This window comes from Onychostoma macrolepis, chromosome 06 (assembly GCF_012432095.1).
Source record: "Onychostoma macrolepis isolate SWU-2019 chromosome 06, ASM1243209v1, whole genome shotgun sequence".
In the NCBI taxonomy this organism is placed as follows: Eukaryota; Metazoa; Chordata; class Actinopteri; order Cypriniformes; family Cyprinidae; genus Onychostoma; species Onychostoma macrolepis.
In genome coordinates this window covers 28,432,972-28,859,769 of record NC_081160.1, presented here as the reverse complement: position 1 = coordinate 28,859,769, position 426,798 = coordinate 28,432,972, and the positions used below count along the sequence as shown (strand labels likewise).

Genomic DNA, 426,798 nt, shown 5'->3' with positions numbered 1-426,798 from the left:
ATTCAGGCACACACCCATCAAATGTCTTCAAATACCACTCTGAACATCTAATCTACACACATAACCTCTGTAAATACACCCTGTGACTTATAAACACATATTTGAGTATGAGGTTAATAAAGTCTTTCATGCAGCTCTTGACAGACGAGGACGAGTCTGCTGTGGGTGCAGCTCAGACTCACCGTGATTCATCACTCAAATGAACATTCAGTTGCTCATTTTTCTGCTTTCCATCCACTTTACACTGTTCATTTCCTTTCCGGCCTACAGGAGACAAACATTTCTATGGGCCTTTTATAAAAATGGCCTTAATATCGATTTGTGTCATTTTTCTAGCTTATAATACCTTAGCCTGACCTGGTTTAATAACTTCCTGCTGCTTGTTTGAGCTGTTTGATCAAGCTCTGTAACACAAAAAGTGGTCCCACTTTATATTAGGTGGCCTTAACTACTATGTACTTACATTTAAATTAATTATTTGGTACAATGCAATTATTGTGTACATACATGTTTTTACGTTTTACTTATATTTTTAAATAAAATACCTATATGTAGTTACATCTGTAATTAATTTCTGTAATTACATTTATAATTACACTGTTGACCCATCCCTTACACCTTAACCCACCCTTAAATCTACCCATACCACCAAACCTGTCCCTAAACTTACCCGTATCCCACCTCATTAGCAGCAAAAGTGTTTTGCAATACAATATGAACACAATAAGTACATTGTACTTATTGTTTGATGTAAGTACATAAGTTAAGGCCACCTAATATAAAATGTGACCCAAAAAGAAATCTCTTGCATGCAAAATTCATACATATACATATACAGTGTATATATACAGTACATATACTCTGTGTGTGTGTGTGTGTGTGTGTGTGTGTGTGTGTGTATATATATATATATATAAAACAGTAAATCTCACTTCAGCATCATTTATTAGATATACTGAAGTATTAACAATGGTAGAATTATATGGCTAATTTGTGCTCAAAATAGCTGTTTAGTTGGTGTCAATGGGTCAGTCTCTTGATGGCTTTTAATTATTGCTCTGCCAAAGAAAACTACAGCAAATCTATCTTTCAATACGAGCTGCTAGTTTAGGACTAATTGCTTATGTGACATAATTAAAGTACTTCATTAACAGTACTCCTCAACCTCAAAGTTAGGTTCAGATGCCAGATTCAATCATACAATATAATTACCATGTGTAAAACATCAAACAAAAGCCTATTGTCTTTATTCCCTGACACTGTTCCATATTTTGCGAGGACAATGCATATGAAACACTAAAGGAACGTTCAGATTTAGGGTCTGTAAACTGAATACACGCACATTCGCACCAATACCTTCATCATGAACATCCCTGCAATTCTGTAATAATATTACTATTATGCATTACATGCCTAGATTCTATAATAGGGCTGATTGAAGTTATTGGCAAAAACAGCATTAAGCTTATTTTTAATGTCTAAAGTCCTGTACCTTAGTGCTTCTGAGTTGGTTTTGCTTCAGGACTGAGATTTTACATTGATATTACATATATATAGTATATAGTGTATACATATATATGTATGTATATATACATATACATACATACATATACGTGTGTGTGTGTGTGTGTGTGTGTGTGTGTAGATAGATAGATAGATAGATAGATAGATAGATAGATAGATAGATAGATAGATAATAATAATAATTCCTTACATTTATATAGCGCTTTTCTAGGCACTCAAAGCGCTTTACAGTGTGGGGGGGGGGTCTCCTCATCCATCACCAGTGTGTAGCATCCACCTGGATGATGCGACGGCAGCCTAGTGCGCCAGAACGCCCACCACACACCAGCTTACTGGTGGAGAGGAGACAGAGTGATGAGGCCAATCAGCAGATATGGGGATTGTTAGGAGGCCATGATGGTCAGAGACCAATGGGCGAATTTGGCCAGGATGCCGAGGTCACACCTCTACTCTTTTTTCGAAAGACATACTGGGATTTTTAATGACCACAGAGAGTCAGGACCTCGCTTTAACGTCTCATCCGAAAGACGGTGCTTTTTACAGTATAGTGTCCCCGTCACTATACTGGGGCACTAGGACCCACACGGACCACAGGGTGAGCACCCGTTGCTGGTCTCACTAGCACCTCTTCCAGCAGCAACCTAGTTTTTTCAGGAGGTCTCCCATCCAGGTACTGACCAGGCTCAACCCTGCTTAGCTTCAGTGAGTAACCAGTCTTGGGCTACAGGATGACATGGCTGCCGGATTGATTGATTGATAGATTGATAGATTGATAGATTGATAGATAGATAGATAGATAGTATTAAACAAAAACAAAAGTGACCAATGTTTGGTCCACTGTGAGTAACACCCAAAACTCAACATGGATTGCAAAATGGATTTTACCTTGGTGGAGCTGTTTTTTTTTTTTTTTTTTTTTTGGAGTATTATCATCTGGCAATCACTGCTGTTGGCAGCATGTAGTGCTGAAACCGCATGGCTGGAGGGAAAAACTTTAATGGGGAGAGACAATATCAATGTTTGTGAGTCAACCTTTTTTTTTTTTTTTCTTCATATGAGCTGAGAGGAGTGACAACTGTATTTAGCTGCAGTGTGTTTATGGCCTACAGGTCCTACATCAGTATATGATTGAACTGCTATTGCCAGCTTGTTCTTGTCAAAGAATAATTGGGTTCTTTTTTAGAATTCTGGAAAAGCACCAGGTTCACACAGACATGGTGCCACAGAAGTGAATGGGAGTGAGATGGAAGCTTGTAAAACCATTGTTCAAGTCCATTTTCCCCTCTTCATCAGGCTTGGCTGAGCAATACATCAGCCCATCATCTCGCATCTTCCGACAGTAATTCTTCTCGTGTGCAACGCAAACCCAATCAATCAGCCGACTCCACCTGTAATCCTGTAAATTCCTCACCATCCGTCAACGTCGCCGCTCGTCTGTCTCAACCGGGCCAGTCGAGATTTATTACCGTCTCCGAGACTATTAGCTGGAACAAAAGGAAAAAGAATGAGGACAAGAGCGGCGTGAAGGAACGTGGTGAGGTAAAAAGAGGAAGAGTCAAAGACGACAGAATTAAAAGTGGAATAATATCCTGGAGGGAAGGAAAAATAGAATTGATAGAGTTGAGTAACATCTGGGGAAAGAAAGTGAGAGAGAGGGAATGAACAATGACATCGCAGCTCCGGAGGCTCTTCCCATGTGGCAAATCAAACAGTAACAAAGGCCTATTAGTATAATTCTGGAAGCTCTTTATGGCACACTTGAAGGACAGGACTTGTTAAAGATGATTTAAAGCTCTTGGCTTTTCACTAATAATGGCCATTTAGAGCCATCCGCACTGTACATTTGTAATAATACTTCTGGTGATGTACATTCAAATAAAGAACTGAATATACCGATTTTGATGTGCTTTTCACATGAGACTACTGTCATTGTCTTCTTGACTCCCTCTTGTCTTGCAACATTAAATAAGCATTAGGCATGTTTAATAGTGCCTCCGATATACAATTTAGTAGCTAGAAGTTTCTAATTCAAATAAATGAACTGAACTAAACAACTGAGTCAGTTCGAACTGTTCTTTTCCAATGAATCATCTCCGATTCAAAAAGTTGTTTGAGTTGGCGCTGATAGCCTTTTCGACATCCCTCAAAAATGTAGTTGGCATTATTTCAAAAGTTTCATAAATCGAGTGATGACTCTGGGACCAATTAATCTTATATTTCAGTTTAAATTACAGCATCACATGCTAAAGGTAAACTGTTTAGTTAGTAATTAGAATTACTTGTATGAACAAGCAATATACTTGTTACTGTCATTGGTGCAGTTATTGCTCATAAACGTCGACTTAAAATAATATACAGTCCTATACAATGCATGCCAATCAACAATCAAGAAATCAACTGCCCAGTTACCACTACCCAAGTTAAAGAATTTCATCAAGTTACTACAAAAAAAAGTCAGAAATGTTTAAATTACACACAATTTATTTATTTATTTATTTTTTTTTCAAACTTGTATGATTTTCTTTCTTTTGCTGAACAGAAGAATGTTGGTAGTCCCCATTGACTTCCATAGTATTTTTTCATTTTTTTCCATAATATGTATAGTCAATGGGGCCAGCAACTGTTTTCTTCAAAATATCTTTTGTGTGTGTTAAGCATAAGAAAGAAAATCATACAGTTTTGGAACAACACGAGCATGAGTAAATGATGACAAAATGTTTATTTTTGTGAAAAAGAGTGAAATCTCTAAGTTGATGTAATGAACAAAATTATGTCAACAGAACTTAAAATAATGTTTGGAACTAGCCAGGTTTAACTAAATCAATAAATTGTCATTTTTGTCTTGCAACCATCCATTTAATTAAGTTAATGGTAATAGGTCCCTGACTCACTTTTTAGAGTGTATTTGTGCAGATAAAAATAATGAAATCTAATTTTACCTTGTGTTTATTTAGTGTATAACATTTACATGCATGCATTTAGCAGATGCTTTTATCCAAAGTGACTTAAAATAGCAGAACATAAGTAATTTGCCACAGAGCCAACAATATTCAATGCCAGATTTATTAAAAATCAAGACTAGGCAAATATTCTTTTTATACTTCTAAATAATGATTGCTTTAAAACAGTTATAAATTTGCTATCTTGTTAACCTTTAAGCAAATCACACTGATCTGGAATTATTAGCGGCATGAAAATAGTGTTCCATCTGTTCAAATATGACCAATGGGGAGAAAACTAATGAACTTAATAAACTAATCTCTACTTCTCACTGTTCTCTGAGTGGCATGGATCTCAGTTTTTAATTGAGTCAAATGTCACATCGGTCAGAGGAACAGTGGCCTCACAGGGGACATGCCACGGATGAAATGAAGTGGCGCTGACACAGAGAGAAGAGCAAATATAAGAAATCCCGAAGGGGAGGTGAGAAGTTAACATTTCTGTTAGAAAAATCATGAGAAAGTGCAGGAAGAAATCTAAGTATCTAAATATCAAAAATCAAAATATCAGAAACTACAAATGAACTAAAACATTTCAAACATCTGAGACAAAGTTAAACAATTAGAAATTCTATGCAATAAAAAAAGAGCATCAATTTCCCCCAAAATTGAATTCCTATACACTCTAAAATAATAAATATCATAACTTAAATAAATGCATGGTTGCAAGTAAAAAAAAAAATCTAATTTATTCATTTAATTAAAGCTTCTGTGTTGCCAACATTATTTTGATGAGTTCTGCTTATGTAATGTTGATATACATTAATTCTAAATTGTGTATAATGTAAACTCAAATTTCTGCATTAATTGAATTTAATTGAATTTGGGCAGTATATTTCCAGTTCCCAGCATACTTTGAATAAATTATGTTAAAATGAAGTGTTATGTGTTTGTAGTGAAGGGAAAACCTGTCAGAGTTTAATGCTACTATTATGCTAAAGTTTTCGTTGTGCTGAAGACATGAAGGCAAACACTACTTAAACTATAACGGCTGCGCTAATGCGAGTGACAACTAATGTCATTAAATTGACATGCTAAATTTTAGTATGTGCATTGTGTAAATGTTGATTTGAACTAAAATAGATAAGATTATCTGGTTCCAGGGCCACCACAAGTCAATTAATTTCTTCTTTTTTTTTTGAGTAATCAACTTAAAAAATTGTTTATGCTACAAAGCAAGTACCAAATGTACTTTGTTGGTTGAACAATTTTATTTGAAGTTGTCATAACTCAAAAAGATTGATGCAAACATTTGATGCAATTTTTTTTAATTGTGTATGTGAATAAAATTAATGATTTTAGCCACAATGATGAGTAATTACAAGCAGTTCCACTAAACAATGACACAAAGCACATGTTCTTCGGATCACTCAGATATTATATAATTAAACAGAAACATGAGTGCTATAATGTGGAATGTGACTGAGAAAGAGGAATAAGAAGCAGCTCATAACGGGCAGGAAATGGCCCTATCCATTTTCTTCAGTGGTTCATATCTTTGAGCTGAGCGATAGAGCTCATTTAGTAAATGAGTGTTCACCTCACACTCGCTCTCTTGGTAAATGTCAAATGTGCTGATACATGATATAGACATTACAGTTTAATCAAACAAAAGCTGAAATGTCAGTCAATAATGAGCAATAATGAAACTGCCAAAGACATATCAGTGAAGTAGCGAGTGGAGCGTTTAGCCTAATATTTTTTCAGTAGGTTTATGTTTTTAAATGGTCAGTTGGTTTATTAGTGGTGCTTGCAAAGGCAACCATCCATTTGTGCTAGACGTGAATGATAACTCAAATCGAGTGGTTTATTGAGGGGAGGTGTGTCTTATTACTTTTCTAAGTGATCAGACTTTTTTTACTTGGCAGATAGTAAAACGAGGGAGAAAAATCCTACAGATTTACAGTGAAGGAAGCACTGGAGCCATATCTAGAGACTGAAGTAGCTTAGAGACTTGAAGGTGGAAACTTTTGACTTCGACCAGTTAAGAATCGCCTATAACATGCTACAGAAAACACAGAAATGTACTGAAAATAAGAGTTTAAAAATCAGTGGCAAAAAAAAAAAAAGAAAAAAGAAAGAAATAGTGATGTTACGTAAGCAGGGCTATTATATTTAACTAAAACAATAAAAAAAAATAAAAAAAATAATTAATTAAATAACATGAAAAATTAAATATTTCAGCCAGTTGCCAAGGCCATATATCAAATTTTCATTGATGTCCTAAAATAATTCAAAACTGAAATAAATACTGAAATAACTGAAATGCCAAACACAATGACAACACACACCCACACACAAAGTTATTAAAACTTTAAATAAAATCAAAATTAAAACAGATATATAAAAATACCAATTAATTACAAATAGTTTAAAAAAATGTCCTTGTGATATTGTATGGGCAAATAAATAAATAAATATTAGCCAAGTGATTAATAAAAAGTACTGGTGTGACAAGAATAAGAAAATAAATAGATTATGTGTTCTGATGTGGTCAAACTACTAGTTGAAAATAAGAAATGTAAGAAAGGAAAAAACAACAGCAGTTGCAATAACAGCTGCAGCTATACAGCACATTATTACTCATTACACCTCACACTTTTTCACAGCACTCAGGCCTGACGCAGCGGACTTTTCCCCCTACACATAAGCACCTTTATGGCTCCGTGGGAGTGAGTCTGCCTTGTGTGCATGTGTGTTTGAAACGTGCCAGACAGAACAGGAGGTCATGTGCAGCTCCAGCAGACTGTGAGATTGAGAAAGTCTGCAGCCAGCTTTCTATAAAGAGAGTCAGTCAATGCAAATAACATTCGAAGAAGGAACGTCAAACATGCTATCATATAAAAAACAGCTTTACTGTTTAAATTGTTGTACCGGTTCAAGCATTCAATACAATGGACTGTCTGTTTTACATGTTAAATTAGTGCAATTAACATACAATAACCGTATAAATTCTTTTGTCCTGGCTGGGATTCCTAAAATGTTTGGGTTTTGACTATATTCTCCTATCGTTTTCATACTTGCTGAAGATTATGACTGAAAATTGGTTTGACCAATAGTGTGCAAGTTTTGTCCATAATCAACCAATCATGCCGTGCGAGAAGGCACGAAAGCAATGCATATGCATAAATATAATGTATGAGGACTGTAGAGATCATGTCAATAGGAAAACAAAGTGAAAATTTAAGAAATTTGAGCGCCGAGTGCTGTGAAAACCCAGAAATTTAAGGCATTTTAGAAATCCTGGGCATGTCCAGACTCCGGGCCTACAAAGAGAATGTGTGTCACCCTAAGTTATAGTTCACCCAAAAATGAAAACTTACGTTCATGTCATTCCAAACCTGTACAACTTTCTTTTGGTGGAACACAAAGGAAGGCTTTTGGCTATACAGTATTTTGTGTATATAAACAAACATTCTAAAAAAAAATTAAACCAGTTAATAAAACTTTTAAATCAACCAACAGATTTAAAACACAACACAGGCAAAGGCACAATCAGTGAAGAAATGAGTTGAGTCTTATATCAAGCACTTATATCTAGCAACTTGCATCCAAGTGTAATCACATCCTCTTCAGCGAAAACTGCTCGCTCATTCTTTAGTGGATCTTCAGGTCTGTTGACTTACTATCCTCTGCCTTAATTACACTAGATGAATTAGAGAAAAACAGGCTTCAGAGAACACAAGAGGGATGGAGAGAGCAAAGTGTGGAGAACATTAAGAGTCTGAAGTGCAGTAGGTCTGATCGATGCTCTCACTGCATCCTGCACAAAGCCATCGCTATAAACCCTCTCTCAGAGCGCTAAAGGGGATGCTAATTGATTCTGAGATGAGAATCTGTTTGCCGATCGATCCTCGTTAATCTCTACAAAGGGAACTTCCTTCTTGCAGCCTAACACTGGTGGTAATTGGATACAATGTGGAGGATCCCCACAAATGTGCTTGTTTTTACTTTTGACATTTCATTGAAATAAATATTGGTCTCCTCTAGAGATTCAGAAGAGACCTTCTGTGCTAAAATGTGCTGAAATATCAAAGTCTGCGATCAAAAGTCAAAGATTTCAAATTTTTCAAATCCTATGAGAAATATAACTGAGAACTCTTTAGAAATACAGAATGCACAGCTACTTTTGAATGGCCGTCAATAGAGAAAGATGCTTTAAAGGAATAGGTTCAGTACATTAAGCTCAACGAACAAGCATAATGGGGCCAATCTGTAAAAATCCAATACTCAATGCTTCAATAGTATTACCATAATACATGACATGAATTTAGTGTGAAAAAACTACAATTTCTGCAGGTACAGTATATCCAATTTTAAAACCACATGACAATGAAAATGTAATACTGTAAACCCTAAAACCAGTGTTTCCCAACTCAGTTCCTGAAGGCACCCCAATAGTACACATTTTGGATGTGTTTCGGCTGTTCATTTACACAATGATAACGTTTTGGGGCCCTGAAAATGCAAACTTTGGAAATTTTGTAAACGATACCGTCTCTGTGTAAACTATAAAAATGTGAATTTGTAAAAACGGTGACGTCACACACATGCGTATTACATGTTTGCGTAGTGTTTCTTTACAAAGTGACATCGCCAACTATTGTCCTGGCATGCATGATACAGTTGTTTTCGCGGATCAGTGTGAATGGGGATTGTTTTGATGACACTGTAAACGTAAAAGGAAAACGTGTAAATAAACCCATCAATTTCAGGTTTTGGAGTCTCTAATAATGATCTGATGAGTTGAATCAGGTGTGTTTGATTAGTAAGAGGTCAAAAATATGTAGTGTTGGGGTGACTCGAGAAATAGGGTTGGGGAACACTGCCTAAAACAATTGTAAAAATGATTTAAACTGCTTTGAAACTCAAATGCTTTCATACAATGCTGGGCTTTACAATTCTGCATTGAAATCTTCCAAAAAAAAAAAAAAGAGTTCTTGATTATTTGCGTGTTAATAACTGGCTCTGAATGCGTTGTATGGTTAGTGGGCTTAGATCACTTTTGGAGCCCACAGAAGCAATGATTATGAACCCCACCGACCCAGAAGCTCAAAGAGTCTCCTGGAGGACTGAGCAATTTTCTTACGTCCATTCACGAAGAACTCGACACCGGAGGTCTGATAATTAGTAACATCCCCCATTCGTTTCAACCGGCCAGCACCTCAGATGTGTGGAAATAACGCTGGGACGGAACCCACGAGCGTGGCTTTCTACTCCACTGCATTCTCATTAAAACAATCTCCACTAACAGCAGTCTCCAGGCGGCCCGAGATGTTCGCACAGACCTTTTGTGTTAATCTTTGTCGGCCATTATTTATATATTTAATTCAGAGAGGGAAGGATGATCCATTCAGCCGTAAGTCTTGGGAGTATGAAAGAGGAAACTCATTAGTTGGTGCCTCTGGAAGAGTGTAATTGCAATTGGCAGGATAAAAAGCAAAAACAATTTAAATTGTTAATGTCCAACAATAAGCTCGAGCTCCCGATTGCAGAGGGCAAACAAGCCTTAATGAGAGAATAAGCTGAAAAAAGAAGCAGACATCTGGGACTGATGGAGGCAATCTAATAGCACAGAAGAATATGGCAACTACCTCCATCCTGCGAGGCCAAATGTTAACATTTGTTTAGTATATTGGTTGGCTTTACAAATCATTAGGAAATCTTGTTTCACTGTCACCGATGCCTAATTTACAGTCAATCCAACAACTAGGCGAAATAAAAAAAATATGACCATCTGCATAAAAAGGCCTTTTATAGGACCATAAATTTTTGTGGCATTATTTTTCACCAAAACTAAGCAAATTGTTTCACAATTCAAATTTATATAAACATTGTGACCTGGCAGGATAATTTTCATTATTATTTGAATTTGTGAAAAAAAAAAATAAAATGCTTAGTTTTGATTAAAAAAAAATGATTTCACAAAAAAGTAACGGTCCTATAAAATTGTCAGATTTCATTTATTACAAACATTTAAAAATAATTGTTTTATATATTAATGTGTTTTAAAATGAAATGTATACCTGTTATGGCCAAACTGAATTTTCAGCATGCTGCAACTCAAAACTGCGAACCTGTGGCAACAGAAGAGCAGAAATTAACACAACAATATTCTTTATATTTAAAGAATGTTGCCTGTGCTTGTTTTAATTATCTGACAAGAACATTCAAACTGGAGGTTGCCAAGAAATAAAGACTGATTGTTCTCCCTGTGAAGACTTTATTTTGGCTTTTGTTCACACCTACAAAAGCTTTGCACCACTACAAGACTGAACAAGAAAGTCGAGGTCATCTGAAAAAAAAAAAACCATGACTTCAATCACCATTTAAAGCAAAATATCATTGTGAGCTACCTTTGCTGGAGTTCTTCCAAAGAAGGCATTGTGTAAGTATTGCCTTTATGTAGTGCAGAGGACAGATAAAACCAAGATTAATGTTGAGGTACGATAAAGGTCACCAACACAGAAAACCTTTGGGTAAGGTTTAGCTGTCGAATGCTGACACCTCCTACTTCGACAATGGTCTGGTCAGAGGGTCTCAAATGAGAGGGGAGACAGATATCAAATGCTACAGATGAGGTGAGATCTCAGAAAGCATGTAACCTTCTGTTCTTTTTCATCCTTCTCTCTCTTTTAGTTAGCATTGGCGGGTTGTAAAAGGGATTACTGTGAAGGGCTAGCTCCATGTCAGATAAAACTCTTACAAAAAGCTGGTCATTAGTGGAGAATTACCAGAGACAGATAATGGAATTACATTAATGAGATTTTTGGTCTGAAGTCAAGGGGTAATAAACATATCTCTAGTTTCTGAGGAAAGATAACAGGAAGAGGTTCAGCTGCCCAGTGATGGGATGATCTGAGAAATGGAAAGTGCTCAACGGAATATGGACAGGATATAGAATTGTGAGCTATAAACTATAAACCAAAGGTTGGAATTCTGAGTTTACATCACGCAATTATGATTTTTTTCAATCAGAATTCAGAGTTTACATTTCACTAGATTTTATGCAGAATTGCAAGAAAAAAAGTTGAACTGTACGATAAAATGAATCTTGTGAAAATATATTTTTTTAAAAAGATAAAAAGCCGCTGTTACATTTTTCTTTTTTTTTATTTTATAAAAATGACTTTTTCTTAGAAAATGTAATATCTAAAATGTCTCAAATATGCTCTGATATGCCAAGATGCCAAAGTCTGCCATCAAAAATCCAAATATTTCAATATGAGCTCAAATATTTCTTAACAAATACAAATAATCTTCCAAAACCAAAATATGTGTCATACTGATTTGAGTCAACATGAAATGCCATAAATACAGTAATTCCATATTTCTAAGAAAAGCAAGATGTTTAACAATCACAAAATATATAATGTAGGCCAGGACTTCATTTTATCCATTAGGAAATGACTGGATCAAGAAAATAAATAGTCAATTTTGATTTCATGTTAATTTTAAAGCCTTATTCTCTTACTGCATGTCAACAACTATCTTATTTGCTTCTCTAAAGAGACATTTAAGCAGACATGATTGAGAACTCCATTAAACCTCCTGAGCTTTAAAGAGAAACTTTTAACCAATAACATTTTCCTGTGGGCCATAAAAATTGGGCAAGCTCAGAAATGTAGAAAATATTATGCCTGTGTGTCTAAATTCATGAGCCATGCTCATAAATCATCTCAGTTTTCTGGTAAAGAGCGAGCCGTATAGCGTGCGCTCATTGTGAATGGTATGCCCTGACTACTTTTGTCCTTGGGCCCATCTCTGCGTATTCAGAAAATTGCATTCCATTCATGGCAAAATCTTGCAAGACCCCTTTATTTTGCCCTTTAATTGTATTCAAGTTAATATAAGTCCATTTATCATCTGACCATTTCTTATCCCCTTTGTTAGAAAAAAGGAACAAAATTTTAAAAGCTTTGGCTCCAGCAGGAAACTCTACCCAGAATGCATGGCTTTGTGCCGAAATTGCTTTTGAAATACATTTCATAAAGCACGAATCTTTATTCATTTGTAATGATTCATTCTTGTACTATGCACAGAGCTCTAAATGGATTGAGCTGTGCTTCATCCCTCGTTGGATTGAGAACTGTCACTCTCACCTTTTAGGGAAGAAAAGAATAAAGACAATTAAAAGGATGAGATATCTTTACTGTGGCAGATGAGAAAGTTAAACATCTTATTTGAAGAACAAATCGAGCAGTAATAGCTTTGTGGATTCGTGCAACACATAATGATGAAATTGTGATGATAGAATTTACAGCTTGGCTAAATGGTAAAAGTCTAGTGAGGCGGAGAAGATTTGGGGTTTGATGCAAGGAAACCGCAGGCCATTCTAAATGTCAAATGAATGGTTAAAGAGACAGAGTTTCAATCAGCGACGATCAATGTTGCGAAATGTTTCGCACTTCACAAATCACACAGATTGCCACCCTCTGCAATTGGGGGGTGAATTTTACTTGAGGGGTGTTTACTGTCATTTTAATGAAAGGGTGGGCAGATGAAGGGGTGGGTGTGTGTAATTGAAAAGAATGGGAAAGTGATGTTTTCTTGAAATATGTTTTATCAACAGCACAGCTACAGTCTAAAATGAACATATTCCAAAGTGATGAATTCAAGTAAAAACTGGCTTTGATGAGAAACTTAAACAGACTTATTGGACTGAAGAGAAAATAATTTGAGCAAAGTTTAATGTTTGTAGATGCCAGTATTAAGATAAAAAAAGTAAGCCAAATAATTATCAATAAAACACAAAACTTGGATCTGACTCTGCAGCCAATTGATTCAACCAATTAACTTAGCAATGATTCATTCAATGAATCAAGTGACTGGTTCAGTTACTCATTAAAACATTCACTTGTTTCGTTCCTGAATGAATCAGTGTTTTTGAATGAATGGGTCAAATGAAACATTCAAAGACTCCCTGATAATGACACGGGGCCTTTTGCAACAGCGACACCTGCAATGGTCATTTGAGAACATGTATGTGTGACAGAAAGAAAGTGTGCAAGACTGGCCCATGTCTGCTAAATGCCAATGCTCAGTGCCCTCAATGCACACATAATCCACATTACTACTATGACTGCTTCAGGGTGGTGTTTAAGGCTAAGATATCCTAAGATATAATTGATTTGCTCAAAACACTTGCATTTAGGAATGAAACAAACAGCTGTCTAAAATGAGTCACTGAACATTTACAAGATTTGTTCTACAACTCTTATTCATATAGGAATAAAACAAGTGATGGTCTACTATATTAGTTTCTATCTATCAATCAATCACATTTAATTAACATGTTAAATTGCCAGCCCTAAAGGAGTTTAATTGACTTGTGCCTCAGGAGTCGTCTAGTTACCTTCTCATTTATGTTATTATCTGTACTGTCTGTGAGAACTATGAAAATCACCAAAGCCTGAACTTTGACTCGTGCTGGCTAGTCATTAACAAACCAAACAAGGTTCACGACATCAAAAACAAAAAGCCTCCACAAACAACATGGCACAGTCTCGGTGAGGCTAATTTACATCATCTAAGGCACTAGCATTCACTAAGTTGCATCCATTCGTTTACATCCAGATAAACAGACTCCTTTCATTCTCCTTCATTTGTCTTTCCACCTGCAGTTCATGTGGTCTCCAGCTAGCGGGTGCAGCATTTGGTGGAGCTGGTTTCATTAGTAACCCTGGGCGAATGAAAGGCCCCTCTGACTTATTAGCTTTAATTACTCTCTCTTTCTCTCTCTCCTCAACATCTCAGAACCTCCCCAGCACCCTTTAATCTAGACAGACACGCTGGTCTTGGATGATTTCCTCTGAACAAGAAGTCAGCCGGTTTGACTAAACGAATTCAACAGTTCAAGGTTGCTATTGTTCCCTTGATGCCACAGGAAAAAAGTGTGATGGAGAGAAAAGAAGGTTGAAAGACAGAAAGGGAAGATTAGAAAACAAGAGAAAGAGACAGAAAGGCACTTTCCATTAATAGGGAACAAACTGGTGTCCCATTAATTTTGTAAGCATTACAAATCCCATGTCTTTTGTTGTGAGAACTTACGTTCATTTTTGTAGTGTATTTCAATAAAAAGGTACGTTAACACTTTATTTTGATGGTCCCTTTTGAAACATTCTGTTGACACTAAGTAATGTTGCAACTACATGTCAATAAACTCTCATAAGAGTATTAGTAGACTGTCTGCTTTATATCTTTATTGTGGTCTCCCAACAGGCACTCTACTGACTGTAAGTAACTTTGCAAGCACATGTCAAGTTATTCTAACCCTAACCCTACCAGTCTACTAATACACTACTAACACTCTAATGAGAGTTAGTAGAAATGTAGGTGCAATGTTATCAAAGTAATTTCTAACACAAAAAATGATAAATGTTATACAATCTGCTAAATGTATGTCAAATTCATTGTAATAAAAATAATTTTTTAATAAATTTCCTCCATTATAAAATTAAGAAACGCAGTGTCTATTTACACTAAGTGCAAATAGCCCACCCTGTTGGCAAAGGCTATGTGTTATTGGGATAGTCAAGACTGAAAAAGATGCTTGTTCAACATCAGTTTCAGTGGTGTAGATGGTACGGCGCATGCTTTTTGATGCAATCGACCAGAGTTCGAACCTACCTCTTGCCAAACTTCTTTTTCTCTCTTTTCAAATCTCATATCGCATCGGAAAGCATTTATTTTCAATAAAAATGAAGGAAATAATCAAAAAGTTGAAAATAAAGTATCGGGTATGGTTAGGGTAGGTGTAGGGAGGGCTTTATTGTCCCAATAAGGTGGCATCCATTTAATAATTTGAATTAAAACTATAATTTACACTGAATACGTTATTATTGCTTACTGTTTTATAATGTACTACAATACTGAGGTGCAGATAATTGCCAGAATAGCAGAAAATCTTGTTATTTTAACATAGTGTAAATAGAATCTATAGCTACCTGCACTTAGTGTAAATAGCATCCGTCCCTAAGAAAATATGCTATTTGCACAGTGTAAATAACATCTAATTGCTATTTGCACTCAGTGTAAATAGCATCTATCGCCTAAAAAAAAAAAAAATTTGTTTCTAAATTCTGAGATTTTTGAGAAGTTATTATAAGACAAAATATCAAATATCTTTATGGGAAATATAAGTTTATCAATGCATTTCACCATTCTGGCTTTATTATTTTGTAAATTTTGTATATTTAATTTAGGTATAATGAAAATATTTATATAATATTTATGATTTAATTATAATATCTGTTTGATATAATATTTAATGAAATTACGAACCTCATACAAAATGAATAGCAAATGAAACAGCTCATATAATATTTAATTTGACCTCCTGAGTTTGATGATCAACATTTTCATCTCTGTGTCTCTGCTCACTGACCATTTGCTGAAAAAGAAAATTGACTTGAAGAGAATCAAGAGTACAAACAATGACCGGCGAAGGTGACACTCGGATAGTCAGCCATAAAGTCTCAAATTAATGAAATATGTATACAGCCTGAGGCATGTGCATGAGAACGCTATTGATCTGAATTGACAAATTGCAAAGTTCTTTAATATTAAACAACACTTCTGCCCAGGGCAAAGCCTGTCCTGACACTCTTGAAGGTCACTGACCTGACCTTCAAGAGCTAATTATCACTAGCACTGATAATTACTGTCTGTTGAAAAGCATATATTTGATAGGTTGACCTGACATATTAAATAAACTGTACTGTTATTTTGAAATGGTAGTATGAATACTGTATGTTAAAGTCTGCTCAGAATACAATAAATATGGATTCAATTTATACAAAGAAAATAGAGTGTGCATACAATGGGTGGTTTCTGGTCCAAGTGACAAAGTTTCTGTGATATTTTGATTCTTATAGATATGTCTCAGGTCCCTCGTTCTTAACTGTAAATCTAAACAATTAGAAACATAATGGCGCATCTTTTCTCACAAGCTGCACTATTTGAGCAAATATTCATATCTGTAGAACAAACAATGCAGGGTTAAAACTTATACTTAGGGTTAAGGGTTTGTTTTAATCACTTACCCAAAGTATGAGCAATAATAATAATAGTGATAACACTACTACAAAAGACTGCAGAAAACAAAATGTAAACAAGTGACATAATTACCATATAAAGTTCTCTGAAGCAAGAAAAGGGCTGATTAGACATACATTCAAAGATTTTGCACCAGTTTTATCTCAGCGCTGCAGCTTTTCTTTCAAGATCTTATGTCAGGCGATCTAATCATGAGGGTGTGTGAATCGGAAAATAAACACGCCTACGTTTCCCCCGGTCAACAAGTAATTACTATAAACATTCCACACGACCCTCCTGAACATCCTGTGAAATGAGTAACTATTGAATGTTCATCTATATCCTTTACGACCTTTATGACACATTTGCCATCATTAATTAGAGAGTAGTGTGTGGGATGCACATTTACCTAAGCTTATTGATTTCAGCCTCCCTCAAAAAAAAGCAAATGGCTCCGTACGGTGACTTTCACTCTGCAGTCTGAAACACAGAAGAGTTCAAATATAGAACCAGAATGGAATTAGAAATGGAATGATTTTGTATTAGTCACGTAAGATAGAACACACAAAAACTTTGACTTTGCAGTTGCAATAAAGCTGAAATTAAAACAAAGTAGAAATCAGCTAACAGGGAACATTCTCAGAAGCCCTTAAAAAAGTATTTGTTGTCTTTAATATAATATTTACACATCATTCATGAAACTTTTTTGGGAAATTTTTAAAATGATACTACCACTTGTTTCAGAACATTCAGAGAATATTCAAAAGGAACAAATGCCCATAATGCTTGCAATTTGCTAAAACAGAATTGTGTGGGAAAGTAGAAAGCCTTCCTCCACATACAAATAAACCAGCACAAACAAGTAAAAAAATTAATTAAAAAAAACAAGAGTCACACAGTGAGTGCAGACCATAGCAAGCAACATAATACAAGCAAATCCTATACAGCAAAGTCTTTTTAGACAGAACAGCTTAACAACAATTGCACATGCACAACACATGATATTGCAGTGAAATGTAAAGTTACAACTAACTACCCCCTAAACCAGTTTTACATACTTCAAATCAGATTCAAACTTGTAAAGCAAGCATGCTGGGTAACCAGCTAGTGCCACAATATCAAGCTACTGAATGACTGACTTCTAAGTACAGTACTCCAAAAATGTTAATGTTATTTTTTTATCCTTATGTAGGCTAAATATGTTTACTTTTATATTTTAAATGAGAATATTGAAATATTCTTTCAAATAAAGATATCTGATTTAATTACGAATAAAAATAAAACATGTCAAGCGTATGTGTGGTTGAGGTTCGATTTCTAATAACCCAGCCTCCACCAAGATCAAACACTTTCCTATTCCTAACTACTCCACCATACAAATCGAACAGCCGTCTCTGAGCCCAGACCAGACTGAAAATCCTCTGATAGCTCCCTGTGTACAAACCGAAATGTAGAAAACGCTCAAACCCAGCAACATTGCAACACTGCTGCCATGAAACTATCGATCAATACGTATTGGAGGGAAAATGATCAAAGAAAGTCAACAAAATAGGTCTCATATATCAACACATGAATCTTTTACATTTTTATAAATCCTCCACTTGTAATTTTACACCAGTGCTAAAACAAAACTCTGGCATGAAATTTGAGCAAAGCATGTTAGTTATAATCCTCAGATTATTTTCTTTTCACGAGTTGCTGGATTTTCAAAATTGGCACATGCTTTTACATAATCCCCTAGTGCTGAGAAAAAATTAATATGGAGGAAAAAACCCATGAGTCTCCTCGTTTTGATAATTGACATATTAAATGATGCCTAATTATTTTATCAATTACATTCAATTTAATTCATTAGCTGTTTCAACAGCAGAGAGAGAGAACAGAGTGGAAAATTGATATATAATGAGAATCAATGTAATAACTTTTAATTGGTACGCTAATTACTTCTGCAAATTGATTGTCTCATCCTAACGGATTTGAGCGGATTCTTGCAGGCACCGCAGCACCTTCATTGGGGGTTGATCTATTGACATAAGTCTGCGTTAGGAACTACTTCATGAAGTATCCTGGGGCGAAATTCCATTTTTTCGATGAAGTGTTGATTTCTGACAGCTAGCCTGTTTATAAGTGTCGTGCTGTTAAAGAGACACTTCGCTGAAAAAGGTTGCATTTAAATCATCTTTACTGGCAGAACTGTGACCAGCGTGTGTTCTGTAGCTGCACAGAGAAAACATTTTATTTCTGCTCGAAAGAAGCTTTTAAGTGCACATGACCCATCAATCATTCAGCGTGTTTACAACGTGTGACAAAGCCATAAAAAAATCAGATTATATATTATATGAACGGTTTTGAAGTCCACATTAAAATGGATCCTATTTACTTTTGAAATGCACATTTCTGGTCTTGTTATGCATGAAAAGTGCATGTTATTCCAAATAAAAAATCATGCGTTAAAATGTAACAACTTGCCCATCCTCTGATGGTCCTCTGATCATAAATCCCTCGTGCTTTCCCATGCAATGTCCAATTTTCACAACCCAATCAATTGCTGATGAATGAAATCAATTGAATAATTCACAACGAATGACTGCTGCTGCTTTGTATCTGTAAATCACTTTCAGAAAGAAGGCCCTTTAAGAAATGAGCCCACTAAATAAGCCTACGGAACGGCAGTTGTTGACATCTGTAAGAATATTGAAATGACAGTGAAAATGTAAATGCCCTTTAGGAATAAAATTAAAAAACATGCAATTATGCTTACTTCGATTTGCATTACTGCTTATACATGACCTCCCTATTGTAAATAAACACATCTTTCAGATTAAATAGGGGTCAAAAGTACATCAACCTCTGAGATTTCATTGTGATCCTAACAGCTGCACCTGCACCATTTTGAGTGTATTTTCCATGTGCTTTGCAAAGAAAGACTCGTCTGAATTCTAGACCCTGTATTGTTCCCTGATTTGTTTCATACAGCTGTGGAGTGGATTATTGATGACAACCTCACAATACATCTGCTGCAAACACAGTGAGACTTGTCAGAGTCAACAAAGATGAAAACAACACAGTTTATCGTTCAACAGCCCTGAATTACAGTACTGCCATGTACAACGAAAGCAGTTCCTCTGAGGAAAAATTATGACTCATTTAAGTACCAACACAAAATTTCCTAAAAATTGATACAAATGAGATGATTTGTGGCAAGAAAATGAAAGTGGATAGCATTTCACATCATTTGGTCTTGGAAGAATTTGATGAGAAATATTTGAGATCTCTGACTTTTGATCGCACCAACTGGGTCTTTTATAAGGTAAAAATATATGAGCCTGGACCACAAAACCAGTCTTAAGTGTCAATTTTTCAAAATTGAGATTTATACATCATCTGAAAGCTGAATAAATAAGCTTTCCATTGATGTATGGTTTGTTAGGATCGGACAATATTTGGCCGAGATACAACTATTTGAAAATCTGGAATCTGAGGGTGCAAAAAAAAAAAAAAATCTAAATATTGAGAAAATGAAGTTCATAGCAATGCATATTACTAATCAAAAATGAAGTTTTTATACATTTACGGTAAGAAATTTACAAAATCTCTTCATGGAACACGATCTTTACTTCATATCCTAATGATATTTGGCATAAATGAAAAATGTATAATTTTGACCCATACAATGTTAGGGAAGCAGACTGGACACAGAGGATTATAATACAATGTGATGCTTATTGAATTCAGCAATGGGTAAGCAGTCGATGGAGGTGAGTAGAGTCTTGGATACTTGATGCTATGGAGAAAGGATAAACTGATGTCTTGCCAGGAACTCGTGGATGCTGAGGAGCAGCACACACACCAGAATGCTGGTGGAGGAGAGAGTGGATGATTAACGGAGTGTAGCGGGAATCAACGATGGAGATAAACAGGAGGTAAGTACACAAACAGGTTAGTATCAGGTAAGCAGTAGCGAAGAGTAATGAGAGTCCACTTCATATAGACGAGATCGGACAATTGACTGGAGTGGGGTGTGTGCTTAAGTAGCGCTGGGGTGATTGGATGCCAATGAGGTGCAGGTACTTTGAATTAGTACTCAGGTGACTGAGAACGTTGTGATGGATTGGTGGTGGAGCCTGACTGATCTGTGACATACAATGCATTTTTGGCTATTGCTACAAATATACCCCAGCGACTTAAGACTGGTTTTGTGCTCCAGGGTCACATATGAGACAAGTGTAGCTAGTTATTCGTATTTGTTTATTTAAAGTTTCTTGTTATTTGATATATTTGTTGTATGTGTTGAGTGGGGAAATTGTAATTGTTTTATGTTTTGTATCGATCTTTTGTAACTCATAAAAATAGAAAATTCTGAGAGAAAGTGAGATACTTCAACTTCATTTACACCTCACTTAATCTCACTGCTGTTTACAAGAAATGGTTTCATTTTGCAAAACAAAAAAAATATGTTAACATTAAAAACATTCCAATAGCAATAAATATTACTATTAAGAAGTATAAGAAAAGTCAAATATTTAAGTTTATATTTGACACAAACTGAGGCATGATATGAAAATACGATGCTTAGAATGAATTCATCTCATAGTGAGATAATATGACAATCATATATTTCTTTCAATAAATTCATTTCAATCTCCATTCCAGCTTCATTGAAATATTCTAATATCTCTCAAATCTAGCTTCTCTTCATGCGCAGCCCCAAGAAACTCTCCAACTCAAGATAAGCCAAAGAAAACGAATCTGTGAAAGCAGTCAATAAAAGAATGATTACAAACGTACATCATCAACCTCTAACATTTCCCACGACACACATCCTCCTTCGCTATCACGACTTCATCGCGTTAGATTTAAGGGTGGAAACCTTGTTTGGATGATGGAGTGCTGTAATTATAGACTTCGCTGTCCTCATTGCTCACAGGTGTTGGGACCAAATTATGGAGAATGAAAATAATTAATCCCTGTGCAGACTAAAGAGGAGCTGCGCTATGGGGGGTGATGGAGGTGAGGGGGACGAAACCCGTTCATGAAGATGGATGGATATTTCCAAATTCATTTAAACTTGAGGGCTGTTTGTGAGTTTAATTATCGGTTTTACTGTATAGTGGATGTATACTTTGCAAGGGTCGTGGTTTTGGCATCCACATTGTGCATGCAGACCACTCTAGACTCTAGACTTACAGAAAGTTGCAGCATAATAAAAATAGCATTAGATCTTTTCTTCAGGATTGAGACATACATCAGAGAAAAGAGATTTAATAGGGAAGGAAAACGTCTCCTGAAAAGGAAAGTTGTTTCAGAGGAGGAACAAGTTTGATGGCAGATTACAAAGAAGAGCATTTCTTTGGAATAACATGCAACACTGAGTAGTGTACATAAATTAGGAACATAACAAGGGTCTATTTACACTGGGATGGGACAAAGCATTTAAGCAAATGCCACAATTGCATTTAGATCAAAAAGAGAAGTTGTCAAATGTTCAAAAGACATCTAATATGAATTCATAAACGTACTGTATGTTTTATTGCCTATGAAAATGTATTTGTTACGGTTCTCTGTTGAGGTTTTAAAGCAGCATTTTCACATTGAATCAAGCTCTGTAGAGGTTAATGCCATCTTTGATGCTTAACAGGGATGAAATCTTCATTTTCTCCTTTCAGTTTTGACAGATGCGATTCACAACCGTCACATTTTAAAAGGTCCCCTTCAGTCTGGAGATAACTGTCTGGCTGTGGCCACAGCATCAGTGTCTGTCACATTTATAAAGGGATTCAAACAGTCTGTTAGCCAGCGATTTGCCAGTCTGCGCCACTGTGTCCATGTCTGGCATTCCTCAGTAAGCATCTGACTTCAAAAGGGATGTCTGAAACTGATGATAAAATGCATTTAGTATAATCTTCAGACACTTTGTACAATTAAATATTTATCTTGATTTACTTTTGTTTTACATCTTTGTTCTGGTTCTTTCTTCTCCATCTAACCAAAAGAAAACTAATTGCTCAGAGTCTGCTGTTTCATTAGGAAATGTAAAAGAGTTTCTCAGTTATGAATCATTTAAGTTTCAGCGGTCTCAGATGTTTCTCCCAAAGAAAGAAATAAGACAACTGTCATACAGTAAGAGATATAAGTTCAAGAGTTTTTGATCAGTAAGAAAATTATTTTTAGTTTTTTTTGTTTTAAGAAATTAATACTTATTACTCTGCAATGACTTGAATGATCAATGATCAAAAGTGACAGTAAAGCCATTCATACTTTTATAAAACTTGTTTTTAAATTTTCTATTCATCAAAAAATTCTGAAAAAATGAATTACAGTTTCCACAAAAATATGAATGTGAACTGTTCTTAAAAATGAAAATAATGTTTATGGAGCAGCAAATCAGCATGTAAAATGATTTCTGAAGGACCAAATGACACTGAAGACTGGAGTAATGATGCTGAAATCTCAGCTTTACGTCACAGAAATAAATCACAATTTAAAATATATTCAAATAAAACACCTATTTTAAACTGTAATAATACTTCACAATATTACGGTTTACTGTATTTTTTATCAAATAGATACAGCCTTGATGAGCATAAGAATATTTAAAAATCTTTCTGTCCTCAATTTTTAGTGTATCTTAGTTACAGTACGTGTTTGGAGAAATGTTTAAGATCTAAAATTCTAGAGGCTTGTAAGATCACAAACATATTTTTTCTAAAGAGAAACGTGAGAAGTAATCCATTTAATCAAAAGGCTCCACTTGTACTCAATTTAATCTGTTTAATCTCTATACCTGTTAGCTGCGTTTTTACCTCTCAGCAGTGGCTGATGAGACTTCATAGGGTTTTCATAACTGACATGTCCTAGTTTCATGAAGAAAAATTGGTTGTAAACAAAATGCAATATGAAAAAAAAAAAAAAAAAAGAACAATGCCATCTTTATTGAAATATGCATCACAGCGGTTGTTTAATTATAGAGAGATAACATCAAAAATTAAGTTAAAATTTAGAGCATCACTTTATCACCTCATCTATCATTTTACACCTTAACAAATATTTTGAAAGCTGCCCAGTGCTTTGGATCTCCTCTATGGATTTTCAAAGCATCCGATCACAAGCAGAGTGACACTGGGAAATATGCCGAAGGTGTTTGATTTCACCAAGATCATCAGTAATTTCTGTGTGTGTGTGTGTGTGTGTGTGTGTGTTTGTTATTACTTTATGCCATTGTATAAGATATGAGCTCTGTTTATATCCTCAGGCTATTCATTCTGCTCTTTGATTTACTTCCCTCTCCCCATTGACTCTGTGAGTTTGTGTGTGTGTGTGTGTGTGTGTGTGGACACACTCCCACTTGTAATCAGCAGGGTCATTTGCCTTACAGCCTCTGATGCATTAAACTTTCATTGTCCGGAGTAAGTGTGTGTATGTGTGCGGTAGCAAATAAATCTACACCTCGACCATCAGGAGCACTTGTAAATCTTGGTTGTCTCACGATACATACGCTCAGGTTCCAGCTCTGGAATTACAGCAAGACAAATGGGAATTCTGGCTCCATTACCGCGGTAATTAAGGTCTTTGGGAGTTTTCTCACATGCGCGGTTATTTATTCTGCCTGGCTCTGATACTCTAATAAGCTGAAGCTTATGACAGGTGATCCTTGTCGAGTGTGGATGTTGGCGAATAAAACAAGAGACCCAAATTTATCTGTGATGTGTTTCATCAGATGAGACAAGTCACATTAATAAAACATTCTCATTCCTTTTTCCTCTCAATATTTTTCACGTTAGCTTTAGTTTTCACTACTGTCCAGCTGTTTCATAACCCTGAGGAGCACCATGAATATTTTACCATCCAATATTTCAAACAGTCGTCCGTCTCCCTCACTAGCTCAAATCACACACTCATGTTTACCCACATGACCTAAAGCATGTAAAATCTTTACATAGCAACATATAACACAGTTCACTCAAAAATTTTGCTGAAAATGGACTCCAGATGTAAATGAGTTTGAACAGATTTAGAGAAATTTAGCATTACATTACTTGCTCATCAATAGATCCTCTGCAGTGAATGGGTGCCGTCAGAATGAGAGTCCAAACATCTGATAAAAACATCACAATAATCCATAAGTCATTCAAAACTCCAGTTAGTCAATCATCAAACAAATCCATCAAGATGTTTGAAACTTTAAATTAAAAAAAAAAAAAACACTTAAGATGATATTTATTGTAAATATTTTTTCTTGATCTTTTTAAGCACAAACCTCATTATTAAGTTTGGTTAGATTTATGGTAAAAAAATAACTGGCCTAAATTAGACACATTAGACATATTTTATAAAAACATTATCTCATTAATTTACTAAATGCATTTAGATTTTGAATATTTACACGTTTTTTTTTTTTTTTTTGTTTTTTAGTAGTGAAAAAGTCTGAAGGGACTCTGCCTCACTGCTGAGACATTTTCCACTGCTCATTAAATGTTCTAATTTATACGTAGCAGGCTTTAGATCCATATTTCAATTAACATTCGTGATTAATCAATGTAATGGCCATATTGGGGGTAATGAGGTGTGTGCGAGTCAGGACGTGTTGAACAGGTGGTGTGATAGCTGGAACATGATTTAATCAGAGATGGATCTCCTTTGCGCACACACACACAAAGTCAGAAGTCTGGCAGTGGCTATATTCAGAATAGCATACTACTACACTACTCATACTATTTCTACATTATGCAAAGTATGCATATTTTTTCTAAGCATATACCACACATTTACTGGGTATGTGTAACTTGACCTTCTATACCTGGTCTGTGGAAATCCTCAACCTCATTTTTTAACTAAAACATTTAGTTGACTCAGAGTTGCATGTTTAATTTAGTGAATACTGTTTAGTTCTAACTTTAGAAATTCTAAACATTTTTTTTACATTTTGAACTCAAATTTGCATAGAAATGTCTTGATTTGATCAGTTAAAGGAGTTATTCACCACCGGAAAGATGTGGTTTTAATAAAAGTTGGCTGTCTATGCAGAAGGTTTTTTTTATTTTCATTTTTTTAACTCAGTGCTACAAGTCTATAGAAAACAGAGAAAAAGGGTTGTGAGAAAAGAAAATTTCAACACCCATAATGCATCCCAATCGATCATACTAGCTGTGAGCAGGGATACAAAAATGAAGAAGTACAATCTATAGTTTTCACAAAAGCCTTAGAGGTTCGCAATGATGCATTTTACTGACAAATTATAAACAGGGATGTCTTGGTGCAGGCAACACAGAAAAATAATAAACATTGTTCCTTTACCGACATTATAAGAATGTAACAAAATCAGTGGCTTACATTTTAAGTAAAACATGCTAAAAAAAAATTGTGGCAGATATTCTGGTTAATCTGTCACACTGAAAATGGAAGGTCAAGTTGAATGCATTGCTTTGTAGGAGTGTTCAGCACTGCATGCTCTGATAATTTGCTTACTATACTAAACCACAAAAGTGCAAAAACAGTGCCTGTGCTCTTAAAACATATTTTAAATTACTCTCTCTCTTGTTTGGAACCTTGTAGCTAATGAAGCGTTTTATGAACATATGAATGAAGAAGAGAGGAGAGGAAAGAAGCACAGCAAAGAGCAAAGCTGAATAATAGAGTGAGGGAGAACGACCCAAAGACAACAAGTGAAAGACCATAAAGAAAAAAACAGACTGATCACTTATGATTTGAGGTGGAATTCTAGATGCATTTCTAAAACACAGTTGGGGTCGGACTTTGGGGTCAGAATTTGTTTCTTAAGGAGAAAAGGTTTGGAGAAATTTAGCATTACATCTAGGGATGCACGATATTATCGGACTGATATCGGAATCGGCCGATAATGGCCATAAATGTAAATATCGGCATCGGCCCGATATGAAACATTATGCGGCTATGTCATGCAGATCAGAGGAATACATTAACTCACATGTGCTCAGGGTGTGCTAGTGATTAGATCATGTCAACAGTGTGGCTCATTCTTGAAGCAAAGTTTTGTCTGAATGATGATTACATTCACTCTTTTGGATTGCTGCATTTAATCTGTGAAAGCAGGAACAGAATGAACGTTCGTGTGTGATAGAGTGACCAGTAATAGCACGTGCAGCGGCAGCCTCCCCCGGGTCCTAATGACAGTTCCGTAAGGAGTTTTAATCTGTAGGGGGCGCTGTTGGCCTACTTCTAATTAAATTAAAAGTAAAATAGCCTACACATGTAACATTTAATGTTTCTGATTAAATAAAGCAGTAATTGATGTTATAAAATAATGAGTATGTATTGATTTAAAGGTCAGAAGCTATAGCTTGCATGAAAAATAAATCACAAACATGACACTTGTAAATCAAATAATTTTATATATACTGATTTATTCATTAATGTGTCATATGTTTTATTTTTTTTAAACAAATCATAAGCTCTAAAAGATTTTCAGAATTTTTACAACTCTTTTGCTTTAGACCATCTACAAATGTTAAATCTTATAAATAAAATAAAATGTTAAGGTTAACTGCATCTTTCTGGAGGAAAGAAAAATGCAGCGATTTATATATAGTTTATTTATAATTATTTTCAAAGCTTCAATGTGCTGTCAAAAAACCTTCATTATGGTTTATTTAATTCTAACAGATAAGTTATTGTTAATAACTAACCAAAATTAAAAATATTTTAATTATAATTTCTGCACAGGAGAGACTTGGTGTTGTTTCCAAACAAAAAGGAAATATATCGGTATCGGCCAAAATTATTTGAAAAATATTGGCGTATCGGATATCGGCAAAAATCCAATATCGTGCATCCCTAATTACATCACTTTCTCACCAATGGATCTTTTGCAGTGAATGGGTGCCGTCAGAAGACAGTCCAAGCGGCTGAAAAAAAATTCACAATAATCCACACAACTCCAGTCCATCATCAAGAAACAAATCCATCGTTAAGATGTTTTGAACTTCAAACCTTTGCTTTCGGCTAAAAGATGAGTCCTTTATCCAAAACACTGCTTTCTCCATGAAGAAAATCTCCTTTAATAGGTCTACTTAGTCCTGATGCTTACCTTAGCAAGCCCCACTAATAATTGCTAGTAATATGAAAGTAGTGGCATTATTTCAAGGACACACTGATGTTCATCACTGCTCTTTTCAGTCCCACCGGAAAAATAAACACTTCACACCGCTGAAGTACTTAAACACAATCAACTAGGCCTTGGGAGAGATGAAAAAAATCATTCAAAAGTAATTCATATCCACATTAAAATCTTGATTCAAATGTAAATGTGAATGCTAATTGTGGCCAACAAGTTAATTATTTCTAATCCTAAATGCCAATGGTTTCTAATTCTCAAGTAAAATGGAAAAACAAATGGATTCTAGTACTACTAAAAAAGAAAGTTGGATTCTAAATCTGATTAAATGAAAATTAAATTAAAAAGCCAATTGCTTCTAATTCCAAATTTAACATAGCTGGATTCTAATAATGTACATAAAATGCAAACAAATTCTAATTCTAATGAAGTTTGAAGTCATTTCTAATTCTAATGAATTCCTTTGATGTGGTTTCATAATTGATAGTTGTTAACTGAATTTAATCAACATTGATCTGATCTGATCTAAATAATGACACTATTGTCTAGATGCTTTATAACTAAATCGAATTGGTTTCATAATTGATGAACTTCACAACGATACTGTTGCTGAATGACATCATTATCTTCTGTAGAGCTGCTTTATAGCTTTCAATAAAAATGCTAATAATCAAATTTAAAATGTAAATATACATGCAAATGGTTTTTAATTTTAATCCTAATTCTAATACATATTGTGTTTTGAGTAGAAATACTGTGCACATATACTAATATCTCCAGTATTTGCAGGCATACAGTACATCATTCGCCAGAGGCCTTGTGGTTCAGAAGACAAATGAAATCAAATTTGGACAATTATCAAGAGTTTCTGTTTGCTTTGCATCTTACTCTGAGCCAAGCAGCACCTGTGAACACACCCCACTCATCTGTTACACACTCTCACACCACCCAATACACTCACTAGTTTTGAAGTTTTGTTTCGATATACAAAAGCAAAATTATACCAAGCATCAAACAATATAAAGAAAGCTTCACAAACAGATGCTTTTGGGTGCTCTTTTGGGAGATGCAAGTTTGAATCCTCATGAAATGTCTTCCCTCTCTGTATCCCATACAATAAAGCTCTGAAAATAGTTCAAAAAGACTTTTGAATCTCTTATACACTTGCTAACAGCACCATTAGTTTGGTATAAAAAAAATTAATAAATAATATACATATATATACACATACATATAGTACATACATACACAAGCGTTCACTGTTATGTTTTTCCTCAGTTGTTTATATTTCTCCAGTGTGTATAGCTCTTGAGATTTCAACATGTTTTTGGCAAATATGTGTGTCTTTGCGCTTAGTGAAGTGTCTGCCACATCAGTGGGAGGTCTGTGAGTCTGTTTGCAAGTAGACGACTGTACTTCACAACCAACACACACAAACACACATCAGTAAGTCAAACTAAGGTGATAAAGACCCACAAGCCCATACTAGATTAGCAAAGCAGAGTGATGTACTAAACTTAATGTTCTTGATGACTTCTATCTTTCAGTCAGTATTACAGTGATTTCTATGACTGGTGTGCTGATGTTCACAAACATTAAATTACATTCCCAGAATAAAGCTCTATATTACAGGCTAAAGCTTGTCAAGGTTTTTTTAAAACCAAAAATAAACCATTTTGGCCTGCTTTTGCGTTCTTAAAGCTACAGTACACTCTCAGAAAAAGGTACAAAAGTTGTCACTGGGGCAAGTACATTTTTAGAAGACATAAATATGTACCATTAAGGTACTAGTATGCACACTTCAGGTACTAATGTATAATTTTATGGTACTTATATGCACCCTTTAGGGGTAAATAAGGTACATGTGTGTACTTTTTGAAAGGGTACTGCCCCAGTGACAGCTTTTGTATTTTTATTTTTTTTTTTTTCTGAGAGTGTACAGCCACTCAAAAAGGTATTTGGACTAAGTCACATTTAAAACGGTACACTACCATTCAAATGTTTAGGGGTCAGAAAGATTTGTTTTAATGTTTAACTCCTTCCCCACCAGTGTTTTTGAAAAAAGTTGCCAGCCACCGCCAGCAATTTGATCATTTTTACTAAAATTTCATGGCCCCCAGAATATTTAGTTGTATGAATATCTGAACATGCAATACTTCAAAATAAAGATCAGAGCCTCTACTTAAAAAAAAAAAAAAAAAAGTTTTATTGTAGCTTCAAACATTCTTTTTTATTTTTTAATCTTCCTCGCCTGTTTTTGATTGAGTGATGCTGGACTCATTTAGGAGATGCATAATAGTGCCCCCGAGTGTATAATAGCGAAGACACGGAAACCCGGAAAATCCTGTGTTTGGCAGGGAAAGAGTTAATGTTCTCTTCTGCTCACCAAGGCTGCACTTATTTGATCAAAAATAAAACCGCAATATTGTGAATTATTATTACAAATAAAATAACTGTTTTGCATTTTAGTATATTTTAAAATGTAATTTTAATGCAGCTGAATTTTCAGCACCATTACTCCAGTGTCATATGATCCTTCAGAAATCATTCTAATATGCTGATTTTGTGCTCATGAAACATTTCTTCTTATTGTCAATATTCAAACCAGTTGTGCTGCTTAATATTTTTTGTGTAAACCATGATATATTTTTTCAGGATTCTTTGAATAGAAACTTCAAAAGAACAGCATGTCTTTAAATTCCTGTAAAAACTTTTAAACGTTTTTAAAAATTGATGGTGTATGAATGTCAATGCACTGGCAAATTATTGCATTTATTTTACAGAAAAAGCATAAGCACACTTTGAGTGAAATATTTCATGAAAAATGCTTTTTATGTATTAAAAAAAAATGCATGCACTTTGTACATCAAAGAACACTATTTGAAGTCATTGTGCAACAACAAAGAAGAAAAATGGTATTTGTTCTGTAGAAACCACTTGATTTGCCTAATGAGACATTTATACATTTTCAAGTCTAAAAGCTGCATTGATTGTAAATGGTTTCAAAGGGAGTTAAGACAGTTTCACGATTCATGGTGGTTTTAGAGCAAAGCACCAAGTATAAAAAGATGCAGACAATGAGGATATTACTTTGAATCCAGGTTAGTTTCCGGCTTACCTAAAGGGGTCAACTTGGATTGAGACACCCTAAATTGCTGCGGAGGGATTTTGAGGATTTGGATGTAACTCGACCACGCAATCCTCAAAATGACCTTGGATTAGGTTCCTCTGAGGACTCGCTGGGGTCGTTCCACTCTCAGTGTAGCTCTAACGGAGCCTGTCTTCTCTAAACCCCTGCTGGCTACCTACTTTGAATAGATACAAATAATGAGTGATAAACCTCACAGAACATTACAGAGCGTGGAAATCTCCCCTCAGTCTCAGAATGTGTGTGGAAAAGCTAAGTACGCCTCTTCATTGCCACATTTCTCCACTCCAGTGAAGCGAGCGTAACCTCCCCGTGCTCTCTGGGGAGACGGCTGGCCATTTCGCAGTTTATTTGATTTTCAAGTATTTATTCTCTCTCTCTTTCTCTGCCCACTCCAGTTGTTCTGATCCGTGTCGGAGTCAGGGAGAGGCATTAGCTTTTCCAATCTGACAAATCCTAATTAAAGTCCCCTAAAGCGTGGCACTTGACATACTATCTCTCACTCTCTCAATCTCCCTCGTCCTCTCTCTCTCCGACTGGAGGGATTTATGGCAAGGGATTCATACCAAAAGCCCTGTCACACTTCTAATACAGCACTTGGAGCAATCATCCACCCTGTAAGACCAGGTGGAAAGAGAGATGGTTTCCAGACCTCGGCCATTCTCAGTATGCAGTATGTTTTCATGTCCCCATCATATGTATGTCTTAATATCCTTAGCAAAATATTAGTCAAAACTTTTAAAAATGATATAATATAAAATATATTATCATAAAATATTCTAAGTGTTTTCAGAATTTGGTTCTCTCTAATCATATCTTTTAAAGAAATCACATTATATTCTTCTATTCAATATTCTTGAGAATATTGTTTTAATAAGTAATCAATTTATGTCCTCAATATCACTTTCTATCCTTTTAATCTTTTGAAAAATCCATTTTACTAACAAAAGCCAGTTTCTGATGACATTATCATAAAAGTAATAATTTCGCTGAGGAAAAAACTGAATAAACAACAATAAATGAATTCTGCAATGTTTTACTCTAAAATGATCCATCTAATTAGTTAAGTGTGAAGCAATATAAATGTCCATCCCTCACTAAATAGTGGCCAATTTGGAAATAAATTAATATTCCTGCCATTGTATAAATAACCTAGGCATATTTCTGAAAGTCTGGCATTCCTAACAGAAATAGGGTAAATGTACCTATTAAGCTCACGTACCCACACTTCCATTTTTTGAGATCAGATTATAAAAAGAAAAAATAATTTATTATCCTACTTGATGTCTTAAACAATTGATATGTTTGTTACTATATACCTCCTATAATTTCAAGTCAATCAGATCATTACACACTGAGGTATGGATCTCCATGTGTTCACGCTGTCTGGCAGCCATTTTGAAAGCTGTCTAAAAACTTTCCCCAAAAGAGGAGCCCCTTAAATGTGCATTTTTTAGATGTTTAAGCCTTTATTTTGGGTAAATTTCACTACTTATTGTAAAATTAAGAGATTAATGTTCAGATTTTGCATATTATAATCTGGAACTTGGATGTGGGAAATAATTACATTAGATCCAAAATATAGTTTTAGCAACATAGCGCAGATGCTACAGAACACAGTTAGCTGATTAGCTGTATAAGATTGTGTGCTATGCTAACATATTACTTCACAGGCATTACTGGCTTGTACTTTTACATCCATAATATTATAAATTAACAGTTTATTGCTGGTCTGTCGTTTTACAGTGCTGTAATTTAAGATTTCATATTATTTTAAGGTGAACTTAAAGGGTGCACTACTATTAAAATCACACAGCTTCGGTGTGAAATCAATAAGAAAAATTATAATTTCATCGATATTGTTAATAATAGTTGTTCATATTAAAATATGTATGAACTTAATACATGACCTAGACTATTTATTTAGCAAAATCCTGTCATTTTAATAAATATTACATGAAATTTATTAAAAATTGTTGCTGCTCCAATTAAGCTCAGTGTGCTCTCTTTAAACGGGGCAAAAATCATGTAGTGTATTCCAGCCATAAGAGACCATAGATAAGCTGACATCCATTTAACAAGAGGTTTCATAATGAGGCTAGTTTCTGTGTTCATCCCCATGAATTAAATATTTTATTGGTTTGTTTTATTTGATTTTTGAATGTGTTATTTACCTGAATATGGACTAGATGTTGTAATTAGATTACACTTCATTATGAATATATAACTGATCGACTTGAATGCCTTGTTGCTTGACTTTAGTGTTCTGTTTTTTTGTGATTGACTTTGTACCTTCAAAAAAAAAAAAAAAAAAAAAAAATGTAAAACATTTTTAAAATTATTCTTTAAATTTTTAATAAAACATGATGTGAGCTTAATGGGAACAGGGGTGTGCTTAAAGGGTACAAAAATGTACCCATTTAGCACATCCAGACTTTTTGAATTTAATGATGTATATCTTAATTTAAATGCTTTTGTCATTTAAAATAAAATTAAATATTTTTGTGTGAGAGATTAATATTTTATTTTAACATATCTTTTTGTACTGAAACCAATATCTTGTGCACTAAAAATGGCTCAATGTGGATTTTGGTGAGCTTAATAGGTACGTTTACACTATTTCCTTAAATTGCAAACATAAACGCATGCATTTAAAAAATAGTACTGTAGAACAGGAATGACCCGCCTCCTGACTCACCAAGATATGAAACATCTATGCTCTTATTGCTTTTTATGAAGAAGATAGAACTTAAAACCTGCTGTACCGATAGGGAAGTTCTGCTCAAAGAAAAGAAAAACCACTCAGGCACTCTGAAAATCTTTTTGCATTTGCAAATTCCCAAAATCTAAATATAAATTCACTCCTCTGAACTGCTATCTGAAGGTTCATGCGTGTTTGTAGAATTATCGCCTGTAAATGTTGATACAGGCCTCAAAGGCCAGTGAAATGAGGCAGAACCATGAGAATCGCTCTGTCTCCTCCTATGGAAGCTACATGGAAGTGCAGGGTGAAGACTTGATCCTGATTTGATGACCTGAGGAACCCCAAATGTGTTTTAAAAAATTGGAAACTTTGCCATATTAATATGCTTATAGGCGTACACATTTAAACATTTAAAAGTATGGCATCGATGCATTTTTAATTTTTAAACATTTACAATAAATACTACAAGCAAATTAAATCATATTAGAGGTAGCCTATTTTTAGATTATGTGATAAACTACTATGTAACTATTGAACCCTTTTGTCAAAAGGTTAAGAAAATATTCATTAATTTATCATGCTAATACAATAGCAATGAAAAAGGATTCTGATATACCACAACTGAGTAATATATAATTAAATAAAATATATATGTTACAGACTGAAAGAGACAGGAAAGTGAGATAATAGGTTCTCATCCTGTGAAAGACCCTATATATATATATATATCTCCTCAAGCAGCATGAGACACTACAACTCCACAGCACACATGCACCAGAGACATAAACCCCTGAGGTCAGAGAGGGATTCTCACAGATAGAGAGATTCTAGTGGAGTGCTTCTATACCGATATACTGCACTGTGCCTAAAGACACATGCGAACATGTTCCACAATATGAATGCATAACCTGTGATATGAAAAAGGACTGATATGGCTCGCTATTCATAGTGAGACGCTCTAGCAAACAAGCTGTTAAGACCAAACGAGGGTGTTTGATAGGTAGAAGATAGATTTTAAGATAATTTAGGCTGATTGTATATGAATTTTACATTGAAACTTGAACCAACTACAAACTTAAGATTGTTTTAGGTGGATTTTCCAACTGGGGAACATTGTTCTTATGAAAATTTTGGTCAAGAACTCACTTTCATGTTTTTGTAAGAGCTTTAGGTTGGTTAATGAGCATATATGACCAACTGAAGACCATAAATTGCCAGATTGAACAAGCTAAAGATGACTAGGTTGGAACAATGAATGACCATAAATGACCAGTCTGAACAAACTACACTCTTAGAAGAGACTGAACCTTTAGAGTTCAAAAAAGAACTTTAAAGTGCAAATATGAACTTCTAGCTATCAAAAAGGTTCAAAGTTGAACTTAAAGGTTCTATAATGATCCACTGGTTATTTAGCAGTTATTTTTTGAACCTTTGTTGTGGTAAAAGGTTCATATTAGAACCTAGCATAGTTAAGGTTCTTTCATGAACCTTTTCTAAGATGTACTGTAAAGACTAGACTGAGTACAGTTAGAACACCATTTGCTTGTTACATTTGTAAATTAATAATTCACAAACTCAGTATTAATGAATTTACTCTTATTCAGTTACTAATTGTGATGTCAGATGCAGTTGTGGCCTCCATCAGTTTAACCAAAATGTTTAGGCCTTGAGTTGATACAATGTGTTTCGTCTGTGCCCCATGCACCTCACATATATCTTAATTGCACAATAACCTTTAGGGCACCATGTTGTTGTCCATTTTTAGAACACAAATTAAAAATCACAAAAATCAAAGTTCATAAATGAACAAGAAGCTATTCTGTGTTAAATTGAGAGGGTGAAATTCTTACCCCTAAAAATAAACTTTAGGTCACACTTTATATTAGGTGGCCTTAACTACTATGTACTTACATCAAAAAATATTGTGTTCATATTGTATTGTAAAACACTTTTGCTGCTTTGAGGTGGGATACGGGTAAGGTTAGGGACAGGTTTGGTGGTATGAGTAGGTTTAAGGGTGGGTTAAAGTGTAAGGATGGGTCAACAGTGTAATTATAAATGTACTTGCATAAATTAAAATTACAGATGTAATTACATATAGGTATTTTTAAAAATATAAGTACAATGTAAAAACATGTACGTACACAATAAGTGCATTGTACCAAATGATTAATAAAAAGGCCACCTAATAAAATGGGACCAAACTTTATATTCAATAGGCTATCTTCATATTTTACACCTGTGCATCCTTTAACATTTACCATTCAACCTTCAAATCTCAGAAAGCCTACTAATTCAGCTCAGAGCAAAACAAGTGACAAAAGTGAATTATTTTAAATGAATCTAGTTGGCAAACACCTTTTAGACATGATCAGGTTGGGCACGTGTTTATATGATTGAGGATCACCATTATGTCATTCTGTAACACTCCTTCAAATGTGAAGCAAATCTATGTGTTGTGTAAGGTTTCATCAGCAAGATTTTTCTCTCTTTCTTTATTAGTAGTTTTATTATTGTTGTTGTTTTTATCATTATCATTATTATACTATTATTATTACTATTTTGATTATATTGTTTCGATTTTGAGAATAAAAACAAACAAAACAAAAACATTTAAACCAGGCCGAGGGTTTCTGGGCTTGGTGTGTAACGCAAAGCAAAGCACTGAAACTGTTTCGCGCGAGGTCAGAGGTCACGCGGAAAAACCGTTACAAACAAACATTCAAGCGCATGCAGCGGCACTCAGTGGAGCAGCACGAATATCTGAGGTAAGACAACAAAACCTTTCAAATAAACTACGATCTTTTTGAAAAGCTATGAAAATAACACCTACGTAATGTCATAATTGTGTATTTCATAATGAATAAATGACGACGGGCCACAGAAGTTTAGAAAAATTAAGTACAAACGATGTTAATGTGGCCACAATATTAAGTCAGTTTACCGGTCCAGAGTTAATTATTCCACATATACCATGGTTACTACACCTGAAGACCTTTTCTCAGATGTTTTATTTCAAGATATTCTTTAAGATTTTAGCCTGCTGGTTACCAGAGCACTCGTGTATTGATTATTTTCACCAACAGAGGGCGCTGCGAGCTACATTGAGTGCTTGGTCACGTGCCGCTAACTTCATTCGTGAAGAACCTGGACGACAGCAGCGCTATTATCATCAATTCTCAAAAGGGACACCATTGTCCCTATCAAGGTAGTATGTTGAATTAAAATAATACTGTTTGTATGTACATTATAACTATAATTTCATGACTCCTGAAATTGATGGAGATATTTTAATGAACCTAGCTGAGACTACGAAAGCTTAAATATTACCAAAAATGAAGGATTAAGTTAAATTCATAAGATTACAAGAAAACCTAAAGACTGGGATGCCAGCAAGACCACAGACACCACGAGTAAGTTACTACTCTACGGGTTTAAAAATTTGGGGGCACATTTTGGCTACTAATTATTATTAACTATTATAACTGTTGCCGTCTGGTCGACGCTACGGAGCTCTGAGAACCAGAACGACCAGACACAGGAACAGTTTCTTCCCTCAGGCTAATTATTTAATGGGATGTACGGAATAACTTAGCGACTTTAACATTTTCTCACATTTATGCATTTGGTTGACATTGTTATTACAAAGCAACTTTCAGTGCATTCCCACTTTTAATGGGTTAGGTGTAATGGTCAGGTCAGGTGTCCGCATATGTTTAGCCGAACTATATTGTGATCTTTGCAAATCATTGAGCTGTTTTTACCGTACTAACATGCACCTTTCTGCAAACTTTTTTTGTAGGACTTCTTATTGATATTTCACCTGGATCAGTTTCAAGACAACATATTGCTTGTTTGTAGCAACATATTGTAGCAATAAAAAAAAGACTTTAAAAGACTGAAAGGACAAAGCAAACAAGATCAAAAATAATTCAAGGTCTGTTTGATTAGATGTGCACATATACATGGTAATTTCCATAATGCATTAAGTTTATAATTGTAGAGAATGATGAGGGTAAAAATGTTTCTCTCTATTTTCAGGTATGCAACAGGCGAACACAACAAGATGTCTTCAGCCCTGGTTACCAAATACCAGTTCTTGAGAGTAAAGACTGGCAGAGGATGTGCTTAAAAACAAATTCCAAAAGAGATCACCTTTGATTAATGTTGAAGAAATAAATGAAATTTGCTGCAGGTTCAGCAAAGAAAACAGATCATTTTACCAGGAGTCCATCAAAAATATGGCAGCCATTGTAGAGGTAGGTTTGCTAAAATAAAGTGACACTTCGATACTTACATTTCTATTATCAAGTGAGAATGTTTCATGTATGTTTATTTTTCTATTATTTATTTATTTTGTAGATGGATGATCTATCTGGCCAAGATTTGTATCAAAAGAGGCCAAGGCCAGTAGGGGTAAGTGTCACAGACAGAGTCTGGTGGCACAGACAGTGATCAACGAGTGCCAAAGAAGAGCAGTCGGGGTAGATATTGTTACTGAGTTGAATGAAGAAAAACAAATCTGCGTTGGTTTGGCACACAAAGGTAATAAATCACTGATTTACATGAACAGTAATGCTAAGAATCACAATTATCAGAAACAAAGTATGCCATATTCAATTTAACACATTTTATATTTAAGGTCTCAATGGTTGCTGCTGTCCTGCTGTTTCCACTTCTATTAAAGGAGAATCAGAGATCTCTTCATGTTATCAGTGAGGTGAGTGCATTTGGAACAGTGTATCCATAATATTTAAATCTATATTTTTTTCTTTTTCAACCCCTTCTCCTGGTTATCATTTCTTCTAAACATTTTGTTAGGGGTTATTCTGTGGAACGGTTTGTGTCCGTGCATGTTCCACAGTAAAATCAGCAAGAATGAATAAAGGGAATATTCAAACAAAAATAAAAATTCTGTCATAATTTACTCACCTTCATGTTGTTTCAAACTTGTATGACTTTCTTTCTTTCTTTATCCCTTTAATGGGTCATATACTTTTGATTACAATTTGTTATATTTAGAATTAATTGTTTTCTCACTGATGTCAACTTATAATTATTAGTAAGGGATTCTTGCAACCAAAAAACTCATAATGTAGTTTTTCATGACTACTTGCCACCCTCTCTATTATCTTAATTATGTTGATAATACAGTTTACACTGCCTCGTCTTTCTTTTCAAAGCCTCTTTTACATTGACAGGTTCAAAAATAGTCGAAGATTTATCACTGAAGATTTATTTTTTAATCTTAATTTAAAAAAATAATAATAATAATAATTCACTTTAACTACTAAATATTGTTATAGTATAACATTATTTTCTCCTTGTTTAGGAACCACATACACCCAACCCCGTGCTGTTTATAAAGGGACGTGCCTTGGATGCAGAGTCTCTTTTAGAAATAATGATGGAAGGGGAGGAGGTCTGAGAAGTAGACGATGTGAACACCGTTCTACACTTCATCTTCAACACTGAATATGCTTCAAAGTTGAGAGACACCCTGACATTTAATGTATCATAATGCCAAAACCAATATGCCAGCCACAATGGACAGTTTTTTTTTTATTAAATTAATGTATATGTATATAAATGCATGGTGTTGATTGTTGTTTATTTATTTATGTGTTTGTTGGTTTGTTTGTAACATTTATGTTTTATTGTTGTTTATTTATTTATTTATGCGTTTGTTGGTTTGTTTGTAACATTTATGTTTTATTGTTGTTTATTTATTTATTTATGCGTTTGTTGGTTTGTTTGTAACATTTATGTTTGATTGTTGTTTATTTATGTGTTTGTTGGTTTGTTTGTAACATTTATGTTTGATTGTTGTTTATTTATTTATTTATGTGTTTGTTGGTTTGTTTGTAATACGTATTTACGTATTAAACAGTTTGTGGACAATCACAGTGTTCTGTCTATATAGTGAAATTGGATTAGTAATGTATAATAATAATAATTTCTATAGAAACCACGTAACAGCAGCTACCAATTTAAGATGGTTTTATCTGGATTTTAAAACAGGGAACATTCTCTTCCTGAACGTCTTTTTGTCAGGAACTCCTTTTTGGTTAACTTAAGTTCTAATCAGAGATTTTAGTCTCAGTCAGTGGGTTCTCTGCTGGTTCTTCTCATCTTTCATCTGATAATGCACACATATCTCTGAGCCACATGCTTGATCTGAAGGGGGGGGGGGGGGGCATTAGGAAAAGCGCTAAAATGTTTGTGTGAAACTGGGAGTAGAAAAATACAGAGCAATGCACATTAAATCCTGTGAACAAACACCAAGGCACGATAAAAATAAAGTGCTCCCAGCTTTGTGTCGGCTTTAAACAGAGCCATCTCTTTTGTCAAGTTTTCCCCCTCTGTTTGCACACACGATAATCTCACAAAAGCTGTTTTCCAAAGCAGTGCGACACACTCCCCCTTCTGAAAGAGTCCCGAAATTAACCGAGCTCCACGTCTTAACCATCTTAACCCCTCTGTCAAGCACAGATAGCCTCCCCCTGGGCTCAGTTTGCATATCTGAACTCTTCAATGAAGGATGAGAACTGCAAAAGTAGGAAAACTCTTAAGACAGCACTTTGAGAAGCTGGGGAGAAATGTGAGAGGAGAGTTTGTGGCATTTTAATGTGTTATTATGATAACAGATAATAGCTGATGCCTTCCACCACAGACCACACTGTCACCTCATGCAAATAAAATTCTCTTTTATTGCCACCGTTTGGCTGGGGCATCGTTTGCCATCGCCTTTGCTCAGAAGAAAAACACACACTGGCTCGCAGTGATAAATGAGTCTGTTCCCTCACAGTAAACACAAATATATGGGATATTCTTAACATATTATATTACTCAGTGTAAACAAATACTCCAATATCGGAGTGGCCTGATGAAAACTCATAAATGTGGCTTAATTAATTCAAGACCAGTAAAACTACATTTTTGGGGGGTGAGTGGTTGAGTGGTTCCCTTGCCATATTGCCAGTTACTAAGGTGTTCAGAGTAGCTGAGCATTCATAATAGGGCACTGTCGGTAACTAAAATATTAAGAGTGTTTGCTATGGGCATCGATAGGATTTTTTACTTTACCAATGCAGTTACTAGGATGTTCAGAGTGGTTGCTAGGGCATTGCTATGTGGTTGCAAGAGCGTTCCGGGTGGGTGTACCTAGGAAAAGCATGTAAATGTTGGCATGACAAAACCTTCATTCAAAGTTTACAAATTGGTCAGAAGTTTATAGGCCAGACAGACAACAGATAGAATGTATGATAGAATGGAATGACAAAATGGATGGATGGATGGATAGAATGTCAGAATAAATGGATGGACCGATAGACCGATATAACAATGGATGGATGGATGGACCGATAGAAAGATAGAACATTAGATCAATGGATGGACGGACAAATAGAACTATGGATGGACGGACAGACAGACGGACGGACGGACAGAATGATAGAACAGTGGATGATGGATGGATGGGTAGAACAATAGAACGATATCTATACTGGCATCCCATGGCATCTAGGAATTACACAAGCTTCAGTCTGGATCCAGCCCTTACAAAGATCTGAGGTGACCGAACACCTGAGAGGAGATGATACCAACCCCTCAGAAGACCTCAGATGATGCCAACCTCAGACAATATACAAAACTACAAAATTTTGCTATAAGTTTGATCGCAACATATAATCATTGCTGTTAAAAGTGTTCACCGTCTGTTTGATTAGGCTACATGACATTAACTAACTACTGCAAATTTCTGTCATATGGACATCAGCTTGAGATAGTCACCACTGATAAGCTATTACTAAATATAATGTAGAAACTTTAATTTTCTGTAAAGCTGCTTTGAGATGATTTGAGGGGCCCCTTTCACACATACAGACTTTAGGGCAATTTTCTGGTAATTTTCCAGTAAAGAGATCATGTGTGAACAGGGCCTTTTCAAAAATACCAGTAAATTCGTTCCGGCAATTTACCGGTATGAGAAGTTGTAACATTAGCACCATTCACACATCGGTTTTAAATTACCGGTAAATTCTGTGACATCATAAAACGGAAATGACCTCTAAACGGCTGCGCATCACGGTGTTATGTTTGTAAACATGGAGGGGTAAACGCGATCAGTGTTTTTGTTGATGTTTTCATTTGTGTGCCAAATATTCACGTTCATGCTGCTTCTTTTGGCCCAAAGATATCGCACGACTTCAAACACAGCGCGGAGTAAATGCGTCATCTGCATCAGAATGTTATGATTGGCCCAGAGCCGTTGAATTTTGAATTTCAACGGCTCTGGATTGGCCCGGAGTAGACGTCTTACGTCACCGCGTTCTGAACTCGTACGTGCTCATACCGGTAATTTTCCTTCTGCGTTCACACACAGCAGAATTCCGGCAATTTACTGGTAATGTTACAACTTCTCATACTGGTAAATTGCCGGAACGAATTTACTGGTATTTTTGAAAAGGTCCTGTTCACACATGATCTCATTACGGCAATTTACCGGTAATTTTCCGGAAAAGTCTGTATGTGTGAAAAGGCTTATTATCAATAAATTGCCAGAATGATGCAGTGTGTGAACGCAGAATGAAGATTACCGGTATGAGCATGTATGAGTTCAGAACGTGGTGACGTAAGACGTCTACTCCGGGCCAATCCAGAGCCTTTGAAATTCAAAATTCAATGGCTCTGGGCCAATCATAACATTCTGACGCAGATGACACGTTTACTCCATGCGGTGTAGTTCAGTTTGAAGCTGTGATGTCTTTGGGCCAAAAAGCACTGCATCAATGTGAACGTTTGACACAAAAATTAAAACATCAACAAGAACACTGACCGTGTATACCCCTTCATGTTTACAAACACAACACCAGGAGGCGCAGCCGTTTAGAGGTCATTTCTGGTTAATAATGTCACAGAATTTACCGTTAATTTGAAACCGATGTGTGAATGGTGTTTTTCCAGAAAAAAAGGCAGAACGTCGTTGCCTGTGTGAACAGCGAATTTTTGAATTTACCAGTAAAGGCGTTCCGGTAATTTTCTGGCAGTTTACTGGTATTACAGTGTGAAAGGGGCTAATGACAGATAAAACGAAAGAACAATAGATAAACAGAACGACAGACAGACAAACAGATACATAGCTAGATGCCTCTATGGAAGCTGGATGCTTTCTTTGTCTCTACCTACGGCTTTGCAGAGCCCTGAGGCTTTGGGGATCCAGAGGGATTTTCTAGTGACCACTGCAGCACACTACCGAATGAGTTCATTCCCATCAAGAACCTTCTATTGTTCCTCCTAGTCATCCAAATGTGACCGCTGTGTTCAGAACACACGTCTGCATTAGCAAGGAATAAATTACACACCTCAAAGCATACTAATTAAGAATACTAACTAGCACAATTTCCCGCCATGCAAAATGAACTCAAATGCTGCTTTTGGATGAAGAATAGGTCGTTGGATGCACATGATGTGTGTGCCTACAAGGGCCTTTTTCTGAAGCTGAAAGCTCATTTCGCTTCTTTGCTTTGCGAGAGGTGATGGTGCCAAGAGACTCTGGCTGCTGGCAAAGTGGATGCCCGCTGTCCAGTGCCAAACTTGCTTGCGTGAGGGAATCTGAGGCACAAATACATACACCATCATGCGCGCACACACACACAACAGAGTGCCCGGTGCCAATATGCCAAAAGGACAACAATATACATTCATGTTGCATTAGTGCTTGGTGAGGCTGAGACCTCTGTGTACCTGTCATTTTCATTCTAGGCAACCTATGATCACAAGGAATAATTAACAACACCTGTCCTTAATTAAAAACACAATGAAGAGAAGGACCAAAGTAACACTGCTAACCCAGTCAGGTGGGCTTGGACACCACCGAGACCTTTAGCAGCCTTCAAGTCATTTCAGAAGTATCATATTTATGAGATGAATGCACATAAATGGTGACATAATTACTCAGGTTTTAATTTGAGCTCCACTTTTGTGTTGGGTGTGTGTTCATTAAAGAATCACATGCTTCTGCTCCTGAAAAGACCCCAGTTTACTTAGTTTCTCAATCTGTGATGAGATTTTTCAAGATGCCAGTGTCTGCCATGAGAAGTTAATGATTTTAATATGAATTTATCAAAATCTGCCAAGACAGAATAATCCAACCTGTTCTTATTTCATAGCCCTATATTTAGGGCCCGAGCACCGAGGTGTGAGGACCCTCTTGGAATTGCTCCGTTTCTTCTTCTTCTTCTTCTTCTTCTTCTTCTTCTTCTTCTTCTTCTTCTTCTTCTTCTTCTTCTTCTTCTTCTTCTTCTTCTTCTTCTTCTTCTTCTTCTTCTTCTTCTTCTTCTTCTTCTTCTTCTTCTTCTTCTTCTTCTTCTTCTTCTTCTTCTTCTCCAAAGTGAATCGCATTTTGGAGGGCCTAAACATGCTCCAAAACTCATGAAACTTTGCACACGGGTCAGAACTGGCGAAAATGTACATCTGATATGGGTTTCAGAAGTGGGTGTGGCAAAATGGCTCGATAGCGCCACCTATAATATTTCAAAAGAGTGCGCCTCGAGCTACGTTTTATGTACATGCACGAGAATCGGTACACACGTGTAACACACCATTACCTACAAAAAAGCCTCTTGGTACAAAATCCAAAACCCAACAGGAAGTATGTTATTTTGAATTTCCTGTTCGATTTTTGTGCAGTTTTGCAATTTCAGGCTTCGTGCTTTGACGAACTCCTCCTACAGTTTTAATCGGATCGTCTTCAAATTTGCTGAGTGTAATCATAAGGCCTTTGCGATGTTAAATTGCGAAGATCTAGAGTTTTCGTCAAGGGCATGTCCCTGGGGGCCTGACAAAGTTTGATGTTTCGCCATGAAACAGGAAGTTGCTGTAACTCAGGCAAGCAATGTCCGATCTGCCCCAAACTTCACACGTTTCATAGGAGTTCAGTCCTGAACACATCTGCATGCTCATATTCAGATATAGTCATAGCGCCACCTGCTGGCAACAGGAAGTGACATGTTTAACACTGTAATGGACTCCTAGGTGCATATTAAAAAGTGTCAACAAGTGATAAATATGCTGGCAGCATGCTACAAGCATACTAAAACATGCTAGCAACACTTAGCTAAGTGCTAAAGCATGCTAGTAATGCAGTGAAACAGGAAGTTGCTGTAACTCAGGCATGCTGTGTTCAATCTGCCCCAAATTTAACAAGTTTGATAAGAGGCCTGTCCTGAACACATATACATTCCCGTATTTGGTTATAGTCATAGCGCCACCTACTGACAACAGGAAGTGACATGTTTTACACAGTGATGCACTTTTAGCAACACTGTAAATTATGCCATTGTGTGCTAAACATGCTAGAATAATGGTCAAACATGCTAGCAACACTTACTAAGTACTAAAAACGTGTTATTAATACCATGACACAGGAAGTTGTTGTAACTCATGCATACAATGTCTTATCTGCCCCAAACTTCACACCTTTTATAATAGTCCTGGCCTAAACACATCAAAGGCCAATATTCAGTTAAAATTATGGCGCCACCTGCTGGTGACAGGAAATGACTTGTTTCACACTAACTTAAACACACAATGTCTGATCTGCCCCAAACTTGACATATTTGATAAGAGTCCTGGCCTTAACACATCTGAAGGCCAATATTCAGTTATAATCATACTGCCACCTTCTGGCAACAGTAAATTACTTGTTTTACACTAACTTAAACATGCAATGTCCGGTCTGCCCCAAACTTCACATGTTTGGTAAGAGTCCTGGCCTGAACACATCTTAAGGCCAATATTCATTTATAGTGATAGTGCCACCTGTTGGCAACAGGAAATGACTTGTTTTAAACTAACTTAAACATGCAATGTTCAATCTGCACCAAACTTCATATGTTTGATAAATGTGCTGGCCTGAAGACATCTACATGCCAATTTCCAGTTATATACATAGCGCCACCAGCTGGCAGCATGAAATTACTTGTTTCACACCAACTTAAATATGCAATGTCCGATCTGTCCCAAACTTCACACGTTTTATAAGAGTAATGGTCTTAACACATCTAAAGGCCAAAATCCCATTATAATCATAGCGCCACCTGCTGGCAACAGGAAATGGCTTGTTTTACACTAACTTAAACATGCAATGTCCAATCTGCACCAAACTTCACATGTTTGGTAAGAGTCATGGCCTGAAGACACCTAAAGGCCAATATTCAGTTATAATCATAGCGCTACCTTTTGGCAATAGGAAATGTCATGCTGTATAGTAACTCAAACATACTACTTTCAATCTGCATCAAACTTCATATGTTTGATAAAAGTGCTACCCTGAAGACATCTACATGCCAATATTCAGTTATAGACATAGTGCCACCAGCTGGCAGCAGGTTTGGCACATATAAATAACTTTGACATATTCCTCTATGTTTGACTTTTTAAATGCATATTGCTCACCGTTCCCTCTCTCCCTGAAGCAACCGGTCGGCGGTGAGCCCGGGTGCGAGGGCCCATTCATCGCTGCTTGTAGCTTTAATTTTTATTGCAATGTATAAATAAGTTTAACATATGAAGCATATTTTGGGTTACCTAAATAAAATGCATTTTTGTATAGTTCGTATGTCAGTTGTCTCATGTGTCCATATTTAAAGTTAATACAAAATTAAAAACAGACCTATATAAAAAAGCAAACCTCAAACAGTTTAAAAAATAAGATTATCTGAATAAACATTCGCATCAGATATGGGTGTCAATTGTTCAAAAATGAATGAATTAGATGACACATTAATAATTGATGAAAAGCATAAGAGAGTCAGTTTGATTCATTTTTCACTATGAATAATGTTGTGCTAAATTAATCAAATGTCATCATTCAGGCACCAAAACACACGTGTGTCAAATGTCAAGATCTTAGGTGAATTAATTGAACCAATTATTTCTTCCATTAAAAGAATTGTTAATCAAGTGTCCATCGCATGAAGTCCATTCTTCATGGAAACCATTAGAGATGCTCAAGTTATCAGCCTCAGTGTGTTTGTCATTTCAGCTTAGAAATGAACAAGATTTAATTAACCTTTAACATGCAACATGATAGAAAATCACGGCATAGTCATGTTTAACACCAGGATATCTTAATTTTTCTTTTTTTTTGCAACCAAGAAAAAAATTTTATAAAATGATTATGCTGCATTATATAACATTATTTTAGACTAAGCCATGCATTAAACATTGCATGAAAAATTCACAAAGCAGACAAAAAATTAACAAAAAATATTGTTAAATCAAGAGATTATTTGGTGATTTAATTAAAGCAAGAAAACAGTGGGTTAAAAGAAACTCTTATGTGGAGTCTTGGGGTTTTAAGAATCTTTAAAAATGAATTAAATGGCTATATTAACCAAAAATAAACAAATTAGAACTGACAAAATGACAGGCCCAGAAACATTCATATTTGTTGTGACCTGTTAATACATTAAGCTATTTAATTTATGCTAAAATGTTCCATTAGAATATAGTACAATGCTCTACAGAAAAAATATATATAATAATTTATGTTTAATTAATTTAATCTTCCAACCTTGTCCTGAAGAAAATACCAAAGGCCCACGATATTGCACATCATATATACTTGAACACATTATTTAACCGTGAATCACTTACACAGACTGTTATTTGATTTCCAACAATTGTATTCTATGCTGCAGGTTTGAATGAACTGCTGCAAGCTATTTGAATTATGTACATGTCTTAAAGATGTGTCTGTCTTTGCAACACATTTGTTGGATATCAGGGCAGATGTCAAAAACATATTGATGGCACTGCAAAATTCAACCATGATCACATATAAATCAAGTTTTAAAAGGAAATCAGTGTCATGAAAATGAGACTGACATGGGAAATTTTTTTTTTTTTGGTTCCAATTAATGTTTTGTTCCAATCGTAGAATAAAAAGAGCAAAAAAACTCAGATAAAAGGTAATAATTTACTAAACCATTTCATTGAACAATCATCTTCAAACATCAAATTTTGAATAGTTTGAATAATACAAAATATAAAAACACTAGGCAATTTTTATTGGAATTTTTATTAAATAAAGTCATCACGGTCTAAAAAATATGAAATGTTTTTGTATGGCTTGACTCAAAAGAACTTGCACTGCATCTCTGCTTAAAGGGAATAGCATGGACCAACTAAATGGGATAAACGTATCTGAATCCCAAATGATTTTGTGTGTGCGTGTGTTGAAGGATGAAGCCAGCAGGGACAGGATTAAGGCTGTAATTCAGCCTGAAATTATTGCGTGTCATTAGAGAGGTATTGATCCCTACGGTGAAAAATAATGCAATGTTAATAATTAAGGAGGTGAAAAGGGATTTATCTGAGGCCACCCATTATCCTGCAACAGTATTACTTATTTACTTCCTGAGAAAAGGGACGTTGATCAAAGCAGAGTTTATCAATCTGGAAATCTCAGTACTTACTGCCTCAGTACTACCATGACCGAAGATCACAATTCACATCTAAAACCAGCTGAAATGCTAAATATTTGTGTGCCAGTTTTGTATTATAGACCTATTCACTCTGACAGTGAAGTGCTGGCAGAAAACACTGTCAATGTCAGCGAATTCCAAATGACATTTTTGCACCCTTGAAGGGCACCACAGGAAACAAACAGCATTCGTGGGGTTGTTCCAGACAAAAGAGAGGAATGTAATCCCTTCACTAAGGTTCTCTCAGAAGGTCAAGTATGCTGTGCATTGTATCTAAATGTTTTGCATGCATGGATACCTGGATAACATACTAATTTTGTCCAAAATGTGCAATAATCAGAGCACACTGTGTGCAATACTATTTCCCACAATGCAATATGCTCAATATAACCTTCCAATTCCAGTGTGACAAATTACCTGGAAGTGATATCTGCATTTTTTTTTTTAGCATATTATTTGATTGGACTGCCAAAAACAAGGACATTTTTTTTTACACAAAATTGTATTAGAAAATAACAACAACAACAGAAGCATCAAGTAACTTCATGTAAAGTCATGTGAGTACAACATACTGCTGTATGAAATGTGTAATGAAATGCATACTGTGTTCTGCTTTCAATACAATGTTTATAGTATTATACTACTGTTCAAGAGTTTGGGGTCAGTAAGATTTTATATGTACATTTTATTTTTTTAATTAATTTAAAATTTTAAATGAATAATATTTAGCAAGGACTACAAATATCTATATTTCAAATAAATGTTGTTTATTGAAGTTTCTATTCATTAAAGAATGCTTAATGTAATCAAAAATACAAATCAAATAAAAAAGTAACTTTAAATTGTAATAATATTTTACAATTTTACTTTTTACTGTTCTTACTGTAATATTGTTTTAAATAAATAAATGCAGCCTTGGTAAGCATGAGACTTTTCAATAAATAAATAAATAATCTTCCCAACCTCAAATATTTTAACTGTAGTCTATTTTATAAATATTTCAAATGAATGCTGTTTATTGAAGTTTGTATTCATTAAAGTATCCTTGAAAATGTTTCAAGGATACTTTAATGAAGTAGTTTCCACAAAAAACTCATTGATAATAATAAGAAATGTTTAAGCAGCAAATCAGCATATTAGAATCATTTCTAAATCATGTGACACTGAACACTGGAGTAATGATGCTGAAAATTCAGTTTTGCAATCACAGGAATAATTTTTTAATATTTTATTTTTAAAATATCAAATAGAAAACAGTTGTAATAATGTTGCAATATTACTGTTCTTACTGTATTTTTAAATAAATAAATGCAGCCTTGGTGAGCATGAGACTTAAAATATATAAATAAATAAATAAATAAAATAAATAATCTTACCAACCTCAAATATTTTAACTGTAGTGTATTTCCTAAATTAAAAAAACATTTAAGTAACAGCATTTACTAAACTTAAACAGGTCTCTTAGTCAGTGTTCCGTATCTCTTCAGTCGATTGTTCTAAAGTTCCTCTGTCTCTTTCTACAGCACAGGCCTAATAGATTGACACAAGCCTCCAGCAACAGTGACTGCATTGTCTACAACAACAAGGACACTGTGTCATTAACCCCCAAATCATACTCTCATTCTAGACAAGCAATCCCATCATGCCAATCCTCTGTCAGTGCAGTGCTAAAGCGCCAGCTGGCTGCAGCCCAGCAGTGTGAACCCTTTACACCTTATTAACCACAGCTAATGAAGCCACCACTGATGCTAATAAGCAATGCAGCGACCTCATTAACTTTAAGCTCTGTATGTTATACATAAGTAGTGGAGAAACTAAGAAGTTTGGTGAAAAGTCAATATTTGATAAATGGCTACAGATGTTGTAGGGTAAAATGGTCAGATTCTAAAAGAAAAGGTGGAGGAAAGGGTAAAAAAGGCAAAGATTGGGCCATGGAATTCTTAAAGACATTTTTGAAGAATCTACACAAGAATGTTTACGCAAGTGTAAAATTCAGTTATTAAGACATACTGAGTGATAGAGAAATTATATTGCAACATCTTTCATGTCAAGAATGCAGTTATGAGTCCTCATAATGCAGTTTTGGTATAAGGCTTGTATAACAACATCAGCGAAATCATAAAATCAATTTATGATTTGGTTCTTCTACTCATAAAACTCAAAGTATATACGTGAACTGTCACATAAACTTGAAATGTGAATGTATGTGCTCAAATGAAGTTCTTGCCCGTCCTTGAATGTCTGTGGCATTGAAAGATACGCAACAGTGTGTGTGTCTCTTGGCTCAGTCTTCTTTCTAGGCCCAATGCCAGACCTGTGTAAAGTTAGAGACTGGGAGCAGGAGTCAGTACCCAGAATTCCTGCTATAACAAATGAAAGGCAACGTCAGAATGATTACAATGAATATGACAGACAGAATGAAACAGATTATGTTGAAGAGCCTAAGATCTTGGCAGCATGTGCTGGCAGTGTTACGAGGGGAAATGTAAGGCATTTGTTGTCTACAGCAGGGTTTCCCAAATGCCTACAGGTTATGAGGAAACTGCAGGCAGCTTGGAAGATTGTGATACTGTAGAAACAAACACCAAAATAATTTAAGAAGTTACAACATCTACCAGGGATTTCCAAACATTTTTGTCAGTCAAACCTCTTTGACTTAAAATATTTACTTAAAATCTTAGCAACACGTTCGCATATTTTTCGATTTGAATTATTTTTTATTTTTTAATTATTTCATTTTTATGATTTAATTATTATTTAATCCCAAGTGATATCCTTCACTGTTTTCCAAACTGTTTTTGAAACAGAATATTCCAGAATGTTTGGCTGTGGTTGTCATAGCTCGACTGGTTGACTAACAGACACCTGGATTGCATTCTGGAAGCTGTGACATCAGGTTACATTAAAAACCCTCAATATATACATCATCTGAACATAAAAAGGAGGTGGAGTGTGACAAGCCACAGATGTAAGCCAATAGGAAATCAGATAACAGATGCAAAGAAGAGAACTATACAGCTGCCTTGCCTGCCTACAGTATGTTTACATCCTTCATAGTTGAAGGAAATGGATCATTGATAAGACAAGCTATTGAGCTTGTACATGGATATTTCAAAACACCTTAGCAATCACATAGCCACATCTTGGTAACCACCTACAATACCATAGCATCATTGCGACTGGTTTGCTCACATTTTCTTTAGAAAATTTAACATGTAAGAACAATATGAGAGAATGACAAGAAAATTTTACTCCAAGCAATTAGCTCTCCAAATTCTTGTTCGAGGAGACTTTAATGTAGTGTAAATCATTTTCAGATTTGTTAGCATTCACATCATAATGATCCAATGAATACCATGTAAATTAATCATCTGTTATTTACTATAAATTATGCTCCTGTCTCTCCAGATACACATCAAACATTGTGCCACGTTCAGCACAGCTGACTACACTGCGTAATTAACAATTCAAAACATCAGCCGAGCCAGATTGTTCACGACAGCCAGGTTCAGAATGAATTGATCTTCACAGAGTTGCCTACAACATGCAAATGCAGTCAACAATCAATCTGACATTTCCTACCTTTTCTATTCACTGCATCCAGGGCCCAAATACAACTTTGGACAGGTGAACGGAGTAAATTTCAGGGCCATAAATCTTTAGTAGACTGTTTGTATTGAATCGCTCATGTCACTAACATTAGCAAGGGCCAGAATATCATTTTTGACCATATAAAATTCCCCCAAAACATGTAAAAGTTACCAACCAGCTAGCAAGAACTCACCTAAGCCACTTGTTACTTAAATTTCATTCTTAGTATGCGTTAAATTTGGTGCTGTGCTCCTATTTGCATTACTAAATAAAGGTATAATACCATTTGAAAGTTTGGGGTCAGTAATTTTTTTATTATTATTAAAGAAACACATTAAAGGGGGTCATCGGGGCCATTTTACCCAATTTGATATGATTCTCTAGGGTCTTAATGAAAAGTCTATAACGTACTTTGGTTAAAATTTCTCAATGGTAGTGTAAAAACACCTTTTTTTTACCCTGGTAAAATCAGCTCTTGCTTTCAGCAAACCGTTTTTTAGTACATGTTGCTTTAAATGCTAATGAGCTCTGCTGACCCCGCCCCTCTCTTCTGTGGGGTGACGAGCAGACTGTAAACTTCAGCCACGAAACTTGCTAACTAGCATATCTTAGGAAAGGCGATTTGCAAAGATTCATAAAAAACCCTTATACTCGCTTCTTCTGTAGATGAAGCTGGATCACGAATGATTTGTGCGAACATAGACGCATTTAGGCAGATCGGCGCATTCCTTTCAAAACGAAAGTAATGTTAATCCTCTGTGTCTTCAGCGACTCAGATGTCTGGAGTAAATGACGACTGCTATGTTCATTATTACATCCAACAACAAAACACCTCAATCGCTTAATCTGAGACATCTTGTCTTCGCCTGGCAGCAGTCGACATAATGGATAACAGCTCACTCGAGGCCCGTTCACACCGCCAGCGATTTTTTCGCTATATGTAGCTAGACTCTGTACTGTGAAGACGCTTGTGGGAGTTCCTACTGCTGTCCCTCTAATGTTATTGGTAGACTGCACTTCTGGACATATCTTTAGAAAATGCAATCACAAACTATATATATTGCCGGTTAAACTAAGATATCATTCTAATCTGACTAGGAATTAGACTTAAAATAAATAAAAGTAGCATTCTGCTGTTGGAGAGTGTCGTTAAATAAACTACAGCAGTGCTCAGTGCATTAAATCATTAACCGGTGCTAAACTTCTCACTGCATCATATAATTAACAACACGAACCATCAATGTATGACTCAAACTCACTTTAGACTGTCAACAGTTTATTTTCCACGCATCATTTTTATGTCTTTACAGTCAAATCATTTTAAAACAGTGAAATCGCTCCGGAGCTCTGTACCATCTTGCGTGCATTCGAGACTCTTCACTCCTATTGGCTGTCGCTCGCTGGTCATTTGCATAAAGTTAAGCAATCCTTAGCTTTTGTTGCTTGACATGCATCGCTTGATGCCTACATTCTATCGCCAATGGTCACTGTTGCTCTTGTCGCCAGCTCTCCATTGAAAATTAATGGGATCCTGTCGCTGTGTGTTGCTGACGGTGTGAACGGGGCTTCAGGGCGGGTCTAAGGTAAGACGGCCTTGTTAATCAACTATCATGGGAGTGGCCTGTGCAAAAATACGTCATTCTGAGCGGAATCTCAGAACAGCCTGATTTGAGAAAGGGGATTTAAAAAAAAATTTTTATCATTATAGCAGTCGCTATACAGGTGGGCCTGGGTGGGCCCGGGCCCACACACTTTCATCTGTGGCCCACCCAATAAGAAGTTTGTAATTTTCCAAATAGATGTAATTTATTTAACGATACTAATAAACGTCTTATTTCACTGTAACTTTATATATTAACCATATCAAACGCTTGTTTTCATGGTCAATTACAGGTTGTTTTCCCTCTTCCTATAGGTGCATCATATGCTTGTCAAAATGATGATTCGTCCGTTTGTGTTAGTCCCACCCACAATGTTATGTTTACGACATACGGATATAATAGTAAAATGTGCGAGTTTGTGAAATTAAATTTGAAAATAGCCTAGTGAAGCAAACATAAATCAGATAAATTCTTTTAAAAAGTAAAAGTCTTAGCAATAAATCCGGACCGTCTACAAATGAAACCCGACAGACCACCTGAGGGTGCTGGATTTATCGATCGGAAACTTCTGAACCAAGCGTGTTTGAAAAATCATATTAGCATAGGTACAGTTTGATCCGTTAAACAGATGCGTCCTTTGTAGAAAGAAACACATAAACATTGTGCTAGATCCTGGTCGCCACAACAAACTGCATAATTTGCAGCTGTGCACATTTCTGTGGTCCTCGATGTGCGTGAACTGACAGAGATGTTTGATTATGAAATCATCAGTGAAGCCTCGTTGTTTCACACTGAGGTAATGCTTTTTAATAAACTTTCTTAAGTTAACGTTAGTTAATGCATTAACTAACATTAGCAATACGTTTGTTACCATGTTTATTCATCTTTGTTAACCAGCTCAGGCAAATGTTAACAGATACAACTTTTAATTTTAATGTTCTATTAGTACATTTTGAAATGAACATTAATATAACAAATTACTAAGGTTAATGCATGCTTTAGAAGTACTGTGTAATGAACCTTGGTGCTCTATTTTTTGTTGGCAATTTGACATGCAGTTTTCATATACACACCTGGCCCACCCACTTAAAAATTTCTGGCTACGCTAGTGCATTATAGGATGGATGTGTACGCACACTTCCAACACACATTTATGTTCAAACAACTTGTAAAGTGAATTTTGCATCCTATGACCCCTTTAATACTTCTGTTTAGAAAGGATGCAGTAATAAAATGTGACAGTAAAGATTTCATAATGTCACAAAAGATTTCTACTTCAAAGAAGTTCCTTTGAACTTTTTATTCAAACAAATCCTGAAAAAAAAAAACTATTACGGTTTCCATAAAAATATTAAGCAGCACAACTATTGATATTCATCTTTGCAACACAGGCATAAATGACGCTTTAAAACACATTCAAATAGAAAACACTTATTTTAAAGTGTAATAATATTTCACAATATTACTGTTTTTACTGTACTGCAGCAACTTGTGAGCGAAACTTAGTGAAACAGTATGTCAGTACTGAGATTATCACGTCTCGATTATACACTCCCTCTTTTCGCATACATACATGTATCTGCACATTAACTAAATCCATTGCCTTAAAATTCTATTATTATTTACATTTCACGTTAATTTAAAATGTGCTGTAACATCTTTGACCACCTCTTCTGTTGCACACAGAATTTGTGGGTAACATTAGGTGAAAAGCATGCATAGTCCCTCACTTAAAAAGTCCAACGGAGAAGGTCCTATTTTCCACATATATATGGGATGCTCTAAATCTTATCTCACATGCTGTTTAGGGAGACAGCAACAGTGTCATGCCAGTGGGTGTTTTCGTTAACTCGTCAGTAACTGCTTTAGAGGGCTATCATGGTATAGAACAGCGATTTACTCACCTTTACCCCATCACTCTCAGGTTAATAACACTGGGACCAATCCGGTCTACAGGTGCTATATTTCACCACACACACACACACACACACACACACAAAACCAACAGCCTCTATCTGCGCGCAGCCGCTAGCTAGAGATAATGCGTCTTTACATCCCTTACCAAACCCTGAATGCTTCACTCTCTTAAGACCCTCTGATGGATTGTCTCAGGTCTGGCAGAGGCAGATAGCAAGACGCACAGGTTCTTATCAGGCCTAAGCCAGGGGGATATTAATCAAGGCATCTGTCACTCAGTTTCAGGTAGGTACGGATCTTAGTTAGCATTTAAATATAAAACCTGCACTCTAAATCGAGAGCATTCGCTACAGAAGTTACATAATTCCTAATAAATGGGGGCTAAATTAGTTCTGAGATGACTGGAGGAACAATCTAGAGCTTTCCCGAGTGGATGAGGGTGCTAAAACTGAGATCTAGACTGCGTGTTTGTTATTCAGAGGTTAAATAAAGACAAGCATGTATGCACTACAGCATTCTGGAGTTTCTTCATGAAAATCAGTGCTAAAAAGTGATTTGACTTGAAATAATCAGCCACATTTTGCCTTTTACACATACAGTTGTTTACATATCATGGTACATAATTTTTGTAGAATTTCAATTAAAGGGACAGTTCACACAAAAAAATATATATATTTTATCATTTACTCACCCTCATGTTGTTCCAAAGCCACTGGACTCCACTTCAACCCAAATGGAGATGCTTTCAAAATGTTTGAGCTCTTGTCCATACAGGCATAATGTATGGTGCAAATTGTTAGTCAATGCAAATCATCTGAAGGAAATTTGAGGAATATGGCAGAGCTTTAGACTTACATTTCAGTCTGTTCTTCACATAAAGCTACTGAATGGCTTCAGAAGACTTTGAATATAACACAGAAGTTGTATGCATTACTTCTATATGGTTTTTCATTCATTTAACCATATGAATCTCCATCCATTTTTTTATGTAAACACTATTTAGGCATAGTTTTTCTCAACAAAGACACTACACCCACACACGAAGTCGCCTCTCTTTTAAATTCATATCCACAGAGAAACACAAAATAAACCCACACTACTGCACCAACTTCATCCAGCTCTCATTTTTCACACACGTCCCTGCTCCGTGTTCACTGGCTCTATAAACATTTTCTCTGTGGGGTCTATTTGACATAACGCATCCGTCAGCCGCCATCTAGCTCTAAGATACGTGTTCTTTATTAAACCTGTTTCTTTCACGTCAATATCAGTGATTAGATTGCACCACAGGAGCGGCTTTTTGCACATTTTTTTTTTTCTGCATTAGTATGAAAATTGCTGCTGAACCAAAACAGCTGGGAGTTCCTTCTACCTGTGTATTCCAGCCCCCTGGCAGAAGACTCATTTATTCCGTCTGTTTTTCCCGTGGATAGCTGGAGAGGGGAACACGCATAACAGATAAACACCAGCGCAGCAGGGTGTAGCATTGTGTCTGTATGCGGGCTCCGTGGATTTGACGGAACAGTCTGGAAAGACATGGTTAATGCATACATACAGAAATGCTGCTCAAAGGCAGTTTTAAATAAACTCTAAGAAAAGTGTACTATTGTATTTGTGCATTTACACATACACATATTTACATAAGTGAAGTAAGTGTAAACACCATGGAAAATGCATATCGAAATAATTTCCTATCATATATCAATACCATGGTGGAGGGTTGACGTACCTTGGTAATAACGTTATTCTTTGAACTACACTGTACAGTAAATATTAACATACATGAATAAGGGAATCACTTAGTACCATGGCATATATCAACATCATGGATTTTTTTGGACCCTTACAAAATAGAACTGAAGCAGTACTATGGTATAGCAACGTTGGCAAATGGTAATATTATCATAGTTCAATATTAAAATACGTGAACTATGGTATTTACATGGCACATCAAAGTAGTTCCTAAAAAAAAAAAAGTCTAAAAAAGTTGTACCATGTTTTTTTGGTCACGTACTATAGTAATATCTTTTTATTTATTGAAGCTCAATGGAGTTCCAAGAAAAAGGCATGCTGTATGATTATGAGAATCATTTATTTATAATATATATTAACATATCCTCCCTGGACCATGGTGCACGTGGAGTCACATTCTTTGAAATCAGATCAGAATTTAAACCTATATACTTAATACTAAAAAAAAAAATAAAAAAAAAATGTAATCCTCAAGCACATGAATGTGCTACTATGTGGGAATAATCTTTTAATGACCAATGAATGGCTTCTCTTCCTTGCATTTTATTGCCATGGAAATGGATTAATAATTGATACAGAAACTGTTGGTGTTCCTCAAGGATTAATGCTCGGCATTATAGAGAGGCAAAGGATGTTCGGATGAAAGGAGAGAACGAGGGGATGGAATCAGGTGGGATTCAAAGCAGATAAACGCCCACTCTCTCCTGCTTTTCATGTGAAAGACAAACAACCTATGTAAATGCTCCAAGGACACAGAGCAATCCCTGAATGAAGGAGTTGATCGCCTTGCATTTATTTTTTATTCAAATAGAAAAGAAAGACGGGCTTTAGCCAATTCCTCGAATTAGCCTTCACTGACAAATGAAGGACAGAAATCCACGCTTCCCTTGGCAAACATCCAGTAGAAAATGTTCAATAAGTCAATTTATCTGCAGTATGTGAGTCTAATCAAAACGTTTTCCCTTTTTATGGCACACGCCGCACATTTCTAATTCTCAAGGGAAGTGAGGACGGCCATCCACTTTGATGTTACAACCTAATGAATTAAATTATCTGATTCGTTTTAATTGATCCGGTGGTTTAAAGTGGTTTTATGGTGTTAAGCAGATGCTAATTCGCGATCACTCATAAAACAGACTGAGGAAAAGTCACTCAAGGCCAGTCTGTGTCTGAAACACAGACCAAACTGCATGCAAACCAAAAGAACGTAAAAGGAGTAACAAGAACAAGGACATCAAATATGAGGAGATGTTGCATATATGGTCTACAGAAGATAACAGTTAGATAAATGATGACTCAGAATTTCCACCTCAGATATCTTAAATATATATTGAACTATTACAAACCCAAAACAGATAATGTAGTCGCATTCTGACTTTTTCACAGTCTGTTTCTACAGCAGAGAACTGATATAGTAGATAAAGAAAGCACACTAGCCCCGAGGAACAAAGAAATGACTTCTAATGCAGTCAATAATCTGAGAATAGAGGGCAGACAGGTAGTTTGGAACAATCAAGCTTTATCAAAGGAGCCTGTTCGGTTTAGTTATCTCCAATAATATTCACCAGTGTTTATTTGTCTTTCAATCTCTATTCCAGTGCTGTAAAATAAACCTAAACGACTCTACGAAATCACCTGGTGCATGAACACAATTTTCTGTCCTTTTTGATGCATTCCTTAATGGCATATTGAAGGGCCTGTTCTTTTCTGTGAAGGAATAGTCCAAAACTGCGGTTATTTTTTCCAAGAAATGCAAATATATTAGCTCCAAAGGACAAAACTCAGCTGTTAGATCATACCAACAATGCCAGATGTGTTAGATCCAACATTTCCATCTTGTCATAGTCATAACACGGTTTCACTTTATTTTGATGGTCCCTTTAACACATTCTGTTGACTATAAGTAACATTGCACCTACATTTCTACCAACTCTCATTAGATTGTTAGTAGTGTATTAGTTGACTGGTAGGGTTAGGGTTAGAATAAGTTGACATGTTCTTGCAAAGTTACTTATAGTCAGTAGAATATCTGTTGAGAGACCATCACAATAAAGAGTTAGCAGATATGAAGCAGACAGCATACTAACAATCTAATGAGAGTTTGTTGACGTGTAGTTGCAACATTACTTCGTGTCAACAGAATGTTCAAAAGGGACCATCAAAATAAAGTGTTACCCATACCACTTCTGCCATTGTCAGAAGTATCTATCACAACATACATAAAAAAAAAATAAAAAAAAGCTATACTTTAAAAGACTGAAATTTAAGACCAAAATTATTCACTGAAAATCTTTCCCTTCATCTGTACCTCTCAAATCAAATATGGTGTCAGGTAAACGCTTTGTCAGAAGATATAATGTAATCCAGCCAATGATGTTTGATGTGATGCTTCAGAAGATGCCATACTTAAATTGAAAGGTAAATTAAGGTTATTTTCATAAGACTTGGAATATAATGTCATATGGAATATTTTCACTATTATCATAACTTGGGTATCCATGGAAAAAGCAGACAGGTCTGGGGCAAAATGAGGTGAAGTACACCATAACCCAGCAAAACTCAAGTTTTGCACTTGTTTGGAACCTCTGAAAGCATGTAATGTCAAACTAAACAATGTGGCACATTATGGCATTCACTTCTTAACTGTGTCAGTATTCATAGCACAACACTACAATACTAGTCGTGCCCCCTAAAGGGGCTTCATATTCACAGTTAAAGGCGATTCCCAGCCTCTGAATATGAATTACTGCATAGCACAGCATGATCAGTGTGAAAATGCCCCACTGATATGTACCTGGCAGACATTTTCATCTGCTGAAATGAAGGACAAAAGCAACCAACAATTACTCATTGTGGAAGTATGTGGCAACCTACCTCATGAACGGCATCTAAATGAGCATGTAAGGGCCGTCATTCATCTAAAATGACTTTCAAATTTGTTTTGTCAGTTTGGTTGAGACTTCTGTGGTATTGCAAGCAGGACTACTAGTTTCTGCAAGGGCCACTATAACACACATTCATAGAGACTAAACTAAATATTTAGTTATATAAATATGCAAAGTTCCAACTTTTAACAAGTTAAATTCACAACTTGAGTTTGTGCCATTTATAGCCATTATCTGAAAAGTGTACATTTATTTTTACTGTAAATGGTTTTTATTATGCCAAAAAGTACATAATTAAATCTTAATTATAACTAAAGAGTTTAAGCTACAAACTTAGATAGCTTTAATATACAGTAGTCAACATTTGAAGTGGAACAAAAAAGTTGTCCTAAGACAAGAACGGGTATTGTTTTGGTTTTAGGACAACTTTGTATATATGTACATGTTATGTTGTATATATTATGATTACAATCTCTCCTAGATCTTCAGCTACCAAGAAACAACTTAGCAACCAACTAGCCCATATTTTCAAACAATGTAAGGCCTAAATAACCTTAAGTGCTCAAGAGTTCTCAACTTTCAGACTTCACTTTGTAGCTCTACTTGTGTATATTATGCTCTTTAACCAAAGTGCATAACTCTAAAGCTGCAGAACAGGTCAAAATGATCAAAAATTAGCAAGTAAGCCAAGCTGTTTCAATAAACTTGGTGAGTATTAGTAATTTGAATTTTGGATGATTTATAGAATGCCAACCACAGCATCTTGTAAATCATTTAAAATATAATTTAAGTTCAACTTTACAAATATGTCATGTTACTTTTACAAAAATAAACTGGTAGATACTTGACAGTTAGATTGCGCTGAGACGTAATGACCAGCATACAGCACCACAGGGGAAAATGTGATTATTTTGGCCTTGGCTAATTAAATCTTTAAACAGTCTGTATGCAAAAACAGTCAGTCTGAGACACTTTAGTTTGATTGAACTATCTCCTCTTTCAATCTTAATGAAACCGCCTCATATTGCGGCGCACAAAACGTCTGCCATCCATCAACAGATTGATGGTGAAGGGTGTTTTTAATTTCGATTTACTTTTAAGTTCATCCGCAGTGGTAAATTGAGAGAGTGAGATATTCTGAATCAGAGACAAAGCTAATCCCTTTAACCACACGGTGCATGTCAGTGTTTTTCCATCTCATCAGAAATGTCACCTGCTGAAGTGACAAGGGAGGAGAGATTGAAATGTCGTGCATGATTTATGGAACCTTTTCATGTAACACTGTTTATACGACAGTGCCGTCTTATCTGTGAATTCAGCTCGACTGATTTGCCTCCCGCTAAGAAGTAAACGAGTGACGGTGTAAACACACAATTCTGACAGGAAAATAGGACCTGTGGCCCATCCACACAATATACTCAGGCAAACACAAAAGTACTCACAATGGCCATTTGCTGGCAAATTTCTTACGAATACAAACATTAATGACAACAACAAAATGCTGACTGTAAGAAATCGATCAAAAGTTGCAAAACATGTTATAAGAGCAGTAAAACAAACCTTCTTGTTTGGTTGGTCATTTTGTCTTTACCAATTGAACTTTAAAAGTCTATGCCACATCATCAAACAGCTTTCCCCTGAACACCTTTCCTAACCTGCCACCGCAAACAAGATGTCCCACCAGCAACTCAAAAAACTAAGCCAGGTGACTTTACCTCAACAAGTCATGGGACTGAATAATTAGTTCAAAGATTTCCCTACAAGCAACAATTTTGCTTTCCCTAATACATGGGCTAAAAACAATGCCTTGCTCACAAATAGTTTTTGCAATATTTTCCACATTAAAAAAAATACATAAATTTACCACAATGTAAAAATTTGTGTGTAAAATGAATTAAAAAGTTTGAATAAAACCATTTGTATTTAATTGCTTATTTAATGTACTGAAAACAATTATGCTTTTAGAAAAAAAAAAAAAATTACTTGAATGAATGAATGAAAAGCAGTCTTAAGCACATCTTGAGTTGAACAGGGAAAGCAGTAGGGGACTCCAACACCACATTTGAATGACATCTCCAAATCCCACCGCACACCTGCATGGAAAATGAAGCTACAGTGTTGGCAGCATACCCTCGCTTGGGAGAAAAAAAACTGAAACCATTTCATCTCTAGAGATTTGTGTATTTGTGTATTGTGCATTCAGTTCATTAATGAACTAAAGGTAAAGCCCTGTGTGCATTCTTAGCCATTAAGTCAGGAATCAATAAATGTAATTTCAAAAGCTCACTGAAAATAATGAAAAGGGTCCTTAGCAGAATATTACTTTAATCATCTGAACATTTTTCAATTAATCAAAGGGAACCTTGCTTGTCAGGGTGGGCGGACAATGATTAAAAATTCTATGAGAGACTTTTACAAGGGCAGTTTCATTTCAGGTGCAGTTTGCTCTTACTGACATTCAATCAATTTGCCTAAAACAACAAAATCTGAGGAAATGCTTTACATGCTTTGAATGGAATTTATATGAATACTCTCCATACCTATATGGATATCATATATGAAGAGCCATTAACACAACACCTGTTCTTGTGTTTTAGACAGTGAAAACTGAATAATTCTATAGTTTAAAATGTTTTGCAGTTCCCAATTCATAAAGGGACATATCTTTACATATTTTGCATCCATTTTTAGACTATAAATACACTTCTACAAACACATGAATACATACATAGATTTGCGTCACCATCAGGGATATATTAGCGAAAGGGAAAACATCTCTTCTTTTGGGTCACGATGACTTAGCCAACTAGTTTCTAAGAAAGTACATCAAGAGCCCCAGAGGAGGCATTACCTCCGAGGATAATGTGTCATCACGTCTCTAAACGAAGGCCATTCTAGAAGTAAATGGGTGGTAATGAAATCATATCTCATCTCAGGGAAATCACCAGCCAAATAGGATATGGGTGAGCTGAAATGTGGTTAGCCGATAGGCACAGATACACCAGAATCTCACAGGATAGAACGGGCTAATGGCTGACCGATGTACGTTTTTCAGTGGTCTTTGCTAATATGTATAGAGAGATGGGTTACATAATATTTAACAACGATTATGGCAAATAAAATCATACACAATCAAATGACATTTATTAAAACTAATACACATTATGCGCCATTTAAAACTAATTTTAGAAGAAACACCAAAGACAAAATTGATACTAAAAAGTGACATAACTGAGTAATAAAATTTAAATTAGCTACATCACCTTGTGACATTAGAAATCAAAACATAAAAGACTGCTATTCTGAAGAGGAAAAGGCACACATATCCAGTGAGGAGGAACTAAAGTTATCCCACCTTTCCGTCATATTGATTCCCACTACGGTGAATTGAGTTCCACTCGCCACAGGAGTTCTACAGCAACGGCACTGAACAGACAGAGAAGGTCAACCTTTGATTTCTCACCATGGTTTCAAAGAATCTTCCACATAAAGAAACACTTTCCTTTTCTTTCTCTTACTCAATCAACTGGGGACAAGCTGTTTCTAATTAGTGTGATGTGCAGAGGATACATCTCTTCCCTCTCCAACCTTTACCGAGATTTCAATTGCACACAAACACGTCTGTATAGCCATTTTCTAATAATGGGTGACAAGTTGCTAAAAAGCCAAACAAAAATCACTCTTGAAATGTTTTTGCTTTCATCTCTCATGCCACACAGCAGTATGCATATTACTGTCATCATTTTCTATAATGAGACACAATTAATCATCAAAGCTGTGGCAAAGATGAATGAATTAGTTTAATCTTCTAGGAATATACATTCATGGCCAATATAATGACTTATCATTTGCCTCAGACAAAATAGATAGGAGAAAATGATGCCAGACATGAGGCACTTTTTAATCCCCAGATGACGTAGGAACAGTAGAAAATGCATTGAATAAAAATACTATGGAAGTGCATTAGAGCACGCTGGTGAACTTTGCCATGTGAAAGTTCTCTTTTCTTTCTTTCTTTTTACGATTTGCCAGCAATTATTGCTGCATCATGCTGTATGATGCATCTGCTAAATAAACTTTGACTTGCTGCCATCTTTCAGACACTTTGCCAGCTCAAAACTAATTTACTTTCCATTAGAGAAAATAAAAAGGTCAAATGCATCGATTTACTAAGGTTGCATGAGCATACGCAAATTAACTTTAGTCTTAAACCAAAGTTCTATTCATCCTACCTTTACAGAATCATTTGATTTTTATCTCTAATTACCAAGGTTCAATGCTAACACAATTTTGTCTCAATTTTCACAGTACTTCTCATTGCATTGAATTTAAACATTAATGAAGGGTTCCAGTCTAATTCAGAATAATTGAAATGTCTATGTAGACATATTTCACTGCTCTGGGATATTAAGACAGATCTGTGCTCAGAATCCTGAGTTTGAGGGTGAGGTCAACACATGGAGAAATACTGATGACTCTCAACTGTGTTCACACAACACATGAAGCAGATTTCTTCTTCCTCCGTACATATACAACACAGAGAACTTTAATACACCATTGGTTGGTTGATTTGCTAGAGAATTGTAAACACTATGCCGTTGGAAAACAATCATTAGTTGGCGGTGCAGAAATTACACACTTAACCTTTAAGGAGGCGATGGCATTCAGCTTTTAATGTTGTCATCTTTTCTAAAATTTTTGTAAAAATGATTTCATTGTTATTTATTTATCCGTTAATATAAATTATTTATTTTATTGTATTTATTTGTTTTATTTTACTTTATTTTATTTTATTTAAGTCTACCGGGGGTGGCATGGGTTGGGGTGGGTTCTAAATTTGTACAGCTGCTTTTTGTTTTATATTACTGTTCCCTGAAAAAAAAACAATTCAATAAACAGTTGTTAACAAAAAACAAAAAAAAAAAAAAACACCTTTATGGAGGCGTTAATTATCAAAACTTATCAAAAAAAATGATAATATTCCTGAATAACAGTACTATTTTTCCTTCGTAAAAATGTAGCCTTATGTTTAGACTGTGGATAATAATTGTGTTAATAGCATCAGAGAAACGGTAATTGAGTTTAAAAAGGTAAAAATTCATCAAATAAACCGAAAAATTAAAACTGACTGTCTGTTCCCTTCGGCAGTTATTTTCTGCATTTGTTCTCTGCGTCTTTACCTCTGAGGACTGGAGTTTTATTTTTCTGGTCTTGGCATTAATTTATTAACACTAGAGAGATAAATCAAACTGATAAATCCAAATAATTAACTCATATCATGTTAAATCTATCACTGCTGAAAGCAGCTTTCATGTCACCATTTAGTTTCAATGATGGAATGATGTTGATAGAAAGAAGCTGATGTAAAAGTTAAAGCTGAAATGAAATCTTTCTGCTAAAATCTAGTTGGTTATAAATAGTTCCCCAAGCTTCAAACGTCATTGTTCTAACCTCTCACGTACATAATACATATATTTAATAATTGACTCATTTGCCCCAGGACTAGGTCTTGTTGTGGCAAACACAGAATTAGATTAACCACAGTTAGGAGTGTATCTGAATGCCCTTTGAAGACTTGCCAAATATTATTAATGTGATAATAAGCGCAGCGAGAACAATACAATTATTAGAGATAACATCAGCGGCAGACTGCGATTCTGGAGTGTGAAGGACTAGAGGACTAGCAGACTCAGTCATGTGATACGCCTTTAAGTGCCTCTCTGGATTACATTAACCTCCATTAGAATAAGTACGCTGCTATGAATATGAAATGGAAAAATATGAATATGCATATGAATATGCTAATGGAGCCACAGATAAATTTAGGGATTGGGGCTTTTCAATTTTAGTGTTTATGACTAAAGCCTGACACATATTTCAAGCACACAAATGTACAAATAATTGCTTTGCGACAATGTAAACACACAAACAGAGTTATTTAAAATGTCTGTGAAATCAAAATTGATATTGTTATTCTGCCAGCTAGATGTTAACTTGTCAACTTTAACTAACTTTCTCAGCAAGATTTTCTTCAAACTGTTGCTCTGCCATGTCAGTAAGTGACCTGAAAGAGAGAACTGGCTGCAGAAGGAAACTGTTTACAGTAATGTCCGTTATATTGGCCCTTGCAGCAACGCAGAGAACATTGTGCGTATTTGGTTTGCGTTATAAATTGCAGTCTGATACAGTCCAACAATGCATGAAATCAAGCTTGCTTGGCTAGAAACGATTGCGTTCACGTACTTGCATAGAGTATATTTTGGGCCTTAGGCCAAAGCACTGCTCTTTAACCACCTTCAGTCTATAGTTTCTCCTTCACTTGAATGAACCTCAGTATTTTGTACTCGTCCACGGGGGCTTGTGCATAAAGTTTAATGGAGGATAAAAAGAGAGCACGATAAAGAGGATTTATCCAGCAGGGTCCTTATAAATAAGGCCTGTAATGATGTTCCTGTCATTATTTATGTGTGACAGGTTTCAGACAGGCACCTCGAGGGACAGCTGAGACCTTGTCTTGTCGCGGGTGCGCGGTGCCCACAGAGGGGGACTGATTGATCAGGTTCCAGAGCGCGGTCTGTCTGAGATTGAGACGTGATAGTTGGGGCAGCTGATTGATGTGTGAGCATGTATGTGTGTGAGAGAGAGAATTCATCAAGACAAGAGGCTGAACAGACAAACCAAGGGTGCTGTGTGTAGATATGAAACTTAAATTTACAATGAACATTCACTTACAGCACTGCTCTTAGGATTTACAGATTTAACCTACTAACCTACAAATTTAACATTTCAACTATGACTTTAAATTATTAAATACTATTATGTGTATATACAGTAAATGGACACACATACATGTATATATTTAAAAAATATTTGCATTGTATGTATGTGTGTGTGTGTGTGTGTGTATATATACACAGTAGTCAACATTTGAAGTGGATCAAAAAGATCAAAAACCTTATATCATTAAAAATCTATTTAAAGGGGTCATATGATGCTATTTTAAAGATCATTATTTTGTGTATTTGGTGTAACAGAATATGTTGACATGCTTTAATGTTCAAAAAAGCCCCTCCTGCCAACAAGTGCAGTCTGCTCTGATTGGCCAACTGACCCAGTGCATTGTGATTGGCCGAACACCACAAGCAGGCTTCGGCAGTGTAACGCCCCTTTCCATAATCACGAGCTTCAGCTTTCAAAGTAAATATAAAGACATGTCCTTAGATTTACAATCAGTTCAAGCCCGAAAGGGGAACAGAATCCCGTGACAGCCACAGTGAAGCTCGTATGTGTTTGCACACAAGCTGCGATTAAGAAAGCTGACTCCACTGTGATGTGTGACCCTGTCTCTCTCTCTCTCACACACACACACGACGCGCAAAACTCCGCATTTGAACAGTCAATAGCAAACACTTAAACTAATAACAAAACATACTTACAGTCGCTGATTCAGAAGTGCCAGATTGTCATAGCAAAGTCAGAATTACCTCCTCTCCTAGGTTCACGAAACTGTCGTCCATAAAATGTGTTGCACAAATTCGAATATCTGGGTTGTGCTGTTCTGTTGTAAGTTATCTGTTGTAATGCATCTACTTTCGGAAGGCCAAATAAAGTGCTTTTGCTTTCGCATAGAAACACAGCGTCTCCCTGACAGAGAGGGGTCTGGCTGCAGACCGTGGGCGAGTGGAACGCCACTCTCGAACAGGCAATACGTCACCTCCACTTGAATTAATCAAGATGGCGTCGCTGTGAGTTCTTCGAACTTTAACTCAGGTAATTTTATCTTATCATCGCTACAATGGCGAACTGACGCTGTCTTAACATGCAGTGCAAGCAGAACACACAGGGCTTGGGTGAAATTACGCACAAAAGGATGAATAAACACAATGGAATTATACATTTCTGGCGAGCAATGTTGATGTCTTTCCAATGTTAGCTGATGTTGCATGACGGCTAGCATAGGCGTAACCTGTTTTGTTGGCTTGTGTTAAAATAACGTAGTGAATAATGGACATGATCGTTTTGTATGTGTATGCATTTAGCGTTTGTTGTATAACGTTAAAAAGTCATATGAAGAGGTTGTTTTCACATTTAATTTTTCACTCACTTCCAGGGATAGGATTATATGGAGGATGGAGCACTCGTCACATTTTAAATGTATGTTGCCACCCTAAAATACAAAATCATTTTACATGGGACATTGACACGTAAGTGTCTAGTATTCCTATTTAGTATTCCTAAATATCACAAACATAGTGTTTACTTTCTAAAATGTATAGAATGTTACATTGGTAGTTGAAATATGTATAGTTAAAAAAAACAAACATGAACAAAAGGCAGAGGCCCTCAAAATGTGTATTTTAAACCTACTGCTATGTTTTAATGTCTGTAGTGCAAATTGCTGGGGGAAAAAATAAAAGACAGCGATGTCGTGTCATAAACCGTAAAAGCTTAGTTTATTATTATTAATGCCAAGGTAAAATTACCAAAGATAAAATTACAGAAAATATCAACATTGCTTACAAAGAGGTGACTATATGCAAAGCACCATTTATATATGATTATATAGCAATTAATAAATATTACAAAACGAAAGCTTTAACAAAATAAATGAAAAAGATGACGTTTTAAAAGTTTGCCCGGACCAACATGGCGGCCGCGTCGCTAGTGTAAGTGACGTATTTTCACAGGAAGTCTTGCCCGGACCAACATGGCGGACGCGTTACTCGTGGAGGTGACGTATTTTCGCTCTGCAGCCAAACCCTCTCGTCTTGCCCTGACATGGCTGCATCAACACTACCGCGGTTACTGAAACCACGCCTTCTTTCTTTGCGTGAACATTTGGGTGGCATTACACAAATATTTCCACACCGTGACGTAGACATGTGGGGGTGTGTTTGAATGAGCCATTAACTTCTGATGTTCATTCATGTTTATTTCGTGCTATAACTAGTAAAGATGAAGAGATGATCGGTTCATGTGCTGCTTGAACTGAGGTGCTACAGCGATCTGTCACACATTAAAGAGCCACAAAACAGTATTTATTGTTTGAATTTCTTTAAAAAAAAAAATAAAAAAGTGACAAAATTTGAACTCAGACTTTTTCATACCAAAAGTAACCTGCTCTGTCTTGTATGTCGGCGCGTTGTCAGTGTCCTCTTTGCTCTGTGATGTATTTTTCACTGCATGAGAACATGATGTGTGGCGTAAAAGTGCCATGGTTTGTCAGACGAAGCAACAGTAACTAAGGGGGTCTTTGCAAAGGGTCAATTTAGAGTAGCAGGAGATTGCTGGCTCAGGTTCTGAGATGACAGCATGAACATCTTTCTTACTGTAGAAAATGACATCTGGAGTTTATGCTTGACTGCAGGGTCAGAATTAGCATGCTGCCCATTGCGAGCGTTTATTTTACTTTGCTTGGCTGTAGAATCTGGTAAAATAGATTAAAATGGTTATTAATAAATAAATAATAATTTACTAATAATTGGATAATTACCAAACTAAAAATTTGAAAGATGCTTGATGCTTCCATGGGTCCTTGGCAAATTGGTATATGATGCAAAGTCCTATCTTTGAATGGATTTCAACATAAAAATCCTGAAATGGTAGTTTCTTGATGGTCGCACGCATGATATTTCATAAAATGGACATCATCAGACAAAGTTTGTTTGTTTATTATGATGGAAATATAAATACAAATTTTATACAGGATTACAAAACACTTTGGAAATCATGCCAAATAGTGCAGAAAAAACAAATTTAGGGTAATTTCAAAGATGTTTCCAAAACAGCAGTTATGGCCAGACAGTCGCACCACATGATATTTTGACACTTTGAATAACAGAAAAATTACAAATAACTAATGTTTTTTGAAAAGTTAAAATGAGTACATAAATGGTAGAGTACATAAATGGTATACTTCATATATATGGCTTCATATGTATCTTTTTATGCATTTAAAACAATTTTTAACTGAAAAAATGCAATCGGACAGAGAATTTAGGCATATATGATATATTGCAATAACTACATAAATGTAGAATGTAGGCTACACATGCTTGAAAATCACAGAAATCGTGTGTTTTTATATGCCTCTTTTAATTTTGTAAATGAGCTATAAATGTATGTGCTATTACTTTCAGGGGGTTTTTTTCATTAGTGGTAGAAAAACTGATTAAATCACACAACAGAAAGAGTACAAAACATTACCCATTGCCCAGCATGTTATGCAATCCATAGAGCAGGTAATAAAAGATGCTGAGAAGTCTAAGAAAATGTATTATGAATTTGACAAGACATTTTCGTGAAGGAAGGTTTGAATTTTCCATAGTAATTATATTATTCACCAAAGTACCATAGTTAAAGGCCATTTAAAGTAAAATTCAAACTCACCCAATCATTCTCCAGAACAACTGATCCAAAACTATGCCAATCCTCCTACTTCACCTCAAACATGTGAAGGTATCATGCAACTTAATACTACTTTTAAATGCTTTCTGTCAGTAATTTTCTGGTCTCTTATCTGTCATGGTTTCCCTCGTACAACCCAAATTGTCCTTTTTCACCTGGAGCTCAGATAACTAAACGCCAGCCATCTTAAAAACGTCCTAAATAAAACTCAAGCGATATAATATACATATTAATTATGTTTTGTGAATATACAGTCCCTTCCAGCAGGTGTTCAAATCTTCGAACCGATTTTAACGCATCCCCACATGTGAAGTTGAGCGTGAAAAACTGGCGCCATCGCGACACTTCCGGCAACGCACGCTGGCTCCATATGGCGTCGTTTTGCGTGGCCGTGCACGTGAGAGAAATGTTTTATTTGACCGTCTTTTGGGAATAAAGACAAGAACAACATGAATAAATAACAAAAACTTTTGATTAAAAGATTTTTTTTTGTACCAGCCTGGGAGACTGTATAGTTATAAATTGTCAAATAAATGATAAAATTGCAAATTTAAAGTTTTTCATACAGGCCCCATATTTACTTTACTAAGTTCTATGTTAGTAGTCTAAGCATATAAAATTCTTAAATATGATCAATTCATAAGTTAAATTTACTGTAAGCTTTAGTAAATAAACTAGTCAAGTTATCAGTCTCATTTTGAGGCTCTAGCTAATTCCTCCATCACTGGGGTCATGGCATGGGTCTTTAGTGCTAATAGGGTTAATTGGAGTATACCATCGCTCCAGACAGGGCACACCCGGCGGTGTGTCTCTCGGGCGGTTGATGCACGTCAGGAGCAGAGGGCAGGTGCGATCACTCCCGTGGCGGCCTGACCTGTCGCCCAACGGTGAATTATTCCACACCAGCCGCGGCAGAACAGTTTAGAGGTGATGAATCGCCCCGGTGCTTGGCAGGCGGTGTGAATTTCATTTCCCCCCAACCAGCGGGTGTCTCGTTTTTCCCCCACGACGTGCAGAAACTCTGTTCCTATTGAGCCAGAGCGCGTCCTTTTTGCCACGTGTCTCCCACTGACAGTTCTATTACAAAGAAAAATGAACAGGAGACATTAACCGTGCTGTCCTGCCACGGTGCCTTCTGAAAACTACCTGTGAATAGAGCAACTGCTGCAGCCGTAGTGCCATCAGGTTATTAGATTAAAGCAATCAGCCACTCGAGGCAGTGTGTTACAGTGATTTTACCACGGGTAGGGGTGTTCTTAGACACAATCTGAGGTAAAATCATTGCCTTGTGTGAATTACTGCAATATGATAGAACACACCGATGTTCAATCAATGCATTTATAATTCATAATAATTAGTATAAACCATTCTTACACCAAGTCACACCATAGCCAGTTCAATAGTCAGTGCACTAGCCTGTCCCATTAAAATTTAATGCTCCCAAAAAATTCCTAGGGAGTGCACCTTGTACACTTTTGTACCATATTTACCTCTAACGTGTGCATATTAGTACCACAAAGGTATACAACTTAAATGTACACATGTACACATTAAATAGCTTTGAAAGATGACAGCTTCTGTACATTTTTTTTAGGACAGGAATAGTACAGGTAAAAGGTAATAATAAAAGCTGGTAGGCTATTCCTAATTCAGCCCGCAATCACTTCCGGAAATGTCATCATGTTTCAGGTAATCATGTTGCTGGAACTCTGAATCTTCAGTGTCTCTGTGTTTAGTAAATGAAGACCCTTGCCAGATCCTCATGAATACCAATCTGCACCGCACTCTCCCCTGTGCACTCAAATGCACAATTTATGGCCTGTGGTTTACAGAACTATAATGTCAAGGAACCTGTATGGATAAAGATCCATATCATTCATATTTTAGATTCTGTAAAAATGTTTACAGGGACAATGATTTGACTTAACAATATGTTTATTTACTCTACCTGCTCTTGATTTCCCTTACAAAATTGCAGTGGAAGCATGGCCTGTGTATAAATATGCTACTACTGCTATATCATCTAAATAGCAAAAAAAAAAAGTCTAAATTTACTTGAATTCTCCCTACATGTCACACAAAAAATATATATATTTTTAAAATAATATTATATTATATTATTTTAAAAATATATAATTTTTGTGTGACATGTAGGGAGAATTCAAGTAGATTTAGACACTTTTTTGCTATAATATAATATAATATATATTTATTTTAGTTAAAAATACTGAAATACTAATACTGTGAAAATTATTACTATTTAAAATAACTGCTTTTTAAATATAATTTTAAATGAAATTTATTCCTGTGATGGCAAAGCTGAATTTTCAGCATCATTACCCAGGTTTTCAGTGTCACATGATCCTTCAGAAATCATTTTAATATGCTGATTTACTGCTCAAGAAATACTGTTTTTAAGTACTTCAAACTTTTGAACTGTAGTGTACATCAGTATATTTCTCACATCACCACTGTTGGCATTGTGTATAACACTGGGTCACTAAATCCCTGGTTGTCCCTGTAATATTAGAGATCAGAGTTGGAGATAGATATCCTAGTGGACTGCCATGTTGTTGTTGACACACATCTCATTTGGGAAGGAGGCCTTTCCTTCAGCATTATGATTACTTGCATCTCTTGGGCCAAAGTTTGATTATAAAAGATATTTGTGCAGCTGCCTAAAAACACCTTTCTGCCGATCATTATCTGCACTCTATTCTTCCTTCATGCAAAATGCTGCTTCATATCACAAAACCTTAGGCATAGCATAATTTTCACTTACACTATCAAAAACATGAATTTAATTGTACGAGCACGGTATATCTGTGACAGTGCAGGGCCCTGAGGTCAATGGTGCCCTCTGGACAGGTGAGCTAGTTGGTTTGTATGTTAATTCATGCCTGTGAGACAGGATTAAATTTGAATGAATTTTGTTTCTCATTTTGCTGCCTAAATCAAGCAAATTAATAAAGCTAATAAATAATAAAGTCAAATTAATATCAAATTAATAAATATTAAAGCAAGTTCTAAGAGAAAGGGGATTGAATAAATATTAATTTCAATTTGTTATTAGATACTAAGGTGTATTATAAAAAGTTGAAATTGATTGTTGCATGATTACCTTGTTCTTCTGGATATTATTCATTCTGTCAACACAAAACCCATGTTCAAAGTCAACTTGAATATCTCTGACTGAGTGTAAAACATTGTCACCTTGATTTATGAGCACACATCGTATGCCAGGTTTTTATTTGCTGATCTTTACAAACTCTTAGACGCTAAGACTTCTCTCGGCAAGTCAGAAAATTGAGATTCAGAGAGAGAAAGACATACACAGAATTTCAGGCGGGATGGAATAAGTTATCCTCAGTCAAACAGAAGGAGACTCCTGTTGAATTAAAAGCAAGAGAATGGAGAAAACATCACAGGCAAGGGTTTGAAAGGTGAGCACAGCCTTTGATAGCTGTCTGACTTCTGCTTCTGGTGTTACGCTTTTCATCCTTTCAAAGAATCCTTTTCAGAGTTGCAGTAAACATTTTAAAGTTTGAGTCAGCTTGAGTTGGTTGATAATGTTATTGGCAGCTGTGAGTAACTTAATGATACGACCACTGGAAACACTGACAACTCACATTGAACCCAATAAATTATATATGTGTATGCACGTATGTATATATATATATTAGAAGTCGTCATGGAATCCATTAACAATCTATTTGATTTCCACAATGTGATGCATTTTTTCAGTGAAATGGAAGAAATGTGGATTTTACCCACAGGAGCTGCTGGATTATGAAAAGTGGGCGTTTTATACCTGAATAGAGCCAGACTTGAATTGAGTTTGCAGCTGACATCCACTTTTGCGGAGGCTTTTTCGGCCTGAATGTGGAGGACCAATTATTATTGCACATTCTACTGACAGGATTTTAGAAATACTGCATTAGCAGTAGCTTAAAACAGTGATTAAATAGCATTTGGCTAAACGCTTTAGTCAGGGTAGTGCCATATTTAATTTTTGACAGGAATGAAAAGAAGGCTGTGAGGGATGTACAGTACGTGCGATGGCCTGTACTATTGCTTATCAACATAACGATTTATCCAGTTGACGAAAGAATTTCTGAAAAAAACTAGACAAAGTAGACTGTGAGTCGTGAAACAAGATCTGTGCAACTCAATATGGTATGGGTCTATTGCTTAACAATAAACTAATATCACTAGTTAAAACATGAATAAATGCAAATGAATTTGCCTGCTCATTGTAGTACATTCCTACAAGGTCAACTTAAGCCCAAACTGAAACGATATTAATATTCTAGGTAAAAATTGTATAAAGATAAAATGCATGCCTATTATATGATACAACAGAGGGCTAAAGCTTCAATATCAGTCTACTGGGTTTTGATTAGTTCAGAGGAACATTTAAAAAAAATGTTGAAAGTAAAATTATAGATTAATTGGGGTCTCTGGGACTCCAAAATTATAAAGAAAGTCAATCTCACCAGAACACGAAGCTCAGCGTGTTATATTAAAAATTTATTTCAGTCACACTTTCTTATTTCTTGCTCTTTCTAAGGTCACTCTTCTCATCCTGAACTTTCTCTTTTCTAATCCCTCTCTATCCACATCTCACAGACTCGCTGCTCAGCTTCTCTCCACATGCTGTTACCTGGCCTGGTGCTTTGGCCGCTCTTCAGAAGGGTGAGCCAGTGTCGGTCAACACGGTTGCTCGATAATCTTTATCCACTCACCGGCCCGTTACAGCCCTGCCCAGAGCAAGAAAGAGGGGCAGACTGTGTCTGAGGGGAAGGATTTAATGCGCTCTCCTCCCAGACTTCATTACATCCCCAGACCAACATCATCTCTCTTGGTTCAGACCTTGAACTATGCCGCTTCCCCCCGCTGAGACCCTCATGAACCTGTGTGCATCAAGCTCATAGTGGCATCTTTAAATGACCTGAATCTCTGGTTTATGACACACGCTCTAGTCATCTTCTCCCCATCAGCTCCATTTAGCCTTCACTTGCTGATGTGTCATATTATATGGACACGGGTTCTCCATAATGTGACATTGTATCCATAAATGTTTCTTGGCCTTTGTAATAGGGATCCTTCTGGGTCAGCATGTCCTTGATAGGTTCAGAAGGACTGTAATGGAACATAAAGCTGGATTGCATATGACCAAAATGAGTTCTTTGGTAATACAAGAAACTCGTTTACTATCTTGGGCCATTATTGGTTTATGAAAAGGTGCTATTGAGTGTTCATCCACTGCCATCTTCTGGTCGGTTTCAAATCCTGCACCACATTTTAATAGTCATTCAGCCTCACGACGAACTTAACTTTCTGTTCAAAACAAGGAAATGTTCTGATTAATGTTCACGCTGCTCTTTATGCGTGATACAATCATCCTTACAAACCAGCCTACATTACAAATAAGACATTTTATGATAATTGATCATAATGAAAAGTTATTATTTTATCTTAAATATAGATGGAACACTTTTAGATGTAGTGAGAAGGTCAGTTAATAAATTCTTTATCGTTGCATTTAGTTTGGACATTAATAGCTACAATTCATTTAGAAAATTGGGCTACTTGCTAAAATAGTACCAAAATAACAATAAAAGGCATTGAAAAGGAAAGCAGAAACTGTGGATCCAATGGAGAACAGTATAAAGAAGAATTCTGTAAGTGAATAACATGATTGGCCAAAATAGGACTCACACAGTCATGTTTTACTCACTGTATTTCGCTGTATTGTTAAATGAGTCCAATTTCCTCCTTTATGAACGTTTGAGCAGGAACGTGACGGTGAACTTCGTTTCCCAGAGTGCATCGCGCTGACAGCTTCCTCGCGACAAAAATGGCGGCTCCTTTAACACTCCTGCTGATAGTGGCTGTTACAATAAGAGCCGTTTTATTCCGGTCTAGTTTGGCAGAATTAATTTCAGAGAGGGTCGAGGTGGTGTCGCCTTTGAATGCGTGGAAACGAGGTATGTTTATGTATTTTTTTCTGTATGGAAATGCTGTAATACTGATGGTATGTTCGTGCATAGCAGCATTGCTGAGCTGTCAAATGAAGACATGCATTAAATATATTTTCAGCACATGGTGTTTTCATGCTTTGTTTTTAAGTCAATTATTGTTAGTTACGTTATTGTTTAGTTATATATATATGATTTTAAATATTCAGCATCAGTGGAATACGCAGATTTTGAACTCCACAGCCTGTTGTGGCACACAGCTTATTATCTGTTTTTGATTGCATTACTGCAGATTGTTCTTAAGTTTGACTTTACATCAAATCAATGTTAAATCTAACAACCATGTTATATTTATACAGTCTGTCAAATATCGATAAACCGGTGTCCTCATTGAAGTGATGTGATTTTTGGGCGTTGTTTCAGTAGAAAACCCATACAGACCTGTTTCAGTTACAGTAGTTTTCACTTCACTACCTTGAATAAAATGACTTATGTATTTAATGGGAAATGTCTTTAAGTTCTTAAGCTGTTAAGTGCATAATATGAGTGATTTTGTGAATTAAACAGTTGTAGAGGGTCTTGCCTTGTTGGATCTGGGGGTCTCGCCTTATTCAGGAGATGTGTTTCATGAAGTAAGTTCTATTTGACTTTGTGTTTGATTCATTTTCTTTTCAAGTCTATTCTCCGATGTGTCTTAATTGTTCTTTTTATTTCTTCCAGACACCACTTATGATATACCTCTTTCATTTTATGGTCGATTATGCAGAGATTGTTTTTATGGTAAGTCCTTATTTTGTTGATTGTCTTTCTTGTTTCCTTACATCATTAGACAGTGCAAAAATGGCAACAATCCCAAATCTGATTTACTATTCAGTTTTCCAGGTTGCTCTGAATTAAAATCATAGTTTGTAACTATTACCGTGTGTTTGTGTTTTGTACGTTTCACTTCTTGTACACATGTAAACATACTCATGTAACGTTATGTCACCAGATAGCAGATGGAATCACAGCGGTGGCTCTTTATCTCTCAATTCAGATTTATAACAAGAATGTCGTAAGTTATAGCTTGTATTTTTGTTGATATCTGTGTATGTTTCATAAGCTAGAGCCTATTAATTTATTATATTTTCAAATTATTATTATGTTTTTAAATATTTTATAAATTAACATTCATCTTTGTGTGCTTTGTAGTTTAGAAAGCAGAAATATGCCTTGGAATCTGACCGGTATCCCGCCGACTGTTTGGAGCTCCTCCGCTCTCCGAAGGAAATGTTCTACATCCCCCTCAAGGTTGCCATGTTGTAAGTTCTGATCAGGCTTTAAATCAAGATTATGCTATAGCTTTTTTTCATTTCAAAAAAGAAACTCAGCCTTAAAAGTAAGGCACGTAATTGCATTTGCCTAATTGTCTTCCAGTTATCTGTTAAACCCCTTCACCATCCTGTCTTGTGTGGCAAAGTCAACTTGTGGGCTGAACAATGCCATTATTGCTCTCTTCATTTTCTGCACATTGAAAGGTGAGTGTTCCCTTTGTACACTTAAAGGTGGGCCAGAGCTTTCAAAAATTTAAACTTCCTGATTTGCATTCTTCTACTTTGCATCAAAGATTCTTTGTTGGTGAAGGTAAAGTACATACATTTGAGTATGTTGTGAAACATATGCCAGTATTGGGACTGTAGCATAGACCCACTTGCCAAGTATTGTTTGTGTGTGAATATACACTACCATTCAAATGCTTGGGGTCAATACGTTTTTTTTTTGTTGTTGTTGTTTTTTAAGAATTGCTGATGCTGAAAATTTAGCTTTGCATCACAGGAATACATTACATTTTAAAACATGTAAAAAAAAAAAAGTGTTATTTTAAACAGTAATAATATTTCACAATATTGCTGTTTTACTTTATTTTAATTTAAAAAAATGCAGCCTTGGTGAGCATAAGAGACCTTTCAGAAACTTAAAAAAAAAAAAAATCTTACTGACCCCAAACGGTTGTGAATAATAAACAAATTGTGAAATAGTCAATGTATAATCAGAAGTATTAATGGTTATGAAGCATCTCAGTGAACATGTCACAAAGATCAGCAGCGCACATGATCAGAAACGCATTTAGGTTCAGCATCTTTGATCGGAGTAATTATTAAGAAATGAACAGCTGCTCATATTTGGCTATTATTTATAATTGTATGAAGTATGAAATAATTGTATGTGGTGTTGTTGTGGTTTCTTCAGGTAGTGCCTTGTTGAGTGGGATATTGTTGGCCTTGGCCACATATCAGTCCATCTATCCTCTGACCCTGTTTGCTCCTGCACTCCTATTCTTCCTGCAGGTGAGAGTCTGAACTCAGACTAATGCAGATACATTGCTCTGATGGCCAAAATGAAACGTGTCTCTCTCTCTGTCTCTTTCAGAGGTTATATATCCCAGTGAACCTGAGGAGGAGTAGTTTCTGGTTCTTCACTCTTCAGTATGCGTTCATATATGTGGGCAGTCTGGTGGTGATCACTGGACTCTCTTTCTTCCTCCTGGGCTCCTGGGACTTCATCCCTTCTGTCTATGGATTCATGTCAGTGAGCAGTCATACGCCACACTCTTTATTTTCAAATACATATTTAATATTCAAATTTTTACTGTGTGTGTATTCCACAGATTTTCTGTTCCAGACCTGACTCCAAACATCGGACTCTTCTGGTACTTCTTTGCAGAGATGTTTGAGCATTTCCGTCTCTTCTTCATCTGTGTCTTCCAGATAAATGTCTTTTTTTACACCATCCCCCTCTCCATCAAACTCAAGTAGGTCCTGCTTATACCTGAACATGAGCAATGCGTTCATTTAGCGTGTATAGCACTCATATGGGTAAACAATTCAATCAAACAGGGAGCATCCAGTGTTCCTGATCTTCATGCAGATTGCCATCATCTCCATCTTTAAGTCATACCCTACTGTGGGAGATGTCGCCCTCTACATGGCATTTTTGCCAGCCTGGAGTCACCTTTACCGATGTGAGTAGCTGTTTTCATTTAAAGGGGTGGTTTACTGCTTTTTTTCTTTGCTTGATTGTGTTTATGGGGTGCAATATAACATGTCTTCGTGTTTCGTTTGTTAAAAAACGCCTTATTTTTCATATATTTCACGTTTATTGTAAGCAGCTTTCTCCTCTGTCATTTGAACGACCGGTTGACTTCCTGATTCTCTGAAACCACTCCCTCAGAAACAGGCGATGGGCTCAGATTGGTTAGTTGGGCCGGTGTGTTGTGATTGGCTAAACTGCGTACTGCACATTGTCCGGAAACGTCACGCCCATTACCTTCACGGGCGACCGCTGCATGTGCTGCGGTCAAATGTAAATAATGGTGTCAATATTGCCGTATCAGTTTGAGCCAGAATCAGACCCAGAAAGCGGTAATGAAGAGAGTCAAGCAGAACTTCCGCAAGCACGGCTCTTACAAACGTTTCTGAATGGAAGTTTGCTGTTGTGATTACATATCAATTTTTGAAGTTTGTACACGTTTGTCTTATACACACAAAATAGCATCGAACTAACTGGCTACTATAACCAAACAGCGTTGGCTTGTGTTTACAGTCTTGATCAAATCGAAAAATCACGTCATAAAGTATACATGGAAAATACATTTACAAAATTAGTACATAATTACAAATTCGGGTCCAAAATGTTTGTACGCGTTTGTCATAGACACACGAAATAGCTTTTAACTAACTGGCTACTAAAGCCAGCGTTGGCATTTGTTTACGTCCTTGATAAAACTAAAACATTACGTCTGAAATTATACATGCAAATACATTTAAAATGATGAAATCTTACTTACAGGTTGTGGCCCAACAACTGCTGCCTCTGGTTTTAAAGTTGGAACTGCTCCATGTTTTAGTAATAGTTTCTGTGTGAATCCGGCACTGAACTCGTGTAGATTCTGGAAGCTGTCTTCCGTAAAATGCGCAGCACAGAGAGCTAAATTAGGATTGTAATTGTCAGGAACATAATCAAACATAAATTTTAACCATTGTTAACGAACTACAGCGTCCTTAGGAAGCCCGAACACAGAAGACCTGACAGCTGGGTGAAAATAACACCGTTTCGACGGCATGACTACAACTCTCCACTATAACTCTTCCTCTTCGACACAGCCGCAGAACATGGCCTTGCCCCCTTTTTTGCATGTTCTGGAGGCAGGGGTTTGATGGGTTTTTTACGTATGCAACCCGGGAAGTATCTCGTTGTAGTCCCATAGGAGTCGTTTTTGTAGGCATTAAACTTCCTGATTTTTAAAAGACGATATCTCCGCTTACGTTGAACTTTCAGCGCCTCAACTTTGCAGATACTGTTCATGCACCAACAGCAACATTACACACTATTTAAAATGAAAAAAGTGAAATCGCAGTAAACCACCCCTTTAAACATGTTGACAGATTTGCTATCGAAGCTGGAAAATGGAGTTGGGCATATCAAAGGGCATGTCCTTTTTTTTGAACCGTGAGCCATTTGCTACTTGCTATTGCTAGTCAGTGACAGAGAGCGTTTTATAGAAAAAAAGATTATTTATTCTAATATATCAAGTTGTCTTTTATGTGCATTTTCTTAGAAAAGAATTTAACAATTTTAAAAGTTTATTTTATCACCATCATATAAGCTAAAACTCATGTAAGAAAAGCCACAGAACCTCAATTTTGATTTCATTCTTTAGTCTTTTGTTTGTAGTCATATGAAAGTGCTTATAATATAGCTTTTATGAATATGTCCGCTATTAATGATGATATACACTGCCATTCAAAAGATTGGGGTCAGGAAGAAATAGTTTTAAAGAAATTAATATTTTTATTTTGCTAGGACACATTAAATGAATTAAAAGTGTCCGTAAAAACATTTTTAATGTTGCTAAAGTTTTATATTTCAAATAAATGTTGTTGTTTTGAACTTTCAATTTCAAAAAAATTGCATCACACTTTCTACAAAAATATTAAGCAGATAAAAGTTATTTTAAGGTGTAATAATATTTCACAAAGTTTCTTATACTGTATTTTGATCAGTTAAATGCAGCCTTGCTGACCATAAGAGAGTTCTTCCAAAAACATAAAAAAATCTTACTGACCTCCAAACTTTTGAAGAGTTGTGTAAATTGAACAAAATACAATTTCATTTCATTTCTTTTGTGTGGGTTTTCTCTGTGAATTAATCAAATCTGTACTGTTCAATATATTAAGCACTTTTCCAAAGCACATTTACAAATAACGTGTACTATTTTTAGATTTTCAGCACAGATTTCATAGGAAAATCTAAATTAAACTTGATAAAATGCATTAAATGGGACACTGCACTTGTATTGGCAGCCGAAAGCATTGTTGTATTTGCAGAATATTAAAGAATGACTGCTATTCAAATTCTGTGGAAATATCTAGAGCATCCAATGCAGATTCTGTGCAAGTCTGCATAGACAAACACTCAAGTTTGTATTTATTTCAGTATGTACAGGGTTCCCACGCTTCTTGAAAGTACTTGAATTTCAGACATATGGATTCAAGGCCTGGAAAGGACTTGAAAACAAACATAGGTCCTTGAAAGTGCTTGAATTAAATTTGAAATAAATTTAGTTTATGGTGCTATTTGAAAAATTGTCCTATATGTGCTGATTGGGGTGGAGATGGGGTAGAGCAAAAAATAACTTTCCGTGTGTTGATGTGCTTTTTCCAAGCACATTTTATCAATTCCAAACCACATCGATCTTAATAACTACTATTAATTTTGTATTTAATCATATATATATATATAAGTGATGTATAATTGTCCATGAAGGCTGGAAGTGAAAATCTCCTTATATTCATGTGTGCAGAATTATTAGGCACGTTTTCTTTTACAGATAAAATGAGCCAAAAATAGATTTAACTGAAAAGTCAAAAATCATTAAATCCCCAGTGAGAAATATTCAAAACTAATGCAATACAGAAATTGTAAAGTTAAGACATGACCATTGGTCAGTGAAATGCTCACTGAGTCAGCGGGGTCAGACAAAAACAGGTGGAGAAGAAAAGACACACGGTAACTGCAAAATAATTAAAAATTAATGTGAAGAATTAGGTGTAAACCATCAAACCTTTATTCTCCAGCGCCACCATTTTCCAGAGCTGCAACCTTCCTGGAGTCTCTAGAATTACAAGGTGTCAAGTTCTCAGAGACTTTGCTTGGGTAAAACATCCTAAAAAATGACCCTCACTTAATAAGAATAACATATTGAAGTGTTGTGAAATACATGAGGACTAATTTTTGTAGGCTTTATAGACAGATAAGTTGAGAGTGGCTCTTGAAGGACCAGCACCACATCCTCTTACCACTGTTTGAAGAATTTGTCTTCCAGAATAGCAGTAAGTTTTAGGAGCTCATTTTTAGTCAATCTCTGCAAGACAGACTTTTCAGGATAGGAGATGGACTAAAAATGAACTCCCAGAACTTACTGCGACATGGAGCTAAAGAGAAAATGTAGAACTTGAAAAATAAGAAAAACAGCTTAGTGAAAAGCGTGTACAGTTTAAAAGCAAATAGAAAGTCCTATTTCTTTTCTTTTCTTTATTTATTTTTATTTATTTATTTTTGCAGATTTGCACATGTACAAGGTTTAAAATATTCATGACATATTTTTAAAAATATTGAAATTTTGAGCAGCTGCATGTTTGAGCACCTGCATTCTTCTAGGTCAAAGATGAAAAATTGGGATTTACAAAATAATTTTGACTTGAGTTATTTATTAATGAGTAACGTCTCTATTGAGAGAATGTGCACATTTTTAATGTTAGCTGGTTTTACAGTGTTATTACAACATTTAACCACTTTTTATTAATTTAAAAATTGCGAAATTCTTTCAAATTTAAATCTTGTACAAGAACTACAGCAAAAACCAGTTTGGTGCATATTTTATGAATATTTTAGAAATTGTATTTGAATATTACCAGTATTAACTTCAATGGATTTCATTAAATTCCTTTGAACACGACTGCTCAAACCGGTCTAAATTTATGAAACCTACACATTCAAAACATTATTACTCTGATATTTTTGATGTAAATATTAAGTGTAAGTAAAATGTTTAGTACTGTAAGGTCTTTCATGACACTATATATGCTGGTGTGTGAATTTGATAGGTGCTTGATATGAAATAAATGGTGCTTAAAAAAGTCCTTGAAGTCTGGTGTTCATGAAAGAGTGGGAACCCTGTATGTATAAAGCTGAAATCTGTTTGAAAAAAAGCTTTGTAAGAAATTTGTTTTTATTTCTTTCTGCTCTTTATTTCAGTTTTGAGGAACATCTTTCTGGTGTCGTGCGTGCTGTTGGCATGCTCCGCACTCTTCCCTGTGCTCTGGCATCTGTGGATATACGCTGGCAGTGCCAACTCTAATTTCTACTATGCCATTACATTGCTCTTCAACTTTGGACAGGTAAAGGGTCCATCTTGATGAGCCATTTCAACTAAACACAATTGGAAATACAGCTGGCACGTTGTCTGTTTTGCTCACACTTTAAGCAACAAGTCTTTAAGGTAACAAAAAGGTTTTTTTCTTAGCTTCAAGGTAGAGTCAGATTCTATTCGTTAGACAAACGACAGACGCTGTCATGCCAGGTATTTCCTGACCTGTACTCATGGTGGTAGTGTCAGGTTACAAGAAAGATGACCGAAAGAAAGGCTATTAAACAACTAGTTGTTGTTTGGCTAGCAGTAAAGATAGCAGCGGTTATCCACTTGTAGCTTTTGGTGTCTGACAGGCTCAGCTACGATAGTGTTTACAACTACTTGGCTGACAAATTGTGGGTGGAAAAATCGAAGTAGGAACAAGGTTTCATTATTCATTAACTTGTATTAGTTTCAGCTAAACAGTCCCGTATTGGGTTAACCAAGACAGCTGGCACACCCCACGTTACCCGTGAGGCACGTGCACCTCACGTTTGCTTCACAATCTTGGAACAAATCCCATCTTTTTGTAGATATTAGAAGTCTGGGATTTGTCAGTTTGACCTCAGAACCAAAGTTCAATTAGTGAGCACTGTGAAAATTCACAGTAAATTTGACAGATTACATGAACTAATGTCATGTGTGTTTACACCACCACAGATCCTCCTGGTATCGGATTATTTCTACGCCTACCTGCGTCGAGAACATCACCTGACACACGGCCTCTATCTAAAGAAGAAAGATGGCACTGAAGCCACTCTAGTGTTAAAGTGACCTTCTTTCACAGGACTTGGGAGATCTCACCGACTGCCTCACACCTCCATATCTCTGCTCTTTTTTTATTTTTTTATTGTCCATTCACACTACATTTTTTTTTTTGTTGTTAGTTTTTTTTCTCTCTCACCTCAATACGCCTTCCCCTGCTTTTTTCCCCCTTTACTTTCCTTTGCACATTTGAGCGTTTTACCTCATGTTTGAATGTTGACCCCCTCTTGGACCAAAGCTGTTTTGTACGATACTTTTTGATAATGGGGGTTGACTGAAGATATCTGAGTGATACAGAACTTTACTATTTTGGCTCCCATGAGGTGGGTACAAAGTTATTTTCACTTTTGATTTGCTTGTCTTTCATTGTTTCAAAGGATTTATTTTCTTTATTAAAACTCCATTGAAAAAGTGAGGTTGTTTGGTTGGATGTGCAGTTTGAAGTCGTGGTCAGCAGAGGGCAGAACATGAATGTGGAGTGATCATATAAACGTTGACTTCAGAGGGCCAAAACTGAAGACACTTCGTGGACATTTTATCGGAGAGTCCGACATGAAGAGGTGGATATGTTCAAATGTTCTCTGAATGCTTTTCTTGGTTAATGGGTTTTTTTTTTAACCTCTTAATAATGCAAGTGGAGTAAGAGTTGCTTAAATATTATAGATTTGGTACATTTTGTACAACAATTTTTGGTTGTTTGTTTTATGTTCTTAATGAGGGATTAAACTGCACTGTGATTTTATTTATTTTTAAATTGGCCCTGGTTTGAATTGGGTTTATTGTTCTGTTTTATGATTCCTTTGGGATTAAGAATTAACCGCCTAGATTTACTTTGATCCATGCTTTTGATCTAACACCAGGGCATGTGAACCTATCGATTGCACACCTGTATAACCCCTCCCTCCTTTGGGTAGGCCTTCCTTCTAGTTCTTAAATGGTGGAATTTTCCATTGCCTCCTATTGTTTCCAGACTTTTCTAATAATCCGCCCTTTGGTCAGGTATGAAGACGCAAACATCCGGGTGGCTTTGATAATGAGGTCAGCTGTTTTAAAGTCTAGTGTGTGGAAGTCATAAAGATGTAGATGCTGAAGTTTATGAACATGCTTGCCATTTTATTTCCACATGCACTGACATACCTTATCATACTTGTTGTTGACCTTAAATTACATTTACAACACAAATGGATGTTTAACTAACAATTAAAGTATTTTATATCATGCTGTATTTTAACCAAGAAACTGTTAGCAGGAAGATAAATATATATACACTATATATATATATATATATATATATATATATATATATATATATATATACACTATATATGTATATGTATATATATATATATATATTCATTCTTGATCCCTTTTTTTTTTTTGTCCTGTTACTGAGTAAAAACGAGCAAAATTAAGGTAATACTTGTTTTCACAGAATACATTTTCAGTTTGCTTCTCTTCCCACATTGGCAAAAACTTTTAATTTATGCTTAAAACAAAAACAATCATCAGTAATGTAAGAAAAAAATTTAATGTATTAAATCTTGTACAATTTTAAAGTAAATTTATTTTGATTTGACACTGTTAAGATATTGTTACTGGACAACTTTTTTGGTAGTATAATAAACAGCATTTTGACTGAAACTACTGACTTTGACCATTTTGAGCAGTTGTTGTACTGGCCAGTCCTGTTTTCTTTCTTTCAGTCCTCATGGGAATTATTTATAGTGTTCTTTTGAATTCATTTTTCTTTGGGTGAACAATGGACTCAAGTTCATAAATGTGCTTTTTGGTACCAAGTTAGAAACATTTGAATGGCCTGCGAAATGTAAACATGTCATGTCTGTGGTTGGCACGATTAAGGGCTTCTCTCCTGCACACATTAGAGATGGAACTGCAGGGAATCTTTTGCTTAAGTTAGTAATGGAATTTTTTCTTTTACTTTGAATGCCTACCAGCAGTTCAGAAATGTGCACACTGAAGTATTACACATTACTTGACCTCCATTTCACATTACTCTGGTTCCCCTTTCGGCCTGAAAGGAAAGATTGGGCCATTTTGGATGTCATGACACTGATTTGAAATTATTTGTAAATGATGTGGTGGTTAAAATGCCAATAAAGTTTATTTCTCAGTTGTGTTGTTTTGTTAAACCAAATTGGTTCAGTTGGTTCATGATTTTAAGAAAAAGTGCTTTTTAAATTAAGCCTGTCATGGGTTTTTATGTAGAAACAAGAAGTATAATCTCTCATGTCAGTAAGTATTGTGTATCCCAGTTCAAGTCCGTACATACCATTGCTGAAATCATGACTTGATGAGTCAACTAATGAATAGACTTCTATATATTAGTTTTCTATATATTCTATAGATGCTATAGGCTTTGCAAACGCATTTTGTAGTTATGAATTACCTTTAAACACTGTCAAAATGTTGTCACAGACTTTCACGTCAATGAGAGCTTTGTAAGTCTCGCTGACAGACGAGAAAATTGAGCACCCCATCTGCTTTAGTTTTCCAAATACTTTAAGCTGTCTGGAGTGAAATGAAGAGGTTTAGCATTATTCCCACTAATTACACAAACTCAACCCATCTGCGTTGTGAAATTCATGTTTTGTTTGTAGTTCATTTTAACATGCACTTTTTCTTTTTTTTTCCCGCACACAATTTACATTTCTACTTTGAAACATTAGTTATCAAAAAGACTGTACAGACTTGCTTCTTGGCATTTGCCACAAATTACATAATCATTTTTTGTAAGTCATTACTGGGAGACGTCAAAGTCAGAATGACTCTGCATAAATCATGTTATTCAATTTTTTTTTTTCCTCCGTTTTCATTGTTTTGGTGTCCTTTCACCTCTTTCGGTGGATTAAATTATTACTTAACCACAGGTTAAGTTTCATCATATTTATCTTGAGATGTTTGTTTTTAGATCATTTATATTTGAATATTGATCTTCAGCTACAAAATTGTCAAATTATCAGTAATAAATCATAGTTTGTTAATATTTGATAGCTCTCTTTGACATTTTAGTAATTGACATTCCCTGTCACTGCTCTTAGAAAAGATGTGTTAAAAAATGACAAAACCTGTGTTAAATTTTAACACATTAATGGGTGATGGGTAAAAGATTTTTACTCATTCATTGTGTTTATGATTTTAACACAGTAAGTGTGTCAGAAAGGTTGTTGCAAAGATGTGTAAACGTGTATAATTTAACACATTATGTGCTGTCCTTCACTACAAACATTGTGTTAAAAATCTCTAAACAAAATGTTCGCATTTGACAAAATAAATGGACAAATGGTTGGTTGGTTAGCTTATTGTCAAAATGTTTATTATAATTAAATATCAACAATTACATTCATAGAATTGCAGAATATATATACAATTTTAAGCAGTCAAAAAGGAAATATCCAACACAGGACAAAACAGTTCTTTTCATCTCATTAGGTAACATGACATAACCCCACCTTCATAATCATTTCACTTTTTTCCAGACTTTGCTGGATTGATGTACACTGGTGGCCAACAGTATTTTGAAAGAAGTCTCTTTGATGCTCAAAAAACATTTCTTATTATCAATGTCTGTACTCCTTCATCTTTTCCACAGCACAGGAGTAAAAGTCATTATCAAAATAGTCTTTTAAAAACCAACACAATGTTTTTGTCCACCTTTGGGAATAAATGAACTTCTCCGAAGACTGGAACCTGCTCAGAACTTGACTGACAACATCAGAATGTTTCCTGGTCTGTATGCATGTCCACAACCACAAATGCAAACATGAATTTCTGTCATGATGATTCACTGAATGTGGTAACAAAGGTAATAAACTAAAGAGTTGGTTATTATTATTATTATTATTAAGTCTTTTTCCCTCAGACTGCATAGGTTTAGCTTATGGGGCTGTCACGTGATGAACAAACGACTCGAAAAACCCAAAGACTCAAAGCAGGTGAATTAATTCAGTGCAGAACCTATAGGATGTTGCGCATGCGCGACTGAACGAATCACTCCCCGAGACGACTCGTTCTTCCCGAGTCACATTAAAGATTCGTTCAAAATGAACGATCGTTCAAGAACGACCCATCACTAGTGCGCTGATAATAGTACCTTCCTGGTCATGTGGGACTGCAATGGCAGAGAGTCTTCTGCCTAATGAAAGATCAAAATAATGCTAAAATATAAACTAAAGTTTATAAATTAAAGATTTGGTATGAATGAATGATTTAGTGTGAGTTTTATCACAGCGCTTACCTGAATGGTGAACATCGAGAATGGTCCATCTTCTGATTGGTTCATTTTCTGTGTAATAAACATAATGTTAGACATCACTTACAGTATTTGATATAATGTTAGCAAATTTAGATTGTAAGCTACCTGGTCTGCACCAGTGGCTCCAAAGCGCTTATAACATTGCTAATCATTTCAGTAAACTTTAAAATACTTTAGACATAATAAATAAAGAGCATTGCTAGCACCATTTCTTTATTGACAAATACAGAGTAAAATACAGAGTCTAAAAGTGCGGCGCAAATCAAACAATCCGTAGGACCTGAGTAGGTATCTTTCTCTGCTGAAGTCCACACTGCCAAATCCTTACATTTCCACAACAAGATCAACAGCGCTCCAGACACGCGTAATTTCTTCAGAACATTTAATTCTCTTCTCTGTCCCCCTCCACCACCTCCCACCACTTCTATACCAGCTGATGACTTGGCCACTTTTTTCACAGACAAAACTAGAACAATCAGTAGTCAGTTCTCATCTCCACACACACACGACCTCCAACCAATCACATCCACTGCTAAAACTCCCATCTTCTCCTTCTGTCCCCTCACTGAGGCGGAAGTATCCAAACTTCTCCTCTCCAGCCATCCTACAACATGTCCTCTAGACCCAATCCCCTCACACCTTCTCCAAGCAATCTCACCCACACTCTTACCTGCACTCACACACATCATCAACACATCCCTCCTCACAGGCATCTTCCCCACTGCGTTCAAGCAGGCTCAGGTAACCCCACTGCTCAAAAAACCTACATTAAACACTTCTCTTATAGAAAACTACAGACCTGTCTCTCTCCTTCCATTCATAGCGAAAACACTTGAACGAGTTGTCTTCAACCAGGTATCATTGTTTCTTTCACAGAACAACAAACTGGACGCTAAACAGTCAGGATTCAGGAGTGGCCATTCAACTGAGGCTGTGCTACTCTCAGTCACTGAAGCCCTGTGAATTGCAAAAGCCAATTCCAAATCATCAGTCCTCATTCTGCTGGATCTATCTGCCGCTTTTGACACTGTCAATCATCAGATCCTCCTGTCCACCCTCTCATCATGGGCATCACAGGGATTCAACTTTGCTGGTTTGAATACTATCTCACTGGTAGGTCCTTCAGGGTGGCCTGGGGAGGGGAGGTATCCAAAGCACATCAACTGGGGGTTCCTGGACCCCTGCTCCTCTCCACATACACCACATCACTGGGTACCATCACACAGACACATGGCTTCTCCTACCATTGCTACGCTGATGACACACAGCTCTATCTCTCTTTTCAACCAGATGATCCAACGGTAGCTGCACGGATCTCAGGCTGCCTGGCGGACATCTCGAACAGAGAAGAACATCACTTACAGCTCAACCTGTCTTCCCTTCCACTCCGACTCCACAGCATGATTTCACCATCCAGCTAGGTACTTCAACAATTACCCCATCAACATCGGTCAGAAATCTTGGTGTAATCTTTGATGACCAGCTGACCTTCAAAGAGCACACTGCAAAGACTGCTCGATCTTGCAGGTTTGCACTACACAACATCAGAAAGATCAGGTCCTTTCTGACGGAGCATGCTGCACAACTAGGCCCTTGTCATTTCTAGGCTGACTACTGCAATGCTCTTCTGGCTGGACTTCCATCAAACACAATCAAACCTCTACAAATGATTCAGAATGCAGCGGCACGACTGGTCTTCAACGAGCCCAAAAGAGCCCATGTTACACCTCTCTTTATTTATCTCCTTGCACTGGCTACCGGTTGCAGCTCGCATCAAGTTCAAGACATTGATGCTTGCATGTAGCTGGCTGGTGGAATGATCTTCCCACCCCTATCCGGAGTGCTGGATCCCTGTCAATCTTCAAGCAACAACTGAAAACTCATCTCTTTCGACACTAACGTTACTTGAATTCATCCTAAACTTAAAAAAAAAAACTTTATCTTTCTCTTTATTTATTCCTTCCCTTGCTAGCTTGTACTTATTTGAACAATGCCTGAGACTTGGTGTTAACAGCACTTCCTCTGTCTGATTGCCTCTTCAAGATGAATCGCTTTATGTATTCCCCAATTGTAAGTCACTTTGGATAAAAGTGTCTGCAAAATGACTAAATGTAAATGTAAATGTCATATTTACCACTGCTTGGCGAAATTTCGAGTGCTAAATTCAGTCATTTGTAAAGGTGTCTTCACTCTCGGGAATTTCGAGTGAAAGTGGGAAAAGATGATCTATTTGAAATCAGTTTTCAACGCGTTTTCGCTGCGCTAACCAACAGAAAGCTGCTTGATTTACAGTTACATGACTAACGTTAATATGCTTCAGCTAACGTTATTGACAATGACCAGGTTTTGCCCACAAAATTTCGCTGTGCCTGCACGTTTAAAACAGTATTAAAACAACAGCATCAGGAAACATTGCTTTTGTTAATAAATGTAAGCAAAATATGATTTCAAGTACATCTTACTTGAGGAATCTTGCTAGCAGTCTCCAGCGCGAATTGGCGGGACATGGAGCGAATTGTCTCCTCCATAGTAAAAAGGTGGTTTTGACAAGAAGTTTTGACTTGAGGGTTAGTCGATTAACATAATAAAGCGATTATGGTATAAATACGATATTTTACTTACAACAATACAGAAGTAAAACGAAATAGCACATCGCTGTCATTACAGACTAAAATGACTACAGACTGGATTCTGTTCAAAGTCCCTAACGTTAGTCCCTATTGGTTGGTTCACACTAGCTACTACTAACGGACGTCTTTAAAAACTACATATAAAGTGTTAGCAGCACATCGGTCTACACATATTGTGTTAAATGCTGTGTGTAAATACACAAGTTGTGTTGATTTTTAAACTACACAAAAACATGTGTAAAAGAGGTTATTCTTTTCAACATTTTTATTTAATATTGACACAAAATGTGTAAATTAGAGTGTTACACATAAAGTGTGTAATTTTTTAACGCTTCTTTTCTAAGAGTAAGGTAGGTAATACATTACAACAAGGTTGTTAATGTTAACATCAGTTAACAATAGTTAAAATGAACAAAATCTATGAGAAGTACTTCCATGACATTTATTAATCTTGGTCAACGTTAATTTCTACATATAATACAAAATGTTTTAAGATTTCAAGTTAATATACTATGAATCATATGTACGTCGTTAACACTACCCAAGCGGTAGAAAGCTATTGTTTGCTCGTGATACCTGCTGTATATGCTAACAAATGTTAACATAAAAAAAAAAAAAAAAAAAAAAATGACACGTAAACAAACCCAAGTTTGCCTAACACCGCAATTGCTTTTCATTCTCATGGCTTCTGTGCACATTGCCCAAAAAATGTTGCATAAGCATTTACATAACTTCTGAGCTACCATGACAACTGCACAGGACCTGTTGAATCAGATTTTCATTTTACCATTCTTTCGCTCTTGAGCTGATGAAGCGATGCATTGTAATAACATAGACTTGGTTCTCTTTGTGAGTGCTGTTGACTCTTGGATAGACTAAAGAGAAATGCTTTCGGAAGCCTTTTGAAAAGGGCCCCTCATTCTGTCTAACTGGAAACTTGTTGAGTCATACGCTGACTAGCCAGCAGAATGCAAGAGGCTACTGAAGTAAAGTGTAAAAGACTAAAATGAAACATTTGGTCTATGACAAAATGCTTGTTTTAAACCCATTAATTACAGATAGTAAATGTATAATGATTAAAAAATGCCAACATTTGAGTTATTTAATCTGTGGATTAACTTAAATGCAGCTAAAATAATCTGATAACTACAGTAACACTGTCAACCTCTCGCAAGTCCAGATACAATCCAAAAGAGAAAAAACATATTCCAATATGTGTACAGTCTTAACTGCGATGAGACTTGATAAATCTTAATAAAGGATCACAATGTTCACAAGACAGCATATTCGTTGGTTAAATGTTTGGTAGATAGCAAGAACAAGTCCTTCCAAATCTCAAAAGTTTTATCAACACCTCAATCAACGTTGTGATGATATTTAGAAAAGGTTCCATGATAATTGTTTTTCATTTCTTACACATACCATTTTAGAGCCATTGCAATGGTAATCTTTGCAGTTCTGTAGTATTTTTTTTAAATGCCTTGGAGTATTATGTAAATGTCGTGGGTTATCAAAATACCATGGCATTGCCACAGAATACTATTGTATTTGTCCTTCATCTGAACTGTATGAACAATATGAATCTATGATCCCAGTCCACAGTCAACATGGTTCTCTTTTTCGAACGTATGATCATATTTCTAGACATGCTGTTCAAGTTACGCACTGAAGTTGCCAAACAGGCACTGTTCCCTTTTACAATTTATTAAAAAGTCTCCTTTCAGAACTCAACAAAATGTTCATACACCCAGGAGAAAAGACCTTGAATGAGGATTTAAGTAATTAGTTCCCAACAATGGAAACTTTCTTTCTCTTCTGAGCAGGGTGGGGGTCAAAGAAAGTAACACAGACGTTTACTAGTTATATTGCATGGCCTGACCTGTAAGCATGTCACCCAGTCACGTACTATTATTGTTTTTATGTTGTAACTAAAATATGAGGATTGATGGAAAGGGTTTACATCTATTTTACAACAGCACACTAAGCACGCGCAAAGTTCAGTACAAAAGGAATATAAATTACAAAAATGAGGTCATACAAAGTAACAGGAAGTCTGCTAGCTGTGAGTCACCTGACCAAGCAACCATATCACCCAGTCAGAAAAAAAAAAAAGTAATAATAAATCTGTTTTCATGCTGTATCTGGCGATCAATATAGGCCTAAGGAGAAAAGAGCCAGGGCTATCAAAATGATTTTTTAAATTTTTTAAATAATGAATGAAAAACTGAAATACAGACAAATACAGATATAGACAAATACACAAACTAAGAATACAAACGAAATACACAAACCTTTAGCAGTTCTCATTGCTGTTGCAATTCTGTAAGATACATTCAACGTCAAAGTTTTTGTCTTGTGAATAAAGAATCTTCGGTAACGTTAAATAATTCACATTTGTATTACAAAAGAAATGCTAACATAATTGTTTATGGGGCCAATAAAGGTAATAATTTTCTGTAATGGAGATGTGATGGGTTTTAACCATAGACTGTTTAAAAACAGGTCTTAACATTACTTTCCTTAAGCCGTTACGTTAGTAATTCTATGGCAGAAACACCGTTCAAGCAGCTGCGATTGCTGATTGGCTAATGTGGAGTGAGAGCTAGTTTCAGACCAATCAGGGATGAGATCACTGTCAGTGAATGGAAAACTACAAGCTAGAACACGCTCCTGCGCCAACCCTCATCCAACCAATCATAATGCTAAGCGTCACGTCTTCGCTCGATGATTGGCTCGTATGGGCGGTCGCTGAAGAAGAATTATAAAACCCATCACCGCACGAGTGTCGTGGTGCTGTAACTGTGCGGCATCTCTTTTTCCAGCCACACACAGGCAACAACGGGAGAAAGCTGCGGTTGTATTTTAACTGTATACTTAAAATATCAACGCAGTCGCTCTGCTTGTATATTCAAGAATTGCTGTCTTAAGTCAACTGCGAGTTATTGGGATCTCGGAAATTTGCATTACAGGTACGTGCTTTTTCTACATTCCAGTCGTGATGGTTTACGCTAATGAAAGATACATTAGAAAACTTGACATCATTATCAATTGTTTTTAAATAATTGCGTCATATTTTGCACTCATCTCATCTTGGGTCAATTTAAGTCATCTTTGTTCTTGTTTCCTTAATTTGGTGTTGCGTTGTAATGTGTCCGTCGGATATGGAAATTGCCCCCTGGGCATGTCTGGACAGTGGACAGCGCACTTACAGTTATGAAACGCGCAAGACTGAAATACAATACAAGCATCTGGGTTACGCAGCAGACGGTTACCGGCTCTCGTGTAATCTTCGTAACTGCAATCCAGTCGCCCTGCAGTCTGGGGTGTCTGATCAGGATATTCGCGCATCTTACCAGCTAAAAAGGGGGCGGTGAGGCATGCTTCGCACAATGCGACTGTGAAACGATGAAGCCATCACTGAGAAGCGCATGTCGACTGCTCTGGAAAGTTCTATGGAGCACAAATACCTCAGTTATTAAATGCATTATCATGTATGAGCGTATATTAAAAGTGAAAGAAAATGTAATTTACAGAATGTTAGGGACTTGGCTTCAGTCACCATTCACTTCCATAGCATTTTTGCCCACACATTAAGAATGTAAATGGGTAGGACTGTCATTCTGTGTAACATCTCCTTTTGGTTTCTTCACATTTGGAAGTACATTAGCATGAGTATATGATGACAGTAGTTTTAGTTTTGCGTGAACTATCTCTTTAAATACAGGCACACGTGAAAGCGTGCGGTTTGGTTCCTTGAATGGACTTCAGAACTGACCTGTGCACGCGGGTCGCTGTCACGGCGACATACTTGTCAATCAAAAATTATTCGCAGTTTGCAAGGCAGTGGGGGAAAACGTCTCAAGTGTCTTAAATGAGCAGTCCGACAATTTTAACTATAGTTCACACGTTGGTAACGGCGTAGTCACACTTTAAAGCTAGGCACACACGCCCCCTTGACTCCATTCAAGAAAACGAAGTCTGTAAACTCACCTACGTGCGTTACACGTTTATAAAATTAAGTAAAATATTAAGCAGAGCTTTATATTTAAGTGTATTTGTGTATTAATAAGTGTACTTGACATCTGGCACGTCGTCTGGTCGCTATTCAAAATGACTCGGCGATTTCGACCCTGGCGCGAACCGCTTTATTTAAACATGCGCTGTCACTTTAAAAAAAATTCTGCATACTCATGGTTACATTGAACTTCTCCTGTTACGTAACAATACATCGGTTGATTCATAAGAAGTACCGGCTGAAGCTTATAGTTTGCCTTACTATAATGCAGATTATATAGGGTTATCTAATACAAGAGGACAATATTAGTCACCATCACTGGTCATGACTAAGAAAGTCTAAATCGGATGAAGTGATCTGGTTGTTTGTATCTTGGGAGGGGGGTTTATGGTTGTGTTTATAGCTTTTGCAGCTCGCCATTTGTTCTTTTTTTTGTGCATGTAACAGGTGAGCCACTATGGAGTTGTACAACAAAGACACATTTTCTGAGGATATTCTGCCTGTTGTCATTGTTGGTAAGAGTTGTCATTATATATTTGTTGTCCATGAGCACTCGCAATTGTTAATGCACATTTACATGCATAATGCATGCAAAAGCATTCTATTTTTGTTCTGTTGTTTCTTTCCCATTGTTATCTTTGTTCTAGACTGTACTTCTCTGAGCAATTTGAAATGTTGTATTGCAGCCAAGGTCCAGAATTAACTAATGACCAGGCTCAAATGGAATCTGTGCGTGCAGAACTCTACAGAAAGCTCAGCAGCCTTACACAGAATTGGAAGGCATGTTATTCAAAAATGTTCTGCACATCCAGAATCCCTTGCATTTGTTTTTTCAATACTTTGATAATCCTTTCACCTCAGTTACATTTACCATGTTTAAATGTGAGATTATATCAGATTAAAAACTCTTATTCTGTTGCAGTTCCTGATATATAGAGCTTTCCAGTATTCACATGCATGGCTGTCTTTCAGGTAATGGACCATCAGGGATTTGTCTCTCTTATTTGCTGTCGGGATACACACCTTACCTTTCCCCCGATGGCTTCCATCCCAACCCAATTTTGCATAACAAGCTGACAGAGAATCCTCATCTGTCTTTGTTTGACCAGGTAATGCATACACATAATCCCCATATATACATTTACCACATCTCTTTACATAACAAGTGGTGACTTGTATGGTTTTTTTTTGTTTGTTTTTGTTTTTTACCAAAAGCCTCTATAGACTTCTAAAAGGATTAGTGAATGTAGTCGATCACACATTCTCATGTTGAATACAGAAAAAAAAAAAAAAAAACATTTTGTCTTATGTGCATGTAGGATCTGGAGTACCTGTGTGAGGGTTTAGAGGGCCGTTCATCAAATCCTGTGGCTGTGCTCTTCGATGCCCTCCTTCTTCCAGATGGTGACTTTGGGGTGGATTGCGCCTCCCCGCTGATATGGAGACATGAGCCGGAAAGGGCCACACCTCACCTTGTACTGGGGAAGGGACCACCTGGAGGGGCCTGGCATGTAAGTAACCACACCTAAAATATTTCTGGCTTCTGATCCAATGCCTCAGCAGACATATTGAAAATTACATTTTCTTCAGATTTTGGAGACCTTTTCCAAAGTTGCGTTCCTATTACTGTCATGTGATAAAGAGCAATGAGTAAAACACAGAAGTAAAATGTTCATATATATTACAGTGATGAGAAATGGGGTGAAATATGAGGTTCACCTTAATACAAAAGTACAGCCCTGTGGGGGGAAAAAAACCACAAGAACTCATGTGATTTAATCGTTGCGTGCCTGAAAATAATGGCAACAGTGTCTTCTATTGAGGTTTTGTACCAGTTTAATCAGATGTTTTTCTTGTGCTCTGCCTGCTTCATTCCAAGATGTCAAATTGTTGTTTCTTATGCTCGATTCCTGCAGGCGATGGAGGGCTCAATGTTGACACTCAGCTTGGCTAACTGGATGGAACTTCCTGGGTTGAAGCTGAAGGAGTGGATGAGAGATAAACGAAGGTATAAATGAAAAGAAACTGAAACATTAAAATTAGTGCAGAGAATAAAGGGCTCGTATTTCATACATGTTTAGTCAGATTCTTGGAAATAAGTCTGATGTGGAAATAAGATTACCCCATTGTGTTATGTAAGCAACTTACAGCTGCTCTGTGTACATTTTTCTGTTGAAATACGTTCTCTTTTTCTAACATAATGTGAGAAGTACAAGTAAGCAATAATTATCTTAATCTCTCTCAAAAACATAAATAATATGGTTTTTGTAAAATAAGTTTAGTTTTTTTACAAATTGTACTTTTTTGTGAATAAATTAGGCATAAAGAGTAGAACATTTTAAGATGTTACAAATGATCAAAACGGATAATTTAACGTACTGGTTTATGTATGCAGAAATTTACGTAATGACCGGGCCACACCAGCTGAGATTGCGTCATACTACCAGCACTATGTGACTAAAATGGGTCTGGAGAAGAGCTTTGCTTGCAGCACCACCGTAACCTCAGTGTCTCGGGTTTCCCTTGAATCTGGCTGCTCCGTTTGGATGATCCAAGGCCTCCAGAGAAGAGCAAGCAGTGGTGAAGGAGATGAAGTAATTGAAGTCCCGTTCTCAGTTTATGCAGAGAACGTGGTGCTTGCCACAGGAACCCACGACATCCCGGCCCGTCTCGGCGTGGAAGGTGAAAACCTTCCCTTCGTGTGCCACAGCTTCTGGGAGCTGGAGGCTGCTATTTCATCAGGCCGCTTGGACCGTGCTTCAGAGCCGGTTCTTGTGGTTGGTGCTGGGTTGACGGCGGCAGATGCCGTTCTCGCAGCTCACCACTTGAACACTCCTGTATATCACGCCTTTAGGCGACCTGTGAGCGATCCGGCGCTCATCTTCAACCAGCTTCCCAAGCTCCTCTACCCTGAGTACCACAAAGTGCATCAAATGATGAGCCGACAGCAGCACAAAGTGGGTGAGACGGTGGTCAATCTGTCCAACCAACCTCTTTCTTCACCTGATGATAGCACCAGCCCATATACCTGTTACCCTGGTTACCTTAGTTTCCCAAAGCACCATGTGGCTGCCTTCAGACCTGATGGCAAGTGTGTGCTTGAGGATGAGAGGGGGATACAGACAGTGCTGCAAGTCTCAATGGCGCTCGTTTTGATTGGTGCCCATCCCAACCTGTCATTCCTCCCAGAACATGGTCGCCCACTAGCGTTGGACTCAGAAGAGTCGATCAGTTGTCGGCGGAACCCACTAGATGTGGATCCATACACGTATGAGTGCGTGAAGGAGCCAGGGATGTATGCCGTTGGTCCGCTGGTGGGCGAGAACTTTGTGCGGTTCTTGAAAGGCGGAGCTTTGGCCATTGCGTGCGATATCGCCCGAAAACAAAGTAACAAACTTCAAGAGAATTGCACAACAAGCTCATTGAATATTCAACTCACCAACTGCACATTGGAAGCATGAAAAGACATTGACTTTAAAGGGGTGAAAAGAGATCTTTGATGTATAGCTATCTGGTACTTCCAAAATCCACATACTTGTCGGAAAATGCTCAGTGGTTCTGCTCCAGCTGACACAAAGGAATCAGTTGTTGAACAGTTTATGACCACTCCGACATGCAGAATTGCAAGCGCACGGACACAGATTTTTGTTGTTAATGGCTAACTAACCCACCTCTGAACATTAATCTGAGTCTCCGGACACAGGGTGCTTTAACACTTCAGGGATTTATTTGTCCATGGCTGCTCACTCAAAACACTACTCATGTTCTCACAGCAATCATGTTCTGTTGTGCCAAATTAACATTTGTAATCTCAGTGTTTTCAAATCTAATATTTCCTTCATCTAAGGAAAAACAAAACTAATCTTTGCCAAGCAAATGCTGCTGTTGTATCAATGTTGGTACTAACCTTCTTACTGTAGTCTTCAATGAATGTATAAATCATAGTGGACCTAAAAAATCTGAAAGATCATTGTAACATTTGATCTTCCATACATTGCCTTCCCAAGTAAAGCATACAGTTGTAGTGAATCGTTTAGTTATACCAGAATTAGGGCTCTTAAAAGTTTAAGACGTCCTTGTTTCATGCTGCTGTTACTAACCCAAAGCCAACCTCAAGTGAGGTCAGACTGCACTTACAAAACTGACCACAAGAGGGCCTTTGCATGCCGTGACTGAAGCCAGCAACATTGCATCAGACATAATGATCCATCATGATCTTATTTGAATGAATGTTTAATCCTACATAAGCTTATTCACCACTGCATTAACTGGCAGGGGCCAAATATATGGCCTCGAGGACCTTTCGAGTAAATGACCTGCAATGAGTGCCTGCAATGAGTAGAATACCTGTACATTTATTTAAAATTTTGTAAGATGTAAATTCAAATCAAATGCATATCTTGTTCCTTCAAGAAAATGATTCTAGATTCAAGGTTCTGATGCAACCTCCTTTTTTCTAATCTAAAAACTATTTCTGCTGTATTACTTGCATGTAAGTTTTAAACCCTGGCAGCTCTGATCAAACCATGTTTGTAAAAATAGTTTGTACTTTTTAAAAAAAAGTAAAAATATGTAGTTTATCTGCATGGGTTGTTGCAGTCAAATACTATTTAAAAAATAAAAAATGAAGCCTGAAAACAATACCATGCCTTCATGTGTCTATCGGTGACTACTACTTTTACTGTGCAGTTTTAAGAATGTTTGTCAAAGCCAACTAAGGTCATAAAAAGTTTTTGAAAATGTGTCTTGTACATTGTTCATATTTTCGAGCCATAAAAGGGTCGCGTGATAACAATAAGGCTTCTGTGTGTTGTAGGACGTATTTAATTAAAGTCGAGTTCTTCAAATATTTTCTTTAATATTACTATTTTTAATAGGTTAATATATGAAAATATGGCATACATAATATATACAAAAAATATTCAAATTATGTAAAAACTAAAAAAAATAGGCAGTATACAGTATATACTATACGTTTTGTAATACACTAGTATTACATCATATATATTACAAAACGCTAGTAAAGTTTCACCACTAGATGGTGGCAAGTATCTACTACAGCTTAAAGACATCTGTACTAGTTCAAGTGTACTTGTGTTAAAAAAATCTTTTTAAGATAATGAATATAATTTAATGCAATTTTGCTCTACTTATGACAAGCTCTAAAATATGTATTCGGTTAGAAATGGCTCTTTTCGAGAGCAATCTCTATAAATGAATTCTAAAAATCGAATTGCTAATTAAACAAATAAAACGATACTTTGTGTGTGTGATTTCGAAACTTATGTGTATGTGAACTGAACTGTTGATTTTATAGCAACACTAAAAGACACTGACTTAAATACTCCTTTGTGACTTAAAGACTTTGTGAGTCTGCATGTTTGTGCTGTGAGTGGGCACATGAAGATGCCCTTTTCTGAACAAGGTGACCTCCTCTCTCTCCCACAGACAGACAGGTGGCCACTAGAGGTCGTGATGCTGAATTTATCATGTCTGCGTTGCTATGAGACCGCTGAGCTGAGAGGTGGACTCATTTCTTAATGTCAGGTAACAGCACAAGGCTGGGCAAGATTACAGTGATGCTGACTCATAGATGATATGAATCCCTGAAAACCAGCTCTTGTGTGTAGGCTACATAAATTTAACAGGATGTACTTCCATTCTGATTTATCTTTACAGAAAGAAAGTACATTTTAAATTGTTTAAGAAGAGAGAGTTTAGTAATTGTGGACAGCTTGTAGTCATATCAAGAAAATGGTTTTGAACAGTTTTTATCAAGTCTTATGATAATTAAAAATAAATGGTTAAAAAGAGCAATATAGTTCTAAAAGTGATGCAGTTGGTAACTATTTCACAAATTTTATTCACATTTTTGCTTTTACTTGTTCATCTTAAATGCTTTTAAAAGTACAAACATTTTATATTGTGTCTATTATGAGATCATATTATTATATAGGTCATACATATATTATATGTGACCCTGCACCACAAAACCAGTCATAAGTCGCACGGGTATATTTGTAGCAATATGCCAACATATGCCAAAAATCATTAGGATGTTAAGTAAAGATCATGTTCCATTAAGATATTTTGCGAATTTCCTACCGTAGATATATCAAAACTTAATTTTTGATTAGCAATGTTCATTGCTAAGGACTTAATATGGACAACTATAAAGGCGATTTTCTCAAAATGTTGATTTTTTTTGTTGTTGTTTTTTGTTTTTTTGCACCCTCAGATTCCAGATTTTCAAATAGTTGGATCTCGGCCAAATATTGTCCTATCCTAACAAACCATACATCAATGGAAAGCGTATTTATTCCGCTTTCAGATGAGGTATAAAATGCATGACCCTTATGACTGGTTTTGAGGTCCAGGGTCACATATATGATTTACATACATCAACTACTTGTATGTTATGACAAAACGGAAAAGCACGAACATGTCCGAAGTACTCATGCTCCGCCCCTTTTTGAGTTCGTCGCCAGCAGATCCACACAAACGGGTTAGAAAGCGCGAGAGCGAGCGAGCCAGGAGTGAATGTTTACCACTTACTCTGTGGAATCTATCAGGAGTCGACACTTAAGTCAGGTTTCGCTGTATTCATTTTACCCGAAAAGCGCTTTCAAACGGCAACCGCTCAAAATAATCACCATAAAGGACATATCAGCGGCTGGATCGACTGAATGAAACCATGAGGAATAAAAAACACGGCGGTTGACGCGATCTAAACTAACGTGACTATCGATCCAGCAGAGCCAAGCTTTTGAAAACGCCGAGCCAGGTACTTCGGCGCAGACTTTCAACGGTCGGTTTTTCCTGCGGGTTTACCTGTGCTTACGTGGCACTTTTTTGACCTGGAGATTTATTGTCAAAAATCCCGTTTTTAGATTTTTGATCCACTTTTATCGTGGCGATGCGATGTATTTTCAGAGGTTTGGTAAGTTGCGTGGCCGGGACTAGTTTACTTGCGCCAGGCAGCCAATCAGCGGAATAACACTCATTATTTTTGCGTTAATTTATCCGCTTTTGCCTTATTCACACGATAGCCTTCAAAAAACAGCCTCGTACCGCACCCTTCAGAGATTGACAGCGGGTTTCGTGGCGAGCTTTCCTAAGGAGGATAAGTGTCACCGCTGCGCGTGTGTTTTTGGGGTGGTAAAATGGATGCGGGAATGGAGAAGGAGTGCAGCGCTTTGGGAGGGCTCTTCCAAATCATCATGAACGACATGAAGGTGAGTCCCTCTCAAATTGAAATAACACACCCGATGCTTTGATTTCCCCCCAGCATCATGGGTGGGTTTGGAGCCTGTCTGTAGAAAGGCTCAGAATAAGTTATTTTCCAGCTGTTTTGGAGGGTTGGCAACAGTTCTGTGGTTGGCCGGCTGCTGATAGATGTGAATCCAGCCGCCCTGTGATGTGCGTCCCCTTCAATTCACCGTTTACATCAGTGTAGGCTGATCATTTAGGATATATGAGTGCATTTACTAGTTAAAAGACCGTATACATTTAGGTTATTTGTTAATAATATACAGTAGAAAAATATGTGGTTATTCCACCTTCCATGTTCAAAGGCACTTCAAAGGGATTGCTGTCACACTAACATAAAACTAGCATGATATTAAAATGGCTAATTTGACCTGCACATTGGTATTCTTTTAACTACCTTGGAGCTTGGAGTACCATCACTTACAGAAAAAAAAATTACCTTATAGTACACCCATGTTTTGTTTATATACATGTTAATGCAAGATCTATACAATGTCACAATATCCAAAAACATGGTTTTACCATAATACCCATGGCAGAAGCATATTCATACACCAGAGTGTTTGAACTGCACATCAAGGACACTATGGTATTTGTCCAAAATGTCATTTAAATATGGCTATGTATTTAAATGAGCCAGGCAGATATGATGGTATATGATTATAATATTTATTTAGTAGTACTATGGCATATATCAAAGCATTGAGCTATTATCCAGCCTAGTTTACTAAATTAATCAGTCTATCTAAGATGTGTCAGCTCAGTTTGTCATCTGTCAGAAGTTCTAGTTAACAGTCTCAGCAGATGCAGTGTTAAGTTATGTCCTGTTGTCTAACAGCAGTGTTGATGAACATTTTCGGACACTGGATGAAGACTTTTAATGTATTGTAACATGAAAATACTGCTAATACCAGTTGTTCATAATAACTCTGACTAATTGTTTTCCTTGTTGTAATGCAGTGGTGTGTGAGTGCGCACAGGTGAGCAGGAAGTCTTTAACGTGTGTCATATCCTGTTGTAAACATCGCTCAATGTTTGACTCAGGCTTTATTCATTGTATTAAAAGCTAGACATTAGGGCTCAATTTACAGTTATGCATTCAGTCAAAGCATTGTTTTCTTCTGTCCTTAAAGGATTTATATTATGACGTTTGTTTATGCATCATTTTATGTGGTTTATTGTTTCAAATGCGCAGAAAAGCATTGTAGATATCATTTTTTGACTTTTTGGTGTACCTACAAGTATTAGCAAAAAGTATTTACACGTACACTTAAAAAAATGTGAATTATGTTTCTATGTAATGCAACAGCAAACATTTCTTGATTGTTTAAATACATTTTAGGCGACGGTATTTTATGAACATGTGGATTGTTGCATGTTTGCCATTTAATGGTTTGCATTTATGATGACAAATTTCCATGTTTTTGTTTGTACTCGGTTGAGGTAAAGTCTGAGTTTCATGAGCGAATGAATGGACCAGCAGCTATCCATTTGTATGCGTGCTGTTAATGTGGAAATAGGCCACTTGACTCACAGGAAGGGGGAAGTGTGCAGGATATCCCCATGATTGTGTGTGTGTGTGTGTGCGCGCGCGTGAATTTGCGTGCATGTAAAGTTATGATTCACAGAAAAACAGCTGTGGGGCAAAGGCTACGTTTTGACCTGTTAGAACTCAATAACTAGCGCCGACCATAGTGTGCACTGATGTCCAAGTGCATGGAGCAGAGAAGTTAAGTACTTTCTATGAAAGTTTAGATTATTGTCTAGATTTAAAAGTTTAGTTCATCCCCCCCCTCAAAAAAAGTCATGATTTACTCATCCTCGTGTGGGTTCATGACACAAGATTTGTTTTAAAGATCATATCGTATGGGATATTTACTTTACTCGGTGTGCTTTGTAATCAAGCTTTGACTCAAATAATACAAAGTGCAAAGCTTTAATACTATTACTTAAATAAGCAGGACGAAGTAGCTATTTCCAGATACCAGACGTCAGGTATTTGGAGGGAATCATTCTTTTATACTAGTCTACATTCACACTACATTATTTTGGGTAGATCTAATGTCTGTATTAGGCTTGGGCGGTTTCCAAATTTTGATACCGTCAAACCTCCTCCCTATTTTACCTCGGTATACGGTATTACCGTGAATAATAAAAAAATTATGACATAAGGCTCAGACAGTGTCACCAAACTGTTGGCTTGTGCCTAAACCGTTCAGAAACTAAATACCAAACACTAATACTGAAACAATAACATGCACAACAATATTAACAACTTTTATTAGCAACAAATAGCAGTTTAGAAAAAAGTGCAAATACAACAGTCAAACAGAATTAAATTAACATAAACATCCATATTATAAAAAGTATTGCAAAGCGGCTGTCGGTGGACCTAGATGTGGTTGGTCCTGCATCGGGAGGCGTTGAAACTGTTGCACCAACCTGATCTCACAGAATTCCGTGTAATGTTCACGGACTTAATTAACCTCCGAATCTGTGGTGGCATCACGGAAAAGCCGAAAATTCCGTGATGGGCTCACAGAAGGCACCAGCCGTGGTCCATGCACGGATTCACTGGTTCAACACCAGCGCTGCATCGGACCACGTAAAAAGAGTGACTCCGATGCAGTTATACTTTCACTGGAGTACCTGACCCCATCCCTACCTTAAACCTACCCAGGTCTGAACAATAATGATGACGATAAATTTCCCAGTATCGCGTCGGCATGTTGATGCTAAGGGTTTCCGTGCGTGGAGCACGGCTGATGCCTGTCACTGACTTACATTGGTATCACTTCTGTGAGTCCATCACGGAATTTTTTCTGTGAGCCCATCACGGAATTTTCGGCGATTCCGTGATGCCACCACAGATTCGGAGGTTAATTAAGTCCGTGAACATTACACGGAATTCTGTGAGATCATGTTGGTTGCACTGAGTGAACTCGGGTCCATCCTCGCAGCAGTGTGAGTGGATGGTGGTTTCGTATATGCGACTTTAGGTTCGAGGTATTTCCATCTCTCGCGGTCACCTTTTTGTTGCACAATTTGCAAATTGCCTCGTCCGTATTTACCGCCTCTCCCTTCTCGTTCGGTCGAAACCCGAAATACTGCCAAACTGCAGAAGTTGTGTTCTTTTTCGAGACCAGGTCACTTGGTGCGCGACTCGCCATCTTTCCCCCTTTCTCTCTTTCTCCTCCACGCTGTCACGTGATGACAACCAAGCATACGCATTTTTAGGCATTAAATAAATTATATTTAATATATATCCTCGTCTCCTATATAAGTGCATTGTTTTTTATGACGGTATAACGGTATTGAAACTGATACCGTTGCTATTTTTAGATCCCGCGGTATACCATATTACCGCCCAAGCCTAGTCTGTATGCTCCCTCACCTCTTAAGTTATGCTCAGTGTTGCACCCGATTTCCACAAAGTTCAAGAGTAACGCATGCAAAGTGCCTGGCTAGCTGCTGCTTATGTAAAATGTCACTTACGTTGACAGCCCTCAATGTAAGCGTAGGCTGTGAAATACAAAAGTGCAAAGATAAATTGTAGTCGGAGACAAATGTCACTGGTCAGAAATAAAGTTAAGCTGTCAACGTAAAAGTTGTTTCTTCTAAGAATTTGATGTGGGTTTTTTATTTTTATTTTTTCAGAAATTATACATATTGGCTACATAAACATTTTATGAGGGTACACTCTTAAAAATAAAGGTGCTTCACGATGCCATAGAAGAACCTTTTTGTCTAAATGGTTCCATAAAGAACCTTTAACATCTGAAGGACTTCACAAAAGGTTCTTTGTGGTGAAAGAAGGTTCTTCAGATTATAAAAAGGTAAGGAAGAGATGGTTCTTTAAAGAACCTTTGACTGAATGGTTCTTCTATGGCATCGCTTGAAGAACTTTTTGAAGCACCTTTATTTTTAAGAGTGTATATGAAGTTCAGCATTGAGGGATGTGAGCTTGGTTGTCTTGGGTTTTTTCTGCTTTGCTTGACATTAATGGATTGAAGCAAATGTTTTCTGGAATGCACATTACTTAATTTTTCCTTTCACACCATTGAGAAATGTTTTTTTCTGGTCTGGCCTGTGATTCTACATCTCAGTTGCTAGTGTCACAGCTTTTCTCCTTCAACAGAACAAGTTTGTGTTCTGCAGAAATTTTGTCGATTTTTGTTCACCAAAACTTTAGTGCAACAATTGCACAATCAAAGGGATAGTTGACTAAAAAAATGGCAATTCTGTCATGTACACATCCTAATGTATGGTTAAGGTTGTCATGATTATGAAACTTTGTATGATGGTTAATTGTAGTAAAATATTTTTTTATCCTGAACTCACTTTTGCAGTAACAGTGGTTTTAATATGTCCTTCTTTGTATCGTCTTCAAAGAAATACAATAAGTAGCTATTTTTGCTTATAATTACCTTAGATGACCAAACATGTAATAGAAGAACCTTTAAATGAAGACAATTAAAATTTTAGTATGAACTGTCCTTTGAATAATGGAACATCGCAAAGATTCCTTTGCCCTGTACAGTGTGATCTTTACTGGATCGGCGTGTTTGTCGGTAACATTGGACACCTGAATTTATTTGGAGAGAAGGATAACACAACAGAATTCCATCCCCACCTGCAAAAATACTGTGAAAGATTGGTTCCTATCATAATACACAGACTCGGGTGGAGAGATGTGTAGTAGGGTTCGTGAGGTCTCAATAAGCTAGACAGGGGATGACAGCAGGTAACCTGAGAGTTTTCCCCTTCTGTTGCACTGTTTGTAATATGTATTTTAGATCGCTGAACTGGGATCAGATTACCCTACTGTCTACAGATTGTATTTACTGTGATTGTATTTACCCTGATACTGAGACACACTATATAGTATTTTAACACTGTTTTTGCCTTTAAGTTCATTAGAACAAGAGGCATCTGGAATGCAAATAGGCGAAAGTTCTGCAGGAAATAGTTTTGCATTTGCACTGCGACTATAATTCATCGCAGTACAGTTAAGAAAGTGAGAATATAGCATTATACGTTATACAAAAATAGCATTTTATTGCATATTCCTACAAATATGAATTTGGAAACAAGATTTTAAAGAATAGGCATTATAAATTGTAAATACTACAAAATCTTACATAATAGAAATCACATAAACAGGTTTGTACCAAGCATAGCGCGGAAACAATAATATACTGAAGTATTTCACATCTGTAGATCGTTGTGTATGTGTGTGTAAATGTGTGCATTCAAATCATTTCTTACAGTCCAGTTAATGTAAATAGCAAGTCGCCTAAATAAGCATAGTTGATGCACTGGACAAAACGTAAGCAAAGTGTGCAGTTTCAGTTGCATTGTCTTGAATATAGTGACTTATAACAATTAGTAAGCTAGTTAGAAATATTTTCCACCCAAAACTTGATTCACATGCTTCAGACAAGATTGATACTTCAAATCATACAGCTTATTGTGGAGAAATGCAGTCTTATTTGTGATTTCACATTTTGCCTGGTGGACGAAAGAACAAGTGAAAAATCCCTTAGATTTATATCTAAATTGACTTAAGAGATATTAAGTAACCATAACGTCATAGCAACTACTGTTTTGCAGCCTTTTCGTGCCCCTCCCCCTCAAGCACCCAGCGTCTAGTCCTGCTGGACACTGATCATTAAAAGGCCTCGACACTTTTTGTTGACATCAGCCAGGCTGCTTGAGGCCGCTTGAGATATATTGGAGAAACTAATGATTTCTGTCCTCCCTGTTTGGGATGACGCCAGTCTACAGCTGAGGAGCTGCCTGCCTTTGCACATTCCTGCTTCAGGACGTCCCCTTTCCCTCTCTCCACCATCCCACAATCCCTCGGTCTGTCGTGTGTAAAAACGGCATGTTCCATGCACAGGCCTGCCTGTGAATCACCTCTGAAATGCAACCTGTTTAAGACTGGCTGGACACTCGCGCACACACACACACACTGGATACACCCTTTCTGCCAGCTCAGGGCTCTACAGTGCGACCACTACTACAAACTACTGCGTGCGACTATGAAAAAATATTTAGGAGCACCTGTGCGACTGACCCGATCAGCATATTTGTGTTTGCACTGAGGGAGCTTCAAAAGTTTCTAACGTACTTGCGTGTTTTTGCAGTGTTGAGTAATGTATCACAGACGTATCCTCTCATTATAATTTGACAAAAGATGACATATTTTTAATAAAGTTAGAAAAATGCCATTACAAAGGTAAAAACAAAATTCCCTGTAAATCACTTTAAGTAGTCAAATATCACCTCATAATAGGAAGGTTAATTTTTTGATCAGATTTTTTGATTAGAAGGTGCTCCTAAATTTTTTTAAAATTAGGAGCACAAGTGCTCCTAAAAGAAAATGTAAGCCTAGAGCCCTACAGCTAAAGCAGACACACCCTCGTATACACGCACAGGTGCCTATTACACACATGCAAAGTTTGTGCTAATGAGAGACTTGATGACTCAGGCAGTTTGGAGTGCTCTATGATATTCAGTAGTGGTTAACCTATTTGGGTTTTTCTGTGGCTGATTATGATATGTTAAAGAGTAGGGTGGCCTATCGGAGTATCAAACACTTGAGTAACACTTAAAAATGTCTTCATGTCATGGTTTAGATGAGAAAATATCAAAGCAAATGTTCTCTTCTCTAAAATTTTCACAACACTAACTTCACTTTTCTGAGCCATTTTTGTGATAACTTTTAGCCAACTGATGTCAGTGATTTTAAAGGAATAGTTCACCCAAAAATGAAAATTAATTTACTCATCCTCAGGCCATCCGAGATGACTTTCTTTCTTCAGTAGAACAATAAAAATGATTTTTAGCTGCATCCATTGTCCTTTGTGGTTCATAAAATGCAATGCAACAGGTTCCATCACTTTGAGTCAAAAAGCAGGTACAGGAATCAAAATTAATACCCGTGGCTCCTGATGATATATTGAGGTCTTTTGTAGTAAAATGATTGGTTTGTGCCAAAAACAATATTAGACCTATGCGAATGGACCGTTTGCCTAAAGCTGTGGATTATGGGTAATAATTAGGGGTGTAACGATACCCGTATTCGTATTGAACCGTTCGGTACGAGGCTTTCGGTTTGGTACGCATTGCAAACCGAATGATTCGTTGGACTAATCCTATTACAGCATATTATCCTATTAGGTTTGCATTAGGTATCCTATGCGTGCGCGCATTTAGAGTGCGTTCTTTCACTGCATGATTCGGTCTACTAAAATGTATTTAGAATGATTCAAGATATGGATGCAGAAAACATATCTACATATAGTTAATCAATATCACAGAAGCGTGCCATTTTTTTTATTTATTTTTTATTTTTTTTCTCCCCAAAAATCAGCATGGTTACAAATTATTTTTTACAACAGTTCAATAAGCAAGAAGTTAATTAAGAGACTTACATTTTAGACAGCATATTGCCTGTTTTTGTTCAATTTCGCCAACAAAAATAAACCCAAACACAGCCACAGCACTGTTTTGCGTCTCTGAGCAGCATGACAGTGTTTCGTTCCTGAATGAATCAACCGTTTAAAATATTCGGTTCAATTGCAATGACTCACTTATTAACAGTGACTTGCTGCCACCTGCTGGTGGTTTTAATTTCACATTTAAAGTATCTTTTTAAGTTTTTAATTAATTTCAAACATCAGTTGTCAACGTTGTTTAAAAATATCAAAACATTATTTATGCATTTGTAACTGCAGGTTAAGGCATTACATGTCCATCTGAGCTGCATTAAACAGTGTGTAAAAGCATCTAAATGCCGGAGCTATTTTTGTTTTATATGCTGCTAAAGACTGATTTATACTTCTACATCGGATAAGCTGTAGCCTTTCCGACGGTTATGTGTCAGTTTTCATTTATACTTCTGCGTCGTTGCCCGCGTCGACATGCAGTACACATGCAAACTGCTAGTCTGCAGTGTCCACGGGCATGTTGCTTGTGTAAGAGAAGCGTTCTAGCTGTGACGGTGGCAAATAAATATCAAATCATTAAATTAGGGCTGCACGATATATCGCATGCGATATTTAATGCGCATCTTGTCAGTAAAGCCGGTTCTGTAATCAGTGGTAATTTTCATCACATGCATGATTTCACATGGAGCAGCATTTACTACACAGAGCCGCTGTTCACTGACAAGCTGCGCAAATCCACATTCATTATCAATGAACTCTTTAATTCAGTGTCATTAAAATTTAGTTAAATTAAAGTTAAACTAGAAAATTGATTTTTGAAATTTATGAATGATGCAGATTGCTAAAAGACTGAATCGTGATTCATATGTGAATCAATTTTTTCCCCCCACCCCTAACTACTACTAATACTAAAAAAGTACTCTAAAATGTAAAAATAGGCAGAAAAAGACATTCAAATGGTTAAAATGTTCTCCAATAATCTGTTTTATTTACAGTTTGGGGAAAAAAAATAAATTTTTACAGTGTATTTTGTAAATACAATGGTGTATACATTTTTAATTGCAGCTTAAGTGTGCAAATATTTTTGTCGTGACTGAATATACTTAGTGTATATATTGTCATATTTACACTTATTTTACATGATCATACTAATATTTATAATTATTAATAATTTTTATTGTATTTTCATACATTAATAGTTTTTACAGTTACTCTTCTATCTCTTATCCATTTGATGATATAAATGAAAAGCGTAGTCAGGTTTTACAGATGCATTAGTTATTTTCAATTTTTTTCAATGTGTTTTTGTGGGATCTCCTTTTATAGCTCAGTATGTGGATCATTAGGGTGCTGTTGATTTACAGTACTATGCGATGTCTCCCTTGAGTCCTTGTTAAGAGAGGGGGAGATGTTTTTGAAAACATTTATTATTAATCAAAGAAATCATCCGTGAGGGACGCCATATTTATTTGAAATTCAATGGTTGATCCTCATTGCAGCCTCTGCCAGGCGTGCTATACATGTCTGTTTTGTCACTTGATACAGTGGACAGACAGGTTTTCTGTCCTCTCCTCGTCCTCCGCTCTGTGTCACCACCTCTTTACCACAGCAACAGGCAAAGATGAGAAGGATCGAAGACAGGAACTGAGAATATATTTCTTTCATGCGGTTGAAAGCAAAGCTCTGGGGGGTTACTTCACAGGAGTGGTCCTCTTCTGAGAGCCGAGGGAGAAAGAACTGAGTTTGGAAAGGAAATGGTTCATAGGACCGATTTGGTAGGAGGGTCTTCGTGGGTGGATCGTTCTTTTAAGTTTCTGACAGACTCAAGAAAGCCCTGGAGGCATGTGTACAAATCATGGTCACTAGTTTCCTATGAGATGCACACTTAGTGATAACCTTAACGTGCTGTAATTATGGCCACCGGAAGGAGCTTGTAAAATTTAGGCTGCGCCCCAATTTACATACTTATATTATACACTAAAAGTTCTTTGCTGGTGATAAGAAAGATCATGGTTTGAGTGTGTAAGACATTGACCTAGACCTAAATTGTCATAAAATTGTGTTTGTATTGTGTGTTAGCATTAGTTTAAATTTTCAAATGCCTTAATTTATTCTTTACTTATTACATTTATTTAGTACATTTGGTTTTACTGTCACCTTTGATCTATTTAATGTGTCCTTGCTGAATAAATATAAATAAACTGTAAACCATTTAAACAGCAGTGGATATGCTATCGTATCTACTAGGTTTTTGTTTTATGTCATCACGTTTAAAATCAGTTCTGGAAGAGTCGTTACACTGATCATGTGCTTTAATTATACTGAGAGATCTGGTCGACGCCTACAAGACAGTAGACTGTAAACCATGTCAGACTCAAGGCCATTACATTTTATGACCTCCTTATGAAGCCTTTCCAGATATGTGTATTTTTACTGATTAGCTGAAAGAATTTTTCATCTGTAGAGGAAAGAAATGCACACAATTACACAGATTTTATTCAAATCAGACTGTAGTTCCTATTTCAGGAATGTATTGAGGCTAAAGAATAAAGTCCACCCCGAAATAATGATCCTGTTTGTCAATTCATTAAAATGCAGTGTTATAGAAAAACATTTTTTTCCCCAGTAGTTTGCTTGATTGCAAGAAAGAAGCTAACTGCATTAAAGGCATATAAAGGGGCAAAATGTTACATTAATTTATATATTTTTTTTACTGAATATTATTAGTGAAATTTAGAATTTGATCAAATTAGTAAATCTTGAGGCAACATGTAGTAATATCTGCAGTAATAGAGATTTTTCAAATTTTTGAACCCTGTCTTTGTCACATGGTTCACTATTGGATTCAAATCAAATAAATTGAAACATCATGCAGTGTATAACATTTCACAGGTTCAGTTTATAAATTCTTTTTTTTTTTTTAGCTGCTAAAGTATTTATATGTATCCTACTTGTGAAAATAGACCAGTCAGCATTTTATGAGATTTTTCTGTAAGTGGGATCAGCTGTTACTGATACCCATTATTGCAAATAGAATTAGCTTGATTTGGATTAGATGTAATAAACATTGGGGCAAAGAAACAATCTTAGTCATACTGTGATCACTAATTACACAGAAACTACTGAGAAAACAAAACGCAACCAGAACACATTCTGATTCATGCTAGTCTGTGATGCTGTGAAATGACAAGTTGTTGAGTGACTACGTGATTTAATCTTTGGAAATGTCTCCTGCTTTACATGACATTCAGTTGAATGATACATTCTGTACCTCTATTAATTTGTAGTTATGTGATTAATCTAGTAATTCAACTAGGGATGCTCCGATCGATCGGCCGGAGATCGGTATCGGCCGATAATCACATTTTATGACTCGATCGGTACTCATACATTTGGCCGATCTCATGTACCGATCGCCATTTGATGACGTCAATGCATGAGGACATACATGATGCGTGGGGACATAAATGATTTGGCGCCTCATGTCATTGCCGATTTGAAAATGTTTTGAGAAACAATTCAAAATTTGTTATTTGTCGTGTATGTTTTGCATACATTTTTAACAGCAGATTCAGTGACGTTAGAGCTGATCTGCGCATCACTGCACGCGTTCCACGGGAACCGGAGCTGATCGCGGCCGCAGTCAGTGCTTGTGTTTATACCAGCCACGGCGCGACACGTTTCTGAAGCGGCTTTCGCGCTGCTTGGCTAAAAATAGTCTTTTGAGTTGTCACAGCGTGGAGGACGGAACAAAACCTCGGAGGCGTAAGGGGTAACAGTAAATATTTGCCCGCGATCCACCCGCAAATAATCAGAATGCATTTTATTTTTTATTATTATCTGACCCGCGGATTGTCCGCAGCGCCTGTGGGATAAACCGTGATCGAACTATTCCGTTTTGTACTTTTAGTAGTTTAAATATTTCTAGTTCTTTTTCCTCTTCAGTCTTGTTGGACAGTATTAAACCTTATGAGTTACATTAGACTTCTCCATGTTGGAGTTTAAATGTTTCTATTTATTTTAGGGATGCATCGATCCGATATTCTCGATCTGTATCGGTTCCGATACTGGCATTTTCTGCAGATCGGTTATCGTTCAGACGAGACCAATCCAAATCCGATATTGTGCGTATACTCTTCTGTGTTATTGTTAAGCCCCACGAAAGCACAAAAACATTATAAAGCACCATAAAGTCAAAGTCAAAGTGTTCTGAACCTGTTCCATAGTTTAATGTGAGGTACAGATAAATATTTAAGTCGTTAAACTCAAGTTCACGTAAACTCTTCTCTCCGCTGCGTCTGTCTGTCATCCTCTGATCAGCATTCAAACTGTGTCATGTTCGGTTACGACAGTCAAGACGACGAAACTTTCTCCAAGAGCGCACAATAACTTAAAATTTAAAACTGTTAAAAGAAAAGGCTCAATAAACTATCGCACAGATTTAATAAGCTACGCATCAATATCTCTTTCCTTTGTGCTTTGAACTTCTCTATCCGGAGCTGCGCGCTGTAACTCCGTGCTGCTTCAAGCGCGTCATTCTGCGCACGAGAAGCGCATAGGCGCTTTGTGCCGCTCTCTATTGGAGCTTTTCGTATTATAATGCTTTTGCGCATTGAAAGATTATTTAGTGTTTCTTGTTTTGTCCTATCAAGGCTATTAGTAATCTAATGTATAGCACAGTAATGGAGGAGGCAGCAACATGATAGATAGGAGTCCTCTATCATATGTTGCTGCTTTCATTACTGTGCTATACATTTAAAAGAAATGTCTTTTAATTTTGTAGTTTATATTTATAAATAAATACATTTACTTGTTTTCATTAATGTATTTTACAACAATACAAAGAGCAATGTGTAACATATTACCAGATTTAGTCCTTCACATTTTCACTTTTATTTGTTCCCCACTAAATAATGTTATTTCACTAAATGTTTAGATTTTATTAAATTTTGCACTCATGATTTTTCTAGAATAACTTTTGCTGCTAAATTATCCACTAACCTAGTTTATAATAGTATTTTTGTCATAGATTATGAATGGGCCTGTTTACACCTGATCATTTCATGCGCGTTTTCGCTGATCGGATATCAATCTGATTTGTTAAAACGTTTCCATTTACACTTGGCCACATAGTCGCAAAACCGATATAAATCCGATCTTCAATTCCCGTGCTATACTTAAATTTAACGAAGTTCACGTCAACGAAATCAAAAGATAAGCGCTGCATTTTATTAATTATCAGCTCATTTCAAGATCAAAGACTGCAATAGGAGAGCGCGCGGCATCAGCACTGGAAAGATAAGTTTGTCTTACTACTTTTAATGAAGATGATTATTTTCAGTTTCATTCGCAGCAGTTTGCGCGTCTGCTTGTTGAAGAGATACTTAGCTACTCGTCTGCAGCGATGCGTGTTGCATTAGCGCAGTCATATCTGACTATAATGTCATAGCCTGTAACACAGTCTCACACGTATATTATTTTGTACATTTTGGGAGGAGTAAAATTTACATATGTGATTTCAACAACCAGATGCATTTACACATGTTCAGTTTCATCTAGAATGCAGCTCAGACCACCTCCGGATTACAAAACGCATGACCAAATGTTTTACACAGCCCCTATATATTTTATTTTTATATATTTTTTATATATGTTATTTTTTCATTAAAATTAAGTTGTCTAATAGAGTGTGTTTAACACACAAAAGAGTGACACGGAAGTATAGAAATTCTATATTGATTTATAAAAAACAAAAAAAACAAAAAAACTGCACTGGGATCGGATCGGAATTGGCCGATACTCAGAATTTTCTGGATCGGATCGGATCTGAAAAAATGGTATCGTTGCATCCGTAATTTATTTTGTCCTCTCTCTAACATGCATAACATGGATAATCAAAACGTTCTCATCTTGAGCAGAAAAGAAAGATAAGAGTTTCAATTTCAACCTAGCCATCTAACAACAATTTTATATATATATATATATATATATATATATTATATTTAAATGTTCTTAGCCTACAGATTAAACGTCTTGTCACATCTGGTTTGAATACTCGGAGTCATAGGTTATAGATAGATAAATAAAGATAGAAAGAAAAATAACTATATTTGCAGCATTGTTATTTTCAGCAAAGTTATAATTGCTGCATTATTTGTCACTGTTGCTTCATGTTTGTGTGTTTGTCCAAGTTTACCAGTCACCTTGGGAAGACTTGCGTTGCCTAGGCTGTTTTTGGTGTAAACACAATGTACACCAACATCAACTTCCTATCATGTGATTGCAGCATTGTCTTATTATATTCATCCTCATGCACTTCCTCATAAACGTTTTTAAAGGAATTTCAGTAAACCCGTAACTCTAAATATTAAACTTCAGTGCATATTCCTGCCTTGTGTACTTTATGGAATTTTATGATTGTAGTCGATAATTACAAATTGTATTTTCGGCAGATAAATATTGATGATGAACACCAGATGAGCTGTGAGTAAAGTGTAATGATTTACTCTGGTTTGCCCTGACTAACCCTCTCTTCTTCTCTCTCATTGTTTGTTCTGTAGGCGAGTTATCCTGCCTGGGAGGACTTTGTCTCCAAAGGGGCTAAGCTACAATCTCAGTTAAGGTAAGAACAGGCCTCCTGCGTTACATGCTTCCTTGAGTAGGGAGTAATTATGATAATCTTGTTTCGAAAGCAGGAAATGTGCTCGATTATTACATCATTCAGGAAGGATTTGTCATCCAGTATAATAAAGGAACATTTGTGAAAAATGTCTTTTGAAAGATGGCAGAGGCAGTGAAGAGGCAGTGATGAAGAAAGAAGGGGATTTCATAATAAAGAAATCATTTTGAAGTAAAGAAATTTAAATGCAGACAGTTAGGAAAGGCATCACATTTAGAAAATGAGGATGTATAGTTGATTTGAATGGGTTGTTCTGTCCTAAAGTCAACAGAATTGATTGGATATTGAAAAGTGAGAGTTGCGTATTAGAATGGAGCCAGATTGTTGGAGGTAGGTGTGAAAAAAGAAAGAGAGCCGAGAGCTGCGTTAAAAAAAGAAGAAAAGATTACAATGACAATTTTAAATGTAATGTGTACAGTAAGACCTTGAGTGTGTATTTAAGTTAATAAATAGGGCAACATTGATTCTGACTTGGGTCATGCCTAATTTTCACAATCCATGTTTTTTGTCCAGTGGTTTGTTGACTTAATGATCGACACCAAAGTGCACAACAGTTCAACCTATTGAACAGGCTGTACGTCTATCCCTTGTCTGCTTTTGCACCAGATTCAATGTTCCGTCTGACCTGACTAAGGTGCATACCAAGTTGGTACTCTAAAGGCCCCAATATACTCATGACAGAGTTCTTTTTAATTTTTTGCTTTTTGCTTACCTTTGCAGTGATATACTTTTAGTGAATATTCATTTCCTTGTCAAAGAAGGCAGAGTTGCAGAACATGTAATCGCCACAGACCAGTGGTAGTTTAAAGGTGTTTTAGGGGTCCATAAATCAGTATGATACAGAAAGGCTTATCATAGGAAGAGAAGACCGTTTAGGTTAGCCGTTGGTTCCATTTTTACAGTGTGTCCCCTCTGCCTGACCTCTCTGCTCAGTCCCTGGAGAGTAAACAGACTAATGACCCTCCCAAAGGTCCACTCCATTCCTACAGATAAACATCAAACACGCTTCACTCACACACACAATTACCGCTGCCAGCTCCGCCGTCTGGAGCCAAGAGCTGATCATGGACTGTTTTTTAAAAGTTCCTCATGACTTTGCTAGTGTTTTTGTAAACAGTGTTGGGTAATGTTTACCCGTAGCTGTATATCACCATATGTCTGGCTGATCAACATCACAGTACATGCAAATATAGATACTAGACTAGCTGGTTTGGGAATGGCTGCTGTAAATCTTAATGCAAACCACCGATTGTGCTTAAGGTGTAGTTGTACTGACTTAAAATGAAAAACTAATTTTTTAAGTTTTTGAGATATGCAGATCAATGGCGATCATTTTTTGTTCATTTAAAAAAGGAATTCATGCGGTCAGTGACTTGGATACACCTATTCTAAAATCAAATGGGTTACAGTTTCTGAATTAAAGTTCATTTTGTCTGTAAATAATTTATTAGTCTCATTTAAAGGCCTAAAATATTTGAGTAATGTTTGGTCTTTTTGTAAGAATTTAATTTATTATTATTTAATTATTGGTATTGGTTTTACAATATAATTCATATTTGAAAATCTTTGAAATCTTTGTAATTAAGTATTTGTAAACATCCAAAGGTTTTTGTAAACTTCAGTTATGCCATTTAATCAAATTAAATTCATCTTTTTTCCCCCAGCCAAAAGATGAATGAAACCAACATGAGTATAAAGATTACAGTTCTGATTGGTTGAACCATGTTTGAATCTGTCACAATGGTTGACTAATTGGCTAGTCGTCCAGCGACTGACCATCATGACACATTCCCATTTAAACATTTTCTTTGAACATGGTTTATCCAACCAGAGTTCAGAACTATCGGTTTAATAATACTCTTCAAACAGAAAGTAACCAGTAACCTGTTTTTCCAGGGTATCCCTACCATTAACCCAAACTCTGTTCCTAGAGCCAGAGCAACTCTTAAAAGAGATGACTGTTGCGAGTCTACATATCGGCCACAAAAGCATTTGCAGGACTTGGGGGGGCCGCTGTGGGGAGGTGGGAGAATTGCTGAAAGGCTGTACTTTGTAGTTTGTATCACCTGATACCACAGAGCTCTCTCTGATAAGCTGAGATCTCTCTCCTCAGAATGAAGGCTCTGACTGGATCCCTACAATGGCACCATTGACCCTGTCAGTATGTGCCCGTGTCCCAGCCGATGAACATGCAGAACTCTTTCCTTTGAGCCACAGGCTATAGATGTTTTTCACCGTAGAATCTAATAATCAAGTATATGTAAGCTTACAGATTTGACAAATCAAGCAGGATTAGGAATTTTAAACAACATTCCATTTCATGCTGGTCTAGAATCTTTTTTTTTACCAATTTGAGTACTTACGATTTATAAATATTTTACAGCTTGTCAAAAGTAAATTTTTATGAGTTTCTATAATCAGCAAGTTTGTGTTTCTAATGTGCCGCACAGCTACTCCATCCATTTTATTTTTTTGGTCTATATAGAATAAAATGATGTTGAACATTTATATTATTTTGGCATTTATTTTAAATGATATATTTAAATAACTTCTGTCTGTTATATGAAAGCTATTTAGTGATGTAGTTATGTTATATATATATATATATATATATATATATATATATATATATATGATGTTGTGTATGCGTGTATATGCAATTTTATGTAATATAAGTTTTACAAACATTATAAAGCTTTTTTTATGCAAATAGATTGGCATTGAAAATAAAATTGGACATAGTTATTTATCCATTTTCCTATTTCTGAAATCAAGCTTGCAGCTGATTTGGTCTGTATTTTTAAACATCCTGATATGATGCATAGCTTTGACACTTCCACTGTAGGCAAAGTGTTATAACTTGTTTTTGTTACTAGTTTGAGAATGCTTTCAGCTATCAGTATGACTTTTGTAGTTTCAGTTCTGTTTAATGAAGCTTTTTACCATATTAATCTAAATGAATTCTGCAGAATTCTGGAAAATGTGAAAAAAGTGCAGGAAAAAAATATGCAGATTTTGTATGTTGCACTTTAGTTATCAGTGTCTTCAGGTATTTAAACATCATTCATCGAGAGCATTGTGAGCTGCTGTGCTGTTATCATCTCTACCTGGTGCAAGCTCCAAAAATCTGTCAGTGGAAATATTTGTCATGATATACCGACTGTTAGCAAGAATCCAGTCAAAGCCACTTTGCTTGTGGGTTTTTCTTACAGACAAACTATTTCTCTTTCTGTTGTTCAGGACAACAATCATCGTCACTAGCTCATTCCTGGATGCTTTCCAGAAAGTGGCTGACATTGCAACTGGAACACGAGGTAAGATGAGATCTCTACCTTTGTCTCTCTCTCTCTGCTGTCTCACTCCACAAACAGTCTGTCTCTTCAGTGATGATAATGAGGAAAGCAGGCAGAGTCGTACTTCACAGCAAAGGTTATTCATCAGAAACATGAAGCATTAACTCGGAACACCTCAAGACTTGTCCAAATGTCTTTTCCTTTTTTAAGGCAGATGTGGGCCGTATGACACTAAAGTGAGAAGACGGCGTGATTTATAGCTTTCCTAATGATAGTACTCCTGGTGATACGCATGAAACCGAAAAATAAATTCACACAAATGCTCTGGAATTTGACGGTGCATATTGATTTTTTTTTTTTTTTGAGCAGTATGTCATAGGCTGAGACTGAACTGATATATTTAAGATGATGTGTGTGTAATGTTGTCAATGTTAAAACACTTTCTGCCCGTTTAAAATGCAGACGGCTATAAGTGAAGCATGATCTGGGGGCGGGGCTATCTGTTTGAGTGACCAATGGCAGATAGATTCTAGTTAAAAACAAACACATTTAGATTTTTCTTTGAGACGCTGAAAGCGCACGTCATACATCCAGATGTGAATTTTGATTAAAGTCATTTCACTTTCTATTGTATAATTTCAAACTTGTTTGGAGGATAATGTTGTTTATTTAAGGGCATGGTGTTTTCACTTTGAAGATTTTACAGTTTTTTCTTATCATTCTTGCAGTCAAAACAGAAAACTAGCAACACAAGTTATTCTGTTATGCTCTATATGCAGTGTATTATCTTTTTATTTATTTTATGTTATCTCTTTGAGATAATTAGTTTATTTGCACTGTGAGGTCTCACCTTTAGGACAGTGTGTTAACATCCTGAAATATGCGGGGTAAAATCCTGTCACCCAAGGCAACAAATGTTCAGCCTTAATTCACACAGAACCAAAAGAAGGTCATCACCATATTGTTTTCTGCTCAGACAATTGGAGGAAGGCATGAGTGTCTCATAATGGCCTGGATTGGGTTACATGGCTCCACTTCTTGTTAAGGCGACCTGTTCGCTTCTATAGTTTGTATGCTGTGTATTTGTGCTCCTTGTTCTTTGTGCTGCTGCTGTGATTTAGCCCTGACTGTTTATCTTGCTGATAGTCCAAGAATTTTACCTTGATCTTATGTCGTTGAACGCTGAATGAGATTAGCATAACAAAAACATGAACACTGCTGCCCACGTGCTATTTTGAAACTGTCTTGAGTTGTTTTTTTTAGTCTATTTAATGAATTCAATCAGAGTAGCATAGGATTGGAAGTGTGCTTCTTTTTTTCCATCTTGTGTGCTTATTGTTGATTTACTCCATTTTCCTTGATCTAATTAGTCTACAAAGAAACACTGCAACCATAGTAAATAATTTGTGAGTTGTTTTGTCTGTAGATGAAACCCGATCTGTTTCTAATGTGCTGTTCCACAGATGATTATATCTTAGTTCAGTTGCATTAAATTATGTGAAATAAAAAATTGCATTTACAATTCCAATGAAATAAGTTCTATTTCCAGTGTTCAATTTGGACAGATGCATTTGGAATGCAATTGATGTCAGACTTCCACCTTGGAATCTTGTGCGGAAGTCCACAAATATGACGTCATATGTGAGGTATATTTCAGCTTGCTGGATTTTAGAACGGAGCTGTAATATGCATTTTTTTATCTGCATTTCATCCCAATTTGCACATGCAAATATTTTCATACCCTAAGAGAATTCATTTACCCAAAACAGAAGAGGCCTTGACATGCCAGAAAAAGGGAGTGAAAGAGCATTTAAAGATTTAGGTGCCAGTGGTGCTGCCGCACCTTAACACGAGAGAGCTGTCATGATTCAAACCTGCTGTGTCATGCCTTCTGATGGAAAACGGTTGCCTGAAATGTCTTTGTTTGGGGTCTTGACTGTGTTGAGGAGGTGCTTTTTTGTTCTCGTAAAGGATAGGAAAGGAATGGTGCATATGTTTGGATTGAGTTTGTGTTTGATTAGGAAGTTAGTGTTGACATGCTTGGCATCTCTTTCAGTCGGAGGAGTTTTACCTTCTTTAGATTGTTGTCGGCTTTGTGACAGGCTTGTTCTTTGTGTAGTCACTTTCACTCTTCTTTTTGATAAATTCATCTATGACGTGAGAATTTAAGATCATTGATGCTAATCTGTTAACACAGTAACTCAAAATATATTTAATGTAGCTTTTCAAAATAACTACACCGACAATACTCAGCAATATTTTCTGCCCTATGTTACTGGTCTGTTTTGTCTCCATGCACACTTGCTCTCTGTTGTCTGATTTCTACCAGGACCCTTGACTTGAGTCTTGGTATTGATTATGTGGACAGGCAAATCGGCTGCTGATCCCCCAAAACTGATCAATCAACTTATTGATCACAGCTGAGACAGCTTTGCTAAACCAACCCATCTGCTTTGGGTTCCTTTTGATTTGAAATAATTAAAAAAGTAAAATTGTAAGTTATGAATTAATTATAATTTACATTTGCAATTAAATTACATTAGATATATGCAGATGGTTATGCTTTCCGCAAACTACAATTATTTAATGCAATTATAGTTTAATTTAAATACAGTAATGCCGAGTTCACACTGCACGATTTTAGCCCGATTTTTCACTCGCCGACAGGTTTTGATAAATCGCCGACAAATGCCTGAAATCGGAGCTCGTTCACACGAGTGACAATCGCGCAGTGTGAATTACCAAAGACGCGATCTGAGAGAATCGCCGACACGTCACCGACGCCCGTGAAATATTTGGCATGCTAAATATCTGGAGCTGTCGGCGATTCACAATCCTGCTGTGTGCAATGATTTCTGACTGAAAACTATCGCGATGACCTTCAGCCAATGAGAGACAAAGATACAGGGCAGAGGGAAGTTCGGTGAGGAGTTATAGACCATATCAGTATTTTAATATGTACAATTATATCATACAGAAACAAGCACAAACGCTTGACCAGCCGCAACATCAGCATAACAGTTACTGCAAAATTATTATTTACCACTCTTTGCAATCCCTGTTCCCTGCATCTCCCTCCTGCATAATCTGTTTTTGTTTTTGTAGCTGGAAATCAGCGCACAGACAATTTGCGGGCTATATTTTTTTAATACTTCCAGTCTCGCTCGAGAAGAACAGGCTGACGCACGCAGGTTCTCGCGTTATTTCCTTATCACTTCTCGCGTGTGTTTTGTTGTGAAACGTAGTTTGCGGATCAGACAGAGTTGTCGGCGATTCTTCCTATTGTGAAATCGTGCAATGTGAAAGCCTCTGTCGCCGATCCATCGTGCAATGTGAACACAGCAGCGACTGAATGCTACCCCAGATAGTCACGCAGTGTGAAAACAACAGCGATCCGACGAGTTTGAAAATCGTGCAGTGTGAACTCGGCATAATGTGCCTCTTGTGAATAATTAATTGGTGGTTATAAATGTTGTAAATTTTTAACATTTTATTTAATTTGGCAATATTTAGGATTGGATGTCTGTCGGCGAATACTGGATATTTAATTGTTTCTTGATTCAGATTGGTCAGTCACAGCATTCTCAGGACGAATATTTTTCAGTGTAACGTCCTGCCCTGGTCACCCTGTTGACCTTTATTTTGCAATAATGACCAGGCTGACTGGACATTATCCCTTACTTATCAATCCATGTCTAGGGTCAATGATGTTAATGAATGATAAAGACCAGACCAGATCTCCAACATAACCTTGTCTCCACTTTCTATCATCCAAAGTGTCTGTCCATGTAGTAGCCAAAAAAAAGGAGATAACTACCCATCCTCCGTCTTTCTAATCAATCATCTGTTTATTCATTCGCTGACTGCATTGATTGATTGCATTTCTTTTTTTTTTCCTGTTCTCTCTTGCATTTTACTGGAGGCTACGGTCCAAAACTGCCTTGCATTTACTTCTTCAGCTTTTCTTTTCATCAATTTGTGATTTGCAATCTCGCCTCCATTTTACAACCTCATTCCTTCCATCCATAACAGATGAGGGCAGAAATTGCCCTGCTCCCTTGTTTTCTCTCTGTCCATCCTTTTCTTGCACAGCACTTTTAAAGCATCTCCTCAGAGGACAGCTGGTGGCCTAAATGCTCGTGCCCTAGCGAATAGAACAGAAATATCAAAGCGGGACATTCTAGTGTTGACTTCTAAGGAAAATTCTTCATCTTATCTCACTAAACTCTTGTTCTTTCAGCCCACTGATGATGTAATCAAATTTCTGTGTAGCTGCTCTTCGAGTTCCTTGTGTGAACAGACCCGTGGACAGCTGTATTAAGATGAAATGGGAAGAGCAGATGTATGATGAACATATGGAGGTATAGTTGAAGTCGTCAAAAGCACCGTTGCACCGTCACTGACCGGGGTGCTGTTTTGGTCCCACACCTGTTTTGGCCAGCGCCTGGTTCCCAGCTGCCACGCTCTTACAAAGGGGCCACACCAGCCCCAGTTGTCTGTAAATATGTGTGAACGCGTTTAGATCCCCTACTGACCCTTAAACGTCAGACCCCACTGCAAACATTCCAGATACAGGAAGGATTAAAGTGCACTAGGAAGGCTGGATTGGCATGTATGTGTTTGTGGGGAATTTAGCCCACCGAGACCCTCACTACCCCCTCCGCAACCCCAGCTGAGAGTGATTGAGCATGCGGTGAGCAGCTGTGAAGTCCCATGACCCTTCCACGTAAAGACTAAGTATGTATGCATGCCATATAGCATTATTTTAACAGCCTTTCACTTCTATTTGACCTGTTTTACTCTTTATAAACTAGCTCCATCTAGATCTAAGCCTGAAAAGTCTAAAGCGGGGCTTCACAGCCTTTCCTGCTAAACGCTTTAAAGAGAAAGGAGGTGATGTCATCGTTTACTCACCCTCATGTCATTTCAAACCTGTATTGCTTGCTTGCTTCTCTGGAACACGAAAGGAGATTTTTATTATGAGACTTGTTTCAAGCAGCAAATCAACTTCTCGGGACGCCTGTAATGCAGCGGCACTGTATGTCTGCTCACTGCCCACTATTGGCACAGATGAAAACAGTAATTTTAAATTGTGATTTATATTTTACAATATACCATTTTACTGTATTTTTGATCAAGTGAAAACGGCCTCAGTGAGCACTTAAAAAAAAAAAAAAAAAAAAAAATCCCAAAAACTTTCAAAAATCTTATTGACCCCAAACTTTTCAACAGTGGCCCTAGTCTATAATAAAATATTTATTTATTTTATTTTTTTATTTTACTGTCGTTATTTACTGATAATCCTACCCTACATTGAGGTTTTAACAATTTGAATGGATGATGTATCCAGAACATTTGAGAATGGCGTAGAATCATTCAGACTGGTTTTGCTGGAGTGAATCACCTGAAAAGATCCATCCATTTAAGTATTATCTTTTTATACAGAGAATATTTAGATTTGTCTTTCATACATAGCTCTTTCCGATGATTCACTTTCCCTGATAAATCACACTGACGTGGATGAATAATGGACTTCACCTTTAGCAGTGATTTTCCATGCTACCGTATTTATTTAGTCCCTCTGTGTGATGCTACATTCTCTGTTGAAAAGACCTGCAAAAACTTGCCTTGTGAATCATAAGGTTGGTGACATGCAGTGGATGAGTTCCCTTAGGGCCGTTTTTTTTGAAGCAGATGGTTTTTAAAAGAACAAAAACGTTTTTCTCTGGTCTCTTAGGGAACTCATGACTAGTTACCACAGTGGTAGACATTACATAATTGGTTGGCACACCCAGTGTTTAATCTGAAGTGAAACTGCCTCTGGACTTTTAGAGATTCAGATAATATTTTCAGTTTGAAGAATTGCAGTATGACATATGAGTGTGAAATTTAACAGTAGTGTGCATCCTTACGATTTATTCTCCCAATTAATTTACTCATTTTACTCTGTATACATGACAGCATCACCCAAAATAATAAAAACAACAACAATTTAAAATAACTTTTTCTCTTATGATATATTTTAAAATGCAACTTATTCCTGTGATGCAAAGCGGAATTTTCACAATCATTACTCCAGTCTTCAGTGTCACATGATCCTTCAGAAATCATTCTAATATTCTGATTTGATGCTCAAGAAACATTTCTGATTATTATCAATGTTGAAAACAGTTGCTTTTTTTGTTGTTTCCTTTGAGTAGAAAATGTAAATGAACAGCATGTATAGAAATCTTTTGTAACATTGTAAATGTCTTTACTGTCGCTTTTGATCAAATAAATGCAACCTTCCTGAATAAAAGTATTAATTTCTTTCAAAAAATATGATCTAAAAAAGTGCATATTTTTAATGGTTTAGGTTCATGAACAGAGCCATTACTTGCATTACGTAATAGACATGCAAACACTTACATGATTGCTGCGTCTCAAACTGGTTGCCATATCTTGTCTAATTGGCTGGCTTTTTGCACTTTCTGGGAGTCAGGGTGCTTAAGTTTTGGTTAGTTTTCAGGAAACAGAGTTTCTAGGCTGCTACAAGCTATTATGGTGATGTGAACGAGTTATCTTCGAGCACACCTGAAATTCTTTGTTCTCGGAATTATAGCTGGTTTTAGAGTTACCTCCCCCCCCCCCCCCAGATGTCAGATGTTAGTCAGAAGTCTACCTGCAGGAGACTAGGTACAGGCCAGCAGGAGAAGGAAACTTACAGATAAGCAGAAACTGAGAACACTGAATCATGGCCTCATGGTAAAAGCATCAGGAACGTAAAAAACCTGACATTTCCATTCCACAGCATGTTTTGTGACTTTTTAAAAAAAATATATAAATAGGCGTCTGAATCATGAGCAGGCGTTGAATGTGGAGTCTGTGCTGTGGAGAGAGTCGGTGGGTGGAGTGAGTAGGTGTGAACAGTGACGGACTGTGCGACACGGACACACTGGATGCTTTTGTGCGGGCCGGGCATGAGTGGGCACCGGCTAAACTAGGGTTTAAGGAATGAAGGAAAGAGTGTGAAGTTTATTTTGGACTGTGTCTAATAGAGCGGCAAAGAGGGACTACAGATGCAAGAATGGGATGACTTTGTATGGTCGTGTTTAGACGGAAAACTATGAGATCTTTGAAATTCTTGTTTTTGCTAAACGCATGCTGTCAATAAAGAGATGCAATAAAGCCTCAAAGCTTTCTTTTTTTATATTATTTGGAGGTTTAGTTTGAAATTTATTGTAGCATATGTGGTGACAGATCTATCCGGATCATGTGAACTGGTCATATTGGCTACAATCTAAGACTGTCATATTTGTCACCACTTTTGTACACTTCTTGTTTTTGTAGACACGTGTTAAACCAAAGCCAGATGTTATGCAATCTATGCCCACAGATCATCTGCTTGTAGAGGAATGTCTCTTGGAGATCTTGTTCATGCTGTTCCCCAATCCATACACTATAACGCTTCACAAAGATGTCTGTCAGGTTTCACCAGAAGGTTTCATTTGCGCCTGCTTTGCTCACTGCTGTAGGGCATTTGTGCGGTGGACATTGCGAACTCACATGACCCAGCGATCGCTTGGAACACAATCTGCCTGGAGCTTTTATCTTGTTTTGAGGCTTGTGGCTAAGTGGGCCCCCATGACTCGCATGGAGAAAGGAACCAAGTGGTACAAACTCAACCCTGTGCTCCAGCGGAGAACGTACGCTTTCCATCTGTGCTTTTTACAAAAATCACAAGTCAACATGTAAGAACTTTTAGCCAAGAAGGAACCTTATGCAGCTTGAAATAACACACTCAATGACACAGTCAATGAGTAATGGTACTCATTGACTATCTTGGATCTTATCATAGCTTTCAGAAGCAAAGTTCAAAATTCATGTTTATTTTTTTGCTTTAAAGGATTGGTTCATCCAAAAACGCCAGCATACAATGACAACATGCAGTAACCATGGAACGAGAGTCCAAATAGGACATTTAGACTAAACATCATAAAAGTAGTGTAAATGAATACTTAAGATATATATTTGAAGCTTTGTATGAGAAACAGAACAAATTTTATACTACTGCGATTCAAAAGTTTGGGGTTAGTAAGTCTCGTGTGCTCAGCAAGGCTAAGTAGTTTATCCCTTTTGTAAAAATGTCACTTTGGCATTCAAGCTGGTATTAATCTAAAAAACGTTTCTGAAATTTAGTTTCCTTGAAGTCCATCCCGTTCCTGTCTGTTTTAAATACTAAATTCCTCTGCTTAAAATAATCTCTTCCCAATATGGTTTCCGCTAAACATAGGCACCACATGAAGTTCAAGGAGTTTGACTCTGCCAGCCACCCTACAACATGATCTTGCTCTCAAAACAAAAGCGACCTTTAGCTAGGCTGTTTTTTAGTGTTTCACTCAGTTGAAGGCACTAGCCCAGCTCACAGCCAGCTGATATGGTGGTATGTGTTTAAAACTCTCCTGCCAACTTATGACAACCCTAGTTATTTGTTGAATGATACTGTTTGTAGGTAAGAGGGATCTGTTCCACAGTCCTTGTGCTCTGTAGTTTGATGAATTTGAATTTATGCATCTATTGTGCTATATATACACATACATACATACATACATACATACATACATATATACATATATGTGTATATATAGCACAATAGATGCATAAATTCAAATTCATCAAACTACAGAGCACAAGGACTGTGGAACAGATCCCTCTTACCATGTGTGTATATATATATATATGTATATAAGGAAGGATAATACAGACAACGCCTAAAGGTCAGGAAGGACCGGGGATGCCTTGGTATGCCGTGACCGATCATTTAAAGTCAGCTTAGGGAGGAATTTTGTCCCCAGACGTGGTTTACGAGAGTATCCCGACCTTAGTGGGGAAGGCAAGCCGCTGACCGTTTCCTTTGGAAACACACATGTCCCCAGTGAAATGACCTGTGACTGCTCCGGCTCAGACTAACTATTTTTGGTTTGAATTTGAACATAACACAGAAAGCAGTCATCACGGTCTGAAGGTTCCACGACACTTCAGTGAAATTAATTATGTGGTATGATGCCGCTAGGAAAGTAGTTTGACTAGGGCTTTGTTTTAGGTTTTTGCATTGCATTCTGTAGATCAGTTTGGCTTTTTAACGGTGCACAGTATGTTTTGCATGCACACAAACCCTCACAGATGCATGTACATGTTTTCTGGAAGACATTTGCAATTCATTATCCCCTGAAGGGCACACATGACCTGAATGAAGCTGAATTGGCAGCCCTTCAGTCCACCGGTTCCTGAAGTCCACGCAGGACGGCTGGCAATTCTGCTGACGTTGCCTCTAGCTGATCTGTTACAGGGTCAGCCTTCATTGACAAAGCTGCCTTATATAGACAAGAGCTTTTCCTTGTATTGCACCTTCATCAGAGATCACATGATTCTCAACTCAGTGCTGTTTAAATCTTGCAGTATAGGGAGAAATGCCTCCCTGAGTGTCATTTATACCTGAATTTCTTACTGATGTATGTGAGAGATTTTATTGCAAAACTTGTATTTCTTTCAACAATACATAAAGTCCTTGTGCTGAATATCAGTATTTTCCCTCTGCACCAGAGAGATGTGCTTTATACAAGCTAATTGATTCCTGTAGGGAATATTTCAATGTTTGCCAGCATGTGTTTAACCTTTTTTTGACATTTTAAAACCTGTTCGTACTAAGTCTGAATTTATGTCACGAAAAAATTAAAGCAATAAAGCAATGCCTATGAACTCCCTTCTTTTTGCAGGCTGTTTTCTTTTTTCTTTTTTTTAAAAATTAATTATAGTTATATCTCAATTAATGTTATAACAATTTAGTAAAATATTTATATATTTATAATGTATTTTTATAAAGTTTAAAGTACAAAAAGACAATTTTTAATACTTTGGTGTCATATGTTTGCATTAGAGTTCATGCAAACAGGCCTTAAAGGGATACTCCACCCCAAAATGTAAATGTTGTCATTAATCACTTCCAAACCCGTAAAAGCTTCGTTCGTCCTCGGAACACAATTTAAGATATTTTGGATGAAAACCGGGAGGTTTGTGACTGTCCCATTGACTGCCAAGTAAATAAGACTGTCAAGGCACAGAAAAGTATAAAAGAAGATCGTCAACATGGTCCATCTGCCATCAGTGGTTCAATCTGAATTTTATGAAGCGACGAGAATACTTTTTGTACGCAAAGAAAATGAAAATAACGACATTTATTCAACAATTCGTCTCCTCTCTGTGTCAGCGTAGCGCCATTTTGAAAAGCATCCAATGGAAGCAAAGTGCGTACGCTATTCTGTCATCAGTAACACATGGATACGTCTGGACAGTCACATGCCTGCCAGTTTTCATCCAAAATAACTTAAATTGTGTTCCGAGGACGAACAAAGCTTTTACGGGTTTGGAACGACATGGGGGGTAAGTGATTAATGACAAAATTTGCATTTTGGGGTGGAGTATACCTTTAAGACTGCTGAGAAAAGTGCACCATTATGTATGAGCAAATGCACTTAACGGATTCATGCAGTAATGCTAATCAGATTTGCTTATATAAAAACCTGTTTTATTAAAACACTTAATATTTTACTTACTCAATTGGGGTCATTAAGGTTCAACTGTTTTTCAAGGACAGTTCTTTCAGTACTTTTCTGGTCTGAAATCAGCTGGGAGTGTAGACCCCTGGATGATGTCAGTGTAGTGCAATACATTTTACATTATGTGAAGTTGTGAACCCTCAGGAGAGACATATAATGTTTTATTACTGAGGTTGTCTTTTCCCAGTAGCAAAGCCTAGTTGGATGAAATTCTGGTGCAACATTGTCATGCGGAGGGTTTGTGAGAGCAAGCACAGTTTGCAAAAATTTTCCTTGAAAACTACTGATCTTCAAATGAATTTGATTGAACTGCTGTTTTAAGCACGTCTGTACTGAATAGTTTACTCTGATCTGGCCTGCAAACCAGCATGCAATGAATTAAGAAGATTCAGTTCAGTGCTCACATTATTGCATTATGCTTGCAAAAATACAAAGAATACTTTTTATTCAGTGTCTTTTTTAATTTTTTTTTAAAGTGCCCCTATTATGGGTTATGAAATGTTCATATTTTGGTTTTGGGAGTCCCCAACAATAGGTTGACATGCATGCAAGGTCAAAAAAACACTTTCATTGTCTTATAATATGCATTTATTTTAACCTTATTTGCTCAAGGACTCCCAAACGATTCGTCAACAATTCATTTTTCCAAACCCCTCCTTTTGCGTGATGCTAATCTGCGGTGATTGATCCGATTGGTCGATTTCATTTCCATTTCATGATGCCAGCAATGCATGATAAAGCAGTGTTTGCTTTGTGTACAGCCGTTATCGGGAAACAGCTATTTTTACTGCTCCAAAAGTGGCACCTAGTGGCAAAGAATGAATTTGCATTTTCATTCAGACCAACGCAAAAATCATATTTTCCCAGATGGGAATATGCTAATGTTTCATGTTGAAGTCAAAGTTTTAAAAATGACTCGTTTAAATGATTCAGTTGACTCTTTCTTTTGAGAGACACTAACTTTATACACGGTGCACTTTCAGACTTTGCAAGATGTTTTCATTCACTTAGTGTGTGCGTACGTGCATCTCCACCCCGACTCCTCCCAGAAATCACCATACATGGAGCTTACAACGCCTAGTTTTACTATGCATAACTTAATCTGCATATAATTTCCATGCATATTCCCATTCACGTGACACCGTGTTTAACACCGTCAAAGGTACAAGACATTAAGGAAATATGAGATCCTGACTGTAATTCCATTTGGGCCATAGCCTACATATTAATTGCTAAAAATCCTTGTTACGTTTTATAAAATATCCATAAAAACAAAAGTTTAAAATAGCTGTTTTTATAAATTTTTTATAAATTCCTTGTAACGTGAGATCTGCAGTTTAGCTTAATGAATTATTGTGCGCTTATAGCACTCCTCGCTGTCATTAAAACATAGGATGCCACATGAAAAGTGATCAAATGCATCCACTATATGTCTAAATTTAATTTTCTTTAACTTCTGCGTAATGACTTTTTGTAATTTCAGTGCTTAATGAAAGTGGAATATTTATTGTAAATGCATATCGAAATGAAAAGTTTAAAATCGTCTACTTCATTACTTATCACTCCAAAAGAATTCATACGCATGGTCTAGAATGTCTGTACGGTGCGTACATATTTCCAGCAAGTTTATTTTTTATAAATCCGGATATGTGTGTGGAAAATTTATATGCCCATTTTGTGCGTACGCAGCATTTATAAATGAGACCCCAGAACTTTAGTCTATCTCTAGCGCATAAACGACTTTGAGTGGCTGTCATTTTATATGTGTGAGTGTGATCAAGGTGTGCTGCATCTGTGTGAATGGACGTCTTTGTCCACAGAATGGCCTCTTTTTAGCATCATATCACAGACAGCAGTGAGTGCTTGTTAACTAAGGTTTCATTCTTTGGGCCTCTCTCTCATTCTGAATGAATATATTGTGACTGACCCGCGGTCAGAAAGACTCAATAGAGAATCTGAGATTGAAACGGAGCGCTGCGAATGCGCTTTCTGTCCTCTTTCGCTCTCTTCATACAACCAGCTTACGTGCAGGGGAATTAAATTGTGGCTAAGCGAAAGCTTTTCCATTGAGGAAAACGTGGAAAAGTTTATTGCTCTTGAGCAAACACGATTTTGACCGTTTAAGGTGATGAGGACGCCAGCTAGGTGTTGTTCCTCTGAGGTTGTGTGCAAAGGCTTGGTTTTATGTTGAGTTATGGACTCTTTTCTAACGGCACAAGCGAGTGGAAAGTATTTGAGTGCGGACGGAAACGTACAGTCTCTCCGTCAGTGATAAAGACCGTCTTTGTGTGATTAAGAGGTTTAATGGGGATCATACATCATATTGGCAAGTGAAGAACCTTTTTGTATTAGACGCACAGATGTGAGTGTGCTTGAATGTTTTAATCTGGTTTCAGGGAGACTTGGTTTGTATATGATATTGTATCTATTTTATAAAGAAAAAAAATAGTAAATACTAATAAAAATATGGAATTATGTAATCAATTATATAAAATAAATTTTTAATTTTTTTTTTTATTTACTTTTTTTCTTTAGGTACTTAACCAAAAATATAATTTTAATGCACTAATATTCTTTTGAAATGTTCTCAAGGTAATACCACATGGTGTATCATTTAGTCATTTAAATACTGTGGTAAAAAATACATCATTCAAGATGGGCTAAAATACCCATAATATCTAGTACAATAATAATCTGATACAATTGTAAAGCTGCTAAGTGGGTTGTAAGTATTGAACTTTTTACTTAATTATTTCTAATTGTAATAATGTGTGATTTTGATATCACTCAGACCTTTAAGTGCATTATAAAAGTATAAAAGTAAAAAAAATAAAAAAAAATACCCCACAAACTACCTCCTAGCTCAGCCCGATTTTTTAACTACATTTTGCGCTCGGATGCATTTCTAATATTCAAACAAAGTTTGTTTTTCACTTTATTCACTTTTAAATAGTTTTTTCCCATTTTTATTATTTTTTCTTTATAGGCACAGACAAGGGAACGAGAAATGATCAGGAAAAGAGCGGATTTGGAAATCTTTTGGAGCTAGATTCATACAGAACTCACTCAATGTGTCAGCATTTGTGTGCTAATCGCTAGGGCACAACTCCAGCCTAACTAGTCTAAAAAGTGGTATGCTGTTGTTTGGCAGTGTTTTGAATACATAGCCGCTAACAATAGATTAATCTGATTCAGACAGTAACAAGCAGTTAAATTAATTAAACACTGCCTATTGTGGTTTCCACCCAGCATAACAGTTGCTTTTAAAGTGGCTGGAAAATTGGCGAGGTGGTGAAGTTATATCCCAAGAACATACAGAATGGCGCAATCAGCTTGATCTGTAACTCTTACGAGGAATTAAAGAAGGGAAAAATGAATTTCACACTGTTTTTACATTGGCAACTGGCTTGTTTGGCGGTCTGCCTGACTATTAAGAGGGGTTTACACTCAAACACCTGTAATTATAGAGTTGGAGAACTGTTCTTACAAAGTTTTCTCGTTTGTGCTCTCTTTATTTGACACTGGTTGATTGACACCAGAGACATTTGAAAGTTTAATGTCTTAACCCCCAGCAGGTAAGGTGTTGAGATCTTGCGTGTGAAATGTCGTGGCAGTAATGAGACTTATTGAGCGTCGGCCCGAGGCGTCAGGGTGTGACGTCCCACCTCCCCAGCTGAATCAGTTGACTTCAAAACATCAACAGAGACCAGTTTGTGGCAGTAGTTGCTGTGCTGAAGATCACGCATCACGCAAACAGCAACAAAAAGACCAGTGAGGTGCATGATATGACATGTCTTGTCCTGCAGGAGGAACAGTCAGATTTTAGAGCGCACACATTTGCTGCCCCCGGCTATAGACCTGGGAAACGCTTACCAGGAAGTACTGTGACCGAGATGGAGTTACATGTACTTCAATGGAAAAAAAGAGAACAGTATCGAGGACTGACTTCAGTTAGGATTATAGAATTAACTTCAGTGATAGTAATGGGTTTCATTTTAATGAGAGATAAACAGACAGGTGTTTTCACACTCAGTCGTTGGTGTCTCAAAGTTTTGACTGCTGTAAATGCTCTGAACATTGGACTTTTAACTTGCAATATGCATGCAAGGTTCACTTTGTTTTTTGTTTTATTGTATGTTATAAAATGTATATTATATAATATACTGTATGTTTACATTACAATCATAATGTAGCTCAATGATAACAGGTGCAGCAAATCAGGTATTGTGGTAAATTTTTGTTGACAGCATTTCTTCAAGTTTGGCAACTACACAGAAATTCTTTTTTATTTTTTTTAATTAAATGAATAACAAAATTCTTGCTGTTATATAATTTAATTTTAAGATTGAATTAAATTATTATATTAGTGTAAATACACTAAAAGAGATCTCCTTAAAGAGATCTGATTCCACTTTCAAAGCCAGTGAGACCATTTAAATGCTGGCAGAATTGTTACTTTACACTTTTATGGTTTAATTAAATGGTTGGTTATTTGAAGAGGCCTCAAATAATGAAAGAATGAAACCGAAAGTGAAGTGCATATTAATGGCAGGTGAATGGAAAGTTTTTCAGCCAATAAGAGAAGTCATGCTGTGCATAATTTGCATATTGCATCAGCTACATCCTGCTCAAACACAGTCAGCAGTCCAGTATAAAGTATATCTGATTAAGCCGTTTAATGCCAGCATTAAGACTGTTTGCACAAAACAGTGGGCGGGTCAATGGATGTATCATTGTGATGTAATGCATTATCTAACTAGTTTATCGGCTTTTGTAATCAGAATTATTCAGACAGTAATTTATCACAGATGCTGTTAGTAAACCAGTCTAGTCTATGCTTTTCCCAGATGTTTACCTTAACTGTTAGCAAGTGAATAGTTGGAGTGTCTCAGATCAGTGATTAAATAAAGCTTTTTTTGGCTGTGCTTCTCAGCTGTACATGTGCTAGCCCAAAAATTTTGTATCTTTAAGTTTTCCTTTCCTCAGCTGACTTTAGGTTGGAAAAAAGTCCAGCTGTGTGTGTGTGTGTGTGTGTGTGTGTGTGGGGCCCTAAAAATGGGCTGCCTTTCCTGATTGTGAGTGATTGATTGTTTTTCACTATTTTCCTTACCAAGAAGGAGAATGATTTGAAAAGGATTCATTGTGTTATAATGAATACAATCCATAGCAATCATTTCAAACTGGATTGGTAAATAAATTTCATTTTAGCTAGATGAAGAAAATAAAATAGCTTCCAGAGTGCATTGCTTTGTTGATCCTAATAGGATCGATCTAGTTTTGTGCACTAATCTTGCTATACTAACCGCAGATAATGAGTGCGTAGGCTTGAGGGGTTGTGGAAGAGCTGGTTTTTCTGGCACCCTGTCTTTGGAAAGGGGTTTGTGTGAGCGGTCTCTTGATGAATGTGCAGTGCTCTTGCTGCTTGCTGGAGGCTTTGCTGCAGTGATGTATTAGTGTGATTATGCAGAAGCTAAGTAATTGACCTGTTTAAAACTTTGGGGCCGCAGCACTAATTCCTCAATATTATGACATTAAAGAGGTTTATAGTTTGATACTTCATACTATTTTACGTATGCATATGCATATACACACATACATAAATAAATATTTATATATATATATATATATATATATATATATATATATATATATATATATATATATATATATATATATATATATATATATATATATATATATATATATATATATATATATAGCAGCTAGATAATAAATTCTCTAAATGTTTGTATTTAGAGAGGAAATGCTACTCGGTCAAGATGTCTATATGTGTCCTGTCCTCCCTTCTTCTGGGTCAGAATGACCTGATGCAGGTACAAGGCCTGTGCTGAAGGAAACTAGGTCAAATATGCTTCAAGTCATTTTGTTACAGATCGTGAGTGCAGTAACGTAATTACCCACCTCAGTGGAATGAAATTTCTTCCATTATGTACTCACCTTCATGTCATTCCAAACCTGTATGACTGACTTTCCTTCTTCTGTGGAAGAACGTTTGCCTATTTTCCATGCTCTTTTCCATGCAATTACAGTGCGACTGACGCTTTCAAGCCTCAAAAAGCATGCAAAAGCACCGTGAAAATAGCCCTAAGTTCACTAAGTCTTCTGAAGCCATATGATGCTGTTATCAAACCATTCTTTTAGTTTGATCATATCAATGAATCAGTTGGTAGAAAGTAAGGTGCACAGGTTTGGAACGACAGGAGGGTGAGAAATGATGATAGAAGCTACTTAGAAGTTTCTTTTTTGGGCAAACGATTCCTTTAATCTTCAATAATGAGAAATCTGCGTTGCTTCATTTGAACCACACATTCCTGTGAAAGATAAGAGGAGTTATGTTGCAAACTGTCTGAGACATGTTACAAAATGAAGCCCATTCAGCCACTTATTAAAGAAAGAGAGAGGGAAAGAAAGGATTAAAGAGAAGAGAGAAGAGAACAATGTGATGAAACTGTTCTTTCAGGACTCTTAAGCAACATGTTTTTCCTCTTGGCATCACAGCTTCTGATGGAGCTCAGAATGGAAGATTGGGAGATTAAAGACACTGATATTAATTTACTCTTTTTTTTCTTAATTTTTTTTCTTCTTTTTTTTTTTCCTCCAGGAGCGACGAAAGAGATCGGATCGGCTTTGACCAGGATGTGTATGAGACACAGAAGCATTGAAAACAAGCTCAAACTGTTCACAACGTACGACTGTTTAATTGTTTCATTTTTCATAAGCTCATTAGTTGAATTGGTAATAAAGATTATGTATTATACAACGTATTAACTGTATGGAGGACTTCAACGTGTGTGTGTGTGTGTGCAGGGCTCTCATGGATAACTTGATCACTCCTCTGGAGCTGAAAATTGAAGAGTGGAAAAAGGTTGCCAGTCAGCTGGACAAAGACCATGCCAAAGGTATCGGCCTCCTTCTCCATGTGATATAATCAGAATTCAACAGGTTTAGTATTTAATCTTTGTGTGGAAAAAGTTCCTGTACGGCAGGAGGTGAAGTATCGTTTTAATCCTTTAATGGAGGTTTTTCAAACTAAGTAGGTCGATTTTAAAGGTAGAGTTCACCTGAAAATGAAAAATTCATATTCAAGCAGAATAAAAACAATAACTAGAAGAACAGACTGTTGCATACAGTCTGTTCTGTATTATTAATAGATAAAGTTCAAACTTTATCTATTAATAATATAAAAAAACCATTTAATTGTTTAATTAAAATCTTAATAGAATCTAGTATTTCTTAATCCTTTTGAGAGAAGAGTTAATTATACTATGAGACTGTTTACATAGAAGTCTTAAGAGTGCAGTAAGAAAGAGGAAAATGACCATAAAACTGAGTTATGATTGTTTTTGGCACACACACACACGCACACACAAAAAGCATATCACCACCCCTTTAAGAATATCACTGTCGGAAAACCTGTCCTATTAGCTGCACACTGTTAATTATTAAATGGCTCTTAACTCTGTGGGAGTCCCTCAGACAGTTATATTAGAGCTCACAATGGATTATTTATTCATAAGAACAATCCATTATGTCATATAAAAGATTAGGCATTCAATCAGTTAGCTTGCAGCTCGCCAGTGAACGCGCAGCTACACCCACACTATCTCCAACACGTCTGTCTGAGGTTGCTAAGGGGTCATTTCATTTGACATCATTGTGAATCATTTATTAGCAAAGCTTGCTAAGGCAGGCAACGTTGTTATTGTTGCTCTTATTTAAGATTAGGGATTTGAACCACTGCCTTTATTAACATTTAGCTTTTGCTTCCACTGCAGAGGCTAATGTTCTTCTTTCCCTGCCTTTGTTGTTGTTTTTAGAATATAAGAAAGCACGAGCAGATATCAAGAAGAAATCTTCAGATACGATTAAACTGCAGAAGAAGGTTAAAAAAGGTAAGAACTGATGCTTATCATTGAACGAAAGTCACTGAGGGTGAACACCTTGGGTAAATACTCTTAATTATGTTCTATGAGTTGCAACGTATGAAGTCCTGTTGTCTTGTTACACACTCGCACACTCTTACTCAAATTACTACCTCAGATCTCTTTGTCTAAACACAATAGGACATGCCCGTGACTTCTGCTGGGGTCACACCCCATGTTGTCATAAAACCACACCCTGTGTTGTCATGGCATCAACCTTGGCCGTCTTGCCCCTGGTCATAATGCGCTTTGAACTGAATGTTCAATTGAAATAGTCCTTCAGTGTTTATTTTTACAGTTTGACCAAAAAAAAAAAAAAAAAAACTAGATCTAACTGAATATAAATCAAGTACTGAATGATGAGGCCATAGTTTCACCAACAGAACCAAATACAGTTTTTGAGATAATTTCACAACGCCTATAAAAGATCTCATGCAGGTCATATTTCACCCCAAAATATTAAATAATATTTTCCATAAAGAAAATAAAGCTTGTTTGTAGAATCATTAGGATTGTTTCCATTTTTATTTTCATAACAGTTAAGCACATCCCCAGATTCTCATTATTGTTTTGCATTACTGTAAAAAAAAAAATTATTTATACAATATGGGAGTATTTACTTTGTACAGTCTTTAGATTGTTTAAAATAAAAATTGTATTGCAAGAATTACCTAAAAAATAAATAAATATTTTTTTTTAAATATAATTAAGTATTAATTATTTAATTAATAATTATTAAATTAAATTATTTATTAATTAATTAATTTAGTATCTACACTTGTATTATTTAATTCAAATTTTTGTCTAGTATTGTGAATTATTTTTAATAGGTTTGGCTTTAATTAACAATAAAAATACTGAGTAAAGCATGTTATGGTAATGAGAATTTGGGGAGGTGGGAATATGTATAATTCTCATGGCAGTAATATTGCAATGCAAAAAAAAATTGGATACATTTTTTTTTTTTTACAAAATTAAAGTATTTATATTTTAGTGTGGAACATGGTTTAGACGTGACATTAAGCTTTTTGTATTAAATTATTAACAAAGACTTTAAATTAGATTTGAATACTGTTGGAATAATTTTGAGAGTGTTGGGATGAAACGAGTTTAAGATGGAGGAAGAGACGCGAGGGATAAATGGAGCTGTGATGAATTGAATACATGGAATAGAAGCAGCGAGAGAGATAAATGTGTATGCAGATGTGTTCTGTCTGTCATTATGGTGGGTGTCGTCTGCTTCAGCTGTGTGTGCATGTGTGTGGGCAGCAGTAAGAGACTGACTCTTCACTTCTGCTCTGGTCTGTATGAGGGGTCAACACTCCCACTGCTCTATATTCTGCATCCACCCTCATGCAAACGCTTACTCAACATTTCCAGAGGATGTGATAAAATGACTTTTGCATTTTCTGTGTGCTCGTACATAACCCCTGATCGAACACCATTTTATGATTTATAAGCTTTCTGGTGCCAAGGACCCTCATGTATGATCATTTCCTTGCCGAGGAGCCCCTTCCTAATAAATAATGAAGCTATATATATCGAGGGGTGAGAACCAGAAGGGCGTAAGTGACATTTCACCAACTTTACAGGAGAGCCAAAACAAAAATTTTACCATAGTTTGATCTGACTTTGTGTACTGATTTCAAATGTTTATAATACAAATTTGTACACTCATGGATGACAGCACTTTTGCCAGTAGAAAGAGCTCATTAAGAACTTTCATTTGATGTATATATCTCCATTTCACCAAAAATGTTACTTACGCCCTTCTGGTTCTCACCCCTCGATTATATAAAAAGTTTGCGGTTAGTAAGATTTAAGAAATAAATTAATACTTTTATTTAGTGCTGTCAAATGAGTAATTGCGGTTAATCGCATCCATATAAAAACAATTTGTTTACATAATATATGTGTGTGTACTGTGTATATGTATTATGTATAAATACACACACATACAGTATATATTTAGAAAATATTTCCATGTGTATATATTCATATAATTGATATTATATATAAATATTTTACATGTATAAACTTAACACATTTTTCTTGAATATATACATGTATGTGTGTGTATTTATATACAGTATCTCACAGAAGTGAGTACACCCCTCACATTTTTGTAAATATTTTATTATATATTTTCATGTGACAACACTGAAGAAATGACACTTTGCTACAATGTAAAGTAGTGAGTGTACAGCTTGTATAACAGTGTAAATTTGCTGTCCCCTCAAAATAACTCAACACACAGCCATTAATGTCTAAACCGCTGGCCACAATAGTGAGTACAGCCCTAAGTGAAAATGTCCAAATTGGGCCCAAAGTGTCAATATTTTGTGTGGCCACCATTATTTTCCAGCACTGCCTTAACCCTCCAGTGCATGGAGTTTAGGGCTGGACCAGAATAGTCGAATATTCATTCGGTGGGTTAGCATTCGATTTTCAATTTTGAGATTCGAATATTCTTTTTTTTTTTTTTTTTTCTTTATCTTTTAACACCTGGCATCCCCCGCAAAACAGTTCTCATTCGCGCTTGAATATGAATTACCCATGAGTGAACGTCATGATTCAGAGATTCATTTTTGAGAAGACAAAAATGCCAAAGACCTCAGCTGTGTGGGAGTACTTTAAATTGAGTGAGGACAAGACAAAGGCAGTGTGCCAAATATATGCGATTTGAAACTGGCCTACCACAACAGCACATCAAGTTTGAAAAATCAGTTCTGTAAGTAGATTGTTGGTGTAAAAAAACGAGCTGCTTTTATCCACCATGTTAATCAGTAATTTTACATATGATAAAAACATGCACTTAATTTGCTTGGAAAATACTTGCGAATATAAGGCAGTCAGAAAAAAATTATTTTATTTAAACTGTTCATTAATTAATTAAAATGTGTGATGCTGTTATTGAAAGTATTCTACCATGTTCTTTATTTATTACAGTTCGTTGAACGTCGTTCATTTATCTTTCGTTCTTCTTTCATTTAAATAGCCTACCCTTTGCGGTGTAATTACTGTGCTGCTAATTTCTGATTCGGGAGTGATTTGTTTATTAGAAAAATGTTAGGCTACCTTATTAAAAGTATTGCTCTTAACAGACCTGTCTGGTTTGTATCACTAGTGCAGTGTCCGTTCTCGGAGCATTTAAGCCCTGCCTGCGTGAGGTGCACCGCTTCCGGTTCATGCTGTTCCGTAGTTTATTAAAAGTTTATTAATTCTGAACGTGTAGCGTGTCCATATTGCACCAAAATGCCACACAGCACTCCCTTGGGTCCGCAGCAACACGCCCGCCATGCATGAAGTCGATTGGATGAACGGTTCTCGACATAATAAAAATGCAAACAGACAGACAGACACAAAGAGATTCCTGCCTTTATTAGACAGAAGAATATGTTCAGCCCCCTCCCTTCGAAGCTTCGAATATTCGGTGTTGATTACTACCGAAGCTTCGAAGCTCAAAAAATTCGGTATTCGGACCAGCCCTAATGGAGTTCACCAGAGCTTCACAGGTTGCCACTGAAGTCCTCTTCCACTCCTCCATGACGACATCACGGAGCTGGTGGATATTAGAGACCTTGCGCTCCTCCACCTTCCATTTGAAGATGCCCCAAAGATGCTCAATAGGGTTTAGGTCTGGAGACATGCTTGGCCAGTCCATCACCATTACCCTCAGCTTCTTTAGCAAGGCAGTGGTTGTCTTGGAGGTGTGTTTGGGGTCGTTATCATGTTGGCCCTGCGGGCCAGTCTCCGAAGGGAGGGGATCATGCTCTGCTTCAGTTTGTCACAGTACATGTTGGCATTCATGGTTCCCTCAATGAACTGTAGCTCCCCAGTGCTGGCAGCACTCATGCAGCCCCAGACCATGACACTTCCACCACCATGCTTGACTGAAGGCAAGACACACTTGACTTTGTATTCTTCACCTGGTCCATGTCCTTAGTCTGCTTGTCTTCAGCAAACTGTTTGCGGGCTTTCTTTTGCATCATCTTCATACGTCTATTTCCCAAACACAACCTCTGGATACGACGCTGAGCACGTGCACTCAACTTCTTTGGTCAACCATGGCGAGGCCTGTTCTGAGTGGAACCTGTCCTGTTAAACCGCTGTATTGTCTTGGCCACCGTGCTGCAGCTCAGTTTCAGGGTCTTGGCATTCTTCTTATAGCCTACGCCATATTTATGTAGCGCAACAATCCTTTTTTTCAGATCCTCAAGAGAGTTCTTTGCCATGAGGTGCCATGTTGAACTTCCAGTGATCAGTATGAGAGAGTGAGAGCGATAACACCAAATTTAACACACCTGCTCCCCAGTCACACCTGAGACCTTGTAACACTGATGAGTCACATGACACCGGGGAGAGAAAATGGCTAATTGGGACCAATTTGGACATTTTCACTTAGGGGTGTACTCACTTTTGTGGCCAGCGGTTTAGACATTAATGGCTGTGTGTTGAGTTATTTTGAGGGGACAGCAAATTTACACTATTATACAAGCTGTATACTCACTACTTTACATTGTAGCAAAGTGTCATTTCTTCAGTGTTGTCACATGAAAAGATATAACATATTTACAAAAATGTGAGGGGTGTACTCACTTCTGTGAGATACTGTATACATAAGAAATATACACAGTACATACACATTATGTTGTAATTTTTTTTCATTTTGGATGCGATTAATTGTTTGGCAGCACTACTTTTATTCAGTAAGGATGGATTAAATTGATCAAAAGTGACAGTAAAGACATTACACTGTCACAAAAGATTAATATTTCTAATAAATGCTGTTGTTTTGAACTCTTCCAACAATTCAGAAAAAAACAAGGTTTCCATAAAAATATTAAGTAGTACAACAGTTTCTTAAGCATGAAATCAGCGTATTAGAATGATTTCTGAAGAATCATGTGACACTGGAGGGACTATATGAAGGGTTTTAGTTTTGTTTTGTTGTGAAGGTGGTTGGAATGTGATTGTATGCATTTTTTTTTTTTTTTTTTTTTAATTTTAAGGGGAAAAATAGCATTTGAGGAAATGAGCAGTTTTTGTCTGAACATTGTCACCAGAATAGCTCATAGCTCAAGGCCAGACAAACTCAAAAAGAGGAAAGAGATCCCCCATCCTTCCTTCCATTGGCATGTCATCTTTCCCAACATTGGGAAAACACCCTGTGGTCATACACTCCCTTTCATATGGAAGGGTTCTGCTTGCTGCTGCTGCATGATCTGCCTTGTCTTGTATTTAGGAGTAATGTGACCTCAGATCCAGTGTGTCTTTTGGTTTTATCAGCCACTTACTGATTATAAAGCCTGAAAACTAAAGGGAAATCTGTATAAGGCTGGATGCATTTCTTTGGGGATATTTACATGAGAGATCTTGTTCAAATTCATTAGTAATTCTCTGGCAGACTGCTTGTATAAAAAAAATGTTAAGTTTCCAATAAAATTTTTTATCACTTTTATCTGCAGTACCTCCCACTAAGAGAGCCCTTTACTGTGATGTTAGTCATCTGCAGCTGAATGAAGAAAACATGGCCTTGTCCTGACACAGTCTGAATCATAAGATAGAGGCCGAATTAAGTGTTCGCATAAGTGATTCAGAAGCTAGCATTTTTATATCACCACAGCACACCCATAAACCCCTCCTAGCGCTGTTTGATTTACTACCATAATGCTCACAGATGGTGAGAAAATGAAAATAAATATGGCGTCTAGACCTATGATGCGTCTCGGAGTGCTCATTCATCATTATAGCTTACATTTGTGTTTCTCAGAGGTCTACGGAGGCAGACAGCTCTGAAGATTTGGACCCGTCTGTGTGGGGACTGTGAAGAAAAAGAGCATTGGATATGAATTATTAAAACTCATGCACATTAGTATTCCAATGCCGTTACTGCTGTGTTTGAGATGGCATGACGATCCAGTGCTCTGGACTTTCTGGCGTCTGAATTGACTACATTTTTAAATATGAATTAAATAGTTTTAAACGTCTAGAATTTGTTTGTATTTCATCTCAGTTTTAATACATAGATAAATGATTTCCTCTTTTTATTTGCGTTATTTAGGCCTAGTATGTTAAATTATATACAGGCCAGGTATATTCACATGTTGCTGTGCACTCGTTTAAAAATGAAATCATCGAGGGCCCTTAGTCACAGATCCAGTGCAGTACCACCTACTAGGTGGAGGCTAACCATCGTCATCAGTAAGGTTCCTTTGCCCTACTTCTCACAGAAAACCTGCACACGTGCCTCCTGTATGTGTTTATGGAGAGAAGGTGTCTGCTCATGACATCATATCTTCCAACCGCTCTGGATTTCTAGACCTCAGGGAATGTCTCTGTGGCACACACCTTTGCCTGAATGGCTCTGGGTTATTTTCCCATCAAGGTTTGTTTTTGTGTTTAAACGGCTCAAATGAACTAAACACTAAAGCTGTGTTACTTTTCTGAAATGTGCATGGGTCATTCCACTTGCTTCTACTTTATATAAAATACATTTCGCATAGATTATTGATAATTAACATTTTTGAAGGGATGGTTCACCCAAAAATGAAAATTTGATGTTTATCTGCTTACCCCCAGGGCATCCAAGATGTAGGTGACTTTGTTTCTTCAGTAGAACACAAACGAAGATTTTTAACTCCAACCGTTGCAGTCTGTCAGTCATATAATGGCAGTCAATGGGACTCACGGCTTTGAGAGTCAAAAAAACATACACAGACAAAACCAAATAAAACCCTGCGGCTTGTAACGATACATTGAGGTGTTAAGACACGTAACAATCGGTCTGTGCAAGAAACTGAACAGTATTTATAGCATTTATTTACCTCTGATCCACCGTAATGTTCAGCTGTCCTGAGCACGTTCACAACATCCGGCGCGTGACGCGTCAACGTGCTCTGGTATAGTAGACGCATGTGTGGAAGCAATCTGTCGCACGTATACGTCACTCATTGTTAAGATCGCTTCTGCGCATGCGTCTGCTATGCCAGAGCATGTTGACGCATCACGCGCCGGATGTTGTGAACGTGCTCAGGACAGCTGAACATTGCGGTGGATCAGAGGTAAATAAATGCTATAAATACAGTTGTGAACGCGCTCAGGTTTGAATTAAAAACTTTGTTTGTGTTCTACTGAAGGAACAAAGTCACCTACATCTTGGATGCCCTGGGGGTAAGCAGATAAACATCAAATTTTCATTTTTGGGTGAACTATCCCTTTAATATAAAATTATTTATTAAATAATATTTGTTGTATATTATTAATAAATAATTCATTTATAATTGTTTTTTTTCATAAGAAGATTTGAGTGGTACTTGCCAGTGCAAAACTCTTCATGATGCCAGTGTTTTAGGCGGTTGTCAGGGTGTTGCTATGCAGTTCTTTAGGCAGTGTCCTAGTAGCTGACTCAAAGCAACTCATTTATGGTTGTGGTGTATCACCTGCTAAATGTTTTTGCTAGCCTGAAGTCATCTTAGTGGTTTCTAGTATGTTGCTATGCTGTTTCTAGGGTGACGTTAATGTGTTCTGAGGGGTTATCACTCTCTTTCACATTTCTCTGTGTTGGAAACACTCTCTTTAACACATTCTGTTAACACAAAACAGGCTCCTGTAACATATTTCAGATTATAGCTGCATGTTTCCTAAGCCATTTGTCTTTCAGACAGGCGTGGGATTTATCAACATACCTACTGACCTTTGCCCTTTAAACTGAAGATGACCCCATCCCAAAGCTGTCCTACCCAACCAGGTTTCTTTCAGCCTTCACTTTAGGCTGTGTTTGAAGGTGTAATGGTCTAAGAGCATCTAAACACACATACGGTGACACAATCCAGCACAAGGTCAATGTACTCAAGCACCAGGGATCACGTCTCTGCCTGGCAGGTCAAAGGACTTAACTGAGTTCCGCAACACTGACGAGAATTGCTTAAATCCTAAAAATGCATACTCGGCACTTAAACGGATTTGCAGAGGTTGTTTAGATTCACTGTGCTGTGCCTCTTGTGCAACGCTTGTGGATCTGATTCTGTTATTCAATTAAAATGCAATCTAGACTCAAGAGGTGTTCTCTAAATGCTAATGAACCTTATTGTGAGGATTCTGTTCTCTTAACTAAAATATGGTAAATTGAAATTGTACAAATGTCCCATTCTCAGTTTTTCTCCAACTTAAAAGTGTCTAGTGGGACATTGAGATGAAGTAGTATTCACCAGGTCAAGTAATCTAAGCATGATCCCAGCATATCATTGTAGTCTTTATCTAATGTAACATCATTATAAATGTCTGAAAAAACTTGTTGTGCCTGTGAAAGTAACTGTACATTTGTCTTGCTTGCCAGCTTGGAGTGCAGAAGATCAGGTGTCACAAAGGACACCTGAGGTTATTGTTAGCAGTGGGGACAATGGGATCAGTGTGTATGCGTCTGAATGTACTGCACACAGCTGTCAGAATGCTCTCCTGTTGGTGGAATGTTGAAAATGTAGCCGTGTGTATTTTTGAGACGGAGAAGAGCTGCGAGTCACCCATAAACACATACATACAGGTTCTAAAAGGTGGCTTTTGTAGTGACGCCATTAAAAGAACCATTGTTGGTTCCCCAAAGAACCTTTCAGTAAACAGTTCTTAAAATGACCATGAAGCGTGGAGAACCTTTTAATAATCTAAGGAACCTTTTTTTCCATTATAAAGGACTTTTTGTGCATTTGGCAAGAACCTTTATTGTTAAGACTGTAGGACTGAGCAATATATTAAATTTGCATTATATATTTGTTGATGGACAATATAAAATTAGGATTGAATATCAAAATATATTGCTCATCCCGTTTATGCATGGGTGAGAACTTGATGACTTGGGGCAAAAATGCCCCCCAAATTTAAGATAAGGGGGAAAAATGCCCCTGGACAATTAATATAGGTGGCTGGCACCATTAAAGTGAAATGAGAAATGAATTCCCTTAATGGAAAAGTTCATTTCTGACCCTGATGCACACTCGCATACGCAGTCCAAAAATGCAGTAATGTGATTGCAAAAGCAAATAAACTATTCATTTAGATGAGATGTGTTGGGGGTGATGCATCTACTGAGAGATGAAAAACAGAGGAAAAGACCAGGTCATGTGTTTAAAGCTGCTCACGTGGTGTGTGCTGGCATGAGGTAAACAAACCTCTAAATGTGATTAACCTCACATTTCTCCCATTGCATTTCATCAGTAAAGCGCCAGGAGACAGAGGCAGTCATCATATCATAATTAAAAATCACTCAGCTATGTTCTTCTATTAAACACTTTGCATTGTTTTTCCTAGCTTTCTTGTAAACTTGTATCATTGTGTTTGCACGTTCATGTTTTTCTGCATGATTTTTAGAGTGTTTGGTAAATCTTATTTTCTATCATTAAGCTGCATTATATTAGCTGCCCAGCACCAAAGAATCTAGATATCAATGTTAGTCATTAAAAACAGCCTTAATGGTTGAACACTGCTATGCAGTAGTATTATCTAGCAGCTACTATGGAATGTAAGGGGCTCTCAGTGGCAGCTGGGATTTAAATGCAACACAAGAACACATGCACACCATACAGTCCACCTGTGTGCCATTACCAGAGACCCCAGATCCGTCGTCACGCCTGGTCGCGAATGACCTATGAAATCTGCACAGCCAGGCTCTTAGAACACCTATTAGCACTGCAGCACATATTTGCATGGTGTATTAAGTGTTTATAGAAACTGTACTGCCTCCTAGTGGTTGAAAACAACATATGTTTTAGCATTAAACTACAAGGCATAGTTATTCCATCCTTCAAATATCAGCAAGACAAAGCTGTTTTGCATTCAGTGTTGCCTTTATAATGTTATAAAAGTATTTAAATATTACTATTTTAATTTTCAATTAGTTTTTTTTTTAAATCTAATATTTGTTCTTTATTTCAGATATAGTTAATTCTTTAATATTACTTTTAATATAAATGTGCATTTAATTTAAACAATAAAAAGTTAGTATTAATATAATTTAAAATTGAAATGTCATTTGTGTTTTGTGTAGGTAAAGACGAGGTGCGGATGCAGCTGGACAGCGCTCTTCAGGACGTCAACACACGCTACGCAGTTCTAGAGGAGACTGAGAAGAGAGCCGTGTGTCGAGCACTTGTCGAGGAAAGAGGAAGATTCTGCTCATTCGTCACAATGCTCAAACCTGTCCTGGTGAGTGTCTGAACAGACTCTTATTTACTTATTTAGACAACAATTATCTATGCATAATTACATGCAAGTATCCCTAAGCCAAACCCTAATCCTTACCCTAATCATATAGTAAGTACATGTAGTTAATTAATATTACTCAGTACTTAAATGTGTATTTAAACTGTAACAAGGACAACTTAAATCATAACATTTTAACAAAAATTTGATTTGTGTTTTTTAACTGTATAATACTTAAATATTGTGGTTGTGGTTTGTTTTGATGGCTGATGCTGTTTCTTATTAAACAGGATGATTCTCATTACTGTGTTACAATTAAACATCAGAATGCATTAGAATTATTAGAATTTGGGGGGAAAGTCCCTAATGATTTAATAATAAAAAAATGTATTCTGCTTAATATTGTCACATCATTTTTTTTCTTCTTTTTTTTTCTTTGTATTGTCAGGATGAGGAGATAAGCATGCTTGGTGAAGTCACCCACTTGCAGACAATTCTAGAAGATCTTGGCAACCTGACGGCTGATCCCAACACACTGCCTCCTGCTAGTGAACAGGTGCTGCATGGATTCTAATCAGGCACATTATGTCTGTTTGATCTGTAGAGCTGTGCATGTTCTTGATTTCTGACTTTCTGGTCTGGTTTTGTTTATGCAGGTTATTCTTGATCTGAAAGGCTCAGACTACAGCTACTCGTATCAGACTCCACCCGCTTCTCCTAGCAACACGTTGTCACGCAAGAGCAGCATCAGCAGGTGAGTTCGGTGTCAGGAAGAAATGTTTGTTGCGAGAACTGTTAGCTAACTTGCCCTTAGAAAATGTTATTTGAATTACTGATAATATATATTATATTAATATTGTAGTGTTTTTGTTTTTATTTTTTTAACATGTTATTTTTCCCCCGAATTTGAAACTCATGTAACAAACAATTGTGCATTATTGTAAATAATCATTATAAACTCTCTCTCACTCAGTAACTACACCTCTGTGCGTCATGTCCCATCTCTGGACTCCATCTCCAGCGCAGTAGATGGGCTTCATCTGAGAGCACCAGACACAACACAGGTATCACGGATACATGCACCACAACACAAAACATACCTAGTTCAACTGGTATACTAACCCTAAGAAACCCAAATAGTTTGAATAATGTGTCACTCAGAACACACATACAGCCTCATTCAGCCCAAAGAAACGCATACGGCTGTAAGCACCATCACAGCCTGCAGTTTGCTGTGGTGCGTAATCCAGACCTTCTCAAAATCCAACCTCTTGGACCCCAAGATCAAATCAGCAAATTGAGCATCAATACACAATCATAATTGGACAGTACTTCAGTGCAATTAAAATAGAAGATTTAATGTAGTTTGTAGGTTTAGTGTAGTTTACAGTACATCATAATTGGACAGAACTTCAGTGCAAATAATATAAGAGATTTAATGAAGCTTGTCTGGTATTACAGTGCAAGTGTAATGGAAATAAGGTAGTATTTCACTGTTGTGATACTTAAAATAGTGACATGAAATGCATGGTAATAAATAAGTTTGACACAATTATACAGTTTTATTATACAATTCAGTGTTTTACAAAAAAAGAAGCAATTATACTAGCAGAACACTAAATTATAATACAGTTTGCTATGATTATGTGGTATGCTAGTTTATCAGTCTGACCTACAAGTTAATTATAATATGAAAACACACCGAAATGTTAAAGCAAGAAAGCACAGGTTAATAGGGTTACATTTTTGATTATTAGATATCACCATACTTTCCCAGTTCATTAATAAGTTTTCTAAAATGTTGTTTAAATAAGTAAATTCGGCAAATATAATAAAAAATGCACCTATTTGCATAGATTTCCAGAACAGAAATATGAACATTGGACAAAGCCAAGTTCAAAATTCTTGTTTCAAGAGGATACTTTGGGCATCTATTTCTATTTCTGCCAAAAAGTAAAGTTTGGTGTGTGTATCGCTGAACTGATTTCTGAAATATGAAAGAAAGATATGTATTGTAATTGAAATCTACAGACCAAATAGATAAAGTATAATAAAATAAACACTTAAATGTCTGTTTTGGGTGTTTTCTTTCCACTAGTCTGTTATGGAAGCAAAATAGCCCAAAATCTCAAAATCAACCAGTGGTTTTGCTTTAAATTCGTCCATATTATGTGATCAGGCACTGAATAGAATACCCGAGATCATTTACTTTCGACATTTTGAATGAAGTCTAGGGGGGTTTGGATTTTGATGGAGGCTTGGATTGGTCTAATCTCATCTTTCTCTTGTTCCACTCCTCTCTGCCCCTCACCTCCATTTCCCAGCGTTCACGCAGTCCTCTCCTCCTGGTCGGAGGGGAGGAAGGCGCTCGCTCTCTCAGCGAGGGGAATTCTCCCACAATCCCTCGCACGGGCCACCGTGGCCAACACCTCCGGCACAGGAGCACTGTGAGCATAGACTCAGTGTAGTGCTGTGTGTGACTGTGAATGGACTCATTACTGTTGCATGTGCTACTGGACACTTACCCCTGGTGGTTTTCTTCTGTGTTTGTCATTGTGCATGTGTGGAGGTTGTGTCTGTGAAGGTAGACAGCGCCCTCTGCAGGCCATTTAGAGGGACACTTTATCATTTTACGCAGGGAGAAAGAAGCAATTTTAATTCATTTTGTTTTTAATTTCTGTTTTTGAATATAATATGTCTTTAAAACAAACACATTAACCAGTTTGCATATCTATAACGAAAAACCTGCATGCTCTGACAGGCTAACTTTTCTACACGTAAACCATCAATAAAGTCAACATGAAATCAAAACTAACTGTTTACAAACATTTCTGGTCGCCTTTCAATGGCAGAGTAGCTGTTTAGGATTCATGCTACTGTTTTAGGTAATGCAGCCTTTATAAAATATAAAATATTTTTAGGAACAGAAAAAAATATATTTTTAGGAACATAATTTTTTCTAATTGATTCATTCTTTATCAACATCAACAATCTGAGAAAAAATATATATTTGCGCATTTGTTTTTTCTTCCATTGAACTTCAGTTGTACAATGAAAAAAAAAAAAATCCAAAGCTTGCATTATAAAGATGTCATAAATTATGTGAAACGTCAATTGTGGGAAAAGAGTTAACATTATTGGAATAAAGGGTTCTGAGATAGTAGCAAATAATGGTAAAAAGAACATAATTGTAAAAATGTTTTAAAAAGAACCATTATGTTACCATTTGGTGGGTGAACATAATCTCCATATCCTGGTTAAAAAACTTCCACAATGCTCTGCAAACTTGCATTCAGATCAGGAACGCCCATTTTTCATGATCCACAAATTTCCTACCGGATCAAATTAAGTCACGCCCTATATTTTAATTTATTGTTTATTCATGTCACATCATGATAAATTGATGTGCTAACAACATTTCATGTTGGCTTTAAATCCTTATTACCTAGTGACTACAGTGTGTCATAGTGTCTTTTGTTACTTACTATGTTGAGATGAACTAACAGAGTATATTTTTGTGTAGGAGAAAGGCCAGATCTCTCCAGGCACAGAGAACGGGACCTCCATGCCCCCATTGCACAAAGGTTACAGCGGGCATGAGGAGAGAGCCAGGACACTGTCCACCTCGGGCAAGGTACATGCTCATTTTTACGCAGAAATGATTTCTAAGCAAAAAAGTGAATTTTATGCACCCTTTGATTCTACTGGCCTCTGATTGGCTCTCATTCCTGTCCGTAGCCACAGTCAGCCAGGGAGCAGCTGGCTCTTACTCTTGGAGGCGGGCTTAATTCAGAAGCTCCTCGGACCAGCCGAGATTCCCTGCACTGCTCCAGCGGATACAGCACCCAGACGACCACGCCGTCGTGCTCAGAAGACACCATTCCCTCGCAGCATGGTCAGTATGCTTGTATGTACACTCACATGCATGAGCTGTTTCTGTTCTATCATTTTCCTTCTTTGCACACATCTTGGAGAGATTATAAACAGTGCTCAATCTAGACATCTTTTTCTCCTTTGTGTTTTTGTATAGCAATTTAACCCTTTTTTACTCTCAACACAGTAATCTGACTTGTGGTTTGTGTGCACATCAGATGTGTTTTATATATTTTAGACTAATTCTGATGTGCTTGCACAAATCACAGGCTTAGATTGCTGTCCAAAGTGCGTGTTTTTGGGCCTTTGTATATATGTTAAATGTACTTTATTGTTCTTTTACAGCGGTAAAGAAAGAACCTCCTCTATATGGTAGGTTTCTGAATGTCATTGCATAGATTTGATTATTCTCATTGTGATCATGTGCCAATAATAAACAACATTAAATGTCTTGATTTTAGGGAATCCATGTCATATTGCAGGCGTGCCTTTGTTGAAAGAGTGTTATCTGTATGCGTAAGATCTGAGTGCGTGCAACCATGAGATCTAACTAGTGGCATCTCGTCCGTTGTCAAGTCTGGTGTCCATCTTCTCATGTTGCCTGAGTTTAATTGAAAGACACACTCTTAAACAGAGCTTTTGTTTGTCTGTTTTATTTATTTTTTAGGAGATAATCTAGTACTGTTGTCTTCATGCAGCCATTTTAAGGGCTGTCGATTTAGTGCAATTAATTAATATGATTTTTTAAAATTGTATTTATATATTTTTTTATTTTAGGATACTTATTTAAAAAATTGTATATGCATCTTAAATTTGCATAATTTTCCCTTCTGCTAGTCCATTATTTCAAAATTAAAGTATATATATATTTTTTATTATTATTATATATACATGCACACCTATTTAAAATATATAAAATGCATTTGCAGGTTTAATTTAAACATCTTACTAATTCAAATTTGAACAACTAGATAATGCTACCTTTCAACAGTGTTAAAAACATCACACAAGTTTGCAAGGTATAAAAACCCATGCACTGTCCTGTTCGAAACACTCTCATAACGTTGGGCCATCTTTATTGTTTAACCCTGACATTTTGAGACAATGAACAGCTGTTGTGTTTTCTTCCACTGTCACTCCCTGCATATGTAATTTCTGCTTGAATTTCATTATTTTTCTCTTCTAAACAATATAGAACTGCTATCATTCAGCATTAACACGGTGTGTGACTCTCCTCTTTTTGTGTTTCTCTCTCTTTCAGACTATGACTACATCTCCCTGCATGGAGGCGAGGACGCCCACAGCCAGTCTGAATTTGATAAATCTTCCACAATTCCTCGCAACAGCGACTTGAGTCTCAATTACCGTAAAATGTTTCAAAGCAAGAGGCCAGCATCTACTGTCAGTCTGCTTATGGATCCGGAGCCAATAGGACCCCACACAGCCACCATCCGCCGTAAACCCTCCAGCAAGCCCAACATCCGCCGTGGGACCATTAGTGGAGGAGTGCCTATCCCCATCTCCACACCACAGGTCTTTCATCTATTCACTACACACACAAACTCTACTCAGAAAATGCTTAAACAGTGTAAACGAGACCTGCTGGAATATCTAGAATATCTTGAATGATTGGGATTTTTTTTTTTTATTCCAGCGTAGTATTATTTTCAAACACACAGTTCCTCAAATAACTTTTACAACTGCAAAAAGGATTTATCCCTCATGCCCACATAGGACATAATTTTTTTTATTTTATTTTTTTTCTGGATTTTAATGCACTTATGTTACTGTTCAAAGTTTTGGGTCAGTATTTATTTATTTTTTTTATTAAAGAAGAACTAAAACTTATTCTCCAAGAATACATTAAATTGATCAAAGGTAAAGTGAAAGACATTTATAATTTTAAAATAAATCAATTCTGTCCTGTTGAACTTTCTATTCAAAAAGAATCCTGAAAAATGTCCTGTTTTCCAGCATATTAGAATGATTTCAGAAGGTTTATGTGACACTGAAGACTGGAGTAATGATGCTGAACATTCAGCTTTGCAAATTACATTTTTAAAATAGATTGGTTATTTTAAATTGTAATAATAATTAACATTACTGTTTTTACTGTATTTTTTTTTTTTATCATATCATTGCAGCCTTGATTAGCGCAAGATTTTTTTTTTTTTTTTTTTTAATCTTGCCAATCTCAAACTTTTATATGGTAGTGTATATCCAGTATATTATTATTAATCTATTGAAGTATGTCTGTTTTAAAGTAATGAAATAAAAGTAGGGTTCTGATCCGTTAAGACTCTAAAATTAAATAAGAATCAAATCCTGTATTAATTTAAATTGGAATCTTTTTAATTCTTAGTGAAATTCCTTTATATTTCAAGTTCTGAAAGAAATCGCAATTTGATTTTGTACAGTGTTCACACATAGGGGTGTGCAGCGGAGCTATTATTTGTATCTGTATTCGGATGGATCCGGAAGTGGGCGTGGCTTAAACAGGAAGTTCGTCAATTTACATGAAAATACCATTTTAAATGCAAATCTGTTCGATTCGTAGTTTTCATTTAACAAATATGCCTTGTATAACTAAAGAAAGTATTCTTTTTTTATTATAATTATAACTTTGTAAATATCTTCTATTTAAAACTACAGAAAATGTTGATCAAAAAAGAAAAATAACTTTATTCTTCTTGTTTTCCAGTGAAACTTTGTGTACAAATTTGTTAAGAGACAAGCATCCACAATCTTAAAAAAGAGCACTAGTAGAAAAAAAAGAAGCTTAAAAAAAAAAACCATAGAAATGGAAAGAAAGTGTTCAGTACTCGTAGCAGAATGACAATAAAGCTCGCTTCAACTTGAAGTAACTTAGAGATCATGTGTTGCGGGAGTCTGTCGTCATTTACGAGTATTTTATCAACAGAGCGCAACAAATCATTTGGACCCTCCAAAAGCCTTGATCAAACATCGCTTTTCTTCATTTTGTGTAATTAAATGTAATGCCATTCACGAAAAGGGCTAATGTAATGCGTTTTTACAGTTGGATTTCGAAAAGGTTTGAAGTTAGGACCGTTTTTAGGATATTTTTGTTGAGTTGATCTAACTCCAGACAAAGCTCTGATTTCTGAGAGACGCGCATAGACCCCAACGCGGCTATTGATTTGCGCTCATTTCATTCATATAGGCTAGTTTACACTCATTCACTTTACACATCCAGGCCCATAGTCAGCTATGAGGTCCAGACCTCCGTAAATGTTTCATGTTCAAAAATAAAATTTATAAACATGAAAAAATATTTAAAATCATGTCGCTGAATAAATTCATGTGGCTGACTCGTAGCAGCTGTGAAACACAGGAGTGAAGGAGCTTGGCACAAGTGCAGCCTCCACTCCGGTCTGCCATGTTGCCAGATCTAGTTGGTATAAGTGTCACTGGAATTGTTTTAATATTTAATGTAACAGCGTTAATAAAGTAATTAGGGCATTAATAAACTGGGAAGATGAAGGTTGAGGTTAGAGATTCTTTATCCTATTTGCAAAATACAAGATTTAAACTTATTTTGGTGCATTTTTCAGGAGATTGGTTGTGTATGTTTTTTTTGTAGCAATATCTGGCAACACTGCTTCGCCGGCACTGACAGGCAGCAATCAAAAAAGGAGCGTGCGGATAGTTTATTGCTGAAGAGACCACATTCGTTAGACAAACACAATGATCACCATGATATTATCTGTACGAAACTGTCTCAAACGCTATCAAAGCAGTACTAGCATTATTATTGCACAAATCTTAACAACCGCAGACCTAACTAATGTGATTGTGTCTGCTGAATATTTTTTCTGTTATTCGGATAAATTCGTTATTCATTTTGAAGCCATTATCCGTGCCTTTCCGAATAAGGTATTCTGCTTCGGGCACATCCCTAGTTCACAATATTTTAGATGTATTTGATTAGCTTTTTTTTTTTTTTTTTTTTTTTTTAACATCATGTTCAAAAAAGAGGCTGTATGTTTTTATATATCCCTGTAGTGAGTTATGTTGCCATTGTTCTAGAATTAACAAGAAAACCACTTTCATCCTGTTCTTAGGTGCCACTGAAGGCGTCCGTTTCCACCGCCGGCCTAAGCGGCAGTGAGGAGACCATGTGCCCTCCTGGGGTGACGCAGGGTAACAGGGTACCTGGCTCTGATCTGGTCCACACCAGACATAATCTCTGTACGTCCACTCAGAGTCTGAGTGCAATGCCGCCTCCATACTATTCCATGTTCCCTGGGCAACCACCAGTGGGCGGCACAGAGACGCTGTATCAAATGAGCAAGCAACAGCAGTATGCACTGCACCAACAGCAACAGAGGCAATATCATCAACAACAACAGCTGCAACAACAATATAATCAACAGCAATATAATCAACAACAGTACAATCACCAACAGCATTATAACCAACCGCAGGAGCCGCAATATCAACAGATACATCAAAAAGAGCTCCAGCAGAAACTCAAACGGCAGCAACATCAAAATCAGCAGCAGATTCAAAACATGGCAGCTCACAATTCCAGCTTGCCCACTGAAAGCGAGAAGATCAGTGCCGCTCAGCGTAGCGTGGATCATGTCGACGGCGTTCCTGATCCAGGCAGCGGAGGCGACATGTTGAGTATGATCCGAAGAGGAGTCAAACTACGTCGGACACTTACCAATGACCGTTCGGCGCCTTTAATCACCCCCAACCATCTCAACTGATTTGCTTTTCCCAGTCTTTGAATTCATCTGTGACTTTTTAACGGTTGCCTTTGCCGTCTTTTCGTTTAGCGACTTTTTCATGCCTTTTATTGTTGAGGTTTGCGTATTTTTTGTTTTGTTTTTGTTTTGCTTTTAAGTGGAGGCAAAACTGTTGACTAACGTGCGACTCCTGCCACATGAAAAGACGTTCGATTTAACTACACTGTGCGCAAAGAACAACCGTTTTGCAGTGTCTGTGCGAATGTTGCCTCAATAAATTAAAGTTAATTCTGCAGGCTGTGTTCTTTACATATATATGTATACCTATATATACAGATATATATGTATTTAGAGATCTAGATTGAGTATCGGAACTTAAGATATATTAAAGTTATTTGTTTATGTCGTATTCGCAAGAATAAAGCACTCAGCCTTCTGGTTAGAGATCAAAAACTTCTGTATATATTAGCGAAACAATTGAAAGACTTGTATTATTATTAATTTTGTTTTCTTGTTTGTTTTCGAAATTAGATAAAGCAGCACTAGGCGTCTATTTTTGTACAGTTTAGGGTAACAGAAAACTGCACCACTGCCTTTAATCCGCCCAATGACTGGATGCGAATGCAGCCAATGAGAGGAATGGAGGAAGGGAAGGAACGATGTGATTGGGTGGATGAATGAAGGACTGGAATAGTGGATCTTATTTGTGTTGCTTATGACTGTGAGAGCTTACAAAGGCATCACTGTGGTTATTTATTCAACCTGTTTGATTCTGAATCATTTTTAATCGTTTGTTTACCAAAGCTTTGATGCTGTAGCCCTGTAGATGCGCATAAATCTGCTCTCCTGGAGGATTTATAAAGACTTGATTCATAAAACCTCAAACTTTTGGCCCATGACTTTCAGCTTTTTTTTTTTTTTTTGTATGTCTTTGAATTAAAAAAACTTCCTTAAACTCATTTATTATTACCAGAAAAGAACGTGAATGGTTGCATTAGGTTTATAAATTGAATTTGTTCTGTTGCAAGTTGCCTTCTTTGTTTGAAATCAAAGTGTCCCATCCCTCCACCAATTTAAGTAAAGCTTATTCAATGGAAATGAAGGGTATACTTGTCTCTTCACTTTCAAAGACTTATGTCAAGGCTCAGATCTCAAGAATCGTTTAATGCATCTTAATTGGAGCTGAAAAAAAACATGAATTAACTAAAACCGTGAGTACGATTATCAAATTGCAATAGCTTTGATTTAATTAAACAAATATAGGCACTGTATGTTTCAGCATGAAGCGCGGCACTGTGTTCTTTTACACACGAGCAACTCATAATCCGGCGTTTTCAGTATCTTAAAATCTGTTCATCTGCACCACCTGAACTCGTAAGTTTAGGATGCTTATAACGTGTATTTGGAAGTGCGACATGCACCAGCCATCTTCCCAAACTTCATTAGAAGCGCTTATAAAATGTTGTCAACCAACGAAAAGCTTTAATATAAAAGAGATGTTTTCATCAAAAATTAAATTATTTTATAGTTGTACTGTAAAAAATATTTTGTTCTTAAACTTTTTATTTTACAGTGAAATATTACAACAGTTCTATTTTAATTTAGTAGTAATAATGGTCATAATAAAAATAATTTTATTTTACAGTACAATTATTATTATTACTTTATAGTCATACAGCAACATTTTTGGCCAAACTGTATAGCCCTTCAAACAAGTGCAGCAAATCTAGACCATTTTAATCAGATTTTAAATTGTAACGGCAAATTTTATCAGAAAAATCGCCATGAGAAGTTAACATTACTAACTGCTCACCACAAAAGCGTGTGTAGAACGTTCGGATGTTGAGAATTAAAGTGGTTCTGTTTTCTTAAATGAAAGCCAATGCTGGACGTTTGCTTTCAAGCTTGAAGTGCATCACCAATGCCTTTAACATATTTAATAACAGGTTTAATTACATTATTTCTAGCTCGTCTAGGTTTAATTGGGACAGTATTCATCTCGGTATGATGCTGAATGTAATAAACCTGATATCCAGAAGCACTTCTGCAGTCTGACGGCTTCTCTCGCGGGCATCTGTACTCTTTTTGATGTCTTATAATTTATCGTATCTGTCACGCACGTGCTGGCAGTTCCGCTTTGAACTTTCACTCCTGCTGCAAAAGTTGTTTCCTCATATCTTACCGCGTTCTTTTTTCTATTTTTTTTTTTTTTTTTTTTTTTACTGCCCCCCGTTTTTTGTTTTGTATACTTTTCAGGTTATTCTCAATCTAGGGTTACTTCACACCTGTCTGAGCTGTGTCTAGGATTTCTCGCCCCCTTCTCCATCTGAATGCTCAATTGTTTTGTCTCTCTTCAGTGATTTAGACATGGCCCGAGACGTTCACTGCTGACACAATGCTCCTCAGGCCTTTTACTGTAGGATTAGCTTGCAGCTGTTGTACTGCGCTCCTGGAGTGTAAAAGAATATCGTTTTACTCTGAAAGGTGAGCTGACCGAGGTGTTTCTCCACTAATCTTCATTGTTATTAGTGCTGCTCAGGGCAGTAATGTCTGAGGCGTTTAATCTGTGTTGAAGTTTTCTTTGCTGAGATAAAGCGATGATTTATCATCCAGATTGACCAAAAATATTAAACTTGCAAGATCGGAAGTTGGAATGAAAGGAATTTACCCAAAATAGTGTTTTTTTAAGACTTTGTTTGTTTGTTTTTGGTATTTTTTGTTAACATTCTCACTTTTTGATTCCTTCATTTGATCTGATGCATTCTGTATGCTATATAAACATCAATGGAAAGGGATGAATGTCAAATTAAAGTGAAAAAAACATAATTATTGTGAACCAGTCTCTTCTCCATTGACGTTTTGATAGTCATTAAAGCAATAAGCCGTTAGAAATATCTGTTGTTGATGTGGGTGGTTACCAGGGTGTTGCTATGTGATTGTTGTTTTTGATTGGTTTTTAGCATTTTTGCCATGCAATTGTTATTGTATGGCAGGTAAAATTGTATACTAATTATATACTGTTTAAAAGTTTGGGGTAAGCAAGAATTTTTTAAAAAGAAATGAACACTTTTATTCATCAAGGATGCATTAAATTGATGAATAGTTACAGTAAAGACATTTATTATGTAGCAAAAGATTTCTGCTTTGAATAAGTTGTTCTTTTTACTTTCTATTTTTCAAATAGTCCTGTAATCTGTTTCCACAGAAATATTAAGCAACTGTTTTCAACATTAATAGTAATGTTTCTTGAACAGCACATCAACATATTAGAATGACTTCTGAATGAGCATGTGACACTGAAAACTGGAGTAATGATGCTGAAAATTCAGCTTTGGATCACAGGAATACATTTTGAAACACAAATAGAAAACAGTCATTTTAAATTGTGGTAATATTTCACAATATTACTGTTTTTACTGCATTTATGATCAAATAAATGTAGCATTGGTGAGCAGAAGAGACCTTTTTCAGAAACATTTTAAAAATCTTACAGACCCCAAACTTTTGAATTGAAGTGTGATTCTGATCATTTTGAAGAGTAGCATCACACTTTTCCTAAAAAAACTAAAAAAACAAAACAATGAGCAATAGTAATAGCAATCTGTTTACAGTTATCAAACACCACGACAACCAGGAGTATTAATATAAAAACTCATGTCAGTACCAACTCCTTTCCAACAAAACTGATTTTGGGTTCCTCTCAAGTTGATATACTTTTCTCCTACAGCAGAGTGAGGTTGAGATTAATCTTATGTAATGAACAGACCCTAATTAGCGCTGGATTTGAAATCTGAACAAGCTGTTGACGTCAAGTTTGTGTGGACTCAGAGGTGACTGAGCTGTGAGTGTTTGACCCTGCGCTCTCTCTCTGTGTGTGTGTGTGTGTGTGTGTGTGTGTGTGTGAGTGAGAAACATCTCTCCATGTTTAGACATCGTCATCATCAGCCACTACTGTCCCTCATGTCTGTAGTCATGCTGAAGCCTCAAACATCATGGAATGAGTTATAAAAATAAGAATGTCCAAAAGGAAATACGTGTCCCTGTTTCATTTACTGTACAAAATATTTTCATTTCTAATCCATGCATTTGTATTTATGCTAAAAAAAATTAAGTTAGATCTTCTTTATTTACATATCTCATTTATACATATTATTTATTAACGTTTAAGGTTAGTGTTAGGATTTAGCATTTATTTTTACATTATTACTTCACTCACTTACTTTATTTACTAGTCGGCACTGCTGACCTGATTGACAACCAGGTCTAAAGAACATTTTATTCAATACAAATTAAAATAGGCCCTTGCGGGCAATATTCTTATTTATATTTTTTGTTTGTTGTCTCTCAAAATTTAATTGCATATGCCTGCAAAATGTTTATTTGCTCAACATTTAGGAGTCCCAGGATTCCCAGAGTCCAGGGTCATTTTAAAATTGTGATTACAAAGATCATGGGAACATTCTAAAATATTAAAAATCATGGCGATGTAACTGTACTGCGCTCATTTATATCAAATCTCAGTCTGTCTGTGGAGACAAATAAGTTTTTAATTGTTAAATCTCTCAATTTCAAAGATTGGTACCTGACATAGAAGTGGAAACCCTCCCCATGGAAAGAAGTGCGTCGGAACTCGTAAGGTATTTTGGTACAAACTCATTTTACAGTAGGCCTAATTAAAGTTTATGTTCCATGTGTTGCTTGTGCATTTACGTCAGTTCAATTCACCCTTTGTAATTTAGATTATTATTATTTTTTTCGATCCTAAGCATTTTATGCCAATATTAATAACTTTTCACTTAGTTTGAATTCTATGCGATTAAAAAAAAAAAAAATGCTGCTGCTGATGTCCTTGTCCTGAAGTAAATCTGAGGCACTGGATGAGATGCGTCAGTCACTCACACAAACAAACAGCCTCGCTGTCATACGCAAGACGCTTCTGTATCACGGTGACTAAGCGTTTTATCAAAACCGAGTGACTTTACCGGTCACGATAATTCGGTGATCTCATCTGACCTAAATGCGCTCGGTATTGCTGAGTGATTGCAACATGCTGACTCACCTTCATCAGTTCAGACAGCGAACGCCAGATGGCGCTGCGAGCGCGCAGGAAGCTTCCATCCCTCATCACTTCCAGGAACACGGCCGCTTTTCCTGCCCAAAATAGCAGGAGGGGAATCTGTTCTCCCGGGAGGCGGCCTAAAGGGACGGAGGTCTAAGGCATGAATCCAATGTAAGTGGTCATGTGAAAACTATTTATTTTATTCCGACATTTCCTGTCAGCTGTTAGGATGTGAGGGGAAATGCTGATTTACTGTAAAAAGAGGAGGAGGTCTGTGGGTTAACACTCAGTTATGAACACTAGCCAGTGTGTTTACTTAATATTGTAACGGCAGTTGAATCGTTACAGTGGCTCCCAAATGTGAATTTGAACACTTACACTACGCTTAAAAAAAATATCTAAAAGGCACTGAATCAGATACAAAGAGCAAATATAAGATTTTAATGATAAAAATATAACGTACATAAATAGGTTTTAAAAATATACATAAATATACCGGAAGTATAAACATAAACGTACTTTAATACATAAATATTAAATTAAGTAGTTGGACACTTTTTGTGGAAGATGTCCATAATTAATTGAACTTAAGTGGGACTAATTTTATATCACACACAAAAAAAAAATCAATTCGATTTCGATTTAAAATAATGTTTTGGTTTGATTGTGCTTACAGTATTGCCAAAGCACGTAATGTGAAGAAAAAGAAATACACTAATATAATATTAAATAAGGTGCTAAAATCACCTTTACTTTAGTTAGTTAGCAATGAGAAAAGCATAGTTTGTTTACAAATTCCATTTGGTTATATAATTTGTTATTCAATATTTTGACATGCAAACATTTTTAAGTGCGAATTGAGCATTAGAATGTGTTTTGGTGCCATAGTAATATCTTGGTAACATTAACATTTTAATAGATTGCATCAGATTGCAGCTGAAGGGATACTGACCGCAATTAAATGTCACACCTGACTAAAGATAAAAGTAACCGCAGTTAATTTGCCCTGTTTCTTTGTTTATGTTGTTATTACTCCATCTGTTGACCCTTTATGTAATCCTGTTTTCTTTTTCTATATGGGACGAGTTGAGTGCTTCAGCTTCTAACATTGTAGTCTCTCTCTCTCTCTCTCTCTGTCTCTGTCTCTGTGTGTGTGTTTAAAAGGGAGAGTGAGTCAGTGAGATTTCATCCCATTACTGAGGCTCGTGTACTGACTCACTTCCAGAACGTTAGATTATCCACAAGCAATGGCTTCCAAAACCACAACACACACACACACACACGGCGCGCGCGCTCCAAACAGCCCTGAACTTGAACTTTACTCCAGTTATCCCGCTGCCTTATCTTTTCATGTATGTTTTACACTAAATTAAAAACACCTGTCTCACTTACCTTGGGATTTCCCTCCCTAGCGCTTAAGTAAATTCATGCGACTGCGACCTTGGTCTGTGTGTTCGGGTCTGTTTATGACAGTATCAACCTATGACACATTCACAGACTTTTGATGTCTTTTGTAACTCTAAGCAATAACATTCATTAGTGTTGACTCCAGGCTGATTCAAGGTTTTGTTCTCAGAAGAAATAGATTTTTGTCATTTGCTCATCCTCATGTCATTACAAACCCATGATTTGCTTTCTTCAGTAGAACTTAAAAGGAGGTGTTTTGATGAATGTTCATTCTTTTTTTCATAAAAAATATGGTGATGTGGGAATGTCAAGAACCAAAAAAATCAAACAAGTCTGAAGCCATGCAATACAGTAGTTCAAGTCATTTTTACATTTTACGTAAAACATGAAAAATACGGAAATGAAAATTAGAAATGTTGCCTTTCCAACTAACTGAAATAAGTTTAAGTTGAAGTACAAAACTGAAACAAAAATGGTAACGCTTTACATTAAGGTCACATTAGTTAATGCATTAATAACATGAACTATGAACAATACATTTATTACAGTATTTATTAATTTTGTTAATGTTAGGTAATAAAAAAAATAGCACTGTTCATTTTTAGTTCATGTCGGCTCAGTTCGATTAAATAATAGTAACAGATACAGCGTTTGATTTTAATATTAGTAAATGTTGAAATTAACATTAAGATTAAATGATTAGTTAAATAGTTAAGTACTTCTAATGTTAACAAACGAAACCTTACTAAAGAGTAACATAACACCATCAAATTAAAGCTAAACAGCTAAATACAGAATCTATGGAGTATTGTGAAGAGGAAAATGAGAAACAAGAGACCAAAAAATGCAGATGAGCTGAAGGCCACTGTCAAAGAAACCTGGGCTTCCATACCACCTCAGCAGTGCCACAAACTGATCACCTCCATGCCACGCCGCATTGAGGCAGTAATTAAAGCAAAAGGAGCCCCTACCAAGTATTGAGTACATATACAGTAAATGAACATACTTTCCAGAAGGCCAACAATTCACTAAAAATGTTTTTTTTTTATTGGTCTTATGAAGTATTCTAATTTGTTGAGATAGTGAATTGGTGGGTTTTTGTTAAATGTTTGCCTAAATCATCACAATTAAAAGAACCAAAGACTTAAACTACTTCAGTCTGTGTGCATTGAATTTATTTAATACACGAGTTTCACAATTTGAGTTGAATTACTGAAATAGATGAACTTTTCCACGACATTCTAATTTATTGAGATGCGTCTGTAAATCCACTCTCTGACACTAGGTGGCGCTTATGGAGAAGCTGAATACAGCTGTTTCCGTAAACTCCGTGAACAAAGCAGTGTTGCGATTAAGAACACTTCCGACTTTAGGTGTTACATGGAGCGAAGATGAAAAAAAATGCCATCGTATCTTTTCTGAAGACAGTCAGAACCTTCAGAGGTACATTCATAAAATTAATTCATTCATATATTCATTTGTATAATTCCCTTAGCACTCTTTTAAAACTCCCTGCTTTTCCGCTGTTTTCACTCAAAACGAAACTACTCTGCTGCTGTGCGCACGTGAGACTGTTACTGAAAACTGCGCTTCATGCTGGACAGTATTTATTTATCGTGAGATGTTCAAATCACGGTAATCGAATAGCCTACGGTTTTAATAATAATTAAAATATGAAACCGTAATACTGACCGTGGGGAATTTTATCACGATTTATCGTCGAACCGGAAATCGCTACATCTATATATATATATATATATATATATATATATATATATATATATATATATATATATATATATATATATATATATATATATATATATATATATATAATTTTATTTTTATTTTTAAAATGCTAAAATTGTGCTGCTCTTATTCTTTACTTTTATTGTAGGCCTACTTATCTGTCATTTTATTAGCTATTCACTTTCTATAAGACCTTTTTCTGAACGCGGAAGTCTCCCCGATTAGAACGGTGCTTTACATTTCCGGTTTCTAGTCATATTTACATATTTTCAGAGCAGATAATATAATGTGAAACCTATGAAAGTCATTTTAAAAAATCATGTGGCGCCATTGTTTCATTACTTTACAGTATCGCAATGACCGTCTTTTTGCAGTAAAGGACCAGTCATAGTTCAATGAGTGGGAAGATGACATGAAGCGTCGCGAGGTTAGCTGCATTGAGAACAGATGAGTGCACATACAGCTCCCGATCGGGGTGAAGTTTTATACCGTAAACATATATTATTATTTCACACACAGTATTTTAACTTAAGTGCTGCAAGCCATGTATACAGTGCCTGACAAGACAGATTTGCTGATACGCAAAACAAGCGTTACTTTAAAGGAATTCCGTAGCTTACTGCCGTTACTGTGGCAGCCAACAACAGTACAGCAACCCTCCGCACATTTTTATATGTAGTTATATTGAAAAAGTTTCAATTCGGTCTATCTTTCTTTTTTTTTTTTTTACCCGTTTTAACGGATTTCTATGGAGACCGGAACACGAGAGCACCCAAACGGAAGTTAGAATCCATCATGGCGCCGCTCATCGGTTATTCAGGAAAAAGGTCTATATGTAAATCAGCAGCTTGGACATTCTTCAAAACATCTCCCTTCGTTTTCCATGGAAGATAGAAACTCCTACGGAACAACATGAGGTTGAATAGAAGATGCTAGAATTTAAATTTTTGGCTGATCTATCCCATTAAGTTGTGCCAGAGCTAAAGTTGAGTGCCCACGGCATGCTTCCTGTTTCTCTCTCCCTCTGTTTGTCTCTTTCTCCTCCCTCCTCCTCATTAGGCGGTCCTAATAAACTTGTGTCTGGTTGTGTCTTCAGTAGTTGTGCCAGCATCTGTGATTGGTCATGGCCGTGATCCTTGACGCACCGCGTGATGCTGCCCTCATCTCCTCCTGATCGCCGCATCACGCCGGCGTCTATCTCATAACTAAAATGCTGCTGCACTAAACAGTTTCTCATGACTGATGAGGAGACAAAACAACTGTGATTTCAGTCTCAGAAATGACTGCACACTTTAATGTTAATCATTTTCCTAGAAAACACACATCCTTTTTAACACAGAGTTAAAAAGAACAATTTATTCAAGATAGAACTTATCTAACAATATAAATGGCTTTACTGTCACTTTTGATCAGTTTAATGTATCCTTGCTGAATAAAAGTATTAATTTCTTTTAAAAATAAATAACCATGTCATGCACACTTGATTTTAGAAAGCTATCGAGTGTTTGACGTCACTTGAGTCACTGTAGTGTTACTTTTTGGTCTTGTTTTTGTGAACACTTGCATGTTTGTGTGTTTGTACGTGTGAGTGTGAGTGTGAGGGCATCATGAGGCATCCGAATCTAATTTGTGGGTGACTTCTCTCACACTTGGTTATGTTGCTAGGGATATACTCACATGATGACTGTAAAATCACAGTTATGTCATGAAGGGGAAACTTCTGTTTAGAAGAAAGTTGTCTTGTGTATCTGAAGCTATAAAAGTGGTCAGTATAACTTTTAAATCTTATAAAGTCATGCTAAATCTTTATGTGAGAAACAGACCTAAATTGAAATAATTTTTCTCTAACGTCCACCATAGCTCTCCTTGACATGTTCATAAGAGAGGTAAAGATGTCTGATTTGTGAGCAAATTGTTCTCTCGAGTCTAATTTTGTTTTTGTTTTTTTCTGTGAATTGGTTGATCCGGTTGACAATTTAAATCTGAATTTAGAGTTTCAGTGAAAAAAGACGTGCATTTCATGCAAAGCTCTGATACTGTGGTTATTTTTGGCTCAAGGTCTGCTTTTAAAATCACACCAGAGGTGTTCAGCTTGAATTAGGACTTGACTTTCTGTAGACCAGTCAAGTTCTTCCACAATGGCTGAATCAATCATTTCTTTTTGAACCTTGTCTTATACATTGTCATGTTAGAGTAGAAAAGAGTCCTGTCCAAACTGCTACTATAAAATTAGAAGCACACAATTCCCTAGAATATCATTATATGCTTAAACATTAAGATTTGTACTCATGGAAATTACTAAAGCAGTCAAACCTATTCATCAGAAGGGGGTGTCTTGTCGCAATACTTTTGGCAATATAGTGTATGTCTTCAGAAGACTTGAAATACAGTGTATGAGTCTCATAAACCAGTTTTATGGTTATACTTTTGTTGTTTTTCAAAGCTTGAAAGTTTAAGCAAAAATTGATTTATAATTGCGTCGAAAAGTGAAACGTTAATATTTTCTGCATTTGTTTTCCACAGGAGAAAGCAAGATGGATTTGGAACGACATGAGGGTGAGTAAATGATGATAAATCTTTTTTTTTTCTTTTTTTTTTTTTTGTAGACTGTCCCGTTAAGTCTTTGTAAATATCGCCTAATCATAATCTGGGAATTATATCTGTATGAATGAGAGTTTACCCCCCTGAAGCATCTGTTGCAACCCACACCTACAGGGCGGAAATGCTTTTACGACCCTAACCGTTAGATTAACTAACCCTTTGAGCCTTGCGCACATTTTCTTATTGTACAGTAAATGTGTTAATATGTAGCCACAGTTATGTTTGAAGTATGAATCGGGTAAATGTCCTGCAGTCATTGTGGGTAAGCAGTGTCATGTGACTAACAGCTCTTGGACTTCATCCCAGGTTGAAAAAGGCGGTTTGACAGTTTGTCAATGGAGTGTATTTTATTACACCCTTCTTAAAATTGCGTTAACAATTCTTCAAATTGCGATAATGCCTGATAGAGTGACATGTTTCATGTGTTTCTTGTTGTGACACAATGTGACCATAAATTATGTTTAATTAAATTAGCAGATTGACAAATATGACTCTGTGTAAGATTGTTCTTACACGGTTGCATTGCAAAATATTTAGTTTACCACGCTTACAAAATAGTACCATAGTAGCACCATGGTGTACCATATTTATGAATTTTATATGTTATATGAATTTTAGCGCCATTTCATTTTAGTGCCATAGTATCACCCTCTGATACTGTGGTAAGGCCATGGTATGTAATTACTCTGTCACTTAAAATTAAAAACAACAACAAAACTGTACCATGGTACAGTGATAGTATCAGATGGTAGTACTATGGTACTTTGAAATAATATATCATGGTAATGAAATTCATGGCTCATATATTGTACTCTACGGTCGGTATGTCCAAGAACACCATAGTACTGTTATTGTAAATGTCCAAAATATCATGTGTATGTTCAAAATACTGATATCAGATAATCGGATAATCATCTGATACCATGGCACTACACCCACTACACAAAATGTACCTTGGTACAGTGATATTATCAGATGTCAGTACTATGGTATTTTAAAATATACCATGGTAATGAAATTTGTGAGCCATGGTTTAAAAATTGTGCTCAATGGTATGTCTAAGAATACCATAATATCATAGTGATATTGGTAAATGTTGATGAGTCCAAAATATTGTGGTATTACCATGGTACTCTTTTGTGCATGGTATATATCAAAGTACCATGTTATTACCATCTGATACTGTCACTGTGTTTTTTTGTTTGTTTGTTCTTTGACATGGCACCATGACACTTTCAAAAACATACTATACCGTGATTGTATTAGATGACAGTACTATGGTACTTTAAAATATATCATGGTAATGAAATTTGTGTGGCATGGTTTACTTTATACATTGTACTTAATGGTATGTCTGAGATAAATGTCCAAAATACCATGGTCTTATGTAAGTGCATGGTATTACTAGCTGATACCATTACTATACTGTGGTATTATCGCCACAGTATTTTTTGTAAAGGTAAAAACTTTGCGTATTACAAACACTTTGTGAATATTAACAATAATGAAGAGGAAAGAAAGTGTCCTGATTGCTTCTCCCTCACAGTTGAAATGAGATCTTCTCTTCGCCTCTTTTCAGTACAAAGAATATAAAAGTACACAAAAGCTTCTTTTTTTTCAAGGGAATTTTCCCGCCAAAACGCAGCTGGCCTTGTATCCAGTATCTGTGGTAGCCATGGTAACGGAGCCTATTGCAACCCTTTGCCACGTGAATGAGGCGGCCGTTCTGTGTGTGTTCAGTTACAGTGCCACACACTCTTATGGTGTTAGTCAGTGCCACATGGACGTGTGTGTTTGTGTGTGTTTGTGTGTGTGTGTGTGTGTGTGTGTGTGTGTGTGTGTGTGTGGGTGGGGGTGTCATGCTGAGGTAATGAAGTTTGGCAGATCCCCAGGAGCCCTCACCACCTCTCTGTGCTCCTTGAGTTACATGTTCCCTCTCAGACTTCAAACAACATCTTCACAATGGAGCCTGAAAAATAAAGGTCCTTTAATAGAGGCTGGCAGTCAGTGAATGTACTGTAAAATAATAGCCGTGCGTTGTCATGGTGCCACTAAACCACTAGAGGCCTCTGTAATGTTAGTCAGGAACGTGTTGTGTTGCCTCAATACTGAAAACCAGACTCCCACACAGGTAGAAACTCCAGCTGTGCTGCTGTAGTTCAGTGATAGTTCAGTGTTACTTCAGCTCCAGCTGATCTTACTGAGGACTCAGTCCTAACAATCTGGCCTGACACAAACCAATATACAGTCATGGCCAAAAATATCTGCACCCTTGGTAAATATGATCAAAGAAGGCTGTGAAAATTAATCTGCATTGTTAATCCTTTTGATCTTTTATTTAACAAAATGTTTAAAAAAAAATCTAACCTTCCACAAAAATAAATCCTATCATTGGATAATAAAAATTTAAAATGGGGGGAAATATCATTGTGAAATAAATGTTTTTCTCAAATACATATTGGACAAAATTATTGGCACCCCTAGAAACTCTTTTGAGTAAAATATTTTTGAAGTATATTCCCATTCATATTCACAATTTTGAGCACTCCAGGGTCATTATGAACATGAAATGATGCAGCCATGGCTTCCTGTTTCACAGAAATATAAATAGGAGGGAAAACAAAGCCCAGATTCCCTTAATCATCCATCACAATGAGAAAAACTAAAGAATATATTTCTGATGTGCAGCAAAAGATAATTGAGCTTCACAAATGAGTGAAGTGGCATTAAGAAAAGAGCAGTAAAAATTCCCATTTCCATCATCAGGGCAATAATTAAGAATTTCCAATCAACATAAAATGTTACGAAACTGCCTGTAAGAGGACGTGTGTCTATATCGTCCTAATGCACGGTGAGGAGGAGAGTTTGAGTGGCTAAAGACTCTCCAAGGACCACAGCTGGAGAATTGCAGAAAAAAGTTGAATCTCGGGGTCAGAAAACCTTGAAAAAAAGTTGTCAAACAGCACCTACATCACCACGTGTTGTTTGGGAGGGTTTCAAGAAAAATTCTCCTCGCTCATCCAAAAACAAACTCCAGCATATTCAGTTATCAGACACAACTGGAACTTCAAATGGGACTGGCTTCTATGGTCAGATGAAACTAAAATATGAGCTTTTTAGCAGCAAACACTCAAGACGGGTTTGGTGAACACAGTGATAAAAAGTACCCCATGTGTACAATGAAGTATACAGCTGTATTTATGATGTTGTGGGCCTATATTTCTGCTGGAGGTCCTGGACATCTTGTTTAGACACATGGCATCATGGATTCGATCAAATACCAACAGATAAAAAATCAATAAGTGACTGACTCTGTTAGAAATCTTATAATGGGCTATGTTTGGATCTTCCAACCGTACAATAATCCAAACACAAACCTCAAAAATGGGTCACTGAGCACAAAACCAAGCTTCTGCTATGGCCATTCCAGTCCTCTGACCTGAACCCTATAGAAAACGAGTGGTGAACTGAAGAGAAGAAGCATCAACATGGAGCTGGGAATCTGAAGGGTCTGGAGTGATTCTGGATGAAGGAATGGTCTCTGATCTCTTGTCAGGTGTTCTCTTACCTCATCAGGCATTATAGGAGAACATTTAGAGTTGTTAAACTGGCAAATGGAGGTTTCAAAAAGTATTGGAATAAAAGGGTACCGTTAATTGTGGACAATTTGTATTAGAGAAAAACATTTATTTCATAATGATATTTTCCCCCCATTTTCAATTCTTATTATCAATTGAAAGGTTAGATTTTTGTGAATTTTTTAACAATGCAGATTAATTTTCCATAAAATTTACGGTTAAAAAAACGACAGCTGTGGTTGCTCGGAATTCTACCGTAAAAAATACGGTAGCAACATTTTAGGTTTTAACTTAAATTTACAGTTAAATACCGTAATTTCATTAACTGATATAATGTTAATATGCCAACCTATTGAAGTACTGAAATCTGTGTTGTACCTTTGAAATACACTGATAACCACCAAATGCAGGTGGTGTTGAGAAAGTCACGATGAACCAAAGCCCATCACAAGCAGCTTTTAAATAATCACATATATAGAAGATGCACAGTGTCATTCACACAAACATTAAACACCATCATGGTGAGACTCATTAAACTGAAATATGCAATAAACATTCATTTAACATTAGACGTAACATATAACCCTAATAAACATAACTGATAAGAAAAAACTAAGAAGAAACCTAGATATTTAAAAGAAAAAACATCAAATTCAAAAAAAAATTTGAAATGCAACGCAGGGAATTCTGGGAATGTCAATTTACGGATTTTCCCTGTAAATTTTACATTCTTTTTCACTTCCAAAAATGCTATTTCACCGTAAAATTGTCTGAAATGTCTATTACAGTTTTTGACCATATAAAGTAGGGGAACTTTAACCATTTAACAGGTTTTTACTGTAGCATTTTTTTTTACCGTTAAAATCACGGCCATTTTTTACAGTGCATCTATGTTTCTATATATATATCATTCTGTCATTTGATTATTCTATCCATCTTTCCATCCATCCATCCTTCCATCCATCCATCCACCCATCATTCTACATATCTATTCTATCATTCTTTCTATCATTCTGTCATTTGATTATTCTATCCATCTTTCCATCCATCCATCCATTCATCCACCCATCATTCTACATATCTATTCTATCATTCTTTCTATCATTCTGTCATTTTAGTATTCTATCTAATCATTTTATCTGTCATTCTGCCTAACATTCTATCTTATTGTTTCGATCTATCATTCTACTTTTCTATCTTCTGTTGTTACACCTATCATTCTATTGTGTTTTTGTTCTATCTATCATTCTGTCTGTCATTCTATCTATCTGGTTCTATAAATTATTCTGCCTTTATATTGTTATATCTGTTTTTATCTATCTATCTATCTATCTATCTATCTATCTATCTATCTATCTATCTATCTATCTATCTATCTATCTGTATGTCTGTCTGTCTGTCTGTCTGTCTATCTGTGGTTCTATATATCATTCTTACTTTCATGTGATTATTCTATCCATCATTTCATCTATCCATACATCATCCATCCATCCATTCATCCATCATTCTACATATGTTCTATCATTCTGTTATTTTAGTATTCTATCTATAGTTCTATCTAACATTCTATCCCTTTGTTGTTTTATTCTATCATTCTGTCTATCGTTCTATCTATCTATGGTTCTATAAATTGTTCTTTTTGTCATTCTGTTATTCTGTCCATAGATTCATCCATTCATAATTCTACCTATCCGTTCGTTCCTATCATTTTATCTATTGTTCTATCTTTCGTTGCTTTGTTCTATCATTCTGTTGTTCTAACATTCTGCCTTTCTATCATTAGATCTATCATTCTATTATTCAGTTGTTATTTTGCTTCATCCATCCATCCGTCAGTCGTTCTGTCATTTTATCTATCTGTCTATCGTTCTATTGTTCTATCTGTCCATAAATATGTACTTTTCCTTAAACAGAAGCATATTTAACCTGTATGTTTTTGTGTGACAGAGAGAAAGAAAAGCATTTTTCGAAGTAGGCTCATTTGTAGATGCTTCTGGAACAAGTGTCAGTGAGCATGCAAGAGAGAGATGGAGTATCACATGAGGTCCCTCCCCTCAGTGCAGCGGACTCATTGACCTTTTGTTCTCTCCTACTCTGCTGTGAGAGAAGGGGAAGCGCGCGAAACGGCAGCCAATCAGGTCGCGGCATGGCAGCTGGCGCAGAATACTACAATGGCGTACAGTTCTGACAAAGGGAGGGCCTGTTCCCGCACTATGCAAAAACACTGGCAGTCTTCCAAAGAATTCCTCACAGAAAGCCTCCTTCAGAGGAGAGCTGAGAGAGCGAGAAGCGCGGGTTAGAATGAGGAAGTGTGCCGACTGCATTGTGCTGGCTGTTCTTTTCCTCCCTTTCCGTTTGAAAGCTAAGTTGGGCAGTTAAGAATTTCATCAGTAGCGGTTTACCGCACATCCAGTCAGATGATTAGTTTGCGATTTTGTCTCTATCTTTTTAAACATTTTCATAAAGTCTGCTACAGCCTAGAGCTTAACCGTGTTCAGAACTATGTGTGCTTCAGAATTCCAGAAAGAAGTGTTTAGACTAGAGAATTAGAAACGGGCTGCGTTCAGTCTTGCAGCATGGGCCTCTCGCTCACTATGTAGTAACTCCAGTCGTGAGACGGTATGAATGGGGTTGCAGCTTTGGCTGTATCTCCAAAGCCAATCAGCTTTAGCAAACAGAAGCATACTGCAGAACAGTTGGCACTGTCAACAGTCAACGTGTCACATTTCCACGGAAGAACTCGAGTAGCCTTTAGGTTTACCCAGAAAAGCCCACCTCCCCCTTCTCACATTACGAATGCAAGTTGAAAGATGCCTTTAAACCCCCTTTCCAAAATCCTTCGCTTGATCCCACCCATTTATAACTGACAGCTCTGTCAATACTCCCACCACGCTCTCGCTGCGTGCGGTGGACGTGTGAACTCCCAGGTGTGTCTTTAACATTTGCCTTCATAGACCCTCCTCTTTCCCATAAGTAACGTCACCGCTCTTTAAAAAAGAAAAAAGAAAACCTGTACCTTTAACTAACCCGTTTTTATCTTTTCTCTCATTCGCTTCCTCTCTCTCACACACACACACACACGCACAGAGTAATGCAACGTGGCTGAGACATTTGATCTTTCTAGCAGTTGTCATTACCGTGGCCTACAGAGACACCCGTATAAGGGCTTTGTGGTGCGAATGGTGGTGGCGTGATGACAACTAAAGAGAACATCTGGGTGGACAGAGATTTAGAAAGAATGTGCAGAATGTAATGTGATTTTATATGTGCATGTGTGTATGAGTATATGCAATATTTCTTTATTAGGGTGTTTCGCTACCATCTGTAATACAGCTTCCTACCGTCTTAGAATAGATTCATACAACTTGTGAATAGTCTACAATGGACTGTTGTCTATTTGAACATCTCCCTTTTGCTTCAGAGATGTTGAAGGAAAAAATCTGGTTCTCAATCTTCTCTCTAAAACTGTCTGCAGTGGTTTGATGATATTTAAATGGAATTGATTTGTCTGGCTAGGACAGATGTTGGTGCTCCAGCTGTTCAGGTTTCCTTTTTTTGCATTTTAGCATTGGTATCTACGGTTAAAGTTTTACAGCTTTTACATTTGCAGCTCTTTCTTGGATGTTGGTTTTGTGAAGCTCTCTGTGCTTGGTTTTTGAGAAAACAGGGTCTTCAAGATGAATATTGAGGTTTGCTGTCACTTTGCTGCAGTAGTTTTGTGTTGTGGTGTTGTTTATGAACAACAAGACTGTTGTTCATGTAACACCAAATAACTGGGGTGTTAAGGATACAGGTGCTCCTGCTAAATGGACTTCCATGATTTGTCCCTTTTGAAAGTCTAATTAGTCACCCATTTCACAGAAATGTAAGAAAATGTGAGTACTGCTTGCTTGTGCATAGTGTTGAATAAATTGTGTACTGAAGTGTGTTAAAATGACCAACACCAAGTATTACACTTGTTGTATTAGTTTTTTTTAAATTAATTATATTTTTGTCTGAAAGATGATCAAATAAAAACCACTTCAACTTACATTAAATAAAGTTGAGCCATATCTAGAGACCAGTGGCCGTATTCAAGGTAATCTTGAGAAAGAAGTTAAGAAAGTTAAGAGAGTCATTCATAAGAATGTTCATAAAAGTGCAGTTCTTCAAAAAGTCTTAAGAAGTTCTCAAATATATTCTTAAGAAAATTACTGTCTTTTAGCTTTAACTGACTGAACGAATTGCAGTTCTCGCTGAACTCTCAATGATCAGCTCCATGAGAAACAGTTCTTTTTTTTGTGCTTTCTCTGTTGTGAATGTGTCTGGTGTATGGGTGCTCTCCGGTGTGCTGAAAGCTGACAAACATTATTTCATATTTATGGGCTGAAATTAAAAAACAAGCTCCATATTTGACTTGTTTTAGTAGTTGTTAGACTACTGAATTTCGAATTCAGTAAAAAGTTGCATCTCACAAATAGTAATGACTCGATGTTGTTTAATACATTATCAATCATTGGTGTCACGTCAGAAAAATTGTGCACATCCCTAGTAATGTATTATAATGCTGTGTTGTGATTCTTAAATGCAACAAATAATTTGAAATAACCCAGTAAAGTCATATACACTATATTGCCAAAAGTATTGGGTCACCCCCTTCTAATGAACAGGTTTGACTACTTTAGTAATTTCCGTGAGTACAAATCTTAATGTTTAAGCATATAATGATATTCTAGGGAATTGTGTGCTTCTAATTTTAAAGCAACGGTTTGGACAGGACCCTTTTCTGTTCTAACATGACAATGCGTCTGTGTATAAGACAAGGTTCAAAAAGAAATGATTGACTCAGTCAGTGTGGAAGAACTTGACTGGTCTGCAGAAAGCCAAGTCCTAATCCCAGCTGAACACCTCTGGTGTGATTTTAAATGCAGATCTTGAGCCAAAAACTCTTTACCAAACACCAATGACTTGTACATACACTATATGGACAAACGTATTGGGACACCCACTTCTTTAGAACAGAAAAAGGCACTTCCAAAACTGTGGCAACAAAGATGGAAACACAATTATTTAAAAATTGTATTTCCATCTCTGTCGCAACAGTTTTGGAAGTGTCTAAAATGACGGTACCCATATGTACAAGTCATTGGTGTTTGGTAAAGAGTTTTTGGCTCAAGATCTGCATTTAAAGTCACACCAGAGGTGTTCAGCTGATTAGACTTGGCTTTCTGCAGACCAGTCAAGTTCTTCCACACTGACTGAGTCAATCATTTCTTTTTGAACCTTGCCTTATACACAGAGGCATTGTCATGTTAGAACAGAAAAGGGTCCTGTCCAAACCGTTGCTTTAAAATTAGAAGCACACAATTCCCTAGAATTTCATTATATCTTTAAACATTAAGATTTGCTCTCATGGAAATTACTAAAGTAGTCAAACCTGTTCATTTGAAGGGGGTGATCCAATACTTTTGGCAATATAGTGTAACTATAGTTCTATTTATTGTTCTATCATACTATGTATTGTTCTATCTGTCATTCTATCTATTGTTCTATCGATCTACGGTTCTTTTCAAGAATTTTGTTTTCATTTATGTTCTTTTTGAAAATAAGAAGAAAATAGCTGTTAAGAAGAATTTTATTCTTAGAAATATTCCATGAATCTGGCCCCAGAATATTAAAGAGACACTAAACAGAGCTAGTAATAAACCACCTGGAAAAGTTTCCTTTAAACTAAGAAAATGGTAATGCTTCTCTTAAGGACTCTTTATGGAAAGGCTCTTTGGGGAACCAAAAACGGTTCTTCTGTGCCATCACTGCGAGAACCCATATACAGGCATGCTCATTCTCCAGGGAACTCAAAGTGCCTGCTGTGTGATCTGTGTGTGCATTCGCATAATACGCGTACATGTTTGTCGTGTGTGTGCACGCTCGTCTAAAGTCCCGTCGAAGGGTCGTGATGGAACACAGTTAGTGAAGATCCTCGGACGCCCTCTGAGACCACAAGCTCAGCGAGGGGGAGGAAGGATACTGCGTAGTCTGTAATCACACCGGCACACACTCCTCCCTGACTCGGTGAAAGAATGGAAAAGCTGTCGCTCGCAGGCCAAACAGCCGTCCCACGCAAACATATATGCCACCCGCATGCACGCTGTCACACAGGAATTTAAAGCAAAGGCAGTGAAAACTTTATGGGCGGTTGAAAGGCTTTGTACACCCTACTCCTCTGCATGTGTTACTGCAGCATACACAGAGCGGTTTCCTTCCTGAATCATGAGCTTTGGTTTCATTTCCATCTCAAAAAGAACTGAGATAATTTTTTAAGTATTTCAGACTGTCAAAAAAGCTTTTTGCTGATGCCTTTTCTTTCTTTGCTTTTCAGCTTTCTAATTCTCGACCTCAACACAGCTCTTCCTGTCAGAGCTCAGTGGAAAATGAGGTTGCTTTGTTCTTTTATGAAGTTGAAAGCAAAGAATGTTACATTTTGGTTTCTTTGTAATTACAGAGAGAATCTACCATGCTGATTAAAAGGAGAAGATTGATTGTGAATCAGAATCAGAAGATTGTGCCGATTGTCCGTTTCGGAATCCATGTGAATAAATAATGTGCATTTTCATTAATGAGAATTTTAAGTTAATGTAGTGAGTGAGTAAAATGCATGTTTATTTCAATTTTACTTGCTATGATGCAATTTACATAATCCTATAAACCATACTATTTATATCAAAGAAGAGAAAGTCTCTTATGCTTACCATTTATTTGATCAAAAATATAGTAATATTAGTTATGTTGTGAAATATTATTACAATTTTAAATAACTGTTTTCTATTTTAATATATTTTAAAATGTAAGTTATTGCTTTGATGGTAAAGTTGAAATTTTAAAAGAACAGGTTTTATTTATAATTTACTGTCTCTAGTAATCAGTTTAATGCTGCTTTACTGAATAAAAATATTAATTTATTTCAACAACAACAAAAAAGTTATATTGAGTGTAATTACCCAAAATAAATACTATAACAAAATTACTTAAGAGACCAGTAGGTCAAAATGTAATGGTCATTCTGCCCTGACTTTGCACCGTGTTCAGTGAACCAGTGAACGTCATGTACAAAGAACTTGACTGACAGCCACGCTGATGTCAGAGTGACACTGCTGAGGACATGTTCCCCTGTCAGCTGAAAATCAACATTTAATGAGAACAAATCCAAGATAAAAACAGAGAGTACCAGGTAGTGTTTGCTCATGTGATAACAGTTAGCTAAAATGTAAGGGTAATGTACTAATTTTACCGCTGTAATAACACACGCCGGTTAGTTACTATTACAGCACTATCGTTTGCCATCATGTGAGAACGTGCATCTGTCAAGCTTATCTTGTAGATCGATTCAGCAGATACCAAACATTAGCCAAAGATATCACTCCCTTCATGACCGGTTATCTCGTCAGAGAGTTGGTGGGAAAAAATGCCATTTTTATTATAGCCAGTGTGATGGAGACATTTAGGTTATGAGTTTTTACATCATAAAATCATTAGCTTCAGCACGAATGATGATTTGGTCACCCAAAATGTTTTTCATAATTTACAGAACAAGAAGAGGAGCTCCAGGTTCAATAAATAAATAAAAAGTCGTTCATATGAGTCTTGCACAACATTTCAAGTCATAACATGAGGAACAAACCAAAGATGATAATCGTCCAGTGAGCTGTTAATCGCTGTGACCGAATCATTGAGTCAGTGAGTTGAATTAAACTGTATTGAGTCTGATTTGTGAATGAACCAATTAATTGAAAAGGTTTAACTCCAAAGACTTGTTCACAAATCGGCCATCGCTGTGTCCCTAACGAGCTCTCATGAATGTGCCGGTCAGATGACAAGATTTTCAGTGACTGTTTCTGATATAATGTTCAGAATTATATGTACTACATTTATGATGCGTTTGTGTCATTTTTGAAGCTTGAAAGCTTCATTTCCCATTTGTTGGAATTTTCAGGAAAATACTGACTTGTAGATTATTTAAAACCTCTCTTTTTGTGTTTCACGGATAAAAGAAAGTCACGCTGGTTTGGAAACAACATGAGGCCGAGTAAGTGACATCGCTTGAATTTTTTCATGAACTATTTCTTTAAAGAAGCCACTGTTTTTATACCCCTTGAAACACTGGCTGAATGGGATCTAATGAATGTCGTCTAGTGTTCCTTTAACTACAGAGTAATTTAACTCTGCAGATAAGACTGATTGTGTCAGGAGCGGGTCATTGGGTGTATATTACATGCTGTTGGCTAACACTAGATTTGTTTGCTAAACATGGAGTCTCTCTTTCTCTTAATCAGTCACTTATGCATATGTGTATGAGGACATATTTTCCCACCGCACAGAAGCTATTCTGAGTTGTGTTGCGAGATAGGCCAGATTACGTATCTGAGCGGCCTGTGTAGTTGATTGGCTGGCGGCTTCATCAAAGTCCAGAGCTCTGTTTGAGATGCCATACTGACAGCTTCCCTCTCTCACAGAGTATGGGGGTGTAACATCAATCAGTAGTGGTCTGGTTAATCATAAAGTTCATGAATTGCTTGCATTATAATAAATAGATTTTTACATTTTCTAAGAAAATGTGAGTGGCAAAAAGGATGTAAGGGCATTGCTAGGTGGTTTTTGTGGTGTTTTAGGTTACTGGCTTAAGCCAAAAGAGTTAAGACTCTAAAAAAAAAATTGGTGCTATATAGCACTAAAAGTGGTTCTTTGGCTCGTAATCATAGGGGAACCACTTTTGGTGCTGTATAGCACCAAGTCTTGGTGCTTTAGTGGTTCTTCACCGGTTCTTTGACATGACTGGGGGGCTATATAGCACCGCTACCATATACAGAACCTGTTAAGCTCCTGTATGGTTCTTCAGCGGTTCTTTGGGGTGATTAAGGTGCTTTATAGCACCACTGCTGTACAAAGAACCTGTTAAGCCCCTTTAAAGGTTCTTTACGAGCCAAAGAACCACTGTTGGTGCTGTTTAGCACTATTTTTGTTGAAGAAATGCAATGCAATATGGCACCTCTTATGGTTCTACATAGCACCATTTGACAAAGGTGCTGTATTGCACCTTTAAAGATATGATGCTATATAGCACCAAAAGTGGTTCCCCTATGATCCCCTATGATTTTTTTAGAGTGAATGGTTGCCTTTGTTACCTTAGAATTGTTTGATTAAAAAGCATGCCTATTTATTTTAGTATCTTTAGTATGATATAATATCAGGCAGTGTTATTCTGGTATTATTTATATACTGTTACATTTAACACTATTTTAAATGAGCTTTTACTTATATTTTCTGTTTTCATTTTAAGTTTTACTTGTTCAGTTTATTCTCTCTCTCTTTCTCTCTCTCTCTAAATATATATACACACACGCGCACTACAATTACAATATTTTTTTAATTAAGTTTGTTATTCTTTTGTGCTCATCATGGCTACATTTATTATATCAGAAATACAGTAAAAAGTCATATTGTGAAATACTATTAGAATTTAAAATAATTGTCTATTTTAATATACTTGTATTTAAATTATATTAACTATATAAATTATATTAAATTATTTAAACTATTGTATTATACTTGTATAAAATGTATTCCTGTGGTGGCAAAGCTGAATTTTCAGTATCATTACTCCAGTCTTCAGTGTCACATGATCCTTCAGAAATCATAATAATATGCTAATTTATTATTAATTTATTATCAGTTTGGGAACTTGCAATACTTTTTTTTTTTTTTCAAATAAATTTTTAAAAAGTATTTAAAAAGAACAGCATTTATTAAAAACTGGAATCTTTTGTGACAATAAGTCTTTACTATCACTATCAATTTAACATCTTTGCTGAATGTAAGTATTTCTTTTGAAAGGTAATGTATGTATATCTGATTTGCGTCTTTTATGATATATTTGTATTTAAGTATTTATGTTTTTGTTATCAAGTTTTTTTATGATATATTTATATTTTATTATATTATTATTTATTTTATTTCAGCTTATTTAAAAATAGCTATGTCAACAAATATCTTCTGTACACATCCATTTCAACCGCTTGGACGGTTTCAACCGCCTGCAGAAAGTTTCCAAGAAATGAAAATATCCTACAGGTTTGGGGCTAAGGTGATGGTTAGCAGATGATAACAGATGTTTCATTTTTGTGTGTGTGAACCTTCAGGAATCAAGCATGCAGAAAGCACGTAATAACAGCTCTACTGTATGCAGTTTAGTGAGTATGTAAACAATCATATCTGTTAACAGAGCTGAGTAAGTGCTTTAATATTCTGTACATGAATTTACATCCGCATCAATCTTAGAATGACAATGTTAGCTTAAGTAAACAAACCTTCATACCACTAGAGTGTAAGAACTCTCAGTGAAAGTCGGTGAGTCAGTCTATTTGACAACCATCTTGGTGACGCCCCTGAGCGGCTATTTTGTAGTCGTGGAAGTACAGCTCCTATTTGCCTGAATGGGAAGGTTGTAATATCCAAAACAGTGTGCCGATAACATAAAATATTCTAAATATACAGTAGGGCAAAAAAGTATTTAGTCAGCCACCAATTGCGCAAGTTCTCCCACTTAAAAAGATGAGAGAGGCCTGTAATTTTCATCATCGGTATACCTCAACTATGAGAGACAAAATGAGAAAAAAAAATCCAGAAAATCACATTGTAGGATTTTTAAAGAATTTATTTGCAAATTATGGTGGAGAATAAGTATTTGGTCAATAACAAAATTTAATCTCAATACTTTGTTATATACCCTTTGTTGGCAATGACAGAGGTCAAACGTTTTCTGTAAGTCTTCACACACTGTTGCTGGTATTTTGGCCCATTCCTCCATGCAGATCTCCTCTAGAGCAGTAATGTTTTGGGGCTGTCGCTGGGCAACACGGACTTTCAACTCCCTCCAAAGATTTTCGATGGGGTTGAGATCTGGAGACTGGCTAGGCCACTCCAGGACCTTGAAATGCTTCTTACGAAGCCACTCCTTCATTACCCGGGCGGTGTGTTTGGGATCATTGTCATGCTGAAAGACCCAGCCACGTTTCAACTTCAATGCCCTTGCTGATGGAAGGAGGTTTTCACTCAGAATCTCACGATACATGGCCCCATTCATTCTTTTGTTTACACGGATCAGTCGTCCTGGTCCCTTTGCAGAAAAACAGCCCCAAAGCATGATGTTTCCACCCCCATGCTTCACAGTAGGTATGGTGTTCTTTGGATGCAACTCAGCATTCTTTCTCCTCCAAACACGACAAGTTGAGTTTTTACCAAAAAGTTCTATTTTGGAATATGACATTCTCCCAGTCCTCTTCTGGATCATCCAAATGCTCTCTAGCAAACTTCAGACGGGCCCGGACATGTACTGGCTTAAGCAGGGGGACACATCTGGCACTGCAGGATTTGAGGCCTTTGTTACTTTGGTCCCAGCTCTCTGCAGGTCATTCACTAGGTCCCCCCGTGTGGTTCTTGTGATCATTTTGACCCCACGGGGTGAGATCTTGTGTGGAGCCCCAGATCGAGGGAGATTATCAGTGGTCTTGTATGTCTTCCATTTTCTAATAATTGCTCCCACAGTTGATTTCTTCACACCAAGCTGCTTACCTATTGCAGATTCAGTCTTCCCAGCCTGGTGCAGGTCTACAATTTTGTTTCTGGTGTCCTTTGACAGCTCTTTGGTCTTGGCCATGGTGGAGTTTGGAGTTGGACTGTTTGAGGTTGTGGACAGGTGTCTTTTATACTGATAACGAGTTCAAACAGATGCCATTAATACAGGTAACGAGTGGAGGACAGAGGAGCCTCTTAAAGAAGAAGTTACAGGTCTGTGAGAGCCAGAAATCTTGCTTGTTTGTAGGTGACCAAATACTTATTTTACAGAGGAATTTATCAATTAATTCTTTAAAAATCCTACAATGTGATTTTCTGGATTTTTTTTTCTCATTTTGTCTCTCATAGTTGAGGTATACCTATGATGAAAATTACAGGCCTCTCTCATCTTTTTAAGTGGGAGAACTTGCACAATTGCACAACTAAATACTGTATATATGTGTATATATATGTATGTGTTGAAACGGCTAATAATAAAATGTGACGTACTGTAGTTTTGTCTCATATTCATCTTTTCATCATATTTGCAAATGTCTTGACTCCACAGCCAACAGAGCAATTTTGTCTTCATTGTTCCAATACTTTTGGAGGGCACTGTGTGTATATGTATATGTGTGTGTGTGTGTGTGTGTGTGTGTGTGTGTATATACAGGTGCATCTCAAAAAATTTTAATATTGTGAAAAAATTCATTATTTTTTGTAATTTATTTATTCATATATTCTAGATTTATTACATGTAAAGTAAAACATTTCAAACGTTTTTTTTTGTTTTAATTTTGATGATTAGCACTTACAGCTCATGAAAGACAAAAATATATTTCCAAAGATCAATCAAAAAAAAGGATTTGCAAAACAGAAAAGTTCATGTTCTTTAAAGTATGTTAATTTATGCACTCAATACTTGGTCGGGGCTCCTTTAGCACAAACTCCAGCATCAGTGAGGAGTGGCATGGAAGCGATCAGCCTGTGGCACTGCTGAGGCACTATTGAGTCTTCAGCTCGTCTGTATTGTTGGATCAACTGTTTCTCATCTTTCTCTTGAAAATATCCCATAGATTCCATATGGGGTTCAGGTCAGGCATGTTGGCTGGCCAATCAAGCACAGTAATATCATGGACAGCGAAACACTTGGAAGTGATTTTGGCTCTGTGGGCAGGTGCTAAGGAGCAGGTGCTGCTGGAAAAGGAAATCAGCATCTCCATAAAGCTTGTCAGCAGATGGAAACATAAATTGCTCCAAAATCTCCTGGTAGATATTGACTTTGGACTTGATAAAACACAATGGACCAACACCAGCAGACGTCACAGCACCCCAAATCATCACTGACTTCGGAAACTTCACACTGCACTTCAAGCAGCTTGGATTCTGTGCCTCTCCAGTCTTCCTCCAGACTCTAGACCTTGATTTCTAAATGAAATGCAAAATTTACTTTTATCTGAAAAGAGGACTTTGGACCACTGAGCAACAGTCCAGTTCTTTTTCTGCTTAGCCCAGGTAAGATGCTTCTGACGTTTCTGTTTCTGAAAGACATCTGAACGTGGTGACTCTTGATGCACTGACTCCAGCTTCAGTCCACTCCTTGTGAAGCTCTTCCAAGTGTTTGAATTGGCTTTGCTTGACATTATTCTCAAGCTTGCGGTCATCCCTGTGGCTTGTGCACCTTTTCCTACCTAATTTCTACCTTCTGGTCAACTTTGCATTTAATATGCTTTGATACAGCACTCTGTGAACAGCCAGCCCTTCAGGAATGACCTTCTGTGACTTATCCTCTTTGTGGAGGGTGTCAATGATTGTCTTCTGGACCATTGCCAAGTCAGCAGTCTTCCCCATTATTGTGGTTTCAAAGAACAAGAGATACCCGAAATTTATACTGTAGGGATGGTCTTTTAATGAAATTCAAATGTAAATATTCTAATATTTTGAGATACTGGATTTTTGACTTTCATGAGCTGTAAGCTCTACTCATTAAATTTAAAACAAAAAAACTTTTGAAATGTTTTACTTTACATGTAATGAATCTAGAATTAGATTCAAAAAATAGATACAAAAAATAATGAACTTTTTCGCGATATTCTAATTTTTTTTAGATGTACCTGTGTGTGTGTGTGTGTATGCTAAAAAATTTTCTATTAATATTGAGAAACCTGACAGCTGGTAAGTGTATGAACCACAGCAGAAAGTCCTCAGATGTGTTAGGACGTATTGATCGTCCTAACACATAGTTCTGTTGATAGATTTTGAGGAAAGGATGTTACACACTGTGTCTGTGTTAGCATCTGCACAGTTTGGTTCCATGACAGATGAATTTGCACCTGAATTTCAAATGCAGTTCGGACATTGATAGCAGAATATTAAAAGCAGTAGATATTTTCTCCTTCCTATAAAAGGCAAATTTGGGGTCAGTGAGATTTTTTTTAATGTGTTGACAAAGACGTCCAAGCCTGCATTTACTTGATCAAAAATACAGTAAAACACAGGCTATCACTTTAGTATAGGGACCTATTCTCACTATTAACTAGTTGCTATTAGCATGCCTATTATTAACATATTGGTTGTTTATTAGTACTTATAAAGCACATTCTGAATGACCATATTCTACATACCTAATACCCAATACCTAAACTTAACAGCTACCTTACTAACTATTACTAAACAGCAAATTAGTCACAGTTAATGGTTTGTTAAGAGCGAGAATTGGACCTTAAAATAAAGTGTAACCAAACACAGTAATATTATGAAATGTTCTTATTACAACTTAAAATAACTGTTTTGTATTTGAATATATTTTAAAATGAAATTTATTCCTGTCATGGGAAAGCTGAATTTTCTGTTTATTCAGTTACACACGTGAAATCATTTTGTGGAAACCATGATACAATTTTTCAAGATTCTTTGATTAATCCAGATTTATTGTAAAATGCATTTCTTCCAACAAATAAACCTTACTTTTGAATAGTACTGCTTTTTTTTTTGTTATGCTTTGCCATATGCTATGCACAAATATACAGTTAGATGCAGTTTAACAACTTGCACAAGCTCAATCTCTCATTTGGCACTACAAAACTACCATCAGGTATACTACAGACACACAGTCAAACATTAGCTGTAAAAAGGTGTGGACAGTTATTTTTGTGACCAAATTTATTGAATATGAATTTGTTGGAATTCCCTTTCAGATGCAAACATTATGGGAGGAGAGCATTTAGATGAATAATGCAAGGTTAATTTACTAAGGTTTGCGGTAGTCAATTTACTGATTTGCACCATTATTTACCTCTCAAAAAAAAGCATAACTCATTTTTAGCCTGCTGTTAGTAGATTACCTGCACCTGATTACTGTCGGCTCTGCTAATTTGGTAAATTGCATTGGTCATTATGGAAATTATCTGACTGCGTCTGTGTTCTTTCATTTGCACATTGTCAAAACTTTCCACTCCCATTAGTGCTTTTATGAGATTGCGCTCCCACACTAATTTGCCCTGTTTAGTAAATCTGGCCCTAGTTCTGTATGTTCTGTGTCTCACCGTCTGTAATGTTTGAGCGCTGTGAGGGTGTAACATGTGTATTTAGCGTGGATGGAGGCTGCTGAGATTAGTATGCATCCTGAATCCTCAGACAGTATGTAAAAGGCAGTGGTCTTAAACATATAAACAGCTTAAATAAACACGGCCCTATTGCAAATGCCTGCTCTAAAGGGTTCACTGGGTCAAATGGAGACCAACAGTTGGCAGCAGACACAAGTCCCTCTGAAAGACTAACATCTTTTACATATGGTGCAATGATGTTACCATATATTTGGACATGTACCAAAATATTACCATGCTGCTTTTTGATGAAATGCATAACTCTAGAGGATGATAGAGAGAGAACGAGGTTGGGGTTTGGTGCACAGGAAGTGAGTGAGAGAAAGTGAGTGAAAGTTTATTCTCACAGATCAAGGAATGTGTGATTCAGTGTTGAGCTGTACGGGCTTGTTTTACCAGCAGCATCCTGTCGATGTCAAACCCATTAATGTACAGCTTCGCACACACACACGATGTTCTTTGGATACTCTTACTGTTATTTCATGTAATTTATGAAATAACTAACCCCTTAGGCCTTAGTAAACAAATAAACCGCAGCCCCTCCCAGTTCCATGACGGCTAATAGCAAAGCACAGATTATTTAGTTGGATTACATTCAATTGGATTAACTGATATCCTTGGTAGAACATGAATGAGCACATTCTTTCCCATAGGAAAGACGTGAGGGTGTGAATAGGTGATGATATCTTTCCAAATGGAAGAGAGAGAGGGAGAGAGCCTTGTGGTAAAGGTGGGCAATATTTGCATTTCTCAAGGAGTGGTTGTAAAGTTTAAGCCATCATCATTTATAAAAAAACACTCTTTCACTTTTTCTTTTTTTTTACACTTTCTTTCTCTCCTTATAAGCTGTAGTGTTTTTAGTATTATTTTATGCGATTTACAGTTTTATGAATATTTGAATTAGCTTTTAGTTTTGTGTTTTCAGATTTTATTTTACTTTTTATTTCTAAACTGTTTTAACTATTTATCAGTTTTCTTTCTGTTTTAGTTTTATTTCAGTTGGTAATTTTAGTGAAACAACATTTTAGTTACATTTTTTTTTTTAAGTATGAATTTATTTCAGCTTATTTTAAATTAGCAAAAATGTTTCATAGTTTAGTTTTAGTTAATGAAAACATCACTGGACAAAGTTCAGATAAATGTGTACGTAATTATACATGCATTTAATACAATATCATATTTAATGTAACATGGGACACATAAAAACAAATATTAATAACTGAATATTGCATATTAGTCAAGTTGTGTTACTTGATATTTACAAACACTTAAATAAATATCTGTTCTACAACCTAAAGAATGTCACATTTTTTTCACTCACTAAAGAGGTGGAAAATGTGGACTAGATCAAACAAAAACTGGAGTTTTGATGGATTGGATTGTCAAACAAACTGACAAAGTTATTTTTAATCAAAAATCTTGGAAAGGTCTTGTGTGCAGTTTAACTCATACTTAACCAAATTGCATTTTAAAGCATCATAGGGTGTACCATTGACAAGACAGCTTTTCCGAAACATAGGCAGCAACATTTTTTGTTGCTAAAATCTGAGACAGAATTGTATTTTTAACACTGAGGGCAGATTGCATTGTGATGGGGGGAAAAAATTATTCAAAAGGGGAGAATGAGCCAAGAGAAATGTTGATTATAAATGTATCTATTTCAAAACTGAGAAGTATTGACAAAAATTGTTTTAAATGGGTTATTTTTGCTCGATATTTGATTGTGTTATGCATTTTATCTTCATTAAAGTTATCTTGTATACATGCTATATCAAACTACTTCTGCATTTCACGTTTGTGTGGTTTGTATTGTCAAAATAAGAGTTGTTGGATATGCAGGTACACACATGGTCAGAATTGTTGGTACCCTTGGTAAGTATGATCAAAGAAGGCTGTGAAAATTAATCTGCATTGTTAATCCTTTTCATCTTTTATTTAAAAAATTCACCTTTGATTGGAGAATAAGAATTTAAAATGGAGGGAAATATCATTATGAAATAAATGTTTTTCTCTAATACACATTGGACACAATTAACAGCACCCTTTTATTCAATACTTTTTGAAACCTCCATTTGCCAAAATAGTATAGGAGTTTTCTCTTATAATGCCTGATGAGGTTAGAGAACACCTGACTAGAGATCAGAGACCATTCCTTCATCCAGAATCACTCCAGACCCTTTAGATTCCCAGCTCCATGTTGGTGGTGCTTCTCTTCAGTTCACCCCACTCATTTTCTATAAGGTTCAGGTCAGAGGACTGGAATGGCCATAGCAGAAGCTTGGTTTTGTGCTCAGTGACCCATTTGAAGTTCCAGTCGTGTGTGATAACTAAATATGCTGGAGATTATATGAAGCATTTTCTTTTCTTGATTTTATTTTTTATTTTTTTCTTGAAACCCTCCCAAACAACATGTGGTGATGTAGGTGCTGTTTGATCATTTTTGTAAGGTTTTCTGACCCCGAAACTCAACCTTTTTTCTGCAATTCTCCAGCTGTGGTCCTTGGAGAGTCTTTAGCCACTCAAACTCTCCTCCTCACCGTGCATTAGGACTATATAGACACACATCTTCTTCCAGGCAGATTCATAACATTTTATGTTGATTGGAAATTCTTAATTATTGCCCTGATGGTGGAAATGGGAATTTTCATTGCTCTAGCTCTTTTCTTAATGCCACTTCACTAATTTGTGAAGCTCAATTATCTTTTTCTGCACATCAGAAATATATTCTTTGTTTTTTCTCATTGTGATGGAGGATTAATTTGGAATTTGGCCTTTGTTTTGTTTTCCCTTCTATTTAAATTTCTGTGAAACAGGAAGCCCTGGCTGGATCATTTCATGTTCATAATCATGCTGGTGTGCTCACAATTGTGAATATGGATGGGAATATACTTCAGAGATATTTTACTCATAAGAATTTCTAGGGGTACCAGTGTCCAACATGTATTTGAGAAAAAAACATTTATTTCATAATGATATCCCCCATTTAAAATTTTCTATTATCCATTGAAAGCTTAGATTTTTGTGATTTAAAAAAAAAAAAAATAGATAAAAAGGATTAACAATGCACATTTATTTCCACAGCCTTCTTTGATCATATTTACCAAGGGTACCAACAATTCTGACCACGTGTGTATATTGGTCTTTTATGGGTTCCTATGATAGTTAGGATGTGGACATTACCCTTGTTCTGTGGAAACTCGTTCTGAATCTCATTATGTTTTGGAACAGAGCTCTATTTAACAAAGAAACATTAGAGTAGCAAGCATCATGTCACCTCAGTGACTCGTGTATGACAGGTACTGACCAAGGTGAAGTGACTAAGACTCTGTGTATGAGTGGTTTAACAGATACACTCTCAGGTGAAGTGTGTAGAGGTTTGTGTTCCAGTGGGAGGGGTTGCAAGGATGAATGCAGCCTTTGTGGTTTTTCTGAGTCAACTTCACAGTTTAAAGTGCTAATACTGAATTGAATGAGTGTCATTTTCTACAGAGGTGCCATGAATGATGATTTAATTGCTTAAGTAACTGAATTATTTCCTTTTGAATGCCAACAGGATGAAAGTGAATGCTAATCTTCATCTTTCAGTTAAACCATATGAATCTCAGCACAAAGTTTTGTACTTTTACTTTTACTCTCTCGTGTTTGTGTGAGTTTTTGTCTCTCTCTCAATCTTTTACACTTTACAACCTGTTAGACTGGGATTCCTTTCCCAAAGTCTTTCTCCAAAATCACAGTCTCTTTTTTTCTCCTTTACCTACATTGCGAATTATGTAATTGAATCATAAAAAAAAACACTGTAATATAAAACTATGGACTACAGATATGACGAAACAATGATTTTTAAGTTTATTTCAAAATATGGACACAAATATGTTTGAGAGTAAAGAAAGGCTGACTCGACTTCATGGGAATGGGTGGTTACTTTTGAGCACTTTTGGCATGATTTAGCGTTTCCATGGAAACATCGGCTTCTCTGATTGGTGGTTTGGTATTTGAAAACATACATTGCTTGCTTTACGCTGCATCTATTAGAAGTGTGTGTAACATAACAACAAATCAAAAATTGCTCATTGAACATTCAAGTATAAATGCTTGAAATGTTAAACATAATTATAATGTTGAATTAGATTGGAAATTTAAATCTAATACTGATAATTCTTATGTATGATTTTATGGACATCTTTGTTTATTTTTGTATGACAAACTATGCATTTGACATAAGATGTGCATTTGGTAGATCGCTTTGCACAATAAATATAAAAATGCAGCATTAAATATAAAGACAGAACATTAAGCTGAGTTGTAATGCCCACCTAAGATAATAATTAATATGTTCCTGAAGTATGAGGTCAGATTACTGTAAATAGGAGATGGGGAATCAATATATGAGTGAAGAGTGTCTGTATTGTAACAATGGAGGTAAGAGATGAGAACAAGCTTCCATCATGCTTTTAAGGAGATATCCTGAGAAAATATCACGCTACACTCCATATTATTTTTTGTGGGATATGAATATACAGCATGCACGATATGCTCACCCGAAACCATGAATCATTCAGACCCCCCAATCAAACAAAAGAGATTGTGAGAAAAATATGGAAGAAGACAGGAAAATTGTGCTTGGAGGCATTCAAAACATGTACTAACAGAACGTTGATGCTTTGTTTTTTGGCTTTGCACCAATCTGAATCCGGTGCGAGGAATTCCAGCTTGTGTGGGAGTGTGTTTGATTGGTGTGAGCAGTACCAACTTGTATTCGGCCTATCAGGGTTTGGTCTGAAACAAGTTAAGTTCTAGAGGGAATGGATTTTGGGTTGAGTAACTTGGCGGGATGTTTTTGCTGATAAAGTTGTTGTGTTTGTGACTGTTGGGTAATGCACGTTTGGAGTAACTGAACTGAATGTCTTGCCACAAGCCATGATCTTGCAAAATGAGGAAAGAAAAAAAAAAGGTCAAGAACTGGCCTGTTTATCAGGTGTTTATTGTTTTATTTACATGGCAAATATGCTGTTCTCACACACACCCATATCCTTTAAAGGCCACAGCAACACACACTTACACTCCCATCATTATCTCTGTTCTCTTTCCTCTCAAAGTCTGTCGGCTCACACCTTAGTTTGCTGCCTGGAGAGAGTGAGTGTGTGTGCGTGTGTCTCCTTTGCCCAATTTGGTCATTTTAATATGCGTCATTTATCCTGGTCACACTTACTGAGGTGTTCACAAGCCCATCATGTGTCTCTCTTTTCACTCTATAAACCTCAGTTGAAACCACCTGCAGCTCAACGCCTTGAGTAATCCAGAAGCCACATGCTTCGTGCAAAACCCACACACTGATTACTGATTAGAATCAAACTTGTCATCATTTTTTTTGTGTGATAAAAAATTTTCACAATGTGAAAAACAAAAGGAGACATTTTGAAGAATGTTAATGCTGGACTTTTTTCATAGAAAATCCTTTATGTTTCATAAAACGTATCATAAAAGAAAGTCATATGACTCTACACATGAAGTCTTATAAAGCCATGTGATAACACTTTGCAACAAAGCAAACATTATTGTGTGCATTGCGTAAGTAAGGTTTATGCCTTGGTCTGTCTGAATACTGGATTCTGATTGGCTGGCATGTGTTGATTAAATTCGTTTAACTGCACAGGTAGTTCCAGGTCAGTTTAATCACGTTCTATATTAATGCGCTTCCTATAAACATTGGTAACCATAATAACATACAGTTACAGTTGAATGGTAATACAGACGAAAATAACCGTCATTTTTATCGTTCCGGTCAAATATTGCAGCGCAAATATTATTAACATCTTTAATATGTGAATGCTGGCAAATGACCATGGCATAAACGGGATAATCAACGGCTAGCTGTGCATTAAATGATTTTAATGTTTACTTCACTACGGAACATTCATTCACAGATTTGCGCTGCGCAGTGTCTTCACACACAGACGAAACTTACTAGAGAAGTGTGACATTTAAATACTATTTAAATTAACGTCTCGCACACTTTAATGCCCTTTGTATGGAACATATATGCTCGCTTCGAACTGGAATCATGGTGAAATATCCGGTGATGTCCACTTCGCAGGGCACTATACAGTCGAATAGAACAAACGTCGCATGTGTTCAGAGATACATATAAAATATGAAATATGGCATGAGGACTGGAATTGGGAACCGCTGATGTAGCCTGTTGTAGTAATGTTGTCTCTGGTATTCTGGTCTGTGAGCATATATGCGTTCAAGGGGGCGTGGCTTTGGACGGCGATTGCAGGGAGGACGGGATGTTTGCTTTCAGCACTGAAAAAATTGCACTATCAGGCTAAAGTTAGCATTTTCCAAGATCTCCTACTGCACCTTTAAAGCTGTTAATTATGTTTTCTGCACAATAGTTGACTGGACAGGTAATTACGGGTCATTAGCACTAGCATTCTGCCTGCTTCAAATCAGACAGAGATGAAATAGTGAGGTAAGATCAAATTTATTTTAATTAATTATTGCATTTTTTAAAATTAATTATTGAATTATCTCTCTACAAACAATAAAGCTATTTAGTTATTTCAAAAGCAGTGATTTTACACCTTGTTGCTGAGAAATATAATGCATGTAGCGATCTAGTATCTAGGCTATTTTAGTTATAAAAGTTGCGTGGCAGCGTTGACAACAAGTTTCTGTGTGTGCGCAACGCAATCTGCGATCTCCAACCTCTCTCTCTGTGTGTGTGTTTCTGTTTGTGTGTACGTGATGTGTGTGGATTTGTGTGCATCAATTAAAGCAGCACATTAATATAGAATGGTGATTAACTACCTGTGTATTAGACTTGGAACTACCTGTGTATTAAACGGGTTTAATGCATACCTGCCAGCCAATCAGAATTGAGTATTCAGACAGACCATGGTATAACTAACAATAAAGTAACCATGAACAATAATTGATTATTACTGTTCATTATGTTCACTGTTCATTCACAGTCCACCTTTAATGTTAAAAACTTATTAATATATCAATTATTCAATTATCTGGAAAGAAAGAAGAAATAATGTCATTTAGAATGACACAGGAGTGAGTAAATTGTGACATTTAGGTTTCATTTTTGTGTGACTGTTCCTTTAAAGATTCAGTTAAGGGCAAAGGTTTTTAGTTATCTGTATCTCCACTGGCCAGAAGCATCTGTAACACTATCATGTAAGCATAGAGACAGCGATATGACACATTCATTTTACAATACGGCATAAACAAGAAGCTAAAATAAGATAAGGGCAACAGAAAACAACAAGCATGTGGAAGGTAGATGGCTCATTGTTCTGAGAACAACAAAACAGGGTAGTAAAATATTATTAGAAAAGGTTGATAGCAAAGGTTCGGGCACACAATGTGAGCAACAATAGAGCAATAAGAGCTAATAGTTATTTCTTGCACCTAAGGACTGTAATACACAATAGGTCAAGATATCCAATGCTAAGGCGTAGACTTTCAGTAATAACAGAGATCTCTGTGCGACAGGTAAAGTAAAGTCCCAGAGAGAGAAGCCCCTCCACTCAACAGCCGGCTAATGGGAGGTCAGAACAGGATGCATGTATCTAGTAACGCTTGAGCGCTAGTCATATGTCTTTGCCATAGTGACTCATAAAGTTGAAAAGAACCGTGACTAATATGACTCAAAGTGTAAACATAATGGACCAACCAAAGAGCATTGAAAATCTCCCTTCTGTTTAGACAAGGAGCAGCAAGGACACAATGATAGTTGTGTTGGCAGAGGGGAATCAACTGACCTACTTTCATGATGACGGGGTCTTGATGGAGCTGTAGCATAAATAAACGAATGTATTAAAAAAGTGTAAAAGTTGAATTGGTAATAATACAACATAATTTTGAAGTTTGGACTGTTTGTATGAATTTCATTTTTTTTTTGTAACTGTATTGTCCTCTTGTGTGTAACATTTCCAACTAGGAGTTGGAGTTTTACTAAACAGAGCAAATTAGCGTGAGAGCGCAATTCTAAAACAGCGCCGGTGGGAGGGGAAATTTCTGCGGGCGATTTACTAACAACGCGCAAAATTAGAGAACACAGGCGCAACATCTCATTTACATATCTGCCAACACAATATACCAAGCGCAGCGCAAAGTTGCGTAGTCGCAAATAAAGAATGAAGAAATAAAGAAGCCACAGTACATTGAAAAGAAGCGGAGGCCAAAAAATGAAGGGTTGCAAGAAGTTTTGATAGACCTGGTTTTGCGTGACTCCTAGTTGAGGGTTCCAAGTCATCTTTTATTTCTTGAAGCAAATTAAAATAACATGGCTTGGCAAACGTTATGTTCAGATAATGTGTTCTTCTGGCATTCCAAATAAATTAATGGCCCGGTTTCACAGACAGGGCTTAGACTAAGCCAGGATTAAGCCATAGTTCAATTAGGACATTTAAGTACCGTATTGACCCGAATATAAGACAATGTTTTTTCCTTGGAAATACATCTGAAAAAACGCGTTCGTCTTATATTCAGGGTCTAGAGTCTAGACTTTGACATGTCAATAATACACCCACAACAATAGGTGGCGCCAAAAACGCATAAAACGAGTGTGCCATGAAATATGTAATGCAATGTGTGTTGTAAAGATCGCGAATGAAAACAAATGAAAAAGTAAAGCTTACAGCAGCATGATCGTGACTGTCATGTTAGCCTGATGGGACCAAACTTCCTCTGTAAGTGATTTTAAAACATAAGACAGTACCCAGATTTGAAGACTACAATAAGATTTCACGTCTACTGATAATAACATTTTGGTAGGCTACTATGAGTTGGATAGCCTAATTGTTATATAATTCAGATGGGCTACCTGTTATTTCAATGGTATATCAAAATTCATGTCATTGTTGGTACAATTTACCAGTATTTACCATACTTTCAAAACAAAAATTAGAATTGGAAAAATATGCAATATGAAAATAATTTAAGAATAAATGTGTTTTACAGAGAGAGAGAAAAAAACAAAAACAAGATTTGGTTTTCAAAAAGCCTTTTTCCAACAGGTACATCTGGAAAAAGGGGGGTTGTCTTATAATCAGGGTCGTCTTATATTCGGGACAATACGGTAATTTTTATAAACATGCTTAGAAAAAAAAACATTACTGGGGTGCATCTTGAGACAAAACAAAGGCACTGATATATTTTATTTCGTTGCTATGCAGTTGCTAGGGTGTTCTGGGTGGTTGCCATGTCTTTACCAGTTGCCAGAATCTTGCTATGCCATTGCTATGGTGTTTTGGGTGGCCAGGTTGTTGTTATGCAGTTCTAGGTGGTTCCCAGGCCATTGTTATGAAGTGGCTAAAATGTTCTGGGTGGTTGCCAGGGTGTTGCTATGAAGCTACTTGGTTGATCTGAGTGTTTGCTAGGACATTACACTGCACTTGCTAGGGTGTTTTTGGTTTGCCGGACTGTTGCTAAGCAGTTGCTAATGTCTTCTTAGTGGTTGATGGGCATGTAGTTTACAGTTTTTATCACCTGCCAGATGAAATCATAAGTTTGAGCACTTAGAAAAATAACAGCACACCTTTCCTCAACATGAGTTATGGTCTAAAGATGAATGGCCCGCTGAAGGTTATCTGTTTGTATAAATCCCTGCACACTGATGTGTACTTAGTTTAATATAAGTGTGTAAAATGACTACACTCAGCAGCACTATATAATGCTGCAGGGAGAGGTGTATCAGGATGTGGGATGTGGCTCACAGCTTCTCAGATTTAGTTTGCAACACAAGTAGTGTGACACAGTTCCAATCTTACCAGATGAATGCAACAAAGCTAGTTTTTATACACACACACACACACACACACACACAGACAGCCGTACACATGCAGCACAGCATTCGCTTGTGTTTATATCTGTGTTTTTCACCCACTTCCTGTGAGCAAAGAGAGTACTTCCTGTTTTTATGTGGGTCCTGTGGTTACACATTAATTCTGGATGAATTTTGTTTTACTATATGTGACCTCTGTCTGGCATAAATCAACACTGTTTATCAGCTGTAAACAAAGAACTGTTGGACAGACTCATCAGTTTTACCTGCAGGAAACTCAAGGAGCTCAAATCTGACAATATAGCCATTTACTTGAAACCCCAAAAAATACTAGAAACAAAATGTAATTTTAATGTTGTACTAAATTATAAAGTATATGATAATGTAACTAAATTTCAAGTCTACATATGTGCTAAAAGTCTAAATAAAATGCTATTTTGCTATATGGGACTTGGACATGTTTTGCATTCAAGCCCCAGGTGAAAAACAAGTGCACTTCCATAATGTACTTAAAATGCTCTATTTTCACGCACTAATTTTGTACTTAATATACTAAAAATGATTCTTTAGTACTTCTTAAGACAATCTTAAGAACATCCAAGTGTACTTAAATGTGCTATTTTGAGAAGTACTAAAGAATAATTTTTAGTATATTAAGTACAAAATTAGTATGTGAAAATAGTGCACTTTAAGTACATTATGAAAGTGCAATTGTTTCACTTGTTAATAATATGGGTTTCCTCTAGCTAAAAATAAATATACTAAAATGTATTTGAAATACATTTATTTCATGCCAAGTATACCACAAATACATTTTTATTTATGTGCTTAAAAAAGAAATCCATAATAGAATCAATAGTGACATTAAAACACATTTTAGGCTTAATATTAAGAAATGTGTATTGTGTACAAGTAGTACTCCAAGTAAAGTTTAATTCTAACTTTTACATCAGTAAATACGTCAGTAAATTAATATTTTAATTAGGGGTGTCAACGGTAACGCGTTAACGCATGCGATTAATCAAAAACATTTAACACGTTAATATTTTTTTAACTCAAATTAATGGTTTCATAAGGTTTGACCCCAACGTCTTGCCGTCATCGCAGTGTGGAAGGTTGATGAGGGTACAGCAAACCAGTGTTGCCAGGGTAGCGGCACAAGTGGGCTGTTTTGAAAATATAGTCGCGGGAAAAATTACAGAGCCGTGGGTTGTGGTTTTTGGGCTACTTTTATAATGTACCGCGGCCGCCCAAGGTGTAAATAGACAAATAAAAATGAAAATAGATCCTTTTATTAATGTGTATTATACTTGGAATGTATCCCTGGCCACTTAAGAACTGAGAGGCGGTTGTAACATCACAAACAACGTGAGTTTCAGCAGAGCAAACATGTTAAGGCTTTTACACAGCAGAAATAAACATGACAACAGCCACTATAGATTATATTAGATAATAAACACACGATTACGATAGATATGATCTGTATGTGATTTTCTTGAGATAATGTGTATATCTGAAATGCTAATTTGTGCAGCGATATAAAAGACTATAAATAGCATATTTTAACAACAGTAAACGACCAAATTCCACATGTGATCGTAAAAGGAAGTTATTACAAACGTTTGATGGTGGTTTGAAGTGAGTTCTGAGTAAAAGTGTACTATTAATCTCATAAATTGTCTTATGAAGCATGATGCTAATATTAGCTCTAATGCAGCTGCAGAACAGGTCCAATTCTTCTTCATAATGCATTTTGTCATAATACTTCACATAAGGACGCAAGAAATGTTTTGTTGTATTTATTTAGAAATACTTTTGATAATAGTTGGGTAAATGTATACTGGGATTGAAGCGATGTGGCTTGGTAAACGTTTTACTGCCAGTTTAAAGGCTGATAATGGCTGAATAAAGATAAAAGAATAATAAGGATTATGTCTCATACCTGGCAGAAGTGTGAAAGGTTCTGTTTCCTTAAGCTAGTTTGTCATGCATTTCTTTTTCAACACATTTACAGGTAAATCCTAGTATTTTAAATTTGCAATTAATCATGATTAATCACAGTCCATGACTGTGATTAATGCGATTTAAATTTTTTAATCAATTGACAGCACTAATTTTAATAGATTTTAACTATACTTGATATGAAATAATTGTATTTTAAATATAACTTTTTTCTAGGGTTGTCTTGCGTTTATTATGCCATTTTCACATGGACTTTTTAACCTTTGGTTTCATTTTTGCTGTGAAGTGGCCTGTACAGATGTAAGGGAAAACACAGGGTTATGAAGAAAGCGTAGGAGGAACAATAGCTTGAAAAAGGACACCCGACCTCGACTTGGGAAGAGTAAAGTATACACAAGTTACCCGTTACGGCATTAGTCATTGTAAAAGCACAGTATTTTACCACTTGTAGTGGCGGAAATGCTTGTGTGAGAAAGTTACAGTATGATTGGCATTTTAAATGAAGGAAATTCATTAGCAAAGAGCCATTTTTTTCTGCCGTGTTTAATGCACATACCCTAAGACCCCTTACAGCTTTTCACACCATAGAGCTATTCACAGAAACTCTCTTTCATCTCGGCTGCATCTATCTCTCCATTCACACATAGCTGAGACAGAAATGGCAGCCATCTCTAAAATGGCATTTAGTGTGAAGACAAGACTCATTACAACCCTCCTTTGATCATACTGCATTTTACAGAAGAACAATACGTACTTGTACTTAACATTTCATGCTCTCCATCTTTCTTTCTCCTGAAAGTCAATTTGTCCTCCTGCACTGCTTTGGCAAGAAAAAGCCATCTGAAGGCATAAATGTAAATAGAATATAGGTCTGTGGTTTATGGGAGGGAGCCTACGCAATAAACAACAAAGGGCCTATGTATTACAGCAAAAGCCTACGCTAAAGGGAAATCGCACACTTATACGCAGTGGTGTTTATTTGTATTGCCATTGTGGGCCGCTCTCTATTGCCGCATCACTGAACTACAGGCCTGAGAGGAAGTTTCCAGTGCGGTTATCATGATGAGGGTCTTGGAGTCCAGGACGTTCATGCAGGAAGCTTTAAACACTTTTTCATTTTATGTTCTATTATATATTTTGGAGTGTTTTGGGGGTAATAACTATATTTATTTACATACCCAGGTGAAAAATAAATATATTTAAATTGTGCTTTTTCAGACACACTTAATATATTTATATTATACTGTACTAATTGCATATTAAATGTATTATTTTGAAACAACTTTAAGTATATTAAGTGTATTTCAAGATATGCTTAAGTTCAATTTTAATCTATTTGTAATATATTTAATATATTGAAATTGTGTTAAATTGGAACCACTTTAAGTATATTTAGTGCAATTTAAGTGTATTTTTAAAAATACATTTAAAATGTACTTTTAATACTTCATGAACTACAGGTAATGTGGTTCAAGTACATTTCAATTGTATTTCAGCTCATTAGAAATGCATTAGCATTACACTACTAGTATATTATATTATATTTATTAGTATTATATTTTCAATATATACACACACGTACACTTTGATATTTAGAAACCTTTAATGTATTATATATTGTGTACATTACAAATATTCATGAAGTACATTTAAAAAAGTACAGCAGCATATATACTTTGGTGAAAAAAACAAAAACAAACATACTATTAAATGTATTAAAAATGCACTTGAAATACAAGTATGTTTATAGTATTTTTGTATTACTACAAACATACTCAAGTACATTTTAAAACATTATACAAAAAACATAAATGAAAAAAAGACTGAAATGCTATGGAAGAGCCATCTTATCCATTTGTAGAACATTTCAGTTATACCTGTATTACTGAAAAGTAAAGAATTTTGCATCAATGAATAAATAAAAATTACAATGCAATTTTCTGAAGAAAAAAAAACATGTAAAGTGAATAGATTTGTGTGCAAAGACTGAAGATGATAAAGTTCAAGCAACAGAATAGGGAGGGATAGAGGGGTTTTGGAGGTGGACGAGGAGATGATGTAGGGATGGTGAGAGGCAAAGGTGCGGGATGATGGCAGGATGTGGTGAAGGGATGGTGATGGGAGGATGAGATGCGGCTTAGATGGTGTTTGGCACATGGCACAGACCCAGAGCATCCCAGTGCTGACAACACACGGCGGAGTCGAGGGAGGGAGGAGCCAAGATGTAGATGGTGTGGCTGCCAACATCTGGGGGCCGACCGATGGAGACAGAGCTGGTGGATCCGAAGGCGCAGACTAAGGGCCAACGGAGCTGAGCGTCGTCGCAGGTTCCGGAGACCTGGGCACAGCCTAGTCAGTAGTGCCTTGCAGCTTTAGAAAAAAAAAAAAAAAAAGAAACAAAATTAGATTACAGATTTTTACATGAATGACTGAAAAGAAGCACAAATTAGCTACCTGGAATGGGCACATTGCTAACGTTTTTCTTCCAAGATTGACCGAATCCCCCTCTATTAGGCCTGATTCAAAAATCTCTATAAAAGAGGTGAAATGACATTAAAATATACTTACTATTCCTTTGCATGTCTCTGCACTCAGATTTCATTTTGTCTTCTATAGCAGCTGATCTGAAAAACAACAAATGTTAATATTTCTTACACGCACACACACAAAAAAGGCAAATGATGATTGATGATTTGTTTTCTATTTAAGAATGACAGAACAATGTACCTGGTCGGAAATATAGTCAAAAACCTTACCAGTCTCAGCAGTTTCAGATGTACTGTATGCTTTTATAAGCAACCCTTCTTACAATTTAATCTTTGTTCTTATCTGTAATGAGAAATATATATATTAGAAAATAAAGTCATAAGGTTGTCAAGCTTGAACAAATATAGACACCAATCAACCAACACTACCACAGTTGGGTGGTCAGCTCAAGACAAAGTAATTGTATGTTCATAATCATGGTTTTTCAAAGATCATTAACCTCATTACAATGAAGCCAAATTGTTCAGGAAATCAGAAATAAATATACTTCATGTTGCAAATAAAAGAATGTTAATGTTAACTAATTTTATTTTATTTTTTTCTGCCAATGCATGTGTCAAAAACATGACTGGTACAGACAAATAACGTTAATTAAATACAAATCTTACCTGAAGTCACAGTGAGGTTCTGAAGCCAGACGCCATACACGCTCGCAGAAGCTGGTAAAAATAAGAACATACTGCTTTATGCCATGGTCTGTCTGAATACTGTATTCTGATTGGCTGGCAGGTGTTGAACTGCACAGGTAGTTCCAGGTCAGTTTAATCACGTTCTATATTAATGCGCTTCCTATAAAGATTGGTAACCATAGTAACATACAGTTGAATAGTAATACAGACGAAAATAACCGTCATTTTTATCGTTCCGGTCAAATATTGCAGCACAAATATTATTAACATCTTTAATATGTGAATGCTGGTAAATGACCATGGCATAAACGGGATAATCAACGGCTAGCTGTGCATTAAACGATTTGAATGCACTCCGCTGCGCGTCGGGTGGTTCTTCACCTCCACGTCATGCATTCAAATCGTTTAATGCACAGCTAGCCATTGATTATCCATTCCCTTACATATTTTCTAATTAATTTCATAATTCCCCCAAAACAATTTGAATTCTGCCATCACTCACCCTTAAGATGCTCCAAACCATCAAAGACTTTCGTTCATCTTCGAAAGAAAAGTGGAGATATTATAATGAAATCTGAGAGATTTATGCTCCTCCGATGAAAAGATTCATCAAAGATGTTCACGTTTCAAAAAGTTCATGGCAAAAAGACATCGCCAAAGTAATCCATATGAATTGCGTGGTTTCCTCCAAGCACCCTAAAGAGACACGATCGCTGTATATAATATAACACTGTTTAAATTTAGACTTATATTCACATTCAAGGGACATTTGCACGCACATCATATTTGATTTACGAAGCTCTCTGCTGCGAGCTCATTATCATACGAACCAATCAGAGCCGTTCAATGGCTCTGGAACCAATCAGGTTTAGTCTGCGTTGTTTGAATTTAAACACAAATAAACGTGTTTTTTTTTTTGTTTGTTTTTTCTCATTTCAGATATGATGTTGAAATCCTCGTGGGAATTTCAGAAATGTATATTAGAAAATAAAGGCTTGAACAAGTTTATAAACACCTAGCTTCTTACAATTAATGTATCATGTTACAGCCTAATCAATTAAAGTAGCATATTAAACAACATATTTTAAATACTGCAATGGTTAATAATATTTGACAAAGGTTTGTACATTGTAAATGTAAAAAATATTTTTCAAAATATCGTACTTTTCCAAATATTAAAATTATAAATACATATTTAAAATATAACCATGTGTAGGCCTACTGCAATATAAAGTACATTAAAAACCTACTAAAAGTGTAATCATTTTGTTATGTTCTTACACAAAGTACACACAAAATATATTTTAAGTAAGAGTAACATAAGTGTGTTTTTTGTAAATACACTAAAACGTCACCAAAAGTATGCTTGTGTTTAGTATATTCCTTAAAAGTATAACTAAGCATATATTTATTAACATAGTATTTCTACTATACTTTTTTAGAAATATAGTAATAGTGTGCTTGTGTTTAGCATATTCCTTAAAAGTGTAATTAAGCATATATTTATTACCAAAGTATTTCTAGTATACTTTTTATAAACACATTAAAAGTAGGCTTCTGTTTAGCATATTTCTTAGAAGTATAACTAAGCATATATTTAATACAAAAGTACTTCTAGTATACTTTTTAGAAATATATTAAAATGCAATTTAGTATATTTTTAATGCACTTGAAATAAGCATGTTGGGAATACAAATGTATTATAAACATACTACTTGAATTTCAAGTATATTTTTAATACATTTAATACTGCGTCTTTTTCACCTGGGTATACTTAGGGTATTAATAGCAAGATAAGTGTTGAAATTTGGTGTGAAACTCACTGACAATGAGAATAGAATGTTGAAAAAATTATATTAAAGACTTATATTAAAGGAGATTATATTAAAGCAATTCTGATGTTTCCGCAATTGCAAGTTTATATGTAGGAATTCTGACTTGTTTCACGGAATTGTGAGACATAAACTCGTAATTGCAACTTATAAAAGTCCAATTCTGAGGGAAATAGTCATTTCTTACAATTGCGTATTATAAGTCAGAATTGTGAGATATGAATTGTGAGCTTTTATCTAAATTCTGACTTTATAACACCCAACTGTGACTTAACAACTCGCAATTCTGATGCAAATTTGTACTTAATGCGTGCAGAAGTAGTGACGAAGTCCAGCTAAAGATACACTGAAGTATATTTGATTGTGTTAAAGTGGAACTATTGCAAGTATAGCCTACTTCAGGTACACTTTAAATATATTGCATTTAAAGACAGATCATACTATCATCATCAATTAAAACACATTTTAGGCTTAATATTAAGAAATGTGCATTGTGCACAAGTAGTACTCCAAGTAAAGTTTAATTCTAACTTTTATATCAGTAAATATTTTAATAGATTTGAACAACTCGCAATTTTGACGTTTCTGATGTAAACTTGCACTTGACTTTTGAGAAAAAAGTCAGAATTGTGAGACAAAAAGTTTCAATTACCTTTTGTATTTTTTATTCAGTGGCAGAAATGGGCTTCCATATGTTGGTGAGTTTTGCATGTGTATGCAGTTAATGTGCAGTGTGTCATTGTGTTTGCGGCGTGTGTGATGGTGATCAGAGCTGCTGCTTTAAAGGGTCACTCCTGAAGCGCTCATGCTTGACTTTCCCTTCTGTCTCCATCACTCTCACTCTCTCTTGTTTATCTCAACAGTGCTTAGAGAAATGACATCCGAGAGGGACGCAGACAAACATTTGTCCAGATGAGCTGCGGTAACAGGATTGTGTTTAGACAGGAGCTTCTCTCTGTAGGGAACAAGGTGACAGTTGATCAGCTCAAGCACACTTAATGTGACGCAAACTAAGATCTGGGGATGTAAATGTTATTCAGTGTTATCGGCCAAACCGTGCGTGCACACAAAGGTCGACAGATCCTCCCTCTGTAGTGATGACGTCTAAACCACACCATGTTATTTTGAGACAGGTATATTAGATGCATGTTGGCAGTGTTTCATAACTTGTTTACTGAGACGCTCTCATCGCATCTGCCCTATAGATTTTACTTGTGTATTTATAGACTGGACACAAGAACCACATGAGGGAGGAATCAGTCAAAAGTTTACTCAAAATTTCGAGTTAAGTGCAGTTAGAAATGCTTGTGTTGTAAAGCCAAAGATCTAACGTTCTAATGTACAGTATTAATTTTGGACTTGATTGATGTAACTTTTTAATTTCTATCTAGCATTTGAAACATGCTTAAAATCACTCATAATGCATAATACTGAAACTTGTCAAGACATCTTTTTTGATATTTATTTTTTTCTGACAGTTAACCTGCACCACTTCTTGTAACCATAGAAAAATAACCTTAATGGTTTTTAAATTTCTTTATGCAAAATGTAATTTCTTTGATATATGAATGTGAGTTTCACCGATGTATTGTTGACATAATATCATTGATTCGTCTTACTGTTGAAATGTCTAACCTCAATGTAGATTCTCTGAAGTAAAACGCTGGAGGATTCTAAGAATGAACCACATATGCAGAACTTTCTTTGTGGTTCTGATGATTCATCCACCCAGGCGTGAGTTCACGTCGATGACTAGACTGCAGCTCTAACCAAATTCAACTGGTATTACAGTAATGTTCATGCACACGCTTTTAAACAGTCAAACAATTTTCTACCTACCTCAAATGTTTTTATGATTTATATGGGCTCAAACAAAACCACATTCGTGCTCATTTTACAGAGAGGAAAACATTGGGCAACAACAACATTTAGCTTTAGATATCACTAAACAGTGGGGTTAAAAGATAAGAAAAGATGGCATCAGCTTCAAGGCTTTTGAGTAATGTGATCTGGGTACTTCATCAAGGTGAACTCTTTGTTCAGAAAGACGAATTGTATTTTAGGTACACTAGATAAAGGCTGCACTTTATTCTTTGTAAAGGAGTTCAGACCTCAGATAGGCTCTCGTCTCCTTTCCTTTGGTATTTTTTGAAGGTGGAGGCTCCTTGTCTTTGCTCTTTGGTTGGTTATTTAAGGAGTTCCTCACCTCCTGACCCCAGTCCTGAGAGACATGCTCCAGTATATACTTCTCCAACAGGGGGAGGTCAAAACTTAGAAAGTGGTAAATGCACTCCTGTGCAGGAGATGGGGATTTTTTTTTTTCTCCTTTTTACAGAAATGATAGAATCAGTGGAAAGAGATCAACTGATTTCTCTGGTTTGTATTTAAATTTAGGAGTAGTAGTGAGAGTGATTGGTTACCAAGTGGTTTACAATTATTAAACGGAGGTCCTTTCAGCAAGTAGCGCTCCAAGAGCTTTTCCTTGAATGGTTTACAATTATGTTTAAGTTGTTTAATGACAAAAAGTGTATTTTATTGTTACTCTAATATGCTGTAATACTGATTAATTGGGTAACTTGAAAATAAGTTTTAATTAAAGTCTTTAATTAAATATATATTTAAATCAATTTGACTAAATTAGGTTATGTCAACAAATACTGGTCATATCAGGTTGAAAAAAAAATCCTTGAAGGAATCAACTTGAAACCAGGCACCAATAGAAACTCCCTTTCTCCTTTTTTTGTTCTCAAATATGAATTAAATATTTAAAAAAAAATATAGATTTCATATATATTTAAACAAATGCTATTATCTTGTATTTTATATTTTATTTATTTGTTTGTTTATTTATTTGTTTACTTTAAATTTACCCTTATGATTACATCCTCCATCATGGTCAGATGCTTTTGCTAAGCTTGTCGTGCTGCATTTTGGGATTGCTTAAAATTTTACATAACATTCTTATGGTATCTGTTGTTATCGTCAAAATAAAATTCAAATGTAAAAGTAAATAATACCAGTGAGATTATATTTTAGCACTGCTCAACATAAATTTGCAGAAATTTCAAAACTGGCCCATGCTGGATTGGTGCTGGTCTAGCTGGTTGACTATGATAGCCATGCTGTTCACCAGTTGGTGAAGTTGGTCAGCCAGATGACAGACTGGTTGGCCAAAGGAAGTCATACTGGATAGCTAGTTATGAAGCCGGTTGAGGACCAGCATGTAAAACACAACATATGTTGTTGTTTTTAAGAAACCTTCTCTGTCTGCAAGTTGTCCAGTTTTCAGCTCTTCTTAATTTTATTTAATGTTGAGAGTGCAGATTACGCCTCCTGCTAATAGCCGTGTAAAGACATCAGCATCTGCTGCCTCTGATCCAGGACCAGTGTCGAGTTACGTGCTAATGGATCCTCATTACTGCACAAAGAGGGTTCAGTGAACTTCAGATTCCTGACGTATCTCAGCTGGCAGTTGGGTGATAATCTGTAAACTGTTTGTAAACCCTGATTCAGGACCACACTGATTACATCTAGACTCAGATAAGATGAATCGTTCCTGTCGAGTTTATGTCCCTATTTACGTTGAGTGAATGGAAAAGTGCAGCCTGGACATTCTGTAGAATTTCTGTAGACTTTTTTTTGTGAACTATCCTTTAAAGAATGATTTGCATAATAAGTGCTTTAGCCAAACCTTGCAGAGCAAGCTCATTGGCTCGAATAAGTTTATGTGAGCTAACTGTTTTTTAGTATAAAGTTCAGTTTGATGTTCTGTAAATAAAATGTTTTTTGCAGCCGGTCATTAAGTGAATGATCTGTTTTCATCCGCAGATGTGACCATTTGCATTTCCATATGTAAAAATCCTTTACAGAACGTTCTGTAATTATGCCTTTTACTCGCCACCGATTCAGACGAACTATAAATCATGCAAAACACAACTGCGTCTGAGGAATGTGAAACGGTTTGCCCCACTGCAGACACAGACAGATACACAGATGCTAGAACACACACACTCTCTCCTCTTACATGCTCACGCACTCCGGCACTTATATACTGTCCTTTTGTCTCGTTTCACGTCCCTCAGCTGTCCGCTGTCACTCACCCCATTTCATGCTGCTGTCACAGGACATTTTCCCACAAATCTCCCATGCACATGTTCCCTGTGACAGTTCACACACGTGCCAGAAACACACAGCACACACATTCAACTCTTGACGGGTCTGAAGTCGACATAAAATCAAAATTGACCCTTTGACTATTTACTACACGTTTCTGGTCTTACTGTGAATGATTCATTGGCGAACATTATTCCAAATAATTTTTTTGTCTTCGTAATCTTGCTCTGCCTCTTTCGTTGACGTCACCTAATGTTAACCAACAGCCAATAACTATTGTATGTTTTAGAAAAGTCTTAGTCTGGTGAGAAAAAGCCTGCTTTGTATGATCCAATAAGTTTCTGAGGAATAAATTCAAGTCCCATCCAAATTTTTTCTCATTAGATATTTTATTTTACTCAGAAAAACATATTACAGAAGTAAAATGAGTTGTGCATATGGGTATCTATGTGGCTCTCAAGAACAGCATTTGCAAGACATTTTTATTTTTAAAAGCATGCAGGGGAAGTTTGACACAACTACATTTTCTAAAATTACAAACAGCATATGTTGATTTGATAATGATTTTTTTGAATATTCAAATTTAAATTTAAATTTAAATTGAATGAACGTGCTGTGACGTCAGACATTCTGAATCTGTGTGAAATTACATTTAAATTTCCATTAGTGAAATCACATTGAAAATAATTTTTATTGATACTTTATCGATATTTTAGTGGAAAACAAGGCAAATTTACATGAGAATCAAAGCAGCGTAAGATATTACGAATAAAAATGTCTTGAATTAACTTTATTTTTCTTTTCCCATTGGCAAATTATTAAGTGTAATATTATATTAAAAAACTATTTGCCAGTGGGGTAAGAGAAATGCAGTGCATGAATTTAGACAAATTAGTGTTTTTTTTTTTTTGTTTTTTTTAATTATTATCTGAAAACCAAATTTCCTGCAACACGCTTGAGCATTCGAGGAACTATCTGAACATCAAGAGAATTTTATCTGACCGAATTAAAACGCATATCCAGAGAGAATGTGCTCGTGTCACATGAGAATTCGTTCTGACTAACCTCTGTGATAGGGTTCTGTCTGTGTGCCACATGGAGAATACAGAGAAATCCAACTTCTCAGAAGGAACTCCCTGGAATGGAACAGAGTGCATATAATGCAGAGCCAAGACTTACTACTATATTTGTATTCCTGCGTTTTTATCAGGTTGCCATTCATACAATGACCTGATCAATCCAATTCACTTCACACACACATGCACTCCGAACTCTTGTTTGTCCTCTTCACAGAAAGTCATCTGGCTTGAAATCATAGTGATACGTCAGCCACCAAACAATCACCCATTCGCGCACATGCATATCAATCAGCAGGGAATGTAAACCAAGCTTTGCTGAGTACTGTAATCATGTTCCACTGAACTTTGTCCCAGTATTTAGTAGGACTTCTTGGTCCCTTTAATTCAGTGACATGTGTACCCTATGCATACTTGGAAAGATGTTGATTTTAATTGGTAAAACCCTTTAAATTAGAAATCTCAAATATTATTGTACATTAAAATAAGTAATCAGGAGTTTTTATATATATATATATATATATATATATATCATAGATGCAAACTGCTCACCTTTTTTGAGATCAAAATAGGTTACTTATGAGATTTGTGCAGATCAGATGAGAAGGGGGTTTGTTTAATTACAACGTGCTTTTGCAGGGTATTGTAGCCAATCACAGGAATCTCTGTTGAAAGCAATGGCTAGTCAGAGGTGTTTTCTGTATGTTAGTCAGAATCTAAGATGGAGTGTGCCCTGATGGCAGCGGAAGCCCCTTGTCTACACAAGTACTCCACCCGTTTTGTAGCCCCGTGCCTCACACAACAAACTCTTGGAAAAATGATACAACTTAAAATGCTTTTTATGAAAGGTCTTTAAAGAAAACATTGATTGGTTGGCGGTTGAAAAGATACAGTACTGGAAAAGCATTTTCGTATTTTTGTTTTTCATTTGAATTTTACAGATCGCAGAAACCACTTTTTGAAATTGAGTACCAAATGTTGGGGAGATAACCATTTCTTTATTTGATCTAGTGTTTTACTTATATGTAAATGATTGTGCAATTGATTTTTTCGCTCTGAGCTCATTTTTGTTTTCGCAAGTAGAGTTCTACACGCATAAAAAACATACACACGGTGTAAATAAGAGATTGATTGTGTAGTTAGTCATTGATTATATCATTGAGTTTTCGCGTGATAAAGCTCAGTCAGTTGCGCTATAAGAGGAGCCCTTTGCTCGGTTTCTGAACATATAAGACTGAACATCCACGTATACAGTTTCAGGAGTGACAAACGCGAGTGTAAAAAATTATGCGCGTGAATCCACTAAATTGTTGCGCCAGTCATTGGTATGATTGACAGTGATAACTGTAGCAATGGACAGAACGAACTATCTGACAAACCGATGTCAAAAATAAACTTGTGCATTAAGTGATGCAGAGTAAGATAACTACAGCAGTAACAAGTCTCTGTTGGCTGAATATATTAAGGATAGTTAAAGATAAATTAAAACAATCTTTTTGTTGTGTCCTTTTTAAGGCAGTGTTTAAAAAATTAAGATTTTAAATGAAATCTAAAAATATTTCAAAATATTTAATGCATTATTATTTAATTGTACTTGCTATACTACTTAAGTACAGTACTAAAATTTGTTATAATAGTCATTTTATAATAAATCCAAATGCAAGAAGTCAAAACTAGGGAGTGGAAATGGAAACTGAGCTAATGAGTGATCCTCTGCTGCCATCTACTCGATATAATAGTAAATTCGTGTAATTGTCATCTTAAAAGTCTTTGTTTTCCTCCAGGATTTTTGGTGTCTTTGTCACCTTTCTCACCTTTGATGTGTTTGCATCCCTGTATGTATGTATATGTGTGTGTGTGTGTGTGTGTGTGTGTTTTCCATATATATATGGAAAAGTATTAAAATTAAGATGATGGCATTGCAAAATAAAGATGTTTGGGAGCAGACTGTTGGTTTTTGACTCAGTTTTTCCTCAAGTAAGTTTACAGCTGCAGTATGGCTTATATAATAGCTTTAGGTCTTTTTAGGTCTTGTTTAGCTAAAGAAAAAAAGTATTATTGAGAGAAATTATGCATATAATTTTTAAGGCATGTGAGTAGGGTAGAGTGGCAGAAAACGCCCCCATGGGGTAAAATGTCCCCCTACTGTTTTTCCCAAAATAACCACAAGATAAAGTCAAGATAAATTTTTATTGTAACTATGGCCTACATTGACGAGAGTGATGTAGACGTTTTCACCATGACGCTTACACTAGTGATGTACCGGAGAGAAAACGGATTTCAAATGACCTAATTTTCAGCAGTAAGAAAAAAAGTGTTTTAAAGCTTGTTGTTTTGTAGAACATCACAGTTATATATGATATGAGAACAGTAGGGCCTCTAGATAGGAAGTATGTGTTATTTAATAAAAATAAAAAAATATAAATTTTAATAATAATTTAATAATCATATATATATATATATATATATATATATATATATATATATATATACATACATGTATATATACATGTGTGTATATATATATGTATGTTTTTGTTTTTGGTTTTTAAACATAGTAAAACACCCCATATGGCATTTACTGTAGTTATTCTGTTCTGAATATCAAATCCTTTGTTTTCCATCAAATATATTCCAACTAATTGGTTGAATAAAAATATTTGGATTTTATATTTAAAAATTGCCTCATTAGCATCAGGTAGCTAGCCAGTTAGCATCAGGTAAGAAAATGTTTCAAATAGGCTATTATAATTTTGTAATTCATAATTACGCGTTTTCCCCCCACTCTACCCTATATATATATATATATATATATATATATATGTAACATCTTTATTTTGCAATGCCATCATCTTAATTTGAATACATTTCCACGAAATAATCCCCTGTAGGCAAATTTCTGTGTATCTTGTCACATTCCTGTGTTGAGGAGCTTATCATGTTCTTCTGATCTCTGCAGCTGTAGGAACAAGCTGAAGAAGTTGAGAAATACATGCTGCCTGTTTCCCACTGGAATGAAATCTCATGTGATAAGAAATTATAAAGAAACCGTAATCTTTACGTGAGTTTCATGACAATTAAGCACATTTCACCCCCAATTCCCATTACAGTAATTCATCTGGAAATGTTCTTTTAATTATTCCCACTATTCAAACGTCACCTAACTTTGCAGTAAGGTGTGTAGGGGGTTGAAACAAACATTTGAGACCACTGAAGTGTGTCTAACCACCTGTCTGCAGTGAGACATTTGCACCTTTGCAGTTTACTCATATCAGTCTTAAAACTCCCCCTTTATTTGTTTCTCCACAGGCAAAACAATGAAAAGCCCCCTCCGTTGGAGAGAGAGAGAGAGAGGGGGATGGAATGAGAAAGAGAGCGAGTGAAACCGAGTGAGTCATGAGTGCAGCTTTGAACAACAAGGGGAAATCCTCCTATTGAGGGGCATGCGCTGTGGAAACACTGCATCACTCATAGAGGTAACGGAACTGAGGCCATACACAAACCAAAACTTTTAGCCATTTATCTGGATACCGTATGACGTTGTGTCATGCAAAACGGTAGCACTTTTAATAACCGTAAACTGTGATGCATTAGCAATGCAAACTACATTTCCTGAACATTTTCATATTCAAAGAGGATTTAAAAAAAACAATAAAATATGGCATTTAAAGTGCATGCACAATACGTAGTGCTCTTTATCTTTCAGATTAATATGCATGTTCTTATCAAATGCGGTTTGAATTCTTCTTGGAGCAATTCAAATTTGTGGTTTTTCACATTAAAATACTCAAAGCTCATCAAGTAGTCAGCGCAGCCTACACAATGGAGCTATTTAGGGAAATTTCACATGAATGTCATATGTAGTTATTCACAGCGTACTTTCTGTTGTAGTACTTGTGCTAGCACTTCACTCACAGGAAAGTCAGGGGGAAGCTCCCCATCTGGGTTTAACATTAAAAAGGAACGTTTCCTGTTGCTTACCAGTGCTTCTCTCACATTGTGCTCATTTGCATGATTTCCACCCTGATGTTAAAAATCAGGGGTTGTAGGGCCCCAAGAGCCACAGTTACATCATATAATTTGCTTTTGTTCTGCTTCAGCAGAAATCACTATGAAGATGTCAACAGGAAGTGCATGTAGTTGAATGGCTGAAAAGGGGATGAATATATATATATATATATATATATATATATATATATATATATATATATATAAAACTTTATTTTCCAAACTGTTATGCATAGAGGTGATAAAATGCTAATGATGAATACATTTGATGATAATGATTATAAATTTGCTTTACACTAATTGTAGATAAAGATTCCTGTAGTATATACCAATTTAATGCATGAACATGTTAAAAAAAATTAAGTATTTCTGAGAAGCCATGAAAATTACTGATAAAATGGGACTCATTGTGGTCATTTTCAGCATAGCATAATAATTTGGCACAGCAGTCATTTAAGGAAACATCTAGGATGCTTACATCCTGTACAAAAATAATGAAATGACGTTCATTAACAGCTGGCTCAGGATCAAAATCAGATCTGAATGTCCTTAAAATGTGGGCTTTTGTTGCACTGGCTGAAAACAGGACAAAGCTGACTGGTGTTTGTTCAGGAAAATGAGCTATATTGTGACTAAAAGAGCCATTTTCTTTCCTGTTAAATGCAGCGCCCCCCAGAAAAGTGTTTTGACATTTAAGTCTGAATGTTATTGCATTAGATAATAAATTTTTGCAATACATTATTTTTGTTTATTATCATAATTGTAGCCTGCTGTATTTTATCTGCATCTTATGACTGCTGTATTTTATCATCTTCATTCTTTTACATTTATTTTAACTGTTTAATGTTTCTTAACAATAGAGTATAAAACATTAAGCTGAAATGTTTGCGCTTTACATTTTGTCCATTTAATGTGTTGACAACCTCCTTTAAATCCATAAAGTTGCATCTTATATGCAAGCTGATGTTTCAGCAGAAATCAAATGTTACTGCATTTTAATTAGGGGTGTCAACGTTAACGCGTTAACGCATGCGATTAATCAAAAAAATTTAACGCGTTGATATTTTTTTAACGCAAATTAATGGTTTGATAAGGTTTGACCCCAACGTCTTGCCGTCATTGCAGCGCGGAAGGTTATCTATCGTTGTGTGATGAGGGTACAGCGAACCAGTGTTGCCAGGGTAACGGCACAAGTGGGCTACTTTTATAATGTACCGCAGCCGCCCAAGGTGTAAATAGACAAATAAAAATGAAAATAGATCCTTTTATTAATGTGTATTATACTTGGAATGTATCCCTGGCCACTTAAAAACGGAGAGGTGGTTGTAACATCACAAACAACGTGAGTTTCAGCAGAGCAAACATGTTAAGGCTTTTACACAGCAGAAATAAATAATAAATAGCATATTTTAACAACAGTAAACGACCAAATTCCACATGTGATTGCAAAAGGAAGTTATTACAAACACTCGATGGTGGTTTGAAGTGAGTTCTGAGTAAAAGTGTACTATTAATCTCATAAATTGTCTTATGAAGCATGATGCTAATATTAGCTCTAATGCAGCTGCAGAACAGGTCCAATTCTTCTTCATAATGCATTTTGTCATAATACTTCACGTAAGGTCGCAAGAAATGTTTTGTTGTATTTATTTAGAAATACTTTTGATAATAGTTGGGTAAATGTATACTGGGATTGAAGCGATGTGGCTTGGTAAACGTTTTACTGCCAGTTTAAAGGCTGATAATGGCTGAATAAAAACAAAAGAATAATGATAAAACAATAATAAGGATTATGTCTCATACCTGGCAGAAGTGTGAAAGGTTCTGTTTCCTTAAACTAGCTTGTCATGCATTTCTTTATTTCAACACATTTACAGGTAAATCCTAGTATTTTAAATTTGCAATTGATCATGATTAATCACAGTCCATGACTGTGATTAATGCGATAAAAATTTTAATCGATTGACAGCATTAATTTAAATAGACAGAAGTTTCAAGTGTGAAATGTCTGGTTTAATCAGCGGATGTCTTGACACAAAGATGGGTTTAAGGGTATTTTATGAGAAAGGCACACTCTTGGCTATTTTGCTGAAATCAGAAGATTGTGAGTAATCCACCATGTGAAGCTCCCAGCCTTTTACCAGAAGACTTTAAAGAGTCTGTGTTCCCATGCATTTTTGAGTATGTTCTGATCTACCATCAGTTCAATCATCTAACCAAGTCTGACTGTGCATGACAAAAACGTCGAACTAAAAATATCAACCACCACCAGTAAAGCTGGTCTGAAGATGAATGATCTGTGAACCTCTGAGACTTTCAATAAGCTCATGATCATGATGTGGTGTCTCATGATTCCTGTGTATCTGCAGAGATTCAGATCACTTACTGTATCAGTCGGATCACGCAGAAGGTAGAGATGAGCTGTCAGACACCAACACTCGTAAAAGGGGAAGCCCCCTAGCAAAAACAAGACTCATCATCTGACATACATGACAGAAATGGAAGTTTTCGGCTCAAAAACACCCACCCATGAGGGGCCCAGGTCAAATTTAGCGCTCACTTCTGATAGTGACTGAAAGTGAACCTTTTTACAGGGGTGTAAATGTGTTTTCTCTCTTAATCTATCTACTTCACTCATGCAAGACAAGTATCAGTATTATTATTAGTCATGCTTAAGTTTAGTGATTTGAGCAATAAAACGGCCAAAAAAATACAACAGACTTGCACCGAAGGGAGAGAAATGTAGTGTCATATAGTGCATGCACTAAAAGTATCTAAGAACGCCTTAGCAACTGCATAGCAACGGCCTGGCATCATGACTGTGAGTTTTGCTCTGGCAAACGTAAAAGAACTTGCTCTTTATATTTACTATTATGTGTTACTATTGCAGCACATTAATTATGTGAGTTTTGCATAAAACTACGTACTACATGCATTGCAACGGTGTGACTGATATAAATGGTTTATGTACTTTGGAACCACAACTTTATGATCGCAAAGCAAATCAGCTATGATGGAATGGTTAGGAGATGTTACTATTTTCATCCGAGCTGTCTTTTTTGGTCACTCAAATTTCTCAGAGCTTTTCTCAAGGCTTCCATCTTCAGGCTTGTTGGTTAGTCTTAGACCACACATGCTGGAGAACGCTGAACTTACACCAAAACAAGGGCAGAGTGTCTTGTGTAAGCAGTTTTTCCTTGAGCTAATTAAAAATGTCACATAAGGGCTCCATTATATAGCCATGGAGTTTCCTAATGAGAGGTATGGGAATGCATAGTTACAGCAAAATAGAAAATGCAAAGCATGCATTTATTGTGTTTTTCTGTATTTGAGCTCCTGACAGTGACCGCTCCTGCTCACCATCCAGTTTCACAGTATTGAGAACCTCTGAGATTCTGCTAAACGTCTGTTTTGGGGTCCTGCAGAAGAAATAGCCATAGTAAAGTATAAAAATGTTCACTTGAAAGCACACCAGGTTTATTCACATTCAGGCTGTTAGCCCACTGTAAAACACATGCTCAGACTTTGGTTTGGCTTCACAGTTGTGATTCTCTGTATTATGAGGACACCCTGATCCCTCAGTAGTTGTTATTTTCCATGTCTGTCTTCATGTACAGTATGTACAGTATGTCTCTGTTCTTCTATGAATTTTCCTGGGCTGAGGTCCACGTGTCTGGGATCACACTCTCCCATCTGGTTGGCTGGAATGAAGGGCTTTTCTCCGCCCCCTGCGTTCGGCCACTCAGTGTCCACATGCGCACACACATTCAGAAAGTCTCTTCAGCTTAACTGGAGAGAGGCGAGTTTCTAAGGAAAGCCTCACAGAAAGTCTCCGTCCTAGCCAATGATTAACAGGTGCCCGAGCTGATCAACAAAAACAGCACTGGGGAACTCTCTGACTTCCACTCAGTGTGCTTTCTAAGTTGTTTGATTCAACCTTTGTGTTTTAGAAACAAAGAAAGAGAACAGAAGGAATTTGAAATGATGGTATAGATCTGAGTTTCTTGATTTAAACTTTTATTTTGTTGTTGTTTTTTTCCTTTTTATTTTGTTTTTAGTTACATATTAATCATTTTTGTTTTAGTAATTTAATGTATTAATGTTTTAAATATTTTTTACATGAATAATTTAGTCATTTAATTTTTATCTAGATATTTTATTACATTTTATTAGATTATTGATTTTAATTATTTTATTCAATTTGATTATGTAGATTTTATATTTTATTATTCTAATTTATATTTGTTATTCTAATTCTATTTATTACATATAAGTATTTTTTATTTTATTGTATATATTTGTTAATTTTATTTCATTATTTAATTTATAATATTATCAAGCATTTTATTTATTTATTTTTAAATAATATTTAACTTTATTTTATTACTTTAACTTACTTTAAAAAAGCAATCTGGTGGAGAAAAAAAAACTAACAAAAAAAACTTTATACTAATAATAATATTGAAAGGGAAACCTGACTTATCTAGTGACCAGAATATAGAGACTTGGTTGGGCTCTTTTGGATTCACTTAATAAGAAATCGCCGAGAAAGTACACAGCAATGAAACACTAAGAACGACTTAGAGACCACATATCATCAAAGAAAAATGACAGCACTTTTATTTATTTATTTAGGTTATTTTATTGATGCTTTGACATTGTCTTATGTTATGCTGGAAATATTAAATTGGCATAATACATATTGAAAAAAAAAGTTTTTTATTGAAATCTTATAGTCTAATCATTATAAATAATTTTGTGAGGACAGAGAGTTTTGAAAACAGCTGTACATATATAGTGAGTATATATATAGAAGCATCAGCTTTGTGTTGGCAAAAGAGGTTTTGAATCTCACACTAGTGTTACGTAACAGTTCATTCTCACAGTTGTTCAGCTGGTGTCTTGATGAAGTGTAGATATGTCCCTGAGCTGCTGTGCAGAACAGAGCTTACATTGACAGCGCTGATATGCAGTTAGTTTGGAAGAGCAACTGCTCCTGCATTCTCTCACACACTCTCTCTCTTCCTCTTCCTCCCCCCTCACACACCTTGACCCTCGGTAGCATTCTTGGGGGAAGGGATTAAAGCCTGAGAGGGGGGTTGGAAGGGCAGAACAATTACCCTGAAGAGGCGTTGGGCCAGACCCCTGCAGGTAGAGCTGACAGGGCGAGACCTCAAGCTGTCATGAACTATTAGCTAGGCAGAGACGGCCAGAGAACACACACTCAGATGGCGCAACTATATGAAGAATAGCCTTTTTTTTTTTTTTTTTTTTTATATATACTTGTACTCAATATGCAGTATGTGTATGGACTACATTCTGCATGCATACTACACTCACCAGGCTATATAGCAATATCCCTAATTCAAAAGATGATTGTGAAGTGCAATATACATAGAGCCACAGACTTTAGTCACTCAGTCTTCTCTATAAGAGCTACCAATTAGCATTAGTCAGTGTTTCTCCTTTGCTTAATTTAAATTATGACTGAAAATATGGCTGAAGACGAGCTAAATATGTGATCATTGAAAAACTTTTTTCGATCATTATTCATTAACATTCATTTATTTTAGGTGTGTTAGCATTTATTACACTGCAACTTGCTTGGAATCGTATTACTACTACTTACAATGTGTTTTTAATATTAGGTGTGATGTTTCATTTATGTTAATTAATAATTGTTTTAATTATGTCATACATTGCTTTTTTCCTGCCCATGGACTACAAATGAATTTTAGTCGATTTCAAAAATAAACTATATATTAAAGAAAGAAAACACTCTGTTTCCAACATGACAAAAGAACCTAAATATCAGCTGTGATTTTTAACACATCCTTCTTGTCGACCTGACGATATTTAAGCCATCTTTACACAGAATTAGGTAAAAAATAAATAAAAGTAAAGTGACAGTAATGTAGCATACTGTAGTTTGTCACTGCATACTGCTCCACATAGTATTTTTTGAAAATATTTAGATGTATTCTGTGCAATATGCTAATATTGTATTCAAACGCAGCCTGTGGAGAGTGTTTATTATCATTCCAGCTGTATCCAATTAAACGAAATATTGCAATGCAGTTTAAAAAATGACAACAGTATTATAAGGACACACTGGGAGTAGTAGATTTGGTCTCTACAGTGATCTATATACATATATATGTACATATTCTTCCATACTCTGTGTAAACGTTTTTGGTCTTTTTACCACTCTTTTTGAGAGGGGACTGGAAATGATTTGGAGAGAGATGGAACAACATGTCTTTAAACCATGCTTACAAGTTCAGGCTAAACTTATAACCCTTCAAGACCTCATATAATCTCACCTCAGTTGCCTTTGACCAGGTCGCACACTATGTACAAATGTGAAAATTGCCTCTATTAAAGAATGACCAACCTTTGAACAAATATACTGGGTGTGTTTTTGTGTCAACAGAATGATGCAAAACTTTAAAATCATGTGCAACTCTTGCACACACAAACACACGTGTACCGTAACAACTTCCCTTGTTAGTGAGCAGAAAGACATGATGCTTTGCATTATTTTTAATGTTGTACTTGTTTCTGCTACATCAAAACACATCACCACAGCGACAAATGAGCATTTCCCCCTCTGTCACACCTTCTCGTTACTTCTCTTTTCTTCTCTTTGCTATATGTTTCTTGGTTACTTCCTCTTTTTAAATTCCTGATTCTGAAATATAACACAAATCTCACAGGTTTACAATCTTATGTTCACATTCAGCTCTCATTGTGCTCATTAGCCTGTTTTAAGCACAGATGTGTTTCTCACAGAGAAAAGAAGGGAAAGAATGCTGTTGCACAGTAATTTAGCCAATAAATACTCAATGAACTATTTAAGCCGGTGGGCAACTAAAGTTAGTGAAGGATCTACCACTTTTTCTGTAAACATTATATTATAGATGGTATAAGACCAGACAACTTTTATTATTTATCTTTATTCAAGTATTAAATTTAATAATTAAAATGTATTAAATATTATTCAACTTTATTTATTTCTCATTTTGATTGATACTATAATTATAGAGTAGAATACTTAAGTGTTTTTTGTTTGTTTGTTTGTTTGTTTGTTTTTAGTAAAACCCATAGGGAAAAAATTATTCTATTTAAATCATTAAAAAAAAAATATATATATATATATATATATATATATATATATATATATATATAATATAGTTTGGTTAAACTTTCAAATATTGAAATTTATTTTTAAATTACTTAAAGGGGCAAGAAAATACACTTTCCATCCTAAAATAAATTTTGAATAAATGCAAAATGTCTTTTTAATTATGTTTTAATAATATATTTTGATTATAAATATATTCAAATATATACAGTTTTATTTGAACTAATCATACTAATTAAAACTTTTAACTTTTATATATATATATATATATATATATATATATATATATATATATATATGTATGTATGTATATTGCTATTTTCTGTTTAAGGCATAAACTTAACTACCTTTTTTTTTTTTTTTTTTTGATTCATGCTTAAAACAAGGTTTTATGTGTGCCCTAACCTCTCTCCATGTGTACGTACATGTGCTGCAGGACATTCCTGAGATGACAGACATGCACACCTACAGGAGCTCAGGGGTGAAGCCCCCCCCCCCATGGCGACGGAAATGGCCCGAGGAAAGGCCTCATGCTGGAGGGAGAGGGGCCCGGCAGCTCCCTCAACAATGGAAGTTCTTGGAAGATTCTAGGAAGGTCCTGTGATTTACAATTCATCTTTTTCTTGAATGCCACTTCACTCCCTGTTCACTTTGAAACATGGAACAGTTTCTCAAAAAAGTCTGTTTCTTTGCATATACGTGAGAGCAGGATACCCGTGTGACCCAACCGGTCGAGCGGCATTTAGGCGCCCTCAGAAAATGAAAAGAAATATATTGTGCAAAGCGGCTAACTTGTCAACACACGCTTTTATCATTCCTTTGTCAGTTTAAAAGCTTTTATGTGTAATAATCTTTCCGACTAAATTTGACATTCTTGAAATAATCCACATGAATTCCATTAATGTTTAAAGACACTCTATCAGCTTCTACGCCTAATTACTCCAGCGCTTCTCTCACTGTGACTGGACTCTCATTATACTCTGAGGGCATGAAGAAAAGGAGGTTTAACATCCACAAAAGAAAGAACCTTCTTATGCCTTGGAAAGTGGAGACACGGTGACCTTTAACCTTTGGGGGATTAGGCTTCATTAGGGGGTGACCCTAAAACCTCTGTTCACCCGTGTGCTCATCTCTCTGGGATTAGAGATCTTTGACCAAAAGATGCATGGGCATTCAAAAGCTGGTTATCAGCATGTAGTGTGTGTGCTTCTACTAGTTTGATTGTAAAGGAAGTCACAAATAGCGATGGCAAGCAATTTAGCTTCATTCATAATTTTAACATCATTCATATGATACTCTTGTTAGGCTATTTGAATTCCTTTATGATTAGCTAGTCTAGATATACTGGCTATTTAGTTCTGTATATCATTATTACGCACCAAATTTAAAAGAAATACGGGAGTAATTGTCAAAATACTATAAGTTTTTTAATTATATAAGTTGTTTATTCCATCAATTATCCCAAAATAAAGCAAAGAAGGACACGGATCTGAGCTCTGTTGAGTGTAAATCGTTACGTACTTAAATTGGGATTAAGATAAAGCCCTTTAAAGCCTTAAAATTGCAGGGAAGTTTCTGTTAGTTCCTTAAAACCGTTAATCGTTGTGACAATGAGGTTTAATTGATTCTTGAGTTGATAAGATAAAGTGTTCTTGGCTGTGCTATTGAAGCGAAAATTATGCTACTTTGACTGCATGCTTGATCAGGAAGAAACTCAGCGAATGGTCCATATCTGAAACATCTAGACAGCTGCTTACGTGGCAATCACGACATCAGTTCTTGAAAGACATAGAGTCAGCTGTGCGACAGTATGACGTGTATAGTTTAGCAGTTGAATTGATGAAAGTGAAATGTGAGCCATGTGGCAAGTCATTTTGCACTCCTTTTTTGTTAATCTCTAATAAAACCTATAAATCAAAGAGAATGGTTGTGCTGTTGGTAATAATAGTACTGAATTGCTGTTGTGTGCTTGACATCCAGGGCTGTAAGTGACAAAGAATATGAAGAAAGAATGATTTGTGTTTCATGGCCGCTGAGGTCCAAAGACATTGCATACCATAGATGTGTTGAAGTCACAATGTGGTGTATTTCAGAGTGAAATAAGATATTCGGTGAGAAAAAAAAAGATGTTGGATGGGACTTGGGTTTTATCCAACGGGTTTTAATTGGATTTTGAAAAGCTATTTGTTTATGGCAGGCAGTTGGAAGGGAGAGGTTAGGGAAATTTTATTGCTTTTTGATAAGATTGCAAAGACAACATGCAACCGATGAATCATGCTCAATAATGTGCATTAATAGGGTCAATTTTGAATTCATATTGCATTCATTATATGCAAGTAATATTGCCCCGCAGGCCTTAAGTTAAAGGAATGGCTCACCCAAAAATGTCACTTTCATAACGTTCCAAACCTGTATTTCTCCTGCAGTAACACAAAAGACGATGTTTCAGTGAAAGTCAATATGATAAAATACGAGGATTACACACTACCAGACTTTCAATTTGTTCCGAACATAAACTCAAAGAGAAACATGCACCTCATTGCTATAGATGTTGCAAAATCAGCTCAAAATATCAAACACGTTTTAATACCCAGAATCAAAGTCTGAAGCCAAAAAACTGTGCCTGATATACACTGTGATTTTCAGTAAAATTGGTCCAGTATAAAAGTCCAACTGCCCAAAATCTGTGCACTGGCTCTAACTTTTGGCACCTTGTCCAGGGGCAAAAATCTGTTCAAAAGTGGTGTAGTGTATTGCAAATATAAGTAAACAATTAGAAATATTCCCAAGGCTTCTTAACTTAATGTTTTTTATTTTTTTATTTACCTCTGAAAGGCACTCTCTATTGAAAACTCCATTTGAGTGCAGTTGTGTTGTTTTCTAATGCTGGGAAGATGTTGCTTTGGAATTGACTAACTTTAGCCCTGTGGTTAGTGCGTGTGGTGTGTCTTCATAAATCATGTGCTGAACACACACATGCATTGATCTCAAACTGTCCTCAAAATACTTTCCCAGCTCCACACATGCATCCAGAACGGTCCCCTTCCACACAGCCCAGAGGGTGTATCCCGACCTCAAACAGATCTCACACCTGTCCTTGTCTACCACTCCGAAAAGCCTGACGTGTCAGCGTAGCGTGTGGATATCACTGGCTATTTGGCATTTTTGTGCCGAGCCCTGGAGCGCTTCAGTGACTGGCTGCTACCACTCGAAAAGCAATTTTTCTGAAAACAGCCAGCAGTCATTCACGTCTCAAAATCTAATTTATGTGTCAACCATCTATATAATTCTGAAGGTGCATCACTTGCATGTAAAATGCTTTCATAAATCATATTTTAGCCCTTAAGTAATACAATTTCCGGGTCCTTTTATATGACATAATGGTTGCATGTTAATGCTTAAAAGTAGGTTTTGGGAGGATGTTGATCTCTTTGCCATGAATTATTGTGATGAATGAATGTGTGTGAGACCTTTATGGTCAATATTCTTTATAGAGGCTGTTTGAGCTCTAAAATCTGCTTTCATGTTTTAATGACAGTAGGAAGGCAGTGAAACGTCCCAGCGCAAACATGGCTCCCGTCTCTTGTCACCTTCCTGCGAGGGAACATATGGCCAGAGACACTTTAGTGTGATGAAAGCAAACACAACAATGTCAATTCACATCAGACCAACAGGCTAAAGTCCAAACGCTGATGAAAACACTTTCACACAAGGCAGAAAATGGCAAGAATGTCATGTGGTGACAGATGTGTATCTTACAGGCTTGTTGAAAGTTTCACATGAAGTTTTTCATCAAATACACTCTTAAAAATAAAAAAAGGGGTTTTCACAGTGATGCCATGGGGGAAAAAGAAAAAACATTTTTGGTTCCCCAAAGAATCTCTCATTGAAACATTCTAAAAAGAGCCATTTTTCTTATTACAAAGAACATTTTTATCTAAAGAACCTCTTTCCAACATAAAGAACCTTTTGTGGAATAGAAAGGTGCCATGGATGTTCAAAGTTTTTCATGAAACCATCAATGCCAATAATTAACTTTTATTTTTAAGAGTGTATGGGAATGCATTAAATTAAGATTTTTAAGGTGTCATTCCACTTCTTGAACAAACCCAATATGCATAAGAAATACAGAAACTTCTTTCTTGATCTCTAAGGATGATTCCTCTGATCATGTGTTTAAGTGGATTGGTGGAAGCACCAGTTTTCAAAGAGAGATGGTTGTCATAGCTGAAGTATAAAGATGTTTATCTCTTTTCTTATCTTTTTCTCTCATTTAGGATCAGACCTGAGGTGATTCCCTGTGTTTATGGAGGGCTTTGGTCTGAAGATGATCTTTTGAAATGCTCTGGAATCCTTGTCAAGATGTTTTCTTGCTTCTTACTGAACAGCCTCTGGACACAAGCGAAACATGCACTGACGTGTGTGTGTGTGTGTGTGTGTTCAACCCTCCTACAAATGTTGCAACTTTTGATCTTAACATACACAACATCAAATGTGTGAAATTTAATGGCTGAACATAAAGATTAAAAACACATAGTTTCTATGAAATGTGATCTGTTTCAGCCATAAGAAATATCGAGTTGTGTGATTGAAACTAGACTTAAGCATGAAACTAACTGGGAGCGCTTTCTTTTTCCAGATGTTGTCTTTTCACAATGGTCTCGCTTTGGTCGCTTTAGCACCTCTCCGTCTACAACTTCAGAACGGTTCAGGGGCCGGTTGTCTAGATGACAGCACATTTACATGTTTAAAGACTGAATGCAGACTTCACAATGCAGATTGTCAGGAGACAAACCTCGCTTTCATTCTCTCCAAAGCATCCATGACCCAACAGGTTTAAGCACAAAAGATGAAAGAAGACTAAGTAATGGAGGTCTAAAACCCGTTCTGACACATGTTGCAAAACCGTCAGTGCTTCAGCTAAGACTTGCTTGGTGTTCTGAGGGAAAATGATAAAGGTCACTTAAAGTCCAATTTTTTTATTACAATTTAAATGTATTAAATTTTTAGTATTACTTTTTTCCTGTCATGGCATAACTGAATTTTCATCACCATTACTCCAGTCTTCAGTGTCACATGATCCTTCAGAAATCATTCTGATATGCTGATTTGGCGCTCAAGAAATTCATTTCCTATCATTATCAGTGCTTAAAACAGTTGAGTTGCTGATTCATTTTTGCCTGAAAATTCAAAATAACAGCATTTATTTGAAATTGAAATCTTTTATATTGTCAATTTTTTATAAATGTTTGCTGAATAAAAGCATTAACTACTTTAAGAAAATTAAACATTTAATTGATTTCTTCATTTCTATATATCGATACATATCTATCTGTCTATATATATATATATCTTTTTAAGGCACCATTTATCAAATACAATAATGTATTTTAGACATTTCATTAAACATTACATGAATCATACGACTGTGCTACTCTTCAAGAGCCAGTTTGGGCAGTAAGTCAAATATTTACCCACAGTGCCTCTGGCATCGAGAGTTTTTGAATACTTGTGTGAATTTGACTTTCAAATATTCATTCGGATAATTGTAAATTATGTAATGAGAAATGACAGGTCCTCATGACCATAACACCTTTGAGGTATGGGAAAAGGAAGGAAGAAATACATTGAACCAAATGAACCATTTTTACCAGTCACACTAAAATATATGATTTATGCTTCTTAATTCAGTTCACTATAAAACAAGGCTCATGCATATAAGTTCATTTACGGGATTCATATGGGGCAAGTTGCTCAGTGCTTCAGTTTGGTAACTCCTACAGTTTTATTGACCCGCTGTAATCAGGCCCTTTAGACTTTAAACCTGCCACCCCCTCACATTGACCCGAATTCCATCACTCAAACATTCCTGCTATTCTTTAAAGGTTTTAGTCTTGTGCAACTCTGTGTGTGCCAACAATTTCACCTCTGAAGAAACCACACCTTAATCTTTAAGTTGTTGTTCTGATGTGATTTTCTGCATGCTGCCAGTAAAAAGATGCAAAAACATGTAATCTTGCTCATTTTTTATTACTTCATGAAACAAAGTGCAGTTGAAGATGAACAGAACTTTTTTTTTTCAAAAACCTGCAAATGAACCAAGAAGAAAAAGCCTAAATAATTTATAATACATAATTAACAGTTGGTATTTACATTTAAAAAAAAATAAATGAAAACTGAAGAAACATTCTATACAGTTGCCATTATGAAGGCAATAAAATAGCCAGGCTTCTTCCTGGTAGAGGTAGATAAACATAGAAATGGGAGGGAACACACAATAACTGACAGAGTAAAGACACGTGGAGTCGAATATGAATACGCTCCATAACTCCAGACCTCAACAATACGAGCTATGCATGAACATGAATCCAATACAGTTTATCTTTCCAGTCTGAACATCAACAAATGCAAACTTTAGTCTATAAAAACGTAATCATCTCAACTTGCATTCAACCCCTTATTTTTAACATCCTTTGGATCCAGCCCAAAATATAACAAGACATGTATGCCAAGAACAAAAAAGGTAGAATGTGTGAGGATCATCTAGGATGTTTCTTTTAAGGCTAACTATGCGTTTAACTGATTATTCATCCAACATACAGTATACAAAACAGTTTCATATTAGGACTCGAGAACTAAATGACTTTAGCACAATGTAAAGTCTCAACGCTGAGAACGTTTCTTGCATTGACCATGCATGTTTCCAAGTGGAACTTAATGGAATCCAGAATCTCCTCAGAGACATCAAAGTCTTTATAGTCAGTCACAAATGTTACAGTCCTCAAACCAGCGGGGTCCCAGACCACTAGGCCTATCTAGTGAACGAACCGGCACAGTTTAGTCCCAGACCCTCACAACCTCTTGATCTGCTCCAGTCTGGCTTTCAGCTGTTCTTGTCGTTCTCGAAGTTTCTCTCTCTTCTGCTTTAGTCTCTGGTTCTCTGTTTCCAGATTTCTGATGCTTTCTTTAGCCCGCTTTAAAATCACCACCTTGGACGCTTTGTCGTTATTGGACAGTTCGGGGACGTTGTCCCGTAGCCTAAGGAAGCAGTTCTTTAACTCGTTGCGCCTTTGCCTCTCCATCACGTTGTGAGTCCTCCGTCTCTCCTCCTCGTCCTCAGTGTCCGCTCCCTGTCGGGAGGCCAGACTGCGAGAGCGTCCCGTACTCTGAGCGCTTCGGTGGGAGTCTCCGGACCCTCGGGAGCGTTTGAGAGAGGGCGCGGAACAAGGGGAGGGCGGGGGCGGAGGAGAGGCGGGCCGTGGGGCGGCGTAGTTGTGCTGTTGTTGGATTTCAAAGTGACAGCGCTTCAGAGCACGCTGCTGTTCACGCCGACTGTCCTCCAACTGCTGCTGGTGTTGCGAACGCGTCAGTGTGTTCGACCGTCGGACGGTCACAACGTCAATCTCCTCCTCTGTGGAGCACAAACATAACGGCACAACAGTTAAAACCGTGTTCAAGCAAGTTTTAATAAACTAACCTACATCATAGCAAAATAAACTTGGTAAATGAATCAAAAGACTCACCAGAATCGCTTGTAGATGATTCTCCTCCAGTGGACAGTGAGCCATAATCAGACGTGGACTCGATCTGCTCCTGGCTGTCCAGCGGTAAATCCTCGCTCTCCAGAGCCTGACAGGCGAGCGCCACATTGTGGCAGTCCAGCGTAGAGCCGGCGATTTCGGCAAAAATCCCAGTGTCAATATCGGAGAGCAAGGGACTTGTGGAGAGCACCGCGGAGAGTTTATCCTCGCTCGGTTTGTCGCTTTGCCACAGGTAGTCCTCCGAAAGCGGATCCGAATCCGCTACTGAAGCGCTGCCGGTAAAGTTCCAGTCCAGTTGGAGAAAGTCGCTGTCGTCTATTAAAAGTTCAGACACTAACTCCAGCTGATCCACCGTGGATAAACTCTTTGCGAGCCCGGCTTTCATCGGAGGGGACTGAGGCGGCGTGGGGATGGACTGCAAGTCTTTCATGAGACTCAGGCAAAACTCATCGTCAAACAGCAGCGGCTCGGAGTCGCAGAGCCAGTCGTGCGATGGAGAACAAGCCTGTAACATCTTCGCGGAACCTGTTAGAAAAACGCACGAGAAACCTTTAAAATCCTTTAAAATGATAGAAAGCGTGCATCCAACAGTAAGCGTCCACCCGGCTTTTAGCTATCGAGTAAACGCTGATTGTTTCTAAACGGCCTGCGAAGTGTTGTTCTCATGCACTGCCGATTGTAAAGTTTCCCGGCTGCGCGTTCATTTTTATTCATGTTTACAATGGCAGGCTCCGCCCAGGTGGGCGGATGTCACCGAACAGCTGGAAAGGGGTTTGTTCCACTCCACATTTCTCACATTAAAAAAAAAAGTTAAAATCATACATTTGGCTTTTTGAACGCTAATAACCAAACACGAGCTAAACATGTTTGTCATTAAGGATTTGCAATTCATGCAAGACTATTTTGTCTGCCCATAATGTCATTGATATTACTAGCGTGAATATCTTCAAATGCTTCTTTTCTACATTCCTGTGGCATTAAAGTGTTTTTACTAAAACAAGTTTCTAAGTTTTGCTACGATGAAAAACCGGCTTAAAAAGTATTTTTAATAACAACGTTCATATCTGCAGGAATTATCAAACTCTTAAAATAGCATTATTGAAAGAGAAGGAAGCTGATACTTGTGTATATATAGGCTACACGCTGTACAAAATGCAGGTAAATTGATGCGAGTGAAAGAACAGACAGTGAATGAAAAGAATTGTGCGTTTTATATTTGCGCATTAAACAGCGGATCAAAAGTCATAGAAGTTATCCATAAAGCTTTATTAATGCAACTTTACAACACGCTTTTACTAATTTCTTTACGAGTAATGCACTGCGAAAGTAAGCGAGAGGTTCACGTTGTAATATCATGTGGAGGAAGCCGGTAGGACAGACCGGACAGACCACACACACGCACGCACACACACACACACACACACACACACACACACACACAAAAGTCACGTCTTACCTTTTTTTTTTTTTCCAAACACTATAGCAAATCAAATCGATGGAAACCGTGGGTCAATCTAAAACAACTGTTTATAAAATTATTTTAAAAAAACGTTGAAAACCCGCAGACCCTCTCCTTACGGCATGTCAGAGCCCACGCGGACAGAAGCTGGCAGTGGGTGTGGCGATGGATGGAGACCATTTAATTTTAAAGGGCGATGCACTGCCGCAATTCCTCCGCGTTAGAAAACTCGCGCCAAAACTTATTCGACAAATGTTGAATGAAAACTCTCAAAGTGATTTTGCCTAATTATAGTCTGTAGCCTGATATTCAATAAAATCCTTCACGGAAAAGCGGCTGAATAGCCGCGGAGGAATGAAGAGAATATAGGTCGGACCTAGTGTGCTGGCGGAGCGCTCTCGCACTCAATGAACCGTACAATTCCAAGAAAAAGAAGGGGGGGTTGTAACTCACACACGTGTGCTAGTGTTCATAAATGCCGGGTTTGCAATAGCGATAGTAGTGCGTACAAAAAAAAAAAAAGAGAAAGAATGCTGCGATCACGTTGTGCTGTGGTCTGTTTTGGCGGGTAATATATGTATACAAGGACACAGTGTTCTCAAACAGACACTCCTTACAGCAGATCTCGCGCGACTTAAAGATAGAAATATGAACTTTAGAGTGACTAAAAGGCATATGAGGAAGAGATAGGCGCTGGTTACGTAACAAAAGATTCGCATCCGTCTCAACACGTGCAGAGGTAGCCCCTCCTTCTCAGGTGGCGGGAATGATTTATGAGTCTCCCGCGAATTCAACATGGGCGGAATCCTGCATTCCCTACAACCACTGACCTCAGAATGCAACAAAGGGGAAAAAGGATTCTCAAACTCGTTCATTGTACAGTGTGATATGCTCTACGTCATTTATTATCCGTAATTGATATGTATGCAGTTTTCATGATCTCATATTAGAGAGACAATATGAGAGTTTCTACTTTTAAAATCTCATTCAAGTACAACTTGATTTTCAGGGCTTTCCAACACACTGACGATCTTTAAAGCAGTATTTAATGAAAATGATCATATAAATTATGTATATATAGCTACCTAAAATATATATATATATAGGTTCAAAATTGAAAAGCAACAATTTTGATTGACGTTGAATGTAATGATAATTCAGTGTACATAACACATTGAGTAAATGAGTTAAGAAGTCAATCATACTGCTTATAAGTGAGTCAGATGGACAGAACTGAATGTATTTTGAATATCCTATAAATGTTGCCACCTAGAGGCCATTGAATGAGGCTAGTGTACCTAGACCTAGTGAACTCCAGACAGATGTACAGCATTACGACATCGCTCAGTTCACTTCCCTTCTCAGCAGCCGGCCCCGTATAATCTAACCTTTCTATATTAGAACCAGGCCTTTGGTGTATCTTTCACACTTTGATCTTGAGTGCTTTTAATATTTGTATATATTCCACTAATGAAATGATATTGCACAATGGACAAAGACAGGAGAGAGCAGTGCTCAGTAAATCTTATTACATTAGTAATAAGTCAATGCACGTTACACTCAACATAGCCATATCAGGTGTGTATACACTAAGTATGCTACCTCATCCCAAAATACTCTACACAAAGTTTTTGTTTTTTTAGTTTAATTTTAGACTGTAATTCTGTCATATGGCAGATTTGTTTGGGATAGACCTTCTAGAGAAAGTTTGTTGTTTGACCAGCTTTCATGCGGTTGTTGTGGCAATGTGTGGTTGTTAAACTAAATGGGAGGCATTTTGTAGTCCAAGCCTGTTTAAATGTTTTGCATCACTCATTCATATTGCTTCTAGCTATCTCTAAAATAGCTTCCATATGTTGTCCAGCTACATGTTTTAGACATGGAATTTAAATGGCCTGTGTTCATTCAACAAAGAATCCCATTGTTTGGTAGATTGCCTCATCGACAGCACAGCTTAAAGAAATGTTGCAATTTTAAAAGCCATGGCATTTACACCGTTCCAATGAGGTTTATTTTTTCTCTTATCAGGACTGTATAAAAAGAGAACATGTCTAGACAGACGTCCAAAGATAAGCGTAAAGTTTGCAAAGACCACGTTCACACACCGTCGTCTTAACAAGTTCGCTGTCCCTTGGAAAATGAGTAGAATGTAATTTATTTTCTTTAACGACTGCTTCAAAATTGTTATAATGAATTAAAAATGCACAAAGTAAAAATGTTTACTTTTTTACAAATACACTCATGTGAGATGAAGTGAGCTACAATAAATGAATCATCATTAATACTCACATGCAAAGGGTGTTTCTAAAATGGATAACTGCACACTTTTGCTTTTGTGATTATGAAATGATGACAAAGCAAAGCGTAAAGTATCATATAATAAAAATAAATAAATATCATTCAACTGACTAAATGTTTTGCCTTTTTTTCTTATTTCATATTCATGACCCTTTATTTGGCTTTTAGTGTTTAGTGTGTTTTTACATTTTTGCATCACTGGCTAAAATATTTTATTTTATTAGCAAATGCTTTCTTAAAAAAGAAATGTTAAAACAAGTTTGACCTATGTTTGTACCAAAATGTAACAGGTTTTAAAATAGCATCCTGAATTGGGAATAGCATACTCTTCTTACTATTTTCACCTTATAAAGAAATGGCAGAAATAGGAAGTAAGCCTTCTTGACTTTTAGCCCTTCTTGCTTCTCGTGAACTTTAACCTTGCTGATTCAGCTTAAGTTAGCTTGACTCAGGATGGACAGAAGATTTTCGATTTAGCCAGGTCGACCACAAGGTGTTGAAAGTGAGGTTTACAATGGCATATTGTGGTTTTGCTGTTCCCCCTGATAATATTGTCATCTTCGGCGAGGGCCGGCAGTGCAGGAAGAGAAAGAAGATAACAAGAAAGACACCACCTAACTCTGTCCTCTGCAGGCAATCAAACATTGCAACACAAGTGGCCACAACTTTTCTTAGAAGCGTGTGGTGTGTGGGGGGGAAGGGTACGTGTCAGGGGGAGGTTTGCCTGTAAATCGCTGATAGTAACAGTTTTGAACTGTGAAAAGACTGCTCCTCAGGGGTCCTGGTGAACATCACCCACTGATGCTCTGGCATATCTGGAATCACAGACTGTAACTGATACCTCACTGGAAATGGCCAATTCACCCGAAGCAGATAGAATCCTCTTCCTGTGAGACTGTTACTGAGTTACCTTCATCCTTCTTTAGCTGCTTCCTCTTTTGCATTAAAGAAAGTGTGGGAAGCATTTGAACAGGCTTCATGTACACAGAAGTGCTTGAACTTACAGAAAACTTAGGAAATAAGAGTGCAAGAGTGTAATCATTTCACCATCGAGGTCAGAAAGCAGGATATGCATTCATTTGACTTTTATTTATTTATTTTTATTTATTTTTTGCTGTTTTTCAGTGCATTGATGCATGAAAAATTGTCATAAATATTAGCATAAAATTGTATACAAATATTCACTTTAGTATATGTTTAGATACATCAACATTAATTAATGCATTAGGCATGATTAACTAACAGGTAACAATAAGCAAGAATTAATATTTTATGCATTTATTAATCTTGGTTTATATTTCTTTGCTGTTTTTCATTAATATATATATATATATATATATATATATATGTGACCCTGGACCACAAAACCAGTCTTAAGTCGCTGGGGTATATTTGTAGCAATAGCCAAAAATACACTGTATGGGTCAAAATTATCGATTTTTCTTTTATGCCAAAAATCATTAGGATATTAAGTAAAGATCATGTTCCATGAAGATATTTTGTAAATTTCTTACCATAAATATATCAAAACTTCATTTTTGATTAGTAATATGCATTGCTAAGAACTTCATTTGGACAACTTTAAAGGTGATTTTCTCATTATTTAGATTTTTTTGCACCCTCAGATTCCTGAATTTCAAATAGTTGTATTTCAGACAAATATTGTCTGATCCTAACAAACCATACATCAATGGAAAGTTTATTTAATCATTTGATGATGTATAACATCTACCAAACACCAATGACTTGTACATACACTATATGGACAAACGTATTGGGACACCCCCTTCTTTAGAACAGAAAAAGGCACTTCCAAAACTGTGGCAACAAAGATGGAAACATAATTAATGTATTTAAAAGTTGTATTTCCATCTCTGTCGCAACAGTTTTGGAAGTGTCTAAAATGACGGTACCCATATGTACAAGTCATTGGTGTTTGGTAAAGAGTTTTTGGCTCAAGATCTGCATTTAAAGTCACACCAGAGGTGTTCAGCTGGGATTAGGACTTGGCTTTCTGCAGACCAGTCAAGTTCTTCCACACTGACTGAGTCAATCATTTCTTTTTGAACCTTGCCTTATACACAGAGGCATTGTCATGTTAGAACAGAAAAGGGTCCTGTCCAAACCGTTGCTTTAAAATTAGAAGCACACAATTCCCTAGAATATCATTACATGCTTAAACATTAAGATTTGTACTCACGGAAATTACTCGTAGTCAAACCTATTCATCAGAAGGGGGTGACCCAATACTTTTGGCAATATAGTGTATAAACAAAAACGTTTATTTGGATGCGATTAATCTAAAACTAATAACTAACAATAAGCTAAATTTTACACAGAATTTATATTTAATCATTTAGTTGTCTTGGTTTATATTTATATATTAATATTTATGCATTTCACAAAAGAATTTATCCAAAGTCACATACTTTGCATTTAAGGTATGCATTTTATAGGTTCATATTTTCCTTGATTATTGTTAATTCACAAAAATACTAAAGTAAACATGTTTTCGCATATATAGAAAAGGACATGAACTAAGATTACTAAATGCTGTACATTCGTAGTTGATGTTAACTATTAATATACTACTGTAAAAACAATATTTAATACTTTAAAAGTCACAGATTGATTTCATCTCAGATGTTATTAGTGCTAGCCGTAAGATATAAACCTCATGATGTTTAAAAGAGCGATACAGCAGGTTGAGTAAAACTGAAAGTGTTCATTGATAAGTTTCAAAGAAATGACCAGTCTTTACTGTTACTCTCTCTGCCCTGAGAACACATGACAGGTTTCACTTCTGCTTTTGATGCTCTGTCAATGTGACCGCATACCACCAACAGTTAAACTTTATGGGGCCCCTCAAGTGGTGGGGAATCAGCCAGTACAACAGCTATGAACGTTACTTTTGCAATACATACTTTTTTGACATATTTGAATTGACATTTTCCTTCCTCTAGGACACTTTGTACTTGGATGTTATGCAATGTGAACAGGTACAGTATATGTCAAAAAACAAATCAGTGTGAAGTTGCTGTTGCACAGCAGTGTTGCTTTTAAATGAAATAATAAAAATAAAAAAATAGTTCAAAAATATATTTTTGCTTTTATATAAAATTAGGATTTCTAAGCATACCTGAATTAATTCTAAAAATATATATATTCATCAATTTTATTGACTACAACACAAAAATGGTCAATTGTAAGTCTGACAATGTAGAAAAGTCTGGAGAGAGTTGCGTACCATAGTTTAGGGTTAGTGGTTTGTTCAAATCATTAACCCTAAATATGAACAATATTGCCTTAGCAACCACTAATCATCACATCCTGCCAAACATGAGTCATAAAATAAAGAAAAGTAAAAAAAAAACACAGATTCTAACAGACATAAATCATTGATTTGAGCACGAGTGGTTCCTTGTGCAAACATTTTGAATGCAAAATGTCACACACTCACACACACATCCATCCAGTAAGAAGACGATCAGAAGAACAGAAGGAGCTCAGTGTTCGAATGAAAAACAGATGCACGCACACGCACACGTCTCTATAAGAAACATCTGGGTTTTTTTTAGCAGGGAGTCTCCCCATCTGACAGTGTTCTAATGCAAGCCCTGAAACAATGTCCCAATCTGTAGGCATATGTGTGCGGCAGACAGTCCAAACCAAGGTCATCCCGGCTACAGCTATTCCCACTTTAATTCCTTGGTAATTATAACATTCTTTCAAGGTTTAACCACATAACCTGACCATTTTTGACCAAATTAAAGATTTCAAACAGTACAGATGTCCTAACATGACCAAAGGACGAGCAAAGCAGTAAAAACAAGCCTCAAATGGCTCCCTCATTAGGGGAACGTACAGGGGATGATCTGTTTTTCAGTCTCTTCCTTGACCTTTACACCAGTATGTTTTCTAAGAACTCAGGATATAATGCCGGACTGTGTAGAGGAAAAGCGGTGCAGCAAGAGGAAATATGCAGCGGGAGGGAACTCGATTTAAAGTGGAGTGAAATAAGAGAGGTAGAATGAGAGAGGGCATCACCATAGTACCTCCAAATTTAGACTGTACTCAGAAAGAGTACCACAGAGTACAACCGACACTGCAAAGCCACGGCAGATGCCAAAGAGGTCCTGTATCAGCAGAACATTGCAAAGCACATCCGTTCCTGCTGGCCATGTAGGGTAGAGAGTTGGCACACATGCCCCTATAGCAGTTGGTGGCCACAACTGACCCGCAACCCGAAGCCACGCGTGCCACCGGCGTCCACTGAACCATCCATTCATCGCAGGCTCTCGAAGCCACTTCTCAGAAACAATGTCTCACTGTCCGCTGTCTTTATATGCTAAACTTGGTGCTGTTCCAAATTCTCCATTCTTAAAATCACAAGACTGCTCATGCTGCATGTATGTTAAAGGAACAGTGGAACACACACAAAAAAGATATTTATATTTATATCTTTTCCATTTCTAATGGAAGTGAATGGCGACCAGAGTTGATTTTCAGGGTTTCTGCAGGTCTTAATTCACTCTTCCACATTTTAATTGCCTAAAATGTTTCTTCAATCAGAACAGAAAGACTTAAATTCATGTCATGGCATTAAATGTTGCATGCGTTAGAAGAAATGTATATCTTCCCTCAGTATTTATTTTTTCAAATAGTTTAAACATCCTTAAATCACTTACTTGAGATGCAAATGTAAAATGCAATCTTGAAAAATGTAGCAAAATTAAGTGAGATTCTACAAGATAAGAATTAAAACATCCCTTTTAATAGTTTTTTATTGAGCCTATTGGGAGATATTTATTCTTCTTTAATTATAAGCTCACTTCATTTTGATCAATTTCACAGAAAATGTTTATATTTACAGTACATATTGAGCTTTTGTGTTCTCTTTAAATTATTCCTTAAATTTTCTTTCATAACTTGCAGAAACCCTAATTTCCCTAATGACTTGTTATATAATTTACATTACATAGAATTTGTGGTAAATGATCCATTATATATCTCAATATGGTCCATTTAAATCAGGTTGTTTGAAACGTAATAATGGAGAAGCAAACATTATTATTTCAAATGTTTTCTTAAAATGTTTTGTTATTGTTATGCATTTTTATTTGTATTTATTTATTCATTCATTCATTCATTTTTACAATATTGGCTTACAGATATTTTCTGAAGATTTTCTTTTCTGAACCCATTCTTTTTTCTTAAGAACTTGTTGTATTCACATTCATACTGAAAGTATGCATATACTCAAAAATTAAAATCACAATATACCTCTAAATAACATCAAACTGCAATCCGATGCAAAAAAAAAAAAAAAAATCCATAATGGTCAATGGACGATCAGCGCAGATTTACATTAATTTGGATTGCGTCATGATGTCTAGCAGTACAAGCTCTTCTCATGTTCAGCTCCCTATGTGACTTGCATAACTGTTTTCACTTCTACCCTAGATTACAACACATTATGCTGACTGATGAGTGAGGTCTCTTAGAACTGGTGTCCTCTATACCTTTTTAACTTGTTGTATGGACATGACATATTACACTGGCAGGCACTTCTCCAAAGCAATTTACAGTCAAATTCACAGGATACATTTTATGTGCGTTCCTTGGAAATAGAACTAAATTTAGCATGGCTATCGACATGCCCTTCCCATTCCCAAGCTCTAAAACTTTTGCCATATGTTTTACATCATTTTTGTACTATGAATAATGAATATTTTCTGCACTATTTCAAGCCCACCAACCTAATATGCAAATTTGACATTGATCATGCGACTCTTATACAGATGGTCAGATGTTTTTGTTTCCTTTGAAGCACAAGATGTTCTTCAAGATGTTGCTGTCAGACACTGCAGGCAAAACCGTTGATTTTTTATGCATCGGTCATTTTTGAGATTTTAGACTATTTTGCTTCCATAGCATGTCTTCTTTCAGACTAGTGGATGAAAAAACATCCACAGTACTTATTATTTAAATGTTTATTTGATTACACTTTATCTATTTATTACACTTAATCTTTGTAGGAAACCTTGTGCATCTCACAATGCAAAAATAAAATAAAATAAAACTGGCTTTATACGTTGCAAATTGTATACAAATTGGTGCATATTTAATCAGAGAATGCTTCATGTGCATATTTAATCATAACAACATATACTCGGCTTGAACACCTCAGTAAGTATGGTGAGATCCATACCCTAATTCGCCTGTGGTGTCTTGCCTTAAAAGCAAAATATATTTAAAAAAAAGAATGCAAAATTATGGAAGCTTGTTTCCACCACAGAAAATAAATTAAAGGTACATGCGACTTTAAATCTCACAATTCTGACCCTTTTCTTGCAATTCTGACTTCTATTTCTCAGAATTGCACAGATCTGAGAAGAAAAGTCTGAACTGTATGATTTTTATTCCATGGTGGAAACTGGCATTTGTATAAAACAGATGCATCCCCATAACCTTACAGTTAGGGGATCATAAAGACTCTATTCTGTTGTTATGTTTTATCGTTTCATAGCGTAGGTTTCATGATCCCCACCTATCAACTCAACAGTCAATTGGGCTGTAATCACTATTGCTCAAAAAAAGATGGATGGGCATTTGAAACAAATGCAGGGTGTGTGTGTGAAGTGACAGTGAATGATGGATCTGTAGTAACAGATGTCCCATCGGCCGAGGCATGCTAAGACTCGTCAGGACTAACTGCTCACTAACTTCTGTCCTATGCGCATAACTAATCACTTCAGACCAAGCGAGGCCTGTTGTCTCTCCAAGTCCTCTATGCAAAGACTAGATGTCTCCTTAGTTTCCTCAACACCCCGGGAGGCACACGAGCAATCAATAAGCTATGCATTAGCATAAACCGTGGCTGCATAAGCTGTGAAGTTTCTCTCTTTGTTTTCGACTCTACTGATCTGCATGTCAAAGCTCGGCTGTATAAATATATATGGCAGATTAGCTGCAGATTACAAACGAACCGAGAAGTCATGCAACACTCTAAATGCAGTTTAATTTCTCCTTCTGCTCCATCATCATTGATGGGTATACTATGCTGATCTAGTTTCATGGATTGACACGTGACCAACAGCCAGCGTTTAGTGCACACTCAGCAATTAACGCTATCTCTGTCTGTCTGATTAATTCATTATTCATAGGGATTAGGACCCATGTAGCTTTTCCAAATCCTTTTGCTCAACATACACATAAATTTGCAATTGGCAACTAGCAAATATATTATATATTTATATTTTTTAACATAGCCATGTAGGAAACCTTGTGCATTTCACAATTTATTTTTACAAATATTTTATTTGTATTTGTGAAATGCACAAGGTATATATCTGGTGTAAAATAATACCAGTACATGTTCTTTAAATACCTTCTATGTTAAAGGTTTATTTCCAAGCGTACTATTAAGAGTCGAAAAGGTTTGATGTGTAAAAACATCGAGTATATCAGAAATCAATATCACATCTTCTACCTCTGAATAAAGGGGTCAAATCATTTTAATAACAATAGACATTTGATTTGTTTAACAAAAAAAAAAAAAAAATCCTCAAACAGAAAAGTCTAATCCTCCAAAACTCAAATCCTCAACAGGTTCCTTTTGTTCTTTCTGTCATCTGTTCCTCTTTTTCCTTTCTTTCCTTCCTGCCCTTCATGTTTCACAACGTTCCAGTCCTCCAATATCAGTCTCATCAGACAGTGAATCATGGTGTTGCACAGAACATCTAATATTAGAGTTCGGCTCGGTTTTGCAGAGTTTGCAAACTGTCAAGTCTTTCCCATGTTGCACAAAATTTTCAGATCTTCCTTATTTCTTAATATGCGGAAAACGCTCCAACAGATAGACTGGCAATAAATGCAACTAAGCAATATCACACATAAGCAAGAGTTCTGTTGTTCTGAACAATCAAATTTGTGCAACGGAACTGTTGCATACTAACATAGCCTACTTCTCTTAATATTTCTGCAATTTTTTTCTGCAATTTTTCATAGCTTTCTGTATGCATGGAACAGAGTCCAGAGAATTGCATTGTGGGATATATTACATTATACACAACATCCTCTGGTTATATACTGCATATTTCAGTTCTGTAATACACTGAGAATGATCATCGCTGTAAAAAAAAAAAAAAAAAAATTTGTCGCTGTAAAACACCATTTTTGCTGTCCTGTAAAATAATCATTTTATTAAGAGATGCTAAAATCAATACATTAGAATTTTGATGTGTAGCCTACAACCACATACTGCACTGTGTACTGTATCCCACAATGCAATGCAATCAAATTGACTTTCAATTTTCTGCATGATGCATGAGCTGGAAGTCATATCAGATGTGATTTTCAACATCTTGATTCATTAAAAAGGGACAATATTTTTCTTTTAAAAAAGACAACTAGATAAATTAAACAAACAAAGTAATATGGTCGTGTGACATGTAGCATATTACTGTTTTAAAACGTTGTCATTCACATAGCATACGCATTCACATGGTCTTATTAAAAACTAGTATGCAGTAAGCAGGCAAGTATGACTAAATTCCAGTCAGAGTCAGGAAACAAACGTCTGGAAACATTTCCATATGGAATGAATTAGACAAAAGTCCCTAAAGATTTAGTCTGGACGTCTCATAACACCGCTACACCAATTAAACGAGCTAAAATCGCTTTCTTTACTAGTTATGTTTCAGCACAAAGGCAGTTGTGACACACTTCCCGGAAATTACTCATGGCAGTGTGTTCAGCTCTCTATAAACGTGTTCCCCATTTTATCTAAAAAAAAAAGAAAAAAAAGGAAGACAAAAAATAATAGTCGTTTTGAGATTCTTGTGCATTTTTAAGAATACAAGAGCTCCACCTGGTGGTCCATATTACTTAGTTTAAATTAGTTTTCCGTCAAACAGTCAGCTCTTTGTTCTGAGGAGAAAATTTAGACAAAAAGGTCAGTGGATCAGTCACATGAAATAATTAATACACAGCAAAAGACTGTCTGCTAACAGAGAATGACCTTTAATTCAGAACAAGCTCATCCTCAGGAAATAGCAAGACTGTGTTCTCAATGATATTACTGTACTAAATAACGTGTTGTACACACTACTGCACATTATGCAACAGAAAAATTCAAAAAGTAGTAAGTTACTTCTTGTCAGATGAAGTACGTTATTTGTTTAATAATAAATCAAGGAAATAAAAAGTTATTTTGCTTTTAAGTACAACTGTGTATCATTATGTCTTTTTGGCAATTAAGAATGTGTATAGGAGATGATCAAAACAGTGGTTCATATTGATTTCAGTTCATTAGAAATCAATCCCAGAGCATTGCATTGTGGGATACAGTACAGTACTGCATATTTCGACGATTTAATAAACTATGATTAAGCATACACTTACAAAATTATCATCTCGGAAATAAAGAGCATCATTTTTGTTTTTTTAATCTAATTTTGTGCAAAAATTTTAATTTTTTTCTGTCCGATTAAATAATCAGTTTAGTAAGAGATGTTAAATTTAACACAGTAGATACACAAGTATAGTATACTGCATTTTTGGCAAAGTAAGACACTAAAAGTTATTATCTTGGAAGTAAAGAGCGTTATTTCTAAATGTAATTCTGGGTAAAAATGCCATGGCTGTCCAATTAAATAATCAGTTTAGTAAGAGATGCTAAAATTAACACGCTAAAATCACCTTATACAGAAATATGCATAAAATAATAAGAGTAGTATGCAGTTTCCAACACAGCCTCTCCATCTATGTAGGCTTTGTTTCTATAAATCAATAAAAATGATAATTAAATAAAAACTAAGCACAAGCATCACTGTTGTGCATTCCTTCTGTTCTCCAGTTCTGAATTTACAGTAGGTTCCAATTCAACAGTCGCTTATTCACAAGAAAACAGTCACTGAAGTTCAGTGTTACATTTATTTCTCATTTTAAAAACTGCTTTGAACAATCAAAATATAAATACATTTTTCCCACACACAAGATAAACTGGCAACAAAACATGACGAGAACTCTCTCATACCAAACACCCATCTGCAAACACACACATACACTCGCAAACACACACCCCAGCCCCTGAATTTAGAGTTAAAGGTGCAATTACAAAAAAAACAGACATCTGTACAGACTGCAGTCTCTGCGTTTCCGTATGGAGTTTGTGTGCTTGACGACAGAACAGGATTCCTGTTGAGTTTGCTTGTGTCTTTTCCAGTTGGACAAAGGCTGCTGCTTCTGATTCTTCTGTAGGGACCCAAACTCATTCAAACGACTGTTAAAACTGCTGGTTTAGTCTGCCAAATTCTGACAGTGTATGACAGGCAGGAAAACACTGGTTTCGCGATCGGGTAAGACAACAATTTTCAAATCAACCAACGAGTGATTCATAAAGGACAAATAAAGGCCAAGATCTGAGAAAGAAAGCTTTGATTTGCAGAGGTAAACAACTTTTGCATCGGCGTACTGCTAATGCGAACGTTCGTACGATCCTCCAAAATACAGCCGGCCAGTGTCATGGTCACAGGTCCTTGTGCGGTTCCTGTGCTTGTGTGCGAGGGGCCCGTGTCGACGGATACTGCTCTGTGGCCACAACAAGAAACAGTCTGGGGACTTTCATTGTGGCATCTTCCCTTTAAAACACAGAGGTTTCCAGACACAGTCATGCACCCGGTGTCCCTGTGGTGCTAGGATGCTTTACCCAGCTCGATCTTCTTCTGTATGGCTCTTGCTGAGTGGTATATCAAAGAATCAATGAGTCCAGCAACTGCAGGAACAGGAGAGAAACGGACTAGGTGAGATAGTGAGCTCATCTACATCTGGCGTTAACACATCCCAGGAGACTGCTGCTTGCGTGTTGCATTCACGTTGTACACCGTAAAGTCATCAACAATGAAATTACACAAATGAAAGTATGAGGATTATTAAATGACACAAATACTAATAAATAATACTACTTCTTAGGTCTGAACATTTTATCAAAATAAAACCTAAATCACAGTATGTTTATAGGATGGCTGCAAGTTAATTAAATAAATATATATGTAGCGTATAATTAGTGACAAAAATGCTAAATTACATTATATTATAGCTTGTATATTGTAAAAAAATGGCTTTATTACATTTTTATCTTGAATTTTTATAGTGAAGTATTAAAATAGTAATATTTCTTATTTAATATCTTATGTAACAAGTATTATTATTAAACAAAAATATTAAATAATAATTATGATGATTAAACCACAACAATTATTCTACAGCCATATTAATATGCAATCACAAAATATTTCATCAAACTGGGCAGCCTTACAATCAAGCACAGCAAACCTGAATCCTTAAAACAATGCATTTTAAAAATCACAGTCACCATTATATAAAAATAAATAAATAAAAAAAATTACACACTTTCCCCTCAAATCATGCAGAACTATTATAGCTTTTAGAAGTTGGCTTTACTTAACTTCATTATGTTTTTCCGAGAGAATTAAAGGTGTTCACATACATGCTGGACACTTGTTGACTGCTTTTTTTTTTATCATCTGGGCTGACTTAGCCATTAAAAATACTTTATATTTACAAAAACTAATCTTTAGCATTTAAGCTCAAGTCTGTAGATCAAAAGGTTTTTAAGATCACGAGAAACAAATTCAGTGAAGCGTGTGGAATCTTGTGACTGTGCCTTTCTGAACGTTACAGTTGCTGAATTGGAAACAGTTTGGCTGGATTTTATACACTTCTCATGCACATGATGTGGAGGACGTCTCTGAGCATGTAAATGTTCAAAATGCTACCACCACAGTAAAAACAAGCAGTAAAAGGAGGTTTACAGTCTACATTCTTTCGTTCTGTACACACAGTACATTTCTGTGAAAACCACCGAGGTACAAAACACAGGATGGAATCTCACCTGTGAAAACACCTCCTATAATAGCACAAACTCCTGTTAGGAAATGAGTGAAAGACCTGCGGACAAAAGCGTGCAAAAATATATCAAAATCATTTCAGCATGCACCACACATTACATTAGACTGTTTCTTTCACTCAAAGTATGTTATGTAATTAAATGAAAAGTTAAAAACAAAAACAGTTCGTTTACTGAGACGTACCTCTGCTTCTCCGTGAATTTGACCATCATCGGAGACAGCTCATAAAGCACAAACACCCCAGGTAAACCCTGATCTCCAATCAGCCCGTTGGCTACTTTCTCATGTCTTGTTACTGAAAACTGGTTTGTTTTAACAACCTAAAGTAAAAGACAAAAGCATGGTTTCTTTTATCACTCAGGTCTAAACAATTCAAAGATAATAATTTAAGCATGCTAAAGAGTTTTAAACATTCTCCTCTTCTTAATCAAAATACTTATAAAAGATTACCATGACAACCATAATTTGCAGCTATACAGTTGTTACTAGTTCAGTTATTGTCACTAAGGTACTAGTAGATACTACAAGTGCTAATACCAAGTAACCACAGTTTTACTCATTTTTTTTAGCTCAGCTCTCTTACCTCTCCATCTCCTTTTACATATATCGTTGGGACAATTTTCACAAAATACTGGTACATCATTGATGCTGTAAAGAGCAAAGAGTGCAAAGGTCAATCTAACATTCAGGATCTCAATGTTTTGTGTCAGTAAGAACAATGTTTTTTTTGACACATCTAAGCCATGTGTTTATTTTTATTTTTTTTATAAAATTTATATTATGAATCTAAAAATTCCTTTTTGTATAAGATATTATAGAAGTGGCTGTTTGATGTTAATATATTTAAAAGAACAATCATCACAAACCGCCTGCAGTTTCATTATTCACCGCTAGGGGCACGCGGATCTCCGGTCTAAGCACGTGATTGGCTCTACCGCTAGATGGCGCTGCAGCGCTTCACAACCCTACATTCTCCGCTTGTACTTTAACACCAACCACTTCCTCTCAAGTAATGGCGTCCGTGTGAAACAGTCCTATAGCAAACATTGGACAATTTTCTCAGAAAACTAACTAATAGAGACACTCATATAGCGATTTGTACAAGGTAAGCATACTTTCTTCATATATTATCCAATAATTTGTCGTTGCGAACGTTACAGTGCTCGGCGGAGTTTGTTCAAGGCCAGAGACCTTGATGACATTTAACGAAATAAACGACTCACGTGCAATAAATTCAGTGTTATATGTTTTAATTGAACCGTAATTTTTATTTAAACCTCATAAATAAGCCAATTTCAGTTAAATTGCTTATGTAATTACCTTTCATTTATATAACACGCAGGTGTGTGGTTTGAGTAAAACTCTAGTGAGCCACCTAACGTTACCTAGACAGGATAGCTACAAGCAACAAGCCAAACATCAAAGTTTTTAATAAAATAAAAATATATATATATATATATATATATATATATGAGAGAGAGAGAGTGTATAAAACTTTTAATTAAACTAATTTGGTGCATATAAATAAAACAGTTTACAATGAAAATTTTTTTTTATACACGTATTTATATATATATATATATATATGTGTTATGTATATACACACATTTTTTATTGCATGTTACTAAATAACGAAAGGCAAACTAAGAAAGTATTGTCCTCTTTCTAGATGCCCGTTACAGTAGGACCGTATGGACAGACGCAGCCCAGCTGCTTTGACAGAGTCAAGATGGGCTTCATGATGGGTTTTGCCGTGGGCATGGCTGCAGGTGCCATGTTTGGAACATTCTCCTGTCTCCGGTATTAGCAAAAGCTGTCACTTTTAGGATTATTTATAATTATATTATTATTATTATTTGGTAACATTAACTGCAACTGGTACTCTGGCAGAAAATCAGTTTTAATAGTGACTGTTATGTTTTATCCAGGATCGGCATGAGGGGTCGAGAGTTGATGGGTGGAGTTGGGAAGACCATGATGCAAAGCGGTGGCACGTTTGGAACCTTCATGGCCATTGGGATGGGTATCCGCTGCTGAGATCACACTAATGCCACTTCTGAAATTATAGGACTGTGAACCATTTCTAGATTCATCCCTTTGTTATCATACCCACATTCAAGGACACAGGTGTCAATAAAAACTGATTAAAAAAATTCTCTAAATCTTGGGTTCAATCTAAGATTTAATTATGACAATTTGAGGACAACCTTCCTTTTCATCGGTGTCCAGCAGAATAGGTTAAAGTCAGCTACGTGGGATTGACCTTTAGCAGTAACCTTTCTGCTGACAATGAAATGACCATGGAGAAGATAAAGAAGGGCTCTTTAATTCTGGAAAAATCTGTTCTCAGCCATTCTTTGAAATACTGATTTTTACTTGAGGCATGAAAAAGAAATGACATGCACTTACCTTGAGGTGCTGCTACATTAGTACCATCTAAAGGGTTGATAATTCCTGGATAGTCTTTGCCGAATGAAAGATGTTTGATGAAATGTGTCATGTTGATCTGCGGTTATACCAAACAAATTCTGTTAGGTCTAATATCGTGGGCAGTGGCAGATCAATTATTGGAAAGAAGTGAAGCAACTCACATTGTCTAGTCCAAAGCTCTGCAGATCATGAACTGAAAATAAAAGGAATCAAATAACAAAATTAATGTTCTTAGAGATGCAAAATTTGTAAATGCATCTTTCTTAAGTGAATTTAATTAGCCTTTAATTTCAAACAAAGGCAGAGCATATTATGTTAAGTGGTCACAGATGCACTTGCTGATGAGAATCGTGACAAATTAACTGACGCTTTAAAGCCACTGCAACGTCAAATCACAAGTTGACTATTGGTTAAGTCTAAATCTCAAATTATGTGCAGAGAAAAGCAGAATTACTGATGTAGTAACAAGGTAAATTCTAACTTGTCTTGCTATAAAGATTCATTAAAATATAAAAGATCAACTTACTTTCCACAGCATGCACTGCAGAAAGAAGAGAAAATAGTCACTAAATGGGTTTTGTTTTTGGAAAGGAAAGTTTTCAAGAGGAATTTGTGACAACCACAGGCCCTTTCAAGCTCATTCCAATACTAGAGTAAAATGGTAATTGCCAAATTATAATCTCTTTTTTTTTCCTATTGAAATGACTATTGGCCTATTGTTTGGCATTGAACCCAGGGTCTGTAAAGGTGTATTAATAAATACTGTATATGCACTTCAGCCATCGGAAGAATAGCCTATGCATGACCAAGCATAACTGGTGTTAGTTCTGTACCTTGTTACTTAGAAAGATTGTGAGCTTTTGTCCCAAAGTTAAAAACCCAGATTTCCCAAAAAACATTTCATTAATAAAACAGCTTTGATTTACAGCATCAATGATTAACACCACAAGGTAATGAATGCATAGAGGAAATCATTAGATCTTAAAGGCATACTTGCATAAACAACGGCAATAAGAAACTGTTCATCAGCCCAGAAACAAGGCAACTTGTCAATATAAAACAGAATTTAAATTGATTTAAACTACAGATTCACAGGTGCATGGACTGATGAACGGTTTTGAGAAAGCAGGCAGAAAAAAGCAACATGCAAGACATGCATTGTGTATTTCTCTACATAAATACAAATGCAGATCTCAAGACAGCACTGAATGGCTCACCATGTACAGTATCTCACAGAAGTGAGTACACCCCTCACATTTTTGTAAATATTTTATACATTTCCGTGTGATAACACTGAAGAAATGACACTTTGCTACAATGTAAAGTAGTGAGTTCAATTTTGTGGCCAGCGGTCTAGACATTAATGGCTGTGTGTTGAGTTATTTTGAGGGGACAGCAAATTTACACTGTTATACAAGCTGTACACTCACTACTTTACATTGTAGCAAAGTGTCATTTCTTCAGTGTTGTCACATGAAAAGATATAATAAAATATTTACAAAAATGTGAGGGGTGTACTCACTTCTGTGATATACTGTACGTCTTTGCATACTAAGAAATGAGAGGCTACATGAAGCATCTAACTACATGCAGACAAATAAATCTTTCAGGTCCGACGCATATTGGCACATATGCTTAATATAAAAGCTGTTTCAATTTAGATTTTTGAGAGAACACAAAGGGTCTAGTCCTTAAAAGGGTTACTGGGCTAAAACGAATAAACATGCCTCTGCATCAGACCTAAGAGCTTTGGTTTGTGTTCGATTCATACTTAACAACTACACCCAAGTCTTTACCATGTACATGAGACTGCTGGAAGCTCTTTCCGGGGGCAAAATGGAAATTTCCTGCCACCTGAAGAAAGAAATAGGACATTTTTTTTTTTTTTTTTTTAATAGAATATACTTGAACCTAATAAAAATACTGATTCACAGGGCTGCATATTACCTTATTGACCTCCAGAAAGCCGTAGACTTGACATCCCTCATTCTTCTGTTCCTGCATCTTCTGGCTGAAGCCCTCTCTCTTACACTGCTCAATGGTGTCAGGGGTCTTAAAAGCCCAGCCACGCCGCCGGTACGCCTCCGCACATCATCACAGGTATTACAACACCTGCAGAACAACCAGTTAGTGTCTTAAAATCACAAACTCTTTAGTCCTATATACAGCTGCTATTAACATCAGGCGCTGATCAAAAGTAATGTTACGGTGACCTAAAACTATTTATAATTGTTTTTGTTACTTATAATAAAACTTAAAATTAGAAATACTGCCTTGGCAACTAACTGAAATAAAATATGTTTGAAGTACAAAAATTAAAATAAATATAAATTAAAAAGTTAAATAGAAACATAAAAAAAATAACATGACAAAAGCACATAACATTAGTAAAACTTAAAAACAAAATAATAAATACTAATTGTATATACATAATACTACAACAACACAGACTGCCATTTACACGTCACATTAAAATGTCTCAAATACATTTCTATTGAAGGTGTAATTTGAATGGTTGACTGACAGTTCATCTGGCTACAGGGCTCTTACTTGCAACAAAATAAGTGTGAATACAGAGGCCCTGAAGGAATTTTAAACTTCCAATTAATCTCCTCCACTTTCATTCAGCCAGGTGGTTACAAATGTGAGCTATTTTGACTATGTAAGCACCTGTCGATTTACCGGATCGTAATAATAGCTTTCAGAACTGGTTTCATGCCAGCAGACAGACCTGTTCTACCAGCAGCTTCCCCATCAGGAAACCTCTGCTGCTCTGTTTGTGGCGGTAGTGCATGATCAGGTGAAACTCACTTTAAATCTTCCGTCTCAGCTCCATAACAGCTCTCGCAGCGGTCAGGATCCAGCGTGCTGGGGTCAAACACCCCTTCCTCATCTTTCCCCAAATCTGCACAGAAAAAAAGTCCAATCAATGCGTATATTCAAATTATGTTTGTATTTATCCTACTTTTATTTACAATTTTAATTATTAGATTTTATTTTAGACATTACATTTATTTGAGTGTTTAATGATTTTGTTTTTGAAGAATTCTGTTATTTTGAAGTTCACGAAGGGCGCAAAACAAGCACCATAAAAGTATAAAACTGGCCATATTTCTCTCTTTTTTAAACTTTCATTTATGCCTGAATTATTCCTTAAAGTATTTTCAGCGTGTGTGGAAAGAGTTAAACTTAAATGCATTAATGCAACATTTAAGCTTCAAATTAAATCACTTCATAAGCATCTTACAGGAATGATATAATGTACATTTCTTTCAGCAGTATGTCAGAAACCAAGAATATCAGCTTGATATGATGACGCTGACCGTGTTTTTCAGCCTCTCCTGTGACTGGCTGGCCCTCTTTGTCGAGTCTCTGTTTAAATAGGTTATGCTCCACATCTAGTTGCTGTTCTCCTGCTACATCCATGGCATCAATGCTCAAATCTAAGAAAACAAAATCACAAGTGTAAACAACTCAACAACCCATGCACCCAGAGAAAATAACCTCAAACAGTTCGAGTAAATATCATGAAGACACCATCTTCAATTAGGTAAGTATCAGTTTGCTTTTTTTATGACTACATCAAGTTTTTGTGGTGATGTGACATGGAAAATTTGCTTGTCATAACATGTGTAGATTGCAGTGTGTCCAGACATTTTGTGGTCATTCGAAATTTAAAAATATTTCACAGTATAGTACCTTCTTTCATTTTACAACTCTTTAAATCAAGCCCGATTCATATTAAATTTTATTTAATTTATCTTATATGGTTTTAGTATATTATAAACAACACGACAGTAACTTTTATCTACAAATTATGCAAAAGATAAATCAGAACAAAATGTTTACTTACAGGCACAAGGCATATGTGGAAATATAACATCAATGTTGATTCTTAGTTTGTCTCCTCTGGAAGTGTCTACAAATAGCTCAGGATGGACCTAAGAGGTGACATCAAAGCCAGAACTCAAATATATTCCATCGAAATTTTATGAGCAGCTCTAAAAACGCACAATAGTACTGTTAAGAAAAAATATATACACACATTATAGACTCAACAGATGTCATGAGATTGAATCGCAAATATATTATGCAGCACAAGGTTGTGTTAAATCATTCACCCACCTCCTTAGTTAGATAATACTGTAGTTCAGAGAAGAACAGAATCAACATGATAAGTCCACTGATGATGGTCACTGTAAAGTGAACAAACATGTGAATTTGAAACAACTTCCTAAAGACTGATTTACATGGCATTTAAATCACAGTCACATTAAACATGACTCTTATCTCATACAGTTTAGAATTTATGCGCCCCAGTGACACTTTCCATTCAAACTATGTTCATTTTCGTGTCATTTCAATATGTAATTATATGTGCATATTTTACGACTTTATGTTAATTAGCCTGTTCAGCACTGCTTTCTCCCCACGAGCCTGTGTATGAATGGCGCTCAAGCACTGCTGCTGCTCCCGGTGGATCTGTATCACTCACCCGTGGCTCCTCCGCATGTTTTGATCCTAAAGTCCTCTAGAGTTTTCGGATAAGCGTCAAATTGTTTAAGTTTATTTAACGCATCCATTCTCACTCTCGTGCGGCGGTAAAGCTAGCCGTCACTTCGATTTCCAATGACCCATTTCCGGTACACCAAGGAAGTGATGGAATCCTCTCAGCCAATCAGATTCCACCGCGTAGCTGGAGCGTCTCCGACGTGTTGACCCTCTAGTGGTAGATTTCTGAAATATCTACACTGGAAAAAACATTTTATTTTATAATTCCTTATCATTATAAAAACTTTTTTATTAAAATGTTTGTATTATACATTAACGTGGGTTTTGAGGCCTCTTTAATATATTATTTATATATTAGCCATTTAACTTTTGACACACCCATGTAATTACAGACAAAATGTAGATCTGCACAAAATATAACCATGCAACATGGCTTTAATTAAATGTATAGATAATGATATCATATACACATTTTGTGGTGTTAAATTGATTTACTTTTGTAAATGTAATCTGATTTTGGAATTTTGGACTGACCCCTAATTGTGTGTATGTGTGTATATATATATATACATACATACACATGCAGACACTTCATATATATATAATACATATATATATATATATATGCATACTACATTCTCACTTTCTTTGCTCAATATTTTAAGTGAAAAAATGTAGATATATTAAGTTGTAAATGCTTATGTTTTGTACCTCCTTCATTCCAGTATTTTCTGCTGTGTTACATTGTCAAATTTAAGAATATTATTTTACACTATTGTTGTTTCAGTTCAGGCATTATTTACAATTATCTTATTATTTACCCAGTGTTCTCTTGATAAATATTAGTGACTTCAAGTCTAAAATAGCAAATTAGCTCTGCAGTTATGAAGATGAATGTGATACCTGTGCATGTACTAGATCTAGAGAAAGTTATAAAAACATTTAAAACAATTATGAAGGAATGGCTATTAAAAAAATAATAATAATAATGTTCTGCTTTATGGTGCCTCTCAACCTTCAGGAAATCCCAGAAAACAGCTATTGTAGTTGATTTACTGCATTTATACACATCTAAACTAACGGTATCGGTTCTTATAAAATTCCAAAGCTGGTATATTACAAAAAAAAAAAAAAAAATCACAGTTCATCTGATGTTACTGTCATTTTTGATGAATGGCTTTAGGTTTGTTTAGGTTGCTGTGGATAAAAAGCACCAACTAAACAAATAAATCTAAATGAACAAACAGAAAGAATCAGGTCACAAACTGCCAGATTTGTTATAAGAGGTCATTAAGGTATACCGCTTTTATTAAATATTTACACAACAAAGTGTAGACAACCTACTGCAAGGACAGATCTCACAAAGCACAAGGTGGTTGCAAATGAATTTTTGATTTTCGCCTCTGCACATGCCCCTTAAAAACAACCACAAATAATTCATTTAGATAATATTTATTTTACAGTAAAACATCATAAAGGTTGTCTCCGGTCCCACTCCCCCCAAGTCATTTAGGAGCAAGGACACCTATTTGAAAGGATGTCCAGCGGTTAGTGATGACAGCAACCTTATCTTGAAGCAATGCTCATTCTGAAAAAGATCGGACAATCGTGAATCAGGTTTTTACGTTGTGTCAAGGCCTGGTGAAGGCAGCAGTTTGGCTTTATTTGGGAGGCCTGTAGGCGATCTTTCTGCTCTTCATCACAGACCACCTGTGCCTCTTCAGGTAGTAGACCAAGGGAACAAGTATGGAAGCGCCCATCAACAACTGCAGAGAGAATCAGAGGGAAAAAAAACACTTTTTTTTTTGTGATGGTGCTTTAATGAGAGATGCAACATCTCTACATGCAAATTTTGCTTTTCTGTTGTGGGCATTTAGTATTGCAATTCCCTAAAGGGCACTACATAAATCTAACTTTCCACCAACATCTGAAAAAAACTGGTAGAGATGAAAAAGAAAAATACAAACCTTCAGTCCCATACGTTTACGTTGGTCATGTTCTGGCTCGGCCGCCCACCTCAGGAAAGTACAGACATCTTTAGCAACCTGGCTCATGGTGGCAGGGGTTCCTATGGAGGAGAAGCGAGTTATTAAAATCTGACCTATGGCATGTCATACTTCAAGTTACTTCATGTCCTTTAGTTGTATTACCTCATAAATGCATATAATCCAGTAGATGCTCCCATTTATATTTAGCCATTCAACTTTCTAATTTATAGGCAAATCAAATTAGATAGGATGATTAACAAAACATTTACATCATTTATGTCACAGAATTTAACTATAATCAAAGCTCAGAAAGCATGAAATCTAACCCATGAGTAAAATAAACCGTTTATGAGAATGCCATCGGTGGGCTGACAAATCTTGTTATATTCCCTCCTTTCCACCAAAATGAACTAAACAAATTCAAAATAAATGTACGAAACATAGAAAGGCAAAAAAGAAAAATTAATTGAATTAGGTAAGCAGCATAAGATTGTAAGAAACATTTTTTATGTAAACAGATTATGTAAGAAACATAAGATTGATCTGTTGACAGTCCTAGAAGAATAATGAATGTGTGTGTAAAAAGGAGTAATAATAAAAGAAAACATTAAAAACTCACCATCTTCAAACTCCAGCACCTCATTGTAGATGGGTGGTGCCATACCAATGGCCTGGCCAGGGAAATAAGGGTTGTAATAAAGGCCCTCCCTCACAGACACACCAGCTGGAGGCTCACAGTAACCGGTCAGGAGAGAAAACACGTAATCTTCCCCTCCATGCCTGAGTGAGAGAGAGAGTTTATAACTTTAGTAATGCTTGTGGCAATTTAGATGTCAGAAATGTGTGACGATTTTTTTTTTAAAGTGTAAAATAATAATGACTTTCGCACCTGATCAAAAGTAATTCATTACCTGGCACTGACAATATAGCTGAGGTCGGGGGGCAGAGCGCCATTGTTAGCAGCACGGGCGGCCTCGGGGTTTCCATAGGGTTTGGGGAAGTAATCTGAGAGTTTTCCTGGTCGGGTGAACATCTCTCCACTGTCATCAGGACCATCCACAACTTCAATCTGCATAACAGAATATTAACATTACAGACAAAGCACACAGTACAGATGTTTGTCAAAGATAATAAGTTGACCATCCCATTAACAAAATCCCTCTGACCCTACGCCATTTCATTTTCCAAGAGAAAATGTTAGTGGTGCTTGCTTCTCTGTGTAAAATCTGCCACCACAATTGCCAGGATGTTGCGAAGGCGGTGGTTTTTATTGTATTGCTGTGCCCTAACAAGCACAGCAGAGCAATGAGAATTATTTTGTAGTTGTGTTTAGGTTAACATCTTAAGAAAACTGACCTCTTCAGCCAGGGTCTTGACCTCTGCCTCTGTGTGTGACACTCCTACCAAGTTACGGAAGGCCAAATACTCCATACTGTGACAGGCCGAGCACACCTGCTTATACACCTGATACCCACGACGAATACTGAAAAACAAAGCCATTATAAGATTGGTTAACTCAGAATATTTTGATACCTATAATTTGATCTACTGGCCATTTATATGCATACTTCCTCCTATAGGTTGTCAATAAGAACAAATATTTATTGCACTGAAATAAATATCCTGTTGTGAATATGCAATGTATAATAATTATATCAGAATATAAGGGCGAGTGAGGGAAACCATCACTTTTACTCCAGTAGGAGAGAAATGAGATAATACTAACACGCCTAACTATATTTATCTAAAAATTTTTTTTTTTTTTTTTTTTTAATGGAGCAGTTTATTGAATCTTTAGACAAAATCTGCTTTACTTTCATTGAGTATCATATTTGATACATCAGGATTTTTTGGCTCATATATGACAGTGAGAATATGGAAGAATATGGAGAATAAGATTTTTATCCAAATTTTACAAATAAACTTTCCTCAAAAGCCTGGTGTATCATATTTGATATAGACATTTTAACATGATTTTTAATAAAATGACGTACGAATAATCAAGTACACCCAAGTTTCTTCTGTCCAGTAAATGTTCTTACATAAACCTAGGGCTGGACAATAATTCAATATCAATATGTATCGCAATGATTTTTAAACACATTTCCGATATTTCGATACACATTACCAGTGTTTCCCATACATTGATTTATTTGTGGCGTTTGACTTTGACAAAAAGCAGGTGATTTATATGAATGTATCTCTGAAGGGAACATACTGTTTTCAGAATAGTTTTAATGTTATTTTCATTTTATCTGATAAAGTAGTGTTCATGAGCGGTGCTTCTTAGATTACAGCCATCATCACTGGGGAAACCGCTGGTTCTACCGCTCTCAAAGCGCCTCCTACTGGCAGAGAATCAGATTCTACTCTGCTGTTTTCAACATAATAAGAAATGTTTTTTGAGCAGCAAATCACAATATTAGAATGATTTCTGAAGGATCATGTGACTGGAGAAATTATGCTAAAAATTCAGCTTTGAAATCACAGGAATAACTTGCATTTTAAAATATTTTCAAATAGAAAACAGTTATTTTAAAATGGTAAATATTTCAAAATGTATATCGTGATATCAATTTTGGCCATATCATCCAGCCCTACATAAACCTAAAAGCTATTCTTACAATTACTTTATAAAAATCAATAAAAATTCACATGTAACATGACTTAAAGGTGGACATTTTTACAAATATATGAGGAGACCTTTTCCTTGTTAAAAAAAAAAACAGTGTGAGCTATCAATCAGACAACAGATGGCATGTAGTAGATTGTGTCCAACAGGTTTTTTTTTAAACAGTTTCAATGATGTCGATCATTTAGAGGTCTTATAAATATGCATATCAAATATGACACAGTAGGCTGTATAGAGTTAAGAATGTTTTCTATCCTTTAAGGTACCTGGCATGGTCGAGGGAGGACAGCAAGCCGTTGTGGCTCCAGGGGTATGACGGTGGGTGCAGCTCCAAATCAGAGGCCTTGACTGACTGCTGCAGCATCAGAGCCAGCCCCGCTCCTCCAGTCGACAGCACTCCAATCGTGGTCAGGGCTATCTTCCTTCCCCTCGGCAGGCTAGCGAATGACATGTTGGCCTAAAAAGCAAAAATTGTTGGCTAGAATTACTTTTAGTGATGGATAACTCTGCTTATATACAGCTGATTGTTGCACAAACATGATGAGCGTCATCCCAACATGCACACATTAAATATATGAAGGGACAATGTGCATATTGCAATTAGATGGGAAGCTGAACTATTACCATAATCATATACAAATGAATTTATATGGCACTCCAAAGTAGTAACAAGCAGTCATGTCCAAAAAAACCAAACAAACATTAAAACATACATATAATGACAAATTCAATTCAAGTTTATTTGTATAGCGCTTTTTACGATACAATCGTTGCAAAGCAGCTTTACAGGAAATTAAGTTTCTACTATATATATGCATACACATACGCACACATGCACATATATATACACATATATACACATACATATACACATACACACAGAAGAAACCCAATATATTTAAGTTATGACAGACTTAACTTGGTAATTATGTGTTGTCTGAGGGTGAATGACAGCCGTTAAAGTTCTATTAACTTATATTACAAATATGGTAGAGTACAAAAATTTGGGACCACATTAAAAATGTACATTTAAACCTGTAAATGATGTGTTAAGATTCTGAAAAACGTTTGTATGATATCTAGGTCACTAATCAAATAAGCAAACCTGTCACTTTTACCAAGTTAAATTCTTTGTGCAAAATACAGACTGACCAAAAAATAAATAAATAGCATCAGTAATATCCTCAAATAATGCCAGATGTCACTGGTCATCTGGTTTTACACAAACCTGGAGTTTATGCCAACTCAAATGTTGCTGTCATTAAAACAAGTACTTGGACGTTATGACATTCAAATTCACTTTCCAATTCAACATTTGACTTAAACGATGCTAACAATACAGTTTATACTTAAATTATTTGTAGAGATCATATCATATGCCAAACAAACAGAAATAGTTGACATGTTCTGTTAAAACCACGAGGATTAATAATGTATTATAAGCCTTGGATGTCACCTCGCCTCACCTCCCGGGATAAACTCAAGGAACGGCAGCTCGCATCAGTTATTAGACTCCAAAGTGCTTTTTAATCCAAATACACATGCCTTCTTACAAATTATCCTCCTTATTAGACAGTTAATGTGCTATGACACTAATATAAAACAACAAATATCATGATGCGAATGTAATAAGAGCCACAGCTGCTGTGACCTTGCTGTACGAGATACACTGTAAGAGACGCCGGGATATGCCGGCGAAAAAAAGCGTCTATTTGCGTCCTTCACACTCCAAAATGTGAAAATCAAGCAAATGAGTAAGAAAAGACAATATGTGTCCATACCCGTGGAGTATGAATGGTTTTGGATGTGTTCAGGAGGGTTCTCCCAGTGCCGGAGAACACGACCACACGGAGCGCCGCCATGTTCTTGACTCTGCTGATAGAAAGACGCTTCCACCGGATGAAAGCGAAACTGCCCCCCTCCCTTCCCTGAAAATTACACAAGGTGTTATAAAACGTATACATTATGTTATTTAACATTATATTTTATAATTATGGAGAATATATGTAATGTAATTAGAGTAAAGTGTTTTTATTGTGCTCAACTGATGCGGTATTTCATTTTAAAAGCGTTAGATTTGACGCGAGAGTGTATTTGTTTGTTTTTTGTATAGCGCCACTTAGAGGCTGGAGGTGTGTTTAACAGCACACAAAAGATGTTAAAGGCGGTGCTGGAAGAAACCAAGCGTCTGCCATACATTTTTGGATGGAGGATATAAGTGCTGCACATATCTATTCAAGGTAGCAAATCACAACACAAAATGCGCCTCACGCCAAATATACATCCACTGACAAACTTTGCTACTTTTGCTGAGTTCATTACTTACTGGGTTTGAACTTGAGGCCTTATATTTGCTAGCAAGGTGAACATTTTACCATGATAAAGTGATGGTGTCAGATGGAATTAATGTACAGCCAGAAGGTTAAACTAAATATCAGTTAATCTGTTTTTGTTGTTTTCTATTTGAAATGAAAATTGGCATTTTTTTAAAGCCCTGTTACCAAAGTTTGTCGAGGTACAGTTTAAAACCCTGATTTAAGTTCAAAGTTTAATTTAAAATCATTTAAGTTTTAAGTACATTTAAATGTTATGTATTTAATTATAGCAAAAAATAACATTTTATTTATATAATTAAATAAACATGACATTTGCATTTATTTAATTTAATTTATGTTTATTATATTTTTATTATTTTATTTTTTATTTATCTTATCTTATATCATTTTTATTATTATTATTTTTTTAATTGTAACCTAATATAATCAATGACAAAACATATGAAACAAATTTGTAACATCTATAATTTATCTACAGGTGGTCATATAATTAGAATATCATCAAAAAGTTGATTTATTTCACTAATTCCGTTCAAATAGTGAAACTTGTATATTATATTCATTCATTACACACAGACTGATATATTTAAAATGTTTATTTCTTTTAATTTTGATGATTAGAGCTTATAGCTCATGAAAGTCAAAAATCAGTATCTCAAAATATTAGAATATTACTTAAGACCAATACAAAGAAAGGATTTTTAGAAATCTTGGCCAACTGAAAAGTATGGAAATGAAAAGTATGAGCATGTACAGCACTCAATACTTAGTTGGGGCTCCTTTTGCCTGAATTACTGCAGCAATGCGGCGTGGCATGGAGTCGATCAGTCTGTGGCACTGCTCAGGTGTTATGAGAGCCCAGGTTGCTCTGATAGTGGCCTTCAGCTCATCTGCATTGTTGGGTCTGGTGTCTCTCATCTTCCTCTTGACAATACCCCATAGATTCTCTATGGGGTTCAGGTCAGCGAGTTTGCTGGCCAATCAAGCACAGTAACACTATGGTCATTGAACCAGCTTTTGGTACCTTTGGCAGTGTGGGCAGGTGCCAAGTCCTGCTGGAAAATGAAATCAGCATCTCCATAAAGCTTGTCAACAGAAGGAAGCATGAAGTGCTCTAAAATTTCCTGGTAGATGGCTGCGTTGACTGTGGGCATCAGAAAACACAGTGGACCAACACCAGCAGATGACATGGCAGCCCAAATCATCACTGACTGTGGAAACTTCACACTGGACTTCAAGCAACATGGATTCTGTGCCTCCACTCTTCCTTCAGACTCTGGGACCTTGATTTCCAAATGAAATGTAAAATTTACTTTCATCTGAAAAGAGGACTTTGGACCACTGAGCAACAGTCCAGTTCTTTTTCTCCACAGCCCAGTTAAGATGCTTCTGACGTTGTCTCTGGTTCAGAAGTGGCTTGGTAGCCCTTTTCCTGAAGACGCCTGAGCGTGGTGACTCTTGATGCCCTGACTCCAGCTTCAGTTCTCCTTGTGAAGCTCTCCCAAGTGTTTGAATCGGCTTTGCTTGACTGTATTCTCAAGCTTGCAGTCATCCCTGTTGCTTGTGCACCTTTTCCTACCCAAATTCTTCCTTCCAGTCAACTTTGCATTTAATATGCTTTGATAAAGCACTCTGTAAACAGCCACACCTTTCAGTAATGACCTTCTGTGACTTACCCTCTTTGTGGAGGGTGTCAATGTTCGTCTTCTGGATCATTGCCAAGTCAGCAGTCTTCCCCATTATTGTGGTTTCAAAGAACAAGAGATACCCAGAATTTATACTGTAGGGATGGTCATTTATTCAAACTCAAATGTAAATATTCTAATATTTTGAGATACTGATTTTTGACTTTCATGAGCTGTAAGCTCTAATCATCAAAATTAAAAGAAATAAACATTTGAAATATATCAGTCTGTGTGTAATGAATGAATATAATATACAAGTTTCACTTTTTGAATGGAATTAGTGAAATAAATCAACTTTTTGATGATATTCTAATTATATGACCAGCACCTGTATATCCCTCTCTGGCGTGGAAACCGTTTTTGTTTTTTAACTATTGTAATTGCGCGATAATTCCTGTAGATGGCAGTGTGCAACAAGTGTGCACAGACAGCTGTCCAGCTCCAGAGAGCCCTAAACAGTCAATAGGGTGGATTAGGGTAATGTGGGACACCTTTTGCAATTTTGACTTGTGCATCATATTTCAATAGGAAGCCAAAACAATATATCAAAATGTTATATCATTATGAAATCCCCTAGATGTTCCCCTATCTAAATCTGAAGAAATTTTTCAGATATTGTAATTAAAAGGGGAAATGGCACATATAGCCAATTAGTGCTCCTTGTGCCAAATCGTTTAAGAATTTGTAATGTGGGACAGCTCATGCTCAAATCTGGGACACTATGTTTTGGGTTAGAAATAGTCAAATGAAAAAGTCAAAAAAAAAAACTAGTAGCCTATATATTTAACATATGGAATGTTAAATACAATCATATAACACAGAAATCTTATATTATTTTAAATAATTTATTTTAAAAAATGTCAGATTTCTGGCAGCAAAAATAATGAAAACCATGTAATGAAGTCAAAAATGTAAAATTGAACTTAATAAACATAGCAAAATAATTTAATAAACAATTTTTAAAAAGATGTAAAATTTGGAACATGGAATGCCTTAAAACTGTTATTAAACCTCTATAAACTTCTAATATTAGACTTTTTCCAAAAGCTTGCCTTAAGCAAATTGTAATGGTAAAAACACTTCATAACAGAAATAAGCAGCTCTGGCCAGTCATGGACACATCGTGGTCCAAGATCCCATTGTCCTCTAGTCTCTAAATTTTGAATCTGGATCTTAAAATAAGTATATATTGCTGCATTGTAAGCCAAAAAAAAAAAAGAACAAAATTGCATGTATGAAATGTAACTTTCTTAATGCACATTTTATCAATTGAATAACATCGTATATTTAGCTGTCCCACATTAGTCAAAACATGCTGTCCCACTTATGAAACATCCTTTTCTAAAGTGAAACGACAAAGATTGCTTCAAATAGAAAATATACTTAACACATTTGAACAATATTATTGCAAAATTTGATGTACAAATACATCACAAATATAATTTGATAACAATTTAGAACATTGTTTTATTTATAACAGATTTATATCCTTAACATTAATTTTGTCTAAATACACTGTCATTTCAGTAAACTTTACAAGAGGTACTTCCTGTTTGAAGATTTTCATGGCCACATTTCTGACATAATTTACAGACAGTCAAGTGATCTCAATAACTTGACACCCCTGCTTGAATTCAACACCTATCACGTTCACTTTAATGTTGTAAAAGAAGAGATGCATGCACTGAAGCTTAGGTGTCCCACATTAGTCAATGTCCCACATTACACTAATCCACCCTACAGGTAAAACGTAAATGAATAATGGAATACAACACTCATGAGTGATGTCTATACATCAGCTTTAGCATCATACTGTGTTCATACAATACTAATAAGTGGTATAAACATTTGTTATGCTCCTTTTAATGAAGTCATTTCTGAGTATAAATCTAAGTGTGGCTTTTGTGAATCATGTTTATTATTAATGCAGCAGTACAAAGCTGAGATTTATTCAAACCATGTGCAGTGTCAGGACAGGAGAATCACAAATCTCATAGCTCTTTTTTTTAATGGGGAAAAAAATATACAAAATGTGCCAAAGATACTGTAACTGAAGTGTTCAGTCAGTATTAGCTGACCGAAGGATATCAAGGGCTTTGTTATTTTTCAGTAGTTAATATTAAATAGATAGATTAACCAAGATGAAAATGAAAAAGACAGACCTAGTCCCCCATTCACTGTCACTGTAAAAAGTGATTTTTCATAGTTGTAAATAAAACAAACATAATTGCAGTATTTCCTTTTTTAACTTCAGAGTTTTATGTTTAATTCAATGTGTTACATTGCCGTTTCTTTGAAACTAATTGTTAAATTCAATAGAAATTTCCGACCAATAGTTTCTGTTCTATTTTTTCCAGTGTGGAAAAGAGTCATTGTTCATTTTGTGTTCACACGACATGATGATGACACAAATTAGATTAAAAATATTCTTTACTCTGGAGCATCAACTTACAATGCCATCGATTTATAATTTAGGCCCTTCACTGTATCCCCACGACCCTGAAACAGTCCCAACAAACGCTACTGTCCCCACCTGCTTTTGTAATATGGGGCCATATCTCAAAAAGCCAAGCAGCAAAAGGGCCCTAAATTGGCCACCATGGCAAGATAAGCCTGTGGAAAATTGAGCGTGTCCCACAGGACAGGAACGAGGCTCCAGAGAGCGGGTTCAATCAGGTACAGCAAACAAATGCTTTCAGAGGCCAGGCATTGGAATTTTTATACAGCTTTATCTGATTGTTTGGAAAATAATAGAATTTTGATTCCTACTGACACTTACAATTTAGCCAAGGCCGTAAGCCCTGATATCACAATCGATTTCAATTGATACAGCCTTGTTGCTGTCGTAGAAAGGAGGTATACCTCAGATTAAACATTATAAAACACTACAATGAATGCACCATGTATTTCAGTGCCAGCAGGAACGGTATGCAATGTCTCAATTCTATGAATGTGCTTTAAAGGGATTTAGCTTAACTGACATGTTCCTTTTCACTCCTTTTTTCTCGCTGGCTACAGTGTAATTTAAAAATGAAAAGGCAGAATATACAGGGGTCATTCAGAAGTTAGATAAAATGAAAAGATTTGATTAAATCTCAGAAAATACAGCTTCACTTCAAGCACAAACCGGCAGAGAGAGTAAGGTCTATGTACTTGATGATAAAAGTGTCATCCTAAACCTCCATTGGAGAGTTTTAATTACATTTTTGCATTGCAGTAAAGCTCTATAGCCATTTATGCCTCTATTAAAAGGTAAATGCACTGTGTGTCTGTGTCTGACCCACGATCCTCTGGGGTAAGTCTCAATAGACACTTTACCCTTGAAATCTCTTGAGGCCAGCCTTCAGCTTTGCTTATATGCTCTCAAATGCTGGGTTAAAATGCTGCCTGCAGTCATAGTAAACGATAAAACCTGTCCCTATCCGCTCCCCAGGGCTGAAAGTTAAGGGACATCTGAAAGAAAGGCAATGTTTCTCTGAGATGGCGTGATATTAACTCCCCTTCAATAATAAATAAAGTTAAACATCTTCCTTTTTTGGCTTGCTCCAGATAAATTTTTCCCAAAGGAAGATTTTATTGCTCAGAGGTTATTCTTTCAAAGCTCAGGAGACTTGTTGGTACTTTCCACAAACAGGGTACAAAATAGGGCATAAAACGCCTGAAAAATAAAGTAATGTTTGTCTTTTTTAACAAATGATTTGGAATGATGGTGCAAGACCTTGAGAAAATGTTGTTTACCAACCTCAGAAGGTCAAACTAAATATTATTTGAGCAGTTTTTTATTCTGTTCATTTTATATGGGATTTGCATTTTTGCTTACATCATTCTTAAATTTAAACTTAAATAATTTAAGTATATAAATAATTTAAACATTTTTGCTATAATTAAATAAACACAACATTTACATTTAATTTAACTCAGATTAATTAACTTTCTTTTTTATTAACATTATAAGCTGTTTTTTTCTGTTTATTTTATATGGGATTTGGCTAATTTTAACTTATTTTAATTAATTTACTTATTTATTTATTTATTTATTTTGCAGCCTGTGGCAAAAATATAAGTACAGCTTAAAATCTTGATTTGTTTGATTGATTTTGTTGTTGTTGTTTCAATAATGAAACATTTAATTGAATTTTAAATTTTAATGTAATTTAATTTTATATAAAATAATATGATGAAGATATCTTGCATATTCAAAACATATTTAATCAATCTAGTCTACATCTAACAAAAAATAAAATAAAACAAACAAACAAATAAATAAATAGTGCATTCAAAAATTAATGGGCCACGAAAGTGTACTGTATTTGTAAAAAATGGCTATTGGTTGTTGTTGTTGGAAAAATAAAAAGAGACACAAATGGGAAATTTTTGACACTGTAAGAATATATAAAATTGGATTGCGTAACAAAGATAATTTTTTAGATCTTAGAGGAATGCAATGATAAATATTTGTGTTCATATAAAACTGACTTTTGATTGCGCAGTTTGAGACACCGAGATCTCTTCTGAAATTCTGGAGACATATCTGAGAAACCAGAGACTAGAGTAAAATTCTCCAACTGAACTAGTAACTGAGATGTTCCTTCGTGCCCTTATTCATACTACTGACGCAAGTGAATATTTGTAAGATTTGACAGGAATTGCTTTTTTATCAGCCATTGCAATTCTCAAGAGCCTGTATTTGTTATGCCATTATGACACACCATTCCCATTTTTCATGGATGAAAATTATATATATTATGTGTTAAAATGTCGGGCTTGGACACACTGTTGTGGAGGGGTTATTAACCCAGGCAGTTGCTATAGTAACCTGCCGTCTTGGGGGCAGAATTGATGACAGAACGACGTGGTCAGACAGACAGGTTTCACTTTTATAAAGCTTTTCTTTCTTTCCACTTTGGAGAAGTAGAAACAAGTCTGGGTGTACTACAACATTCAAAGTACCACCACCATGCATGATGACCTGTCCTTCAGCGTTCTTTCAGTTATAGAATCACATGACAGAAGTGTAAATATGTCTTTTATATGTGCTACTGCATGCTTGAAAAACTACAGAAAACACAGAAAGCATTCACAATTCTTTTTGCATGCTGATATACCGAGGCTGATGGAGATCTATTCAGGTCCACTCTCTTGAAGCTCTGGTTTTAATATAAAAAATCCATTGATGTATTTAATATTGATGTATTTTAATATATGTAAATAGAAACAGAGGAGCCAAAGATCTGATGGTAACAATAAGTTTATGATTGCATTCTGATTGCAGAATTGTAAAGCTCCAGGTTTGTTGTGCTTGTTTGTAGAGCTGCACAATTTAGACAAAATTATATATAATTTCGATATAATTAATAATAATAATAGTTACAATAAGCATTATTGTTTTTTTCTTATGGTTATTGCTATTGCTAAATAAAACTGATTGTAATATTTCCAATTGTAGTGATTTATGTATAGCGTGTCTTCTGCAGTGTTGGGCAGTGCTGAAATTTTCGTGCCCAAAACTGGTCTTCTGCTTGTAAACAAGCCGCAGCACATCTGGGTTCTACGTCAGAACCCTGGCTCCTGCGTCAGCAGCATCACACCCATGCTTTGTGGTACTCTCGTGAACGCGTGTTGAAAACTAACACGGAAGAGAAGGAATTGTTAAAAAAAAATCGTCATTTGTGTTTCTTTGTGCACAAAAAGTATTCTCGTAGCTTCATAACATTACGGTTGACCCACTGATGTCATATGGACTATTTTACTAGGGCTGTGCAAATGATCCAATGCGATTATGATGCGCATCTCGTCAGTAAAGCCAGTTCTGTGATTAGTAGTAAATCTCCATCACGTGCTTTCAGATGGAGAAGCATTTACTAGAAAGAGCCATGGTTCACTAACAAGCTACGCAATATCGCCTTCATTATAGCAGGCGATATATCACCGATAATGAACACGATATTGTGTAGCACGTGATGGAGATTTACAACTAATCACAGAACCGGCTTTACTGACGAGATGCGCATGATAATCGCATTGGATTAATTGCACAGCCCTAGTCCTTACTACTTTTCTGGGCCTTGAATGTGGTAGTTCCCTTTCTGTCTGTGCAAGGTCAGAAAGCTCTTGGATTTCATCAAAAATATTTTGCGTTCCGGAGATGAATGAAGGTTTTACAGGTTTGGAATAACACAAGGGTGAGTAATTAATTACTGAATTTTCATTTTTGGGTGAACTAACCCTTTAAAGCACACCTCTCCTAAGTAAGGTGAACAATTTTGGTATCAATCATGTTGATAGTATGGAATGAATATTGTGCCAGAGTTTAATATTTAAAAAAATCTCTTGCCATAGGCATGTAGATCAGTTTTTACAACAATGAACATACACTGAAGGTGTCGGGCAAACTTATGAATGCATGAAACATTTCTTCTCTTCTCTTCTCTTCTCTTCTCTTCTCTTCTCTTCTCTCTCTTTTTTTTTTTTTACTGAATGTCATTTCTTTTTTTTCCCCGAATGTCATTTAACATGGCCCCATGCTAATGCCCCAACTGGATAGGCCACTCCAGAATCAATCAGTGTAGTGTCACCAAAGGTACATCTACAATGACAGATGTGTTTTTTCAGTGTGGTGGGAATGCTTATGCATCCACGGTGATGGCCTGCAGTGGCATTCGTATACCAATATGAAAGCTTATTATTGGTGTGAGTAAGAGCTGTTGGCAGCATGTGATGGAGTGGCCCTGGTGCCTGTGCCGAGGGAGGCTTCCGGCTTGTCGTAACAAACGTTGGCAAGTAATCCATGAGAGTTCTCAAACACATTCTCATTTTCTCCCTCTCATTCCCTCTGATTATTGTGGCGGAGGAAGTGAAGTGTTGCGTGAATGCTCTCTTCCATTAAGCGGTCTCCTGTCGCTGTCTGTCGCGATGACTCTCTGCCTCATCGGTGCACCTGTCTCCTAGTGTCAGCCGGTGCGCCACTGTCTCGCCGACCTCCATGCGGACAGCAGGAAGCCACGCCTGCCCATGCCAACAATGATTAACGACAGTCGCTTCAGTGATGCCCGTCCTCCCCAGGCTGGGATCCGGGAAGAGTAGGCTGTGAGTTTCTGAGGTTATCAACACCTTAGGCGGCTAAATTGGGTTTGAACGAAGGCTGCCACAATGTTGCATGGCTGGCTACACGTATTCTAAATAACTACAGGCAAATATTTTTTACTTATTTTTCAAATAAGCTGTGAGTGGAGAGAGCAGACACATGCCTCGAGATGCCGCGTATAATATACTCTGTTTAATGCGGAAATGTGTGTCGAGGGAGTAAAGCATTAGTGTTTTTAAAATTAAATGAATATTCAAGGTTCAGTACAAGTTAAGCTCAATTGACAGCATTTACGACATAATTGCTGTAAAAATTAATTTTCACTCCATTTCTTTACTTTGTATGCTTTATAGTACTTTTAAATTTGACATATTAAAGGTTATTAATTTTTATATTATTATAATAGTTCAATATAATAATGCAAACTTGCTGTATTACCATAGTAACAATATAATCTAATAATGTATCAGAGTTTAAAAATGAATAAAAAAGTTTTGGAAATACCACAGTTTAAAGAAAATCCAGTTATGACATTTTGATTAGAAATCACGAGGTCAAAAAAAAAAAGAAAGAAAAAAAAGAAAATTAAACATACATGGAGGAATCGTTCACAATAAGATCAATGACATATGTTTAGGAAATGGATAGGGTTAATTTTCATTTCATGCTGACTTTAAAATACTCACAGTTTCAATATAGCCAGCGGACATAAGCAATATGCATACTAACATGATTGTAGTGTGAAAATTGTTTGCTAACCTTTTCTTTATAACGTTATATCTAATTTCACAATTTTGTCACCATGACAACGCAACACCATAAACCCTAGAATGACCACAAAAATGATTTGAACAGCAAATAATGCCCAAGTTTTAAAAGAAAAATGTATGTAAATGCTTTTAAAGCTTACAAAATTGGCCCCATTTACTTTCATTGTAAGTGTCCTACTGTAACCCTGTTTTTTTCTTTTTAAATAATAATGTTTTAATGTTTTGGGGGAATGGTGTAGTCAAAATAATGCTGCACTAATACACAAATGCTGTGATACAAGCATGTATTTTAGCAAGGTTGAAATGCTGTATTTACCAGACAGCACTGAGGATTGCTTACTGTCCATTTACCTTACAAACAGCTATACAGATGTCACATACAGAAGTCACAAGGACTCAATGGCATGCTTTTCCATTTAGGACATTCAATTTATCAGGCATCTGACAGAGCTTCTTTGAGGTGCATGTCTTCACATATACAGTAAAAACTGGTTCACAGTCATCCAGTTATGCAACATTTTTGTTACACAAGTGCACTTTGTAGGTTCATAGGAACCCAGAGGATGGTTTTCTTGCTCCGAGGTTGTTCTTTCACAGCTCAGGAGACTCTGGGTTCTCACATATTCATTTATGCATCTACTTTATAAAATCCTTTGGAGAAATTAAAACAGAAACAAATTAGAAATCTTTGGCATGCAGTAAAAGTATAGAGCTGTACATTTAATACAGCATAGCTCAGATCATTCAAACGGCAGTCACACAAATCATTCAGAAATAGAATTTTGGTATTTATTTTTTCAGCATTTGTGGTTTTTGATGGAATAAATGTATGATTGTGCTGTAGTATTGATGTTTTATGTGGCATCTGGCCTAGTAATGGGTGGCTGATATGGCGTGCGTTCTGGGGAGATTCTGTCCAGCTATAAAACTGCTGTGACATGTGACAGTGGTTCAGATGCGGTCCTGTTGTATCTAGGGAGATGTAGCTGTGTCTTAGCACCATCAGTTTGATTTAATTTCAGGTGCCCAGACCAGGGCCAGCACATCCCCACCGTAATTCATCTCGACCTCAGTCACAACTGACACCCGGATCAGTGCCAGGAATTTTGATATGGTTGAACCAGATCTGCAACTAGCTGTGTATCAAATGACCATCTGTGTAACATCAGTATAGAAAATCGAGATGCAGTAATCAGGGTTAGTTACATGTCTGCTTTGGACTTTAAAGGACAGATGATGTTTTCACTAGATTCCTTTAGATGATCAGTGATCTCTTCTGTGTGCATCTGTTGTAAATTAGGGAAGCATTTCTATAAATGGCTTTTCAAAAATGTTCTCTAGTAAGTTCAGACACACAAAAAAAATTTAATTAGTGTTTAGGTATATAAGTTTTTTTTTTGTTTGTTTGTTTTTTGCCTACAGAAATGTAGGCAGAATCAGGTATGTCCAATGAGCCCGGGTTACATAATTTATACAATGGCAATGATTGGTTTTAATTTTAAATCATTAATTTTAGTAGGAATTAGTTAAAATGAGTATAATTTTAAGTTACATAATTAAGTTTAAAAATTTATAATTCTGCCAGCAGGATGGAAATAATGAATTAAAGTTAGTCTTTAGCTCAGTAACATTTAGACATGTGCCGGTATTCGGTAATGCGATATAGCCTATCACGGTAATGAATATGCACGATATTGTTATCGTTTGCACTTCTAAATACCGTGAATAATTATATATTACAAATTATTCCGAATTTTGAATGCATTTTAAGAATACTTTTCCCATCAACTGGTCAAAATGCACAACACCGCTGTAAGCTGTGTCAAAGACGCGCGTGCACTCTCATGTAAACAAGCACGCATGAGAAGCGCGTGACGGAACGCGTGAGAGACGCTCTGGATGAAAGCGCACATTCACTGTCTGACAGCAGATGGCGCTAAACTGCAGAAATGTAGCCATTACCCCGGTCCCCGGAAACACTACTTTCTGTTTCTGAAACGTGTTTAAATGATAACAGCCATTGAGATTTGTGTATTTGCTATGATGTTCATCACAGCGCCAAATACTTAAATATTTAGACTTAATAGGCTATTTATTTTCTAACTTTTTTTTTTTTTGCATTTTAATCTGGACTACAACATGCCCTGGATATTGTTTGAAAGTGTTTTGATTCTTTATTGTTCGGTCACACTTTACATTAGGGCTTCATTAGTTTATATTAGTTAATTCGTTAACGTTAGTTAACATAAACTGCCAATGAAAAATTCTTATGAACATCCATTAATCTTAGGTATTCCAATATTTAATAACACATTGTTAAAATCAAAAGTTGCAACTGTGTTATTTAATGAGCTAACATGAACTAAGACTTGTAGGCTATTGTTTTTTAACAAAGATTAATAACTTCTGTAGCAAATGTAGCTATTGCTCATTGTGAATGTTAATGCATTAACTACATTTAACTAATGAGGTGTTATTGTAAAGTGATATCTATTGGTCTTTGTAGTTCTTTTGTACTTTAATCTGTGTAAAACTTTATAAATTTTTCTGTATTGCTTTATTGTACTTAAATGTTCAGTTATTTTTGTTATAAGAAAAAAGTTGTTAAACCTGTTATACTGTATTATGACAACACTTTTTTGAAACTAAATTTCAATATTGTGATAATACCGTATACAGTGATAAAAGCATTAGCAATTAATCGCAACATGAAAATATCCCTAGTAACATTATATAAATTAGATCATTTTTTAATGTTATAGAGTGAAACAAACCAACTAGCACAAAATAAAACCTTGTGGGCTGTTTCTAATATTTGCTGTTATAGCCGATGTTTTCCCATCAAAATTATGTCAGTTATGCAGTATTGTTTGTTAAAACGATATTATTAAAATGAAGAAACTCTAAGAAGAAAAAAAATCATTTTAAGGAAACTGGGGATATTGCAAAAATGGAAACATTCAGAACAAACTGGTATTGTTCTAATCATACATTTTATTTTTTGTATTTCATATTTATAGAAGTATTATATTCATACAACTAATTAATAATTACCTCGGTTATATTAAAATAATTATTTAGTTTTAACTGACTCTAGTGGATTGGGAACAAAACAAATTAAAATGTTATGAATTAGTATAGCCCTATAGGCTTAAAGTGACATTATGTGTGAGGAACATGAATGACAAGTATGAAAAATGTATTTACATCACTCAACAAAAAGATATGTATTCACCCGTCAGCTTCTCTGATAATTATCCTCTCAAGTTTAAGATATGACACATTTCGCTTAAAGATTAAAAGGACTAATGTCTCATTGATTTCTTTCTGCTTGAAGCATTAAACACTTGCATTTTAATTATTTATGAAGAAGAGACAGAACAGAGCTCCTTGTACGCTGCAAGAGAAAAGTGTCTCTTTTTGAAAATCTCTGAGAAGAGAAATCAGCTAACGTGACTTTTATGCCACACACATATCATTCAGAGTGTTTTAACGTTGCAAAAGACTGAATGGGTAAGAATAAAAATTTATTTTTCACATTCACTTGTCGTCCCAACAGAACTAGGAAAGGCCACTGCCTCTTCCTTCAAGTTGCTTTCCGCCAGTCAAGGCCATGTTAGGTGAGGTAATAGTTAGGTCGTCTGTGTGGGTGTTGTTATGAGTAGCCTACACGATTCACAGACTGTCACATTTGTGTACCTCAAACAGATTTACATTCATATACTAGAACTATAAAGTTGTGGTCTATTACAGTCATGACCCAAAAGCATGTCACAGGTCTTTTATAGAGGCACAGAAAGCAGGGAAAAATCAATGTCAAATGCATAAAATAAAACGCCACTCTCCATATAACCATCATTAATTTGGATAGCAACATAAATAGGCAAACCAACAAAAGGGAAGAGCAAAAATCGACAACATACAATCAGCAAAATCTGAGATCCCTCAACATGCTTGAAATACTCTGCGATGAAAGAGCAAAACACTTAAACAAATCAAACTAATGGCAGATCTTGCAGAAATCAAAGCGCATTGGCTCCTGATTTTGTGTTCACACAAAAGGCTTCATTCATGGTGCTTTTAGTGTAATAACCAAAGTGGTCTGAAAATGGCTTGAAAGGGAGGTTATGATGATCGTGCAAGAATCCTGTGCCAAAACCGTTTGAAGATAATAACTTCAATTTTATTTCCAGCCCCTTCTGATATAACAAAACCAATATTGTGGAGGTGGGCTGGGGGCCCCGAAAGTGTTTTTGTCATTCTAAGTGTATCATATTATTATTTACACAGCCACAGAAATGTGTTACTTTTAGTCTAGATGTAAGGCCATCTGAGAGTGAGAGTGTGGACTAAAAAGGTGAGAAAGTAAACTTTTAGCAGCATTCAAACTTTTTTTTTTTTTTTCCTGACAATAGGTGTTTGCATGGGTATAGCCTATACGAAACTTTATCTAATAAATACTTTCTTTAGGGTTTTCCTTTATAGCAATTGATTTGAGGTTAATGAATTGTAATTAAACTTAAGTTCTTTGGTTAGTTTTCTCTTTCAGCAGTTTGAAGGGAATCTTAAAGTTAAATAACGTTGATGTTTATGTGGCTTCAGTTTAATGGAACATATAGATGTAACTCGACCTCCCCCTTGAGTACTGCCATCTTTTACCATCATAATAACAGTTTGTATAGCAGTTTGTATAGGACTGGATGCTTCAAATGTGTTTGCAAGAGTTGACATCTGCATACTCGTGCAGTATGTTTCTGGCATATGTTTCAGGCTATTAGGTTTCATCAGCATGTGATAAATACAGTCAAAGAAGGCTGTTTACTTTGAGTTTTGTTAGTCAAAGAATAAGGCTTTCTAAGAAGAGCTGAACAGTATTTGCTTGGATTTCATTGTTATTTTTTTTGCAACATGTGGATGCTTCGCTCACTTAGTCAAACCTTGAGCCTGATAATCAATGCTAAAGCACAGAGCTGTGAAGTTGACTACAAAATACAAAAAAAGAAAGAAAAATATGTTATTATTCCTGCACTCTCTCATTCAACGTGTTCATTACACCATATTCTCTTATTTGCGGTGATAAAAGAACATGGAACTTGCAAACACAAAACTATCCAGATTGAAAAACAAATGAGTTGAAATTACCACTTAGAGTTGTTTCCACAATCCTTTTTATCCATAAAAGCAAGCTGTCTGGAGAGTTATTGGGCCCGGAGTCACAAATGGATAGCTTTTGAAGTGCAAAGGATGGTGAAACATCAGACGGTTACTTCTTTATTTATTTATTTGGCATATTTGGTTACAGATTGCTGTATATTTTCAGTAGCTCTTTGGCTTATTTCGTCATTATTAGAGCAAAGAACATTCAGATTAGAGTAGGAGTATCTTGAAAGTGCTATTGTTGTCTAACGAAACTGAATACTGCAATATCAATGCCTTTTTGTCATGTGACTATGTTCCTGCTGTTTGTATAGACCTGACAAAGATGCTAAAAGAGAGTTTATGTTAATTCCTCCTTTTTAAAAACAATACATACTGATGCATATAGTACAAAAACTGAGCAATTACACTGCACAGAGATGAATGGGCATCCATAGGAAAATGTATTGCTTAGAAGTCACTTATGAATTATTCTGAGGGAATTGTGTGAATTAGTCTGTGGCAGGAATTTTTGAGTCAAAGTCACGTGATAAAATATATTGGATTCATACTTTGTCAACTTGTTTTCTTTCAATTAATTTAGAACAGATTTTATATTTCTTTTTGAAACCGACTGATCGTAGGCCTCATTGATCTGAGCTTATTATTTTTTTGAGGTGGTGAATAAACTTGAGTGAACTTTTTTTTTTCTCTCAAATTCTCTGGTGCATAAGCTCAGATCAATGAAGTCTATGATCAGTCGGTTTCAAAAAGAAATATAAAACCTGTTCTAATTGAAAGAAAACAGTTGATAAAAAGACTGAATCCAACATCTGGCAACAACATAGCATAACTAGAGCTTTATAAGTTTTTTGCAGGCCAATCATTTTTAGGAAGTTAAGTCGTTAAGTTTTCCACCCAGCATTCCATATTGATGTAATATGGAAAAATCTGCATAAAGATATATGAAATTTTATTTAAATCAAGAGAAGGACCACATTTGCTACAGAATTGTAATTAGTCTAAAATCTATGGTCAAAAGATTGTTATAATTGCAAGCTTTGACTATTCCAGTCATTGTTGTGAGGATGAATCTTAAAGGTCCCATGGCATGAAAATTTCACTTTATGAGGTTTTTTAACATTAATATGAGTTCCCCTAGCCTGCCTATGGTCCCCCAGTGGCTAGAAATGGAGATAGGTGTAAACCGAGCCCTGGGTATCCTGCTTCGCCTTTGAGAAAATGAAAGCTCAGACGGCCCAATCTGGAATCTTCCCTTTATGTCGTCATACGGGGAAAGGTTACCTCCCCTTTCTCTGCTTTGCCCGCCCATGAGAAAATGAGCTACTACCGTGCGAGGCGAGCGCAATATTTTTTCTTCCTCGAGAGACATCATGGCTTGCAAACGAGCGAAGCATGGCAGTTGCTCAGTGTTTGGATGTACAAATGAACACCGAAGTATTTTTTTAGTTCCTTCATCTGACTCTATGGCTAGCATTAGCTACATGATAATAACTGTAACAGCATACATAAACAAACCAACTAAAGTCCCGTATCCAGACACAATATTTTAAACTAACCATTCGGAGACGTCCTGCTGTAGCCGCTGAGTTGCAACTTCTTCATCCGGTGCTTCTCCATCCGGATCAGATTCTGGGTCAAACTGAAAAGCTTGAAAGACTGTGTGACTATGAGCCATTGCGATACATCCACTGTCAACATTAGCGCATGGTAGCGCAATCTGGTTAAGGCCACACCCCCACCCTCCACCTTGCCCCGCCTCTCTGGTCCTTAAAGCTACAGACACAGGAATGGCACGTCCTAAGGAAAGCTCATTGTGGGACTGGCTCATAGTGGCTGAAATTCTGCACCAAGGCTGAATTTCGGGAAACAGACTTCAGATACGGTATTTGGGACCACTTAGGCCTATATAAAAGCATCCAAAAAGCAGCATGTCATGGGACCTTTAATAATAAGGCATAAAATGAAATGCTGTTGAAATGAAAGGCGATGTCCACATACTTTTGCCCATATTGTTCAGATGAAATTGAACTCAAAGCGTTCAGTGTAGCTTTCTAAACAGAATTCAGTTAAATTATACTGAATAAAAAACTAAGGTTGATAACTTGGTTCAGCATGAATCTGATGAGAAATGTTTGAGCTCGTATTGAGATTTTATTCAGATACAGTTGTCTAGATCTAAAACTCTAGCGATGCATGTGAGATTATTTCTTAGCAGATGAAGTTTACGTTTGCTCTCCATTTGATGTCAATGCTCTTTAGGAAAAACGACTGAGATATCATAGAGATATTTATTCTCTCTACAGGGAGAAATTGGTGAAAATCGACTGCAAGATGTCAGGTTAGATAGCACTTGTGAGGTGTGATGTTTTTTAAGTTTGCATATTCATGCCATGTGAAATTAGCGGTAATGTTTCTGCTCCAGTAATGCATCTGATGGGCCTTGCTGCTGCATGAGGCAGCGGCGAGGAGCGAGATAACAGCGTCTGACTGACTCCAACTGCCACATCAGATTTTCTGACATTGCTTTGACCCTCAGACGATGTCTGTCCGATCCAGTGGCCCGTCTGTGTTTTGCGCATTTGTTTGACAAACACTTGAGGGGAGACGTTGATAAGAAACATTGGTTGGACTGTTCCACAGACTGATCTTTTCTGATTTGCTTTGCTCTCCCTGAGCCTCATCTCTTCATGTTCTGTATCAGAAGGGAAAAGGAGCATCGTACACTACATTTTCTTAAACTAACATAAAAGAGACTTGAGAATGTAGACTTCATTCCGCACTGTCAGTGATTTTAGAGGTAAAATCCATTGATTCGCTCATCTGCAGACATCTCGCAGAACTAAGAGCTTTGAAGTAGCTTCTTGTTGTTGTCAGAAATTGTGATCAGAACACAAAAATATATAAAACCGTGTACAGAAAGATATATGATGTTCCATCTGAGTGTGTGTACACAGGCTGAGGCTAATAAAAAGTGCAAAGCTTAATTAACTTCTATTGTTATTAATTTTTAATGTGCCTGTCCATTTGAAATGTTACTATTCTGGCACTGTGAAGTTGAGGTCTTTCATCTCTTTCTTTTACGATCAATAATTTTGCTTTGAAGAGACGGGCCATATCTTACAGCTCAGACAAATGTGGCTCATTAGCAGCAGGTTTCTGAAAGTAAAAACAGTAAGGACTGAAGTAATTAAAATGCTTGGGGCAAATCAATAGAGATTAATGTTAGTTTAATAGTCAACCTCCTTTCTCTCCTAGCATGTGGATGGGAACAACGCATTATTTACTGCAGAGTTTCAAAATATCACACACTAGAGCAGTTCAGTCATGACGTCAATTTGTAGGCCAAACCAGGAGGCTAATTCGCCACGGCTTCCCTGGGGAATTTTTAATGGGTTTTTAAGAATAGCGGTGTTCGATTTATTGCAAAGTAAGAGAGTTTACTGCCCATAAATTACATGCAGTCACACCTTAAATGTGAATTTTGAAACCATTTTGCACTTCAAAATGCTAACTGCTAAGAAGTTGGTACATAAGGACATGATAAAATGAGGTTAATCAGCAGGACGTCCTAAACAACTGGCCATGTCATTGTAATTTTTTTTTGTCATTGTAGATTTTAGAGTATGGATCTCTTTAGGTTCATACACTTAAAAATTTGACAGGGGAAAAAAATCCTCTCATAATTTGCTCGTAAATTTCACAATTAATTACAAATGAACAGCAAGTAACAAAAGGAAATAAATGTAAAATTAAGTAGAAAAACTGAAATAGCATTTTACAGTGTAGAATTTTGAATTAAACAAATTAATAGGTTGCTTTTATTACATTTAGTCAATTAAAAAGTTTAATTCCTTGACCTTTAGTTGTTATAAAAATTAATTTTGTTCTCTGTTATTTCTGATTTCATCAGCCAAGCATAAGTTTGACTATGTTAAAATTAATAAACATTCTGTCGATATTTAACAAAAATGTAATCATTTAATCTCAAAAATATCTATAGGATATCTATAGAATATCGAAAATATCTGTATAACTAGAACATATATTTATGATATAAGGCATACATTAAGTCTGTTATGTTTCTAAAGTTGTGCATATAAAATTACTTTTACATTTTGGATGCTGTCAGTATGTCATTATTGCATGTATCATCCTAAATCTAAACATATCAGTATTTGTGTTAGTAAACGTATTGATAGATGTATGTTAAATTTACACATTTTAGTTCTTATTAATGAGATATTAAATAGAAAAAACAGATATAAAGGGACAAAGGAAACAAAGAATAAACGGCTTTGTTGTGAGTCTGCAGCAGTTACATCCTTGCCAGTATAGGTGTCAGTATAAAGTTCACCACCACTGAGATGAAGAAGAGCCAGCAAACTACACTTTTAATATTAAAAAGCAATTAGGTTATGATTTTAGGCCCTACATCTCATGAAGCTTGAAATGAAACAACCAATGCTGCTGTTACTTTTAGTATGCAAAGTAGAGGGCACTTTAGAACAAAATGGGCCCCAAAACCACCATGACAAGTGCACTGAAATGTGAGATTTTTTTTTATTGGTTATCCCTGCAAACCTCTCAGAACTCCTGACATGTTTGTTTTCCCCCTCCAGCAACTATCAATAGTGCAATAGATGTAAAATCGCCCTGATAGACTCGTCAGATGCTCATTTATGATGCCCTGTGGGTTTCATGATGGGCTGCAGCTGAACAGATTTAGAAGCGCTTCACAATGAAAAAAGATCTGCCAGAAATGAACGAGAGGTTTAGAAGTAGAACCGTATCTGTAAGGCATTGAGCATTAATTGCTGGCGTGTACATGTGGGACATTTCCTCAGTAGCGAACTTTCTTTTTGGCAGATCATTATCTAATCCCTGGGCTTTTTGCTAATCAGTTTTTTCTCAGGAGCTCACCATCTCTCCCAAGGGGGCTCTTCTCTTCTCTTCACCTCACTAATGATGTTTTGAATGATGAGGGAAGAGCACAGGATATCCAAGCTAATTATTCAAAAATAAATGCTGAAATAAGCACTTGGGGAGGCTGCTTGTGTTTTGACAGCACGAGACGGTTAGCAAGAACATTGCAGGATAAAATATAATACAGGTGAAAATCTTATGCTGCATTTTTCAGATGTTTTTGTCAGTGTGATGATGGTTTTATTCACTGTGTATGTGCGTATTGGTGCGTAAAACCTATGCACAAATGACTCAATAAATTCATTCAACATTAAAGATAAAATATAGAACCAAATTTATATTACATTTAGAATATGCCAAAATATCTATTTACATACCCTCTCAGGGAAAAAAAGGTACAAGAGCTGTCACTGGGGCAGTATAAGGTACACCTTTGTGTCTTATTTACCCATAAATGGTTCATATTGGTACCTTAAAGGTACATACTAATACATTTTGAATGGGTGCTGTCAGAATGAGAGTCCAAACAGCTGATAAAAACATCACAATATTCCACAAGTAATCAACATGACTCCAGTCCAACAGTTAATGTCTTGTGAAGCGAAAAGTTGTGTGTTTGTAAGAAACAAATCCATCATTAGGACTTTTTACATTTAAACTGTCACTTCTTGCCAATCAGTAATCCATAATAACACTTCCTCCAGTGAAAAAGTTCATCCCCTGTTGTCCTCTCACATCAAACTCTGTGCATATTTCTCTCCTGATTCAGATTAGATGACTTCGTTTCACTGTAGAACGCATAGAGGACTCGTATTTTATTGGAAAAAACCCTTTGAGGTTAAAAACATCTTAGTAATGGACTTTTTCATTGCAAACATGCAGATTGTGGATTACTTTAATTACTTGTGGATCATTGTGACTGTTTGGACTCTCATTCACTGCAGAGGATCCACTAATCAGCAAGTGATGCTAAATATACATCTTGGATGGCCTGCGAGTTAATAATGTTTCATTTTTGGGTGAACTATCCCTTTAAATGTCTAATCTATTTCATTGTAACAAAAATAATTATAACTCAGATTGTTATTGCATTAAAATCAGTGTTTTATGTTTTCAAATGGTTTTGAGAGCATTTAAAGGGGTCATATGACGTTGCTAAAAAGAACATTATTTTGTGCATTTGGTGTAATTCAATGTGTTTATGCGGTTTAAAGTTAAAAAAACACATTATTTTCCACATGCTGTACATTATTGTTGTTCCTCTATGCCCCGCCTTTCTGAAACGCCCCAATTTTTACAAAGCTCATCGTTCTGAGAAGCGAGGCATGCTCTGATTGGCTGGCTATCCAGTGCGTTGTGATTGGCCGAATACCTCAAGCGTGAAACGGAAATGTTACACCCCTTACCGTATTGTGATGCCGTGTCCCGGTGCGACGACACAAAAACAATAAAACCCATTATAAATGAAGCATTTGTTGCATCCAGTGGGGACATAATTACTGATTGCATCGCGCCGCGTAAACATTATCATGTCTGCATTTGTGATCGGAGAAACGACAAACAACAAGCTCTACCCTACACAGCTCAAAACTCGTGTTTGAATAGTCAGTGGCAAATTCTTTAAATATGAAAACATACTTACAGGCTGTGAGTCAGAAGTGCCAGACTGTCCTTGCCCCACTTTATAGAAACAGTCTTTGAGCACAGCTGGCAGGCTACTCGCAGGTTCAGGAAATAGTCCTCCGTAAAATGTGCTGCACACACTCAAATATTTGGGTTGAACTGTTCTGGAACAGTGTTGTAAATACAACTTAACCACTGATTTCTAGTTGTATCCTCTTTTGGAAGCCCAAACAAAGTAATTTCATTTTCACAACGAAACACAGCGTCTCCAGGACATGGCGCCAGCGGCAGCAACAATACTACAGCAAGAATAAAAGTCCCACCTTCTTTCATTGCGTATACGTTTGGACGGTGTTTTGCAAATCTTCCCACACCGTGACGTAGACATGTGGGGGCGTGTTTGAATGAGCCGTTTTAGGGGTGCGTGGTCGAGTCTTAACTTTTATAAAGAATATCTCTTTGGTTTTGAGACTTTAGTCTTTGCAACTTCAGGGATCTTATCTATGCACAAACAGCTTGTAACAATCCAAAGAGAAAGGAAAACTTGAAATCGTAAAAAATACAAAACCACGAGACAAGAACAAATGCCCCTCTTGTAAATCTTGAAATTTTGGATGAGAATCTTTAAAATATAAAATATAAAAAGTAATATTTCAATCTGACTGAAGGCAGAAACAAAACAAGTACAAGTACTTGGATTGTCTGAATGTGCACATCTGCCGCACAAGTGCTACTTCCAGGATTTCACACAACAAAATTATGTCCAAATATCATGTAATGAGTCACACAAGTGAGTAAACTGTTAGATAAAGGTCACCAGCAGTAGAAAGCAGACTTCCCAGACCCAGACTAGATGCCGGGCCCTCCTTGAATGCGACAGAAAATTACAAACAATTGTTCCTTTTAGAAAAATGGAGAGAAAGTGAAGACTTTTTCCTAAGTTACTTGTTTCTAAGTTTTCTCTTTTTTTTGTGTAGTTTCAGAAGAGATCTCAACAATGTCACAAGCTTGGATTGCCTGTCTTTTTTTTATTATATCTAGTAAGAAACTTTGAGGGAAACATCTGAGAAAACTTTAATAAAAACCGAGCTGAGAATGAATTATTAGAAAATAAAATGTACCCTTACATACAGTATATGGCACACCTACCTTTAAAGTGCTAATCCTATTAAAATCCATAATCATATTGTATCACTATGTGCGCACTGATTTGTATTATTAAACATATTTAATGATTAAAGGTTCTTCTGTGTTTTCCAGCTTCTCCGTCATTCAGATGAAACCATTAATTCTAGATGCCTAATTCTCTATATCGGGACAGAAATACCAAACAAAAGAAGAAAAAGCCTCAGGCTAACTCTTGTGTGTCAAAATGGCTAGTTAATGAGCTCTGCAGTCTGACCTGGTTCATTCAGAGGACTTACCACACAACTCTGGCCTTTGCATTAAGCAAGCTGGTGTTGGCAAACAAAGCAACTTGGTAAGCTTCAAAATGAGCTATTAAACATCTTCAAAGACTTTTTGTTTTTAATCTGCATAGTCAAAGTCACCACCTCTTACCAACAGATGCACCATCAGATTTCTGAGCCAGGTTGATTTATATGCAGCTTCCATTACAGGCACTATACAAGTATTTTTAGTACACAAGTATATTTATGTCTTTTATCCATAAAATTATTGTAGGTCAAATAAATTATACCCTGATAAAGGCTTGTTAAAAATAAGTGTGAGTGTGCAGTTTTATATTTTTCTTTATTCTTTTTTTTAAGTCTTTTTCCCTAACTTGCAAAGATATGCTTCTGCTTTGATGCTTAAAAATAAAAAATAAAAGTTGTAATACCATGTAATTATTGGATATGCAATGGTACCAAATGACTACTAAATTCATGTACCATGTTATTTATGTGGTACTGTTCAAGAATACCTTAAAATTATCATAGTACATTTTTGTAGTATTGTGAAAACTATAATTATTGGATTGTGAAAACTTACTTACTTTATTTTATTTTTTTATTTTATTTTATTTTTAGCTTTCACTCTTTAGCTTTATTGCATGGAATAGATTGCATTGGATAACATTAGTTTCTAATGTAATTCAACAAGCACGTTGTGTAGATCAGGACAAAATCTACTTTAAGTTTCATGTAGCATATACATTTAAAATGCACATAATATGCCATTGTTTGAAGACTTTACTGGCTGTTGTCTTTTATCTCTTCTCTCTTTTGTCTTGTGTCGCACTGACCCTGAGAGGGTGAATGAATCGAGTCCACTGGCATAACTGTCACTGTCCGATCCAGTTTACTAATTACCCCTCTTGTGCTGACTGTGTCCTTTTCATGTTGCGTGTGCTGTCTGAGCCTATTTGTGAGTCTAAATGAGTAATCAATATCAAGTGTGGCAGTATTACCTGGTCAATAAGACATATCCAATCTATTAACATTGTCCAAGAGGCAGTTTTGATAATGCCACTAGCTGTTTGTTTGCTTTTTCAGTTCAGTAAGGAGGTATGTTGTTGTTGTTGTTATTGTTGTTTAAAGGTGCATTATATGTACAGGTGCTGGTCATATAATTAGAATATCATCAAAAAGTTGATTTATTTCACTAATTCCATTCAAAAAGTGAAACTTGTATATTATATTCATTCATTACACACAGACTGATATATTTCAAATGTTTATTTCTTTTAATTTTGATGATTATAACTGACAACTAAGGAAAATCCCAAATTCAGTATCTCAGAAAATTAGAATATTTTAGAATTAGAATTATTTAGAATTAGAACATTTGAGTTTGAATAAATGACCATCCCTACAGTATAAATTCCGGGTATCTCTTGTTCTTTGAAACCACAATAATGGGGAAGACTGCTGACTTGGCAATGATCCAGAAGACGAACATTGACACCCTCCACAAAGAGGGTAAGTCACAGAAGGTCATTACTGAAAGGTGTGGCTGTTTACAGAGTGCTGCATCAAAGCATATTAAATGCAAAGTTGACTGGAAGGAAGAATTTGGGTAGGAAAAGGTGCACAAGCAACAGGGATGACTGCAAGCTTGAGAATACAGTCAAGCAAAGCCGATTCAAACACTTGGGAGAGCTTCACAAGGAGTGAACTGAAGCTGGAGTCAGTGCATCAAGAGTCACCACGCTCAGACGTCTTCAGGAAAAGGGCTACCAAGCCACTTCTCAAGCAGAGACAACGTCAGAAGCATCTGGGCTGTGGAGAAAAAGAACTGGACTGTTGCTCAGTGGTCCAAAGTCCTCTTTTCATTTGGAAATCAAGGTCCCAGAGTCTGGAGGAAGAGTGGAGAGGCACAGTGTGAAGTCCAGTGTGAAGTTTCCACAGTCTGTGATGGTTTGGGGTGCCATGTCATCCATGTTGGTCCACTGTGTTTTCTGAGGTCCAAGGTCAACACAGCCATATACCAGGAAGTTTTAGAGCACTTCATGCGTCCTGCTGCTGACCAACTTTATGGAGATGCAGATTTCATTTTCCAACAGGACTTGGCACCTGCACACAGTGCCAAAGCAACCAATATCTGGTTTAAGGACCATGGTATCCCCGTTCTTAATTAGCCAGCAAACTCGCCTGACCTTAACCCCATAGAAAATCTATGGGGTATTGTGAAGAGGAAGATGCGATATGCCAGACCCAACAACGCAGAAGAGCTGAAGGCCACTATCAGAGCAACCTGGGCTCTTATAACACCTGAGCAGTGCCACAGACTGATCGACTCCATGCCACGCCGCATTGCTGCAGTAATTCAGGCAAAAGGAGCCCCAACTAAGTATTGAGTGCTGTACATGCTCATACTTTTCATTTTCATACTTTTCAGTTGGCCAAGATTTCTAAAAATCCTTTCTTTGTATTGGTCTTAAGTAATATTCTAATTTGGGATTTTCCTTAGTTGTCAGTTATAATCATCAAAATGAAAAGAAATAAACATTTGAAATATATCAGTCTGTGTGTAATGAATGAATATAATATACAAGTTTCACTTTTTGAATGGAATTAGTGAAATAAATCAACTTTTTGATGATATTCTAATTATATGACCAGCACCTGTATATTTGTAAGTCAGGGTTGTGTGCTGCTGAGAAATTAATTGAGAAGGCCTTTATAGGGAATTTGAATCAATGGATTGAGGTTACAAACAGGAAACAGAATAGTAATTTGAATTTAAATAAGTTGAAATAAAATGGAAGTTTAAAAGTATTCTTGTAATTTTTTTCAGTATGAATTAACCATGAATGTGCATATATACAACATATAGAGTAATTAAAGAAATTTTTATTCTATTGTGTTCTATTCCATATTAATGATGACTGTGTTGATAGTTTTTAAAATGCAGGATAGACATTACATGTCAAAATGAATAATTAAAAATAACATTTAGATTTAAATTGAAATAAAGGATTCATGTTTAAAAAACATTTATTTACTTTATTGCTTTTGTTAAATTCCTGGTTAAATTCCATGGTTTTGTGACTGTTGAAATGTCCTTTGGTTCATTTCCAATCAAATTCACTCAACTATTAAATTTAACACTACTCTATATGATTTTTTTTTTTGTATTTTGTCAAGTTAAACTTTGTATTACGAAATTCAGTTTTATTAATAATTGTGGGAACTATGATTCTGGCTATGCTTCACATTATGTTCAGATGTAAAGGTGAAGTGTGACGAGTCTCTATAATGCAGCAAAGTACACATACTGATGCATGTTATTGTTGCTATAATTTTTTTCCAGTGAAATGTCACATGCATCACAGGGCTGCAGTTATGAAAGGTCACTGTCGGGCAGTATAGGTACATCATCACTCAAATATTTTACGATTGACTTTGACCACATCTCAAATGAGCGATGGGCTAATAAACTACTAGTCTGCTTGACTTCTCTTGTTATGACTTACATCAGTAAGATTTACCCTGTACTACACCACAAGTTCAAAAATCAAACTGTGACTAAATCTGTTCAAAACTAGTCTTGCTATTTTCCATGTCACAATCCACAGATTTTATTGCACTTATCTGGCTAGTTTCTGTTCAAATCAGGCATTCAAAAGTTATTTTGTGTAATGTTATTTATAAACAGCATATTAAAGTGATGCAGTGATCTTTCTTGATGCATAAAATTAATTTAAGTTATTAAAGAAATATTTCAATCCAAAACTAAAAACACGCTGAAAATGTACTTACCCTCAGGCCAAACCTTGATGTGAATTTGTTTTTTTTTTCTTCAGAAGAACATATTTGGTGGATCCTCTGAGTCTGCAGTGAATGGGTGCCATCAAAATGAGTCCAAACAACTGTTAAAAAGGTCACAATAATTCATAAGTAATCCACACCACTCCATCAATCACTTCATCAATTAACAACTTGTGAAGTGAAAAGCTGCATATTTGTTATAAACAAATCCATCAAGGCATTTAACTTTAAAGGGTTATTCCACCCCAAAATGAAAATTTTGTCATTGATTACTCTTGTAATTACCTCATGTTGTTCCAAACCCGTAAGACCTCCGTTCATCTCCGTGTGGTGTGGCTGACACAGAACAGCATACGCTGTTTACGCTCAGTGGACACTCTCCAAAATGGCGCTACAGTGACACCGAGGAGACGGATTGTTGAATAAAGTCGTTATTTTTGTTTTCTTTGCGTACAAGTATCCCCGTAGCTTCGTAAAATTACTGTTGAACCCCTGATGTCACATGGATTATTTTACCGATCTCCTTACTACGTTTCTGGATGTTGATCGTGTTAATTACATTGCTGTCTATGGAGGGTCAGAGAGCTCTCAGAATGCGTCAAAAATATCTTACTTTGTGTTCTGAAGATGAACGGAGGTCTTACGGGTTTGGAACGGCACGAGGGTGAGTAATTAATGACAAAAGTTTCATTTTGGGGTGGAGTAACCCTTTAAACCATTGCTACTGGCCAAAATTAAGTTAATCAAAAGCCACCGACATGTTTCTCACTTGTAAATGGTGCTTGATCTGTGCATATTTCTCTCCTGATTCAGACAACAGCAGTATTGTTAGGACTGTTTGTTTTGTTTATTGTTGTATCGTCGTTTACTTGTGGATTATTGTGATTGGTGAGCAAGTCATGTAATGGTAAATTTCTTCAAATCTGTTCCGATGAAGAAACAAACTCATCTACATCTTGGATGGCCTGAGGGAGGGCGAGTCAATTTTCAGCAAATTTAAATTTTTGGGTGAACTATTCCTTTTCTTTGTTTTAATCAGAAATGCATGATAATAGGGAAGTGAAATGTTTGCAAATGCCTTTCATATCGCCTTTAATTGTGCATTGGTCTCTTGGGATGTATAATTTGTTGCATACAAAAGAGAAACTAGTATATTTATCCTTTATATCCTTAGCTACATTAGCTAAAAATATATTGGTGAAAGTCTGTGCAACCACTTTTTGCTATTTGTACCTGAATGTGTCCTAAAGACAAAAATGTTGTTGTCTAGTTTATTATATCTTAACACATACATACACACACACACACACACACACACACACACACACACACACACAAACAGAGTACTTTTTAAATTAGTATTTTAATAGTCTAGTGAATTTTCTCACTTTGACAGGTGTGAAATTTCCATCCAGACTTGGTTGTAGATCAAACAGCTGAACTCTAGTCCACCTGGAAAACTTTAAAAAGTCCATTTATGAAATAGACCCCCAGCATTCTGGGGTCAACAGGATTTAGTTTATGCCAGCATCCTTTTACGGAGGCTGAGGGACTGATGAAGTACCAGCCACTCCAGTAAGTCATCCACTAACAGGATAGAGATCAAACTCTATGATGCATTTGAGATTCCCGGAAGTTCAAGCTGAACCCCGGGCTTCCATTGCTCTTGGGCAACAGGATGACAGACTTGCTTGCAGCCAGGTGCTTCATCAAATCTATATTCTCCCCCGTAGAAAGGAAGCAGATGATGAGGTCTTTAACAGCAAGAGACCAAGTCTATCACAGCCTATCTATGAAACTGACTTGGTAAATATCTCTGAAACTCCTTCTCCTCTGATGTATCTGCACTGCTGAGCAGAGAACTTCTGAGGTCTTCTTCATAGCACTCGCTGCTTCAGATGTCTGAGTAGCAATGATGTAAAAAGACTTTCATCTTATGCAATTCGGTGAAGAGCTTTCACTTTTCTCCTTATGACATAGTAAATTTGACACATCTAAATGCAGTGTGAACTGATGCGTGGACATTCTTCAAAGTTGTAAATAAAGATGATTAGAGTACATTTTGCAAGAAAATACTGTTTCAGTTTTTCTACTTGATCATTTCATGTTTAATTCAATGTGTTACTTGCCGTTTCTTTGTAATTGTTTACTAATTTAAAAGTGAAAATAATTTCTACACCAATCCTTTTCAGTGAAATGGCAGTTGCCCATTTTGATTTAGATTTTTAATGTATGAAATTATATTTACATTTTTGCATTTGGCTAATGCTTTCATCCAAAGCAACTTTCACTGCATGCATTCAAAAAAATGGTCAAAGTTTACTGATTATTTGAGTATATTTTACAAGAAAACACTACCGCAGTCTTTCTAAATATGTAATTCCCATGCCTAGAGAAGAATAACAGTTACATTAGCAGAGTAAAAGCATTCAGACTAGTAAAGACTGCTACAACTGGGTGTGCATAAATGATTTCATTGCATTCATTTTTGGGAAAATACTGGCATCATATGTGCTCACAGCTTTAAGGTCAATAGCACAGCTGTCTCAGTCATATGTTTGGCACATAATATCCAATCAATGACCATATGCTTATGCGGCATGGAACATATTTGGTCAGGATTCACAGCTGTAATAAAAACCATTAATTGAAGCACTGATCTTCGCAAAGGTGAAACAAGTTTTCACTAGTGCAGGACTAATACTTTCTGGTGACTGAATTAATTCCAATTTATTAATCTGAATTTGATTTAGGATAGAGTTGGTTTCGATTATTTTTGAGTTTCTTTGATCCATCATTTATCAGTTTGGAGAGATTTAAGCCATCTTGAAAGTTCTTTGTAAGGCGTGGATTTTGTCAAATTTGGGCCTGCTTTTGCTACAATCATTATGTATAATATTCAGCATTTCTGTTGGAGTACAAGCGAGAATAATGATGAAACAGTTTTCTTATATTTACATTAAAGGAAGCAATTCTTAACGAAACTGACTGTGTTCAGTGAAGGAATTGCTCCTTTGAAACTGAACGGTTTGATGTATTGTGTAAACATAATCTAACTTTCACTCAAAACTCCCTTTCATTGTTACTCTTCTTAATTCTAACTGTCAGAGAGAGGGAGTAAAAATGGTCATGTATGTCGAAGTTACAAGTGTTTTTGGTGCAAGAAACTTTGACTAATATTTTAAGTGGACCCTAGAGGAATACATAAAATGATGAAAAGAAATTATATGACCATTTCAAAAGCTCTGTTACTCCTTCAAAATGACATATGGCTGAACAGTTGCAGGCACAGTCTCCTAGAGTATTTTATGGATAAATGTTCTCCATTGAGTTACTAGCAGGCCTGAGGATATGAAGAACATCGATAGCTTTGAATGCTGGCCTTATGAACTTTTGGCAGTGCTGCCATGTCGGTTGATCAGGGAATGTCGATATTTGCTGTCTTAAGTAACCTGTGTACCACTATTAGATCACTGAGGGGAAATGTTTTTGCTTCTTTAGTGTTTTTCTTAAGGCAATCATCCTGACTTGAGTCATTTTGAATAAAATATATGGGATGGCAAGATCATTGTCAGTTTTGTTATGAGAACTTTGAGACAAATTAAGAGAAAAGCATCTGGAATCTTAATTTAATGTCCATGTGTGTTGCAGAGTCTCTGGTGCTGAGCTTGAAAATGTCAGACAGAGAGTGCTTTGTGAACTTTGGCTCATTTTCCAAGTTAATTAAACAAATTGCAAGCTACCGCCGGCTTCCACCGCCCAAGTTCTTTCATCCACAAAAGCGGTGACAGACAATGCGCTGAGATCAAACCCATTGTTTCCATGGAGTCCTCATTTTGTGTCATTTGCAGAGACATCATAATCACGGCAGAACCAATCAGAATTCACTTCATCAGGCTTATGCTGGACAAGAATTTCAGCCAGTGTAGTCTGACGTGTTCAATTTCCAACATCAATTTAGAAAATTATGCCAAGATTGTTATGAATTAAGTGCACTTCCTATTTGCTTTGTCTCTATTACATATCTGGTGTTTTCTTTTTTCTTTTAGTATTTTAATAATGCATTGAAAAAGCATGTGGGTAAATCACACAAAAACATGTCCAGGTCCATTTCACTCAAAATCAAACATATGCATAAAGCAAATAAGGCCTATTTTTGGGACCATTTAAGGTCCTTTCATTGCACTGAGGTATTATTTTCATGATAATTACAAACATTTTCTTGCAAATTGCAAATGCATCCAGATTTTTTTCTCTTGATTATTCACAAATCGATGACCATTTACACCATTTACGACTTTTCCCCTGAATTTACAGTACATCTACTGTAGCAATTTTTTGTTTCTGTCACGGAATTTAAAAAAAAAAAAGGATAATTTGTGAACTTTTAATCTCACAGTTCTGAATTTTTTTGTTTTTCCACAAATGTGTTTTTATCTTGCAATTCAGACTTCTCAGATCTGTGGGTTTATAGCTTGCAATTCTTGCAATGTCTCTGAGTTTATATTAAGAATTACAAGAAAAAAAGTCAGAATTGTGAGAAATAAACTCTGAAATTTGAGAAAAAGTCTAAATTGTGAGCTTTACCTTATTATTCTTTTATCCCATAGCAGAAACAAGCTTCCCAAAGAAGGCGACTCTAATTCTTACTAATAAATTATAAGCATTAATAATAGGCTATACAACAAATATTACCATGATGTGTAAGTTTTTTAATATTATTTAAACATATATTTTATGATATATCTTTTATATATTTAGATATGTTTGATAATTTAGCCTAAATATATAATTTCTTTTTGCACATAATGATATTTTTAAAGTCACAATTCAAAAAATCCTAAAGAGGTGTCAATTTCTTTGAGTAAAATATAATTTCTTATTTATGACTTGCATGAAGTTTCGTGAGATTCACTCACATGAGCATAGATGCTTATTATTAGGTGTATGCTGTATAAACCGTTCCATGTTTATACAACCTTCTCAACTGTAAATGCAACAATAGCATTAAACCAGTATCTCATTTGCATAATTGGTCTGTGCCTTGATTGTGAAGTGTATCTCAAAGCACGTGCTGATCCAAGGTTGCTCTGCGACCATAATCCCCTGCAGTTTTTCCTGCTGCAGTACATACAACACACAAACTTATCATATGCAATACTCCTCCGACCTGGGAATCCACCCAGCAGTACCAATTACAATCACTGCCTCTCTCTGGCTCGCCCACGCCTAGCATGGGCCCGAGGGAAACAACTGCAACCATGTCAGTGAACTAGATGAGAGAGGTGTATCTGTTAATGTGCTCTCTCTCCACTGCTTCCTCTCTGTCCCTGGTCCCTGGTCCCTGTTTTCCCTGCAGGTACTGTTGAGAAGTCTCTATTAGCTTTAGAGCTGATCTACTCCAAGGTTATGATCCTGTTTACCTCTTGTGGTGTGGCGCCACGTAATGTTAGACGTTCCTGCTACACTGCCACATTAGACAAGCCAAACAGGGATAAGTGGTGTGTGTTTACCTTCCTGTAAACAGATTTGGAAGGTAAATGCTTGGGCACTTGCAAACAGAAACAGGTACTGGCTTAAAATACATGCCAACACTGCAACTGAGAAAAAAGTATTTTGATTGAATTTGGATTTATTTGATATCAATTTTCAATTTGAGCAAAGTTGAGGCAACCCAACACCATTTCATGACAGTTTGCATGTATTTTATGTTTTGGCGAATTTGTACACTGAAAAAAAAAATGGTGTAGAAACAGTTTTCACACAGAAATTAATTAATTACAAAGAAACAGCAAGTAACACACTGAAATGAATGTAAATTGAAGTAGAAAGACTAGTATTTTCTTGCAAAACGTACTTCAATAATCTCCAATGATGTTTTTTTTTTTTTTTTTGTATTTGTATCTCACTTGTTAATTTTTTTATGATCTTCTTATGTCTCAGTGATGGTTTAAAGGTGCATCTTCATGCTTTTTCAAAAAACTGTGAGTTTTGTGAAATTAACATTGTACAGATTAATCCGAAATCAACCCCTCATAAAATGCACTGATAAAAAAAAAAAAAAAAACAGTGTAGATACAATTTTTCACAGAGAAATTGATAGTAAATTTCACAAACAATTACAAAGAAAAGGCAGTTAAATTAATCAAGTTAAATTAAGGCAGTTAAATTAATCATGATTTTTTAGATAAACTGTAATAAAAATACTATTTCAGCTGTTCTACATGTTAAACCAAATTGTTTTACTTGCAATAATTCAATTAAAAAAAAATTAAGCAGTGTAGTAGCTTTTTCCTGCATTGTGACAGACAGGTTTGTCCAACCTATAGTTATTTTTCATATCAGAGTGATAAGCAGAAAGTGTTATCTTAAGCATCAGGCGCATTTTTATGTTTCAGGTCTGTGACAAAAACTCCTAGGTTTTACCCAGCCTTTAGTGTGTTTTTGTGAGAAACGCTGATGTTATAACATATTTCAAACTGGTTTGAAATCTGGCTGTGTGCACACTACCCTGACTAGCAACAGCATGAAATTGCTAGATACCTGTAGTAAAATAGCACAAAACGGTCTGTGTGTTATTTCAGTGATGCCTGTGAGGAAGCAGGGACGTTTTTTGCTTGATATTAAAATTCTGAAAAAAATAGTTTTGGTATCTCATGCATGTTTGCTGGAGTGTGATTTAAGTGTGATTTGTGCATTGCTGTGTAGTTGCTAAGGTGTTGTAATTGGTCTTGTCATGTTCCTGAGATGACACTACACTTATCGGCCTCATTCAGGACGGTGCTTACTGACAGGAGGTTAAGGAGCTGGCTGTCTGGTGCAGTCTTAACAACCTGGAGCTCAACACGCTCAAAACAGTGGAGATGATCGTGGACTTCAGGAGAAACCCCCCTTCACTCCCCCCACTCACCATCATGAACAGCACTGTAACGACAGTGGAGTCATTCAGGTTCCTGGGCACCACAATTTCTCAGGACCTGAAGTGGGACATTCACATAGACTCCATTGTTAAAAAGGCCCAGCAGAGGTTGTACTTCCTTCGCCAGCTGAGGAAGTTCAACCTGCCACAGGAGCTGCTGAACCATCATTGAATCCGTCCTCTGCACTTCAATAACTGTCTGGTTCAGCTCAGCTACCAAATCTGACCTCAGAAGACTACAGAGGGTAGTCCGGACTGCTGAGCGAATCATTGGTACAACCCTCCCCACTCTCCAAGAACTGTACTTATCCAGAGTGAGCAAAAGAGCTAGCAAAATCACTCTGTACCCCTCACATCCAGCACACTCCCTCTTTGAGCTGTTGCCATCTGGTCGACGCTACAGAGCTCTGAGCACCAGAACGGCCAGCACAGGAACAGCTTCTTCCCTCAGGCAATCCATCTCATGAACACCTGACAATAATTGTGGAACACACACTATTTATACACTTATACACTTATTTATCTAACACACATACTTAGTCTACATTTCAATTTGCACATAATATTCCTGTACATACAACTGTCTATTGTTATATACCTGTACATACAATTGTCAATTTGTATATTTTTATTCCTTATTTACTTGTTCTATTTTTTAATTCTTCTTTTTATTATATGTGTTTTTTGTCCTGTTGCTGTCATTCTGTTGCACTGTGGAAGCTTCTGTCACAAAAACGAATTCCTCGTATGTGTAAACAAACCTGGCAATAAAAGCTCATTCTGAATTCTGAATTCATTCTGAGTGGTTTCTAGGTGGTTGCTAATCTGTTCTGAATTGCTGTTAGGTGATCAATTACCGACTTAAGTCAACTGAATCAGATTCTGATCTAATCACTTTAGAAAAACAATAACACCTGTTATCTTAAAGCTGCATGATTTCAGCTACTATTCATCCCAACAATAATAGTGATGCTTGCATTATAGGAAACATTACAATGAACAACATAATGAAAAGGCTGATATATTTATAATATGCAATACTGTTCAAATGTTCAAGGATGCATTCGTTATTTTAATAATTGAAATAATTTTTAAATGATTTTTGAATAATCCTGAAAAGAAAAAATGTGTTATGATTTCCACCAAAATATGAGCAGCAAATCAGCATATTAGAATGATTTCTGAAGAATCATGTGACACTGAAGACTGGAGTAATGATGTTGAAAATTCAGCTTTGAATATCTGTGAAAAATTACATTTGAAAATATATTTAAATAGACCGCAGTTATTTGAAATTAGAATAATATTTCAGAATATTGCTGTTTTTACTGTATTTTTTATCAAATAAATGCAGCCTTGGTGAGCATAAGAGACTTCTCTCAAAAACATAAATAACCTGTTCTCTTTGAATAGTAGTATAAATAACAGTGTAAGCTGAAAACTGTTTTCTTTGACCATCAGCAGTGTTTTAATTGCAGAAATGAGTGCAAAGCTATAACCGAGTCCCAGTGTGTACGCGTGTCTGTGTTTATACATTCTCGTGTCAGTCTTAACCATGGTTGACTGCTTCCTTGAGGGCTGAATAAGACAAGCTGAAAGGTCACCCGTAGCTTGTAGATTCAGGTATTACTGGGTGGAACGAAGGGCAAGCAGTTGTTGCAGACGAGGGGGCAAAGATTATTGCAATATTCCTGCCGAATTGCCAAAAGGGTTCAAAATAAACCGTAGGTGGCCCTGGAATCAGATAAGGCTGAGTGAATCAAAGCATAAATAAATAAATCTCAGCCTTCACCCTGAGACAGAAGCACTGATGTTATGAGGAAATGATAGATTCTTTCAGAGTCAGCCTTCGACCTGCTTTCCAATGGAACCGGAGCTTTCTGAAAGCTAATGAGGTTGAATTTCACCTGTGCCGTTGGTTATATTGATCTCGTGTAGCTCACGTTTGTGTTGATGTACATATAATTATTCCAGCTCAGATTCTGATTCAGCATGTATCAAGTCAATACACTCAGCATCTGCTCTCCTGTTTGATGCTGATTTGAATGCCAATATCATCCCGCAGCAGCATTAATGAGACATGATATTCATTGAAAGATCATTTGAAAACTTCTCAGCTGTTGCGAGGGAAGAGTTTGCAGACACTGATTGCTCATAATAAGCATATGACAGGCAATTCATCATGTGTTAAGAAATGAGGTCCTCCACTCTGCTGTTGAACATTCTATTATCTTTAGAGCTCGACTCCCGTCTAGTCTGCGCTGCTCTTTTAAGCAGAGCCTAGTACTTTTTTAATCAATATTCTGCTGTTCCACAGTGAGCACAGGCTGAAACAAGCAAGTGACCAATGCATTGCTGTTCAGCTCTCCTGATTCTTTTAAAAAGTAGCTTGAAATTAGCTTGACTGTTTGCTTCGCGCCTATTGTATATATTCCAGTGCATTATATTACTAAGTAAAAAATCAGTCTTTGTAAAATTATATCAAAATGTAATATTTTCCTTTGCCTCTAAAATGACTTTGCTTTTCAGCTGACTTTTGGCTGTTTTTTAATATAATAATTATAATACTAAAAATAATTTATTAATAAAATAATTGTTGCTGTTGTTATTTTTATAATCAGGCATTATAATAATAATATATTTTTAATAATAATAATAATAATAATAATAATAATGACACGTCATCTTTTGAGTATGTTATAATCCTTTTTATTAAAATATATAATGCTCTATTATTATTATTTTCATTATATATTATATTAGCATTAGCATTTGGATATGTAGATATGGAAGTAAAATGAATTATAAATGGCATTTGATGTTGACTTAACCTCCCTTATGCTAACTGTTGCAAAGCACTATTCAATTTGACTTTCTTTGCACACATTCTCTCTATAATAGTTCAGTTCAGTTGTTTTTGAATGTGAAACTGTGCTAACAGTAATCTTTTCATTCTGAATGAACTGTAAGAAGGTCGGAGTCATGGCTTTGTGTCACGGTGAACTAAATCAAAACAGTATAGCATGTTTACTAAAATGAAAGTCTTCATTTCTCCACCATTTCTTAAGCTGAAACTTGGAAATGTTTTGATCAATTCAGCGAGGTTGGTTCCTCATCAAATACATCAACATTTCTGCTGTTGTTTGACCGAGAAAAGCAGCAAATGCAAAATCCAGGAGTGAAAATTGCCAACCCCTAAAGAGGCATATTTCATACACAGCAGCTTTTATTTAGGCAAGAGATTTGCATTTGAATGAGTTATAACATTAACCTCAGACATTGTGCTGCTGAAGTGCCACACATCTTGATTGCACTTTGTCAAATAAAAACAAATGAATGCACAACAGGGCTCTCCAATAATCTCCCTCTTAATCTTCTCAAAGCTGCCGTCCCTTAAAGGAGACACTTCATCCTTCATTTACAGTTCTGTTGTCTTTAACAATTGTGGAAAACAAGTTTTGTGGCAGCGCCTGTGCGATGCGCAGAGCATTGTTTCCTCTTGAGATTCTGCCAGCAGCTCATCTGTTATGTTGCAGGCTGCTGCAGCCGTGTGTGGGGGCCAAGCAGTGATTAAACAGTGATCCAGCTCTAAGGGTTGGGGAAAAAAGCAGTAATAGAGAGGCAGCCAGCCGTGATTGATGGTCTGGACTTCAGCTGACAATAACGTGTCAGGGCAAGACAGCACAGAAATTATGTTTCACGCTTTCCCAAAGAGGCCAGGTTGGAAGCGCCTCAAAACTGCGATGAATTACGCTAGTTGATCATTTTTGGAGAAAATGTCAACATTAAAACCCATTTGTAATGCAAAATATTCAAGAAAAGGGTGTAGGATGAGACTTGGTTGGAATTGGTTGGATTGTGAAAAGTGGGCGTTTCCATACTAGAGCTTTATATGACAGGTGCTTAAAGTTAAACGCTCTGAGAGGCTGAGGTTTTGCTGGCTATAGCATGGTTAGCACTGACATCACAGCTCTGGATATTCGCTGGTAAAGAGTTTTTGGGACTGCTGCTGAATTTGGAGTAGCATACTAACACACTACTCTTACTTTCCCTTTCAGTCAGTCATGTTTGACGTTACATCAGAGTGACTGACGCAAATGGGATCTCGCCCGAGAGCCCAAACACCTTCGAGTGTTAACAAAACAAGCCAATGACAGTTGGCGTGCGTGCTTTGCATCGTGCACCGCGCCCCACAGCGTGGGTATAAAAGGAGAGCTCATGCAGATGCACATCAGCTTTTTGCTTCGGAGCCGAGCCTTTCAGTGCGAATCTCCGAGAGTTTCTGCAAGACAGCAAACGACGGTGTTGGTGTTATGGCGTGTCAGCGGGGGTTGCTGTCCAGTGCTGCTGCTTCTGACGGTGTGCTGCAGCTCTTCATTCTGTGGTCGCGCTCCGACCTCCCCTGGGCGCTTCATCTCTTCTCTAAAAGAGTATTTCTAAAACAGCAAAATCTAAAAGAGCTCAACAAGCAACGGGCGTCTTTCTAAAGATGTCTTCCCGCTCGTGTGTTTCTGGATGTGGTCGCTTCCTGGCTTCATCTGATGGTCACGATCGCTGTGTCTCGTGTTTGGGCTATCAGTACGCTGAGGCAGCGCTCGTGGATGAATTATGTTCTCATTGCGGGAACATGATCATCGCGATGTTGCGGTCCAGATACTTCCTCGTCAAATGAGGGGTAACCCCCTTGCCATGCCCCGTTCTAGTTCCTCCGTCTCTCAGCAGCAGAGGGCTACTTCGGCGAGTGAGAGCTTCCCCGTCAAGTGTGTCTCCGTGGGCCTCTCATTCCTCCTGCACTTCGCACCCTCTGGTGTTCCCGGTGTCCTGGTGTTCAGCACCAGCGGATAACAGGATGTCAATTGCTGCATCGGGGGACGAGCTAGGCTCTGGAGATGACGATTCTGCTGCGCTGCCTGCGACAGGATGAGTGGCGTTGCCCGAGTCAAATCCAGAGCTGACCGCTATGCTTTCCCGGGCCGCCGAAAGCGTCGGGCTGCACTGGAGACCTCCTCCTTCTCCTGAACGTGTGAGGCTGGATGATTGGTTCCTGGGGGTGCAGGCCAATCGTCAGCAGCCGCCTCCAGTTCCATTCTTCCCGGAGGTGCATCAGGAGGTGACTAGATCGTGGAGGGCACCTTTTTCTGGACGAAGCGCCGCCACCTGGCGGGGTAATCCACGCCTTCCGTCCAGGGCCTGTAAGTTCTCGTCCGCTCTAACAGGCCAAGGCTTACAGTGCTGCTGGGCAGGCCGCTTCTGCCCTGCATGCCATGGCCCTCCGTTAAAGCATGAGGGTGGTGCTGACCCAGGTGAATTGCAGGAACTGCGCACAGTGACGGACCTTGCCCTGAGGGTGACGAAAGTCACGGCGCAGGCCCTGGGTCAGAAGATGTCCACGTTAGTGGTCCAAGAGTGCCACCTATGGCTGACCCTGGCGGATATGAGGGAAGCTGACAAGCATCGCTTCTTGGACTCCCCAATCTCCCAGGCAAGCCTATTCTGCGAAGTGGTGGAGGGCTTTGCCCAACAGTTCTCCGCTGCACAGAAGCAGACGGAGGTGTTTCATCACATCCTGCCCCGGCAGTCCGCTGCTGTCTCCACCCACCGCCGGCCGCAGTCCCTCCTCCTGCTCGTCGCAGGAAAGCGGCAAAGCGCTGAGACGGGCGACCCGGAGTCTTTGGATCCTGCTCTTCAGGAGATAGTGACCGCACCACTCATTCCTCCAGAGGAGGGCCGGGTGGAGAATCTTTGGTCCCACTTTATATTAGGTGGCCTTAACTACTATGTACTTACATTTAAATTAATTATTTGGTACAATGCACTCATTGTGTACATACATGTTTTTACATTGTACTTATATTTTTAAAAATACCTATATGTAGTTACATCTGTAATTAATTTCTGTAATTACATTTATAATTACACTTTTGACCCATCCCTTATACCTTAACCCACCCTTAAACCTACCCATACCACCAAACCTGCCCCTAACCTTACCCGTATCCCACCTCAAAGCAGCAAAAGTGTTTTGCAATACAATATGAACACAATAAGTACATTGTACTTATTTTTTGAAGTAAGTACATAGTAGTTAAGGCCACCTAATATAAAGTGTGACCGAATCTTTTGTTTCCTTTTTGTTCTGTTCCACCACTGGCTCCCCAAAACCTCAAAAAAAGAGCAGTTTCCTTTCTCTCCGGGTCCCAAGAGGGCAAGGACGGTAGTGCACGAGACACAGTCTCCACACTCCCGTCCCCCTCTCCTTTCGCCAGTGGGCAGCAGGGTCCAGATCGAGGGCGCGATGCCTCCTAACGCACCCCCTGCCCAGCCTTAGAGCCAAGTAAGTGTCGCACCGCACACTCAGACCCCACTCTGGGACACACTGCCTTCTGGGTCGGGTCCCTGTGTTCCACTTCGCTGCCCCGCTGCAGGTACGTCTGTGGTTCCCCTAGTCTCTCTTGTTCGGTCTCTGGGGGCCTGGCTAGCGCTCCCCAGACCGTCTTGCTGGCTCACGAGAACCATCAGACTTGGCTATGCAATTCAGTTCGCCCAGTGCCCTCCCAAGTTCAGGGGCATTCGGTTCACTTCTGTTCTGAACAAAGATGCCAGCTGTTTTTCTCCCTGTCTGAGGGGACCCTGCAAGTATGCGTTTCCCCCAGTGAGCCTTCTCACACAGACACTGTGCAAGGTCAGGGAGGACGAGGAGCAGATCGTTTTAGTGGCGCCATACTGGCCCAATCGGACTTCCCAGAACTGATGCTCCTCGTGACAGCCCCTCCTTGGCAAATTCCTCTAAGAAATTCCGCGTCCCTTTCTCAGAGAGGGGGCGCCCTCTGGCACCCGCGTCCAGACCTGTGGAATCTAGGTGGAGGTTCTAGGTGGGCTATCTCCAGCGGTAGTAAACACCATCACTTCAGCTAGAGCCCCGTCTACAAGACACGTTTACAGGCTGAAGTGGAACCTGTTTGTCGATTGGTGTTTTTCCCGCTGGGAAGACCCCCATAGATGCTCGATCGTGGCTGTGCTCTCTTTTCTGCAAGAAGGGCTGGAGTGAAGGCTGTCTCCCTCCACTCTTAAATTGTATGTTGCCGCTATTGCCGCACATCACGATGCAGTAGACAGCAAGTCTGTGGGGAAGCACGACTTGGTCATCAGGTTCCTCAGAGGGGCGAGGAGGTTAAATCCTCCGTGCCCTCATCTGGTACCCTCTTGGGATCTCCCCTCAGTCCTGACGGCCTTGAAGGAGCAGCCCTTCGAGCCTCTGCAGTCAGCAGAGCTAAAATTTCTGTTGTTAAAGACAGTACTCCTCACTGCTTTGGCCTCGGTCAAGAGAGTAGGGGACCTGCAGGCATTTTCGGTCGATTATTTGTGCCTAGAATTAGGACCAGCTGACTCTCGGATACGTGCTCAAAGTTCCCACCGCGCCTTTCAGGGATCAGGTGGTGAACTTGCAAGCGCTGCCCCGGGAGGAGGCAGACCTAGCCACTGCCCTGCTCTGTCCCGTTCGCACCTTGCACGTTTACTTGTAACGCATGCAGAGCTTCAGGACCTCAAACCAGTTCTTTGTCTGTTTCGGAGGACAGCAGAAGGGAAAGGCTGTCTCCAAACAGAGACTTGCCCACTGGATAGTGGAGGCTATAGTCTTGGCATACCAGGACCAGCGCTTACCGTGCCCCCTCGGTGTAAGAGCACACTCTCCAAGAGGTGTGGCATCTTCTTGGGCATTGGCGCGGGGCGCCTCGATAGCAGACATCTGTAGAGCTGCCGACTGGGCGATACCTAACACGTTTGCGAGATTCTATAATCTCCGTGTAGAGCCTGTGTCTTCCCGTGTACTCGTATAATATTTACATTATCCAAAATATATTCATCAAATATATTTTGCGTTTATCCAAATTTATTGTAAGATTTTAAATATACAGTATGTTCTTTGCTATAAAAAGAACATTTTGTAATATAGTTTGCAATTTGAAGGGTAAAACAAGTATCTGATATGTGTTTTGGCCAGAATTTACAGTAGAATAGCGTACTAGCACAATACTCTTACTATTTCTGCCATATAAAGAATTGTAAGATAGCATGCTAGTTCCGTACAGAAAAAATGTAAATATATATTTTTTTAAATATACAAAATTGTACATGTTTAAATACCTTACCAAACATAGTATTTTTAATAAGTTTTAATTATTTATTTTAATTGTTTTATTTGTAATTTATTTATTTATTTTATTTTACTTTTTTGTCATTTTTTTATATATGTTTTCAATCTAAAATATTTATATTTTCCAAAATGTATTTATAAAAATGTAATTTTCATTTACCTGAAATGTATTTTAAGATTGCAAATCTATTTTCTTGGTCCTTAAAACACATTTTCTGATTTATTTTGGCATGTGAAGGGTTGAATAAGACATAGTTTCTATATATATATATATATATATATATATATATATATATATATATATATATATATTCCTTAAGCATATCAATGTAGCATAAATCTGAAATGTTTTTTTTGACCATATTTTTTTGTTTGGTTTATTGAGTATTAGAAATTCACTTTATATATTTAGATTGCATCATTTTGTTGTGGCTGCAATGTAGTCACATGGTATTTACAGCTCAGATGACTGGCTCAAAACAACCTGCCTGGAGAACTGACTTTCACGCCAGAACTGACACTGCACAAACACCATTTTCTTAGCTATGTGTGAGACTAAAGATGAGATTCTTACGTTATTGACGGAATAAACCAAAATAGCCAAATCGAGATGTTTGTTATTCTGTGAGCGACAGCACTCACATGTCCTCTGAGAGTCCAAGGTTTTGAGTCGCTGGTACATTTAGGATGGAAATTGCATCAGATCATTTCTCAGAGTAATAGATCATCCCCTGTTTATATGGGCATGAAATTGGTGAGAAAGAAAAAGTCACTTACAGTTTCCATTATGATGCTTTAGCAGCTGAGCATGGAAAATCTGCATATCCAAACCCTTATCCACCCATCAAAAGACAAACAGCCACACGAATAAGCCATGAAGTGCCACTATCCCCCTCAAATTCTTGACGTCTTCCAAGTATCACACAGGTCTATAAATTTCCTGCCGTTTCCTGTCAGGGTGTCAGAGTTTGGATGAGCCTTGGGAATTGGTGCAATTGGTGGTACTGGTGGCATTGGCATTAGCGCTAGCTCATTAATCCTGGGCCGCACATTGACATTTGCTGACAGTATTGAAGTCTGTAGAACTGAATGGAGCCCCAGAGACCACTCAATTACCCAGTCTTGGAGCAATTAGCAGCCAACCAATGCTAGTCAATGTCTGCCCCGTGACTGAGAGGCCAGACGGGACCAAAAAAACCAAGTATATGCGGGTAAAAAATAAAACACATTCCTGCTAATACTAGTAGACATTGGCCAGAATAATCCTCTGGATACTGTTTTGTTATTATGATTTGTTTGGTTGGTCCAAGCATTTTTGAAGTGGGAAAAAAAAGTAAAAAGTTACTTGTTAGGTGAAGTTGGAGGAAGATACCCCTGTTAAAAACAAGTAAAAACATTTACTACACTCACTTTTAAATGGTAACATTTAGATATTAAGGTTTTCAAGTGCAAGGGGATGATGCATCAGTCAGTGTGTTGTTTAGGGAAATTGTTATGACAACTAAATTGTAAAAATGCTAATATATATATATATATATATATATATATATATATATATACAGTATTGTTCAAAATAATAGCAGTACAATGTGACTAACCAGAATAATCAAGGTTTTTAGTATATTTTTTATTGCTACGTGGCAAACAAGTTACCAGTAGGTGCAGTAGATTCTCAGAAAACAAACAAGACCCAGCATTCATGATATGGACCCTCTTAAGGCTGTGCAATTGGGCAATTAGTTGAATTAGTTGAAAGGGGTGTGTTCAAAAAAATAGCAGTGTGGCATTCAATCACTGAGGTCATCAATTTTGTGAAGAAACAGGTGTGAATCAGGTGGCCCCTATTTAAGGATGAAGCCAGCACTTGCTAAACATGCATTTGAAAGCCTGAGGAAAATGGGTCGTTCAAGACATTGTTCAGAAGAACAGCGTACTTTGATTAAAAAGTTGATTGGAGAGGGGAAAACCTATAAAGAGGTGCAAAAACTTATAGGCTGTTCAGCTAAAATGATCTCCAATGCCTTAAAATGGAGAGCAAAACCAGAGAAATGTGGAAGAAAACGGAAGACAACCATCAAAATGGATCGAAGAATAACCAGAATGGCAAAGGCTCAGCCAATGATCACCTCCAGGATGATCAAAGACAGTCTGGAGTTACCTGTAAGTACTGTGACAGTTAGAAGACGTCTGTGTGAAGCTAATCTATTTTCAAGAATCCCCAAAGTCCCTCTGTTAAAAAAGGCATGTGCAGAAGAGGTTACAATTTGCCAAAGAACACATCAACTGGCCTAAAGAGAAATGGAGGAACATTTTGTGGACTGATGAGAGTAAAATTGTTCTTTTGGGTCCAAGGGCCACAGGCAGTTTGTGAGACGACCCCAAACTCTGAATTCAAGCCACAGTACACAGTGAAGACAGTGAAGCATGGTGGTGCAAGCATCATGATATGGGCATGTTTCTCCTACTATGGTGTTGGGCCTATTTATCGCATACCAGGGATCATGGATCAGTTTGCATATGTTAAAATACTTGAAGAGGTCATGTTGCCCTATGCTGAAGAGGACATGCCCTTGAAATGGTTGTTTCAACAAGACAATGACCCCAAACACACTAGTAAACGAGCAAAGTCTTGGTTCCAAACCAACAAAATTAATGTTATGGAGTGGCCAGCCCAATCTCCGGACCTTAATCCAATCGAGAACTTGTGGGGTGATATCAAAAATGCTGTTTCTGAAGCAAAACCAAGAAATGTGAATGAATTGTGGAATGTTGTTAAAGAATCATGGAGTGGAATAACAGCTGAGAGGTGCCACAAGTTGGTTGACTCCATGCCACACAGATGTGAAGCAGTTTTAAAAACTGTGGTCATACAACTAAATATTAGTTTAGTGATTCACAGGATTGCTAAATCCTAGAAACAAAAACGTTTGTACAAAATAGTTTTGAGTTTGTACAGTCAAAGGCAGACACTGCTATTTTTTGAACACACCCTTTCAACTAATTGCCCAATTGCACAGCCTTAAGAGCGTGCATATCATGAATGCTGGGTCTTGTTTGTTTTCTGAGAATCTACTGCACCTACTGGTAACTTGTTTGCCACGTAGCAATAAAAAATATACTAAAAACCTTGATTATTCTGGTTAGTCACATTGTACTGCTATTATTTTGAACAATACTGTGTATATATATATATATATATATATATGTATACATACACACACATACATATATATTGTATTTTATTTTTATTACTCTGATGTGTCTTAGTATTTTATATTAAAATAAAATAAATCACATATATATATATATATATATATATATATATATATATATATATATAATATATAACATTTCTCTATGGCTTTTTATAGGCATATGAATGTATGCACATTTAATTGCCCATAATTTTGAATATGTCATAGCAGCACTATGTATTTAATATTCACACTGAATGATGTAATATGACTGAAATGTACATCTAAAACTTTTGAAATTATTAAAAACAGCCTATAAGTTATAATAAGTGTTACACTTAAAAAATAACTTTGGACTTCTGTGCCTATTCTGAGGTGCCCATCTTACCCCAAAGGTTTAATTGCATTTTTTTTTTTTTTTTTTTGAATAAAAACTTTTTGTATTATTTCACAAATATACAAATCACAAATCCCTCTTTAACAAACAGACACAAAAAACTGACTATATCTTTAGAATGCTGACAAAGGAGCCAAATGTGTTGAGACGAGATTGTGCACCATCTATGATCAAAAGAAAAAAAGAAGTTCTGGGGGTCATCTTGCTCTGCTATTGTGGTTATTTTAGTAGCATCTCCCTGTTAGTAACTCCTCAGCACTGCGGCACACTGTGAGTGTGCGGTGACCTGTTCTCTAAAGATTATTGACTGTCATACACATGAGGACTGCCTAGTATTTTAGTTATACTGAGTTGTTAGCTTGCGGTGTGTGTGGGTGTTCTTGTCCTTTCTCATATTTCGTAAATCAATTGATTCCTTCTTAATGAACCCTAAAGTGGACTCAGCAGCCTCGGGTGTATTGTCGCTTTTTTTTGCCTTTTTGCTGATTGTTTTGAGATAGGACTATAATTTTGACATGCCATGGAAAATCCATACACCGTCTCTTGCAGGGCAATCAAAGCTGTTTTTATGACTCCACAGTGGTAGCTCACTATCTCTCTCAGAGTATATCTGTGTGTCTAAGTGCATCGACTGAATCAATACATTTCATCATTATAAGATGTTCCTTGTTCCAATCCATGAACAAACTATATTTGTATTTATTTGTAAGTCCCTGTTCTATCTTCCTTCCTGCTGCCACCGTAACATTGTAATGTACCACTTTGTTTCACCAAAGCCTGATCATTGTCCAAATCTGTCCCTTTTTATGTGGTATAAGACCATAATCAGAAAAGTCAAATTCAAAAAGAGTCAAGTGCCATTGAAGATAGTAGTTTTTTGTTGTTGTTCATATTTTGGCTGATATATATAGGCTATATATATATATATATATATATATATATATATATACATACATATATAAACTGACATGTTTTATACCACTTAGTTTACGGCCATAAACTGATGTTGTGCAGTACAGTAAAATCACAGGGATTAAAGTTCTCGTAAACGACGGATTTCCGTCAATTGCGGGGTTCCCGTCTTGATTGAATTCACTTTTCATAATTTTAAGGCCGTAAATAGGCTTACATTTCTCAAATAGTGTAATAAATGTCTTAATTTTAGTTTGAATAGGCTTTAAATTAAGGAAAGACGAGGTGTATTCAGCCTGCTGAGGGGGATGTGATCAAAGCCTGGATTGGCGCGGAAGCACATTCCTCTCTCCACTCGAAGCGTTCTGTAATCACTCCGCTCTGGGTCCACTCACGGAAAAACTGCTCCGTGTTCACTCCATTTTAAAAGTTATCAGGGATTAACGAAGGATTTCTGTATTTTGAAAAAATGAGGGGAAAACGAACATGTAGCGTATTATTGTTGTTGTTGTTGTTCTGCCAGCACATCAAAAATAATCCCCGCCACGGCTGCAGCTTCTCACCGAAAACATAGTAACACCGCTCTCATCATTCGCAGTCGGGTAATTAGCAGAGAACACAGAGCAGAATTTTAATTTCGGTGCGGGATTGCAGCTATTAATAATAATTCTACTCGTTCACGCAGGGTTCCACGGAATGTATCATTTGCACGTGCTTTTAAATCTAGAGAACTCACTCGCGCGCTCTCATTTTCTGTGTGCCCACAGATCGCGATAAGGAGAGTGACAGCTTTTAATAATTATTAAGGGAGTTTGCAAATGTGATATTGATTTAATACAACAGATCAATAAACAAGTACTGCATGATTTTGCTCTATATCATCAACGAAAATAATTCCAAATAAAGTAACAGCTGAGCAGCTGCGCATCTCTAAATGCAAACACAGCGGTGTTTCATTCATGAATGAAAGTGCGTTTTTGAACGAATCTAGTGAGTCAGTGATTCATGATTCATTCCATTCATAAATTCCATTAATTCCTGAATGAATCAGCCGTTCGAACGAATCAATTGAATGAATGATTCAGTGATAAAATCAGTGACTTGCCGCCACCTGCTGGCGGTTTCAGTTGAGGGGCTACTGTATAATTTCAGTTATTTAAATAATTTAATATTTCTGTATTCAAAATTTTATATTTAAAACATCAGTCTCTACATGAATCTATGAATTTAATTGCACTCATGCCACCTCTGAGCCTCATTAAACGTCTGAAAATGTACCTACAAGCCACTTTTGTGTTCTGTGCCACCAGTCCAAATTAAATTAGGAGGACAAAGAGCTCCTAAAAAGAAAAGAAAGCATAGATCAGTGCATGAGGTCTTAAAGAGACAGCAGCCTAAATAAACCTGCTGCTGTCTTTCAGTATACAGTGAAGACTATCCAGTGTTATTTTACAGTTGAATAGATTATAGTTAGACCTAACTGAAAAAAATCAAGTACTGATAATTTGATTTGCATCTTGTTGTTGTTTTTGTTTGTGATATTGATTGGTATTAATTTATTTGTTCTTATTTTATTATTTACTATTTACTTGTCTTTTTTAGTTCAGATAAATTCAATTCTGAGTGCAGGTGATTCTTGGGTGGGGAGGGGGCGTGGTCCGTGGGAAACAGTTCTGCCACCACAGCTGGAATAAATCCTAGAGGAAACACTGCATACATTTAATAAAAGTAGAAAAATGCATTTACAAAAAGAAAATGCCCTTGTAAATCACTTTGAGTGAAATGTCACCTCGTATTAAGAAGGCTAATTTTTGATCAGAATTTTTTATTAGGTGCTCCTAAATTTCTTTTAATTAGGAGGACAAGCGTTCCTAATTACAAGAAGAAAAACACGGCTCTTAAACTGGGTGTGTGACAGGTATGGCTGTGGAATGGGGTTTAGCCGAGGAAAAATTTTCAGGCAAAAGATTTTGAAATATTATTACAGTTTGAAATACCAGTTTTGTATTTGTATATATTTGAAAATGTCATTTATTTCTTTGATGAAAACCAGAATTTTCAGCATTAATACTTAAGTCTTCAGTGTCACATGATCCTTCATGATTCAGAAATCATGCTAATATGCTGATTTTCTGCTCAAGAAATATTTCTTATTTTTATCAATGTTGAAAACAGTTGTGCTTCTTATTTTGTGTACATCCTGACAGGTTTTCTTTCAGGATTCCTTGACAAATAGTTGAAAAGAACAAAAAGTTGTTTGAAATATAAATCTTTTGTAACAATGTAAAAATCTTTACTGTTGCTTTTGATCGATCTGAATCCATAGATAGATAGATAGATAATTATTGATTTATTTTAAATAAGTTTTGGTTGTAATTGACAGAATGCCACAGATCGTGTCGTTAGAGCTTAATTTGTATTTAACCTGGAATATTCCTTTAATGGGCCGATATGCTTTGATACAACACATAGGCTTATTAATAAGTACATTAAACATCACAAAACCATCGGAGACTGAATATAATGTCTACTAAAATGCATTTACTCCCCTTTTCCCCCGAGCCGTTCAGCAGCGTAACAGATGGTAACAGGCCAAAACCCATATATCAAACTCTTAAGGAGTTGGAAATTGAAACCGTTAGTGAACCTTCCATTGAGGCATAAACAAGTAGCAGAAAACCATGTGGAATAAATGCAATTAAGGCACGTAGGCTAGCCAAAGCAAAAACAAATGCAATTAACAACAGGAGGATAACCGGCAATGCTTCATATAGGTAACCTCCACTAAAAAGTCAGGCATGTAGAACGACAGCATGCCAGCTTGTTAAATATTGCCCTTTTACCCGCACTCCTCCACAGTCTTCATAACTCCAACCTAACGCTTAATTAACTTCCAACGACAAATCAGCCCATTTTCTGGGCCAGACGTTTATTTTCGAGAGCTGGGACTCAAGGTGCGCGCGAGTGTAAAAAATGAAGCACATTTGTAAGGAGCTTGCCAACAGCTGTGAGACAGCCAGTTGGGTTGTTTCTCAATGTAATTAAAATATAAAGCCAAAAACTCATTACTGTATGAAGCGAGTGATATAGCGCTAAGGCAGTTTAGCCCTAGAGCATGTTACGTAGAAGTGGAGACAGTTCATGAATTAGATCTGTTGGTGGTTATTGATTTAGAAGCGTTGGTTGGTTTAAATATGTTGATGTGATGAATTTGGGTTGAAACTGTGTGTTCAAGCAGCCCACTTTCAGTATTAATTTCCCTCTTTTAAGTTTGCATGAGATTTCCACTCCTCTTGCTGCTTTTATGGCTTATATACTGCTTGATTTGGCATTTGATTGAGCAGGTGGATGCCTACTAAGCTGGTTGAATCAGAAATGGGCCTTTAAGTGGCTCTTGTGGTATATGTTATTCACACTGCTATACAAGCTGATGAAGAATTTAAGCGGCGGCAGGCATGTGTGCGGCTGTTCTCACGTCAGTGCTAATAGCCGTCCATTGTGTGCTGATGAGGGATCTAAGGTTTAACTGCAATGCAGCTTGGTGTTATTAGCTATTTCTATGACGTTTTAAAACAGGTCAGTCATTATGAGATGGATTTTGAGCTCTCGTTGACATTTCTTTGTGTGGTATAGGTTGGCACATCAAGGCCAAATGTGAAGGGGGCATATAAACACTAAAAGGTTTTAAAACGTTTTAGTGCTGAAATACAGCGTAATCATATGCTACATGGGTGAAACCTTTCAAGAACATGTCTGGGCCATACCTTAATGTCAAATGATAGATGTAAGGAATTATATTTTGCTTAAAGGAATACTTCACCCAAGAATGAAAAATTGCTGAAAATTCACTCACTGTCAGGCCGTCCAATATGCAGTGAATGGGTACCATCAGAATTAGAGTCCAAACAGCTGATAAAATATACATGATCCAGAAATAAACAACAACAACATCAAAAAAACAACCATAAACAAATCCATCATTTAAGACATTTTTAACTTCAAACCATTGCTTCCAGCTAAAATACGAGTCCTTAATCGGTAATATTGCTTTCTCCAGTAAAAACGTCTTGTCTGAATCAAGAGAGAAATATGCAAAAATCAAGCATCGTTTATAAGCGAAAACAGTCCAAACAGTTCCAAACAAGCCTTTTTATGGATTATGGACACACAATTTGGTCTTAATCGATGGTTTAAATGTGAAAAACCTTGCAGACATGCAGCTTTTCACTTCACAAGATGTTAATTGATGGACTTGAGTCGTGTGGATTATTGTGATGTTTATCACTGTAATGTTGGGGGGGGGGTATTATTTAGATTTAATTATTACATCATATTAGTACTGATTTTAAATATAGAATGTATATATCAATCAATATTAAAGTTTCTCTCCTTCAGACTCTTGTCTTATTGTTCCCCTGTTGTCTAGGAGACCAGGTCCAGGTTTCCATAAACAACACTCACCAATAATAATCATTATAAGGTATGTCTTTCCTTTTGTATTGCTTTTTGAAAGCAAATATATGGAAATCAAGAGCAATAAACACTTGTCTTGTCACTGCTTCTGTCCTCGTAATTGCATTCAATTTACAATTCTATACTGTTTTCCCCCTGCTAGAGTTTCTCCACATAAAAGGACTCACATGAGTGAAAGCTGAATAAGGTGTGAGACACTACAAAATGAAGACAAAAAGTGTGTGAACAAAAGCAAAGCCTTGCTTTAACAATGTGTAGCTGAATGTGAAGTATCTGTATGTAAAATGTACACGAACTAGTGCTGTTTTTGTTCATTAAGACTATTAAAAATAATTTTGAAATAAAGGAAAATATAAATAAATCAAAAACAAACTTATTTAATTAATTTAGTTTATTTGATGTCATTTTGAAGCCAAAAACAGATAATATATATACAGGTATATAGCATAAAAACATGACATTTCACATGATTTCAAGTAGCACCACTTTTTTTGTACCTGTGTTTGGATTTCAATTTGATTAAAACAGTCAATCATTACGCTTAGCGCAACAAATTTGCTTAATTAGCTATGTTATTTACTTAATACTGTGCTTTTCAGTGTCAGTCCAAATCTAAGTGTAAGAACCTCACATTTGAATACTAATGAGTTCAAGTTGGAAATCAAAGGGAATTATCACCTATTACAGTAACTGAAAAGAGAACAGCATTAGCGTTGAACACCTGCAAGTACTTTCTGAAGGTGTTCTTTCACTGGCAGACAGGTTAATTATAAGCATGCTGATCTATAGTTAAGTTAAAAAAAAGTAATGGATTTTACAGGTCATTTCATGTAATGAGCCGTGTATTTGCATGCTTTTCAGAGCTAAAACCGTCCAATCGCTTTTCTAATTTATTTTGACAATTCCCATTCTTAGCCAAGCGTCTTGAGGTGGCTTCAGTTCCCACCTCAGTGCATCGCTATTTAAAAACGGCTTTGTCTCCCAATAATCTGCTGTCTCCCCCACAGCTGTGATTTGTTTCCTCAGAGAAAACAGAATTTCCATATTATTCAATTACTTTCCCAACGCATCACAGTTTTAATTGAATGAAGCATGTCTCCAGTTTAGCGGCAAAGTCAATTGGGGTGGGACCAAACAAAACTAAAGTGGTTAAAGCTCTTGGTTATGGAGGCTCCCAAATGATTGTGCGAGTCTGAGGAAGCTAAGCAGGTTGTGCAGTATTGCTGCCATTAGCCCTTTTGCTATAGCGTGATCAATTATGGTATCTGATGATTCACCGCTGCGGTACAGGACGTCTCCGGTGCCGAGGGCACGCCGTTATTATTTTTCTTCTCTGCAGACCTCTTATGATGACGGCTGGGATGTGGAGGGGCAATTTTTCCACACTGGTTTCACAGAACCTTGCAGAAGTGTTGATGATTTCAAAGTAAGTTTGGCACTGGTGGTCATTGTAAGCTTTATAAAAGGAGTTTGTTCCCCACAGAACGCTGATGAACTCAGTGATACTCTGGACCATTTCAATGATCTGCTGCCTGGCAATAATGTGAGCGTGCACTGCAGCACTACAGTTCTGTTCTTTTGTTATGTCTTCGTGCTTCGGCTCACAATGGCTGACTAGTTCAACAACTAATTAGTTGATTAGTGAGGTTAACTAGTTTAAGTTTTTTAAAATTAATTTATTATTATTAGTAGTAGTAGTAGTAGTAATAAATAAACAAACAGGGATACAATTTGGTTTATAATAACTAATGTTATAATAACTAACTAGTGATCTTTAACAGTGAAATCCTTCTATCTATCTATCTATCTATCTATCTATCTATCTATCTATCTATCTATCTATCTATCTATCAGTCTGTCTGTCTATCTATCTATCTATAAGGTTTTTTTAAGTTGTAAGTTACAGTATGTTTGTACAGTTCAGTATATCTGACTCTTATCTGAAAAAAATCAAGGATTTTTTTAAATGGAATGAGCAATCATATTTACTGTAAAAAGATGAAGTAAAATATTCATGGTAACACTTGAAGTATTATATATATATATATATATATATATATATATATATATATGCATACATATATAATGCATTTTAAAAGTATTTAAAATGCATTACTTATGTCTTGCAATGCACTTTATAATGCCTTCTCATGAATGATTGTAACCACAGTTCAATTTCTTATTAGTAGTAGTAGTGGTAGTACTAATAATAAATAAACAAATGGGGTTAAAACATATATTATAATAAAGAAACAATTTTAGAAGGATTCCCAAGTTTAAATTCACCAGCTAAAATAATCCAAACAAAAAATAATACTAATAAAATATATACATTTTTTTATTATATTTGTTTTATTAATTGTTGTTTTATGCTTTAGTTTTGATGTACTAACAAGTGATCTTTAACAGTGAAATTGTTCTGAACAATCTAGTTTTTAAGTTGAGCCTGCACAGTATCTGACTCTTATCTGAAAAGAGCAAGGATTTTCAATGGTATGAGCTATTTTATATACAAACATTTATTGTAAAAAGATGAGGTAAAATATCCATGGTAACACTTGAAGTATTTATATATAATGCATTATAAAAGTATATTAAATGCATTAATTATGCCTTGTAATGCACCACAATTATAATACTTTTTTATTCAATGTTACGCCTTTAGAAAGTGTAATGCATTACAACATAAGCAAATATTATAATACATTTTAAGTGGTTGCAATTATTTAGGAAAAGATATAATACATTACAAGGTATTTTTTTACACAGATGTATAAATTCACATATTAGTTCATCACTTTACAGTAATGAGTCCTTCACTTTTCATTCAGATCTTCCAGCGCTCAAGCAGTAATTTGTGAATGATGGGGCTGCTGTGTTCTGTCATTGTGCGCTCCTGTGCTGTGCCTGTAAACTAATATGGATCGCTTCCCATAAATTAAGGTAAAATACAGTGGTGTTTTTTTCCTACTTCTTTTTTCTTTGATTAAAAGATGTGTGCATCATAGTCCCTCAGCTCTTGGCTAAAAGAGTAAATTGTGCTGGTTTAATAAGTTGTGAAAGCAAAGCTCCCTTTCTGCACATGATTAATAAGCTTATGGTAATTGGGTTGGAATGTCCTCCGAGTAAAACAGATATTTTTCTTCTAATTTACAAGACAAATTACCCATCATCAATAATATTTTGCCTAGAGAAATCTTTGATTTTGGCATTGTGTTTCTGCACTTTTAATCAAAAATACTCATACAGCTTCTTTTTCTTTATTAAAGTTGTACGATTCATATTAATTAATACATATCCCCAATGTCTGTGTGCAGTGCGTAGATTTTATGTTTGAATGATTACATTTCTTGTGTTTTTGCACAGAGTCTTGAGAATAATGCAAATGGATGAACTGAGTGAGGTTTGCCTGAAAATATAGATTAATGTTTAACCACAAACATCAATTATGCTTTAGAAAAAATACCATTTTCATTTAACAATATAGAGGTTTATGTGAAATTTTGTGCGGTTTCAACACATCTGTAAGTAATGATAATTAGAGGGCTTTGTGATTATTATTAATATTAGAATATATATTTATAGTAGTGTATGAAGATGTATTACCAATCGACTGTGAGTTTAGGGGAGGCTCATTAGATTTTATTGTTTTTGTACTGTGGAAATCTTCAGCATTCCCAGCGTTCTTCACAAGGGTGAGTAAATTATGAAAAATCTCGATAGATTTGCTATTCTGTTTGGTTCCACTAGTGGCTCGTAGAGTTTAAAATAACTTCCGGCACCGTAATTGAATTCTAGAATAAGCCCACTCATAATGCAAACACACTGGCATAGCTCATTATGCGTGTTTGGATTATGTTATTTACACTGAGAGTTAGTCTGCCCACTGACCTAAGCTGAGCCTCAACACACAAATCTTGATGCAGTCCTTGTTTACAGCACACACACAAGCACAAATTCACTGCCAACAAGTGCTATTACAGTCAGTATTAGAACAATACAGAAACCATCTGCCGACCAGATTTAATCTGATCCAATTAGCATACCATTTGCATTGATTAATCCACAAAAATATGACACATAATGTAATTTCTGAATGAGTCAGTTCATGCCAAATAAAATCACTAACAGACAAATTGATGCTAAATCGCTGTCTGGGAATCGTAACCCATCGCATTTCATGTAAATCAGAGGAAATAGTGAGAAAGAGCCGGGCAGAGAAAGAGAGAGAGAGACAGTGACAGAGAAAAAGAAATCAGAATCAGGTTAGAGATGGACTCCGGTCATTTTTCTTGCTGTCAGCTGTTTGCATTGCAGTGGTGAGGGTGAATGACAATGGTGGCTGTGATATACCTCACGCGGAAGCTGTAAAACTTGCAAAACGCGTCTAGCAAACCTATGTTTCAGTTGTGCTCCTGTTTCATCTCACTGTAGTCTCTACAAGTATGCTTGTAAAATAAATATTCACGTGCGTGTATTTATTTAGATAAATACACTATCCCTTACATAATGTACTCTTTACTCAAATCCACATTATTTTTATCTGTGGGGCTCCAGAGCACATCAGGTGTTTCAAAACCTTCCTAAACTTTATAAAACCTCATCAGTGGCTGATTTGGGACAGTCTTGGACAGCAAAACCACTGAAGCACATGGGAGATTAAATTCACAATTTACAATGCATGCTTCTAATAGTGTTTGATGTTTGAAATTGTTAAATAATAAAAATACACTGCTGTTCAAATGTTAGTCATTAAGATATTTATTTGTTTAAAGACTCTTATGCTTACCAAGGCATATATTTGGCATGTATTTAAAAAAAAAAAAACTACAGTAAAATTTGTGAAAAATAGTAATATTGTGAAATATTATTACAATTTAAAAAGTAACTGTTTTCTATTGAAATCTGTTTTAAAATGTAATTTATTCCTGTGATCAAAGCTGAATTTTCAACATCATTACGCCAGTCTTCAGTGTCACATGATCCTTCAGAAATCATTCTAATATGCTGATTTGCTGCTCAAAAAAAATAAAATTAAATAAATAAAAATAATAATAATAATAATTTTTTGATTATCATCAATGTTGAAAACAGTTGTTTAATATTTTTGTGGAAACCCTGATACATTTTTAGGATACTTTGATGAATCCTAACAGCATAAATCTATTTGAAATAAAATGTTTTGCAACAGTGTAAAAGTCTACTGTCCCTTTTTGGCAATTTAATGCATCCTAGCGGAGAAAAAGCATTCCTTTTTTTTTTGTGCTGTCAACGATTAATCGCGATTAATCACATCCAAAATAAAAGTTTTTGTTTACGTAATATATGAGTATGTACTTTGTATATTTATTATGTATATATAAATACAAACACATTCATGTATATATTTAAGAAAAATATGTTATATTTATATATTAAATATATTTATATATAATAAAAAATATAATAATATAAATGTATATACATGTCAATATTTTCTAAATATATACTGTATGTGTGTGTATTTATATATACATAATAATCACAGTACACATACATATATTATATAAACAAAAACTTTTATTTTGAATGCGATTAATCGTAATTAATCGTTTGACAGCACTACTTTTTTAAAATTACTTACCCCAAACTTTTGAATAGTAATGCATATAGCACTCAATTTTAACTACATTACATAGATTGACTAATTTAATTAGTTAAATGAACTATTTTTATTTATACTGTTTAGTGTTGAATGAAATTTTCAGTTCATCCATCTGAATTCGTCGCAGTGCGTTCTTGGATTGTCTTCTCTGCTTTTAGAAGGCAGCATAAGCAGGCAGCTACTTTCTGGAAAATCCTTTGTGCCATAAAGCACCTCGAACGTCATAAAGCACTCACTAGATTTTGGAACAGAGTTACAGAGCCATTTATTTTTATTTCCATATATGCAAGAGATTTTACCTTGATATGCTAGTGGATACACTAGTACAGAATTCCAAAAATGCATGCTATAGTCATTTATTTGAACATCAGCTTGAGTATATCATTATTTATATTAGAATTGCATTGCTCCTCATTTTCTCATTAAATGCAACTAACAGTACATTTTTTTATAGGGACAATACCCCTGGAGCAACCTGGGTTTATGTGTCTTGCTCAAGGCCACTGTGGCGGTGTCTTGTGAAACCATATGCGCTCTTGCTGAAGTAGGTAAGCCAATGCATCATGAGCATGAATGCCTCTTAGTTTCAGTAAACTCTTTGTGCACAACAACCCTGACATAAAGCCTTTCTTAATTCCCATCTTGGCTTTATAAACTCAATGAAATATACTTCAGCGCACTGTTACAAAACTTTGCTGTGTCTTTCTCAATAGTTTGCCATGGAGGATGCACAACAGGACACAATGACTCTGTCCCACTCACAGGCAGGTGTACAATGCAATAGACACGACTTTTAACAATAAAAACAACATTCAGCCAAAGCTGTGGCACTTAAAGCACAACCATTATGCAACATTTCAGCAGCAGATAAACACATAAACCAATGATCTCTTTGGAACATAATTATTATAAAGGCATTTTATATGAACCTATTAATATAAGTATATTGTATACAGTATAATGCAAGTACGTAACATCTGATCTGCACTACAGCTAGTGTAAAAGCTGTTGATTTAAAGGTAAAAGCAAAATTTGTTTTTCTGCGACCCTGGTTTTTGAAAAGAGGCATAACAATCAAAACAAACGTTTTCAGAGTTTCTCTATGGTGTTGAGCAAACTTTGGCATTTCAAGCCTTTGTAAGGCCAAAAGTTGCAAAGATGGGTCTATACGGTGATGAAGACAGCAATCTCATCAGAAAATTTCTAGCCAAAAAAGTTCAAAATAAGAAAAAATTTAATGGGTGGCTGCCAGGTGTTCTGTTCAATAGTGTTGCAAAAACTTTTTTAGCAAGTCCATTGAAGGTGAAAGGCACAAGAAGAATTTTTAACACAATTTCTTTCAAAGAAATTTGCCTTTAGTTATTTTTGTACTTTACAAATCCTGCAGAAAAGAGCTATTTTATATTGTTGTATTGCATGGACTTGAAAATTTCAATTGACCCCTTATTGAGTTCCGCCCCCCTTAGTTTCATTACTGTTGCTCGCTTGTCATAAATTAAACCATTTGTGAAAGTGTATAAAACGGACATTTCTACAATGCATACCCTATGGGACTTCTAACCTGGATTAATACATAAATTAACATTATTAACGTTATTTATCTAATACAGTAGGTGTTTACACTGGTCCTTCATAGAATTACATTAGAGAAACTTTTGAAGAATTGGTTAGCAATGTTTTTATGGTGGGGTGTAGTGAAGTGTCAGTTGTAATTGTAGTGTTTTTAGTGGTACTGTATAATTAAATATGACATTGATTGAATCTAAATTGTCAGTCTGACCTAGTTATTCAAAGTCATTCAAGGTTTAGAAGAAATTTAAATTGTGTAATAAATAAATGAAATTCTCATCAGCTGTGAAATGTTTTTAGCAACAAAGCAGGCTAGGTGTTTTCTTGTCTGCAGGTGTGCGCAAGCATTTTAATTCAGTTACATTAAATGCCGTACAGATGATTGCAGCTTAGATTAGTTTTAATTAATTAATTAATGCTGATGCTTGTGATTAAATAAAAGTAATTACAGGCACATCAACTATTTATTTTACTACATCTGTTACATAAACACATGCTTAATGATCATAGGAATAAACACTCCTGAGTTAGTCATAAGGATAACTGGCTTAAAGGGAAAGTTCATCCAAAAATAAAAATTCTGTCACCGTTTACTCAGCCTTATGTCATTTAAAACTGTATTTAATGTCTTCCACTGACACTAATCACATTCTCTTACATTTACATTTATGCATTTGGCGGATGCTTTTATCCAAAGCAACTTACACTGCATTCAAGATATATCAATTCTTGCTTTCCATGGGAATCAAAACCTTGGCAATGTTTGAGCCATGCTCTACACTTCTTTAAAACTAAATAAATAAATAAAATATTTTATAATAATATATTTTAATAAAATAAAATATTTCTTTAAAAGGTTGATATGTGTAATTTTATGTCAATGGTGTCACTAAAGGGAACTGCAAAAATGACCGTTTCAAACAGATTCCTCTGAACATTCCACCCCATCTTCCAATGGTCAAACAAATAGCCCCGCCCCAATCTCACATTATTGGTTGAGCCAGTGTTGGGCTGGTTGGGAAATTTTGTAAGATGTTCTGTAGTTGTCTGGAAATTTTTACCATAAAAATTGCCTTTTTGAAAATACATCATGTTCTCAATAATTTAATCTGGTTGGAAGTCATTTTTAATTGTCAGTTTCTCATTTGGACTGAAACTTGAGTAAATAGCATTTTCTTTTTCTGAGGTTCTGTCTCAACACTGTAAAAAGTGATAAGTTGACTTAAAAAAAAAAAAAAGTTAAGTGAACTTGACAATTCAATTAACTTATTTTTTAAAATTATCATTTACTTAAAAATTTTAAGGCAACGGGTTTCTTCAATTTTTTAAAATTAAGTCAACTTATCACTTTTAACAGTGAAGATGTTTCCCAAGTCCAGGGTTGGGCAAAATTCAAAAGTTAAGAATTGTCTCCCTTTCAATCTATGAGTGTAAATGTAATAGCATTGGCCACAAACACAAGAAGCTGGAATTTGAATTTGAATTATTTATTTATTTATTTATTATTTTCAACAGGTAATGTTGAGCTTCTTCCACCCTGGTCAACACAAGGTAACTTATTGAATATGATGAAATTTTTTTGTGTCTTAAACTGTACTTTAATTCTTCTTCATTCTAGTTATATATATTTCAATTTCAATTTTAATTCTACTTCCTGACATGCTAATTCAAATGGAAAGTCTTACATGATTGTTTTAGCTATTGAAATAGTCTATATATCAATATATAGTATGTACAGGCGTCTGTCCAGACCGACGCATGAACTCTCACCTGCGCCGGATCTCCAGCACAGTTCCCTCCCCATGAGCCGTGTTTACCTGTTCCAGGACATTAATACAGACACACTGATATCTTCCCACTGTGCCGTGCAGTGAGTCGGAGCAATCAGACATACACGATCATCCTTTTGAAAAATCAAAGCTGGGTTTCCAGCTGAGCCAAGTTTGATATCCAAAGGCAGGCTGCCCGGTGAGGCTATCTCTGCTCTGTTTTGATGAGGTGAAGTCTCACACTGTTACGATGGATGAATATTTATTTTAGATGACACTTTCTAAATTTGCTTCTATCATTTGATGGGCCAGGTCTCTTTATTCTGCCAGCGACATTCATGCATTTGCACAATTTCCCTGTGATTTAAGGCACTAAAACTTGAGGATGACCAGTGGACCGCTATAGCCGGAGATCTTCAAACACGTGCGTGCAATGACAAAAACAACCGTATGGTGCATGGCTTTGGTATAGCTCTGGATTTCAGCTAAATAGCTCTCTCTGTGGAACAATGCAACAGAACAGTGAGCCGTGATGGAGTCTAGAGTGCATAGCTTGAGGTGTTTGATAAGACCTGCACAGGCTTAGCTCTGAGGGGTTACTGAGGTGGGCTGACAGCATTGTGCGAATCCTCAGGGACTCTCTGCCTCTATGATTACAGCTCGCTGCACTTTCTCTCTCTCTCTCGTTCTCTCTCTCAGCTGTTTGACTCTTAAAATAGACCCTCAAGGTCTGGCTGGCTGCTATTCCCAGCTGTAACTCGAGAGATTTCTAAAACAGAGTGACCACTTGCTCTTTTGTCCGTAACCTGCAGAGTGCGAGATGTGGATGGTGTCCAAGGTGGAGGACAAAGGTTTAAAATGCCACTTCTTGTCTTCAGAAAATTTTTCAACCTTCAATGAAGTCGATTCCCCAATTTTTTAGCACAGCAGAACGTGTTCCTTGATCAACAGACCCATCAAACAGTTGTCACCCTACCCAAAAAAAATTATTTAAATGATTGGATCTTTCAGATCAACTACTGTCATGGTGATGCAACAGCTTGAAGAAAGTCTTGTTAAGAAGGTTAGATCTGATTGAGCATTTTTGCTTGATACCTCAAAAATACAGAGGTTTGTTGCAATGCATGTTGAATTTGTTACAATTAAAGAGTGCATTTGAAATGTTTTGGCTAAGCATTCATATCTTCATTTGCCATTATCAGAGTATCTTTCTGATCAAATTCAAACCCTAAACCTAAACCTAAAATATGATTGGTTGATTTGAACATGGCTGTACCAACAACAAAAGTCAATCCAGGAACAGATCCTACTCGATAAATCAGGTTAAGCTACCAGATCAGTAAAATACTGTTGTTATAGATCTCTGCACTGATTGTTTGACTCATAATTGTTACAATTTAATATCCCATTCAAATTGAATGTGGATAATTTTCTATTTGATGCCTCAGACTCTGACTCTGATAAATGCATTGCAGTGTCTCTTGGGATGATGTATGGAAACAAAATGGCAATACTTGCATTAACTTTACAGTTGTTCACAAGGAAGGCTCCTAACAATCAAGCACAGGATAAATGTAAATTAGAAAAAAAAAAATTATTAGAAAAGCATTTACCATTGGTGAAGGTTTATCATTAACTACTGTACTGTTCAAAAGTTTGGGGTCGGTTAAGTTTTTTAAAAGTTTTTTAAAGAAGTCTTTTATGCTCACAAAGACTGCATTTATGTGATAAACATACTGTAAATATTGTGAAATATTATTACAATTGAAAACAACAGTTTTCTGTTTTAATATATTGCAAATGTAATTTTTTCATGTGATACAAAGCTGAATTTTTAGCAGCCATTACTCCAGTCTTCAGTGTCACGTGATCCTTCAAAAATAATTCTAATATGCTGTTGTGCTGCTTTATTTATTTATTTATTTATTATTATTATTTTAATTTTTTCACCATGTATGCATAATGTTCAAATCCCAAGTACAAGTGGCATTCTGTTGCACATTTCTCAGTAAGGAGCTGGAAAGTCTGACTTCCGATTTGATGGAACTCAGCATAACTGTCATGGTAATGAATTCTAGCTGTTATTAATTCCAAGATATGAGCAGTCTGATTGAGTAACAGCATGTTTATCTTTATTATTTACTCAGTGGTCATTCTTCATAACCCTTGTGTTAATTAAACAAATGTATTTGCATATTTGTGGCAAATAAGGCTAATTATGTAAAATCAGAGATGGGACATGTGAGACTGGCCTTTCTCAGATATGAGTTTGAACACAAATCAGGGACTTTGTTCAAGGACTCCTCTTGTAAGTGTGTTTTTGCTCTATAAATGACCAACATCTCTACTAAAGGAGTGTTTTCATGTTAAAAGCAAATTTAATTCATGAAGATTATGTTTTTTTAGTCATAGACATTTTGCAACAACCTTGAAATGTGTTCTAACTGGCAAGTGGTAATAACGTACTAGTGACATTGAAAAGTCATCAACAGTTTAACCTGCATTCAGACCTTTTGTTTTCAGATATCATGAAAAGTGTTTTCGTCACGAATAAGCACAAAGTGAAGTGGATAAGAGGCTGCGCTTGATAGAAGATGAGAGGGCCGAGCTGAGAGATGCCTTTGCCAGGATGCTTGCGGTGTGGCGAATGCTGTGTCTGCGGTTGATGCGTAGGAAGAAAGCACTTCAGTGTCCAACTTCATGCAAAAATGCTAATCCCCCGCAGCGCCAGAGAAGGTAGAACTTCCTGCAGAGAGACACACACACATACAGTACATGCGCACACACTCGTAGTTTCATAGATGGTAGGCTGGCTAATGAAGCCGTGGAATTAATCACTGTGTAAAATGACGGTAAGTGTTTTCAGTCTTCTGCACTGATGGCCACTGTGGGGATTCATTCATAAAACAGCAGGTGGGGATGCCACTGTGATGTCACTTCCATACCCGTTGTCTCATATGGCAGAAGAGAACATATTCATCTATATTCTGCATAAATCACTACAGTATATGAGCTCTTGATATGATTAGCTGTCCAAATTGCAATTAATGTATTAATATAATATATTAATATATAGTATGAAGTTCATATATATATATATATATATATATATATATGTGTGTGTATACTATACAAACATAACTGATGAAAATGTTTTACCCATTTGGTCAAATATTGCGCTGCAAAGAGCAATACTAGTTTTAACTTGTATATAACTTGGCAAATGACCATGGAATAAGCGGGATAATCAACGGCTTGCCATGCATTAAAGGATTTTAAATGCACTTCGCGCCGGGTGGTTCTTTGCCTCTGCGTCGTGCATTTAAAATCCTTTAATGCACGGCAAACCGTTGATTATCCCTTACATATATGTATGTACATTGTATATGAATACAATGTAAAAATACAAAACAAAGACTTTGTTGGAGTATAATTTTACAAAAAATACTATTTAAATACTACTTCAAAATATTTTGTTTAATTTAACGTGTTACTGGAAAAAAAAATGTTGTGTGTGTGCATGTATTTGTATTCAACATACCAAAATAAAACCAGAAATGCATAAATGCATAAAGATTAAGATAGATAGATATTTGTTGTGTTACAAAAACAGGATCAAAAATAGTCACAACCTCTTTTTTGTTAACCTTCACTTTGCATTGAAGAAGACGCTGAAAATGTGTCACTGTTGCCAATATACTCTTTGAATGTTAAAAAAACACACTCTTCTCAGTGAAAGCCGGAGGAGAGATCAGTAACATGCACTGACCCATAGATGAAACCTGTCCTGCTTTCTATTTTCCAGAAGGAAGGTTTTCAGAACCAACAAGGTCTGTAATACCTAGAGAGAACTATCCGATTGTTTCCCCATTCATCTCAATGGCAGTTTGTTGGCTGGCGCAGGAACCCTTAGAAGTACTGTATGTGACCTGCTTTCTGCCATCTTTGCATGTGGGCAAAGATTGTGATGGGTGTCTATTACACACTTTTAGGAGCCCTCCAAATAATTTGTCACACAATAATGTAATGTCTTTGAATAATCAGAACTGATGTGAATCATCACTGAGCTGACTTCTAAACAAATATGTTGGTGGCACCCATTCACTGCAGAGGATCCATTGGTGAGCAAGTGATGTAATGCTAAATCTCTCTAAACCTGTTCCAATGAAGAAACAAACTCATCTACATCGTAAATGGCTTGAGATTAGTAAATTTTCTGCTAATTTTAATTTTTGAGTAAACAATTTCAATTTTTTAAACATTTCACATAATTTATTAGATTAACATTTTCAATCCCTGATAGGACTTCTTTAAAAATATCTTATTAGATCCTGAAAAAAAAAGATGATTTGATATGAATACAAAGTACTCCCACAGCTAGCATGTTTTTTTTTTTTTGTTTTTTTTAATAGCACTGGCATACTTGTATGCAGTCTTTAATTTCACAAGCATCACGCCAAACAACTGATCATGCATGCGGCCCATACGCTAAACTGACTGCCTTTGTGTCAAACAGCTGAATAGGCATTGAGAATGTGAATAACTTTGTACTGCATTACAAAAAAAGCCATGGTGTTGATATTGAATCTTTTGTACAATGCTAGACAATGCAAAGCCTTATATTCTCGTATATTCTGAGAAACTCTTGAATCTGTGCCAGACTGACGGTGGTTGGATGCAAGCATGACAAATGTGTTTAGGGCTTACGGGACAGTGCACAGCAACACGGACGTCTCTGTTTGCCGATTCCTACATTTTAATTACAAATTTGGGGTATATCAGAGATACAGTTCCGCTATGTCTTCCAAATATGGTGGCAGCACTAACATGCTAATAAGTAACGCCACGGAGCCGTTGAAAGTTGGAAAGTAACATGAATACTGATAAAGACGCTGATTGATAATGAAGTACTTGCGGCATAAATATTCAGCACTTGCAGATCACTATGGATTAGTGCAGTTCTTTCAACACTGCGACTTCAAGGCATTGTGGGAATTACGAATTTCAGTTTGGTGGCACTTAAAATCAAGAGAGTCAGTGACGTGAGCCAAAAACTTTATGTGATATGTCATAACAGAAAGTCAGTGGAATAATATAAATGGAGGTACATGCATGCATATCTATAAACATCTGAAATGTTAAGGAAGGAAGGAAGGAAGGAACATTGTGTCACAAAGAGCACGTTGAGCTTAAGTGCACTAAAAGTGGAGAACACAAGTACTGTAAGTAGTCAATCATCAGATGCTTTTATCCCAAGCAACCCACAATATACTTATTGCAGTGACAAGGCCCTGGAGCTCGTGCTGTTAAGTGCTCTGCTTCAAGGGCACAGTGGTGATCGCTCTGACCAGTACCAGCTCTGAGCTTTAACCAGTAAGTCACATGAACCCTACATATGACCGGATCAAATGTGTACACCGTTACACTGTTGTAATGTCTACAGTCATAATCAGATTGACCATTTTAAAATCTGTTATTACAGTATATACATTATACTGTTTTAGGGTCAGTAAGTACTTTTATTTAGCAAGGACACATTAAATTGGCCAAAAGTCACAGTAAAGACATTTATAATGATACAAAATATTTATTAAAAAATAAAAAATGCTGTTCTTTTGTATTCATCATAGAATGTATCATGGTCATCAAGTGAAACTGAAGACTGGAGTAATGACTGTTGAATATTCAGCGTTGCCATCACTGGAATAAATTACATTTTAAAATATACTAAAGTAAAAAACAGCTATTTTAAATTGTAATAATATTTCACAATGCACTCAGAAAAACGGTACAAAGTTGTCAGCAGGGTGGACAGCTTTGCATCTTATTTTTTCCCAACTGGTACATAATAGTACATTTTGAATGGGTACTGCCCCAGTGACAGTTTTGTACCTTTTTTTCAGAGACTGTATTTTTACTGTATTTTTCATTAAATAAATCAGCCTTTGGTGTCAAGTCAAGTCACCTTTATTTATATAGCGCTTTTAACAATACAGATTGTGTCAAAGCACTTAACAGTATCAAATTAGAGGATAGAGTGTCAGCAATGTATAATGATAAGATTAAACACTCAATTCTCAATTTTCAGTTAAAGGCACTTCACCACCGAATCCAGAGATGTCACCGTCCAGCCCAGTCCAGCTTAAACATCATCAGATGGTGTGCATAAGAGACTTATTTCAAAAGCAATAAAGAATCTTACCAATCCCAAACTTTTGAGCTGTTATGTATGCAGTTGTTTCTTATTTGTCTCAGGGCATACAGATACAGATTTTGTACTTTTTTCTTTGTTATATGAATGTCACATTAAAATTGCATTGAAAGGACGTCACCTTTTCAAAAATTTGTGTGATGTCTGGGGGAAAAAAAGTCAAGGTACTATGAACTGAATATTTTTGGGCATTTTCTCCTATCAGTATCTTAAATGAATTATGCAGATTAAATTATTTAAGGCTGCATTCACGTATGGATGTCCACTTTTCACAATTCAGTTCATTCCTAATGGATAAAATTCTCAGGCTTGATTTTCCCCACTGATTATCCTGTTTCACTTAGTGTTGTGCAGCATTTGTAAGCATGTAAAAATTTCAACACATACCACGCACTAAAAAAAATGTAATCTTAAATTCATTTCTTGTCATTCCTTTTGAAAGTGGCTGATTCAGTACTTTGCATGTGACCTTAAGTTATTTTTCATTATTATATGATTCTTTTTAAGTCGTGTGTGACTTTCAACCGAACAATCAATCCATGTTCATTCTTGGCAGATCAGAGGAGAGGCTAATTAGGCAGATGGCCTGGACTGCAGGCACTTTCTGTATCTTAGTCACATACTTATTCTCTGTACTTGTAGACCTATGCATACAGAATTATTAATGATGATTAATGCATGAGTTCACACCTACTATCCGTAGCTTCGTGGCTGCACATATTCTGCCTGGTGTTGAGAGGATGAAAGCGGTGAACATGCTGCGCTCACACATTGGGTCGTGCATGTACTGTATCTTCTTTGCCTTGCTTTTGTAATGTAAAATGTGCTGATGCACGATAACACATCACACCATGTATCGCTAACATCTCCATCGTTACTGATTCCTATGCTCCATGTCTATGAATAACTCCATTTCTCCAAGGACAGTAACACAATCAGCTGCTAATGCTATTTCATTAGCTGTCCTCTCATGTGGGGCACAAGCGCACATACACAGATAGAGAAATCCACAAACATACAGACGCTGCACATAGTTCTCTCAATTTAGCTTTGCACTGGTTCACTGTTGGAGAGTTATAAGTCACATAATCACAGTTTGGTGAGGAATAGTTTATTTTCCCATTTCTGCTTTTATGCTAATGAATTTGGACTTTTGTGATTTATTTTTTCAATAGCAATAGTGACCATTATGTCCATCATTTGATCTGTTTTCCAGTTTCCTGTTTATTCTGAATTGGAGTTTTTATTATTATTATTAGCTCACATAGCTTTGAAGCTATTTATGAATTGTATGCATGTATTTATGTTTGTTTATTAATTCATTTATGTTTTTATTGGAACTCTGTATTGCAGAGAAAAATGGTTTGACGGCAGCTCTGAGACACACAAAATACCATAATCAATAAACAAATTTACATTCACGTTTATGTACTATTTTATTGTTTATATTAAATTTATATAGAAGAGAAGTCTCTGCGCAAATCAAAAGATCTGTTGCTGTCGTTTAGAAATGAGGCTTTAAAGTTCACTGAAGTAAAGAAGCAAAAGTTATTGGTGCATATTTACCATTCTTTTCCTTTTATTTCCTGTTTTGTCTATAGTTTCAATTGTGTGGTTTCAACAATATATAGTTGAGTAGAAATATGGATTCACAGCAGCCATGAGACACACTAAATGCCATAATAAATAATGTAATAAACGTTGACATTTGCTTTCATACTGAAGCAACATACTCGTATTGTGTTTGCAACAATTACATAGGCAGTTAGCCAAGGAAGGAAAAAATCAAGTACAAAAGAAAAGTAAAAATGACACACAAATACAATTGCAATAATGAATACATGTTCATAAAGTTCCTAAAGGCACACACAGTTTTTTTTTTTCCAGTGGCCGTAGACTTTTTAACTTACACCAGTTGATGCATGAAGTTGCATACTGTAATTTCCCACTAAAGCTGTGTGTTCGTCTTTTGTTTTGTTTTTCTTGTCTGTTGTTTCAACTAGGTCATCTGGTGTTCATGTTATTTCAGCATGTCTGTGACCATCTCCATGTGGTTTTCTAGAAAACTGATATGTCTGGAGTCTTCATTGCATGTGAGTGACTGATTTTAATGATATTTCTCAAAAGTACTATTCATTTTTTCAGTGTTTGGCAAATTAATGCATGTTTCAACCACAAGGTGCCAATAAAAAATTATTGTAGTTTAAAAAAGAAAATGTGAGTTATTCTTCATGTAGTTAGTAATGGTCAAAAGGGGTTATTATTATTTTTTAATCGATTTTCTTGACAAGCTAGATGACTTGTTGTGGAAAACATTGTGCTGTTATGGTGCCAATTTACCTGCAAGACAGATGATAGGAATGATAAGTGATTGAATTGTCCTGATGAGTCAATAAGACGTCTGACTCTGAGCATATGCTTCTATATAATTGAGCGCTGTCTAACTGAGTTACTGTATTGAGCTGTTGTGTCCTTGAAACGTAAGTCCACATCATCGGCAGAGACCTATTACTATTCATACTATTAGGGCCCGGGATTTGAACAAACCCTGTTTGCAACCTATTTGCTTCCATAATGTGACATACTGCATTTCCAAGTAAAAAGGCTATTTTATGAGGGGAAAAAAGATTTTATCCATCAGAAATTAATCAGACCTGAATGTGAGTTTGCAGTTGAAAAACTCAATAATCCACAAGTAATCCACACAACCCCTGTGCATCAGTTAACATCTTGCAAAGCAAAAACCTGCGTGTTTGTAAGAAACAAATCCATCATTAAAGCATTTTAACCTAAAACTGTCGCTTCTGGCCAAAATAGTCCATAATCCATAATAAGGCTTCCTCCAGAGGAAAGGCCCATCCCCTGTTGTCCTCTCAAATCAAAATCCACATCTGTCTACAATTGTTCTGGACTGTTTTTGCATGTAAAGGGTGTTTGATTTGTGCATATTTCTCTCCTGATTCAGACAGGCTGACTTTTTCATTAGAGAATGCAACATTATGGATACAGGATTCATATTTTGTCAGGAAGCATCAGTTTGAAGTTAAAAATGTCTTGATGATGAATTATTTTATTACACATGTATATTTTTGCTTCAGAAGTGGATCACTTGTGGATTATTGTGATGTTTTTATCAGCTGTTTGGACTCTCATTCTGATGGCACCCATTCACTGCAGAGGATCCATTGGTGAGCAAGTGATGTAATGCTAAATTTCTCCAAATCATTCAGATGAAGAAACAAACTCATCTACATCTTGGATGGCCCGAGGGCGAGTAAATTTCCTGCAAATTTCCATTTTTGGATGAACTATTCCTTTAAGGTCCAGTTCACCCTCTAAAAGATCTAAAATGTGTCATTGTCAAGATTTTGAAAGCCTGCAAACTATAAATTTGTCACTTCTACTTCACTAAATGCATAAATAGCATCTGTATCCTGTTACATTTTGTATCTCTAATGGAATGAACAGTCAAAAATTTTTTAGATTGAGGCCTTTTAAATGTTATCCATAAAAAAAAGTTTAAGAGCACGCAAGGGAAGACAAGAAAAGCAAGAAGTGATTCCTGTTCTTCTAGACCTTTTGATTTACTCTCTTTTGGATGTTTTTATGGATGGCAGAAGGCACTCCCTCAGTGCACGCTATAACAGCGCAGTAATTGCATCCACTGCATGTCCTCCAAAGTGCTCAATTACTCTTTCCTCATCTTCACCCGACCTGGAGGCGCACACAACAATAACCTTGTCATGAGCTGGCTGTTTAAATGTCTCATATATATCTCTTTAACATCCCCCTTCTCCCACATCAGCACAGAGCTCGGACCGTGAGAGCGGATGGAGGTTTTAATAGCGTACGGGAAGTTTTAGCGTGTCAGTGCAGCTGTGTACGTCACTTTGGCTTATTGAGTTCGTGAGGTTGTCAGTAACCATCATATTTGCAAAGAGAGTTGTTTACTTCAATTTGTAATTTGTATGATGCCGTATAATTAATGAGATATCCTAACAACAGCTTACCAAAGCAAACCATCAGATGGACTTCTTGACTCACTGATGATACAGTATCATCACTTATTTCATGTAATTTTTCAAAACCGGTCAGCATGAATATGATGTTACTTCTGCACTCAGTATGTGTAATTATATTGTTCTCAGGACTGTTTTAGATGGTGCAGATATTAGTTTATAGTAAGGTAATTCTTTCACATCTGTGATATGTAAAGAGATAAGAGATTTGGAGATTATTTAATCTAAATTTATACAGTTAAAGTCTTGAGATGAATTTTAAAAAATGGTCAAGTAAAACTGGTCAGGAGAGTTTTATATGATCTAAAAGAGTCTTCGGGAAGCTTATCATTGACTGCTGACTGGTATTGGGGGTGATTTATAGAGAGGATCAGTCAAATTTGAAAAGATCAAAATTCACAGTAAAGACATTTATAATGTTACCAAAAATGTGAGTTAATATTAATCAAATATTTTTTTGACTATATCATTTTGTATTTTCTATTCACCAAAGAATCATTAAAAAAGATATATCACAGTTCCCACAAAGACACTTTGCAGCACAACTGTTTTCAACATTAATAATAATAAGAATGTTTTTCAGCAGCATATTAGAATGATTTCACACTGAAGACTGAAGTAAGGATGCTGAAAATTCAGCTTTGCATCACAGGAATAAATTACGTTTTACAATATATTTGCATAGAAAACATTTATTTTAATGATAATAATTTTTTCAAAATATTCCATATTTTTGATTAAATAAATGCAGCCTTGCTGAACATATAAGACTTCTTTATTTCCTAATTCATGTTCATGTTCCTGTTCTTGTTGGGCATGATTCATCGCTGCACATTATTCTCCACACTCCTTCAAGCATCTGTTGAGCACTTTTCACCATCCAGTGTGTTCCTGATGGATACATTCAAGCTTTTTTCAAGATTTATTCTCTCTGTAAACAATAACAGAACATGTATTTTATGGGTATAGCTGGTGAACAGGTGTTTTTTTGGAACATTGCTGTTACTACATTGAGCGTCGTATGTCTAATTAGCATTCAAGGACCAGAAATCTACATGGATTTATGTACATGGATACCACACATGGAGGATTGATACTCATCTCCATTTTAGCTGTTTTTTTCAATCCACTGAAGTTGATAGGAATCTCTCTCAGTAGTCATCTCTGTCTGAAATTGTGCATCAAAGCGCAGATTTATCCATGGAAACTGAGTGCAATGGTCGCAAGCTTCATGTGTAAAATATTAAGACCCCTTGACTAAATCTAATCCACATCTCCCTCTGCCTCACTTATCACTCTGTGTGCGTGTGGGTCTTTCTTTCTCCATCAGCATAGTTCATCTCCCAAAAGACGTCCCGTCAGCAAGACCACCAGTATGTAGACAGTTTATTCCACTTCTCAGTCTTTACTTTATAATCTCCAAACTATTTTCCTGCTATTTTGCTGTCAGCCAAGTGGCAGTATTTTTGAAGTTTCAGAAAGTGGCACAAAATGTCATTTATAAGAATGATATGAGTGTGTGTATGTGTGTGTGTGTGTGTGTGTGTGTGTATATATATATATATATATATATGTATATATATATACTTTATATATGAAGAGTTCATTTGCAAAAACAGATAACTCATTGTGCATTCCAATTAATCCTAATGAAACGGCAGTTGTTGTTGTTGTTTTTTTTTTACTACGTTAAAAACGAAACAAAAAAACAGCTAACTAACACAATAAAACACAATAAAAACATGATAACATAATAAAAAATATGATTTTTGAAAATAAAAAAACAGTTATCTGTTTTTGCAAATAAACTCTTCATATATATATATATATATATATATATATATATATATATGTAAACAAAAACTTTTAATTTGAATGCGATTAATCATTTGACACCACTAATATATGTATTTATTTATACATACGTACATACATATAACATGTTAAAAAAGCCGTGCTCTGACTGTAACTCAGCAGCTGGGTTGTTTCTTTGGAGACAGGCTCAACCCAGCGGTTGGAAAGAAAAAAATATCCCAGCATTAAAAATGACCCAGCAACTTATTTACAGAAAACCTACCCAGCACCTTGGTAAATAAAATATTAAAAATAACCCAATAAAATGACCCAACAAGCTGAAGCAAACATTTGGGTTAAAAAAATATCCCAGCACCTGGGTAAAAATATTTTTAAAAACAAATAAATAAATACATTTTTACATTTTGTTTGGTGCCTATTTGTTTGACCCTTGAGCAAGGCACCGAACCCCCAACTGCTCCTCGGGCGCCGCAACATTGGCTGCCCACTGCTCCGGGCGTGTGTTCACGGTGTGTGTGTGTGTGTGTGTGTGTGTGTGTGTGTGTGTGTTCACTGCTGTGTGTGTGCACTTGGATGGGTTAAATGCAGAGCACAAATTCCGAGTATGGGTCACAGTTTTCATTCCAGTGAATGTCTCTTAGGGTTGGTTTAGTTTATTTTGAAAATTAGTTTTAATTGTGAAATATTCTTTAAAGCATTTGCTACAAAAAAAGGCTATTGATGTTTTCTAGCATTATTATCAAGTAAAAAAAAAACAAAATAAATAAAATTAAATTAAATAGCTGTTTCTTGGCACAGGTTTGAGAGGAATATTTTTGAGAAATAAATCAGATCATCTACCACAATATATCTATCAGTATTTATAGTGGATTGTATGGATTTAATTTTTTAAAGCTAATTTTAAACTGTAAATGGAATGAAACTGAAAAAAAATTAAAGACTAACGTGTAAAATGTCAAACCATTGTTTTGGCCAAAACTAATAGTAAATAATGAAGTGAAAACAGCATACAATTACAATGTATAAACCACATGGGATAATTAGGCTAATATAATTAAGTAAACACTGAAAAAGTTTATAAAACCCATTGGGGCCAATAGATGAATTAAACAATACTTGGACCTTATATTTGTCAACCTATTGATGGATCAGACTTAGCAGTGTGTAGTCGGACAAACCAGGATACTAAAAAACGCTCTGCCAATAAGACCAGGCAGCCCTTTGCAGGAGCTAATCACAGAGGAAATGCTACGCTGCGGCCATCATTGATTAAACCTCCTAGAAATCAGCATGATTACGCATCACCAATTAAAGAGATGTGAGAAAAAAGACGAATTAGCAATATTTCTGCCTCTTGCATCCCTTCAGACTCTCCTCTGCTCATTCTCATTCTGTTCTCTCTGGTCTTTTCTGTCTCTCTCTCTCTCTCGCTCTCTGAGCATGACTCGGCTGTTGTTGTGTCTGGTTTCAACCTGTTCTCCCTGTGCTAACATGCTAAGCTAATGTGCTCATTACAGTTGATTCAGATGTGTCTTGGCAGCACGGTAGTGGGTCAGCAGGCATTGGCGCGAGCGAGGATAGATGGTAATTAAAACGCACTTGCCTTGGCCCGCTATCTGTCCGCTCCAATACGCAGCACATGTGGAGCAAGAGAAACCTGCAGTGTGAACGCATGTACCATTTGAAGTTTTGATTAAGGACGTGGAGACACTGGCAAGAGCATGGTAGCAAAATGTTTTTATTGACCTGCAAGAGATAGAAATAATCATTGCTCCCCAACTATGACTTTATAAATTTTAATGTTGTATAATGTTATTTGGAATGCAAGAGTTAGTTCTTCTCACTAAATCTGATAGGACTAGAGACGCTGACAATGGTGACACACAAAGCTTGATGCTTTGGCTTCTTTTTAGAAGAATTTTATGGTTGGATTAAAAACTGTAAGAGTCTGAAAAGCTATTCTTGATATTTATATCTTTCAAGTAGAACTTTTGCATGATATGAAGGCTCAAGTAATTGGAATGAGGCCTAAGTAATAAATGAAAGCAGTAAATAAAAAGGGTTTTACATTATCTGAGAAAAAGATGGTTGATCCAAAAGTTTAGTGTCTGTAAGATTTTTTTAATGGTTTTTAAAAACATATCTTTCTTATCTTATTCTTCCAAGTCTGTAAAAACAGTAATATTGTAAAATATTCTTACAGTTTACTCCATCATTACTCCAGTCTTCAGTGTCACATGATCCTTCAGAAATCATTCAAATTTTCTGATTTGCTGCTCAAGGTACATTTCTTATTATTATCAATGTTGAAAACAGTTGTTGTGGCTTTTAGTGTGTTTCTTACAGTTGCTAGATTGTTCTGGTGGTTGCCATGGTGGTGCTATGCAGTTGCTTTGATGTTTTGAATGTTTTTTGCTGTATTGCTTGAATGTTTTGGGGTGTGTTTTCCAAAAGCAGCTATTGTTGCAAGTTCCGTCATTACCAATAGAGTTCAATGGAACTTGCGAGTTGCGACCATAGTTAGTTAACGATGCTTATCCTTGGTCTTTCCTAGGGTGTTCTCGATGGTTGCTTACAAGCTCAAGTCAAAAAACAACAACAAAAAAAGTCACCCGAGTCTCTGATATTGTGACTCGAGTTTCCTTCTGGCAGCAGTAAAGAAAGAATGCATACTGATAATTCATTAGCTCTGCATAACCGCTGTCTCTACTGTTTACATTATCTTTTCTTGTAAACAACAGCAGGAATGGATTATCAGATTCAATCTCTTTGTGAGTCAGATATGAGGAAACAGAAAATTCAATTAGATCATCCCTAACCAAACAGATGAGCACTGTGTTTAATTTCTGTAACACGTCGGACGTCCACCAGCTGTCACTGAGTCAGTCTGAAATTAAACATTGACAGGTTATCTGAGATAACAAGCCTGTTTGACAGATACGTGGCATTTGACCAAACATCCACATCTGTGACAAAAATCCAAATTTATTCGGAGAGATGAAATGATAATGTGTACTGTTCTGGACTTGCGGCTTCTGTTTGTTTAAGACAATCGAATTATTGTCTTCTATTTTTGTTAGTTCATTTGTTTTCTTACTTTGCAGTGTTCCATTTTTTAACACTACGAATGATTTTATTAACTTCAGGAAGATAAGGGGTCAGACACCTGAGATAAACGGGGTCTAATGCTACACAGGATTGTGAAAAGTTGAAATTTTCAAGTTCCTTCATGGAAAAGTGCAATAGAATTACTGGTTAAATTGGATTTCCAGCTTGTGCAGAAATCCACAGACCAGTAATTTGTAGGTGTGTGAGTTCAGATTGTGCCAATATTTGCAGAAACAGGTGTGCAACACTTCCAGTGATCCTCCCTGTTGATGTCCATACACCTGCAGAACAGATATTCTTTGCATGTTTATCCAATTTTATCCCTTGTATCCCAAACCTCACTTTTTGAATGGAACATAGCATAACATGAAATAAAAATGTACATTGCCTTTCAGGTTTCAAAAGACAGCTGTGCTGACAGAATGTTTCACCATTTATTGGTGAACCGTCCTTTTCAGACACAGTCATTGAACAATATAAGAGTGTTTTCATAATAATAGTCACACGCAAGTTCACGATTAGTCTAAAAATCACTATATTCAAATGTCAAACCACTGTAAATCATCTTGTTTTCAAAACTCAATTTAAAAAAGCTAATAAAAGAGTTTACTTTCAGATTCTGAAATCGAATCAGTTTTTTTTTTTTTTGTAGAAAGTATCAGTTTCCACAAAAATATTGAGCAGAACAACTGTTTTCAACATTGGTGAAAATAGAAAATGTTTCTTTAGCAGCAAATCAGCATATTAGAATGATTTCTGAAGGATCATGTGACACAGAAGACTGGAGTAAGGATGCTGAAAATTCAGCTTTGCATCACAGGAATAAATTACATTTTAGAATTTATTACAATAGAAAACTGTTATTTTAAAATGTAATAATATTTCAGAATATTACTGTTTTTACTGGATTTTTCATCAAATAAATGCAGCCTTGGTGACTTCTTTGAAAAACTAACTTCATGTTAGATAATTTAATCAGTAGCCAAATGCCCCCTCAGAAATGTAAGTCTTGCTCAACATTTCTCCATTGAATGTTTCTCTCAGAAATGTCACACAACAAAAATGCAATTAATATTGACTTTAAAACCCAATTAACAAACAGTTCAATTAATTTTAGAATCAATACCTAGACTTCAAATTTGCTCCAAATAATTTCAGGCAGGTTTGTATATAGACTGACCATGCTGAATCTAGATCATGTGGTGGCAGTTTGCAGTGGAACGGTACATCTCTTCACATTAGCTTACAGAACTAGCAGTGTCCTGGTCAAGGGCTCTCCCAAGGACAGCTGTTAGTTGAGAGCCTGTTGATGAAAGGATGCTGTGATTGAAAATTGTACCTCAGATTGCTGCACACTTGGGCATGTGGAGAGTGAAAGACTCTCGATCGGCCCCGTTGAGCTCACCCTGTGGACTCATGTGTACGTACGAGGAATTAGGAGATGGGAGATCAGTAGCGTTTAATTTTGGATGGAACATTAGAGGGGACGTGTCTCCACCCCAAAATAAATAACCTAGGAGATTTAAAACGGGTAGCCAACCTTGAACAACCATTTGTCAATAATTGTGCAGTAACGCAGGGATACATATTAGCAACATGCCTTGCAGCATGAACTGACGATTTGAACAACAGTAGCAGCACGCTCATTTTCAGCGTTATTTATCTTAGAAAAGCGTGGTTTGTTTTGCATGTGGACAGGATATGAATGAAACTTTTTAGTATATTTGCCTTTGTATTTTTGCTAAAACATTGTATTGTATAAAATATACTATATACAGTCCTGGTCAGAATTATAAGCATCCTTGGTAAATATGAAAAACAAAATCTGCATGTTTTATCCTTTTGATGTTTTATTTTTTTTTTAAATCACTGAGAAAATCTCATTACGAAATAAATGTTTTTCTCTAATACGCATTATCCACAGTTATTGTCCTCCTTTTCATTAAATTCGTTTTGCAACCTCCAGATTTATTTTTGAAGCAATGATCAAAGTGAATCTTTTGCCACTCAAATTCTCTTTCTGTCTGTACAATAAGACAATATAGACACATGTCCTCTTCCAGGCAGATTCGTAACATCTCCACTCGATTGGAAATTGCCCTGAAGGTGGGAATGGGAGTTCTCGATGCTTCAGTTGTTTTCTTATATCCTCTGTATGTTTTGTGAATCTGAACCATATTTTGCTGCACGTCAGAACTTTAAGGTTAGATTTTTGTGAATTAAATTAAAGATCAAAAGGATAAACAATGCAGGTTCATTTTCACAGCCAACTTTACTTATATCATTTTTACCAAGGGTGCCAATAATTTTGATAAATTTGTAATAAAATGAAATAATTCAGGTAATTCTTGTTTTCTGCAATGGTAGCTTTATCTTTTGGATTATTTGAATTAAAATTCAAATTAATTTTGGTAATTTGATTAATTGGCATAAACAATTCAATGCAAATTGAAATCAGTTGGTATCTCTAGTGAGCTCACTGTTTATTATGCTGTATGCAGTAAAAGTCATTCATCTTCATGCAGATGTGTTTTGTTGACGTTCGCATCACAAATATTTAATATTTTCTGATTGTCTATCATTCCACTTTTGTAAGAGAGATGCAATTTTCTCTCAAATGCACAAGCAGTCCATCTCAGCACTTAAGCTTTTGTTTGGCCTCCCTCATTGTTGGAAGGAAACGTCGAGAGCTTTCACCTTAATTTACTGAACACCTGAACAGAGGGATGGAAGGCAGATGAATGGAAGTTGGTGAGTGTTTAGTCGTCTAGTCGTCCAGTCTACGCTAAAGTGAGCAGAAGTCTTTTGAATTATCGCTGCAGTCTCTTATGCCTGTATTGGAACATTTTTCTTTTTATTCTGTTTCCGAGACATGCATTTAATTTGCTTGTGCTGGAATATTGTATCACTGAGATAAACATATTTAGTAGCTAAATATGCTGTCTTTATTATTCATTACTTTATAGCATTCATGTCTGTTGTCATGTACTCTGACTGTACAGCATGACATTATGCATTAAACGGCACGAAATACAATGTTCCTGATGTGCTCATTTGATTAGAAAACCGAGTGGTGTCGTCGGCCTGTTTTAGCTTTGTAAATGACAGGAAAATCATCCTTTTTTTTTTTTTTTTGAAAAGTTGTGCTTAGATTTCATATAGTTTTTAAAAGTTGCTCTTTTACCCATTGATTATTTTTTGGATGGTATAACTTCAGTACGCTAGAAGCGCGTAAAGGTCAACGTTTTATTCATGCTATCTTGGCTGTACAATAAAATGTACTCATTCTCAGATTAGGAAAGACAGACTTCAATAGAGTTTATGTAAACAAAGCAAGAAAATCAAGTATGGAAAATACATATTTGAATAAACTTTAAACCAAAAAAAAAAAAAGAGAACTTGGTTCTGTGTGAAGTCTTTTGAGTATATTATAATACACAAAATTGCTTTGTCTATGTCCATCTTTTACTTCTTTTATTTTTTAAAGGGTTGGGGTTTGTTGTTTGCCAAGTGCATCACAAAAAGTACCTCATCCAGATGTATGAGAGTAAGGTTTAAGAGTAAAAACGAATGACAACCCCACTTGAAAATACAAAAGTGTCATTGTTCCTCAAGGAGCCATTTCTGCCTGATCCATAAAATGGCTTTTATAAAGTATAATGTAACCCAGTGCAGTAAGTTTTTATTTGATATGTTAAATAATTTATTTGATTTTAAAACATTTATGTTCATTTATGTTAACATGGAACTCAATTTCTAGGTTATTCAGGTTTTGGTTTTACTGCCTTTTCTTTTAGTTGATTTTTTTTTTTTTACTCTGGTCTATGGACCTGCTTTTCTGAGTGCATATATAGAGGTCAGCATGGGTTATTTTTTAAGAATTGCATCAAAACCAACTCTTGCGTATTTTTCAGCACAGCGGCTTGTGCTCGTGTGCTTTATGATGGGAAATCCCTGGCATTTAAAGACATTTGAACACCGGGGTTTCATGAGACTTTGCAAGTGCTGTGGGAATTGCCTCCCTGAAGGTGTGAATTGGGAATGAAATGCCAAGTTTAAGATGTTACATTGGACAGATGTTACTGTGTGTTGTGAGTAGCTGACAAATTGCCTCAACATTAGCTCTTTTGAACTACCAGTCATGTCTAAGATCTATACAGTACTGTCCTCAAATGCGTGACCCTTCTTAAATGCCAGGGACTCCCTGCTATCAGATAACTGGACAAGCCATTCAAAGGAGGGGCAGGCGCTTCTCAGAAAATGCCAAACAAAATCCACTAGAGTCAATTCTGTCACGTGTCTTATGGAATGCATTTGTTTTTGTTGTTATTTTTGTCCTTTTCAAGCTCGAGTTTTTATTTTGCGATGAACTCCCTTGGATGGGACACAGGGCCCCTATCAGTACATTCAGTTTTGGGTCTAATTTAAAATTGTCTTTAAAAAATAAATAAACAAATAATTGTTTATTCACCTTTGTATATATATTCACCTTTGAAATGCCCTTAAATACAATTATTAAATAATTTAAATAAAAATACATTTATAAAAATATAATAATTAGGTGATGTTGATTAAATACAATTAAAAACAGTAATTAAAAATATAACAATTATGTGATATTAATTTTAAAAACTATCATTATAAAATAAACACACAAATTATAACACACACACAATTCTAAATATTTGTGCTGATAATTTCGTATGAGGTGAAATAATTCAACCTCTTTTTCTTGAATTTATTTGTGTGCTGAGTGAGTAACATCACTTGTTTGTTCTTGAAGAAATTTAGTGTGTTACATTTAGTCTTAGTTCCAATAGTCTTCGTTCTCATTCTCCCCTGCCATTTCTACATCTACGATGTGTGAACATGAACTAAGAAAGCTTGTGTTCCCGTGTGCAGCAGGACATATCGACAGGCAAAAATCTGAGCAAACAAACATCAAAGCGTGAATCAGTTCCACCGTTTTTCATTTTTTGAACCTTTCTCTAAAAGGTTTTAGATATGCAGAGAACAGATAGCTCAGATATGCAGTGCATCGTTTGATGCCATAACACTGTTAAATTTCAACTTGTACCCTTAGACCTCAAACTCCCATTCAGATATTAGAAATATTTGCTGTAGTAGGAAAGAACACGCACTAAATCATGTAGATGGGTGTTGTGAGCTAACATGCATTATATTTTAAGGTTATAACCTCTGACTTCATGCGTCATTGAGATAGATCCTTGTGCAGCACTGACCTGAGGAAGATATCAATACATTATTGAGTGGCTCATTAACCTAAAGTTCAACCCAGCCACTGTTCTGGGAAAAACATCATAAGAATGCAAACGACATAGTATATTTTCCTACTGTTTGGGCTGTTTATTGCATCTATAAGGGGTTCATAAAAGGATTTAAAATGCTAAAAGACATGGACTAAAAAGCCACAATTTAGTTTTTGTCATCCCTGTTGAAAAAAACAGCATATGCTGGTTAGGTATGTTTGAGCTGGTTTAAACTGGTCCTTAGCTGGTCATGAGCTGGTTTTTAGCAACTAGCTCCTGCTCAGGACCAGCTTAAGACCAGCTCATGACCAGCTAAGGACCAGCTTAAACCAGCAGCCATGCTTCACCAACCAGCATATGCTGGATTTTTCATTAGGGATAGGGGCTTACAGTGAACTAGCCAGCAGGATAGTTCCTAGAGAACCAATTTCTCCCTCAGACTGTTTTCCTGGTTGCATTCACACTTGGCAGCAGGAACTCTGAAGCGATCGACAGCGATGTCTTTTTGCGTGGCATTAACAAACGTCAACAACCGGTGAAATGAGGATGCCGTGATCAGAGCTGTTTTTGTTGTGTGTCGTGGGTTTCGTGATGGTGATGGAATGGAGATGGAATGTAAATGCAAAATAACGCGATTGTAAGAGCAAAAATTTGGGCTAAGAGACTAAATTTTTTATGACAACTTGCAGTGTTACATATCATCGAAGCTGAGAAAAGAACACAACATTGCAGACAACAGGTAAATGCCGTTATCGCTGTTTCCATGTTTGTGGAGCAAATATATTTACATGGCTTTTTAAAAATGCCAGGTAGCCGGTGTTTCACATGCATTTGGGACTTACGTCACTGATAGTTCCTATAGAACTGTTTTAGACACTACTCTGAAGTAGAAGCTAATTTAGTTCCTCCAAACAGAGTTCCTAGAACTAAAACCGTTTCTAGTTCCTGTGATGCGAACATGCCAAAAGTGGGTAGTTCAACAATTAGTTGAGGTACTATGAAAAGGTTCCCGTGGTGCAAAAGGCCCAATATCCCTTGAATACTTTAGATACTATAAAATATTTCACACATTGGTGTTTATTCATAATCTCATAAATCCATCAATGAATTCCAATGTATTAAGCTAAATCCAAGTAACTGAAATAAATCACAGTGATTTTCAGAAATAAGATCAGCAAGGTTTTTTTTTTGACCCTTAGGAAAAGGTCACAGATATATGGATGAACAGCTTCCGTCAGACTGATGTTATTGTAGTGGTATGCAGATGCACACAGATGCATTGCATTTGAATGTTCACAATTCACAACAACGCCTCACCGTGAATCATGCAACACTAAAAACAAAAACTAAAAATTGTTGTATATTTTCCATACAAAAAGTCATCATTTACATAATTTGTGTCATACAGATTTGGATATATAGTGAGTAAATAATGACAGACTTGTCATTTTTAATTCCTTTAACAATTTTGTAAAATGTCCATTGTCTTATTTTATTCTGTTTGTTCTTTCTTGTTCTTATAGCACAAATACAGAGCAAGTCTGGACATTGGGCATTTTCTCGACCGTCTTCACCTCCATCACACTATCCGCCTCGCGTTTGACGATGTGTTAACACATGATCTCCGGGTGCTGTGGCATCATCTGACCTTTCATTTTTCTACATGCCCAGGGTTGTCCTCATTTAAAAGGTCCCTCAGTGTTGACTTTAGGTGTTCAGTGCAGCATCCAAGAATTATTGAGACTCGCGATTCGTCAATATGTTTACAGTCAATGAGGGGCTGTATTAGTTAACGGCTGGCCATTGCTCTACGTAATTACCTCTGGATTAACGAGTTAAAACAACCAAATTAGCATTGGATATTTTCACCTGATTTTTTTTTTTAAAGCAAGAACAATGTAAGAGAAAGCATCGCTGTCATGCTGCTGACAGTCCAGACCTCTTTCAGCTGCTAATATTCAGTAGAGTGAGTAATACGGCCATTTATTTCGCTGCAAAAATGTCAAACACCCTCCCAAACATTGTATATTTATGATTCTGGCCTTCAGACTGAGTTACAGGGCCACATCCACCTCAGGTTTTTGTGTTACCTACTGTAAGTTGTTTCTTTTTGAAAGCATCAGAATTGTCTTTGTGACTTATGACTGTCTGGAAGAAAGAAGTTGGAAACATGTTCGGTGAAATTCCAAAGCAAAATTCTTTCTTTGTCTTCTTTGCGTAATGGTCTCTTTTTACAGACAAGCATAAAATCAAGGCTCTTTTTGTTATTGTCGTGGTGTTTTCTCGCAGGACCTGTGTGGCATTTAGCTTCTGTTTCTTTTGCATCATATTTGAAATAAGCAAATCACAGTGCGACAAATCCACACAGATATCCAGTCTTTTTGTCTACACCAGTCAGTTTTAATAGGATCTCTTCTTCGGGGCTTTTTTCCCCCGTTAACAGGATTCAACAAATCTTGAGAGCACTATGGAGAGAGTTAAACTCTCAAGGGATGGTGTGAAGCTGTGAATTTGGAGGAGTTTCAACTGGAGCAGATGTGCTAGGACTAATGTGCGTTATTGATGCTTGTTTTCTCTCTCTCTCTCTCTCTCTGCTGCTCTTCTGTCTTGGGTAGGTTGTTTCCTAAATCCTCATTCAGTTGTTTTCTCATTTACTGGCTTTCTGTTTCTTTTTCTACAGTTGCCGTTTTCCTCCCACACTCCCTCAAAGTGTCACCTGTGCCTCTCACCTCCCGTGTTATCATTAATAGTGGCATATCTATATTTGTTCGCCCTGATAAATTTTTACTTCCCTCTGAGGAATTGAATTAAAATCTCCAGCTTTCAGTTTAATTTTATCTTGTAGCTCTGGGCTCAAGGCTAAGCTGTTGCTTGCACACAGTATGATGTCTCCATCACAACGTAAACAAAAAAATAGATGTGAAATGGGCGCATAAGCCCCGCGGAGATACGGTAAATACCCGAGAAAAACATCTCAGTAATCCTTGCCCTAAGTGTCGCTGTCTGGCATTGTCTCATATCTTTGAGAGAGGCATGGCTGCTTGAGTGTGTAGTGCTGTGTGATTGTTTGTGTGTGTGTGTGTGTGTGTGTGTGTGTGTGTGTGTGTGTGTGTGCATGTGCGCACAGAGACACTGTGGGGTGTGATGTGAACTTTTGATATACATTTTTTTTTTCTTAAGAAACTATAATAGATATGAATACAGTTTGTAATCTCTCAAGATATTTGATGTGCACACAAATAGTCCAACTATTTTCACCCTTCTAGAAGTCAGACATTTTGTAATGTCAACAAATTGGAATTAACCTCAAAGTTGCATATAATACAACACTGTAAAAAAAAAAAAAAAAAAAAATTGACCCAACTCAAAAAATATGGCAACCTATTGCAGTCAACTTGTTAAGTTAACTCAACTAGCAACCGGCCATTTAAAAACTTTAGTTCATCTAATGATTAAATGTCAGTCTACTGAGTGTTAAAAGATCTGTCAGAGCAACCAAAGGTTTTTTAGCATTTAGCAATGCTAATCTTTTTTAACAATCCTCTTTCTTTTAGATTTTTGTTTATTTTCAAAGCCTTCTTCATAATATGGGTAGTATTTGCCTCTTAGAAGTAAAGGCAAACATTTATGCTGATAGACAAGCTGCAATGAGATGCACATATACAGTACCTCAGCACATGATTCTCAACCATAGTGATGATCAGCAAATTTTAAATCAGTAAAAATATGAACTCTGATCCATATGACAGCAGACTGACAGTGACAACAGCAGCAGCAGCATAAATTAACCCAGTAAAATTTAAAACGATGATAATATTTTAATAATAATTAACATAAAATGTTTTCAAGCTGCAATGCATGCTGGGAACTTGTGCAATATTGTTCAATGCAAAATTGTTTGTTCAGATGACTCAATTCGAAAAGTTGGGAGAACATTTGGATATGTTGTGAACAAATACTTGAGTATCTAAGTAAGGTAAACAAAACAACTTTTGCTAGCGACATGTTTAGAGTATTTTTGTTCAGTTCACACAAAAAATTAAACTGACTTCTACTAAAAATTCTTTGTTTAGGCTACTTTTTTTACATTAGTTAGCAGAACTTTTCGAAAGTTGGATTTTTTTTTACAGTGAATAGACCCTCTTAATGTTTGCAAAAACACTGCAATACAATAAATAATGTTAATGGCATTGATGGTTCCATGAAGAACCTTTAACATCCATGGAAACTTTTCATTGCAGAAAAGCTTCTTTATGGTAGTAAAAAAGGTTCTCGAGATTATTAAAATGTTAAAAGAAATGGTTCTTTTAACTAAACGGTTCTTGCTTCCCAATTCATGTCTTGCAGTCTCTACTAACGAGCTGATGAGTTGAATCAGGTGTGTTAGATAAGGGAGACATACAAAATGTGCAGGGCTAGGGGTCCTCCAGGATGGTTTGGGAAGCACTGCTTTAGAGTACTAAAAGTGGTTCTTTTATGGCATTTCTGGGTGCAAAAACCCCCTTTTGGAACTTTTATTTGTAAAACTACATATTAGCTGCAGTATTCGGTATGCATACTGTGTACAGTATGCAATTTTCTTTTCTGCAGAAATAATAGTGTATCACTATGTTGTTGCAGACATTGTGTATTATTTCACATAGTATTAAAAAATCCCAGCAAACACAGGATGTTACTGGAGGGTTGTGACAACGTGCTGAAATGGTTGACATTATTGTCTGAAGGTTGTCACTATGCTGTCAAAATGTTTTTACTACGGTTCTGAACTATAAATTAAAATTCTCCTAAGGTTACCTGGACAACCACTGTAGCCTACAACATGTACACATCACAGCTCTGATGCGAAGCTCAGATGTCAGACTTTTTTTACATTACAGATATACAATATATATAATATGTTTGTTGGGTTTGAGCACTGGATGGAAGTGCTATAGGAATACTTGACAGGCTGTTGAATTATTAACCTGGTCAACTGAATGACAGATAGTTTTGTGATGTCAGCTCAACTCGCCATGTAAAATAAAGCATGGTAACAACAACACTTCACTAAAAATAAATTGGTGTAGAAACACTTTTCACTCAGAAATTGCTAGTAAATTGCCTCACGGTTTTAAGTTCTGTAATGCCTTGTAACCTGTGTCATTTCTGTTATGTTGCAATAAAAAGAATGCAAGCTTTTTCTAGAAGACTGAACTATTAATCTCATGTGAGTAAATATCATTTTAATGCTATTTCTCAAAAATACTGTTCCTTACTTAGCTGCAAAACTTTTTTAATTAACAAATTACTGAGTTTAATTACAAAATTACTGAGTGCACCTTTAAATAGACAGATTGTGTGTCTGTTTCCCCCTGCGCAGTCGCGATGGTTTGCTCCACACCAGCGCTGTGTATACTGTAGAAGCACTGCTTTCCTCAGTCATTGCGCCGCTGACAGCTCCTCCTCCTCGCACTCTCTCTCTCTCTCTCTTGTTGCTCTTTCCACATTTTTGCTCTCTGACATTTTCACCGGTGAGTACTTTCTCCTCATTTTCTCTTGTCTTCATCTTTACCTCTTTTCTACGTCCTCTTTTGATTTGGGATGTGCTTGCATTTTGTTCTTCTTCTGAGTTCAGCTGACACTCATCTGAAGCCGGTTTTTAATGTTTTACCTTCTTGGAGAGGGGGAACGTCAGGTTTTGGTTAACTTTGGTTAACGTGAGTCAGCCTTTGAGTATATTAGTTTCTTTATTTTGTTCAATATCCTGTAAAGGAGCAAGTGCTGGACACGATTTTGTTTTGCTTTTAAATATTTTTTTCTTTCGTTCTTTGTATTTATCAGTTGGACATTCACATGTTGTTCCTGACGAATTACATCAATGAGAAAAGACGTTTTTCTTTTTTTTTTTTTTTTTTTTTTTTTTTTTTTCTCAGTTTTGAAAGAACAGCTATGTTTCAAAGTTGTGGAGCGATTTTTTTTCTCTTTTTTTATATTGATCAAAATGATATTTTTGTGTGAGGACTGATGTGATGTTTGTGTGTTCTGGAGCGCGTGTCAATGCAGCGCAGCGCAGCGCGCGACTCTTTACTGCAGATCCTGCGAACATTTAAACACGTCTGGACTGTTGAATAACATGCTAGATCTGCTATTCCACCGCAGTTGTCCATGTTATGCTACTGAGACACCGAAAATGTGGACATGCCGCGCAGATATCTTGACTTGATTTAGTTCAATGGGGTCTGTTTTCCTGGGTCATTCATTCCACGAAATGTGTGCCTTTTCCGTTTTGAAAAGGTGACAAAAGTAAATTTCTTTAAGATATGTGAGACAAAGGATGTTTTTAGTGTTAATAAATTGCATTTATTACATTTTGAGCCAAATTGTTAATCTATGTTTATATATATTGCAGTTATTGAATGCTTTTATAAAGGTGACAGATTTTCTTTTCTTTTTTTTCAGTTTCTTTAAGCTGATATTGTTACATATATTTGTAATATTACCTTTTTTATATAGCCTATATATATATCTATATATATATATATATATATATCTTATATATATATATAGATATATATATATATATATATATAATAGGTTGGGGAAACGGGTGTGGAGACAGACAAAGTAGGCATTCTCATAGAGAAAAAAAAGATGAAAATAAAATATATACTTATATAATAAAAGTTGGTGTCAGGTTTTCATTGTTAAAGACATTGTTTACATATGTTAGCACTAGGGACACCAAGGCACCCTATTTGTGGAATGACCCTCCAAGCATGTTGTGAAATTGCTTCTGTGATTTCCTGGCTGTCTCTCAAAACCTAGTGAGCTGTCTACTTAGGCAGCATTTTAGGGCATCTTATGTGTCTGCAGCAGTGCACAGCTGGCTGGAAACATGCTTTATGATGCCAAAAATGCAGTCAAGGTGGACTGCCTTTTTTTTTTAGCTGGTCTGTTATGCTGGTCTCATACAAAGTCTTGTATTCTTGCAAGTCAGCTAGATTTTTAATTACATCTAATTACAAAAGCAACAGTTTGATCTGTTGAAGATGTAACTGGACTAATAAGTATTTGAGATTTGCAACAACATGATGGTTTGAAATGCAGTGTCACTGAACTAAAATAAAAATAAATATTCAGAAATTGTTTAAGGTTTGTTAGTCATGTTCTGCCCAAGTTGCCGCTTTGGAGGTCATCATGGCAAACAAGTAAAATGTATTCTCCTGTCTTTTTTCCAATCTCACGCTTCTCGTCTCTACATTCATATACATGTATGCATGTCTTTTGAAAGTCCTCCATGACTCCATATGATCTTCAGTACATGCACTTTTGCTTTGAAAGTCCATTATTGCCAGTATGTGGCCAGGTATGGATTTTAGTATTAAGAAAAGCATACGGTTTGACCTTCCAAACACAGTGAAGCACTTTAAGCCATTTGTTCATACCTTTTCAACAGTAATGCTTTGTATTACTCATGCCCTTATATGATGTGCTTCTATTTTTGATTATGAAAGATTTTGAAGGACTTATTCTCTTTTTATTGTCATGCCATTAGATGAATATTTTCGGTTATGTACAGCTTAATGTGTTGTCATTAAATAACAGAATATTACTTTAAGGTAGAGATGTGACTGTGTGCAGAGTGTTTTTGGATGATTTAAAAAAAAAAAAAAAAATTTTTATTGTTGTTTATATTGGTTGGTCCATTACGGTCTTTCTCGGCTTGTACTGCCATTAGCTTATCTAGGGCATTAGTTGCCTACCTCAAGGACAGCCAACTCAAGTTGACCACTTACAGCTGCTGAATTCAAATAACACACTGCAGTGCCAGCACTAAAATTGAGGCTTTTATAAAATAATGGGTCCATGCATTAAGATGAATCTTCACATTTGGACAAAATTTGTATGTTTGAATGCCAGTAAAATATGTTTGCATGTCAAACCTTTAAGATTCTATTTACACTTGTAAATAAAAAATAAAAAAAATGTAAAAGCAGTTTACCAAATGCTAGCAGTGCTACCAAATTTTAATGATTTAGTGGTTAGTGATTCATTCAGAAATTTCTCAGTTGTCAAAAGGTGGTTTATCATTGCTATTAATTATTTCTCAACTTCTAGAAATGTACTGTTAAGGTCAAATGCTGTGTCTTGTGATTTCCCAGTGTTCAAGATACTAACTATAACCCTGCTTTAAGTAGTTAGCACCACTGAAGTGACATTGACATGGCAGTTGGATATATTTGGATTAGCTTGCAGCTTTGTCATGAAAAGTTCAGATATTATTAGTCATTATACTTTTTTTCTTCCATCACAAGGCAGTGGCAAAAATTACTTTAAGCCAGCTAAATGTCAGGAATATTAAAGCCTCGTGGGCATTTTTATGTTGGCAAACTTTTTCACATTCAGGCCATATTCATATTTTTCAAAATATCAAAAATTAAAAAGGCTTATCAGACTAATTAATTCGTTTGGTCAAGTCAATCATCATGAATTAGAAATTTAGATTACATGTACATGAAAGTTTAATGAGTAAATTGGCAGTTGTGCTGTTAACACACTGTAGGTCTCTGTGATGTGTAATGAATTCAGTTAGTTATTCAGAGGATATCATAACCTCATTATTTCACCCACCTACACACACACACATGTTCGTTTTTGTGAAAAGTGGGGACATCCCATAGGCGTAATGGTTTTTATACTGTACTTACTGTATGTGCTATTGCCCTACACCAATCCTACACCTAAACCTACCCCTTACAGGAGACTGTACATTTCAACTTTCCCCCAAAAAACCTCACTCTGTATGATTTATAAGCGTTTTGAAAAGTGGGGACATGGGTCAATGTCCTGAAAAGTCACCTTCACCTTGTAATACCTTTGTCATTATACGGTACAAATCTATGTCCTGACTTTTCACAAAACACACACACACACACACACACACACACACACACCATAATGCTCTCTTCACATGTGGATATAAACCATTGCTGCCAGTAAACTAGTTAAGTTGCCTTACCATATACAGAAAAATGCTGAAAAATATTAAAAGAGAATTTTGCTTTAAAATATTGTAGTAAAAAATGTGAATAACCTACAGTTTATGGAAATTATATACTGTATGAATCAAAGCACTTTTATGTATGCTGTTATGGTTAAATATTTTTACACTTGTAAAAATTCAAATGTAAAAATGAATTGTGTTCTAATTTTCCCTACATGAAACATCATATTTGTTTGGGTCATAAATTGTTGAAGTGTTTTATATGCATTTATGTTATTAAGTTAAAGTTTTTTATAATATTGCAATTATATTTGTTGTTGTCTTTGTAAATTATTTACAGTAAACTACTGATTTTTGTTTTGCTTTGTATATTATTTAACATTCTATAATTTCATGCCAAATACAGTATTCAGTCACCAAAATGGCATCCTTTAATGTCTGTAACTTCAACACTGTTTTTATGCAAAGTTCTGCCAACCACAGTTCTTTTTCTTTTCTTTTCTTTTCTTAGGCCATTTAATCCTAGATTTTTGGCATTTCAGCTTCAGTGTTTGATGTTGTCTAAAGTTTCTTTTTCAGTTAATGTATCTGAGTGATGTTTTGGGGAGGATGCGTGGCGTGACTGTCAGTGCTTATTGCAGCAGGGGGCAGTGGCTGAGTGGACGGGATATTGTATGACTGGAATGCTCCTCAAATGTCAGTGGCTGCCGCCACCCAAACAACTAATCCCACGATAAAGCCCCTGCAACACATTCAGAATTAAACATCAGAACTGTGCTTAGATTGATCGTCCTCCATTCGACTCTCCATTTGGCCGGCCTTGATGTGAAACAGGCTTATGTTTGTCAGCATCTTCATGACTGAAATGATGGAATATCTCAAGTTACTCACGAGTTATGCTGTCAATAGAAGTTTCCATTAGGCGTGACTGTGAAAGATAAGACTTATGATGAAGGTCAAGAGAGAGACATTGAAATGAAAATATCACTTTTTTTTCTCTCAAATTCAGCTTCCACTGGAAAATTTAAATTGGCTGTTCACTATTGGAGAACAAATTCCATCATGCATTATTATTACTCATACTGTACACCCTTTCATCCTATGGTGCCATAGAGGAACCATTTTAAGTTCACCAAAGAACCTTTCAGTGAACAATTCTTAAAAGAACCATTTTTTTAGTTTGAAGATAAATCTAAGGACCCTTTTTACACTATAAATAGCATTTAGTGGAATGGAAAGGTTCTATGAATAAATGGAGCCATAAATGTCAGAGAACCTTTAAGATGCCAAAGAACCTTTATTTTTAAAAGTCTGCAAACCCTGATCCATAAGTATTTAAATTCCCATCCTGCACTGTTTGTGTTACAAACATGAATGATACTTCAAACCTTGCGGCTTGTTGAGGAAATGCGTACTTTAAGCAATAATGCTTGTGATTCTTCACTTGATGGGTGAAAAAACTTAACCAAAGGGACTTCAGCCATATCTACAGACCCTAATATCAGAGACTTACTCTTTTCACTTGGGCCAGTAAGAAACCACCCAGAAAACCCTAGAAACTGCATAGCAACGTGATAAAACCCCCCAAAAAACACAGAGAACACAGAAAACACCTATAACATTGAGGCGGTGAAGTTTGCACAGGGAGGCACCACTCATTTTTCCTCCGAAAATGTAAAAATGTGTTACTCTTATGCACTCATGTTCAGCTGCTGAAATTCTGCTACTATTTGCTTTGTTTTGAACCGCAGGATCCCTCACGCACTCCAGGTCACAAGCACTGGGACCAAGCAGTATATCCGCATCCGTCTCCTGCTCACAGAGAAGATCTGAGAGGTACGTGCAACTTCGGTTCCCAAGCCTGAGTCTCTACAAACATAGATTAGCAGTGTTTGATCTGAGCAGAGGTGTTAAAGTTCAGCGTTTATACTGACAAATGTTAACAGGGCTTTTGTGCAGCATGCATGTTCTCTGGAAATACTGAGAGGGGATTTTAAAGCCGCTGCAGGTTTTTACACACACATAAAGGCTGGTTCACACAAGTTTTGCACAAGTTGATAGGATTCTTCAGGGTCTTAATGAAAAGTCTATAACATACTTTGGTTAAAATTTCTCTATGGTAGTGTACAACAACACCCTTTTGAAGAACTACGTCATTCTGCCAAGACAAGGCTTGATATGAGAAAGGGGTTTGGATTTATCGGGATTTTTTAAAAGCACTGGATGAATTTTTATCGTTATTGGGTGGTTGTGGACACACGCTGCCAAGACACATTTTAGTTCAAACAACATGTAAAAGTGAATTTTGCATCCGATGACCCCTTTAAGTTTAAAGAAGTGCAACTTTTAAAAATACATCTCAAGAAAGACTCTTACTTTTTCTGCAATTGGATGCTAATGTCTGGCGTCCCTCGTTTATAAAAGCGAATGCATTCTGTGTGAACAGCTTCTAATACTGCCAAAAACTGGTTTGATGTAACTTTTAGTGATTAGTTGATTTTGTGATAAGTCTGTGTTGCGCTGTTGATTTCAGCAGATCTTCTGTCATTGGTTTATCAATGTTGTCCTCTGATTTGGTTTTTTGAAAGTATTAAATGGGTAGGCATAGACTGGTTCACCCAAAAATAAAACTTTTCTGAAAATGTGCTCACCCTCAGGCCATCCAATACGTAGATGTTTTTCATTGGAACAGATTTGGAGACATAGTATTACATCACTTGCTCACGAATGGATCCTCTGAAGTGAATGGGTGCCGTCAGATTGAGAGTCCAAACAGCTGATTAAAACATAACAATAATCCACAAGTAATCCACACGACTCCAGGCCATCAATTAACATCTTTTGAAGTGAAAAGCTATGTTTTTGTAAGAAACAAATACATCTCATCTGCTTCAGAAGAGAAACATGCACAGTTTACAAACACCGTTTAGAAGCAAAAACAGTCCAAAGTAGTTCTAAACAAATATGTTGGTGGATATTGATGTGAGAGGACAACAGGGATAGATTGTTTCTGCTGAAGGAAGTGTTATTTTGGGTTATGGACTAGTATTTTGGCCAGAAGGAACAGTTTAAAGATTTGTTGGTCCCACTTTATATTAGGTGGCCTTAACTACTATGTACTTACATTTAAATTAATCATTTGGTACAATGCATTTATTGTGTACATACATGTTTTTACATTGTACTTACATATTTTTTAAATACCTATATGTAATTACATCTGTAATTAATTTCTGTAATTACATTTATAATTACACCTCAATAGCAGCAATAGTGTTTTGTAATACAGCATGATCACAATAAGTACATTGTACTTATTTTTTAATGTAAGTACATAGTAGTTAAGGCCACCTAATATAAAGTGTGACCGATTTGTTTCTTAAAAACACACAGCAGTTCGCTTCACATAACATTAATTGATGGACTGGAGTGGTGTGGATTACTTGTAGATTATTGTAATATTTTTATCAGCTGTTTGGACTCTCATTCTGACGGCACCCATTCACTGCAGAGGATCCATTGGTGAGCAAGTGATGAAATGCAAAATTTTTGATTAAACTAATCTACATCTTGGATGGTCTGAGAGGCAGTAAATTTTCAAAAAATTTTCATTTGGGTGTGAACTAGGCCTATTCCTTAAAAATGTTAAAGGTGTTAAATATCAGAAAGCAGACTGAACAAATCATTCGCAGATAGAAGTTGTTTCTCTTTGGCTAAAAGTGTTCTTTGCAAAGCCTATAGGGCTTTCACAGAGACAGGTGTTATTTCTCAGGACACCAATATCAGTGAGATCTGTCAGATACAGTAATAAGAACATTTTATGTGTTATTAAAAACATTGCTTACAGCACCTTTAAAGTTTAATAGCCAAAGCATAAGGAAAGAAATATCTCAAATGAGATCTCAAATATCTCAGTTGTTTCACCTAGACTGTGGACAGAGATTAAAAGCAGTGCAAATGGAGAGTGTTGCTAAAGTTTCCTCCTTTGAGACATTTCTCATCTGAAGTCTCCTCTAGAGTTTCAAAAGACATCATAATAAGTGTTCAGATTACCAAAGTCTGCAATCAGTCATTGTAGATTTGAACTTGCAAGCCCAAACTGTCTGAGCTATGCTAGATATTACTATATATTTACAGTTGTCTCATTTATATCTATTTTTTATGATTTCTCCTGAGAAATTTTAAAAGAGGCATCTGAGACAAAGTCGATAATGAAATATAATAGAATTCCTAATCTTCTGTTTTGATCTAAAAAGCAATAAAGTTTTTTTGGAGAGTTTTGTTTTTATAATACAGCTGCATATACTGTTATGAACTGCGTATATTAAGTCATAAAGTGTTGGACTGAAGGTTTTGTGTGAGAGATTTTGTGTTATAACATCTGTGTAATAACTGTAAATTTGAAGCAAATTAAATTTTGATCTTTTCAATTCATGTATATAAAATCACTCTTCATTCAGTCACTAAACAGCAAACAATCTTGCAATCTGGGGAATATGATTTGCAAATTTGTTTTGAATGTGGGTGGGCTGAGTATTTTTAGACGAACTGAGCTAAATGTGTTTGGCATGAAAGTCTTGAATGAGCATTAATTAGAGGAAGCACTGCAACAAGGTCGGCCTCGGTTTGGCGTTTTTGACAAGAATGTCTGGAACGAGGATCCTGATGAAAATGTTTTGAATAGTAAATGTGCATGAGAGATACGGCGAGCAGATCCCGGCAGTGATTCAAGCATCTCTCTCTAATCAGAACTAGCTAAGAAAGGGCATGTGAATTATAGATACACCTTTGTGAAAATTTCATGAAAATGTTATTCATGCGTTCAGATATGTCAAACACCGACCGCAACATTGGCCAGAGGGCATGGCGAATCCTGCTTACTGAGAAAGAGAGAGGAGGTTAAAGTAAACCGTGCTCCGCTTCACTTTAAGTTAAATTAGCAGTCTGAATTCAGTCATATCCGTGGAAGAAAAGACAACAAGTTCTTTTGAAGTCAATTTCATGAGCTATTTCCATCACCTGCCTCACCAGGACTGCAATTAGGCTCATGCTTGGCAAATCAGACCCAATTATGTGCGTTCAGTAAGAGCACTTTTTTTTTTAGAGTAAGAACAAAATGAGCTTGCAGTGAATATATCTGATGTGTTTCGTGGAAATGAATAAGCATTTCCTTGGAACTCAAGCCACATGGGGAGCCACCACCAGAGGTTAAATTGAGATTTTGGAGGTGGGCAAAAGAATTATTATGTATGCTACCGTTCACAAGTTTGCGGTCAGAAGGATGTTTTAAGAAATTAATACTTTTTTTAAAGCAAAATTTACAGTAAAGCCCTTTATAATGTTACAAAAGATTTCTGTTTCAAATAAATGCCATCACAGAAATAAATAACATTTTAAAGTATATTTAACTAGAAAATGTTTGTTTCCCTGTTTATTTTAATATTTTTAATTGTTAATATTTTTAATATATATTAATATTCATTTTAATTGTAATAATATTTCCCAATATTGCAAAAAAATATGTTGTCTTTTTTTATGCAGTCAGTATAAGACAATTCTTTCAAAAACAAAATTGACAATATGTTAACACATTTTGTTATTATGAGGTATATGGTTTTTACAGTAAAGTAGTGCACTTTTTGCATTAAAGTGAATGGCAAAATGTGCCACTTTAGTACCCTTCAAATATTTGTCAGAAAACAAACAAAGCCCTCCCTTAAAAGCAAAATCAAATAAACACCATATGCAATCAATATACAAATATTACTCAAGTCTATACGGAATATGTTGGCTTGGCTCAGTTTAACCCCGGCCTGCAGCTTATTTACAGAAGTGCCCTTTTTTCATTGTTCAAAGCTCATGACAGTGGTCAATATTGCTAGATGAAGAGAACATTCATTTGATGGATGAAATTCCAGTGAGCTTTAAGCCAAGTCATTGGTTTATTATATATTGCTATGTGTTTTTCTATCAATAATAAATGTTCTTTTCCTGCAGTATTTGCTGAAAGGAATATTTTCTATATAAGAAGGTCTGACCTCTGCCATGAGTTATGGGTTAATTTAGGCTTCTTCTGTGTATGTGTGTGTGTGTGTGTGTGTGTGTTTGGTGATGTATTACACAGACACTGCACCCTCGCTATCTCTCACTCTTTGCACCAGCTTGTCTTAAAAGAAACACACACACATAGAAAACACAAAAAAAATTCTAATGAAATATTAAACATTCTGGCACCTAAGGGGAAATGCTCCAAGTATTAGACTTTATAATAAGGACATAATTTTCACTAATATTTGCTGTATTCTTGTGTAATATTCTGCTAATTTCAGTCCAGATCACTTTTACTTTTGTTTTAAGACATCAGAAGTATCTTGTATTCAGTTGATTTTTGCTTAAAATTACCTCGGCTAAAACTCATTATCAGCCAGCAGCTATTATATAAATCGACAACATGTCTGGCAAATCAAGTGTTTCAGCTTTGTGATAGTATTGGTTTTGCTGGCACTAAGAAATGTGGTTTATTGCATAAAGCAAAGTATCCCAAATGCATGTTTTCTTTTTATTTCACACTGTGTTTAAAAAGATACAGTCAACGTTATTCTTTTTTTTTTTTTATACCTTTGCCTACTATAAGTCTACTGCTTCTGAGGATTTTTTTCAACAGAAGAAATTAAGGCTCTAATAATCTCACATGTGTTAGCTCAGATATTTTTGATCAAATGATCTAAACCATGTTATTTTATTCACAGTGTTAGAGCTCTGTACTCTTACTGTACTGAACATCAAGAGTTGACTCATTTGTTTGTATTTGCATTTCTCCCAAGAATAGTCAAAGACAAATTTGATATTTTATTGAAACTGAATGAACTGAAAACTCAATTAGGTTTAAATAGCCTCTTCTCCTGAGCTATAAAAGAGCAGCCTCTGAGCAGCAAAACACAGCAGAAATGCAGTAACATGCAACAGTGCCTTATATAATATTTAACAAATGCTAAAAATTGTTTAGCATTTCATTTGGCGTGATAAATCAGAGATGTATTTTCCATGCTTTATCTAGCTTAGTAAATGCATTACTGCCAAGCTGCGGTAGTACACGTTGGTGTCAGGTCGTATAGTTCATGAGTCGTTGCTCGTAACCCCGGGGGTCAAGCTTTTGAATTAATGAAGGAACCCTTTGCTGCTACAATATGACGTCTGACAAGACTTTTTCCACTGCATGCCAAAGACCTTCAGTCTCTTGCTGCTGCTTTTCATCTCTAATACATTAGACATAATATATTTATATATATTTTCTTTTAATTATTACTTGTATTTTCTCATACTTTTTAGTATATAAAAAAATATTGCCTGTTTTTAATGTACGTTTTGAATATACATTTATATTGTCCAAAATATTTTTATTAAATATTTTAAAAATGTATTTTAAGATTAGATTTTTTGCTCTTTGAAGTACATTTTGTAATATAATTTTTAATATGAAGGTTTATCGAAAATTTTAACACTTAAGCTGCACAGTTTATATACTTGCATATATATTTATAAATATATTTTCCCATATTTAAAATAGATTTTAGCCAGATTTTTATGATTTTTTTCTTTTCTTTTTTTTATAGTAGGGGAATGGGTGCTAAATGGAAGTGGAATTGTAATTTTAGTAACGTCTTGTTTAGTAATTCGTCAGTTTGTTTATAATGATCTATATAGGTTGAAAGAGCTGAGATATAGTGATTAAAGCACAGTTCTCTGTTTTTGACTGACTTTTTGCTGGCACAGCCCAAGTCATATCCCATCATGCCTTTCTTCTTGTCATTGTGTCATCTTGTCTGAACCAATTTGGCAAAGAATGGAGCATTACAAGCTTTTATTGTGCATCAAATAAAAGCTCACTTTGCCATCTACAGTATCGAACATGTTGGAAGCCCACTGTTGTCAGTCAGCTTCAGCAGGGCTCAGAAGTACACAAGCCCTCCATTTTCTCCAATATCTCTGGCTCAGGCCTAATCAGGCATGACTGATCCTTGAATCATTTACAAGAGGAACCCGTTCCATCGCATAGAGTTCTGTTTTTTCGCCTGCTTGATTCTGGCAACAAACAACACGCACGGATCAAGAGAGACCCCTGAAAGCCTCACATCCCGAAGAGCTGCTTATGTGGTCTTGGGTAAGAAAAGCTGCATCAGTGTTCAATCCTCGTCTTTGGCACACAGATTCATTTCAGGCTATTCACCAGATGAGATGCGTATTGAGCTTTAAATTCTCTTCTCTTCAGGAACATGAACCCGGCGACTTTATCTCAGACTTTACTGTGTTCTGTCTGGTTGTTAACCAGAAGACTTACAGGGTCATTCCTCTTCTCCAGTTCCTTTTGAAGTCTGTCACTCGTAAATATTTCATATGCTTTTGTTGAAATTTAAGTTTTTCATTAAAATGGTATATCAGACTTTCAGGAATTTGATCTGGTCAAGCTCAGACACTGATAAGATATAATTAATAAAGTTCAATTGGCCGAGCTTGTCTAGAGCATATTTTTTAATATTTTTAATATTAATGTGTTCTTTGAATATTAGATATATCATCAAAAATGCATTAACATTAAGTAATACAAAAACATGCTCTTGTCAATCTCAGTCAGTCAAACTTTACTTATGGCTTGATTATTTACACACTGTAGCAAGAACAAAGGTCATGAAGGAACTGACAACAAAAGAGACATGAAAAAACTTATTTACCAATTAAATTTTCAATTTGCAAGAAAATAATTTTAGTTTGAAACATTTTGATTAGAGAAAGACCAACTGAATTGCCTACTTTGAATATTTAAAAGCAATGGAATTTTTAAAATATTTAAAAAATGACCTAATTGATATGATTTCCATCTCTAAAGAAATGTGAATTTAATATTTAATCCATTACATTTAGATATAGACGATGAGGACATCATAAATGAACAGCATAATAGGAACAACCCATCTGTGGTTGACTGACTGGGGTAGTTCACATTTGGTTTCTTGGGTAAAATGTGTACAATTATGAACAGATCGTATAAAATGTGTAATTTTGAGTAAATTGGCCACCTGCAGTCCAATCGTAAATTGATTTAGCAATAGTACTTTACACCAGTGCAGAAAAACATTTCTCTCTGTCCTCAGGTATAGCCTGTAATCCTGAAGGAGAATGAATGAGTGTGTGGTGCTGTCCTGTTATCACTAGTGGCTGCATCTGATAGGAAAATCACCACTTAATGGGAAGATAATGTGTCAATTAATTCTCCCTTAATGGCAGCCGAAAAAAGGTGAAAAGGAAAGAAGATAATTGTGTTACTTTGGGCTCAGCTCCTTTATCCAAAGACATCCAAGTCATGTGTTTCTGCTTCTGTCTTGAGAGAAAATCTCTTGTTACACAGATAGACCTGTTGATTTATTTTCTTCTTTTTGCATTGCTTAATATAAGCTTCAATTAATACCATTAATACCTCTTAGTTGCTGCTCAACCATTTAAAGCAGTGCATCCTTGTTTTATATGGAGGTCCCTAAATAGAAGTGTTAAACTAGTGTTAATTTTATTAATGAAAACTATGAGGAAAAAAATTGTTGACGACATTTTTTCCATGACTATGTATTTAAAATGTATTTAAAAATCATATAAAACTCTCTAAATCCAAATCTACATTTTCTTTAAAAAAAAAAATGTTTAAAAAGAGGAGGAAAAAATATAGACTTCTGAAGCGTTACAGTCTAGGGTTGCCAGTAGTTTAAATCCCCCTATTAGAGCTTGTCGCTTAAAAGGACACTGTTTTTCTCCACATCCATGTTTAGATGATCAAAACTTGATCTTCACAACCTGGCAACCGTGTGGTATTAACTGAAGCTTATATTAAGCAATGCATGAAGAAGAAAATAATGTAGATGAGCTCAAAACGTCGACAAACAAATAAATTGTAATTTAGCGTGATCTCCATTGAGATGTAATACAGCCAATCTGGGTTTTTTAACACAGCTCTTGCACTGCATAAATCTACCATCAAAACTAAATAATAAATCCAGTCCAAATTGAAATATGTCTAAACATGGGTCTTGACTATTGTTTGTGATTGTGGTTGCTGAACCATCTTTTTTGTTCCTGATTAATAGAAAAACATTAATGTAATTTGGAGTTAATATTAGGAATTTCACTATTTTAGCTTTTCATAAAAGCTTTTGAGATTTACCAGTTTTCATAATGTAGAGAGTTTTAATTTATGAGAATTTAACCTCTCAATCAGAAAACTGACAGTCTCTTTATTCGTGCTTTATCTGTGCAATGAAATGTCTCAAATAACAACAATCATAATCATGATTATATTTTGAGACAAATAATTGTGATTATCAGTTTAACCATTATGACTAAGTTTTCATTGAATGAATCTAAACTGAAATTGCCAAAGTTTGGAAGAGTCTAGCGATAACACACAAAAACAAATGTAAGTATCGTTCCTTGTTACGTTTTTCTTTTTAAATTACCCATCATGGTCAATAGGTCTTGAGCTTCATGGACACAGAAACAGTCTCTTGGGGTAATTATTCTTTCTTTTCCTCTTGAATAGATGATTGGTTACTTGACCCTTAGAGGTCTCCGTTCTGAGTGGTTCCTTGAAAAGCGTCCTTGCAAATGAGGCTCACGATTAGCACAACAGCTTTCCGCAACATCAAAATGCACAGTGAATGAGAGAGCTGAAATTGAATTTGTTTCTATTTTTGTTAAAAAAATGGTTTCAAAATTCAATATCCACTTTCATAAAATGGCTGAAGGTAAAGCTTCAGAACTAGTCAAAGGGAATTTCTTGTTAGATGTTAATATGATTATTGAAGCTTAAGACTTTGAGTCTGTCCGCCTTTTGAATTTGCACAGGCTTAGAGATGGAAAGATGGGATGTTAATGAAATTTTTCTACATTCCTACATTATTGCTTGAGTTAATTACCATCAGTTACAAATAGTGATCCTTCACCTTATGAAATCACTTCGGCATCTTTGAAAGCTTCCACCGCTGTCATTTGAACACGTTTTTGAACGAGACTTGCAAGATAGAAGTTTCTGCATAAAATCACAACATGTCAGTGGAGCATATTTTCAGTCTGGCTTTTAACATGATAAATCTGAGCGTAATCCAGCAAGCACATCTTGTACCCTACAGCATTTACACTTAGCCTCTTTTAATGAGTGTCTCTAAGGGTTTCCACTAATCCTGGTTAATCTCCTTTAATGGTGTGATGTATCCAATAACCAATTCAGCCCGCAGGACCGGATCGCCAGAGGGTCTGCATACTGGACCGCAAACATGAGGAACTTTTAAGAAATCTGGGGCATGTACTTTACATTCACAGCTTCCATTTGGGGAAATCATTCATGTGCATTGAAAACGAGCTTGGAGAAGGTGGATAGTCCTGATAGACATGGATATGGCATGCGTTTGAAACGTTCGATATCCATTTTAGATGCTGAGACGTTGTAAACGCAGCATTTTGGTCAGCGTGCCTGGTCCTGCATGCTTTATCCGTGGATGCTTCTCCAGAGCTACAGTACTAGACTTCTCTGGCTTCCAAAAGAGCTCTGAATTTGCTGTGAAGTGCATGAATTACAGATGTTTTCACTTTTCACTCGGTTTCGTTCGACTGTCTCTGATGATATGTCATTGCACATTTCTCCTGTCAAGCCTTCTGTTGCTCAATTAAGTCCTTAAGTCAGTATGTCAGGCATTCCTCTGCTGAACCTTTTAAGCATTGAATGACACTTGGAGACGACTTGGCACATATTCTTGATACCATAATTGATAAGCGCTGCATGTATGAAGACACCTTTGAAAAATAATGAGCATGTCAGATGCTTTATTTAGTGGTTCTTCACACCCTTTTCAGTGGCTCCAATTGAGATATCAGTGCCATCATTCATACTGTCCTGTGACTTGGCGTGAAGTCTTAAAATGCAATCTTGACCCATTTATAAACTCTTGTCAACTGAAAACCCACAGTTGGCTTCACTTATAGGCTATTTTGGCTTTGCTAATGAAGCAAAAGGCCCCGGAGGTGCTGTATTATCATGTATGCTCTGCATGTTGTTATTGAGCGTGAATTTGATAACTGAGTCATAAATTTAAATTAGACTTTATGGAAATCAACATCTAAGTGACGGATTCAGAACAGTGCCTCATTGCTTTTCTCCTTAGATCTCAGTCCCACACTTAAAAATAAAGGTTTTAGTAAAGGGTTAACAGCCTGATGCCTGGAGAATGTTTTTACTTTTATAGGATGCCATTGCAGAACCTTTTTAAGCACTATGGTAATTCAAAAGAAAAACATGAAATGAAGCTTTTTCTGACAATCGAATATTTCATATACACATTCATATATACATATACATTTTGTTAAATCCCAAAATCATGCATATACTGTATAGATTGTATATTATTCACTGTATATGTGGTATATGGCATTTTATAAAATATATGGTATTTTATTTTTAAAAATTATGTCAATTCAAATCTTAAAATGCAATTATTCTAATACATAAATAATGCTTTCAAGATATTTTAGCTTTAATACATAAATTGGTTGAATTGTTTATCTATATGTAAATCTTATACCTAAAATGGTATGATAGATAGATAGATAGATAGATAGATAGATAGATAGATAGATAGATAGATAGATAGATAGATAGATAGATAGATAGATAGATAGATAGAATGTATTTATTATATATTTATATTATTATTAATATATAATAGAATATATTATTTTGCATTTTATTTATGTTTATTTTTAATATTTATATTAATATTTTAATTAATATATTAATATTTATAAGTCTGTTTATTTTATGCAAGTTAATTGTTTATTAAAATAAAATATATAATTAATTGTATTTGTGTAATTAGAAGCATCACTGAGAATAATAGGAAAATAAGTAATACATCATAAAAATAAATAATAAATTAAATATCTGGACATGTTGCAGTAATATAGAGTTTATATTTACACTAATTGTATTATAATTATATTTAAATATATATGTTATTTAATTGTCATAAAATGGTATTAAAAAATGCAATATATAATGCTTGTATTATTATGCAACATATAATGTTTTAATTATTATTATTTCGTATTTTATTTATTTGTTCATTATTATTATTATTATTATATTTATTTTTATTTTATTTATTTTTTCAAATGTGGGGTGAAATGTGACTTCCATGTTAAGAAATTACAAAAATGGTTCTTGCTAAGCAAGTGGGTCTTTGCTGAAAGAGTGAACTGATCTTTGTAGGAGATTTTCTCCATGAGATCAACAAGAGTTTTATAACAGGATATGCAAACTGATTTTTTTCTTTTCCAGTAGAGAGTTAATGTGACCTTGACACAGAGTGTGGGAAGAGGAACTATTGTGCCAGTGACCTTTCAGCGATTTCCAAGTGTTTGGATCAGCTAAAATATTCAGAAACAGTTAGTATCAGATTAGAGGGGCAGAGTGATCCAGACGAGTCCCGGTGGCAAGTTCCGACACTAAAATGTCACAGGCCAAGGGGTTCAGAAATATGGATGGTTATGTATTTTTAGGTTGGCGAGTCAGAATTAGCACTTTCCTTCAGCAAGATGTGAAAGTACACAGCCGCTGATAAGAGACTGCACTTGCTGCACTCTATGCTTTTATGTGTTTTATTGTCAATTATGTTTGATGGAAAGGCAGGCATATAGTCACCTCGCCATATGGCTGTCGGAAATGGAATTGCCGTGTGGATGTCACATTCATTGCCATAACTGGATTTGCTCAGCCGACCAGCTTGCAGAGATGACCCCCCTTCGGCCTCATACACCTCTTAAAGAAAGTCAGAATCCATGTGAATGTTTCGCTGAATGGATTTCAGAGGCCTTTGCGCATATATCTATCTCCACAGCGCTCATATTGCCGTTATGACAGCTGCACAAAAAATGACATTACCGATTTTATCTTCATGAGATGTGAAGGATTGTGATCTAATTCACTAGCATTACTACACTGGAGTACAGATCGTATCCGTTTGTATGAAAAATTCATAATGCTTCATTTTAATAGAACAGATCATCCAAAATCCAAAGTTCTGTCATTTACTCTAAAATTCTGTCTGTTCCTCACAGAAAGCCATCATATGACTTCAAAAATACTTAGTGATAAGTTATATTATTATAAATAATATACAGACTTCTTTTATCTGTCATTTTTCGTCATTTTGGAGCCCCAGCCCACATTTTCCATACACTTTTATTATCAGAAAGAAAGACATGTTGGTTTGGAAAAACATGAAGATGAGTAAATAATTGTTTACATCATTTAAACTTTCATTTTTGGCTAAATTTAATTTTTAGCAATTTCTGTTTAATTTCAAGAGCCATTAACATTTTTTGTGGCTAGATTTCTGCTAGTTTCAGCTTTTATTAGTAAGTCATTTTGCAGGGGGGTTTTTTTGTTTGTTTTTACATTAATTTTACATTTTAATTTGTTTGCCGGATGACTGCAGACCCATTTGTACAAAATTACTAAAGCATGCCTTTTTTATTGTTTATCTTAACATCAGCCTGATATGTTAGCATATGATTTTTTTTCTCCAAGATAATGTATCTAAAAATTATATTGATATATTAAGATATTTAGATGTAGCTTGCCTTATGGATAGTTTGTTTTACTAAAAAAAAAAAAAAAAACAGACATAGAAGCCAATTAAAAATAGTAAATTAGTTCACACATCTTTCTTCCATCAACGTGGTCTTTCCACTTTATTCTCAATCTGTAGCTCAATTTTCCTTTTTTCTTTTCTAAGCCACATTTCTCGTAGGCAATGCATCTTAATGATAAAGACCCAGGGTAAAACACTTTTAACATGCGAGTGAAAAGCAGCTTTGCTCATGAAAAACATGTACTGGCAAATATCTTATACAAGCAATCAGATGTTTTCAGCCCAGAAGCGTCAGTCTTCTCTTTATTGAATTCTGTGTGTTTTTCTATACCGGTGGACTTCAAGGACATCCTAAGACTTTTTCTATAGCATTTCTTTGACAAGACACTATACTGATCTGCAGTTCTGCGTTTGCTCTGAGCTATAACCTGTACGGCTTGGCAGTGTCTTGTGGTATACAACTTCCAGAGGCGTCTTTAGTTATTAACATTTCTTTATTATCTCTGATTATTCTTTACAATTTAGCTCAATTTAAAAAGCAACATATGCATTTTTGTTTGTGCACCTGCATGCACATTTGAGTTTGTTTCTTTTATTTCAAATAGTTTTCTGATTATTTGAAGTTTGCATTAAATTGCAAACTATTTTAATGTCTGAAGACAATGTGAGCAGAGCTGAGTAGATTACTTACAAATTGTAATCCGTTACTGATTCCAAATTACATGACAAAAATTGTAGTCAGTAACATAATCCATTACATTACACATTTTAGGTAATATAATCAGATTACTTTTAGATTACTTTTGACCTAACTCGTTTATCACATTGATTTAAACAGGATAATCTTGTACCCTAGTGATGTAAAAAATACAAAGAGTGATAAAATATATTCCTTTCGTTGTAATTAGCAACCTAAAGTGCATTAAACATAATATTACATCAAGGTTTCCCAAACTGGGGTTCGTAAAAGAACTTCAGGGGGGGTTTTTTGGGTTTTTTTTAGTTTAATGAAAGGCAAAAATGTAATTAAATCATAAAACTGTAAAATTAAAATAAATCATTTTAAAATAATTAACTTTCTAAAAGAGAAGAATTATTTTATGTTTACTTGCATGCCATATGACCATTAACCAATGTCAGAGAACCGTGAACATGCAAATGTGATACTTAATTATTAAAATATTTATTTTAAAATCTCAGGGGTACTTAAAGGGGTCATTGATTATGATTTCACTTTTTTAACTTTAGTTCGTGTGTAATGTTGCTGTTTGAGCATAAACAACATCTGCAAAGTTGCGACGCTCAAAGTTCAATGCAAAGGGAGATACTGTCTTTTACAGAATTGCTGATTGACCACCCCTTTAAAGTAAATATATTAGTGAAAGAGGTTCAGATGACAAAAAGTTTGAGAATGTCTGCAAATAAGAAATTTGTGCATTTTAATGAGTTTGAAAGACAAAAGCCTTTCAGTAATACATTATACATGGTTAAAGGGGTCATATGATGCGATTTCAAGTTTTCCTTTCTCTTTGGAGTGTTACAAGCTGTTTGTTCATTGATAAGATCCCTAAAGTCTCAAAACAAAAGAGATATTCTTTATAAAAGTTAACACTCGACCACGCACCCCTAAAACGGCTCATTCAAACATGCCCCCACATGTCTACGTCACGGTGTGGGGAGATTTGCAATACACCGCCCAAACGTATACGCAAACAAAGAAGGTGGGACTTTTATTCTCGCTGTAGTATTGTTGCTGCCGCTGGCGCCATGTCCTGGAGATGCAATGCGACACGTAAAAAGACAGTATAAGTCATTATAATCAGTAATTATGTCCCCACTGGATGCAACAAATGCCTCGTTTGAAATGGGTTTTATTGTTTTTGTGTCGTCGCGCCGGGACACTTCATCACAATACGGTAAAGGGTGTAACATTTCCGTCTCATGCTTGAGGTATTTGGCCAATCACAATGCACTGGATAACTGGCCAATCAGAGCAAGCTTCGCTTCTCAGAACGATGAGCTTTGTAAAAATCGGCGCGTTTCAGAAAGGAGGGGCATAGAGGACCAACAATAATGTACAGTATGTGGAAAATATTTTTTTTTTCTTTAACCTTAAGTCGCATAAACACATTGCATTACACCAAATACACAAAATAATGTTCTTTTTAGCAACATCATATGACCCCTTTAAATAACTCACTGAGTGAGAATTCAAATAAAAATGAATGTGTTCATCAGTAGTTGTACCTTCTTAAACCTGAAATGATTTTTGTAAATCCATTGATCAAATGCTGTGTTGCCACCTGACTAATGACAAGCCTATGTGTGAATGTCCACAAAACTGGACTTTCTAAGTGTATATAAGCGGTAGACTATTTTAGAAAGGAAAATTTAAAAGACAAAAAAGAGCAATTAGAGAGAATCAATAAATGATTAATAATTGATTGCTATTGTGTGAATATGTAATCATGTAATCAATAAAAAAGTAACTGTAGTCTGATTACGAGTATTTTAAAATGTAACTTATTCTAATTACAAGTACTTAAATTTTGGAATCTGATTACGTAATCCAGATTACATGTAATAAATTACTACCCAGCTCTGAATGTGAGTGATGTCGCGATTAATCGCATCCAAAATAAAAGTTTTTGTTTACATTATATATGTATGTGTACTGTTTATTTATTATGTGTATATATATAAATACACACACATACAGTATATATTTTGAAAATATTTACATGTTTATGCATTTATACTGTATATTCATATTCTTATATTTTATATTATTTATAAATATATTTAATATATAAATGTAAAATTTTTCTTAAACATATATATATGCCTGTGTTTGTATTTATATATACAGTATAGAAACATATATTATGTAAACAAAAACTTTTATTATGGATGCAATTAATCGTTGACAGCACTAAATATATTATATTATATTATATTATATTATATTATATTATATTATATTATATTATATTATATTATATTATATTATATTATATTATATTATATTATATTATATAAAACCTATTTTTATGACAATTTAATTTAGAATTTTTATTATTATTATTGCACCCTAAAAAGTGTTTTTAAAAAAAAAGATTATTGGGGACATTTTACATGTTTAATTTAAGTCAGTTTCTTTGTAATTAGTTGTGAAATTTACTGGCAATTTCTGAGTGAAAAATTGTTTCTAGACCACTTTAATAATGTAGTTTATTTTACATAATTTAATAGTGTATTAAAATAATAATATAATAATTAATTGAATGACTGTAATTAGAAAATAATAGGAAAATAATAAATAAAATATCTGGACACATCACGGTGATGTACATTAAGAAATATGTGCTTATATCTCATGAAAATAATGTCACAATGCTAAAACAGGCCTCGTTTTTCGTTTTTCTTTTTTTTTCTTTTATGGAAAACATTAAAAGAGTTCTTGACATGTTTCATATAATTCACCCAGATGCTGGCATGTTTGTGAGCAGTGGATCAAGTGAGAGAGAGATTTATTGTGTACTGTCTGTGAGTGAAGAGTGTGATAATGTCTGAGGAACTGGTCCAAGTCATGTAATCTTGCCCTGTGTGTGTTTGCTAGTCTTTGTGAGTGTGTGTGTGTGCAGTACACAGTTGAAGAGGGCTTAACAGATTGCTTGCCCATTGAGGTCTGACCTTTACTGTCAGTAGAACACTATAAACCCCAGCGCTGTACCCTACAGTCAGGCAGAATACTAACTAGGCCAAGTCCAGCTGTGCCGGCCGTATCTCTTTGCCCAAGGTGGGGATGTGAAACTGAAGATTTCACAGCCATGTCAATGTAATGTGGAGATTTTGAGGGCCCTTTGAACTGCCCCGAAGGATAACCTCCTGGAAAAATAAGATCTAGTTTTCATCACTCAGCTGGGAAGATGGATCAGAGTACCGAAACAGAAAGTATGGCCCGGAACTGATCACTGAAAAAGCCAAAGACAATGGAAAATAATGAACTGTCTCTGGAAAACACACGGTGTACTACTAAACCACAAGAGTTAGGATTAAGAATGGATCAGCAAGGCTGACTAGTCGGTTAGTGAGTTAGAAAGCATATTTCTTGTGGTTGCGAGTCTAAAATTATCCACTTTAAAGTTAAACGGTAACTCTTTTTTATGGTAACTTTGTTTTATAGTGTCTGTTACACGTTACGTGTACTTACTATAGTAACAACAATAAATTATGCATAGTGGCATGCAACTAACCCTAAACCAAATCATAACATATAGCATGCACGTAGATGTTGTTAAATAATATTACTCAGTACTTAAAAATTAAGTACACTGTAAGAAGGACACCTTAAAACAAAGGGTAACCCATTTTACTTCTGTAATTTGACATATTTCTATATACAGGAAAAAGTTATGATTATAGTTTTTTAGCATAATTATTCGTCAGTTTCATATGGAAGGGTTGCGCTTAGCAAATATATAAATATATATGTGTGTATATATTTCTCATAATTGTTCTTAAATATAATAATTTTCATTAAAATATTGCATACCATATAATTAACATTTTTAATATTAAAACCAAAAATATTAATGAATTTATAAAATGTATGACAAACACACACACATTTATAAATTTTTATTGCATTAATGAACTGAAAAATATTGCGTTTAAAATAAATGTATATACATTTATTTGAAACTTTATTTTTCTGTTTATATAGATGCATGGATATTATATGTATGTGTGTATATTTCTCATAGTTGTATTTAAATATAGTAATAATCATTTATTTACCATGTAATTATATCAGTATTAAAATTAATGTACGAATGCATTAAAAAAATGAATAACGCTTTTAATAAAAAATATGAATTTATTAATAAAATGTATGATATACACACACACAAACACATACACACATTTTTTTTTTTAAATTTGTACTGCATTAATAAACAAAAAAAATGTGTTTAATGTGTGTATGCACTTATTTTAAACTTAATTTTTCTAATAAAGATAGACAGAAATATAGATAGAAGTTTATGTAAATAGAAACACATATAAGAATAAATAAATTATTATTTTAAAAACTTTATTTATTCTTATGTTGAGAAATGCATACGATTGTTGACTCACTGTTCAAATATCCTACCAATTGCCTGGCTAGTAGGTAATTCTGCACTTTCTGAATAAAGATGCAGTGTAAATAGGAAATGGGTGCAGCGAGAGGGGAAGATTACAGCATGCCAGCATCCTAACCACCTTGCATTGCGAAAAACAAGACATATTGTGTCATACGTAAGAATGTTAGAACATACACAGCTGTATGAATGTTATTATTTTTTTTTTTGGTGGTCTCAACCCTCTCTTGTGAGTGCTGACAAGTTCAGATTGCGTCTGTCACACCGCAGGCTGTTTGAGGACCAAATCTTTTCCCTATCGCAGAGCTCTATGACGTTAAAGTGTTGTGTAGAGTACTGGCTGTCCTCAGTTTGCCCCCTGTACAGCAGCAGCAGCACCCGTTTAGTTAAAGTCACAGCTTTTTCAAATCTGCCAGGCAGCGCGGTGTGTATGAACATTAAAGTCTCTCACTGCTTAGACTATCAAGAAGGTGTATGTGTGTGCGTTTGTGTACCAGAACAATCCCTTAAATGAATTTGCTCAGCCAGTGGTCAGTTTCGGGTTGGATTCAGCTTTTTTAATTCAGAGCTCAATTCTCTATTGAGGTGCAATAAAACCTGGTTTTACTTCAGGACTTTGCGGTGGATATCATACAAATGTGTACGTAAAAAAAAGCCTTGAAATCAAAGCCACACATTTCCACTGGGTTTCATCATTGATTTCTCCATGGCACTTGCTATCTCAGCAAATTCTCACTGGTTTGCAATGCAAATGTTGAGACAACTGTGTGTACATCATCTAAATCTCACCAAAGCAGGGCAAATATGTGATCGCAGTGTGTACTCGCCGGTATTACAAAGTCTGTTTGTATTGTGCTGGGTATCAGTGCTCCACTGGAGTTCCCTGCATGCGAAGCCTTTAGTGCGTCTTTGCGAGGTTCAAAGACTTCCAGAAATTATGGATGTAAATAGAACAACACAAATGTGACATGAGCAGAATCATACACAAGCCTCCCCCAACTGCGAGAATCACTGTGCAGCGTGACTGTCTTTCATGTCCAATTGTAAATAAATCAGTCAGCCTTGCTTTGAAAACTTACTGTTTAATGAATACAGATTAGGTGTGGAGGGACTTTCGAATAACTGTTATTGATGCTCTGACACCGTTAAATATTGTTTAGCTTTATGCTAACAGCAGTTTCTCATTTTTTTTTATGTGGTTTAAGTTTTTATAACATGCAGATTCAGTCATATGATACAAATTCAGGATATTAGAATGTAATTGCCTTAAGACTGTGGGGCAAAAAGTCTGAGACCATTAGTAAAATGTTTCAATTTCACTATACATATTGTGTAGAAATTGAACTCTTTTGCAGAAGTATTATTTAATATCCGATTTATTTTTATTTTTTTCAAAAAGTCCTTTTTAATAAATATTGAATAATACTAATTAAATAATAATAATTACAATAAGGCTTATTTAATTAGTGCCTTATAACAGGAAACTGTTTAGTTAAAAAAAAGAAGATATTCTAATATCTGTCTGTCTGTACATGCATATGTAGAAGTTGAACATTTTTGCAGAAGTATTATTTAATATTCAATAAAAAAATCAATTGTTTTTTTTTGTTTGTTTTTTGTTTTTAAACCTTTTAATAAATATTGAATAATACTTGTTTTAATACGTCCAACTTCTACATAATATGTGTTCAAATATAATACATTTTATTTAGGGTCTCAAACTTGGTTTAAAAAACAACAACATATTTGTTATTGGATAATACTTCTGTAAAAATGTTCAACTTCTACATAATATGTATTCAAAGATACAGTTCTCGAAACAGTTTAAAAAAAACATTTTGCAGTTGTATGTTCTGGATATGTGGCCTTGCTTGCTTATTGTCCAAGAGCATCCTCTCCATTCTCCTGTTCTGTGAGTGAGAGCTGCTTTCTGCACTTTTCACAGTCCCACACAGCTCCCACTCAAGACCTTGAGACTTCGGCTAATCAGATTCAGGTTTTAGTGCACACTACCTATGAAGATGATAGTGCTGTGGCCTTATCTTGAATATGTTGTCATTTGAAGGTTAGTTATATTAGAGGCATCAAAAAAAGTTTAGACAGAAACAAAGTTTTTACACAATGCTGCAAAAATTGTATTTGCCGAAGAAACAGAGACACCATAATACTACAAATTATTAAATAAATTGTTAGTTGGATTGATTTAGTAAGTTGTTGAAAGACTTGACAATCTAAAAAAAACATGGTTCAGGTTGCAGTTCACTCCAAAATCAAAAGAAACAGTTAAAGGTTATTTTTGCTGGACAGTCAAAATGGACAAAATTAAGCATACCTTCCTCCAAAATCTTATTACTTTCTGTTAAGCATTGCAGTTATAAAAATGAGCTCTTGCATTATAATGAGAATGTGGAGGGGGCCATTGTTTCTAAAAAAAATGTATCATTGGCTTGTGTGTGTGTGTGTGTGTGTGTGTGTGTGTGTGTGTGTGTGTGTGTGTGTGTGTAAAGTCTCTTATGCTCAACAAGACTGCATTTATTTAATAAAAATACAGTAAAAAATGTGAAATATGAAAATTTAAAAAAAGATTTTTCTGATTTAAAATATCTTTAAAAAGTAATTTATTCCTGTGATGCAAAGCTGAATTTTCAGCATCATTATTCCAGTCTTCAGTGTCACATGATCCTTCAGAAATCATTCTAATATGCTGATTTGCTGCTCAAGAAACTTTTTTTTTTTTTTTTTTTTTACTATTAATAATCTTGAAAACAGCTTAATATTTTTTTTTGAAAACCATGATACTGTGTTTCATAGTGGATTCTGTCGGATTATGTCTTGTGTCTTGTTCCCCATGTGTTCCATGCCCATATTTGGTCCTTCCTGTTTCCTGTTCTTGTCTTCGTTATTTGTTCATTAGTCTCCGTCTGTGTTTAATTAGCTACTCCTCACCTGTTTCAGTTCTTCCTCATTTGATTGCCTAGTGTTCTTAAGCCCTGTGTCTCCCACGTTCGGTATTGTTTGTCTTACTCCTGTGCTCCATGTTTCCTGGTGAAAACTTCATTAAAAGGAATATTGATTGTTCTCCTCGTCTCCTGCGGTCTCCTTGCGCAACTTGACAGATTCTTTGATGAGTAGGAAAGTTCAAAAGAATTATACTTATCTGACTTAGAAGTATTTTGTAACATATGATAGTCTTTGCTGTTACTTTTAATCAAATGCCCTTCCTGAAAAAATAAATAAACAAACAAATAAATTAAAAAATCTTACCCCCAAATTTTTAAAGGTATATTTAAAGAGGTGTTTTTTTTTTTCTAGGCTTGATTGTGTTTATGGGGTGCAGTCTAACATGTGTTCATGCTTCGTTTTTTAAAAAACGCATTATTTTTCATATAATTTACCTTTATTCCACACCGCTCTATCCCTTCTCTGACAAACGCCTCGATTATTTCCTGTTTTTATGAAGCCCCTCCCTCAGAAATACGTGATGGGCTCTGATTGGTTAGCTGGCTCAGTGTGTTGTGATTCACTAAACCGCCGAGTGTGCGTCTAAATGTCCCGCCCCTCAGCTCAGCGGCATGTGCTCCGGTTGTATTGTAAACAATGGCGTTGTCTATATTGCTTATCAATTTGAGCCCGATTGAGACGCAGAGGATATTAGTGAAGAGGATCGCGCAGAACCTGTGCAAGCACGGCTCTTAATGGTATATTTGTTTGTTTGTTGTCTCATACTTTTAGATACGCTGTTATTATGCTACTGCTTATGTTAGCTTTTAATATACGGTTTTATTCTGATTAAAGCTTTAATACAGTACGGCAAACGCACACGCGTCCATGTATAACGCTTCTCATTGCTATGTGAAAATGTATAATTGGAACAGTTTGTTGGAGCTGATCTGAATGAGAGAGAAAGAGAGAGAGCGAGAGAGAGAGAGAGAGAGAGCGACGCTAGGAACAGTATTAAGAACGGTTGTTTTAGAACATTAATTTTGAAACTTGTGAATCCATTAGAATCGTTTGAAGACAGAATCGCAATTCATATATGAATAGATTTTTACGTGCACCCCTAGTTTTCTCTTCCTCTTCTCTAAAGCAGCACAGCATGGCCTCGCCCCCTTCCTTACATGTTCCCGAGGGCGGGGTTTATCTGGGTCAGCGACGTATCAGATCCGGGAAGTAGTTCGTTGTAGTCCCTTACCAGCCGTTTTTGTAGGCATTAAACTTCCAGAATTTTAAAAGATGATATCTCTGTTTGCATAGAACTTTCAGCGCTGCAACTTTGCAGATATTGTTTATGCTCAAACAGCAACATTACACACTAACTAACGTTAAAAAAGTGAAATTGCAATCAACCACCCCTTTCAGGGTGAAATAATTAACTGACTTTGTGAGATCCACCTGTCCTGGACCAGAAGAGCCTCTGTCCGGTATCTGTCTTGTGAACCCAGTGTCCCTTGAATGAACATCTGTGGAGGTGAGAATGAAAAGTGTGGATCAGTGACCCTGTGGTCATGTGGGTTTTTTATCGGTCAATTCCTAAAAACTCTCAAGCACACTTGAGACATTTTTAGCACTGGGACAGTGTGAAAATGGGATGCTGAATTCAAGCTCACACATATACAGACAAACCTTTTCTCAGAACTACTGTAAACATTTACTCAGGGGTCAGAGAATGATGAACCCAGTCCCTAAAGGTCAAAGGTTGTATGATCAGAATTCAACAAGCCAAAAGAGAGATGTCAATGTGTTGGTGTTAACTCGTTGTAACATTTGCTTTGCCTTATTGTGGTACTATCGATTCCAAATGTTTTTGAGGAAGCAGTGCCTCTGTAAGCTCCTCAGAGAAGCCGGCCCTGGTTGAGAAGTGTCTGGATATGCTTGTTGTACCTGCTTCGAACAACAATGAAGAATTTCACAGCTGGTCTGCAGTATAACCGCCCAAGACAGGAACAATATATTATTTCCTCTCTGCGTTATAGGCAGAACATTTACTGAATAACACAAGATAAAACATAGCTACCTTTGACAGCTGCTAAGGCATGACATTTTTTTCATTTCATTTCATTTCTTTCCTTTCCGCTTTAGATTTTTCTTTTCCCCTCCATTTAAAGCCAACTTAAAAACAAAATGGATAAGACAAGGAACATGCTTTTTTTTTTTTTCTTTCATATGCATTCCTGGTCTCATTGTGCAAGATTCATCAGTGCATTTTATTTTAAAGAAAAAAATATGTGCCATATATAGACAAATACATACATAACTGATAGAATATTCTGTTGAAATATGTAATATTTTGTGTTGACTTTAACGTCTGGGTCCATCCACATGTTCTTTGAGTGTCTTATGTATGCAAATATTGTCAAAACAATATTTGCTTTGATGTTATTGTGCAGGTCCCTCTTTTCATATATCAGTGATATAATTTCACCACATTGATTTCTGTTTTCATCTTGGTTCGAGGAGCACATCACAGCAAAGGTTTTATAGACAATCTCTCCCTTAGATGTTTTTATACATATTCAAGTCAGTGAATCCAGTCCATATGTTGTCTTTTTTTTCCTTTTTTTTTTTTCTATCTCAAGCACTGTGCTGTGCCGTCAGCCTGAAAAAATATGAGAATCTACTCAACGTGCATCAGAGAACCGCAATTCAATATAGAGGCACCTCAGTTATGATGTTTGGTTCTGATTCAATTCTAGGACGCAGATTGTATAAATACATTTCCGCAGGTTTCCTTTTAGATTCAGTGTTAGCTTTTGAAATGTTTGAAGTGCGGACTAAAACAAGCATGTAAACAGACAAAAGCTCTGTTTCGAAACCTAGTGTGTTGCCTCATTGCCTACTGCCTGCATAATCAGTGGTTTGCAGCAGAATACATCGGCGCTCTGCATGACAGACTCGATTCAAATGATTTCACTGGAGTTTGGCATTCACGCTAATTAACATAAGTGGATAACACATACTATTATTATAATTGAAATATTTCTGTTGATGCTTTTTTAGTGTATTGACATCTTTTGTTTAAATCAAATTTGATCAATTTATTGATCATAGTGACAGTAAAGTCATTTATAATGTAAAAGATTTTGATTATAAATAAATGCTAATCTTTAGAACCTTCTATTCATCAAAGAATCATAGCACATCACAATTTCCACAAAAATACTAAGCAGCACAACTGTTTTCAACACTGATCTTGAGCAACAAATCAGCATATGAATGATTTCTGAAAGGTCATGTGACACTGAAAACTGGAGTAATGATGCTGAAAATTCAGCTTTTCATCACAGGAATAAATTACATTTTAAAAAACATCCAAATAGAAAATGGTTATTTGAAATTGTTATAATTGTAATAGTGCCTTGGTGAGCATAAGATACTTTTTTCAATAACTGACCCTAAACTTTTGAACAGTAGTGTATGTTTTAGAAGACTACATAATTAAGATGCCTGCAATGTATACATTATGGAACAACGTTGTGTATGGAGCGCACCTACAGTATAATGAATTAAAATGTTGTCTAGATAGACAGCTCACTAGTTTTTTTGGACAGAGTGAATGTGTAAGAAAGAAAAAAGGAAGAAGAGACGAGGATGACAAGCACAAGGAACAAAGAATAATGGATATTTAATGAAATTTTCAGCATTTCAGAATCCTTGAGAATTGAAATGTCGCTACTTCAGCAAAAGAAGACATCAGCAGTTATGTGAAAGTGAGTGTGCTCATCTAACAAAGAGTTTCCTAAACACAACTGTCAGAGAGCCAAAACTGGGATTGATTCTTCTGTAAATGCTGCTGCTTTTTAAAAAAGGCAGAGTTAAGTTTATTTATTTCAGAATGATTGTCATAAGTAGGCTATTTTTTGTACTGTCATTCTGTTTATACAGTTTATATTTAATGTGGTATTTCAGCATGGATTTAAATATGGATCTCTGCTATTTCTCACTCATTTGTACAACATATTTGTTTTTCAAACTGTTTTGTAAAATGGTGTTCAAAATCCAACCTGGTCTCATAAAAATACATACCTCTGCGCACTTTTTGTGCGACACCGTTTTACGTACCTTTCTGCACGTTTCGCCGCAGTTTCAAATAGAAATGTCCACTGAGTGGCGCTAAAACACAGGTTCAATATGTAAACCCTGGCACATTTTTATTACGTAGATATTGGTACGTATTGCTGTTTTATTATTACGTTGCTTCAGATACGTATTGCGGCGGTTCAGAATTCAAATATCCGGTGACTGTCGCTAAATAATGCTCTATCGTTTTGGAAATATGCTCTACACCAAATTCAGCCCTAAACCTACCCGATAGTGTTAACAAATGCAAAACTGATATAAAAATGTATTAGCTGATGCAACTCTGCCATTTGAACTTCCTTTTACGCAGATTTTAACTGCTTTGTCAAACTGTAGTTACACGGGAATCGAACCGGTGTTTCTCATCTTTTAAGTCCGTCTCCATACTCCGTGAGCTACCGAACAAACTTATCATCCATGAAAACCCATAGATATGAAGCTGGATGTGTGCGATGCTAACGTTCAAAAGTATCAGTTTTCAAATCTCCCAGCATATTAATATTGTTTTGAAGTCATAGCATGATATTCTTCAAATAATTGTGCGAAAATTACACTTTATTAATCGCAACTCTGTAAATTTGTGTGAAAGTGTTCATTTATTTTGGAAACTGCAGTGATATGTAGTTATTGGTACGTATTTCATGCATCTTCTGCATCTGAACTCTTCATATATATATATATATATATATATATATATAATATATTGCACGATGTTGCAATGTTGCTTGCCATTAGGTGTTAGAACTGTATTGTTTAGCTATTTTATTTATTTTAGTTAAACTATACAGTATTACCAAAAAAAGGAAATTCTGTTATCATTTACACATCCTTGTATCATACTGTCTATTGCGGAATTGCAAAAGAAGATATTTCGAAGAACGTTGTGTGCCAAACAACACTGGTGTTCATTGACTTGCTTTGTATGGTCAAAACAAAAACACCAAGACATTTCTTGAAATATCTTCTTTTGTGTACACAGAATAAAAAAGTCAGGTTTGGAACAACAGGAGGGCGAGTAAATGAGAGAATATTAATTTACAATTTACATGAAATTTAGATACATTTAACTGTTTGTTGAATGCATTTACTATTATGCTGTTGCTGCTGTTTTATTAAAGGTATTTCAAACTGCAACTTGCTTTGCTGAAAAACACCCTTTACCCTGGTAAAATCATTGTAACACATTGTTTTAAGAAGTGGCTAATTGCTTTAAAGCTGTGACCTAGTGGTTAGCTCACACACTCTGAGAGAAAAAAAAAAAAAAAGGTACTAAAGCTGTCACTGGGGCAGTATCTTTTCAAAAGGTACTAATATGTACTAAAGTACTAAAATCCACCCTTTAAGGGTAAATAAGGTACAAAGGTGCACTGTTTGAAAGCGTACCTTCTGACATTGTAAGGCTTATTGGCAGGCGATTCGAGTTTGAATCCATTTTGTGTCATTTCCTGACCCTGATTTCCACTAGTAGAAAGGTCAGGAAAACATAGAATGAGAAAATTGAAAATTAAATTTTGAAATAATTGCTTTCATACCCTGATTCTAAAAAAAATAATAACAATAACATAAGATGACCTTTTTGCTGATGTACAAGACGGTGAGAGTGAAGAATGACATTGTGGGTGGAGCTTTAATTCAGCTTTTCTGATCGGCCATTTATGAGGTATCCATCAGCAGAGCGTATATATGAGGGCGATAAATCTGGCACTGGAAGGACGTGTGTGTTCTCGCCCTCCGAGTGGTTTGTATTGCCTGACTGTCGGCTTGATGGATGGTCTTCCGTTCCTGCCGGCTTCGCCAGGTCTCACGGCAGCAGCAATGTCAGCATGTAGCTGGCCAACAGCAGCACCATAAACAAATTTGATTGACGGCTCGGACACGCCCTTTCTAGCAAACCTGGACACAGAGGGATTTCAGGGACGTTGACACTTGTTGAGAAGAGCCAGGGTAAAAGAAGCTACACATTAATGTCACAAAACAACGATGCGGGCTTCAACCCGCTATTATTTCAGTCTGTTGATGTGGAGTGTTTGTGGAGTTTGACGGAAAACAGTGCGGCCTGTCACACAAACCCACTTCACTAAATACATGCGGTGTGCATATTAATGGACGCCATTGATGGAGATGGAGAGCTCTTCCAGATATCATAAATATGCAAAGATTCCCATTACTTTGCTTGGATGGGGCTTTTAATTTTGGTGGGGTAATTTATGTATTTAGGCTTGTGAAATGAACGGAGAACAATCGGCAGGTGTCTAAAAGGTGTTGCTGCAGCTCTTTGTGTCATTAGTGCATGTGAAAACAGAGGAAAAGTAACATGATGAACTGGGTTTCAGACAGTCGGTGAAAGCATGCAGATTGAAATGTAAATAGAAATCGATCTGTGGTAGAAGAGCCCTTAAATTGTGGAAATGTGGGATTGTTGTTTGTACAATAATCTAAATGCATTTCACTGATATTTATGGTGCCAGGTGTTAGGGCTGAGCGATACAGTATATTGAATATTCACAATGAATTTGCTGGTGAATTTGTAATGTTTTTATGTGACAAATGTGTTTTCTAAATTAACATGTCTCTTGACTAGTTTGACAGTCTTTACTTGTCTTTTGATCCAGGAGAGCATTAGATTCACTCATTTTCGAAACTCATCAGTCCAGATTTTCTGTTTCAGTTGAATCAAACATTCATACAATCCTTTTTGCGGCATCCAAAAAAGAAAAGAAAAAAGAAATCAAATAAAAAAGATTAAAGTGTTCAGTGTGCATTTCATTTTTTCAAGAAATTTGAATGCAAGTAAATATTGTACAAAATGAAATGCAGGTCATTGTTATATTGGTGCATAGTAATGTAAATTATCAAATAATATTTCTTCTTTGTGTTCATTAAGTTAAGTTAGTGACATATTGTCAAGTATGGTGACCCATACTCAAAATTAGTGCTCTGCATTTAACCCATCCAAGTGCACACACACAGCAGTGAGTAGTGAACAAATGCACACACACACACAGTGAACACACACTCGGAAGCTATTGCTCCAGCGCCCGGGGAGCAATTAGGGGTTTGGTGCCTTGCTCAAGGGCACCTTAGTCATGGTATTGAAGGTGGAGAGAGTGCTGTTCATTCACAATCCCCACCAGCGTGAGAATTGAACTGGCAACCTTCAGGTTACAAGCCCGACTCCCTAACCATTAGGCCACGACTACCCCTTAAGTGAAATAAAAGTGTTTCTTCCTGTATTTTGCTTTTTTAATTTGTAATATATATTTACATTTATGCATTTAGCAGACGCTTTTATCCAAAACAACTTACATTGCATTCAAGTTACAGTTTTTACATTTTATCAGCTCTTGCTTTCCCTGGGAATCGAACCCATGATCTTAGCGTTGCTAGCGCCATGCTCTACTATTTGAGCTACAGGAAAGCTGTACATATAGGAATATAGCTGTACAAGGTGTGTGTGTGTGTGTGTGTGTGTGTGTGTGTGTGTGTGTGTGTGTGTGTGTGTGTGTGTGTGTGTGTGTGTGTGTGTGTGTGTGTGTGTGTGTGTGTGTGTGTGTGTGTGTGTGTGTGTGTGTGTGTGTGTGTGTCTGTCTGTCTGTGTCTGTGTGTCTGTGTGTGTGTTTATATTTATTTTTGCTATAACCTTTTTAATATTTTTAGCTGCAATGAAATTTTGCCTCTTCATCCTTTGAAGCCATTTAATAGATCATAAATTATTGCATATGTATTATAATTATAAAATAAATATATAATGTAAACAAAACGTTTTTTGTTGTATGATTCAAAAAAAGGTTTTAGTATTTTTACTAAATAGAAGCTCATGACCAGCTCATAATCCCTGAATCGTTGCTACTTTCTGTATCTTTCCACTAGTTTCAGCACTGTTCCCATCTAATTGTTTTGTGAACACAAGTCTTTGTGGCAGACTGTGTTTGGTGTGTGATATCAGCGAGGAAACAGCACTTTCTGCCCTGCTAAACATCCTTTGCAGTTGTTTAGGTCTGGTTGTTTGACTCTTTATAAAGAGTTACACTGGTGTTCCCCCTGAGAGGACGGGAGAGCAGGGAGACGAGAAGAATGGCTGCTGTGCAGATTGCTTTGAGGATAGATTGCCAGTTTCAAACTGCCATAGACACAATCAAAGTCTCATTGCAGCAGAGGTGATTTTCTACATCCCGTACTTGTCGCATCAATCAGAATGCGTCTAATGAAATAACACATTAATCCCTGATGCACAATGTCTGGGAACAAATGTCATATTCTTTGCATTGTAATACCAATGACATTGAGGTCTTATTGTTTTTTAATCTTTCAGGTATTTTGCTTATTATCTTTTAGAGGTGCTTAAAATTAAAGTGCCGTTCACACAAGATGTGTATTTGTGCTATTTTTTAATTGTTGGTCAGTGTGCTCATGTGTGAGATGGATGTCTTTGACCATTGCATCATATCTTTTTTGTTTTTCCAGTGTCTCTCTTTTGAGCTCGTTTTGTAACAGCAAAGCAAACTGCAAAATTCATCTCGAGACACCTGCAGTTTTTTGTTGTTGTTGTTGCTGTGCTCTGTTTCAACATTTTTGAATGCTACACTGAAAAAATAAATTGGTGCAAGATTTATTTTGAAACCACTTTCATTCCAGAATAACAAATTTCACAAATAATGACAAAGAACCAGAAAGTAACTATGCTGGATTCAGATTTTGTTCAAACTCAAAATATAAACTTTCAACTCTGACTTTCTCACAATTCTTTGTCTGTATCTTTTTTTAAAAATCTGGATTCTGAGTTTACATCTTGGATTTACTGTAGAACTTTTTAAAATCTGAATTCGAAGTTTGCATCACACAATTCTGTTTTTGCACAATGGAATAACAAATAAAAAAGATAACTGCAACTTTTTTTCTCACAATTTCTCTCGACAGTTCAGACACTTATCAGAATTGTGAGCTTAAAACTAAAACTCACAATTGCGAGTTAACGTCTTGCAATTCAGATTTTTTTTCTCAGAACAGCAAGTTCATATACAATTCTGAGTTTATATCTCGCAATTTTGAAAAAAGTCAGAATTGTGAGATTAAAAATTGCTTTGAAATTTTGAAGTAGAAAGAATAAAAATGTATTTTCTTGTAAAACGTACTCCAATAATATTTGGGGGGAAAATTGTACCGTATACATTTCAGAGAGGGATTCCTATTGAAATTTCTCTTTCCTATTAAAGTATCTTATTGATTCTTCAAATCTTTCTCTTGAAACATCTTTTCTTTGTCTCTATCCATTTATTACCCTTCCACGTTTTTTCTCTCAATTTATCAGCCTTCTGCGTTTTTTCTTACCTCTGCTAAAAAGCGCACTTGATTGTTGTGCCAATTAGTTTGAAATAGTAAGACCCCTCCAGCCTCTTGTAAGTGATTGTACGCAGTGCCAGAGCTCTCTGCAGGCCTAATTAATCTATCCCTGATGCAGGTAGGAGTAAATGATCACAGGAGGACACGGTATCTTCAGGGGTGAACACACTCCTGTGTTCTGTATGACGGCGTGTGAATCCGTGTTGAGGTTAGGGTCATTGCGTGTTCCCCGCCTCTATTTCCAGAGACCTCAAAAGGTGGTTTGATCTCTGCTAACAAGTAGCTAGAGACCATAGAACCATTGATTCCTGGCATGATAAATTCAAGAGGCTAGTCTTTCTACTGACTGCTCTCTTGACTTCTCTACTCCCCTGAGAGACAATTGGCAGGTTAAATCAGACTCTTCTCTTTATGTTTTCACCTGGATATGTCAACATTTTCACGCTATACTGTGTTGTTGTGGAATCATGCAACCATCAGCTCCTTTTATAGATTCTTGTTATTTTATAGTGATACTACTTTTTCAATGTTATTGGTAATCTTGTTTATTTTATTTATTTTATTATTATTATTGTTGTTGTTGTTGTTATTTTATTATTTTACACTATTACCATTGCTGATTTTTTTATTGTACAGCACTTTGGCTAAATGTCTCTTGCATTTAAATGTATTTTTAAAGTGCATTTAGATAAAAAAAAGCTAGATAGATAGATAGATAGATAGATAGATAGATAGATAGATAGATCATTCCTTTGCTCCAGCGAATTGTGACAGATGGATTATTTTCTACTAATAATATTGCTGTTATTTTATTGTACAGCACTTTTGCTGAATGTCTGTTGATGGTGAAAAGAGGTTAACTTCAGTCACATTCTCTGGTTATTTTATACTATCTTTTTATTATTCTTGTTGTTTTGTTTTTATATTATTATTTTATTTTATCTTATTTTAAAAAATAATCTATTTTAAAAATAGACTTGTCTGAATGGATGGATGGATTGATAGACTGTTGCATGAATGTTGCATGTAAATCTCACAAGATTTTCCATAGTTCAGGGGTTACCATGTAGACATGATTTCATGGCTGGTCCTAAGTCGAAGGACAGGGTGAGGAGGAGAATGTAATAGGAGGGGGATGTTATTCACCCGATCTGACCACATGCCATATATCCTGGAAGGTCCTGCCACATTAGCATTGGCTTACCCTGAGCGCTGCTGTACAGTGAAGCAGGATCAGCTCCTGACTAATGAATACCACAGGGTGTTTCTCAGTGCCTCAGTCTCATACATCTGTTTGTAGAGTGAATGGTAAGTTGGCTCAGTGTTCAACATGCAGAGGGCACATTCTGCCTCGAAAGATGTCTACATCTCAGCCCACTCAGTCTTGGACAGATCTGAGATGACACAGCTAAAGAGGAAACATTTGGTACAAGGGACTGATAATGTTCCACCGGCCCAGGAGAGCCTGTTCTTTCTTCTTTGTGCTGGATTGGTGTCTGATGTTTCAGTGTGACTAAAATAGATTTTTACATTTTCCCAAGAAAATTTGAGTGGAAAACTTCACTATAAGGTTACGGCGTAATGGGAGGTTGCCAAGGTGCTGCTATGAGGAAAAAAAGCTATTACTAGATATAAACTCAGAATTGTGAGATACATCTCAGATATTAACTAAAAATTCTGATCTTGTAGTTCTGACTCTTTTATCATAATTGTGAGATATGACTTGCATTGTATTAACCTTTTCTCTGAATTCTGAATCTCGCAATTCTGACTTGAATTTTGAGTTTACATTTCACTATTATGACTTTTTATCTTGCAATTGCGAATTTACATCTCACAGATTGTATTTCTCAGAATTGCACGTTTTTCACAATTGCGCAATTCTGACATTCTTCTCAGAACTGTGAGATGTATTAAGTTGCAATTCTGAAAAAAAAAGTCAGAATTGCAACATTAAACTCAGAATTATGATTTGTTTTCTATGAGTTTACATTCCTCAATTCTGATTTTTTTTTTTCTCAGAGTTTATGTTTAGACATTCTGGATTGTTTCTCCGAATTCTGAGTTTACGTTTCACAAATTGGATTTTTTGCACGTTTTTCACAACTGCCCAATTTTTCTCACAATTATATCTTCTGAAAAAAAGTGAAAATTGCGAGAGAAAAATATCACGGTTACCATTTTTATTTTTGAATCCCAAACAAGCTTCCATAGAAAACTTATAATGTTTGGTTATTTTAAACTGTAATAATATTTCACAGTATTACTGTATTTTGGATGAAAATACTACAATATTACTGTATTTGCAGTGAAAATTTGCACACCACATTCTTGTATTCCAAATCAACAGAAGTGTCAGTGCAGCGAATCGTCGGGAATTCATCAGAAGTTTTTGCAGGTTGCATGAGTTGGTGTTGTACTGGAAATCTATAATGTAAAGCATGAACAGAGCAGTTCCCTGGGATGCCCCATTGTTCCTCAGCATCTCCTGCCAGCAATCCGAGAACCTCACAGACTGCCGGCTGTCAGCCTTTGATTTGGAAAACTGCAGCTATTGCCCAGAACACTTGATACAGAATACCACTGTAAATGATTTATTCATGAATCGCTTTTTTTCCTTGTGCTGCTTTAAGGAAAAAATAATGTTGACTATGCAGTTGGTCAATATTTTTCCATTCTGTAGGGTCACATACTAGGCAAATGATTGCCTTGCTTGAAATTAATTAACTTATATTATTATTAGAGACTGAATTAATGTGTTGATTGCGGCGTAGAGGAACGCCAGGGTGATGTTTTATTAAAAATGGCTGAGGATCACCTTCCTTATTCACCATTCTGCTTCATTGTATTTTTGATCACATACTATAGTATAAAACAAGGTGCCCTGATTTTTAAAGTTGAAATATGAATTTAATATGGTGACAAACTGTTCTATGTTAATTATTAAATGTGTTTGGATTCATTTACATACCGCTGAGGCCAAGAAGTCACTAGGGAAGGTGGTGGTTACACAGTTTGATAGTTTAACACTTCAAACAGCTCATTAAGATTCTGCAAAGAATCACAGGCGTACATAAAGATGTGATATGAATAAGGGACTTATGTCCCTCCGAGGAGCAAAAATGTGGTTCATATTCAAACATGCTTTGAATATAAATATTATAAACTGTTATTGAGTTAAATAGTAAGGTGATGGTTAACAGTAAGTGGATGCGAAGTGTGAGTTTTCTGTTCCACAAATGTGTGATTTTTAACCCATTTTCTTGTCACAATTCCACAATACATTTGCATAATCCCAACGCCGGTTCCACTTCAGAGATGAACCTAACTGATTTGTTTTGTCATCGGATCCCTGTCCGTGCATAATTATCAGAATGTCTCAGACGTCGCTGCCCTTTCAATGTCATCACACATCGATTCACATTCTGGCGCCGTGGGTTCATCTGACTCTGATATGCTGTGATTAAGATAATTAATCTGAAATAAGGATCTTCATCTGGATTTGGCGAGAAGTAATTATAACGATGATTTGCAAGCTATCAGAATGACCGCGGCATTATGGCCGTATGGCACCGCAACCAAATCAACGCAGTGTTGCAATCAGACACGCTTCACTTGAACCATTTCTATCGCTCCCCCTCTCTAAACAACCGCCGCAGCTTTTGCTCTGTGTATTATGAATACCCTGTTATTTCCTATTGCGGGTGGATCAGCGTTCGACCGAGTTCAAACAGAGAGAAAGATAATTGAGTGGATAATCATTTGTGTGGTTTTGCGCCCGAATTTATCCATGAACTTTTGAAGCAAGGATTCTGATACACTGGCTCTGAATTAAAGGCTTTGACATTTATTGTGGGCAGATGTGATGCAATTTAAAATCGTAGCTAAACAATATGGATTTCCTTTTGCGATTAAGCAAGGTCAGTGTATTGACACAGAGGTGATTAAATAGTTCATTGAACCCTCCTCCGATGGTCATGTTTGCACTAATTGATTACTGTTGATGCTGTAAGAGTTAATAACGCTGACTAATGCCAAGCATAGGTAGCTAAATGAAATTATTTATGTTTTTACTGTATTAAATAAATATCTGTATTCAACATGTTGATAAATAAATGCAAATGCATTTTTCCTCCATTCTGATTTGTTTATGATAATCTAAATTGTCTGTGAGGCAAAACGGGTTCTTTAAATTAGGATTGAATTAATAGAGTCTGTACTCAAATAACCGCCATCTGCAGTGCAGTTAAACAATGCGCTGACCATAAACCATGCTTATTTTCTTGCTTCATTTCTGGACATTATTGTTTTTATTTATTATTATCATTAATTATTGTAATTCTACCTTTATTTAACATTGATATGACAAATTTTTTGACAAACATTTGAGACAATTATACCATGGGGTGGGGGGTGTTCATTGTATTATTTTTATTTTTTTTTACCTTTTTTGCTAACTGTTAAAAAAAGGAATGTTCTGACATTCTTAGTGCTTTTGCATACTATAATTTTATGTGTATTCCCAATAAACATATCTTTAGAAAGATTTTCAAGTCAACACTTCTATTTTATTTTATTTTATTCAAGGTAGGGAGTCTGTTGGGCATATATATTTTATATATAAAAATAAATAAATAAATAATTACGTTTTTATGAATTGGCTAATGATCTGTTAAGCATTGAATAATGTATAAGGTCCATGGGCCTGTAAAGTTTAAAACTCCTTTATTAGACAAATCTGAACATTTAATTTGTATGGATAGCATACAATGACTGTCTAGAATGTGGCCAGTTTCATTTTTTGCCAACCTGAAACTACTGGACCACTACTGCAAGATTACAGTTACAAATAAAAAAATACAAAAAAAAATGGGGCTGATATCATTTCTATATTCATAAACACTAATAAATGAATGGTGCTTTTATACTTTTCTAAAAATGCCATGGGGTGAAAATTCTTCTAGCAATTCTTCTATGAATACTCAGCTCATAAAAGTTTGCTTTGGATTCAAAAAGCCTTTTGTAGTTAGAAAAGTATTTTTCCAGAAGCCCATAACGTCATTGCAATTCTTTGCCGTGTTCCTTCCCTCAGCTTTTTTACAGTCTTATTGTGACTGTAAATGTTTGAAATCACAGTTCTTTGTTAATGTAGGTTAAAGTCTCTTTTCATTCTTCTGAGGCTCAGGAGCGCAGAGACAGAGCAAACATTTCTTTGTACCTCTCCTCTTCTTCCTTCCCAGTACCTTATGTCTCTCCCGCTCTCTGTCTCCTCCCTGCCTGCTCCCTCTTCCTCCTTCTCCCAGAGCAGTGTCTTTTAAGTATCTTGCCGTCTTCTCTTCTCTCCTCTCTTCGGGTCACAAACATCAAAGAGAAGTGCGAAGAATGCCTCTTTATTCTGACAACAGCCCGAGAGAGTATCTGACTGCTGAAAATGGCAGCGGTAGTGGCTCAGGAGGGGAGAGATGAGCGAAAGGCGTTTATTGTAAGCAAAAAAATAGGATACAGTTTAATTTAACGGTCCATTAACAATCTATTCATTTAATAAATATGCAAGTGTGTGATTAAATGAAGAGGTGGTATTGTGACGGCAGTGATTGTGATCTGAAATACATTTTGTATGCACGTCTGTGAGGGGACTGAGCAAGGTGATGTGAAAGGTGTCAGTCAGAAAGACTAAAGTACGCTAAATGTTGACAATGCAGATCGCATAATTCTGGGTGGTCCTGCTGCTGGTCCTGTTGGGATGAATGCAAATGCTAACGGATCGGTTTCTTGAGGTATTAGACACCTCCTTGTGTTAGAAAGCTCAATTAAAGGGATAGATCACCCAAAAATAAATATGCTGTCATCATTTACACACCCTCATTGCAAATCTCTATGACTTTCTATCATCTTCAGAAGATATTTTGACGCTGGTAACCAAACGGTTTTGGCTCCTTTTGACTTCTATTGTATTTTATTGTCTGTACAATGGAAATCAGTGCTTACCCTTTACTCACACTCATTCCAACTCTGTTTGGCTTTCTATCATCTGCTGGAGGAGATATTTTGAAGAATGCTGGTAACCAAATGGTTTTGGTTCCCATTGACCCCCATTGTATTTTTCCCCCCATACAATGGAAATAAATGGGAACCAAAACTGTGTGGTTACCAGCATTCTTCATAATATCTTCCTTTATGTTCCACAGAAGAAAGAAACAACAACATTATGGTGAGCAAATGATGACAGAATTGATATTTTTGCATAAATGATCCCTTTTAGCAACCTGTAACCTCAAGCTGGTGTTACTCCCCTTTCACACCATTTGAAGACTGAGAAGAGTTTCTGGATCGTTCTGCTATGAAAGCAGCACAGGTAGCTTCGCTCTGATGGATGATCCACTAAGCTGAGCAGAAACCTTGAGTGTCAGTCACAAAACCTTGAGACGGGGAGCACATAATGAACCTCCCCTTCAGCAAGCCAAGGAAAGAAAGAGAGGGAAGAATGAGAAGAAAGATGAGATAAATAGACAAGGCATGGAGGAGAGGGAAGCATTAATATGGCTGCATCCCAATTCACATACTTATACAGTACTTCACACCTAAAGTACATTATGCTTCTCTGTAAGGAAAGTACGTCGTTTTGAGCAGCAGTTATGGACGGAAGGGTCACGACAACATTAAATATGGGTTCACTTGCAATGAGGATAAATACATGTCAGCTTTTGGCATTTCAGTCCCATAATGAGTCAAGAAAAGATGTGCTCTGCTTCTGAATAACGCCTACTTCCCTAATGTACTGTATGCCAAAGTGAGCTGAGGAGCCATCAGATTGGAAAAGTTGAAAAATTTAAAATAACTGAGTGGCTATTTTTAAGTATAAGTTCTTCGAATGCCATGTTAAATTGTTATTGTTATAGTATACAATACCATTCAAACGTTTTTTGACTTTTTAAATGTTTTTGGAAGAAGTCCCAGTCTCCCAGCATGGATGTATTGATTTGATATTTTAAAATTTAATGGCAAAAATGATTTTTCTCCAGCCTTCAGTGTCACATGATCCTTCAGTAATCATTCTTACATGCCAATGTGTTGCTGAAGAAACATTTATTATTATCATCTATGGTGTTTTTGATGCTTAATATATTTGTGGAAACCATGATACATTTTTACAGTATTCCTTGATGAATAGAAATGTTTTATTTATTTTAATTTTATATTATAAGCATTTATTTTAAATATAAATTTTAACATTACAAATGTCTTTACTGTCACTTTTGATTAATTTAATACAAAGTATTAATTAAAAAAAAAATTAACTAACTATACTAACAACAAAATTTTGAACGGTTGTATAATTTAAAGAGATAGAATGTTGATAATTTAACAATTGACATTTTTCTAGTCCCCATTGACTTTTTTTAATTTATTTTTTTTTATTCCATACTATGGAAGTCGATGGCTACCAGCAACTGTTTGGTTACCAACATTATTTTGTGTTCAGAAAAAGAAAAAAAATCATATTTAGAACAACATGAGTAAATGATGACGATGTTTTTTTTGTTTGTTTTTTTGGTGAACTATCCCTTTAATGTGGTTGATATTGCATCATAAGTCAAAGAACATACATGGTGCACACCGCATACCAAAATAACATACTGTTCTTCAACAACAATCAAAATATAAGTTCATTTATCATACTGTGTGCATTGCATTATGGGATTCAGTACCCAGTGTAACATTTTGCTCATGTAGTCATCTGGGTATTCCATGTGTGTAGAAAATTTGCAAGCTACAATACATGCTACATACTGCATAAACAGAAGTAGAGTAGTACGGTAAAGTGCTATTCTGAACATAACCTTTACATTTGTACTGTATAAAGGACAGGCAGTATGAGAATTGGGATGCAGCGTTTGTGCCTGATAGAGTAAAAGAGAAATAAAGAGAGATATTGGTGCTTACAAAGCATGTAGCGTCCATCTAGGCTGCCAATTGGAAGTAACGTACTGCCTGCAAGAGCAAATTAGCCTCCAGGGAGTTCTTCACCTCAAATTGAAATTGACAGCAGGTGACACTCACAAACTCATTAAAATACCTCTGGCAGAGGTCGGCCTTATGCTGGGCCAGCGCAGGCCAGACAGTCTATCAACAGGGGGGAGATAAATTAAACATTTCATCCAGGGCCGGAAACAGGGAGGAGTTTTGTTTCTGGCCTTTCGAATTATTTAACTTGGTAACTTGTCCATAGAGTTCAACGTATTCTGGATGGTAGGCCACAACCTGCTAAGTTTAAACACTGCGTGTTATTTATTGCCAGAAATGTTTTTATAGCTGCTTGGCCAGTGCGTTTAGAGGCGAGGTGCTATGATAGATCTCATTTAGAGAAGGCTAACCTGATGTTCTTAGTAAATTTGGCCATGTATAGCCATTTGTGCACCGCTTTTGAGGCATTTGGCTCGGAGAGCCTGCTATGCTGTCAGGTTTTGGTCTGTTTGGATGAAAGCATGTGTTCGTCCCACCCATATGGCAAGTGCTGGTCATTAGCAGTGATTTTTGTTTCTTTTTCTCTCTCTCAATTCATGACTAGCGGCACAGCTTGTGTGCGCCAGCCATTTAGCATTTGCAATATCGACTGTTGATCTTTTGTGATTCGGTTTAATCCACTCGAGTCGAGCGGCGTGCGGTGTGTGGCATGCATGAAGGGAATTAGCTGTCTCTCAGGCAGGACTTCAAATTCGCTTTATATCGCTCATCCAAAACAGTGACTGCTGTGATAGCTTCCTTACTGTGATGAAACTTCCTGTGTGACTGATATGAAACGCTTTACATAGGTAGCAACTCATCGCACAACCTCCATTGGAATGGGAAGAGCGCTATTGTGTGGAGTCTTTTTTATTTATAGCGCCTTTGACACGTTCAGATGTGTTTACAGAAAACAGATTTGTATACACTTCTATTTTCTGTAAAGTTTTTTTGAAACTGTATGAATCACAATTGATTGCAATAAATGTTATGTTTCTAAGCAAACAACCCAGTACTCTAATAAGCACAAAAATACATAGCATATACTGTACATACAGTATATAATAAGAAAAAATCTGTTATTTTTGTTACTATTTATACTGTAATGTACTGTATGTGTATGTTTATGTGTATTGAAATATTCATTTTTATAATATTAGTTCTACTAATGCGAGTCTTTCATTTTTACCTTAAGTATTATATAATGTGAAGCTGTTTCTCAAGTTATCAAGTTGAAGTGACAGTTATTTTATAGAGTATTTAATTGACGTCATTCGTCATTATTGCATGTATTGAATAAGTTGATATACAAAACATTTTTGGTTGAATGTGCTGCATAAAAAAACTATATTGTGTGATACTTTCTGTTACTATGATAAAAAATTAATTATACTGTGATATAAGATTTGGTCCCATATATTAAGTGGCCTTAGCTACTATGTACTTACATTTAAATTAATCATTTGGTACAATGCACTTATATGTTTTTACATTGTACTTATATTTTTTAAATACCTGCATGTAATTACATCTGTAATTAATTTCTGTAATTACATTTATAATTACACTGTTGACCCATCCCTTATACTTTAACCCACCCTTAAACCTACCCATACCACCAAACCTGTCCCTAAACTTACCCGTATCCCACCTCAAAGCAGCAAAAGTGTTTTGCAACACAATATGAACACAATAAGTGCATTGTATTTATTTTTGATGTAAGTACATAGTAGTTAAGGCCACTTAATATAAAGTGGGACCTAAGATTTAACTCATACCCACACCATCCATAAATATTTTTTATCTATACTTTTTCAGTATTGAATAAAGTAGCATTCAAACGTTTGGGGTTGGCAGACTTTTTTTTTTTTTTTTTTTTTAATTCTCTTCTGCTCACCAAGACTGTATTTATTTGATCAAAAATACAGTAAAAACAGGAATGTTGTGAAATATTATTACAGTTTAAAATAGCTGTTTTCTATGTGAATATATATTAAAGTGTAATTTATTTCTGTGATGCAATTTTCAGCATCATTACTCAAGTCTTCATGATCCTTCAGAAATCATTGTGCTGATTTGCTACTCAAGAAACATTTCTTATTGTCAATATTGAAAACAGTTGTTCCGCATGTTATTTTTGTGGAAACAGTGGTACTTTTTTCAGGATTGTTTGATGAATAGCAACTTCTTTACTGTCACTTTTAATTAAATTAATGCATCCTTGCTGAATAAAAGTATATTTTCTTAAAACAAGCTTTTTGACGGTATATAATTGAAATGTATGTATTAGATTTTGGCATAACAAAGGTTCTTGGTCTTGGTAGGTTTTAGAAAACAGCCCTTTTCTCTTTTTTGCGTGGTCATTCCTTCTACTTTCTTTGTTTATTTTTCACCCATATTCCCCTACACACTTTTTCCCTTTTTTCCCTTAAATACTGGGTCAGGCTACCCTTTCTTTATCCTCTCCTGGTCATTCCTCCTTTTAGCCTCCAACCATCCTACATCCTTTCATATACTCTTCCGTTCTCCACCTCATCCCCCTCATCTATGTGTGTGGGTTAAATGTATAAGAAGGAAAAGGCCTAGGCTTGTAGAAGGAGAGGCCTAATGAAGAATGTATCGATTTCCTATAAGAAGGATTTAATCAAAGTCCCACGACACATCCACTGGGACAGAAGCCTCGCTACAGCACCAAATTACACTTCATACACCATCTATTTTTCAGCCACGGCGATAAATGGAGGTGCCGAGCAGATAGATGAGAGTCCCTCCAGCTCGTTCATCATACCCAAACTAGGGGAGCAAAGCAAAGTGATTGAGACGGGCAGCAACAACAGCCAATGATGAATAGACCGGGAGGTGTTGACGGGGCGGGAACAGCATTCACCATTGGACAAGAAAGCTTTAATTGAATTTGGGAAGAGAAGGTTATATAATGAATGATTCACTTGATCAATAAAAAATATATGACATTATGTCAGGGAGTGCTATGTTGTTGTTGCATAGAGCATTTATAGTTTATTAGACTGTAAAGATAAGTAATTCAATTGACTGAGCTGTTACTATGGCTCATTACGCACAACAGTGGAGGAAAAGTTTATGAGCAAAACAAATCTGATGTGGATTTACATCAGCAAAATGCTGTTTGTCAGCAAAGACAAGGATTAGCGCTTGGATTTGAATATGCAAATTTTATCCAAACACAAGCAAATTCTATATTTGGCTGATTAATACCATAAAACAATGTCCTTTAAGTATGATTATCCCTGATTTTGAGGAAATAAAGAAAACAAATATTATTTCATAATATTATATTTAAGGGTTTCTGCTTGAGATAATGATTCTCTTTGTCACTGGTTCAATATCTGGAACCATAAACAATTACATACAGTGTTTCTGCGGGTCTTAAAAAAGGTCTTTAAAAGTCTTGATTCGTCCATCCACAAATGAATGTCTATAAAGGTTCTAAAATCAAAGCAGAAAGTCTTAAGTCACAGTATTAAATGTTGAATACTTAAAAAAAAAAATCTCCCTCTATATTTGTTTTTTGGGTAAAACTTTATAACAAGGTGTCATTTGTTAACATTAGTTAATGTATTTGTTTGTTCATGTTAGTTCACAGTGCATTAACTAATGTTAAAGGTGCACTTAAGTGATTTTTGCCAAACGATGTTGACATTTGAAAGCACCAAAACAAACACGCCCATAGGCCAATAGGACCTCGCCCCTATTTAGAAATCTCCGCCCCACGTGATCGTACACGACCCTGGCATAACGACGATCGCAGAAACAAGCGAAGATGACACACAGGCATATTCAAACAAAAGCCAACACAGATAAGTTGTGTAAACAAAGCAAAACTAATGTTAAATAATGCACCGTGTTACCGTTTTTTGTTTTGTGTTTTAATGAAAATGTCAAAAAATCTTTAAATCAGAATGCATTTACTTGAGATGCAAACTGAACACATGATGTCTTGTCTTCTGAGAAATTGAACAAAATAAGTGAGTTGAACAAACTGAAATGAAATTGAACAAAATTAAGATTAAGATTAAGAAGATTAAGAAGAAACATCCATCAACGGGGAATTAAAACTTGTTTTACCTTTTGAATTAAGTTATTTTCTCAGCCTATTGACAGATGTTTGTTCTTGTTTTAATGATAAACTTACTTCGTTTTGATCAGTTTCTTATTAAACAAGATTTTGTATTTTGTCATCAATGTATTTTGATTTAAGAATCTGTGCACATTTGCTTGGAAAATGAGACAAAAATACTGATGAAGAGCATTACTTTTTTGCAGTGTGATCAGAAGGCACAGTGAAAGTTATTTCCATATTCTAGCTATGAAAAAAAAAAAAAAAAAAGATATGTTGTATTTTCAAACTGAAACATTTTCATTTAGAGACCATATTGATGTATTGTTCCATTGAATTTTCATTCCTTAAATTTAATTTACTTGATCTTAAAAAGATCTTCACAAAACCTGCAGAAACCCGTACATTTTTCTTTTTTTTTTACATAATATGAAATCAAATGTGACCCTGTGTACAAATTGTCTTTTTAAACTTGCATGAACATTTAATAACTGGCATCACCTCTGAACCATATTTTTCTCTAACATCACCAAGGTCGCGCATGTAGGAAGAACATTGTTTTTGTCAGCAATACATGATACGATTAAAGCAAAACAATTATGACAATAATAGCATATAATGACACATCTGATAAAGAAACTGAAGATACATACAGTACAAATGGAAATACTCTCAAAAATAAATTAGACCTTATGCCTCCACATCCCACATAAAAAGTATCTTCGATAAGGGTGTTTCAGTAGAGTAGACCTTCACCATCCAAAATCACATTCAGGTTTGGCTTCATTCTGAAGTATGTGACATTACTGAAGTGAAATGAGTTGCAAATGCTGTTGGCTTCAAAGTGTTTTTCAATTAGAAGGCACACACATTTTAGAGACTTTTCTCCCCTTTTTCTTATCAGGCTACAAATGAAGGGCCTTTTATGTTTGTGTGTTACTATGGTGACCAGTTATCCTGTGCATGCTGGGTTGAAAGACCCCCGCTGGTTAAGTATGCTGTAAATAGTTGTACAATAGTTCATCTGCATAGCTGCTCCTTGATTGGAGTGGCTGCACTGCCGTGCCACTCGGCCGAGAGAAGTGAGTCGAAATTGTTTTGCCCCAAAAACATAGACTAAATCAAACCTGTATTGTTGTCCTGAATAATATGACACAGTCACAGAAAAAGAATGAACGTCCGCTTTTTTGCCTCGAGAGGCATGAAAAAGCTAGATTTAAAGCTAGTCTTTTCTGAACGACGGATTCATGCATAGAAATCTGATTGTGAACTCGTAACGAACCTGTTTGTGCCACAAAGCATGAAAGTTTTCTGATGCTATTGGAAAGTTGTCGACTTTTGATTGCTATTAATGGTTGTTACAGCAAATTTTGGCTTTTTTCTTCTCTTGTTGAGTGATTTGAGGGAAAAACACTTCAGGTTGTGTAATCTTAAAATATCTACAAAGACACTCAAACAACAGATGGTTTTATATAGGCCAGCATGCATTATTTACGATTTTCTAATCCAACAGAATAATAAACACCTTTGGAAGAAAAAAAAAAAGGGCAGCACAGCTTGTAGATACTTTCTCAAAATGTGGATTTGTTTGTTGTAAACCGTTCCTGTATCTCATTTGTGTCTTTCCTCTCGCTCAACACCAGTTAGTCCCTCTGCGTTAATCCACACTAGAATTGTCACATCCTGCCAAATGGTCCAGCAGTCAACGCATGCTATATATAGCGGTCTGCTGGGTGGTCTTTTAGTCTCTCTGGCAGTAAAGTGAATTGCATGAGCTCAGGTGAATGTTACTGTAGCTTGTCAGATAGAATCGCTGTGCTGGTCTCATGTGGTCTAGTTAATAGATGTGTGTGCTGATGCAGTTGTCAGGTCAGTGTGTTCTGCTTGGGTCATCCTTGATTCTTTGACCTGATGTTTACTCAAAAGATTATGAGATGTCCGGTGAGATGTACGGTTGTTCTGGACAGGTCCCTCTACTAATTCCATTTACTAGCTTTAGCTTTAATATTCAATTATTGCATTATTTGAATGTATTGAATATATAAATACACTATCATTCAAACATTTGGGCTCAGTAAGATTTTTGTATTTTTCAAAGATGCATTAAATTGATCAGAAGTGACAGTAAAGACAGTAAAAAAAAAAAAAAAATCTATTTCAAATATATGCTGTTCTTTTGAACTTTCTATTCATTAAAGACTCATTGAAAAGAATACAAAATGTTTCTTGAGCAGCAAACCAGTATATTAGAATGATTTCTGAAGGATCATGTGACACTGAAGACTGGAGTAATGATGCTGAAAATTCAGCTTTGCATCACAGGAATAAATTACATTTTACAATATATTCAAATAGAAGACATTTTAAATTGTTATAATATTTCACAATATTGCAGTTTTTACTGTAATTTTGATCAAATAATTGCAGCATTGCTGAGCGTAAGAGACTTCTTTCAAAAAAATGTGAAAAAAATAATAATCGTTTAGACCCCCCAAAAATCTAAATTTTGAGTTTTTGAGAGGGATTTTTCTCCTACAAAAAGGGAGAAAACACTTTCCATTTCCATCTTTTAGTTGTTAATGTCAAATTGTCTTGCATCCATTCCAAAGATTTTGGTGCAACTTGTAGATGCAGAAAGGATCACTAAAAATGCTCACCACTAATGCACAGGCAACTGGAGCGATAAAAAAGTGCTGTTGTGTTGTATAAATGAATACTCTGTTCTATTCAAGCATGGCAGTTGTATTGATATTTAATTATTTCCAACGGTTTAGAGTTAAGATTTGAATTCTATGCGTAATTACCTGCCTAAAGCTGCTGCAAGCACATTTCTATTTTCAAATTTCTTTTTAAAACAAGTGTCAAACAGATAGTTTCTCTCCAAATGACGTCACTGGCAAAGAGCCGGAGTATTAAAAAAATGCTTACAGCAGCTTGAAGTCTTATTTATACACAATATATGCACTTTCATAACATGCTGAGTTTGAAAGTGTCTGCCAAGACCTTCCTAAAATGTGTTTTGTAGACATTATGTTGAACACTAAAAAGTTCTTAAGTGCATCACCATCGTAAACAACTAAACTAACAATATTTAAAGTATGTAACCAGAGTTTTAGCCTATAAGAAAATGTGCTTGCTTGTGCAAAAGTTGCCACTAAGTGTTTTGGGAGGTTGCCAGGGCATTTCTGTATGGTTGCTCTGGTATTCTCAGCGTTCACTAGGGTGGTTACTTTCTGACTCAAGTCCATAGCATCTACCTTCATGCATTTGGCGGATGCTTTTATCCAAAGTGACTCACACTGCATTCAAGCTTTACGTTTTTTCAATGCATGCATTCCAGGGAATCGAACCCATAACACTGGCATTGCTAGTGCCAAGCTACAGGAAGACATAAATGGTGCAGGACAAATTATGCACTGAAGTTTAGCATTTTTCAAAGCCCCTAACCCTGATTATGAGTAATATTGTGCAATCTAGTAAGTGCCTTAGCAAGCATCACCACTTATAATACTCGGCTTTGTTACAAAAGCTAGCGAAACAGCTTCTATTCTTACCGAGAAACAACGTTAGCATATTTATGACTATGCCGTGTCACTTTAAAATAAAAGGCTGAGATGCAACATGATTTCTTGTTGCTTTGGGCAATTTCGCTGTAGGCTAATTTGTTTTGAATCCGCAGAGTGAACATGAGGCTAATGGAATTGGTTGTATTTGTCTTATTATGTACAGTTTGAAGCACTTCTCTTGTTATAAAACACGCACGCATACGGAACGAGAGGGGGAGGGAGTCTTCGCAACATTAAATCTGCATTAACTCTGATAAACCAAGGACCGGACCCGGCAACTTGAATAAAAAGTGCCAGAGGGTCCAAATCTTCCCTGGCGTCTTAGTGATGGCATGCCCTCTGGCCTAGCTAGTCTACAAAGGCCACAGAAGTGCTGCTGCTTTGTTGATTTAGTAGTGTTCAGCTGAGGATGGGGAAAGTCAGACTTCCCAAAGGAACAGCCTGCAGAGTCCTAAAGCCCAATAATTTTATGATATATCTGGTTGGAGGAGCCACAGCAAGACTTTATCAGCAATACCAGATGTAGCCTGGAGCCATTTAGAGCTGTCTCGGGGAAAAGGTCTTCTCTGTCTCTGGGCATACTTGGATGAGTTTATGTAAAATAGGAGCCTTTTTATTAATATTTTTGTATGTGCTTTGATTTGATACAGTATACGTTTTGCACTTATCCATGGGGGGTGAAAAGAGTCTGCTTTAAAAAAATAAAATAAAAAATGTCTCTATTTGACATCACCTTTACCTTCTTTGGTTGTTGCCCTTTTATGACCGTTTGTATATTGTCTCGTGACATGTTTGGAGTGTGTCTTAAATGAAGAGATCATGGAAAAAAAATCTGATAGACTTCTAAGTGCTCAAGATAATTCTAAATGTATTTATGTCATTTTTTGAATAAGAATCATTGCATGGATCTCTGAACACTGAGAAGTGAATGTTTTGAGTCATTGAACCATTCATTAAAATGATTCACTCAAAAATGCTGATTCATTCAGGGATGAAACAAGTGGCTTCCTTTCTGAGTGAGTCACTGAACCATTCATTGAACCATTCATTAAAAAGCATTGATTCAGGAACAAAACACTTTTGAGTTACTGAGTAGACTCTATTTAACTGACTGTTTTTAGACTATATTTTACTGACTATTTTTGTTGTTGGAGCTAAAAATAGACCAAGTAAATGGAAATATTGTCCCTAAAATGTAAGGTACCCGATATTAACTGTTATTAACCCTCTAAGTATTGTGTAATTATGCATTTATAAAATATATTTAGTTAAACTATTAAAGCAGGTCATATGCAAATAATGTATTCGTAGTCCAGATAATTGAGTAAAGGTATTTAAATGACTATTAAAGTTGACTAAATTCGCTCTAAATGAACATTGCTTTTCTCAACTTCTCGTCACTTCTGAGCATTTCCCTATATTCCGGGTAAGCCCTGAAACGTCACTATCTCTGCTCTCCAAATATGGTGTTAAACGTTGTATAAAACCAATCAAAAAGCTTAGAAATGTACACAAACAGTGACATAAACGCTGATCATTTGTCAATGGGAAGCCCTGTTTCCGGCACGCGATTGGTCCAGCCATCCTCCTGTCAGACTAGCAGCGCTCTGTGTAAACAAGCTAGCAGTTTCTCCTCAGAAAGATAGTTCAATACTGTGTAGTGTAGTATACTGTGTGTAGTTCTGTTTATTAATTTGAGAAATGTCGCTGTCAACAGAGAGCAAAGTCGTCAAAAAGCGTTAAACTCACTCACTCATTCACACTCTCACTCAACCACTCTCTCACATGCTTTCTCTCTGTGACTGCGTGTACATGCGAGGTGACAGTCAAGGATGCAGACACACACACACACACACACACACACACACTGACACACCCTCTCTCTCAAGCAAAAATGTAGCACCTCTGTTCAGTCTTTCTGATTTTAGTAAATCTTTGTAAAAGTGCCTTTTAAAATATTTATTCAAATAAATACTTTAAAATATTTTGAGCTTCAGCCTGGTTTAATAGTATTTATATATATACAAATGTCTGTGGTCAAATTAAGCTGTAAAATAAATAGTTTATCACTTTAAATGCAATGGATTTTGAAAGATATCAACAAAAACGGGCAAAAAACTTTAAAAGCGATTTTCTCAGGTTTTCAACTGGAAAAAGAGGGCAGACGACTAGGATATCATTTTAAAGCTTATGGTCTTCTCTTTCCATTGATACCAAAATCTCAATTTTGAAATTTGTGTCACTGTGACTCATTTTGCTGGATCTGGTCACATATACACTGCACTGTAAAAAATAAAAAGTTGAGAAAACTTAAATGTTTAAGGCAACTAGCTTCAGCAGATTTTTGAGTTTTCTCAACTTATTGTTTTCAGTTTATACAACAAAAAGTTGAGAAAACTCAAAAATCTCCTACAAAAACAATTTTCTCAACTTTTTATTTTTTACAGTGTGCTATGTTCCACATCACTTGCTATTGGTAAGATTATTGCGTAATTATGAATATATAAAAATTATTTTGTTAAAATATTAAAGCTTGCCGGTTACACTTTATTTTAATACATTTAAGTGCTGTGTAATATGAATTAAATACATGTACTTACTACTGTAAATGTTTAGGGTTAGGATTAGCATTTGGCTTAGGAGTACTTGCATGTAATTATGCATCATTTATTGTTATTATAATAGTAAGTTCATGTAACGTGTACACCTTAAAATAAAGTGTTACCAGCATGTCATATGCAAATATTAATCAAATATATTTTAAACTACTAACATATAGAGCTACACAAACAACAACATATATTAAAGCATGTGCAAATGTTAATAATATGTATTTAAAAATAATAATATTTAATTATTAGTTATTTCAAATGACTGGAAGCTCTCTTGCACTGGCCATACTTGTTGAGTCCCGCATAGTCCTCCTTGTTTCATGATTTTCATTCCTACACACCAACACCCAATTGCTCATGTATTGAAAAAAGAAACCCTATTGCACAAAGGAGACAAAGCTGTTTCCTTCTCCCTGCTTTTGTTTTTATGACTAATCACAGTGCACTTGCCATATAGGTGCCTGTAGCTCAGAGGACACATAAACATATATAACCACACAAACTGTATATACACACGAAACATAGCTGGTGCCAGCCATTAGAAGCATATTTCCCAATGCTGCCAACCAGCACGTGCGAGCGCAGCACAGATCCAATAACTCAAAGCACAGAGGAAAAATAATCAATACTGTCATCCGTTCTTCTGCAGCACCCCCATAAGTCCCTCGTCATCCAGCTCACAGTGAAGTATGACACCCAGTGACCTTCATGCATCCATGGGCACCCCGTGTTTATTTTCCTCGGCTAATTATTCTGTGGATTCAGAGGCCACTGGTAATAAGCAAGACATCAGACGCTGACGGGAAATTAGAGAAGTGAGATAGAGAAAAGGAAAAGGAGGGATGAGAAGGGACCTCATCATTACAAGCACACTCGTTTATTCTGCGTTCTCTTTTATCTCTGGCAACACCTGCCCTCAGAGTCGAGAAAAAAGAAAATAGAGAATTTGGAACGAATGCGTGCCTGTGTTTTTTTTTTTTTTTTTTGAAGGAGGAGGAGGAGGGTGTAGAGATATAAATTTGACACAGGCAGCCACCAACCTTGCGTATATTCCTCAGCCGCTGTGCTGTCTGACTTAAAGGGATAGTTCATCTAAAAATGAAAATTCTGTCATCATTTGCTCAGCCTTGTGCTGTTGAAAACCCATTTGACTTTCTCTCCTCTCTGAAACACAAAAGAAGAAATTTTGAATAATGTTTTGGCCATTGCGTTTAGTTTAATGAGGCTGTCAAGCTCCAAAATCACAATAACACACTGCTAAAATATTATAAAAGTGGTCCTTATGACTATATTCCAATCTTTTTCAAGTGTATGATAGCTGTGTGTGAGGAAGAAACTTAAAGTCAATGAAAGCTTAATGTTGAAGCATCCTGTTCATTCATTGCAATTACATGTTTTTGTAACAGTTTTTTAACAGTAATGACAGATCTTAACTATAAATACTTATCTGTGTGCAAGGTTATGAATGTTTTTGAATTTTTCACCTGCGTTTCCCATAATTGTGTGAATATGTTCTTAAGTGCTGCTTAAGAGTGACTTGTCTATTCATGATGCACTGAAATGGCATTGTAACTAACTTGCATGTTTTTGCTTTCTATTTGTAATTTACTAATTGTAAATATTTAAAGTTGTTTTCTTAAATGTTCAATGCATATACACGTTTTTTATGTTTATGAAAAGTACTTTTCACTAACAATACAAAAACAGTCATTTTGTGAAATATTATTGCAATTTAAGAGTTTTTATTTTAGTATGTTACAAAATATTATTTAAAAAACATGATCCTTCAGAAGTCATTCTAATATGCTGAGTTGCAGCTCAAGAAATGTTTCTCATTATTAACAAACAGTTGCAATTGTAATTAATTAAAATAATTTAGCAGCTTAATACTTTTATGTAAACTGCAATAATTTTTTCAGGATTCTTATATGAATAGAAAGTTCAAAATAACAGCATTTATTTGAATAAAACATCTTTTGTACCGTTAGAAATATGTTTACTTTTGGTATATTTAATGCATCTTCTCTGAATAAAAGGATTAATGAACAAAAAAACATACTGACCCTGAACATTTGAATAGTGAATAGTGATAGTGTGTGTTTGTCGTGATATTTTTGTTGCAGAAAAAAATCAATTTTTCACAGTCAGCCTGATTGCAAATTGCAATTGCAGTGTTTAATTGTGATCTGTGGGTCGAGGTGTAAGCTTTCCCTCTGAGACCCTGACATACTGAGCATAACGAGGTTCACTGGGTTGCCAGTATTGAGGTACACAATAGGGAGGTGAGAGCTACGCTTGAGGGACGTTCACCAATCAAGCGGTGGTCTGCTCTTTACTCCCTGGAGTGATAACGGTGACAGCGGTGCTGCACAACACTGCGGTGCCAGCAAGTGTGCCCTTGGGTGTCAGAAAGGAAGAGGAAGAAGGCAAGCCAAGATGTACAATATATGCCATTTTTCCTCTGAAACTCGTTTGCACAATCACACCACCACTTTGTTTGTACAAACACAAACTGGTTTAGTTATTTACATTATCTACTCTATCTATTTTCTGCCTTTATTGAATATTGTTTTAATTATTTTTTAAATAAAATATTATACATTGCATCTCCACTATAATTTAATAAATAATACTGTTTTTATGTCACGGAATGTAGGTTTTTTTAGGCAAGAATGAAGTTGTTTAGACTTCAAAATGTGGTTTGCTAATAAAGATACATTTTCTATTTGAAAATTTGCTTCAATGTTTTTGAGATGTGAGCTTTAGGGCTTCAGCAGCCGTTCGGTGCTCATGAAGCCGCCTGAGAGCGCCTCACCTCGGCCATATCTTCTGGATTTTACCGCTGGCTCTGATGTCTCTGCAGTGGTTATACATGAAATATAATTTGTTTGGGTAAATCTAGCAGGCAGTCTTTGGTCTCAATAATCTATTTTTTGTTTCAGAGCAAATAGTTTTTGCTGAGGGCAATCTCATAATGTTATATTTTATGTAACTTTAATGCTGTATAATGCTGTATACTGCCTTTGTACTTTTGATTGAATTGCCTAGCAACTTTTATGATAGCTGTTGTTGTTGTTTATTAAATATTATTATTCAATAAATATTATTTTATATAAATCATAGTAGAATTTAATAATAGTAGAATTGAGAAATTGTGTGTGTGTTCATGATGGTGATATTAGTTACATTATTCCGCATTTTTATTGTTTCTAGGAGTGAGTCAGCAGTGAAGGCTTTTATATTGAAAGAGACTGCAACAGGGTAGTCTCAGCCTCAGACGTGACGCCCACAGAACGTTGGCTAAACGTCTGATGCATATGACACACAAAAGTGGAAACACTTCAGGAGTTTCGAAGTCGGCGTCGGATTGATTGAATTATACAGGATTTCCAGGAGATGTGTGTGTCGCGTTCTTTAACGTTCTGCCTGGAAACAAAGATGCCTGTGATGCCAAATCCCCTCACGAAAGAAGAAAGCCGTCGTGTTTACAACTGTGACGACAACCGCTTATCAGGATCAAAAAAATGCTGGATTTTCAAAAGTATGTGAAATATTTAAAGTTCGCGGCATATAGAATCTTTAAAATACGTCCGAGAGTTTTACACACCGGTCTGTTATTGTGGCGACATTTCCACTCCCCGAAACGTGACGCTGAACAAAAAGAACTGTGATTGATTGTTTGACATGTCGGTCAAACGGCCTCATGGGCGGGCCTTGGCCAATGAAAGCTACCATAGATTCCAAACCTTCAGCCATCAGTCTAAAAGTCTGGCTACGCGAGACTAGCAACAGGGTTGTAATCAAGGAAGTTATTTTTTACTTCCCACAACACCTTGTAAGACGCAGCCAACAAATGCACTGAGCAGCCTAACCAATAACCAATATTTCACCTTTAATGGGACAGTTCACCCAAAAATGAAAATTCTGTCATTAATTACTCACCCTAATGTCGTTCCAAACCCGTAAGACCTTCGTTCATCTTCAGAACGTTCATCTTCATATTGTTGGTGAAATCTGAGAGCTCTCTGACCCTTTATAGAGAAGCAACGCAACTGAAATGTTCCCAGACCCAGAAACGTATTAAGGACATCTGTAAAACAGTCCATGTGACATCAGTGGTTCAACCGCAATTTTACGAAGCTGTGAGAACACTTCTTCTGCGCAAAGAAAACAAAAATAATGACTTTATTCAACAATTCTTCTCCCATAAATCACATATTCCGCCATTATCGAAAGTACCACAACGCATGCGCATGCGTTCCTCTGCACGTAAACAAGGCGCAGCGTATGCATCAGCAGCACTACGCGCATACATTGTTTACATGCAGAGGTACTCTCGATGCAGGTAATCACACTCGCTCAGTCCATCTCTCTCTCTTATTACTCTACATAATAGGGTTGTCACGATACCATAAAAATGTCTTACGATACTATGCCAGCTGAAGTATCACGATACCATGCAGTATTGTGTTAATTTAAAATTCAATTCTACAAAATGAATCAAAATTGAATAAATAAATAGATGTAAGTGAAAACAGACAATATTATTATCTGAATACTTAATTAATGTGAATGAATGACTGGCTATTGTTATCCATGAAATGATCTAAACAAAACTCATCGTAGCACTGCACAGAAGCTGCAATAAGTGACATTTTGATGAGGCATTTATACATTTAGACTGTATTTATAATTGCATATATAATGTTATGAGATTAATGTTTTAAATACTACATTCTGAATATAGAAATATGTTGGGAAATAATGTAATATGCCTACTTTTAGATGGGAAACTTAAATCATTCAAATTATTCTTTCAAAACGGCTGAATCCTTCAGGAGCGAATCAAATGACTGCTTTTATGAATGGCTCAGTGAATCAGTGATTCGCCCAAGACAATGCGGATTTGGATTCGAACAAACGGAACAAAAACAGCACTCTTGCTCGTGTCGTATTGCCGAACTGTAAGGAGCATTTTTTGCTCGCGTATCTTGAAATTTCCGAGTTAACAGCATGTATATTAAAACATAACATTATAAATGAATAAAAAAATATATATAACGATTGATAAGAACCAAGTGCAAAGCCGCTATGCTGATGAATGGATTCGCATTCGTGATCGCAAAGATGCTTCCAGAAACGAACTACACCTGTTCTAGAAGTGGTCAAATGAATAAAACTGCGAGAATACTTTCTTGTAGGATATTATGATGTTGAATAAGTGATGCTTGAGCTGCTGTTTTTTAAAATGACATAAGATGGTCTGAATCAGACCCTTTCTTCTGATAAACTGCAGCATGAACAACGACGTGCAAGTGCAACTTCTCATTGCAAATTGAACTGAAGCTTTGGGAAACACTCCATTCTATATAACGCGTTTACACAGACTATACTACACAGCAGTGGCGTGCACAGACCTCCGGAGGGGCAGGGGCAAAATGGGAGGGGGGTGGGGGATGTATGGGTTTGGTCCCCCTCAGCTAGGGGTATGGCGGATATTTAGGCCAAAGTGGGTGAAGATAAAAATCGTTGTCATTATTTTATCTTTGTTATTAAAAAATGAAAGCAAAGATACACATTACAAATACACATAATATACAAATAAAATAAACAGTGTTTTATTTTCAGGTACAATAGGTGTATTTAGCAGGAGCATTCAGGAAATTGAATGAACAAATATAAAAATAAAACACTATATGGATTGATTCCTATTAAAGCAACTATATTAAAGTTTTTCAGTCAAGAGTAGTGAGTAATTTTTCTCTTTGTGTTTGGTTTTTTATTAACATTAAAGGAATAATTCACCCCAAAATTAAAATAGGCTAGTGTTTGATTTTTATACCTTCATTTACTCACTCAAAAGTTGTTTTAAACCTGAATGAGTTTCTTCTGCTGAAAATAAATGCTCTTTTGAAGAATGTGGAAAATCAAACAGTTGTTGGTCTACAGTGACTTCCATAGTATTTTTTTTTTCCTACTGTTAAAGTCATTGTGGACCAGCAACTGTTTGGTTACCCACATTCTTCAAAATATATTCTTTTGTGTTCAGCACAAGAAAGAAATTAATACAGGTTTGGGACAACATGTGAGTGAGTAAATAATGGCAGAATTACAATTTTAGGGTGAACTATCCCTTTAATGACAGTCGGCAGCATGTTTAGTACTGTCCCTTTAAGACCTGCACGCATCTAATATACAGGCACACATGCGTTTCTCTCAGCTGTTTACCTTCATTTGAGACATAACCAACTGAGTCTATACATAAACCTTATGTGTTTTGACAGTATTAGCACAAAACATAACTTAGTTCAGTAATCAGGCGCTGTTTGACGGGCTTTGGGTGTATGTGCTCAGAAAAGGCGCTCATCAGAACAGAACACTGAGTGAAACGTTTAACCAGTAAGTCTTTGAAGCAGATGCAGATAATGTACTTTTGTGACTGCTAATAAGTGCAGTGTCCCGTGAGAGTAACTCTACCGCTGAGTTAACACTGATGTGAATGTATGTGGCGTTGTACAGTAACGTTACATAGAGACGGCGGCACCAGAACTGCAGCTGATAGAATGTGTGATGTAGCACGATACTACAATATTTCTTCAAAAAAGCAAATCGTGGAGACATTTTTATAGTCCACGATCAAAAATCGTCATATCGAACACCCCTACCCTCGGCAGAAATCGCAGACTAGGGGCACCGGACCGCAAGGGCACTTTACCGTCGGACCTCAATGGGCAGGGGCTCGAGCCCCCCCGCCCCTTGTGCACGCCACTGCTACACAGAGCACAGCAGAAAGACATTTGGCAATCAACTTGTAATGTTTCTGCTGGCATGCATGTTCAAATGAACGTTTTAAACAGTGTTCGTGCCGTGCATACAACATATCTTACAGTACCTTATGGACGATACTACCATTTAAAAAATGCAATGGCACCTCGGGTGTTTTTAAGCTTTAGTATCGCGATACTACCGTAGTACCGGTGTATCGTGCAACCCTACTACATAATACAGTGAGCTTTTAATACAGTACGCTTTTAATGAAGCAGCTCAATCATCCTTCGTTACTAGTTCTAAAGTGATGTTTTCAAATTAGTAACGGAGGCTTGGGCTCAGCTGTTAAACTGTCAAACTCAGATTTGAATCCGTGGTGGAAGGAAGTAGTTCCGCACAAAAGAGGTTTTTTAAAGACACTCCGTTATTGTCTCTTTTTTATTTACACACTTGAGAACTGTTTTACACACTTGAGTTGAGAACTGTTGTATAAATGCAATATCACACTTGTAGCCAGGCGATATGTCTGTATATCAGCACGCTGTGATTGGCTACACCTGAATCACAGCCATGCTGATAAACTGTACAGGCATATCGCACTACAACATCACATATCGCACTAGTCGTGTGATATTGCTCATATATAATGGCACAGTTTTTGGGTGACACAATTTGGATGATTTTCAAGCATTATCTAAGTTATGATGCTTTTGAAAAACACAGCCCAGTACATTCCTCAAAATCTCTTTTTGTGCTCCACAGAAAAAATCTTTTGTGGTTTATTCCTTTAACAATCAAATGCCACAGAAATCTCTTTAGATTCCTGCTCGCACCACAATTGTGCACACCACACCAGGTACAAAGCGTCTGTTTGAGGAGCTGATCGGCTGATGAATTGATGCTTTCCTCAATGCTCAGACTCTGATTTAGTTGCCTTGGGCAACAGTGGAGGAAACCTAATTCCCAGGTTGCTGTTTCTAAACGGGATTTGATGCTGTTTGATCCCAACAGAGGGCTAGCAACATCGCAGGGAAAGGTAGCAGACAGTTTGGTGCTTGTTCCAGTAACATCTGTGGTTTGCATGTGCGGTGGAGGGGGGGCAGGTGCTCTCATTTCTAATGAGCTATTAAGTGACCTCCAAACACATTTGCCTGTCTGTAAAACACCATTACTGACAGGGATGATTTTGGCACAAGCTCAAATAGAATATAAATGATCCCCAACAACCACGTGCAGTACTCACTACAGTGTGTATGTGTGTGTGTGTGTGTGTGTGTGTGTGTAAGAGAGAGTTCAAGCACATGACTTTGTAAAGTCAATCAGAATTCAATTTGTACTGCATTATGAGTTGATCAAGGGTAGTGTGTATATATAATTGCTCTTTGTGTGTTTACAGTGATAGACTCATGAATATGCCATTTCAGTTTACTTGTGTTTATATGCTCTTATACATTATTATATTATATTATCATACAAATAACAAAATTATAAACAAATAATGTAATTATGTGTGTTATAAGGAATATATTGTTAATATGTTCAGACGACTAAATACTTAAATTACTATAGCAAATTACTAAATTATTAAATAAATTATTAATTTATTCTTACTTAAGTATTACAATAAATTCAAAAGTTTGGTGGTTTTATGTAAATAAATATTTTAATATAAATATATTTAAATAAAAATAGAATTTAAATAAAATATATGAACATATATAAAAATAAATGAATAAATAAATATATGATCACTTATCTGGGAGTGTATTATTTGTTTTTAAGGTAATTTACACTTACCAAAACATTTATTATTTACATGATATATTAAATAGAAAATGTTTTATATAAAATATTATGCATTTCATTATATATTATATTGATATAATATTAATACATATTTATATTAACAAAATAATAAATAAATAACCAATTAACACTGGTCAGGATTATGGACTGTCTGTGTGTGTTTTTCTCCCCATGTGCTCCCCGTGACCCAGTTTCATGTGTGATTGTCTCATTTGATTCACCTGTGTCTCGTCAGTTAACCCTTCATTTAGTTCAATATTTAAAGTGTTGTCTGCCCTAAGTTCCTTTATCTGGTGTCATATGTCTTGATGTGGTACTTGTGTCTCCAGCCTGCCATCTGTTTCCCTGCGTTTGGGTAATTAAAGACTGTTGTTTATGATTATCCCTCGTCTCCATGTTCCTTGTTCCTCTCCGTAGGCATCTGTGACAACATGTTAGCATGCGACAATTTCAGTTTTTGAATTATATTGAATTTCAGTTAAGTAATTTTACATCTCAGTTTATATTGTGTTCTTTAAGAATACATTCTGAGTGATTGAAGTACTCCTGTGAGTGTGAGCACATCATCAGTATGCTGAAACTGATGAGTTCAGTTTAAGATGCAAACCTCCAGCACACTTTAACCTGGACAGTTACTACAAAATGCAAAACAGGTTTCAGGTCAGCAGATGAACATTCAGCCCCCCGGACATTTTAATAACCTAGTATTAGTGTGTTGTGCAATACAAGCAGCAGCTTCTGGGAAACTTGCGTAGAGGGACAGCGCTGCCAAATCTCTGGAGAGTCAAACATTTGCGTGCCAGAGTCACATGCTCGCCCCACAGCGCGGCCTGAGAGAGAGAGCGCTTGGTGTCTCTATCCCTGATGGATCGCACCACTGTTTGGCCTGGACTCTATCCAATCCAATCTCTGCTCTGTTAATTTCGTCCATTACACTGTTAAAAAACAGTTCCCTCTGCTCACCGCATTACTGCTAATTAAATATGCCAGCTTTTCTTGTTTTTAGAGATGCTTTAGCCAATGATGTATTTGCCAATTATTAATAAAATCCATGAGCGTGAACAACACTGATTATTAATAATCAACTATAATTTATAATAAAATTAATTTAATAAAATCAATATAAAATTTTTAAAATTAGTAATTAAAACGAATAATTTATGTTGTTTTTGTTCTATTTCTGCTCATAATAGATGTTTCTAGTATGTGTTAGATTTGATGCTTGACAACATCAGAACAATAGTCTCATGCCATGATACAAGTGTTTGTGTTTTTATATTCACAGTTCTCCTTCTATGTGGTGTACTTATCAGAAGACTTATTAGGTTGCCTAAAGTTTTTTTTTTCCATGACACCAGTGATTAAATAAATGTGATATATTGCTTGCATTAAATCACCAAAAGAAGTTTATACATATTTGATAAGAGGTAGTATCTTTCGTTTGCTGCGAGTGACATACTTTGGAAAACAATCTTTAAAAAAAAACGTTTCACACAGAAATTGCAAGTAAATATCACAAACAATTATGAAGAAATGGCAAGTAGCACATTGAATTAAACTTTTGAAAGAAATTTTGAATAAGAAAAACTGTAAAAGTATTGTCTTGTAAAACTTAATCCAGTAATGTTTGTTTAATTTATAAAATAAAATATTTTGGAGTGGGGTAATCAGTGGAGTTTGTAAAGTAGAAGAAAAATGACAGCAAATATTTAATAATCAAGTATATTTTTCATAAAAATTATGCAAAATATGGTTTCATGATTGGTAATTTTCATAATTCACTCAGAAAGATTCATTTGGATCATGACTGTGTCATGATAATACATAATAAAACAGACTGAGTTTTGTTGTAAAAAGAGAATGCTTTTAAATTACCTGAACTTCTAAAGTCTTTGTAATGTGTGTGTGTTTTTTTTCCCACATGCATATTTAATTGTAATTTTCATAATCACAATATTACTGTTCTTATGTTTTCCACAGTTGGTAAAAAGTGGGATTTATTGCTTAAAAGTGCAGACACTATAATTTTTTTTTTTTTTTTTTTTTAAATATTGTCTTTTTAATAATTCTAATAGAATATTACATTAACATTCAAAAGTTTGGGGTCAGTAAGATTTATTTTAAGAAATCAATACTTTTATTAAGTAAGTGATTTATAATGTATGATGCTAAAATAAAAATATATCTCAGCAATAATTTACCTTTTAAAATATTTTTTAAAGATAATATAAATAATTAAAATATTAGAAGACCGTTATTTTAACAATAGTATGTAATAATATTTCATTTAGTGTTTTTACTGTATGTTTGATTAATCTTACTGACCCCAAACTTTTGAAAGCTGTATATTATGATAATATTATGTATTTATTTAAATGTGTATTTCAAAAAAATAATAATAATTTGAAAAAAGACCCTATAGTTTTTTGTTGTTTTTGTTTAATCCGACAAAAATGTCCAAATTGGTGCATCTTCACTTTTTTGGTCTCACTTCGATTAAACTCATGCAAAATAATACGCTTGAATGGGTTAACTGTGTGAATGACATAATGAGGAAAAATGGCAGCGCTGAAACCCACAGCTCATTAAGTTAGCCGGAGGTAGTGTGAGTCTTTCAGGCGCACGAGTGCTTTCTGTCAGGATGCTGTCCAACATGGCGTGATGTAGGAATCTGGTCCAGTATTTTCCCAGTCTAATCGATCATTTAATTACAATCCATGATCCCTAAACCTTCTGACGCTTTCAACAACAAAACTCTTTAGAAACTCTTTAACAGGTGTTAATGGGCCCCACGGAGGCAGGACTTTAAAAGCGAGTTTGAACAAAGCAGCGAATTGGCTAGTTATTTCTGCGAGTGGGATGATAGCGTGCAGTTCAAAAACCTTTATTGCCCAAGTCATTATAACAAGGAGGAAAGAAAGACAGCACATGCTTCAAAGACTTGTTCAATCCCCAGCAATGCGAGATGTACAGAGGCGCTAGTAATTAGAGGAGAAACGTCTCTTTCGCACTGAATGACCTTCCTGTTTGCTTGCTCTGAAAATATTGTGTGATTAGAAGACTGTCAGAGGGAAGCTGCGGTGTGAATGGGCCTCACAGTAGACCTGATTCCGTCATACCTGGGACACAGTCAATTGACCCTGACAGACTTGCGGTTTTGGTCTTCACTTTCTCCTGATTTCACATTTGGCGGCCGCTAATAAGGAACAGTGGTGGGCCACTTCTGCACCACGACTTTTAACCTCAGACTTCTTTTTTTGTCCAAATACTCTTATCTTCTTATGTCCTTTCACTGTAAAATGTATGAGAAGCAAAGCAGAGCCTTCTCCTAGGAAAACTATTGATTGGAGTTTGATCTTTTGAAATGCAGACCTTTACCTCTATGTATTTTATCCATTGATTGGATTGTGAATTGTGGGTGGGTGTCATACTAAACATTTATGTGCATCGTTCACTCAGAAATGAGACATTTTTGAGTTCATATTGAGATCTCTGGCTTTTGGTTGTAGACCAAAATCTCAGTTGTTAAGATCTTTTCTGAACTTCTAGAGGAGCCTTAAAGGGATAGGTAGTTCACCCAAAAATTACATTTATGTCATTATTTACTCCCCCTCATGTTGGTGCAAACCTGTAGGAGTTTCTTTATTCTACTGGGGAAAGAAAAAAAAAATGTTGGTGACCAAACAGTTGACGGTAGCCATTGACTTCCATAGTGTGAAAAAAAAAGCATTCTTCAAAATATCTTAATTTGTGCTTAAAAGAGGAAAGAAGCTCATACTGGTTCGGAACAACTTGAGGGTGAGTAAATAATGACAGAAAATGGAACTATCCCTTTAAGAAAAGTCTCATTTTCCTCTCAGTTGAGTCCCATTACAGTCTAGAAGAAACAAGTGAAATACTGTAGCGATCTCATGTGTGATTGTTCTTTCTTACGGCCTGTCATTAACACTTTGATTAGTGTGCTAATTACAGTTCTGTCTGATTTTACTGCGTAGGGTGTAGCCGGTCTTGCCCGTGAGAAATGGCATACATCAGACGTGCTGTGCTGGTGTCAGGACAGCTTTGATCACTTATTCATTAATTAGGCGATATATAGGTCAGGGCGTGTCCATGTTCAGGATGATTCATAGGGTAATGTTTGCTCAAGGGCAAAATCAGCACCTTTAAGGCCCCAGATATACTGTAGGCCTATCTATTATATCTCTCTGTGGATTGTCTGGCTTGGGAAGTAATTATATTACCTGACAAGAGGATTTTTACAAATACATTTTTAAAGGATTGATTGATTCATTATTATTATTATTATTATTATTATTATTCAAACTTAATCTGCAGAAACATCTGAAATAATAATAATATAGTATTTTACATAGAATTTATAACAATATATACTAATTAATATTGCTTATTGTTATATATAAATTGTTAATAATAATAATAATAATACAACTTGTGTAAATAAATATCTTATTCATGTTATATTAATTTATATAAATAATTTACCAGAATATAAATAATTTATATTATGTTTTTAATAATTATTAATATTACGTATAAATAATTTTAAGATCATGTTAATAATAATAATTATTAATAATAATTCATCATAATTAATGGAAGTTTAATCACTAAAGTAATTGTGACAATGCTCATGGCTTGTTTTAAGTAATCTTTTTCAAGAAATCTATGCATCTACTCAGAAATCTATCTTTTTTTTTTTTTTTTTGTATGTTTCAGTTAGGAATATGCTTTGGTCATTTTTCAGTATCCAGAATGTACCTAATTATACAGCGATTGGTCTAAACTTATGTGATTTGTTTCTTCTCCAGATTCTTGTTCACATTTGAACCAAGATGTCGCTGAAAGTCCAGACGAGCAACATTACCAACAAAAATGACCCCAAATCTATCAACTCGCGTGTGTTTATTGGCAACCTGAACACAGCGGTGGTGAAGAAGAGTGATGTCGAGACGATCTTCTCCAAATACGGCCGCGTGTTGGGCTGCTCGGTTCACAAAGGCTACGCCTTCGTTCAGTACGCTAATGAGAGACACGCTCGTGGAGCTGTCATTGGAGAAAATGGACGTGTGCTGGCTGGACAGACCCTTGGTGAGTTGGACAATAATATGAATTTTATATGTGTCATATATCACATCTGAATATCATCTCTCCAAGGTTAAAAAGAGTGCACAACACTTGCTGTAGGAGCAAACTGACTTTTTAAGCGCCCCGTAGAGTGTTTGGTTTGCATGCGCTATGACTCCTGCCAAGAGCGAGCCCCATGACACTGAAGCAGTTAAGATTAATATCTATTGATGACAGTTTCCTGTGGCCATCACTGTGACGGGGTCAAAGCGAGGTCAATACAGTGCAATACAGCAAGTAGATCAACATTATAAGGAGGCCAATGTGACGGCAGTGCTATTCTCCGCTCTTCAGGGTTCTTGACCTCAGTGAATTTTAAGTTTGCATTGAGCTTTTTCATGTAGTTGTTGAACACTTGTACTGACTATTGTTTTGTAATAAAAGTAGGGCACTTAGTAGGGGCAATTTTGTTAGCATGCACTATGCCAGGAGATCAGTGTGCATGTGTGTAAAATGAAATTAATAGCATACTGATTACAGGATACTGCCAACTATATTTTAAAAATAGTTTGTGAAATAGTATGTATGCATAAACATTACTTATAACACACACTCCATATATATATATATATATATACACTGCTGCTCAAAAGTTTGGGATCAGTAAGATTTTTAATGTTTTTTAAGGGATTCTCTTCTGCTCGTCAAGGCTGTATTTATTCAATCAAAAATACAGAAAAAACTGTAATATTGTGAAATCTTGTTGCAATTTCTAATATTAGTTTCCTATTGTTACATGCTAGCCCTCTTTTTGTCTAGAGGTAATGGGCAAAGCAGTAACAAACTTTGGAGAGAGAAAGCAAAGGGACCTCTTGTCTCCAGCCCCAATAACAACTCCAAACAAAAGAACTTATTGTTTTTTATTAAATCATAAGAAAAAGATAAAAGGAAACATTAACTTCAGGAGGGGGCAAAGGCCAACATAACAAACAAAAGATTTCTAACTCAATTTTAAACATAACTTACCTATACATAAACCAAAAACAAATGAATAACAAAATTGAACTTCCCTAACTCCTTGACTACCCATATAACCAGGAGAAAAGCAATTAAAGAAAAAAGGCACCCACCTCCCTACAAGTTTCCTTACAAAACTCTTAAACCCTAAACAAATGTACAAATCTACAACTAAATTCACAGTAGCACCAATGGTTAGCACTCAACAACAACAAAACAAAGTTAGCTGGAGCCAGAGAAAAGAAGTCCGTGTGCCAGGTTACAAACTGCAACCCTCTCTCTCTCGCTCTCTCTCTTTGCTCTGAGACAGTGCTGGCTTTATACTGCTTCCTCCTGAGTGCAGCCAATCAGTGGAGCCGAGTTGAATGGGTAAAAAAAAAACCAGCAACAGGTGTATCCAATCACCTCCACGACAGTGACGGCAGTAGACATGAAAAAAAAGAAAAGAACAACAACAAAAGCAAGCATACCACAAAACACAGAACAAATAAAATAAAATGCGTCTCAGGACATAACACTATTTTAATATACTTTAAAATAGAATTGATTTCTGTGACGCAGCGCTGCCTTTTCAGCATCATTACTCCAGTCTTCAGTGTCACATGTTCAGAAATCATTCTAATATGCTGATTTATAATCAATGTTGGAAACCGTTGTGCTGCTTCATTTTTTTTGGTTAATAAAAAGTTAAAAAGAACAGCATTTATTGAAAAAAGAAATTTTGTGTTTCAACATACAATGCTATTCAAAAGTTTGGGGTCAGTACATTTTTTCTTTCTTTTTTTTTTTAAAGAAATTAATATTTCTATTCAGGAAGGATGTGTTAAATGAATAAAAAGTCATAGTAAAGACTTATATTGTTAGAAAAGATTTCTATTTTGAACATATGCTGCTCATTTTAACTTTGCATTCATCAAAGAATCAAAGAAAAAAGTATGTTCCAAAAAAAAAACAATATGAAGCAGCACAACAGTTTCAACACTCATAATAAATCAGCATATTAGAATGATTGGAGTAATGATGCTGAAAATTCAGCACTGTGTCACAGAAATAAATTCTATTTTATTCATTATTATTATTACGGTATATAAATATAACAAAATAACAATAATAATATTTATAATAATAATTAATATTAATATGCATTAATATATATATATATATATATATATATATATATATATATTAATGCAATATTTTATTATTGTTGTTATTATTATTGTTATTTTGTTAGTATATCCTGTAAAAATAATAATGAATATATTTATTAATAAATACAATTATTTATTTATATAATACTAAATTTATACTATTATTTGCTGGATACATCTCACTGTTTTTAAAATTTGTGTCAAAAACAATTGCTTGCATTTTAAATTCAAATTTGTTATAATAACAATAAAAATAATTATAATATAGTAGATATGTATAATAATAATAGTTGTTGTTATTTAAATACTCCAAAAAATAATACAAATACAATTAATATTATTATATAACTGGAAAAATAAAAATATATTTTTAAAAATTATAACGATGATGATGATAATAATAATAATATGTATTTATTTAAATAATCACTCTAGAAAAGAAAATTCATGTTAAGTGCATTGCATTGAGCGATGGCGTATGCTTTGTTGCACACTTCACATTTTGCCGTACTGAATACATATGCATGCTATTTTACTGGAAATATCAAGAGTGATAGGCTACTGTAGTATGCTATTCTAATCTAAACACAGCCTTAGTGTTCAGAGAAACTCAATAAACAATTCTTTACATGCACGCCAGCTAGGTTCTGTGAAATCTATATGTATGTCTTTAGCGTCAGTCGATGCGGGGTCGTATGATCGCCGCGCTATTTCAGTTATCAAGTAGTTTTAAGCCTCATCATACCAGCCAGTAATGGTGTGTCCTCTACGAGGTGACCTCTAGACACTGATTGGTTTCTCAGCTGTGCTGGTATCCGGGCAACCGAGCGCTGATGCCCCGCCCCCCTCAGATAAACGAGGAGCTGGACAGGTGTGTCAGCGGCAGGTGTTCGTGTCACGCTGAGGACATCAGACAGTTGTTCATTTGCTCGCTTCCACCTTCTATGTCTCTATCTCTCCTCGATTCAGTTCGATCTCTGTCTCCTTCGCTTCCAATCTTTGTTTGTCCGTCTCTCGTTTGCCCTCCAGCCCTCCGCAGCTGCTTGATGACATACATGTTTTTTGGGCGGTCAGATTAGCCGCTGTTTCGCGCTCCACGGAGCCTTTGGCTTCCACTTGACAGCCCCGGTGACCTGTCACTCACGCGGCCCCACTCGTTCCCCGCTGGCCAATCGGTCCCGGAGCTGAAGGAAATCATCACGGCTGACAGCTCTCCCTCAAACCCTGGCGCCTCTCGCTGTCTCAAAGCTCACCTCTGTATTCGCTTGAGTGTTGGAAATATGAAATCGGGTGACAGAGGCATGTCTTCCATTGCTTCACGGCTATCCATTATTCCCTTTCTGCTTCTCCTCCTGTCATAAAGTGGAAGCCGAGGCGAGGAGACTCTGGAGGCTGGAGAGTGCTGAGAAAGAGCGCAGACGCCGGATCGGTTGAGTGGGTGTCGAGTGCCCTCTGGTGGACGCATCGAGCGTGTGGTTATGCAAATCAGAGCACTCCCACTGAACTACAAGTGTCCGTAATGTCAGTGCACCGTGATAATTACAGAGTCATTAGATAACAGCCTCAAGTGCACCCGGTAACGTACAATTATCAAAGAGCTGCAGATGTCACTTTGAAAGGCGTCTTCCTTCTGTCATTGTTTAATACGTGTGTCATGTAATTACTCTGTGCACTTTTTTAAAAATCTGCTTTTTATAAAGTAAAACTTTAGATTGAATGCGTGTTTTCCGCTTCTGTTCGCAGACATTAACATGGCAGGTGAACCCAAACCCAACAGGCCTAAAGGACTAAAGAGAACCGCATCGACATTATACAGGTGATTGCAGAACGAGAATAGAGTGCATTTTTAACCAACTAAACAACATATTTGGCTTGCAACACGTTTATTGTATAGGAGAGACCGGGGTAAGTTGTCACATGTGTCAGAATCTATTTTGACCAAAACAGTGGTTTGATATTTTTCTGTTAACTTTTCTTTTCACGTTTTAGAATTGTTTCACTGCTTAAATATTTGCTAAGAAAGGCTTTTGAATAATGTGTATAATACACTACCATTCAATGTTTTGGGGTCAGTAATTCTCAGCAAGGATGCATTAAATTGATCAAAATTAAGACTAAAGACATTTATTATAATATTACAAAAAAATCTATTTTAAAGAAATGTGGTTCTTCTGAACTTTCTATTCATCAAAGAGTCATTTTAAAAAATCATGGTTTCTATAAAACCATGCAACACAACTCTCTTCAACATTTATCATAATGAGAAATGTTTCTGGAGCAGCAAACCAGATTATTAGAATGTTTTTTGAAGGATCATGTGACACTGAAGACTGGAGTAAAGATGCTGAGAATTCAGCTTTGCCTCACAGGAATAAATTAGATGGAAAAAGTTAAAAAAGTTAGTTTACCAACCCATAACTTTTGCACTGTAGTACATTTTAGTGGTTTTTATATTTTGGATTAATTTTGGCATTTCAAATAAAAGTATGATGTGTAAATAAATTGCATGTTTGCGCTGACAACTTGCCCTGAATAGTGTGACGTAGTGTTTTTTTTTTTTGTTTGTTTGTTTGTTTTTTTTATGTAAAGGTTCAATTGCTTTTTGTCTAGCAAAAACTTCACAGTATCTAAGTGGAAATTGACTCTCTTTTTTGAAAATCCTGTGAATAACCTATATTTAAAATAATGTCTCTCTTGTGTTTAATCCCTGCAGCGGTTATGATTTTGACTATGATTACTACAGAGATGACTTCTATGACAGGTGAGTCCATGATTTTGAAACAAATGATTGCGTTGAAATACAGTAAATGCACTGAAGTTCACAGTGCAGGTATAATAATATGCCAGTCCTTGTCTTTGTTTGTATCACTGTTTGTTGCTGCTGTTCAAGAAACATTTCTTATCGATATCAATGTTGAAAATAATTGTGATGCTTCATATTTTAGTGAAAACCGTGATATTTTCCTGAAAAAAAAGTTTGATGAACACAAAGAGACTGTTTTTGCTAAAAAGGTTGTCATGCATTAGTTGTCACACTAAATAAATCAAATACCTATAGTATTCTGATTGTGTGCAGAAGCACTTTTTGCTCGTGCTGAAATCCACTGACCTGAACTCATAACCCAGCAGTCAGGCTTTATTTTTTTTTTTTTTGGGCAGTAACCCAGCAGTGACTTAAAATGAAGTCAGGCACACTGTTCTCTCTCTAGCACCGCTCTTCCTGTCATAATACATTTTCTCACAACTTGGCAGAATTAAAGGAACTCTCATAAAAACACTCTCACACAGCTGTAAGCTGCAGAAAGAAAGGCAGAGGAAAAAAATATGCGTTTCACAAGAACTCTCTCCATGACGCGTTAAGCAAACTTTGGCTCAGTGAGCGCACGGTTGGCCAGCGTCCCTTTTCGGTAGCTATGGAAACCCTGCTGCGAGACTCAGCTGGACGTACTTGTTTGCAGATGTAAGGGATATTGCGTCCATATGATGAGCTGACATGTTTATTGATATCTCTCTTGTGATCTCTGCTCCCTGACTTACAGCCGTCTTAGGGCGACGCTGACTCCAGTCGATATTTTACAGCAAACATATCCAATAATTTTGATCTCTAGGATGGCGGATCAGTCGGTGAAGCCACGTAGATGGCATGTGGGAAGCCAGCTGGTTGCTTTTAGGGTCCTGTCTGGGCAGCAGACGTGCTTCTCTTTGAAGGCAAAAGTATCATCTTCTCTCACTTCATTCATGCCACATCACCTCCTTCATCCCTGACAGCAGAGCTCCAGGATCGGCTTGGATTGCAAACTATTGGCTTCTGGCCTCATTTCAGCTCATTTGGCCACAATGAAAAGATGTACGCTGTCGGTTTACGCTATGAGACGGAGCGGTTGAGCTCCTTTGAGTCAGGCGTATCTCCCGCTCTGTTCGTGAGGAGTTGATGTATGATGGATGGAAAGCAGATATACTCCGATCAAAGATCGCACTTTACTCTTGCTTTCCCCAACAGTACATGAACACACTTCTACAATTGTTGGGCAAAATCCATCCAAGAGTTTACCAAGCAAATGACCTTGCAAAAAGATGATTATATCACAAAACAAAACAAAAAGAAGATGATACCAGTGTTGTTTATTTGGTGGTATTTATATACAGTGAGTACGGAAAGTATTCAGACCCCCTTAAATTTTTCACTCGTTGTTATATTTTATATATCAAATAAATATAGGACCATGTGATATTTCAGTTTTTCTTTTTTAATAAATCTGCAAAAATGTCAACAATTCTGTGTTTTTCTGTCAATATGGGGTGCTGTGTGTACATTAATGAACTTAAATGATTTTAGCAAATGGCTGCAATATAACAAAGAGTGAAAAAATTTAAGGGGGTCTGAATTCTTTCCGTACCCACTGTATATATTTTTTTTTATAGTATCTATTAATGTTTTGAATCAGCTTTTTATTTTCTTATTTCTATTAAGCTTTTATATTTATTCCTGTTTTAGTAATGTACAACCTTTTATAATTTCTAATATATATCTAATATTTATATTTTATTTTGTATTTATCTCACTTATTGAAAACAATTTAATAACTTTAGCTTTATTTTTATTTTATTATAATTAGCCTATGTACTTTATTTTCTAAAATTCTTTAAACATGCTGAATTTTTTGAATTTTTTTTTTTTTTTTTTACATAATGGTTTTATATTTCTGACATCCTCACATATGTTGGATTGGTGATCATATTTTAAGAATACATCATTGAAAACTAACATGTCGACTTATCTGAATATTGCAGAGAAACTTGCATTTGCATATTTGCATGTCCCTTGCATTTGTACATGCATATATTGTGTGTGTATATATGTATGTGTGTGTGTGTGTGTATATATATATATATATATATATATATATATATATATATATGTTTTTATTTACTTATTCTATTTTTATGACCCTTTTTTTTTTTTTAATTTTGTTTTTTAATTTGTACGTACTGTAAACATACTTGGCAATAAAGCTCTTTCTGGTGGTGGTCCCTGAGTATTTTGGTGTTTACTTTGGGCCTGAGATGGGAAAATACGATTTCTGAAAAGTTTAGCAGTAAACATTTTAATTTAAAATAACCTATTAAAGGAGAAGTCACAAACACCACAGTTTCCTGAGCATGACCTCTAAACTCACTGATAAAAGTCATGTGGTTGCATGAAGCAGTTAGTTTCATGATACGTCTCTTTCTGCCTCCAGACTGTTTGAGTACCGAGGCAGAGTATCACCGGTGCCCAGAGCGGTTCCAGTAAAGCGCCCCCGTGTGGCAGTGCCGGTCGTCCGCAGGGTGAAGTCATTACCTGTCAAACTCCTGGCCAGATCCACTATCCTTCCTAACAGCTCTGTCAAACAAAAGTGTAAGTTCAGTTTCTATTTTGCACCGTTTTTTTTTGATGTATCCTGTTTTTCTGACCTCGAATGCTGAAACATCAGAGGAGCTTTAAGATGGTTAAGAAATGTCCGGAAATGTATTTTGTTCCATTGCGTGACATCTCAAAATCTTCTTCAGATTCAGTGCGCTGAGATGATTCATGGACCACTTGAACTCTTGAACTGGCCTTTGGGCCATTTGACAGATTAACATGCCAGATTTAGGATGTTTGCAATACTGCAGCAGAGGAACCTTTTGTCTTGGGCAGTGCTCCATTATAGTTCCACAACCAAATACCAGTGCCTTGCTTTTATTTCTGTTTTTGGTTTTATGGCAATATATAAACCTGATTTATTCATCTAAAACGCTGTGTTCTTTTGTAAACCTTGTGTGTATGTGTGAGCAGTGAAATCAACCGAGCTGCAGGCTATCAAATCAGAACTGACGCAGATCAAGTCCAACATCGACGCGCTGCTGGGACGCCTTGACCAGATCACAGAGGACAAATACTGCGCCACAGGTATGTCATATGACAAATATATCCTACACACAAGCAAACATATACTGCTGTCCAAAAGTTTGGGGTCTATTGTTTTTTTTTTTCTTTCGGAAATAATACTTTATTCAGCAAGGACACATTAAATGTATCAAAGCTGACAATAAAGACATTTATCGTAATACAAAATATTTCTCTTTCAAATAAATGCTGTTTTGTTTTTTCACAAAAGTATCAATTTTGACAAAAAATATTCATGATTTAGTTTTAGCTAATGATAACAACACTGGATAATGCCATAATTCTTTGATGTATACAGTTATGCTGAATTATTACAGTATTAAAGTGTTTAAATACAAAAATAATTAATATTTCAGTTGTGCTGCTTAATGTTTTTGTGGAAACCAAGACACATTTGTTTCTAGCTCCAAATAGCAAGAGAACAGTATTTACTTGAATAGAAATCTTTTGAAACAATGTAAAAGTCTTTACTGTCACTGTTTTATGTGTCCTTGTTTAATAAACTGACTGTAATGCATACACGGTGGGTACGGAAAGTATTCAGACCCCCTTAAATTTTTCACTCTTTGTTATATTGCAGCCATTTGCTAAAATCATTTAAGTTAATGTTTTTCCTCATTAACGTACACACAGCACCCCATATTGACAGAAAAACACAGAATTGTTGACATTTTTGCAGATTTATTAAAAAAGAAAAACTGAAATATCACATGCTCCTAAGTATTCAGACCCTTTGCTGTGACACTCATATATTTAACTCAGGTGCTGTCCATTTCTTCTGATCATCCTTGAGATGGTTCTACACCTTCATTTGAGTCCAGCTGTGTTTGATTATACTGATTGGACTTGATTAGGAAAGCCACACACCTGTCTATATAAGACCTTACAGCTCACAGTGCATGTCAGAGCAAATGAGAATCATGAGGTCAAAGGAACTGCCTGAAGAGCTCAGAGACAGAATTGTGGCAAGGCACAGATCTGGCCAAGGTTACAAAACATTTCTGCTGCACTTAAGGTTCCTAAGAGCACAGTGGCCTCCATAATCCTTAAATGGAAGGCGTTTGGGACGACCAGAACCCTTCCTAGAGCTGGCCGTCCGGCCAAACTGAGCTATCGGGGAGAAGAGCCTTGGTGAGAGAGGTAAAGAAGAACCCAAAGATCACTGTGGCTGAGCTCCAGAGATGCAGTCGGGAGATGGGAGAAAGTTGTAGAAAGTCAACCATCACTGCAGCCCTCCTCAGTGCAAGACGCATGGAGTTTGCTAAAAAACACCTGAATAAGATTCTCTGGTCTGATGAGACCAAGATAGAACTTTTGGCCTTAATTCTAAGCGGTATGTGTGGAGAAAACCAGGCACTGCTCATCACCTGTCAATACAGTCCCAACAGTGAAGCATGGTGGTGGCAGCATCATGCTGTGGGGTGTTTTTCAGCTGCAGGGACAGGACGACTGGTTGCAATCGAGGGAAAGATGAATGCGGCCAAGTACAGGGATATCCTGGACGAAAACCTTCTCCAGAGTGCTCAGGACCTCAGACTGGGCCAAGGTTTACCTTCCAACAAGACAATGACCCTAAGCACACAGCTAAAATAACGAAGGGTGGCTTCACAACAACTCCGTGACTGTTCTTGAATGGCCCAGCCAGAGCCCTGACTTAAACCCAATTGAGCATCTCTGGAGAGACCTAAAATGGCTGTCCACCAACGTTTACCATCCAACCTGACAGAACTGGAGAGGATCTGCAAGGAGGAATGGCAGAGGATCCCCAAATCCAGGTGTGAAAAACTTGTTGCATCTTTCCCAAAAGACTCATGGCTGTATTAGATCAAAAGGGTGCTTCTACTAAATACTGAGCAAAGGGTCTGAATACTTAGGACCATGTGATATTTCAGTTTTCTTTTTAATAAATCTGCAAAAATGTCAACAATTCTGTGTTTTTCTGTCAATATGGGGTGCTGTGTGTACATTGAGGAAAAAAATGAACTTAAATGATTTTAGCAAATGGCTGCAATATAACAAAGTGAAAAATTTAAGGGGTCTGAATACTTTCCGTTACCGTGTGTGTGTGTGTGTATAAATGTATATATTATATATATATATATATATATATATATATATATATATATATATATATATATATATATATACAGTATGCACACACAATACTATTATTCTGTACTATATAAGCCTGGTTGTTCTGGGATAAATCAAGGTTGTATTCTATTAGTAACGATTTCATCAAAATATGCCTGTTATACCCTCCTCTCAGTAATTATTTTTTGAGAAAAGCTTTCAAAGGGCTTTTTTAATCATATGGAAACCGCAGCAAGCAGTTTACTCTCCGCACAAATCGCTGACTCAGCGCAGCACCACCGCTGTCACACGAGCCGTTCACCGTTCACCGTTCAACACTTTTACGGCTCAGCGGCTCCAGTCCAGCTTTGCAGACTTGTCCCTCTGTTTCACATCAGCGGTCAATTTGACAAGCATTACCGCAGAACGCAACATGCCTCCCGTGTTTATTTACACACAGAAAGCAGCTTCATCATCTATGGATTGTTATGATGTGGCTAATGGTTTGTGGCTAATCAATGATGATGTCCCCCCAGAGCGAAGCACATTTCTGTGCATGTATGCAAGTGTTGCTGACTGTTGAGGATGAGACTCTTTCAAAGCCCTTGTGAGGGAGGAAAGTCGACTAGCACTTACTCTGGCCTGCTCATAACTTTTCAACTGGGCTGATGTGTAAATAAAAGTGAGCTCCAAGTTTTTCTTTACCTTGGCAAGGTTTTTTCACATGTCTGCTCTTGAAACGTGTCCCTACAGAGGTGTCTTGGTTGTTTAGGATGTGAGAATTTGGACTGCGGTTCACCCAATGCTGGAGAGAACAGAAAATCCCCAACGCATACTGACATACTTACTCACTGTGTTTAAGCGGTGGAAATGGAGCTGAAATCACTCACAGCATCTTTAACCCCGTAAAGACTACTGTATCATGTTTGATATGAAGCCCTCTAAATCATTAACTTATCACAACTTCTCTGAAAAACCTGTTGTGCAAAATCTACAACATGCCTTCTGCCCTCTGATTGATACAGTATTTTATACTTTTTTTAGCAAATAAAATTTGGTGTAGAAATATTTTTACTCAGAAATTGGAAGTAAATTTCACCAACAATTATAAAGAAATGCCAAGTAACACAATGAATTAAACTTGACATTTTGAAGCAAAAAGACTGAAATAGTATTTTCTCTTAAGTAATACTTTTGTTTATTTAAAACACAAAACATAAAAATTGCAGTTTATAATTGTAAAAATTTTCACCTTCAGGTGGTGGTACACTTTTGTCTTTTTACTGCAAAATTTTTACTGATTTTTATCAAGTAATTTTTATGTACATACTATGTAATTATGGTAATTGCAATTACTAGGTACTAACCCTACCCCATGTAGTTACCTTATATTACCAGTACTTTCTTAAGTTCACGTACTGTAAAATAAAGTGCAACCTACTTTTCATAAGTGTTATTTTGTTAGCAATATTTCAAGATGAATATTTACTGGACTGAAGCAACTTGTGTTTTCTTGATTTTCAACACTTTTATCAACAATGTTTCAGAAAAATCATGATAAACTATATCAAATCTGTGTTGAGGAATGTTATCATTGTATTGTATGTCATATGATTTGCTCCCCACAATGAAAAATAGCTTTGATCATAAACCTAAGATCTTCCTAAGACACATAATTGGGAGATTTATAGTGACAAATGATATTTATATGCATTTCATGTAAGTGTTCTGCTATACTGTTATGAAGATCTCATTGATTTACATTACAAACTATCAGAATTTCAGTTTACTTCTTGGCCATATAAATATCAGCATCTGCACCAGATTGCATATTTTTGCTTAGTTTGGGCCTCTGAATAAAATCTGAGCGTACGAGCACCATATTCTACCTATGTTATGGGTATATGAGCCATAAAAGCATAATGCATGATATATGCAAAAAAAAAAAAAAATATATATATATATATTTACATATATTTAAAAGCATTAGATTTTCAGACTATTATTTTACATGTCAGGCATTACAGGGTTAAAAGGTCTGATGACAAGCTACAGCAACACGCATTCCCATATAGCTTCATTATTGATGTAGTGTATGTAAATGTACAATAAACGTTTGTCTGTGTGCACAGAGTTGCAGAAGGCAGAGGAAATGAAGAGCGAACTGTCTCAGGACGAGTCGGGCTCAGAGTCTGAGGAACTGCAGCACAGTGATATGGAGGACGGAGAGGAGCACACACACGAGGAGTGTGACGAAGACATGGTAAGAGATGTATGGATAGAGGTGGGAAGACATTTATATGAGGAATGGAAATGAAATTGTAAGGTCAGAGGACTAAAGACTAAGTTCTAAGAATATGAATATGTTCTTAAAAACAACATAACATCAGTTTCTAAATCATCAAACGCTCACACATCGTACCATGTGGATGTTAAAGTTAACAGTCTCTTAAAAATGATTTATTGTCTCTTCTCTCTTCAGGAAAACAATCACATATCTGAAATGGATTCCATTCTTCAATAAAAGGCAAGAACTCAAAGCTGGGACAATGGATTCTTGGATCACAGCGATAATTCAAACCATGAGATGCTTTACAAGTTTCCAAGCTTGAGTTTCAAGATCTAATCAAGATTGTTCTTCATGCAGAAAACAGATTGTAAAAATGAAGTTAGTGAGTACAAACCACTAAATCTGGTTTCACAGGGTAATTCATTCAGTTCAATTTAGTGTGACTCTAAAGATCCATTAAGCATGACAGGGGGACATTTGGGAGTTTTTTGACTGGTGAGGACTTTTTCTAATAAAACTTTTCAAGGGAAACATCTCACAAAAAGGTAACTTAAATAATACAACATATATATATATAATACTACCATATAATACTACCATTCAAAGATTTGGGGTTCTCACAAGAAGTGTCCTATGCTCACCAAGGCTGAATTTATTTGATCAAAAATTATGTAAAAGCACTAATGATGTGAAATATTTGTACAATTTAAAAAAAAAAAAAAAAATTCTATTTGAATATATTTTAAAATGTAATTTATTCCTGTGATGCAAAGCTGAATTTTCAGCATCATTACTCCAGTCTTCAGTGTCACATGATTCTGCAGAAATCATTCTAATATGCTGATTTGCTGCTCAAAAAACATTTATTGTGTGCTGCTTCAGCTTCATAGTTTTGTGATATAACTTCAAAAGTATTTTTGAAATACAAATCTTTTGTAACATTAGAAATCTCTTTACTGTCACTTTTGATTAATTTAATGCATCCTTGCTTAATAAAAGTATTACATAATCTTATTGACCCCAGACTCTTGAATGGTAGTGTATAATGTTCAAAATAAATATAAATGTTTTTGCTCAACTGTATTACTCAAACACTTTTGCACAAAAACAAATAAATAAAATACAAAATAAATGGAATAACCTCAGCTAAAAACCCCTTGAGTTCTAGTCAGATTTACAGTATTGGCACGTGTCCTGTATATGTTCATAAATTGACTGGCAACAAAACTCCAGACAGCTTGAGAAAATCATATTCATCCAGAAGATGAGTTTTACACCCCAAAACATTTTTTTGTAAATTCTCTAGAGGTCAAATATATATTTTGTTTTAGAAAGACAAAGAGCACAACTGGGTGTTTGCCACGTGTATGTCAGAACAGTTTCGATCTGATTGGAGTAATTATGTTAGTATTGCTTTATCAGGTCCGTCTTTGGTGGTCTGAGCGAGTTTGACATACAGCGCCCTCCCCGTCTGTGACCTATGAGCATAAAGTTTATCAAAATGAAGGGAAATTGCTGTGGTTATTCTTACTAATCTGTTTTCAAGGTGTAGCGGCCCAACTTCTGCTGTTTCAGTATAAATATTGGCATATGTTTGGCTACATAAATACACAAGACAATGTGGAATCTGCTGGCGGTTTCCACCTGATCCTGCTGTGTGTTGTTTGTGGATCACCGCTCCGTTTGTCCGACTAATCTGCCTGACCACAATCTTATCGCCACCGGTAACTTCCGCCCTCCTCTTATTCTACCAACTGTAGTTGACCTGAAAGGCCAAACCAAAGTTAGCATCACATTGAGCACAAATTAGCGATTGGTCGCGCTGGCCTCTATCAAATTCTCTGCATTAGGGGATTTTCCGAGGTACTTTTCATTGGCTGTCATGCTGCTGTGGTTGAATCTCATGAAAAAAACACCCAGGTCTTATTTCACTGCACATTCAAAAGGAGAAAGAAAGAAATTCTAGTTTGCGTTAGGAAAATGAACCCCTTGTTTAGGATTTTTTGCATTATTGCATTACTTTCCTGACAAGCACATATTCCATCTACATTAAGTATTAATGACATTGTGTTGTATCGTGTTAAAAAATGTTGTTTAAAGAAATCCAAATGTATGTGTGTGTGTATATATACCGTATTATTAAAATTTGTCAAATTTCAGCTAATTGCCAAGGCAACATTTTTCATTTAGTTTGACTTCAAGCAGTAAAATAACTAAAACAGAAATAAAAATTAAATAGGCAAGTTTAAAAAGAAAACTAATACAAATGACAGCAATGCAAAATTACTAAAGCTTTCAAATTAAAATGAAAACAGAATATATGACAATGACATATATATATATATATATATATATATATAGTTCTTGACAGGGTTTGTGAGATTGATCCACATGGCTTTGCGGATCAGTGAGTGCATAAGGAGACTAATACAACTTGAAAGCCAGATAACACTCGTTCTGGACCACAGAGAAGTTCAGGTTCCCCGTTTAGAACAATCTCTGGATCGATTTCTCTCTCTCTGAGTGGTAATTGGTGCAATAAAAGTTGAAAGATACCAGAGACTTTGAAAAGACATTTAGTCCATTTGGATTGTAGTTTCTGTAAATTTACCATGATATATTGATTTCCGACAGTGTTTTTGGGATGTTTGCTGTTATTAGTTGTCCTTGAATTTCGACAAAACGTACTTTTATGTTGAGTTTTAGCTTTAAAGGCAGTTGGGGAAGAATAAAACCACATGTGAGCTCTTTTCATTTCAGCCCCCCTCCTTTGCGCATCTCTTTTTTTCTCCACTATCACATCTTAATGCTCGTCTTCCTTTTTTGTATTTATTACAGCAGGGAGTTGGAAAACACTGTCGACTGGAAACTTTTTTAATACCACAGACTCAGCGGGAAGACACCGAAACCAACAGGCGCCGTCAAACTCCAGCATCAGCTGTCAATGAGACAGACAGCTAAACTAGCTGTTTGGTGGGAGGGAGGAGGGGGACATCCCCTAAACCAGGAATCCATTACAAAAAGGGCCAGAGTTCCTGAGAGCAACAACATCACACACGCGACAACAGATGGGGATCAATTTCACGGACATTCTGCATTCATGCTCCCCATAAAACACTATCAACATGCAGTTTTTCTATACATTTGGGCGCCTCATATGTAAATAGCCTCATCTTATTTCTGTCCGTCCTTCTTTCATGTCTGTTTGTGCTTTTGGAAAAATATTTTTCATTTTATTTATATGCCAGTCAGAATCAGAAAGGTTGGCTATTTTTAATTACATGTGCATATTTCTTCTGCTTGCACTTTCAAGACTGCAAGAGATATTTACAGATGTAAATAAACTATGATGACTTGTGAGACATCTTTCTCCGCGTGTTTAAATGTTGCCCGCTAGGAATGCTAATATTTAGGCTAATTCTCCGCACCCTGTCTAATATAATCTTTACCTGTAAGACGAGATTTATTCCACCTCTGTTAGATTTGTCGTTAAGAGGATTGAAGTAGCAGTTACTTGAAGGCACAGCTTGCTTTAAGGTCTGGATGGGAGAGAACGTTCAGTCTAACTCAACTTTTAGTAAGACTGTAAAAAGAAGCATTGCTATATTGCAACTGCCCCTATAACCACAAACAGCAATCGCTGAGGTCCAAAACATTTAGAAGAACACCACAGTTGCCTCGTTTGAAAGAGCAGATTCACTGGATGCTGTTGATACAGTTTGTAAATTTAATAGTGAAGTTGTACTGTTTGTGTGTATCCATGCTTTTTTATTTTATTGACTTTGTTTAATCATAATTGGAACTACGTACTTTTTCAGAGGTCTATGACTTCAATCTTCAATTTAAAGTCTTAATTTTTCTTTTGTGAACACACACAATAATTTATGGAAACTGGAAAAGAAAAGAAAGAAAAAAAAAGGACTATTGCAACTTTTTATCTCAATTCTTTTCCCCCCCAAACTTTTGCTCGCTATAGTTTATATCACACATTTTTTTCTTTCACTTAGTAGAAAAAGGTCAGAAAGCAAGATATAAACTCACAAATCTAAAAAGTCTGAATTGTGAGATTTTATATCACAATTCTGACATTTTTCTCAGAATGTGTGCAATTCCGAGAAATGTGAATTGCACACATTCTGTCAGATAGTCAGTTACCTTTTAC

At 36.0% G+C, this 426,798-nt stretch overlaps 8 protein-coding genes and 5 long non-coding RNA genes across 24 annotated transcripts; 7 read left to right on the top strand and 6 right to left on the bottom strand.

Moving 5' to 3' along the window:
• Positions 1-2,599: 2,599 nt before the first annotated feature.
• Positions 2,600-75,956, bottom strand: LOC131542654 (uncharacterized). Of its 3 annotated transcripts, XR_009271757.1 has the most exons (5): positions 74,806-75,705; positions 70,125-71,219; positions 16,969-17,039; positions 10,550-10,600; positions 2,600-3,008 (listed from the first exon to the last, which is right to left on the bottom strand). It is a non-coding gene; the product is annotated as an uncharacterized LOC131542654 (long non-coding RNA). The 3 variants fall into 3 exon arrangements; XR_009271758.1 differs by lacking the exons at positions 2,600-3,008; positions 10,550-10,600; positions 16,969-17,039 and adding an exon at positions 75,883-75,956 and having other exon boundaries at positions 69,503-71,219; positions 74,806-75,482; XR_009271756.1 differs by lacking the exons at positions 2,600-3,008; positions 10,550-10,600; positions 16,969-17,039 and having other exon boundaries at positions 69,503-70,565; positions 70,918-71,219; positions 74,806-75,591.
• Positions 36,215-39,037, top strand: LOC131542653 (uncharacterized). Its single transcript, XR_009271755.1, has 7 exons — positions 36,215-36,268; positions 36,587-36,708; positions 37,303-37,437; positions 37,542-37,759; positions 37,863-38,045; positions 38,143-38,220; positions 38,833-39,037. It is a non-coding gene; the product is annotated as an uncharacterized LOC131542653 (long non-coding RNA).
• A 42-nt stretch (positions 75,957-75,998) lies between the features above and the next one.
• pigu (phosphatidylinositol glycan anchor biosynthesis, class U) lies at positions 75,999-85,840 on the top strand. Its single transcript, XM_058779529.1, has 12 exons — positions 75,999-76,132; positions 76,691-76,755; positions 76,844-76,903; positions 77,115-77,177; positions 77,315-77,424; positions 77,540-77,640; positions 78,353-78,450; positions 78,533-78,687; positions 78,771-78,914; positions 79,000-79,124; positions 83,420-83,562; positions 84,234-85,840. Exons 1-12 carry the CDS (start codon positions 76,003-76,005, stop codon positions 84,345-84,347), a joined length of 1,308 nt encoding a protein of 435 aa, XP_058635512.1. The 5' UTR covers positions 75,999-76,002; the 3' UTR covers positions 84,348-85,840.
• A 1,902-nt stretch (positions 85,841-87,742) lies between these two features.
• On the bottom strand, positions 87,743-93,758 carry LOC131542706 (uncharacterized). Its single transcript, XR_009271768.1, has 3 exons — positions 93,533-93,758; positions 88,594-88,641; positions 87,743-88,491 (listed from the first exon to the last, which is right to left on the bottom strand). It is a non-coding gene; the product is annotated as an uncharacterized LOC131542706 (long non-coding RNA).
• Positions 93,759-93,990: 232 nt separating this feature from the next.
• Positions 93,991-99,897, top strand: osgn1 (oxidative stress induced growth inhibitor 1). Of its 2 annotated transcripts, XM_058780240.1 has the most exons (6): positions 93,991-94,210; positions 95,704-95,771; positions 96,229-96,365; positions 96,576-96,767; positions 97,173-97,264; positions 97,652-99,897. In XM_058780240.1, exons 2-6 carry the CDS (start codon positions 95,714-95,716, stop codon positions 98,715-98,717), a joined length of 1,545 nt encoding a protein of 514 aa, XP_058636223.1. In that variant the 5' UTR covers positions 93,991-94,210; positions 95,704-95,713; the 3' UTR covers positions 98,718-99,897. The 2 variants fall into 2 exon arrangements, with proteins under 2 accessions (XP_058636223.1, XP_058636224.1); XM_058780241.1 differs by lacking the exon at positions 93,991-94,210 and having other exon boundaries at positions 94,232-95,771.
• A 1,846-nt stretch (positions 99,898-101,743) lies between these two features.
• mtss1 (MTSS I-BAR domain containing 1) lies at positions 101,744-161,351 on the top strand. 4 transcript variants are annotated; one of them, XM_058778327.1, is made up of 16 exons: positions 101,744-102,040; positions 102,306-102,491; positions 116,540-116,601; positions 119,899-119,972; positions 137,169-137,253; positions 137,375-137,466; positions 138,385-138,459; positions 148,529-148,686; positions 149,132-149,239; positions 149,340-149,437; positions 149,657-149,747; positions 152,207-152,317; positions 152,422-152,578; positions 152,902-152,928; positions 153,818-154,089; positions 156,639-161,351. In XM_058778327.1, exons 2-16 carry the CDS (start codon positions 102,420-102,422, stop codon positions 157,287-157,289), a joined length of 2,133 nt encoding a protein of 710 aa, XP_058634310.1. In that variant the 5' UTR covers positions 101,744-102,040; positions 102,306-102,419; the 3' UTR covers positions 157,290-161,351. The 4 variants fall into 4 exon arrangements, with proteins under 4 accessions (XP_058634310.1, XP_058634308.1, XP_058634307.1 ...); XM_058778325.1 differs by having other exon boundaries at positions 101,744-102,196; XM_058778324.1 differs by having other exon boundaries at positions 101,744-102,491.
• Positions 161,352-161,676: 325 nt separating this feature from the next.
• Positions 161,677-225,970, top strand: LOC131542298 (uncharacterized). 5 transcript variants are annotated; one of them, XR_009271693.1, is made up of 7 exons: positions 162,464-162,498; positions 165,833-165,910; positions 168,007-168,039; positions 211,774-211,875; positions 212,124-212,290; positions 220,403-220,561; positions 224,244-225,970. It is a non-coding gene; the product is annotated as an uncharacterized LOC131542298 (long non-coding RNA). The 5 variants fall into 5 exon arrangements; XR_009271690.1 differs by lacking the exon at positions 165,833-165,910 and having other exon boundaries at positions 161,677-162,498; XR_009271691.1 differs by lacking the exons at positions 162,464-162,498; positions 165,833-165,910 and adding an exon at positions 165,084-165,177.
• LOC131542299 (uncharacterized) lies at positions 200,297-215,370 on the bottom strand. 2 transcript variants are annotated; one of them, XR_009271695.1, is made up of 6 exons: positions 215,209-215,370; positions 204,278-204,580; positions 202,296-202,489; positions 201,773-201,823; positions 201,186-201,446; positions 200,297-200,987 (listed from the first exon to the last, which is right to left on the bottom strand). It is a non-coding gene; the product is annotated as an uncharacterized LOC131542299 (long non-coding RNA). The 2 variants fall into 2 exon arrangements; XR_009271694.1 differs by lacking the exon at positions 215,209-215,370 and adding an exon at positions 208,804-209,055.
• Positions 225,971-225,980: 10 nt separating the features above from the next.
• On the bottom strand, positions 225,981-229,626 carry mych (myelocytomatosis oncogene homolog). The gene is made up of 3 exons (XM_058778838.1): positions 228,964-229,626; positions 227,490-228,032; positions 225,981-227,377 (listed from the first exon to the last, which is right to left on the bottom strand). The coding sequence occupies exons 2-3, from the start codon at positions 228,019-228,021 to the stop codon at positions 226,818-226,820; spliced, it is 1,092 nt and encodes a 363-aa protein (XP_058634821.1). The 5' UTR covers positions 228,022-228,032; positions 228,964-229,626; the 3' UTR covers positions 225,981-226,817.
• An 11,560-nt stretch (positions 229,627-241,186) lies between these two features.
• On the bottom strand, positions 241,187-250,295 carry ergic3 (ERGIC and golgi 3). Its single transcript, XM_058780044.1, is given in 15 exon segments — positions 241,187-242,041; positions 243,182-243,237; positions 243,381-243,517; positions 243,781-243,845; positions 245,607-245,703; positions 245,789-245,820; positions 246,154-246,168; positions 247,424-247,481; positions 247,575-247,714; positions 247,717-247,739; positions 248,439-248,532; positions 248,951-249,070; positions 249,481-249,568; positions 249,753-249,823; positions 250,123-250,295. Coding segments are annotated over 15 exon segments (1,164 nt in total). The 5' UTR covers positions 250,211-250,295; the 3' UTR covers positions 241,187-241,961.
• Positions 244,143-245,585, top strand: romo1 (reactive oxygen species modulator 1). Its single transcript, XM_058780045.1, has 3 exons — positions 244,143-244,302; positions 244,867-244,997; positions 245,126-245,585. Exons 2-3 carry the CDS (start codon positions 244,867-244,869, stop codon positions 245,232-245,234), a joined length of 240 nt encoding a protein of 79 aa, XP_058636028.1. The 5' UTR covers positions 244,143-244,302; the 3' UTR covers positions 245,235-245,585.
• Positions 250,296-251,575: 1,280 nt separating the features above from the next.
• LOC131541842 (cytochrome c1, heme protein, mitochondrial) lies at positions 251,576-256,698 on the bottom strand. Its single transcript, XM_058777814.1, has 7 exons — positions 256,541-256,698; positions 255,026-255,216; positions 253,484-253,610; positions 253,039-253,196; positions 252,747-252,907; positions 252,107-252,207; positions 251,576-251,905 (listed from the first exon to the last, which is right to left on the bottom strand). Exons 1-7 carry the CDS (start codon positions 256,619-256,621, stop codon positions 251,801-251,803), a joined length of 924 nt encoding a protein of 307 aa, XP_058633797.1. The 5' UTR covers positions 256,622-256,698; the 3' UTR covers positions 251,576-251,800.
• Positions 256,699-342,388: 85,690 nt separating this feature from the next.
• Positions 342,389-425,998, top strand: raly (RALY heterogeneous nuclear ribonucleoprotein). The gene is made up of 10 exons (XM_058778263.1): positions 342,389-342,518; positions 347,743-347,827; positions 409,921-410,200; positions 414,088-414,160; positions 415,058-415,105; positions 417,585-417,742; positions 418,163-418,276; positions 422,479-422,609; positions 422,829-422,873; positions 425,475-425,998. The coding sequence occupies exons 3-9, from the start codon at positions 409,945-409,947 to the stop codon at positions 422,868-422,870; spliced, it is 822 nt and encodes a 273-aa protein (XP_058634246.1). The 5' UTR covers positions 342,389-342,518; positions 347,743-347,827; positions 409,921-409,944; the 3' UTR covers positions 422,871-422,873; positions 425,475-425,998.
• The last annotated feature ends 800 nt before the right edge of the window (positions 425,999-426,798 follow it).

Excerpts from the sequence above, each read along its gene's own strand:
- pigu (XM_058779529.1), top strand. The coding sequence starts at position 76,003 with ATGGCGGCTCCTTTAACACTCCTGCTGATAGTGGCTGTTACAATAAGA. Across the intron at positions 76,133-76,690 it reads TTTGAATGCGTGGAAACGAG|TTGTAGAGGGTCTTGCCTTG; the intron begins GTATGTTTATGT and ends TGAATTAAACAG. Across the intron at positions 77,641-78,352 it reads CATTTTCTGCACATTGAAAG|GTAGTGCCTTGTTGAGTGGG; the intron begins GTGAGTGTTCCC and ends TGGTTTCTTCAG.
- osgn1 (XM_058780240.1), top strand. The coding sequence starts at position 95,714 with ATGGAGTTGTACAACAAAGACACATTTTCTGAGGATATTCTGCCTGTT. Across the intron at positions 95,772-96,228 it reads TCTGCCTGTTGTCATTGTTG|GTAATGGACCATCAGGGATT; the intron begins GTAAGAGTTGTC and ends GCTGTCTTTCAG. Across the intron at positions 97,265-97,651 it reads TGGATGAGAGATAAACGAAG|AAATTTACGTAATGACCGGG; the intron begins GTATAAATGAAA and ends TTATGTATGCAG.
- mtss1 (XM_058778327.1), top strand. The coding sequence starts at position 102,420 with ATGGATGCGGGAATGGAGAAGGAGTGCAGCGCTTTGGGAGGGCTCTTC. Across the intron at positions 137,254-137,374 it reads AAGCTCAAACTGTTCACAAC|GGCTCTCATGGATAACTTGA; the intron begins GTACGACTGTTT and ends GTGTGTGTGCAG. Across the intron at positions 149,240-149,339 it reads TGCCTCCTGCTAGTGAACAG|GTTATTCTTGATCTGAAAGG; the intron begins GTGCTGCATGGA and ends TTGTTTATGCAG.
- mych (XM_058778838.1), bottom strand. The coding sequence starts at position 228,021 with ATGTTACAGGCTTGTTCTCCATCGCACGACTGGCTCTGCGACTCCGAG. Across the intron at positions 227,378-227,489 it reads ATCATCTACAAGCGATTCTG|AGGAGGAGATTGACGTTGTG; the intron begins GTGAGTCTTTTG and ends TGTGCTCCACAG.
- romo1 (XM_058780045.1), top strand. The coding sequence starts at position 244,867 with ATGCCCGTTACAGTAGGACCGTATGGACAGACGCAGCCCAGCTGCTTT. Across the intron at positions 244,998-245,125 it reads GGAACATTCTCCTGTCTCCG|GATCGGCATGAGGGGTCGAG; the intron begins GTATTAGCAAAA and ends TGTTTTATCCAG.
- LOC131541842 (XM_058777814.1), bottom strand. The coding sequence starts at position 256,621 with ATGGCGGCGCTCCGTGTGGTCGTGTTCTCCGGCACTGGGAGAACCCTC. Across the intron at positions 253,197-253,483 it reads TCAAGACCCTGGCTGAAGAG|ATTGAAGTTGTGGATGGTCC; the intron begins GTCAGTTTTCTT and ends TCTGTTATGCAG. Across the intron at positions 251,906-252,106 it reads GTAAACGTATGGGACTGAAG|TTGTTGATGGGCGCTTCCAT; the intron begins GTTTGTATTTTT and ends TTCTCTCTGCAG.
- raly (XM_058778263.1), top strand. The coding sequence starts at position 409,945 with ATGTCGCTGAAAGTCCAGACGAGCAACATTACCAACAAAAATGACCCC. Across the intron at positions 417,743-418,162 it reads CAGCTCTGTCAAACAAAAGT|TGAAATCAACCGAGCTGCAG; the intron begins GTAAGTTCAGTT and ends ATGTGTGAGCAG. Across the intron at positions 422,610-422,828 it reads AGGAGTGTGACGAAGACATG|GAAAACAATCACATATCTGA; the intron begins GTAAGAGATGTA and ends TTCTCTCTTCAG.